The sequence below is a fragment of the Manis pentadactyla genome, chromosome 7 (assembly GCF_030020395.1).
Source record: "Manis pentadactyla isolate mManPen7 chromosome 7, mManPen7.hap1, whole genome shotgun sequence".
Classification (NCBI taxonomy): Eukaryota; Metazoa; Chordata; class Mammalia; order Pholidota; family Manidae; genus Manis; species Manis pentadactyla.
Genome location: NC_080025.1, coordinates 3905992 through 4383268, shown reverse-complemented (window position 1 = coordinate 4383268; position 477277 = coordinate 3905992). Strand labels below are relative to the sequence as shown.

Sequence of the window (477277 nt, the reverse complement as noted above, 5' to 3'; positions counted from 1 at the left end):
TGATGAATAGCAGATTTTTCAATAAAGGATGGGTGGCTGGATGGTTAAATAATTTAACATATAATCTACCAGAGGAAGTATAGAGGACAACTAAACAGAATTCAATGTGTTAAGTTCTCAAATAGGGTTATATGAAAGTTCTATCTGATGATTTCAGAAGAGAGAGGGAGAAATTTTTCTTCCAGGGTAGTCAGAGAAACTTTCTGCAAAAGTGATACTTGAGCAGAAACTAAATAAAGATTTCTTCTGATGGAAAAAGAGACAGAGTACGACACAGCAGAAACAACATGGCCAAAAGCACCAAATGGGGAAAATGCCAGATTGATTGAACTAATTTTGACTTGTTTGCTTCTCTGAGGGAGGTGGAGGTGGGTTTCTAAAGACATGAGGAGAGAGAGGAATTGGCGAAAGGTTAATCTGGGAAAACAAGAAACCCAGATTGAGAAGGCTGTTGGACTCCAGATTTTGGTGAAACTTTTACCTCTAAAATCAGGGCTTTTCTTGAGGAGAGAGAGCTTGGAAATGCGGAAGGTACACATGGGTGCACAGGAATGGAAAGTATGATCAAACATTACTCTTTGGACTTCATGAGGTACCAAACAGGCTTAAAATTAATTAACCAATAATTGAGTAAAATTTGAGACTTTATGTCTAGAATAATACTGAATGAATTCTTTAAAAATTTTTAATTATAAAATATTTAGAGGAAAATGCAGGAAACTACAATAAACATTTATACTTAACAAATTTCAGCTTCTGCCAATTTGTATCTTCATTTTGAAAAGTAACACACTGTAGATAAAGTGAAATTGTGTTTTTGTCTCTTGTCATTGGATTACCCTCTCATTTTACTCAGTTGTAACTAATCTAAAGATAAACATATATTCTAAATTTCCTGTCATTTAAAAAATATTATACAATTGGTATGTGTAGGTATAATTATTCACTTTGATTGCTATAGATCTCACTGTACAAATACATCACCACAATTTATTTATTGATTGATGAGCATTTGTGTGAACTTTTCCATGTTGCGCAATGCAGCAAATCTCCTTGTACATGCACTGGTCTGAGTTTGTGAGACCGCAAAGTGGAATTGCTGGGTCATGATACATATGCATCTTCAAGTATAATAGATATTACCAAATTCCTCTCCATTTATACTGTAATCAGCAGTCTATAAATCCTTTGCCTGATCCATATCCTCACCAACATCATATTTTCGTAGTTTTTTCAATCTAATTAATGTAAAATGGCATCTTCTTATGATTTAAATATATATTTTCTGAAATTGTTGAAATGGAACATTTTCTTGCATTTATAAATTGACTGTTCTTTTCCTTTTATTATTTTTCTTTCTTTGTTTAACTTTTTCCTTAGTGGTTTGCAGTTCTTCAGATACTCAGGGTGTTCATCTTTGTTAGACATACCCATTGCAAAGATCTCTCCAAATCTTCAGTTGTGAAAAATTCTCAGTCATTACTTGTCTGAAAACTTATTCTATTTTCCTCTTCTGAAATTTCAAGTGGACCCACATTAGAGTTGTTAAGTCTACCTAGCCCATCTTTACCACTTTTCGAATTTTAATCTCTTTGTCTCTCTGTACTGAATTCTACATGAATCACTCATGCCATGTTTCAGTTTATGATTCCTTTTTTTCAAGTAGATTCAAAGTGGTGAGTCTGGTTCCTGGCCCAGGCTGATGTGAACGCTTAGGGACCACTTATCAGTTGGAGTCAATGCTCATTTCCTTTTTCCTGTTCAGACTTGAAATCCAATAGGTTTATCATTTCAGTCCCAACTCATCATTATTTATTCCTCAAATGTGTTAATCAGATTTTTGAGTGGGGCAAACCACTTGAAAACTGAAATTCTCAAAATCATGATTCCCTAACCCCCCTGAAATGTTGACTTATTCCTGGGAAAATGCTTTTTATATAGTCACATGAAATTTACATGTGAGTTCAAAGGGCTCACCTTCGGAAACTCCTTTCGGAGTCCACTGACCCTAGGTTACATAATCCCTGTTCCTATTGGTTCCATGCTTCTGTGGCACTTTTCTCTTTGTACAACTAGAAATGCCTTGCCTTTGACCGTACATCCACTCCCACAAATCGAGTTTCAGACTATGCACACTTTTTATGTTCTCTTTCACTTACCTTAGTTCTTTAATATTTTCTTTTCAGTTCAATTTATTTTATGTGTGGTAATAAAAAAGATGGTGTGTTCACATTGCAGGCTGCTGAAACTAGATTGCACTGGCTTGAGAAAGGTAACTGTTCAATTTTTCAGGATTTCTGTAACCTGTTAATAGTAATGACTATCATAAAATTAAATGATATAAATTATAATTTGAATTTTTGATTAAAAAGAAAGTAATAAATACTCAAAACTCATCGCTTTCTAATTCCTTCTCAGCACTTAACTTTTATCTATGCTTCTCAGGTTATTTAGAGATTAATATGTGTATTTATGTCTAAGCCTGTATGACAGAAATACTACATAATATTGTATTTCTCCCCAATTTATCATTCATTGATGTCACTTGGCTACAGGGTGTATTTATACCCAAATATCAGCAAATGCTACAAGTCAAGGCATGATTCGTGATTTTGCTAACTGTCTAATAAAGCAGCTACTAGCACGATGTGGTTATTTACATTTAAATTACTAAAATTAAATAGAATGAAAAGTTTAGCTCCTCAGTCACGTAGCCACATTTCAAGTGATCAACAGTCATGGGTGGCTAAGTGGCTACTGTTTTAAACAGCTCAGACAAAGAACATTTTCATTATCATTTCATTATCTCAGAAAGTTCTGTGGGTAAGTGTTGCTTGATTTCAGGATCAGAAAACTCCTTCTGTAAAGAGCCAGATATAAACATTTAGGCTTTGTAAGCCAGGCAGACTCATCACTTTGAAACTACTTGAATTTCAACTATTCCATTACGCTGCTGTAACTCAAAAGTAGTTGGACAATACATAAATGAATGGGTGTGGCTGCATCTCAAAAAAACCTTATTTACAAAAATAGGCTCGATTTGACTTACAGACCATTTGGCAATCCCTGGTATAAATTTAAGAAATTGATGCAGAAAATACTAATAACGCAATTCAACTGTACAGTAGGATGTATCTATAGCTGTTAAACTGTAAATAGTACAAAAAAATTGAGGAACTCTCTTTCCAATATTCAAACTATTATCCAGTACTGCAAAGAAGTTGCTAAGGTCAATAATGAACAACCTTCATTGTTTTGCTTCTGACTTATTCACTAACATAAATGAAAATATCAACATTGAAGTCAGCATTATATTCATTTGTCAGTTACAACCATAAGTTGGCAAAGAATACAAGAGTTTGGCAAAAATCAGTGAAAATTCTGCGAAAATTAATTAGCTACATGGAATATAAAATCAAGAATACTGTGTGTTGTAATATTATGTGTAATTGCCTGCAACACCCTTTATATTAGAAAAAGTTACACTAAACTTGTACATATACATATACGTACACTGTTTTCTTCAGAGAGCTGGTTGTTAAATATTTATTATCACTCCACTAGAAAGTACTTAAATGTGCCTTAAAAATGTGATGCAAGAGGGTGTTATGAATCTTGGTGTTTCTAAAGCCATCTGTCTATGTATTTTGTATCTATTCATCTATGCATCTATCTATCTATTTATCTATCATCTATCTATCTATCTATCTATCTATCTATCTATCTATCTATCTATCTATCATGGCTTTGAAAATGTACCACTCATCTCCAGCTGGGGGGAAAGTTAAAGGATAGATGGCCCCAGCTGCTATGCTCAGATCGACCACCACAATGTCTTGCGTAGGCCACACTTCACTGGATGTAAATTTTATCTCCATGATTATCTCTTGACCTTGGCAAATAACGAATTGTCCCCAGGGAATATTTTAAATGTTCCAATAGTACACAATTGGCCCACCAAGTTGAAGGCAAATTATGTGAAAACATTTCTTTTAAAAAATGGAAGATACTATTTGAACATTTATTTGAATTGAACGTTGGGAGTTCTTCTTAACTCGGATGGCTACCTGAGCTTATACCCTTAATCTTACTATGTTCCTCTTAAATAATAATATATTTTCAGCTTATTGTACCCCAAGTAGAAATATTTTTTGCTTTAAGACACAGGCAGCTTTAATCTGACATAGATTAACTCTTTAATATGTGCATTCAGTTAATTTGTGTGTAATATAAATTTTACTGTCTATGTATTTACATAAAATTTATCAAAACATTATAAATAGCATTGAAGAAACAAATCTCATAGATTGATACAGTGCAACAGACTAATCCTGGGCACAAACAAAGCAAAGTTTAGACTTTAGGTTCTAGAAAATATGCCTTAGACTGTTTTGCTATGAAAACAAGACAAGATGTTGCTATGAATGGGAGTCCCACGTGAAGCAATTTGCTGAAAATATCTCAGAAGACTTTGGGTCCCTAAGACAAAGCTTTTTGCTTCTAGGGATGGCTGCCAACACTTATTTTTAATCCACAGTTTTTACCATTTAGTGACACCAGTCAAAATGGCAGTTGGTAATTTTTCACCTGTTTTAAAATGCCTAAGATAATAAACAATAATAAGTAAAAACATAGCACTTATAAAATCTTGTTCAGTGCATGGCCAGATTTCCTTGGGCTATGCTTTTTGAGAACAGTTGCAAAATTAAACCTCAGAGGATTTCTTCTGCATTACTGTTTTCCCAGTCACAGCCATCTTGCCAAAAAACAAAGAAGAAAGGGAAAAAGCAAAGCTCTGAATATATACATTTTGACATAGGGAAAACAATATATGTTATACATTGTTTGGATGGCAAACTGATAAATCGGTCGATTTCATGACCTAGAATTTTTTTCAAGGAGCACAACAGGTTAATTTAATAAAGTATGTCCTTTTTTTTTTCTTATTGTTTTTCCACAGTACCTCATCCCTGAGCCATCCACAACCGTATTATACTTTTGTTTTTTGGAGGAATGAAAGAGACAGGAAAGCAACTGATCCAAATTCTCTTCTGGGGAAGTTAATATTGCAATTTCTTTTTCTCATGAGGAAAGTTTACTTATTTATAAGTAAACAAGCAAGTCAATCTTGAATGTCTAATCAGAAGCCAGTGAATGTCTAATATTTACCACTTACATAAGTTGCTTTGTTAAATGAATATTAAAATTTTAACTTTTTATTTGATAAATGTATACTTAGGGAGATAATTATATTTAGCTTCTCAAGTCTTCTGCATGGAATAATGACTGATGAAACTTAGTAAGTGATAATGAAGCAAGATCCTTAGGGATTAATGTGTATGTATTCTCTAACTCTGTAATTGTCAGCACATTTTAGGATAGTTGCTCTTGGTATACAAAAGGACTTTTCCATTTAGCTCATGAAAACATAGTTAAATGTTGAGAAATTTGCTGCTCAATCATATGCATGTCCCCAGTTACAAGCATTTCACTCATTCATATAGGAGGGAACCAGGCAATAACCAATTCACAGGAAAATTCAAAACCTTAAAATTCATCTAGCGTATAAGGGAAAATTGAAAGGAATTTCAAGTGGAGGCAAAAACTGTGTTTTGGGGAGAGAGAAGGAAGTCAATTCAATCTTTACCAGAAAGGACAGAACTTACTTGCAATTTAAAAAGGAATGGGAAACAGGGCAAATACAACAAATAGGGCCAGAAACAGTGAGAAGGATGGGCTATAGTCACTGCATACATTTCCGTGGTCTTTTCAACAGTTTATGCAGGTGACATTTGGGGAGCGAACCATGGACACGTAGTATACTCATTGAGGTGACAAATACGCATGTTTTAAATTTAATTGACTTCATTGAATCCTAACAAAATCACATGTAGGCTTACTAGGGAAGAACGATAATCTCAGGGTGCAAGAGGACTGATATAGTATTTAAAGCTCATCTTAAAATAGCTTATCGGCATGATTGTAAACTAGAATTAACTAACAGCGATGGAAGTATTAAAAGAAAGTTTCAGTTTATGTGTTCATCATCACTATTCCAAAATCTTTTATTGTCAAATTTACAGTGGTTCGTAACTGAGATTTTTTTTGGTGGGGAAACGTGGAGTGTGTTAGACTACATATAGTGGAAAAAGTATTAATCCATTAATAATAAAATATCCTTGTGATTCTTCGCTTGGTTAAGGGATGAAGCTTAAAAATAAGATAGTATCTGAAATAGGGTATAGGTTATCTTTTAACAGGATAGTCCTAATTTTTCTAATGATTTCTCGGTGACAATTTTGAGTTGCCACTAGATGACACTATTGCATCCTTAGTAAAAGTATCCTTTGATTTCTGCTGCGTTCTTGAAGGAGGTGCGAGTGCCAACAGGCCAGCCTTGCTTCCTCCCCCTTCATTTGATGCTCTTTGCTCCCTCATACAGGTGCACTCATGCCAGCAATCAGTTCCACCTTATTGCGTGTCCAGACCCGAAACCATAACTGTGATTCTGATAGCTGCAATCTGACTTGGAGCCAATGCAATGAAACCCACGCACCAGTCTTCCTCTCCTCCAGGGCTCAGCTTGCTTGGCATTGTGCCTATGCAGCATAGGTTGTAGCTCTGGGAAGCTAAGTTGCCCACCTAGTCTTTCTCCTTCTGTTGCTGGCCACTCGGCTGTGCTCACTGCCTAGGATGCATGGCACTGCTCCCCCAATGGAAGCTCTCCTCTCTGAAGCCAGCAGCAGGACGGTGAAAGTCCGGCACCCAAGTCCCGTTGGCCTTTCTGCCCCTTCACACTCCACAGCAACACAGCTCAAGGCTGAAGGCAGATGAACCTTTCTGAAAAACTGGTGTGACAGGGGAGCTACTAGGGAAGGGCAGCAACTTCCAGCTGCATGCTAAATATGCCTCCTCTTACCCCCGCAGGAAAGCCACCCAAGCAACTCAAGTTACGTTTACGGAGTTAGGGTTTTGCTTGACTTGACAGGTACACTTAAGTCCCTGACCTCCCTGTCACTCTTTCCTCAGTAATGGCCATTCCTTAAAATTATTTCCTCTTCTGAATCCTGCCATCAGGCTCTCCATTCCCGACTCAGGAAACCCGCCCCTTACCCACAGAGGTTATTTTCATCCCAGGATCCATCCTTCTGGGGTGTAAAGTGATGGAAAGAAATGAGCAAGTTTCAGAGTGTAGATTGAGGTTTGTTCTATTCGCCTTAAAAATAAAACTATCAGTTAACTTACCAGCAAAAACAAATTTATTCGGGAACACCAGAGAACTGCAAAGCAAAAAAACAAGCCCCTATAGAACCATAAACAAACCTGGGGGGACGCGGACCGGTCTTTTGTAGAGGAAGCGGCCCAATTGGGAGGGCTGTTCTAAAGAAAAAGTCCATTGGAGGGAACTGGGAGACTCTCGTATTGCGGCTTCTCATTGGCTGGGAGTGACGGTCTCTCATTGGCTGGGTGGGGAAGCGGGAGGTGGAAGCTGCTTCTGCCCGCCCGGAGGCGAGTCGCTCAGCAGCGCCCGGCGGGTCCAGTGCTGGGTCTGCGACGTCCCGGGAGGAGCAGTGGGTTGTGGGCGCTTCTCCCGCAGGCCTCCGAGGCCGTGGCAGGGAGGTTTCCCTGAATTAATTGTCACAGTTCAAAGGTACAGAGTCTGGAGCCTATTAATTATTTCTAAGGGAAAAAGTATTTCAGAGATTTGCTTTGAACTAATAACTGTGGCCTTTTAAATTTCTCTGTCGATGCCGAGGGAAAGAAACACTGAAAAGTCAAAAGGTTACAGTTATGAAACAGCACGGTTTCCGCGAATGCTCACAGACCCCTTTTTCAGTGCTTGGGTTCCAGATCGCCACTTCCTCGTGTTCGGTACCAAGAAACTTATTCAACGTCTTTGAGCTACAGAATCGGAATCCGAAAGTGTAAAAAAATAATCTCTACATTACAGTTGTTTTGAGGATTGAGTGAGAAAAGGATGTAAAAGTAGCCAACACGCTGCCAGCATATAGTAGGCAATGAGTAATCACATTAATGATCATACTATAGATAATAACATAAACTCAAAACTACTGTTTTCCCCTCTAATGGGTGGATAAAATACTTTCCTTTGTGTATAAATCAATTTTGTAGAGCATAAATTAGTTATTGACAAGCAAAAGCGGTTTTCTTTTCCTAGGGGAGGAGGAGATAGTCATTATATTGTTCCACTCAGTCGCTGTGTTTATATTCTTAAGCTAATGACACATACCTCCCCACCCTTTTCAGATAATTTAAATACAAAATACCAAACTGGTGTCTCTGAAAATGAGGTCTACTTGTAGCCGAATTACTGAGAAGCTTGTTAAAAATTCAGCTTCTCAGACCTGAGTCAGGTCCCTGGGTTGCCCAGACTTCTAAATTTAAAAAAGAGAAAAACTGTCTTTACTAAACAAATGTTAGAAGTCACTGCAATTGGGTGGCCACCTCCCACCTTGCTCTGGACTTTTCCTGGTTCCAGAATTGAGTCCCGCGGCCGATGCTCTCAGAATCTCCCTAGTCCCAGGCAAACCCTGAGATCTTATTTAAGAATGTATTACTGAGATCTAGCTAAGATAACCAAAACAACGCAATGTTTGCAAAGTTTTAGCATTTCAGGTAAGCTTTTGGGAAAGAAGAAAGTAAAGGAGAGATATAAGTCACAATTTCACTAAAACGTTATTTTTTTCGTAAAGAATCAAGCAGGACCAGTTTACTGGAAAATCAACAATCCATTCCTATGGTTATGCTGACCTCTGGTGGGCATGCGCTTTCAACTACAATTGAGAGCAGATAGTTACAGTGAATTGGATTTTTCTTTTAAGGTGTTTTACTTTCCTGTTAGGAATGAAATATGCTCCCTATAAAGTTTCTTCTTTCGTATTGAATAAATGGAGGAAGCTCTCTGATGACCTGTAGAGGTACACAGGGGGGAAAATGTTGATCACTGGTGATGCCCGTGCTAACGTTTTCTTAGTTAGTAGGGAGAACCTGCTTTACTGTGAAATCCATAATTACGTAGTTAATTTTAAATTGAGTCTCTAAGTACTGGTCTTCCCATCTGGCATGCCCTCGGCCTTAAGATCCCATTCTCCCAGATTTCCATGTGTGTTTCTCCTTTGCTTTCTGCAGAAATGCTGATTAAATGTTACCTCATCAGAGAGTCTTTCCTAACTGCATTAAAAATAGCAACTCTTTTCCTGATACTTTCTATTATCGTAGCTTACTTCAGTCCTCTTTAGACCAGATGTTTATTCCCCTCTCTTTCACCTATAGCTCTCTCTGTCTATCTATCCTCCACTGTTCCCGCTGTAAGAAGGTAGAAACTCTGTCTGTACTGTTTACTGCTGTATCTACAGCATCCAGGACAAGTCGCCCAGTAGGTACCAGTAGGTGCGAATATGTATTTTTTGAACGAATGAATAAATGGTCAATTTTTAATGAGCACAATACCAGCTCTCTGAAAGGCAGCCAGCAGCTAAAGTCCTTGCAAAGAAAACTTTTAGTTATAGGAAATCATGCTGCAGATTTCTGTCTTTTCACAAGTAAATGACCTAGTTACCTGGAGACAGAGCAGTATTGACAGCAAGGGTCACTCAGGCCCGGACAAGCCTAGCACAGTGCTGGCTGTGAAGATGGTACAGGGCCTCGTGTGCTGGGCTGGGTTAAAGCAGGTCTCCAGAGAAGCCTCAACAGCGTATAAATTAGGTTGGGCAAGGAACCAGGGGATTAGAGCTAGACGAGGTCCATTAAGCTTCAGGGTGGCTGGGTGAGTCAAAGAAATAACAGGCAAAAAGGATGGAAGGTGAGTGGCAGGGAGATTAGAAAATGCTTGGAAGGCTGAGCTCTGTTGTGTTGGCCAGGTTAGAGAAAGGTTTCTCTGTGGTGACAGTTGCTTAGGGACTTAACAGCTATGTTAAGAGTGGGCAAGTTAAGGCTTGCTTCATTTTATTAGTCCTCAAATCAGGGTAAATAGGTGAGATAATCCATATAAAGCCACATGGTAAGTACTCGCTAAGTGTCAGATGTCTTCTTGGTGCACACAGACCAGACACATTAATCTATCAAGCATTACTGGAGTAAGTCATGACATCCGAACTTTAAATAATAATCCAGCTGATGTGTGCCGCAGGCACCTTCTATGTAAAAACTCCACTTTAAGCATTTCAAATGTTAACTTGATCATTCCCGTTTTTCTCTGATGTCCATATTATCCCAGTAACTTTTATCCAATGGTTTACAATTGGCCAATCAAAAGCTAACACGGCAAAGGCAGTCACTCCACAACTTCACAGCACTGTGAGGTTCTTAGATTCTTCTTTCCTTTATTAATTAGGTGTAGTAGCACATATACTTAGAAACAGAGACTTTATAATTTTACTGTCTGTTACTGAACTTTAAAAGTATTGAGAAATCCATTTGTGTTTTCTCCTTATTCTCTTTATTTGAAATCAAAAGATCATAATAAAATGGACTAAATGCTTTTTCTAATTCATAATTTGTAGGAATGTTTATTGCCGGGTGGAAATTCAGACTGCCAAGGGAAAGTTCCCTTCATAGAAATCTCTGTAGTCCTCAGCACCAATTACACTGACTACTTAGTCCCATACTCACAAAGAAAACGTCTTTTCATTCCACCAACATTTTATCTTTTCTTTATGCTGTGCTCATCACAGTTACAAGATTTATCTATAGCTGAGACTTTAGCCAAGAATCAGAAAACAACTTTATAAGTGCTTTTGTATTATCTAAAATTACTGCACTAAAGCTAGCACAATTTTATTTTGAACCAGAAGACAGCCGACATTCAGAGCATACTTATTCTACATTATCAGCAATTCTAACAATTGTTTAAATTATCAAATTCTAGCCTATTTTGAAGCACTCAGAAATGGGAAAGCCTGGAAGAATTAGGAAATTGACCTAAGGTAAGAAAAATCCAAGGAACAAAATCTTCTGTATTACTAGAAATAATAATCATGGGGGACTAAGTCTGTTATTAAATCAAACGGGGAGTTCTCAAGATATTTTAAGCAATAATTGTTAAAACTTATTTTTCATGGGCTAAGTGTCAATTACCTTAAATATTAGCTTAGATAGAAAAACCTCATTTTCCAATAAAGATGTGTAAACAGCAGTATTTAATTGTTTCACACTATTCTTGAATTACTTACATACAGATTTGTACTTGTTACTATATTTCATGCGTGCATTTAACCTCTATCGGAAAGTTCGCCAACAGCAATGATGAAGGTGCTTTTTTTTGGGTACTGTTACCAGGTCTTTGAATGCAACTTTATTTACAAAACAGGGGTTTCATTGTTGTTCTTAGTTTTCCTTTCTAAGTGAAATTGCACCATAATTTCAGGGCAGTTAAAGAACCTTCTTTCATTTATCCACTGACATTAAATCAATATTAAAACTTTTTAATAACATTAAACATTATTAGGCATATATATATGGTCCTTCAAAAATATGTTTTCAAACGTAGATTATCGGTGTTGTCCTTATTACATTCCAACCAAATTGTCACTGTGTGTGAAAAACTCCCCGGTGGTTAAGGATAGGCAAACAGAGTTTAGGGTAATCCAGGCTACACATTTTCACTATTGGACAGAGAATAAGAACTATTTCTTGTTAATACTCATTGATTAAATAGGATCTAGCTATAAAATTTTGGACTTTTGACTGAAAATACAGCTAAGATCATAACAATGGATAGCGCTTGAAAAAATGATGAAAAGTGCTGCTTCAAAAACATTTTTTTAAACTTGTAACTTTGACATATTTTCAGACTTGCAGGAAAGTTGCAAGAATATGAAAATATCCATACATCTTTAATCCAGATTCCCCAAATGTTAACATTTGCCACCTTTGTTTTGCTTTTTTGCTCTTTCTCGTATATACCACACCCAGAGTATCACTTTCTATCTCTGTATATATTTTTTCTTCACTTTTTGAAATTAAGTGGTAGACATAATCTCTTTTTACTTTTAAAATTTTAGTGAATATTTCCTAAAAAAGAAAAAGACATTCTCTTACTAACCAAGGTCTAATTATCAAATTCAAAAATGAATATTGATTGTTAAGAGCTAAAGGCATTATTCAAATTTGCCATTTGTCCCAGTAATATCCTTTATAGCCCAAGAGAGCCCTGGATCCCACATTGTCTCTTTTGGTCTGATTTAATGTGGAACACTTCTCAATTTTTCTTAGTTTTTATAACCCAGATAATTTTGAAGAATATAGGCCAGTTATTTAGTAGAATGTCCTGAAACTTGCATTTATGGGACACTCCCACATGATTAGATTCAGTCTGTGCATTTGGGCAGGAGGATTACAGAAGGATATTGTGTTCCCTGTGCCTCAGATCCGGAGGATGTCAGTTTGTCTTATTCCTGGTGATTTACTTCCATCACTTTATTCAGGGGGTAGCTACACATTTTCCTTATGTAAAGTTCTATTTTTTTCCAATGTAATCAATACACATATTATGGGAGATAATTTGAGAGTAAGGAATATAAATTTCCTGTTTCATCAGACTTTCATCCACCAGTGTTATCATCTGCTAATGATTCTTGTGGCATCAATTATTATTATGATGGCTGCCAAAGGGTTATTATCTAATTTCATAATAGTGCTCTTTAGTCGGAAATAAGATATATACTATTATTATTTTTATCTTTTCATAGTTTAATTATTGTCTTAATGGATTTTTATGTTATTTTTTCCCACTGCTAGTTTTATCTAAGAGATTCATAATTGCCTAAGTCATTGGTAAAAAGCTACTGATTTCATAGTTCATTTCCTTATAAGTAATTGTTTGTATTGCTATTACTTAATTTTCAAAATATTTATTTATTTAAAATTTAGTAATTATAAAGTAATGATGCTGACTCTTTAAAGTGAGCAACTTTTTTATATGTAAAGGGATGCCCTTAAGACAGATAAATGTTTTCCTTTCACTGACTTGGAGTTTAGATTCTTTCATTAAAGCTTAAATTTACCAGGTGTGGGTCAGCTTTGTGACAGTACACTGATTATGAGCAGCAGATAGCAGGAGCCGTACAATGATTTTTATTGTAAGTAGCATTTATTTGAAGGTCTTTCTTTTTTCAACTATATGACATCATGTGGTTAATATTACACGATAGAGCAAAGAGTTTTCTATAACTCTTACAACTTTTAGTTATAGGAGTGCCACATTACTGCTGGGAAAAAACGTTTTAAAAATTATATATTGTTCATTAGTCTTTGCAATGACATTTTTTACATTTATTAACCTGAAGAGACTAGGCTCTGCTCCTATTGTAAGTATTTTTCTCTCTGTACACATATAGTATGGGAATAAAAAGGGGGGATCTAATATGTACCAATCCATGAACCTTACCTCTAAATTTATACACACTTTATTTCTGTGTACTTAAAATGTATGCATATATATAAATTAATAAATTAAGTGCTCTTCCTCAGTCAATGCAATTTGAAACATGAATGCTGCCAACATCTCTAACTCTGCCAGAATCTCTAACTCTGATTAAATGATTCATTACTACAGCTTGAAGCTATTTTCATGTAATTTTTAGGATCAGTGAAGCAACAGAAAAACAATAATGAGAGGGCATTATAGCTTCAGGACCATCTTTGATCTTATTTTATTGTTCTAAGTAAGATAAGCCTGCTTATGATTTTAGTTGTTTGCATAGTCAATACAAATAAAATCAGTTTTACAGTGTTTGTCACACTGCAGTCAAGTTTTTCCCTTGATTTCTTTTACCTATTGGTTCTCCAATTTATTCCCTTGTCAAAATCTAAATTGCTCACGTGCCTTTTTGTCCAGTCTGGTTCACACTTTAGCAGCAGTGTGTTCCTGAATAGCAGGGAACACTCCCATGAGTGGCAGTGAGTCCTACTGAATCAGGAGCCAGAGGTCACAGTGCTTCCCAGCATGGAGGTGGATATAGGACCCCAGCCCCTGGACTTCGTCCTCCTTCAAGCAGTGACAAGCTCTGTGCCTCCTTGTCTTAGTGGAATTTTCTCCTGTAGCAGGTTTCAAGGATGTATCCATATCAGCTCCCTTTTCATGTATAACCAATCCCCCCAAAATGCAGTGGCTTAAAACGTCAGTGACAATTTCTCCTGATTGGCAGGGTGGTTCTTGCTGGGGGCTGTTGGCTGGGGTCACTGGCCTGACTGTATTCAGCTGGTAACTGCAGTGAGTTGGGTGGTCTGAGAAGGTCTTGCTTACACACCTGGGGCCTTAGTGCTGGCCATTGGCCAAGGCACCACATTCTGTCGCCATGTGTTGTCTAATTCTCCATGGCTGCTCTGTCAGGACCTCCTGAACTTTCACCTGGAGGCTTGAGGAAGATCTAAGGCATCAAAGGTCAAAGCTTCTGGGCCTATTAAGGGGGTAGTCCCCCAACTGGCAGAGTGCTGCATTTACTGGGCGGGCAAGTCACCTTCTACTGGGCAAGGCCAATCTGACTCAGGGAGAAGGGAAATGGATTTCACCTCTTGAGAGAATGAATGCCATGTGCACATAGGGAGAAGAGGAATTATTGGCACCTAAGTTTTGAAACTGTCTATAAGAAAGGTAAATTTTTTTTTTATGCTGCCCAGATTAACTTCCCAAGTTTAGTAATCACATCCACTTTCCCTCAGGGTATAGTCTTCCTGCTCTTGCTCTATCTGCCCGAGGGAAAGTCCCATCCTTCTCATTTAGCTCCAGTGTTAAGTATGGGACCCGAACTGGAGGCATTCAGTACATCATGTCACCTTACCCATTGAGTTCGGGAGTGAAAATGTGATCTAATCAAAGTCAAGTGGTTACAGTAAAGTTTGCTTTTCTGGTCATTCTGAGAAAGAGCCCCTCATTCTTTTCCCTAGTGGACATAAAGCTAAAATGGATGGTGCTCACCAAGATAATGGATAGAATAATAAGTGGTCAAGATTAGGCCCAAGCAGAGACCGTAGAGCCAGCAGCTGGAGAGAGAAAGGAGGCCCTGATGTAGCGTGAGCCCTGGAATCCAGCTTGCTGGGAGGAACAGCGGGGATCTGACGTAGCTGTGTCGGGACTCTGGGGAGGTGGCCAAGCCTCTGGAGAGATGGCAGGGAGGGGCACCATGGGAGGCAGCACCCAAACCACAGGATATTCATCTCCTGCAAGCAAACCACCGCCACCTGTGACAAAGAAGCTCAAGGCTGGCTGGCAAGGCTCTTGGAGAATGGGAGGAGAGCCTGAAAGCATCATTTGCAGATGACACACAGGCTCCAGAGACTTTGCAGTATCCTTATGGGGGGTGCCCTGCCATCCAGAGGAGTTTGGATTTAAGCTGATAGTAAATTAACTTTCAGAAAATATGGTTTTTTTATACAGCTGAATTTGCGGACTGAGATTTACACTTATGAAGCCCTAATAAAATATATGAACTAAGGCAAATTAAGATTTCTGGGTAGGGGTGTTCTCCTATACACAAGCTGGAGAGTGAGAGAGCATGACACTGAAAATGTCTTGTATGTCTATGATAATTGGAGACTGTGTGTGTGACTCTGTGTGTGAAGTTTCGGTTCAAATGTTGAGCACCTACTATGTGTCAAGCACACTGTGCTAGATCCTGGGACAGAGTGATGAGAGGATATACCTGCTCCCTGGCTGCCCAGAGCATCTAGTTTAACAGGCAGGCAGATAATTACAGGTAGAATTACAATGTGATCGTATGAGCTCATCGATTTGAGGTGCACAGGGAATGGTTGGAGCATTTAGACCATGTGCCCATCCAAGTGTCTAGGTTATGGAGAACCACCGGATCCAAGTCAGAAAATCAAGCCAGTAGATATTTACAGAGCAAGCTGGGGTGGGTGATTGGGTGGGGGCAAGAATTTTTGCAGCCCAAGAACAACATACTCAGATGCCTGAGTGGAGAGAAAACACTATAAATCACAGGCACCTGAGTGATCACGTGCAGGCTGAGCACTGGCATTAACTCGGGGAGTGGTGTCCTCAGCAGGTGAGGCTGGAGAGGCACGCGGAGCGCGGCCACAGCCCAAAGTCCCTTCTTTGCTGTTTAAAATGTTTGAGTCTTCTCTCTTGTTTCGGTGGAGGATTTGACACCAGGAAATAACACAACCAGAACTGTTGTTAGGATGATGAATATCACTGCAGAATAGAGGATACAATGGTGGAGGGCAGGACACCATTTAGAAACCATTTTATAAAATGATTGTAAAAGGGGTGGTTTCTGCCGCCCGCTCCTGCTCTGTAACCCTGCTGTCAAGGCACCAGTTCCTACTCTGGTATTGATCTGGGTCCAGATGTTCCCCTTCCTTCTACAGAATCAAAGCCACTAGAGCTCCCTGGTGGTCTCAGAGCAGCTCATTTCTTTCACTAGTAAGCTGTCACCCTTGTATTGGCATCATGTCCTTGGAGCCCTGCTCAGGATGCCACGAACTGTCCTCATGCAGACCTATGAGTCTCCTCAGATCTGATCCTCACTCTGCTATTTGATAAATCCTTTGAATCTGCCTGTACATATAGAAATTAACAATATAATGATAAATTAATAGTAATAATATACTGACTCAGGGTTGTTAGGAGGACTACGTATACTTTGTGTACGCAAAGGACCTAGAATGCAGTAGACATCACAATAAAAACCATGATTATTGTTAATCGTTGATCTGACCTTTCATGCAGTCACTTCCTTATAAGCCTTGGGTGTTCTCTCGTAAATGTACCTCCTTCCCCCATGGCCTAGAGCAAGTCATGTGGAATCAAATAATTTTAAATCATATTTGATCTATCGATACAAAAGAGAGGATGATAATTCAACTGTTGCAGTAAAAACATAATGCCGGGCATCTCCAAAGAAGCAAATGAGTAAAGAAACCTGAGAGTACTTGTCTTCTTTAAGGAAATACATGGGCTGTGACAGAGGGACGTGGCTGAAATGTGGCTTTGAAGGCTGGCTCCACAGCAAACCTCCTACTGCAGGGCTCACAGCAGGGGTGTTATAGACGGAAGGAGGAGGTGTGTCTGGTTCTTCTACATTAAATGTGGGTGGCACTGGAATTGCATTTTAACTACTGCGTTTCTGATGTCCTGAAAAAATTTATTATACTGTATTTATATAGATTCATGAAAGCCTTCAAAAAACTTTTTCTAAGATTATCAAATAATTTTTGTCCTTATGATATCTAAAGTGAACAGCATTTGAAACTGCTCTATTGGTGGAAAAAAATTACACCTTATTTGCTTCTGGTAATTGGACTACATTTCACAACTGATTGAAAGTGAAATTTGTTATCTTTTCCCCATATCCTTTGGGGCATACAGAGTGACATATTGTTAAATGAGCTTATTTTACATGCAGAAGCCACACTTTTCACACATATCATTCTGACTTCTGCCTTTTCTAACTAATAGTAGCAATAAAACTAGCTTTTAAAATAGGTGATTTCAAACCATATATATATATTTATATTTATGTATATTACATAATGTGCATAATTTATATTTTAGTATATACATATAATTTACATAATAAATAATATGCATACTATATAAAAGCATGTGTATACTTAAATATAGAATATATATATTATTTTGAGCTATATATATTATTTATTATGTATATTATTTATATATGTATGAATTCATTTAATACTCAAAGTAACCTAGAAGTTGGTACTATAATTATGCTATTTTCTGGATAGGGAAATAGAGGAAGAGAGAATTTAAGACCCTTGCCTAAGTTTACCCACTTAGTAAGTGGCAGAGACAGGATATGAACCCAGATGGTTTGTGATGGTTAGTGATTCCAAAGCTCAGACTCTAAACTCCAAACTAGTGTGCTATATTGCTTCTAATAATCTAGGCCTATCAAACTAGAATATGCACTTTGAAAGACCCAATGTTATTTGTACACATGCAACAATTTTGGAAGCTCTGCTCTAGACCAAGGGAATTCTGAGAGCTTCTATAATGCTGAGGTTTGATTATAAAGCTTCTAAGGAACATTTAGTGACAGCAGTGGTGTTTGCTAAAACTGTAAACAGTTCATGATGAAAGGATATTAGTTAGAAAAATTTTTCTTTTTCCCTAGAATTGGGGTGGGATGGAGCTCTTTGGAGTCCCCCCACTCCCCTCTAGATACACACACACACTGTGAAAAAAGAGTTATGAGTTCTGGTGACTAAAAAGTGAGAAGACTGCTATGGATTACCCTAGTTCTGGGAGGTCCACAGGGAGCCCTGACCCGGGATTGCAGGTTCCTACAAAGGTGTCTGGTGTCTGGCGGGGCCAGGTGTCTTCCTGGCTCAGGAAGCTGGTTTTTGGTGACCTGAGGGACTTTGGCCAAAGTTAACATTTTTTTTCTCTTTGGCTTTTTTGTCTGTTTGGTAGTTTTTCCTACCCCGCCCCCCCCAACCTTTTATTTTTTTTCATTATTTTCTTACACTTTTTTCCTCTCATTTTTCTTTTTAGTCATTTTTGTATTTTTTCTTTTTCTTACCTTTTCCTCTTTCATTTTATTTTTCTTTATTCTTTCATTTTTCTCATTTTTCTTTGTTTATTCTTTGTTTCTCATTTTCTTTTATTTTTTTCTCACTTTTTTCTTTATTCTCTTCTTTTTCTCACATCTTTATTTTTTCCTCCATTTTTCTTTACTCATATTTTCTCATGTTTTCTTTTTTTACTTAGTTCATTAGTATTTATTTTTGTCTGGTATTGTGTTTTGATCCCTTTATAATGACCAGTTCATCAGTACAAAAGACAGGATGATAATATATTAGCAGGGTTCTCTAGAGAACCAACAGGGTATATACTGTGTGGTACCTATAATTTTACTTGATGAAATGATTGGGATTGAGGCCGAGGAAACACTCCACCTTGTCTGACAGTGAACTAGTGGGGACTGTCCCATTGCCTCAGGGCCCATGGCAGCAAGAAAGAGGAGGAGGTCTGAGGAGAAGTCCACCGTTGTCTGCTAAGCAGCCCTGTCGTGAGAAGCGTCTTGTGCACAGGGATTGCGGTGGGCTGGTTATGTCCCCACTGAATGCACATGTTGGTGCTCTAACATGTGAATGCATTTGGAGGTGGGGCCCTTGGGAGGTGATGAGGTTTAGGTGTGGTTGTCAGGGTGTGGTCTCCAAGACTGAAAGAGGGAGAGGGGCCAGAGCTTGCTCTGTCTCCACCGTGTGAGGACACAGAGAAGAGGCAGCCACTGCAAGCCAGGAAAAGAGCCTGCTCCCGGAGCCACATCTGCAGGCACCTTGGCCTTTCCAGGACTGTGAGAAATATGTGTCTGTTGTTTAAGCCACCCAGTCTGTGGCGTTCTGTTACAGTGGCCAAACTGACAGAGAGAGGGACCTGAAACAGCAAACCTGCCTTTGGAGGCTGACATTGCAGGCTTTGGACCCCCTCTGTGGCAGCCCCCTTATGTGGCCCTGGAGCTCTTCAACGAAAGCACATCAGCCCCGTGGTGATGTGGGAGCCTGGGAGTTGTCCTCTGAGGCTGGACTATGGGTTCCTGCCTTGTGATGGACAGGACTTCAAGAGGTTGTGGCAATGGGCACCAAGCTGAACATCATACTCTCTTCTCTGTGGTCATGGAGATAAACCTGTTCAAGAATTCCTCATCCTCAATCCCAGCAAGAGAGGCATTTTAGAGGAAATCCTGAAAGACCCATGGATGAACATGGGCCATGAGAGAAATCAAAGCCTTTTTGTTGCACAAGTCTCTGACGTCAAGGATCCCAACAGACTGAGTGATGGTGTCCATGGTTTAACCCTGTGAGAAGATCCAGGCCGGAATTATGACCCTGTTATGACCTCCTATCTGTCCAAGGCAACGAGATCGGGGTTGGGGCAACACCACCACTCTGAGGCCCCTGCCTTCAGCTGACCCCCCCACCAGTGCGTTCCTTCCCCAGCCCCCACAGTCTCTGCCAACCCAATGTAGCTGAGTTTCAGTGAGCCTGTCACTCATGCCTTATTCTTACTCTCTGAAGTCAGAGTAGCAACACCAAAAACCAGTAGCCGAGGAGGACCAAGAGTCAGCAAGATCAGCAGCATATCCAGAGCGCTTACCCATCCTCTGCTGCCTGGAGAGGAAGACATGTGTCCCCAGCAAGCCCCTGGGTGGCCCTGGGGCCTCCCCCTCCACCCATAACTCCAGCAGCCCTGTTGGAGGCCAAGATAGAGCCAGCTTCCCTCAGGGTGGGTCTTTCAAAGGCTGCTCCCTCCAGTCTGGCAACTGGTGCAGGTGCATAATCAGTGGAATTTGCTTGATGGTGTGACTGCAGGCTCTTCTTCAGGCAACAGCCAGGACTAGCAGGGGGCCACTGGGAAACGTCAACTTTGTCCACAATACCTGGGTTTCAGTTTGGCCGAAAAAGACCGCATGAAATGGAAAACATACCAAAGTTGGGCAAACATCACATGGTGGGCAGCAAAGCGGAGGCAGTGATAAAATCAGAAAGAATGTCAGGAAGTCAAACTATGCTCCCTGCATTTTATAGGGAGCTTGACATGATGAGCTTCAGGGAGCCCAAGAAGTTAGCGCTCGAGCTGGGCCGGGCGCTGTGCAGAGGCAGCTGTGGGAGGCCGCTCAGCTCAGGAAGGAGTACTGGCCGCTCTGCCGCATTGTACACCTGCTGAGCTGACCGCTTGCAGCGGAGGACCGATGTGTGCGAAATGCTCGTGTGCCCACAGTGGGCTCAAACTAAGGATATCCAGCACCTCTTTGACCTTCAAAAGCATTGTTTCCAAAGTAACTGCTAAGCTTAAAAGACGGTCAGGAGCAGTCTGGAAGCAGAGAGGAAGTGATGGTCCTAGCCGCACGCCCTGCCTCCAGCGCACCCGGGGAAACTTCAGAGGCTGTTTCCCCCTCAGACACTTCTCCAGTCTCCTGATCACTTTCCCTTTTCTTCCATGTTTTTAAAGGAGGAGGTTTGGTTCTGTAGAAACACACACACACACAAATATATATGCTAGTTTATGTACGAGTTTAAATGCAATAGTTAAAAAAACAACACCCTGTTAACAGTTACAGCTATTCCTATTGCTCCAGCCATCAGTAGACCCTTATCTACAACTTTGCAAGGGACCCAAATCCTTCAAAATTCTCTTGTAGTCCAACAAAACAATTGCTATGAAACAACCACTCCGATATTTATAAGCCTACAAAAAACAAACAAAAAGCAAGCCAACAATAAAAAAGAGATACAGACTAGTGGATGGAATCTCCACTCCCAGAAAAACAAGCTTCATTTCTTTAAAACATCCTTTTCATCATCTGACATCCTGCTCAAGGATTCCTGGCTTCCTCTTGACTTTTGCACATATAAATCACACTGATTGGCTTTCATGGCCATCTGTCAACTATTTCCACTCATTTTCTCCATTAATATATATGTGTGTAACTCAAACATTTTCAAAGTCTTTTGAAAGGCACTCTGCCATTTAAATTCGAATTGACTGGTTTTTTTTTCTTTCTTTCTTTCTAACTCCTAATTTCACTGTGGTGAACTTTAGATTCCAAAGGGGCTTTTCAGTCTCATCTTATTCACACTGTCTCTGATTTCTAATCCAGTTGGCCACTCCTTTCTTTGTGAAACTGTCCTCAGAGGACTCTCTCTGGGTTCTTCCCCTAGCCTAAGATTATTCTTTTGTCCTCCTGTTCCTGGGCTCCTCTTGCCCAGTTATTAAATGTCTGTGTGTTCTGATTCCCCGCTGTTGGTGTTCTTTTCATTCTACATTCTCCCTAAATGAATCAAACCATGGTGATGTTGGAATGATACCTGACTGACAGATAAAATGTACAATGAATGACTGACAGTCACTCTCTGCCCAGATCAAAACCCTTGTAGTCTGCAATATAATACCTAATGAAACTTCTCCACTCATGTTGGAAATTAGAAAAAACTTTGATTTTGAGTTCAGTGGTTGAGAAAAACCTCCATAATCTAAAAAAGAAGTGCTAGTCACTTCCCCACAGGACTTGTGAAGAGGGGGCCTGGGGTGGGGCTGGAGATGAAGGATGAGTAGGCAGAGTGGAGGCAGAATCCTCAGACTTGATGGACAAGTAGGTGAGAGGCATGAGAAAGCAGAAATGCTGGGGAGCTGGTATTGTGAGTAGAATATATAAATTGAGTCGACGAATTGATATTTTTAGTGAATCCCCACTAAATTATTACATAACAAATTATGCATTTTATTAAATATCAGGTGAAATAATGGCTTCTCTATATCCAAGATCCAGAAGTTTGATGCCCATTTATATGGTTACTGTAAGATAGATTATATAAGCACTATACTTTTGATATATTACAGTCAGCCAAAAGACAGCACCATGACTTGATTATTAGATGGCAGTAAAGTTGTATCTTTAGTGTAGTTCAAAATTCTTATAAGTCACTGAAAGTGTCTACAATATTTATAAATTATACTCAAAGTTAGAAGATAGCACCATGTTTCTCAAGCATGTGTCAATACACATAGATACTGAGAGAGAGCATGGTGAACCGATTAACATCACAGGCTCTGGGGTCTTACTGCTTAGCTTTGAATCTCACCTTCCTGTTTATTGCCTCCGTGAATTTGGGCGAGTGATTTCGTTCTTTGTAGCTCAGTTTCCTCATCTGTAAAGTGAAAACAACAGCATCTCTTAACAAGTTCATGTAAAGGCCTTAGAACAGTGCCTGACACTTAGTGAATTGCCCTTAATTTATGTTACTATTATTTCATATTTCAGAATCATGAAACAGTTCCACTGGAAAAAATATAGCTCTAATTTTTAAAATTATAATGTCTTGAAATAGATCCTCAGGAAGTGGTAAGTTGTGGTGATACAAAAGCTGTACATATAATCTGCAAACGGTCATCATTCATCTTTATTGATCCCAAGTGTGAGTGATGGCCTTTGCTGCACTCACAGTTCAGGGCAGTTAATTTCCAGAATGGCAATGCGTTTCCAAATGTTGTGTTGAACACTTAACTTTTATTGGCTACTTCCTTTCTCCACCCACAAGAATAACTTCCTATTTCCATTTAACTGCAGTTGCATTTGCAGCATCCCTCCCAGGAGCTACCTCTTCCATTGCGTGAGAAATAGCTGTGCAAGTGTTTCTGTGCCACTTTAGCGGTACCTCTGCATTTCTTAATGTATTTCTGCTAAACATATTCTTAATTATATTTCGTATCATGTCCTCTCCCATTAGAAAGGACATGAAAGGGTTGTAACCTTGTCCACTTTGTTTTATTCTTCCACTTGCTCATGGCATAGATTTGTATACTCAGGGTGTGCACTGCATGAAAAAGAAGGTTACAACACCGTGGGAACAGATTTACTTAAATTCTCGGGTATGAATCCTGAATGAACTAGGCCAGTAACCGGTACAATTACATATAATCATTTTTTAGCTTGAAGGGACCTTAGAAGTCACGGTTCCCAGTTCTTTCATTGTACAAATTAGGAAACTGAGTTTCAGTGGAGCCAGGAGCACAGCCCCCTCCACCCAGCTGCTAAGCCCGGTGCTTTTTTCCGCTGCAGTCAACTCCCAGTTGGATTGAGTCGCTTATTTACAGACTTCTGCATATGATGATGTGTGTGTGGCTTTTAGGACTTTACACCCTTGCCAGGTTTCAGAAACAAGCATATTCCACACAGAAGAAAGAAGAGAGACATGACACACATTAAAGGGAGAATTTTCTCTCCCCCTGCTCTTTATCAGTACCGTCAGTAAAGGGGGACAAGGGCATAGTGAAGATGAGCGCTCTCAGGGAATGTAAAAGTCATCCTGTCAAACCTGCCTTCCGGAATAATCGTAGTAGTCTCCGCGGTAGGGGCTGCTCCCCGGCTGCGGGCCGCCCGCGGGGCGTGTGCACCGCGAGTGCGGCGGACCGTGGGGGCGGCGCCTGCACGTGGCCCGGGCGGGGGCGGGCCGGGCGGACGCAGGTGCAAGAGGAGGGCGCGGCGGCGCGGGGACCAGAGCGACTCCGCGGAGGCGAGGCTGTCACCGTCGCGGCGCGGGAGCTGGACAGGCGCCCGGCCACTCGCGCGCCTCCGGGGACGCAGAAGGAGGACGTCGGGCCATGGGTGAGTGCTCGGGGGCGCGGCGACGGCCCCTGGACTGCAGGCGCGGCGTCTGGTGGTGTAGCCCCCCCGGCTCGCCGCCTGTCCCGGGACTTCCCCTGGGAGCGGGGCGGTGGGACAGGGTGGCTACATGGAGGCAGGGCCGCGGGGGTCGCTGCGCCGGGGACGCCCTGGAGGGACAGAGACTGGGGCACCTGGGATTGGAGAGAGCGGGTGGGATCCCGGGACCTCGCCATCCCTATGTGTCCCGCGTTTCAGGGTGCAGTTCGGGGAGCAAGTTGAGATGGGGCTGGAGAAATGGAAACTTCCTACAACTTCCATTGGTTACAGGTTTGTGTGCCGGAAGGTGCCGGGGCAGGGCAACATTGTAGACTCGCTCCAGCCCCTGTCTCAACTAAGGGCAACATTTGCACAAAGGTTCGAAGTTGGGGCGGGAGGTTGCTTGTCTGTACTGGAGAGCTGGGTATATGGCTCGGCGTCCGCCTCCGCCCCCGGCCCCCGGCCCACGTCGCCGGGCGGAGTTCGCGCAGGTCATCGCTGCCCAAGTTTCTAGCCGGAGTCCACTGTTCCGAGTGTAGCCGGCAGCTCGGAGCAGCCCCAGGAATGTGGCGGGGCGGGGTGGAGGGCTGGGAAAACCAGGTGGGAATGGAGCAGTGCAGACGCAGCCCGCCGTGGTGGGGTTCCCGGGGTGTTAGGAGGGGCGGGGAGGCCGCGAGAAGGAAGGACTCGTGCTCCCAGACAGCTGGCCGCGCAGTGCTGCGTTTCCACGGGTGCTGGTGACGGCCCACGAGCAGCCCGGGTTCCCTGTTCAACGCCAGATACGCCTTTCTTGTCCAAGTCCATTACGCGCCCCTCCCCCGGCCTCTCCCTTGTCCTTTGTTGCGAGGGATTTCTTCCCGACTAAAGGAGGCCTTTGGGATAGACGTGCTTGGGTTGAAATTCCTGAGTTCCCACAGGCTGCAAGGGTGGGGGATGCTCTGACTGCTAATCGGGGGAGTGCACACACTCTGGCCAACTTAGAAGAAAGAAAAAGAGAAGGAAGCTGAGGACATTTGTGCCTCTGAATGTTAATTGTGGTCAAAACATTCAGAGTGTCTTCTTGCATGGCGGAACTCTTAGACCCATTTTTAGGACCTTTGAATAAAACAGTGTTGCCAATGATCTCCAAAATAGGCGGTCTTTAAAAGTTTTCTGAAACAGAGGAATATTTTGAAGTTAAAAAGGGAAACGGAAACCCCTTCCGAATTGTGGCAGAATGTGTTTCAAGCTCACCCTTCCTTTCTTTCGTTGTCCGTGGGGATGTAAACTTTCGTTAGAAAAGCAAACACATGGAGGACAAAAGCGCTCATAAATGGAAAGCCAAAATAATTGACTTAATGTATCTATTCATTTACTTTCTCAAGAGCATTGAGATGCTATTGGGATCCAGTATAAAATCTCTAGAATGACATTGTTGACTTTGCAACTGTGAGCTTCAGTGCACTGTCTCCCAAAGGGTAAAGTACTCATAATTTTGAAGTTAATCATTTTTCTAGGTTGCATTTTCAAACTCCAGTTAGTCTTGGAGTTTACTTCAGCCCACTTGGATGAAGTCCGTGTGATCCTAAGTTACAGGAAGGTGTTACTGAGGAGAGGAGGTGGCGTTAACACCTGAGCTTTTAGCATAGTCCTGAGCTTAGTCTCCAACTCTTCTGTGTTCTCCTGCCTGTCATCTGACAAATACTAAAACCTGTCTCTTCCTTCTCCTGCCACCAACGGACTACATTTTTCCTATTGTTCTTGCGGTCAGTAAAAACCTGTGGCTATCAGGTGGCTGTAGGAGAGTGGGTAAAGGAAGCACATGAGAACCCAGAGGCCAAGGAGTGGAGACAGACCAGGTCTGGGGCAGTGGAGTGAGAGTACGCAGCTAGGACTCAGGCCAGTGACCCAGCATGCTGTCCAGAAATAGCAAGAGCCACTGAGCAGCTGGGGGCTGATGAGAGAAAGAAGGAGGGAGTATGTCCAGAAAGTACAGAGAAAACACTCGGTCACTTAAGGTCGTCTTTCTTCTCTTTCGGTTTGTGAAAAGCATAGAACTTCATTACTTAGAACTTCTTTTATTCAGTAGTAGTAGGGGGTAAGGGCATTGGAGTCCAAATTGCTAGGATAAGGGGGACAAACAGTGTCAGAGAATGCTCGACCATGCCAGCAAGCTGAATCGTCCTTTCCTGGTGTCATGACAACTGAAATGTATCGTTAAAGACAGGAAGATGGTTCCATGGAGTGAAATGACGATCCTTCCCATTTTCAGAAGGAGTAATCCATACTTCAGCATCATAGAAGAGTGAGACTAATTGGTTAATCATATATTCTGAATAACTTAGATTTATATCTATGATGCACAAGGCTAATTCCAAAAAAAAAAGAAAAGAAAAAGGTTATTTGCATAGTAGGAAAATTGAGATTTTAGCATCTCTTGTTTCTTTTTACTTTCTTTATTTCATAATACCTTTAGTTAATCTAGGTATGCAGCAAGGTTTTCCCTCAGCCCGCAAATTTTTCTCTTCAGAAAGGATATGATGAAATAGTTACTAAATCATACTAAAAAAATCAGGACTAACTTCACTAAGAGTATTCACATTTTAGCTGTAAGGTTAACTTTATCCTGCAAGCTCTCTAATTGTGGAATTTCAAGCGCCAGTGTGAGACAGGGCAGAAATATTTGTAATTGCTCCTTAAACCACAATACTTACTGTTCTTTTTTTAAAAATGATGTTGAACATTATTTAGTTCCACAGGTGGTATGATGGAAAGTTTCATGGAGGGAGTGGTATTGAACCTGATTTGGAGGTATGTGGGAGATATGAGAAGGGAAGAGATATTCCAAAAAGAATAAGGGGCCCCTTTTCAAAGCAGGAAGGAAGTGAATTTAGGGATCAGAAAGATGTGCAGCTGGGTTGATAGGACAGGACTTGATTTTGGAGAGCCTTCAAAAGTAACCCAGAGGTCAAGGAAGTAGAGGAAGTTAGTTTACACAATAGAAAATAGGGAGTCATGGAAGGTTTCTGAGCATGGAAGAGTTAAAATGAAATCAGTGTTTAAGGAGGGTAAATTGAGCAATGGTGCCTAAGACAAAGGCTAAACTGGAGAGGATAGTCCCAGGTGTTACAGTAATCCTGGAATAATACGATGTCTGGCCAGACATAGTGGAATAGTGGCAATAGTGGAAATGGAGAAGAAAGACAGATGAAAGATATTTCTAATGAAAAATCTAAAAAATTAGGAATTAAGCAATAAAGAGGCAGATGAATAAGAGGTATTCTGTGAAGATTTGAAATCTTGTCAATTGGGGTAATAGTGGTTCCCTTGATAGAATATTTAAAGCATTACCCAGATGGTTTATTTTCTGGGTTCCTTGGACAGAAGATTAATTTTGTTTTTGAAATGTTAATTAAGAGGTGATGGTTAGACATCTAAACACAAATGTTTAGTAGGTTGAAAATACATAATGAGATTTTAATCAGAGCACAAGACCAAGAAATAAAACAAAGATTTGAGGGTTACCAACTTCGTGGAAGGTTAAGTCCATATAACGAATTGTCTGTTTGAGGGTGAGAGTACAGGGAGTCCTGATTGAGGAACAGGCAGAGACAGGTCAAAAACTGTTTGCAGGAAGAGGGACATCAACCACATAATATGTATGAAATGCCCTAAAACTGGAACAGAAAAATGTGACCCCTTTAACATTTGTGTTAGATTTAGGGAACTGTACATTTTGACAAGAGAAGAAAATCAATCAGAAATATTTTGCTCTCATTCAGTTTCAATAAAAATGGTCTTGGTTAAGGATCTATAAACTTGTTTGCAAATTTAGGCAAAGAATAATGAGACAAGGTGGTGTCTTAACCTCATTTTTTATTTTTCAGGAAAAGTATGACCCCCTAGAGACAGTTAGGAACAAGGTACAAAGAGCCAAAGACTTGAAGCAGGAGGAACAGATGATAATCTCTTATGTTTTTGGGTGGGTCATGTAAATCTTGGGGATCCTGTTTCCTCTTTTGTTTGAGGAGGGGGTTGGGCAAGAGTCTATAAATTGATGTAGCTCAGATTTTGATACTATAACAATTAGAGGAAAAAACATGTAAAGAAGATAAGGTTAAGCTATTTCCATTAAGCAAATCAAGAACATTTTAATGATGTTAGAATACTGGGTTAAACTTGCCGGGGTCATTTGGCCTCTAGTATGTTATTTTTCCTAAAACATTATAAAAGTCTGGTAGTTGGAACTTGAGCGGAGAAAGATAAACTAATGTTCTGATTATCTTTGCTGCATAACAACTATTCCCAAAACTAGTGAATTACAACAATTTATTGTTATCTCTCATGGTTCTGTGGGCTGACCGCTGAGCAGTTCTTGTTTGAGGTCTTGTGTTTTTGCAATACAGAATCTGCTGGAGATTCAGGCATCTGAGGACTTAATTGGGCTGGCCTCTAAGGTAGCTCCCACGTATACCTGGCAGTTGATGCTGGCTTTTATTTTTAGCTGGGAGTTGAGTTAGGGCTGCCTCCAAGGGCTTGCTTGGGCTTTTCACAGAGAGGTGGCTGGTTTCCAAGAAGGAGCTTCTCTAGAGCAAGTGTTCTCAGAAGCCCAGGCAGAAGCTGCAAGGATTTTTGTGACTTAGAACATCTTAAGTCTCAGAACATCACCTCTGCTATATTCTATTGGTCACAAAAATCATTAAGGACAAGCAGATTGAAGAGGAGGGGCTTTAGATCCCCCTTTCCTGATTTGTGGAGCAACATGCTCACAAGGAGAGAAGAACTTAGAGAGCGAGCTCGTTTGATCTCATTCCTACTAGAGGTGTCTCCTAATGTGCTTTACAGAGTAGACATCATCAAGTCCACAACTGAATAGAAGTTTTCTGAAACACATATGATGAAGATTGAATCTTTAATTAGAAATACAAGGAAATCTAGGCAGTCACACTAAAACTTGGCGTGAATTTGAATGTGGAGATTCATGCCTAGGTGGAAATGTATTAGTGGAATGCAGGTTCAGCTCTACTCAAAATAATTTCAAATAAAGTCAGCTCATCTTTCTTATTTTAAGTCTGAAGTTTCTAAAGCCATTGTAAATAAGTGTTCATTTTACTTGGAATTGAGTTTGTGCCATAAATTGGAATGTTGGTCAGCCTAAGTCCTTTTTTCCATATTCTTTTGTCATGATAACTAAATGCTTTGTAGTGAACTGTTTAGAAACTTGCTTTAACTTTCAAAAACATGTTAATTATACAAAACACATAATTTGAGTTGGTAGAATTTCAACTAAAAATAAATATAGGCTTAAATATACTTATTTTTTGGAAGATATGTTCCTACATTAAATATGTAAGATTCGATTTAACAAAATGTCACATGTAAATCTCATTTTATTGTTCTTAACTGGGTAACTGGGAAGGGTCAGAGCTGTCATTTATGATTACAAAAACAGAAGTCTTTCTCCGAGACGATTGAAAAATAAAGAAAACTTAGAATGATTGAGATGAGTTTAACTTCAAGGACAGAATTAGTATCAACCTAGAAACTTAGAGAATTAGATTCTGACTGTTTCAACTTGGTAGATTTGAGGGCATCCTATTTTCAACTGTTTGATGAGAGATGAGAAAATGAGGATATAATGTGAACCAGATGCTCTGCACACACTGCTCATGACAGAGCAAACACACCATCACCACTCAACAAGAAATAAGGGCTTGGCCTCCATTACCAACACAGCGGGAAAAATGCACGAGGATCCCAGAAGGTACAATGACCTGTGGTTAAGACAGATTCTTCTTTACTTTGTTAAGGTAACCTGTCAGAATAGTCACTCACTACTTACTCTATAACGTGTATGGCACACCAAAACTACATAACAGCACAGTTAACATCTCTTGTTATTTCTATAAAAATTATAGGACCTCTAATTTTATGTCTAATTGAATAATTTAGAGAGTATGTTAAATACTAAGCCCTGGTTCCCGCTGCCAAGATTCAGGTTCAGGAGGTTTGGGCCTGAGAGGCGAATCTGCAGTGCTAACTTTCCTTCCCACCACTTTGGAGGCAGGAAGTCTGGGGCAAGCTCTGAGAAACAGCTGTTCCCAGACGCCCCTCTTGGCTAACTGATCTCCGTTACAACTGCTAGTCCTTTATTTGTGCCTGTGATCCATTACTTTCAACTTCTGATCCCTTTGCTAACTCTGAGAATATGGCCAAGAGCTGTTACTCTGGTTTCCTTTCACTGTTCACCTTACTGAGTCTCATAGTTGCCCTCTCTTCCTCCTCACCGGTCTCTCCTTAGCCTTAGGGAGGGCTGATGTTCTCCAGAGTTCACAGAAATTCTTCCCCTGCAAATTCCCAGTGATTTCCAGTCTGCTGGTTTCACGTATTCATGTGCAGATGCCTCCCCATCATTACCCGCCCGCTGTGCTGACCCTCAACTCCTTCCACCTACCAGGCCTCCAGCCTCCACTGTTCACCACGAATTCATCCTCCACCACTAACCAGTTCTCGCTGCTCCCTTCCCCTTCCCCTCTTGCCGCCTTCCTTCTTTTCCCTGAGGTCTCTGGAATATACCTGACTTGATCTAATGTCATGACGTTTCTTACATCCACACTATTTATCTGATCATCACTGCAGCTGCCTTTATCCAGTGCCTCGTCCCCTCCTGCCTGGACTTCCGTGGTCTTTCCTCTGAAGTTAGTCCCCCTCTTTCAGCCTCCTGCGGGTCACCCCCAGGTGAAGATAGAACACCCCCCCATCTCAGCACAGCTCCTCCTGTGCCATTTATCCCCTTGACTTGATTTTGTGCTCTTCTCTCTCAAGCATTTTATTCCCTAATCAAGAGAAACTACAAATTCCATCTCCTTACCCTTAGCCTTGTCCTAGCTCCAGCTGTCGGATCGTGCTTGTTTTGACTGGCTGCGCCCTGTTTCTCCACGGAAACGCGAAGCTATTGATCCTTCATTGGCCAGCTTAAGTGTATTTACTGCATGAAAATGTTCCATTATTTGCCTTAGTGTTTTCCAAAGCATGGGCTATGTACTAGTACAATGCAAAATACTTCTGTTTTATATATTAACAAATATTCTAAAATATTTTATGTGTGTCATGCACTGTTTAAGTGCTTTATGAGTACTTAGTAATTTAATCCTCATAACAATCCTATAAGTGTTATAATTATCATTTTAATATTTACACAGAGAGGTTTAAATAACTTGCCCAAGATAACCAGACTCGTTAATGGCAGAGAGAATATTTTAACTCAGGCAGCCTGTGCTCCCAAACACTCTTTTACTGGCCTTCCATTTTAGGTGGGGCATGATCTTATTTTAAGTAGTTCAAGGGCATGACGTTAAGTAAAACTGAATCTTACAGTAATAAAATTATTCTCATTTCAATTTTTTTCCAATTCTTTTAATTAAATCAAGAAGAAATCCAAACTTAGTACTATTAGTTTTATTTATTTCACAGCAATTACCTTAACACATCTCCTTTTACAGAACAGGATAAATGCATCTTGGCTTAAATAAACTGAATTGAGTTATACTCAACTCAAAAAAGTTGAGTTTTTTTATCATTGGTACTTGACAATGATATTTCAGGTGTTTCCCTTTATAACAAAGAGAGGGCAGGCCCTAGACTTTGAGCTATTGGTAATCATTGTTTTTAAGATAAGAAATACTGCTTTTATTTATGGTAGAGATTTTAAAGTTTTATTTAAAATGTACTTTACTAAAACTATAAACTTTGTTTTAAAATATGAAGTAAATGAGAGTAGTGATGATATTCAAATATGGGACAAACCATATACCTGGAGGCAATTTGGGGTAGTTCAAATATAAATATTTCAATACATTTTTATCCTAATTTATCTACTAGTTAGTCATGAAACTTGGGCCTTTTTGTCACTTAACCTTTTGGGCCTTGGTGTATAATTGATGGGAATAATATCAGTAATAATATCTATCTTGCAGGGATGTTTGTAGGAAATAAAGAGGGGATATATTTTAAGAAGAGTTTTGAATGTAAAAAATGCTCAGTTAATGATCCCATTTTTACACATGGCTGGGACAATATGGTGCCTGGAGTGTAGTAAACACTGTTTTTTTCTATATGTTCTTAATTTCTCTGTATTTGTTATGGCACTTATTTGCAAATGGAATGACTATCCCTGAGCAATGTATTACAAAGTGATTAATCATATGAGCTTATTTTGCATTACTTAAACATAGTTTTTAAAGTAAAAAAATATTTCTCTATTAAAAGGTTTTATGGCATTTGAGGATTTTTTTAAAATGAAAGAATATGCTACTTGATTGTTTTAAGTTGTTGTATAGTATGTCCAGTAAAGATGTTTTGCCTGTAAGACCCCTTTCAATTCCAAATACCTATAAGGTGTCACACAACAAGCAATGAATAAACACACCACATTGATGCCCACATCCTCATCAGATTCCTGAAGAGCATTTCTCAAAATTGCAAACAAATCTGTCCTTCTTAGTAATTTCTTTGTGGTTTCAACCCAGACTTTCTTCAACCAGGAGATCTTGGTGTGTTTCTTTTTCATGGCCTTAGTTATATTTTTTATACATTCTCAAGTAAGGATAAAGAAGCAACTGAAATAAAATAAAAGCGTGAACATACAATGTTTCAAGGAATTATCTGAGGGTACATTAGGCTATGTTGCTCACTTATAATTCATTATATATTATTATAAATATATTCCATAATAATTATATAGGACTAATAAGTGAGGGAACTAGTTTATGTATTTGAACATGTAGGTCTGTATGTAGCATCCTAAATGTTTGAGGTCTGTTTCTGTGTGTGTGTGTGTGTGTGTGTGTGTGTGTGTGTGTGTGTGTGTTTTGGAGGAGGGGCGGTGGTTCTTGTTTCTGTGTTTCTTTTTATCTGTTTAATTTTTATGTGTGTGAGTACAAGATAGTGTCCTGGGAGGTTGTTATAATAAAAAGGGAGTCATTTTGTAAGTCCTAGAAATGGTGTTTTAACCATCGACGTGTTCTCTACAGGTGGAAAATGATTTTAACCAGGCACTGCATGGTTTTTTTTTAAAAAAGATTTTTAAAAAAGAAATAGAAGGGCATAGAGAAAGAGATACCTGAAAAATATAAAATATAAAAATGGAATACAAATCACTGCTGGCTTATTCCTTCTGGGTGTAGTATTTTGTACTTGCTATTTTTATTAAATAAAAAAATAATTCTGTAAAATTATTTTTACAGAGTGCTGAAATGGAATTGTGTTTTCAAAAAATTCTGAAAACCAAATATACAATAATATATTTACTTCAGTAGACATTTTCTATCATGGAGATAAGTCAACAATAACTTCAGATAAGCCAACTATATGCTACAGATTTGAACACAGGTAATGAACATTGGATACTAAGGGACTTTCCTGCATTCCCATTTCAGTGTCTCTAACTAATACAAAAAGGACAAAAATTCAGGACAAGGAGAAACTAGATATATGAAGCATATGTGAAAATGTTATCCATTGTTGTTATGGTTTTATACATTCTTTCCTTGTACAGGAAGATTTACTAATAATACAATTTTATTTGTTAATTATACCTGAGAAAGTAAATTCACAGGTGACAGGTTTCTAGAGAGGAAAAAGTCAGAGCAGCTATTAGTGTAAGTGCACAATTTGTTAAGTAATTGGTTCTGTAGGTAAAAATAAAGTAGAGATCACTAGAAAAATTAGTGTTACTAGTTTCATCATTTCACAGCAATTACCTTAACGGACTTCTTTTACATAACACGATAAGTACATCCCAGTTTAAATAAACTGAGAGGAGAAGTGATACTCAACTCAAAAGAAGGTAAAAAATTTAAATTAGCAATGATAACTTACTTATCTCACTGCTTCATATTAAAATTGTTGTACCTAGGATCACAACACTTCCATGGTAAAAGAGTACTCCATATTATAATTTGCTGAGAGAATAGATCTTAAGCATTTCCGCCATAAAAAAATGAAGAGATAACAATATGAGGTGATGGATATGTTAACTTAATTGTAATGATGTCACAATGTATACATATATCATGTTGTATCCTTTAACTATATATACTTTATTTGTCAAGTATATCTCACAGCTGAAAAATTTTAAGAAAGTAAAAATATTAGTTAAAAAAGTACTCTCAAAAAGGCATCCTCTTAAATGTATTTTAATACTGATTTGACTGAGCAAGTATTTAAGGATCTATCACATGTCCACCCTTGTTCTGCACATAATGGTATAGTGAACAACACAGAGTAAGTATAATTTCTGTTTCTAACAGGACTTATGCATTAATTATAGATATTAAACTTGCCCCCAGAAAACTATTTGAGAATTTTATAAAATTAGGTAATGAAGATCTAGAGTAAATATAATGATCTAAACCCATTGGTCCCCAATGGAAGAGATCAGTAGAGGCTGCAGCCATCCTGGAAAGCTTTCTAAATGAGGGACCTTGAAGAGAAGCTGCTAGTCTGTGACTTTGTCAAACAGGTGTGGTCAGGTGTGGGCATAGCCCAAGAAGAGCAAGAAAAAAGCTATGGAGGGGAATGGGCTTCACCCTGGGCCCATCTGAATTTACTTCACCTCCACCTCTCCAGTATGAAGGCTACTAATTTTCCCACTCTCCATGACCTCTGGAATGGGATACGGAGTCACACTCTAGAAATGTGTCTCTTTGATGTCCAGGCTATCTGTCTATTCAGCTTTCTGATTGACCTCAGCGATGGACTAACTTCCTGCTCACTGCCATCTTTCATTTATGGAATACTCCACCAACTCTGTTGCTCTCGTGTATTCCCCAAGATCTTACAGAGATTTTCAGTCCATGTGGGCAATCCTTTCAGCATTAGTTATTTCCTCTTCCACTATTCTCCCTTAACCCTAATTCCCATAACTCACCCGTGGATATTGTCATTAAGTGGGACTTTCTGACTATGTAAATGAAAATCTTATGCTTAACCACCAGTAATATTGCACAACACCTGGAGACATGATTCACATTATGTTGTACATGAGCCGAGGGGCTCCAGTCGTACAGAACACAAGGTGAGTGGTTCCCTGGCCCAGAACACAAGGTGAGGGATTCTGCTCCTCACAGCCTCTCTGGTCCCCCACTCTGTCACTGCAACTCCACACCTCATTCCGGAGCCCTGAGAGCCTTGTCCCATTTGCATTCTTTCCATTCCAGCCTATCATTACTTCCTTTTATTCAGTCATGGCCCAGAGCTCCAACTGCTCTTTTGCAGGTATTCCTGGCTGCCTTGCACCTTTGGCCATAAGAGCCTGGGTGATCACAGCATTGATAGCAGGAAGGCTTGGTATAAGGATTGAGAAAATGGTTCTATTACCTGGTCATGCAACTGTAGCATTTCCAGCAGGGACTGATAAGGAACTTAGCGGATTTCATTACAGATGTAGTAGAAAGGAAGGAAATAAGAGAGAAAATGGGAATAAAAACTTCTCTTTTTGTATGTTGGAATACCAACCATAAAAAGTTGAGGAGTCATCAAGAACAAGCACAGATTGAAAATATTCACAATTCAGGCAATTTCCAATGAATTAAACTCTACATACCAACTCTCATCTTATTAAATAGGAGGATGATCTGGTATAACTTCTAGCAACCCAGTGACTCAGTGTTGCTCTACTTGCCCAGAGAGATGTTCTGTTACTTCCTGCCACCCCATGTGGTCCTTTCTGGAAACCATACATGATGATGAACTTTCCAGATGAGAGAGCATTTTACTAGGATTATGCACTTGGCTCCACTCCCCATGTAAAAACATCCAAACAAGCTTTTAAGGTCCAAATTTCCCATTGGCTACCATGATACAGTCAGAAACTTACAACATTTGACCCAAAGATGTAAAGACATCCACTTAATTGTAAGTGAAATAATTTAACTGACTGAATTATGGATTATAACTTAATGGACTGTTACCAAATGTTCAATTAAGTTATAAAAATATTTTGAAGCTTTAGGTATCATAGAATGTGGAATAGTTAAATGCTATTGATGATAGGCTATCAACAGTTTTTAAAATATCACTAGTTATTTAGCATTGTCAAAATGTTTCCCTTTTTCATATTTTCAGTATTTGAAATGCATGATTTAATTGAAATGAAGGACAAAGAAGAGAATTCATTTTTTCCTAACCCCTTATATTTCACATTCTTACCTTTAGGCCTCCCTAATTCTGGGGCTTTCTTCCATTTCCTTTACTTTTCACCGCCCTATTTTTTAAATCTTCCTTAATCTTTCTTGGCTTTTAAAGTTCAAAATGATAACTGCTTGGAGAAGGCTATTATCCTAGGGGTTGAAAGACCCATTCAGTTCTGTCCCATCTTCTATGTAAAGGACTGACCCAAAGCAAAATAATTAAGACAAAGCATTACATAATTAAAACAAAGCATTGGGCTTTTTAAAACTGTTTGGTTATCTGTAACTGTGTCTTTTCCTTTTCCTCTGAAGCTTTCTTAAGTGAATCTGTGGTGCTACATGCAGGTGAAATTTCTAGATGCAAATGTGTACAGGGAGCATCTCGCCACATAGACTGCCCTCCTGGTGGGCATGGCTCTGAGCTTTCCATCCCTGCAGGGACTACGGCACTGAGGTGCAAGTAGCCGTTTCCGCTCCTCAAGCTGAGGCCTTCTGCTTTCTTTGTCACTGGATTTCTCCTTCCGTCCCAGGGGCTGTAGCTCGTTGTTTATTTGTTGGCCACTTGTATGAAATAACATCTAGTCTTTGATCATGGACAACAATCAGAGCAATGAACTTGCCCATCATGGTGCACTGGGTATAATCTTTGGCCCTGAGGCTCTTGGCTGGCGTGCTGTACTTCGTTGTCCTGCAAGTTGGAGAACTCTGGCTGCTTTGGTGGTGGTGGTTTTCCTCTTCTTATTAACTCTGGCCAAACCTTTCGTCATGCATCTTTAGAACCATGACAGCTTCCCGGTCAAATTTCAGTTGTGACCTCTGCATCCTAAGGGGTGAAGCTAAGGACTGAGGTAGTCATCTCCTTCTCAGTGACTGAATGGATGCTGATTAGCTGTGCCCTGGTGGTTGAAGTCATAGCAACAAGTCCTGCTCACTCGCTTTTAGGCACATCCATGAAATTTCTTTAGTGTTTGAATATGTAACTACAGAAAAGTTTCATCTCCCAGGGAAAATGCATATGGTCTCTTACTAGGAAACAGCTTCATAGAGTTAATTAAGCATTCTTTTCTAGTGTTCATTTCTCAGCTGCGCTAGAAATCATTTGCACTCCTTTCTTTTTTCCTCTGGCATTCATAACTAGGCTTTCAGTGGACTTAGTCTTTTAATTTTACAGTGATTGATGCCAAGTTGTTGCCTAGGTTGGTGCCATTGCTTAGGTTACCCAGCGATGAAAAGAAGTGCATTGAAGTTACTTTAATGGCAACAAATATATTTTATTTTCAACAAAGACTCAGGACATTTTGCGGTCAATAATACTGTCTTGAGAGGAACTACAGTTAATTCATTTTTCTGTAGAAAGGTACACTTGGGAAGGTAATCTAATCTTTTGTATTAAATCTTGCGACCATAGTTGTTCATGTGAAACCTTCATAAGACTGTTTATCAATGATACTTTAATAAAAGAATCTTACTATCATATAAAATATGAATAGAAGAGGATTTTTTCTCTTTTTACAAGTTACAAATTGCAATGTGTTCCTGTAAAGATTCTTTTGAGGCTTATGAGAAATGATTAGGCAGTTTCTCATAAAGTTAAACATACTCTTAATATGACCCAGCAAGCCTACTCATATGTATTTGCCTAACATAAATGAGAACTTATGTTTGCCCCCAAATCTATAAATGAATGTTTATAATGGCTCTATTCATAGTCATTAAAAACTCAAAATAGCCCAGATGTCCTTCAGTTGGTAAGTGGGTAAATAAGCTGATACAACCATTCAATGGAATACTACTTGGCAGTAAAAAGGAAGGACGTGTTTATAAACTGCTGATAGCACAACATGGATGCATCTCAGAAACATTACACTAAGAGAAGCCAGATTTAAGGCCTATCAATCTATTTATGTAACATTCTAGAAAAGGCAACTTTCTAAGGACAGTAAAACACATAACAGGGTCTGGAAGTGGGGTGAATGGTTGACTATAAAGGGACAGGATAATTTGGGGAGAATTTTTCTGTATCTTGATTATAGCAATGGTGATTATGTGACTAAGGTGAATTTTACACTACAACAAAGACATCCCAATGAAACAAAATCTGAAGCAGATATGATTAACTATTACCCTTAGTTTTGATTGGCAGGTTTCTACTGCCATTATATTCACAACAACCTTAGGGAATTTGAATTATCTTACTGAGGCCTCCAAGTTGTTTGTTTTAAAAATTTTTTTTGTAAAGTTGAGATACTATTTTAAGGTTTGTGCCATGGATCAAAAGTATGTAAATTATTTAACATAGTACCCAGGTTTAGTAGATGCTCAAAATCAGATGTTATGAATTTTAGTATTGGATGAAATAGTACTCCTAATTATCATTTGGGCAAGAGACAAATTAGATAACATAATAGTCAATATACTGGACTGCACAGGACCAGCTGTAAAACTTCTAGAGCAACAAGCAGATGGCTTTATGGACATTTCTAGTCCTACTACTGGTTATTACTATTATTATATGCTTTGAATCAATGTAATACAAGTAGCATAAAGCTATTTCTTGCATATTCATTGTTGGAGATTATAAACAGTGTATCTTTCTGGTGGTGTTCAGCAGCCAAGGTGAGATCAAATTACTTTATTCTCCCTGTCCCTCCGCGTGAATTTCTGGTGTGGCTCCAGGTTAAGGAGGCTGCCTTTAGAAACTGAGGAGCTCCACAAAGAAAAGTTTAATATAATTGATCTTTGCTTTTGGTTATGGTTAAGAATTAGACTGCTGAACTTAAGAACTGAAGAATGATTGACTCAGTTGGTGTGATAATATTTGCTTATCCCACAGCATCTGGAAAAGTTGTGTTTGAATAACCTCATAGGCTGTGTTGTGATTAAATATTCAGCAGTATAGACTGGTGCCTCTTTGAAAAACAGGCCATTAGCTTATGGAATTGAAACAGAATTGGCATCGTCTATAATGGTTGAAAACTTAGACCTCATGAAACTATAGTACATTTTTACATTACTGTGACAGCTGTTCCTTGGTGGAAACTAAATTTTTCTTCAAACACTTGGTTCTGACCGAATGAAAATGTGTTTTAATTAAGGGAAGGCTAACATTTGCCCAAAATTGGAGGACACATTTATTGGGAGCAATATAAAAAATTGATAGCCTTTATATGAGCCATGATGAAATAGATGAAATACTGGATTGAGACACCACCTTTACTGTGATTGAATGCAAATTTAGCTGCATAGTTAGCAGTGGTTCTGGACCCTCACTGTGTATCAGGATCACTCAGAGAGCTTTTAATAGCTGATATTTGGCTCATCCATAGAGGTAGTCTCAGTTGATTCTGATTATAGCCCAGACGTTAGCATTTTTGAAGAGCTCAGCGCTTGAATCCAAATTTGAGAGCACCCGAATTGGACACTAGGTTCTTTTATTGCTATATTATTCATTTATTCAGGATAGATAATTGCTATGAAAAATAGTATCTACATCTCAGTGGCTCAAACAATATTTATTTCTCTCAAGTCACAGTCCACTTGTGGGTGTGGACAGGTGCACAGAGGCTAGTGGGGAGGGGACCGACCCCTTTATCTAGTAGTGCCATCTTCCCCTTAAGGCCTCAGAATTTCCGACGTGGTCAGTGAGGGAAGAGAGAAGAAGGAGGACCAGTGGGAGTTTTTCTGCTCAGCCCTCTGTTGATAAATATACTTATGTCTTTCTACGTTAGCCACATTCAGTCTTGAGGTCCCCACAAGTTCAAAGAAGGTTGTAAGTCTAATCTAAATTTGTGCCTGGGAGAAAAGGAAATGGGGTTCAGTGAGTAGATGGCAACCTCCACCACAGTCTCTTAATCCAATATCTAAAACAGGTTTTGATTAAAACAGGCACAGAGGTATTCTAAAAGATCACGGTAAATGATAGCTCATCAAAATTGCTTTGTTCCTTAAACTTTCATTTAGTGTCTTGAAAAAATAACATTTAAATAATTATTTTTATAATTGGTCATAGAATCTGGGTTAAAGACTTTCCAAGCAGACAGCAGTGAGGGCAGGAGCCATGTGGTCAGTGTACGGAGAGTCATCAGTGTGTGGAGCTGGTGCTCGGAAGGGAGGGTCATCGAACTGAAGTGTCTTGGAATTCAGAAAGTTGAAGAGAAGTTCAGGGTCTCATTTTTCAACCTTCTACCAAAGATCACCTCTTAAGTAGGACCAGAAATCGCCACTCTTATTTTGGTAGTAATGTCAGGGCATCACATAGATGCTCAGTCTGATTTCAGGCGCTTTGCTTTTCATTCTGTGTGAATAGTCTCGCTGTAAGGCTGCTCACAGGGGAAAGAGAATTATTGAGTCTAGCTTTTTAAATGAATGTTGTGTTGTAAAAATACAAGTTTTAAATCACAAGGCATTTTCTTTAGGGCTTCTATTTAAAATAGTATTAATTTATTGCTGTTTTCAAATTTTGGGAAGAATATGGTCTATTTCCATTTACCAGGAATGTCCAGGTTTTTCTAATAGGTATGAACAAACAGTTGAGATAAATTAAAACCCACATTCCAAGATATTATTAAAGAACAATGAGACTTTTATTTTCCCTTATACTAAACTAAGACATTGAAATCAGTTGCTTATTTTAATAATATCTGACAGTATCCTAAAGAGAAAGTGCTAAATAAAATACTGCAAAAATTTGGTTTTACGTGGATTTTTTTTAACCATTGTAGGTATTGGTTTTCAATTCATAATAGGAATTTCCATTATTAGCACTTCAAGAATTAGTCTAATTATTTTATAGTCATGTCATATTCCAAAGCATAACTTGAATGAATTCTTCTGCCTCAAATGTGATGTCTTTTGAACACTAACTACTCAAGTTATTCTAAAATCTGTTTTTTTGATTTGCTTACTCATCATTTACTCAAAGAAGATATTATGATTTTAAGATTTCAAGCTGATTTCAATGACTATATTAGCATATTAGTCTATTTGCAGAATATTTAGAAGATTGTAAAGAACCAGACACTCTCCAGTGGCATTTTGTAAATGTACCTATACTTCAGCTGTATTAGGGAAGTCAGGATTTCATATCCTATTTTTCTAGATTTATTCAAATCCGTCTCTTTTTTGTTGCTTACATCTAGGCACTTCTTGTTGGTTATGCCATTTGTGTGATGTGTGTGAAGTCTCTGAGTTGCAGCTTCTCTGTGGCAGTTCTGCCTTACTTTTAGGGTTACAACACTGATCAGAAGCAATGGGGTCTACGGACTGCCTTAGCCCCGACACCTGGCGGGATTCAGTGGAGCTATTAGATTACTATTCATGTATGCACACATTACACAGTCAAGCCTTTATGGTACTTGGCCATCTTTGCTGTAAACCTTCACTTAATGAGTATGCATGGTACCTATTATTGGTTCTGAATCACAACGTCACACTCTAATGTTCGATTCATTTAACAATTGCCTACAGTTTTAACATAAGAAACTGGTTTGAGAGCATGTTTAAACCACAAACAGTGAGTTAAAAACTGTGTAGTAATTTCAAAAACTGGTTAAAAAAAAGTCAGTGTAAAGAATCTTAAGATGATATATTAAAATTGGATAAGAAGCATCTGAATTAGAAGAATGTCTAAATCACTGAATTTTCAAACACAAATAGCATGTTTTTAATTCTTAGCACACATAAGGGCTTCAAAGCAACTGTTACCATGGTTTTTGAAAGAAAAATCTTCTATTTCTACCTCAATTAATGGATAAGAATTATTTTAAATGACCTCGGCATCTTTTACATAGAAATTCATTTAGCATGATTTTAGTATAGTATGTTTTCCAGATGACTAATACTTTCTAAACCTAAGACTCTGGTTTTAATTATATTACTTTGTTTTAGATTAATTAGTCTTTTCCAATGAATAAAAGTAAACATTAACCTGTTATAGATGATCAAATCTTAATTAATGGAATAAGAATTACTAGTTTTAATCTATGACATAAGTGTTTGAATATTTCTGAAGAGTTAGCTGGGAACTGGAGAGAATGGAAGTTCTGGAGTCATTAATGCAGTGCTGAGAAGTCTGGGTTTTGTTTTGTCCATTCATTTCCACAATGCATAAACGTTGATTGAGTGCCCACCGTGTGCCTACTATATACCTAGGTACTCAGCTAGGTTTTGAAAGTATGATGAGGATGAATACACATGGTTAGGTATCACAGTTATCCATGAACTACTGGGGAGAAAGGCAAGTAGATCATTGCAGCTCAGGCACTGGTATTTGACAGGATCCAGTGAATAAACAAGCCCTGTTATTCACCCAAGTTTGGGTTGAAGACAAATGCTCTAGCAGATGGAACTTAAATATTTAACTCTTTTACTACTGATAAAGGTCTTGGAGATTTTAGCTAGTCTCTCCCAGGGGGCTTGTTAGTACTTCAGCTGTGAGTCAGACTTACCCCAACATAGGCGTGCTCCAGTGGCCGCCTCTCAGAGCCTGCCTCTCGAACTGTGCACACGCATGGCACGGTGTATTCCAGACATGTATTAAAGCTGAACGTGGAGATGTGAGAGATTTGGGGCCTCAGGGAACTCAGTGTCATCCAGATTGGTGTATAAAGGAAGAGTATTAGGAGATATGTCTGCAGCTATTGAGGGCTCTTAGATAGTTGGCAGGGTCACATTGCTTTTGAAATATTATCTGGAGAGAATTGAGCAGAGTGGATCTGAAAGGAACAGAACAGAGTAGAAGGTGAAGGTGTTGCAGTGGGAGTGGGTGGAATAGTTTGAGTGGAAAGGTTGGAAGATACTTGCTGTTTCATCTTTCTAGCCCCTTCTTAGCCATTTCGTGCTCATTAGCACCTCCACCAAGAGGGTAGACGGAGAGCTGAATCAGACCTTTCTAACATTTTTTCAGAATAACTGTTCTGAAGATGCGTAGTCATTTTTTAAATTGCAATTAATATTTGAAGTGTGGTTTGGGATCAACCAAAAATTTCATTTCTTCATCCTGTCCCAAGATCTCATTGGCATGGATGATTGAGTCGGAAGGGATTTTAATTATTTAGCTGACCCTTCTAATGACCTGGTTTTGCCTGTGATAGTTTTTAAGTTTCTGTGGATGTTTAATTTGATCACATCAAAGGGGTCACAGCTTCAGTGAGAAGCACCCCACTGAGAACAACAGTGGCGCGTACCACAAAGCCACGTCCTGACGTTTTGTGAAGTTCATTTGGGATTAGACGAAAAGCTAAACCATTTCTTAGATAATGCTGTATTTTAAGAATAAACTTTTCCTTGTTGTGCAGACTGTGTTGAAATGCATTGTTTTTGGGTTGGAGACCAGAGTGGACACTTAATGCCTGAAGACTCAATAGTTGCAATACTATCTAATCTTTGACCTGACTTTAGAAGCTGTTGTGTCTATAAAGTTAAGTCCTCTTAATTCTGCCATGTCATTTCTTGAACCATCTGGTTCCACATTTTGCTATCTTTCTGAGATGGGTATTCACTGTTACGCACATGTTTTGTCTTCGCTGACATAGCATTTGTGGGAGTATGGTTAGGGGTGATAGGTGATAGAGGCTCATCCCTTCATTCTGCTGACAATTAGTGGGCGCTCACGTTGTCCTAGCGCTGTTTACTGCCCTGTGGCCCAAAGATGATAATGTGTAACAATTAGAGATATAACTGCTCATGATAAATATGAACAGAGGTAGCTTCTGTCCCGGCAGAGAGAAGGGAATGACCAATTTTCCCTTCGTTATCAAGGAAAGAAACTTTAGTTGAGGGTTTGAAGAATGAAAGGAGTGTTTTAAACCACAGAAAGCGAGGATGAGCCAAGTAGAGGTATTACACGCGCAGAAAGAGCCCCGGAACAGAGATAGTGGCAATGTCCTCTATTTCTGTGACTATATTATGCATTTATTATTGTATATTTGTACTATCAAGGAACATTCTCTCTAAATTGTAGATTGTAGACTGTATATGTAGATCTTAGAGCCATTAGGCTGTAAATTATCTCTGGAGGTCCTAATCTAGAACCGCTTACTTTATCGTGTGGAGCCTGAGGTCCAAAAAGTGAAGTGACTCCCCCAGGTGGGCTTTCTGATGAAACACAGAGCGAGCTCTTACTTTCAGTCGGCTGCGCTGATACTCTGATGGCCCATCGTGTGCATAGAAGCCTCTTTGCTATTGTCTTTGATACCTTAGTTTCTGTCCCTTATTTGTGAATCGTAGAAAGTGTTCTGAAATTTTAACCTAAACTCTTGTGAGACAGGGATGTCATCAGGGGCCATGTGAGCCCAGTTCTGTTGAGCTGGTCAGCAGTATCCTTGACCAGAGCAGGTCACCACCACATACTTGTCACTGAAGGTAACATTGAGAAGCAGTTTCTCTCTAGTTTCCAGACAAGTAATGCTGAGTTTAGTCCCACAGATCAAGATAAAAGCTCCATGGAAGAGTGGTAGTCTGTCTGTTCTACTCTTTTCCAGGGTGGACACAAATATGTTATGAAGGAAGTAGAACTATAGCTCAAGATTTTGAATCTGATGTTCAGGTCTCTTGAGATTTGTAGTAAATGAAGGGAGGCTGTGAAGGTACTTTACACTCATCTTGCAGATGAAGAAAGGAACTACCAGTGGAATCTGCTCTACTCAAGAGGTTTGCATTTTCATAGCTTCCAGCAGGTGCAGAGTACAGGATTATATTGAATATCTGCAATGCAATTGCCGTATTTCTTATAAACATTTATCAATTCTGCTATCTTAAATGATAGACGGTTCTAGGGAGATTTTTCTGTTTCATTTGCTCTTACCTGCCCAGGCAGTGTATGTTACAAACTCATCTTCAACAAATCCCACATCATTTAAAAAAAATATGTAAACAGTTTCCCATAACAAAGATTTCAAAGAACATTTAAAAGGGTCATTGGTAAGGTAATAAAGTTTGTGAGTAAAAATGTTTCTGTTAAAGATCAGTCTTGAAATTCCATGTTCAGGATTTTTTTGTTGTTTCCATCTTGTTAGAAATTATTACTGGCATGAACTTTACAGTTATCAGATACTTTGAATTTTAATGCAGTTAAAATAACTTTTGAGCAAAATACCTATACATTTTATTAATTTTTATCCAGATACACTGTGGTATTGTATCATTCTTACAGTTCCAGCACAAGACAGTTTAAGACAAAAGTTCTAGTGCTTTTAGTAGCTGCATCTGATACAACTAGAAAAACATTTTGCTTTTTAAAAAATCAATTTTAAAGTTGAGCTAGGGTTCTTTGAATGAACATATGAATAATAAAGTGTGTGCAGAGACTCATAATGGGAAGGGAGGGGAAAGTGAATAGTAGTGCCATGGGAGAATTTAGGTCAGTCACACTGCACATGACTGTCTCCTGACTGGAAATATTTTTCAAGTAGGGAACAGTGTACTTAGCTGCAGGCCCCGCAGTATGGCTGCACGGGGCATGCCAAGGACATAACTCTCTCCACCACTCCACCCCAAGTCAAGAGGACCCAGAACTGACTTTCACAAGATGTAATTTAGATCTCTGTCTGTTTCTCCTCGTGAAACCAAAAAACTGCAAATTATGTACATTGTAGCCATTCAATTGTTTGATTTCAACACCATCACCATCCCATTATCATTTTTCTGGAAAAACACATTTTATTTCAAAACCTTTAAAATAGACAGTCAGTCAGAGACTTCAAGGTTGCTACTTTTCCTGTACCGTCTCTGTCTTACTACTTTGCACACTTTCTCTTTTCTGTTTGGTTCCTTTGTTGACTCCATGGTGTTGTGCTTCTCTCCCAGGAGGGGAATATGGTAGACATGGAGAGAAGTATAAGGGGCAGAGAGGGGGCAGGTTTGGGAACAGGGGTTATGGGATGTCATTCTTGAGGAGTGTGTTTCAGTTCTCATTTTTACATGGAAAGTAATTTTTTTGTATATGGAAAGAACAGTTTTGTAGGAATACATTCACACCCTATTTAGGCATTTCCTACTTTATTGCCTTATTTGAATCCAGTTTTGCAAATAAATATGACTGAGGAGATAGATTTATCTAGGTTTCGATGAGCAGTAACCTAAAGGCAAGTAAGGGCTCCTTTAAATGACACTGTTTTTATAGCAGGTAAAGAAAAAGCATGAATCAGTCCTGCTTGGAAGGACAGGTTTCATGGGTGCTTGGCTGCAGGGTAGACCACACAGTCTACAATTTTGATCCAAGTTGCTACAGTATTAGAACCACAGAAAATCTGAACATGTTGTGTGTTGCAACACTGGGCTGATGCCGAATGCCTGAAGGTGATGGGCGTTGCAGACAAGGGGCTTTTTCCAGCCACCGCCCTCTCTCTGGGGTTCATGTGCTTTACTTTACTAACTGAGACTGTATTGTATGTGCAGCTTTCTCTGATCCCCAGGTGTGTCCCAAGCTGGTCAGTGGCAGGCTTGCTGCCTTCTTTGTGCTGAAGCCTGTGCCCTTTGGCTGGGGAGAAGGGGCCGAGTGCTGGGCAAGCACAGTGGGCCCAGCATGCAGACGGTGGGGTCTTCTGACGGCTTGCTCATTTGCATAGATGTTGGGTGACAAAGGGACCCAGCGTCTTGTTTTTCTTATAGTTGCTATGCCTGCCTTTTAATGTGACCTTTTATTTCGGCACAAGGAAGTTCATTGTGGCTTTGAAGATAAGACTTTCTTGGATTCCTTTCTCCACTTTCCTTTTCTCACTTGTGTTGGTATTAAGCTCCACTTCGCTGCACATGACCCTGTAAGTCTAATTTGAATAAGGGAAGAAATAAGCTTACAAAAAATCTGGGTTTTTTCCCAAAGACGGGCAGAACATGTCCATTTCCTTTTGTGTAGAATCCATATAGCTCCCTAGTTAATAAGTGTTTGCTGTGGGTACGTGGGAGAAAACACCCACCCACACACCACCACGAGCAGCAGGCCAAGAGCTGTATCAGTCTTTTGTCATTGTTTACCAATAGTTTTTCTTCATGTTCCCTGATTTCTCTATTTTTCTCTCTCCCATTGAGGTTCTCCTTGTTGTGTCTCTGAAACTGCAGAGCATTTGGCAGCCGAGCAGCCCATGTGTTCACTGCAACTAAAATGTGACCTTCAACCTGGGGCTTCCTTCTCTGCTAAAAAGCACAAGTCTGGTGTGTTTTTGTAAAAGCCAATAAAGCAGATTTCCGATGAAAACAGACTAGTTTGTTGAGAGGTGGCAAAGTGCATAGGTAAAATAGTTTTATTTCAAGAGAATTTGCCCAATATTTTTTGTAGGAAAAGTGTCTTTTAATGAAACAGAAAAAAAAGGAGAAAGGAGGGACACAGTAGAATATCTCAGTATCACTGTGTTTTAAAGAACAAAACTATCTGAAAGCTACTGCCAAACTGGCCTTGAAAGTAAAAATAACTTAATAGCCTTATTGTTCATGCTTAGTGATGGCCCATCTTCAAAAAATTCATGTGCTGTTCCGGGGTCTGTATTTTAAAAAATTAATAGACACAATTTTTTTAGAGCAGTTTTAGGTTTACAGAAAAATTGAGTAGAAAGTACACAGAGTTCCTGCTTTATCCTCTCATCCTTCCACACATGCACACACTTTCAAATGATGAGCCAGTATTGATACATTATTATTAGCTAAAGTCCATAATTTTTATTAGAGTTCAGTCTTGGTGTTGTACATTCCATGGATTTTGTCAAATGTGTTATGACCTGTATCCCCCATAATAGTGTCATACAGAGTAGCTTGACTGCCCTAAAAACCACCTGTGCTCCACCTCTTCATCCCCCCATTTCCCCAGATCCTCAACAACCACCGATCTCTCCACTGTTTTGTCTTTTCTGGAATGTCATATAATTGAAATAATACAGTATTTCCAGATTGACTTCTGTTACGTAGCCATATGCTTTTAAGACAAATTTCTCCTCATCTTTTCATAACTTGTTAACTTGTTATTGCTGTGTACTGTCCCGCTGTGTGGGTGTACCACAGTTTATCCATTTACCTATTGAGGGACATCTTAGCCGCTTCCACATTTTTGCAACTTTGAATGAAACTTCTGTAAACATTTGCGGGGAGGTTTCTGTGTAGATATTAGTTTTCAGATCCTCTCAGGGTTTGCATTTTGGCCTCTTCCATTGAAAACCCTTTCCAAAACCACCCTGGATGGATGATTGGCCACACTTCCTTTCATTCCACTAAGTATGTATGGATGTATGTGGGTAGTGGTGGGGCAGGAATATATCCAGTGAGTGTCGCTAAAATTGACTCTGCTCTCACACACAGGGCAGCAAGATCTAGTCTTACAATTCACTGCCCCAAACTTCAGTGCTGACTGGACCAGGCCAGTTCCCAAATCCCCCATTCCCTGCACACTCTGATGCTTTGCTCATCTTTTCCATTGTCTTCTTTGTAGATAATTTCAATTAACCCTGTGGAATTACAGTGGTCCCCAGTTGTGTGCATGTGACTGAGTGTGTGTGTGTGCGTGTGTAGGTTTGTTGAGGATCATTTCTAGGTGTGTATTTCTAGGTGTGTATTCATTAAATAGCAAGCAGGCAAAAGTAATGTGCAATACTTCAGATCATGATGTGTGACGAGGCCGTGCCATGAGCTCTCCTCATGTGTAGAACATTATGTATTAGGAAGATGGGGACATTACTGTTTATGACATATGAGTATAGTGTTCCCAATGACTTCCAGGACCCTTCTACCCAGAAATTTTGAACGTAATTAATTTTGTTTGTCTTTATGATTCGCTTCAACACCCTTGAAGTGTCCTTGTTTTCCGTCAATATGAATTGATTTTGTGGAATGGTTTGGTCTTTTTTTCTCCTACCTCCCGCTCCCCCCCATACACTTCCCCTGCTACCCTGCTGCTGTCCAGTTCTTCTGACAGTAGATTAAATGGAAGCATTTTCTTAAACTGGGATTCCAGGCAAAGTTACTCTGTATTCAGACACTGATGACATTTCATTCACTTATCTCACTGGCAGGCCCGTGGTATGCAGCCTCGATACTAAGACAAGAAAGCCTGGCCATTTGCAGTGGAGAGGGTGAAAAAAGTGGCTTTTTATCCATGAAGGCTATAGGAAGGCAGCAGAAAGAGGGTAAATGCGAGTTTGTAATGTGGAACCAAAAAGGGTTCCTTTAGTGTAAACCATGCCTCCTTTGGAAACCCTAGGGCTCCTGCAAAGAGATAACAGATAGAGGCAGATAACACCACAGCTCATTTCAAGATAGGAGCTAGATTCAGGCTTAATGGACTGCTAATATATGTTCAGAGCAACCAGAGGCAAATGTTCTCCAGGGGCCTCCAGAGATCTGTGCAAACTTGTCTTTCTAGTCAGAGGGAAAAAAAGACCAACATCTTTGTTTAGAATATAGTTCCAACCATTTTTATCTGTTGCCCTATCACTTAGCAAATTAATTTAGAAACAGGGTTTGAAAGCTGCTTTATAGTTTTCAATGGCAGTGGCTCTGAAAATAGGTTTCAGGTACAATTGCCATTTACACACCTGAAATCTAATGCTACATTTGGAACAGTGTAAACTTGCCTCTGAGTGAATAATGGTTTCCTAAACTTTGTGGCATTTATTTCTTTAAGTGCCACCATTGGAAAAGTACTTTGAAGATGAATGGTAACATTCAAGAATTTTATTTACCCCAGTTAACTTTTTTACAGGAAATAAAAAAATACATAATGCTCTAGCTTTCACAGCCATGATGTCCAGGATCACAAGTTAGATTACATGGTAGGCACAGGCAAAAATTAGGTTTTTCCAACATTTCAGTATACAAAAATACTGCAGTGTTAATACCCAAGAGAAAAGCCATCATGTTGTGGATCGTAGTCATTAGGATTGGTGTGGTACAATTAATAATAATAATTAAAAAAAACTGTCATACCATTCCAAAAAAATTGAATGAATACATAAAAATTTGGTTGTTTTTGTACTTAATATCTTTATAGTGCAGGTCAACACAAGGCAAATAAATTGCTTTGGCTTTGCCGAGAATTAAAAAACAGATGTAATCCACTGCTTTAAATTTCGTGAATTTAACCCCATGTAAAAATTCCATTTTTAATGTTGTTCCCCATTCCATTTTTAATGGGGATCCTATTTGATGTTGATTTCAGTTTTCATGTGGCTCTTTTGGGGTAGGGCAGGGGCATGGGTCAAGAATCATGATTATTTTTCCTGCCTATGATGAAAACGCCAAGATATAAATAGCATAGTAAGAACAGGAGAGACTCACCTTAAGGCTAAGATTCCATTGTAAAAGCAGAGTTAGAGGTAAGATTCCTAACATATTCTTTGGTAATCAGCCAACAATTTTAAGGCAGGGAAAGTCCCAACTGATATGTTCCCAGTGCTGGAGGGTCACCACTATCTTGGAGAGGAACGGGATCAACAAATTCCTTATGCTGAGTTTATTATACAGAGTTATCTGGAGGACTAACTACGGATGGTGACATAGCGTCTCTGACCAGACAGAGACATCATGAGACAGCAGGACAAGCCTCCGCCTCCCTGGCCCTATATTCCATTCTTGAAAATCCATAAAATACAGGAATCCCCAGCTTTTAAGCATGCCTTCTCTCTGAAGTTGCCGGCACTTGCCTTTCCTTCAAGTGTGTACTTTGCCTTAAATAAAGACTTCTCACTGCTCAGCTTACTGCGTCTTGTCTCTTTCCTCTTCCAGTGATAAGCGTCTTTGTGACTTCACTGTTTTTTTTCAGTTTTCTAGACTTAAGCACAGGTCTTCTCTCTGTTCTACTTCAGACAAGTAGGGAAGGGCTACTGAGGTTTCTGACCTGGGCCTGCAAGTTCCCGTCACCTGGGTGACCAGGACGGGACCGCAGCTGCGCGATCACGCTCCTTAGCAGCCTGCCTGAAAGTCTCCTCTCTTTGCTTTGGGAAGTTCTCAGAACATAACCTCACTCCATGCAGTGCTCTGCGGCTCCCCCAAATCCTGGGGTGGGGGGGGCTTAGTTCCCATGCCGTGTGGATTCAAGTGGACGCGGGACTCCAGGTGACCCTGGCTTCGGGAGCTGGCAAGAGAGCTGCCCTGTGCGGAGCAGGAGTCCAGGGAGCCTCCCTTCCCTCCCTCTGCCCTTCCTTGCACTCTGCTGCCTGCCCGGCTGCTGCCATTTGCTGCTCCTTCCCTTTAATGAATTCCTTCCTTACCTACAGTCTTCTGACCTTTTGACAGTTCTTTCTTGTTCAGGGTCCAGAACACTCCCCTGTCCAGGCTGAGGTTTCACCTAGTGCGCAAGGGGAGACCTCCCAGAGCAGCTGCCCCCCGACACCACTCTGACCCGTGTAATTGGCCTTGGCTTCAGTCGTAGTTACTCTAAGTGGTGAGCTGCCTCCTTGAAGACTTAGCTCACAAAGGGACTCCGTGCTTTTATTCAAGCCGTCTTCAATTCTCCTTCAGCATATTCTGCTTGAAACTGTGCAAACAGAAGAAACTCAATAGAGTTTTCTCTTACCCTTGGTGATTTTTAATGTATTTTGTGATGTTTAGAACATTTTTTATACAAATTACAGAACAGACCTGCTGAACTGAGCTCTACTTTGATCTGGAACTTCACATAGTATTTACGTCATATCTTACTGTCCTCATAAAGGTCTTTGAACTTCGAGAGTAAGCTCTTTAACTCCTTCTTGAAGTACGTGTTTTCAAGCATTTATAGATGCTTATTTACATATGTGTTCAATTGGAAATGAAAATTCATGAAGCTGCCTGGTGAGTTTTGGTGACAGTCTTCAGTGTTGGTGTTGCTAAGAAGTAGGTTGTGCTTGTGTTGTCCTACGCTATGTCTGGCATGTGAATTTGGGCTTATCGGACAAGTTCAGAGAAGCCGTCCATGCTTGGAATCATGTTGCTTTTGCATGTGAACTTCTAAAATGTTGTACTGTGCGTTCAGACGTTGCTAGGAAGTGGGTCCCATCATGGTGTTACGTTTGTTATATTTGCTGGCCATTTAAAGGCATAACAAATAAAAGCGCACCTCCGTCCATAGGAATAAGAAACAAGAAAACAAGGAGAAGTTCTTCTGGCTCATCTCTCTCTTTAGAAATCATGCCTCGCATGCCGTGTAACCTTTTTCACTACGTGCTGCTTTCTTTTATACACAATGTATATTAATTATAAACCACCTATTCACTGTCCCAAGTGTGTTATACTCACATTGCCTTCATGCCTTATCCCATGTGATTTCTTTTGTCTTGCATAACAATACTTAGAGATTCATCTATAGAGTGATTGACAAAAGTACTTTTGTATGTATTTAATTATAATATTTCTTAGAAGGAACCTTTGACTATCAATTTGCTCAAGGACACAATGACAGATTTCTCTGAATGACACATTAGGATCATGGTCCAGGTTGGGGTAACCTGTCTCCAAGTTGAGCTATGCGTTTAATGCACCAGGCTGTATTCGCCTTTTTACTGCTGTTTTTGTAACTTAATCTAACCACCTGTTCACCACGTGACTGGATTCTCCCGTCAAAGCTGAGTCCTTGCCTTTTAGATCGCCAGGGGTTGAGTTTGTTCTCAGTCTTGTCCCCGCTGCAACAAAGAGGCAGAGACACAATAGCAAAGCAGAGGGAAAGTTTTATTTGAATGCGTTCCAAGGGAGGAGCGGGCCAGGGGCAAGGCAGACAAAGGCCCCAAACTTTTAGGCAAGAGGCCTTCATACTACATTCTGGCTGGGAGGCGCCTCTTTGACAAGGGGGGTTTATTGGGTTTCCAGGCCCGTCTGTGTAGCCTTGCCTTCTCAGTGAGCGTGTCCTTTCCTGTGAAGAGGTGAGGTTTGGGCAGCTCGTAGTTCTGTTCGATTGTGCCCACCTTGGGATCTGGTTGGGAAGGAAGTTACCCCCCTGCAAAGCCCTTGGTATCTTCACAGGGGACCCGCTCCCTAGGCAGAGTTTGAGCAGCTTTTTCTTTGAACCTTATCCTATTAGTTGCTTATGGGCAGAGAATTAAGTATTTCTCCTGAGCACCTTCAGTGTCTTGTAGAATGTCAGGTACATGGGTATAAAGTACGAGCTTATTTATAGATGTGTTCAATTGGAAATGAAAATTAATTCATGAAGTTCCTTGGAAGCAGGTGCCCTGACATATGTCTTTGCTATCTACTTTGCCGCGTAGCTTAGTGTGAAGCACAGAATTTTTGCTTGGTAAGTGGTTTGGGTGGGGGCTCTGGGATGAAGAAGAGCTAATGGAAACCCACTGAGAGGCCCAAGGCTCTAGTAATGGGTAAAATGCCTTTATTCAATGTGTCATGTACTCATTCATCAGCCTCCTTTAAAGCCTGATGTTCCATTCTGGACATTTCAAAGCTGCATGCTCTGGAAAAAAAAAAAAGGGGTTACTTTTTTTGCAAGCTTTTCTCATGAAGAATATATTTTCTCATTTCTCTCTGTCCTGTGTTTATATCAACAATTGTGAAATATGTTTTGATAGGATTTATTTTAGTCTAGGCCATTGAGTAATTTCTGTATATTTTCCCCACTAAAACACTGTGCAATAATCCCTGACAATATTACACTAGAATACATGGTTTGTTTTATTCTCTCTGCTATGTTAGAGAACAATAAACATCATCATATTGTTACTTGTGCCAAATGATCCTCATTCCCCTCCCACTTCCTTGTAAAATGTATTTTGCTTTCATAAAATATGGTTGGGATTAAAATTATATTACATTGCTTTGGAATATAGTATTCAGTTGAAATGAATATTTAAAAATTAGAATCAGAGGAAGAATTGATCAATTTTCTTTTGTACCTTCCAGTCAAGCTAAATCAATTAAACATCTCCATGCATGGATTAACTAGTGGATGGCTCCCACCACATGGAATCTTTGTCTAAGTGATACAAAAATTTTTATTTGAATGAGAAATAATTTAGAATCTGACACTCAGATTATACAACCTTATAAAAGGTTTGTATAAGCCTGTATAAATTTTAAATTTTATTGAAAGTATGTATTTACTTATTTAAAACATAAAGTAGTACTTTACAGAGATACATGTTATATAAACAACCAATAAAATACATTTATACTTTATCTCCTAGATATAAACAAATAAGTAAAAAGATGAGATTAAAAAGTGTTGAGGGGAATCAGGGCAAAGGGAATTCCATTTAGAAAATGAAAAATGAAGTGAAGCTGGAATGGGATTCTTGAACAAAGTGCCTATCATTAAATCCTATATTTTATCTATAGATAAATTATCTGTAATTTTTTTAGCACCCGACAAAAGGGAGGCAGTTATATAAGACAGACACCACTGTATATAGGATAAAAACAAGCCAGAACATGTGTCTTTCTGGAATGTAAGAGAGAAATGTGGCTTAAAATGTGGGTTCTCAAAGAATAGGAATTAAAAAAATTTGATGGCAGTTTTTCTCAACAAGAGCCTTCTAATATATGTGGTAAAGCATTCGATTTTGTGCAACGAGCATCCATGCAGGCTAATGGCACTCCCTCCAGGGCAGTTCTGGGGACCTGGTTTGTCTGGCCCCATTGGTATCCTGGTAAATGTTTAACAGCTGGTTCTCTGGTGAGGGTGCATGGAAGCCCTTATGTGAAGCACTTGTCCGTTACCATGGTGTAAATATTTCCACAAAGGCTGATTTCAGCATTCCTGAAGACAGAAATTGGAGAAACATGCACTACTGGCTGTCCAGAGAGTCAACCTCAGCACGCCATGTGGCCCATCACAGCTCTCCCCAAATCCAGGATTTATCCCAAACTTGAGATAGACTCAGGAATGGAGTTTATTGATCACATGATGGAGGCAGCCTCCATCAGTACTTCTTTTATCACTAAACCAATTTTTATTGTTATTATCAAGTTGCAGGGATTTTGAATTTTACATTGTAATTACTTGGAATGAAATAATTCCTTATTACTGGTTAAAAACAGGGTTAAATGACTTCAGAATCAGGGAGAACCGAAGGTAGATGGTATTCCCCCAAATACAACTGAGAACCCCAAAATGACCTCTGCCTGAAAAGATTTTACTTTACCTCTTTACTGACCTTTTACTGCAAGGTCAGAGCTAGTGAGCTGCACAGTTGGGATTTGAACCTGAATTGGCTGGTTCCTTAAGACCATCATATTTCAGTTTTAAAAAACATACTCTCTAATCACTATTGAATATTTGTTGGATAAAGCAAAGAACACAGGACTTTTAAATAAGCTGTTCTTTGAAACCATCTTACTAGAGTTTGCCCCGCCATGCACTCCAGGCATAGGTACGGTCCATGTCCGGTTGGATCAGGTGGGAAAGCGTCCCTCCCTATCCTCTTAGCTGTCACCTGAAAAGCAGAGATGTCAGGTGTGGGCTTTGCTCAGTCATGGATTAGCTGTGGCAAAAGCCCTGCTTCTCTTCTCCCAGGTGGGGGATGATTTGTCTCCCCAGGGACCATTTGTCTCGTCAGGATGCCTCTAAGAAAAATAGTGGTTTGTCTTGAACTCCCGAAAGACAGTTCCCGAAAGAACTGTCCTGAAAGACATTTGTATGTGAGAGGTCACTGTCAGATCGTCTCGACTTACATATAATGAGGCCCTTCCCACTCCCTGCACAACTTTCTCTGTACAGCTGGGGATTTACTCTCTTCTGATGATCTCTTTTGCTCAGGGACCACATGCCTTGCCCTTTGCTGTCAGACAGCTGAGATGAGGTGCTTTTCTTACCTTGGTTAAGTAGAAAATGCCTAACATCCAGATTATGTTTAAGACCCAAAGATATAGAGAGATCTGTGGCTTGTGAGTGATGGTGACAGGGAGCTCGTTGGACTGTGAAGACTGAACAACATGTACAGCCATAGATACCTAATAGGCTTACTTTTCAAGCTGACGTGGCTCTCTGAAAATAGAAGTGTATCATCCTCTATAACGATTGAAGGGAGAACAGAAATGATGACTTCTCTCTCTCCTAGGAAATGACCACCTGCCTCATCATGTCAGATTCACCAATCTTTAGGACTTTCCTTGACTCTTTAGGTGGGAAAATGGTAGATAACCCTTAGTGTGGTGTTTATATTTGCTAGTCATTGTTCTGAGTGCTCTATATGCATGTTTATTACACCTCTGTTCATATTATTACCCTCGTTTTACAGATGAGCAAACTCAGCAAAGAGGGGAGGAGCCCTGCTTATGCTTATACAGCTCTTAAGAGTTGAGCTAGGATCTGAACGGGGGCAGTGTGGCTGCAGGGACTGTGCGTGTAGCCCCTGGAGAAGGCTGCCAACTAGAACTTCCCGGGACGATGACAGTGTTCCATCTGTACGGTCGGTGCTGGAGCCGTAGACACAAGAGGCTACTGGACAATTGGTATGTGGCCAGTGCAACTGATCAAATACACGTTTAATTTCCTTTTGTTGTAATTAATTGGAATTTAAATAGCCAAGCAGTGCAGTGCTAGACTCTGCTGCCTCTTCAGGATAGTCAAGGCACATACTAGTTTGGAAAGAAGAGCTACGGAAATGTGATTATGCACGTTTCCGTTCCCCAGCTTTCACTGCTGCTTGTACTTACCATGACTGTAAAAAAGACGATTTTAGAACAACTGGGTCAACATTACTAACTCCCGTCTAACAGTTGCCATGGCAACATTACTATACACTACGTGTCTGCCATTTGCCCAGCAGGCCTGCATGTATGGTGTGTCATAATAAAGAAAACAATAATATATTAACTAGGAACAATGACAGTTAAGGGAAGCATCAGTTACATTCCTGCCATATCCCTCTTTGCAGGCATCTGGCTGCCCCTCTTGTGACTAGAAAGTTCTTTATTCTCAACCCTTTGTACTGCGTATCTTCAGATGGATCTAATTTGGGTTTCTGAAAATGCTATTTCCTGAGCCATTTTCACATCTAGTGCACAAATTATTATTCTCTGTGGAAAATTGTCAGGATACAGCAAAGGTTCCAGCGCAGTATATTTATAGGGCTTTCAGCTGCAAGAACTATAGAATTTTGGGAACAGTTTGATGTAGAATGAAATTTCCCTGCCTTTGATGTCTTTCTTCTTTTATACAATTTAAATTGTAGATATTTAGAACTCATGACATATAATTTGATCAATAAAGACTCTTCCCATTATTTAGCCCTTACGGTGAAGGGATTTCTGCCTTCTTGGGCACTGCACTAAAGCAGACTGCTTTTAGTACTGGACATGGGTCACCATCCATATTAACATATGATCTCATGGGCTCTGGGAAGGCACTTGTGCATAGGTAGCATGGAAGAGGAACTCAAAAATATTTGTGGAATAGGTGAATGAATTAATGCTTTCTAAATATTCCTAGGTTCATGTTGCTTAAATAGAATTTTTCATTTTTCCTTGAAAAGTCCTTACCCTAACAAAGCAGAGGTACCATACCCTCAGCTCCTTGTCATAATGGATAATAGGGAAAATAATTGAAGAATACCTTAATAATAATAATAATACCTTAATTCCTGGGGCATTTCTTGTGTGATACAGCCTTGCATCAGGATCGTGGGAACCCATTATGTAATTCAGAACTCCACTATGGTATGCAAGATCTAGCATTTTTGTCATCTGGCTCTGAGGTATTTGGTTAGTTCACTAGGGTCCTTACAACAGAATTAATAGAATGTATATATATATATACACACACACACATTATGTAATATATATATATATATATATACACACACACATGCACATACACACACACACAGAAGGAGATATATTACAAGGAATTGGCTCAAATTTTAGAAGGGGATTTATTATAAAGAATTGGCTTATGTGATTATTGGGGGTAAAAAGTCCAAATCTGCAGTGTGGGAAGCCTGGTGACCCAGGAAAGCCTAGGTGCAGACAAAGTCTGGAGGCAGTCTGCTGGAAAATTCTTTCTTGTTTGGGGAGGCTAGTCTTTTTGTTCTACTCAAGCTTCAACTGCTTAGATGAGGCCCACCCACACAATGGGGGGCAGTCTGGTTACTCATCATTCACTGATTTAAGTGTCAATGTCATCCAGAAGCATCCTCCAAGATGACAAAATAAGATCATAGTATAAATGTAAAGAAGCCTTCACTTATACTAAGGTACATAATTCTGCAATGGGACCAGGTTTTTTTTGCAGAGAACTGTTATAATTCATATTTGAAATACTCACTAACTGTGTATAATATAGGTGCTTTAAATGCCTAATCTCTCACTCTTTCAATAGTCTTCCACTGTGGGTGGTGTATTCTCATTTTCAGTCAAGGACACTGAAGCTTCAAGAGGTCATTGGCCCGGACAGTGGTAGAGTGAAGGTGCTCCAGAAATCTCAGCTGCACAGACATGATGTAATTCTTTTCTGCTGCATTTCTTTTCTGTCTGCTCATGATCAGTATCAATACATATTTTTACTGATTTGCCTCTATCTTCAATATTTTATTCACAGAGCAAAGAATTCATGATGTATGGTTCTTCTACTCATTTTTTCCTTACTGAAAATTCCAGACAGATATACTATTTATAAAGATAATGGCTTGTTGTAAGAGGTGGTTGGACAGATAATCATTTTGGGAAGGTGACATTTTTCACCCCATGGTGAGTTCAGTAGGCAGGATGACAGATGGAGGTTTCCTGTCATTTATCAATAGTCCACATGTAAGACTAGTAAACTCTATGTTGTGGGGAGGAAAAGTTCTCTTCTAGGGGCTTTTGGAATGGGTGGCATTCACTGTAACAATCTTGAAATAATCAAAAAGCCTTTCTAAATATTCATGGGAAAAAAATGCCTTACAAATGCCATGTTTCTTCCTTCAATAATACTCAAGTTCCTGGTTCATATTTCCATTCTGAGAGCTGAACTTTCTGACATGGCTCAATATTTTTGATATTTTGGAAATCAATGTAGTTGAATTTATGGTTCATAATTTTTGCTGTAATAATAGGATTCTTGCTGTTAATCATTTAAGATGGCAGGAAAAATCAAAACATTTAAAACTACTGGGTGCCATTTAAAAATAGTTCCACTAAAGTAACATTTTTTTCTTTAAATTAAAGTGAAAGCTTTTCTTCCCCTTGTTCTTTCCCTCCTACCTCCATACACACACCCATTTAATCACTTAGGCATAGCAAAAAATAGTTTGGCAGGCACTGCCCAATCTCTTGACTGTAGCAGATTGTCCTATGTTTTTCTGAGAGAAAAGTAATACCTACGCTCTCTCGAAGCTATTTTTTTACTCCTGAAACACATTTCAATGACCAGAAATTTCTTTGCATTTCCTTTCCTTGAAACGTGAGGTTGAGTCTGGAATATTTACATTTTGTTGAAAGTCAGGAATAATCCTCAAGTATTATAGTCCTATTTTCATATTTCAAAATTACCTCTTAGCTATACAGGAAATACTATAATGTGCTTGATTTTTTTTTTTTGTCTAAGGATTCAATGGTACTTGTCGTTATATTTAATTTATAAGGCCCCTAAAATGATGTGCATAAACATTGAATAGATATAAACATTTATCAAAGCTCAGTGGAGCCCCTTTAGACTCACAACTAATATACTTTCATTTATGCTTTTCAAATGATATAATTAGGTGTCTGCATTTGGATGGGTCCTAGATTTCTTAAAATATCACAATTCTATAGAAAGCAAATATATTAACTTTGTCAAACTGCATTGAATCTTTTTCACCTTGATATTCATTATAAAATGAGTTACTTTTCTTAATGGTGGACTCTCCTGTTTTTAAGCTTTTCTGAGGGCATTCTTACTTTTTTTTCTTTACAAAATCATTTGTCATTCAGTGGTGCTTGAACATGATCTGATTACTAATAACATCATCTCTTTTTGCTCATGGATTTTAAAAATCCATTGGAAATATATGTGAACTCACAAAGCTACAAGTGCCTTTTCTATTTGGTTTCATGGGTTGTCATCCAAAAAAACGTTATGCAAATAACCAGATAATTTTTCAACAAGCTGTTCGCAATACCACCTATTCAAGGAATGTACTAACTGTGCAGAATGAACAGATAGTGGGAAGCCTATCAGTTCAGCCTTATCATCGTCGTGCATTTAAAAACAAACTGGTGAAGGCCTCTGGAAGGATTGGCCAGAGAGGACGCCCTTGTTTTGTTTGCTGATTCCAAGGAATCTTTACTAAGTCAGCTCTTGATAAGAAAAAACACAGGGTGGACCAGGCATGGCTCAACCTAATAGCACCTGATTATTTAGCTGCTTATATTTTTTTAAAAACCCAACTTAACCTTTTTTTATTCCTACACAAAATATATGCCAAACATAGCTGAGATGATTTTAAGATCAGAGATGAAATTATATTACTTGGCTTTTTAAAGAAATTCCCCCCTTATTAAGAAAGTAAATTCATTTTTTCATTGTAAACAAATGAGAAATTACAGAGAAGCATAAAAAAGACCATCAGTATCCCATGTAATCATATTACCCATTGATAAGTACTTCTAATATTTCTGGCTATTTCTTTTGAAAATATTTTATGATACTTTGGGATAATAAGAAATTTTGCATTAGTTGTTCATTTTAGGAGCTGCATCCTGACTCTTTCGTTACATGGAAAGGAGTTTACTCCTTTAACATCCAAAATATATAAAGAGTTCACACACCTTAACACCCAAAAAGCGAATATCCCAATTAAAAAATGGGTGGAGCATCTGAACAGACACTTCTCCAAAGAAGAAATTCAGATGACCAACAGGTACACGAAAAGATGCTCACATTGCTAATTATAATGGAAATGCAAATTAAAACCACAATGAAATAACACCTCATGCCAGTTAGGATGACCAGCATCCAGAAGACAAGGAACAACAAATGCTGGCGAGGATGCAGAGAAAAGGGGACCCTCCTACACTGTTGGTGGGAATGTAAATTAGTTCAACCATTGTGCAAAGCAATATGGAGGTTCCTCAAAAACACTAAAATAGAAATACTATTTGACCCGGTAATTCTGTTCCTAGGAATTTACCCAAAGAAAACAATATCCTGGATTCAAAAAGACATGCACCCCTATGTTTACCACAGTGCTATTTACTATAGCCAAGATATGGAAGCAGCCTAAGTGTCCATCAATAGATGAATGGATAAAGAAGAGGTGGTACATATATACATGGAATATTATTCAGCCATAAGAAGAAAACAAATCCCACCATTTGCGACAACATGGATGGAGCTGGAGGGTATTATGCCCAGTGAAGTAAGCCAGGTGGAGAAAGACAAGTACCAATGATTTCACGCATTTGTGTTCATTTTAGGGGCTGCTTCCTGACTCCTTCGTTGCATAGAAAGGAGTTTACTCCTTTAACATCCAATATATATAAAGAGCTCACACACCTCAACACCCAAAAAGCGAATATCCCCATTCGCTTACTCCATTGTTGTGGAGTATAACAACAAAGCAAAACTGAAGGAAAAAAACAGCAGCAAACTCATAGACTCCAAGAAGGAACTAGCGGTTATCAAAGGGAAAGGGTTGGGGAGGGTGGGGAGGAAGGGAGGGATAAGGGGATCAAGGGGCATTATGAGTAGCACACATAATGAAGGTGGTTCACAGGAAGGGCAGTATAGCACCGAGAAGACAAGTAGCGACTCTGTAGCATCTTACTATGGTGATGGACAGTGACTGTAATGGGGTGTGTGGGGGGAACTTGATAATATGGATGAATGTTGTAATCACAGTGTTGCTCATGTGAAACCTTCATAAGATCGTATATCAATGATATTGTAATAAAAATAAATAAATAAATAATGCATTAAATAGAAAGAAAGGTATTTACCCCTGTGCAAGAAGAGGTGACTGGACATGAGCCTGTCCCCATGTTCCCATGCCACCAAATGCAGCCTTCTTGGTAGACTAGGAAAAGTGTTCTGGTCTTTCTCTGGAAATAAACACTTGTTTTCAAGGCTCTTGAGTTGATTTCAACAATAGCCCCTTATGTACTCTAGCAACAATTGATTGGTGGTAATTATTCTATCAGTATTTTTATTTTTCTGGAATGGACATAAGTTCATAGCACAACTTCGTGGCAAATGCTTCAAGATTCCTGGAAAAAGAAAGGTAGAATCACAATTATAATCTCATCTCTTCTAGTTAGTTATTTTCTGATTTTCCCTGTGTTGTATTAACCCATGTGATCTATTTCAATACTTGAGTTTTAATAATATTTTATATAAGATATAGTGGAACCATCAGAATTTCCTAATTCAAATTTTCTAAAGTCAAACAGTGTAGAGAAGCTGGAACAAGATGAGATGTATTACTTTGGGTTGCTATAACAAAGTACCACAGACTGGGTGGCTTAAATGACAAATGTCTATTTCTCACAGTTCTGGAGGCTGGAAGTTCAAGGTCGAGGTGCCAGCACTATTGGGTTTCAGGTGAAGGTCCTTCTCATGACTCACAGATGGCCGTCTTCTTGTTGCATCCTCCCATGGCAAAGAGAAAAGTCATTCCTGTCCTGTCTCTCTTTTCCTGAGGGCGCACTGATCCCATGATGGGGGTCCACCCCCATGACCTCATCACCTGTGAAAGGCCACTTCAATTGCATCACATTGGGGGTTAGGATTTCAATATATGTGTGGTGGGGGAGACACAAACATCCAGTCCACGACATGAAGATTCCACAATACTGGAGAAAGGACCATAATGAAGGTGGTTCACAGGAAGGGCAGTATAGCACCGAGAAGACAAGTAGCGACTCTGTAGCATCTTACTATGGTGATGGACAGTGACTGTAATGGGGTGTGTGGGGGGAACTTCTTCCTTCCGAGGTCAGTCCTCCTTCCGAGGGCTTCTTCAGCTGCAAGTAATGTCCTTAGCTGTCGTCTGCAATTTCTAACTCTGAAAGAGGATATGTGGTTGAAAAGTCAACAAGTGTCTTTTATGCTAGATGTTAGGTTAGCATATACTGTTGCCAAGAAAAGAAGAGAATTTAATTCATTTACTCATTTTTGTTCATATGTTATTTCATCCACACATTCAGTAATTATCTAAGCGTCTACTATGTTTGAGGTATCTTGCTAAAAATCTAGATGAGACTAAAGTTTTCACTTTTCCTTAAAAAAGTGGTATAATGTACTTGAAAACAATACTCAGACCTCAGTTCTGATAATGCTTTTGCAATTAAAATCTTGGGTGTCTTTGGTTAAATCACTTGCATTTTTAAATTTTAACTGAATGGTCATAATGCCTGCTCTGCTAGCCATTCATTTGGAGAAACAAATGAGATAATGAATGTAAAAGCACTTGCAGAATAGTACAAATGCTTATTAATTATCTGGACTAATTTGAAAATACATGTAGGATTGATGAGCTGCTTTTATAATATTTCATCTTGGAGACATCATTTTTTTTGAGTTCTTCAGATTTATGAAGCAAACGAAGGGAACAGTTGGTAGACTTTCCTCGGTAGCAGCTTTCCCTCTAGTGGTTGCTGTGGAAATCACATGAAGAATTTCTAAAAGCTAGGTGTTCAAATGGAAAAAAATAAACAATCAAACTAGAAAGAATTGAAAAAAAAAATACTCCAAATTATCGAGAAGATGGTCATTAATTTTTTAAAAGACTCTCCAGTTGGATTTTTAAAAATTATACGACACATAGTTTTTGAAGTGAAGAAGAAAATTCTTTGCCCCTTTTATGGTATCTGGTCGATTTGAGTGGAAAGAATGGTTAAGACCATCCTCAGCTTGGAGGAGGTGGTAGAAACCATGGCCCGCGTGCTCCATGTCATCGTGTACACGCCGCACTCTCACATGTTGCCTCCGATGGGGTTTTGCCTGCTTCCCGATCTGCTTCCAGTACAGCAGTCGGATCTAATCTTGGCTTCCTCAAGGAAGTTGAGATGTTCTGGGTGAGCGTGTATTTTGGTCTTTCTTAAAGACACCTTTTAAGAAATCATTCCAAAGAAAACATTGCGATTTATTGGGAAGACGGATACATTTAAAAAATCCAACCCCAGTACCGAGTCCCCTGTTGTCTGTCCGCTGCCCATTGCCCCCAGGTCTCTGGCAGAGCTGCCATCTGTGTGTCCCTCAGACACGCCCATTTGATCTTGTCCCCATGCTTGGTGAGCTTGCCTCACGTGGCTGACCTCTGTGGGCTTCCACCCCACCTACCGCAAAACGGTCTTCCCCGACCAACCTCCCAAAGTAGGCTTTTGCCGGTTACTCTTGGTCACATCACCCAGCATTTACTCTAGAGCTTTTGTTACTACTTAACATACTGTGTAATCTATTTATTTGCTAATTCATTGTTTGTATCCTTCACGTGAATGGAAGCTACCGTGAGGCAGGAGAGATGTGCCTCTTACTCACAATTATCCCAGAACCTAGGACAGGGGCTTCACACATGGCAGATGCCATAGACACAATGAATAAATGAATGGAAAAGGATAGTAACATTAACTCGTTGGTGTCAATCGTTTGAAAGTTTCAGTGAAACATTAAATAGGCTTTGATGCCCTGTACTGCTTGAGACTCATTTTTCCATCTTTGAAATAATCTAACTGCCTAATTTATTTCACATTGAAATAAGGTTTGTGAAATATTTATAATTCTTTGTAGACAAGCTCTGTTATAGAAGCATGAAATTTAAGCATTTGGGGAGAATTTTAGTGAGTTCTTGTGCTAAACAAAAACATAATGTTTTTATGTCTTTTTTAATTAAACCCAGTTTGCTTCTACAGCTTATTTGGTGACATACTCAATTTCTTATATCTGTACAATAAGTTATTTCAAAAACTGAAGTTGTTTTTCTGAAATTTAGGCTATTCCATCTTGTTCTGTCTTCATCTGTTTCATAAATCTGAAGAACTCAAGAGATAATTGTTGTTCACACTCACATATTTGATAGTCTTTTCTAATCTCCATAGTTTTGTAAAAACCACACCTCTTCTTAAATGCCTTACTTTTTATTCCTTTCATCAGTTTTGATTGATGTTCTCCTCTGAAACTGCTTAAGTAGTCTCATGTACCTTCATGTTTTTTGAGGCCAAAAATGTGCACTGGAGCCCAGGGATCACAGGTCTCGGAGACTGAGGCATCTGCATGTCTGTCTCCTGGCAGGCTGGTGGGTGAAGCCTCTGCAGCATATGAGGAAATGTGTTTGCTGGTGGTGGTGTTTCTTTCTGTTCATGTGAACTTGTTGCCCTATGCTATGAAGAAACAGGTGGCTTTGCTATAAATTTGTGGCAAAAAGGCTAAGACTCCAAAACCTGAAGTTCTTACTTCAATTTTCTGCTCCATCATTGTCTCCATGCAGCCCTATGAGAACAAGGGAGACGTGCATAGAACATAGTTGTGTTCCCCTGATGTATGTTTAAAGAATTGTATATTCTCTAAATGTGATAATAATCTGAGTTTGTTCTGATACTGTATGTGTATAAGTAATAATATGTTTTAATCTATTGTCAATGAATGGTAGAAATTAGAATAAAATTAATATGCATTTATAGATAGTTATGCTTATTACAAAGACTTAAAAATAAACAGATGAAAAACAGCTTATCATTGGTTTATTCAGGCTCTCTCCTTTTGCATTTAGGCTTTCTGGCTCTCGTTACCATAGTTACTGGTTTAATCATGATGCACAGAATCATTTCTAATTACAGTATATGCCAGCACAAAAATTAATTCTTTGCATATCCTAGACCATAAGCAGCTTGTAGCTTGTTTTTGGCACTTTATTATCCTGTATTCTTTAAAAGACATTTGTACATAATCTTCAATCTATTATTTTCTGCTGTTTGTTATTAAAATGAAAATAAATCCCTAAAGTGGATTGGTGTTAAAATAAGTGATACAAAAAGTTTCCAAGAGATGAAGGTTTATTACAAGGGAGACATCATTAGTATTATCCCTAATTAATTAATAGAAATTCATATGCATTTCACACTATTTTTCTATCACAGATTATTACTAAAAGGTTCATTATTTAGAAACCAAAATTATTAGATTACTGTAACAAAGCACTTGATCCAGAAACCACTATTTGAGCATTCATATTTTCTAAGAAATGGGCAATTTCATCAAAATTCTCATTAAATTTTTGAAGAGTCTTGGAGATTACTTAGTAGAAACCATTATTTCTTTATATGTGTCAAACTCTTGTATTCCAGGGACACTAGGTAATTTCTCCCAACATCATGTGTTGACATGATCTAAGTGTGTCATCTTAGCCCCTATTCTGCTATTCCCAATTACATCAATAAAGTTAGAGCAGGTACCAAAAAAATGTTATAGACATTCCTATTCATTGTCATTATTATTTTGCAGCTGAGTAGCTGTTTTCAAATATCAGTGAATTATTATCAACAGTAGAGATTTTTAGAATATAGTTATTTTGATGTACATTTTTATTAATGTGAAAATGTTATTGTTTTTATTCCTGATTAAAATATAATACTCTCATTTCTGCCTTAGTAAAATGTTTAATAAACCAAAAGGGCGTTATTTTTTCTCACAAAATTACAATATATCTTTTCCCCAAACCTATCAGTAAACATTTTCTGTCAGATTGTTCAAAGCAATTTTTATTACAGGCTGTTGTGATAATGCCCCCACATGTATTTGAACACAAGTATTTACACTGGTTGGCATATACATTTTCAAAAATAATCAATGTATGGTGCTTTCATGACACTGATTCTAAAAATCTCTTGTGTCTTTCATAAATGCAAGTCCACTAGGCATTTTCAGTTTCATTGATAAAACTGGTCACAATCATACACAGTAGTATATTTCTATTCAAAATAATAAATGGACTAGTGCATTATGATGGATCTGACTTGTTTGGTAATCTTGTGCTGCTGTGTTCCTCCCTTAGCTGGCATGGGATCTCTTTGGCATGTGCACATTTTCCAAGAAACAGTGTATGTACCTTGGGAAAAGGTCCTGGTTTCATTTGTGCTTATGGGAAAACCTCTGATGCTGAACTATAAATATTTTTCTCCCTGTAAGACTGAAGCTGATAAATGTAAAATAAAAATGTGAAACATTTCCTGCTACAAAGACTAGGCCCCATTTCCTATTGCTTCTGTTTAACATTCTCATACTCAAGTTCTAGGTCAAGACATGTATCCACTCATTTACAGTTTATTACAAAATAAATTTTAACTTCCAGTTGATTTTTATTCTGACTTTTTGCATCTGGTAGACATAATACAGTTAGTGGACATATAAAATGAGTATATTATGTTGTTAACTGAAATAATGTTAAACTTACTGAACTATTTAATTGCCATTTAAGTTGCTGAAAAGTGCCCTGTCTTTAATTGGGGCTGACATACTTACTGGCTTTTTTTTGGTATTTTTAACTTGCTTGGCAGCAAATGTAAATCAACTGGAAAGTGTAATTCTATTAAATGTAGCTCTACTGATTTAAGAGAGACAAAACTCTCTTAATTTGGATAACAAGTTTTCCACTAGGAATAATATAGATTATTAAATCATTGACACTTCTAAATACTCTAGAAGTGAAATTGTAGACAAGAAGATTACTACGTGAGTTTGACTATTTTTTTTTTTCAGGATTCTTTGTTATTCCTTTGGCACTGCAACAGCCAAGTGCCATTAGTTGTATTTGCGGGAACAATGGTGGCGCCTTCTCAGAATTCATTCAGAATTCTACCTCTCATCCATGGGTGTGGCAGACACAACTTAGACTTCTATGCAGATACTGTTAACTGCTAGTCATAAACAGAGTGGACATTTTTAATTACAAGTATTTTTCAAAATTTTGCTCATTAAGAATTATTTAACTTTTAAAAATAAAATGCGGGTAAGCCTGAGATACAAAAAGAAACCCAGGCTCTGTGTTATCCATTCACCTGAGGTTATATCTATATAAAGCATCGATTAACAATTTTCAAATTAAATTGGTTAATTGAAAGTCACTGTGGTGTCCAAACCAATTACATTATTTGATTTCAGCTTTTGATCTAAGGGGCATATGTAAATTTAGATGCAGTTTTTCATTGTAAAAATTAGCCTTTTAATTTAACTTGGCTTTACTCTGGACTTAAGTGCTTTTAAGTGAACAATTATCTAATAGATTACTTTCTTCTGATTTTAATTTGAATTAATTTTAAACGCGACACTTCAAAACAACTTGTTTAAAAAATTCAAGTGAACATAAAATGTGGTAGTGCCATAGTTCCATGTGTTTCCTCCCCGTTTTGCTCTCCAATTCATAGGCAATCACTATTACCAACTGCTGGATACTTTCAGCTTTCTTTCTGTTCATTCAATCACTTGTTCATTTTAATTAAACATTGTAGGTACTGTATGTCATGCAATGTGTCATATCCATTTTTTGAGAAATCTCCATGCTGTTTTCTATAGTGGCTGCATGAATTTACATTCCCATCATCAAGTGCACAAGGGTCCCCTTTTCTCCACATTTCCACCAACACTTCCAACACTTGCTATTTCTTGTCATTTTGACAGTAGCCATCCTGACACATGTGAGGTAACATCTTATTGTTTTGAGTTGCATTTCCCCAATAATTAGTGATGCTGAGCATCTTTTCGTGTGTATTGGCCATCTGCATGTCCTCTTTGGGAAAATGTCTATTCAGGTTCTCTGCCCATTTTTGAAATCAGATGATTTGCTTTTTAGATATTAACTCATGAGTTTTTTGCATATTTTCAACATTAACCCTCTACTGGGTATAGGATTTACTGATATTTTCTCCCATTCAGTAGGTTGTCTTTTCATTTTGTTGAAGGTTTCCTTTGCTGTGCAGAAGCTTTGAAGTTTGATATAGTCCCACTTTTTAATTTGCTTTTGGAGTCAGATCGAAAAATTGACCTCTAAGACTGATGTCAAGTAGCTTACTTTTCCTTTGTAGTTTTTAAATTTTGTGCATTTATAAACTTCCTCTGGCAGTGGTTTTAGAAATCCACGTCTTTTAATGATTCTAGGGTGGCAGTAGGAAAACCACAGGATGTGCAACTGTGTCTCTGTTCAGTGAGGGTCTGTTCCTTTGAGCGGGTCGTTCCCGAGAGCTGTATAAACAACCGGATTCAATGGATGGAAGCTGTCTGCCACCATGAGCTCAGGCGGAGGGATGGGAAGATGACTGCCGGCTCTTCTATAGCAGTGGACTGGGTCCATCACGGGTGCTAAATTAGCACCACGGCCCAGACATCCAACTTGCCTGTTGGATCTCAGAATAAGGCACATTTCTGCACTGCGGTCTCAGCGCTCAGCACAATGCCTGGCACAGAGAGCATGTTAGTAATCATACCATCATCATTAAAGTAATCAAGAAATATACATGGAATTAAATGTGACTGAGAGATTATCATTCCTTTTTAAATAGCAAACAGTTCTTAATATCTGCTTTGGAATTTTATGCTTGGTTGTGACCTCTGAGCATGAGATGGGGATTTGAGCAATAATTTTGTAATGATTATTTTTGAAAGTTAGCTAGTTTAGGCGATAGTCTGAAAAATGGGACTAGGCTTTATAGCTAACATAGCATGAAGTAATTGGTTAAACAATTTGTAAATATGCCAGGAGGCATAAATGATAGCTACAAAATTATAAATAGAAGAAAAATAAATGTGATGGTTTTATTGCCTTGCTTTGTGAATGTTCAAAAGCATTTATAGAAAGTTAATTTCCTTTTTTGTATTTATTTTTATGGAGCTAGTTAATTTCAAATAAAACCCCATAAATTTTAGAACCAAGAACAACACACTGATAGATGCCCTCACACAATATACATTTTAGTGTTTGAACAGTTTCTTTTGAGAATTATGACATCGACCTTTACTGAGATGAGTATAGTCTGTAATTTCTCCTACATCTTCAGATCTGGGTGATATTTTAGAAAATTCTGGTCACGCAACTTCCAATAAACAACTTCAGCAAACAATTTCGTTTTTTAGAAATCGTAGGTTACTGATTTATTTGATCTGTAGCCAAAACTTGGTGTATCTATGGTTTCCTACATTCATGGATATAACCCTTTTTCTCTCCGGTGTTAATTGATGAACGTTTGGGAATTACAGGCTTGCAAAAGAGAGTAAATGCTGTAAAATTAACATTTAAAAAATTAACTTCATGGAGAAAAAATTCACTTATAAAATGCACCCATTTTAAGTGCAGAGTTCAATGACTTCCGACAAATGTGAACCCAGTGTAACCACCGGTCCTCAGAAATGTCACCTGTGGCTTTTGCTAGTCATCACCTCCTCCCTGCCCTCAGGAATCACCGATCTGCTTCTGCCACCATGAATCAATGTTTCCTGCTCTAGAATCTGGAAGAAAGAAATGCCACTTTCTGCCTCTGTCCTCTCTTACTCAGCATACAGCTTGTGACAGTCACTCGTTTAGTGTGTATTAATAGTCCCATTTCTCTTACCTGCTCAGTAGTATTCCTCTGCATGGGTTTACAGCTTGCTTATCCACTCACATGCTGATAGACATTTGGCTAGTTTACAGTTTAGGGCTATTATTTTTTAAAAATGAAACAACTAACAACATGATGTGCAGGTCTTCATATGGACACAAGTTTTCATTTTTCTTCGCTAACTCCCTAGGAGGACACTTGCTGGGGTGAACGGCAAGTGTATGTTTAACTTGTAAGAAACTGTCGGAGTGTTTCCCAGAGTTGTTGTATTTTATAGTCCCCCGAGCCCTACATCAAATGTAGTGGTACTTCATGTACTCATGGATGCTATTGTTAACTTGCTGATTTTTTATTTTAATCATTTAGAAGGTATATAGTGATATCTCATAGTTGTAATTTGCATTTCTCTGAAGATTGAAGAAGTTGAGAATCCTTTCATGAGCGTATTGATCATTTGCATATAACGTTTTTGAAGTGTCCTATCCTTTGCTCATTTTTAACCACATTGTTGCTTTTCTTGTGATTAGTATTTGGTTTGCATATATTTTCTAATTTTTTACTTTTAACTCTATTTCTTTATACTTAAGTGTATATCTTATACATATAATTGAGAGCAGATAATTGAGCATTGCTTTTTTATAGTCTGACAGCCCACATTTGTCATGGTTACACCATGAATATATTGTAATTGACAGTAATGAGTGGGTTTGTCTTCTTATTTTCTATATGTTCTACCTATCCTTTGTACGTTATTTAATTTTTCCTGACTTCTTTTTGGTTAATTGAGTGTTTTTAGTATTCTTCCACTTTGATTATCAACTCTATTTCATTTTTAGTCTCAATGCTTGCTGTAGTATTCACAATATGTACTTTAAATCTTAAAGTTTACCCTCATGTAATATACATCTTCATGTATAAAGCAATAATCTTAAAAGAGTGGACTATTTCCACCTTCTTTTCCTTGTGTCATTATTGTCATGCACTTTACTCCTACATGTGTTATAAATCCAGAATACCTAGGTATTATTTTTGTTGTAAACAGTTATCACTATCCATTGCCTTTTGGTGTACAGCATCTGATGAGAAGTCTAAACACTCTGTCTTCCTCTCCATGGAATGCATCGTTCCTCTCAGTTGCTTTTAAGGCTTTTGTCCTTACAAAGGAGCTCTATGTCATCTCCTTTAGAATGGCACTAATCCCATTCATGTGGGCTCCTCCCTCATGATCTAATCACCTCCCCAAGGTCCTGCTTCCTAATGCCAGCACCTGGATGCTTATAATTTCATCATATGAATTTTGGGGCCACACAACCATTCAGAAGCACTTGCCATGCTTCAGTTTCTTCACCTGTAAACCTGGGATACATATGGTACCTGTGCTACAGGATTGTGGGAATTAAATGCATTGAAACATGTAAAACCCTTAGAATATGTATGGTACATTGTAAGTGCTTAGTTAAAATTTGGAAACTGTAATCAGAAACTTTTTTAAAATTTCAGATAAACAACAAATAATTGTTCAGTATAAATATATCTCAAGCATTGCATGGGACATTATTATAGTTGAGAATCATTTGTTATTTATCTAAAATTTAAATGTAACTAAGCATCTTGTCCTAACTGTTGCCCATGAGCAGAGGAGGGGTAGAAACAATCATTACTGTCACACCAGTCTAAGCTCAGGCTTCAATAGCAATTAATTAGGCAATATTTTTCTGTGCCTCAATTTCCTTGCCTGTAAAATGGACACAACAATAATGATTACCTCATAGGATGACTGTGTAGATTTGAGATAGGAGAAACCAGTGTTCAGAACTGTGCCTGTATTCATTCAGGTGCACAGGAAATATTCACTATGGGTTGATGACTTTAATAATGATTATCATTCTAAGGCACTGTGATTGCTACTATTACTGTTTGTTTTTGTTACTGTTTTTGACGTTTTTAAAATTGCACATGATTTCCTGCCTCAAGAATATGATCAGCAATGTAGCTAGGAAGAGCTAAATGCCATTACAATAATGGATAATTAATTTATATAATTTGTGTCTGTATTATCTAAATATCATACATTGTACCACATAGTTATTTATCAGTATCAATTATTAAATAATATTCTGTACCAAAATTATGTAACATGAACTGAGAAGGAACAATCCATGTTCAGGAAATGGTTGTATTGCCTTCTCTGGTATGTTTGGGAGGAATGGAATGCCCATTTTATCTGCAGGAAAAGTGCCAGGATTCTTGACAGAAGTTTTCAAATTATTTGAATAGCTTTTTTTCTTAAGAACTCAAAGGAATTAAAATGAGGTTCAGCATTTGAGACTCAAAAGAAATTTACCAAGCAAAAAAGGATGCTTTTAAAGTTTAATTCAGAATTGAGTGTAATTGTCTAAATTTAGCTTGTGAAGTGCATAAAATAAACTGTATAATACCCAAAGTTCTCCCTAGAAAGATGAGTTCATGCTGAAACTTATTTAAAAAAACAACAGAACAGTTTTTAAAGATTATTTTAAACAATTAGGCTTATGTTATGTTTTCTTTGTTGTTAATATTGTGACTTGTCTAAAAACCTCTTTAAAAAGAATATTTCCATGTAAGTGATCTTCACTGTGAACTAAACTGCTCTGATATTTTTGTTTTGAAGCTGTTGATGCTGTTTTCAAACAGCAACAATAAAAGTACAATTATTACAAGATGTTTTTTATTAATAGAAGAAGATCACCTCAATCGAGAGTGACTTAATGTGGTCTCTGGGTTTCATGACTGACATTATTCAGCTCTGGAGCTCGCATAACATGCCAATAAAAAAAAACCCAAATATTGATGGTTGATTGTGTTGAAAAAAGAAAGGTCCAGAGAAAAGGAAGGTGAGATTGCATGATTTTCCATAGGGAAGGTGTAGGTTCCCTGGGGACACTGGTGAAACAAGACCAACTTTTCATGTCAAAACACTGTTTGGCTCCAGTGACCCCCAGACAGGTCCCAGGCCATGCTTCCTGCAGGGGAGCATGTTCCCTCACCACCATTCGAGGTCTCCGCTACCTCTCAGTCTGTGTTCCTGCCTCTCAAGACATGGACCTCATTCTGCTTTACAAGTTACTGGTTTATACACTTCTCTCCCTTACTAAACTAGAAACACAGATGTTAGTGGTTGAGTTCTGTTGATATTTACATCTGTTGCCTTAACTAATATGGTAGTTTACCCATGCCCAAGGCTCTGCACACATTTTTGTTGAGAATTAATGGATAGCTGAAAGGAAAAAAACCTTACTGTGCTTACTCCCTGAATACTTCTGCAGTTCACACGTGTGGCTTCTCCCCAGCACCAGGCAATTCTGACACCGACTGCCTGGAGTTAGCATAACATCCCACAGGTTATGGTTCAGCCCCTGAAGACTGCTCACCCCCCAACTTCAGGCACCAATTGCAAGATACATAAACATGCCCCATCCAGTTCATATGTGCCGGGACAGTTTTACAAGTGTAGCACACTATTTTTTGTTTGTATTTTAGTGACTGAATTCATCTTTGTTTAACCCGGAGTCTTACCAATGGGGTTATGCCTTTCAGAAAATAGCTGCAGAGCCGGACGCCTTTCTGAACAGCCTCTCTCTTTCCAAGCACTCTATGCTTCTTGAAGCAGGAGCTAATGGGATTTCATAATGAGATTTAGCTTTCAAAATATTTTGACAGAGATAGGTGAGTTCAAGAATATAAAAATGCTCCTTTTTGTTTATGGAAGTGTCCTAAATACAGAAAAAAGTCACCGGTGTTCTAAAATTAAGGCCTGAGGTTGTGTTCCATGTCATACAGATGTGATCTTTGGTTTTCATTGGCATTTCTGGGAAGGCTGTTGCTTTTTAAATTTTGTTTATTTCTTTTACTTAATCACACTCTGAAACTATTGAGAGTTGACGATGTCTTACTCCACATAAGCCTTAGGCTTCCAGTGTGGTCTAGTCTCATTCATGACTTTCTTGTGTATTAGTCATCTACTTAATAGTAAATGCTCCCAGGAAATGTATGTTGTAGAAATGTGCCATAAGATGTATTTTCAGGCACCCCACCCATGCAAATTAATAAAGGATAGTGATTAATAACGGTGTTTCCTTTAGAACTTTCTCATTTTAATTTTGAGAGTTAGATATTAAATAGAAATTCCTATTATCAATCAGAGTTCTTTGATCAAACTGTACTGTAAAAATGCATATAAATCAAAATGTGATGAATCAGAGTTAAGTATGCTTATTTATATTCTAGCTCTCTTGCACACGATCATTGAAACAGAAAAAAAAAAGCTGACATTTTCATGGCTGCCTTTCCTGGTACATTTTCAGTTTTCTGTGCCGCCCACCTCTCTGCATGCCCACTGCAGCTCCCATCGGCTGGCCAGTAAACTCCTTCCTTCTGAAATGACTCCTAGATACACTGCTCTTTTGTCTCGATCTCTTCTGGAGAAGTTTTAAATTTCTGGATGAATTTGGGTGGTCGAAGTCTTTGTGGCAGTGGGGAATAATGTCTTGTCTTTTAAACTTGTAGCACTTGTTATGAAATCAGATATCCAGGCACTACCTGTGGACAAACTAAAAGAAAGCTGGATGGTTTTCCCAGGCTAGGGTTATGTCACAAAGGCAAGACTTCTCCAATATATGTATTCTTTAAAATAACACTTTCAGAGCTAGAATTTCCTTCCAATTTATTCCAACTTTCTTGTCCCAACTCATCATCGTATTCATGAGGAATGTGGACTTTTATATCTTTAAAAGACAGATTGTAAGCTTCTTTGCAATGTATGAATCTAACCAAGCCTTCGCGATTCAGAAAGGAAAAATTTGCTCACTTCAGGACACTCATTTTATAAAGCAAAGTGTCAGTTTATGAAAACATGAAAAAGTAGAATTCTGCTTTCTGTATCTGTCTTCTGTCTAGCAATGACTGCCGGTTCATGTCCTTAAAAAAGGAGGCAACAACGTCTTATGCAAGAAGGAACCCCCCCCAACAAACTAGCCAGCAATAGGCAAACACGTAGGTGCAGATAAAGAAGATTGTTTTGCCTCAGATGAGGTAATCCCTTTACTCATATCAGTACTCCAGCTGTGACGGAAACATGAAGTGCAGTTAACCAAAGGGCTGAGGATCAGGGTCAGGAAACCTGGACCCAGGTCAGCAGCTGGCCGTCACCTCGCGCTGATCCATGCGCCTCACTCTTTTCCTTCAGGGATTCGTGCATCCTTCCTGCCAAACGCCATACACCAGAGCAGATCCCGCCTGGACGGGGGCACCACGCCCAGGGTCTGTTTCATCTGTGCCCAGAGAACAGTGCAGTGCCTTCGGGCTGACTGGACATTCTCCACGAAGAGAATCATACCCCCAAACCACGTTCCTTGGTCCCAGGAGGGGCTCCAGATGACAAGGGATGTATTTCTTGTATTGCTCTCCAAATTTTATCTTTAGTTCTTTTGCTGGCTCTTTTGGGAAATCTGGTATATTCCAATAAGTAAATGCAAAATGCCATTCAAAAACCAAAACCAAACCAAAAGGGAAGAAACCTAGGATACAGCAAACAAGAAGATAGATCAAGGTCAGGATGTGAATACTTCCTGTCATCACGTAAAATCCATCCAATTCTCTTCTTCCATAAAAACCTGAGTTTCCCAAAGGTTAAACTCACTGCATACACTGAATTAGGGCCATGTTCTACTTAGGACTTCCTGGATACAGTAATTATTTCATGTTACTTAACAAGTTATGGAATATAATCTTTATATCCCATTTTGCCATTGGGAGCAATGGTCCTTGACTTTTTGGTGAGACGGGGCATGGACTTCCTTGGAGAATCTGATTACAATATTGAAATTCTCCCGTCCGCGTATGAGCAAGATTTTGTTTTCAATCCAGGGCAGTTCGCAGCTTTTGGAGGGCGTCCTTGAGCCCATGGAACTCAGACTGAAGTCCCTATCCCACTGCCTGAGTAACCCAAAAAGGGGTTATAATTCATCTGGGCATTCCTTTTTTCTTTTTTTTTTTTTATGAAAAGAAATTAGTCATGACTGAGTATTATAAATGTTCTTTTTAAAGGATGGTTTTAATTCAACTATGTTTATTGATAGAAAGTTAGCATAGTCTGAATGAAATCTGTGCCTGCATATCTTGGATGATTTGCAGTTCGTGTTTAATCTTAAGATTTTTCCCAATACGTGGTTGTGCTATCTTCTTGCATTTGCAGAGCAATTTCTTTATCTTTTACAACTCTTGCTGTAGCAATATTGCAGAATCATTTTCACATAGGCCCACTAGTGAGTCTCCACTAGGAAAGAGACACTCACCTCAGAATTACCAGTAATTGCCAGTGTATTCCTGCCCTATATGACCATCTTCTCCCAGTACTGATGGTGGCCGTTGAGAAGAACCCTTATTGGGAAACCTATGGATAGTGATGATTTTGATATAGTGTCTATGAAATGTTTTTAGACACTTTGTGACAAGCTATTTTATTATGTAAATGTAACAAATAATACAATAATGTTGTGCTACTTAATATCATATTTTAATTGAACTATGTAAGGGAAGGTTATTTTATAAGAAAAGCTAGTTGTTTAAGCATGCAAGGGGACTTAGTCTATGGATTCATCCTGCATCTTTTTATTCAGGCAACATGTTTTCTGAAGCTCATCATTGCAATAGCTGTATCCAAGACCCTCATCCCCAAGAGAGAAATCTTGAAAGAAACTCCTTAGTAACTCGACTTTTCATACGTTGATTCTTTGCCTTTGGAAATAATGCCTTTTGTAAAATGTTTATGCTGTGCATTTTAGCAATAACTGATGACAAAAATCCTGTCCTGATGACCCCTCCAGACAAACATTGCTATTTCTACTGGGATAGTAATTTAAAGTATTTATTTTGATTAATTAAGGAACAGTCTAACTACCCTTATCTAATGCAGGATTGCCTTTTTTGAGTGCCCCAGTGAACTAAAAAGAAATGCATACTAAGTTTACAAAAAGCAAAGCAAAGTGTTGATATCTAAACTGAAGTCAATTTAGAGTTGAATGATTAGATGTGGGATACTACTTTTTGAGATTAGATGATTGAAAATTGTATATGAATCTTTTCTTAATAGATTACAATTGAATTTAATAAATAAAAATATTGATTATGAATCCTCTGTTACTGAAAGCTGCTAGTAATAATTACATAAAGACCAGAAGATTTCACCTTCTGTGTCAATTGCAGGGAAAGCCAAATATCACATTAAAAATATAAATAGATTAGTTAATTTTCTTCATTTTAGAAATTACCTTGTTATTTAATAAAGCAGTAATATTGCAATTGTGTTTCCTTATCTACTGTGTTAAGTATATGCTTGGACAGCATTCTGATGCAAGAAAATACTTGTAACTAAGCACCCATATCAATATTGCAACTTTATACAGTGTTAGAGTTCAGAGACCTTTGGAGTGTTTTTCTATGGTACAGTATATATTATGTAAGCATATGTTATCTTGGTTTGAATTCAACAACTAAATTACCAAATAATATCATTACCTAGATTGACAACACCAATTGTATTAGTAACTAACATTTATTGAGTGCCTGCTGGGTCCAACCATTGTGTATATGTACCACATCATCTTTATCCATTCATCTATTGATGGAAACTTAGGTTGCTTCCATATCTTGGCTATTGGAAATACTGCAGCAATAAACAGGGGTGCACATGTCTTACAACTCAGGGATTTTGTTTTCTTCAGGTAAATTCCTAGACATGGAATTACTGGGTCAAATGGTATTTCTATTTTTAGTTTTTTGAGGAAACCTCCATACTGCTTTCCACAGTGGCTTCACCAATCTGCATTCTCAACAACAGTGTAGAAGTGTTCCCTTTTCTCCACATTCTTGCTGGTATTTTTATTTCCTGTCTTTTAGATAGTGACCATTCTAGTGGTGTGAGGTGATATCTCATTGTGGTTTTGATTTGCATTTCCCTGATGGTTAGTGGTGTTGAGCATCTTTTCATGTGCCTGTTGGCCATCTGTATTTCTTTTTTGGAGAAATACCTGTTCAGGTCCTCTGCCCATTTTTCAATTGGGTTATTTGTTTTTTGGGTGTTGAGGCATTAGTTCTTTATATATTTTGGATGTTAACCCCTTATTGGATAAATTATTTACAAATGTGTTCTCCCATACTGTAGGATGCCCTTTTGTTATGCTGATGGTATCCTTTGCTGAACAGAAGCTTTTTAGTTTGATGTAGTCCCACTTGTTCATTTTTTATTTTGTTTCCCTTGCCCAAGGATATGTGTCCAGAAAAAAATTGTTCATGCTTATGTTCAAGAGATTTTTGCTTTGCTTTCTTCTAAGAGTTTTATAGTTTCATGTCTTACATGTAGGTCTTTGGTCCATTTTGAGTTTATTTTGGTGTACGGAGTTAGGCAATAATCTAGTTTCTTTCTCTTACATGTAACTTGTAAGAGAGTTATATGTAGCTTTCAACACCAGTTATTGAAGAGGCTGTCTTTTCCCTATTGCATATTCATGGCTCCTTTATTACATATTAATTGAACTTATACACGTGGGTTTATATCTGGGCTTTCTATTTTGTTCCATTGATTATGTGGGAGTTCCTTTAATTTGAGAGGGAAGGAGAGATGTATGTTTGGTAGGCAATTAGCAGTCATGGACTCATCTAACCATTATATTGTTTTATAAAGATGAAAACTTTGACCTAATTCTTCTTTATTCACCTTGCATACTGTTAACTAGACATCTGATGGAAAATCTTAGACAAACTTCTTGATGCTTCTCATGAAGGGAGAGTTTTGTTGACGATTGAAAAATAAAAAGACCTGATGTTTTTAAGTTAGAAATGCTTTAAGGGTGCTTTAAATGTTTTAAGGGTGGAAGTCAATCATGATTTCAGCTTATTCTGACCCATCCATCTTTTTTTGTCTGTAGATTTTTCTCCACCAAAAAGGTGAGGTCCTGGATTTAAGGAGGTTATAGTGGATATCACTTAGACACCATGAGTCATTTTTGTGATATACATAATTTTCAAAGTTCCTCAACAGAAAGTCACTACATTCAATTAGACTAACAAAGACCTCATTCTTAAAAGACAGATCGCTAGAAAGGTTGAATGTTTTTGTAAGTGGTGGGCAATAGTCCTAAGCAGATATTTTAATTATCTATATAGTTATTTTAGAATTACTGAGAGTACCCTATCTGATCCTAACTATAAAAGGTAATCTTTCCACCTTCCCCAGTTTTAAGATCAGTATAACAGTGTGCTCAATTTTACTTCAAAACATAAGGCTATACAATCAACAAATATGAAAAAGATCTTTATTCAAAGATATTTTGTACAGTGGTAAAATAGATACTAACAGCTCAAGTAAAAGCGAAAAAAGGGTTAAATAGACAACTCAGAAAAGAATGAGGCATAAACATGAAAGTAATTCTTTCTCATTAATATTCAAACACATACAAGATAACAAAGTGATTTGCTATAGCTTAACAAATTGCTAATAATTTAAAATATATATATATTGCTCTATATTTCAGATATTGCACTATAAACATATTTTTTGGAAAACGTTAAGAACCTTGGTACACAGCTTTCCCAGCAAACTCCAGGAAACCAAGTTAAGAATCTTTCAATCAAAAATCTTAGGTCAGGAAATTCTATCTTTAGTTACAAGCATTCTGTTAACTCTTGCTAAGCTTTCTTCCTTATGGGAATGGTAAACAATGATTTAAGACATTTTCCAGAATTAATTTTTCTAACATCAGTTTTTTTTGTTAAAGGCAGGAACCATGTCTTTACTTTCACAGTATATACTAATGTTTCTTCAGAAACTATTGCAATATTGAGGCATTCTTTACTGAATATTGAATATCTCCTCCTTTTCCCTATTTAAAGATTTTTCTTCTTGATTCTGTTTTTCTCTAAAGCTTCTTTCACATACAGCTCAACAGCTGCTGCTCCTGGTATCAGTTCCATTGTGTAACCTAAATTTTGCATTTCTTAAAAACTGATGGCTTTTTGTCCAATTTTCTAATTTGTCCAATGTTTCTAAAGAAAATTCATAGCTTGCACATACGATTATCAAATTTGTCTGAAACATCTCTTCATTATAAAGTTTCTCTTTTCCTATCATTCTACTGTCCATGTTCAATGCTGACATTTAAAATTCTGTATGTAATATGTATCCATAAAAACTTTCTGTTTTAAGAATATAATATGTTAGAAAAGGAATTAGGATAATTTACTTTTTTATCTAATGGGATTTATTACTGAGCCAGTTTTTTTGAGTTAATGGTTAAAATTAGATAACTGTTGCAAGTTTCATTGAATGGGTAACCAGAAAAAAAGGGTCCAATTTTTAAAAAATTATGATAATTCCTTATAAATTATCCATCTATGAAAGGCAATTGAACTTTGTTGTCTCTCAGTACTGTTTTCTGTAGAATGCTTCCCTCTCCTTGGGTTGAGATTTCTTGAACCATTTGGTATTATTTTTCCTTTGCTTTTGGGTGTGTTTTTTGTGCTAACTCATTCATCCCACACAGAAGACTCACAGGTTTTAACTTGCTCATCCTGAATCATTTTCTACTTCTTCTCCCCTGCCCCTATTTTATTAATTTTGTATTAAGAAGATGGAGGAACAGGAGTCATCTGTTGGGCAGATTTTTAATAGCTGCCCGCACTGCAGGGGGCAGTGTGCAGGGACAATAAAATCCAGTCGGCCTTTTCGACTGCTTTGTTCCTGTTACAATCACATGCTGTCTTTCTTTGGTAGGAAGTCTTTTGCTGCCTCAAGCCCTCACATTTCCTAGCTTTGCCGATTTATTGCTAATATTTCATTTCTCACAAAATTCAGTCAACAGCAGCCTCTGGCAGGCCCTGCAGTGCAGGTAAGGAGCAGTGCTAAGGGGAGAAGGTGGCTCTTGGAGCAGAGGTTAAAAAGGAGGAGGACATCTTAAATTTTAGGACTGCTAGAAGTCATTGTGATTGTGTGGCGGGCAGGCTGTAAGGGGTGGTCCATTCACTTGCTTTACTGGGGAGATGCCTCCCTCTGTTCTGCACCCTCTGGAGGAAGTCAGGCATTTTGGGGATCTAGTCTGATTTTCCGGCTAAGTGGACTCCTAAGGATGGATATTTTCCAGGAGAAATAGACTTTACCTCTTCAGCAGGAGTGCTTTTAGCAGGATGTCCTTGGCTGGGGGACTGCTTATACTAAGTAAACTCAGGGTCTGTGGGTTTATGAGTCTGGAGAACGTCCATCTACCACAAAACACTTTGGGGGTATAAAATGAAGATGTTTCATGCCCTAACTCTCTTCTATGCGAGTGGTAGTTCGTATGCCCTCTCCTACTTTTACCTGTTATTCCAGGCCACAGAAACCACGTCCAGTGTGGGAAGGAGGCACCTGGGAGACACATAGGATGTTCCGGGCTCCTCGATCTGAGCCTGGCCCTTGGTTGCTCTTATTCTGAGGCTGAAATTTTTAACCAATAATGAAAATTATTAGTAAACCTTGATACTGTGTAAGAACTCTGATTTACGGCATCTGATTTGAGTGCTTGGAAGTGTGGTCAGCTCAGCCCATTGATGGCATTTTCCCCATAATGCATGCCTTTTAGTCTGGCATGCTGGGTTGTCCTCTGTTAGGCCTGCCCTCGATGTGATACAGAAAGGAAATAAAACACCAAATCAGCACTAAGGGTACAGGAATTTATGCTCAGGGACCTTAATAGCTTTTACAGGCATTCATAACTTCCCTCTGAAATAACTGGCTCAGAAAACGGCAACATTCTAAACAATTTAAAAGAACTTAACATTTTGCCAAAACACGGAGTGGTTTTAATTCACCTCCAAAGCCGATGGAGTTAGGTAGCCTGTATATGTTATGCCCTTAGAGCCACCCTTGCACAATCTCTTGCATGACTACGAGAGTCAGGGATGCACTGAATAGAAAACTAGGCTTCCGTATCTCTACAGCAGAGATGCGAGTTTGTAAGCCGTACTCCCCACTGCGTATTACAACTCACAGAAAACGAGTGGTGGGGAGGTGGTACGTGGGGAGGGTTGGGGGTGTTGTGAGTTCCTGCCCCATTGCACGTTACCACACCAGGGGTGGGCTTTATGAGAGCATTGTTTCCCAGTCTCTCCTTCCTGTGTGCCCATGTGCAGTCATCACTGGGCCGGCCGTTAGCTTTTTTAAGAGGAAGTTGTTCCATATGTAGCTATAGACTCAGTGTGTCCATGGCAGGAGGTGAATTCAGGATCTTCCTGCATCACCCCATCTTTGGCCCTATCTGTTTTTGTTTTTCTGGGAAAAAAGCAATGTATATTTTTCCAGTTACTGGCAACAATGCATATGTATAATTTTATTCATGCACAGGAGTCAGTACGTTTTCTGAAGAGAAATTGGGCAGTTTGTTTCTATTGGAGCCATTTTGCCCAATACATGAAGACAACTAACTTTTGCAGGGAAAAGACACATCAGCAAACAATCCTGTTCTCCAGTCAGGAGAGACACAAGGTGTAGTGGGTGGCATCTAGCGCTTAACTGAGCGTGCGTGAGGTAGTAGGTGTCACACCTCAGTTAGCTCTGCAGCCACTGGGGACGTGGTACGGTCATCACCAACGGCGAATGAGGAGATGGGGCTCAGGGGGATGATGTGAATCGCCACGTGGACGGTACTAATTTGAAAGCAAACTGATACTAAGACATTGGCTTTGTGCTCTGAAGTTGTTTGTAAATCCAATGTTACTATTTAAGTAAAACAATATTTCTCATATTTAATTGTATATTAAACAGACTTGTGAATAGTATTACATGTTATTTTAAAAGTTGACTTCAAGGGTTTTTTTGGTCATTGTCAATTTAGAGAATTGACTTCATTCCATGAATTCCCAAATGGAGTTAATAAACAACTCATTTGCTGTTTTATACCTATTTCCCGCTGTCCTTGACTGGGAGCATTTCCAAAAGCGCTCTGCTCCCCGCCCCTCCCCTCTTCCTTTGTATTCTTTTGCTGTGTGAACTAATCCTGTCTCTGCTTAATGTCTTCTATTTGTTTAGCTTTCAGAAACTGCACACCCCGCCCCGTATCAGCGTGCATGCTTCTCGTGTCTCCTGGGCAGCCCAGTTTGGTATGACAGTGTCACCTCAATGCGTGCCTGTCCTGAACGGAATTAATCACCTCGCCACTCCACACCCTCCCCTTCTTGGTTCGTTTATTTTTCGCTGTCATCTTTCAGACATCTACATCTGAAGAAAAATGTTTGCTCACTCTTCTTTCAATTGCTTCAATCACCCATCTTCAGATTTTTTCATCCCTTTCACAGACACACTCTTTTGGTACCATTTCATGCATATAGTCCTAGTTTGCATTATCACATTATCTGCATGAAGCTTCTCGTTGATTTCTCTGCTGTCAGAAGAGCCCCTCACTTTCCATCCATCCCACTAATTACTGAATTTATCTTTATGAAACAGTAGTTTCTTTATGTCAGTTATCCACTCCCAACCCTTAAGTACTTCGCTACTCACAACATGTCACTTCATTTGAGATAACGGCCTAATAGCATCTCTTTCAACCCCCCTCATAGGCCCAGTCCACTGGGATGCGGATCTGGAAGGGGTGATGGTTAGCACACTAAGGGCAGTGGGAGGCCTTGGGCAGTATTTTCACATTATGGGAGGAAAACTCTCTTGCCAACACTTAGGGCATAGAAAGTATTAGAATTTTCAGATTGAGAGATATTTTATTTTTAATAGTAGTAAGATCAGACAGTTTAATAAAAGCAGAAGCAAAGAATAAAGGCGATTTAGTTTGGACTGAATTGGAAAAGAGCAAAAATGAAATCAGAGGGCTTTTGTGGAACATGCAGCCCTCTCGGGGGTGTATGTGCCTGTGTGTGTCTCTGTTTAGAGGTAGGGGTGGTGTCTTAGTCTCCCTGGGCTGCTATAACAAAATACTATAGACTTGGGTGACTTATAAACCACAGAAATTTATTCTCCACAGTTCTGGAGGCTGGAAGTTGGAGATCATGGTGCTGGGAGCAGGGGTGTCTGATGGGGGCCTGCTTTCTCACTGACAGCCATCTCTTCCCTGTGTCTCACATGGCGGTGGGGCAAGCCGGTTCTCTGAGGTCTCCTTCCATAGAGTATCAGTCCCAGTCGTGAGGACTCCACCCTTCTGGCACAATTACCCAGCAAAGGACCCACCTCTTAATACCACCATGTGGGGGGTTAGATTTAAATATCTGAATTTTGGGGTACACAGACTGTTGTTGGGCAGCTGCTCTGGGGGTGTCTCTCCCTGTGCACTAGGGGAAACCAACCTGGACCGGGGAGGGTTCTTGACTCTGAGCAACAAAGAATTCTCGAGCAGGTCGGACGAGTGCAGACAAGGAAGGAATTCACTGAAGCGGGAGTGGTAGGGGATGGCAGCAGCCGGGCAGGCAGCAGAGCGCAAGGAAGGGCAGAGGGAGGGAAGGGAGGCTCCCTGGACTCCTGCTCCGCACAGGGCAGCTCCCCTGCCAGCTCCCGAAGCCAGGGTCACCTGGAGTCCCGCGTCCACTTGAATCCACACGGCATGGGAACTAAGCCCCCCCCACCCCAGGATTTGGGGGAGCAGCAGAGCCCTGGATGGAGTGAGGTTATGTTCTGAGAACTTCCCAAAGCAAAGAGAGGAGATTTTCAGGCAGGCTGCTAAGGAGCGTGATCGCGCAGCTGCGGTCCCGTCCTGGTCACCCAGGTGACGGGAACTTGCAGGCCCAGGTCAGAAACCTCAGTAGCCCTTCCCTACTTGTCTGAAGTAGAACAGAGAGAAGACCTGTGCTTAAGTCTAGAAAACTGAAAAAAAACAGTGAAGTCACAAAGACGCTTATCACTGAAAGAGGAAAGAGACAAGACGCAGTAAGCTGAGCAGTGAGAAGTCTTTATTTAAGGCAAAGTACACACCTGAAGAAAGGAGAGCGTGGGTAAGTTCAGATAGGAGGCGCTCCTCCAAGCTGGGGATTCATGTCTTTTATGGATTTTCAAGAATGGAATGAAGGGCTGGAGAGGCGGAGGCTTGTCCTGCTGTCTCATGATGTCTCTCTCTGGTCAGAGACGCTATGTCACCATGGAATTTGTTGATCCCATTTCTCTCCAAGATAGTGGTGACCCTCCAGCAGTGGGAACATACCATTGAGGACTTCTTGACCTGCCTTAAGATAGGGTGAATTATTGGCTGATTACCGTAAAATATGTTAGGAATCTTACATCCTAACTCCCTGGTTTTTAAAATGAAATCTTAGCCATAAGATGGAGTCTCTCGTGTTCCTACTGTGTCATTTATATCTTGACATTTTTCATCGTAAGCAGGAAAAAATAATCTGATGCTTGTCCCATGTCCCTGCTCTACATCAAGACCACAGCAGGTGGTATGTAGGTGAGGAAAATCAGAGATCAGAGGCAGTAGGTGCTCTGTAAAACACACCAGGAAGGGTGGCCCGATACCCAGGAAGCTCCTGGCTGGGCCTGTCAGCTGTTAAGGGCTGAGAAGCAAGTTGTGCCCATGAGGTTTAAGGAGAAATGTGAGCTGTTCAACTGAAGTGGTCGCAGGTCATTTGTCCTTGAGGTGGGTGGTGGTTCTGCCAAAGAGGACTGCAAAGGTGATTTCACAGACAGACAGCCCCCAGATCGTGGTGAAAACATCAAGCCGTCCTGAGCCTGACAGCCAGCCGCTCTGCAGTCACAGCGAGTGACAGCTTCCTGTCTCTCACGCTCCACCTCTCAGGCTTGTTCTCACTGACACCGCCAAGAGTTGCTTCAGTTTCAGTGCTTCTTGCATCCAGCTGCGGCTGTTGATTCCCTCATTGAATCCGATGGTGTTAAGCACAATAAGAAAGATGACTTAATGGGACTGTTACTGAAACCATTCTGCAATTTTCATTACCAAAAGAAGTCCCTGTTGGAATGGTACCCTCTACTTTCCAAATGCTTCTTGAAAGCAAAGATACAAGGAATGCAGTCCACACCAGCTGTGTCGGCCTAATTTAGAGAGAAATTAAGTGCTCATATTCAGTCAGATGAAATGTTCTACACCCTAAAATGCTCCTCTTTGCTTAATCATGAAAGGCCCGAGGAGCACTGCATTTCAGTTTCACGTAAACATGACAGTTGGCATTTTTCCGACATTAGCATTCTTGTATAATATGAAGACCAGCTCTTTTAGAAGATGATTCCTTCATATTAGAGGATATATATTAAAGGAGATCAGAGTGTATGATTCCCAAATGGGCCGCTCCGGCATAAGGATAATTTTGAGCTGAAGGCCGTAGAGAAACAGCAGACGTGGAAGTTCTCTGCCCTCACTGCCCCTCTTTGCCTAAAAGCAGGGCACAGATTTCTCTTTGTGAAGATCGACCAGGCAGGGCAGCAGGGTATCAGCCCCAAGACTGAGGAGAGGAATCTGCCTAACTAGCTGGACTAAGCAGCCCCTCTCTTTCCCTCAGTTACCCCCAGGCATTTGCCTTCCCACAATTCACCACCCCTTCAAGCCTTTCTCGTGACCTTTCTCTTGAACTCTTTCTCCTTTGTCTTGTCAACAATTTAATCCTCTTTATTCAAATGGTATATTAGCCCCTAACTGCTTCTTTAGGTCTTCGCTTTTATTCTATGAAGGCCTCCGTCTGTATATGGAATAAAATATGGAAAACTGAAACCACTCTAAGAATTTACACAGGAGAAGCTACTACAGGGAATAGGTTGTTTTAGGTGACAGACTTGCTGAGAAGCCAGAACAGCGAGATGGCGTAGGGATTAGTAATTAGGAAGCTGAGGGACCTTAGGCATGACAGCCAATGTCTGAAATACAGACTCCTCATATGAGAAGGAGGATCACATATCCCCCATATGTTATTCATATACGGATCCATCCCCTGAATGAAACTACTGTTTTGGAGCTTTTCAAAAATGTTGTGTTGGTTGTCTTTACACATTGTTATATGCCCGGTCAGCATTTATTTGTTTTGTTTTCTTTGTTGCAGCGTATCCTTAGGATGGATTGAGCTAAAATCACTTAACCACTTCCCTCTTGATGGAGTTCTGGTTGGCTGCTGGTGTTTTACTCTTAAAAATACTGCTCACTGAAAATTCTTGTATCTGGTTGTTCGTGCAGTGATAACAAGATGGAAGGGCTTACGATAGCGAAAGAAGCCCATTATCAACAGGAAAGAAGACATCCTCCTTTTTGATTGTGGGAAATCTCTCCCTGTTTGTGAAAGGTGCTGCGGGCAGAATGGAGAAGCTACTTTCTCAAAGAGGTCTTATTCCATCAGACATCGTCCTCTTTCCTACTTCGTGCATCTGTCTTTTGAGCTAAGGCAGGGCAAATGCTCCTGTAGAGGTGCTTCTCTTTGCAATATGCACAAGTATCTTTGTCTATAGATACAGATGATTTGCTCTTCTTGGGTTTATGTAGCCACCTTCCCTTTTTTCTGAGTGAGAAATCCTCAAAAGACTCATAAAGTCTTGTAATTTAGAGATAGGAACTGTCTGCCATCCTCTCTTCTGTTTTCCAACTAGATCTACTGTGTCAGTTTGCAGATCTTCCACAGAAAAGGTGAATAAGGCCCTTAACGATATTGTCTTCTTTGAGACTAGGGTGTTCTTGGAAGGCGGGAGTCAAATGGTCTGTAACGTTAGAGGTTAATTCACCATTTCCCTACTTGAGGACTGGCTTTATGACTAGTCAGTTTTAACAAGTAAGATCTCAGAAATATAGTGTGAAGTTGGGAGCACTCTGAGATTAAATTTTGATGATTATCTTTGGTATCATTTTGTTAATAAATAAATTCATACTGCTTTTTTTTTTTTTACCAAGTTTTAGCATGTCCAGATGCCATGAGGAGATGAGTTAATTGATGGGTATCAAGCATCCTAGACATTAAATTCCTAGGATAAACTTACATCCTTCACTGAAATTCTGTGTTTTCTTAGGAGTGGTAGGGCATGTCTTGACTAAATTATGTAAATCAGACCTAAACAAAGATTTGAGCCTATAAAACCAATGAAATTAGTCATCATGTCCACCTGTAAGACATTATGAAGGAATGTCATGCATTCAGAGGGGTGTGTTTGAGAAGGAAAGAGGGTACCATGGATCTGCCGGAGGAACAGGAGAAAGGAGGCAGATCAGAATTGGGTCAGGAGAGACAGAGAGGTATCAAAGTTTGGATGTTAGGTATGGTATGTTTTTATTACCTTTTCTAGGCCTCTTGATAAGAATTTAAAATGCAGCTCGTTGAGTGTTTGGAATTTTAACCCCTTCTTCCTAAGGCAGCTCACAAAATGATTATTTTATTCATACTCCAGGTTCCCCGTAACATGGTAAACAAAGCTCAAAATTGTCTATGGTAAAATCTTGCCAGAATTTAAGAAGCTGAAAAACCACCCACAGGCTCATTGAAATGACCAATTAATTGAAAATAAGAGAATGTGAGAATTAGACCCTTGGACTCTTGAGTTTACCAGCACTGCCCCCACCCCCTGCCTTGCCCATTTGTCTCACTAAGTAGGGAACAAAGAAACGAAGGCTGACCCCAGGATGGTAATGGAGGGAGAAGAGCAGCTTAGGCAGGGCTTCCAAGCAAATGAAGTCACCCAGCCTCCTAGGACACCCACAGGGTGGGTGGCATGTTGCAGGGGCCCAGACCAGTGCCAGAATACCCACTTCTGATCTGAGTTTCTGCATCAAAACTGTGGAGGGAAATGAACCAGAGCATCAGTGAAACCTTTATTAAAATAAACTGCCCGACAGGGAAGACTCAGAAGGAAGATGGCACTTTCAGTGAGGCTTGGCACAAGGGCCCCGTTGATACTCACCTAATAGCAGGAATCGTTGGTCAGAAATGGCTTCTGAGCATTCACTGCCCTTGTCTGGGACGTTCGAGTTGTGTCCGGAGGGTGGGAAGGGACAGGTAGGCTGAAGACCAGGTGCCGGAGAGGATGGGAGGGGGTGCAGCTGGAGGGTTGAGGACAAGCCAGAGCCTCAGTGGGAAATTCGTAGCTGTTCAGTGTCTCTTACAGAATGAGTAAAATAATTTATTGAATAAACAAATGAAACAATGAACAAAAAGAAAGGGCAACAGGATTTCTCAGGAGTGACCCATAACTTCCTCTAGGGTTGTTCAAGAGTGTTTGATGACATGTGACCACACGAATTACAAATGGAAGGAGAGAGAGAATTTGGAAGACGTGGAAGAGGGAAGGTCATTCAGCAGATAGAAGAGAGCAAGAAAAATGGTTGAGACCTGAGAAAAAAGGGAGAGGGGAGGGGGACAAGTAGCCCATGTTTTGGTAGGTATAAATATTTAAAGGTTAACAAGAGAAACTGGAATGAGAGAACAGAATACCTTGAATTCCTTGAATAAGCATTTTAATTATTCAAATCTTGGCTGCCTATGACATCGGCTGTCTTTGGGAGGATGCATATTAACAAGATGCCATTTTGTTCATTTTATTCTTAACAGTGGAAGTTGTAGTTTGCTTCAGTTACCAAAAGGTGGCAAAGTTAGTGCTTGGTCACTGTAAGCCCGTAGAAGGCTCCCCAAGGAGCCCCTGCTGGTGTTGGGCGTCAGTGGCAAGTATCACTTGCGGAGTAACAATGGGCCAAAGCCAGGCTGAAGCTTTCAGTCTTCTTCCCCGATTCCTGTTCTTGGCAATACTGCAGCCTCCCAGCTTGCAATGTTATGAATCACAGCCCTGCCTTTTCGTTTTATTCTTTATTTAGTACTGTAATTATCTGAATGAGCTTTTGAAATTATGAGTTGAAGCTTCAGATGAGTGACTCTGCTACTCCCAGTCTAAATATGGATCAGTACTTTATATGTCTTAAAAAGAGAAAAGACCCAAAGTAATTTTTAAGATATAGTTGAAGATCTCATCACCTGTCCCATCTCCCTTACTTTCTCCCAAGGAATAACCACCGTCCTGAAACGAGACTGATTGTGTTTCTATGTGTGTTTCTGTATTAATTACACTCATTGATCAGTGCCTGCTAAAGATGATCAGAAACACTCCTGTACGTGAAGAATGATGGAGAAAGATGGCAGTGGGAAGTGTCAGGAACCTCACAGGCTGTTTATAGGTTCAGACTTGCGTGAACGGATTTTGGGCAGCATTTCAGGATGTGGGGCGTTGCTCTGAATTGTTTACTCTTAGGAAGCAGGGGTAATCCCATTATTGAGTATCTTAATAACTCTTACCTAAAAGGTTGGAAGAATGGGATAAGGCTAACGCTGTACTTGTTAAAGAATCAGCGTTGCTCATTTTAGGCAGGATAGGAGACATTTGGACAATATTCCTGGTTTACCTTGTTCAGCCTAAAATCACAGTGGTCTTGCTTTTTTCTTGATCCATAATGAGTGGTCTTGTCTGATTGTTGTTCTGTGAAACATTTTTTATGTTTGATAGAAGAACATGAAGACCATGTGCTAGGAGACTCATAAAGGTACATCGCAGGCCAGCTGCTCGTCGATAGACCCAGGTCCGCTCACAGGTGTCAAGAACTGCCATTCTCATATAACTGCACATGTATGTATCTGTGTTCATAAATACATGTTATGTATATGTATATATAGATATAATTTATGATATATATAATTTTGATATTTCTCTTTAAAATTCATACAAATGGTATCATGCTCTCTTCATGACACTTAATAATTTGCTTTTTCAAAGGCTCATTCTCAGTGTATCTGTGCCTGGGGCTATGGTGTTGAGTTGTACTAATGAGGCACGTTGAGTTCTCTGTAGGTGGACAGTCGGTTTACTTATGTGAGTTTGCTGTTGTCGCAGTTATTGAGGCAGTGTTGCCAAAAACAGAGATATAAGTATCTGTAACATACATACACAGCGGTTTCTCTAATGTGTTTCTTCTAAAAGAAACCTATCATTTCAAATTTACTGGGTATTTTCAAGTTGGTCTCCCAACATTAGTTGTATATTTTTATTTTGCCCTCTACTGTGTAAAAATTACACTTTTCAACAGCACTTCTTATGAAACTTTAATTTGGCCAGTTGTCTGGGTATGCAGTAGATTATCATTGCTCTTTTAATATGATTTTCTGTAATTTTTAATCAACCTACATATTTTTACATGCTTTTTGGCCATTTGATTTTTCAGTTTTGTGCATGACTTGTTTATATTATTTGGTCAATTTCCTACTGAATTTTAAGTCTTTTGCTTATTGATTTGTTTATTGATACATAAAAAATATATTTATTTTTACATATTTTGGACACTAAGCAATTGTACAGCTTGTGACTTGCCTTTTCTCCTTTTACGGTATTTTTTCACCCAAGGTTTAAATTCTAATATGATCAAATAGATTTTTCCTTTATGGCTTGTATTTTTCATCTCTTTTAAAAAATTCTACCTATCCTGATGACATAAAGTTAGTCTCTTTAATTTTCTTCCAAATGTTGTAAAGTGTTATTTCACACATGAAGTCTTTAGTCCACCTGGTGTGTGTGTGTTCATGTGTGGAGTTTGAAGTAGATATCTGTTTTTATTTTTTTAACCATATGGTTAGTCTATTGTCTAGCACATCTTTCCCTTCTGATTTATGATGCATCCTCATTCCTGAGTCTAGTTACTACATATCCTGTGTCTAAATCTTGGCTCTGTATTTTCTTACATTCTTCAGTTTGTCAATTGTAAACTCTCCTCCCTTTTTATTCTGCAAAACGATTTGTTTAAAATAGGAATTATCTTTCCTAAAGGTTTTCATGGAGCTTTCATTTAATACTTTCTGGCCCTTGCTGCTTATCAGTGGGTAAATTCTTAACCACTGAATCATTATTTAAATTGTTATAATGATCCCCAAGTTTGCTAGTTTCTTTTGAAACATTTAAAATATCTATTTCATCCATATTTAAAAATATACTTAAATACCTTTTAATGTTCTTTTGTGTTTTTTCAAAAGTTTTATCATAGCTGTGCCCTATTATTTCAAAAACTGGCTTTGCCTTTTCTCTTTTGTTTCTGATAAAACCTGGCAGTTGCTTCTCAGTTATATTGGCATCACCATGAGGTATGTACCTGTTTCTGTCTGGTTTCCATCACTCAACATTTCTTCTTGGGAGACTTCATCCATTTTGGTGCATAAGGTGGTAGTGCACTCATTCTCATTGCTTTATAGTGTTCATTGTAACGTACCATTATTTTTATAATAAATACCATGATTTTGTGGTATATTTACTGCCACTAATTTATTTTTTCATTCCAACACTAATGGATACTTGGGGCTGTTTCCAGATTTTGGACACTATGAGAAGGGCTACTTTGAACACTTTCCATATCATCTTTAGCTGCACATACATATATGCATTTCAGAAAGGTATATTCCTGAGGAGTGAAATTACTGAGTCATACAGTTCAGCTATAGTCAGATTTAGTAGCTGGTGTCAAAGGGCTTTCCAGTTTAAACTGTTTCCAGCACTGAAAGTGTGAGAGTTCAAGTTGCTCAGTATTCTCACCAGCACTTGATTTTACTCGTTTCTTTAATTTTACCATTTTGTTTCAAAGGACTTACCAATGTAAAAAGAAATTTGAACTCAATGGTAGATATTTTTTAATCTTTTACATATGTCAAAGACACATTTCATCTACTTAGGAAAATGTAATTTCTCTAATGATCAGTGGTGCTTTGGGTATGTTTGTTAGGTCAAATACTGGATTTATTGGACTTTAAAAAAAAGAGACTGACCTATGCCTTATTGTTTTGTTCCAGTGTCTGATATGTTTTGAAAATATCTGTGCCCAGTTTCTAAAAGCAGACTCTATGAAAGACTCATGGGTACTGTTGTTAAAACTGTTCAGAATATATATGTAATGATATGAATCATCTCTAGTGTATGGAGATGTTGACAAAAGACAATGAATTGAATGTGCTTTCTTTGCCAGTGTTTGTTGGCTGCGTCATGAAAGAGTTTTACAAAGATTTGCAGTTCTCCTAACTCCATTCAGGATTTCTTCAAACAAAACTTGCCAAATAGTTAAAAATCAGGGACGAACATCACATTGTGACTTACATTTTGTCATCAGGGTCACACTGCATATTAATAAGCTAAATTTGAAGCTCCAAGGAAGGGAAGAGCTTAATTTTGATTTAGCTGGACAGCTCTGGGAATACACTTTGAAACGGAAACTTTTCATAATACAAATCAATAATGATTTTATGTATTTTTCTCAAATGAATCAACAGGTAGAACATTTTAATTGTAGTTACCAGCGTTATGTAAATTGGCTACAAGCAACAAGAAAAATTTGAACACTTTTTTTTGCTACTGATAAGTTGAGTTGCTTCTTTATTAACACAATATCTCTGTGAATTTAATGTTAATACTGAGTAGACACAAAAGTTAATTAAATTACTTATCTTGGACACATGTACTTTTGAAACTGATAGGTTTTTGCTTTAAAACCAAATCTATTGTTCTAAAAGAAAAAGGAACCAGTTTTGTCAATATTATTGCAGAAGTCAAAAAATGGTTTTTGATACCCAATCCAGTAATTAGGGAACTTTTAAATATGTTCGGAATAATTTGGAAATACAAATCTACTTTCCCTACTGTACATTCTATGAAGTATAAATACAGATCAAGTAGTTCTGATGAAAATTTAGCATCCAAATTGAGAGGTACTGTAAGTATAAAATACATAGTGGATTTTGAGGACTTAGTAAAAAAAAATAATGTGAAATACCTGCTTAATAACTTTTTATATTGATGAGATGTTACAATGATAATATTTGGATCTTTTGGATACCTGGTTAAATAAAATATATTATTACAATTAATTTCCTGTTATTTTTATTTTTTTAATGCAGCTTCTAATAAATGTAAAATTATGTATGTGGCTTACATTATGTTTTGATTATACAGTTAAAATCTAGAGCAGTAGCTTGAATGTGCATGTTTTCAGAACAAGAAACCCTAAACCAATATGCTGAAAAACAGATTCGATTAATTAGCTTGTGTTTTAATCCCATGGTTTTGCATTGGCTTCAGAAAACAATGTAAATTCCTTAAGATGGCACAGATGCCATAGTTAGACTCTGACTCCTGTCCCAGCAGTGTAACCCATCTTCTCCTCCTTGCATTTAGTATGCATTAAAAAATGAGTCTTTTTTATATCTATGATCATGTCACTCAATTTCACAAGCTTTAAAAATTTACATAAATTGTTCCTGCTTCTTAGAATCCCTTTACACCCTGACTGCTTGGTGAATTCCTACTAATTTTTCCAAGATCCTGCTCTTGTGTTTTCCTCTTTGATAAATTCTTTGACTTTTCCCAGTAGATTATTCTTCATCTGTGTAAGCACTGTGTCTTCTTCACAACTCTTATTTCTCTTTATCATAATATTCTGTTTTAGAAATCTGTTTCCTTGCCAGACTGCAAATTTTTTTTAGCATTGTTTCTTACATGTACTTACATTTCGCTTACAGAGTGTTTGGCGTATCAGTTGGCTTATAGTATGTATATTAGTATTTTTTAAATGTGTGGAGGAGGAAAACTTAGTAAAGTGAAACATAAAGTTTTAAAGAGAGAATGAAATGGATAAATGGAAAGTTCAAACTTACAGTTTATAAAAATGATAGGTAGGGTCTCTGTGGCAATCTTCTTTGCAGAAGAGTAATTTTAAGTATTTGTCAAAAATCTGCGGGTCAAAATTGTAAAAAAAGATGAGTTTTTCAGTTTTTATTTAATATGAAATATGGCATTACATAAATTATGTTAATATTGAATCCTTATCATTCTTTACTGACATATTTATTAACCATCAGGAGCATAAGATAATTTCAGTGCTTACTCAGTCGTTACATTACTATGTGTGTCAGCTGCCTTAAAATATTTTGATAAGTACATAGTAGACCTCATGGAAAATATTAAAGAAAAGTCATGTCACTAAAAAATAATAGGTATTATTAAAGAAGCATACTACCTGGGCAAAATGGGAAATATATCTCTCTTGCCTGATATTAACTGGAAATGGTTGAAAAAAGGCATAGGGTTTCTAATTTAATTGATTAAAGTGATAATAATGAAGTATGGATAAATAAATGTATAACAAGCTATTAATCTAAAAACTAGATGTAAATTATTTTAAGTATTTTTTAAAAATCCTTTTGACTACAAGTTATATGTTGACTATTGCTTGACATAGTGGGTATTTACAAAGGCTTCAATATTAATTATTATCATTATCACTTTGATTATTTCCTCAAATATTCAATACTAAGTAGTTTTTTTAACTAAAAAATATTTATCAAAAAATCATTTCTCCTACCTAATAGTTAGAAAAAGAAAGAAACTTCCCTCACTATTTTGATGTTTCTGTAAAAAGTTGCTCAACTGTCCTTTTTTATTATTTTAGAACACTGGTGGATTGCTGTCCTGCCACGTCTAGAATCACTGTTTTGACTGTCCCATTAAAGTGACTGATTCACTTTCCCCTCTCTTCTGTAGCTGAAGCAGGAACAATACTTCTCCCCCAGGAGGGAGCACAGTGGCCTCTGTCTCCCACCTGGCCACAGGTGAGGCTGCTGGCTGCGGTCATCCTGGGGCTGATGACACTTCTGGCTGGGTTTGCTGGTGAACACCCACTGACGTTCATTTCCCTGATGGCAGGGAACCTTCGGGGTGTGCTCCCTCTGATATCACTTCTGGAGCCTCCTTGGACCTTGAGGCTCCCTCTGCGTGTGCAGAATCCCATCGGGGTGGTGTCGTGGTCTCTGCTACCTTCCTTACCCCTTAGCCGGAATCTCGTCATTTCTGGTTCCTGTCTTTTCTAACCATGGGCTTCGACCCCAGAGAACCAGGTGACAGGTAAACACCAGACAGACTTAATGGTGAGAACAAACAGAAAAGAACTGGATCAGCCAGAGCAGCGGCAAAAGGTGCTTTGGTTGAATCCCATTCTTCTTCCCCATTTTTGGCGTTCCGTTTTGACTAACACTGAGCAGTATTCCCACTTTCACGTTAAAGCATACCCTTTCTGGTGTGTTTAGTGTGATCTTAGGTGGCATTTGCAAAATGTCTTAAATTGCGCATCCGACAGGACAGGCTTCACTGGAAGGCTGTGGTTACCATGGTACTCAAGACATCTTTCAGAGAGAAATGCATCTCCTCCACAAACACAGGTTAGAACTGAAAATAGAGCGGCATATTTTCTCTTCTGAAATTGAGGACATAAAGTACAGTATATGTTAGTAAAATGCAAAGTGTAATTTTAGTTTTTAAAACTTCCTTAGTACTTTAAATCTAGTCTAATGAGTTCTGTTATGACTTGGGCCATTGCGTGAGTCATTTTATTACTCCTATAGCTCATTCCGCTAAGAAAGTCAGTATTCTAGAAATCTAATAGGAGCTGCTCCATGAAACTGCTCATCTGAAGCTCACGGCACTGTCACGACACTCCGGGGTTTCTTCCCACATGCATACTATTTTTAGGTCCGTGTGCCATATGGGAATCAAACGACACAGAGAAATCACAGCACAGATTCTGAAAGGTTTGAGCTGGGTGAAAATTTTGTCTCATGTTCTCAATGTGCAGATGAAGAAAAGACAGAAAAGGGATATGACTTCTCTGCCTAGGCAAGCCAGTGATTAGAGATGAAACCAGCACTGCTGTGAGATCTCACGGTCCTGTTTTGCACTTGCTGGTAGGTTTCCCACTGGACTTTGTCATGAAGAGACATTCCTGCTCGTGTCCCAGCAGGAAGCCGTGGCTCTCATGACGACAACGCTCTACGTAGTCTGCCCTTGAGAACCGAAGTGGTACTTCTGCTTCCAGGGCACTCATTCTTAAAGGGGTTTAAGGGACATTGGATGGTCTTGAATGATCATTTACAGCTTTTCAAAAGGTTGCTGAGTCTGGAAAAAATTCGATGTGCTATGAATCATTTTGCGATGTCTGGATTTTTCTGCAATTTTTTTTGGCCAGGAAGTGGTATCTTTAGGGAGGCACCATACAGTGCCTTTTCCAGGGACCAGCATCTTCACTGTCTAACTTTCAGAATATATCACATGGTTTGTTTTTAAAAATGTAAGGTGTGGAAAATAGTTATCATTGCAGGTCATTACAGTTGGCCACTATAAAACTGTTAAATTTATATTCTTTAATTTTAACTGGGTTTTCGATATTCATGGTGATTCTCCTTCACCTCAGTTGACTGTTAAGTATCCTATGATCACAGTTACACATACTTTCTCTCTTCCTTCAGTCTTCAACTCTTGTGCCAGTTATTTGTGTGTATGTGTTGGAGGCGGGACTATTGTTGTGAGAAATAAAGCCACTTGTGGATAAGTTAAGCCAAATGAAATTTACTGGCTTGATAGCAAAAGCTCAAAGAAGTACAGGAAGGCTGGAGAAACAGCCTAGAAGAGAACCGGACTGGGGCAGCTCAGTGAGCCAGAAAGAGGCGCTAGAGGCGTCCTGATAAGGCACAGCTGCTGGGGAGGACCTATCGAATCTAGAGTCCTGTGTATCGAGTCTAGATGGAAGTCTTTCTCTAGTCTTGCATCAAGGTTCAGAATCCCAGCAGTAAATCTTCTGGCTGATCTTAGGGCACATGCTTGCCTCTTGGCTCTACAAGGTGATGAGAAGGAAGCTTTTGTAATTAGAGACAGGAACCTGAATTTCATTTTGCAGCAGATCCACAGATATGAAGGCACAAGTAATTTCACAAAATGAAATCACAATACTCTTAAGAAGTAGGAAAGGATACAGTGTGGAAAACAGTTGTTCGGTAATCCTTCATCCTTTCCTTACAATTCTTTGCAGAATGGCCATGTTCCTGGATTAGTTCAAAAGATTAATGCCAACTGAAGCAAGCTGTAGACATTTTCCTCTTCTCCCATTTCCCATTTATTTCAAAACAAGGATCCCTTTATTTCAATCCCATCTACCTTTTCTGGACATTTCAGTTATCACACATACCTTCTCTCTCATAATCAACCTCATTATTACTGTCTCTTTCTCTTGACTTTTAAGATATTCCTCTTCTCATTTGCACATTATTTTTTTAAAAGCTTGCCATTTACATTTCTCTTGCATTAAGTACTATTGAATCTCTCTGATTTCTCAGCCAAAGTTTGCAAAGTGTAGGTCCTGCCCACCAGCTTTGCTCCATCAGTATCTACTCCGTTCCCCTCCACGCCAGTCTGAAACTCTCTTCTCAAGTCACCAGAGGACCGTCCCAAGGCCAAAGGTCTTTTATGCATCCTCACCTTCATTAAACTCTTGGAACACTATTGACCACATGTCTTTTCTTGAAAAATCTTTCCTTCTTTGGCTTCACAGCATTACCTACTATATTTAAAATGTCTCTGACCCCTTGTTTTCTGTCTTTCTCCTTCAATATTTTGTTCCTACAACAAATTACATGTGGGTGTTCATCAGTGATACATCCTTAAACTTGTCATTTCTTTATTCCACAATCTTTACCAACTTCTATTTCTTTATTCCACAATCTTTTCCAACCTGCAGTGGCTTGGAGACACACTGCACAGATTCCCACTTCTGTGAGCAATGGGGAGCTGCATTTTTCTGTTGGACCCCATGATGCTGCTTTTATGAAAGAGGTCATTTTCAGACTAGCTATGTATTTTGCTCTGGTTTTCTATAGGTTGTAATTTTCTGCATTTCATGGGGCTCTTTCATCACTTTATGACATAAATAAAGTGCTCAATAAATAATTATTAAATTAATGAAATAAGTTAATATGATGGAAAATTGATATCTTAATAGAAGTTTGTAGGAAAATGGAATGCAGTGAAAACAAATGTTAGATAATTAACTTAAGCACACCGAGGTTTTATGAATATAAGCACAATTATGTACTGAGAATTTAGAGTTATAAATGTTTGGATCTGTTTCCATCTTTAGAGTCTATCATAGACAGGAGACTAAGAGATAATGTCACGTTTTTTTATCTTTTAAAAATTAGGGATTCATTTTAGAACTATATAGGAAATAATAGGAGAGCATAAGATTTTTAACAAAAAGTAAATGCCTTCTTTTGGAGAAGTAAAATTATTTCATAGGCAATAACTAGTCATCTATGAGAAAAAAGTTTATTCTTCAGATCTTTGATTTATTCAATTCATAATTTAGTCATATTTTTATTAGAATATATTTTCTCATTGTGGAAATTATAACAACATAACTGTATAGCACATAAGGTAGTGATTCTATATATTTTAAAGTATAAACAGCTGCTTATTATAACAAAATGTGATTATGTTCTTAATTGTAACATAAACAGTATTTCATTCAAAGTGTTTACGGTAGTTTTCTTTTTTTCTTTATTAAGCAATTTTCTTTGCAGACGTGGATGAATTTTCAGTACATATAAAATTACAAATGACAAAATAATTAATTTAATAAAGGAATATCTTAACATGACATTTAATTGTGAGTACTAGGGTGATGATTATTTTTTTAAAAAAGCTCTGGTGTTAGTTCATTAAGCTGAGGAAGGCGTACCCATTTCCTTTCCTCACTCACATGAGAATTAACATTAAAATATATATATATATTCAATTAAAATTGCTAAAACATACACACATGTGCACAGACCAGAAAACAAAAAATTTAAAAATATATCACAAAGTTTTATCCTTCTTCTTCCCCCAAATACCTTAAATAAAATCAGTAAGTATCTGGTTGTCCAATAAGCAATGCCATTTCTTTATAGCCCTCCATGAGGGTTAATTAGCATTACTTCTAAACCCAGAGGGATATAATTTAATCAATCCTAATAAGACTTGTTAGAGAGTGCTCTGATGATCACATTTTGATTTCACAGAAGTGTAAATTTTAGAATCTTATTTTTATAGGAAGGTTATACCATCTGTCCACATGTTAATTTATTGCTTCAAATGCATTAAGTTTTTTGCACCTTTTGTCACATAAATTTGGCATTGTTTACTTATTAACCCTTGTATTTCTGAACTAGAATTGAAGAACTTTTACTCTACTTACTCCAGATAATAAAGCAACTTTAAACACAACAATGGCCATGCTTATTATATTTCCTTATGATAGAAGAAATTTATAATGCTTCTTCTAATTCTCAAAGAAAGCCAAGTGAAGAGCTCTATTATATGAATTTTAGAATTATTTTAGAGTCCCTCTTTGCCTCAGTTTTATATACTTTAATTTGCATAGCAACTCACCAAACCTACTTCATAGGAATATTTGAATGCTTTTTATGCAAAAACCAAGATGGTTGATGCCTCAGAGAGAAAGATGTCAATCAAAGAAGCTCGTGAGGCACTTTCAGGAAAAGCGTGGAAACAGAGGAGAAGGGTGGACATCTGGAGTGGAGTAATGAATGAGGTTGGAGGAGGGGAAGACAAGAGTGACCAGGGGAACCACCGTGCAGAACAGGGACCTGAGACGTTGCACAGGTGCACGGGGCCCAGGGCCGAGCATCGCACACCTCTAAGCTATGAAAACGAGAGATTTTGTAGGTTTACATTTAATGTTGATCATATTAGCTTGCCTAATTAAACAGGAGAAAAAGGAAAAGCCAGGAGAGGTAAAAGAATGAGTATGTGAAATCTCAGAGTAAGAGAATAACAACAGAGAGATTAAAGGAAGTCCAATTGGTAATTCCGTTGTAAGAAATTTAGCCAAAAATTTAAAAAGTGCAGAGAGATTGTTTTATAAACTATCATTGTAAATTCTCAGTAGAATGCATCAGACATGTCAGGGACAAAAAAAATGTGTTAGCTAAACTTTAGTAATGAAATGATCTATGATCTCTTTGGGAATATCTGGAGTGGAAAAAGGGAATAAAACTTGGCATCTGTTTCTGCAACAAAAATTGTGACTAATCCCCAGCCAGATTCTTGGATGCAAGATGGTCACTAGAGACTGTGTTGGTCTAAGGTTAATGAGCTATCATAATGCTGTAAGTTTCACATGAAGACCTGAGCAGGCTTTGAGGCTCAGGAGGACCACTGACTGCACTAGTCCAGGATCCAAGCTGGTGGAAACCGATTCCCATCTGAGCCAACCACAGGGGCTGGAGCTCTGAATCACTATGGAAAGGAGAGAGAATCTGCTGACAGAACAAATTTTCATCATGAGGGAAAGGTATGAAACAAGGATAAGCTGAAAGAGAAATCATGCAGTGGGAACAAGACTCCTGTATATTTAGTAAAGGAAGTTTTCGCACTTCTAGAAGATTTATGTGTTATCACAGTCTGCAAAGAGATTTTGAATGTAAAGCAAAACCTTAAGAACATTTTAGTTGCATAAATGAATGTCTTTTATACATTATATTTACCTTTCTATCCTCCATAATTAACATAGTGCCTGTCACATAGTGAGTGCCTAAACATTTCTATTGAAAGAGTGAGAAAACAAATAAAGGAAAATCTGATAGTTGAATGTTCAGTGTCAACAAGGTAGCTTGAGAACCTAAAATAAAAGGATTAGGATCGCTTTTTGTTTTTTCAAGTGAACTCTTTTTAATGCATTGCTGTTTGATATTTGAGGAAATGAATTGGTTCACTGAAAAAAATTGAGAAAGTGTTAAGACTTGTTTCAAGAAGGAAATGCAGAAGAAAAATCTCAGCGATCTTGAATTAACCAAAGATGATCTAACTAGTACACACAAAAACACAAACTATAAAACAGAATATGATAAATTGGATTTAATCAAAATCAAAAATGTTTTTTTCTTTGAAAGACACTTTAAATAATGAAAATGCCAGTCATGGGGGAAAAAATATACCTATATCTGATTACAGATTTTATCCAGATTTTTATAAGAATCCTTACAACTGAATAGTGAGAAGAAAAACAACCCTATTAAAAATTGGGAAAAATAGGAAAAATAAACACCACCAAAGAAGATATATGCATGGAAAATGGCCAAATGAAACAATGCTTAGCGTCACTGTGATAGAAAACTACAAATCCAAACCATGATGAAGTTTCATCACACCCACTGGAACAGCAACATTTAAAAAAGTCCAGTCACACCAGGTGTTGGCAGTGCTGTTGAGTAAATGAAACTTTATACATTGCAGGTGAGAATATAAAGTGGAACAATTTTGGAAAACAATTTGGCAGCTTCTCAGGAAATGGAACATATATTTACCGTATGAACCAGGAGTCTCACTCCTGGACTCCTATCCATGAAAAATATGAAAGCTTATGTCCATGCAAAGACTCATTCACAAATGTTTGTAGCTGTTTTATTTGGAGTTGCTCCAAACTGAAAAAGCCCAAAAGTCTATCAACAGATGACTGAATAAATTGTGGTATATCTATAGCATAGAATACTTGTCCCCAATAAAAAGGAGCAAGCTATTGATAAGTGCAGTGTCATAGATGAATTTCAGAATAATTGTGCTGATTACAAATAGCTAGAAAAATGGGGGATATGTACTGTATAATTTTACTAATAGAAAATTCAAACTTAACAATAATGTCCGCAGATTTGTGGTTGGGGATGGAACTTTGGGGGGTAATGGAGAAGTTCCTTACATGTAGGGTGGGGGTGGTTTAATACATATATGCACATTTGAAAATTCATGAACTTGTACACTCTGAATTTGTGTAGTTAATTAAATGTCAGTCAGCCCTGAATATAGTTGTTAAAAATGTCTAATAAGTACAATCACCAGAAGAGGTAGAAAGGGAAGAAGAGGAAGGAGGGAGGTTGGGAGAATGAAGGCAGAGAAAGCAGGGGAAAAACAGGGGGAGAGAGAGAGAGAGAGAGAGAGAGAAGCAAAGGAGACAAAACAAGCCAACAGAGAAATCATACTTGGGGAAGCTGAATGCTTGTAGTCCTGTCCTCCAGCTGGGACACTGGTACAGCCACTTTGGAAAGGGCAAAGCTGACAAGAGCCTAATTAAAATGGCAACCAAAGCCTTAAAATGCCGAGTGAAACCTTGCTCCTGGAGGTCCTGCAAAGGGGGAATCCGTGTCAGAGCGACAGCTGGTTGCTGCATAAGCAGGTTTGCTCTGCTGGTTGGACAATGAAATGGCTTATAGGAAATGATGAACCTCTGGATAGTACAGGCCAAATTAAGAGGATTGTCCCTGAGTATTTGTGGCTATGGATGGAGATTATAAAGGTCCTATACTACGCTCAGTCATTGAATGGTGAATATCCTTGTTCTCTGTTATCCAGTATTCCAGTTTTGAACTACATAGCAATTTTTCCCGCTTAAATATTTTTAAATAACAACTTTCCTTCTTAGGGACTGAACTGTGGGTGTCCCAGTACATAGGAAGCATGCTTTCCAGAACGGGTAGAGAAATCACAGCTTCGTGGCGCCTTATTTCTGGCCTGGCTTGCACACCCTCCTTCCCAGGGAGTTTTCTCTAGCGCGGCTGGCATGGGATCAGATTTGCCACCCTGGTCTTTTTCTTTTTATCTATTAAATATGCCTATCGTGAGCATTAGAAGTAACAATTGAGTCAAATTTGGAAATGTCATAGATTTCCATTGAGATACAACTCCCAAATAATGAAAGTTGTGATGATCATGATAATTTAGGAATGATTTTCTTTTTAAATTTAGTAGTATGTGCTTTGAAGGATGCTGTGGTCATAGGAGTCAGAGCATTAGAATAGGCACTGCTACTTTTCCCTCCCAAACTGAGTCCTATTAAATCACAGTCTTGCCATAGATTCTGTATGAGCTGGTGGACCAGTAGGAGAGTAACTGAGCTTCACACGTATATCTTTATAAAGGGAAAAGAGCATGTTTACAGTTTTCGGAAAAGTATTTTCATGTCATAGAATCTGTTGTGTAACAGATATCTGGAGTAGGCTGTATTTAAATTAATTATAAACAGAAATAGACTATTCACTTTATAAAATCTGAAAAAATGTGGATAATTTAGGTAGAGCATGTATAGCAAGAGCCATTCTGGTACGTGTTTAATTTCCTATAAATATTTAAAGCATATAAACTCCATAGAACAGGATAAATTATTTAGTAGAATATATTGAAATAGGACTAAGAGCATGGAAATTGGGAAAGTGAAAATTTGGGTAATATATCAGGACTCTTGGATTAGACTGTGGAGTAACTTAATAGGATCCTACACGGTTGCTGGTGTTTTATAACCAGCCTGAGAATAGCAGCCTTACAAAGCCATTTGGAAGAATATGAGGCCTCGTTTGCCCGTGATTCCTTAGAATAATAAGACCAAAGGTATAGATTTCACCCAGCAAAAGCTAGTCTTTTTTTTTTTTCATGCTTGATGAAGTTGCTTACACATATATAATTTCACATAATTAATTGGAAGTTGCTTAGACATAACTTAATTCATTAATTTCTGCTATACTTGTTATGATCTCCTTTCTTCTTGTTTTAGGCTAAACTGGGTCTTTTTACCTCTCAACATCCTATGGCACAAACTTGGATTATTTATTTCAGACCTTTCTTCTTTACGAATACATGGATTTAATGTTATAAATTTCCCTTTAAATTCTGCTTTCTCTGCATCCTACAAATGTCCATAAGTTGTATTTGCATTTTAATTTACATCAAAATATTTAAAAATTCCTCTTGGAACATCTTTGACTCATGTGTTATTTAGAAATATCCTCCTTAATTTCCAAATATTTGAGGTTGTCCCCAAATATTTTCCAATATTTATTTCCAAATATTATGAGGTCAACTTTCTAGATTAGTGCTCTTAAGGTATTACTCATAGCTGTTTTAAATTCCTGGAGCCACAGCGTGTGGTTAGTGTTGATTCTGGGCATTAAGTTCCTAGCAATTTGATGTTTTGTGATACAGGATATTCTCCAAGAAAATCCCAGGACATTCTGTCTGGATTATTGCACCTCAGTCTTTGTATCCAGAATCTAACACGGAAGTATGAATCAAGTAAGAAAGGACTGGGCAGAAAATTGTATCTAAATACTCCTTCTCTGGGTTTCTTGAGATCTTCTGTTAGAACACCTGCCTTCCTCTGGTTCTGCTACACGCCTGGAGTTCCCTGAGGGTCCCTATATTGTTTCTAGTGGAAAGGAATTCCTTATTTTTGAACACTACAACTTGCTCGAGGCTCATCTTGTATCTTTTCTGTCTCAGCCCTAGAATCAGCCATTTCTCCAAAGACTGCTGGTTTAATTTATGGTGGATGGTATTCAGAACCAACCATGGGAACTTGATGTGCTCATGGCTGCCAGACTATTATTGCTTCTAGGTCCTCTCAGCTGACAGAGAAAATAAATGCATGCATGGATACTAATGTAGGTATTACACGCACTTATACCCATTTCTGTATGTAACATATGCATCTGTACTAAGTTGAACATGCGTTCTTACTGGTGCCTCCTACTCTAATGCACGACTACATGGATCATTCTGCCTTCTCCCCATTGCTGATCTATACATTTCCACTCCCATAGTGAGAAACCCGATTTGCACCATCTGCCATCCATTTACTCAATGCTTCAATTCCAGTACACTTGTATGGTAGTATCAGAATTGTAATTCTGTACTCCAGTGGGAAGGAGCTTCACTGACTGGAATGCAGTACTAATGCTCGGTGCCCTTTGCCCTTTGTCTTCCAGACTTCATTCATTTCCAGAGGTATTTAGTCTAGCACCTTATCCCGATCCCTTCAGGAAGGTTGTTCGTACCTTTGTGCTACAGTTACATTCTCCTGTTACAGCTGCCTTCCTTCCTGGGATCCTCTGGCCTGATAAGTCATTTTTTAAAAAAATTTGCATACATTAAGTTTCACTTCTTGTGTTGTAAAGTGCTGTAAGTTTTGCAAATGCAAACTGAAGTCTTGGATATTTAGAATAGTTATAATAATTGTTTGCATGCTCTTGCCTGTTAATTCTAATATTTGGTTCTGAGTATGTTTAGATTGACTAATTTTCTCCTCATTTAGGAGTATATTTTTCTTCTTTGCATGCTTGGTAATTTTTAAAATTGAAATACAAACATATAACATTGTGTGAGTATAAGGTGTACAATGTGTTGATTTGATACAGTATATATTGCAATATGGTTAGTGCATAGCTTTAGCTAACACCTTTTGTCGTGTCACACGTTTATCATTTCTTTTTTGTGTTGAGGACAGTTAACTTTGAAGCTTATAATCTAGACTTAACTTACAGGCTAGAGTCCCTGTGTTGTGCCCTAGATCTCCAGAACTTGGCCTGGGGCAATAGCCTACCCACTGAGAACTTTCTCCTAAATTCTATGATTTTTATCTTTCTGAGCACTTGTTAATATCTCATTGGTACCAGATAAAAACAGCTCTTTATGAAACTCTGGCTCTGACTTGACTCATCTTTAAGTTCAAGAGGTTCCATGTGACTTCCGGTTGGCACACCTCCACCCTGTCTTCACACATTTCTCACTTTCCCCCCTTTTCTATTTCCTTTTTTGGTCTGCTTTTATTTTTTTCTAAGAAACTGATTATCTCAGTGTCTTTATCCTAGAGATACTTACCTACTGCTAACTTGTGCTGACACAAGCATATTTCCAAAATATGTGCTGGTTTTATAATCAAAATTGGGTCCTCAGAACTTTGTTGAGCAACATTTTCAGTTAACCAGCCAAGTCAGAAACTGCTTTTCCTCGGCTTTGTCCTACTGCCACTTTTATGGCAGGACCTTTGTCTTCCAGTTTACTGGCATGAGTGAGTTCGGTGGCAGCCTGCATCTAGTGCCAAGGTAAATTGGGTTTTGCAGTTTAAATTAACATGGTTCAGTTGTAAAATATATTGTATAAAGACTCTTTGATAGTGAAATAGTTAAGAATGTTTAGGCTTACAACAATTGTTTGAACTTGCTAAGAAGGATTAAAGTTTTTATTTTTGGTAACTGAGTGATGTTAATATCATAATATCTTCTCATAAAAATACTGCTTAGAAACAAAATCTCAGAGTCATGTGAGCTCTCAAGTTGCCACAGCTCCTATTTGTTGGTTATTGTCCTTTCCCTTTATTTTTAAATTCCTTGGAACATAACCTCTTACATAAAAGCATAGAATGACTCTGCTGGTAATCTTACTAATTCTTTGTGAAGAGCAATGAAGATTTCCTGATTTTCTTAATTCTTGATTGCACTGTTCCTGTGGTTTTGCAAAGCTAAGAAAAACAACAGAAAAGTACCCATTTGATTTCCCAATTATTGTCTGATTTGTGCCACTGTATTATTTAATTCTTCCTTAATGTTGTGGTAAGCTTCAACTCATTTTTTTAGGTAAGTTCGGGGAAAAAAGAAAAGCTTCTTTTGTTAGTACTTTCTTGTAAACTCAGTTCCATGGTTTTTTATTAAATAATCCTTTTTGATATTGTGCCAAAAAAGCCTCATTTCATTAATATCTGGGAGTCGAGTTGGAGTAATCACTGGAAATATGTATTAGGTATTAAGGACAGAAGTGGTAAATTAGTCTTAAAGTACTTCAGTTTACTTGAGCCAAAGTGGTTTGAAAAATTTCCCTTAAATTACAAATAATGGGGAAAAATAAGGCGAGTTACCTGCAGCACTCTAGTTTTCCACAGCCAGATTTGTGCAGGATTCATGCACCCTAAAGAAGAGGATGTTGGAGCTGAATAGAAATTCGATGCCTGCGCTAACTGGACGGCTCATTTGGGTGCAATGCTAACAAAAGGAAACCAGTGTCTGTTGGGTGTTGATCCACTTCCTTAGATCTTACATAATCTATCCATTGTTTTAAACTGGGCAGTGTATCTTTTCTGATATCCACCTTGCTGGAAGAATGTGAAATATTTTATTTGATTAGTATTTCCACATTTTCATTTAAGCTGCAGGAGTTTTTTTTTTTTCTGAGAGTAAAAAACGACTTTCCTTTTTGTATTTGAAAGGCAGAAGAATATTCACTGCATAGAACTTAAATATCATATAATTAGTGCTTGAAATTATTTTCTACTCTTCATTCCTTAAGTTAAAAAAAGTTTAAATGCATTTTCAAATGAGGGCATAGAAACACTCATTATAAATGTGAATTCTAAGGGCTTTCGGACCGCAAGGGCTGGAATGAAGCTATAATATGAAGCAGTAAGGGGACGTTTCACTTTTTCTCTGTCATCTCTAATGAAGTGCAAATTAAAGCAAGAACAAAGATGAGTCTGTGTCCTGAAAGGACACTTAAATATTTAAAAACCAGCCTTCCTTTGGTCTCATTGCATTTGCCCTCAGGGTCATAGTGCTTCCCTGTCTTGTCTCTCCCTTTTCTCATTACCACCTTTGAATAATATGGGTCTTCCAGAAGTTTCTTCTTTTCCATTATCTTTTCCCTTAATATTTTCTCCTTCAGATTCCCACCCATTTCCACTTATTTATACATTCGCTCCAAACTATCTGTTATATCCCAGGAATAATACCAAACAGTAGGAATATAAATTCTGCTCTCATCCTTTTATTTAACATTGAATGTGATGACTAAGCTCCCATCCAAGTCTTTTGGGGAGTTCAGCACCCTCTCCTGAAAGCTTTCTTGAATTTTTCTCTTATTCTGAACTCCTGCTCTAACTGATCTCTTAATGTAAGTCATTTCTCGAAGCTGCCTTTTTTCCGTAGAGCTCTACCCCACGTGTGGCCCCTGCCTAATTTGTTAAGGCACTGCTTGCACATGTCTGTTGCATACATTTCCTGAAAGCTGACAGATAATGGAGGAAGACTATAGCTCAATACAGAATAGAAAATTATTTAAATTCATTGTTGAACTGAAGACAAAACGAAACCTTGAATGTGAATGAAAGGTCCAGAGTGAAATACCCAGAGTGAAAGGGGCTTGCACGTCATAGTTTATAGCATTCTTTGCCCACTGTGGGTGCAGCAGACTGGCACCCTGAAAGCAGGGTCTCCTGTTTCTCCTCCCTCCTCACTGCAAAGCCATTGTACCCAGGACACCTGCCCTACACCAGATGGCGGTCAGGGGCCCCACTCCTCTTCGGGGTGCTCTCATGGCAGGTGCACTTGTTAGTCAATTAGAGACGCCAGCCCCCAGAATACAGGGGCAGGGAAAGGGAGAGATGGGCAGTGACCCGGTGTATCCGTGGAGGAACATTTCTAGTAAGAAAAATTGTTGACAGTCTCACAGAGAAAGGAAGAGCACCTACATGGTGGGGATATTAGTTTTATATCTAGTATAAAATTCTTGTATTATACTGTAAAAATGGATATTGGGGTGTCTGAGAAAATCCACCTGTAGTCATTTGAGGTGGAATAATTCAGGTCATTGTTGCTGGTATGCATGCATCTCCCAGGCTGTACCTGCCCCCTGGCCTCCCGACCCACCTCATCCACCTGCTGAATGCTCCGTCAGTGATCTGAGCCAGGCTGTCCCCCCGTCCCTCATCCCAAGCTTGCTCTGTCCTTGCGTGTCTCACTTTGTTTGTACCAATGACTGTTGTATTGCTTCCCCTCCCTTTGCCCAGCCTTTGTTTTCCTGAACTTTCTGACTCTGCATTCCTACAATGTTCCAGTTCGTCACGTCTCCTGAATCCCAGTTGTTCGCCGCTTGCTGTTTTACCTTAGTTTCTTGTCATGTCCCATGCAAGGTAATGTAATGGACTTCTTATTAATTGTCAGGCCGCATTCGTCCCTTTGATAGCATCCGAATCCTAAGGCAGAGGTGGCATCATGCTCCTCTCCTGATTAAAGTCCTTCAAGGTTGGTCTCCTTGCACACTGAATAGTTTCCATCTCTCTCTTCAGATCTTTACATCAAGAACATTCTTTGATTTCTCCCATATTTTTTACACCAGTCCATGAGGGTGGATGGTGACTTTGTATTGGTTTGTTTTTTTCATCTGTCACTCCTTCCAGACGCAGCCAGCTGTTGTTCTCTGCTCACAACTGTGCTTATGCTGGAACAGAACCCCTTATTCAGTGCCTGTATTCTGCCCATCCTGTGCGTCCCATTCTTCCAAACTTAAACCGTATGGCATCTCTTCCCAGAAATCTAGTACAACTCCTATTTCTTTTCCCAGAAGTCATTTAACAAGTTACCTGTGCTTATGTATCACTGTGCCTCTGTGTCTTACTACAAATGTTTGTATGTTCTCTTTCTTACAAGACAATGACTGACTTTGGGCAGGAAAAGTGCTTCAGTGTAAGTTCCAATATCTACTTACTAAATGAAAGGAAAATCACAATATTAACAACCACTAATGATGAAGGGAATTATCAAGGGATAATATGCTCAATGCCCTGCAACCATTGCTTTCCTCTCTTGGTCAATGAAACCATTTCCGTAGTAATCAGAGTAGGCTGCAGTAACAGATTCATGCAGTCTTAGTGGCTTCACATATCAGTGGATATTTTTTGCAGGCGCCACAGGTCCAATGTGGCTCAGCCAGAGAACTCAGTCCCCCTTAGTTATTCAGGCGCTGGGCCAGTGGAGACCAACATCTGTAATTCCACATTAACGAGGAAACTTGAAGCGCATTCGTGTTTCTCCTGTTACCCAGGCTTTGCTTACAAGTGACACACACAGGTTCTCCTTATGGTCGGTTGGCCAGAATTAGTCACAAGTTTCCGGCTACCTTAAAAGAGGCAGATTAGTTAGTGCTTACTGCTCAGTAGGGAAAATACTTTGTACTTGTACTTGTGAATGGGAGAATTCTTTACACTACAAAACTGTGAATCATCTAAAATTAATTGCCAATTTTGAAATTAATATAATTTATATGTAGACATAATTATCAAGGAACAATATTTCATGCAGTTCAATACTTACTATCTCCTTTTTAATGAATCAGTTGAGCAACAACAAAAGAATCCAGAATTAAAATTGAGTGGCTTAGCACTTTTCCTCATATTAATGTGAACTGTATGTATTTCTTTCCTCATTAGTTTCTTACTTGAATATTCTTTTTATTTACACACAGATAAATCAAGCTTCAAAATTACTGTGAAATCTCCTTCACTTAATAATGACAATAATAACAATAACAATATTAGGGTTTATGTTTGTTAATAAATAACAGCATTTATTGTCATGGACTGGAAACATATGCCAAGGGCACTGTTTACATTGTCCCCTGAAATTTTTAGAACATTTCTCTCCTCAAAGAAAGTAAATTAGAATATTCTAAGGGTAAATTATTAATATTCCCATTTTTATGTAAGGGCAGTGAGCTTAAGATAGGGTGAAAACTTTCCAAAAATAGCACAGTTATTGCAATGTGAATTAGACTTTGACACCCATTATGTCTGCCTCTATCTCTAAGTTCTACTGTGTTTTTAGACTACTAGAAGTCCTACTCATAACTTAGCTTGCCTCTTAACCTCCATAATTTTATGTAACATACTTGATTTTAAAGACTATAAGACTTAGATAGTTTTAGAACTTAAATATCTAGTGAGAAGGGAGATCTAAGTTCTTCCAGTTAAGAACTGATTCATTCCATGAGTTCCAAAAGGCATCTAATAGTTTTTTGGTTTTTGTTTTTTATTTTTTTTTTAATTTTGGTATCATTAATGTACAATAAATGAGCAACAGTGTGGTTACTAGATTCCCCCCATTATCAAGTCCCCACCACATACCCCATTACAGTCACTGTCCATCAGCGTAGTAAGATGCTATAGATCAAATAGTTTTAATTCATTTACTTTCAGAGGTACAAGTGGAGATGTATTCGTGTGGGAAAAGTCTATTCTCCAGAGGCTGCTATCTTTGAAACTAGGAAGGTCAGACAACTACAAAACAGACTTCCATTAAAAATTATACATTACTGCAAATGCTTAAGAAAACAGTTTCAGCACGAGCCTGCTTAGCGTCACTAGATTATAGCCTTGGTGTTTTGACAACTATTTAAGGGAGAGAACTATGAGCTTTCTTGCCAACTAACAGTGGAAAAAGAGTTAGGGATTGGGGGCAGGCAGAAGAGACATGAAGATATGATCTTGAGAGAGAATTAAAGGAATTAATATTTCATTTTCAGAATACTGTTCTTGGTTAGAAAAATGCTATGAACTTCTTAAGGAAAGGAGTTTGCCTTAATAGGCATATATATCAGAAGAAACCTTCTTTCTAGACGGAAAGCAAAGAAGATAGTTTCTAATGAGAATCTGTATTGCAGTGACACATTCTTGAGTTCATTTATTAGACTATGTATTGGACAGAGTATTCTGTTTCTTTTTCTTTGTTAGGCCAAACTGCCTCCCACTTTTACTCTGAGTTACTATTTTGGGTTAGTAACTATCTGCATTGCATCTTTTTCTATATGTTCTAGTATGCTTTAGGCTAGAAAGGGGAATTCTTTAATTGCTGGCTCTTACTTATATAGTTTATATTGGTGACAAAAATATTCCCAAAATACTGTTTTGTTTTTAAGATCAAAATGAAGCCATGTAAAACATATACATTAAATCCATCTTCATTCCTACATATTGAGACTAAGTCACATTGAAGCACACATTATAATTACGAGATTGAAGAGGCATGCAGAAGCTGTGTGTTTTTATTAAAGTACTTACTATAATTACTATACATCTGAGATTATTTGAATTTACTATTCTATACCTCAATTTCTTGAAGCTTTGTGTAATATCCTATTATATGCACTTTGGGATTGTTATGCAACATGACGGAGTCAGTCAAATGGAGCAGGAGACCTTATGCTTCAATACACCCATTTCTTTGATCACTAAGAAAAAATAACATTTCCTGAACATTAACAGTAGTCAATATATTAACCAGTTGTCTGCTCTGTAATACTTTTCTTTGGGAAAAAAACAAGAAAATGTAATTACTTACTTGGTATCTAATTAATCCAGAATGCTTGTTGGTTTAAGGCTTTACCAACATGTGCAAAAGGCTAGTGCTTACAAAAAAAGCAGTCCCTGCTTGTGGGAACTGCTCCCTACAAATTTCTTGAGAGAAGAATCAATGTTTGAATTGTCTTTCCAAAACTGCAGGGTTTTTAAACCTAAAGTTTATAGGACTTTAATGCATGGCTCCCAGACTGGGCTTCATGAAACACCAAAAATGTGCACAAAACCCGGTAGGTTTTCATATATTCATTTGTACAGGGATGAGCTAGAAGGTTCAAAACTTTTATTAGATTATCAAAAGGGCCCATGGTGCACAAGCATTTGGAAGTCATTGAATAACAGCTTCATTCTTTTGTGGTTAAATATGAGGTAAACTGGAATAAGTGATGTAAAAACAAAACTGAGAGTGGAGACACAGTGCTGTGGAACATTAGGGTTTGAAAGGGTACTTAGTCTTTACAGGCTGCTGTCACAGATTACTGTGGTCTGGGGGAGCTCAAACAACAGACAGGCATTTCTCACAGTTCTGGAGGCTGGGAAGACCCAGATAAATGCCCTGGGGGATTCAGAGTCTGGTGAGAGCCCACTTTCCAGTTTATAGAGGCATTTTCTCACTGTTTACTCACATGGTGGAAAGAGAACAGGAAGACTCTCAGGACCTCTTCTGTAAGGGCACTAATCCCATTCATGGGAGCTCCACCCGCATGACCTGATCATCTTCTAACAGCCCCACCTCTGGGCACCACCACACTGGGAGTTTGGTTTCAACATATATGTGCATTTGAGGGGGGTGCAGAGCCGAAAATCCTGTCCATTGCAATACTTCAATAAATATTTCACATAGGAAGGGTGGGCTAATATTTGAAAAAGTAAAATGTAAGGAAGGGCAGCCCAGGGCAAGAGAAAACCTTGAGCAAGTATTTTGGGGACTGCAACTTATTTGATTTGTCCCTACTATTGAGAAAGGGCACAGTGCAATATACATTTAAACAGGTTGCTTGGGGCCAGAGCCATGAATTCAATCATTTAAATAATGGAGAGAAACTGAAAGTGTTTTGGAATAGAAATAATGTGATAAAACCCCTGTTACAAGACTTGTCCCGATGGTATTAGAAAGAGGAGTTCTTGAATCATAGAAATTAATTGGTATGTTACTGGAGTGATCCAGATTACTAAGAGTGGAAATGGGGGGAATAGAAAGGTCTGAAATACTATAGAAATTTCAAGAAACAGAATTAGCGACAGACTAGATGATGGAGAGGAAAAGAGTATCTGAGCTGGAACCTACATATTCGGTTCAATGTTGTTTGTTTTGAGGGGATGTAAATGTAGTTTAACTCACTCAGGGGTGAATATAAGTTCATAAGCAGGATGGTGATTCAGTGCACATGTAGATGCCTATATTCTTAAGTAAATATTCAGTGTGAATGAGAAGTTACTAATCAATGTGTCACTATAATTTAATACTGGATTCCACGTCTGTTGGTACAATATTGAAGTGAACTCTAGGAATGTCATGTTATCTCCTTAAGTAAAATACTTATATGAGAAATGAATAATGTAGAGCACACTCTCGTCTACAGTAGGAACTTGTGTGTGTTTTTTGTACTTCCACACTTTTTGCTGAGAAGCCCTTGCAGATACAACCCTTAATCTCTATTGCATAGACCCACCATGAGGAAAGAGCATTCTAAGGCTATACCCACATTTTCTTCAGTTAACTAAAAATGCTCTTAATTGCCTCTGTCACCAAAAATGTCTGTTTCTTTTTTTGGTGGTGTTCCTGGATATAAAGGAATAATTCAAGGTACTGGCACTATGAAAAGTGTTAGTTGGCTTTAGAAAAGAAGACGACTGAAGTAAGCTGGTGTAGAGCAAGAAATAATGCAAATATTGTGTAATATACAATAGGACCCTTTTCTCTAGCCATTATAACTGGAAAAGGTGAAAGTTCAAGATAGTTTTCATCCTGTAACTATCTTCAGAAGAAAAAGCAATGTATAGAGAAAATTTTTAAAGATAAATTCAGTAAAAGAGAAGTTAGAATAATAAAAAAAACCTCAATACTCTGAGCCTAAGAGACACTTATAAAATCTTGACAGTGATAGGAAAATCATACATAAGTATTTGAAAGGAAATTAAGGGGAATTTAATGAATCCTTAGTTAATGTGAGATAACTTGGCTCTTGTGAAAGCTATGAGACCTGTAACCACCATTTCATGATCTGAACGATTGTGGATGATGACGGACAGTCATCACAGAGAACTCCTCAAGTTCTAATAATACTGGATTCTGAATAATGCATTTCAAAGAAGAACAAATGAAGTAGGTTTATGTGTCAGAACGAACATTTACAGTCTGTGTAGAGAAAAATAAAATTGTTCTGTTGTTGGAACCTAAAATGGAGAAACCAAGGCAAAACCAAAATAAGATTTAGAAATTGGAGGATATTTCACATTTTTTGTTTGATACAGCAAGAAGAGAAAATGTTGCCATTTGAATAAAAGTAATGTCGACAGAGGGTGAAGCTGGTGCGGGGTTGCTCAGCCTCGTGGTGGGAGGAGTTTCAGGCTGGCTCCGTCCTCTCTGCCAAGCATGGGAGGCCCATGAACCCTGGGGCTGAGGTGAGAGCTTTGTCAGGGAGAGAGATCCGGGCTGATAAAATTTCATGTTTGCCATGTCAAAGAAAAGTTATTCTGACACTGTTGAAGACTATTGCAAAAGAGAAGAGAGATTGGATTCCATGGAAATGTCGGAGCAGAGCAATTAGGGGCCATTGGCTCGGGCATAGGCAGGTGTCCAGGGACTGTGTGACACGGTCAGCCACAGAGTCAGGGCAGATGCCGGAGGTACAGACCGCGTTGCAGAAAATCTTCATTATGAATACAGTCTCAGACAATACCTAGAGGACAGCAGAAAATGAGATTAGTACAGGAAGGCCGTCAAGAGAGAAACTGATCTCCAGTGTTTGCCAGCGAGTGCCCACCTGCATCAGACCGTTGTGCCAGTCTTCTGACAGGGACTTGCTGTGCTTGCAAAGGAAGACCACATCTCGTTGAATTTCTAGTATCATCTTTCTAAAAAAAGGCACCGCTTGAGAATGGAAACTGCCTTATTGGAAAGAACAGGAAAGCCAGTTGCACCTGTAGATTTACAATAGTAAGAGGAAGCTTTAATTGCCATATTTCTCCCCCTTTTTGGAAGTGTTAGAGCCTTTGGGACAGTAGAACTTATTTCTGGAGTCGTGGAAGAGAACATATTTCCCTTATTTTGATCTAATCACCATATTTATTGAATGAGTGTATTCTGTGCAATTGTTGCTGATGGTCTTTAACTTTTTAAAAAAAGTGACCTTCAAAATAAACTGTTACAACATCCTTTTCTCCAGAATGCATCACACCCATCTGGAATTTGAACTATACTTTTACAGGTTGTTCCCATTGGGAGAAACTGGGTAAAGGATACATGAGAACTTCCTGTATTATTTCTTACAAGTGCATGTGAATCTACAATTCTCTCAAAATGAAACTGAATTTAAAAAGAAAGTATTTTCAGCTACAGCAGAGAATTATTAAGCCAAGTGCTGGGCTCTTCTGGGCACAGGATGCTGTGTAACCGCACACACTGTCTGTCCATGAGACTGACTTGGGCCCCAACTTCCTGAGAAGAGAGTGTATGCTCTGCTGATCTTCTGAAGCCCTGAATAAGTTGTGTGTTGGAGCAGAGACTCAGCAGGTTTAAGTAACTTTGGGAGGGTAACTCAGCATTTCAGAGACAGAATTAGGATTACAAATGAGATGGTCCCGTCCACGAGGCTTCCCAGTTCACCCTCCATGATCTGGAAAGGGGGCATTTCCCCTAGTGTTCTCGGGTGTAGAGAGATGGACCTGTTTGCTTAGTAGAGTTAGAGAGTGAGGGGTCCTCCCTCAAGCTGTGTGTGTGTGTGTGTGTGTGTGTGTGTGTGTGTGTGTGTCTGCAGGTGGTATAAAAAATAGGCACATAGCTAATAATTTTGATAAACTTCCAGTCAAAGACAAATTTTGCATGAATTTTTCAATGACTAGTATTCTTATTATAATTAAGTAAGCAAACATGGAGGATTAAGAATGTTCTTTTTTGCATAAAACTGCTAATTCACCTTCTCAGTAAAGTGTACTTAAATTGAATTATGATGGCAATTCTTAAATCTTTTTTGAAATTGACTGTAGTGTATAGCATCATTGAGTAAAAAAAAGCTGGGCACAGAAATAGAAAGAACCATGTTTATTCTTTTTATGGCCACCTAGCATGTAATGTTGGTGAGCATCAAATACCTCAGTGATGAAGAATAGGTTAATAACAGTATCTGACCTTTCCACTTTACACTGGGTTTCTGGGAAGACCAAAACTCAATCACACAATGCCTTTGAAACCTATAATGTAATATATATAATTTTAAATACCATTTAAAATTTAAATTATCTTACATAATTTAAGGCTAAATTTGCCTTTGGAGAATCTTTTAAATTTAGGAAGCCTTGGGAACATTATCCCAAAAAGGAACTCTGTACAAAATATTGTTACTGCCTTAGAGAAACAAAGCTATTTTGCCAGAATTTTCTCAAATGTTCTATATATGCAAAACCAAAGAGACTAAATTCCAATTTCCAGAAGGACCAATTGTGAATAACTATGTATGTCTTATATTGTGAAATGGTATTTTTTCCAAATAAAAAATTATTGTGTCTACATGTATATTTATGAGCAAGTACTCTATGTTATTCTAAAGCAATATAGGTAAACTGGGTGTTTATTTTTAAATGATAAATTGATAAATATGGAAACTACAAAATCCGTATTTCATATGCAATGTGCATTTTCCAGAATCAGTAAAAAACCTGCTAATCTGTATACGGCTGTTAAACACATCAGCTTTTTATCTTTTTTTAAAAAAAATGCTATATGTTCATATGTAGTTATAATTTAGCATGTTTATGAAAGAATATTTTTCTTGAAAGTATTTTAGATGCTTAAATATGTTGGCAGCAATGCATTGCAGAGGTGTGCTGGCCCTTTAATGTTCTGTTTCTGTTGTCATGGAAATAAGATTTTCAAGTAGATTTATCTGCTGTGTGTTGCTTTTTATAGATTCCCTATTATTTTAAGTTGGTTTTGGACAAGCATTCTTATTCTGTAAATACAAACACCAGTCTTTACCATTTTTCAGTGTTTTTCTCAGTAGGCCTTCTTAAATCCTTGGAGCTGGGGAATGTCAAGTGTTCCATGGGTTTACATTAGATATAGATGCTTACTTAGCTCCTGGCTCTGAAAAACTAGGATTTTTTTCTAAAAAAAAAGAAAAGAATTATAATAGAAGACAAAAAAGAATCTAATTCCAGTTTCAAGCTTTTAAAATGTTTATCACTTGCACATTGTTATTAGCTGTGTAAGTACAGTGTATATATGAACAGGATCTTGTAATTATACTCATGTTGTTTATTCAAATTCCTAACTGGGCCCCACATGCCCCTTCATGATTCAGCGGCCACTTGCGTCTAGAATTCATTACTTGGGGAGATGTGCTGGGTTTGAGTATAGGTTTTGTTGGAACCTGGCTGTGTGACCTTGGCAAATTATATCAGCTGTCTCTTTCTCAGTTTCTTTATCTGTAAAGTGGAAACAATAAGTTATTATGACTGTTATTAAAAATTACATGTTTTAATATATGTAGAGTACTTAGAATAGTAATCTGAGCCAAACAAGGGCTCCAGTCAGTGTTGTTTCTGCCCGGATCGTCTTCCACCACTTTCTACCGTTCTTCTCTTGCTTCTTCAAACACATCGAACCTTTTGCTGCCTTTTGACTTTGGGTTTATCCCTGCGTTATCACTGACACCGTTTTCCCTCTCATGATATCTGATCCTGTACTTACGTACCTTCTGTACTTCTGTTCTGATACTTAGGTACCTGATAATTGCCACTTATGGAACTTGGAAATTATGTATTTATTTTATTACTAGTTTACTTTCTTTTCTTCCTCATGTAAAAGGATTCAATACATATCTATTGAAGTAATAAGTAACGGAGAAGATTCATTTAAACTGGCCAGATGGTTCCCCATTTTCTAAATCACTGACTAGGTATTTTAAAGATAGAAATGATTCCAAACTTTCCAAATCAGGCATTTCCTATGTTCTGAGAATTTATCATGGGCAGTGTTTTTTGTTAATTACTAGAAAATCTCTTCATACTCTGAGTTGTAGTGATAACTGTTTTCTAATATATTTCACCAAGTCAAACAAAATTTTCTCCCTGTTGTACAGGGGATGAGTTTTATGTCTTCCTCATGAATATCAATACTTTATGTGTATGAGAAATTTCATCGAGATAGCTTTAATTTAAATGCCATTTACATTGTTCTCTTTAGGAATTTAAGGAATTACAATTTTAAGTGACATTTAAAAAAGACATTGTGGTAGAGTATTATTAGTTAGAGTCCTCTCTGACTTCTTCAGATAAATGTGTGTATCCTTTGATGGCAACAGAGACATGAAGAAACTCTTTGAACTATAATAAATGAACAAGCTAAATGGGGATCAGTTCTTCTTTAGTGTGGTAGAATTTTTTTTATTGCATCAGGAACATTAGTCGTCATTAAAAATACTGCTCCCTTCCCAGAACACAAAGGAATCGTCTATGTTTTCTTCTAACACTTGTTTTATTTTATTTATGTGTTTCTTTTGATTCATTTGGAGTTTTTCCTAACATATGATGTGAGCTATGGGTTGAACTTCTTTTTCAAAATGGCTATCTTGTACCAATACCAGATTTTTAAGAAGTCTGCTAGCTTTTACTTTATTTTGAATGACCTTATGTAAAATATACTAACAATATTAAGATAAAAGAATAGTGGAAAGTGGGGTCTCCAATAGCTGTTTCTTTTGATTTATTCTTGAAGACACACCTACTATCATAAATTGATTCAAAACTTCCCTCTTTAGAAACACCCTATCTTTTATTCACGTAAAGTTTTCCTCATGGCCAAGAGGATGTGAATGGGGATGTAGTCAAAGCTTAGTCGTATCTGTTTATTTCATAGTGTCTGTTTATAACCAAGACTGCTTCCTGGGAGAAGGTGGCCGATTCTACGGCCGAGAACTAGCGTTTAGTGAAGTAGGCAGGAAACACGCTGTTAGCTTCCTCATTAAAGGCAGTAACATTTCGTGTGAGCAGTGTGATTTTCTCTCTATTGTGTTATTCCTGAGCAAATGGAAATACAAGCTTTCATTTCCAGAGATAAAGAACATTATGAGAGGAGCAAATTTCTTCTGGGGGGCTTTAGGTGAAGTAGGAGCAGAAACAGTTCAGTTTTGAAACGGTTGAGTCTGAGATGCCTGTAGACTGCTCAGTGGGTCTCTGGTGGATGGCTGGACCCATGAGTCAACATTAAGGGGTTATTCCCTCAAGTGCTAAGGGAAACATGTTTCACAAATCACGGTGGCCTTCGGGCTAGGTTACACATTAATGTTTTCCTGCAATTCATGGGCCAAACAGCCTTACTGTCTGAAGCTTGGGTGATGCTGATTTTTCTATTTTACCATGGGAGAAATGGCGTAATTTCAAACTGAACGGTAAATTCTCATAAATAGGTTAAGAATTGCTTTACTGTTGTTCCCTCTCAACCCCTTTTCTTGGAAAACACAAGCAGAACTGATGGTTTCATCACGATGTCTTCATTAGAAGAGTCCGTGGTTTAATCCACAGCGATTGAATGGCTCTTGCAAGGCGCTGTGCTAGGTTCTCGGTGGAATCAAAGAACACAGGATCTGGCTTGTGATCCCGGGTGCAGAGAGCCCTCTAACGAAGAGCAGGTTTCATTTCCAGAAGGTGCTCCGTCATGGTAGGTTGGTCACAGGTTGAAGCGTCACTCTTTTACTCTTGCAGTGTTGAATCTAGCAAAGTTCCTAAGTTGAAAACGCTTAGTAGAGATTTCAGGGTTTATCATCTGGCCACAAAGCCAGCCAGCCATGGACACAAATGGCTATGTAATAAATGCTAAATCAAATAGCCAAGCCCCGCATGTGACAGAGCAGAGATCGGCCTCCCCAGACAAGCTCCTCCCGCCCCATCTCAGTGCCCAGGTGGAAACGTGGGTGTCCTTCATCCTCCTCCTCCCAAGCAAACTCTTAGATTCTTACTTAGTGTGTCAGTATTACCTTCAAAATACTCGCACACGTTGACCGTTTCTCCCGAACCGCATGGGCGCTGCACGGGCTCCGCCCACCGTCCTCTCTGCTGGGCCACAGCAGCCGCTGGCGGGCTCCCCGCTGCCCTGGCGCCCTGTGGTCTGTTCCCCGCGCGGCGGCCTGCTCGGCTGATTTCCTATTGCTCCAGCAGGTGGCACAGTTAGGGCAACACACACTCATACTCTCACAGTGCTGGTGGTCAGAAGTCTGACGCGGGTTTCCCGGAGCTAAAATCAAGGTATCATCAGGATGGTCCCCTCTGCAGGCCTCGGGAGACAACCTGCCCCTTTGCCTTTCCCAGTTTAGAGGTTACCTGCGTCCTTGGCTCACGGCCCCTTCCTTCGTCTTCAGAGCCAGCAATTGACATCTTCATTTTTCCCTGCCTCTTTCTGTCCGGTCTCTGTCTGTCTCTCTCCATCTTTCTCTCACCTCTGCTTCTCTGTCTCTGACCTTCCTGCCTTCCTCTTATAGAGCCCCTGTTGGACCCACCCAGAAACTCCAGGATAATCTCTCCACCCCAAGATCCTTAATTTAATCACATCTACAACATATCTTTTGTTATGTGGAGTAACATATTCCTCTTAACACACCTCGTGATGCAGTTCAAAGTAAATAAAATCATCTCCGTCCTCAGTTTAAAATCCTCTATTAACTTGAAACCCATTCGTAATAAAAGTCAAAATTCCTAAGTGAACTCAAAGCCCTCCCTGACATGCCCGCCTGTTGGCTTTGTGACGTCGTAGCCTGCTCTCCCTTATTCTCCATGCTGCCCAGCGCATTCTTGCCTTAAGACTTCTTTCCTGTGTCTAGATTCCACCCGGTGGTGACATGAGCAGAGCCTACACTTCCTTCAAGTCATCTCTTTACACTCACGTTCTCAAACGCTGCTGTCCCTGGCCAGCCTACCTAAAAACTCAACACATTCCCCTGGAAAGGTCATCTACCTCTGCTTTTCTCTTATTCATCTCCATAGGTCTCACTAATGTATGCCCTACTGTGTGGTTTACTTACTGAATTGTCTCTTGACCATCTCTTGACCACTATACCAGGCAGGTAGAGGTTCTGTCTTTTTTGTTTACTCTTCACTCCCCATTGCCTTAAGAATTCCTGCCTTGCAGTAGACGTCAAAAGATAGTAATTGAGTGAAAGAATGAACTAAAGGGATGGGCAGTGGGGAGCAGAAACAATGGGTTGGGCGAGAAGTAGGCTGTGATTGTAGAAGCATGCACTGCACAATGAGGGGGGCTGGGAGTAAGGCAGGTGGCATGGCATGCACAGGAACATCAATAAAGCCAGCGTGGTTGGAGCACAGGGCCGCCGAGAAAATGACCTATTCTTTAAAGGTGTGTGCCCCCCTTTTGAACTGTGGAGCAGTGCTGGGACCATGTTTCCCAGTCCCTTTAGGCAGGGTTCTAGCTAGTGGATACTAGAGGGATCAAAGAGCATCTTTTCCAGGCCAGACCCGTAAAAGTGTCCCAGGTTCTGCACCTTTATGCTCTTTTCTCTTGTGGCTTTTTGGATAGGAGACACTCCCAGGGAAGCAATAGCAACCACATATTAAAGATGGCAGAGCTAACGTCAGCCTGAATGTCTGAATGACCTCCTGCAGGAAGATGGCTCTGCCATGCATTTCACCTAGCCGGTTCTGTAACATAAGCAAGAAATAAGCTTCTATCATATTGGAGAAAATTTTACATTTTTACATTTAGGGATCTGTTTGTCAGAACACTGAGCTTACCCTGAGAAATATACATATTGTGTAGAAATGATATTCTAGTGGTTAACAACTTTGGGAGGTTATTTATAACTAAATGATTTTGGGAAGTAAATAAATTTAAAATAATTTCTTACAGCAAAATCAGTTAAGTGTAGAAAATAGAGGCTATAAAACATTTACCAAGTAGATGTAAGAAAAGATTTGCCACTTGGTAAATGTTCTGCAGCCCTATTTGTTAAACCCACCCCAATTATAACTCCTTTGTATATTCTTAGATGTCTGTGCATGTTCATAGGGCACGGCAGGAGTTAACATGTACATACGAGGAGTTAACATGTACATACGAGGAGTTCACATTACAAGCATAGCAGAGATGGGGAATGTAGAGGGACATAGAAGGCTATTAACTTAAAATATATTTTCATATATTTGGTGGTTTTCAGAGCAATACTGAGACTTGTCCCCAGGTTTTCTGCTTCAGTAGGTATAGAGTAAGTTACGGTTTCTGTATTTTCTTAAAGGCTTCTCAGTAGTTTAGACATAAAGCCAGGTTTGGAAGATGGGGTCTGCTCCCCGAGCTAGCATACTCTTGCCAAGGGAGCTGTACTGAAGTGAACAAAATGAGTATGTTTCCATCATGTGATAAAATTATGTTTCCTGATCACTTAAACGGGTTCTCATGGATGATATTTTCATCTGCTGCTCATGTGCTCATGTGTTCCAAGGAGAAACGCCATCACAGTGGTTTTCCTAGAAGCTGCCAGGGAGGTGTGGGCTCGTTGTGGGCATTCCCGAGCTCCCAGGAATTGGCAACTTGTCACGAGCACCAAAGAAAATAAGGTCCCATTGTGCAGCAGCATCTTCTCAGTGCTAACATGTGAACACAAGATGGGGTCCTCCAGTGAGGGCAGACAGACCCCAAAACACACACATACAGGAAGGGAAGACCTGACAGTATATAGTAAGTGCTGGAGCAGAGGAGACAGCAGGTGCCCTGAGACCCCGTCACGGGGCTCCTGAGGCACACGGGAGCCTTCAGGGGCACAAAGGGTTACCTCGGCCTGGACTCAACCAAATGGCCTTTACGCTTCTTTGTTCTTCCCTCTTTGGGGGAGATGATGGGAAAGATTCATGAGAGCTTCACTAAGATGAAGAAGAGATGTGCTCTTTCATCCTAAGTAATAGAAATAATAATTCTAATATTTATTAAAATGATGGTTTTTATAATTCAGGCCCTCTCAGCTCTTGTCCGTGTAAACTTCTGAACAGGGTCTTGTTTCTTTTTTCTATAAAAAAAGCCTTGTGAAGGGAAAAGCAGACAGGTGAGAAGTGCTGCTAGCTTAATCCATTCCGCCGGGGATTAGCCGTACAACGGGCACGGTGCGCGTACCGGGCAGCGTGTGTTTGTGGTGCCCGTTCACTACAAAAGGAGCCAAGGAGGGAAACCGTCCGGGCCGGTCAGAGGCGCAGGCCTCAGCTCTGCCTGTGCCCGCCGGCTGCATCCTTGAGCAGGAAGAGGAGAATTCTGCACCAGTCCTCACTTCTTAAAGATTTTGTAACCACCCAAGCAAACAAACAAGCCAAGAATAAAACAAACTAAAAAAAGCAGTGGAACAGTTGGAAGGGACGGCAGAGTCTTGTGTCCTTTTGCTGACGCCTGTGCTCCCCCAGCTTGGCGGGGGGCCAGACGGAGGCCTGGGGACATTCTATAGCAGATTTCACTCCGCCCTGTGCAAGCCAGGCCCTGATGTGCAGATTAAAGGCCTAACAAATAAATACGCGAGTCAATCTCAGTGCCTCTCTCGGTCGGGTAGTCACCATGGCTTCAGCAGCCCCAAGGTCTGCTTTCTGGGCAGATGCTGTGGGCGGCAGCCTCCGGGTGACCTAGTGTGGTAGCTACCCAGAGGCGGATAGAACTGGCACTTGCCAGACGCACTAGCTCAGATTTCGCACGGGTGCATTTTTCTGGAGGGGCCTAAGAGACGTCTAGCCCAGTTTTTCCATTTATAATTCAAGAAACAGTGGCCTGAATCTTACTGAATCTTAGTGAGGCTGATTTTCTCTGCGTTCTCTCCTGTTCAGCCTGGGCACCGTTCACTGGCTTTATACACAGGTTGTTGCTGATTGGAGGGCCTACTAGGGACCCAAAATAATTTGAGGCTGGTAGTTAGGGAGAGAAGTTCAGATGGTCACAATGAATCACAGTTTCTGCTGTGATTCATTCCTCTCTGAGGGCATATGGCTTAAGTTCTCTGTCCCTTAATTTCCTTATTTGTGAAATGGGAAAATAATATATCTTAGTTTGTCTCTGGGGAGCAATGTGCAGCTGAATTAGACTTGACTGAAAAAGATCTGTTTGCATGATCATGCCTTGCCTTATTCCAAGAAAGACATCTGTTGGGTAGGAAGATACAAGCATGAAAGATGGAAGATTGCTTTATCATCTGGATTAAGGATGTGGTAAAGGGACTTTAAATAAAACAGAGCAAACAGACCAGCATTATATTGAGTCTCTGCCTTCTCTTTCATACTGCACGTCTTGAGAAAGCAAAATGGAACAAAGCACCGGGATAGCAGAAATAAAAGCCACTGGATGCAAGTAGGACAGCCAGAGTAATGTGCTGTCCAAGACTGTAACCAAGCATGTGTCTCATTTTGGTTTCACTCTGCATGGTGGAATATTACACTAGCCTTGAGTACACCCTGGCCTCGTTTACTTCCGTGCCACATTTACTATGCACTTAGTTTTCCATATGATGTCAAGAACAACAGTGTGACCTTGCGCATTGGTGGAAATTTGGAAATCCACTGTAGATGTCCACTCTTCCTTGAGTTTATTCCAGATGAACTGATCTACTCTATCCTCTCCTCTGTCTCTGATGATTTCTTTTTGGTACTAACAAGTGGTGTTCAATGACAAATGAGGTACTGAACCATATATGTTGCATAGCCTCCTGAGTTAGGTTTCTGAGGTTAGAATATGTTTCTTAGGAACTTTCTTTTCTAAGTCCTTTGTAGTCTATAGTGGAGGGTTTTGTCCTGGGTATTTTTTTAATAGTGATGGAAAGAATTTAACTTGTTATTCATTTTAATGGACTCTCCAATGGCCTGTAGGTCATCCTGTGCTTGCAGGAGCCCTGCGATGGTCAGTAGTAGGAGTTGGGAGGGAGGGTCCTCCCTAGAACTGTCCAACACACTGTCACTTTCTATAATTTTTGCTACCAACACTGACTTTTTCACTACCTCCTATTCTTACTCATGTTGTCTTTCTTCTTTAATTTCCAAGCAGAAGTCTTTCTCCATTCTAATAGACTTAGCCAGAATTTCTCGCTGATGGCATTTTTTGCCTTTCTGTTGAAAGCCCGTCCAGAGAACACATTGATGGTGGCCTGCCCACCTCCTCCTATCTTCTGGGAGCAAAACTTTTCATCTCTTAAGGGAAATTGCTCTCTCCATAAATCCTTCCACCAGTTGGAGCATACCTTTCTTCTGGTGTTGTCTTGAGGAACAAACATTGAGGCTAGATGCCGTTGTCAACCATGTTCCCTGCTTGGAGGGAGTCTAGAACAGAGACTGTGGTGTCACGTGGCAGAAGCAGTAGAGGCTGGAAACCCTCTTTATCTTTTTGGGTGCAGGCCAGCATTCTCCCTGTCATGCGGACCCACAACGTCCCTGTCATGGCCTGTCCACTTGGTAGATGGGCACATGAAACTGCCCGTTGGCTTAAGCTTGCTCGAGCTGGTTTCTACATTTTGTGCCGAAAGAGCCTTCAATAATATACCAGATAAACACAACATTGGTACTTTAATAAATAGAAGAGTATGTGGGGTTTCTAGAGATTCGAAAATAAAGATCAAGATATAAGATCACCTAGTTTCTGTCACATGTTAAAATTTTGTAGGAAAATAAAAGTACTCAGTTGATGTTTTCTTCCTTTGGCCATATCCTAAAATGACTTCAGGTTCTTGGAAGGCAGATATGCTTTTATTATTTCTGTGTTGTTAGCACCAAGCATGATTTCTGATAAAAAATAAGAATTAACCTAATACTTCTTAATTGAAATAATATATTAATATTATTTTAGTATAGTATAGTATAATATAATATAATATAATACTATATTGTGCTGAAACAAAATCCTTGAAAAAGCCAGAATATTTTTAGAAGTCTACTACATTATATACTACATTATTTTGTTTTATATTCATTGTATTTATAAAGAAACAAGCAAGCTTCCCCTTTTACTGTCAGATAGTTTACTTAAAAGGGAAAAATTATTGTCTTCTTATTTAGTGGGTGTTAAGATTTAAATCTCAAATACTTGTAAGAGGTCAAGATTCAAAAATATTTTTAAAGTCAGTTGACCCCAAAATAATAGTTCTTTATTTAAGTTTGTTTGCATGTTACTGAAGGAGTTGCCAAATTCTTTGAGAGAGAGATGAGAACCAGAATTTTATGAAACATGCAAAAAAAGGAGACAGAATTGGTGATCAGAGTGAAGATATGAGGGTGCTGGTCGAGACAAATCCATGCTGAGTATCAGTGAGGTACTTGCAGTGCTGAGAAGTCATCTGGAATTAAGATGGTAAACTGGCCCTTACATTCAGAAACCAAAACTCATGACTTTGGAGAGCATTTTTAGGGAAGTAAAGTGAGTGGAAATCAAATCTCGAGAATGAAGGCATAGGGGAAGCCTGTCAGTTAATCCCTTTAAGGCATGGGTCTGCTTTCCAAAGCAGACAAGATGCTATGTTCCTGACATAGAGCTCATCGGTGGAGTATTTTCTATTTCATATTGAGGAATTTGTATTTGATATCCTGGGGCATGAGTCTGTTAAAAAAAATTGCTCTTTACAGTCAGTCAGAAAGTAATTTAGACTCTGGAAATGTAAGCCTTGTGCTTTGAGCTTTTGTTTAAAAATGTGCTAAAAGAGGTAGTCTTACAATAAACAGAGCAGCCATTCAAAGGCACCTCCAGTTTTTTTTTGTTGTTGGTATCATTAATATACAATCACATGAGCAACATTGTAGTTACTAGGTTCCCCCCATTATCCAGTCCCCACCACACACCCCATTACAGTCACTGTCCATCAGTTTAGTAAGATGCTATAGAGTCACTATTTGTCTTCTCTGAAGGCACCTCCAGTTTTGACTAATAATTTTTTCATGTTCTTCTTGGTGTCTTCAGGTTTAAATATATAATCTGTTAGATTCAAATATCCTTTTGTTTCTATCCAGTGAGTTTAATTTATCCAGAGTGTAGCTCTATAGGAATTCATAGTAATTAATAAAGGGCATTTCTTTCAGTGACTCTGTATTTTGGTAAAACTCCAACTTTAATTATTAGTTAACAATAAAAGGCCAAGTACAAATAGATAAAATAAAAATTTTTCAATACATTTCAAAAAATCTCAATGAAAAGGAATTCTTGTATAACTTTAAAAAAATAGGTAAATAAGTAAGGTAAGTGAATGAGATGGGCTCAGCCGTCTGTTTCTTTTTCAGCTCAGGGGATAAGTAAAAATCACGAAAGTAAATACAGAGTTGTTCAGCCCCCTTTTTTTCTTAGCGTACTTAGCCTAGGGCATATAGGGGTCTACAGACAAAAATAAGTCAGGAAATGTGTAAGTCAATGTATCAATAGAGAAATAAATCAGAGGTAATGGAGACTGCATAGGAAGCTGAACAAATAATACAGAAAATCAATAAGCCCAGAATGGTGGCATGCATGGGTTACAAATAAAACAAGAGTCCTCTGTTCGGTGTATACACTGTTTTTTCAGAATGGATGAAGGGCGTGGACCGTGCAGACAGACCACCTGCTTGGCATCCCACCTCTGCCACTCATTAGCTGTGTGATCTTAGGAAAGTCACGGAAATCCTTTGTGCCTCAGTTTTGATAGCCACAGAGTGGGCATAACAATAGTACCTGTCTCCTAGGGTTGTGATGATGAAATGAGATAATACTAGTATTCCTAGAACAGTGCCTGGCCCCTCAGAAGTGCCTGATGAGCACAGCGTTTATTATTGTGGTCACTGTCCTCATCATTACCGTCCTCATAGTGTGCACGATGGGCTGTATAGCTATCATGGGTCAAGAAAGGCATGAACAGCATCTGTGTATTTATGTGTATGTCCAAAGTTATGATGTAACAATCATGCCTAACTCTCTGAAGTTCAACTAAGATGAGACTGTGGTGTTTAGCACAACTCCTCTAAATGTTTGAGGCTCAATAATAATGAAAGGCAGAGGGACTTAAATCGTTGCAAAGTCATGGGTCCTCAGCTCACATAGCCCTCAGCGCCCACCGCCTCTCCTGCCTCTACCTCCCCATGTCTCCTTCCCTCTCTCTCTCTCTGTCTCTCCTCTTCTGCCTTCTCCCTGCCTCACAGCAACAGCAGTCTATCTCTTTGCTTCCGAAGCATGGAAGTCCACTTCACGCAGGACCAAGTGCCATGCCCAGACCCTGAGCTTCGTCCGACCTCCATTGCTTAGATCACAGCAATAGCAAGACATTGATCATATCCGAGGTTTAAATTAATACATTTTTAATAAAATGGTTTCAGGGACCATCCCAGGCCAGTTCAATCTAAATCTCCCCTGTTAATGGCATCTGCATTTAGTTTTATAGTAGTTCCCTTCATCCTGCAAGAATGACGGCTAGGTTCTTATTTTACATTCATTGCTTAAAGGGCCCATCCCGGTAATCTTTCTGAAATAAGGTTATTGAAGTCTCCACATGCAAAACTGAAAAATGCTAAAACCCCTCAACTAGTAGCTCTCCAGATCAAACTAATTTAAAACACTTTTTCACTTGGCATCCAGCTATACTATCGACTTCGCTGTTTCACTAATTTGCTTTAACATCATCTGATACAGTTTCCTTAACAAATGATTGTTCATATGGAACTAGAGGTGTATTTGCCACCATATATGCTTGTCTAAAAGGATGTTATTAAATGATCTTTCAACTTGAAACTTTTCTCCCTCTGGATATGGTTATGCTTATCACTGAAATATATCAATTCCATTTTCGACTTTTTTTGATATATAAAAAGTTTAACATGCTTCACAATTACTAAAATTTTAAATAATGTTTGTATTGCTGGCACTAAACAAGAAATGATACTTTGCACTCTTTCTACATATACAAGCTGTATACTGCATCATTGAAAGATAAACTTTAGTACAATTGAAATTTACCCTGTAAATACTGACTGCACAAGAACAATTTAAAGTACCTTCTTAAAATTCCTAATATTGATAGTTCACAAGCTCTATAGGTTCTGCAGTTCCTCTTTTAATCCTAGTATTTGTATTTGTTATTAGCTTAGCATATGTCAGAGACTCAATATCGTATGTATATGTATATTTGCTTCAACATCATCCACAGAGTGGGAATTAGAAATATAACAGGATCACAAAATCACAAATTTTGATAGCAGATAAGCTAGTTTTATTAACTCTAAAAATTCCACATGAAAGGTTTAAAGAGCCTTTAGAATATGAGAGATTTCCTCACAAAAGTAGGTATTTTATCTTGTTTGTAAACAGCAGAACCATTCTGCAAAGAATAACCATCGTATTGAAACACCATAGTGAGATTGTCACCTGCCAAAGTTTTTCTGCTTTGGGAACTTTAAAAAATTGTTTTAAGATGAGTCATGGAAGCTTCCAAAAGTTCAAACACATGACATGTCAAAAGTACACCCTCAGAGAATGGACTAACAGTTACCAAAGGGAAAGAGACGGGAGAGAATGGGAGGGTAGGGAGGGATAAGGGCGGGGAAGAAGAAAGGGGGTATTATGATTAGCATGTATAATGTGGGGGGGTCGAGGAAAGGGGAGGGCTGTGCAACACAGAGAAGACAAGTAGTGATTCTATAACATCTTACTATGCTGATGGACAGTGACTGTAATGGGGTTTGTAGGGGGGACTTGGGGTAGGGAAGAGCCTAGTAAACATAATGTTCTTCAAAAAATAAAAAGTACACCCTTTCCTTAAGTCTTGGACATAGTTCACAATATGAAAATCTCACATACTCTCAGATATTTCTATGTGGTTTATTAGGTGACTGCCTGATGACAGTGACAGACAGTTCTACTTTGAGGTCAGGGTGGTTTAGGCAGCCCTGTGGCATGGGCAAGCAGAGATGACCCAAGAATTGCTAAAACAGAGCAGCCCACCAATCTGCCCATTCAGATATTCTGACCCTTGAGAAAATTGATACCCACTGTTTTAGGTAAAAAAAACAATTCCTATTCATAGATACCCAGAATAACATCACCTTCTCAAAGCAGATTACCTTACAGCTCAAGGCAGTACAGAGTTAACTTAAAACCTAACATTTCATGACCTCAGGCTTTCTCTTACCTTTTCCTAAGCAGTTTATGGGAGAGTAAACTATTTGAACTGATGTCACATTTGAGGTCAGAGAAAGAAGGAAGCTAGTATTTTCTGAGTGCCCGCCTTGTCTATGCCAAGATTTGTGCTGAATTCACTTGATCCTACAAATCTCTGATGAATAGGCTTTCTTTTTCTTGGTTTACAAATGAGAAGTAGACTCGTAAACAGGTCATGGAGGACGTGCAGAGCTGGTGGGGCCGCCCTTTGGAACTGACTCTGAACTCAGGCTCCTTCCAGGACGTCAAGCTGGCTAACCGAGCCTATAGAACGGCCCAAAGGCTCAACGTGAGGGAAAATAACCCAGATATTTGTCTCCTAAGCCTGTTGAATACATAGCTAGCTGTTTTGCATCCTTTGTAGCTTACTTCACAGAAGTAGTGCAGTGTTATGATTAAGAGCACAGGCCTAAGAATCGGACCACCTGGTTCTGATCCAGCTTTGCCATTTCCTGGCTGTTCCCTGGAGTAAGTTTCCTGTTCTTTCTCTGTTTCCACATCTGTGAAATGGGGATGGTAATAGTGTGTGCCTCATAGACTTATTTTGAAGACTACATAGTAGAAGTGTGGACAAAAATGAAAGAACTGTGACTAGCCCATAATAAACCCTGACCAAAGGTCCTAGTATGTTGTTTGGAATTGTACCAGGTGGACCAATGAGTGGCTACCAACCAGCATTTTCTAGAGACACTGGAGTGGCTAAAATTTTTCATACAGCATGATTACTTCTTCCCACTTAATTATAACACTGGTTATAATTACATCACTTTAAACAATGGTTACAATTGCATCATTTTTGTATAATATTTTATATTTTTCAAAGAACTTTCTCATCTGCTTTCATCTGGAGCCTTATTTCACTCATCTGCCAAATGGCTTTCATTAATGATGCCTGTGTCATGAGGACACTGCAGGGAGGAAGTTAGATGGTGTATCTAAGACACTTAGCTCAGTGTCTGGCACGTCGTGCAGTCACCTTGGAAGTCAGCAGGGCAAGGACTAGTAAATGCATTTTGCATTGAGGAAATGGAGAAAAAACTTCCTTGGCTACACTTGTATATTGGACTAGCAGTGCATCTCACGCATGGCCACGTACCTGACAGAGTGCTTGGCAATGAAGAAGTAAATCCCTATTGGAACTAATTTTTCCCTAAAGGCTAGCGGCATCCCTGTTGTATTATACTGCCTATTTGACACACATGGGCATGGTGGTTATAATGTGAGTTCATTAATAAAAAAACTCTGTAAGCTGTGTTTTTGAGACAAGAGAAATTTGTTTTTTCATTGACTTCTATAAAAGGTGTTTGTGTCCAAGTCCTGGTCCTTAATGCAGGACACACACACACACAAATAACATTTGAAGCCGAAATCAGTCAAAGGGAGAAATAAAGTGGGAAAAACCCACTTATTGCTTACAAGCTGTCGTCGTCTTCTGCTTGTCCATGTCTCTCATGACCCGGCTGCAAAAGGACCCAAAGATACCTCCCTGGTACTGCTGTTGTCTCACTCCCCACCCACCCTTGTAATCACCCATTGATATGGAGATGGATACCTCTCTCCACCCCTTGGAAGCACCTGTTGATATGGAGATGCACCTTATAAGGCCAGGCGAGAGATTCTGGAAATATTGCAGTTTTAACCACAGATGGATTTATGTATTAGGTGTACAGACTGATGGCAAATGGTTTTTGAGATTGAATGCAACAGGTCACTTAAAAAAAGAAAAATGACAAGTTTGATTTCAACATGACTTGAAAATGTTCTACTTTAAAATGTTGTGTTGAATCACCTCAAAACAGTTACCAAAGATCCGATATGGACAGAAAACATTACATCGAATACCACTGCTGATTTCTTAAGCCTCTCTTTTATTGTCTTCCTTACTGTCTAATCAATAGGAAAATAATACTGATGACCATTTCACACAGGAGATTTTTAGATATATGTTTATGATTATGACTGTGGATGATGTTTGGGGGCCTCATATGTCGATGACGAAGGAGCCCCTCAAATCCTCTTTGGTGTATGATCCCGAGTGATTTTCATCACTGCATGTATCAGAACTTAATATTGTCTTTTTTATGTATATTGGTGTATTTAGCCTCTTACCTTACGTCTTACTTAGAAGAGTCTAGTGTAAATACCGTGAGAGCAGGGGTGTGGCAGAAATTTCCATTGAACTCCCCAGAAGTTAGATTTGTATCTGGAAGATGCTAAGCACTAAATATATAGTTGGTCTATTAATGAATGAAAGACAAACCCCTGGGAAAGATTGCCTTGGACATCTAATATTTTAAGATAATATTTTTTTAAATTTAAATTTAAATTTACAGTGCAATTTATATTGAAGATTCTGTATGGTTTACACAGGATATACAATAAGGGCTGCCTAGAAAAATACTTGAAAGTTTATACTGGCATGCTACTCGCCTAGCTACAAGTGTCACACCTGTTAAACAAGGAAACTTTAAAGTACATTTTACATCCACTTATTTGCAGGAACTGATTAGTCCATGTTTGTGTCCTTTTTGTTTATTGAGCCATTTAATGTAATGGAGACAATGAGATGTTGAGGGATTTTATATTCAGATTTTGCCTCTTCATAGCTGTGGAACTTGTGCAAATTATTTCCTCCTTTCAGTCTCAGTCTTACCTCCTGTAGAAACGGAATACCACTTATTCTTGGGATTGTAGGTAATCAGAAAGATATAAAATATGCCCAGCATACAGTGGGCGCCACACAAATATATGTTAAAATCGTTGAATAAGAGGAGTTAAGCCTGGTCCCTGGAGAGCTGGGCTCTTCAAGATAGGGCTGTCCGCAGTCTCACTTCATGTAGGTCAGAAACAAGGGCGGGGTAGAGTTTCTGCTCTACCACAGGCAGAGGAACGCATGTGGAACTCTCATCTGTGTTGAAATAGTACAGATGAAAAAAATGTGTAACGTATACGTGCCAAATATGAATTGTGGACAAATGATATTGAAATTCAGGCGGTGGGATGAAGGGAGGGAAGTAAATCAGCTCTCCCTTAATGTTTGCAATATCAAGTCATAAAAACAGCTCTGCATTTCATCCTGGACCATGGCAGTGGGGTGTTTACCGGTGACGTGAGCATACTCCACAAAGCGCTGAGGAACAGCTGCAAATTGATGGATTGTGTGGTTGCCTCACGACCAGATTGGAGCCAAGTGGTGCTCCCCAGGGCTCATTTGAACCTGACCGTGCACATGGAACAGAGGAACTTTTAGGATGGAAATTATCTATGTCGTTTGAAGTCTTGAGCATGTCCATCTTCCTGGAGCCATGTCTGTCATCCAACTAGACCCTGTATCATTGCCAATGGAACTTTCTTGGGAGACTGTTTTCTGGCTCTTTCTGCAGACTTGGGCTTATTCATATTCTCCTTAATTAATGGAGAGTAGATCACAGTCAAAGGCCTCTTGCTACTAGCAATCCCCCAAAATATGTTCAGATATCCAGCTCACAAAAAAAGGAACAGTGAATAAAATCACACATCCCTCTTAAAAGTAGAAAAGGAAGTGCCTTTCATCTTGATTCCCCATTAAATGAATCCTGTTCTCTCTGCTTTTGAGTTGTTAGTTCAGATGTGTTGGCAGGGCGCATTCTGAAGGAGGAGGAAAGTTGTCAACCTGTGAGTAGTTCGCTTTTATGAAGAGCTTTCACGTCACTTTAACGTATTTTTTCATCTATGAAAGGACTTGCGACCTAATGTGTAAGCAAAAAAGTCCAAAATGCTTATTAGGAAGCTGAGAGACTTGAATCTTATTTTTCATCATTTCTCTATGCACCATGTTGTGTAGTCATTTTTTTCAGAGGATTTTTCCTGTCATCTGTGTCGGCAGGAATATTCAAAGCAAGATTTAAAATCAGTATTTCAAAACCCAGAACTTAAGATAAGCTGCAGCCTTGCAAACATTGTGTGGGCTTTCCCCCTTTCTCTCCCCCATCCCTGTTCCTGTCTCTTTCTCTCACTCTGCTTTTATTTATTTATTTTTGCAGGCTTGTCATTTGCAGTATCCAATATGATATGTAAGGGTAGGCTTAACTGAGATTTCTAAATTGTTAAACTTTGTGTCAAAAAAAATCATCCTTCAGCTAAGATATCACTTAGGTCTATTGTCCTTAATGTAACACTAAGACTACTCAAAAATGAAAAAATGCTAACATGAAGGGTCCAAGTGACCTATCTTTTTGTGAGCAGTGAGTTTAGAATTAGAAAGACCCAAATTCACATCCCAGTTCTTCATTCACTTCTGTGTCATCTTGAGAAAGCTCCCTAACCTTTGGAAGCCTCCATTTTCTCACATGAAGGAAACCTCGCTTGTAGAGTTGCTGTGGGCATGAGAAATAATTTCTGTAAATTGCTAGCCCAATACCTAGAACACAATCACAGTCTGTGGTAACCAGCTTGGCTTTCTCAGGTGTATAAAATTATACTGTTCTGTTTTCCGATAATGACAACATTCTGTTGAACCACCTAAACAGGACCAAAAGGCATGCAGAGAATAAAACAGTATTATCACAAATGCCATTATGTAGAAAGGAGTCTTCTTAACATTATCGAATATATTTGTCCAGAGTTAGTTCCATGCATATGTTTATGTATGGTTTAAAATATGAAGTTACCATTCACACCATTTTGTTATACACTTGTATCGCTTTATTTTTTATAAGCAACTTTTCATATCAATGAGCATGATTTGCATAATCACTGCTACATGATACTCCAGTTTTCAGATGTAGCAAAATTTTTATGACTGATTCCCTCCTTAAGTGGGCAGCTTTTATTTTAAAAATAAGTATTATCAATAGAGAAAACCAGTTTGAAAATGAGGTTTCTAATTAAAAGAAGAGCTTTCCGTACATTAAATGCAAAATTAAAGCAACTATATATCATGATCAATTTGAGTTTATAATGAAAATGCAAGTGGGGTTTAACACCAGAAAACCTACAAGTGTATTTCTCTACTTTGTTTTTTTTTTTTTAGTGGGTCGCCACTGGCAATTACTTAAGGATAATGTGTATGACTGGGGCTGTCCCGGACAAGTGGGGACGTGAGTCACTGGTTGTAACCACACTGCAATGTACAGAGGAAGCAACCAGATGGGCACAGGTACCTGAAATGGTGATGGTGAGGAAGGGTGCCGGGTGCCCTGGGTGGCTGGCCAGGTAAGGAGACGGAGACAATGGTGCGATGACCGCCGGCCGGACCTCAGGCACCGGGTCGGCGTAGGACAGGCCCGCCTCCACAGCCTGTGCCGACTCCTCTCCCTGCTGCGAATGTGAGCTGTGTGAGTCTCTGTTCCGTGGTGTCAGAGTGTGTGGTGTGAGGCGTGTGGCTGAGGTGGCTTTGGTTGAGAACCCCTCCTTTTTGTTCACTTTCCAGCTTTCTGGGTGCTGTTTTCCTTTTTAATTTCTTTCTTAAATCACTGCGTTCAGCGACCTCAGTGAAGTTTTCAGCTCCGCAAACTGTACAATCTGGCAATTGAGAGCATTTGGAAGCAGAAAGCCCTGGGTCTGAATCCCATCTTTGTCACTTAAGAGCTGTGTGATCTGTGTACACTCCTGTTTCTTCATCTATGAAATGGGAGATGACATATATCTGCTGCCTCTGAGGAGTCTACAATGCTAGAACAAGAAAAACATTTAGCATTGTGCCTGTCTCCAAGTTAATGTTGAGTGAATGCAGTTAATTGCTATTTTATATTTTTCATAAAGCATTATTTACTGGAATACCATTTTTTTCCAAAGGAGAATAAACTGACCGAACAAAAGTAATTAAAAATTTGGTTACTGTGACATTGATATGATAATTTAATGTATTAATGGAGACAATATGTATAATCATCTTACTTGATGTGAAAAAAAGATTTGTTAAATTCAACACACTGTGACAAATTTCAGCAATGTGAAATCGAAGGGAACTTATTTGTGCAGATGGAATACATCTACCAAAACCTACTACAGATATATGTCAGTGAAATAGTAGAATCATTCCTTTTTAATTCACTGGCTCAAGTGAACATTGCTTTGGTGATCCCAGAAAGCATAGTAATATATATAGAGAGAAAGTATATAAAAATACAAAGATTAGAAAGAATCAAATATGTTTTAATTTAAAAATGTTGTGATTGCATAAAAATTTCAATATCTCTACATTATTAGAACTATAGGAGAGGGTAGCAAATTTGCTTCTCATAGTATTAATTTTTAAATGTATTCCTTTACTTCAGTCAAAAAGACTTGAAAAAAGATTTTTTTTAAAGGAACCAGAATACCTAGAAATAAAAACAGCAAAAGATATGCAGGCTGTTAGGAAGAACACTTTAAAATGTTCTTAAATGTATTCAACAAGTCCTGACTAAATGAACAGGTATCTCATATTCATGGAAGCAGATACAATTTTGCAAAGATGTTAATTGTTGCTCACTAAATTTATGAAGTTACTGTAAGTTCAGTAAATGAAAGATATTTCCCACAATAGTATTAGGAAGCTGACTCCAAAATATAGGCAGATGACCAAAGGGCCAAGATTTTTCTTAGATAATTTTGAAAAGAACGATCAAAGTTTGAACGCTTGCTCTTCTCGGTAGAAAGTAATTGTAAAGCTAAAGGAACTGAGAAAATGTGTTATTGACCCAGGCATGGCTTCATAGACTGATGAGCAGAACAGAGAGCTCAGGAATAGTCCTATATATACCTTGTCATTGTGCTGAGGGCCCCCTTGCTGTACAGGAGCTCTCTAATTTGATGTAGTCCCACTTGTTTATTTTTGGTTTTGGTGTCAAATCCAAAAATCATCTCCAAGACTGATGTAAAGGAATTTACTGCCTATGTTTTCTTCTAGGAGTTTATAGTTTCAGGCCTTATGTTCAACTCTTTTATCCACTTTGAGTTGATTTTTCTGGATGGTATAAGATAGTGGTTCCAGTTTCATTCTTTTGCATGTGACTGTCCAGTGTTCCAACACCATTTATTGAGGAAACTGTCATTTCCCATTGTGTATTCTTGCTTTCTTTGTCCTAAAGTGATTGACCATATATGCGTGGGTTTATTTCTGGACTCTCTAGTCTACAATAGTTGTATTTTTAAAATTAAATCTGTCAAAACATACTCCAAATCTTAAAGAACTTTCTGTACTTCAATTTCTTCTAGTAGTTTTAGTCTGAAACACACTTCTTCATTGATTAATTTGTTTTAAAATGAATATTACTCTTTTTAACCTCAAATGTAAGTTTTTTGAATACAAAAAAATAATTTATTCAGCATTTTTTGTGTCCCTTGTAACATCTGACAATCTGTTTGGCATATGGTAAGAAGTTAAGTGTGTTTTGAATGAATATAAATATTTACATTGAAATAGGACTTTGTGACAAGACCTCTGCCCATTTTCAGTGTTTTGGGTCTCCGACTGCGATAGGTATAGGCAGATATAGGGATTGTTGGAAGAATGGCCGAGGTTCGAATCCAACTTTACCACTCTGTACGAAGAATGTGACCTTCTGTGCCTATTTCCTTATCCATAAAACTGGGGATAATGGTAGCTGCCTCATAGAACTGTTCTGAAGGTTAAATGAGAGAAATGTCTTAATGCCTTAGAATAGTGCCCACTTCCTCACTACATGCTGGATATAATTTAATTATTGCTTATTATAATTGTATCTATCATACTTTGTTTCAGTTGTTTGTGTTTAATTGTGTCTCTCTTGCAGCTAGGCTGTTAACTCTGTGAGAGCAGAGAAACATGTCTGTCTGTCCTGGTCACCTAGCCCAGCACCTGCTACCTGGTAGTCACTGAATCAGTACAGGTTGAATGAGTGACTGAGCTATAGTTTTAACTTTTTTTGGTGAGTTCAATTTAAGTAGCCTTTTTGAGAAAATGAAGAACTATATTGGGCTGTTCTTTTATTACCTATTTCTGAATTAGAAGTAGTGTTTGGATTTTGAGAAGTAGTAGATTTGGATTTTCAGTCCAGACCAGGGCTGGTGACCTCATTGCTTCTTAGAAGCACGCTTTAGTCATCCCACCCCACCACACTGGGTTTCTTTCATGTTTCAGGGAAAACATAATTACCAAAAAAGGATTTAATTTTCTCTGGTTTGCTAGCATCTTGGTAAAGGACGAAGGCCATTTAGAAGTTTTAAAATTTTTATCAACTTTTTGGTTTACAGTCAATACTTATAACTGATGCTTCCTCTGTTGAAAGGGTAGATTTTATCTAAAGAGAATTACTCTTGAATTTTTCTGTCTCTCCTAATTATAATCAGTGCTTATGACAATACGGCTCTACTTAGTAAAGGGAACACGACATACAAAATGAATGATTTCCCAGTTGCCTTTTTGTTTTACTGTTTGCTTTTTGAAATATCTCTTTATCATTCTGTCATCAACTCAGACGGCATTTGTTTATATGTGAATATGACATATATGTCCTGGAATTATTGTAAATCATGCTCACAGTCCAGAATATTTTGTGGAAGCTCCTAAACATAAAATAAAGTATATTTTAAGACACTGAATTTTTTCATTCATTCATCATTATTATTTCATTCATGCATGCTCTCTATTGAAAGCTGACTCTGTGCTTGTGTTGTGGGGGGGAGAGAAATAGAGTCCCTGACCTCATACGGCTAACAGGCTACAGGCCAGTGGGGGAAATAAATGTAAAATGCAAATGTTGGGAAATAATTTGGTGTGTCGTGTTATGAGACCTGAAGGAGGTCTATCCTGTGGGTTGGGAAGATTTGCTGGGGGACAGTTCACCTAAGCAGAGATCTGATTAGTGGTAGATCTAGCTACCCAAAGGTGGAGGGAAAAGTACTTTGATAGAAGGAGCATTTAAAAATAGACAATTTTGTAAAACGAGAAGGGGATAAGTGAGTAAGAATGGCAGGGAGGTTAGGCTGGCAGGCCAAGCTCCTGCCTGTCATGTTCCATCTTTCCAACCAATTTAAGAAGCTTGAACTTTATCCTGAGAACACTGGCAAGCCATTGATCTGTTGTGAACAGGTCTGTGACATTGTCATGACAGTGGGCTTGGCCAACTCTGAAAACACAGTATTAATGCATTCAAGAGGAAAGGTCTTAGCGTGAAAGAGCCTGAGAAATGCGCAGGTGATTTCTTGGGGTAAATAATAGGTTTCTCATCTTTTCCCTTTTAAGACTCCATTCTTCTAGGGTACATGCCAGATCTCTGGAGGGTCTCTTTTCCTCTTCAGTAACTCTAGAGAAATGAACGACTAAGACTCAGAACTGGATTTTCCCTAATAAACACTTTGGGAAAAGATGCCTAGTAAACCGTAAAAGAGGGTCCTCCCCAGGAGGCCAGAAGTTAGCCTGTTACCTGTAATCAGAGGAATATCTCTCCTTACGAGCTTTTGTGTATTCAGTTTTGATTATCTAGAAAACCTTTTACTTACACCTCCACTTCCCTTTTTCTTGGTGAATATCACCTCCTTTGTGTATCAGATCAGATCAACCTGTACTTTAGGGAAATGAGAAAACTTCCCCAGCTATCAAAGCCAAATAAATAGCTTAGGTGTCCTTGTTGTAAGGCTCCAGTATCAGCCTGTGCTTTTTGCCCTTATTAGGTGTCATTTGTCATACAGTGTCGTGAGTTTTGACTTGTGCTGTTAAGCCGTGAGCATCATTAGGGCAAGAGGATTTGTTGTTAGTACCTCTCTTGCCTACAGGAAGTTCCCATGTATGTAAAAATGCCAAACAAACATTTGTACAGATAAAAAATGCAAGGAAGTTTAGGGGTACCAATACTTAAGTTCAGCAAGACTTGTAAAGACCATGGTCATTCTGTGAACTGATGGCATAATATGATTACAAAATTTTGAGGAGTGTTGTGCTACTTTTATAATATATTTAAACATTCAAGTGTTTGCAGTGGTTTTAATTTTAACAAAACCTTATGGAAGACAGTTTCCTACCTAGAGCTTAAACCAGCAGTCAAAAAGGGTCTTTTTCTTTGTGAAAATATAGGAATTTACCAACTAAAATATCTCATCCTTGAGGTAGTGTTGGATCTGTGCCTGAAACCTTGAGGAAAAAAAAAGCAGTTTCTAAACAGTGTTCATCTCTGTCCTGTGCCCTGTACTTCATATAATCATGTTTCCACATGTCTGACCAAAGCACCTTAAACCTTTTTTTTGCCCATTTCTTACAGTTGACGCTGTATTTGGAACCATCAACTTGTTTGGTCTGTCACTCTGTTTACTTCACCACGTTTTGAACATTGTAACATAAAGATGACTGAATTACATAATAGATGACTATGTAGATATTTTCTTGGTTCATATAATAAAATGTTTACCTCGATAAAATGAAGTGTTAAAGAAAGAGCCAGCTCCAAATTTAGTTGAATTAAGTAGAGTGAGGAGGATTTAAAATGGGTTTAGGTGTGTATTGTGGTTTCTAGCTCACATGGGGAAAATGTAGTGTTAAATATTCCCTAGACAGTGTTTGAAAGGGAAATTGTTATTTAACATTCCTTATCATCTTTTAACTACCTAGTCAATTCATATCATATATTTTGTTTGTTTTGATATTGAAGTATAGATGATATACAATCTTATATTGGTTTCAAGTATATAACACAGTGGTTCAGATGTTACCCACATTATTGAATACTCATCCCAACGAGTGCAGTTACTGTCTGACAACATAGGAAGATGTTCTAGAACTATTGACTATATAATCTATGCTGTACTTTCATCCTCTGACTAATTTATATTATGATTGAGATTTTGTGCCTCTTTATCCCCTTCACCTATTTCACTCACTCACCTCAGCCCCTCTCCCCTGGTAACTGCCAGTCACTTCTCAGTGTTTGTGAGTCTACTGCTGTTTTGTTCACTTTGTTTTGTTTTTAGATTCCACAAATAAGTGAAATCATACAGTATTTGTCTTTCGTCCTGGCTTATTTCACTGAGCATAATACCCTCTGGGTCCATCCATGTTGTCACAAATGGTGGGATTTCTTTATTTCTTATGGATGAATAATATTCCATTGTATATATGTACTACATCTTCTTTACCATTCATCTATTGATGGACATTTAGGTAGCTTCCATATCTTGGCTGTTGTAAATAATGTGGCAATAAACATAGGGGTGCATACGTCTTTTCGAATTAGAGATTTTGTTTTCTTGGTATATTCCTAGAAGTGGAATTAGTGGGTCATATGGTATTTCTCCTTTTAGCTTTTTGAGGAACCACCATGCTGTTTTCCATAGGGACTGCATCAATTCATATTCCTGCTAACACTGAAAGAGGGCTCCCTTTTTTCCACAATGACATCAACACTGTTATTTCCTGTCTTTTGGATAGTGGTTGTTCTAACTAGTGTGAGGTGATACTTCATTGTGGTTTTGACATGCATTTCCCTGATGTGGACTCATATCACATATTTTAAATGAATGACTAAAAGTAGAACAAAGTAAGTACAATGTGATTTGATGGGAATGTATTGGAAGGGGCATCTCCTCATCTCAACTTGTAGATCTAAAGGAAATCTGGAGAAAGAAAGAGAACAGTCAGTCCTTAAGGTTCATATAAGCCTATTTTAGAACTCATAAAGTGAATCTACTACATTGTCAATCATACTGCTTTTCAAACGAGTTTTCAGATAATGACTGTTCAAAATATTTTTAGTTCCAATGAGATTTAGGTTTAAAAACAATGGTCAGCAGCAACAACTCAACTGGGTCCAAAGACCTATTTGATTGTTGACTCTCTGGGTCTCTGGGTCTCCCTGAATCTCAGTGTTTCCCAGCATGCAATAGGGAAAAAAATAACATGTTCCCTCTTTGTTTTATAAATGGTTTGCTGCATGTGAATGTGTTTTTTAGGTTATAAAGTGCTCTAAAAACTTAAAGTGGCGTTGTTATTTCTCCTGCTATTACTATTAATGATTTGCTTTGCTGATGATTTCTGTGGTATGAAATGGTTGAAGAATATAAATGAGGGGCGATGCTCCATTCTGTTTTGACTGTGTGCCAGGTTATGTCAGTCTAGGGATACGCTGAAGCAGAGATGCTGGTAGGATTTGGCTCTTTGATTAATTTCCCTTATGGCTTCTTCCTCCAGTCTGTGCCCCGAGCGAGCAGCTCACTCACAAACCCCTGAAGACAGATTGGAATACATCCAGAAGAGATGGGTTTCTGATTTATTCGAATTGCATTTACCGTTGGGTTAAATTTGTTGAGTAGAGAAAATAAATAGCAAATATTTGCAGAAGTAAGAAGGCTAAACATTCTTTTATGAGAAATCATGAGAAAATGGAATGTTGGACAAGAATTACCTTTCTTAAATAGTTGCTTTTGTGATGATTTCGAGGGTGTGTGTAACATATTGACCCACTTTAAAAAATGTAAGTGAGATTTATGCTATAAAGCAAGAAACTTATACTGTGAAGAATTAGGATGTGCTATTTTTCATTTAGGTAAGGAATTAGCTGTGTGTGTGTGTGCGTGCTTATTTGAAGATGAAGACAGACAGGGATTCTTCCTTCCTTTAGACCCCTTGAAAGAGGAATTGTTTATTTTCTCACTTTATCTTTTGTGAAGTACTGAGACTCCTGCATCCTGCCCTGTCACTCAGCAGGCTGAAGTACAAGTGCTAATTTATTGCTAGGCTGCAGCCTTGTGATTTGCATTCCAAATCAGACTGCAGATTCCCATTATAAATGGCTTATCCCGTTGTTCCTTATCTAGAATTTGTTCCTTTCTTTTTATTATCCGACTCATGCCTGATAATGACCCTGGAAACAATGCTCCTTCAAGAGATTCCTATCTAAAATCAGCAGTTTTATTGGGTTAAATCATAACAATAAATTACAAAGACATCATTGGATTCTTTTTTTTTTAAATTTCAGTGGTTTTTCTCCCTTCAAGAGTCTTCTGGCACTGAAGTAAAATAATTGCTTAAAACATATCTTTCAGGCTTAGAGGTTTATCCTCTTTTGAAAACCATGCTTCCGTATCTTTTTAAATCTGAAAGGTGTGCGCTTACAAGTCCTTTCCTGATAACCAAGTTTTACAGATGAACCCTGAGATGGTATAATTAATTGCATCCTTTCTTGGCACTTCTAAATCACATTAACTGGGTCCTTAGTGAGGAGAGGAGGGGAAAACGCATTTTTGCTAGGTGTCTGCCTGGGCGAGAAGCAACCACAGCAGCATAAAGAGCTGACGGCGATCTGGGCTTTCCCACTCTGGTGGCAAAGGGGGGATTGTGGGTTGGTGGTCGGCTTCATGTTAGGAGGACACCCCTCCATCTGTTCACAGCTCAGCCTGTTTCCAATTTAAAGCCCAGATTTCAGTGCGAACCTCAATTTCTTTTCCCCATTTTAAATGCAAAGCAAGACTCGCGAATCGTAGAGTCTGCTTACTGGGATTCAGACCAAATTTCCCCCAAAATTCTCAGGCTGTTTGCTTGAATACCTGCTTACAGTGGTACACAATGGGCAGCTTTGAGAAGAAAAATTGATAATCTTCACGGAAGAGTAATTTGAATGAAATTACACTTGACAGCCTGTCTCCAAGCAAACAAGAGGCACGAGGGAGCCTTAGCTAAGCTCTGAGGACTTGCTCCAGCCACTGCTGTGGGAGCTTCCCAGGGAAAAAAATCAGCAGTTTTTCCAACATCTAATTGAGCTTTTGATTAATTCCTGTGCCAAATTCTACTGAAGAAAGGTAGCCATGGAAGAGAATATGGAAGAGGGGCAGACACAAAAAGGTACTGTGCTAAAAAGGGTTTACTTGTAACGAAGTGATTATTTTGCAGTTTCCTTGTTTGCTTTAGACACTTGCCAGTGAGGCTAATGAATGTTTCTCTCTTGGAAGGCATTTTTTTTCCCCCCTTCCTTCTGTTCCTTACTTGCAGTGGTGTCTGGCTTGAATGTTGTCATTATTTGGAAATCTGTAGATATGTAAGTGTCCAGATGCATGATCAAGCATCCCTAAGGACACTACAGTGTTGTTGCGAACGGTCCCTTAGACCTGTCTTTGTTAACCTCCATGTATTTCATGTTTTCATGCTAGTAAGCTGGGGCAAGGAGTTCCTTGTGTGAGCCACAAACGTGATGTTTGGAGCTAGTCATAGTTAAAAAATCTGATGATGTAACGATTATCGATACCTTGGAGTGGATATCTGATAGAACAAAGACCGAATATATTTATTATGTTTTGGTTGATGCACCTTCTGAAAAAATCTTTTTTTTTCTTTGCATGGATGCACTTAGTTCGAATAGAGATGGAGCAAAGACTCATACATTTTCAGAGTGGGTAGTGACTTTAGGGTCTTCCTTTATGTAGAGCTGACCATAACCAACTTCTGAATAACACACATCAAGGATATTTTCTGATGCATTTGTTAAGCTTGTGTAGTTATGTCTGGCTGTATAAGTTAAAGTGAAATTGTCATTTGTATAGGTTAAAAAATGACCAGACATTGGCAATTGCTAATGATTCAGACACTCTAGAATTTGTGTGTGTGTCAAGTGGTGGCTTGGAGGAAACCATGGTGTTCATTCCGAATCAGCAGTCTTTTCTCGCATGTCTGTTCTCAGGCTTATGTAATGTTATAGAAAGTGTTCTTATGTTCTTAGGATGGAAACAGTAACACAGGGAATCTACATAAAGGTAATATTTAAGAATAGTATTGAAAAGATCCAGTGATCGAATTTGATTTTGAATGTATATAAATGCATTATTTTAGAAAAGTATGTTTTCCATGATAACATAGGTAGTTTGGAAGCATAGCATATTTTTTCATTATTTTGTGTGATTCAGCTTTGCTGAATGTTAAGAGACACAGTCACATATGTATATAATCAAAGACCACTGATATTAAATATATAAAGGTATTATTAAGCAGTAGAGGAAGGTAATAGATAGACCAGTGTTCAAGTTTAGTCATTAGCCAGCATACTTGCTAATGATACTGTGTAATAGAAGCACAATAATCAATATAGATACCATGTGATCTGTTTTTTAAATCAAAAAAAGAAAGCTTCAACTACCTTTATTATAACAACAAATCTCTTAAGTATTCATCAGTGATTTGAAATGGCAAATTTTCATGGTAATTTCATGGAAATACCCTAAAAAGGCATCTCAATAACTATTTCACTTTAGAAACAAAATATCTTATTTTAATATTTTTTAAATAATATGTAAGAAGATTGCTTCTTGGCCAGTCAACTTGTTTAAGGAAAGATACACTGATCATTATAAATAGAAAAATAATCATTACTCTAAATAAAACCTAGAGATATGAACCATGGATTGTGGTAACAGGTTGAATATGTCTGAACAAGGTTTGGTAGATGCAGGAACCAAGAAAAATGATGTAATTAGTTGTGATGTTTTTTCCTCAGGTAACTCTGAAAATCTCTCCTTCGTAGGGTGGGGGCAGTGGTGAGGCGCAAGGGAGGGACCTGAGCAGTGGCTTCTTTTTATCCTTAAGATGTGCACACTTCAGTCATCAATGCAGCAGAAAATAATGTTTTTTAATTAAAAGTCATATCATGCTCTCTAAGTATATATAAAGATGTGTCAGTAAAATATCTATGAGTAGCTTTTTATTCCTTAATTGAGAAAGAGAAGATTTAATTCTCTTCAGCCCTGGTCTTCTGTTCTTTTCAACTATGCCTATGACAGCTTTTCTATCTAAGTTTATTGTTGAAAGTTACATTTGAATATAAATGTTCACTCTACATATGCAGGGGTGGGAGAAAAAAACCCCAGTTTGATGGGGTTTAAGTTGGAAGAGCTACTTGATAAGCAGATAAAATCATTAATTTTTCAAGAGTTGAGGTGATTTAGATTTAATGATCCATCTGCTTTAAAGGAAAACAACACTTTGCATTAAGTCTCATCCTTAAATTACATAGGATTTTCTTAAGTAGTAATTCAGGTATTGCATAATTCTCTTACATTTAAAAGATGCTCACTTGCTCCTTCCTACAATTTATATCTATTCTTCCCTGTTATGAGTTAGAAGGAAGGATTTAAATTCATGTCAGTATTGACCCATGTCACCTCCCAAATTCAACTAGGATGTAAAATGGAAGCCAGTGGTTTCATAAACATATTTGAAAACAATAATATAGTTGATGCTGAAGGACTTAAAAAGATCTTCCCTGAGAAATGTATTTTTCTTCATAATGAGCTCTCCCTTCCCCACTAAATCTATAAAAGACAATTGAAAGCAGTCGTAACATTTACCCTAATTTAACTGTTTATGTTAGGCTGGAAGAGAAGATAATTTAAAAGTGTGGGTGCCTTCACCAGCTATTCAGCTCTGTGAGCCCATGCCTTGGTGTGAAACTAAAATGGGGCCATTAATCTGTTGCTTCATCCATTTCTGCTTTCCTCCCAAAAGGTATCTCATTGTGCTGAGTGGGAGTCTAGTGTTTTCAGAAACATGTACTTTTTCTTTTCTGTAAAACATGCCCTCTAAATGAAAACAGTTACTTGCTCTTGTATTCAACCAAAACAACAGTATTCTGGTATCAGAGAAAACAAACAAACAAGGGAGCTGTTTTGAACTTGGTCCTTAAGTAGACACTTAATAAACTTACCAAGAATTGAGATACGTGGTCAGCAAACCAGGGCAACAAGGACCTCCATTACCATACAAAGGTTGAGCAAGATGCATGAAGAGATTTTTTTTGCAAAAATTTAAAAGGTATGTACATTTACGGCTTTTAGACATGCAGTTACATCTGGGACATTTTGCCCAATCCTGTAGGAAAAGATAAAAATGATTTAAGGGTATTTGATCATTAGTGACTTAGCAAATGCATGTTCAAGTGGCCAGGTACGGGGTGACTGTTACTTTATGGACAACCTCAGTGAACACACTACCGAGTTAGGGGGCGGTCAAGAGGAAGGTTGATGAATCAATGAGTAGAAGAAGTGATATAATAATAGAGAAATTAAAAGAAAATAACAGTGAATAGGAAGAGCTAGCAAGTTGGAATCTTCATGAATTTAGTGAATTATTCCAAATAGCCAAAAATCTGATTAATTTCTGAACATGGATATCATATGAAACAAAGCCTCAAAATGACATGTAATGTGCTGGAAATGTTTGATCAGCTCAAAAGATAACAGCCACAGTGATCACCATGCTTTTCTGGTATCATTAACCAGCAGCATGCCACTCTCTGCTGTCAGGAGGTTCTCAGCCACCGCCTTCCAGTACTGAAGCCTGGTCCCCCACCTCCTCAAGAGAACTGACCCTTGGTGACCCCTGAGGACTGGGTCACTAGAGGAAATAGATGATGAAAACCCTGTGAACAGGACCCAGGTCTGTCATCTCAACCCATATGATATGGCAGGTGTTTAACGTCACCATTCTGTCCTTAGCCTGACCCCCCAACACATGTCATGTTGCATATCTTTAACTTATTCAAGCCAGCAAGAATATCTAGATGAAAGGACAGTACACAGGTTTTCTTTTTCCCTTTCAATCTTACTGTCTGTCTCATCATCAACAATACTGTACAATTATATTTCACACATCTGCTCACAATTATGTACTGTGATTATGCATTCACACACATATCACTATAAAGGAGTTTATGCACAAAAGCTTATCTGTCATATTTATGGGCTGGTTGAAAGATGACTTTGGACCTAACCCTTCCTTAGGCAGACGTGGATCCTGAAGAAGGGACACCACTAATACATGGAAAAGAAGGTAGCTTTGCTCCACAATACTAGGAGATACTGGTCAGCCTAACTGGTCCAGTGATTTCAGTGCCAGACAGTGACTTTAGGACTTTACGTAAATTAACTCACTGACTCCTCATGATGACATTAGGTGGCACTAATATCAAGGAAACTGAAAATCACATAGATTAATTTGACCGAAGTCACACAGTAGCAAGTAGGGTTCCACAGAGTCAGATTGAGGCCAGGGTCTCACTTTTCACCTCACATTGCACTGCACTAAATGGTCAGTGATGCCACTCTATGCTGTCAGGAGGTTCTGAGCCACTGCTTTCCAGCACTGAAGCCTGGTCCCCCACCTCCTCAAGAGAACTGACCCTTGGTGACCCCTGAGGACTGGGTCACTAGAGGAAATAGATGATGAAAACCCTGTGAACAGGACCCAGATCTGTCATCTCAACCCATATGAGATGCCTGCCACACCCCCCTTCTAAGTGGCTCTGCTTCAACCACACACTTCTGGTGCGCCAAGCAGTGCTCTGTAATTTATGGCTGTATTTTTTAATCACCAAATCTGGCTTTTTGGCCAAATGTGGGAGGCTTTACCAAGGACAACCAATCTCTGGGTGTGCCAACAATCTGTGATCTGTAAGTCTTTGACTCCAAAACAATGAACCGGGTCAGCAGAACCCCTCTTCTTGACCATTGGGAAAAACCAACCCTGGTGTGCCCTGAGGGTTTCCTCTATCTTTATAGCGACTGTGCTCCCCATCCCCCAGCTAAACTGAGTGCATCTCTGTTGTCTGCAATCAAAAGACCTCTATACAAAACAATAGTCCAAATCCTTTTAGGAGTCTTACGTAAAGAGGCTTAATGTTAAGAACTATTCCCCAAGTTTAACCCACAAAGTGGGAGCTGAACCAAATGTATACTTAAATCTCCTGTTGACACTATTCTTCTAACACCAAGTGATTTTGGATTTTTCCCTCACTGTCTTTTATTTTTATAATTTGAATAATTAGTTCACCCTAAAACCACTACCTTCAGGTTGAGTATCAGCATGAAAACCTTGTGAGAACCATTGAAAGAACTGGAAGAACCAGAATGAGTCAGAGGGTCTGCTTTATTAACGGAATTAGGGTCTTAAACAGTACACCACTGAAATCCATAGACCAGTGGCTAGGAAATAACAGCATCAAAAACCTTTGAACAGTCATTGAAGTGGAAGAATTAATCAGCCTCCTTCTGCATCTTGGGTGTTGGCTACTTGCAGACCCATGAAAAAGGGAATTTGTCTTGTTTGCCTAGCTCCAAGTAGATACACTTCCTCGCAGCAAATGTTGTAAGATGCCAATTTGGATAAGAAAGCTAGAAGAAACACAGAGGTGCCGATTTTGTAAGGCTTATAGGAGAAATGTGTCCTGTGATTTGACAGCTGTCATTTAATGAGCATTTAATGTTGAAGCTAATAAATTAGCTTCACATTGTCATCAAGTGTAGTTCTAAGACATCTCTCAGTGGGGAAAATGAGGTGTATTTCTTCTAAAATTCAATAGATAGTCCCAGACGTCTGCATTGCTCTAGTTATTATGACTTCTATGGTTTAGATATAATGTTTTACAATTTTGTCATCATACGTTTTCATTCAATCAGTTACTAATTAAGTTTTTTATAAGCATGGTGCTGTTTGTCTCGGGGATCCAAAATGCTCAGTAACTTATATTCCACCATCTGGTTAGCATAAACGGTGTATGTAGACTTTTTAAACAGTGTCATTAGGATGCATGTATTCACCTTTTAAAATCAAAGTGCTTGGTACAGTTACTTCATTAACTCCTTGAATCGAAGCTTAAACCCTGAAGGTGACTAAGTAGAGGTACCGTGTGGTAGACTGAGGCACTGATACAGAATTACTTAGCGTGATGTGTTCAACATGGCTCTTAGAACTGAATTATTCTTTTAATCCAGAAGGCAGTGGCTACTAGAATTCAGTGGATTCATAGGCTACAGGAGACAGCTTCTCGTCTGGCAGTGTCGGCCTCCCTTCTCCTCTACCCATGCACCCCTCCCCCCATGCAGCATGTTTGACAGGTTTTTTTTTTTCTCATACTCGAAGGCAGACTGCCTGGCTTATTTTCAAAATCCTTTTGGAAAGCCTCCCTACTAACAGGTGGCACAGCTGTGGATTAGCTGACATGATAAAAATAATTCATGTTTTCCCCTGTGTTCTCTATTCAAATGGTGACCATTGTGTTAGATATTCTTAATCTGAAAGAAACTTCCTTCTTTGCTTGGAAAAAGACAAGAAAAGAAAAACAGAAGATAACTGATTTGTTTTTTCTCAAATTGTGAGTGGGAAATTTAACTTTGGTCACAGATGAAAGCCAGTAGCTTTTGGGGGTCGGTTTATAGAGGTCACTGGAGAATTCAGTCACAATAGGAGCAAATCTGAGATCACAGGAAAAAGGAAGGTGACTGTTGGCTTTTAAATGCTGTGTGTTCCTCAAGTATTAAGATATATCAGCACATTGGAACATGACTGGCATGTAGCCAGAATAATTCTGTACACAGAAAAGGACATTTAGGTGCATAGTTTAAATTGCTTAATGTTCTTGGATTTACATTTCTACCACATGACAAATGGTAAGCTTGTAGTAGACCTGCCTCTACAAAAGAGCATGTTGATGGACTTTCAGGATGATGCTAGGAACACGAAACGTATTGTTCACATTGCCTCCTATTGTGGAGTGTGCATGCTTTTTCTTCATTCTGAAGTAAAACTGAGGCAATTAGCAATTCATGCTAATTTTCCTTTCCACTAATTAGTAATAGACATTTCCATGTTTTGGCAAATCCTCTTTCTTTTGTTAATGTAATTTATTTCCCTCATTAGAAAGACTCTGCATGATGAATTACCTACTCTTTCTTAATAAAATGTGGAAGAAAAACTATAATTGTTTTATATTCTTTATTATTTGATGAGGAAAATTTCTAGTGAATAATTCAAATACCTAGTCAAATCTCTTTCCCCAAAATTTAACAGCCATTTTGCTTCAGTTTTTGAGATACCTCTCCTCATATCCTGTATTAGTAGGTATCTATTTTCATTTTTGATAGCCCATACCATATCAGTTTTAATCTTCAATTTAGTGATTGAACATCTGAAGCATAGCCAACTGCCTTTATTACAATATATTTTTTCATGGAATAATATTAGATATAATAAATATCTAATGTTCAATAATCTAATTTAATCCTTCTTTAAAATAGCTATAATAGTTAATAAAATGAGTCACTGTCTTAAGCATTTAATATCAAGTATCTATTATCAATATGTATTAACATTAATAAATATAGATTATAGTTTTCTTACCAATTTCAAATGTCCTTTGACTTTATGGACATACTGTTTAGTGAATGACTAGTTCAAACTCAACTCTACAAGGAACTAGAAGAAAACATCGTACAAATATCCAGAGGACAAAGAGGATTTTAACTTACTAAAATGAGATAGTCTTCATTTCAGCTCTGAGGAAAAAAATTTGTCGTGTTAGAAAAATCATTTTTCTCCATAATAATAGCATCCAAATACAAATATTGGAATTGTAGACTAGAAAACTTTTTTTCAGGGCACTAAAGAATTGTATTTATTTTTTATAAAGCACCTACTTTACATATTTTGCAACTAGAATTAATTTTTAAAGTGTGGGATTAACCATTGCTTGAACAATGGAACTCTTAGATATGACATCGAATACAGTTTGTCCATTAAGGGCAGCCTGAGGCTTTGAGACATTCTGACAGTTTTAAGTAGTGCTTGTATATTACCAAATCCAGATTCATTTAGCAGTTTGTTATACTTCAGAGGCTTTATTATATAGCTTTTAATCAAATGTTTAAAAACCTCATTCTTAAACAATGAAAGATGAGTTCACATGCTCCACATGGAATAACTGAACTGAAAACATTTTAAATCTCTTTCCTCAACTATACACTAGAAAGTTGTCATTAAATCATGAGACATAGAAATCATAAACCATACCCTCAAGTTCTCTCCGCAAGCCTTTAACACAGAAAAGCCAGCAGTCTTCACAGTCAGCTGTCCTACTGAGTGACTGAGACGTGTGGGTTTCCGGATAGATGACTCTTCCTACCGTCCTGCTTCTTTCCCTCTGTTGTGCCTCACTTGCTGTATAATTTCAGCTCCCTTATTCAATCCTAGTTGTTCAAAACCCATTTTTTTGAGAATTAGTTTTCTCTGCCATTACCTTTGGGTTTGGTGGGCTTACTGCGAGTCTTTGAGCCAGGGAACGGGCAGAAGGGCCTGTCATCATATCTGCAACACAGCAGGACTGCCGAAAGGTCAGATGCCACCTCTCCATCTCCCCTCCTCTCGTCGCAACATATTGTGACCGTGTAAGAAGAACTAAGCCACTTCCCTGTAGGTAGAGTCAAAACTGACAATTAAAGAATGCTGAAGAGTTATGCATTCTGTTGAATTCCTCTTAGAGTTATTTTGTAAATGTTTGTTTAGCATTTAATAAATGGAATCTCTTATTGTTGATCTTTTTATGTATTTGGTATGCCCCATGTCCTTTTCCAAAGTACACATCCCTTAAGGGTGTGGATTTTGTCTTCTGTTCCTGAACCCAATCTGCAAAGTGCCCTGACTTCAGTCCCGTTCACCTTGGATGCTGGTGGGGGCAGTGGTGATGGTGATGGAGACTAGGAATGGGGAAAAGAGAAAGGATGGGGAAGGAAGAGGAGGACGAAGAGGAAGAAGAAAAAGATGGGGTCAGTCATTCAGGATCCAGGGATGAAACCCTTTTCTTTCCTAAATGAGGACAGATCTTAGAGGACAGCTGGGGAAAATGCTGCCATGACTCCGTTTGTGCCATTGGATTCAAATGAAAAGCACTAAAAAATTTTCTGACCTGAAGTACAGTCAGTAATTTGATAATGACCTTCATGAAAATCAATCAGTTTCTGTTTTTATTATTAAAAAGCCTACATACTTCTTTGGCCCACATTTTTTTGCATTTACAATTCTAGCAATTAAGTGAAATACATTAAACCCTCAATTCAGGAAATGGTTACTGAAACTTGGAAAGTGATGTCTTACAACATTTTATAAAATGCTAGAAAAGAAAATGTAGCATCATGGTTTGTGAACTTACTGACATGAGGGTCACTGGGTTCAGTAGTAAGTGCTGATCAAAGAAAGCAGCATTGCAGAAGAAATAACAGTTTAAAATGAACAAGGATAGTTTAATAAGGCCTTTCTGAGACTCTGTCTACTCAATTTTGAAGATCATAAATTCAAAGACTAGCATGTCAACAAGTAACACATTTTCTTTTGCCTTCTTTTATGCTTTCCATTTTCATTTTAAAAATCAGTATATGGTCTTAAACAATTGCCTCCTTTCGTGGTTGTGAACAAGGCGCAGTCTGAAAGCTCAAGTCACTGGTATGTGGGAAATGTTTCCACACAAAACTGACATGTGCCTTTCTCTCCCCTGGTGTATTAACTTTCTGGTGTACTAACCAGTAATTTATTCTTGGGGTAAACCATTAATTTATTCTTTGGGGTAAACCGTTATTTGGTAAAGATGACAGTGAATTCTTCCTGAACATCAAAAATTAGGTCATGTCTTATTATATGCCTGTTATATGGGTGGGCCAAGAAGTATAATCTTGGGAAAAGACAAATTTATTTATGTCTTATTTTGATACAGGGATTTGTTGCAATGCTGGATAAAAATGTAGTCATCAAAGAGGTGGCAAACCCTTATTACTGCCATTGATCTCTACACAACAGAAGGCTGGAAGGAGCTACTTATCTGTGACATACGTGGTTCTCCCTTTATGGTACTTGGCAATAGCTCCTGCTTATCAGGAGTGGCCGCCACTGTTACATGAATATTAAAATGTCTGCATTACAATCACAGTTATGTATCATCGTTACAAAATTTGGCCTCAACTCTAGTACTTTATTTTCTTTCGAAGTCCACAATGATACAAAGGCAACATCATTATAACCTAGTGGTACAGAGGTCTCCTCAGGCAACTGGATTCTTCCTGCCTCTGTCCCACCAAGAATTACCTAATTTTCAGATTATTAAAAATAGTGCATTTTTTTTTACTTGTTAAGCTCTACTTAAAAAAATAAAATCAAACCCACTGGCCACTCTATTCCATTTGTACTAGTTTCCTAGCCCATCTCCTCCAATTTATTGACATGTGTCCATTTTGCTTCAGCCTTCATGTATTAAGATAATTATTTATAAATGCTTACTGGATGATTTGTGACTTATTTGGCTGTATTATAGATGTGTTATGTCAATTGCTAATATGAGACAAATTTCATCTACAAAAGTGGCACTTTAATATCTCTATACTGTCAGTGTGCTACATTTATGAAAATTTGGTGTGTTCATCATTCTTGTGTAGAAAATAGAAAAATAATATATGATATGACATGATTAAGATTTGCATTTTATATTTGTATGGATTATGGTAAGCTTATCAAGCTTTCTCCAAAATCTTTGTGAGCTCAGCTCATTAATTTGTTCTATTTTCCAATTTAGAAAAAAATGGCAAAATGTTTGGGGATTTTTCTCATTTTTTAGGTTCATATAAGTTTGGTACATTAAACACAGTACTATGTAGTGTGCTATGATTTACTCTGCCTGTCTCAGAGTAGACAGCATGTCTTCATATCTAGAGAATGGAATATCAGCTTTGATTTTCCTCAAATAAAGATAATACTCCAAAAACCATTTTCCATAACGTGGCATGACTCAATGGACTCCCATCTCTCACAATCTGAGGGTATCATTCTGACATGAGGGGTTCTTTTTTATATCACCTAAGAAAAGTTTATAGGCTTTTGTGGTCCTTGAGGGATAGAGAATCACATACCATTTCAATATTGACTGTAACTCAGATAATAACTTGAGTTATTATCTCTTTGGTTATTTTGAAGTTTTATTGTGCAAGAAACAGAAGCCTTCATTAAAAGGCTTATGATCTGTTTTAGAAACATGAGAAAGTAATAGTTTAGGCTTCAGAGTGGGCAGTAATGCAGGACAGCCCTTTATTTTATGTAGATACATAATTTTACCTGTTAACTTTTAAATGAGGGTATGAGAAAAAAGTGAGAATGGATGGGAAATTATTGGATTACCCCTATCTTGCTATAGGATGGATTAAATTGTTTTAGACCCATTTTGATCCAAAGGGTAGTCTTATTCCTAATGTAGATGATTTCCATTCAGTAGAAGTAATATGACACTCACATTATAAAAAACTGGACTTAAACATGCACATGGTTAGCACACATTGATAGGTCAGATAATTTATTTCTCTAACCTAGACTTTGGTCTGTGTATAATTTTATTTTTTTCTACACTTTGTATATTCTTTTCAGTTGTTTATGTTTCCATTTGGTAAAATCTCAAATAAGAGGCCTCTTCAGTCTCTGTGATAATGTTTAATCACCCACCACATTACACAGTTACTGGAATTATTTAATGACTTTCTGACCACTTAGAAATCCCATAGTTTTAAGAAATTACACATTCTAAGGATCATATCTGAAAGAAAGTTTTTAAAAATATTTTTCAAAACTTATTGTAAAAAATCCATCCCACTTGAGACCATGACAAATTGAATGAAAAAAGAACTAAACCTGAAAATACTTTCGAATCAATATGCCCTTATCAAAAGGGCTTTGCATCATGCCTTTTGACTAAGGGGTTTTTGTTTGTTTTTGAAAGTATATCCTATTTCTAGGGTGACAAATAATAGTCTTTGGACATACCTGTTGGACCTCAGCATTCCCCCTCACTACAATATTTAAACTTTTACTTTTGTATGTAAAAATATCACTATTACCTCTGTACCCTATATGCTTTCATTTTGTTGCACTAATGTTGGTCTTTATTATAAATAGAGGTTCTAAAACTACTTTCAATTGATTCTTCAATTCATGGGAATTTCTGGCAGATCCTAGGATGATGGGCCGGGAAAGGCTATCAGCTCAGTGCCTGTGGTTCTGGAAGAAGCCACTGACTATACTGCCCAGGAATGACGGTGGTTCAGGGTCAGAAGTTAAAGGGTGGATATATGTTTTGGCCCAAGCAGAAAAGCTGTGTTTCATGAGAGGGCTGACGGCTGAGTAAGGCTGGAGGAGAGAGCTGGCCGGGGCAGCCGAGGGAAGAGAATTGAGCTTTGCCCCAGATAGCCAGGGGCAGCAGTCCAGGCTGGGGGAGCTACTTGGAGGGCATGGCTGGGAAAGAATAATGTTGTTTCCCATTGTACAAAGTGGAAACAGAAAAAAAAAAAGGACAAACGGAGATGTTACTATGTATCAGGCCACAAATCTTTGAACTCTCTGCTTATAACTAGCCTCTGGCAAGGATTTCCAATTTCCTTCATTTTCTTTTATGTGACATACAGCTGAGGATTTGCCAGACAAAAATTGAATACCTTTTTTGGAACCATGTAAAAAAATGCATTTTAGATTTCCCTTGGTAAAATTGCTTTCTGGGGAGGAAATCCACTCTCATCTAAGGAGAAAATGTAGGCCACAAAGCAAAACAAATCCTTACATTTTACCTGGGTGCTCCATTTGCTCTGATACAGAATTGATTCAGATCTAAGAAATAATAGTAATGACGCATTTGAGAGAGGAGTAGCAAAAATAAAACTGTCCCATCAGAGACTATCAATAAGAGAGTCAAGTTGCCTCCAGGCCCCCTACCAAAACTTAATTTAGCAGAGTTTTTGTGTTGTTTGTATATTTGGGGGAAGGCAGTATTTGTTAAATTTGCAAAGAAGATGACAGAAATTCACCATAATGCTTATGGTTAAGCCCAAACCATGTTTCCCAAATTTTCTTCATTCCATAACCAAGTGCCTCCGTTTAGCTATTAAGATGTAGCAGTGCTACAAAGAAGATGTTTATCCACCCTGTATAACTAGGTTGTAAATGTCATAAACAGAATTTTGTTCCCCTAAAAATGGTGAATCAAGTACTAGTAGGACATTTGGCTCAACAATAATCTTAAGGTCAAGTTTAAACAATTAAGATTCCTTAAAAATGACTAAGTGATATAGCAGCAACTTTTGTGGTTACTAACTGTAGTTTCCAATGGATGTGCTCTTTTTGTGCCTTTGGGATTTATGTATCTTTGTAAATTACACACCCATTGCAGTGCCCTGGTCTAATAGAATAGTTCTCAAACTTCAGACATCAGGTTACTTGGGTGTCGCCTATTTTGGGGTGTGTTAAAACGTAGATTGCTGCCCTTTCTCCCTCACCTCAAGCTTCTGAGACAGTAAGTCTGGGCTGAGACCCAATAATCTGCTTCTCAAACACTTTACTGAGCAAAACTATGGGTGCTAATCCTGGGGCCACACGTAGAGAGCCGTTGGTCTATCGGGTCATTGCCACTGGGTAAAACTCATGGTGAATCTCTCAACTCAGATTTAAAATGTATATATGTAAATCAGAATACTTTAAAATCTCAAAGTCTGAGTGGAAAACAGAGATGGCAGTCATTTAAAATGAGAGCTTTCTGGATAATAACTGGAAAATTTTGCTTTTGAAAATCAAAAGGATTTTTGAAATCTTATGATCATGTGTGTGAGCTCTTGATTACTTCAGAAAGTGTTGTGAATGTGCAAAGATATACGGCCTTCCATCTGGATTATTCAGTAGATAAAGGAGAAAATTATAATCATGGGATGATGGGGAGAAATTGAGAGGAGTAGCAAAAATAGAACTATTCTGTCAGTGACTATCAATAAAAGAATTAATCTGCCTCCCTCCCCCTACCAAAAAATAAAAGAGTTTTTGTGTTGTTTGTATATTTGGGGGGAGGTAAAGTTCTACAGTTACTAGAAATACTCGTGCATGGGACAGTAAAGCAGCTATGCATTCAGTAACCGAAGTTCAGTTATTTGGGAGGAGTGCATGTATTATCTAGAAGAAATACAATAGCTGTCAGTTTTTCACACATTGGAATGGAATATGATATCAAATTAGTTAATTTTTCTAGAGAAGAAAATCCTTAAAATCTGAGGTAATCATTTTACTATGAAAAATGAAGACATAGGTTTAGCACACACAAAACACAGTTCAGGACTTTTTATAGAGGTTCTTGAAATTATTGTTTTGGATCAGAACAACTTTCAAATTGAGTTCAGTGTGCTCCAGGGAAGGGAATGCCTGTGGGAACTTATTATATGTTCATTAGCTCAAAAACAAACAAGCAAACAGCTTGCAGAGATGAAAAAGTTTGAAGGCTCTGTCTTCCATTTGGTACCACCCCCAGGAATTGTGCCTCACATCTTCTTCTAGAATTCCCAGGTGTAAATGTCGCTGCTAAATCATAATTTGTTTTTGGTAAACATGCCAAAGATTTATTAATGTGATAGAATGAGGCAAATGGCTTGTATTTAGCATTTCATATTTTCATATTCATAGTGGAAAGCACTAAGATACCAGAGGGAAGGTAGTAGAAATGACTGGAGCCCTCAAACGTGGATTTTAACCTCCATCTGCCATATACTTGTCATGCTTTAGGTCAGGTAACTTCCGATCAAGAGACTCTTACCATCCATAAAATAGGGAAAATAATATCCATATGTTGAGATTGGTATATTGTTAAATAACATAATATTTATAAACCATCTCAACAATTGGTGCTGTTTGGTAAATTATAGATGGTCAAAGTGGATTTTTATTAATCTTTAGAATATGTTATTTTCATTCACTGTATTATATGGCCTCCCTATCCATGTTAAAGCTGTCTAAAATCGGCAAATCTTCGTGATTATACATAATTATTTTAGAATGACTACATGCAGAGGTACTCTTCTAAGTATCACTGAACCAGACTAGATTACAGAGCTTTTCATGGACAGTAGAGATAGACTGTACAACGAAGACAACATCCCCACATAAATAAATTGGTAAAAAAGAAAACACCAGTGAGGTGCTAGTGTTAGAATGTGACGGGATCGCCTTCGAGCTGGTGGCCACGGCTGCAGTCTCATCTGAAGGCTCAGCTCAGGGGAGTGACATCTTGGTCGCCTCCCCCCAGGCCACCTTATTGGCAGACTTCGGTTTCTTCCACGGGGGCCTGGGCACAGGGTTGCCTCATGACACGGCAGCTAGCTTCTCCTGAGCGAAGGGTCTTACAGTGTTTGGAAGTGATATGCAAGATGAAAGCGCAGTGCTTTCATGACGTAACCTCGGAAACAACATGCCATCGCTCCTGCCATATTCTGTCCGCTGGAAGCAAGTGCATACATGTAGTGCTTCCTCACGTGGACATCTCAGAAGGCCTGCGTGTTCTAAGGCGGGGATCTCTGAGCACCGCGCAGGGGCTGCTTGCCACAGATACGCGTGCGTTCAAGTCAGCATGGCCAAGACAATGCATCAGTTTACTGCTCAAACAGCCCTACATGCTTCGTTGTTGGCTTCAGCACTCTCTCCCCACTTATATATGGTGTGTCCACCCCTGAAAACTCTCGAGTGATGTCGTCCCCATTTTCGTCTACATCTAATTGGTCGCCATCTGCTTCTACCTCAGCGATGTCTCCTAATTCTGGCTTCTCATTTTCATCTCTTCACTCACAGCCTCAACACTCTTAATCAATTCTTGCCTTAAGCTCTTCCAGTTGTCTTCAGTATGCTGCTCTTCATCCGTCTTTACTCACTTTAATTAGTTATTTTCCTCAAACTAAATATATTCATGAATTCTTTAGCTTTTAGGCTTCCATTGTTTTTCATTCCTTATAAGATTAAATACATTATTGTTATTTTGGCAGGTCAGGCCTTTATGATGTGAGCAAAACAAACTTCAGCCCTGTTCCAACTTCATCCTTCACACAACAGAGAAATCCTGACTCCCCCTGCGTGGCGTGGCCTCTTCTCCTGTATACTGGCTCATCTTCGCTTCTTTCTTTGTCTTTCTTACCTGCTAATCACAGTCATCATTCAAGCCACAGCTCAATCAGTGTCTCATAAGATTTTTTTTTCAGTCCCACATTCCTCATAAGCCATGAACATCTTTAGGGTCCAGTAAATTTCTGTAATGTCACTCAGTTTATTGAGTTATCAATTATGTTAGTTTCTATTTTCTTCCTAGACTTTCCACTTAGAATAAAATTCAAGAATTATTAATTCTGGATTCAAAGTTCTGAGTATGGTGGTTATAAAAACTGATACTTTTAAGAGTGGGTGCCAAAAACCTCATTTAAAATTCTCAAATAAAACCCAAAATTTGGTACAACTCAAACTCTTAACTTAATGTTTCCCACACATTTGACTTAGCTTATTAGCAGTTTACTCCAGTGCAAAAACGAGGAGGAATAAATGCTTATTACCAATAAATACAGGGATTGGAAGTGCATGTCTGAACTTTGGAATTCTAAATGGAAATTAAAAAGACTAAAAGACGTATTTTTTGTAATAAGATCCAGTTTTTCATCCAGAGTCAATGTTATGCTGTAAATAAAACAAATGCAATCATTCATTTGTACCACTATTACCTGCCTTTATAATTTTGTTGTTGTTGTTTCTATGCTGATTTTACTGAAGACTTCTAAGGTTGTGTGCAGACTCGTCAGGTTTACAGTTAACTAAATATGACCACAGGCTATGGTATTAAGGCATTAATTTGGTTAGTAAGATGTGCTTTAAGGATGTTAATATATGGAAATGTTGTGGAAGATGTGGATTTTCAGAATATGTCAATTTTCAGAAAGATAATAAAAACCATAAAAGATTTGGAAAATAATTTGGTCTCGTGCAGGTATGGTTGTGTGTGTGTGTGTGTGTGTGTGTGTGCGCGTGTTTGAGAGAGAGAGTAAAATGGTGCCTCTATTTTAATATAATCTTTCTCTGAGTCATCTATTAGCTGAGAGATAATTGAGGTTCCTTTCCTTACATAGATTAAGATGATTTCAGTCAATTCCTGAGTTCAATTTTAAACATGAAAAGTTACTCTTTTATGTGGCATTTGCTTTTGTAGTAAAAAAGAATCTAAATATGTGTTGACTTCAGGCATTTTTGATAGAAAATAAACTCATAAAGGCAACAGCCAAGGGAAGGAATTTAAAAACGTCATACTTGCAATACTTAAAACATTCTGATTATTCTAAACATTGATGACAGTCCCATTACAAACATCTTTATAATGCAGTCTCAAGAAATAAATCGCATTAATGTGTTAGTCCCTTTATTTTGCTGGTGAATTTGTTGACAGTTAGTAATTAGGTCACTGTATTGAAATGGCCCATGCAAGCTCAGAATTCTCTTTGTTGGTTGCCATGGCAACCATAGTGGTCGATTAAACATGCTCAGAAATTGAGAAACTGTGCTTCTCAGAAGATATTAACTAGATGGGGTATAGAAAACCGCCCAGAGAATGGGAAAATGGACAGGAATGTCTAAAAATTGCCCAGCATGTGCTATCCTGCATTTATTTATGTGAAATTAATGAGATAAATATAATACATACAAAAAACTAGATGTTTAAATATTCACTTAGATGATTGCCAAATAGATTTTTTTGATCTTGTGTGGATTTTAATGGGAAATGGTTGAAATAGTCTGAAAATATTAAGTACTCATTTAGAGAAAATACTGATGATATTGCAACAAATATAGCTGCTAAAAATGATAATTTCTATTCAGCTCTTTCTCTTTTAGACCATCCTGTGAAAAACATGGCAGATGACATATGCAGATGGCATAGACTGGCATATTGGCACAGAAGTACTGCCTTTGCAGGGCAGTGTCACCATAGCCAAATTTAGGGGCCAGGAAGATGGTGAAAGGGTAGATAGATCATTAATGGGAAAGATAGAACGTTGGCAAAAGACTGACAGTGTGGCTCACTGATATCCTTTGTGCTTTATATTTCAACTCCATGCCTTTGGCTTGTATGTAAATATATTAATCTAAGACAGAATTTAGAGGTAGTGGATAAAAGCAAGTCATTATAATCATAGGACAATTCATATTTTTTGCCATTCATTTTCTTTTATTTCTAATACACAGAGGACATTTGGGGCAGAAGGAGAAGGAATTGACTATCTAAGAGCAAGTTCCTTTTTAATTAGCTTACTTTTATCTGGTCAATTAAATAATAAAGACAAGATAAAATGGACATAACAGATTTACTGTTACTGTAACTCAGTTTAGATGCCAAGACAATCAATATACTAGGTAAATGAAGGTGGCATTTTTAAATTTGATTCTTTTTTATTAGTATGCCTAAAATTCAAACATGGATGTTTTGGTTAATCAATGAACAGACTATGAATATCAATTCTAAAAATATAATTTTACATAGGCCAAGATCATTCCAAAAATCTGTTGTTGAAATAAATTACAAAAATGCACATCCATTATAACATTTTTGAGAGGAAGAGATATTGCAGATCATCTTCATTCAACAAAAGGGAAATTAACTGTGTAGGATTAGGGAACTAATTAGTGATAGAACTAAGCCTAAAACCCTGCTGGCCTCATTCAAATGCAGCCTCCTCCTTGAGCCCCCTGGTGCCTTCTAATGCCACTGCGTACACGTTGTGGTCAGCCCGGTGACTTCCCAGTTCATAACATGTCCATATTGTGCAGGTGTTGAAACCAACACTCTTGGTACCATGAGTTTTATTTTGTTCCTCGTTTCCTTTCTTTGTCACAGTTCCTTGTCTGGAGCTATTTATCACTTTATGTATTAATTTTTGCTTATTTTTAATTCTGAAATAGCTGTATTAATTTTTTCAGTATATTAAAGTGTCTTATTTGTTCATCAGGAATTACTGAAGGATGGGCAAGGTTAAATATTTCCCATCACTGGAGAAAATAGTCGCCTGTCTTCCTTGATTTCAGGATTGAAATACACATGTCTGTGTGTCTTGCCTTCTGTTTCTTTTTCCGACAGATCAGTCAAAAATCTTTGTTTTCCTTCTCCTTTGTTTCTTGTTTTCAGTCTGTCCACAGACCTTTTCTCATTTTCCTTTCTTTCTAAGTCTCTTCTCTGTCCATTCTTCCTTGTTCACATACGTTTCTCCCTCCCCCTCTTCAAGTTGCTTTGACTAGATTAACACATGTTAATGAATATCCACAAAAGAACAAGAAGGGGGTGGAGGGGAGGGGGTGAGTAAGGGATGTGCCGGGAAACTGAATGCTGGAATGAAAGATGAAAAGGGTGTGGATAGAAAAAAATTAAGGGAAAGAATGAAACAATTGACCAGAGTGCAATTTTTATGAGTTAAAACTACATAGCATGTAATTATAAATATTTTTTCATTCTTTACTGGATTGATTCATTCATTCATCAGTTAATAAACATATAATGTGCCAGTGCTAATTGAATTGCTCAGGATATAGCAGTTGAAACACGCAAACAAAGAAACAAAGTCCCCTCCTGCCTATATTCTGGAGCCTATATTCTAGTGGTTAAAAACATGGTTTAAAAATGGTGCTTTATATTGTTTCTGAATATCCTTTCAGAGGTGAGAACAAAAGGAAAAGAGTTCTCACAGAACATGACGTCTTGCATAGATTAAATCTGTCTAACTGTGAAGAGTGACATCAAGCAAGCAGTTTGATGCATAGGTTCAGAATTTGAGAGAAACATGGGCATTAGAATTCTGTGCTTGTAAGATTTCAGTGAGTATGTGATCATGGATGATACTGGCATTGATTAAATCAACCTGAAGGTGTTTGTAGACCTGGAAGGGGCTCTAAACAGAGATCTAAAGAAAACAGTAGAAAGAAGCTGAGAACAGCAAAGAGAATGTTAACTTGCCAGGAAGCATACACAAAGGCAGGTGGGAGGTCAGAAGCCACCAGCGGTACCACAGGTAGGTAAGTGGCCAGTGTGAAGACCCGTACGTAGGATAAGGTCAAGGGTGATGGATGAAAGCAGTGTCAGTTCAACCCTTTTCTGCAATACTTCTCTGTAGCCCCTACCACACTAATATATTAGTAAAGCTTTAAGATATATTTTAGTATATATGTACTGTCATATCCTATGAGAGGCGTGTTATTTTTTGAGTATTGTTTGATCTTTGACATGGTAGGAATTAAATGTGCATTTATGTCAAGGACAAAGAAAGTGGAAGAAATAGAAAACAAAAGAAAACCCCCCAAATGATAGGCTGACGGGAAACAGGGAGTCAGTGGTGGAAGGGGTTGGAATCGAGAGTATCTGCAAAGGGTGGTAAACACTGAAAACAACCACAGACAGTTTCCCTCTTCCCATTTAAACAGGAAAGTTTAGACTGGTTTCTTCAACACAAAGAAGGAAGATACATCTAAGTCTCACTTTGCATACTTTCTGGTGGAGAGAGCTCAGCTGTGGTGATACCTGGCTGGAGGTTTTGTGCGACGTGGCTTGGAGGGTAGAGGACGAAAGGTTGGGGGGTGTAGATAGGCTAGACCAAGGTGCAAGCCGGCTATTGAAAAGATTCGGTTGGTTCACGGCAACATTGAGGGGATGGGAGTTGACGGGACTCTTGGTATCTATGGGCCAAAAGAAATACCTAGGACTTTTCTCTATTAAATAGTTAGTAATAGTAGTGTCTGACACATGTCAGTGTGTTTTCTGTTGACAGTTAAATAAATACCCAGCGGCACTCTGTGCGTTTGCTCCAGGGCCATGGGGAACTCGGGTCCCAGGTTGGAAGCTGCAGGTCAATGCTATGCCTTCTCCCATCTTGTTCTTTTCATACCGGAACGTATATTGCATCCTGTCATAGCTGCTTGTGAGATTTTCTGTCCTTCTTGTTGGATTGAGTGTGCCAGCGACTCGAGGAGAGGGCCACATCTGTCTTGTTCATCCTGTGCGCCCTGAACCCAGCACAGTGATGGGCTGTGGCAGATACTCAGTCACTAGTTGTTGAATTTAATCCAAATTATGAGTAGGTTGATCTTACTAGTTTTTATTTACAATGTGAATTTATCCGAGTATAGTTTTTAAACTCTAAATTCATTTCTGCCATATTTCCTTTAGAGGAATCATCTAATGGTCTGTGTGAAATCTGTTGACAGTATATGGGTAGAATGAATGCAAGTGATAAAAAAGAATTGCTCTTTCGTTCTGCATAAGAGAAGGTGGATTAGGTGAATAAGCAATTAAAGCACACTTCTAAGGGAGTTGCGGCAGACATGAGAATAATAACTGTAACAATAGTTAAAATTCATCTAATGCACTTAACTCATTTTATTCTCCAAGCAGCTGTAGGAAGTATGATGCATAACAAACTACCTCCAGAGCCGGTGGTTTAAGGCAACGCTTACTTTCCTCTTGCACAGTTATATGGGTTGTCTGATTCATACTTCTGCTCTGTGTGGTATTGGCTACAAGATGCAGGGACATCTGCAGTCATCCAGGGCTCGACTGGACTGGACTGTCCAGGAGGACTCAGTTGAGGCTGGCTGTTGGCTGTGAGCTCGGTGGAGACTGTGCCAACACACCTGTGCGTGGTCCCTGCGTGGGACTTGGACATCTCACAGCAGGCGGCTGGATCCTGAGGGCCGCCGTCTCAAGAACAACTGTCCTTAGAGACCCAGGCAATAGGTGCAAAGGATCTTGTGGTCTAGCCTCAGAAATCTGCGAGCTTCTCTCCTCCCACATTGTGTTTGTAAAGGCAAATCACTGAATCTCACCCAGATTCAAGGGGAGGGGAATTAGATTCCACTTCAAAGTGAGAGGCAGCATGCATGAAGAGAGGGAATGAATCAAGAGTGGCCATCTTTGACTACCTACTGCATGTAGGTACCATTTTCTTATTTTAGAAATGAGGAGATGGATTCATGGAGAGATTGCTAACTTAGTTTCATAGCTGATAAATGAAGCAGCCAGGACTCAAATTCAGGGAATTTGCTCCAGAGACTGTGCTATTAATCATAACCTGTTATTGCCTCACCATTAGCAATACCATTCGTTCTAATATAGATGGTACACGCATGTCCACCCATGCAAACACACACGCAGTCAGTATATTTAGAGACTATAAAGGCTATAATCATTCAATATTATATTTTTGCAGTTTATCAGAATTCACATTATTTTATTTACTCATGGAATTCATCTTATCTTCAATTTAATTCTGAAATAATTTTAAATTTATAAAAGCAGAGATAGTACAAAAAGTTCCAGTGTGACTTCACCAGCTTCCCCTAGTACTTACATAAGCATGGCACATTTATCAAAACTTAGAAATTAACACTGATACAATGCTACCTAATTAATTACAGACTTTATTTGGATTTTCTAATGTTACTCACAGATGTCATTTAATGTTCTAGGATGCAAGCCAGTATACTAAGTTGTATTTAGTCATATCTGCTGTTTCTTCCAGTGTTTGCCAGTTTTCCCATCTTTCCTTGTGTCGCTTATTTTGAAGAATTTCCCTCATTTTGTGTTTGTCTCGTGTTTTCTCATAATTAGACTGGGTTTGGGATTTTGAGGACGAATACCACAGAGGTGGTGTTAACACTGACGGCTTGGTGAAGGTACCGCCACCAAGGAGCTCCACTGGGAAGGGACTGAGCCCCCCTTTCCATACTGTATTTGTTAGAGGGGAGTCATTACATCTACCTTGCACATAAGGAGCCCCCCTTGGGCTCCACCTCCTGCAGGACATGATATAAAAAATGTATGAACATGTTAAAATCACCACCTCCATTAATAAATATTTCAGAGAGATCCTCTGAGGCTATGGCAAATATGATCCCAATCATAGGATGAATTTGAACCTTTCTAGATTAATCTTGACTCTTCTCCTCAGGTGCGAACTGTTAGTTTCAAAATTTATCTTTATAAATATTTAATTTTTTTTGGTCTGTAAATGCTATGGTATATTGTGACCAAATGGAGGACCATAATATAATGCAAATAATTCTTACCAACCTCTGTAATTCTTAATGTAATCAGTTTACCAGTTCAGATATGAAACATATTTAGAATGTACAGTTCACAAAATTTTATCCATATATATGTGTTTCATTCACTAGCTTGGCCTTAATAAGTCAAATCAAAATGTGCACTTACCTTATATAATTATATTAAACCATATAATTCAGCATAAATATTAGGCTTTAATATTGTGCTTTAATAGTTGTGCATTGTTTTAAACCATTAAGCTGTCTTTCTGTATTATTAAATTTGGTCTTCTACAAATATAAAATTTCTTAAATAATTTAATTTATGGAATATTGGAGTCAGAAAGATTTTTTTAAATTTCTTATGAAAATACAGAAATAGACAATGCCATGAATAATTCACAATTGTTCAAATCCTCATTTCTCAAGAAAATTTCACTGGAGAAATTGATAATGACTTAATCTAAAGCAAATTCTCCTTTTGAGATAGGTTTCTTACGCAGATGAAAATGGGCCTGTTGAGTAGAGCCTGATTATTTAATTATTTGTGGTTATGTTTAGAATCATTACTATTATAGCAACAGAAGGAAACAAAAACATTACTTTGTAAAGAAACAGAGTTGATTCAAAACAAATCTTATTTTAATAAATAAAACAAGGGCACAAGGGAATTGCATAAACTGTTTTTAAATTAGGAAAGTTTTCAAAATAGTTGAGAGTTAATATTTTTCTGAGTTTTAATTGTTTCTAATAAGTTAGATTTTTTCAGTGTGTATATTAAAAACATTGATGTAATTAATTATGCATTGATTTTACTCAGTGAATTCAGAACAAAATAAATGTATATTTTACAGTGACAGTCACTGAAACATCCATTCTGTATATAGTGTTTTCATATTTCAAATGATAACATCCTTATAGTAAAAGAAGAAATGAGAATAACGTAATTATTTTCAGTACTTACATTGGAAAATGACTTATCAATCAGCTGTAGTCCTTAAGGAATAAATATGCAAATAATGTAATTTATGCTATTTGTAGAGTATAAATTACTAAGATTTATAATGTAATTTATACAATTTATCTATGATTTCCATGACTGCAAATATTCTGGGATAAAAAATTGCTATTTCTTATCTGGCTTGTTCTACTGGTTAACCAAATGTTACGAATTTATGTAGACTAGAGAGTCTAACTGCCTTTGAGTTTTATTAATTTGACATTTCGTTTAGCAAAGGGTCATCAAGAATATAATGATAAACAAAGCATTATTTTTGTCTCCAAAGAACAGGTGACTTAGTAGGAGGGAGACATAAATGTGTGCTTTTGCCTTACAAGTCTGGTTATGATTTTCTTGTTTTTTTGTGTACTTTTAAAGATGGGGAAGATTTTGAAAGGTGGGAATGGGTGAGATGATATTCTGCAGAGAGGAGCATTCTTAGCAAAAATCCAAGGTGGTTAAGGAAAAGAATTTTGCGAAACTCAGAATGCCCTCTTTGTCATCCCAGAGTGTATGGAAGAATGGTTTGTGAAATAAAATTGGGGTCAGATGATGGGAAGACTGTAGCCTAAACTTTTTAGACTCTAAGCAGCAGAATTTGGTAATAAAAATGATGATGCTCATGATAGCTGGCACTGGTTGAGCCTTCCTATTATGTTCCAGGGCTTGCAACAATCCAGCGAAGTAGATGCCATTATGATGTTTACATATTATGGTGGAGAGACTTCAGGTTTAGAGATGTTTCATTACTGGCCCCTCTGCTCAAGTTCATCAGACAACATGACCTTTGAATCTTAAGGTCGAAACTGTATTGTAAAGTCATGCTTTTAGGCAGAGGGATCCAGAAATGTATAATGGAGAGGAGATTTGATCAGTAAAGAAGTGGTTGCAACTATCTACACATCTATTTTAGAATCAAAATGTTAATGGAATGATAGGGATGTGATGAGACAGGGCAGACATTGGCTGGTGGAACTGACAGAACCTGACAGGTGACAAGTCTGGTCTAGAGGGAGTAAGAAGAGGAAGGACCAGAACCACATGGTTTTGAGCTCTCATAACCAGGTGAACGGTGGGTTTATTGCTGTAAATTGCAAAGCGGACTTGATTGTAGGCAGGGCCTTAGCGCTGGAGAGCCGTCCAGGTGACTGCTACACACATACGGACAATCCAAAGCATTAAAAATGTGAAAGTGAATCTTAAATGAAATATCAAGATTGTGAGTGAACAAATTTGACTAATCTGCATAGAGATCATAATTAAAGGTTAGGCTTGAGGGTATCAGAGGCAAAAAGAAAGGGATTGGGTGGGACAGGATTCAGTGAGTGCTCGTGTTTAGAAGACAGATTTTGGGGAAAGAGCACAGGTGGCAGAGAATTCGGCCGCAGATTAGTTAGTGTAATGAGGTAGGTGTTCCGAAGGGAAGCCTTTTAGGAAGCTTGATGTGGTGAGATTGAGATTGGAGTAATTTCACATCCAGAAATTAACGATATGTGAAATGTGTTTCCTTTCCTGGCCTCCTCATTTTTTGTTGGCGGGGCAGCAGCGGTGCGATGGCCCCCTGGCCTCGCTTTCTGTCCTTCACGTCTGCAGGGCATCTAAACAGACCGAGGGGGTCTGGCTGCCACTTTGGGCTCTGATAGAAAAATGTATGTGTGGACATGGTTTTGTTTTCCCACTGTGGGTGTTATTTGAGTGGTGTTATGAAAACTAAGTAAGTTAATGTAATGGTAGTCATTTTTGTTTTATTTTTGTTGTTTTATTACTGTGCCTGAGGCTCTTTGCTTCACTTACAGGGATGTTTTTATGCAACTGTGAGTCATTTGGTGTGGCTGGTGATGACCTATGGATTTCATTTTCTGTGTCACTAACACCGTGCCCTTCCATTGACGGAGCAGAGTTTCTAATGCTCCTAAGTTCCCCACCACGGGCTGGCCTTTTGTGCATGTGTTACCACTACAACTGAGGCTTTGGCTTCCTCCTACCACAGAAAGGCATCCACAGCTGTCCAGTAAAATGCAGTTTCTTACAGGTGGCTGTTTACAGAGTTGCTTATTTTGGAGGTAGGGACACACTGAGGCTTTATTGTGCAACTGATGTTCTTGCTTCTCTAAGGCTTTGTAGGATCCAGATATTCTAGGTACGGTTCAGAAAACATTAGCTGATTTAGAGACTTAAACATCAGGTGGTTAGCAGGGATTACGTGATGCTTGGTGAGAGTGAACCTACAATAACATGAGAAACAGCAGTGTTCACAGGGGTAGTTAAGAACCGGAGTGGCAGAGGCCAAATACAGATGGTGTGAAGCCACCTCCAATCATTTCATAAACAGTTATGAGAACTTGATAGCTCACTGGTAATAACTTTATTTTCTTGCTGGAATATCATTTTATAGGACAGATTTTACCTCAGTTACTGGCTTATCACAAATTTGTAAACAAATAGTTAAACTTCAGTTGTATAACTAATGTAGCAATATTTATAACTATATGCATAATTGGATAGTGATTTATATGCTATTAATATATAATAATTATATTGACAGATTTATATATTACATAATAAATGATTTTTATTATATATAATAATGATGTCATATTTTATATATAATGGATACATATTAATGAGAAAGAATTTTGAGGTAATTATAGTAATCCATGTCATATTAAATGGAAAATAACTGAGGAATCTTTAATAAGGAAATCTTGATGGTGTTTGATTTTCTCTACTCTTACAGTTTTCATTGTCATTGTCTTAAATATTTAGTTGGAGAAGCACAATAGAACTGAACTATTGGGTAAATGTCAGTGAGCTACCAAACCTGAATTTTAAATACTCCCAAATCTCTTAGGGCGGGTGTAATCTGCATAGCCCAGATTAAATGTTTTACATAACTTTAGGAGAATTTCCCCTCCAGGAAACTTTGATCCCATAAGAAAACAGGATTCCAGTGAGTCTGCCCCACTGGTCCCCTAGTTAGGCTCTGACACTGATGAGTGAGGGATGGCATGGCTGGGGCAGGAGAAGTGAGAGGTGAGCCGCTGGGATGCAGATCTTTGCTCTGTTAGGCAGTGAAGTGAAAGGTGAAGATGTAAATGGTAAAGAAAATAGCTTGTATGACTGCTGCTCAATAAACGCCAAATGGATTAATTAAACACATTCTTTTAAATGTCAAACTGTCCTTTCTGGGGTGGTTCGAGTTGATGTATAAAGTGCATAAAGCAAAGATAATTGCTGGGGTGTAATGTGAGGAACTTGAAAAAACATTTCATTAGTTATTCTTCGTATCAGAATGAGATCTGCTTTTCTCACTGAAAATTGAATTACTCCTCTGGTCTTCATCGTCTGTGTATAACATACTGGACAGGTTATTGAATTTCTAATAACATTGACACAAAAGCTTAAGATTGTAGCTTAACAGAGTCATCTGTGCTAATTAAGTATACTGTTAGAAAATTAATTTTATTGAAGATTTGCAATGTTTTGATATTTTCTAATTAAAAATTGACTGAGTTGCTAATTACAAAATATGAAATCTAATCCTGTAATTTACAAGACCAGTATATGTAACACACTCACTTATGGCATCCTGTAGAGAAAATTTATATTATAATTTTTGATACTAATAAAAAGAGAATGTTCCCTCTCTCACAGTTGCATGTTACGTAGAGAAATAACTTCATGTGTAGGATAAACTGAAAAAATATATATTCCTTATATAACTTATTGAGTGCCTACTAAATGATAGGAACTAAGATAATGTAGTTTTACTTAATCTGTATTCAGTGTTAGATGATATTGAGCCCCTTTGCAAAAGCTCTGAGAAGCTGAGGGCCATTTTTCATGAAGACAAATAAAGAAAACCGATGATCACCATCTCTAGCGAACATACTAGTCCTGCTATTGATTCTAGGCTCACAGCTAGTAATTTCCAGAACTGGAGTTCCAGCTGCAGCCTCTCCACCTCCGAAGACTGTTTCTCTGACAGTAGCTTGCCTCACTTGCATTTACTTCTGCCTCTGGCTACCTGCCTCTTCCCCCACCCAGGCATCCTTAGCTACTTGGAGTCTCAGATTAAAGTGGGAATTTATAAATGTTGTTTTTAAGATATACATATGTATCGTCTCTGTGTCTTTGCTTTTGGGGAAAGTTTTTCTTTGCTCCTTAGAGAGGGCTTGCAGTGAGAGACCGAGCGGGCTGCACAGGCCCTGACACGTGATCTGCAGACCCACGTCACCCTCAAATTCATCCTTTCAGTGCAGATCCTTCTCTTTCCCCTTTGTTCCCAAGACTGCCTCCTACTTCACACCTATTCCTTTGTCTATATTAACATATATTAGAGGTCTTAAAAATCATTGGGGAGGTTGGATATGTAATATGTAAATGTGAGGGTGAATAGTAACATTTAGTAGGGAAAAGAATGGTTTGTTAGGAAAATAAATATACAAGGAAACTAAATATTATTTAGGTGGGGAGTCTTCCTGCTGTCCATTCATGAAACTGATTTCCCAGGGCAGCTTCAGCTTTTTAGACCTTGCTAAAACCCTTGTCGTGCTTCCAAGATCAATGTTTGAATACATTAGAGACGACGAAGTTCAAAGATGCTCAGAGATCCCTTACACACCTGACTTTTTTGGCTGCAGCTCAAGTTTTGACATCATCAATCAGCACAATTTACTCTTTCAGAGTCTGAATTTCTTTACTCCTTCCAGACCGGCTTCCTCCCATCAAGGTTGGCGAGGTCTTTGTTTGGAAGCCAAGTGGCAAGATACATTTGCTCTTAAAATCAAGAACATGAAAAAGGCACATTAACCTCATTCTCCATATAATTTACATATAAATTGAGTTAACACAGGGGGTAAGTCAGTTCCAAATAGAACACTTTTTTTAAGATAAACACTTTGTATAATGCTTGGGATAATATTGAATTGAAATACTTATCTAAGAAAGTTTTATTAAGGTTCTTGCTGTTATAAAACAAAGTTCAATTGAGTAAATTTAAAGATCAAATTGGCTTTATTCAGCAAGTCATGAATGGGGTAGCTTCTCATCTAGCCAATAGAAAGGAGCTATGAAAAGCTGCGCGGGATGGGAGACTTTTACAGGCAGATGTGGGCAGGACAAGGAAAAATCGGATTGTCTCATCTTCAGAGTATGGAAGGGACATGTCTTGATTACCTCACTCCTGCTGACCAGGAAATTCCAGTCTAACCAGTTAAGATTTCATTCTTGGATGGGGTTGAAACTGCAATTAGATTATGTATTTATTTTTGGTTTGGTGACACAGGCTTAGAACGAGTGACTCCTTTGGGGTCTCTTGTCTCTTTTTTAGCATTACCATATATCTTGTTTTTAAATAAGACTTTTCTCATCGAGGTGTAGCTTTTTTTTTCCTTAAAAAAAAAAAATCCCGTTTCAACGTCTTGCAATTTTTATGGTAATTCGCACATCATAAATTAGTAGGGATGTCAGGTATATGGTGTTCTTGGCTTTTAATAGCCTGAAGATTTCCTTGCAGGTAGTGTCAATTGATTGATGTCTTTTGACATTTTCAGTTTCTTCAGTTTTCCTTTTTAGTGTTCTAGTCCAATGTCAGACTATGCAGAATAAAATATAACCTCTCTTCTTGTGCTTTCGTCCCAAGGGGCTGATTTATAGATTAATAACTTAGATTTTCACAGCATGCTGATCCAAGGTGGTAAGAAAAAAATGGACCTATTTTTATAAACTTTTAGTTGGCTTTTCTGAAGGTAGTAGATTATGTTTTGGAGTGTATTTCACACATAACTTGCTTTATAGTACTTTGTTTATGTTTTTATGTCATCAGAAGTTCTGATTTCTCTTTTTCAATTGTATTGAAATTCAGAAGATAGTCCCTTACAAGTCCTTTAAAGGAATATGAAAGCAAGCCATTTGGGAAGGAAGCTATCATTTTTTTTCCTCTGCTGTGTCCATTTTTTCCCACTTGATTTTGAAATACAAAATATCTGCTAGTATAGAGGAGAAGATTGAAAGTGACTAGCAGGCCGAAACAATATTTGGGTTAATGGAAAAATCTAGAGATTTTAGTAAAACCCTGAACATGTGTGCTAAACCTTCAAGAATCCTCACTTGGCATTTTTTGGGCCATAATTTGGAGAAATGTCTCTATAGAAATCTTTCTTGCTGTACTTTAATTTTTAAGTAGGAATCTTAGAAACAAAGACACTTTGTCTTTTTCCAATGGTGTACTTCAGTGGCTACAAAATATCTAGGGTGTGTGTTTTATGCCTGATTAAGTCTAAATTCCTCAACTTTTTGAAATTTTGTGAGGTTAATATTGCTCATTTGACATAGAGATATTTCTCTCAACTGTAAATATTTTGGTGATACTGTTTTAATATGGCCTTGCAGAGTCCCAGACCAAATCCAAGTACTTCCAAAGGTTTCAGCCTAACATTCAGACTGATAAGGACACAAGCCTTCTGAGCCATGGTCGATTTTAGGCAATGCATATACAAGACACACAGCAAAAATGTTAGCCCCACATAAATCTGCTCATCACTTATCCTGATTTTATTTTATATCCACATTAAAACATGCTTTGGTCCCAGTTTTGGGAGCATCAGGTTAACTTAAAAAAGGAAAGCTATTTTGTGGACATTCCTAATGAAAACAATGAATAAATGAACAAAATTCAACCTATTATTAAGTATTTGAGAGTGTATTTTTATTCATCAGTTTTCTAAGTTCCAAGATAGACAATAACTATATTTTACATATTTTTATATATATATTTTATACATATATTTTACATATTTTGATTTGTCAGTTGTTTCCTCTTAAAAATGTCCTTTATTAGACAGTCATGATTTAACATGAGATTTTTTTTTTTTTTTGCCTGATTGACTGTAGTTTAATGGTCCAAGGCTGGCACAGACAGTTTTTCTTTGCCCTGTGGTTCAGTTGCTTTAAGGATCTTATCATTGTTTATGATACTCTTCATTGTGTAAACTATTTGTGAAGTTCATTCATGAAAAAAACTCAGTGCCTCATTATTTTCACTTTCTCTCTGGAACCTATATGTTGTTGGATTCTAAGCCCAAATAAAATATTAAAGGTCTTTTTTTTTTAAGTTAATTATTTTGGCTTTATTATTTGCCTGTGTTCATGTCCCCATTTTGTGAACATGTATTTCAAATATTTCAGCATTAGGAGTAGAGATTGGGTGGGGAGGAGACATACTTTTTGTAGGGTTTATATTTTATATTAAAAAACGAATAAGCTTATTAATACTTATAAGTAAGTACCAGAGTGATACTGGTTATATTAGATCAGATCCTATGTTATTAACCCAGTGGTTAATTGCTGACCTGCTTAGGGACTTTGGTACAGTGGAAGAGAGAAACAAAAGATGAACTCAAACGTGAATTTCCTCCTCACTTGGCATCATACACACTAATGGCACATACTTTAACTCAGCAGATTTCTAAATGGAAAGCAGTGATATTAACAGAACTCTGACCTGCAAACCTTGCTTGCCCTTAATGGACATTAGACAACTGGGATTTTTCAATTTTGCTGATGAACATCAAGCTGTGTGAGCAAAAAGCTTGATCAAACTGGGTTTCATTACTTTGATATGTGGATTAAAGAGATAAGGGAATTTTATTTACTCCATTCCAATTAATTTGTGTTGAAGGATTTATTTTTGAAAGTATTGATGAAATGCTGTATCATTTTGGTTTTGACATTTAGCATATTGAGAGTTTCCTTTTCTACTTTTTAAAGTGAAGGTTTTGTTCTTCAGATTTTGGGGGACTGAAGCGAAAGCCCTGGCAAGTCTTTGTCTGGAGAGAGCCACTGCTTTTATACCAACCATTGGCATGTTGCTATGGAAACTACAGGACTCTGTAGTATAAGGTTTTGGTCCAGGGATCCACAGTGACAGCCAATCAGAGTTTCTTTCCCTATGCAATTCATTAACATATAATTGTGCTTTTATTGTTCTCTAAGGAATCCAACACAATTCCATTAGTTTTTCCCACAAGTGTCATAATGTGCATATGGCATTTTGTATCAAATTAGTATTATCTAATATTAGTGTTACCATTATTTTAAAAGATGATTTGATAAATACAAAATTGATAATTACCTTGAGAGCTGTCCTTATTTATATCAGGTAAAGATATTTCCTTAAACTTGAATGTTAAGATTTTATTTCTTTTCCAGTTCACAATCAGTGCATGCCACACAGGCTCTTATTTTCGTATTTACTGTAAAGATGAAATATTGAGTCTGGTGGCAATTACAGCATAAAGCATTTTGTTCTGTTTGTGGCTTTGAATGTATTAGCATAGAGATTTCTGTCTACTGAATCCTGAATGACAAATGCTTATGTCATTATTCCTTGACATGGCGTAATGGTGGCAGTGATTAATAAGCCTTCAATGTAGAAAATTGATCTCCTGAAAACCCATTCAACTCTTTTTCAATATGTAAGACAGCTAGTAAACATTTGCTTATATGAGCTGATGGAGAATGTCCATAAGGATGTAAGAATCTTCACCAAAATGTCATTGGTGAGGACTCTTCCATGAAGGTAGACAAATGGAAGGGAATTGGTTAAATAATCATAAAGAGCTTTTAGTATGCTGATTTATTTGAGTGCCCTGGTCAAGACGTAGGATGAGTTATTGGACAGGAGCGTTCAGAAGAAAGTCAAGATGCCTTGATCTGTAAGCACATTGCTTTATACTAAGTGGCTCTCCCTGCTTCGACTTGATTTCTGAGTATGAGGTAATTACATTTTCTCTATTTTATGACTATCTTTCTTTCTATTTCAGTACATAGCAAGTAGGGAAATCTATGGATGACTATAATGAATAGAGACAGGAAGGTGGATCATGACTCCCAGAGAATGTAAGAAGTGAGACTGGAATCTGTTCTGTGTGATTTCTATTCCCTTTTTCTTTACTGTTTTCCTTTTATCTCTTTCCCTCAAGAGGGAGTGGATAAGAGCCAGTTAGGAGAGGCTGAGACTCAAAACTCTGCACAATTATAGGAGGGGAGGTTGGTTGGTCTACCCAGGTGCAATTTGGATGCGGACAGGCTGATGCTCCACCTCTGCAGCCTACTAGTGACATTTCTGGATGACACACTGGGACGTAGACCACCACAGAACCCTGTGTAATGCTACTGTAAGCACAAAAACCACATCCTTCTTTTCTCACTGCTCTTCAGCCTCTATACCCCGGCCTTTAACCTTTCCTGATGCTTTTATTCCAACCAGAGCTCTTTCAAAGGGCTTTTGCTCAGGATTCATCTGTTCCCTCGCAAACTGGCATTTATTGAAATGTGCAGGAGCAATGTCTCACTGGAAGGAACTGCTGACAGGTTGTGATTGGCGGATATGCTGACCGCATAGGGGTTCGTGTCTGCAGCCCCAAGAAGGGTGTGGGAGACGCTCCTGATAAGATACCCTCTTGTGGTTGACCTGGGAAGATCAACAAGCTTGTCCTGAACACAAAAAAACCCCGAAGAGGCAATTCCTGGTCATGCACAGGAGAACAGAATCTGAAATTAGTCTGCTGGCTGGCCTCTCACGTGGATAAAAATCAGTTCACGTTAATGATAATAAGCAAAATTAACTTTCAGTTTTAAGGAATGTAAGGTAATCACTGAGGGTTTGAGTCTGTGGGCTTGATGGGATCATGGCAAGGTGGAACCATTCTATTTAAGCAAAAGACCAAGGGCAGAGATCTGTGTGTCTTGAGAGCTGTTGCACATTCAGGGTCAGGATCCAGGTCGGTGCATGGTAGAGTCCTCAGCATTTTTGAATTAGTGAATTAACAACCGATTTATCTGTCTGTATAGTTGCAATGTAATCACAGGCTTTGTATTTTCTTTTTATTTGTATTTGTATTTTTATTTGCTTTTTCCATGCTTTCATTCTGTTTTATGTCTTATAAATATCAGCTATGGTGTTTATGAAAATTCATAAAACTAAGAGTGAAGGCATGTAAGATACTAAAAGACCTGAAACAATGAGAGCACAAAATACGATTTGAAAGTGTGGCAGATCGCATGTATTCGTTGCAGGGTTGTGGATGAACAGGAATAAAAGAAGCAGAAGTTAGGAGGCGACAGCCATAATCAAGGTGGTAATGGTTAGAATAGATAAAATAGTTCTTAAAATACACATACACACACTCAAGTGAACAGAGACCTTACATATTTGCAAGAGGTAACTTCTAGATATATATCTAGGTAAAAATCTAGATGTATTTGGTAGGTATTTTTACATTTTTTGGACTTTACCACCTGTTTCATTCCTCAGAAGGCACAGGAAGCAGTTCTTAATACTAGCAAATGAGGGGTGTGCCATGGATGAAGTCACTTTGAGGGCAATCAGGTTATTACATACGATTACATTGGGGAAAGTTATGTAGAGAGAGTAAAAACAATTCACATAGGTTATGCCTGAATGTCAATGGATATTATGAAGGAATTAGCAGAAAGAGGGGATTAAAGATGAGCGGAGGAAATTGTAGAGTAGGGTCATAGATGAAATGGAGCAGTAGGGACTTGACAGGGATGTCAAGATTCAGTCTTTGGAGACAGGACCCACAGTGGAAATGTTTGAAGGGGAAGGTTGTTCTAGCCCAAATGCAGCACATGTGAAATCCTGAACACAGAGAACTTAAATTAAGTCAACATGACAAGAGCCTGGAATGCAAAGAGGAAAGTGGGAAGGACGGTGAGGCTGCATGGCTAGGCAGTTACCCAGTCAGAGTGGGATTTATGACCATTCTGAGATGCTTGGAATTCATCGGAGGCATGCAAAACCTCTTAGAAAATGTATTAATAACATAAGTGAAATGTTAAAGTTAGCATTTTGGAAATGTCACTGGCTATAGAGAGTTGAGTGCTAGGAGATTAAAGGTAGGCAGGACTGGTGGCCATCAGGTTGTTAAAAGACCTTGGTCTCTCTTCTGCAATACCTAAAAGTCAGATAATAGGCCAGAGAGGCTGAAATGATTATAACATTCACCATGTTGTTCTGCCTTTTGAATATTCTAAGAGAATGTTACTTACAAATGAAGTTCAGCCATTTGATGAGACTGCTTATTAAGTCAGACTATATACAATTTTTCTTAAGTTTTGACATGTAAATTAAATATTGTCTGGTCATTAATTTTCCACTAGAAGAAAAATTAAAGTATCAAATATAACAAAACGCCAACAGTTGGCAGGCAAGTTTAGCATTTACTGTAAGTGTGGTGGTCCATGGCCAGGTCTTTTTTGGGTCTAATGACAAAAAGTTGGCCCACATGCAGCCCTGGGCTCCCCAGACCTGGACCTCCCCCTGGGCTCCTGGACCAGCAAACAGAATAAACCGTCAGGAGGCAGAGAGGCGCTAGAGAAGTTTCCATTCACTTGTGACCGTGAGCTCACCTTTATCTGATACACAACTTATTTGCTGGTCTGGTTCATTATTCTCTCCCAGCCTCAAAGCCAGGCTGGCCTTTATGTTTAACTAAACACTTCAAGGAGTGTTTTTGCACATTACCTTATTTAACTCTGTAAGGTAAGGAAAATATCCCCACTTTCTAGAGGAGGCTGAGAAAGATTATGTGGTTTAACCAAATTCATATGCTACTCGTTTGAACACTTGCATTGGAAAGTCAAGGTTTAAGTCCAAGATGCTTTGAAAATAAGATAATACACAATCCCAATTAGTAAACTACTTTTTTAAATTAACATTTGGTAATTTAGGAATATAATGGATATTTCTAAAAACTGTCTTTCAAATAGTATCTTAGTTTCTTCTTTTACATTATACTTCAATGTCAATATTTACCTCCAGATACTGGCATACCAATATCAATAAAAATATGAATATTGAAAAATGGGTACCCAGATGTTTAGACTCAACTTTTGCTAAATAATGTACAGTATATTGTACAATTAAAATTGAGAATTAAAAATGCACAATCTACTTTTATTGGGTCACAAATTAAGTTTGTGGGCAGTGGACCTTTTTTTCTGTACCCTCACGTTATTTCCTTCATCTTTGAATTTAATCACTGTATAGAACTAAACTTTTTAGTGCCTTTTCTCTTTCCTATTTTCTCTGGCAACTCCTAAACCCCCAAGAAATGTAATAGCCACTTGAATCCCCCCAACAGGCTACCATTCTTTCCAATATTTGCACTATGTGACATCTAAGACATAACCTCCAAGTTTACGTATTCTTCCACTGGAAGAAATCTGGAAGGCGCAATCTGTCATCAATGATACAAAATGGATGTGATTCTTTCTGAAATGCCCTGTACTCTTTTGTACAACATTCACAGTCTAAAAATAGTGTTTTTAAAATACTTTTGAGCATTTCCTATCGTTCTTATCTTAATCAAGTGAAAGCCTTTTCTTAGGATAACACTTGTCAAACTGAGCACCATCATTTTGTAATCAAGCAGTAGTTCCAAATTGGAGGATAATTAAAATAGAAATTCTTCCTCTTCTAGATAAACATGAAGCATATTGTTGCTTTAATGGAAGTTCCAGTGCAGTTGTGTCTTTACCTCAGTTTATAGGGTTGGATATAAAAAACCATCCATTTTGGAAAATGCTAAACTAAATGCTGTCATTCTTAAACTCCTATAAAATGTGTTATCAATGAATCTACCTGCTTTTCTTATATCTGTAATATATATGGCATCTTAGGCATCTTCATACAGGGCTTACATTTTCTCCCAGTGGTAGAGACTTGGAAGCTTTTGAGTGTTCTAGAATGAACCATCTACACTACATCAGTATCACCAGTTTGAATTCATAGGGGCCACACCATGTCTGATGAATGTATTTCAGCAAACCTGAACTTCTTAGCTAGTTCATGTAATAAACAAAAGAGAAAGAATATTGCCCAACTCCTCAAATGCATTATTGTTCAGTGGCCAAAAACTTGGCCACAGCCAGCCATCTATTTGACTTGATGGTGCATGATAGAAATATAGATTCATCAATTTCATGAATAATCTATAAAAAAGAAATAAAAAGTGAAAAATATTTCCTCTGAGAACATATGGTTTCTAAAATATGTTTGCCTTCTGATTTGTAAGACTGGAGAGTGAATTTGTAAAGGATCTTCTGAGGTTTTCATGGTGAAGCAGCGCAGTCAGGGGTGTCTGGATTTGGCAGAGGTTTGCTATGTATAGTGCAAACCCATTTCCTTTGGCCGGAGTGCAGGTGGTTTTCACGTATAGAGAAGCCGTCTTCCTGCTCCCACTGGAGTGTCACCTCAGCACAACATATGTAGCTCTATTCTGCCAAAAAGGGGGCCAGTTTAGAATCCTGGCTTTCCAAAAGCTTCTCCATCTGTAGCTCTTCATCTTCTCTATAAATTCTCTAACTTCTTTTAAAGGAATCGAATGTGTCTTCAGGAGAACTGATGTGCTTGTTGAATATTTAAACGGTTCTGATAGATTTTATTTCAAGAAACTCTTAGATTAAGTATAAAAAAGAAAGAAAAGAAAGAATAGCAGTCTTTACCTTTTTTTTGCATGTTCTCTTCATGTCCTGGAAGGCAGTGGCAGAAAGCCAGCCAACTGGGTTCATTACCTGCCGGAAAAGGTCGTGATTAGAGGAACAAATGCAGAGGGAGGGAGCGGACACGCTGATACCCTAGCAACCCCTAGGATACATGATGTGCGCTTAGAACTGCGTCCGTAAGTGTATTAGCTGAATCCAAATCCACTTAACTTACAAATTGATGTGTTAAAGACAGGCCGGTACAGCTAAGTTGGGGAAAAAAAAGAAATGAGGCTATTAACCAAAACTCAACTGATGAGTGTAAATTGAAATTGCTTTAAGTGAAATCACTCATATCATTTGGATTGCATCCTTTCAGATGTTTTTTTCTCCAGAGAAAGGCTTATTTTACTGAGCACTGTTTTTCTAACAAAATTGGACCTGCTGCTCTTCAGAATCCATTACCTTGGCAACGCCTCTATTTTCTTCATGTATAATATTCAAAGGGTAAAATAAAGATAATGAAAACACTGTCCCTAATTTCTAACATTTTTTGAAACATTTTAATTATGTGAACTATTTTAGAGACCAGAGAATAACACATATTTAAGTGATACATGATCATTATACTTACAAGAGAGATAATTGTTTCTTATTCTAGAAAGCCCCAATGAGTGTGTACTCTACTGTGGGAATGGGGGATCAGGCAAATGAAGAGCCAAATAAATATATATTAAACAGCTACATTAAGTTCTAGGAATACAATTAAGTGCATTTCAAAGGACAAGTATCAGGATACCCTAATTTTGATTGAGGGTGTAGGAAAGTGGTTTAGAGAACTTGACATACAAATAGAGGCCTGAATGATCATTAGGAACTTGTGTAGGTGAAGAGTTACTAGGTGGTAGTGAGAGAATTGAAATAGCATTCAGGAAGGTTCTAGAAGAGTGCAGTGCATGGAGGATGCTGACAAAAAGCTGTTGTTGATGGGACGTTATAGGGGAAGAGGAGTATGCTTTTAGATGAATTTGTGGAGCAAGTCAGACCCTGGTAATAGAGAGGCAGATAGGTTGTATTGAGAATGGGGATTTTAATTTAGGGGTAACAGAAAGCCTCCTAGGGGGTTTAGGCAAGGGAGTGATGTAATTTATTTAAATTCTTAAGAGATTCCCTCCAATCTTTGTGGCAGAGAATAAATTTGAGATGGTCAAGACAAGAGGGCATAGTCCAGATAGAAGGTGATGGTGACCTGATCCAGTGCAAGGTCGTGGAAATAAGGAAAGGGGGACGGCTCCAAGCTGTTTTGCACACCAAATGCACAGGATCTGAAGATGGAATTTACACTGGTAATGAGAGTATGCTAAGAATGGCTACTAGGCTTGGGCTTGAGTCATTGGATGAATGGAGTAGCCACTTTATATAAGTGGAGGAGATCAAAAAAGAACTTAACATAGAGATAGGATAAACAATTCAGATATATTAAGTTTGAGATGTATACAAGATATCCTACTTGACACTATCAAGTGGGTTCTTGGCTATCAATTGTGATATTTTATTATATCCTTGAAATTCAGTGAGTTTCATGATTCATTGAAGTTAGGCATTTTATCTTTGGTATGTGAAAGATGAGCTCTTTAATAGAGAAAAGTTATTTTTTTTTCTGTTTAGAGAGAAAAGAATTTTCCCCTAATCTTATATTCTTGTGTTCTTTCTTCTATATTTGAGAAAGAAAAATTATCACATGGCATCTATGTTTTCTATAAAAGCAAGCAAAATGATAATAGTTAAGATAATAGCCAAAAGGTGGAAACAACCCAAATGTCTGTAGACTAGGGAATAGACAAAGATGGTATGCCCATACAGTGGAATAATATGCAGCCATAAAAAGAAATGACATATGCTGACACATGCTACATCATGAATAAATCTTCAAAAAGTTATGCTCTGTGAAAGAAGCCAGAAGGACACATATGATATGATTGCATTTACATGAAGTATCCAGAATGGGCAAATCTACAGAGACAGAAGAAAGATAAGTCATTGTCAGGTACTGGAGGAGGAGGAATAGGAGCAGACACTCAGTGGGCACACAGTCCCCTGTAAGGGTGATGAAAATGTTCTGGACCAAGATAGGGTGATGATTACACAACACTGTCAGTGTACTAATCTATACAGTGTACTAGGATTGTATACATTAAAATATACAGTGTACAATGTATGCAGTGTGCTAGAATTGTATGCTTTAAAATATTTGCAATGGTAAATTGTATGTCTTATGTTTTTTACCACAATAATAAAGGGGCCAAATAAATATTGAACAAAACAGTGTTTCCCAAATCATGTTCCATAAGGCTGCATGAAAAATGTTTATTGGAGAATAGGTCTAATAACACGAACTGCAGAACCTCACAAGGATATTGATTATATTCTGTTAATATCAGTGGTAGTCTAGGATTTTTAAAACTGAAAACTTTCTATTGGATAAGGAAAACAAAATCAAAAGAAGTTTTCTCTGAATATATAAAAGATGGTTTAGAAGACAATCTGCCTTTTTACTGATAATAGATCTATTTCCATAAGAAATCAATGTTATTACTTAAAGTTTATCATCAAAACGTGTAGAATGTACTGTTTCACACTGTTAAGTAAAGAGTTTTTAATTAAATAGTTTGGGGTTGTTCTCCATCGTTGCACTTTATTCCCTAGATAAACTACACTTAATAAGACCACATTGCAAATGTTAGGAATTTGACACATCATTAAGTGGAAAGTGAAATTCATTTTCATTGGTCATTAAGTAAGTCATGTTGTATTTAAAACTTCAAAATTTTAGTAATATTAGTCAAAATAATGTGATTATTAAAAATAGCATATCTTTAAAAGAAAAAATACTTTGTGGCAATCACTGGAAGTAGACTGATTTCATGTGAGTTGGTTGATAATCAGCCAGAGGGAAAAGGTTACATACAGTTTTACAGAACACAGCTCTGAAGTACATTTCAAAAATAGTGCAAAATGTAGAAAGGCATTGGATTGTTGATGAAAAAAATTCTGGCTGCATCAATTTTTTAAACAGATTTATTGAGATATAATTCCCATACCACATCATTCACCCCACTAACAGTTTACAGTTCAGTGGGTTTTCAGTTTATAATCAGAGTTTTGAAACCATCACCACAATCTAACGTTAGAACCTTCGCATCACCCAGGAAAGGAAGGCCCTACCTGTTCACGGTGGCTACTGATCCTCCCCTCCCAGTCCTAGGCAGTCATTAACGCGTCTGTTTTCCGTCCCCATAGAAGGGCAGCTCCATTCAGAGTGGCAATCCACGTCGTTTTGTGTTTCTGGTATTCTTATTGTTTGCATTAAGGCCTCGCTGTACAGGTGTGGGAAGTAAGCAGCAGCCATCTGCACTTGCCCCCGAGACAAAGTCTAATTTATCGCTGGCTGATCGCAGGGAGGTTCCGGTGTTCTCTCTGGCTTCCCACAGCTGGAATTCCTTCCCCACCAGCTTTTATCTTTGTAATCTAGCAGCTTCTTGTAATATGCCTGAGTAACATTTTATCTGCTTAGAAAATATACACTTAGGATTGGACATTTAAATCCTTTGTTACGTTATAGTCTGACTAATGTCCTGTATTGATTTCAGTCAGAGTTTAAATACATTCCACAATAAATATAGCAATAATGAATAAGAAAGTAACAAATTGACACTAAACATAGTGACTTTACTGCCATGGCTTCAAACACATAGTGAATGTTAGTGCTAGTGTAAATGCTTTTGAGTGAATAAGAAAGATAAATGAATGAGTGAATAAAAATATGGCAAACTCATGGTCTATGGACAGTATGACATATATAATTAATGCTAACTGTGCATGCCCAAGTCTCTGTTTCTTTTGTAGCTGGTCATAATATTAAGCGGCATCTGTGCACCCAATTAAAACCTCAGCAAACTCTTAATAAAATGCATATTAGATGTCAGGGAAGTACAAGGTGCATGAGGGCATTCAGAGCACATTGAGAAGATACATATACTCGAGAAACCATCATCTCTTTCAGACTTTAAAAGCCTATCATCTGATATGTAAGGAATTATTGATGTTATTCATCATGTTTATAAACTACAAATGTTAAATGAATTTAGATTTTATCATTTTTATCTTTAATTTTCTGCAGAGAGGGAAAGACATATCATTTGGATGAGTTGTATTTGTGTTTAAATAGAAATTTCTCTCAGTATGTTATGAATAGTTAAATTATAAGTTTCTTAGTTACCAAAGTCTGCAATCTGTTCCCTAACAATTTAATTAGGGCAAAATAGTTAAAAATTGAATAAAAGCACATAGGTTTTATGGCTGAACATCTGCCTGAAGGATCTTGTACCTTAAGAGAAATAAAATGTTAAATTATAGTAACATTAGTCATCATTTCATTCATCCAACACATATTTATTGAGATAATATAGTGTGCGCAGCATACTGTGTCAAATCATGGGCTCTAAAGTAAGGCTGTCTGAGTTTCTGGTTCAGAGTAGGACTTAATTCTTGACTTTGAAAATATGTCTTTACTTCTCTACATGGGATTCTGTGTCAGTAATTCAGGATAACCATAGCCCCTTCCTCAGAAATTTTTATAGGATTAAAAGAAATAATAAATCAAAAGACCTTAATACAGGACCTGGTATGAAATTAGCCTTCAATATTTATTGTTATTTGTTTTTATTCCCTGGTTACCATGAAGGGGTTGAGATGTCTTTTGTTGTTCCATTACTACTGTTTACATTTCAGAAATTCTCAGATGAGCATTTCTTATTCTAAAAGTACTTTTTTTCTATTATTTTTTATTAGCAAGCAGAAAGATCTTGATATATATCTCTATCTCTGTCAGTATCTCTCAATCTGCATTTGTTTAATGGCTGAATAATTCACTACTCCTGGAGCTATAGTTTTATAAATATTCCCTAAGCTTTCAATTCATATGAGGAATTTTCCTGTAATTTTTCTTTAATTTATAATCTGTATTTGAATCTTGAATTTAATCTTAATGCTTTTAACATATTTCATCAACCTCAGAGTCTTTTGAATATATTTCTGTAAAATTAGAGTTCCATAATGTGAAAAGATATAGGAGGTTAAAATAATTCCCCAAAGTATGTTGTATTATTTGTACGTCTTACCTTAGGCGCCTTCTTATCAGTCTGTACATTTTAAGTATCATTAGCCTGCAATTCAGTATCACTAATCTGTCCCTGGGAATTACTTGTGAGCTGTCAAAAGTTAAAAAATGTACACATGGGTCAATCTGACTTGAGGAGAAAGTGATCTAGATTTAGGTGAAAAACAGCATTTTTATATTCCTTCTGATAATATCCCAGGAAGTAAAATTCCTTCCTTCTGAAAGAGAGAACTGTTATCTCCCCTTGTTAAAATATTCTTTGTATTTTGGAGATACTAAAATTTTTATTACAAAGTGATGGACAATCATGGTAAAACTTTTAGAAGCTACGGGATGATATCAGACAAAAGTTAACAGCTCCACTTAGCCCTCCAAAACTTCAGAGTGCATTAATGGATCAACCATCATTAACAAATCTATACATGTCTTATAATTTTCAATTCAAATACAAGATATTAATTTATACTCATAACCAGTCCGTAGGTCAACTATGAGTTGCATAGGTAGACTGCCAGCATAGTTTGAAAGTCTTTATCAAGGAAGAGGAAAAGACTCTTATAATTCAGAACAAAAATTATTCAGCCAGCTGTCTTCAAAAGGGCAAAAAGAGATACAGAAAAACAGAATTTTACATTTTTTATAATAAGGTTCAATTTCTTAACATCTTGGTCCTTTACCTTTAATGCTAAGTTGTCTTGAACAGTTATCTGCATGTAAATAAACCATGTTATTTTGTCTTCTTGTCCTCTTGTATTCCTTTATCTTCTGTTTAGCTTGGTTCCATGTATCAAAGTCATGAAAATCACTTCCTTTTCAGAAGGAAACCATTATCATAAAGCAAATGATCATGTATAGAAAATGCATACACTACATACACTACAACCACCGAGTAAATGAACATTTTCTTCAGATGCTAGCGGTGGGACCGATGTGCCCTTGAAACATCCACACCTTGGCTGTGCTGGCACATGACAGGTGCTTCACAGTTTTTGGGTGACTGGATGTGGGAGCTGAAGGGTTAATCCTGCACAATACTGTCTGTGCAATACACCTGTCTTTTGTGTGCCAGACATTATAAACAAGACCCAGCAGTGTAGAGAGTAGTGGTTTTTATGACCTTGATTCACTTACGAATGGAAGAGATAGATTGCTATGGGTAAATTAGCATGGATTTGGATATAAAACTTGAGGTTGTGGCAGCTTTTAAAGGGCTGAATAGAAAGTCGACTGCCTCCTGGACCCAGGAGGTGAGCTGCATGTTTCGCGTGTAGAGATTTTGCATTTCCCACTGTGCCCAGTAGAGGCAACGAGATGTGTCATTCTTCTGTGTTTATTTTTATGAGCCTGGACTTTCATACTGTTACAAGCCTGGGAACAATCATTGGAAAACAGTTCTTGTTTTTGTAAATCTAAAGAAGTTTTCTCAATATTCCTTTTAGCATCTACAAAAATGGTCATTTTGATTTAATTTGTTGCTCCCTGGTGCCTCAGTGGATGCCCTCTGCCACTGTCTCCTAAATAACACTTCACTTTTACACAATGCTGTACACTAGGAAAATATTTCATGTATATAATCACATGTTTGGAATGAAACTGGGGAAGCCAGCAGATTTGATTGATTCTGGCCACATTTAAGACTTTCATTGTATTATTTGCTATTTCATATTGATTTCTCAAAAGTTACTCAAAACATTGTCATAAAAATGTTACTGATGAGAAAGCAAAAGTCCTCTTCTTTCTTATGTCTTCATAATTTTTCCAGCTTTGAGAAAGGAAATGAGACAAGAGAAAATGTTATTTGCTAAGTGCTTATGTTTATGTATCAGGCTTGTGCTGGGTGTTTGGTTATCCCAGTCTAACAATGTAGGAAATGGAAGTTAACAATGTAGGAAACTTGGGGAAGTTAGATATGCTGCCTCAGGTAGTCACTTGGCTGGGAAGTGAGGGGAGACCATGACCAGACCAAGGCCTTCCTCCCACGAAGATGCACAGACCTATCTGTGTCTGTGCATTTTCTCATGCTTTTCTTGTGGTTTGAAATAGAAGATTATATAATGCATTTGCAACTACATACTTGCCGTTATATTTTATTTCCTAATAATATTAGGCTCTTAATCTACTTTTTATTCTTTTCTTGTTAATCTGTTCAAACATCTATAATCTACAGATTTTCATATTTATTTCAGTTCTATGAATGGCTCTCTGTGTAGTCCCCCAAGCGTTATCTTTCACCCTTTTTGCATCCAGAGCTGCTCTGTCTTCTTGTTACTGTAGTGATGTTTTCCTAACAGCCTGTATAGTTCTCTTCAATCGTTTGCTTATTACATATCTTTTTCATGAAATTTACAATCACAAAGTGCCAGTTTACCCAATTTCTGATTGTACGTGTAGATGTGACCTTCCTACTCTTTATGTTGAGGATTTGGCATAATGAACATTCATTGTGGACCTGACCGTTGCTCAGAAGCACTATCACAACTGTGTGTATTCCCCACATGCATCACTGATCTGCAGCAGGCACTCCATATTCGTCATGTATTGTTGGATAGCAAACTTGAGTGGCATAAAACAACAGTAAGCATTTTGTTCACATACTATAGTTCCCATGGGCCAGGAATTGGTTGAATCAGGTTCTTCCATGAGACTGACATCAAATGTCAGCAGACTGTGTAGCCGAGTGAAGGTCTGGCGGGCCTGGAGGACGCACCTCTTGAGTGATGCGCTCACCTGCTGATGCAGCCTCATGGCTGCTGGCTGTTGGCAGGAAGCCTCGGGGGCTCCCGATGTGTTTCCTTCCCCAGGACTGCTTAGTGTGTCCCTGTGGCGTGGCAGAAGGTGTCCCTCAGAAGGACTGAAGCTGCAGAGTCATTTATAAACTAGCCTGAGAAGTGACACACTGTCCCCTCTGTCCTACCCATTTGGTAACATGGCTCAGAGTTAATGTAACATTGGGAGGAGCCCCCTAAGGGCACGAACACCCGGAGGAACAGGGGGGCCAGTACTCATCCCAGAGTCAGGTCCGTTAGACTTGCCTGAACCTATTGATGGCCTCATATTCACCTTTATTATTTTGCTATTGTTTCTTCATAAAATAAATTATGTTCTTTTTATCCTCAAAGTTGCTGTCTATGCTTATACTCTCCATTTACTTTGGGAGGCCACTATCTTATCAAAGAAGCACTTTACTTGTTCTCTTATTGTTTATCATCCAGGATATTTTTCATTACCAGTTCAACAATGCATTACTATTCATCGTTGCATTATAATTTAGGGTATTTCCTCACTGTATACAGATGTTCCATAGATTCATAAATCTCACCCTGAGATTTTTTTCTAGATTATGTGTTCTGTTGCCAATTAGATAACTATGTTTTTCTATCCCAGTGACAACTCAGATTTGTGTCTGTCTGTGTTTTCCTTTCAGCTGACTCCAATTCTGTCCTGTCCAGTTCAGTGAACAGCTCCACCATATCCTAGTCTCACAAGCAAAGCATTGTCAGTGAGACTTTCTTCTTATACAACATGGAACCAGTCACAATGTTTTATGGAGTTGACCTTCTTAATCCCTCTTGAAATTGCCATATGTTCCCCATCTCCATTGCTGTGGCTATAACTCAAATCTTGTCATCTCTTGACTAGACTATATCGTTAATCTCCTGAATGTTCACCCTTCTTTCCATCTTCCCACCTCAAATCCATCCTTCAGCGTCCTTGCCCAGCATCCTGCCATGGCTCCTCAGTACCTTACAACAACGTAACCCCGTGCTTTGCACTTCCTTGAACTCTTACTGCTCCCTTCACCCCCCACATCTAACTCCTGTGTCTTCCAGAATATGCTAGATCCCTGACCATCTGAGCAACTCGGAATCCCCAGGGCACCACACTCAGCCCTGAAGGCTTTCTCCTCTTCCTGCCTCTCACCTGCAGAACACCAAGTTTTTGGTGTTCCTTCAAGGCTCAGTGCAAAGGTCACCTCTTCTAGGAAAGCTTTCCTTAAACTCATCTTATAACTGACCCCTCCCAGCCTTTAGTTTTCCCTCCTGAGAGACTGCAAACCCATTGATGTCAAGGATTGTGACTAATTTCTTTCTGAATTCTCCTGACTGATATGCAGGAGTCATCTACTAAAATGCTAGTGAATGGAAACAGAAATTAGTTCCTTTGACCTAGGTGGATGACGAGACTGGCTCATTCTGGAGCACTACGACATTACCTTTAGTCCAAGCAGTTGTGTGTAGATGGGATTTCCAAGACATTGTCTATTGGGCTTGCAGAGAAGTGGAATTACTACCATTTGGTGGGAATATGCCTATGTATATATACAATTTTGAATAGAAGCAGTTCATAGTTTCCTCACTACAAAATTGCTTAAAGAAACATTATTTTAATATTTCATTTTAAGTGTTCAAAAATAAATAAACCCTTTTAGTTACCCTGAACCTTGGTAATTGAAAATGTTACTTTGGCCAGAAAACTACGGCCTAAGAGGGCCAGATCCGGCCCTCTGCCTGTCTTGGTAAATAAATCTTTATTAGAACACACACACACACACACACACACACACACACACACACACACACACATGTTACTTTGATTATATAGTTCCAAGGTCTCATTTTAGAACTGAAAAATTTCTTTGGCTTCTTGAAAGCTATAAATTTTATGCCTAGTCAACCAAAATTTTGATGATGTAGCATTCCTGTAACTATAGAGAATAAAATAAGAGTTTATCTTAGCTATAACTAAGAATGCTACATGTATATTTTTCATTTAAAACAATTTCCATACACTTATCCCCTTGGCAACCAGAAAAACCATATTTTCTACAGTATCATCATTCTTTTTCCCCTCTAATTACAATAAATTCTATTTCTCTGAGTCTTTACATTGTTATAATATGAGAGAGAATTTTTAATTAAAAAATGCTAAATGCTTTATTTTGCCTTTACAACTTTATAATTCAAATTACACAAAAGTTTTTAAAAGATTTTCTGGGTCTCTGTTTCTTGAGACCCAATTGAAAATTGCCTAAAAGAAAAAAATATGCGTGTGTTTATGTATGTATGTGTGTGTATGTGATATACACAAAAAATAGGTATTTCTTTGGTTTACAACAAGAGGAATATAGAATCAATATTTCAGTTTGCTGCTGGATACTGTCCAGGAAATTGCTGGACACTGACATCTGGAGTAAATAGCTGAGGAAGTGAAGGCAGAGTAATTAACTGCATATTTTCCACTCTGTTCTTGCTTATGTTCTGTCACTGCACCAGGAATTCCGTATCTAGGTAAAACAAAGGTGGACCTCCTTCTAGGTGCTGGCCCTGTGTGTGATCTCTTTTTCAGTGTGAACACTCTTACTCTGCTTGGAAGTAAAAGTACATTTTAACAATGTAGTTACTGAAGAAACTGAGCCCTAAGGAGGGACACTGCATTGCAGGATCGCTTTTATTTCTGCTCGGGCTATTGCCTTACAATGGAACAAAATGTGTTTAAATTTTGAAATAGAAATACTGATTTGAGCTTAACCCACTAGTATATAGAAAGTCAGAAGTTTGGGAGGTGTTTGTTATCCTTAGATGTTTCTTTTCCTTTTCTGCTTAGAAATTACCTTTGTGATAGAAAGGATAGCCTTTCCTTGGGGCAGTTTTCATGGGGCTCACCTATATCTTTCAATACTGAATCCCTGTCTCCTAAACCAAGAACTTTGCAATTGAAGTTGTTAGTGTTGAGACTTTTTATCATATTCATGCATCTAGCTAATATTCAGTACTGTTCGACTACAGACACCTAGTACTCCACTTGGAGTTAGCAGTGGGTAACAAGGATTAAGATTAGAAGAAACAGCTGAACTATCTGCCTATCAGGATATATTGAGAAATAGTGCATAGATGATGCCTTACTAGGGAAATGAGAGGCATGTGAATTGATGGAGTGAAGCATAGAGCCCGTAGGTGAAATAACTGGTGTCAGCCAAACACAGAAGAGAAAACACATTTCCTTTTCATGCAGGTGGGCCTGCCTGGTACCTTGACACGTGCTGGGGCCCAGCTGGATCGCTCAGGGAGGATGGATGGCAGACGACCCAAAGGCTGGTGATGACATGATACCGAAGGCAGAACGTGATCAGATTGTTGATCAGGGATATAACATAGGTCCTTGAAAAGTAATAGGTACTTTAATTGAGTCATTTACTAAAAATGGAAATGGAATTTTCAGAAAAATATGCAAAGTGATTAAAAAGTAGAGAAACCAGAACTTGGAAGACCAATCAGGAGGCTGTTAGTTTAGACATGAGGGAGCAAAGGGTTTGAAGAATTTGGATTTAAATGCCAAAGAGTAAAATTTCTTATTTAGTGAAGGGAGTAGGAAAATTGGGGCCTTGGATGAGATAGTTTGTGAAGGTAAGAGCAAATTGTTGGCAGGGTTCATTAATTCAGGTAGAATTATCTGCTAGTCAGATTCCTTATAAAATGACATTCCTATTTTTATCTATGAAATTAATTATCTCTAGTCTATTTCACTTCCATATTTTTCCATTTGAACTCTGAGGCAAAAATATATTTTATATGTTCACATATGAATTTTAGTAACCCAGTGTGTTAGTTTGTTCATAATGGCTTTCTAATCACTCAGAACAGCTTTCTCCTAATAAATGTAAAACATCACTGGAGATGCTTTTTAGCATATGTAGGTATAGATTTCATGTTAAAATTAATCCCTTTCTATGGTTAAGAATAGCTGGAGGATGCTGAACATGGAACATAAAATATTAATGATGTTGAAAATCTCTGGGACTGTTTTATGTAGCATAACAGAGGGATAAGGTTGTGGCTCTAATTCTGGAAATGAGTTCATGTTGTGGGCTTTAACTCTGTGTCTCTGATGGGAAATGTGGACACTACGTTTGAGTCCATGGGAACACTAATGGAGTTGATTAAATGATGCTTTCCAGAACTGGAGAACATTCTGTCTTTAGCTGTTAGCACATTGCAAGCATGGGACCTGCCTGTCTAACCATTGGACTGACAGGCGGCTCTCACTCTATACAGATGGAACTTTAACACAGCTTCATGAAATAAGCTGTTTCCTTGGCTCACTGTCCAGATTAGGTCCCAAATCCCTTTTAAGAAAAGAAATATTATAACCCAGAGGGAGATGCTGCAGGGTGCAGTTTATGAAACAGGAAGAGATCTTTTGCCTGTAGGCTTTATTTTCATGTAAGACATTTATAAGCCAATAGAGAAAGATCCAAATAAGGACTGTTTTCCTTAAATATAATGCATCAAAAGTGGATAATGCCAGCAGTTGAGGACTTGAAGCCACCTTTGAAATCTTGGAAAACATGTCTTCTGCCCAGTTGTTCCTTTAGCCCAATCCTTCCTTCATGGAGCAGCCTGCGTTAGAGCATAGAGGAAGCATCCCCATAAGTGGGCTTGGGGAGGAGCAGGACCAGGCATGACCAGTTTGGGAAGACGGCAGATGTTAACAGGCAAACGCTGGGTGATGCTGAGAAGGGAGGACGCAGGTATGAAGGTGCAGGGTTGGCTGTAAGCACGCTCACCTAAGCCAGGGAACTGTTCAGTGTCCTGTCCACTGAAGAGCTTAGAGTCTGTCCCAGGGGAGTGGGAAGGCCAAGAAGAACACCAAGGAACCCCACAAAGGGCAGGAATTTGATGGTACTTGCTTCTTAAACCATCATCCTATACTCTACACCATCAACAGCCTATGCAAGAAATGAGGAGAAAGGAAATGATCTTCTTGGGCAAGAAGTGATCTATATCAACAGTAATGGCGTGGAGACGCAAGGACCAATCAGGATGTATTACCAGATAGAACAGATCGAATGGAGCTTGTGGGAGCTTTGAAAGAAAGAGAGAATAAAAAAAAGACTGTTGGTTTTAGCAACTGTGTACTTCCTGGTGCCATTAAACAAGACTGAACCCAGAATAAAATATGCGGGGAAAATGTTGCTGACAACCGATTTACCCCTGCATCTTCTCCCGATACCAACTTCAGAGAAAAATCTGTCCAGCGCCATCCCCGAGGCTCACAGCCGCTCCAGGAGCCTGCACTCCGGTTCTGCCTCCTTTCTCCAGAGTTCCTGAATGTTCTTCTTTCCACCCCTTATAAAATATAAGTCCACTCTCCCTGAATTGTAAAAAATAAACACATCGCCTTATGTAACCCTCTGTTTATTGTCCATGATATAACTACATGTAAAATTATGTCAGTTCTAATTTCTCCATAAAGATTTGCCCTTACCCCAAATTAACATAAATGTTCTTACTACAGGCAGTATCACTTAAATCTGTAAAAGTCTAAGAAATATGCTGAAGGTAAACTCTTTATATCCAGTATAATATAGTTTGCTTATACAGTTAAATTATAGGAAGATTCATGGCTAGGAAGGAATAGGACATTTTTTCAGCAGTGTGCTTGGGAAATAAAATGCCATTTCTATGTTTTAAGGAGAAACTTGAAAAATTACCTTTATGTTATCGGTTGACCACAAAGTCCATATGACTTTAACCCTGTAATATAATGATCTTTTGTAATCATATTTTACATTTATGATCAAACATCTTCCATGTTCCTTATGATCCTAAATACTATCATACTCTGCTTTGCATCTTTCTGATTCTTTGTACATTATTCCTATTTTCCTGAATTTAAACTCTGTTAACATACTCAAGCATCTGGAATCAAAATTATTTACAAGATTCTAGAAATAGGGCTTTCGTTTTTCTCCTCTGCCAATTGCATCATCTCAAGTTACACATTTCCAATTTACTACAATTTAATCTACCATTGCTCCACTGAGAATGCAGTATGATTTGTGGATCACTGATGGATTTCCCTGAAGATTATGATCATAATTCTTTTCTAGATTTCATCTGGAACTCTTTAAAGAGTTTCGCTTAAGAAGCTGAAATAGAGAAGAGCAGACTCTTAATACACTGCACTTCCATGACCTCCCCCATGTTATCATGGTGATCTTGTGGCCAACATTTCTCGAGAGCTCCGCGTTTCAGTCCCAGACTGCTCCAGTACCCACAAAGGTCTGGGCTTCTAGAAGTCATAACTCACATGAACTTCAAAGGCCGTATTTTGGTTTAGGAATAGTCACACCTTTGGATAAAAATCAGTAGATATTTTTAACAGAAGTGTAGGTATGGAATGTGACCTTTTATTGCACATACTGAATGGCTAAAGCTGTCAGCCAAGAGCGAAGTGGCAGGTCCTAGAGAATATGGACCAGGAGGCAGAGAGCATAGACCATGTCGGAGCAACCTTTTCCTTTTTCTGATAACTCATGCTGGCCTAGTAGTTGTGGGGAAATTGTTGTCATAATTCTCAGAAGACTGTCTTAAAGGAAGAGCTCATATGCAGATGATCATGACATTTACTTAAATATACAAAAGCCCCCAAGAAACAAAAGTAAATTTAGAATCATACATTTTTTTAAAGTCAACTCTCATCATGTGAAATGTCCCTCTTTATCTCTAATAGTCACTGTGTTTTGTATTTTCATGTTCTACCTTTTTTACTGTCCTTTTATTTTTCATCTTTCTGTGTTCTTATATTTAAAGGCTTTTTTAAATTGAAAGCCGCATGTCATTATCTCTTCTGACCTTTGTCTTTTAACTGAGGTATTTAGTCCATTTACATTTATTTCAGTTTATTATATATATAGGTACATATTTATCATTTTATTTTTCACTTCTATTTATCTTTGTTCATTCTTTTCTCCTTTTACCTTTTTAAAAATATTAATATGTTTTAAATAATTCTCTCCTTGTTAGTATGTTAATATTAATTCCTTTAAAAAATTCTTTTAGTGGTTCCCCTAGAGATCACAACATGCACTCTTAAGTTATTTGAGTCCACCTGAAATAAAACATATACAGATTTTCACATGGTAACTTACATAGCACTTTAATTTTACTTATATCACTCCTTTTTTACTACTATTGACATTTAAGTTAAATGTACTGATACTTTGAGTCATGTAAGTTGGTTTTCTTTTTAATCAGTGTTGGTTTAGATTTACCCACAGATTTAACCTTTCTGATGCTCTTCTTTTCTGCCTGTGCTACTTCTGTCTGGTAGCATTTTCCTTTTATGATTTGTATCTCTACAAAGAAAAAGAAAAAAGCTCTAGTTTGTTCTCCTTTTTTCTGCTTTTGTTTCTGAAAAATATTTTCTTCAGCACCTTAATTCCTTAAGTAGATTATGTCTTTGGCTTCCATCATTCATGTTGTAAAATCAGCGAATTTAGGGCTTTTCTTGATTCCCTTTTCCCTGGGATCTTGGCCCCTCCCATTGTGGCTGTTCTAGTTACTCTTGGAAGCTTTCACACATCTGTTTTTGCATTCATTTATATATTTATCTCAGTTTCATATTTTCTGCAGGACAATTATTACAAGAAACAGTTTTTGTTACTGGAAGTGAACTTCCAATAACTCAATCATAAATGTACATTATTTTAAATGTCTCTTTTCTAATGTCTACTTTTGTATTCATCCCTGAATAATGGATTTTGTGAAAACAGCTATTCAGTACAAAGAGGATCAAATAGTGTAGAGACAAGTAGACAGCATAATCCAGTTTGTGGAAATAAATACTTGAACAGTCACTGATAAACCGAGGCATTACTGATGCATTCTCTATATCTGCAACTGTTTCATAAAGGCTTCTGGGTATTTAATTTACCTTTTAAGCAAGTGAGATGTTGTGCAAATGCATCTAATCCATGATGCAGCAGGACATTTAGAACCACTCTGAAACAGACCAACCCACCTTAAAGGAGTGGAGGGAATTACTCTATATTGTGGTTGTAAATAGTTCAGACATCAGACAGACTTCCCATTGCACTTCATGAATGAGTAAAGTACAATACTAGGATATCAGGAGTGTTTGGATACTTATGTGCATAGCAATATTTAGTCAGGTTTAGTGGAAAGAGTTTATACATGTTTTGCCCCCACATATTTTACTTTCAAAAACTTCCCAGAATATTTTAGATAAAATAGTGACTACACCAAGTGACCACTCCGTTCCACGAACATCTGGTGGCTTTCATTAGAATAATGTACTTCTTGCTTCTAACTCTCTTATCCTTACTCCACCTCCCATAAATGCCCCGGTTCTAGTTGCCATTGATTACTAAGACCCATCATTAAGTTACTAACAACTTTCAAGTAAAAAAACAGAGACTTTTTGCTTTGAATTATACAGTATTGTATAATTATTAGTATGTAAAATTCCAGAAACATTAAAATGAGAGACAAACTCTATGTTATGAAATCAAGAAATTATGGAATATATTAGTACCCACTGAATGCTGGTTACCATGCCAAGCAGTAAAGATAAGTAGGTGAATGAGACATACATCCTAGGTTGAAAGAGTCCCAATGTGGGAGAGGCATTTGTAGTGCAAACCCATAGTTATAACAGTGTGCTAATGCATTAGTGTGGCATGTCTGAAGGTTCCATGGGAGCCTGGTAGAAGATAAGACTGTTGGTCATAGCCTGATAATCAAGGGTCGTGCATTCTATGTGGATGAAGTTAGAGATGTCTTCAGTTAGCAGTTATATCCTCAGATGCATACTCCAAAAGCTAAGAATGGCAGCCCCTGGAGAAAGGATTGGAAGAGAACCCTCAGTTTGGTGCGGATCAAAGTAATGCACAAGATTCTACATGGTCTGAACTGAGATGGTAATGATGGAGAAACAGAATAGGTATGGTTTTAAAGTGATTTGGGAAATTCACATGGACTGAGTGACTGACATGGGAGATGTAAAGGGACAAAAGGAAATTTCTGAAGTTTCTGACTTGGGTTTTGTGTTTCTAAGTTGTGTGGTTTGGAGACCTATCAGCATTTACAGGGTAAGACAAAAAATAATTAATGTTTGAAATGTTGAGTGTGAGGTGCCATCGGCTATGTTGGAGAAGCACTTAGTTCCCATTCTTAGGAGACCACTGAGACTACGGGGAGACGTGTGAGGAGACGAGCAGGTGGTCTTTACAGAACCATGATGACTGATGAGACACGAGAGAAAGGCTCCAACATGGGAGATGACAGAACTGTGGGGCCCAGCGACATGCATAACACCGGGCAAGAGGGGGCAGAAGAGACACAAGCTGGAGAAATTGGAGGAGAGTGGGGGGAGTGTGTTGATGGAGAAGGTGGAGGGATTTCCAGGCGAGCACACAGGGCATGATGTCAGGCGCTGTGGAAAACTTCAAGAGAATGAAAGAGCTGTATTCAGATCTGGGATGTAAGTGAGCTTAGGGGCCTCACTGAGCCATTTCAGTAGAGGATCAGGTGACCTCAAGCTGACAGGGTTGGGATGGAGGGAAGGAAGGTGGTAGAAACAAGTAGTGTTTTTTTACACTTGTAATTTTTATTAAGCAGTCGCATTCCTGCACATTGGAACTAGGATAAGCTTACAGTGTAGGTCTCTCTGTGCATGTCTTTACCCATCTTTCAGACTTTTCCTACTTTTATATTTGCTGGTGACATTCAGAGGCCTGCTTCTGAAACACCTTCCACCAGTTCCTTTCGTGCTCTTAAGATGCCACTCTCAGCTTACGTTGAAGCCCCTTTACCTTTGACAGTTTTCGAAAGAAACGTGAGCATGAAATAAACTCTGGTAACAACTAAAATGGTGAGGTCAATTATAATAAAAATGAAACAAGCAAAAAATCTCTTCTAATCTAATAACTGCTATTTCTCTGCATAGATGTAGACATGATGTGAATTTCATCCACCATCAAAATGTTTCCAGGACTCAACATACATTGTGACTGAGGTGTATAAATTTAGGTTTTCTATTTGGAGCATAATATGGGAAAAAAATTGTGAGAAAACAGAAAATGAGGAATTTTTTTTTTCTGCTGAAGAGGTTTACAGTGACGTTTATGGGTCTTTAACATGAGGTTCCACAAAGGAATTCCTTTTCATGGTTAAACTAAAAATTATGTTATTTAACTTGTGTCCATAATTTGAATGCAATGCTGATTCTTCACAAATTTAAGTAGATAAAAGGTATCATCCAAAAATATGTAGTGGCAGAGTATCTTATAACTCATCTCCCCATGTACTTTGCTTTTATTATACAACTGGTGATTATAGTAGGATTTCTACCTTAAATATAGTACCCAACAAAGATGACTGGTTAGCCAGAGACGGGTAAGATTCCTCAAGGGAGGAACAACCTAAGACAGGCACAGTCGCAGGGGGGCCATCAGGTGAGAAATTGGGGATCAACAGAGGTGAGGCTTAGAACCTCACCCCCCCTGTTCTGAGAGAAATCTTCTGCATACGTGGATGTTTTATTGCCCTTGTCTAGCTTGGATTAACACATAGTCTACAGGCACACACCTGATCATCTACATTTGCTCTCTTACAACACTAAACTATGTTTTCTACCTTTATCTTGTATCTACCTACCACTTCAGCATTTTACTAAAAATAATAATAATAAAGAGAGAAATGTGGTATCCACATAGAAATCAAGTATAAAAACCAAATGAGTATTCATATTTGAACTGACTGTTTATAGTTCATAATGCATGAGCAAAACCGAAAGTTTCTGTGATGGCTGCCCTTGTACTGTTCACCATGTAACTTGTTCATTATGTAAGAATTTGTTCTCCATGTAAGAACTTGTTTGTTATGCCTCAGAAGATTGGAGACTGACGAAAATTAGGCTTGGGGTGGATTAATGATTGTGCATTGAGCATTGACTCCCCTATACAGAATTTTATTGTTGTTAACAACCATTTGATCAATAAATATGAGAGATGCCCTCACAACAAAAGAAGTATACACTTCCAATGGTAAAATAATAAGTAACCTGGATGTAATGAATATAGTCAAGATATTGTAACAGCTTGGTGTGGTGATAGCTGGTACCTAGAATTGTCATGTATATAAATGTTGAATCACTGTGTTGTACACCTGAAACTAATGTGATACTGTGTGTCAACTACCCTTCAATAAAAAATAATTATCTACAAAAAAAAAAAAATATATATATATATATAGTACCCAACAGAATATGGTTCCAGGTGCCATTTTGTAATTTTTGAGTGTTTAATTAGATCAGGTGTGTCAAAATGTTTGCTTATGGTACTTGATTTAGCAATTTCTTCCTTCCTAACTCCCTAAAATTTAACTAAATTAACCCCATGTTTTAGAGACAATATTTTCTGTATACTTATTTAGCAAGCTGTTGTTGAAGTACTATTTACTATTCTTTAAGCCAGTTTTGAAGGTTGTTGTTGCCCTATATCTTTTATTTCTGGCATTTTTAGATCTTAGATTTGTTTGAGGAATAAAATGATCAGTAACAATACCGTTATTTTTATGAAAGGAGTATATGTATAATTCAGTAATTTCTGAAAGATTACTTCTTTATATAGAGAGCTGATCAACATGTTAAAAGGGAAGTGTTCACAAATCGTGGTGGCTTAACACTGGGAGAAGCCATACGACTCAGACTTGTAATGGTTCATCAAAGTATTTTTAAAATGTCCCTTTTTACTACTTTAAGAATCAGAGGTTTGAATTATAGGGTTATTTACTTATTAAAAATGTGACTTATGAATGACATTAAGAAAAAGGCTTTTATGTTTTCAACATAGCTCAGCCATTTTACCAATCTTCACATTTCATATAGAAAAAATTTCCCCAATGCATGTACTTAGAACCTTTCAATACCCTTGATTCTTGATTATTATTAGTTCTGAAATTGGAAACTGCTAGAATTAAACTGCAAGCATTACTGATGTGGAAGCTCAGAACATTTGTTTCTAGGAGTAGAGACCATATTGGGGGGGGTGATTCTTCTGCCCATAGATATTTGACAAAAAATACATCTAATTTATTATTGTTTATGGTAAATATTTATTTCCTTTGCAAAAATATATATCCCAGATGACTAAATGACATGAAGTGAAGTTTTGAGAGAAGAATGAGGTAAATAGAAATACAGATATACCAACTTTTAAATCCAGGCACAGATCTGAGTGAGAATAATTAGGAACTTATGCTGTTAAATGAAAATTAGAATAAAATATCTTCTCTCCAACACCTTGTCAGCCCCAGCTGTAGTTCTCTGCAATGCTTGCTTTAAAGTCGCACCAAATGCTCTTGAGTTCCTTAGAACAAGATATGACCACCTCCACAAATTATGTCACTTTTGTAGCTAAATGTTTTTTTTTTTCAGGAAAGCAAAGGCTAGTAGGCTTCAAAAATAAGCCATGAGCTTTTTAAATTAAGTTTTTCAAAATCAGTCTGCTCTCCACTCCACCTATAACTCGGTATATCTAAAACAAAGAGCGGATGGCGTGTGGGGTGGGCAGGAGCATAGAACACATCTGAAATGAAAATTCATGGGGTTTCATTGACTTAATAAAATTATCTGCATGTTAAATTATTTACAGTATGAAGACATTGCTCCATTTTTAATTGAGTATTGCATTTTTTAAAATTATCTTTGCATGTGTTTATTTGTCAAAGGCTATTTGTGCAGTGTAGAAAGAAAAATTTTCTAATTCTAAAGTTGCTGACCATTCTGCCTCTGAGTTCTTCACTCTCCCACTTCTTTGGCCCCACTTTGTCCTTCCCACTGTCTCCTTGCTGAACACCTGCAGAGACTCCACGCAGAACCCAGGAAGGCAGAGGACTTCGCTTGCTCATTCACTGTCTGTATTTAGTCAGTTTCAGATGTTTCAAGAAAAAATATGGAAGAAATTTTTCTCAAGTTAGTGCCATCAACAAAAGCAAGGTGGTAGGATTGGTAATAAGGTGTATTGACATTTTGAGAAGCCCTGTCAGTGATGGCCAGCGATGGAAGGGAGCAAAGTAGCTTTATTTCAAGGTTGAGTCAACAGGTGCTTTGGGATTTGAGAGCACCCGGGCAGAGGGCACCTCCGACCTCATGCCATGTTCCCAAAGTGGCTGATGCCTGAGCGAGCTCTACCATTGATCTGGCCTAGAATCCTTTAAAAATCAGAAGTCCTTTTGATTAGCAGGCTATCATCTTCTTTTAAATAGGAACAGAAGTGCTCACCTTCTGTTACATCAGCTCCCCCTGAGAGGGCGGTGTCATCATATCATATATTTGCACTATTACTAAGATTCTTTTACTGTATTTTCATTGGTTTTAAAATTTCTTCAATGTATCATTAAAAATGTCTTGCATTAAATGTCTCCCCTTTTTGAATTCTCTATGGATTGACTTCTTAAACATATTTGAAAACCATTTTTTCTGATATACAGCATAATTTTCATAAAACAAGGAACATGGCACTAAAGAAACAAAACATGCTAATTGTTTTAAGTAAAAAATTTGTGATTAAAATAATTGGAATAGGGACTGAACTGTGAGTACAGAATATTGCCACCTTTAGGCAAAATATTCAGCAATCACTTTGTAGAACTAGTTATTAAGAGAGAGAAGTTGATGACTTCTATTTTTAGTATCTTTCTAGAAGTGGCATCCTTCAATCTTAGATGCTAAAGGTGAATTTATTTAGTATTTTCTACTGCTTTTCCCCACCCCAGAAAAAAACTGAAACAGTGTTTGGACTTAGTTATTTCCTACGTATTGTGACATCTGAAATTCGGATTTTGGTGCTCATTCTTCCATAGACAAATTCTGTTAGCTTACATAATAACAATAGACACATTCTATTATTTTTCACTTAATTGTGGAATTTCATGAAACTAACTTGTCTTAAAACATCAATGTTTCATTTCTCAAAGAGGTACAATACTGATTTATCTTAAAATGTGTGGAATCACACTCGAGTTTAATATCCAGAATTTGCTCAGATTAAATCTTCATTCACTCAGTAAACATTTCAGAGACATATCTGAGTACTGATGTCACATAAATATTTAATATTTAAGAACATTTAAGCAGGACTGCTGTTTGCCCTCAAGCAGGCCAGGCTCCATGAGCATGAGAGGTGAGCGGGAGTGGATTTCAGCCCTTGCTCGGCCGCTTTCTTGTGGACTCTGAGCCCAGGGAGGGCTACCCTACGTTTCTTGTGGTCATTTTTAATTTAATGATGCTTTCTTTGTTTGCATTTGTTTTTTTTGCTTAAAATGATGCCGGTAAACAGGAACATTGAAATGCCTATGTAAACTGAAATTAAAAGTCCGTATAATAATAGGATATGGAGCTTTTTTTGCAACAAAAGCCCTGTTCCAATATTACACACACTTTTCGAACTGTCAGTTGGCCATCATGGAGTTCTTACAGCATTCCCAGCTCTTATGGATTCTATAAGCCTCCTCTGAACTTTGTGAGACAATGATCACAGTTGCTGAATGTCTTTATATACTAGGTTCAATGATAAGGACTTCCATTCACCAAGTCATTAATCAAGTTATTCCCTCATTAAGCATCTTTTAAATCCAGTAAGCTTTCAACATACACCCAGTATTTGGGAGGCCTGGCAACCTGGCATAGGTCCAGAGTTTGAGCCAGGATCTTGTGGGTTATGTGGTTCTGTCCTTCTTCCTCCAAGAGACAGGCAGAATCTTTTCATTTTAATATGCCCAGGCCAAAATGTCATCACCAATTTTGAAGAGACAAATTTCTGAATTATTTTTGAAACTTATCAGTATAGGCTGTTTCTCCAAAGAAAATGTCTGATTTCTATTTCTAGCTAGTCTCACCGATCTGTGCAGTTTAGCACCCATTACCAAGGGCAGCAGCTTGTGAACTGGTTAGTTCTAGAAGACTGGCGTGGATAGGAAAATGATGGGGAAAACATTGCCTTCTGGCCAGGCTGTAAGCGGAAACAAGTCTAACTTCTGTGTCTCCAGCACAGCGTTTCTCCCACATTTTTACAAACCAATTCTCTCTCCCAAACTCCAAATGTATTTGTGTAACAGCCTCCCTGACATCTCCACATGGATATCTTACAACAATAAGATATGCCAATCCAGGCATGTCCAAAAGGAAATGCACTATTTTCTGAAACCTGCCCACCCACCGATTTTCCAGTTCTGCTGATGGCAAATGCACTCTTCCATTTGCTCAGGTTAAATTCCTCGGGAGTCACCGAGCACCACCTTTGTGACTTGCAGCCTTTCATGCACTTATTTGTAACGAAATCCTGTAACACCGCCTTCAGAGCGCACAGACCTGCCTCTGCACATCAGCGCCCACCTCCCGGCCTGGCCGCCTCCCCTTCCCACAGTGCAGCCAGGGCTGTCCTTTTGAAAAGGCAGTCGGGTTATGTCACCCTCTGCCCAGTACCTTCCATTCTCTCCCCATTTCATGCCAGGTGGATGCCAGCGTTCCTGGAATGGCTTCAGTTGCTCTCATGACTCTCCAGCCTGCCCTCCAGCCCCTCTCCTCCTCATGCCCTGCGGGTGGGCGCGAGACTTCTCCTGCGTGAGGCCCTTCATTCTTGGGATACAGCACTTGGGGCACTGCTGGGGCTGATTCCTCCACTTGCGACCTTCTTCCCCCGGGCTAACCATCCCACCCGGTCTGGTTGGGTTCAGCTCAGCCTCACGACCACCTGCTAGGTCCTGCCCTGCTCTTTCTCCCTGCCTCCCTCACTGGGCCCCCCGTGTCCTCTCCACATTTTCCTGGTGGCACATTTTAACCTACTTACTGGTGTCTTAAATTGCTTTCTTGGTCACTGTGTAATGTCTCTTTGCCACCCTGCAGGCTGGGAGATCCACGGGGCAGGGCCTCTGTGACGTTCCCTGAGGTGATGCACATCATTAGGTTAATGCCACTTAATACGCATGTGTTAAATGAGTGAAAGAATATTGGGATTTTTTTTTTTTTTGGCATTTACAGCAGAATCCCACACTCAAACTTCTCAGGAAGCAATGTCAGTGATAATTTGAGAATATTTAGTTGATGTGGTTAAAAATAGCCAGTACAAGGGTTTTTTAGGTTGCTTTAGGCAGCCTCCGGGGTGGGAAAGTAGGCTGAGTCCTACATCGTTTCCTCCCTAGAAAATATGATCTCAGGCTCTCTGCCAGGATGGGATTCCTCAGAGGCTCAGCTAAAATGCCACCTTCTCTATAAAAGCCCTCCTTTGCCTCTCATCACCTGTCACACTTACCTGTTCCATTTCGTGTACCGTCTACTGCGAGTGGACAGCATGAGCAAGAGACAAAACCCTTGCTTCGCTCAACTTCATTGGGGTGGTGGGATGCGGACACGTGAAAAAGAAGCAGGCAGTTAGAAAAGATGGCTGTGAAGTTCAAGACTAATTAGGAATGAAACAATAAGTAGGATCAGTAATGGGAGGAGGGCAGGCTGTTCCCAAGGGGCCAGGGGTCTACAGTTTCAGCTGGGAAGACCTGTCGGGGACTCTCCCACAGAGGTCAGATTTGAACAAGAACTTGAAGAATGTAAGGTCTGGGCCAGGTGGAAATTGGGGGGTTGCATTCTAGGCAGAGGAACACCCCACGTAAATGCGGAAATCAGGAAGGCATGAGGCAGGAAGAATCTGGTGTCTTGGGGTCAAGTTGGCTGGAGCCAAGGGGTAAAGGGAGCAGGTGGGTGCAACAGGAGCAGAAGTTACTATGGTTTGTTGTGTGTGTGTCCCGCCTCGAAAGCATGATGAAGTCTTACTTCCGCGAAGCTGAGTATACACCAGGCTCAATCAATGCTGTTAAATATTGACTGAAACTTATCTTCCATGCTTTACTTCTCCTGTCTGAAAACCTAAAAATCAAGACAGTATTTGCAGTAAATAAGCATGTACTAGGCACGTTTCATTAGTTCTTGGGATACTCTTCTTAAAACCATACTTCCTCTCATTTTACTTTCATACCAAAAAAATGCAAGAGGAGCTAACTTGCTTTCATGTAAATATAAATGATAGTAAAATTTGTAATTTCCTGAAGTCAGTTTCTAGGTAATGTCATCTTGCTTAATATTTGTAACTATTTTTTCATAGAGCCAGGCACTTGATAATAATTTGACTTGAAGGAAAAAGCATGTTCACCTTTCAGATAGGAAAATTCTACCTATAACAATGTTTGACTCTAACCCATGAATGTCAGAATTCTCTCCTAACAAAAACAACGTGCAAATTTATGTTGTAATTAATATAACTTGCATATTTATAGTTGTTTTTATCTTATTACTACTAGTCAGCAGCTGTCTTTTAAAAAAAAGTGATGTCAGTAAACCTTTCTTGTTAAAATCAGCCTAGAGGCTGTATTTTGCTTTAAGTTTCCCCTTGGTTGTTAGAATTTAGCTGTTGGGAACATTATTTAAGATTTATTTTTACTTAAACTCTTTTTTTTTTTAATTTAACACTCTTAAGTGCTTGGAAGATATTTTTCTCAAGAAAGGATGAGAGTTGCTAATAACTCTAGATTTTAGAAATTCAAAATATGCTGAAGTAATAGAAAAATCCAGAAGGATGATCTTTGTAAACAATTTACTGTATGTTGTGCTAAGTGACCCATATAAAATACATGTTCTGAGCGAAGATAAATATTGTTTCATGACATGTATAAAGTAAGTGTTCGGTAATTACTTACTGGCCTATTGAAAGGTATGTGTAATAGGAAAAAGCTGTTATAAATAAGTCATTCTCAAAGGTGTGATCTAGCTCCAGGAAGAAATGCCTCAGCTGCCCAGAAGTTGAGATTTCAAATACAAAAACACAATCAGGAATAGTTTACTTAATGTAAATATTACAGCATTTTTTAAAGTAAAAGACAGACTATCCTTGTAATAATTCAATGTAAGTTGAGGAACCTTGGAAACTAGCAAAGAAGATAAACAATCATATAAAACAATTTGCATAAGGAAATGGGCAACAGGAGGTGGAAAAGCATATTCATCAATAACTATTTGATGTCTATTAGAAAGAGAACAGTTAGAGACAAGGGAGCCTAATATGAGTTAGAGCCCTAAATCCAGGCAGGGATTGGAGAGTTCTAGTTAAAATGGCATCCACTGGAAAGGGAAAGGAGGTGTTGAGTTAAAAAACTAATAGAAAATTATTAAATTTATAATGTTTAAAAAAATTATTTTTATTTCTGCAGAATTGATTTTCTTCCTCCAGAAAATAGTACAATAGAAAATTTTGAATAATAGATAAATAAAAAGAAAAAATAATCATACAGAAAGTAATGAAACAACATAGCTTCATGTTGAATATAGGCAACAAAAGAGAGATTTAATCAAAATACACTTTAATTTTTCTAACTTGGAAAAATGGAAGTCAGTCTGAAGGAGATATTAAAAGTTCAGTTTTGAAAATTTGGGTATGACGAAGCATCAAGCTTGGCACACTCTTTAGGAATTTAGAGATTTGGGATGAAAGTTTAAATAGGAATGCCCTTAATGGTATTTTAATGAGTGGCAACATTTTAATCTTCTAAATAAGACATTCTCAAATTGGACTTAAAATACCATTTTAGAGATAGTTTAAGGTTACTTTTCACTATTTATCCCCAGAAGGGTAAAAGAAATCAATGAAAAAGGAAAATTGAGTTTGCCTTTTAAAATATTTCAACTATTCCATAGGTTCTTGAAAAGAAGGTATACTCTCTCTTTTTTAGGTCTCCTGTGGGTGTATTTTCTGCACCATTGTTCATTGTCCATTGTGCCTTAGGGGTTCTGTACACTTACCAGGTTTTTTGCCTAGAAAGTCTACCAGCCATACAGTCTTACCTTGCATAGGGAACGATGCATAAAATCTTCCTCTGTTAATGTCTTTTTCCTGTTTTATTTAACATTTTCGATAATTCTAACTTTATCCATGCTACCATTCTTTTGAAGCACAGTGTTTATAACTGTTACATCTTTGTTATGGACTACCATATTTAGCATTATAAAATACACTTTTCCAGTCACATTTAATGTTTTGTTTTCCTTTTTCCCTTAAATTCAACTATTACGTTCATGACCCTTGCTTCCACTCTGGCAGCAGCAGGGGAAACGTGAGCATTTGTGTAGAACGTACCATAGGAGAGGTATACAAGCCATTACACAAGAAAGCATCCCCTTGGGTGTGATTAGATTTGAAAAATACATTGCAAGTATTTACAAAACAAGTGCTATGTCATGTGTGTAGTAATTATTATTGGATGGAATTATTAGGGGAATAGGTTTTGTTCTTTTAAAAATTTTTTTTCATTCCTGCCAGATTCAGAAATTAAGGAAAGAGCCAGACCTTCACAGACAAGGAAGAGAGCAGTTCATGAAGGGCCTGTCAGGCAGGGGGCAATTGGAATCCCATGCTTGACAAGTGTTTCATGATTTTCAGCCTCATTTTTGCTTTAAATTAATTTCCATACATTAAAGTCATTACTAAAAATCTAATGAAACCAAGATTTAACTATATGAAGGAAATTCTTTATTTAGTAACTATTAAGAAGAAAACAATTCAAGTTTTTGCTAATAGGATTTCTTCGTCAGTAACCATTCATTACATTAGATATAAAAAATGAATATATTACCAATATTCATTATTACAGTCTGTGTGGATATTACAAAGAAAAACAGGACATGTACAACTACAAGTCAGACATTTGTAAAATCAGTATTAGAGTGTACTGTGCCATTATAAAATAATGTTACATTTATAATATTTTAAAGTAATTAATATACTGAATTATTCCTTGTATTTTTAAATGTAATATTAAATATTTGAAAATAAGAAAATTTACTACTATAATACACTTTCAAACCCTACTCTTTGAACGACCTCTAAAATTCAAAACATGACACTCCACTAAAAGGTTACACATTTTCTATATAAAATCTGGTAGGTGAATGAGGCAAAAATGGACCATGGTTAGTCTCCGTGACACCCTTTCACTCTCCCAAAAGCATCTGGGAGAAGCGTGCTTCTCGAAGAGAGGCCACGAGCAGGTTGGCTGGGCCAGCCCTGGTCTGCGCTTCTGGGGCACGTCCTCCCTGCGTCCCTGCAGGGTGGCCATGGGGCCTGCGGAAACCCCTTGGTCACTTGGCTAAAGCTTTCTAGAGTGATAAAAAGACTCCCTTTTCTCCCTGTGTCGGAATTCATTGTTAAAGACTCACTGAGGGTTGAGGGAGGACAATCAAATCTCCTGAACTTTTAAAAAGATTTTTAAAACATGTTATCAGCAGAAAGGGACCTTGGAGATCATTCAGTCCAGTGGGTCATTTGACCACAAAGGAAGGTGAGGGGACCAGTGCTGTGAGGACACACAGATTGTGGGCAGTAGAGCTCACTTGGCGACCGGGTCCCTGGCTCCCTGCTCACAGCTCTTTGCCACTGAATCTAAAGTAGTGGCTCTTGTCTTGTCTATCATGTAATAATTTAGAACATAGGTTTAAAATTCATTGTTCTAGATAGTAAATATATCTGTACCAGTGTCTATGTAAACGGCGTGATGTTTGTAACTACAATGTAAGTGGAATTTTTATTTTGATTTATTTATTTGTTTTTTTAAGCCATGAGGAGAAATACTCCACAGGAAGTCATAATGAATGACCTCTAAACCTTATGTTTCTTTTTATTGATTGGAATACCTGCTATGTTGATTAGATCCATGGCAGAAATAATTGGGAAATGAAATCTTTATGTATGGACTCTGTTGCTAAATTTGTTAAGGTCTCCAAATAATATAGTTTTACCTTCCAGGAGTTTTGTAAGAATTCTTACAATATTGTGGAAAACCAAGATCCAGTCCAATGGCTGTTCATTCTGTTCTTTGTGGTCGTATAAGACAGTTACATTTTTAATATGGAGTTACCATTTATTTTCATGGCTATAGATTTGATTTTGATTTTGATTTTTTGAATTTTTATTTTTATTTTAAATAGGGATATATATTGAATATAATTTTTATTGCCAAGTAAAAGAAGTTTATTACTTCCAAATACACATGAATGTAGGATACTGGATATAAACTCTGCATCTTTTGAGCATCTCCCTTTTGTTATTTTCCTTGTTGACTGGGAATGCTTTAACTTGGCAATAATACACATAGGTTTTTATTTGTATAAAACACAGTATTCACTAACAGATATTAACTGAGCACCAACTATTATGACTTTACACTCCAAAGGAGGAAAGGATATACAACAGCTCATTCAGATGAGTAAATTCGGATGATGTTAGATGGTCAAGTGTAATATGGAAGCAAGAAAAAGCAGAACAGGGTAAAGGGAATCGAGACCACATTATGAATATGGGGAAAGTTTGTAAATTGGATAGTCAGATAACTTGAGCAAAAACCTGAAGGATGTGAAGAAGTTAGTTCAGCTGATACCCGAGGGAAGATGTGTGCAGCTGAGGGCAGACCCCCAGGCTGCCCGGGGCTCGGAGTGGGCAGGAGATTATTTCCACAGCAAGGGGGAGAGCTTGGCTGAGTAGGGGTGGGGGGCATAGTCACAAGTGAGGTCAGCCAGGTGTTGGGGGAGAGCTTCAGGGCGGGTGATGAAAGCCTTTGGAAGGGTTCTGGCTTTACTACAAGGGAAAGGAGTAGCCATGGCAGGTTTTGAGCAAGGCACCCACCCTCACAGCCTGTTTCTGTTCTCTTCTCAAGTTACCACAAGTCTGTTGTCAGGCATACTCAGGATTCATTAACAGATGGCATATATAGTGCACAGTGCATTATTCCTATGATTTTCTTCAATATTAGAGTTCCAAATGCATTGGTATTAGTATCTAGACTTATAGATATTGTTAGTTTATCTATTTTTAATTTGTTAAATAGGTACTACATTTGTGACTATTATTTGTCCAGTAACAGAGTTCAACACTTACTAACATAATTTGTGTAAATGGAAAGGCCAGCTTCCTATTATTATTATTAGTCATTTTCAAAAGCAACCAGCTAGTAGATGAATGTTCCATCTTTTCTCTCACTTTAGGTAATAAATGTTTAAAATACAATACATCTACCAGTTCAAATGCTGGGACTCTTTAGTAAAAATATCATATTCAGGCCAGACTCCTCCAGAAATATGCATTTTGTTTTCCCTTTAATACTTGAGCATCTGTTAAATTTTCAAACTGATGACCTCCTGATTAGTCAGCTCCATCTACACAGTGTAAAAATCAAAGGCATGGTTGAAATGGGGGGCAGAATAATGCTGAGAAAAGAGGGAAAAACTCCCAACAGACAATGACTTTATATCCTTCAAACGTTTGTCTCCATCAAAACAAATGGAACCCACATCCCCCCGGGGGCACTTGCTTCCTAGACGTGAGATGGTCAGGGGCACCTCTGCAGCGTACTTCCCCTGGATTTTCCTCATGCATTTCTGGTGGAGAAATACTTCAGCTCTCAGTTTAAGTACAAAGAAAATAATCTTCAACATATATATCATCTTTGGGTAAAGCAAGGTAGTGCCATTTAGAATCTCGTGAGAACAAGCCATTGGAGTTATGTAGACCTCTTCTCCCAGAATGTTTTCTACAAAGAAGATAGGATTTTTAAAATATTAGTATCTTTAATTTTAGTACAGAGAAATTTTTACATGTTATACATTATTCATAATGTAATTTAAAAGTTACTGCATGGGAATTGGTCACATTTGAGAAATAAACAAAAATAATAAAAATTCTTATACCATAAGATTACACTTTTTTACTGTCATTAATTAAAACAATTTAAATGGCTTTCATGCCAATTACTTTCTCTTACTTCCAAGTTCAGACTTTGCAGGAACTTTGTCAGTTGTACTGGGAAAATATAATCCTTTCAATTATCTTAATTTGAACATATTACCTGTTGAAGTTGCATGAAGTTTTAATCATGAACATAACACACTGTCTTACATGATTTAATTCTAAACAATGTGCTTCTTTAGTAAGCAGTGTCATTACGATTATCTAACCTAGAACTTTCCAATGATTTGAGAAAAACATTAAGTTAATGAGTTCATGCCACAGCTTTAAGAATAATAAAGCCAATCATATACCTCCTACTCTCCCCCCAGTGAAGTTTTAAAAATTAGGTTATGCTCTTTTAAAAATAGAGAAGAAATAAACACTGCAAACACTTGAGAAAAACTACTTATTGAAAAAAACAGAAATATTTTTTCTGGTTTTTTTGCTTTTGTTGCTGCTACTCTCTGCAGGTCTTGTCATCATTCCCCAGCAATGGCCAGTCAAGGCCAAAGTCGGAAGTTACTAGTTTTCTTTACACTGTGAAATATGCTTCTAAGGTTTCCTTGAGATTAGCTCCATCTTTTGATTCTGTTGCTGGGACTCTAATCCTTTCCCATATAATTTGAGTTGACCTGTTGAAATTGAAGGATGGGTGAAGCCAACTTCCCCTTCCCGTGCATAGTGACTAAAACAAGGAAAGACACCCAGTGAGATAGGGGAGAAGTCCTTGGAGTTAGTCCATGTTTGCTCTGTTCATGGGCCAGACTCTGAAACGCTGGATGTAAAGACCCATAGTCCTCGTCTCTGATCTCAGAAGCTCATCACCAAATCTCATGCAAACTCCAGTTACCATCAGGAGCCCGGAGTGCAGTCTGTACCAGAGATTAACACTGTACTGTTGTGTGGATGCCACTGCCTCGGCTCCCTTCTGCTACTTTCTCTGCAATTCTGACTTGTACTTCACAGCCACTGGAGGTGACTGGCAGGGACAGAAAATGAGCTTTGTGTGTATTCATAAAATTCTGGGGATTAGTAACGTGAAAGAAAAAGATTTCTGTGACGTGCAGGTTTTCTTACATAGGCTGAGCTATCTTAAAGATGTGCCCCATGGTGAGCAGAATACAAAAACAGATAAAAGGCACATTTTGTTGTACCATGTTCAAAGGCTGCTTTGTAGTCTTATCTCTCTAAACCTTTATTTTTTTTAACCACCACCATCTAGGAGTCACACGGGATATGATCAAAAGATGCAAAGGGCAGTAAGTATATGGAGTATGGGACAAATTAGCAGGGCTACAGTAAAAAAAAAAACAGTGCATCTCTATATTTTGTTCATGGTGCTCATTCAGACTATAAGGAAAGCAACAAAATGACAGGCTTATGCTTGGCTCAGATAAAATCAACATTACCACTACCACATTTAAAACGATTGTTAAAGATTTTGCACTAATACTTCCCTGGCCTTTAGGGACCAGATCATGAGAGAGTAGCCCCTCTAATGAGAAAAAGAGAGGGACAGGGACAGGGAGAGAAAAGAAAAGGAAAATCTTACTCTGCTTTTTAAAAAATATATACATATTTAGCTTTTTAAAGTCTCCGGTGCTTGAGAAAAGATAGTGCTTACAGAAGTGACAATATCTACTTTGAAATGCTATCATTTTGCCTAATTCCAAATATTCATTAGACAATTCAGCGTGCTTAACAGAGGTCCAGGACCACAGAAGGTAGTTTTGCTCCTAACAAATTGTGACAATTTGTTTGTGATTAATTGCGAAAAAATAACTGTGATATATGCATATTGAAAATTCTGCTAATGTTCATGGTAAAGCATAATAATGTGATTATCAGGAGATAATTTTGTTCTTTATTCTATTCCATGCCTATTTTGATATAGGAAATGTACTTTTAAATATTCCTATAATTTTGGTATTTCAGAATATGGTTTTAAGTTTTACTTTGAGCTCAATTTTTGTATGTTGTTCGTATATATGAGACAGAAAATTTAATATCTGCCTTTCTGAAAAAATGGTCCTTAAATTCAGAATAAATGTATAAATTCTAAAATACCAAGTTACATTAAAAGTCTATCATTATGTTTAGAATAATACAATAGTGTTTGCGAATGTTATTGTGAATGTACATAAACTGTATTACAGAAATAGACATTCAATGAAGTAACTCAGGCTATCTTTTAAAAGAGAATTTGTAATTTTTTAGATTCTAACTTTTCTTTCACAACTTCAATTCATAATTAGGAATTATTTTGTAGTTATTTTAATCATTAGCTTTTAAAGTTACATTTTTATTTTCAAGAATATCTTCAAATTCCTCAATTACATTTTAAATATGCTTCAGTTCTAATAACATGTTATCATTTGATCATGTGCTTGGAATGTGCTAATGGATGATTCCCGTCTTTGCCTTTTGCACTGAAGTTTTAAAGAAAACTGTGACCATTACCTTTTTTTTTTTTTGATTGGCATATGGTTTAAACATTTACCATTTTTTTAATCTATTTAATTCTAATAGTATAAATGTAATTCTTTTTTCAAAATAGTTTTAAAAATTCATTTATTCTTTTGTTGTTAAAGTAACAATATAAATACAAGGTAGATCAAGATCATACTCACTGATGAGTTAAAATTTTTAGAAGGTATTCATAAATAATTCAAATATTCCCTTTAAAAGCTTGATAAACACATTTTGTTATAAGAATAAATTTACATTGCATGTAGCACTGATTTTATTTTTTTTTAATCCACAGTTTATCTGGCATAATGACACAGACAAACTAGTGCTGGTTCTGCTGTTGTTAATGTGGGTAAACAGTTTTGTCAGTGATCATAAAGATAAGAAGCATCTTAAAATTGCCTTGGTCTTGAGGCTCAAATGTAGTAGCAGATTAGGGTACTTGGTCTGTAATCCAAACCACTAGATTTAATTGGTGCAGTTTTACAAAGGATTACATACTGTTTCAAATTTTAAAAATAACCTCATAATGCCATATTGCCTCATTATATAACACAGAATGCTTATTTCACAATACAGAATGTCTTATTACATTGAAAATTCTTGGCAACTATTGCAGCTCCTTTATGATGTGCAGAAGACATTCAGAAATTTGTTTCATAATACACAGTTCACCGTGTTAGCCCAGAATGAAACACACAAGCTAAATTGCACAATTCATGTAAGTGTGAAGTATTGCCATTGAAAGCAGCATATCCCATTTTTCCTCGAGGGTCCCTTTTATCACCAGGTCTCCCGGCTTTCTAGTGTTCTTGAAAAAGTTGCCTATCTAAGGAGACTTAAGTAATGATTAATTTTTTTAAATTTTATTATTCACTAGATATACATATATGGAAATGAAAATTAATACCCAGGCTACTGTACTATATTGTCAAATTCCAGTGAAGGCAAAGTATTAGCCATCTGTGTCGTCTCATCAATGCAGACCAAATGCCAAGTACTGATGCAGAAAGATGCGCAATTAAGAAAGAAATGTCTATTAATAAATGATGAGCTTGAAGATATATTATGATTAAGGGCATTCTACCATCAATGAATACATGATTTCTATTAGTTTTTTTTTTTAATATTGAAAATAGGATCTTCTTTCATGAGGGATAAAAGAGATTCTCTCCAAGGAGAGGAGGAGGCAGGGGCTTAACACAGGAAGGGCATCAGAAGATGAGTCAAGGCAGAGGGAACAGCAGGAGCGCAAAGGCTTGTCTTCCAGGAGTTAATTGAAAGGCGGAGCACAGGGAGCCAGGCAGCACGCGGTGGGAAATGACGCTGGAGGGACTGCCAACAGCGTTCTGTGTGGACAGGGTGTGCGGGAGGTGTGGCGGTCAGGAGCATAGTGGGGAGCCGAGGAGGGATGTTAGGCAGGAGAGTGACATACGTCATGTGTGTTTTCACGTAATTCCTCCAGGTTCTGAATTAGTGATGTAAGATAAGGCAAAGAGTGGACCCATCTAGGGAGATGAAGCTGTTTCAAAGAAAATGTATGCCAGGCACCACATTATTTTAGAGCAATACTTAACAAATTATTTTCAAAATCATGTAAGACTTTATTGAACACCTGGAAATAACTTGTGATGAATCAATTACTTTAAGAAAAATACCACCCTCTTTCCCTAAATTAGTTTGTTTAAGAGGGCAGTGATTTTCACTTTCACTCTCAATGTCATCAGCATTTTGTTTGGAATTTAATGGTTTTGAAGTTCCAGGATCGTCTTTGGCCTTTTTTGCTGCTATCTTTTGTTTAATGAGGGTCATACTGATAATCCTCAGTCTGGTGTAATTATCAGAGCAGAATTTTAGAGACGAATATATTCAGTAAAGGTCCAAACATTGCCAAGTAATTAGCTGTGTCATATTGTATGATGGGTGTCCTAATCTCAGTTTTTTCTTCTATATGATTAAGATAATCCATTACAGGAAGACTTTCGAATCATCTCCCCAGCAAACCTGCATGAACAGCCTTTACCAGTTACTCAGAAGGAAAAATAAGATGACTTATTTTTGAGAGCTATGGGACCAAAAAAAAGGAAAATTGTCTGTAACCAATATCCATTCCCCACATTTCTCTTTCTTGGTCTCAAAGTGGGAAATTCTCATGATTCTGACATTTGTCTGCAGGGTAGACACGGTGGAAGGTTTGAAGTTAATGACCTCTTTTTGACCTGTCGTACTTGGTGGTTGGGACAAGTCTTCCAATTAATTCATTTATTCAGCAAATACTAATTGAGCCTCTACCAGGTGTCAGGTACTGTAATAAGAACTGGACATATGAAATGAACAAAAAACAAACTTTTGACCTCATAGTTTTTACATTTTGGTGAGGACAGCCAGTAAAGAAAGTGAATAGGTAACAATATGTCCAATGTCAGCGAGTGTGATGGAGAAAAACAAAGCAACCCTGGGATGGAGAGCTCAGTGTTAAACTGGACTCTTCACCCCCCTCCCATCTGGGGTTGGAGGTAATTTCCTAGCCCTAAGAATCAGGGCTGCCCATGACTACTTTGACAGTAGCATGGACAAAAACCATGCTCTGTCATTTCCGGGCTCAGCCGTTAAGAACTCTGGAACCTTCTTTTGAAGCTCTTGCTCTGGTGGAAGCCATCCCTTATGTCTGCCATGCTGTGAGGCATCTTCCTTACACAGCCACCTGGAGAGGCCGCTGGAAATGAGATGTCCCTCGGCAGCACTTGGCTGTTCCAAGCCTGGCTGGGACACCACGTGTGCAGGTGAAGAAGCCCCGCAGGACATGGGCTCATGCGAACATTCAGGCACTTCTGTCCCCACTTACTTGACTGTGACTGCTTGAACACTCCCACATGACAACTGTCTGTGTGAGTCCTTTAAACCCAAGAGAATGTGAGATATTGTAATATATCATCATTTTACACTAATGCATTTTAGGAATGGCTTGTTAGACAGCAATAGATAACCCAGAAAAACAAACAGGCAAACAACATCTTGAACAAATTTGAAACAAGCTATGCCAATATTGATGTTAATTGTCGTTATAGGGGAAGCTGAGGCTTTGATCTAGATCTCCAGACGGCACCTGAAAAGGCAAGATGTGCTCTGCAAAATCCTCGTGGGTGTCTGGGCTCAGCCCAGTTCTGGTGCTCCACTTTTTTCTTTCCAGGGATTTTTCTGATTGTTCATCAGACACATGTCTCTACCTGATTGCGCTCTCACCCTGGGGGCTTACTTATCACAGTCTGAAAAGTACAATTGGAATCTTTATTGAAGCACTTTTCTGCCTTAGGGAAATAAGTTTAATTAATCAAAACATTCTTGCTAAGTCAAGTTGACCAGTACAGAATGTTTTCTAATTAGTGATTTTTTTTAAAAAAAGATCTGATTCATAAATATTAATATTATAAAAATGTCCATGATAAAAACATTTTAGAAAGAAAATTGTCATCATTCTCCTGGAAAATTCGCAATATGCTTTCACATACTTTTCAGTATCAATTCACAATAATCATTTAAGAAATCACCTGTGTGTGATCATACCTCCATCATAGGGTCACTGTGGAGATCACACCAGTCAATATATTAATTAAGTCTTGATGCTGTTTCTGATGCATTGAAGCTGTTCAGAAAGTTATTATTGATGTCAGTTAGTTATAAGTGGTGTACTCTAATAATTGTTCAAAATTCTTAGAGTAAATCCTTCTGAATCCTGTAATATGCATATCTAGTTTATTAACTTGTTTAAAGCATGTTAGGCATTTAATGTGATCTTATACAACACTTCATGGTTTCCATATGCTGCTATGTCTGTGAAGCAGAAACCACTAAAGCACTGAGAATGACAAAGCTTTCAGGGGAGATCCTGGAATCTCTATTTTTGAAAAAAATCCCTGGTGATTTTAGTACCCAGCCACAAAACTAGGGGGTATAAAGAAAATACCCAAACTCTGCATATTCTTTTCTTTTTTCGAGATGTTCTTTTTAAAATTAAGAACTGGTTTAAGTGCAGCAGTATGGCATGACTAAATTATTTAACATTAAAACATGACATTTGAATTTGTAATCTTGAAGATGCCACTTTGTTCCAAATTATTCAAATGTTTACCTTAACTCTGTACTTTGTTTAGCCTGGGAATGTGTTTAAATAACATGTTAATAAAATTTTTAATACTATTTGGGGATTATTTGAACAATATCCAGGAGTGCTTTAAAAACACCGATGATCATGTCATTAATTAAAAGATTAACTATTAGAAAGTCTGTTTGCTATAAACTTTGCAGTGTAAAGCATTGTCCAGAAGCACAATCTCGAGCTATTGTTGCTTACCCTTCAGTGTGTTACACTTGGCACCAGGGGCATTTGTTCTACGACTATTTTAATGACTTTGAACTCTAAACTCACTGCCACTCTGTTCGGTTCCTGGCTGTTCTATCTAATTGAACATTCAAGATATCACAACCATAGATATTTTTGGAAAGGTTTCTGAAAAGATGCTAGAAATTTCTGATTGTACTTCTTACTAGTATGTAGGTTTAAACAGGGTGGATTCTGAATTTTCTTGCCATTTTTCTACACTCGGTATATGAAACTAGTAGGTGCTCAACACATGTTCATTGAATACTGATACGGTGATTCAGCGCCCATGCCACCAGCAGGCATAGAAAGGAGGCAAGAGTGAAACAGACTCAGGACACGCAACTCTTGATTTAATGGCGGTGATCCTTGGATAGCCAAGGGACATTTCCTGGTATAATAGGATAAGAGAAAGGCAGGTGGGCCTCATGCCACTAGCATTTCCATAAACACTTAGGAATCTAATTGAATTGCTGGAAGTGTTCAGAAACAGTCCTGTGAAAAGTCATTTAACTTTAGCTGACATCTTCACATTTCCCTCATCTGATGGCGGTTTTTCTAAGACACCTCAGGAAGAGCTGTGGCCATACAACCCAGCATATGGCTTCCCAGAGGTACTGTGCTGTATTGGCAGTGGTCATGGGGCAGCAGTAAGGATGTAAGGCAGTAGTGGGGGATGTAAGGACTGCACAGAGGGAACTGTCCCCAAAGGAAAGTCCTACCAATCTGGTGACTCATGTCCTCGGTTGTGGAAAACTGTTTTATAACATTTGATCATTTGCTAATCTTCATTTTCTCTCTTTTTCTTGTTGGACCTCATTATATCCTGATGTGGATATTGGTCCTCTGATCTTCTAAGTTGCTTATCATTTCTCTCCAGTTTCCATCTTTGTCTTTCTGTTCTACCTTGCCATAGATTTCCTTTTCTTTGCCTTTTAGCCCTACCATTAAAATTTAAACTTTTGCTGTTATATTTTTATTTAATAAGAGCTTCTAACTCTTTTTTGCAGTTACCTATTTTGAGCATCACTCTTATTTCAAGAATGCAATGTATCTAAGTGTATCCTGGGGGAATACAGGAAAGTGTGTGTGTGCACCCTTTTTAACCCCTCATCATCTGCCGGCTTTGTCTCTCATTTCTCTGAGTTCACATTTATTACTTCTGTATCTTGTCAGTTGCTGTCTCCCACCTCCAGTATGAGAGCAGCGATTTTTGTGTATTTTATTTACTTCTACAGTTCTGGCAATCAGCATAGGGCCTGGCACCTGGTGGGAGCTCAAGAACTATTTGTGGAATGAATTGATAAATGCAAAAGTATTGAACAAAATGTGAGCATGACAAGTTCAGCAATATATGAAAAAACACAGTATGACTCAGTTGGATTTTTCTCCAGAATACAAGTTTAGTTTAAATCAGGAAAAATTTTTGAAATGGCAGATAAAAGAAAGAAACATAAAATTATTTCAACAGATGGGAAAAAATCATGTGTGGAGCTCAAAATTAAAGAGACTTTCCTTAACCAATAAACCAACAGCAAACATCATACTCACAGATAAACATGGCAAGTGTTTTCTTTAATGTTACAAACAAGAAAGGGTGCTTTTTATCATTACTTCTACTCTTCTCACTGCAGTTTGCCCAACAAAATCAATGAAAAGGTACAAACAATGAAAAGAAAGTTTAACATTTTCAGATAACATATCAACACAATCACAGGAGCAAAATAATTCAGAAGATCAAGAAAAGAATTTGGGTAAATTTCTGGCTACGAAATCAGTATAAAAATACCAATCATAATCCCAACTAGTTAAATCATGGAATTGGACAAAGTGTTGCTAAAATGTGTATTGGTAATAGAAAAGGGTCATGAATACCATGATACTCATAAGGGAGATGAACAGCTTGGGGGAATTTTCTCTACCGCAAACCAAGACATAGTGTGAGGCAGTGAGGACAGAGAGACACCACAAACGGTCCCATACCTCCCTGGGTACGTGGTAGTGACAAAGGTGACCTTGTAGCTCTGTCAAGAAAGCATCAACTCAGTGGAAAATGGTGCTAGGAAAAATGTGTCAGTGAATAAATTGTCAGCCTCTTGTCAGTCTCACCTATCCACCTCCTTTCCAGAATCCACCATTGCACTGGCCTGTCTTCTCTGTTGTCTGCCCCCCACCCTGTCTTGTTTTGTTTCTTACTGGTTTAGGTTCTTCTCCCTTTATTTGGACGTGCTTTGTGAAGCAAGCAAAAGCAAAGGACTTGTGCTTATTTCATCATGTCTAATGGGAAGTGGATTAATCTTATATCTCATATTTTAAAAAAAACCACTATCTCAAGAGCTCCTATTTTCATTGAATTTTTATATTAGGAGAAGTGATTCTATAACCCCACCACCCACTGGACAAATGCAAAAATGTCAGAGTGTGTTGAAAAGAAAGTCTTATAATTCCTTTAATTTTTTTTTTTTTCCTGTAAAACTAAAGGCATAGTGTTACGTCATTTGAGAAAATACAACCAGGAACTAGACAGGAGACCTGCTGCTTTGGGTATGTAGATAGTGTCTACAGCGTGTAAATTCCATGATCAGTATTGGAGCCATCAGCTGTCTTTGAGGAGCAATGACTCTATTCTCCTATCTGAGAATTGAAAATGTTGCCTGTGTAATGTAATTCTTAGGTTTTTATAGAGGTTTTCAAGAACTATTTGTGGAATGAATTGATAAATGAAAAAGTATCGAACAAAATGTTAGCACGGACCTCCCTGGTGCTAGCATTCCATTCCCTGTGCTTTCGGGGTACTCGTGGAATGGCGTGGTTTCCCATCTGAGGTGCAGTGGCCACGTGGTGAGGGGTGACATCAGACTCCTGAGCCCTGCAGGCTGGCTGTTGGGAGCCCATCCTGGGCCCAGAGCACAGTTGCTATGGTGACTTGGCTGCTCTGCCAAGGCTGTTTCTCACTGTGGGTGGAAAGAAGCTCCCCTGCCAGCAGCTATGTGGGATTCTGGCAGCTGGAGAGATACTGCAACGATGCGCCACCTCCCCAGATGGGAGTTCTGAGAGTCATCTTTTTAAATCTAATAGGCAACTCAGGCCCTGCAGAAGAGTGGGGCAATTAGGAGCTAGCCCATCACAAGTGCAAAATGTGCAGGATAAGATACTGAAAAGTTTTTGTCTTTGGATAGAAGGAGGATCAGAACTGAAATAGAAAGCTTCCAGCTCGACCAGGCAGTAAGGACTTTGTTTGTCAATAGGGGTAATATAATTTGAGGGATTTAAATGGCAGCAGCTAAGCAGGGAAAAAGGAAATATTTCCATTTGATATGGAGATGTTCAACTCATTCGGAAATGCCTACTAAGGTTGTCAGGTGGGCTTACCCAGTATTGAAATGTATCTCCTGTTTTTCTCAATTTACAAGGCTCTACTCAATAAAAGCCATAACTAATGCTGTGGACTGACACTGAGACCACCCCCCGCCTTGCATATACAGAGCCTCAGTACCTAGGCTTGCTTGCACTTGCTAGGTGGCTAGCATTGGTCCACCTGAGCCACAGTTGAGAAAACACAAAGTAGAAACTGACTGTGAAGCAGGGGCAGAATTCATCAGAGGTCCTCAGTGGCAGTTTGGTGATCGTCTGTGGGTTTGCCACTGTATTTGCTCCTGGGCCATTCTTATGTGGAATTCGTCTTTTTGCTGCAATAGGCTTCAGGGTGAGGACCCAGCAAAGGTAATTCCTCCTTATAAGTTTGGCACTTGGACTCTTTATGTTTGAACTTCTGTTCCTGAAGGGTTTTGTTGACTGTGTGAATCTGGCTTGACACCTCCATATTTGTGTAGAAATCCCTCGATCCTATATCAAGTGCTTGCAGAATATTAGGGGGTAGAGGTCACCAAGGAAAGGGATTTGAAATCATGCGGCTATTGGGGACACTTGCCAAAGATATGGATAACTCTTTTTTTTGGGTCGGTACTAATTTCACTTCTTCTCCTCTTTATTTTTAAATAATAATAAGATTAAATATTTACAATATTTATAATAAGATGGAAAGATGGAGAATAGTCTGAAGATTTTTTGCTGCCCTGTTACTCTCCATTCAAAACTGTGTTCAATGACATTCAGATTCCACACACACTGGTCTCACCCATCTGCCAGTACAATTTCTTCCTATCAGATGAAGTGCCAAGCTGTTCAAACCTTATCTACTTCCCCACTGTGTGTGTGTGTGTGTGTGTGTGTGTGTGTGTGTGTCTGTGTGTGTCACGGGAGGAATGTGCAGGAGATGATTTTGCCTGTACATGCATGAGCCATGGAACTGAAGAGCTGTCCAAACTGCTTTTTTCTTTTTAACCTCCTCTGGGGCAGATGAGCCATAATTCTCTTTAGAAGGGCAGTTCAAGGGTCAATATTAAAAGAGGAAATTAGCCCACCTTCTGAATACAAAGTTCACACAGGAACTTGACAATTATCACGTGTATCATATGCTGCTATAAACCTATTAACATCCCAGGTAAACGCACACACATCTTCCTGTGACTTAAGCATAGGAAACAGTATATTTTCTAAGCTCATTTATTTGTTTCTGAAGAATGGAACAGTCAGTTTTGTGGAGAGTTTTTGAGGAGCTTCCTCATTACAAAAGGAGATTTGATCAAGAATTTCCAAAAGCAGAAAAGTAGGAGTGAGGGACAGGGGTGGTGGGAGGTGAGACTGAGATGGCCTCAGGACCATCTTCACCCACGTGTCCTCACTCATTAGTGGCTGGCACAGAGTATCTCACCAATATTTCTTACTGCGAAACATAACTCAAGCATTTCTTGTTAATCTCTTAGAAGAAGATATCTAGCAGCCACCTAAAAAATTCTGATACTATTTTAAATATAAACAACCATGGTTTTCTTTTATCTCCAATGAGATGTTTAAAGCCAATTTTTGACAATCAAAGGATAAAGTGATGAAATTTCAAAAAGCAAAAGAGATGACTGTGGTCAAGAACTTTTGGAAATCATATCACAATAGTCATTAATATTAATAACAGTTAAAACATGTCTAACAACAGTAGGCATCATGTTTATTGGGCGGTTACTCCATGTCATGCACCGTTTTATGTATTAACTCAATTGATGTTCACAAGAACCATGCAAGGGGAATTCTTACTGTCATGTTATGCAAGTGATGAAATAAGTATACTTACCAAAAAACGCACACAGTGGCAGAGTCAGGATTCTACTTGCTCTGGTCTCTCCCTTCTACTGTTCCTTTTCTACCATGTCTTCTTCATTATTTTTATTTTTTTACCATGCAGCACAGCAAGAAATAGATTTTGCATTATGAGTCACCACCAAAACAACATATGTAAATATCTGAACTCAAAATATTCTAAAATAATTCATGCACTCAGATATTGTCCAGTCTGTTCTCCTCCACTTTTCATAGTTGCTGGTCAGAGCTCACTGAGTTGGCCTCACAACTAGCAGGTTTGACTCACTTTTTAAAAGGTACAGCAATAGGGAGTTCAAAAGAATAAATGTCATTGAAATAAAAACTTAAGCCTGTGAAATTCGAGAGCAGTAAAGCCGAGGTAGAACGATATGCCTGCATGTGTGGTAAAGATGAATCACTAGAGCAAGTCTGGCTGGGAAGGAAGGAGTTCGTTGCTTTGGGGAAGCAGCAGCCACCAGCGGAAGCAGGTATTTTCTCATCTATGGAGGATGAATTTATAATTAAGAAACCTGATTTTTATATTCTCCAGGGCAGCTGAGGACTCGATTTACATCGCTGACCTGTTGTCATCTATACATGCAAATATGCTTTCCCGTAACGCTGAAGTTTGGAAAAAATGTTTGATTGGGCTAACAAAAGAATTGATTTCTGACATGTTTCTGTTGCTGTTCCGCAGGGTGTTTCGAGTGCTGTATCAAATGCTTGGGGGGCATTCCCTACGCCTCCCTGATTGCCACAATCCTGCTCTACGCCGGGGTTGCCCTGTTCTGCGGCTGTGGCCATGAAGCGCTTTCTGGGACTGTCAACATTCTGCAAACCTACTTCGAGATGGCCAGGGCCACGGGAGACACGCTGGACGTCTTCACCATGTGAGGCACCCCAGTACCGCTTTACTTATTTTGAGAGTGTGTGTTCACATTGCTGTGGGTTGAATAAATAGGAGTCTAGAGTTAAGCGAGGCAATGTCATCTATAAAGAGTGACATTCTGTAGGGTATATACATCAGTGAAAAGAACATTGACCTGCACCTTGAATATGGGACATACAGCAGAAGATGGCAGACCAACTTAGTGTTTTAATGTGACTGTTAGGTTTTATCTATAATTCAGTTACTGTTAAGTGGAATATGTGCTTCTCTAGCTCTGGAAGTAAAAAAAGAGTTTGCTGATCAAGTCCCTTATTGCTTAATATTACAGAGAGCAAAAGTTGAAGATTGAATTTATTTCTAGATAAACTCCAAGTTCAGATAATGTAGTCAGTGATTCAATGCCCAGAAAAGGAAAATAACTTACTTATTTCACTTTATTTTGTAATCCCAGCTGATAGTCAACTTTGTAGTGCATTAGCCACGGAAACATCTACCTCCCTACAACCTGTTGCATTTATTTCATGCTTCTTGATACTGTTTGATCATAGCATTTTTCGTGTTGCTTTATTTTGTTATACTGAATAAATTCAAACTGGCTTTATTTATATGTACCTCTCCTGAAATAGATGCTCTTAGAGTTACAAATCTTAGTGCTTATATGGCTGGTTAGGGTGACTTGTCTTTTTTCTTTTTAGAACTCCATCAGAAAGGTTGATCACATTTCTTATTTACCCAGGGCAGTTCTTACTGACCTGGATAATAATAACCTAAGACCTGAATCTAAGACAACACTTGGTCAATCAGGACAACTTTCTAGGTAGAAGATAACTTTTCTCCAACTCCAATATAAGAAAATAAATGTATTGCTAAATTTTTTACAAATCCCTCAGCTCCAGGTGGATTGCCTTGAGCAAAGTGTTGTTCACAAATTGTAATTTAATTCATTCAAGGTGCTGATTTCCACAAAAATGAAGAGTATTAAGGTGCACATTTCTATTACGTAGTAGAGCAAGAGTCTTCTACTTTTGTGGAAGTACAGGAAAAAGAAAGTTGAAAGATATGTTTATCTACAATATATTGGCACTTAAAATGCAAGAAAGAGTAGTCATAAAATAAGAAGTATAACAAAGCACCTGTAGAGAATGGAAGCCCCAGACCCCTCCACACACATGCACAGTGTTAGGAGAAGGGAGTGGATTAGCTACTTAATTAAGAAGTGAGATTATTTAAAAACATAATCCCTGACTCTGAAATATCAATTTAGAGCTCCATCAATGTCACTGACAAATGAAAATGAAGAATTAATTGCAATTTTTTTAAATCAAAGGACTTACATCAGTGCCCTTTGATTTTCCAACGTAAATTTATTTCACAAATTATTTCTGGAGAATTAGCATTATCCATTAAATTGAATTCTTTAAGCCAGTAGCAGACAGTTTATCAATTTCCATTAAATTAGCAGTTGGGTATGAATTGATCCATAGAGTCTATAAATTATATCCATCATTTAGAAATAATAATTAAATGTCTGAAAAGCTTTGGATGGTTGCAAGCTGGTTTGCAGAGAGCCTTAAGGAAACCATTTCAGTGATATATTTTAATGTGATAAAAATGACATTTTCTTTTTAGTTTTATCTCAGCCTACACTGGACAAAATATATTTTCACTGTGCATTATTTTAAGCTACCACAGATGTCCTTAAAATCTACAGATGCTCTATATTTAGGCTACATCCAAATTGCTAACTTTAGTTATAAAAGTTTGCAAGAAATTATAAGCCTAGTAAGTGGCATGAGGTGATTATCTATTAGAAACCCATTGTCAAGATAGGTATTTGACATTTAGACCGCAAACTTTGATATATCACAGAGCTCTACTAAAGCTCTGAAGGAGTAGTAAGTGTGGGAGTAGAAATCAGAGATCATATGCATAATTTGGTACTTTTACCTTTGGCCTTTTGCTTTGGAATTAAATGTGAAACAAAAATGCATTTTTGGAATGGGAAGAATACCATTTTGATTGGAATAAAAACAAATGCTCAAATTACCTCCCTTTTCATATTTTAAATAACTAAAATTCCTTTCATTAGGCCCCCTGGGGTTACCAAATGAATTAAGACTCTCTCCCCATCAGCAACACGTAACGAAAACACAGAAGGACAATAAGTACTAAAAACCCCTGGGTACTGACTGCCAAACGATGCATTCAAGAGTCGCATGCAGGCCAGAGGAGGTCGAGGTTATCCCTGGAGGCTGCCTTACAGCAGTGTCCCAGGAATCAGGGCGAGGGGAACACAGGACACAAGATAAGGAAATACAAAGCAGAGGAGGTGAGAGATGTGTTTGCAGATAATCTGTCCATTTTGCCTGGAAATCAGCTAAGGTGAGGTGGGAAAGAAGGTGTAAGAGAATGTGAAGGAAGGATTGTCGGCCAGCATTAGTAAGTCACAGGGTCTGTTTGTTTCTTCCACGGTTCTCATGCTTGACCCAACCAATTTAGGCAATCCCACCTCGTGTACCTACAAGGGAAAGAAGTTTTTACTGGATGTGTGAGCTGCAAGATAAAGCCAATTGCCAGAGGCCCTGGTCTTCCACCTGTGGCCTGGAGATCTGAGGGGTTGCTTACTCCTTTATTTCGGCTTTTGTGTCTTAGTCTCCCCACAGTATCCTTTCTCTTAAACACATACGCACATCTCAGCTGGTTGGTGTCTCAGTGTGCAGGGAGACGTGTGAAGGGCAAGTCCACTGGACTATGACACTTCGTTTCACTAACCATCTGTCTAGCGAGCAAAACCAACTTCTCATACATAAATTTGCAAATAATGTCCATTCTCACGCAATCTGTATTTTAGGCACGCAATTCTAACTACCACCAGCCCTCACCAAAGGAAGGTGATCTGAAGTGTAGCTCCTACATTTTCAGCCGACGTCACCCATTAAATAATTTTGTCATACTCCTTTGCAGATGTGGAGACCCCCTCAGAGAGAGAAAAGAGTGAATTTCTCAAAGATTTGTGAGCCATTGATATATGTTTAAGTATCACTGCGTCTGTCCTCACTACTTGGTTTCCCAGAAGCTTTGCATCCCTCAATCTTCAGCTGAGTCCTTCAAGTCCAAGGTCATTTTTCGGTTCCAAACTGTTGTGACAATGAAAGCGTAGCTCAGCCTACTGCTCCCGTCAGGACATATATTCCTGCACTCTCACTACAGCTTCTTTTACTTTGGCATAACCACGCCGGCCTCCTCGGCCCTGGGAACGGCTCACGGCTCTGCCACTTTCTGCTGTGTGATGAGATCTGTTTTCTGATTTGTGATGCAGACTTCTAACCTGACAGCCCCTTGGCAAGGTGTTATTATTGTGCTCTGTAAGTTTCTTCTTATTTTTTTTTCTTGATCAAAGTCTTCTTTTTTTTTAACGAAGGTATTGTTGTTATACACTCTTATGAAGGTTTCACATGAAAAAACAATATGGTTACTACATTTACCCATATTTTCAAGTCCCCACCCATACCCCATTGCAGTCACTGTCCTTCTCTGTGCTGCACTGTCTTCCCTGTGACCCCCCACACCATGTGTACTAAACATAATACTCCTCAATCCCCTTCTCCCTCCCTCCCTCCCCACCCACCCTCCCCCACCCCTCCCCTTTGGTAACCACTAGTCCCTTCTTGGAGTCTGTGAGTCTGCTGCTGTTTTGTTCCTTCAGTTTTGCTTCGTTGTTACACTCCACAAACGAGGGAAATCATTTGGCATTTGTCTTTCTCTACCTGGCTTCTTTCTTTCTTTTTTTTTTTTAAGGTATGATTGATATACACTCTTATGAAGGTTTCACATGAAAAAACAATGTGGTTACTACATTCACCCATATTATAAAGTCCCCACCCACACCCCAATGCAGTCACTGTCCATCAGTGCAGCAAGATGCCACAGATCCACTATGTGCCTTCTCTGGGCTACACTGTTCTTCCCATGATCCCCCCACACCATGGGTACTAAACATAATACCCCTCAGTCCCCTTCTCCCTCCCTCCCCACCCGCCCTCCCACACCCCTCCCCTTTGGTAACCGCTAGTCCCTTCTTGGAGTCTCTGAGTCTGCTGCTATTTTGTTCCTTCAGTTTTGCTTCATTGTTATACTCCACAAATGAGGGAAATCATTTGGCATTTGTCTTTCTCTGCCTGACTTATTTCACTGAATATCATGACCTCCAGCTCCATCCATGTTGTTGCAAATAGTAGGATTTGTTTCTTTCTTATGGCTGAATAGTATTCCATTGCGTATATGTACCACATCTTCTTCATTCATTCATCTACTGATGGACACTTAGGTTGCTTCCATTTCTTGGCTATTGTAAATAGTGCTGCAATAAACATAGGGGTGCATCTGTCTTTCTCAAACTTGATTGCTGCATTCTTAGGGTAAATTCCTAGGAGTGGAATTCCTGGGTCAAATGGTAAGTCTGTTTTGAGCATTTTGATGAACCTCCGTACTGCTTTCCACTATGGTTGAACTAATTTACATTCCCACCAGCAGTGTAGGAGGGTTCCCCTTTCTCCACAGCCTTGCCAGCATTTGTTGTTGTTTGTCTTTCCGATGCTGGCCATCCTTACTGGTGTGAGGTGATATCTCATTGTGGTTTTAATTTGCATTTCCCTGATGATTAGTGATGTGGAGCATCTTTTCATGTGTCTGCTGACCATCTGAATTTCTTCCTTGGAAAATTGTCTCTTCATATCCTCCATCCATTTTTTAATCAGGTTATTTGCTTTTTGGGTGTTGAGGTGTGTGAGTTATTTATATATTTTGGATGTTAACCCCTCGTTGGATATGACATTTACAAATATATTCTCCCATACTCTAGGATGCCTTTTTGTTCTGTTGATGGTGTCACTTGCCGTACAGAAGCTTTTTAGTTTGATGTAGTCCCATGAGTTCATTTTTGGTTTTGTTTCCCTTGCTTGAGGAGATGTGTTCAGGAAGAAGTTGCTCATGTTTATATTCAGGCGATTTTTGCCTATGTTGTCTTCTAAGAGTTTTATGGTTTCATGACTTACATTCAGGTCTTTGATCCATTTTGAGTTTACTTTTGTATATGGGGTTAAACAATAATCCAGTTTCATTCTCTTGCATGTAGCTGTCCAGTTTTGCCAACACCAGCCGTTGAAGAAGCTGTCATTTCCCCATTGTCAATAGCTACTTTATATTTATTAATTTGACCATATATGGTTGGGTTTATATCTGGGCTCTCTAGTCTGTTCCATTGGTCTATTGTTCTGTTCTTGTGCCAGTACCAAATTGTCTTGATTACTGTGGCTTTGTAGTAGAGCTTGAAGTTGGGGAGTGAGATCCCCCCCAGCTTTATTCTTCCTTCTCAGGATTACTTTGGCTATTTGGGGTCTTTTGTGGTTCCATATGAATTTTTGAACTATTTGCTCTAGTTCATTGAAGAATGCTGTTGGTATTTTGATAGGGATTGCATTGAATCTGTGGATTACTTTAGGCAGGATGGCCATTTTGACAATATTAATTCTTCCTATCTATGAGCATGGGATGTGTTTCCATTTACTGATATATTCTTTCATTTCTCTCATGAGTGTCTTGTAGTTTTCAAAGTATAGGTCTTTCACTTCCTTGGTTAGTATTTTATTCTTTTTGATGAAATTGTGAATGGAACTGTTTTCCTGATTTCTCTTTCTGCTAGTTCATTATTAGTGTATAGGAATGCAACAGATGTCTGTGTATTAATTTTGTATCCAGCAACTTTGCTGAATTCAGATATTAGATCTAGTAGTTTTGGAGTGGATTCTTTAGGGTTTTTTATGTACAATATCATGTCATCTGCAAACAGTGACAGTTTAATTTCTTCCTTACCAATCTGGATGCCTTTTATTTCTTTCTATTGTCTAATTGCTTTGGTGAGGACCTCCAGAACTATGTTGAATAAAAATGGAGAGAGTGGGCATCCCTGTCTTGTTCTCAATCTTAAAGGAAAGGCTTTCATCTTCTCGCTATTCAGTATGATGTTGGCTGTGGGTTTATCGTATATGGCCTTTATTATGTCGTGGTACTTGCCCTCTATACTCATTTTTTTGAGAGTTTTTATCATGAATGGATGTTGAATTTTGTCAAATGCTTTTTCAGCATCTGTGGAGATGATCATATGGTTTCTGTCCTTTTTGTTGATGTGGTGAAGAGTGTTGATGGATATTGCACCATCCTTGCATCCCTGGAATAAATCCTACTAGATCATGATGGATGATCTTTTTGATATATTTTTGAATTCAGTTTGCTAATATTTTGTAGAGTATTTTTGCATCTATGTTCATCAAATATATTGGTCTGTAATTTTCTTTTATTGTGGTGTCTTGGCCTGGTTTTGGTATTAGAGTGATGCTGGCATCATAGAATGAGTTTGGAAGTATTCCCTCCTCTTCTACTTTTTGGAAAACTTTAAGGAGGATGGGTATTAGATCTTCACTCAATGTTTAATAAAATTTGGTAGTGAAGTCATCCGGTTTAGGGATTTTGTTTTTAGATAGTTTTTTGATTACCAATTCAATTTCACTGATGGTAATTGGTCTGTTCAGATTTTCTGTTTCTTCCTTGGTCAGCCTTGGAAGGTTGTATTTTTCTAGAAAGTTGTCCATTTCTTCTAGGTTATCCAGTTTGTTAGCATATAATTTTTGATAGTAATCCCTAATAATTCTTTGTATTTCTGTGGTCGTGATTTTTCCTCTCTCATTTCTGATTCTGTTTATGTGTATAGACTCTCTTTTTTTCTTGATAAGTCTGGCTAGGGGTTTACCTATTTTGTTTATTTTCTCAAAGAACCAGCTCTTGCTCTCATTGATTCTTTCTATTGTTCTTTTCTTCTTGATTTTATTTATTTCTGCTCTAATTGTATGTCCCTCCTTCTACTGACTTTGGGCCTCATTTGTCCGTAAGTGTCTTTTGAGTGAGTGGGCAGATATTTTACTTCTGCAAACCACATCGGTATAGGCACCTGAAATATGGAAACTATAGAAAATTAGATATCACACATTCCAAACCCCTGTAATCGTTCAGTGAGTTGGCTGCCTGATGACTCTTCTGAGGACTGATCAAGAGACAGGGTTATTCACAAATATGCCTCCATAACTTAGTAGATGGGGATCATATTTGGGCTTTAACAAATTATAGTGAGAGTCCAGGATCTGGAACCATTGATTTTTAGAGTAATAAATTTTATTTTCAATATCTTATGACAGTGACTTGAGGTCAATTCAACAAAAAATGATTTTGCTAGATAATGCACACACAAAAATACTTGCCCGTTTCCCTAAATCAAAAGCAGGCAGTGAGCTCAGATGGAATAGATATGTTGGTTTTGCTCTGAAATAACTTCATATGTGTGTAAACCTCTAGGTCTGTTTGTAGTTCATGTTTATTCCTTGGAAGTAAATGACATAGGAAACACTCATCAGTAGCTTAATGGATGGAAGTGACAAGAGAAAAAAAACTAGGAATTCATGGCAAGATAAAACCAGGTTTCATAAGCTGACAAAAATCCCAGCAGTGTGTGAACTATGTTCTGACCCAGCGGGCTGACAATCAAACCACATTGCTGAAGTCTTCTACTTCAAAGAAGGTTAAAGGTCAGACAAATTAGTTTTGAGATTATTGATTAGTCTTATAGAGTCAAAAATAATTTCAGTCCTAGCTAGGACTTACATTAGAGCATGATACTGAATTCCTAACTTCTGATCAACAGTGAGCTCCTCCTTAGGCAGTGTTTCAGCCAGACTAGTAGTCCTCAAAGGAGTGTTTTTTTAAAAAAATGAAACTAATATAAAACCACCACCACAAGAACAAAACCAGATACATAAACTACAAGGAACTGAGTAGAGACACGACACAGTGTGGCCGCTAAGAGCACCGGTTCTGGGGCCAGACTCCCTGGTGTGTTTCATGGGGTGTCTGCCCCTTTCTGCTGACTTATGTCAGACAAGTTACTTCATCTGCCTGCTTCAGTCCCTCATCAGTATAAGGGACTTAGGAATGCTGCCGACATCCTGCATTTGTTATGAGGATGAAACGAGTTAGCATTTTAAAACAATTATAACACAGCTGATGAACAGTGAGCACTGTGCAGCCGTTTATGGCCGTGATGGTGACAGTGGTGATGATAATCATGATCTCTTCCTGAAGCTGCATCACAGTTTTAATGCCCATGCTTTTTTTTCACGCTTCCTGAAGTCTATTTGTCCCCAAACACACCCACTTACCGTAACATTCCTACCCACTTACTGTTTGACTAGTATCACTTTTTCAGCCAAGGCAAAGCCCTTGAGTGGGTTTCAGACTGGATTAGAAGTCAAAGGTCTAATTTCTGTTCTCTTGTGTAACACCCAGAAATATGACTTTAGAAAAAAAATACTTCTAAGTAAGAACATGATGACTTCACTCAAGTAATATTTGAAAGGTTATCAGGTAGAAGGAAACTTGCTTTGTTCTAGACAGTTCAAAGAGAGGTTTGGGCCAGTGGATCCCAATTTATAGGAGAGTAGTTTTTTGGGCTCAGTTTAAGGAGCTTACCAAAAACCGGAGTGTTCTGAAGAGTCTGTGGGCTGCCTTGCAATGCAGTGACTTGCCTGTCAAAGAAAGTATTCAGACGAGGCTGGTAACACACTTCCAGTTCTGAGATGCTGCCGTCTAATGTACTTACTGACCTTTAGTATTCTTTAGACCAGCTATCTGAGTGTTAGTACCAGCCTCACTAATTGGGTTATTGTGAATATCAAGTATGGAAACAAATTTAAAACATCTTGAATGCATCATACTTCTATAATGTTTTTGTTTTCAAACAGGCAGATAATCTTTTTTTCAAGCTAATCTTTTGCCTTGTTTGTCTTTAATGAATTCATTCATTCAGTGAAATGAGTTAAACTGTGTGCCAGTCACCATGCTAATCTTGAGGGATACAAATAGAACAAGACAAATTCCTTCTCCTAAAAGTACTGACATAGGAAAGATACATTAGCAAAGCCTCATTCATGTCAGACTGAACAGGTACGACTCCCAAGAGCTGATTACTAACATGCATCAGATGAATGAACTGGGCGAGTGGAGAAGCTACAGTAATTAATTCTATATGGTATCACACAGACATTAGTATATACCAAATGCACCCAGAATAGAAAGGGTAAAAAGAGACCCAGAGTAAGTGCTTACAGATACCTATGCAATGATGTCCCTGCTTCACATTTTTACCAAAAAACTTCCCAATGAATTTTTTTTTAATGTAAGAAAAAATAAATTTGTAGAAATCAGAAGAAAATAAAGATTGAGATTCACTTGTTGTGGGGCAAGAAATATATAAGCAATGTAAGAGATCACAACAGAAAAGATATGTGTTGACATAATATAAATTAAATTTTACTCATTAAGGCATTATAAAAATATTAAAAGGCATGCAAAAACTAAAAAAAAATTTGTCACTTACATGATAAGCTAATTTTAATAAATTCAGAATTAATTCAACAACAAAGAGATACAATTCTTATAGTAAAACTGGACAACTATAGAAACAAATGTCATTAAAGAGTACAAATGATTAATAGCTTGTGCATATATGCTCATCCACACTACTGAACAAAGAAAATTAATTAAAATGACACCATTGTTTTTTTTTATGAAGGTATTATTGATATACACTCTTAGGAAGGTTTCACATGAAAAACAATGTGGTTACTACATTCACACATATTATCAAGTCACCCCCCAAACCCCATTGCAGTCACTGCCCATCAGTGTAATAAGATGCCACATAAGCAAAGAAGCAAATCCTACCATTTGCAACAACATGGATGGAGCTAGAGGGTATTCTGCTCAGTAAAATAAACCAGGTGGAGAAAGACAAATACCAAACGATTTCCCTCATTTGTGGAGTATAACAACAAAGCAAAACGGAAGGAACAAAACAGCAGCAGAATCACAGACTCCAAGAAGGGACTAGCGGTTGCCAAAGGAGAGGGGTGGGGAGGGAGGAGAAAGGGGATTAAGGGGCATTATGATTGGCACACATGGTGTGTGGGGAAATCATGGGGAAGACAGTGTAACACAGAGAAGGCAAATAGTGACACCATTGCTTTTTAACTACCAACTTAACAGAAAAATTAAATGATAATACCTGGTTTTGGGAAAGAAAGACAGAGTAGGCCCTCATACTCGTTATCAGTGCATCCCTATTTTGGTACAAACTTCCTGGACACCATTTTGACCATACACACCTTAATATTCTCTAGTTTATGCAAGGGTGAAAACCTACCCTGTGAGCAAAGATTTATCTAAAGTGATCTTTATTCCTGTGCTGTTTGTAATAGTGTGCAATAGCTTCCTATTTCTGCTGTCATAAATTACAGCAAATTCAAAGCACTGATCAAACAAAAATTTATTATTTTTGAACAGTTCTGGTGGTCGGAAGTCTGAAATGGATCTTACTGGGCTTATTGAAATGGGCTGAAATCAAGGTATTGGCAGGATTGTACTCCATCTGGAGGCTGCAGGGGAGAATCCGTATTCTCACCTGTTCCAGATTCTAGACACCACCTGCATCCCGTGCCTCATGGCCTCCTTCCATCTTCAGAGCCAACATTGTAGCATCTTCAGGTTTCTCCCTGAATCTGACCCTGACTGTCCTGCATCTCGCTCATTTATTGGACCCTTGTGATTATACTGGGCCCAGTCAGACACACCGGATAATCCCCAAATCTCAAAATCATTAATTTAATCACATTTGCCCAAGTCCCATTTTCCAAGATAACTTATTCATCTAGGTTTGGGAGATTAGATATGAATGTCTTTGGTGGGATCTGAGTGGCATTTCTTCCTATCGTTGAGCAAAAGTAGAGAACTGGTAAAAATAAATATACCATCAAATGATAGGAACGTGCCATGATCTTTAAAAAGCATCTTGACAAAATTATATAATAGTGAAAAACATTCATAATAGAATGACTAAAAATGAAGTTGGCAAAGTAGTATATAATAATTATAACTTTAGGGATGAATTATAAATCATATGGAAAAAACTGGGAAGATAGACAGGGAATAATTGGATTTTCTGGGTTTATTTTCATTTTTTCTACAATAAACATATATTACTTATAAAGTTGTTTATGGAAACATTGTCAAATTTGAAAGTACATTTAGAAAGGAGGTTAATCACTTTCAATAATCCCTTAGGAAATAGGAAAATATGGATTGTCACTTTGGACAGCAAAAGTAGTGAAGTAAAAGAATTCCTTACAGTTCTTTGCTATTTGATCCTACTGTGGACAGAAAATCAGTGACTTCATGATCAGAGGGTTAATAATGCGTTTTGTTGACATATCGTTGACTCTCAGTGAGTTGAGAACTCATTTTTATAGGTAACATGAGTTTCAATCTCATAATCAATCTAAAATGATTTCAGAACTGCTCATCCATAGCATTACAAAATCAGACGTACTTAAAGAGTTCAGGATGTTGTATATTCCTCCTCACCACACCCAAGCCTGAAAGTGTATAGTCAAAAACTGTGTTTCTTCTTTACTTGGACTAGTTCCTTGTTTTTTCTTCCCTTCATTGTGAGTATGGTATTCATTTGAAATGCAGAGGTTGGAGGTGGGGCTGTCTATGTATGTGTTTCAGTTTGTTTAAATGTTTTGGTCCCCTGTCCCACCCATATTGACTTCATTTCATTTTTTGAACATATCAAACATTAACATGCTTCCAAAAATCTAAGGTATACAAAAAGATACGCCTGTATCTATAAATATGAAAGATAACCTACACAAAAAGAGAAGTGTCAGGCAAGTGTGTGTGTGTATGCATATTCCTCTTTTCCCTTCTTTTTTACATAAAAGGCAGCACACTACATATGCTCTTTTGCACTTTGCTTTTATCAATCAGTATGTCCCTCTGAAATCACTGCATATCGGTCTCCAGAGCTCTTCCTCATTCGTGGGAACAGCTGCATTGTGCTTCACACATATGGTGTGTCCGTAATTGTCACGTATTCCTGCTGAGTTGGCCCATTTGACATTATATAATGTCTTTCTTCGTTTCTTTTGACCGTCTTTTACATAATGTCTGTTTTGTTGGATGTTAGTATGACCACCCCTCCTCTCTTCAGGGCATCATTTGCCCGGGTGTCTTTCTTTATCTTTTTATTTCTAGCCTATGTGTGTCTTTTATTCTAAAGTGGTTCTCTTGTAGACCACAGGTAGTTGAACCTTGTTGCTGTTATTCTTATCCATTCAGTAACTCTATGTCTTTTGATTGGGAAGCTTAATCCATTTATCTTGAAAGTTATTATTGATAGGGAAGGACTTAGTATTGCCATTCTTTTCATTGTTATCTATCTATCCTGTAGTATTTTTGTCCCTCTCTTCCTGTCACCTTGTCTTCCTATTTCATTGATTTTTTTGGAAGTGACATGCTTTGATTCCTTTTTACTTTCTTTTGTGTGTCTTCTATAGTATTTTCTTTGCGGTTACCGTGGGGCTTACTAAAACATCTTAAAATTAACAACCTGTTTTATGCTGATAACAACTTCAATCAAAAGAATACATGTGCTGATATTCTTGGGAATCAGGACTCTCATTAAGGAAGGACATACAAAGGTGGAATGAGGGAAGGCAATAAGGAACTCTGGGATTTGATAGGATTTGGAAGTATCACTATGAAACCAAGATTTCTAAAATGTGTGTGTGTGTATGACATGTAGATATATGTGCACATGTATATGTGCTTTTGTGTAAACAGACACATGTATGTATGTATGTGTGTTTGTATAATCTTATAGATGAATGTGTGTGTATATAGATCCATGTATGTCCTACCTTGTTACATGGAAAACACCAAGAGGCAGGGACACCGTGGCAGCAGTGAGCACACCTAGCATCTGGACTTCTGTCTCTAATACTGTTGTTCGGTAAGAGGACCAGCCTTCTCAAAGAGGTGACTAACTTTAAGGTTGAGAGAGGTATGCACACAATTGGCCTGGGGCATCTGCAGTGTGAGAAATTCAGGTGTACTTTACAAAAAATAAGGGGCACATGTCACAAGGATGCAGGGGCCAGCTGCAGGGGGTCCCATTGGCCAAGTCTGGAACAGTTTTGAGCACCAAATAACAGTATAGTAGTGGCTTATACACTTTTAGGAAAAGAAAAACAGACATCATGAGTCCGTATCACTAATAAATAGATAAACAGACAGACAAATAAATATAAACAAGGGGAAGGGAGGACTTTTGACATATATCAAAATATCTAGCACCAATTGATAACTGTGGTATGATAACTGGAGTTAGGAAATGAGTATTTTGTAAACATGCTAGAAAGATTGCATCAGTCAAGATGCATCAATGGATGTTAACACTAAAGGGAAGTTTTGATGGAGAGCAGGGTGTTTGCATGGTCTTAAAAGGGTCTCCTCACAGATTTCTTATTAGTACCAAGGGAAAAAACAGCAGTGACACAGAACAGAAATGAGGTGTCATCTTGACTAGATGACCAACATTAGCATCACTGCTGAGGGACAGATGGACAGAATATCACCTTTATGGTGTTCCAGCCCAGATTGAGTAATCCAGACATAACCGTGAGGAAACATCAGACAAACCCAAAGTGAAGAGCATTCTATTGAATCAGGAGGATTTGTTTTCTTTACAATGTCAGAGACAAAGTGAGGCTGTAGAAGTGGTCCAGGTTAAAAGACACTAAGAGACACGGCCAACAAATGCAGTGCCAGCCCCCAGACTGGCCCCTGTATTGGGAGGGGGAAATGCTATGGAACTCATCATTGGGGCAGTCCGAATGACTAAATCAGAATACAGATCATAGATTTGACACAAATATTGTATCCATGTCCTATTTCCTGAAGTTGATAACTGTACTGTGTACAGTTTCTTTGTATTTAGATAAAAGTATCCACACAAACAAGCAAATGAGGTAAAATGTTGTAACACAGATAAAGAATACATAGTTTTCCTTCATACTCCTCATTTTCTGCAACTTTTTTTTATAAATTTGAAATTATTTCCAAATAAAAATTAAAATACTCTTGGAAATATGTCATTTTAACCTAAAAATTTTATGGAAATGTCCATTAAACCAAATTCTTCAAAGTGCTTATGATGTCATATTAGATCCGTAAGTTGAAATCCTCAGATTCTTTCACATGCATGACACTCTTACACAAGTCACGTCATCTGCCTCATTGTCCTCGACAGAATGGTGCAATATTTAGATTCTCAGACAGTGGGTATCAGACACTAAACAAATTGCTGTGGTACAATGAACATTAGAAAGTTCCTTTGGCCCTTTCCATATGCAGCAAATTCACTTATGCTATTGTATCTATTCCTTAAAAAATCTTGTCGAAGCACCAAGGTTCTAAGTCTCCATCAGCACGACCAAACCTTCGGCTCCCCCATTCCTGCCTTGTCTCATGTCGACAGGACCAGGCCATCGTTTGCTGCCACCCATCCACTCCACTCATATTCTAATGAGAGGAGAGAAAAAAAACAGGCTTGACAGTGTGAAAATAAAAAGCAATTGTCTCACAAATGGTATCCAGATTGCTGGAACAGAGCTTTAGCCAATACACTCACCTCTCCACACTCCACATACCACTAGTTTTGTTTCTACAGGCAGCAAAACGGAGTATGATTTTTTCTTTCCAAAGTGCTTTGGGGTTCCCAAACAATATCTAAAATAACAGAAATCCATCTGCAATTTACAGACAGTACATGTGCTTCTCCCCCTTAAATACAGGGGCGCTCAATTGTGAGAAAGGAGGCTACCTTCCCATTCCTCTGTGGATTTATGTTCTGACGTGGCTCTGGTTCAATCCCATATAATGTCTATAGCCATTCTGCCTAAAGGCTTAATTGTCAAGGGTACAACTGATCTATAAACCCATCGTTTTTTTCATTATTGACATTATCATCAGCAGAAAATATTAGCGATGGCTTACAGTGTGAAATGAAACACAATTACAATTGACTAGTAACAAAAGTATGAAGTTGTCATTTTCTCAAAAACAAATGCATCATTAAGTATAAAGCTTTCTTCCTTTTTAAATATGTTTTAAAAACTCAGTAGTGTATACATATTTGATACTTTGTCATAGAGAACTTCCATGATGATTTAAGCAAACTCCTTCAGAAATGTGATACACTACTTATCCAAGACTACTTTGATGTGAACCAGGGAGGGGTGAGAGGGAGAAGCCCTGGTCAACAGATACTGGAAGGACCAAAACAAAATGTGTGCACAAACATTAGGCATGTAAAGCGAAAATGTTTTTAAATCCAGTCTCCGTTATGAATGTAAATATTTGATGCTCTCATTCCAAAGCAACCATGACCATGAGAGAATAAATTGCTGCAGATCAGCCATGAAGAGTCATTGGAAAAAATCTCTGTCTTCTCTCCTCCAGGATTGACATTTTTAAGTACGTGATCTACGGCATCGCAGCTGCGTTCTTTGTATATGGCATTTTGCTGATGGTGGAAGGTTTCTTCACAACTGGTGCCATCAAAGATCTGTATGGGGATTTCAAAATCACCACTTGCGGCAGATGTGTGAGCGCCTGGGTATGTTGCTCGTCTGTGTTCAGTGTTTGGTGTGGGTTTATTTCAGGAGCACACAGGTGTTTGTATTATCTGCCAGGAATTAAAGTGTATTTTTAGCAGAGTAATATTCCTTCCTGTGATGGCTATCTTAATTAAATCTTAATATCACTGTCTAAATGAAGATTGTGCCATGTGAAAATTCAGTTTCAAATTCCAAAATCATATGCAACATAACTAGTTTTGTTTTAGAAGCAGCAAAACTGTCAATTGATGTATGACATTTTTTTCCAAAGGGCTTAGGGGTTCCCATGTAATATTTAGAATAACAGAACAATGTGTCTTGCAATTTATAGACAATACATGTGTCTCTCCTCCTCAAATACATCTTTGTATTTTACTGTAAATTTTGGGAGAATCATATTATGCAGTTTCTGTTTGCTATTTATATAAGAATGACACCATCACATGAATTTAGGTTTTAAATCTTTTTTCTTATTAAATAAGGTGTCTTCATAAGTAAAGATACAATTTATTTAAATCTTACAGAAAAATTAAAAAATACCTGTTAACCACCAAACTTTTTTTTCTTTACCAGCTTGTAACAAGTTCTGTTGTGCTGCACAGCATCAGGCAAACTGATAAAATAGTTTGCCTATGTTGTGGTTATTTGTAGTTGTATCTAGAAGAATTTCTTCTAAGAATCATTTCTTTTTGGGGCCAGTACTTATTATAATACTTTAGTTTTTAGGGTCAATAATATCAAATTACAGATCTGGAGAAAGATAAGCTAAAGGTTGGAAAAAAACTAAAATTCGAATGAATATTCAGTGAGCCATTTGTCCACCACACCTAAGCAGTTTCTCAAGAAGGCAAGTTCTGATTTTAAATTCATTTATATTCTGCCAATAGAGTATAGTAAATTCAACCAGGGATAGACTTTTTATTATCACTGGAGCAGTATCATCATAACACCCCTGTGTAACCTTAGCCAGACACTTACATCCTCGGGATCACAGTACAAAACGACGGCCTCAGATCATCTGTAAAGCTCATTCCGACTCAGAGTCCTCACGTCTAACGCACCAGTCAAATGGTAGGTAGAGAGCACGGTGTCCAAGCACAGCTTTACACAGGGTAGCACCTTTTTGCCAGGAAGTGTACATGTTGTTTCTTTGATAATTGTAAAATTGCTTCACAGGATCATATGTAGAAGTAAAAAAAAAAAAAATTACAGAAGAAAACACACATCTATGTACAGTTAGTGATGATCTGCTTGCCATTCAAGCATCTCCAAGATATTTCAAATAAGAATTTTTAAAGCAAAAACATGAACCCCCCTTTTTTCTATAATGGTAACAATTGTGTCGCTAGTTCCACCCGACAGGAAGAAGGAGCTGCACCTGCTCTCTCAGTGCCCCTCTTTCCCCGGGGGTGCACAGAACCGGGGCAGAGCCCAAGCTGCTTCCGTGCATCCTGCACAAGCCCCGTGCAGTGGACGAGGCCCCGGCTGGTGGGCTCTCCGGCACGCCCGCCAGGAAGGGAGCTGAAGGTCCGCTGCACTGCGGCCCTGAACCCTCTCCCACCGCACTTCCAGCTTGCTCAGCCTGCTTGCAGCTCATGTGCCCAGAGGGCATCAGGGGGGAAAAAAAAGAAAGTTTATTCATCACCTTCTCCTGCCACTTAACTTCCTTTCTTTCCTATTTCCATTCTGCTTTCGGTTCAATTTGTAGGTAGACTGCATGTTACAGTCTACTTTATGTTCCATGAGTTCCCGTTAGCCTTTCTATCAGTCTTCCTCATCTTTAAAAATGCCCCCTTGAAGCCATGTCAATGCCTTTCTATTTGGAATACCGAATAATATTAAAAAGTACCATCAGTTTTTTTTTGCAATATCCATGTATGAAAAACTTCCAAAATTAGTATGAAAAGATACTTGTTATCCTATCCTTGTTTCTCTGTGCTGTATATAAAGTGGTAATTAACTGAATCAACATCAGCACACATACAATTAATTTTAAAGCAGCATTAGATCACTGAATAGATGATGCTAATCAATATTCTCTATTCTTAATGAATATTCTTGAAAGCATAACTTGATCAGCATTACCTGTTTCCTCTCACGAAGGAAGCATCAAGACCAATTCAAGTTCATTTCACAAGTTTAAATGCTAGCATTCAAAACCCTGAATATGAAGCGCCTAAAACACAAAAGCACAGTATTAACCTTTGGGAGTGAAAACCATTATTAACTAGTTTATTAAGACATGGTGTGAAAAGTTACTAAAATATTTCAACTTATGAAATTTATTCAAATTAAATATTAAATGGCATCAAGTTAAATACAAGTCAGATACATTGTTATTCAATACCTTTAACATGAACTTATTAAATTGAGTAAATATAGAAATATTTTTTCCTTTGAATTTCTTCTCCATTAAATTTTAAACCAAAAATACATTTATCCAATTGCAACCTGGGAGCCATTTGCTGTCTCTCGTTTTGAAATCTTGGGATATTTTTTGTGTCACCACTACAAAGTTCTCTTATTTCTAAAAATTTCCCTTTACTATTATGACACCAATATGGTGAATTTATCTGTGCTTGTTCTGACATTTTAGATGTTTAAGCCCAACAGTTTTGAAGTAATAGGATTCTAAATGTAAACTCTCTGTAGACATTAATACATTTATTTTCCGTTAATCTACCTGCCCTGATGGTTAAATAAAACAATAAAACCATTCAAAACTATTCATTTGCAAAGGCTGCCAAAATAAAGCACCACAAAATAAGGGACTTAAACAATGAAAATAAACTTTCTCACAGTCTGGAAGCTGGATGTCCAAGATCAAGGGGCCAGCAAGGTCGGGTCCTTCTGAGGCCGTGAGGGAGAATCTTCTCTGGTCCCTGATGGGTTGCTGGCAATCTTTGGTTCCAAGTTTATCACCGCCTTCAGTTCAGAGAATCCATCCTTCTGTGCATGTCTCTGGTCTCTGCTCAGATTTCCCTTTCTGAAGGGCACAACTTATATGGGACTGGGGGCCACCCTGGTGAACTCATTTTTAATCTCATACCTCTGTAAAAACCCTCTATCCAAATAACGTCATGCTCTGAGCTACTGGGGATCAGGTCTTCTTCAAATGAATTTTGGGGGAACACAATTCAACTCATAACGGTGCACCTCACCGCAGTGACAGTATGCCACACACGATGTTTAAACAAGCTTAAGCAGTTACTATTGTTAGCCCCCTTGTACAGAAGAAGCATATTCTAATATTTATTTTTAGATACCTTTTCTTGTTAGCCTCAGATGTTTATAGATTTTGATCGCAACATATTAGACACTATCTATAGGAGGTACTCTATGTAATTCCCTTCAAATCTAGTCAGCATCATAACTCACAGTTCATTTTCATAACCTAACACAGAGTTTTAATAATAAGCCCAGCAATACTAACAGGAAATGTTCATTAGGTCCCCGCTTATTGATTGTTGCTGTGCAATGAACGCACTTTACAAAACACCAGGACATTCCCTCACTGTAGCTGCTGCTACTGTGAGTAACCTCGATTTTATGTGCAAATAGAGATACAATTTTAAAAATTGGTCCCATTGATTTTCATATGTCAAATATTCCATACATGCAATAGTTATAATTTAAATAGGCCACTAGCCTGGGGATGAATGGATTACAAATGGTCTTTAACATATTGATTAACCAATGGATATCACTCTTTTACAACCAGGATCTTTATGCCTACTATGCTCGGAATAATCTGAATGCAAAACATTTATTTTTATATTTGCTTTTGGAAAAAAAGCACGAGATAATATATTTTTTTCTGGTTTGCCTTTTAAAAAAGACATCATGCTTCACCAAATTTTTGAGACTCCATTTCTTCGTCTCCTTTCCTCATTTTGAGATGAACTACGATTGCTTATGTTTTCAAATTGCTTCATGGGAAAACTATGTATATAAAGGATATAAAAATCAAAAGTTCAAGGAATTACTAAGCCCAGTATTATTATGTGGGAACCCTTGACCAAAAGACCATTTCTGACATTTATGTCACTGATGTTAAAATAGCTTTCACTAAATAAAGTTCCTCCAGAGTGGTATTTGCTGGAAAAGAATGTATTCTACTAGGCCATTAATGCTTTTATTTTTAATATAGTTTTATTGTATTTGAATTCTGTTTTCACTTGAAAAAGAAAAATCCTTTTGGCTCAGTTTTCCTAGGATCTGTGACAAAGATTGAGGTGCCATGTAGGTGCTGTTGATGTGAAAAGAGACAAGATAAGTGGGACAGTGGCCCTGCCCCTGGGACCCCCAAGACTAGTTGGAATATTCAGGAGACTCGTACACAAGGACGCACATGCTGAGCGTATCGATGAACACAGGCAGCACAGGGTTCACACAGAGCAGGTGGCTGAAGCCTGACGCAGAGGCGTTGCTGACCAGCAGATACCCAAGGCCTCATACAGTGCACATGGCTGACACTTAGGACATTTCAACTATTGATGAATTGATGAGTAGACAAGAGGCTCTTGATCTGGGGTTTGGAGGATAGCGCAACAAAATGGTTTTCTTAGATATCACGTTCTGAATTTATAGGATTACAAATCAAAAAAGCAATTACCTTTCCCAAGTCATTTCCACTTAAATACACACTGATCGCAGTGGCTGTTCAAGGAGCGGTCACCTGTTTTAGGCTTCTTCCAAAGACTTCAAAATCTCGCCTCCTGCAGTTCTGTTGAGTCTCCCTACCCAGTTTCTAACAATTACAAGAACATCCAGGGTGAGATCAAAACAATAAGTTCATATTGTTTTATAAATTTTTAAGCCACTAAGAAATAATTCATGGCAATTTTGTTGAATTTAAATGTTAACATATAGTAGGCCCTCAACAAATGTATTTTGAGTGAGAACAAGAAGATGCTCACTGTGACAGTCATTTGCATGTTCTGATGAAACGGTACTAAAATACTGATGTGATAATAAGACGTGCTGGATATCAATTATGAACCTGGCACCCAATCCCTATCATTTGATGACAGTTTTTACTATCCAAGATCAATGAGTTAATTAATCTAAACCAAGCCAAGGAAATTTTAATGAAATGTTTTTTTCTTTGTGAATTAGAAAGAAATGGTCAGCGTTTTAATCTGTATGAGTATTATATTAAACAATGGCTGAAATAAGAAAAGGCAATGAGATGACTTTATATACCTTGATTTCGGCCAGACCCATCCTTCCCTCCTTCCTATAAACAGGGTCAGAGCTGCTAGAAATTAAAATTCAGTGTTGTTCATATGCAACATAAATAGGTTACTTCTGTCCATACCTGGCCTTTGGAATAAATTAAAACAAATAATTATTAAATGGTTCTTAAATTATTAATTTATTTATAATCATATAATGTAAATGTTTATATTACATTTCCAAATTTAATTTTAATGTAATTACCTTTAATACAAATTTAATTTATAGGTATAATTTAATCCCATTATAATCAAATCATTTGAAATTATTAATTTATTTAATATTTACATTATTAAATTATCAAAATAATTTTAAGTTTTGCTAAGTCAAAGAGCTCCCTATACTTTGGTTTATTTTTAAAGTCATATTTAGTGTGGGATATTTAAATGATTCATGTGTGGGCTTCTTTCTTCATTTGCATCATAGCCCTGTGAGGTCTGCTAGTTTCCAGTTTGCAGATTAGGACATGAGTCTGAGAGGTTAAGCCATATGCCCAACTCAACTGGGACCCAGACCTCTGACGTCAAATCCAGCAACATTTTTATTTCTTTCAGTTTTTGTTTGTTTGTTTTGCTTTACTCCCCAAACAGGTATTGTGATGTTAAATTTCAAAAGTGTTTCACTAAAAATAGATGTTAATAAAAACAAAGAAAAAAAAACCTTCAAAATCAGAAGAATTTTTCAAATTCTCAGAGACTGTTCTAATAAGAATAAGAGGAATTTATTTAAGATACAGAGAACAGATTGGCAGTATAAACTTCCAGTTATAACATAAGAAGCCATGGCTTGTAATGGGCAGCATGGGGGCTGTAGTTAACAGTATTGTATTATGTATTTGAAAGTTGCTAAGAGAGTCAATCTTGAAAGTTCTTGTCACACAATAAATATTTGTAGCTATGTATGGTGATGGACAGTAACTAGACTTACTGTGGCAGTCATTTCACAATGTGCAAAAATACAAATCAGTATGTTGTAGACCCGCGACTAATATAATGTTATGTGGCAATTATACTTCAATTAAAAAAAGAGTAGCTTATTTCTATATTTAATGCTCAGATGACAAAACATGTATGTATCATATTACTAGAATGGAAAGCTAAACTAAACTTATGGTGATCATTAGATATTTTATTACAAAGACAGATTTTTTTTTACCTAGAAGTACACTTGATCGATTTTTTAATAAACCTTCATTCTTAGTAATTATCAGGTTCCAAGATAAAACATAAAAGACGAAGATAGAATTCTGTTTTTAACTTGTTCCATTTGTATGCTTAAGTGAATATGAAACTATACGATTATGAACTGAAATAACTGGTTCATCCTCAAAACTCAAAAGACTTCCATGTCTTTCTTAGGACAAAGCTTGAGCATTAGTAGTGATGAAAATATTTTCTGACAGCAAAGATTTACTCCCTAACATTCAGCTTCATGGGTTTGCCGCGCCCTGTGGCTTGCAGAGCAAAGAAAGCAGACGTGAGTCAGTAGTGTGGTTTCAACGTCAGGCTTCTCATTGTCTTAGAAGCTGGAGCAATGCAGTTCAAAGTGTTTCAGCCCATTTTGAATCTAAACCTGTTGAATTCTAAGTCCCATTCTGCAGTGAACAGCACCTTCAAAAGAAGCTTTTGAAAAATCGCCTGGGACAGCAGGGAAACCACATAGAGAGGATGTGGCCGAAGGCATGGCGCGCACCCTCCCACGGGCCTCAAGGCGCTCTTAGCCCCCCAAAGTAACATGCCTCTCAAGCTGCCGGATCATGTTCATTGTTCTTGTGACTGTAAATTAGCCTTGAGATCCACAATTGCAAATAATGAAAATGTTAATAAAGAGGGCTTTTTCCTCCTAGGAGTTCCATTAACACGATTTCTTCAGTTTGGGGTGGTTTCCAAACTTTCTAGAGCCTTCCCCTTGAGTGGGAGCCCTCTGTAAATGCCCTTCCCAGACTTCAGGAACTCATTCTCTTTATTTTCTCCAGACATGTAATGAAATCTAATTCTCCTATTCTGTGTAGTCCTATTATTCAGGCAAAACATATTTTGCTAGTAGTAGTGATCACAGTAATAATATCTGGTGATCAGAATAAAAATAGCTAGTATTTTGTTTGTGCTTCTTATATGCTAGGTCCTATGCTAAATGCTTGTCCTGAAGGTCACTGCAGCCCCACTACCCTGGGGGGAGGTCAGTTTAGCAGGTATTCATCTTCATTCAGCCAAGGCAGCACAGAAGCGTAAGGCACAGCCTGGACTCAATCCAGCTCAAAAGCCTGTGCTTTCGATTAATCAATATGCTATAAGGCTCTCTTTCTGGCTAAATAAATGTGACATTTAGGTTAGGGGCACAGTAACTGAGGGGCATGTCAGTGCTTGATCAATCAGTCAGTCAGACCTTACTCTCTTGCTGGTTAGAATCAAATGGCAGAAATGACTTGCCTCACAACATACAGATTAGTAACGTTAGTGGCGAATGGGCACCGGTGTCCTTAGTGTGCTCGTGGAGACTTGGAGGCTTAGCAGACCTTTCTTACCTAGGCTGGTACACGAGGCCATGAGAAAGGAGGAATTCGAGCAAGCAGCCGCACCACCCGATGAGTTTCATCTGTTGATTTGCTTCATTCCCCACCCCAGAAAGGAGAAAAAATACAGATCACCCAGTCACACAAAATGCTGACCATAGACAATCAAGGGTGTCATCTGGATGTTATATAAATATTCAATTTATGTAATTATATTTTACAAAAGTAGAATATGTTTATTCTTTTGATGGGTAAAATAAGAAGGAAGTATTTATGGCTTTCTGTGATTGAAATCCTACCACACACCTTTACATAGGTTAAGCTCTCATTAAACATTTGTTGAGCAAGATGAATTCTAAAAGCGATACATGCTTTAATAATTTTATTAAAAGAATAAATACCTATCGAAGGATGTTTACTCCAGTTCCTTCATGGATTTAAATAACTTGATATTAATGTGTTTCATGGGCTTATATTTTTAGACAAGGCTTTTTATCATCTTGGATGTAAAAGGTGTAAATAGAGTTTAAGGCCATTGTTAGGATAGGTGTCGGCTCACTAACTCCCCAGACTTTAGGATTTCATCATAGAGACTAACTAACAGGAAGTCAGATTTGAGAGATTAAACAGTGCTACTAGAAATGATATGTTTGGCTGTGTTCTGGGTTTCCAAAGTACGACATTTGGCGATTTACAGGACACTGGTGTGATCTCAGGTCTCACTGGCTTTGTCCCAGCTCTTTTCATATCTGTTATATGAATTCTGTACTATCCTGAATCCCAAGAAGCTCTGTCTATATTAATCACAATACAATTTTCATATAGATGCATCAGCTCTAATGTAACATTGACAAGTTTATCACTTTTTGGAAGAGTTATTTATAGTATATATTCTGAGAGTTATTAAATATTTCACTTGTTTGCGATTTCACCAAACTCATGGAGTAAAATCTAGCTGTAACTTATCACTCAAGGAATGAATGGAGTTGATTAAGAGACTTAGTTTCATTCAGTGTATTTTACAGTTGTGTTGTCATTTTGAACATGTGACTACCTGAAATGTTAAAGTTGAGCCAGGGTACCCTTCTGCCCTTCTGCTCTCTTCAAAAGTCTTCTAGAAGTGTGCTTTGAGACTCAGAAGGGGACCAAAAATCTATAGAAACAGTCTCTGGTGTGCAAGGGCTGCATTTCAGACATTTTCAAATATAATCCCATTGTTGTATTAGTTAGTAGAGTATGTTTAAAGGATTAAAAATACAATTTAATATTTATAGTTATATTCACACATACTGGTCATCCCAGGTTCTGAGTCTGATTGTATAAATATAACACAATCATCAGGAATTCTTTCAGAAGATGCAACTTTTAAAACAATTCACAATAAGGTGCATGAACTCATGATACACAATATATACAGATAAAAAAGGGAAGGAAAAGTAAAATTCAGAATGAGTCTCTCTCAGGATGTCAATTCCCATCATTTGGTACATTCAGAGCATGTCTGTCCACCTTCCAGTTTTGTTCTGAAGATATAAAGTAGTTAGCTTGGGAGAGAGAAAGGGAAATAAAATTGTATTCCTTTAGGGGACATGTACAAGACATTAATCATAAAAAACAAAAACGGAAGACCAAGAGAACATACTGCAGTGAGTTGCATGGTGAGATGTCTCACGTGATCTCACGAGTCCAGAACTCAGTCAAGCTGGACGCTCCCTGCAGGCAGGAAACTGACTGTCCACCTCCACATCACCCAGGCACAGGGCAGTAACTAATATGTGATTGTTACTCACATGGTGTTTGTGGATTAAAGGAAGGACAACGTATATGAATCAATCACAGAAAATGGATGAGAATGTGGTTCTAAAAATTCTCTCCAAGCTTCTCTCTGCTTTCATGTTTTCTGTTTTGCTTGCAGACAGCTTGCTAATCAGGTGCATGAGCTCTGGCAGAAAAGGCTCTACTCTAAATCACTGATTCGGTGTTCAGATGAGAAAAGCCAGATGTGGGTGTTGTAACAGAATGATTGTTATAGTAGCCATTTTCTCATTTGACTAATTTCAAGGATGCTCTAGATTTTAATCTCTGATATCTGTGTATGATTAACTAATACCAAAGACAGAATAGCATGGCAACTCCTAGGAGGCTGTCTGCCATCATTTTCTATTTCTGGTTGGTGTTCACCTACATGGACACTTCATATAATGAATTACTCTGATGATCTTGGCAAACATGCTAATAAATCCAGTGACACATAACTTGCATTAAGAAATATATTAATTTGTATCAGTGGGTGGATTCAAGCCTGCATTGAGACCTCAGGGCATTGTGACTCACACCTGTTCTTTTCAGTCACATATATTTGTTAATACAAATGTTAATTTAGACAACTAAGGGTATATATTAACACAGACAATTTTGTAGTAGATGATATGGATTATGTAATTGACATGTAGTAGGTGATAAGGATATGTAATTGACATGTAGTAGGTGATAAGGATATGTAATTGACATGTAGTAGGTGATAAGGATATGTAATTTGAAGCAACATTAACTCTTATCTTTTATCAGCTATGCACCCATCTACCAATAACTGTGTATGTCTTTTTATCTAACATCTGACCTAAGCTTGATCTAAAAATCCATTTAAGCTATGCTGAAACTAAGTCTCTTATTCACCTATAGGTAGGATATATGAACAGCCTTTCATTACATTTTATAAATATTAAGAATATTTCTGAAATAAAGAAAAAATATTTTTTAAGTCTATAAAAGTAAAAGGAGAAGTACACACTGATATCATATACCAAAAAGACTGGAGAATCACTATGTTTATCATGTTAAATAGAGAGACATAATTAAGTAGCTTAAATATTTATGATATGAAATGGTGCCCGTTTAGTTGTAATATAATTTATTGACAAAGTTTTAAGCCATTTTTCAGATTCCCCTCTAAATATTACCAGTCCATCTTTTCTAACATTTAAAAACCATGGGTGAGATTTTTAAGGTACATACAAGAATGAACAGGCATGAAAATGCAAGCGGATTTTTCCCTCCTCTGTACGTCAGAACCACTGCCAGGGTGCGGTTTTCCGCAGGTCCTCACACAAGCCGTTAGGTTCACCACCTCGCAGCTTCCGGGGCTGCAGTTCCTACCACCGTTATAATAAGGCTGTACGGATTATAGCGCTTAAAACCTTCGATACCGAGCTTGGGAGATTACGACAAAATTATTCTTCTCCAGTAGGCGATGTGTTTTCTCTCTCGACTTTTCTGTGTTGCAGTTTATCATGCTGACGTACCTGTTCATGCTGGCCTGGCTGGGAGTGACGGCGTTCACCTCCCTGCCAGTTTACATGTACTTCAACCTGTGGACCATCTGCCGAAACACCACCTTGGTGGAGGGGGCGAATCTCTGCTTGGACCTTCGTCAGTTTGGTAGGTGGATCTCTCACTTTGTTTTGCCTAAACGTCTGCCTCCCAAATACTGTAAATTACTTTAGAAGCATAATGACTTTACCAAGGAGATCATTGTAGTATTCACTTTTAAGACATTCTTTTTATTAAATAAGCAGGAATCGAGGAGTGATTGGAAGTTGATCTCACCTCATGACGCACAAGTTCGTGTATTTGAACAGGCCACCAGGTTGTAGTCCCTGGGATTGGCAGCTATAATCATGATTCTCTGTCCTGATTCACTTTCATATTTTCAGACTTGATGTGATGTTTGCATCCTACTTTCAATCTCCATGATAAACTATATGGTTATGAAGACTAGCATGGAGATCACCTGAGAAATATGTACTTGTCTTCTGAAATAGGGCAAAAAAGCTTAGCATTTAATAATAGCAAAATCAAAGAATGTGAAATAACATCAGCAGCCCTCTTTCGTTATTTTTATTTAGGCTTAAACCTCATGTAATAATAATAGTTTATGGGATATGGACTTGGGATATATGGATCCTATTCTAAATGGTTTATGGAGACATGTTTGCTTCTCACAACAATTCTGTGTGGTGGACACTATTATTACCGTCTTTATAAATGACAAACAGGGGCACAAGGAGGTTAAATGACTTGCACAAGGTTATACAGCTACTAAATGACAAACCCAGGATTCATGCCCAGGCGGCCTAGCTTCGGAGTCTGGGTTTTTACTTTAAAGTCAGCGCCCTCCTGTTGAAAGAGGTTCTGAACGATGAAGGTGGAAAGGTGGGGGTCTAGTCTCCCCTAACCTCTTTGGAATTCTCTTCATCATGTGCAGAAACATGGAAGCTACAGAATTTACAAAAGATATGCAAATCCACACTTTTGAATGGATATTTTTCAAAGAACAGTATTACAGTCTAACCTGTTAACTTCTGGGAAAGCACTGAATGTTTTTCTCTGATGAAGGTTCCTCATCCTCCAGAAAGTGGGGAACATTTCCCTCCATGGTATCTGTAACCAGTGGCTCTGTGGGCACCCTCTAGATAGATTGCAGGGGACAGTAGAACTCTGGTATTGCCATCCAGCTGAGTGTCCCCAAACTGTGACCCACCCCCTGTCCTGTCCACGGGGTCCTTGAGCCCCTTTGTCTGATGCAAATAAGAAGCAGGCTGATGTGCTCAGTGGATGAAGTTCCTGGCAAGGAGGCCACGGAGGGAGCATGCACAGCTCTTCCATGGGTGATTTTCACTTGGACTCACATCCCACGTAAACACAGGAAGAGGAACCTCAGTGACTGTGGCTGGTGGCTCTGCCATCTGCCCTCCCTCTCAACGTCTTACTTTTGTTCTGCTGATCCAAAAAATTAGAATCAGAAAAGGTGGGACTAGTCTCTCCCAGAGGATTGCCAGGTGAAATACAGGACAGCCAGTTAAAGCTGAATTTCAGATTGCCAAGCAAGACAGTTTTTCGTAAAGCACGCCCCAGATATTGCATGGGACATACTCACCGGTAAGTGTGAATAAAACCTGACAGTGATTCAGGCTGCTCCTCGAACCTTAGCACTGTGTACAGCTGACCTGGTTTACTCAGATTTACGTTGTCACCATGACATGGGGGAGGCATTTTTCAGATGTCCTGCAACATTTTACAGCAGCTACAGGGCTTCCTGTTCGCCCTTAACACAGAATCTACTGCCTGGTTGGCATTTATTTGCCCTCCAGATAATTTGTCCTTAATAAAAATCCTGAATGTACAAATACAATGTTATCATCGAGGGGTATCAGAATAAAAAAGAACAACTCCCCAAAATGTGGATATTTTATGTTAGTGTAGAAACCGGACACATACACTGTTAATAGGAAATCTTTTGTGTGTTTAGCTATGTGTCACTGCTGATTAGTGAACTATATTCATTTCTGCTAAATAATTCAAGAATGTGTTTGGTAAAATCATGGCTGTTTTTCCTGTCTAGGCTCTTCCCCTGTGTAGGTATTCCTGTGTTAGGTTACCTGTCAAAGGGGAATTAGGTTACACATGGAATTCAGGTGACTAATCAGCTGATCGAAAGTTAGCAGAATTACCCCGGATGATCCAGGTGGGCCACTGTAATCACAGGGTCCTTGAAAGTGGAAGAGGAGAGTCAGTCAGCAGGAGGGGGCACGGGCGCAGAGAGATGCCATGTCAGCTGTGATGGTGGAGAGAAGGGGCCAGGAGACAGAAGGTGGGTAGCCTACAGGAGCTGGAGAAGGGTATTTCAGATATTCTGTCATCTTTAAAACTCATAAATGACAAATTATTTGAAAACTAGGCATTTATATTTCCCGGTAGGGAGTGTATTTCCCATCACCCCGTAAGGGATCGTAGCATCATAGCATATCCCTTCATCCTGTTTACCTCCAAGTCTAGCGTACGGCTTCCTCCATAAAAAATTATACCCTGGGCAGTGGTGCTTCACCAGCCCCGAGACCACCAAGAGTTTTTTTTTCTCCTCAGTGACGAAAGTAACGGTTACTGTAGACACACATTATGCGTAATTTTCTCTGAAGGTTTTCTTATCCCAGGCACAACCAATTCTTATGAAGCTAGAAATGTATTGCTTCTGGTTAGCCAGCTTAAACGACATTAAAAACACTGGTGAAAGAGCCTATGACGGATGGCAGAGTCAAGCACCAGATTCTCACGTTATCCCTCAGTCCTCTCCCGGCTGTGTGGTGTGTTCTAGCTGCTTCTCTCCTAGAGTCCTACCTTGTTACCTGGCTTTTAAGACACTGGAAATATCATCATGTATATTTTAGCTGAAAACTTTTCTGTATCCAGTAAACAAAATGCCCAAATGTATTCAATATTTAGAGAAATTAGTAAATCTGAATAATTTACTTACTTTTGGGTTTGGCCAATTTGGCTACTCATAGAAACACATGTGGCAAAATCATCCAGTTTTCGGATTTGTGCTACAGCACATCTTACATATGCATGTTCATTTTCATCATTTCGTATCATACAAATGTTGATGCACAAACTACAATTAATTTGTAGTATGTATATTTGTAGTATATGGTTCTTACATCACAAAAACCACATCATATACGTAACGTCTGTAGTACTGGCGACTGGGTGGGAGGGCTGGGGATCGGGAGAGTGGCGAGAGTCCTGGGGAGAAGTGGTCTGATTCTGGCTGCATTTTGAAGATGGGGGCAGCAGACTTCCTTGATACATTGTATGTGGGTTGGAGAGAAAAGAGGAAATTATTTTCTGGTGGAGCAAACTGGGAAGATACACTTGTGATCAGATGAAATGGGGAAGCCCAGGAGAGGAGCTTGCATGGGTGGGGGTGCAGGCAAGGGAGGGGATCTGCACTCAGTTTTGAAGATGCTGTTTTTAGATGCTTACTAGAAATCTAAACAGAGTTGTCAAGTAAGAAACTGGAAATAAGAATCTTGATTTCAGGAGAGGGATGGGGGCTGGCTTTTTGGATTTAGGAGTCCTTGATAATATTGAGAATCTACAGCTCTGAGACTGAATGAGATTGGCAAGAGAGAAGGAGGTGGGGGTGGGGGTGGGGTAGAGGCTGAAAGGTTCTGAAGGAGAAGGAATCTACCTGACAGACTGAAAAGGAGAAGCCAGGGGGACAGGAAGACAGAAGCAGGAAGTGTGGGTTCTGGAAACTGGTGCAGAGAGCAGAGGGAAGAGGGCTTGCCTCCCGCGCTCTGCCTGGCGGGGGAAAAAGAGGACAGAAATTCATCTTTGGCTTAACAAGTGCAGGTCACTGGTACTGTTTACAGGAAATCCTCCATGGAGGGATGGGCAAAATCTGACAGGACAGGCCTCAAGTGGAAATGAAAAGAAAGGGATTGCTGACTGTGAGCACTGGCAATTCTAGGAGTTTTGCTGCAAATGTCAATAGAGATGTGCATAATGAACCACACGCACGGCTGAGACGTGCCATGTGAGTGAAGGGACCAGAGCAGCATGGAGAAAGACGCCTGCCCCGGGAAGCTGCCTCCCCAGTGATGGTTTATTGGTCGGATCTCATGGGGGTTCTTATCTCCTGTCTCTCAGAGCCCTCGCGGCAGGAAAGAAAGGTCGCAGAGAAGGATTTCTGCATTCAGTGCGCTGCAAGTAGCTTATTTTTGGAACCAAAATAATTGCACAAACTATTGGCATAGCAGAATGGCAGCACTTCCATAGAATGAATGGATCACACTCCTCTTGCCTGACATGAGATCTGTGGCGGTGTGTGACCATGTGCTAGTAAAGAACACAATACTCCCCCAGCAGCATGCATAGGCTCGGATTTCACGGTTCTGTGGTGGAGTCCATAGAAGCATATTTTTGAAAATTCCACAGGTGATTCTAATGCATTTGGTCCATTAACCAATTAGAGCAAGGGCGAATATGGGTGAAATTAGTTTCTCTATTTCCTCTTATTAATAGCACTGTTTTCAATATTAGCAGAAAAAAATTACTCCTTTGGGCAATATTCTTTTATAGACCAACAGAAGCTTTGTACCACCAGGATGAAATATAGATCCGGACTCCGTGCAGTCTGGGACATAGTTATCAAGATAATTGTGATGCCGACACCATTGCATTAATGGACCAAACCAGTCAGTCAGCTACAATCGAATCCGAGGACTCTGGTGGCTGGTTTCAATTGAACTCAGATTGGAAATGCTTTCAATTGCTTGAAGGCTAAGTAATTTTGATCTTCCATTCATAATTCCATTCATAATTATCACCTAGCAATGAAAGCTGAGGAAGAATTTTTCCCTTATAATATAACATAAAATGGAACTTGTTTAGATTTTATCAGTGCAAGTTTCTTTCTCTCAAGCTCTTGCACACATTTATAATACCATCTGTAATTTTCTACCTGTTGCAGGGATTGTGACAATTGGAGAGGAAAAGAAAATTTGCACCGTTTCTGAGAATTTCTTGAGGATGTGTGAATCCACTGAGGTGAGCGGTTTTAATTTTGCCAGAATTTTAGCTTCCTTTTGTTATTTGAAAATTACATGATTAAATCTGTATTGGATTTTTCCCCCCTTTTTTCCTTCAGAGGCAGTGATGTTACACACAGGGGGACTAGAGAATAAATATGAATGAGAGGTTCTGCCTGTTTCACTAACACCATAAATTTTTTTTTTCTAGAAACTTATTTTAACGAAAGCTGAAAAATTATAAGATTATATTTAAAAGGAGATAACTAGCCTTATTATTTTTACAATATTACTGAAACCATTATTATTAATCGCGATCTTCATAACAAACATTAAAATGCAGTTGAAAGATATAAAAAATTTACAGGAGGGAAGATATTATAATAATATTTTTGATTGGGTAAGGGATTTATCACCCGCTCCGTTCTGTTAAAGATGTACAGAGGTCTTATTCACAAGACAGCAGCAGGTCTGATCTCTCTTCTGCTTGTGACCTTGTAACACCTCTGGTTCTCTGTGATTTCCTTTGCAGCTGAACATGACCTTCCACTTGTTTATTGTGGCGCTTGCTGGAGCGGGGGCAGCAGTTATTGCTATGGTAAGACCTCAAAGCTCTGAGGCTTGGCTTTTCTATTCAAATTACAGAGCTGTTGCCTGTAGAGACAATGATTCATCTCTTATGCTTGAAAGTCCATATGAATCAGATTTATTTTTGATATCAGTAAGAGAAGGGAGGGACAACAACAATGGGCAAAAAATTAGTGAAAAACAAGTCATAATCTAAGGAAATACTGTCATTACAATAGACATAATATGTGGTCATCAGTTTAAGGATTAAAACACTGAGTTCTATTGGTAACAAAAATTAATAAATTCAGTAGCATTGTAGAGATTAGATCACTATTAACTCTGAAGCATATACATATGTGTCAGTGTGCTATTCTAAGTAATCTAATTGAGTCCTTCTCTTTCATTGTCCTTTCTTCCTCTTTAAATAAGAACATTAACAAAGCATAGTGAGGCACTTTTGAAAAAAGGGCTAACTTGCTTTTCTTAACATAAACCTCGGTAGTTTCATGTCACGTCTTCTGTATCTACTTGTCTTCAGAAACTGTAAGAACAGGTCCTTAAAATCAGGCTGTCACCAAGTTTTGAGGACCTATTCTCTTCCTTTGTAAGTCCCCATGAATTCCATTTTGCTCCCCAGAATGCCAAACGTCAGCCATGAGCAAACACCCTGAGCATGGGTAATAGCTTTTTGCAGGCAAGATCTCATCCCTATTTTTGTAATCTAGCATATAAGTAGTATAGAACTCTACAAGGCTCCGTAATCTCACAAATGTTATAGCCAATTCAATATGCAAAAATGATTAATTAATTTGGATTTATTTAATTATTTTCTTTTTGGTGCCAATACATTGTCTAATGTGTTGGTGAAAGGAACACTTTTAAAAAAGTTAGTGTTTTATCTCTTGTCAAAGATTAAAAATAGGAATGATGAGACAATGCTAATGTGCAAATGAGCCATTTCAGACCAATTATTTTTAGTAGTTCATAAACACTATATTGCGATCTGATTCTATTTTATTTAAAATGTTTTCAAAAATAACGAAAAGGATGTGTCAGTGCTCAAGTGATCTTTCAGATATTTCATTAATTTACTATGATGTTAATTATTTCAACATTTTAGAGTTAGTGTACAAACCTCTACAAAGAAATTTCATTTCAGAATATGAATAAGATTAATCATGTTGACTGATTAATTGGAGGGATCACAATTAAACAATAAGCAAAGGCCCAATATTCTTAACCTAAAATCAGTGCTAAAATGTGCCATCAATATATTCTGGGCAGTGATGTTTCAAACATTCACAAGCCACGTAGCACCCAACCTGACTATGAGATAAGATGAAACATCTGGACGTTTGTATTCATACACATGTTCTTGTGTGATAGATAATTTTTAGAGACATGCATATGTTCAAGCAATATACACCCATGTATGAAAGGTCTATCAAAGAACTTTTTGAAAAGAGGTGTGTGATAAAGCAGTTGTTTGCATTTGCAACATATATGTGCAAGTAAAATTCAGGCATATGTGAATCGAGGAGTGCCTATCTAAATGAATACTGTTATTAAGTGTCCCTCAAAATGCTTACTCTGAAATGATTCTATTATCAAAAGATTTTTAAGACAATAGAAATTTGGATGTTTTGTATTTCTTAAAGAATCTATGCTTCCCAAGGATAAAGATACTAAGTTATAAATAAATTTTATTTCCAACAACAATAGTTTACAAGGGTATTTTTTGAGCACTAAGCATCCTACGGACATCTAACTATATGCAAAGCATAAATTCCTTAAGAAATAAATAACATCTGAACACTGACTTCAGTTAGGTCTGGTAGTAGTTTAGGTCTTAGGTGACAGGGATAAGATAACCCTGCTACTGTTCCTGGAATTAATAGTACTGCCACTGGTACAGCTATTAGTTAATATTTCCTTAAACTTACTCTGCTGAAAGCACTGTCAAATGCTATATGTACAGGAACACAGTCAATATGCATAGCAGCTGTCATTAACCTCATCACGATCCCATCAACACAGTATAGCTACCATCATTATTTCCATTTATAGATAAGAAAATGAGATGAATACTATCATTACTTCCACACTATAGATGAAAAAATTGAGGTGAATTCAAAATATTTAAAACATCACCTGTAATTGAAGGCAGGGATCATAAGAATTTGTACAAAAATTATTGTGTCCTCTACACCCTATATTTTAGAGACATTAGGAGGTTCTGCATGCTGACGGTTTGGTCAGCTTGATATCATGCTAGGTTCCAGCGTTGACTGTTGACCTCGCGAGGGAGAGTACCAAGCCTGGCGGCCGGTGTTCCCAAAGGCCAGATGCAATGTCTGAAGACCTCGTGGGAAGCACCAGTTTCCGGACTGGAGCCACACAGAAGAAGATCTTTTCAGTATTTCACTCATAGAAATTTACTAATAACTAGGAGCCATATTTTCTTAGATGTTGAAAGGATAATTTTGAACTATCCTTTAAATATTCATTTATATGGCAGATACTTTCAGTATCTACTGCTGGATAAGCATTCTTCACAGCACTTAATATTTTCATAGGAACAGCAACAAAATACAAAAAAACTTGGCTTGTGTATGAGCTTTATTCAGTCCACATGGAATAGTGACTAAGCTTTTGCTATGAAAATACCATGGAGTACAGGAATGGAACTCACAGCTTTCTATCTCCACTAAACAAAATGCAAAACAGGACATAGAACATTCTGAAAAATCTGATTGGTGTTTTTATTGGTAGGCACTTATTTCTTTTATCGTTTGTCAAAGTTGTTCTGCTAATTTTTTTCTTCTGTCTTTTGACTCCCTTAATATACCACAATAGTCACCATTTAGAATTGATTCTGCAGTCTCTATGACCACCTTCATTTTCTACCATCTCCAATCTTTCAATGTATTATTGACTGATTAAACTTTTAGTTTATTGGACTAAACTGTGGATAAAAATATTGCCCGCCCTTTAAAACTCAGAGAAAGTGTATAACTGACACGACACCTTAATTTCTCTTTCCTGTTCATCGATCAAAATCCATCATTTTGAAAATTGCTTTATCACTCCTATGGGCCAACAGGGAGGGAATGAAAGAAAAAACTAGTAAGTGATCTCATTGCCAAGTCAGTTCAAGTCCAACCAGGAACTTCCGTTTTGAACGTGACGCTATTCTAGCTATTGTGAATGTATATAGATACACAAAATCCATGTGACTCAATACTTGCTCTCTTGTGGTTTATAATCTAAAGGAAACTTCAGAATTCACTCTATGGAAAATTCACTTGATAATTAAACCCACAAGTGTATTTTGAGGTGTCTGTGATCCCTGTTCCTATTGCACAGTGGGTAGAGTAGCTTCTCATTAGTACCACTCAATTAGCCTCAAACTTTTATGAGACTATCTCCAATTATGGATTAGAAAACCCAGATATGTGAACAGGAGATGGTAGTCTCACGCTTTGGGCAAATGAGGGCAGAAATGGACACGTGAAGATTAAGAATCAGTCTTGGATTCATCAGAGTCATGAAAGAAGAAGAGCACGTGCTAAAGGAGAGAGGAGTGAGGAAGGAACATGCTTTGCTTATATCGTGCCTATTACCACCCAAATTGCAGTTCCATATTATTGATGACTATAACCTATATAAGCGTATAATCTGAATATTTCTTTCCTGACAGCAAGGTGTAGTACAGACACTGAGCAGACTTCCAGTATAAATTGTCTCTGTCTTTGATCAGGTCCACTACCTTATGGTTCTGTCTGCCAACTGGGCTTACGTCAAAGACGCCTGCCGGATGCAGAAGTACGAGGACATCAAGTCCAAGGAAGAGCAGGAGCTTCACGACATCCACTCCACCCGCTCCAAAGAGCGGCTCAACGCCTACACATAAACAGAGCCTCCCGCCCTTCCTACCACTCAGATGCATTGGTGTTTAACTAAGGGCCATCCAACCATCCCACCTTTTGAAAAATGAAGTGAAAGTGCTTCTCATCAATGAGACGTAGGGTGACTTAGGAATCACCTGAATACAGTTCTTTGTTGTGGTAGCACTTCATTTCCCAATGTGTTAAATTGGTGTAATCAGATCTCTTCTACAAGCTCCTATCCAGCCTTTTCCTTTTTTTTAAATTTCTCAAAACTCACGTAGTAATTCTCTAAGATCAAAGATACTAACATTGTTAAATGCAGAGACTTATTTGATTTTTAACACTTCCCATGTGTTATACATAACACCTTTTACATTATTTCTTATGTTTCAAAGAGAAAAATAGCTTTTTATACTTTTTAGTTTTGATTTTGGTAACTAGTTTAACTACAGGTAACCTTCAAAGGGACCATTGTACATTAGGAACAATAGAGATGATACCACAGTGACTCTTCAAATAGGGAAATCTTGTCTGAAGATCAGTGGCCACATGACCATAGGCCCTGGTTAATGATTTCATCAATCTAAGGTGCAATTTCTAAATTTGTAGTAGGTTTAAAAAAAAAAAAGTGCTTCTTATCTTTGTTAACATTGTATTTCTTTCTTGTACTTAAAAGGTATTTCTCTCTGATTCCTCATGTTTATGTTGCGAGCATGTAGAAACAGTGATGCTAATGCATGGATACCAGGCTTACCTTTTCAAGTTTAGTATAGAGACAGTTTTAATGGAAATAACTACTCTGGACCATTGGAGACTGATCTCTTTGTGATTTAAGCAGTGGCTGGATTGGAACTTTTAATATGCTGATGTGGACATGAATTACCTTTATGAAGGTGATATAATAAAAATAAGCATACTAACCCCTCAGAAGTTGTTTTACCTACTTTAAAACATTTTAATGAATTGCACCTCTGTAAACTATCCCTCAGATGTGTATGATATATTTGAAAAGGCTTCCATTAATATAATAGCTTTGCTTGCAGCCTTCCAATCCATGTTGGTTTACCTGTAGTGTTTTTTAAAGTGTGGTCAGAAGCCACCCTAGAATGTATCTTTCCGGTGTGTAGTAATATACTTGTGTTTTTATTTCAAGTAAGTCATTTTAACCAAATGTTTGTTCGTATTCATTTATAAAAAGTACCTATATGAAAAGAATAAAAAAAAAAAACAATCAGTATTATTGGACCAAATTTGGTGTTTGTTTTAACCTCAACTCTTCTTCTGATTATTTCTAATGCTACAAGAATGCTGTAAAGTGTCTTTTAAAATGATGTAGCCTGACAAGACATTTTTGTCAGTGTATAAAAGCTCGGTAGTAGTGTGCACTGATTTGACCATTGTGAAATCTTTTCTCAGTGTAAGTGCATTTCTAATAAAATTTATTGAGTGAATCAAGCTTTGTACGACGTACTAGTCATGCATCATCCATAATTTTACAAGTTCTTGTAGTAGCTAAGGGGGTATTACTAGGGTATCTGTGGCATGATTCTGCATTCTGTAGTATTATTTACTTAATTTGGGGTTCTGCTTTTTTATTTTTACACTTAGATCATCTTACTGGTTCAACACTTTTCTGATATATGCAGTATTACAGATATTCAGCAAAAGTATTAATGGGCCTCTCTAAATTCTATATTATAGTGTTTCAGTTCTGTGTCTTAACAGTTTGTGACGATTTTTAAAACTGTCTTTTACACTTATGTACTGACGTTGATGCTTGTGGCTTCCCTCCCCGGTACGCGAGTTTGTATCTCCACGGGGTGCTTTGTAGCAGGCATTACAATTAATCTGTTTTGTACATACATGTGCCAACAGCTTGACGGTGGCGTTTTTGAAATGTAGAACCAAGTGCTTGCCAAATGTAATAAATAACTTGTGTACTTTGTGGACTTATTATTAGTTTCTCCAGTGTTTTTTTGTTTTCCTTTGTTTTGTTTATTCCCCTTTCCTACGTCTGTGCATCCTTTCCAGATGCAACAGACGCTGTCTCCCTAGGTTGCTTCTTCCCCAGTCACGCTAACCTAACACCTCACGATGCAGTGACGATTCTGTGTCTCAACATTCGGCACAGGACGGGGAGGGGGTTGGGAGAAGGTGAAGGTGAGGGAGGAAAGACTGCGCAGCTCATTTCATTTAGCAAATGATAACAGTCCCCAGCTTGTGCTATTTCCTTGTCTAATTTTTATTGTTTCGTGTTTTCTTTAGAGCCTCATAAACTGACAAGGAAACAAAGAAGGTTAATAATGCGATTCAGAGAGGAAAAATGACTTTTTGGTTTGCTTCAAAATATCAAGGTGAGAGCAATGAAATGAAAGAATATATGTATATTTTTTAGACTTTTTGCTTGTTTTAGATGTAATTTCCTCTGGCCAAACTAGACATGATGGCAGTTTTAAAATAACAAAATAATTATCAATAAAAATCTTAATTTTCATAAGGCCTAAGGAATGGTATTAGTCTTCAATTATGTATTGTTTGAATGGCGACTTAGGAATTTCATGGACTTAGGTTACAAATACCTGTAATAAATATAAATAGATCTGGACAAAATGTCTTGTTTTAAAAAGTCACCTTTAAGACAATAAGAAAATCATCCCCTGTCTAAATCTTATTAAAATATAGTTCTTATTCTTTCCAGTGTTTATGAAATTCTTGGCAACAAGATGACAAAGAATTACATGTTACAGAATATCAGCATAAACAAAAATTTCACAATATAAGCTTTTCAAAAAAACTACTGTAGTCAGATAATTATAATTTTTGAAAACTTGTAAGTCCATTTCTCTTTGTAAAAATACGGATTTATTTTTAAAGCAAGTAATTTCCTATGGGGAATTTTTTTCTCCTAGCTTTACTGAGAAATAAATGACGTATAATCCTTTGGGAATTGTAAGCTAATGTTTAGACAAAGGAAATCACTCTTTCTGAGAATAAAAAATGTATATTGGCCAACTGTACTTCGGGTGTAAGCAGTTTACTTCCTCATGTTAAAACTTAGAAATAGCAGATTCTGATATTTCTCATCAAGTAAACTCGACTTCTTGTTCTATTTGTCTTATTTTTGCCTTTTAGACAAAACAGAAACACCATTTTAAAGTATATTTCACTTAAGTGACCTGATAGCTGAAATAGGCAGAACATGATGAAATTTGAATTCAACTGTCATACCTTGAAGAAACAAACACCCCACAAAGTTTTCTGCAAGGTTTCCAAGATAGTAGATCATCTGGAGTCAGTGGAGGCAAGTCTGTAAAATGCCGCTGGCTCAGATGTAAACATCTTTCTATTCATTTAAATAAGCCCGAGGCTTTGAGTTTCTAAAGTGAATTTTAACTTTGATCATTTTAGGTTCTTTTGCACCTTTCCATAAAAATCCATCATACTTGAAAATTGAACTTAGAAAATGAAATGAGTTGAATTATTAAATTCATTCTGCAATGAGTCGAAATAAATATTAAAGTGAAATAAAAGTTTTTAGACCATTGTATTTCTAACCTGTCGAAACCCCTGCAGAAGGAAATACCAAACAAAATAAAAAAAATAATAAACCAACAATGGGAGAATAAAAAATAAGAAAGAGAAAACATCTAAGTAATTGTGCTATTATTCTCTGAGTAAAGGGAGAGAAAAAAAGCAGAGTTGGGGAAGATGCATATTACATGGTGGGAGGACTGTAAAAAACAAAAGAAAAGGATTAGACAAACAAATAACAGTTACAAAATGCAAAAAAAAAAAAGTGCACACAAATGAGACCACAGGTCCTATTATTTTCAGCAGGTTTTGCGCTCACCTGAAGGTGCTTGGGCGGACACTCACCCCCAGACCTGGTGGATGAACACTCTCTCGTCCCCTAGAAGCAGGAGACGGGGCGGTAAAGGAGAAAACTGGAAATGCGAGACCTTAGAAAATGGGAACACTCTGACTTTGAGAGAAGTGTTGCAGTCTATTTGCTTTTTAGATTTATTTCAGTAATTCCTCTTGTCTCTTGGGGGCCACCCTGCTGGGAGCGAGGCGTCCAGTGGCAGGTGCAGCTCCGAGTGGACTGAATGGAGCTCGATCCACGGACGGCCCCTGAGGACGGAGCAGAGGTGCCGCTGTGCCCACGCAGGAGGCTGATTGCCTGGAGGTGAGTGAGCCCCGGGTGTGTTTCCTGGATTTTTTCCCGTGATTTCCAGTAACTGCAAACCATGTGTTTTGTGTGTGTGTGTGTGTTCAGAAGTATGATACTTTTTTCTGAGAAACATTTACATAGGTTGTCATCAATAAATTAACATTCCCATTTCGACTGATTGATTTGTTAGTCCACATGCCAGGGACGGTTCACATATATGATATGATAAAAATATGCCTGACTTAGTTTTGTGCTTTCTAATAGATGAGCATTTACAATGGGCAGATATCTTGTTTCGGAGTTTTTTGTATTTTGCTCTTTTTTTTTACTTTTTATCACTGATATTCATTAATGTCTCTATGCAACCTGTTGATCTGCCCTTGAAATCTTTGATAGCATGCATATAACATCATTTAATCAGTTGCACTGAGAAAGCTAGGATGTCAGCCTAGCCCTTCAGTAGACAAAAGGAGAGGATGCCCTGAAACAGGGAAGTGGGTTTTGATGAATACTAACGTCATTTCAGGGAAGCGTGACTAGACTAGCAGGTGACTTCAGCACCAGCTGGGAGCGCTGACCCCATCTCCCAGCCACCTTCCCCGAATGACACCACAATGTGATATAACACACACCTCCCCCAGCTTGGAGGTTGTAAACTACATTTGCTGTTCTCTCTATATACAATGTTTATAATGGTTACTGTGTTCATCGTCCTTCTTAGCATTTTATTTCTGAGTAGGACCAGACCAGGTCTTTGAGAGAAAAACGCAAGTCCCTGAATGAGAACTGAGTGTTCTTGGCAGGTAAAGAAGCTTAACAAGACAGTAATTTTCCTGAATGGCACCTTCATGGTCTTAAAATAATTATAATCATGCCTCCAGAAGTATACCTAGTGGATTTGAGGTAACAATGTAATATATGCAAATGGTATAAAATCATGTCTTAAACTTAGCGGTACGGTATTTATGCTCCTCCACATAATGAATTTTAAGATTTTTCCCCCGATTACTTAATTTCTACTACCTAATATCCAAAAATCATCAGCTACCTTCTACACAGCCACGAATAGAATTCCTACTGACTTATGTAATAAGGATAAACTTAATACTTGCACTTGCACCAAAAAAGTTTCTGATAAGCCAAGTGGGGACTACTGATGTCAGTGCAAACACCCTAACAAGTCAGTTACAGGGTGGGGACCTGTTTTCTTTCCTCTGGTGGGTTTGCTTCAGTCCCACTCCACCTGCCCGATCTCTAGAACTCATCTCCAGTAAGTGCAAAACACATATAGCCTAAATTTTATGCTTCATTTCCAACTTCCATTTGCTACCTTACCAACTCCACTGGGACCGTGTATCTCTTAGTGTCCATTTTCAAAGCCCTCCCTTGCCTTATGTGCCCAGGTCCCCATCACTCACTTGTATTGTGTGGCCCTTGGCACCTCTGAGCCCTGATCTTCCTTCAACTCACCCAGGAAAATGCCAACTCTGGTTTAATTCATCTGTCTGTCCTCTTCTGAACCTACATAACTGAACATGGCTGGAGAAAACACATGCCCAGACTAACCAGCCTCACCTAGGTTAAGGTGAGCCTGCAGAGCTGTCAATAAGTCAACTCCGTTTTTCTAGAAGAATGGTTGGCAACTCTTTCTGTAAAAGACCATGTAGTGAATATCCCAGGTTTTATGGGCCATGAGGTCCCTGTTGCAACATCTTAGCTCTAAGTGCAAGACAACAGTTGAAGTATATAAATAACTGGGCATCGCTGTGTGCCAATAAAACTTTGTTCCAATAAAACAACACAATGGATAGCTGAGACTTAGCCCGAGGCCACAGTTTGCAGGTTCCTTCCCTAGAATGTTGGCTATTATACATCCCCTGGATGGGTCCTATGGCATAGCTTTCTCTAATCAAACGTCCAGCACTTTTTTTCCATTCACAGAGTTGGAAATTGCTTCCTATTTCAGGGAGAAATGAGAAACAATTAGAAGAACATTTCCATAATTTCCCATCACTCACCTATTAATACATCTACATCAATATGCAAATCTCTGCTTTTTCTCTTTTTAATATGGATGAGTTGCTCACGTTTCTCAGGCCAAACACACTTGACATATTATATTCTAGATCTCATCTCCTTTCACCTACTGAGGGTAGGTATCACTCCAGCAAATTTTCCTCTCTCTGATGTCTCTTGAATCACCAGTTTTTCACTCTCTCATGGCTTATTCTAACCTTAAAACAAGCACACAACAATAACAAGGAAAACTAAAAACCCTCTTCTGATCCCTTGTCTATCTACACCCCACCTATTTTTTTTTCTCCTTTACAGCTTATCTCTTTGAAAGAGGTCTGTACTCACCTGCAATTACTCTCCTGTCACTTTTTCTTAAAACCTTTGCTATCAGCCCCTTGTATGCAGCACTCCATGCAAGTCAGTCTTGTCAAGGTGGCAAGTGTCCTCCATATTTCTGCCCCCAATGCTTAGTTCTCAAGTGAAAATTTGGAAAACCTTCATTTTCCAGTGACTATTTATTGAGACTCAACTATAGGCAGTTACCCATCTAGGCACTGGGATTTCATCAGTGAACAAAATGTAAACATTTGTACCCTTTTTTGTTTCACATTCTGATTCAGGGAGACATATATTAAGAAAGTAAGTCAGTCCTATGAAGCATTTTTGAGGTGAAAAATGCTATGGAAAGGACTACGTCAGGGTAAGATGCTCAGGGGCCGGCTGAGTTGCAGGGTGGGCTGGGGTGGAGAATCTTCAGGAATCTTACCAAAGGGTAACCTAGACCTAAAAGAATTGAGAGAGTAAGTCATAAGGTAAAGAACATTCCAGACCAATGGAATAGTAGGAAAAAGATCCTTACCAGAAGCAGCAATTGAGCCAGAGTGGACGGACAGAGGGAAAATAATTAAATATGATGAGGTCAGGGATGAGAGGACAGATTGCTTGGGCCCTTGCAAGCCACTGGCTTCTCATCACCTTAACTTGTGAGCAGCATCTGATACGCTTGGCCATTCCCTCCAACGTGATACGCATTCTTCATGGGGTGCCTCACATCCATGCCTTTCTCCGAAACAATTGGGTGGAAAGCTAACAACTTACTGGGTTCTCTACCTTTGTAGCTTGTTCACTTCGCCGTCAGCAGGATCAGTTCTTGTGGGCTGTACTGACACCTCACTTCTCACAAGCTGTGGAGGTGATGGGAGACTTCTGTGCCTTTAACGGGATGGTGGTTGTATGAATGCACACCTTTGTCAAAACCTAATGAGCCTGTACACAGAAATCTGTGAACTTTACTTTTTGTACACTATATATATGTGTGTGTGTGTGTGTGTGCGTGTGTGTGTGTGTGTATTAAATGATTATGCCTCCATTAAAGATCAGATTTAAAAAATCAAAATTAAAAGAAGAAAAATGCAGACTTTTGAGAACATCTCTCTGGGTTCATACCTTGTTTCTGCCATTGTGACCTTAGGGAAGGTATCAATTGCTCTGTATCTCAGTTTCCAGATCTGTAAAACTGAAATTGGGATAAAATAGTACCTACTTCATCTGTCTTAAATAATTCATTACATCAACATAATCATCAGTTTTGGGGACTGAACAGGACTGTAGAGATCAGTTTATAATTTCACATTTATAAATAATAAACTCAGAGACACTGAGTCGCCCAAGAATATACAATAATCTAGTTATCAGCCTTGTACTGTAGTTCAGATTTTCTGTCATTATGAAGACAATTAAGGGAGGGGTGCCTGACGTGGGTAAACATCATACAATCTTTCCTGTGTTCCTGAGGCTTTGGGCTGAGGGCTTCCCAAGGAACCGGAGCCCTCTAAAAAAATTAAAGGCACAGTATAACTAAATACATTAAACTGATGACAGTTTGATTCATATTATAACTATTTTCACAGACACTGCCCAAATGATAAGTTTAGCAATTTACCATTTTCATATCTTATTAATGAAAAAAAGGGTAATTATGTGTTTATAATCTTATGTTAAAAATAAAATTTTGGCCTTCTATTGCAGTCTTTTTTGTAAAATCAGTGTTCAGAAGTTAGCCATTTTTAAAATGGCAATTTTTTTACATGTGAAAGATTGAGTATCAGTGTCTGAAGGAAAGAATTCCTTCATCATGTGCTACTTTCAATAATAATACTCTGTGAAGGAATTTGCAAATGATTACAACCATGGTTGATTAATCTAAAAATGATTGTATACCAAATGGTTTATCTCTATTTTTATTTTTTATAAATAATTTCTTGTATTTTAGCCCTGAGATTTGAAAACATCACAAAAGCACCAGAAACTTCCATGTCTTGGATTGAAAGCCTTCAGGTACTGAGTGGTCTCATTATCTCAGATATTTCATAATAAAGAAATAGCTTGAACTCCAAAACAAAGATTTTCAGTGATGAGTGAGTTAAATTATAAATATGAGTTAGCATGTAATCCAATGTGATTGTAAGCTAATTTTAAGTGGACGCTTACTGTTTTACCCTTTTATTCTTTATACTGTAAACTGAAGAATCTGTCAGAACCCAGCGACAGAGACCAGGGCTGCGACCACCCCCCAACTCTGAAATAAGCTGATGCTCACTGCTCACTCCTGCTTACTTTATTACAGGGCTCAGCTTCTGTGAAAAAAGAAATACCTGTTTTATTTGTACTAGTCTTTCATCTGTATTTTATTAAATAATAGACATATGTGCCCCTATATTCGCACTAATGAGTTTGATCCAACATCTTGTCACTGTGATTAAAAAAGAAACACAGATAAAGAATAAAATGCAAGCCATAAGTCTATTTTCAGCTTGCGTATACAAGCCCTGGGAGTCTGAATTCTTTTTCTTAAAGTGCACAAAGGGTTATTGCTTGAGTAGGCTGAGGTCTGTGAGGTAATTCAGTTCAGCATTCAGTCCGAGGACTAGACACATAAATGCAACGTGAAGGCAGATCGAGAGGTAAGTGTTGACTACGTTCTCTGTGCAGTTCCTTGGGGCTTTCTCACTGCATCGGTCCTGTCCGTGTGAGTGACAGATCGGCTTGGTCAGCACCCCGTTCACCAGCAAGAGGCAACAATATTTCCAGGTGCGTGGGCACACCTGATCTCCTTCTTCACCATCCCTTTAGTGTACTTACTAAAACGTGAATATATTGAGAGGAAACAGCTTAAAGTGGGGAAATGCTTCCATGTAATCAATTTGAAGTAAGAGGAGTAATAAACCCTACATACCCTTCTGAGATAAGCTGAAATAAATACTCTTCCTCCAAATGCTTGGTTCCCAGGAGCCAAACTACAGATTATTATATCAACAGTGGTACTGGAGGTACATACTCTCAAGAGTTCACATTTTCTGTTGTACTTAGTGCTTAAAAAATAATTTTCTATCAAGATTTTATAGGAGTTAACATGAACTCCCCACAGCACGCCACTGAAAATGGTTCTATGATCTCAGCTCACTCCATAGCTGGGAGCAAGCCATTTCTTCTAAAACTTGCAATTAAACTTTATCTAAAACTGTCAGCTGATTACGATTTCATTTCTCTATGTGTTAAGTGTACTAATGAGAATTTTTTGCAAGATGATTCAGTGTCTTCTGCCTAGTTGTGCTATATGAGTTTCAAGTACTACTAAATTATGGAACATTAAGATTCTAATATGCTGTAATTTAGTTAGATGATCCATTTCAAGCCCCCTGGAACGGGGACTGTTTTGAATACATCTCTGTATCCCTCCACAGAACCTAGCACAGTGCTTCACAGAGAGCGCAGCTGAATAGGTATTTGCTAAATGGACAGATTTTACAATCTCACTCTGTAGCTAGTTTCTTGGAGAAAAGGAGAGACCTTGTTCCAGAGTTAGGATTGCAAAGCATGATCTCACCCGAGGAACTAAAGGAGAAATCACCCCAAGCTGCAGCCAGGTCACAACAGGGAACCGCTGCAGCGAGCTGATCTGTAGGACCTTTGTGAGTGTACGCATTCCCCACTTTCATCTGTGTGCTTGTCCCCAAACAGCCACCTACACCTACGAGGACTGTGTATAGTGTCGCACAGTCAGAGGGCTTTGGTGAGTCGCCTTTGATGGTATCTGTCACTGTCGGGATGAAGGCCAAAACTCCTTCTGCCTCTAGCTCTCCTCTCTGCAAAGTCAGGTGTTGGGCTAGAGTGACTGATGCGGTGGGGGGGGGGGGGGCAACTGTGGCTCCTGAGTTGTTCCTGGGCGATGAGCACCTGCAATCCAGGGGTGTGATGATCTGCCCCTCCAACACGCCATCTTCAAAACCCATGGTCTGGCTCAACAGACACGACTTGCCCTTAAAATTATTCCCCTCTGATGAATTAATTAGTCCGTACATTAATTCATTCACAAATTCTCTGCTTTTGCCCTGCACACCTGATGGGCTAGAGTCTCTTTTAGCATAGATATAATAAACCATATATACACTAAAAGGAAACAGCAGTTCTGTAGAAGTGTTGAGATAAAAATACCCACTCAAATGTAGAAATGGCTACGGTTACAATAAAAACAAACCAGAAAGAAATCATCAAGAGGTCTTCATTTTTCTCCCTGATGCAGCAGATGAAATACTCTCTTGAAAAGAGAAGGGAGACGCTTGCTGAGAGCTTAAGGAGGTAAGACTCGAGTTGATGCGGTTCCTTCTCATATCATGGCAATGTATGCACATCTATATATATTATATACAGATGTAAGATTTTTGTCAATACCTCCTTAACATATCATAAAACTTGTGACTGGAACAGGAGTTACGTTGAATGAATAGCTGACCTTCTTACATGTGGTACAGTTACTTTAAATGGCATATGATCGTCATTCACCTTCCTATGGTTGGAGAAAATGGCTGAACAGAAAGTCTGTCGCAGAAATAAAAGCAGCAGAATGTTTTCCAGAGAATTATCGGAGGCTGACATCTAGTGGCCCTCAGTCCCATCGCCATGCAGCACTCAGAGCAACAGTCCACACTGTCCGTGTACATCTGGGCGCTTCGAAGGACCGGTGTGCATGGTGCACACGCAGACAGAGCTTATTTCTGTGGTCCTTTTTATGTTAAACTTGTGATGCTTAGACAGAATGAGAAAACTGAAGTGAAATGGACATCTGTGATCAGTTTTACTCCACATTCTGCAGAGAGCTGATGGAAGCCCCCCCTTTTTTCTTTGTTATGTGCTATTTACTGTGTAGGGGAACATCTTCATACGTAGCCGTGCCACTCCCTGGCTTAGACTTTTTGTGATCTGAAATAATTCTGCTGTGAATCAAATTCTTCTGACATGCTTAAGTGCTTCTCTAAATTGCCCATTTCTGCCCTGCTTTACCACAAGGGTTGATGTACATGCAAAAGCAGGACCCAGTGATAATTCCCATTACCTTTCGCCTTGTGTATTTGGCATTTTCCGTATGTTACAGTTTGTATTTTTAAAGTTATATTTTATGTATGTAGCTATTGTGTCTGGGTTTCAACCTTATTCCCTTTTGTTCCTTCTTTCTGTCTGTCCTTCCCTCCTTCCTTCTTTTCTGCACCTTATAAATTTACTTCAATATTTATTGCTAGTACATTTCTCCAAGGCTTATCTAATTTTTTCCCATGGATCAATATACATAGTAAAAGCCTTATTCTGGAAAGCAGATTACATTGAAAGCTTTCTTGATTTTTTTTTTTTTAATCCCAATCTTGGCTTCTCTCCTTGATCCCTCTCCAAGAGCGATCAATTTAATGAGTTTGCAAAATGCTTCCTAAGCACCGACCTCTTCCTTTGTGGCATTTATATTCATTTTTTTCCCCCCAAGAGACTGCACAGACAACAGCTCTGTGACAAGAAAATGAAAGTCATCAGCCTGGTGCTCTTATTCATGAGTTCTGTCAAGTTAAGCTGTCAGAAGCCCAGAGATGTGAAGGAAAATAAAGAAAAAAGAAAAAGAGTACAAAGAGAGATTGTGGCCGCTTGGAAGGTGAGTCCGGCTCTCGCTGAAGCCGTGACGGCCAGTCAGGCCTGGGCCACAGGTTCCCCTGGCCCCGGAAGAGCCCTCCGGCTGGTTCTGCCAGAGCGTGTCGGGGAGAAGGCTGGGGCAGCTCCGGGACGATGTCTCTCCTGTCCCTCCGTCCCCTGTGCGCTCAGGTCCTCACAGAACCACCGCACCTCCATGCCCAGGCACACGCCCTTGGACGCGATCTGGGGGTACGGCCGCAAGGGAGGTCACTCTGAGTCCTGGGCTGAAGTTCACAGGTGGGACAGCTAGGCCACTGCCAGGGATTAGGTCTGCTAGGATCCTGCAAAGGCAACATTTTCCTGAAAATTATCAAAGCCTTTCAGGAGACCGTGTAACTGAATTTGACCTAGAGATTCCATGGGGTGGAGTACCCTTGTATCATTTTCAAAATACTTGTATTTATTTTTTTAAAGAAAACTGCTTCCATTACATTTCTATTTTGTCCGTGAAACTGTTTTTGCTTTCATAGAACCGATGCTGAAATCCAGTAGAAATCAAGAGACGGTTTTCTCTGAGCATTTGTCATGCAAGAGCTCTACCCCAAAGCTTGGAACCTGGCTTCGCTGGGGAAGAGGTGGGTCACCGTCGCCTTCTCAACACTTACCAGGGGTACTTCTGGAAAGCCGGCAAGTCCAGCACCATCTTAGTCCGTCACACTTCTGCCTCCTCCTCAATCAAGCATGTCTCTGCAGGGCTCCCCTGCGTGCTGGGGCTTCTCCAGGGCCGCCCCACAGCTCCTCCTGGAGTGGGGAGAGGTGTGCAGTGATCCGTCCGGGTGGTGGCCTGGGACTGCTGTTCCTCCTCGTCCACTCACCCCATCTTCCCTTAGAATCCAGTGATCTGGTGCTCCTGGGCCCCAGTGCCCCTACAGTCAGCCCCTCCGGAGCTCACAAAGGGCCTCACGAGTGCGTTACCAACCCTCCTGGAAAAAGGCCTGAAAAACGGTGTGCTGCCGTCCATTCCCGCACAGCCTCCAATTAATTTGGATGATGACTCAAATTTAGTTTTACCCAGGTGTAAGATTATTTCCATTTTTAGATACATTATTTTAACTTTGTAGATAATGTTTATTTTGCATGTACATTAAAATACAGAGCAAATTACAACTAACTATATTAAACACATATGTCTTCCTCACACAGATTTGTCAAAGCATAATGTGCTCTAGGTTTTTTTTTTTTAATTAAATACTAACTGGGGCTATCTTTGTGTTTATTCTTATCTGAATTAGCTCCTCTCCCCCTTTCTCTCTTCAGAATTAGTTGCTACCATGAATAGAACTGCATCATTCCTACATTTTAATATTTTAATGGTGTTTAATACATATTCATGCAATTTAACACATAGGTTTATACAGTTTGCTTTTTTCTTTCAACATTGTTTAAAGATATAGCCAGGTTACTACTCTATAGCTTTATGTAACTAACCATGAATATTTTTAACCAAGTTGTTGTTCCTCCTATCAATTGGTACATAAAATAACATGATGAGAACTGTATTATATATTATACCTATATATAATATAGAAGTATAAGTGTATTATGATATATTTATCCATTTTTTATTAACAAAGGCTTAGGTTTCTAAATTTTTCCCTTATGAAAAAGGATACAGTGAACAATAGTTTGCATTTCTCTTTGTACATATGCACAACGGTTACTTAAGGTGCATAACCAAAAGCACAGTTCTTTTGTCATTAGGTCATGAGAATATTCAAGTTTGCTAGCTATTTTATGGAATAAAATTCCCAGTAGCAGAATATGAGAAGCACCTTTGCTCTACACTCTGGGACTGTCAGAGCCCTGTCGCCAATCTGACAGAGGTGCAGTGGTACCTAATTATGGACTAAGTTGCCGTTTCCCTGCTAACTCTGGGGATTGGGCATTTTTCATGTGTTAATGGGCCCTTTGGGATTCTTCTCCCGCGAACTGCCAGTTTTTGTCTTGTGTCCATTTTGCTATGGATGCAACGCTGGGATCACTGCGCAGTCCTGGCTTCCGAAAAAAAAGAGAAGTCATTCAATTCTGTTTTTTATATGAAATGAAAAATTCTTTAAGATTTAATGATCAACATGAAAAGTCTGATAACAACTTAATAAGATGAAACATTACAGAACAACAGGAGACCCTGTGAGGCCACGCAGTCAGTGTTAGTGGTCCTGTTTAGTCATTTTACGAGATAATTCGTCCCAACCTCCTGGAATTTGTAAAGACAGTTGTCACTAAATATGCTATTAAGGGCAACTGTATTTATTGAGGAAGCATATCCTAATTGATCAGTAACTTAATTATTAAGCTAACATTATCATTTCTAGTTGAAGATATTTTAAACTTAAAGTCTCAAACTGGTAATCTCTGTGGAAAGTGCTTCTACAAACGAATAATTGTCAGTTAAATTTCAGAATGAGTTTCATCCTAAGGTGTATGATGGAATTGCAAACCATTGTCAAGAAATATTGGGGAGAACCATGCTCAAGAGCAACGTGGCAACTTGGCATTAAAAGAAAAGAATCATTCATTACATCACACAAACATGTTTGTGTTCATTTCAAACAAAATTCTCCAATGTATATTCCCCTTAAATACTGTACTCTGGGCTCTCCGTAAGGCATGTTTATGCTACTTAGCTTAAATTCCCTCTCAGTGACCACTTTTTTTATTTAATTCCCAGAGTGTGGTCAAGGTTATTATTTAATTAAAGTTTCTCTTATCATTCAGTTTGTAAAAGGTAGATTTAGATTTAACCTCAAGCAGCCTGACTCCCAAATGCATATGGTTGTTGGTACATTATTATGTAAACAGGGCAGGAAGGCTGCAGTGTGACAAGTCTGTCCCTTTGGTGAAGGTGCCAGACGGTGCTTTTCCCCCCTTGCTGGGGCGCTGATGCTGAGCCCTACCCCCTACTCAGGAGGCATATTCTGAGGCCCTGGGGATGAGGGAGCCCACGGCCTCTTGGGCCACTGACGCACAGCCAGACCTGGTCAGACAAGCCACGGCTGAGCTAGTAGCAGGGACCAGGCTCAGGAGCTTCTGCCAGTGTCACCGCCCGTGGGGGGAACGCTCAGGTCCTCCTGGGATGTTTGGTATCTTTATTGCCAGACATTCGAGAGACTTCTTTCTTGCTGTTTTTATTGTTACCATTCTCTCCCAGAATCTTTCCATGCCCATATCACAGTAGAAGATGAGTCACAGTGTCACTGGAGTTAGATCTGACCCCAGGCGTGGGACCCCTTAAATGGCGTGATTCTGGAGAAATCAGAAGATGAGGAGGCCTGGTGTTCCTAAAATCTCTCCGTCAGCTGACGCCTGGGGCCCCACCATGACCGCTAACCTCCAGCTAAAGCGCTCCAGTCCTCATGACCACGAAGCTTCAGCTCACTTGCTGTAAGGAATGCCTGAGGAGGAAAAAGAGTTGGGTCATTTATTCAGCCTCTGCCCCCAAGTAGCTGAGGGAATTCAGCAGAAACTTCTCACTGCCTAGTTCCCAGTTTCTTCATTGAAGTGAGGGCATTGGCCTGTGCAGTTAATTAAATACCTTCCAGCCATGAGAACTTTAAATATTACATCGGCAGTTTTCAAACTGTGGTCTGGGGACCTTTGAAGGTTTGATGAGACCCTATCAAGGGAAGGTCATATTTTCTTTTTTTTCTTTTTTGTAGATAATTATTTTGTATTGAAGGGTGGTTGACACACAATATTACATTAGTTTCAGGTGTACAACACAGTGATTCAACATTTATATACATGATAATTCTAGGTACCAGCTATCACCATACAAAGTTGTTACAATATTTTGACTATATTCCTTATGCTATGCATTACATCCCGGTTACTTATTTATTTTACAATTGGAAGTGTGTACTTTTTTATTTTTTTTGAGAGGGCATCTCTCATATTTATTGATCAAATGGTTGTTAACAACAATAAAATTCTGTATAGGGGAGTCAATGCTCAATGCATAATCATTAATCCACCCCAAACCTAATTTTCGTCAGTCTCCAATCTGGAAGGTCACATTTTCATGTGATTCTAAGTTGTTATTTGCCTTGTACAATTCCCATTCTCTCAGGGTTTCCCAGAGGTAACAAGACCGATACATTCACAAAAGGCTGAGTGCAGAAGCAGATCTGAGAATCCCACCCTCTCCTATGAAGCCAGACATTTAAAAGATTTGCTATAATGTGCAACAGAGCCACTCTTTGTCTCTTTATTTCTAATTTTGGAAAACTGAGTTACCGTTATAAAAGTGTTACTTATCTTGATGTGTAATAGGTTTAGTATTACTACTTTAAAATTAACTACTAAATATTTTAAACAAATCCCTCAGCTTTAATTTCTAATGTGGTAAGTTTTGATATATTTAGCCCACATAAACAAAAGCCCTTCGGAGTCCTTAAGAATTTTTAAGAGTGCAGTGAGGCGCTGAGACCAAGCTGCCTGAGGCCTGCTGATCTGTCCTCCATGAGCCAGAGTCTGTGACTTTCCTAAATACAGGCTTTGAGAGGGGAAAGAAGGGACAGAGACCGTGCGGGCATGTAAGGACTGGGAAGGGAAAAGTTACAGAAATGGGGATTTGGGAGCGTTAGGTAATGAATTCTCTTTAGAGCTGCAGATGAGGGTGGCCTCTTTTAATGAGTTCAAAACACAAGAGGAAACCTGTTCCTGACAGGAGGTGTGGCTTGTGGAATGGAGGGGGAAAAACATGCAAACAAACAAACAAAAAAAACCCAAGCTATTTCACCATCATGAAGTTAACTGCAGTATAGGGCACTACAGCCTCCTAGTCCACTAATGTGCATATTACATCAGGTGTAACAAAATTAGACAGCAAACACGTCCGCTTTATCTTTGCCTATAAAGGAACCATACAGCAAGACTGGATTTCTAAATGTATCTCTTCATAGCGATATTCTTCCAGCAGCCTTGGTAAGTGCTGGATTGAAAATTCTGAAAACATGTGGCACTTTTAAGTGATATTTCTGCATTGACAGAAATGTCTTTTCATCAATGCTATGCCGTAAGATGCTGCCCTGTAGCAGAGGGATCAGTTATTTTAGATATTAATCAAAATTGGTAGCAGCTATTTGCCTCCTTCTAAAGTACAACACAGTACAGAAGATAGGAGAGGCATACAGGAGAGTCACCTGCCTAACTAAGTGTAACTGCAGTGACGGCAGGAAATGAAAGAGAAAATGGGATAGAAGCAGTATTGAAAGATAAGTGGGATGAATTTTCCCAATTGACGAGAGAGCACAGAGACTGAAGGACTTCAGCACACTCGTGGGAGGATAAAAACTAAGAAAACACGTGTAGGCATATCATGGTCATATTGCTGAAAACCAAAGAGAAACTTTAAAACCAACCATGGGGGAATGGGGCATCACAATACCAGCAGAGCAGCCAGAAGACTTTCAGCTGCCTGTGCACAGAAGCCGTGGAGAGTAGGGTGTTCCTGGGACACAGCGACCGCCCTGGGTGCTGCTGTTGGCTTAGTATTCATCATTTAGCTGTGAGGATGTCTGGCACCAGGCAGTTTCAGGACACATTCCTTAGGGAGAAACTGGCCATCCGCCAAGTAATCAAGCTGGTTTGATTCAAACTGGTGATCCCTGCAAAGTGACGGCTCAGCCAGAACTACCCTAACATCTGTGCAGTAATTTTGGAGTGCCCTCACAATACTGTCAATAAGGAAACATTCATCACCAACATCAGAGTAATAACTTACAAAACAGAGCACATAGAGCATCATAAAATACATGCTGTCAGTTATAGACAAGTTACTCTGCTGTCAGTGATAGACATGACTTAGTTAAATGGGATACCAGCAAATATTGCTTGGAAAATTTGCCCAATTTTAGTTCACTGAGGACAGGGTGTTTCTCAGTCATATATTGCTTTTAAAATGCATGGCCAACTTAGCTAATTTCCTCTCGTAGTGACATCTCTAAGAGTGACAGCAGTTCTTATTTAGATGCTTAATTTATGTCAGAACTAATAAGTCATAATGGGTGGTCAGATATAAATAGGTGCTTATATAATAAAAGGTATCCACCTGAGACACATCAGACAAATGTATTCTTTGGTAAGTATTATATTTACTTATCAAAAATCTGTCAGGAATGAATGTCACAGATCTAAAGAATTCAGAAGATCACCTGCCTCAACACTAAGTAGTAGCTTGTATAAAATAAATGTAGGCTTCTTTCTGTTGAACTTGTGAGCCAGATCATGCATCCTTCTGTTTAGAAACAAAGTTTACATGAAAATGGTGGGCCTTTTTAGTGATGCTTTTAGTTTTGGGTACCTCTAAGTTTGTAGTGTTATATCTGGGCTATAAAGATTGCTCAAATGGTTTAACAGAGCAGTGCCACAGAAGTGAAAAGAAACATCTTTCCCAGAATGGTTTCATTGGTGTGGTGAAGGCAGGGGGAGAAAAACAAACGCAGGCACGCTGAGCTCAGTTCTCACCTGAACCACAGCAACGGTGCCTCAAAAACACCTGTGGATACTCCTGCAGTCAGAGAGCAGCTATCGCTTTATTGCATTTACTTACCATGAAATGTCTTGGGATGCCAGCTTAAACTTTATACTGTATGTTGAAATCTCCCTTAAGATGCTAACCGAGCAGTTCACTTCCAACAGCCCATAACGTCCCAGTTTCCAAGCGTCATGGCGAGCCCCTCCTCCTGAGTCTAGAATTGCTCGCTTTGTCTCACTCACTTTCCCCATTCCTTCCCTCACCCAGTGATGCACCAATTGATCATCTATGCTACAACCTCTCCGACATTCCCCTTTCCTCCCAGTGCCTGAGAACAGACATTCTACGATGTTCTTTCCTTGGTATTGTGGGTTATTTGGTATTGTTATGAATGTGTCCCTCCCAAATTAATGTATTGAAATCGAACCCCTGATGTGATGGTGATACGAGGGGAGCTTAGGAAGCGGGTCATGTCATGAGGGTGGAGCCTCGTGAACCGGATTTGTGCCCTCCTGGGAGGCGGCCAGACGGCCAGCGCCCTCCTTGTCGGCCACGCGGGGACAAAGCGGGGAGCAGAGCCAGGGGCCTCTCGGCACCTTCCTCCTGGACGTCTGGTCTCCAGAACTGTCTGTTGTTTAAGCCACCCAGCCTTTCATCTCCTTTTCTTTTTTCTTGTTTGTTTTGAACAAGTGATGGGTGGCGGCTACCGGGACCCCTGGGACGCGCAGGCGGCGGCGCGGGGCAGGTGTGGGCCTCCTGGAGGTGCAGCGCGGGGCCGCCGCCAGGTGGCGCCGCTGAGCCGCGGCCCGGGGATGCGCGTCCGCGGGGCGGGGTCCGTGCGGCCCGGGGATGCAGGCCCGGCCGTGCGCGGGGCTTTGCGAGGCGCCGGGGGCGGGCCCGGCGGACGGAGGCTGGGTCCCGGCCCAGGTCAGCGCCCGGCCCGCGGTGCCGCCCAGGCCCCGGCCGCTCCGGAGGGCAGGCGGCGAGGACGCGCGCAGGGGCCGCCGGCTCCCCAGGTAGGGCCCCCGCCCCAGCCCCGGGCCCCTGTCACCGGCCGCCCCCGCGGCGACCAGCGCGTCCTCGGGGCAGGGACTCCCCGGGGTCCCGGGACATGCGGGGGGTGGAGGTGGCAAGGGGCGGCGGGCAGGTGCCCGTCAGGTGCCCGGGGCCGCGGGGGCGGTGTCCCCGCCGTGGGCGCAGGTGGGCGGGGGCACCGTTTGTGTTCATTGGCAGGATAGGTCTGGGCCGCTTCCGACCCATGGGGGGCAGCCCTCAGGGAGACCCCACCCGCAGAGACTCTCCGCGACGTCTTTCCGGGGCTGCTAGCCCCTCACCACCCCCCGACCCCCGCGCCATCCTGGTCCCCACCCGGATCTCGCCCAGGAAGCAACAGCTGCAGGGAACGTGCGCGGGTCCAAAACGTGCGCGCTCCGCGCACCTGCTGGGACTCCCAGGTGTCTCCAATCACCCCTGCGGCTTCCGCAGGTGACTCCGTGGGCTCAGACATCCGAGAGGGTTGGAGTTTTCAGGAGGCTACAGAGGGGGGCAGGTAAGGTGGGAGTTTGTCTTCAGAGTCTGACATTGAGCTGAGAGCCTAGTCGGGGCTCTGCGCGCCCGCCCGCCCTCTCGGCTCCGCCGTCCCGCTCGGCTGGGCCTCTGCCGACTGACTGTGCTGGTGTGTCATCAGCAGGTTAGTCTTCTGAAGGGTGTTGCTGGCAGAGGTGGTAATTAAAGAATTCTGAGTGTGGGCATGGAGTCCACAGAGCTTGGTGACCCCCACCCCTGGGGAGAGGCAGAAAGGCAAAAGCTAGATGAAGGTCAGGTTTCTGTTTTAATATCTGGGAAGGTTGTATCAGTGGCTTTCCGCAGCGGCCAAACCACTTCTGACTGCAGGACAAGAGAGTCGGTGACATCATTAGGTCACGAATGGAACGCAAAACCGTCAACACTCTGAGGTGTGAGAACAGAGGTCTGCTGTGAGCATCTCCCTGGGGAGAAAAGCTGGACACAGGGTCTGGTCAGTTGTTCCGTCAAGCGTTTGCCCAGCAGCTCAAGTGTTAGCAAACCCTTGCCCGTCCGTGTACGTTGTTGGCATTGCTAAGTCTATGCTTCCAGAAGAACTTTGGTCCATGTCAAAATGATAAAACAGGGGATGGACAAAATATATATTCTAAACACACCAATTTCTTCATTATTCTACTCCTTTGTATGGATCTTCAGCAAGTATTTGTTGAGTGTCATCTATTCACCAGGCAGCTTTCTTTGCACTAATCATACAACAGTGAAAAGGACACAAATGTTTCTTCTCGCAGGACTTATATTCAGTGAAGAAAATCTGGCCATATAAAAATAGACTGATAACTTCAGAAAACAATAAGTATTTAGAGCAAAGTAATACAATAATGGACCGGACATATAGTCTGGAGGATGGCGTTGATAAAATGCACAGAGGGTTGGTTCTGTGACGATGTAGCGTTTGAACTGAAATCTGCATGATGAGAATGAAAAAGACCAGCAGATATCCGTGTGAGGGTGTTCCAGGCATATAGGACAGCAAGAGCAGGACCCCTTGCTTCGTTTTCCTTGTGAACAGAAAGCCCGGTGTGGATGGAAGGTGTTGGGAAAGAATGTTTGATAAGAAAGGAAATGTGATAAAACAGGATGAAGACCCTGTGCGGCTTGCAGGCCACGGAGAATTACATATTCTCATGTTGCGGCTGCCCCTCGGCCCCCCTGAAACCCGTATGTATGCACATTCTGCTTTTAAAACGTTTAGTGTTCACCCTTTTCAGCAGCCCCCACCCCTCGCCGTGTCCATTTAGGTACAGGGTAGGGTGAAGGTTTCAGGAAAAATGATGGTGTGGGTATTGAGTTGTAGTATGAGTCCCTTCGAAACAAGTATAAATCTTCACATTTCTTTGCATCTCGACTCAGAAAGAAGCAGAATTTATTTTTTCCTCTCTAAATTTAGATATGATCTAAATACCTAACACAATGGAATCAGCGAGCCAGGAAAGGGCTGGTGGGGGAGCCACGCCTGCCATTTGGAGACTGTCCAGGAGGGAAGCATCGCTCTGCTGTGTGAGGTCCCAGCAGGGAAGCCGTGTGGTCGCTGTTCCTAGGGACACGGAGGCCGCGTCTCCCCCTGGAGAGGGTGGGTCTCAGTTCAGTGTCTTTCCCGAATTCAAACTTTCTCAGTCAAATGAATCTGTGCATAAATGTGCTGAAGCCCATTGGGAACCCTTCCTACCTGAAAAAAAATCACCATAATCAGAGATGGATCTTTACCTGCACAATAGCTTGGCTGCTGTGGCATCGAGGCTGCTCCATAGAGAAACTTGGTTCGAGTGGGAGGAGCCCTTTAGCGGTTGGGGCCGGGCTCTGGAGTATGGGGGACATGTCCTACATGAACGCGGCACTGCAGGGTCTGACTTACCACCTCTCATCACCCAGGAGCTATCCCAGGGCACTCTTCACACCTGTGGGCAACAGGGATTCTGCACGCTGTGGGCTACGCAAGCTTACATTCCCTGGGCCCTCCATCATCCCGGGGCTATTGGCCAGCCTTTCCGCATGGACTACCGCCTCGCACAGACACGGGGAGGAAGATGCCCAGGGATTTCTAAGCCTCACCGAGGATGCCATGCACAAAGCATGTCTACTCGGGTGCATGCAGGCAGCCCGTCACTGAGGGCACCACCCTAGTGTATGAAATACTGGAGATCTCAAGTGTTTCTGCTGCCCTGATGTTTCAGACACTTTTGACCCTTACCGGGACATTGCTCTGGATATCAACGCAGCTCAGAGTGTGAACCAAGCTTTGGAAGGCTTGGTGTTGCCCGAAAAGTTGGATGTTCTCATCATTGTGAAAAGTGAAAATGTGTATCATTGCAGTATTGTCTAAAGAAGCCAGTCACTTCCAAGACACTGACTTTGCACACTTCCTCCAAGGTCCTTATTCTTGTATTGAAACATTTCTCAGATTTCACAGGTGACATAAAGGCTAAGCAAGTGCAGTACCTGAGTGTCTTGTCACTCGGCCATACAGGTCTCAGCAGAACAGAGGGCCACATGCTGTGCTCTGTGCCGTTCTGCTCCATGCTGGGTGGAGTTGTCATGATAGATATTACTTCTATTATACAAAATCTAGAAATGGCCGGGGGTAGAAAATGCATGATGCTAAGGCAACCACTAGTGATATTACTTTCCCCCATCCCCCCCGAGCCATGTTCTCTTTTATATCCAGAAGAGAGAATTGGGAAAATACAGTGGAAGTATGTCAGTAGGTGGGTAACCAAGGGGCCTTGTGGCTGACCACACAGACATGGGAGCAAATGAAGGCCCCAAGAGACTCTTACACCAAAGTTCCTGAGTTGGAGGAGCAAGTGGGAGAAACAGAAACAAATAGGCTTTAGAACAGTGGGAGTTCCTCCAAGAACCATACTGAGCAAAGCCTGAATTGAACCTCAGGAAAATAGAATTCCCCCTGTCTTCCAATGTAGTGGTGATTCACTTGTCAAAATACAGAGGTGAGATGGCAAAGAATCACCCTGAGCAAGAAAAGCACCTCCTTAACAATCTATCCAGGGACATCTCACCTCAGATGGTCACGAGTGTGGGCCAAGTCCTGAGTGTGAGAGGGAGAGCCAGAGTAACGAGAGGGGTAACCGGAGGGGCGGAGTCTCTCATGCCCTCTCCCTGTACAAGTGTTGATACATGTGCCTGCACGTGCGCGCGCACACACCTCACACACACACACACACAGTCATTCCTGGATGAAGAAATGAAGTGCTAAGGTCTGTCTACATGCACACTGATGCCGTTGGGTAGTGGTGACTGCATTCTGGTGTGAGGTCATATAAAAGAATATTTTGTGTCATGGTTTTGAGTGGTTTGGACATGTACAGGGGCTTTCTGCGTGTGTTCATGGGACGTGGCGTTCAGCATAACTTGTGCATACTTGGCTCTGGGGTGTCGGTCTGCCCTGCAAGGGCTCTGGAGAGGACTGGCTTTTATTACTGGCTCTGGGGACTTGGCGCCTGTGGTGTGTTTGAAGAGTCGTTGTTGACAAGGCATGAGATGTTTCCGTTTTTGCATTATGGATGCATGTCCATAAATTTAGTGACTTGGAATAATTGAATTTGGAGTGCATTTGTGTGATAAGGAGGATGGTGTTTTGTTTTCCCGTATTTTCTACTGGTATTTTTGGGTGTTGTAAAATAAGTTCAGTTTTTGCAAATTGTTAAAATCAGTTTCAGTGGTGCACTTTGGATGAAGAGTGGAATGGCATTTGCATAGCTTTGGAGGTGTGGTGTTTTTATTACACACCTTGGGGTCCACCTCAGGGTGGTGCATGGAGTAAGTAAGTGTCTGCATATGAGAACACAAGGGTTTCTGCACAACGCCTGGCCCTGGTCAACATTGGGATTATTTAGAGTTTGTGTTTTATATGCATTCAGAAATGAGGGGAGTATGTGTGTGTGTTCTGTGGGAGGACAGTATTTAAATTCATTGACTTGTGGTTAGAGATAGTGTAGGTAAATAGTTTATTTGGAAATTAGGGCCAAGAGTCCTTATATCTTAACGCTGGAGGCTTTTATGATGATGCAAATGAGTTCAGAATAATTCTTTCCAGTGTCCTGGGCTTCACATGTCTTTCACAGTTGTCCTGACGGCCACCTCTATCAGTACACGTTATCCGCCACCTTTCCTTAAATAACAAAGATGACCGCTGGGGGCTTGTCACTGCCGACCCCTGCGGCCGGGGTGTCCCGAGGGGCCGGGAAACCCTTGCGCTGCCGATGACCCAGGAGGGCACCTCTGGCCTCAGAACCGCCGCATGTCCCAGAATACCCGTGGGCGTGGGAACTCGCGTCCTCCCGGCAGGGCTGCTCGTGCAGCCAGGGGCCGCCCCACAAGTGTCTGCATCAGCCTAGAGCCCAGAGGTCTGACTGCAGTTTTTGACCCGCCAGAACTTCCAGGACTCTGGAAATACTCAGGGTCCCGGTTAGAGCCCTGGAAAGGCTGGGGCCGCCCCCGAAGGCAAGGCGGTGGCGGCGCACTCCCCGCAGCGAACGGCAACACTTCCGCGGCCCTTGGGCAACCCGGCCCTTAGCGTGAGACCCTTGAACAAGCAGCCGCCCAGCCCCGCCCGGCCCCCCGTGCACCCCGGCGTCCGCTGCGCACAGACCCCGACACCCGGGCCGAAGCCCCATTGCGCCTGCGCCCACCTCCATCCGGGCCCCGCAGCCGGAGCTCGTTTCCGGCCGACCCGGAAGCAGACCTCCGGGGGCCGGCTCCGTTCCCCGGAGCGGGTCTCTGCGTTCCTAGCTCCCCTCGCCCAGAGCCGCCCCGCTCCGCCTCTCCCGCCGGGACCCGCGGCCTGCGGCGCCCCTCGCCCCGCCAGCGCTGCCGGGTCGCGGGCCGCTGTGCTGCCGGGCGGACGCGCCTGCCTCCGGTAAAGTCGCCCCGAGACCGGGCCGCTGCCGCTCCTCTGCCTCCGTTCTCCCCCCGGGCCCCCGGAGTCCGCCCCGGCCACGCCTCCGCCTGGGGCCGCCCTGCTGCTCCCAGGCCTCCCCTCGGTCACAGCGCGCCCTGGCCCGCGGCTCCCCGCCTCCGGTCCCAGGTCCCCCACCCGGCTGTGCCCGTCCGGGCGTCTTCGATCCTCTGGGCGGGGGTGTGGGGGGGGGGGCCGAGGGAGGAGCCGAGACACGGGACCGGGGCGGAGAAGGGGGGGGCAGCTGAGGGCGGGGGATGCGGCCGATGGGTTTGGACACACACACTCAGGGTGAAAGAGGGTGACCCGGGCAAGAAGCGGCGGAATGAATGAAAACAGAAAGGGCGTCCGGAGAGGTGAACGGGAGAACGGGAGGGGGCTTTGCCAGTTCACATACCCACTGCTGCCAGTTTAAACTTAAACTTCTCCTTAATTTGGATGTTTCTATGTATTTGTGACATGAAGTTTTAGCTACTTACCCGTTTGTGAATGCTTTTGCCTTAATTTTTGCTAGGAATATACAATACCCACTTTCCCTCTTTTTATTTGTTTCTTCATCTGGTACATAACCTTCCTGAGCTGGTTGCAGTATTGTTGGAATGGACATAAAAATACTAATTTTGTGTAGCTTCTCTTCAAAAGATGATGTCTGTGAAATGCTTAATATATCTGCAACACGATGAAAGAATATTTGGGTCAGATTTTTAAGTTCATAATATCTAATGAGTTATAGGAACTTTATTAGACAGTACTGGCATCTTCTTCAGCAGCATAAATTAGAAACATGCATTTAGGGACAACAAAAATCATTGAATGCCTACATTCTGTCAGAAGGCTGAGTGACAAATGAAAACTATCAAATTTAATGTAAAAAATTCATCTTGCCTGGACTTTGTTATATGGTTTTCAGAAAGGCTTGTTATTTGGTGACTGTTAAAAAGGATATTCTGGAATAAGCAATTATTTTAATTTCCTGCATAATCCATACTCCTGGCATAGAAACTGTCCTTGTCTTTTAAAAAATTTAAATTATTTTACTTTTCATGTGTTAATTGCCCCATAATGCTGAAATACAAATGAGCAATACATTCTAGGTCCTAAATGTACTTTCTGGAAATAGCCTGTCATCCAGAGACAGCTCTTAGACTGGTTCATTGAAATATGTGTATGTGTGTTTTCCAGGGAGTCTGCCCTCCTAAGAAGACCAGGCCCAGGGACCATGCCCTGCCCACCAGCCTTCCAAAGCCCAGTGTGCTCCCAACGTTAAGGCTGCAGCACATCCTCAGCCCTGACTGTCTTTTGATGACTTTCTGCCGTCTGCTCCAGCCAACCACCTTCAGGTATATACTTCTGGGATCTTGCTTCTGAGCCTGGGGCTGTTGGTCGGCTAGATGGGTCCCTCCTGCACCCCGGCATGCTTGCAGGTCTGTAGAGCGGCATGACTAGTTCCCTGGTCCTGGGGCATCCTCAGAAGTGCTGCAACGTCCTCCCAGGAGTTGGGAATCTCCTCTGTAGATTCATGTGCCTGTTCCATCTCTTCCTGGGCCCCCAGGAGTCTCAGGAAAATTTTCATGGAGTCTGGCGAGCCATGGATGTCATTCCCTGTTTATTCAGGCAAGAGTGGTTGCTGGTCCCTGGGGGTTACTTCTATTTTCCAGAGCCTCAGGCAGGCCAGGAAGCTATCTCTAAGCCTCCCCTGTCGAAACAGCCACTTCAGGACTCTGGAAAGAAACTTGGGATATTTATGGGCACTCATTTCTGGAAAAGGCACCAGAGTGACCCAAAGATATCTGTGTGTTGGCATTTGGGGAAGGCTCTGTAATGCCCTTCAGTAAACCAGACATCTTTCCTGGAGAGAAAAGTCGATTCCATGTTTTCTAACAACAACAGTCAATTATAATTGCTGTAATAATTGCCATCACAGTGACTGACAGTAATAATGGCAATGGTCTTACAATGAGCAATAAGAAGGCAAGAAAGCCTAAGGAGCTGCAAGAACAGACCAGAGACCTCAGTGAGGGGTGACCGGATGCTCAGATCAGGACTTGGGGTGCTCTCACAGCCCTAGGTCTGCCCCTTGACATGTGTTCTCTGAAGACGAAGGACAGGTGGCAGGAGAGAAGAAAAAACAGCGGGTGGGGCACAGGTGACAGTGAGGACTGCTGGGAGATGGCCTGGAGGGAGCTTCGCTGGGAAGACAGGAGCCCTGGGCTGCCTGCCGCCCCCACCCATCCTCACCCTGCAGCCTCGTCTGGCCGCCCAGGACGGAGAGCCAGCTGAACCGCGGGCCTGCTCCCTCCGCCAGTCCGAGGAACGGGAGCGCCCAGCACAGTCGCAGCCCTCAGTGCCAGTTACCTTTCTGCCGCCTGCCCCTCCGCGTTCACTGTCCACACATCTCCGTCCCATTGTCACTGCCTGGGCTGCTAGGATGTCCTCCCTGTCCCTCAGGCTGGCAGCTGCAGGAACAGCTGGTGAGAACAGTTTCTGGAGAACTTACAAAATAATGCACATGGAGGGCTGGAAATAAAACACCAAATGGAAAGGGTGCAATCATTGTGAATAAACAGATGGGAAAGATTTTTAATTGCGTGATGACTGTAAACTATCAACACTCAAAACTAATTCACCACTAGATGCCATTCTACCTGGAATAGGCTTTATAAAGAATCCTGTTAAGATCCTCTCTGACAGAAGGATTGTTTATTTAAGGAATTATCCAGTTATGTGGTATTCCATTGGCAAGAACAGTGGAATCAGAAATTCTTCAAGGTGCTTCGATCTAGGGGATAACTATGTGAAGCATGGAATTCACATTAACTTGTAAAAACTCCAAAACAGACAGCATATGAATATTAATCACACAGTGGTGCCCAAACACTAGGTGCATATACAGAGAGGTGTAGAAGAGCCTTCTATATGGCATGGAAAGGAAAGCATTCAACATGATGGAATAATTTAATCTGTCCTTGCTTAATCTCTGACTGGTAACATAACCAGCATGAAAAGTCCTCCTCCCTAGGACGAAGCAAACAAGCGTGTCCTCGCACACTGTGGATGGGATCACGACGTACGCTGCATCTGGGGGCTAGCACCCAGGCAGGGTGTACTCAGGACCACACACACGAGCCCACCACCCGCAGTGCGTCCCCCTTGAGTGGTAAACTCAGGATTAAGTAAGAAAGCTGAACAAAGCCGTTCATGTTGACATCACTGTCGGAGGCAGGAGAAACAAACTTCAAGCACTGAGCAGATGGTTAGTTTGAGGTTCGCTCTTGTATCAGAACAGTAGAGAAAGGAATAAGTTGGCAAAACACTCAGAGCATTCCAGCCTGTGACTTTTTTCCCCAATTTTTTAATTGCAAAATACACGTAACATTTACTATCTTAACTATTTTTAAGGATACAGTTTAGTGGTATTAAATACATGCTTATTGTCCAAACTGTCACCACCATACTTCTCCAGAACTGTTTCATTTTGCAAAACCGAAACTCTACCCATTAAACATTAACTCCCCTTTCCTCTCACATCCCCCTTTCTGTCTCCATGAACGTATCTACTCCAGGGACCCCCTGCGCATAGACTCGTGCAGCGTCTGTCCTTCTGCGACTGGCTTATCTCACACAGCATCACATCCTGCAGGGGCGTCCGTACCCGTGGAGTAGGTGTGACGATGCCCGTCCTTCTTCAGGCTGACGACTGAGTCACGGCGTGAATATGCCACTTTTTGCTTACCCATTGATCTCTAGCCTGTGGTTTTAACTGAGAAGGGCGATAACTCATTTAAGTGTTTAAAAAGTGTGAAAGCTTTGAAAGATGAGTGATGAGTGGATCTACTTCTACACGCCAGCAAATTGTTAGACTGGATGAACTGGAGAGGGAAGGGTGACCGCCTCCACTGGAAGACACCACTTGTCAATGAAACCTTAAACAGACATTTTCTAGACAATCAGGTGGGACTAGGACATCTTCCCCCTGTCCCCCTACCAGCCCAGACCTGTCACTGCCTTGGTGGGTGGGCTTTGAATGCTTCTGAAGGCTCGTCCATGAATCTGTGTCAGCAAGAATGAAGCTCACGAATGAAGGGGACAAAACAAACAGAAGACCGAAGAGGACAAGGCGGTGTGGGAGGGGGGGAGGCGCTGACAGCTGGGCCCTGCCTCGCCTGGAGGAAAGGAGACAGACGGCAGCCGCCTGACATGAGAGGCGTCCGGGAGGCATTGTTTAAGTTGCAGAGGCTGAAACATCTAAATACTAACAGGGATGGCTCTGTCTGGGAGGGCGTGGTTTAAGATAAGGATATATTTTACAAGTAATAACATAGAACTCATGATGTGGTAAGAAATAGTAGAACCCAAACATAAAGTTGGAAGGAAAGAGTTTCACTGGGATTACAAGTAATTCCTCACCTGTTACGGGGTTGTGGCATCAACACTTGATGCCAGTGCAGGAATGCTTTACCATTTGATGGCTGAAAGTGTCTACCTTCAAAATTATGTACATTTTGAAGTAACTTGCAAACCATCTAAATCTCTTGGTGTTTGAGGAAGAGTCTATTTGGTTCTAAGATTAAGGGCATAGCTGGTTCCCCTGATCGTGCAGGCATTCTTCATGATCACATGTTGTAAATAACCACCTCATAATTCATACAAGTTAGTATCATGTCAACATAATGCTAGCGGGGCAAGAAACCACATTCTGTGGTCCTGTTGGAGAGGGAAACAGGTCATTGGCCTTAAACATTTGTGCAGTAGTGAACTGGCTCTGATTTATACCATGTGGATTTCCTTCTATATCAGGGCAAAATTCAAGCTAACAAGGGCATACTACTCAGTTCACAAAATTCCCGAGTATTTTATAAGCCATTCTTAGGAGCCGGTGCACACCAGGCCTCACTGGGGGCTCTGGCTTGGCCTCCAAGTACGCCGTTCAGGGTGGCTCCCCCCGCCTCTGACTCAGCAGCCCCTTGAGTGGACCCAGCGTTTAACAGCTGAGAGGAACAGAGGCCAGAATAGGATTCCTCTCCCTCATAAAAGCAACCCTGTCGCAACAGTTGCGTCTGCTTGAGAAGGGAGGAGAGACCCCGGTTGTGAACCACCTTCTTGCTGCGGTGTTAACGTCACCCCCCTTTACAGTTAAGTGGGTCCAGCATTCATTGAGGGACTTGACTGGGTTCTGGGGTGCCGCCAAGGCCCAGAGCCCCGGGATAGACGGACGTCTAAACGTCTCAGCCTCTTCGGCCTCATGAGCTCCCACATGAACTCACTTCAGAAGGGTGAGGTATGGCTCCCGGCAGAAGGGTGAGCAAAGCATGTCAGCCAAGTGCCACCGTTTGGCCTTGTGCTGATGAACCTAAGCCGAGAAGGACTCTGCTTAGAGTTGGCAGGGTGTGCTCGCCCTGCGCCTGCGCCACACTCTGAGCCCCCTCACTGAGTCTCCACGGGCCACACACTTGCTGGGGACTGGCACGCGGGTGTTACCACTGCCCGTGCCTCACAGCTCAGAGGGGGCAGTTCAGCTGAGGAAGGTGTCCTGCCCCCACCTGGGGAGACGTGAGGTTTGGTGCCACCATCAGACAACGTTCAGGGAAGGTCCAGAGGGGACGAGATATGTGCACAGATTCCCGAAGGGGAGTTTCTTCTTCCAGAACGCCAGGCTGGGGTGCGAGGGAGGTTCAGGTAAAGGGCTGTGCGGGGGCGAGACGTGGAGCTGCGGGCCTGCGGCCCACGACGCCATGCCTGCGGGGCCGGCCATCTCTGCTCAGGTAGGGATCAGGGGGCACTGGAGTGGCGAGCGGCTGGGCCTGATGGGGACCTGGGCCCATATTAAGAATTTGTCTTTCGCTTCGTAGCCATTCTTACCACGCTCTCCAGGATTCCACCCCACACCAGGATCCCTGGTGCGCATACCAAAACCGCGGACTCCGGGTGCCCACCCTGGGCCCGACAGAGGGGCTGCTGGGTGATCTGCCCCATTCCCACGTTCGCCAGGGGACCCCAACCCGTGAGGACTGTGGCTGGCGTTACTCAGGATAAGTCTGGTGCTGTTCCTGGGTTGCTGCTGTCTTCCTCACCTTTGCATTGTGGCCATTTTATTTTTTTATTGTGCCCAAAAGATTATATCCTAATTGCCAGCACCTTTTACTGTAGAATATAAGGTAACTTTTGTTTTTCACTGTTTCCTCTAAAGAGTTCACTGTTATTTACTGGGTTGCCTATAGGAGATCCATCTATCCGAGAGACTGAGGGAGAGAGACATGGAGGACAAGGGCTGTAAAGTCCTGGGCCGGGAGGGCCGTGGAGAGTGGCTCGCAGATGCGTTCAAGCCCCGCTGAGCCCTTGCAGTCCTGCGTCCGTGCCGGTACCGCCCCAGTGTAAGTAAGCACAGCACTGACACGGGGTTCCCAGTGCCAGCACTGCACCCTCGCTCACCCTTCTGTGCCGCCACCAGTCCTGGGGAGGAGCTGGGGGCGGGGTGGGGGGCTGGCCCGCTGAGTCAGCACCTGGGCCCTTGACCTCTGACCTGCCCAGGACCAGGTTCAACACTCTCTGGGCCTTAGGCCACTGGCCTCCGTGATGAGGGCAGCAACAGTGATGACAGGATGACAATGACAATTTTTGTAAGTCAAAAAATTTTTTGTTCTTAAAATGAATGTATATTGAATGTTTTCTTCAAAATCTCTATTCCCAAGTATCTTAAGATAGCTAAGTCTTTCAAAACTTTAATATTTTCAAAACTGCTTAAGCCATATCCTATTTATAGGAAAATCAATAATGAAACTAAATCATTTATCCTAAGAAGTCTTGATTTTTTTTTTTTTTTTAGATAATTATTTTGTATTGAAGGATAGTTGACACACAGTATCACATTCGTTTCAGGTGTACAACACAGTGATTCAACATTTATATACATGATAATTCTAGGTACCAGCTGTCACCATACCAAGTTGTTACAATATTTTGACTATATTCCTTATGCTATACATTACATCCCAGTTACTTACTTATTTTACAATTGGAAGTGTGTGTATATATATATATTTTTGTGTGTGTGTGAGGGCATCTCTCATATTTATTGATCAAATGGTTGTTAACGACAATAAAATTCTGTATAGGGGAGTCAGTGCTCAATGCACAATCATTAATCCACCCCAAGCCTAATTTTCGTCAGTCTCCAATCTTCTGAAGCATAACGAACAAGTTCTTACATGGAGAACAAATTCTTACATAGTGAATAAGTTACATGGTGAACAGTGCAAGGGCAGTCATCACAGAAACTTTTGGTTTTGCTCATGCATTATGAACTATAAACAGTCAGTTCAAATATGACTATTCATTTGATTTTTATACTTGATTTATATGTGGATACCACATTTCTCTCTTTATTATTAATGTTTTTAATAAAATGCTGAAGTGGTAGGTAGATACAAGATAAAGGTAGAAAACATAGTTTAGTGCTGTAAGAGGGCAAATGTAGATGATCAGGTGTGTGCCTGTAGACTATGTGTTAATCCAAGCTAGACCAGGGCAATAAAACATCCACGTATGCAGACGATTTCTCTCAGAACAGGGGGGTGAGGTTCTAAGCCTCACCTCTGTCGATCCCCATTTTCTCACCTGATGGCCCCCCTACAACTGTGCCTGTCTTAGGTTGTTCCTCCCTTGAGGAATCTTACCCGTCTCTGGCTAACCAGTCATCTTCCAGAGCCATACAGGGAAATGTAAAGTTGGGAAGTGAGAGAGAAGCCTTATTTGAAAAGGTTAGCTTTTTACTTCTTTGCATATTTATGCCCTGTGGCTTCTATGCCCAGCATTTGTCTTGAGGTGTCTTTACCACTTGGAAGAATTATGATACTCGGTAAATTCGATATGTGGCACGAATTCTATTTAAGGGTTGTAATTAGGAGGGAAGGAGAAAAGCTATAGAAGTAGCAGGCGGAAGAAAACCTGGGAAGATTGATTATTTCTTTGACATACCTTCTTGTAGAGTAACGTCAGCATGTATAGGTTTTAAACTACTAATTAAATTGCGCACATACATTAACATAATAGGAGCATAGTTACATAACCAAAGCATACCTATAATTACCAGCCATCTCCAGTGAAACCAAGAAAACCAGTTAGGCACCTTAGGCATTTGTGAAAACTTATCTATGATATGGTGGATATTGTCCAACTGAACTTGAACAGTCTGAGAGAAATCAGACAAAATAACCCATTCCTGGGGACTGTTCACATCCCTTATGTTCTTTTAACAGTAAATAGTCTGTAGTTGTAAGATTTTGGAGCGCTACCATTTGCACTTCTCCTAATTCTTAGTTGAGTTCCAACAGTATAGATTTAGTCAAATTTGTTGTTTTACTGTATGCACAGGCCAGCTTAGATATCTCCTTCTTCATTCCCATGGCAAGTCCAGGAACTGGTGGGATGAGTGCATCTACAGCTGTAGCAGTGCGTGGATCTTTGTTGGGGTTTTTTGATGATCATCTTCTGGCATGACTCTTCCAGAGAGTGCTGATGTTGGAAGTTCTTTTTCATATCGTATCTTAGTTCATTTTCGGGGTAGCCCAATTAGGCTTTGATCCTCTGTATAAACACAAACAGACCCTTTGCCTACACTTTTATATGCCCATTATACCCTTGTGTAGAACTCATTGGAGGTCACCACACAGGAACTGCTTTTTTTTTCTTTTTTTTTTCATTAATCCACAATTACATGATGAATATTTTGTTTACTAGGCTCCCCTCTATACCAGGTCCCCCCTATATACCCCTTTACAGTCACTGTCCATCAGCGTAGCAAAATGTTGTAGAATCACTACTTGCCTTCTCTGTGTTGTACAGCCCTCCCCTTTCTCCCACCCCCCCATGCATGTTAATCTTAATACCCCCCCACTTCTCCCCCCCTTATCCCTCCCTACCCACCCATCCTCCCCAGTCCCTTTCCCTTTGGTACCTGTTAGTCCATTCTTGAGTTCTGTGATTCTGCTGCTGTTTTGTTCCTTGTTTTTCCTTTGTTCTTATATTGCACAGATGAGTGAAATCATTTGGTATTTCTCTTTCTCCACTTGGCTTGTTTCACTGAGCATAATACCCTCCAGCTCAATCCATGTTGCTGCAAATGGTAGGATTTGCCCTTTTCTTATGGCTGAGTAGTATTCCATTGTGTATATGTACCACATCTTCTTTATCCATTCATCTATCGATGGACATTTAGGTTGCTTCCAATTCTTGGCTATTGTAAATAGTGCTGCAATAAACATAGGGGTGCATTGGTCTTTCTCATACTTGATTGCTGTATTCTTAGGGTAAATTCCTAGGAGTGCAATTCCTGGGTCAAATGGTAAGTCTGTTTTAAGCATTTTGATGAACCTCCATACTGCTTTCCACAATGGTTGAACTAATTTACATTCCCACCAGCAGTGTAGGAGGGTTCCCCTTTCTCCACAGCCTCGCCAACATTTGTTGTTGTTTGTCTTTCGGATGGCAGCCATCCTTACTGGTGTCAGGTGACACCTCATTGTAGTTTTAATTTGCATTTCTCTGATAATTAGCGATGTGGAGCATCTTTTCATGTGTCTGTTGGCCATCTGTATTTCTTCTTTGGAGAACTGTCTGTTCAGTTCCTCTGCCCATTTTTTAATTGGGTTATTTGTTTTTTGTTTGTTGAGGCGTGTGAGCTCTTTATATATTCTGGACATCAAGCCTTTATTGAATGTGTCATTTTCAAACATATTCTCCCATACTGTAGGGTTCCTTTTTGTTCTATTGATGGTGTCCTTTGCTGTACAGAAGCTTTTCAGCTTAATACAGTCCCACTTGTTCATTTTTGCTGTTGTTTTCCTTGCCCGGGGAGATATGTTCAAGAAGAGGTCACTCATGTTTATGTCTAAGAGGTTTTTGCCTATGTTTTTTTTCCACGAGTTTAAGGGTTTCATGACTTACATTCAGGTCTTTGATCCATTTTGAGTTTACTTTTGTATATGGGGTTAGACCATGGTCCAGTTTCATTCTCCTACATGTAGCTGTCCAGTTTTGCCAGCACCATCTGTTGAAGAGACTGTCATTTCGCCATTGTATGTACATGACTCCTTTATCAAATATTAATTGACCATGTATGTCTGGGTTAATGTCTGGATTCTCTAGTCTGTTCCATTGGTCTGTGGCTCTGTTCTTGTGCCAGTACCAAATTGTCTTGATTACTATGGCTTTATAATAGAGCTTGAAGTTGGGGAGTGAGATCCCCCCTACTTTATTCTTCTTTCTCAGGATTGTTTTGGCTATTCAGGGTCTTTGGTGGTTCCATATGAATTTTTGAATTATTTGTTCCAGTTCATTGAAGAATGTTGCTGGTAGTTTCATAGGGATTGCATCAAATCTGTATATTGCTTTGGGCAGGATGGCCATTTTGACGATATTAATTCTTCCTAGCCACGAGCTTGGGATGCGTTTCCATCTGTTAGAGTCCCCTTTAATTTCTCTTAAGAGTGACTTGTAGTTTTCAGAGTATAAGTCTTTCACTTCTTTGGTTAGGTTTATTCCTAGGTATTTTTTTTTTTTATGCAATTGTGAATGGAGTTGTTTTCCTGATTTCTCTTTCTGTTGGTTCATTGTTAGTGTATAGGAAAGCCACAGATTTCTGTGTGTTGATTTTGTATCCTGCAACTGCTGTATTCCGATATCAGTTCTAGTAGTTTTGGGGTGGAGTCTTTAGGGTTTTTTATGTACAGTATCATGTCATCTGCAAATAGTGACAGTTTAACTTCTTCTTTACCAATCTGGATTCCTTGTATTTCTTTATTTTGTCTGATTGCCGTAGCTAGGACCTCCAGTACTATGTTAAATAACAGTGGGGAGAGTGGGCATCCCTGTCTAGTTCCCGATCTCAGCGGAAATGCTTTCAGCTTCTCGCTGTTCAATATAATGTTGGCTGTGGGTTTATCATAGATGGCCTTTATTATGTTGAGGTACTTGCCCTCTATTCCCATTTTGCTGAGAGTTTTTATCATGGATGGATGTTGAACTTTGTCAAATGCTTTTTCAGCATCTATGGAGATGATCATGTGGTTTTTGTCTTTCTTTTTGTTGATGTGGTGGATGATGTTGATGGACTTTTGAATGTTGTGCCATCCTTGCATCCCTGGGATGAGTCCCACTTGGTCATGGTGTACAGTCCTTTTGATGTATTTTTGAATTCGGTTTGCTAATATTTTGTTGAGTATTTTTGCATCTACGTTCATCAGGGATATTGGTCTGTAGTTTTCTTTTTTGGTGGGATCTTTGCCTGGTTTTGGTATTAGGGTGATGTTAGCTTCATAGAATGAGTTTGGGAGTGTCCTCTCCTCTTCTATTTTTTGGAAAACTTTAAGGAGAATGGGTATTATGTCTTCCCTGTACGTCTGAAAAAATTCCGAGGTAAATCCATCTGGCCCGGGGGTTTTGTTCTTTGGTAGTTTTTTGATTACCGCTTCAATTTTGTTGCTGGTAATTGGTCTGTTCAGTTTTTCTGTTTCTTTCTGGGTCAGTCTTGGAAGGTTGTGTTTTTCTAGGAAGTCCATTTCTCCTGGGTTTCCCAGCTTGTTAGCATATAGGTTTTCATAGTATTCTCTAATAATTCTTTGTATTTCTGTGGGGTCCGTCGTGATTTTTTCCTTTCTCGTTTCTGATACTGTTGATTTGTGTTGACTCTCTTTTCTTCTTAGTAAGTCTGGCTAGAGGCTTATCTATTTTGTTTATTTTCTTGAAGTACCAGCTCTTGGTTTCATTGATTTTTGCTATTGTTTTATTCTTCTCAATTTTATTTATTTCTTCTCTGATCTTTATTATGTCCCCCCTTCTGCTGACCTTAGGCTTCACTTGTTCTTCTTTTTCCAATTTCGATAATTGTGACATTAGACCATTCATTCGGGATTGTTCTTCCTTTTTTAAATATGCTTGGATTGCTATATACTTTCCTCTTAAGACTGCTTTTGCTGTGTCCCACAGAAGTTGGGGCTTAGTGTTGTTGTTGTCGTTTGTTTCCATATATTGCTGGATCTCCATTTTGATTTGGTCATTGATCCATTGATTATTTAGGAGCGTGTTGTTAAGCCTCCATGTGTTTGTGAGCCTTTTTGCTTTCTTTGTACAGTTTATTTCTAGTTTTATGCCTTTGTGGTCTGAAAAGTTGGTTGGTAGGATTTCAATCTTTTGGAATTTACTGTGGCTCTTTTTGTGGCCTAGTATGTGGTCTATTCTAGAGAATGTTCCATGTGCACTTGAGAAGAACGTGTATCCTGTTGCTTTTGGATGTAGAGTTCTGTAGATGTCTATTAGGTCCATCTGTTCTAGTGTGTTGTTCAGTGCCTCTGTGTCCTTACTTATTTTCTGTCTGGTGGATCTGTCCTTTGGAGTGAGTGGTGTGTTGAAGTCTCCTAGAATGAATGCATTGCATTCTATTTCCTCCTTTAGTTCTGTTAATATTTGTTTCAGGTATGTTGGTGCTCCTGTATTGGGTGCATATATATTTATAATGGTTGTATCCTTTTGTTGGACTGAGCTCTTTATCATTATGTAATGTCCTTCTTTGTCTTTTGTTACTTTCTTTATTTTGAAGTCTGTTTTGTCTGATACCAGAATTGCAACACCTGCTTTCTTCTCTTTGTTGTTTGCATGAAATACCTTTTTCCATCCCTTGACTTTAAGTCTGTGCATGTCTTTGGGTTTGAGGTGAGTCTCTTTTAAGCAGCATATGGATGGATCTTGCTTTTTTATCCATTCTATTACTCTGTGTCTTTTGATTGGTGCATTCAGTCCATTTACATTTAGGGTGATTATTGAAAGGTATGAACTTATTGCCATTGCAGGCTTTAAGTTTGTGGTTACCAAAGGTTCAGGGTTAGCTTCTTTACTAACTTACTGTCTAACTTAACTTGCTTGTTGAGCTATTATAAACGTGGTCTGATGATTCTTTATTTCTCTCCCTTCTTGTTCCTCCTCCTCGATTCTTCATATGTTGGGTGTTTTGTTCGGTGCTCTTTCTAGGAGTGCTCCCATCTAGAGCAGTCCCTGTAAGATGCCCTGAAGAGGTGGTTTGTGGGAGGCAAATTCCCTCAACTTTTGCTTGTCTGGGAATTGTTTAATCCCTCCTTCATATTTAAATGATATTCATGCTGGATACAGTAGTCTTGGTTCAAGGCCCTTCTGTTTCATTGCATTAAGTATATCATGCCATTCTCTTCTGGCCTGTAGGGTTTCTGTTGAGAAGTCTGATGATAGCCTGATGGGTTTTCCTTTGTAGGTAACCTTTTTTTTCTCTCTGGCTGCCTTTAATACTTTGTCCTTGTCTTTGATCTTTGCCATTTTAATTATTATGTGTCTTGGTGTTGCCCTCCTTGGATCCCTTGTCATGGGAGTTCTGTGTACCTCTATGGTCTGAGAGGCCATTTCTTTCCCTAGTTTGGGGAAGTTTTCGGCAATTATTTCTTCAAAGACACTTTCTATCCCTTTTTCTCTCTCTTCTTCCTCTGGTACCCCTATAATGCGGATATTGTTCCTTTTAGATTGATCACTCAGCTCTCTTAGAATTGTTTCATTCCTGGAGATCCTTTTATCTCTCTCTGCATCAGCTTCTCTGCGTTCCTGTTCTCTGTTTTCTAGTCCATTAATGGTCTCTTGCATCTCGTCCATTCTGTTTTGAAGTCCTTCCAGAGCTTGTTTTATTTCTGAATTCTCCTTCCTTAGTTCTTGCATATTTCTCTGCAAGTCCATCAGCATGGTTATGACTTTTGTTTTGAATTCTTTTTCAGGTAGACTGGCCAAATCTATCTCCCCAGATTCCTTCTCAGGGGAAGATGTAGCAGATGCCGAAGCTGTCTGGGTTAGTCTTGTCTGGATCATATTTTTTTGCCTTTTCATGTTGACAGGTGCTATTGACTGTCAGCTGGGAGGGCCAAAATTTTCACTTACTACTGGCCTTTCTTTACTGGGGCAACTGCGACCCCTAGTGGCTTGTGTTGGGTAATTGCGTGTAGAGTGGGTCTTTGTGTCTTGCCCGGCCGGGAGGGAGAAATTTCCCTTTCTGTGGGCGGAATTTGTCTCAGGCTGCTTCTCTGCTTTCGCAGCGCCCGGTGGGGTAATGGACGGGGGGGCTGCTTGACTGTTTGCCTCCGTGAGGGGTCTCAGAGCTGTTGCCCAGGGGGTTAGTGCGCCCCGTTTTCCCTGTAATTTCCAGCCACTGGGCTGTGGCCTGTGTTGTTTCCGTCAAGCTGTTAAGTCCCTGTCCCTTTAAGACTTTCAAAAAGCCCCCGCTTTTCTTTGTCACAGGGGCATCAGCTTCAGAACCCGCTCAGAGGTCTTGCTGCCCTATTTCCCTAGTTTCCAGCCCTCCACACATGCACTGTGTCTGCACTCTGGCCCGGATGGCTGGGGCTGGGTGCTCAGCAGTCCTGGGCTCCGTCTCCCTCCCGCTCTGCCTGCTCTTCTCCCGCCGGGAGCTGGGGGGAGGGGCGCTCGGGTCCCGCCAGGCTGCAGCATGTATCTCACCCCTTTCACCAGGTGCTGGGTTCTCGCTGGTGTAGATGTAGTCTGGCTGTTGTCCTGTGTCTTCTGGTCTCTCTTTTAGGGTTAGTTGTATTTGTTGTGTTTTCAAAAATAAATGTTTTTGGGAGGAGATTCCCACTGTCCTACTCACGCTGCCATGTTGGCTCCCCCTCGAAGTCTTGATATTTTGAAGTTTGTAGGGTTTTACAGTCCTTAGGCATTAGCCAAATCTGACTTGAAGAAGCCTATGCTGAAATGTTTTTGTTTTTTAGTAGTAAAATATGCACACTCTAGATACCTGAAAGAATATTTCTTTTGAATGTATATTTTTAGGACAACTGTTTCTACTTGTATAGAGTCACCTTGATGTTCACAGCCTGAGAGAGAACAGATCACAAGTCCTCTTAAAAATAAAGAGCAGGACAGATCTTCAGCGTTTCTACAGTATCGCTCATCACAACCCAGATCCACAAATAGGCCTCTGGGGAAAGAGATTAGGTCACTTTGAAGACTTTTAGAAGGATGAAGAATTAAGAGATAAAATATGTTGGTGAAATAAAAGACAAACAGATGAATGAAACACGATAGAGAGCACAGAAATACACCCGCACAAATACAGGCAACTGATATTTGACAAAGGAGCAGAAACAGTACAGTGGAGAAGAAGTGTTTCAACAATGCGGACATTGGTGGGGGCCAGGTATCAACGGGAGATCCACATATAAGGTAACTGCATCTAGACACAGACCTTAACACCCTTCTAAAAAAATTAACTCAAAATATATAATGGACCTAAATATAGAACACAAAACTATAAAACTGATAGAGAAGAAAATGAGAAAATCTAGAGACCCTTGGGTTTTGGCAATGACTTTTTAGCCAGATGTGATCCATGAAAGCACTAGTTGATAAGCTGGACTCGAAAGTTAAAAACTTCTGCTCTCTTGAAAAATGCTGTCAGGAAAATGAGAAAAGCCACAAGTGTGGAGAAAATATTTGCAAAGTACATGTATGATACAGGACTGTTATCCATGATAGGTAAAATACTCTTAAAACTCAAGAAAATGAACCACCCCATTAAACATGGGCAGCAGGGCTGAATAGCCACCTCACCGAAGAGGATACACAGATGAGAAATAAGCGTATGGAAAGGTGCTCAACATGGTGTCATTAAGGAATTACAAATTAAAATGAAAACATGATACCACTACACATCTATTAGAATGGGAAACATCCAGAATACTGAGAACACCCAAGGCCAGTGAGGATGTGGAGCGGCAGGAGCGCTCATTCACTGCTGGTTCAATGCCAAGTGGCACAGCCACTTTGGAAGATAGTCTGCCAGTTTCTTACAGTTTAACATAGTCATACCATATGACCCAGCACTCATGCTTCTTACTTATTTATCGAAATGAGTTGCAAAACATGTCCACTCAAAAATCTGCATGTGAATGTTTTATAGAAGCTTTATTCATAGTTGCCAAAACTGAGAAGCAACCAGAATGCCCTTCAGTAGGTGCTGGATAAATAAACCATAGAATATCCAAACAGCGGAATGGTACGTAACAGTAAAAAGAAACGTGCTGTCCAGCCCTGGAGGAACCTTAAGTGCATATTACTGAGTAGAAGAAGCCAATCTGAAGGGCTGCGTGCTGCACAATTCCAGCGCTGTGACATTCTGCAAAAGACAAAACTGTGAAGACAGTGACAAGATGAGTGGGTGCCAGGGGTCGGAGGAGGGGACGGATGAGTAGGGTGAGGACAGGATTTTTAGGGCACTGGAAATAACTCTGAATTATACTGTAATGGTGGAGAGGTGTCATTATACATTTTTCAAAACCCATAGAATATACACCACCAAGAGCCCTAACACGGACTGTGGACTTGCTGGTAATGATGTGTCGGTGCAGGTTCACTGATTATAGCAAAAGTACTGCTCTGGTGCCAGGTGTTGCTGGGGGGAGGGGCAGTGTGCAAAGGAACTGTCTGTACTTCCTGGTCAGTTAGCTCTGAACCTAAAATGACTCTAAAAAATAGTCTTTAGGAAAAGAGTGAAAGGATGTCATTTGCTTTCTGTGACTGTGTCTGTGTGATTTCCCTATTCAGTGAGGAAATACTTTGTTTAAAAGGTATGCCTTGACTAGATTTATGTTGGCTGCGGTCGGAGACTAGAGGAGTTTCCTGTTTGGAGGAGCAGAGGTATTGTCCTGAGAAAGACTTCATTTTAGGTGTAAGGCTGCAAGCAGAGTTATAGCCCAGAAATGGAGTCCTGACAAGCAATTGGTCACCTTCACTTCCGAGAGCGCAATGGGGAAGTGGAGCACCTGTAGGACGCCGCGTAGGGGAGATCGGGCCCTCGCATTCAGGCTCAGACGCCCTGCGGGCCGAGGAACTCAGCGGGGGGCGGGGGGAGGCCTGTTCAGGGGAGACGGGAGACGAGGTGTTGGGGGAGGCGAGAGCCACGTTCTGGAGGCGGGGTCGGAGTGCAGCGCTCAGTTTCCAAGTAAGAGTTGCTTTACCGGGAGAGAACTGGTGACGTTAACAGTGTGTATTTATAAAATAATCACTGGTGGTCTTTGCAAGTAAGGGATGTAGGGTGTGAGGAGGTGATGCACACACTTCCATTTGACTAGAAGGGAGGAGAGAAGGGCTGACCTGGAGAAAAAAACAGGCTCAGAGGAGATTTTGCTTCAAGGTAGAAGCGACAGAGTGAGCTTAAATGACGAGGGGATTGATTGGGGCGGGACAGACGGGTTTCTGCTAAAGGAGATGTACTTTGTGAACAGTAGTGTCCTAGCTGACTCTGGCTTAGCCAGCGGTTGCATGCCTCTTCAGTTTGATAGGAGAGAAGGAGAAACTGATGGGTGTGATGCGGGCATGTGTGTGGGTATTACGGTACACTGAGTTATTTTGTCACACTGGTGATGATCAGTGTTATGGACTGAACTGTGCGCCCCAACAGTGAAGTGCTTAAGTGCTGTCCGACTGCAGAAACGTGACAGTATTTGGAGACTGCTTTAAAAGTGGTAAATAAGTTAAAGTGAGGTCATCAGGGCAGATCCTGGTCCAATTTGACTAGTATCTTTGCAAGAAGAGGAAATTAGGGCCGACAGGTCCAGGGAGAAGACTGTCATCTACAAGCTAAGGAGGGAGGCCTGAGACGAGACCAGTCCTGCCAACGCCTTGGTCTCGGACGTCCAGCTTCTAGGACTGAGAGACAGTGCCTTTCTAAGTCACCCGGTCTGTAGTCTTCATTACAGCACCTTAGCAAACTAATACCATATGGGAGATAGGACATAAGCCAGTGTTTTAAAAAGTGAGACTGTAGATTCAAAAGTCACAGAGAAGATTTGAGATATTTATGAAGCATGGAGGAAGTATTTCCTTTGCAAATAGTTGAGTTACCAGCTGTATTTGAGAGCCACTCTCAGTAGTGATTCTGTGTCTAGACAGGGACCAGCTCCTCTTTTGCATGTGTCAGAGGCATCACAGAAACACAGGTACATGGAGTCGCCTGTTGCTGGGATCTTGATGGGGAAACGTGGAGAATAGTCCAAAGGACGTAAGAAAAATGCTGGTCTGTTGAAATGAGAAAGTGTGATTAAACTGGACAGGAAAAATGGAGAGAGCGGGCCCGATGTCTGAGACCTGAAGGGGGTTCCTGAGGACAGATGTGATGTTGTGAAAGAGTAAGAGGTGGTAACAGGCTGGGGCCTGTGATGATTAATTAGGAATTTAAGCATTGGAGGCAGAGCAAGATTAAAATGACAGACGTATTACTTTCTAGCTGTGAAACTTACATGACCAAAGTTTTCTGAACCTGTCTGTTCATGTCATTTGTTAAATTGGTAAATAAGCCAAAATCGCCAGGTTTATTTGAGGGCTGAATAAGCAAATACATGGTGAATATCCAAGTGCAAAGCCACCTTTGATACCAGCTTATCTTTTTTTTTTTCTGGACAAGTACAAATGGGTGAGTTAATTTTACTACTTTTGTTTATGACACATTACCGTTTTTTCATGAACTACACTTGTTACTGACATTTTAGGGGAGAATATGTATATAAATGTTCTCTCTCACGTGTATGCATATACTTGTGTTGGCATGGACACGTACGTGTGTATAATGGAAAGGGGTGCTGCCGCTCATGACGATCAAGACGGGACAGGATTGGGGATCGGGAGGATTTCAGCTACCAGCCGACCTCAGACTGAGGAACCAGAGGTGGAGGCGGTGCTGAGAGTGATGCTGGGACTCGGCGACTGCCACGCCCTGCTGCAGGGCTGTGAGGGCTGAGGCTGGCAGGATGGGCCAGTGATCCCTCCAGTGAACTAAGTACTTGCGCCGATGAACCCCGCCGTCCAGCAGTCACTTGGTGTCCAGCCCGTGGGGGCCGGGAGCAGGAAGGGGTAGGGCGCCAGTGGGCTGATCCTGGCAGGGCGTGGGGCGGGCGGTGAAATCCAGGAGGTCGCCAGTGTTCGCTGCAGGTGGAAGCCGGTGTGTCCACGTGGCCTGGGTCAGGGAGGGGCTGGGGAATTCCGGACGGCCCGGGCCAGTGAGCATACAGAACTCAGTGCTCAGCGTGTTCTCACCTGAAAGGCATCTCCTTGGACCCTGGGGAGAAGAGTCCCCTGCGAATCGCTCAGAGGGCACCACTGATTTTCGTTCTCTGGGCGGGGGGCAAACCCCAGTGATGACGGGGCCTCGGGCAGGAGGGAGTGGAAATGGAGCACAAGACTGGAGCCCCAAGGCCTCTTTCTCTACCCACAGCTGTGCCTGCTTAGCGCTGGGACCGGGAGAGAAAACGCAGAGGGCGGTGCCTGGCCCTGAGGACTATGCAGCCCCCGGTGAGTAAGAGTCTCTGCCTGCAGAGCTCACACACTGGCGGGGGGCAGGCGGGGGGCTCCTGTGCCGGCAGGCAGCGCTCAGGCCTCTGGGCACCTGTTAAGTTTGTCTAGGACTTGAGGATGCTGTCCTGGGTCAGGGACTCCGCAGTGACTAATGTCCTTCCTACTGTCACACACCTTAGGCCAGCCTCCTGTCCGCTTGTGTATTTATAGAACAGATGAGGGACTTTCTCCAGTCCATGGCCTCGCTGGGAAATGACCATGTTGTTTGCTCACTTACCTTTATTCCCCATGCTCCTTAAACATTAGAGCCAGGAACGGGACATTACAGTCCCAGAGGGACACGGTGATGTCGTCGGGTGCGTCCAGGGCTACAGGTTTGGGTAGAGAGACGGGAAGTGTTGATGGAGCACGAGAGTTGAGGCCAGAGAAGGCATGAGGAATAATTCACTTATTTTAAAACACAATTTTAAAGTTTTGATAGCATATATTTGTACTCTTGGAAAACTTCTTAGATAATGAAAGTTCTCCTCATCCTTGTCCCTACTTACACGATTTACCAAACATGACAAAAAGGTTAATTACAAAAAGGTAACATTGCATAGGGAGCATCATTTCCTTGATTGTGGCTGTACCTTTAGGAGGAGAGGAGACTGTGATGACTGCCCAGGCTGGGGCTCAGTTCAGCTGCCTGAGGCCAGTGGCTTGTTTGCCATGGACACCCGAGTCCCGTATTGTTGACCGAGACTCAAAGGCAGCGTGCCCGTATCATTATCTTGAACCTTTTTACAGCTTTCTGTGCTGCTCTTTGAACAATAGGGTGAGTAATGGGCAGAGAATAACTTCTGGCTTTTTGATCCAAGGGCCATGGTTTCACACTGTAAATCTCCGTGATGCCAGCTCAACCCCCTACTTGGACATTGGGAGGAGTTGCTCTGTCTAAACCAGAATATTGGTGATGTTTTAGGAATCAGTGATGTTTGAAGATGTCGCTGTGGACTTCACCCAGGAGGAGTGGGCCCTGCTGGACACGTCCCAGAGGAAGCTGTACAGAGACGTGATGCTGGAGAACATCAGCCAGCTGGTCTCTGTGGGTGAGTCCGTGTGTATTGGTAGGTAGATACGCATTTGTTCAACCTCTAACACTTAGAGTGGAACAGGGTAACAGTTTTGAATGCATAAAGTTTTTTCTACATAATAATTCTCCTCAAAATCTTTATGCTGAGACTTGAGACCAGACTAGTGAAAATAAACATAAGCTCCAGAAGAATAATGTTCAACCCACTGTAGAGACCTTTAATTTCTCCTTTTTTGAAAAGAGAGGACTCTGTATTCTGTCTCTGAACTTGGGCTCAGGCATCAGCAACTGGAGGGCTTCACTATTTTGGGTACATCATCTGGATTTCAGTGTTGGAGGTGTTACCTGGGCTGTACTTCAGTGTTCAGCTCATCAGTCCTCAGTAGCCTGTCCTGAACTCGATGACCGCGCTCTTTCATTAGCATAGAACTCAAAACTCACATGCCATTCCCTGTGAACAGGGTGCCATCATTGCAGAGCAGACGTGATTTTCCAGCTGGAGCAAGGTGAGGAGCTGTGGAGTGAGGGGAGAGGACTTCTCCAGAGTCCAGGTGAGCAGCAGGGACCTGTGTTCCAAAATGAAGAGGGTCTCGTTAGTGAGGATCTCCTTAGATCTGTCAAGTTTTCTAAAATGTAGGTGGAGGACATTGGGACAAAAGTCTTCAGATGTTCCTGGTCCTTGCATGTATCAGCCACAGTTCACGTGTCCTCCTGCTGCTGTCTTTTTAGGCTTTAGAGAAAAAGATGCTAACATACTTACTGAAGTAAAACGTTCACGTAGGTTCTGATCCTGCCCGTGAAGATTCTCCCTCTCTTTACCTACTCACTGTCTCATCCACATTTCAGTTTTGTCATACTTCAGTCCTAAAAATCTTTACTAATGGTCAGTGCCTTATAATGTGCTTCTCCCTGCTAGAGTATTCACTCATTCATTGCCCCATCAAAGTGCCAATTTTAGAAACATGCATGAGTCTTGGTGCTTTTCATTCCCGTAATGCCATTGTAAATATCTTTTTCCCATTATTTGAGGCAGGGAAAGTGCCCTTAAGGAACAAGAAATGATTGCCACCAAACATACCATCCTGAAGGACACATCTACAGTCATACCAGTGGTAAGTTTCACAGGTGTTAAATCCTGTTCACCCAAGTTACAGCCCCAGGAATGGGACATTGTACTGAGCACAATAGCCTGATTTACATTAAGTTGGTATTAAGCTCTTTCTGAGCAAGAAGTTTTAGTTTGCATTTGGTGAAGAAATTAACCTGAGCTCAAAACTGTATAACTTGAGATTTTAAAGGGCATCTGCATAAACAGATGCAGGCTTGTCTTCACAATTCATGTACAAGCTCGGCAGTTTGGATGCTACAAAAGGGCAAGTCTTTATGTATGCGAGTAATACTGGGGAGATTTTAATAGGAGACCGTCACTGAATGATTAGGATTCATATGTAGAGAAATGAATGTCTGAATGTATGTGCACAAACCATTAATAGCATTTCATCTCCTTCCCAAAAGCAGAAATCTCACACTGCAGAGGATCCCTTTGCATGTAATGATTTCGGAGAAGATTTCACTCAAAGCAGTTTCACAATGACTCAGCATTTGTTAACTCACATGGAAAAGACACCGTGTATCAGCAAACAGTGTCAGCAGTCCCTTACTGGCCAGTCATACCTTAATCAACACAAGCAAATTCATACTCGAGATAAACCGTGTGAGTGCCATTTATGTAGGAAAGTCTTGAGTAACTACTCTAGCCTTAGAAGGCACGAGATGACTCACACCGGAGAGAAACCGTATGAGTGCCGGATCTGTGGGAACGCCTTCATTCAAAGCTCCGACCTTAGAAAACACAGTCTGACTCACACCGGAGAGAAACCGTATGAGTGTCGCCTGTGTGGAAAAGCCTTCAGCCAGTCCTCTAACCTCAGACAGCATGAGAGAACCCACACCGGAGAGCAACCCTATGAATGTCGCCTGTGTGGAAAAGCCTTTGGTAAGTGCTCCGCCCTCAGGCGGCACGCGAGGACCCACACTGGAGAGAAACCGTATGAGTGTCAGCTCTGTCGGAAATCCTTCAGCCAGTGTTCTGCCCTCAGACGGCACCAAGGAACCCACAACGGAGAGAAAAGTATGAGTGCCTTCAGTACGTATTCCGACCTGAGATGACGTGGTGTTCCAGGTGTAATGAAGAAACACCGATCAATGTGAAAGATCCTTCAGTCGTCCTTACTCATTTGACACATGCAAATTTATATGGAAGAGAAAACATTTGTGTGACACGTCCTTCTTGGGTGAACTCACACTGTAAATAAGGAACGTAGCAGTCTTCAACAACAGGGAAGAACCCCAGGTCTGCAGTCACTGTGAATACTCAGCCAGCACCCAGCACGCTGTGCACAAGGAAACGCAGTGAAGGAATAGATGCTAAACTAGGAAGTAAGATGAAGGCTCTTAAGGATTACGAGATGATTTATCCTGGAGAAGTGAGTCAATGGAAAACCTTGAGAAATCTACTCAGAGCATGTGGCACATGTGAGGATTCCACCATAGTCTGTAGCAATCACTTCTTCCTCAACACTAAGGTTCTCACACTGAAGAGAGAGCAGTCCTACAGTCAAAGTGGAGAAACTTCAGCTAGATTTCACATTAGAAAACTATGTCTAGAAGAAATTTTTTAAAACCTCTAAAAGAGCTTTTTAACATAAACTTGGCTTATAATTCAAGATTGAGAAAATATTCATGGTAAAGTGATCTGGGAATAAGAATTTTCTAAGAAATTCAATTTAACTTTTTCAATAGGTTATTACTTGTAAGTATTTACAACAATAAACACTGTTGCTGAGAAATCTAGTATGTCAGTGAAGTTGTAGTCTCCTTCATGCAGCGGTAAACCCACAGGTTCGGGTCAGCGCTTGTCGGCATGTGGGTGAGGGATGCAGGTTGCCTCTGAGTCCAAAAGGCCCCACACCAGCTCCACTCATTCAGCACCTCGTGGTGACAACAGGGACCTTTACCACACTTGGCAGCTTCCCAGTGTACGACTACCCTGCCTAGCAGGATCCTAGCCCTCAGGTGTAACCACTGCATTGTCTCCAGGCCTGTCTCTGCCCCTGGGCAGCTACTTGAGGGACAGAAAGCTCTGCCTTCCCAGGTCAAGAACACTGCTTGGATTTTTTCCATGAAGCCTCTGACCTAACTGGGGGCAGTTCACCCTGCATTTTGTTCAGGTCAGTCCTGAGTGACGCACCTGCTCATTGCCCACACAAAGCCACTGCTGTGCTCCCTCACAGCCGTCCTGAAAAGAAAACTCTAGTTTTAAAGATAAAAACCCCTAACCTATCAGACTCCACATTAACCCTTCCTTTCTTTCACTCAGTGTGCTCTTCCCCAGGCAAAAACCAGTTTCCACAAAGGAGGGTTCTGCTGTGCCTCCAGGGCTTGGACGCGTATTGCCCTTGAGCAAAGCCTAAGATTGGATCTGAACCCTAGGGGAAATGCTCAAGAGGAAACAGGGCTGATCTCTGCTCTTCCTAAACAGGCACAATCGCAAAATGAGAAACTGATTTTTAAAAAAGAGTGATTTGTCAGTTCTAATCTCCACAAGTGATTCTACTGTACAGTCAACATGTGGGGATGACAACCATTCGAAATTCAGCGTGGTGGCCCTGGGCTCGGGAGGCAGGGCTGGCCAGGCAGGGACACACGGAGATGCGCACAAGGTCTCACGGGAACAGGCTGGGGACGAGACACCCCAACCCTGGAGGCAAAGCCCGTGGGTTCTGATTTCCACCACGTCAGCCCACGGGATCTTGTTACTGAAACTTTCTAGGACTCAGTTTAAGGGTGAAGTAGGCTTAGTGCCTTTACTTTAGAGCAGTCATGAATACTAACGATTGATGCCACGTGAACCAGGTTCTTAGTACAGATAGCATCGTCTTGGCAAACAGGATATTTCATAAATTGAGATCTGGCTTTGCCCATCTTCCTTATTTCATATTTATACTAAAATATAATCATTCTTAAGAATCAGGTTGTGTTATTACTTCATTTAATCTGCTTATGATAACACATCATATATCCCAATGCTATAGTTGACTTTAGCTGTAATCCTGGGCCACAACTGAATGGGAAACCCACCCGGCAGCCCAGCCAGGGGTCACCCCCTCTGCCGCGGCGTCTCCGGGAAGGGCGGGCCCTCGGGCCGCGGTGGCAAGGCCTGCGCTCGTGCTGGGACGTGACTCGGCAGCCTGCCACGGACAAGGACTCTCTCCATTCACTAAGACTCTCTTTTAGTGACTTTCCATGGTTTTCATCACTTTTTGCTTGCAAATTTGTACCTATTTTGTTAAATCTGAGATGTAAGGATTTCACCTTTTTGCCTATAGTGAGAGTGAACAATTAACAGATTTAAAAGTCCCCTGACAGGGAGGCAGGTCCAGAGGGCCGCATACAGAGCCTGAGCCCACTTCCTCCCATGTTTACACGGAACCTGCACCTGCACAGAGCTCATTCTGAGAGAGACTGAGGCCTTAGCCAGCACCTGCACGGCTGGGATACGGTGACCACATAAAATATGGCAGGACAGAGACAGTTACCCAGGGAGCCCTGCCCGCAAGGCGGACCTGCGGAGGGGGCTGTCACCGAGCGCTGGAGGGCAGATTGGCCTGCCCTGGGGCACAGGAGGAAAACTGGCTCAGAGGGCGTGGAGGGCAGCTGCACTCTTGTAACAGAAACCTATTTTCAGAACTCAGCACATGCCAGCTAGCGGAGGAACTGCTGGCACTGGACCGGAGGCGCTGGTGAGTGTGCCGCTGTTGGTCCACACTGCCCGTGCGCACTAGCGGCTGGGACGGGAGCAGGGTGAGTGCCACTGTTCGCTACCCTCCGCATTCTGCTAGTGACACCAGCAGGGAAAGCACCGCTTCTTAACATTCTTCCCCCACATACGGACAGAGTGGACGGGAACAGCGTCAGGACACCCACACCAGTCCAGACTTACCCAAGGCAATCTCCCAGGCCCAACTTGGCCAAAACACACCTGCCAGAGAGCCACCAGTCCCACCAAGGCGGCACTAGCATGGCACCCACGTGGATTCACCCTCTTGCATCCCTTCCCTCCCAGCCATCTCAGTGTGGCCCTGACCAGTGCCCAATGGGACACCAAGTAGTCTGCCCCTCAGCCCATGTCTGTCACCACTGCAGCACCAATGTGCCCACCTGGGAACCTTACAGGCTGCAACACTAGGCCTCTGTACAGCAACCCCAGCCATTGCCCACTTGGAACACCCCCGGACTAGGACCCTACCCTGCCAGGAACCCCACTAGCAAGCTCCAGGCCCACTGCCTACCCAGGAACCCCCCGGAGAACACCCCCCTTCAACACTGGCCACCCTGCCAGCACAGCCCAGGACGGTGCCCACCAGGGAGACTGCTGGCCCATTCCCTGGGAGCCCCCAAGCTGGGAAATCATGGCTCAAGACCACCCAGCCATCCAGCCAAAAACACCAGGCAGATGCAGTCTACCCAGGGGATGTTCACACATGATGCCATGGCTTCAAAATGGGGAGACAGACTTTCACCTAACTTACAGAAACAAACACAGAAAGTCAACATGAGACAGAGGAGTATGCTTGAAAAAACACAACATGACAGAACACCAAAAAAAGAAAGAGAATTTAGCAATTTATCCAGTAGAAAATTTATAGTAATGGCTATGAGGATGATCACCAGACTTGAGAGGAATGTATTTTGTCCTCTGTCATCTGACCGCAGATCACAGGATGCAGGTGAACAGATAAGCAGTATGAAACCCAATCATGGAAAGCACTTAAGCTCAGTGACAAAAAGACGCGGATAGAATAAGGGAGCTCAGGGACAACCTCAAACCCCGTAACATTTGCATTATAGGTACCGTACCCCAAAAGGCAAAGAGAGGAAGGGGTGGAAAACTTTTATTGTGAACAAATAAAAAAGGGAAAGTTCCCCAATCCGGGGAAGGAAACAGCCATCCAGGTCAGAAGGCCCAGACAGTCCCCAACAAGGTGAACCTAAGGAGGCCCACACTGTGACACATGATTCAAACATCAAATATCAAAGACGAAGGAATCTTAAAAGTAGAAAGAGAAATGCAGAGACTTACCATCAAAGGAGACCCCGTAAGGCTATCAGCTGATTCTTTAGCAGAAATTCTACAGGCCAGAAGGGAGGGCCACGACACACTCAAAGTGCAGAAAGGAAATGTCCTTCAACCAAGGACAACCTGCCCGGCAGGGTCAGCATCCAGCACCGAAGGAGGGATAAAAGAGCTTCCCAGGTGAACCCAGGACTCCGCCACCACTGACCACCACCCAGCAAGATAGGTTAAAGGGACTTGGTAAGGAGGAAAAGGCAAGACCCTGACTGGAAGAAAGCAAATCATGGAGGGAAAGATTTCACTGGCAAAAGCAAACATATAAGCATGGGTGGTAGGCCAACCACTTTAAAGCTAGTCTGAAGGCTGAAAGACAATAGTAGTAAAATAAATCACTGAATAAAAAAAGTGTAAAAGCAGATTTCATAAACATGAAATGTGGGGGAGGTGGAATGAAACAATGCAGTGCTATTAAGATGTATTCAAACATCACTGACCATCAGCTTGCGGTAGGCTGGTGTATACATATGACGTCAAATATAAACCCAATCATACACAAATACCAAATACCTACAACAGACAGACAAAAAGTAGAGTCCAACCATAACACTAAGAAGTCATAATGTGCAAGGAAAGAAAGCAAGAGAGGATGATCAGGTGTGACAAAAACAAGGAAACATTTAATAAAATGGCAGTAAGTACATACGTAGCAATAATTACCTTAAAGGTAAATGGACTAAATGCTGCAATCAAAAGACATAGGGAATCTGAATGGATAACAAAGCAAGACCCAACTATGTGCTGCCTGCCTTCAAGAGACTCACTTCAGACCTAAAGTCACACACACACTGAAACTGAGGGGATACGAAAAGACACTCCATGCCCAAAGGAATGGACAAAAACCTGGACCAGCAGTACTTACAACAGCATAGACTGTGAAGAAAGACGGCAACAAGAGACAAAGGACATTATCTATGATTCAAGGCTCAATCCAGCAAGAATATACAACAACTATAAATATCTATGCACCCAACAGAGAAGAACCTAAATATGTAAAGCAAATATGAACCATAGGAGAGTTGGACTGGTGGGTAAAATAGGTGTAGGGGAAAAAGAGTCAGTGAAAATGTTTGGTATCTTAACCTGGGCGATGATTACATGAGCATATTCGCATGTTAATAGTCCTTAAGGGGGACACTAACTCTTCTGTAGTTTATTGTGTGAACCTCAGTGAAAAAGAAGGGAGGACAGGAGATGGGGAGGGAGGAGTGCAGGATGGGGGAGGAGGACGGAGGTGGGAAGGGGGTAAGGGGGATGGGGGAGGGTGGGGGAGGGCAAGGGAGAGAAAGATACCCAGCAAGTAGGAAGAAAAAAATAATTAAAATATTATTCTTCCCAAAAGCAAAGCAATATAAGCAATATGGCAAATATTTTTTTGATGGAAGGATAAAAACCAGTCATCCCAATAGATGCTGGAAAAGCCTTCGACAAAATTCAACATCCACTCATAATAAAATCTCTCACCACAGTGGACGTGGGGGAACACCTCAACATAAGAGAAGGCCCCATGTGATGACCCCACACCTCACATCACCCTTCCTGGCAAAGGCAGAGAGCTTTTCGTTCAAGAGGAGGCACAGGACGAGGACGTCCACTCTCACCATTTTCAGTCAGTGTAGATCTGAAAGTCCTACCCCAGCAATCAGACAGGAAACAGAAAAGGCATCTCAATTGGTCAGGAGGAACTAAAGTGTCACTATTTGCAGGAGACATGACCCCGTATATAGAAAACCCTGAAGACTCCACACAAAAAAAACTAAGAATTAATAATGGATTCTGTAAGGTCACAGGATACACAAATCACTATATAGAAATCTGTGACCTGAGCATAAGACTTGACCCCATTTATGGCTGTTGAAGGGGGGCCTGAGGGTCCGCCGCAGCCGTGAAGGCCTAAGGCCTTAATTGATATTAAGGTATTAATGATACCTTAATAAATGAAGGGCCCCCACCCATAAGATGGCGAACCTCCTGCTTCTCTTCCGGGTCCTCGGTTCCTGCCAGCGCCACCTGAACCCCAATCACCCCTCGCCCCCCTAATCCCAGCACCTAGCCAACAGCCAGCAGCCCCGTAGAAGTGACACCACAATCACCCCATGCCCCTTCCTATATAACCCAGCACCTTTCCCCAATAACGCGGAATTCTCCGTTGAATTGCTGCTGTGTGTCGCTCCCTTCCTTTCATTGGTGCTGAAACCCGGGAGACGGTACACCCCAACTGGGCCCCGTCTTCCCCGACACCAGCAGCAGCCTGCCCTCGTCCTCTTCTGGCGCTGGCTCCTCACACTCACCACTCCTCTCTGGCCTTTGGGTAAGTTTTCCCCCGAGCGGGCCGCTCTCCCCCGACGAGGAGGGAACTCTCCCCGCCTCAGGCCTTCACGGCTGCAGTGGACCCCCAGGCCCCTCCTCCAACAGCCATAAACGGGGTGACTCCTTGGGGATGAGAACGCTCCCTTCCCCCCCACCTCCTTCCGATCCTTCCGTCAAAAATTCCTTCCACTGAAAACTCCGAGTACTAGGTTCCTCATGACCCCAACACTCTGCCTCCTTAGAGAAGCCTGGGTGACGCCCCACACTTCCTAAGAAACCGACTCGTGTACGAGTTTCCGCAGACCCCCAGGGATCGTCGGGGACGCCCTTTGTCTCCTTGCCGTCTGCTCCCAGCCGAGGGTCTCCGTTCGTCTTCCCCTGTGTGTCTCCTTCTCTGTCCTTTAGCCACGGGAGCCTCCTCATCCCTCCCTGGAAGCTCACCTCTTGAATGCCTGCTCAAGCATCTAGCCACCCTCTCCCTGACGCCTGATGTAAAACCAAAACCTCCCTGTAAATACTGCTCCCAAGATTGGCCGACATGCCCCCTAGACAGTAACAACCAACGGCCGGCAGGGGGAGCTCTTGATCCTGACGTCACTCGCGATCTCCTTAACTACTGCCAGCGCCTGGAAAAATGGAAGGAGATTCCCTACACCGAGGCTTCCCGCCTCCTCCCCCCGCCCCCCCCCCAAGTTCTCCTAGCCTGCAAGCCGTCTCCCCCCGCAGAAGCCTCCCGCCCACTCCCTTCCCCCTCGTCTCCTACCACAGCCCCTCCCCCTTCCTCCCCCACCATGTCCTCCCCCACCTCACCCCCCTGCAGATCAAGCCTGAGCCTTTCAGCCCCCCTCTAAGTCCCAGGAGCCTCCTCCGTCTTTGCCCCCATCACCTGTTTCTCCCCCGCAGACTGAGCCAGAACCCTTCAGTCCCCCACCGCCGTGGGTCTCCGCTCTCGAGATACCTTCGCCTGCTGCTTAATAGCAGGTCTGAAAAGGCAGCTCGTAAATAGTCAATTTTCAAAAGCTCCCTCCGAGTTCCTAGACAGACTCCCTCAAGCCCTGTTACAGTTACCAGCCTGGACCCAGAAACGCCTGACGGGAGACACGTCCTTATGACATACTTCCTGGCTCAAAGCTACCCCAACATTAAAGCTAAACTCAAAAAGTTAGAACGGGGCCCCGCTACCCCACAGACTGACATCCTAACAGTGGCCTTTAAAGTCTCCATAACCGGAAGGAGGAGAAAGAACACCGTAAACAAAAGGCTGATCAGGCCAATTTCCAAATGCTGGCCCAGCTGATAAAACCACAACCTGGGCGCCCCTCTACAAACAAGCCCCCCCCAGGAGCTTGTTTCAAGTGCGGAAAAGAGGGACATTGGTCAAGGTCGTGCCCCTCCCCCAGATCTCCTACCACCCCATGCCCCGGATGCCACAAAAAGGGCCACTGGGGGTCTGATTGCCCAGCCACCCGAAGGGGAGGCTGGACGAACAACCCCCATCCTAGGCCCGCCGTAGTGGGGCTGGCAGAGGAAGATTGACGGGGCCTGGCGGCTTCTCGCCCGACCATCTCCATCACCAAACAGGAGCCTAGGGTTACTTTAATAGTAGACGGTCGCCCCATCTCCTTCCTCCTAGACACAGGAGCCACCTTCTCAGTCTTGCGGTAATACCGGGGCCCTACCACGCCTGCCATTACTCCTATAGTCGGGGTAGGAGGTAAACAGATTTTCCCATTAAACCCCTCCCCCTTTTATACACAATCCAGGACAATCCCATGCCTTTCTCCCACTCCTTCCTGGTTATGTCCCAGTGTCCCATCCCTTTACTAGGACGGGACATCCTTTCTTTCCTCCATGTTTCCATAACTATATCCACTCCCACAGCCCCCAGTACCCCTTTCTGATGGCCCTCATAGCCGACGACCCCCCTCTACCCAATGAACGCTCCAGTTCCGCCCTCATACACCCTGTAAATCCCAAAGTTTGGGACATTACAAGCCCCTCCGTGGCTCTATGTCCTCCTGCCTCTATCAAATTACGTGACCCCTCTCGGTATATCTGTCAGGCCCAATACCCCCTAACCACTTCAGCCCTCATAGGCCTCCAACCCATCATTCAAGATCTTTTAAACAAAAATTACCTCAGACCCACTCACTCCCCATTTAATACCCTCATATTAGCTGTTAAAAAAAACCAACAGATCTTTCTGCCTCGCCCAAGACCTTCGCCTCATCAACATGGCCGTCGTCCCTATCCATCCCTTAGTCCCAAATCCATACACCCTCTTATCACAGATCCCTGCCTTGGCCTCCCACTTCTCAGTTCTAGATCTCAAGGATGCATTTTTTTTCTATCCCTCTGGACCCCTCCTCCCAAGATTTTTTACAGAAAACAGCTCCTCTCTGACCTGCCCATTCCCAAAACCAAGACAGAAATCCTTTCCTTTCTAGGCCTGACTGGGTATTTTAGAGAGTGGATCCCTAACTTCTCCCTGTTGGCAAGACCCCTATACGACCTCAGCAAGGGCCCCCCTGAAGAACCATTATCTCCTCACCCCGACACTCCTTCATTAAGCTCCGTGGAGCCCTTGTGGAAGCCCCAGCTCTCCATCTTCCCGATTTGTCGAAGCCCTTCTCATTATACATTCATAAGAGGTCCAGTCAAGCTCTAGGAGTCCTAGGCCAATATTATAGCCCATCCTTTGCCCCAGTAGCTTATCTTTCCAAGCAATTAGACCCCACAGTTTGGGGATGGGCCCCCTGCCTACCGGCATTAGCCGCTGGACAGCTCTTGCAGAAGAAAGCTCATAAACTGACATTCGGGGCGCCCCTTACCATTCTGTCCCCACATCACCTAAAGGATCTCTTAACCTACAAAAGTTTACAGACTCTCCCTCCCTCCAGACTCCTGACCTTACTGTCCTCTTCCCTCCAAAATCCCGTTCACCCCCTTTGCCATCCATACCCGAATCATGACTTTTTCCTCCTTTACTGCTCCCTCGCTCTCTCTCGCTTTTTTTCCTCATTCCTATTGTCTTCCCCGCCACCCCAGCCTCCTTTGTATGGCGATTCAAAGTCAGACAGACTTACACACAGCATCAAACAAAAATTACTGCCCTCATTGCCACATCAGACTGCCCTCTGAAAGGCTGCTCCGAGCCTTTATACCTCCACTTTCCTCCCTCCACTGAAGTGCTCACTAGCAGCTGCCTTTATTCTCCTACCTCTGCTCCCTCTATGACCAAAAACAAGCCTGTTGCAGGCGATGGCCAGACACCTACGGGGGATGTCCCTACTGGTCCTGTGCCATTCACTACATGGGTAACTCCCGGTACCCACAGTATTACTCCTCCAACCCATTCTCTTCAGTACTAACAAACCCCTTCCTCACCTGGCTGTGGCCCATTGCAGGCCCTATAATAATCATTCTTCTCGCCTGTCTCTTCTTACCTTGTATAGTAAAGTTTATCAAATCCCCAGTCGGAAAAATCTCTAATCAAACTTGCAGCCAGCTTTTACTCAGGAACTACCAGCTTTTAGCCACAGAAGATCCCTCACCCTCACGTGACCTCCTCACTACACGCTGAGATGGAACCCTCTCTCCCCTGGAAACTGTTCCTGGAAACAATGGCCGCAGACGCCTGGCTTCTGGCACCCGTATCCTCTTGGCACCATTGGAATCAACAAGTCCTCGACCTATGGTTACAGGGAACCTTCACTGATTTCCAACCTGAGGAAGTCCACATCTACTCGTCCTTACTGTGGGGAGTCCTATCAACCCTTTCCTCCCAGTCCTCAAGCCCTCACTCCCTTCTCCGCCCCCGTTCAGCAGGAAGCAGTCAGAGAGAAAGCAACGTCCACAAGCCCATAGAGGAGAAAGGGGGGAATGAAGGGCCCCCACCCATAAGATGGCGAACCTCCTGCTTCTCTTCCAGGTCCTCGGTTCCCACTGGCGCCACCTGAACCCCAATCACTCCTCGCCCTCCTAATCCCAGCACCTAGCCAACAGCCAGCAGCCCCGTAGAAGTGACACCACAATCACCCCATGCCCCTTCCTATATAACCCAGCACCTTTCCCTAATAAAGCAGAATTCTCCGGTGAATTGCTGCTATGTGTCGCTCCTTTCCTTTCAATAAAAAAAAGGAAAAAAAATTCTACAGAAAATGAAAAAAAGAAATCTGTGTTGTTTCTATGTACAAATAGATGGACTAACAGAAGAAATCAACCCCATTTACAACTGCATCAAAAAGAACAAAATACCTGGAATAAATTAAACCAAGGAGGTGAAAGACCTGTACTATGAAAACTATAAAACAATTAAGAAAGTAATTGAAGATAACACAAATGGAAACATATCCGATGCTCACACATAGGAAGAATTCATATTATTAAAATAGACGTGCTACCCAAAGCAATCTACAGATTGCATGTCCATCAAAATAATTAGAATACTCTGCTTCCCAAAAGCAAAGCAATATAAGCTTTTTTTTCCCATTTATATATTTATTCAAATTTTAACTTTTTGTTTTGCAATATAAGCTTTTAATGACATTTTTTTACAGAGCTAGATCAAATACTCCTAAAATTTGTATGGAAGCCCAAAAGACCCTAAGCAGCCAAAGCAATCCTGAGAATGACAAGTCGTGTCGAATCTATCACTTCCCCTGATTTCAACGGTACTAAAAAGATACAGTAACCCAAACAGTGTGTTGTTGGCCCAAAAACATACACATACGTAAAAGGAACAGAATAGAGAACCCAGAAATAAGCCCTCACTTACATGGTCTATTAATGTACAACAAAGGAGGCAAAAATATACAATAGTGAAAAGACAGTCTCTTTAACAAATGGCACTGGGAAAACTGGATCACTAACACCATACACAGAAATAAACTTCAATGGACTAAGAACCTAAATATAAGACCTCAAAGCATAAAACTTGTAGAAGAAAACATAAGCAGTACACTCCTGAACATTAATATTAGTAGTCTTTTCCTGGACAGGTCTCCTTGGGCAAGGGAAACAAAAGCAAATATAAACAAGTGGTAGTGTATCAAACTCAAAAGCTTCTGCACAGCAAAAACCATCCACAAAACAAAAAGGCAACTTACTGTATGGGAGAAAATATTTGCAAATGATGTATCTGATAAACGACTAACATCCAAATAATACAAAGAACTCACAACTCAACACCATAAGCAATAACCCAGTAAAAAAAAGGGCAGACATTTTTTTTCAAAGAAATGCAGATGGCCTACACACACATGTAAAGATACTCAACCTCACTAATCACCAGAGAAATGCAAATAAAAAACCATCACGAGACATCACCTCCCAACCAGTCAGAATGACAAATATCAACAATACAAGAAATAAAGTGTTGGCGGGCATGTAGAGGAAAGAGAACCCTCGTATGCTGCTGGCGGGATTGCAAATTGGTGCAGCCACTGTGCATAGCAGTCGGGAGGTATCTCAATAAACTACTAACAGGAGTACATTATGACCCAGCAATTCTGCCTCTGGGAATTTACTAGAAGTGAAAATCATTCACTGGAAAAGATACATGCACCACTATGTTTACTGAAGCATTCTTTACAGTAGGCAAGATATGGAAGCAACCCAAATGCCCAGTAGATGAATGGATAAAGATGTGGTACATGTATATAGTAGAATATTATTCAGCCATAAAACAGAACGAAATCCTGCCATCTGCAGCAACATGGTTGGCCTGGAGGGTATCATGCCCAGTGAGATAAGTCAGTCAGAGAAAGGCAAATACAGTAGAATTTCACTTATATGTTGAATCTAAGCAACAAAACAAAGGAACCAGGCTGATACATACTCATAAACACAGAGAAGAGTAAGGTGGGCCCTGAGGGAAGGGACCAGGGAGATGAGTGAAACAGATAAAAGGGGAAAAAATAAACGAGGATGTTTGGGGTCCTGAGCTGGTGGGTACCTACACGACTGCGCACCCTCCAGTATTCATCCCACTGGCCACTGCGTTTGTTACGTTTTACCGCATATGTCTCAATTTAAAAAGGAATAAAGTTCCACATAAATAAACTCAAACAGAATCCCGAGACAAAATGAGTTGCGCCCCCCTGGGGAGACTTGTCTCCACGATTCCCCGGAAGCCGCGGAGATGAAGGCGGGAAACGGCGTCTGTCCGCGTCCCGGGAAGCGAGCACAGCCTTGCCCGCCGCCCGCCGTGCACCCGGGTGCCGGGCGGGTGCCCGTGGGTGCCGCTCGGAAACCAGCTAGAATTCAGTCCGTGTTGAACGCGGAGTGACACCCCCGCCGCCCCGCACCGGGGACAAGCCCGCGCTCCCCTCGCGCTGCCGGGACGCGGGGCCTGGGCCGGCCGGCTGCACACGGTGTCCGCCCCGAGCTGCCCCGGGACTTCTCCCCGGAAGCCCCCGACCCGCACACGTACCCCGAGGACCGGCCCTGCGCTCGCACGCGACCCCGTCCCGCCCCACTCACCCGACGGCGGCCCCGGCTTCTCCTCGTCCTGGGCAAACGCAGCTCAGGGCGCTTGGTGCTCGGGTGATGGACAAGCCCGCACCCCTTCCGTGTGTCCCGCTGAATCGCTGAAATTCAATGTTCAGCTTTATCAGGGCCACAACTTCGGAAATTCTAACTGAAATCAAGCCAAGTCTCCAGTATTACTGATACAAAAGGATGGAGGTTTTTAAAATCAATTGCTTACCTCTGTAGAAGCAGTGAATAATCGGAATTTAAAATTTCTTATTTACAATAGCACTGAAAAACTGAAATCCTCAGATATTAAATCTAACAAAACATGTGCAGATCTGCATGCAGAAAAATATGAAACGCTGCCAAGATACCAAAGGGAGTCTTAGTGCAGAGATTTTCAGTATTATTTCATATTGATATATCTGTGGATATCGGGGTGGAAATGATGACTATAATGCTCAGTGTAGAGAGAACAATTCTTGGTCACGTTTGTGTGCTTCTGAGGATCGTGTCCAATATTATTCCCTTGATATGTAGTAGAGCTATTATCTAAGACTGGAGACTAAAGAAATTTTTTCTTGGAAGAGAAGTTAATAGGTTTGAGATATATTTTATGTTAGGTGCCTGTACCACACACAAGTAGAAATTACACCTCACAAAGGAGACCTACACGTGAGCTTTAAGACATTGCTGCTCTCATAAAGGTAACAGTGGACGAAATTAAAGAAATGCATGCGATCCCTGTGACAGTGAACAGTAAAAGAGGACAAAGGCCAGCCTTGAGAGATTCCAAGAAGATTATCTGAATATATTTTAAAACCAGTTAGAGGCTGGTGACTCTATAATTAGACCGGAGTCCATATCTTGGTCGTGTGCTGTCAGATGCAGCCATGAGGTGGGTGGCAACTGATTAGAGGCACAAAGGTCACAGGCACATGAGCACCAAGGGTCTCGACAAATAGTATTAAAATGGGTCACTGGGGATTAACCTGGGCAGTGACGGTGACGGGCAGGGGCTGACGGCAGGGATTCAGCACACTGAGTTCCCCTGGGGCAGGAGAAACGGAGCATGTTGTGTCCAGGAGCTGGAAGAGGCAGTGATAAGAGAAGGGGCTGTGTGACAAGGGACTGAGCGGCGGTGTGCGGGGGGACCCAGCTCTGGCAGGCGCCCCTGAAGACGACAGCGCTCTCCTGTTTCCTTCATCAGAGATGCAGTGAGACAGGCTTGGCTATCTTGCAATGACTGAAAGACCTGACGTTATATGTATTGTGTTCAGAATGAACCTGAATTCTGGAAGAAAACTTCAACTGCTTAAGAAACTTTTGCCTAATAATATTCTATATTCACATTGGAAAAATAATGCCAGCGTAACTAGCAGCAGCCGCGTGTCTCCCTCAGGTGTGTGTGCTTCCACCCCCGCAGAGGTAATGTGTCAACACTTACACAGGGACATAATGTAAATACACATTATCATTGCTGAACTATGGAAGGAGATGTGGAATAATAACCTTTTAGGGTTACATTGAAAATTAAGCAAAATACATATATTTTTATCAATAAAAGATTATAATGTACAAATTAAACAAAAAAAATATATCCGAGTATAAGAGTAAATAAGTTCTCACTACCTAAAAGCAAGTTTTGCGTTAGAATATCCGCCAAGACAGATCAAGAAATTAAGTAAATTCCACGTGGGCTCCTGCTGAGCCTGACACGCGTCACGGCAAGTGACCCCCTGCGCGCTCTGCGGTTACCGCGGACCGGCCGCCGCCCTCGGGCCCCTGCACAGCCTCCCCCCCGGTGGGCCGGCGGCTGCTCCCCCGACCTCCTCCCGCCGCAGCTGCGCGGCTCACCTGCTCTTGGATAGAAGCGGGGGAGTGGGCAGTGCCGGCACGTGTGTGTGATCAGATCCCGCGGGCCCGGGGCTGCCGCCCCTGTGCTGCGCCCCACCGGCTGGGGGAAGCTTCAGAGAGGCTCCCAGGATGAGGGACACGCCACGCAGCCGCTACACGTGGGTTGGGGTGCTGGACACCAAGCAGAAAGCCGTCCCTGCGAACGGTCCCCACAGGATGTGGGGCGGGGAGCCGGTGGGCCCACCCCCTCTGGGCGCGGCCGCACGTACAAGCTCCTGACCTCTACACATCCTTCTGCACTTCACGTCCGATCACAAAACATTAAAAAATACAACGGGTATAAACTCCGCCGAGACCAATGTTGAACTGTCCGCAGTGTCGTGAAGACACTTACCTGGAGACCAAAGCTGGGCCGCGTTTCTCTAATCACACTGTCCATGGCCAGCCGCTTGGATGCCCGGCAGAGGCTGATGCTTTTACGTCTTTGGAATTAACGATAGGCCCCCTCCAACGCTGTCTTGTCCTGGTGTTTATCCCCCGCACCCCCGGCCCAGGAGCCCCTTCCTCCAGGAGTCCCGTCCAAAGAGCCCTGCTCCTTCCGTGCCCTCCGTCACTCGCCCTCCCAGCCCAGGGAGTGGTGACCGTTCAATCAGTACCTTCGAGGTGGCGGCAGCTCCGAGTCCTCCGTGAGGTCCTGGTTCCGCCCAGCCCAGCCCGGCCCGCTGCTCTCAACGTCTGATCGCTCCTTAGAACCCAGCCATGGGGTCTCGGCACCACCCCGTAGCCACGGGCACACAGCAGGTGTGAAGGCTTCTCTGTCCCGCCCAGCAACTGCAGTAATGACGGTAGTGGGAACACCTGTTAAATCACAAACACATGGAGACCAGCCTTGAAAATTCCATGAACAAAATCCACTTAGTCATACCAGCGAAGCCATTTAGGAAGTAAGAGTGACTTACTGGGTCATTTCTCGTTTATGCCTCTGCAGATCCTTTATAGCAAACCTTGGCTGTTCCCCGAGGCTGACAGGAGGTAACATGAACCAGCCCCCTGCCATTTAAGGGAAGGCTGATACATCCAACCTCCGAGAGGCCTCGTCAGGCTCCGCCTTCCCCCTGCAAGCTGCTTCCCATCACGGCCTGGGCCTCGGGCCGTGCTTGGCTTGAGTCCTGGCTCGCTGAACTTTTACTAGCTGCTACTTTGTTGATTCACTGGTTTTCAGTTATTTCTAACTTTGACACGCATGTGTTAATATATAAAAGGTACGTGGCATGGTTTTGTTGTGTGCTACGTTGTCAGCTGCCGCGATGCACAGTATAGGACGCCATTTTTGCACTGTCCTTGCAGTTTATGGTAAATCCGGCCCCACCGCTCCTTGTCCCCATTCGTGCTCGCCCTCCACGAGCCTGACAGCAACTCTGATCGCTCCTTGGTGCCAACGCCACAGGCTCTCGGCGCCACCCGGTGGCCGCGGCGGGCGCATCAGGTGTGAATGCCTCTCCCTCCTCGGGACGTGGCGAGAACACACCGCTCTTCACTTAGTGCTTGGGGTGGACCTTGCTTACAGGGATACATGTAAAATGAGGAGGCCCTTTGTGAAATTGACTCACTTTTAATGAAAGGAATAACTGGTACTATTTCTTAATGGAAATAAGCCAGTAGAGCGATTTCTGTACTGGGGTCAAGCAAATGTCTTTGAACTGCTATTTAACAATAACTCCTCACTTAAAAATTTTCATGATAATAAGGATAATGAACAACAGATTCCTAACTTTGTGAATGTCCTATATTTAATCAGTATTTTACTTGGGTTTCAGTCCACAGTAAAACAATTTCAAAATATTTTAAACAGGTAAGCACCTGTGACTAAGATATTAATAATCTGGTGATATGAAAAAGTGCCCAAACACTTTATAAAAGACTTATTTTTTGGATGGATTTTATTTCACTGAATCACCGTGTAAGGATAAATAGTTGAGGCACATCAGTAATCTCTTTAAATGAAATATATTTCTGATGCTATTTTGAGGGATTCATGTGAGTCAAGGGGCATAGAGATTTTAATAACTAAGCCTTAGTCATGTTAGTTATTTATATAATTTAAAATAACATTAATTTAATGTAACAATAAATTATGAAATTATTTAAAAAATCCCTTTAGTTCAGAGCATGATTCCTGGCTTCAGGACATGAGGGAGGGAGAAAAATGTTGGAAGGATTTCCATGAAATCTTCCACTGATTATGGTAATTTTCAGGGTTTTTTTCCTCACCCATGATATTTGTGTATTTAATTACCAGGTTCCTTTCTGGCCATGTTGAAACCCTTGTGTGCCTTGGCAGGAATTTATGTGGAAGGTTTCTGTGGAAGGAGGTGATCTCTGGCAGGTGAAGAGGTAAGAAACATTTTTAAACACTCACAGGCCAGAAAGTTCCTGACGAGATCTGGGGTGTGGTGAGGGGGGATGGACACCAGGAACCCGGTGCCAGCCCTGCGGAGGAGGAAATAGAGACCAGGCCAGTCAGGACTGCGAGGACATTCCGAGAGTCCAGTGGGGGTCCACCCCACCCCTGCCTCTGGTTTGGGAATGAACAAACCTGGCCAGGGTGGGGCAGAGCTTCCTTTGAGCTCTCACACCCACACAGACGTGGGCACGAGGCTGGGCTCCCATCTCTGCTCAGGTATGGAACACTGAGTGGTGGTGGAAACCGCAGCAAGCACGTGGGCATCTCTGCACCGCTCTGCCTGAGGATACAGTTTACTGACCACAGACATTAACCCAGCTCCAGTTAGGCCTAAATTCAGTTGAGGCCTGGCTCGGGGCAAATTGGTGTCCTGGCTGGACAAATAGGGACCTTGTCTGAGTCCATTTACTCAGGATGAACTGAGGTCTTGCCTCAGTGTACAGTCCTCCTGAAGAAAGGTGGCGTCTTGTCCTGCAGCCTGACACCAGAAGGGACCAGTGACGACTGAGACCAGCAGAAGAGGGAGCAAGGTGTTCTGTGCTTGTTCCTGCCCCGTGACTTACAACCCTCCCGCCCCGCCTGCAGGGTCTTCCCACTTCTCCACTGTAGTCCAGAGCTTTCCCAGAGCTGTTTGCATCAGTTTGCAGTGGCCTATCTGTTGTTTTTGCTGTTTCTGTGGTGGACAAGCACTGGGACCCGCTAGCCCTCCATCCTGCTGATGTCACCTTGTCTTTTCTTTCTAGAATTATTTTTTTTGTCATACTTCATAGATAGGCATGGCTGTATAAAGTCAAATTTGGTCATTTCATCTCCAAAACAAAAATGTCAAAGAATGTTAAATGAAAAATTTTCCAGATCTTGCCATATGTATCTTAGAACCCATGAGATGCAGTCCCGTGGGACAACAGTGACACCAGGGCTCTCTGTGCCTGCATGTCACTGGGGAGGCCCCCCGTCGCTGTCGTCACCGAGGGAACACCACCCCAGGGGTGTCACTGCTTCTCATCCCCATAAAACATGGCTCGTAACCAGCAACAGGGCCACGCAGACTGGAAGGTGCTCGTCTCGCCTCCCCACCTTCTGAGCTTCAGAGTGAAGAGCAGCCGGTGGGACATGCCAGCTGATCTGCCACCTCACCAGTGACAAGAATATTCATCAGCAGATTCTCTGCTTCGCTGTTGCACTTCCACTACTGTGCATCCGCGACCAGCTGTGACCTGGCCCTGTCCTCACGTGACCCGGCGGAACCAGCTGTTTCTACCCGTGGTGTGTCCGCTGCCCCACACTACAGTTACATGTGGACCAAACCTCCCTATTAAGAAAGTAGATCCTCAATCCTTTGAGAATTTCCTCTGCAAGACGTGTGTTAACACCTGGGGAGTCTTCCATTTAAACATAGAAGATGCTGAGCGGCATGTGGGTCTCTCCAAAGCCAGTTCTACTGTTATGAACTCAAGAGAGCCATTTGCAAATGTGCGTCTCCCCTGACCCGCTGCTCAGGGACCCTCCTCATTACAGCACCAGAGCCCAGACGGTTCCATGAGGAAATGAGCGGGAGCCTGGGGTCCACACGGAGAGCAAGCACAGAGCTTCTAGCCTTTTCCATGCAGGAAGGCAATCTCTGGGTGATAACCGCTGTATTTAGAAGATTACTATCACCACTACATCTAAAATGCAAAGGTATCTCCTACTCAGTTTATTAGCTGCTGAAGACAAATTGCATGGCTGTTCTTTGGGGGTAACTAAAGCCCAGAGAAAGGTCACCAACTGGGGAGCCGTGACTACACCACATGGAAGAGATCTGAGAGCGTCTGAGTGAATGAAAAGAACTACGGTTCATCTGTACCAATTTCTACTGCACTTAATGAAGACAGTGTTCTTAGGAATTTTCACGTTAGAAATTGTTTTAATTAACATATTAGAAATCAAATATGACTGAGGTGAAAACAAAGTTACATTTCTTCCAGCACCGCCCAGGCAGTGAGGGCCTCAGATCTCAGAGCAGCAGGGTTTGATGACAGGCACCTGCAATCATGTCTGGAATTCAAAAGAAAACCAATGAGAAGATTTTGATAAAACTAAACTATGCTAAAACATCTAATGTTAAAACAGAGGGTGAATTTAAATAGCAATATAATAATTGCAATATAGATGCAGTAATTAATGAAAACATTAAATTATAATGGAATATTCTAATGGCAAAAATGAATTTCAACTTTAACATTAAATAATCTATTCTTATACTATTAATACTGAGTTACACACAAAGTATTAAAAGTAATACTTTATGAATATCAAATTATAAAGTATGGTTAATGTAAACTACATTAGTAACATTATGTCAGTTTGGGAAAGTATATGTCAATACAATTTAATAGAATGCTTTCTAAGTTTCTCAATAATACTTACAGAGAAGTTATGAGGTATTGCTGGGCCAACAAAGATCATGTTTCTTGAAGTGTTTGTATTTTCTGGTTGACTTTTTGGCTATCTTTTTACGGCAGATTTAGTTTACAACAAAACTCAGAGGAAGGTACGGAGGGTTCCCATGTGCCCTCTGCCTGTATACACGCACAGCCGCGCCACTGTCAACATGCCCAGCCAGGTGGTACCCTCCTTACGAGTGATGAACCTGAATGGTCACCTCACCATCACCCAGAGTCCCTAGTCCACGTTAGGGTCACCCTTGGTGTTGCACATTCTGCAGGTCTGGACACATGTATAAAGACATGTATCTACCATTATAATAACTTACAGAGCATTGTCACTGCCCTAAAAAAATCTTCCATGCTGATTAACTTTTCAAAAAGTGTGTATTTGCAAAAAGAATGGGTTATATGAAGTTTTATATATTTTTGTATTTTTTTATTTTGAGCTACATATAATGCACAAATCTTAGTGTAGTGAAGCTATATTTTAATGTCCCTTCATTTTCCACATAAAATCATTATTCACTTTGTATTACTGAATTCCTAATATTGGTTAATGTGCTCATTTGAAATGTTAAGTGATTCACACTTTGGCATACAGTAAAGAAATCATTTCCTGGTAAAGAGTATTTTGTTTGAATATTTATTCAAGTTGCTGTCAACTAGACCATCGTAATCTATAACATTCAGCGGTGCCATAAAATATGTGTGAATATTTTCACCCTGCAGAGGGACCAGCCCGAGGGGAGTGGAACTGCCCAGATGCCAGCTCATCCTGCCTGCAGCCTGGCTCCCTTCCTCCTCCAGGCAGGCTCCCTGGGGCTCCTTTATCTGTGTCGGGTTTTTATTGCACCTCTGCTTTTACCCCAGTCCCAGAGTCCAGAACAGACACCCTGACGCTCCGGCTCACCTTCTGCCCATCCTCTGCACTGTGTGAGGACAAAGGCAGACCTCGTCACCCACCAGCTGGCCATGGCGTTCTCCTGGTGAACAGACATGCCTGGACCGTCGGCCTCACTCAGGGCCATGACATGACCAGGAGGGAGCAAGACAAAAACAGCCCCAACCAGTTAGCATGTCTGGGCAGGGACAAAATACAGACCTCGTCCACACCACAGGGTACCAACCAGCCCCCTCTCTCAGCCCATCTAAGTGACTGCTGCTTCTTTACAAATGGCAGCTGTAGTCTTGTTCAAAAGCTCCTGTAGGACACCAGTCATAGAATTACCCCTGCCTGGCAACGAATAATCTGGATGAAATGACTGCTTCTTTACCCACCCACAAACTGAACAAACATGAGTGCAAATCCTTTGAGAAGGCCCTTCTGACACCTTCTTACCGAAATGTTCCCAAGTTCCGTTTTGAAACTCATCTCTAGATAAAAGGAGTAATAAATCCAATATTTGTTCATTTACAAGCATGTTTCTGAGTCTTTTGCTGGTGATCACTGATGTGTATGCATAAATATGAACATGTGCATGTGTATAAAGGCATGGATGTCATTCTATTCTATCAACCTGAATCTGTGCTCTCAAGTTTTTAACACAACTTCAGGCCATCAGATCAAAAGGTAAACTCCCCAGCGAGGACGGACAAGCCAGGGCGGGCTGGGCTGCGGAACCCGCACACACTGCTGGCTGCATCTGGGGGGTACGGGAGGAGAACCTGCCCTGATCAGCTGGAGCCCCGAGGGGCGAGAGCAAGGGGGTGTCTTTGGCTGCGGTCATTACTCCCCTGACCACTGAGGCACCCCCAGTGGGACACAGAAAAAGGCATCAGCTGCAGATACGCTGGGTCCTCTCGTGGGTCCTCACACCCCACCCACGGTCCTTGCTCTCGTTTCCTGCCTGCCCTCCAGTCAGCAGCAGTTCTGGCTGCACCCGTGGAGTCGGGTTCCAATGCAGCCACGGGGGGACCCCAAGGCACAGCTCTTGGTTAAGGTGACAGATGGATCGGCGAGTCACATTTCTATCCACTGTTACCTGGACTCTGTTGTGTTCACACTATTTTTCTGCATGGTTAGGGGTGCAGTTTCCACAAGAAAGCAGCCAAGACTTGTGTTGTGACGGTCCCTTGCCCTTACTAGCAAATCACATAAAAGATGCCAATATTTTTAACTTTTTCCCCCAAATTCCACACACCATAACATTATGAGCCTTCCTCTCTGGTGCTGTGTTCTCCCTCTGACCAAAAATCAAAGGAAGCGGGCGGGTGAGAGGGGCCCCGGGCTTGTCCTCTCACTCACTCCTCAGTTTCTGAGGAGTTCCCGATAACCCAGAGGGAAGTGAGACGAGCAGGAGAAGTCAGTCTCGCTGGGAGCTGAAATCAGGAGGGAAAGGCAGGGTGCAGAGGGTCCAGCCCTGCGGCCTTGAGGCTCCTGGGCCCCAGAGCCATGGGAACCCAGGACCCTGCTGCTTTTGTTTACAGGCATGGGGACATTTGGATCCAGTCTGACGCTCCCCTGCCATCACTCTTCTTCCCATAACTGGGCTCATGTCACTCGCAGGCTTGGTTTGGAGCTGGTGTCATCTTTTCACTTGAGATACAATTCACATTCTATAAAATACACTGTTTAACTGAAACCCACTGTTTCTGTTTTTTAAGTATATTCACAAGGCTGTGCAAACATCCCCACTAAATATAGAACATTATCATCACTCCCAAATAATCCTATACGCATTAGCAGTCATGCCCCGTGCCCCGCTCCCAGTCCCTGGCAACCACCAGTCTACTTCCTGTCTCTGCGGACTTGCCTATTCTGGGCATTTCATATGAACTGAAGTGCACAGCGCGTACCCTCTGCGTCAGGGTCCTGTCACTTACAGCTCTCAAGGCTCATGGGCACAGGAGCAGGCATTCAGCACTTCCAGTTTTTTAATAGCTGAATATTCCATTGTACGGATATGGCACATGTTGTTTATTCATTTATCAGTTTATGGACATTTGAGTTGTCCCCACCTTTTGATTATGAAAAATCCTGCTAAAAACACTCATGTATACATTTTTCTGTGAACATGTTTTCATTTCTGGATCCATCAGTAGGAATGGGAATCCAATTACATGTTAACTTTATGCTTATCTTTTTGAGAGACTGCCAAGATGCCTTCCAACATAGCTGCCCACGTACATTCCTGCCTGCAGTGTATGAGACTCCACTTTTTCCATATGCTCTCGTCATCTGTCTTTATTCTAGTCATACTAGTGATGGAAAAATGGCCTCTCACTGTAGTTTTTATTTGCATTTCCATAATGACTGAAATTTTGAGCATCTTTTGTGTTATTGGTCATCTTTCTATCTTCCTTGGAGAAATATCTATTCAAAAATCTTGTCTGCTTTTTTAAAATTTGGTTTATAAGAATTCCTTGCACATTCCGGACACTCCACTCCACTCTTCAGCTATGGGATTTGCAATTACCCTCTCCCAGGTGTGGGCTGGCTTTCAGCTTTCCCATCAGTGTTCCTGCGAGCACTTTCATTTTGATGAAGTCCAGTTTAACTTTTTGATTGCACGTGCTTTTTCTATCCTAAGAAACCATTGCCTACTTAAAGGACACAAATATCTACATCTGTGTTTTCTTCCAAGAGTTTTATAATGTAGCTCTTTCATTTAGGTATATTATCCATTTGAGATCTTTCTTGTTTATGATATTAAGTCGGGGTACAATTTCTTTCCTTTGCAAGTGGATGCCCACGTGCTCCAGTACCATTTGTTAACAAGACTGTTGTATCTCCCACTGAATATTCTTGGCACCTTGTCAAATCGATCATAAATATGGACTCATTTCTGAACTCTCAATTCTATTCCATTGAACTCTTAAGTCTATTCTTATGCCAGTACACAGATCTTGATTAATGTAGCTTTGTGGATAGATTTAAAACTGGAAAGTGTGACACTCAATTTAATTTCCTTTCAAGGTGGTTTTATTTTAGATCCTTGCATTTCCATGTGAATTCATGGTCAGTTTATCAATCTCTTTAAAAATGCCACCAGGGATTTTGATACGTATTACACAGACTTTGTAGATCAATTTGGGAGTATTGTCTTCTAATATTAAGTCGTCCGATCCATAATAACTTTCCTTAAGGGCACTGGGGCACCACCTCCCTTTTGTAGGGTATCTTTTTTTTTATTTTTTATTTCTTTGACATATCTTCTTGTAGAGTAACTTAAGCATGTATAGGTTTTAAACAACTAATTAAATTGCGCACACACATTAACATAATAGGAGTACAGTTACATAACCAAAGCAGATCTATAATTACCAGCCATCTCCAGTGAAGCCAAGAAAACCAGTTAGGCACCTTAGGCATTTGTGAAAATTTGTCTATGATATGATGGATATTGTCCAACTGTACTTGAACAGTGTGAGAGAAATCAGACAAATTAAAACAGCCCATTCCTGGGAACTGTTCACATCCCATATTTCTTTTAACAGTAGATAGTCTTAGTTGTAAGATTTTGGAGCACTACAACTTGCACTTCTCCTAATTCTTGGTTGAGTTCCAACAGTATAGATTCAGTCAAATTTGTTGTTTACTGTATGCACAGGCCAGCTTAGATATCTCCTTCCTCATTCCCATGGCAAGTCCAGGAACCGGTGGGATGAATGCAGCTACAACTGCAGCATCGCCTGGATCTTTGTTGAGGTTTTTTGATGATCATCTTCTGGCATGAGTCTTCCAGAGAGTGCTGATGTTGGAAGTTCTTCTTCATATCGTATCTTAGTTCATTTTCTGGGTAGCCAAATTAGGCTTTGATCCTCTGTATAAACACAAACAAACCCTTTGCCCACACTTTGATATGCCCTTTATACCATTGTGTAGAACTCACTGGAGGTCACCACACAGGACCTGCTTTTTTTTTTAAGAGAAAGGAATATTATCAGAAAAGAGTACCTCCATAGCCGATCATCTGACACCCTTTAAGTGATCAAAATTAAGGATATCTAAAGCATGCATTAGTTTTATCCTATCATGGAGTAATCCCCCTTTTCTTTCTTTCTTTTTTTCTTTTTTTTTTGTTATCATTAATCTACACTTACATGAAGTATATTATGTTTACTAGGCTCTCCCCTATACCAGGTCCCCCCTATAAACCCCTTTACAGTCACTGTCCATCAGCGTAGCAAACTGTTGTAGAATCACTACTTGTCTTCTCTGTGTTGTACAGCCCTCCCCTTTCTCCCACCCCCCCATGCATGCTGATCTTAATATCCCCCTTCTTCTTCCACCCCCCTTATCCCTCCCTACCCACCCATCCTCTGCAGTCCCTTTCCCTTTGGTACCTGTTAGTCCATTCTTGGGTTCTGTGATTCCACAGCTGTTTTGTTCCTTCAGTTTTTCCTTTGTTCTTATATTCCACAGATGAGTGAAATCATTTGGTATTTCTCTTTCTCTGCTTGGCTTATTTCACTGAGCATAATACTCTCCAGCTCCATCCATGTTGCTGCAAATGGTAGGATTTGCCCTCTTCTTATGGCGGCTGAGTAGTATTCCATTGTGTATATGTACCACATCTTCTTTATCCATTCATCTATCGATGGACATTTAGGTTGCTTCCAATTCTTGGCTATTGTAAATAGTGCTGCAATAAACATAGGGGTGCATCTGTCTTTCTCAAACTTGATTGCTGCGTTCTTAGGGTAAATTCCTAGGAGTGCAATTCCTGGGTCAAATGGTAAGTCTGTTTTGAGCATTTTGATGAACCTCCATACTGCTTTTCACAATGGATGAACTAATTTACATTCCCACCAGCAGTGTAGGAGGGTTCCCCTTTCTCCACAGCCTCACCAACATTTGTTGTTCTCTGTCTTTTGGATGGTAGCCATCCTTACTGGTGTGAGATGATACCTCATTGTAGTTTTAATTTGCATTTCTCTGATAATTAGTGATGTGGAGCATCTTTTCATGTGTCTGTTGGCTATCTGTATTTCTTTTTTGGAGAACTCTCTGTTCAATTCCTCTGCCCATTTTTTAATTGGATTATTTGATTTTTGTATTTTTGTTTGTTGAGGCGTGTGAGCTCTTTATATATTTTGGACGTCAAGCCTTTATTGGATCTGTCATTTACAAATATATTCTCCCATACTGTAGGGTTCCTTTTTGTTCTATTGATGGTGTCTTTTGCTGTACAGAAGCTTTTAAGCTTAATATAGTCCCACTTACTCATTTTTGCTGTTGTTTTCCTTGCCCGGGGAGCTATGTTCAAGAAGAGCTCACTCATGTTTATGTCTAAGAGGTTTTTGCCTATGTTTTTTTCCACAAGTTTAATAGTTTCATGACTTACATTCAGGTCTTTGATTCATTTTGAGTTTACTTTTGTGTATGGGGTTACACAATGGTCCAGTTTCATTCTCTTACATGTAGCTGTCCAGTTTTTCCAGCACCATCTGTTGAAGAGACTGTCATTTCACCATTGTATGTCCATGGCTCCTTTATCAAATATTAATTGACCATATGTGTTTGGGTTAATGTCTGGAGTCTCTAGTCTGTTCCACTGGTCTGTGGCTCTGCTCTTGTGCCAGTACCAAATTGTCTTGATTACTATGGCTTTATAGTAGAGCTTGAAATTGGGGAGTGAGATCCCCCCTACTTTATTCTTCTTTCTCAGGATTGCTTTGGCTATTCGGGGTCTTTGGTGTTCCCATATGAATTTCTGAATTATTTGTTCCAGTTCATTGAAGAATGTTGCTGGTAATTTGATAGGGATTGCATCAAATCTGTATATTGCTTTGGGCAGGATGGCCATTTTGACGGTATTAATTCTTCCTAGCCATGAGCATGGGATGAGTTTCCATTTGTTAGTGTCCCCTTTAATTTCTCTTAAGAGTGACTTGTAGTTTTCAGAGTATAGGTCATTCACTGCTTTGGTTAGATTTATTCCTGGGTATTTTATTCTTTTTGATGCAATTGTGAATGGAATTGTTTTCCTGATTTCTCTATTGGTTCATTGTTAGTGTATAGGAAAGCCACAGATTTCTGTGTGTTAATTTTGTATCCTGCAACTTTGCTGTATTCCGATATCAGTTCTAGCAGTTTTGGGGTGGAGTCTTTAGGGTTTTTTATGTACAATATCATGTCATCTGCAAATAGTGACAGTTTAACTTATTCTTTACCAATGTGGATTCCTTGTATTTCTTTATTTTGTCTGATTGCCGTGGCTAGGACCTCCAGTACTATGTTAAATAGCAGTGGGGAGAGTGGGCATCCCTGTCTTGTTCCTGATCTCAGAGGAAAAGCTTTCAGCTTCTCGCTGTTCAATATAATGTTGGCTGTGGGTTTATGATATATGGCCTTTATTATGTTGAGGTATTTGCCCTATATTCCCATTTTGCTGAGAGTTTTTATCATGAATGGATGTTGAATTTTGTCAAATGCTTTTTCAGCATCTATGGAGATGATCATGTGGTTTTTGTCTTTTTGTTGATGTGGTGGATGATGTTGATGGATTTTCGAATGTTGTACCATCCTTGCATCCCTGGGATGAATCCCACTTGGTCATGGTGTATGATGCTTTCGATATACTTTTGAATTCAGTTTGCTAATATTTTATTAAGTATTTTTGCATCTACATTCATCAGGGATATTGGTCTGTAATTTTCTTTTTTGGCGGGGTCTTTGCCTGGTTTTGGTATTAGGGTGATGTTGGCTTCATAGAATGAATTTGGGAGTATTCCCTCTTCTTCTATTTTTTGGAAAACTTTAAGGAGAATGGGTATTATGTCTTCTCTGTGTGTCTGATAAAATTCCGAGGTAAATCCATCCGACCCGGGTATTTTGTTCTTGGGTAGTTTTTTGATTACCATTTCAATGTCTTTGCTCGTAATTGGTTTATTTAACTTTTGTGTTTCTTCCCTGGTCAGTCTTGGAAGGTTGTATTTTTCTAGGAAGTTGCCCATTTCTTCTAGGTTTTCCAGCTTGTTGGCATATAGGTTTTCATAGTAGTCTTTAGTAATTCTTTTTATTTCTGTGGAGTCTGTCATGATTTTTCCGTTCTCATTTCTGATTCTGTTGATTTGTGTTGATTCTCTTTTTCTCTTAATAAGTTTGGCTAGAGGCTTATCTATTTTGTTTATTTTCTCAAAGAACCAGCTCTTGGTTTCATTGATTTTTGCTATTGTTTTATTCTTCTCAATTTTGTTTATTTCTTCTCTGATCTTTGTTATGTCCCTCCTTCTGCTGACCTTAGGCCTCATTTGTTCTTTTTTTCAATTTCGATAATTGTGATGTTAGACTGTTCATTTGGGATTGTTCTTGCTTCTTCAAGTGAGCCTGGATCGCTATATACTTTCTTCTAAAGACTGCTTTCGCTGCGTCCCACAGAAGTTAGGGCTTTGTGTTATTGTTGTCATTTGTTTCTATATATTCCTTGATCTCTATTTTAATTTGTTCATTGATCCATTGATTATTTAGGAGCATGTTGTTAAGCCTCCATGTGTTTGTGAGCCTTTTTGTTTTCTCTGTAGAATTTATTTCTAGTTTTATACCTTTGTGGTCTGTAAAATTGTTTGGTAGAATTTCAATATTTTGGATTTTGCTGAGGTTCTTTTTGTGGGCTAGTATGTGGTCTATTCTGGAGAATGTTCCATGTGCACTTGAGAAGAATATATATCCTGTTGCTTTTGGATGTAGAGTTCTATAGATATCTATTAGGTCCATCTACTCTACTGTGTTGTTCAGTGCTTCTGTGTCCTTACTTATTTTCTGTCTGGTGGATCTATCCTTTGGGGTGAGTGGTGTGTTGAAGTCTCCTAGAATGAATGCATTGCAGTCTATATCCCCCTTTAGTTCTGTTAGTATTTGTTTCACATATGCTGGTGCTCCTGTGTTGGGTGCATATATATTTAGAATGGTTATATCCTCTTGTTGGACTGAGCCGTTTATCATTATGTAGTGTCCTTCTTTATCTCGTTACTTTCTTTGTTTTGAAGTCTATTTTGTCTGATATTAGTACTGCAACCCCTGCTTTCTTCTCGCTGTTGTTTGCCTGAAATATGTTTTTCCATCCCTTGACTTTTAGTCTGTACATGTCTTTGGGTTTGAGGTGAGTTTCTTGTAAGCAGCATATAGATGGGTCTTGCTTTTTTATCCATTCTGTTACTCTGTGTCTTTTGATTGGTGCATTCAGCCCATTAACATTTAGGGTGACTATTGAAAGATATGTACTTATTGCCATTGCAGGCTTTAAATTCGTGGTTACCAAAGGTTCAAGGTTAGCCTCTTTAGTATCTTACTGCCTAACTTAGCTCGCTTATTGAGCTGTTATATACACTGTCTGGAGATTCTTTTCTTCTCTCCCTTCTTATTCCTCCTCCTCCATTCTTCATATGTTGGGTGTTTTGTGCTGTGCTCTTTCTAGGAGTGCTCCCATCTAGAGCAGTCCCTGTAAGATGTTCTGTAGAGGTGGTTTGTGGAAAGCAAATTCCCTCAGCTTTTGTTTGTCTGGGAATTGTTTAATCCCACCGTCATATTTGAATGATAGTCGTGCTGGATACAGTATCCTTGGTTCAAGGCCCTTCTGTTTCATTGTATTAAATATATCATGCCATTCTCTTCTGGCCTGTAGGGTTTCTGTCAAGAAGTCTGATGTTAGCCTGATGGGTTTTTCTTTATAGGTGACCTTTTTCTCTCTAGCTGCGTTTAAAACTCTTTCCTTGTCCTTGATCTTTGCCATTTTAATTATTATGTGTCTTGGTGTTGTCCTCCTTGGATCCTTTCTGGAGGGGGTTCTGTGTATTCCCATGGTCTGTTCGATTATTTCCTCCCCCAGTTTGGGGATGTTTTCAGCAATTATTTCTTCCAGGATACTTTCCATCCCTTTTCCTCTCTTCTTCTTCTGGTACCCCTATAATACGGATATTGTTCCTTTTGGATTGGTCACACAGTTCTCTTAACATTGTTTCATTCCTGGAGATCCTTTTGTCTCTCTCTATGTCAGCTTCTATGCGTTCCTGTTCTCTGGTTTCAATTCCATCAATGGCCTCTTGCATCCTATCCATTCTGCTTATAAACCCTTCCAGAGTTTGTTTCATTTCTGCTATCTCCTTTCTGGCATCTGTGATCTCCCTCCGGACTTCATCCCATTTCCCTTGCGTATTTCTCTGCATCTCTGTCAGCATGTTTATGATTCTTATTTTGAATTCTTTGTCAGGAAGACTGGTTAGGTCTGTCTCCTTCTCTGGTGTTGTCTCTGTGATCTTTGTCTGCCTGTAGCTTTGCCTTTTCATGGTGATAGGAATAGTCTGCAGAACTGGGACGAGTGACGGCTGGAAGGACTTCCTTTCTTGTTGGTTTGTGGCCCTCCTCTCCTGGGAGAACAGCGGCCTCTAGTGGCTTGTGCTGCGCAGCTGCGCGCAGACAGGGCTTCTGCTTCCTGCCCGGCTGCTATGGAGTTAATCTCCGCTGTTGCTGTGGACGTGGCCTGGTTCGGGCTGCCCCTTTGCGAGGGTGCTGGGTTCTTGCAGGTGTGGATGTGGTCTGGATGTTGTCCTGTGTCCTCTGGTCTTTATTCTAGGAAGAGTTGTCTTTGTTATATTTTCATAGATATATGTGGTTTTGGGAGGAAATTTCCACTGCTCTACTCACGCCGCCATCTTGGCTCCGCCTAGGGTATCTTTTCTTTCTTTCAAAATATTCTGTAGTTTTCAGCGAACAATTCTACCTATCATGTTAAATATATTCTTTTCTTTTTTATGCTAATATAAATGCTATTGTTTAGTTTCTACACCACATCCAATCCCAGATCACACATTGCTTTTAGTTTTCATATCTTGCTAGTTTTCTGTGTTCTAGAGCAGTTTGCAGTCTCTCTCTTTCATGAAATTGTCATTTTTGTAGAACAGGAACCAGTTGTTTACGGGAATTCCCCAAATGGTGTTTCCTTCTGTTTTCTCATGGTGAGATCTAGTTTATGTGGTGGTGGTGTTTTCGTTCTCATTTTTCAGGAACATTCTGCAAGTGATGTAGGAGCCACGATATCAATGTTTTTTCATTATGTGGTCAGTTTTTTTCATTGATGGTAAATGTCAATTACATGCTCAAAGTAGTGTTTACCTAATATCTTTACTGTTTATCTCTTCACTATGGTCATCTCACATGGTGATTTTTTTTTTCCTGCAATAACTTCCCTTTCCTACTATTATTTTCAGTTGGTATATTGTAGGGGAGGGTGCTTCATTTCCCTCTACATATGAAGGACATATGTCTACATGCATGAGTACGTCCATTTACTTCACTGTGAGCTCTTCACTGTGTTATTCAGTGTGCTGAGATCAATTATTGTTATGCTTCATTTTGATGATAAATTCATCCCAAATATGGCCAGGCGGGCCCCTTCAATCTCACTCCTGTTTCCTTTTACCCATCCCTGTTTTGTGTTGTGTTTGTTGGGGAGGGTTTTTGCGAGTACTTCCTTACTTCCCAGCGGAAGACACCTTGGGCTCATCTCTTGCCCTCCTTCCTCCAGTGCCAATCCTGTTTGGCTGCCTCGATCAAACATTTCTCCAAGGAAGCCTGGTTCCCAGTAATGAAGAATGAATGTAAAGACCAAGAGTTGAGTGGTATTTGCCCCTGTGACTGAGGTGTCACTGCTTCTAGGCCCTTTTGGAGGACAGGGTTAGGAAGCAGACACACACACACACACACAACACACAGCATGAAATCCCGCTAGTAAGTTTAATTCCAGTCCAACACACCGAGCCTTGTCTTCTTCCTCCTCAAGGATTTGTACCTCCATTTTCCAGTAGTGGGTAACCTTGGCTGAAAAACCTAAATACGTTTAATCATGTACTTAAGTCATATGTTACATAAAAAATACTTCCAAAATTGCTACACCCACAATACTGGGGGAAAAAAAAAAAATCAAGTAGCCATGAAGATAATTTGCAGGTACTTTTGCTTTTCAATAGAGTGTATATAGTAAAAACATTATGTTAAAAAATTACTTGAATTTGTCTTTTTCTCTGTTTTTTTATATGATTATGGTAGTCATTTAATATAAAATTAGACTCATTTATTTGCTTTTCAATTTTTCTGCCCATTCTTGTTAATTTCATTTTTAAGTACACAAAAAGCTCCAAAACCCAACTACTCTCAGAAGTGTCACCCCTCCTATTTCCTCCTCAACACCCTTTCCACACACCATAGCTTAGTTCTCCTACTAGGGACAGGTGATGCCTCCTCTGCTTCTCGAGGCCCGCAGCAGACTGTCCCTGGTTTCAAAGCTCTGTGACATCCCGTTTCTGACTGTGGTCCCTCTTTAAAAGGCACAGATAGATCATGCATATGCAGGAAAAACTTCTTGTGATCCTACAATCAACTGAGTAACGACCTTAATGGCATCCGCAAACCCCTTGACCATTGCCAAGTCATGTGACCTAACTAGGAGAACAATGTTCCACCACATTCAAAGGTCCAGAACTGAAGCCAAGAGAGAAAGTCAACCCCAGGAGCAGAATCCTGGGGCAGACTTAGAAGACTGCCTAGCAAAGTTACTACCAGAGAGTTCCAAGGTTTATATGGCAGAATTCTCAGAGGGCACTGGGAAAGAAGAGAAAGAACCAGACTTACCACAGGCCTGCTCTCCTTGCCCCACACCCTACTCCAGACCCAACTCCCAGTCCCCTCAGTGTACCCCACACTCCCCCATCCTGCCCTTTAACCACCCTGTCCCTCCCTCCCTGGGCCCCTTCGTGGGATCACCAGTACCTGTCCCAAAGTCGAGCTCATCTCCTGCTCAGGCCTCTCCCTGCAGCTCAGCCTCTCCATGACGGTGAGTCTACCACCAGAGGCCCCTTCCGCATCCACACGGGGCGACCGGTCTCCTGTCTCTCCCTCCACTCTGCTTCCGCCAGCCCCTCGGCTCCCCGAGGGCTCCCCACAGTCTACCCCTGCCCAGTGTGGCCTTGGGCTCAGACTCCAGCCACGGGCTTCCACACCTGTACTCACTTCTCCTTCTGCAGTATCTTCCCACGACTCGGGCCCGGCGTCCTGGTCTTCCGGCCTTCCATCCCCTCCCTCTCCTTCTCTGACCTGTTCAAGACAGGAATGATTGTGGCAGGCAGGTGTGACCGACAGGGCTGCCGTTTTAAAAAGAGCAGTATTATTTAAACATCAGACTTTGAGTCACAAACTGTTTATTCTTCTGTGTTTACATTACTTGATATCATGTACATATATTCTTAAACACTGATATAACAGTTAAATCACATTATTTTGTATTATGGTTTTCCAGTTTATTTAGGTTATTTTATGATTAACCCAAGCCTCTGTAATTACGGTTAAAGCTGCATAAAAATACAAAGTGAACAACATACTAGATTTTTTGGGAACAACTTTAACCATGTTTATGATTACACATACCAATCTAGTGAAATAATTTAATTTTTTGTTACAAATTCTTCATTAAACAATTCTGGATCACAGCACACATCTACATTTCCATCTTAAATTCTTTGTAATAGGTTATTTGGCAAAATTCTGAATACTCTGACGAAGTGTGTTATGGAAGCTTTCCGTAGCCTGTGCTGTAGCGCTGCAGAGTCTGCTCACCAGCGGAAGGGCAGATCAGAGCTGAAGGCACACCGACCAACCGCACGCAGCGTCTCCCGTGGGAGGCCCTGGTGTGCGCGTCAGAGCCGAGCGTCAGGACCCCGCCTCCCCAGTCATGATGCGGTGACTGGAGGCTCTCCAGTTCACTCGTAAGGGTGAGATGTATGCTTGGAATTTTGGCCACATTCATCTGATACACAGATTTCCTTTCTCGCGTGAACACTCATGCTGCCTAAGACCGGAGTTTTGACCTAAGAACTCCTATTTCTCTCCAGTGGGAACTCTCCTATGTTAACTACAGGAGGAAGGATAAAAGACAGCTTTCCCACATTTACTACATGTGCAGGATTTCTCTCCTGTGTGACTTCTTTTGTGTGAGTTCAAGTTAGAATTTTGGCTGAACTGTTTCCCACACTCATTACATTTATAAGGTTTCTCTCCAGTGTGAATTCTTTGGTGTGAATAAAAATTAGGCTGAAGCATCTCCTACATTTATCATATTTTTAGGATTTTTTTCACTAGTGTGTGTCCTTCCGTGTAGAGAAAGCTGAGAGCTCTGGCAGATTTCCTTCCTGCATTCATCACGTTTACAGGGATTTTTCCCCCTGTGATGTAACAAATGTTGAGGCACGACGGATCTGTAAGTGAAAACTTCCCCATACTCATTACATTCACAGGCATCCTTTCCAGTGTGAAATATCTGCTGTTTGAAAGAGATGAGAGGCTGCTAAGGACTTTCTCACACACATTCATTAAGTCTTTTCTCTGCATATGACTTCTAATTTGTTCACGCCCTGTGTATCTCTGGTTAAAAATCTTTCCCATACTATTTACAAAGGTGTGTCTTTTTCTACAATGCAAAGAGATTTTTCCTCTTTCATAACATCTCCACTGCAGAGCTATCAGATTTATTTTAAAGGCTTCATTAGTCTCAAAGACTAGATGTGTAAGTCATGTTGATGCAACTATTCTTTTATAAGAACTCAGGTTATGGTTTTGAGCATATATTAATTTTTCTCTCAATTCAAACTACCCAAAACTTCCTGTGGAGGCAACATTTACACCTGCCTCAAATAGCAGAGTCATGTGCTGCATTTAAAAATCTTCCAGTTCCCATGTCTTTAATGGACAGAAGGGGTTTCAGTCCTTGAAACTTACCATTGACGTGCAATTAGACAGATCCTTTCTGCAGATATCTTGTATGGATATTATTTCTTGTCTTTCCCTGTCTAAAATAATGTAAAAAAGAAAAATTCTAGTGTGGCATTCAAGGAAGAAAACTGTTGGAGAGCACGTAAGGCCTGTGGGAGGATGATTCGAATACTGACCCTCACACAGAGGGAGAACGCGAGGAGGAGGAGCACCTCAGGGAGCCGAGGTGCATCTCAGGAATGAAAATCAGGAAGGATTTTCAAGACTGAGATAAGAGAAAAAAATAAAACCAAGACTGGATGTTGGTAGGGTAAAGAGAAGGAAAACTGTCAAAGGAAAGGGAACAGGATAAAGGACACTACGTGAAACTGTCTTTGACAGACATAACCATTCATCTTCTGAGGCCAAAAGGAAGTGCAGAGAGTCCAGGGCCCCCGAAAACATAACTCACTCAAGAAAATCTGCAGCCCACACTTCCCAGGGCCTGCACCCCGGGACAGGAGCTCACCTGGACTCAGGCCTTGGGGAAATCCTCGTTCTGCCCTCCACAGCTCCACGCCTTGCTCCAGCTGGGAAACCACATCTGATTTGCACAGTTGATACCCTGTTTGTGGGGGGAGAAAAGGTCTATCAGTTTTGGATTCTGTGCTGCGAACAAGGCCTGTTCTTTACTTTCAGGGCAGGGTGCCAAGGAAGAACTAGGTGAGCACAGAGGGAGAGCCCGGGAAGAGCCCCCAAAGTGGTGAAGGCCCTGCGCCAGGGCAGGAAGGACCTCCGGACGCTGTGCCCGCAAAGGGGATCTTCCTGCTGCTGGCGCACAGGCCCAAAGCCAAAGGCAAAGGGAGGAGCCTTCAGTGTTCTCAGCAAAGGAGAAATTAGATGTTTCCACAATAGGAGGAACTGTATTTCTTTAAAAATCTCCACAGAAGCTCCACCAGAACAGTCTAATTTCTATTTGGAAGTAGATAATTGGTTTAATTTTCATGAATGATTTTTAACCACCAGGCGAGTGTATAGAGCAGAATGGTTATTTAGTAAGTATTTAATACTTCCATTCTTTAAAACTTACTCACTGAATTCCCAGCACAGTCCTGAGTGTAAGAGATCAAGAAGGAAGACAGGTATGAAAGGGTCAGGAAAACTGTATTCTTTTGGGATGACAAAATAAGTGCACGTACATGACTCAACTACCTTCAGGTAGTTTTAAGAACCGCGAGAGAATCTGAGCGAGGGGCGGAGGCAGAGGCTGCTCTGGACACCTGCTGAGTGAACACACCGGGCGGACACGGACTCACCCACGGAGACCAGCTGGCCGATGTTCTCCAGCATCACGTCTCTGTACAGCTGCCTCTGGGACGCGTCCAGCAGGGCCCACTCCTCCTGGGTGAAGTCCACAGCGACATCCTTGAAGGTCACTGATCCCTAAGACATCACGGACACTGATGCAGCCGGGCCTTCCCGACCAAGGGCCAGGGGAGCACGCTGGACACAGAGGTGCTGGGACAGGCTGCTGTATACACAGAGCGCAGACCCTGTTGGGTTCGTCAAACGGTTCTCTAGGCTGTCATGTCATGTGTCTTTCACAGAAATATACACACACTTTGAAACCATAACTTCACTACAAATGATTATCTTGTGAGGTATGGTGGAAATAACCTGGCTACAGCCATGCTCAACATTCTGCAGGACTGGACGGGCCTCTGACAGAACCTGGACAGGCAGGTGTGGCCTCTCCCGTCTCTACAAAACTCACAGGCCCCTGATAAAGCAGAAGACATACAGTTCAGAAGCCAAGTGCAGAGGTCCTAAGACTGCGGTCCACAGCATAGGCTGGCCTGGCCATCCCGTGGGAAAGCTTTCAGGGCAGGCCTCCAGGCATGATGTCACTGCCCGCCTGCACCACCACCCCACCTGTGTGCCAACGGGGAGCAGAGCCACTCGCAGGAACCTGGTTTCCCCAGCCCTTCAACAATTGCTACAGGGCCATGTATTTTCTGTTACAATTCTCCTCAACACACAGCCCAAATTAGAAAATATTACTCACCAGACATTTTTTTCTGTATTCAAATTTGGACAAACTTTAATTATAAAAAGGGAAATGGGGTTATTTAGGACAAGAGTGGTAAGGAAAAATTTTTTTTGTTATTAAAATGTTCAATTATACTCTAGAAAAACATCAGTAAGTTTAAAATCAGGAGAAACGGATGACTGCGCATTGCTGTTGCTCTCCGCAGCCCATGTCAAAGCCGCCCAGCCCCCCTGCTGCACCTAAAACGCTGGGTGGGCCGAGCTTCCTCCCCACACGCTGGGGACTCAGCTCTTACGCGCTCCTGTCACGGGGCCCGCTCGCGTCTAAGCCCACTGCAGGCGCGGACATGGTTAACGAGGGAGTCATTCCTCAACTGAGGCCACGGATGGATGAGAAGAAACGATGTTTCATCTTTTCTGCAACGACGTCCTTAAGGGGATGAGTAAAGCAGTGTGTATACTGCGGAGGTATGGGGTTCTCCCTGACCTGCCCTAAGCCCCCCGAGTCCTGATGAAATGTGACAGACACTGACATCTCATGGGACACACAGAAGATCCAGGCCCCCAAGAGAAGCCTGCTCACCTCCTGGGAAACACAGGTGTCGGCTCCTAAGGAAGAGCCCCCCCACACCTGCGGCTGCATTGTCTGCGACTCGGCGGCTCCGTCCTCCTGTGGATCCCCACCAAGGGCAGTCCGAAGACTAAGCAGACAGAGCTGAAGGAAGAGAAAGAACCTGGGAGATGCAGTCTTTTCCAACACACCTAGATAGGCCTATCCCGGATCCGCAAACCCTCACATGGCAGGGACTCCCCCCATGGTCCCCCCCACATGCACCTGCAGAGTGAATGCGGACAAAGGGGAGGGGGCGCTCTTCTCTGAGGGTCAACAAGAAGTCGTCTCTGGCTACTGAGGCACATAAAGATATAACTTCCCCATTATAGACACATCAAAAGTATAGGGCTTTATAGTTTCATTAGACCTAGTGTTCAGAGGTATTATTTAATCCCCAGCACCAAATACTAGCAGAATCTGGTTCCTGTCACATGGAGATTCTTGTTTCCATAACCCAGGTCACATCCTCGCATTGTTTTCCAGCCCCCAGCTCAGCTCATTACTGTCCCACACTCTCCGAAGGTACGCTTGCCATCAGTCATCTCTGCTCCCCACGTGTGGGGTTCAGGCCACGCTCGTGCCCTAACCCTAGGTAGGTACTTCACGGCCTTGGATATGTGGCTGAGCAACTTGGGAATCTCTTTAATGTTGGGCTGGGACAAGTCACAGACTTGCTCATGGGCTCAGTGACTCTCACCCCGCAAGTGCAGCACACAGGACCCCTCACACCGGAAACCAGAGTGCATGCGTCATGACGCTGCCTTGTGTCACAAAACACAGAGGGAAGGGGCTTCGTTCTAGAGGAAATCTATCGACTCCTTGGGTGAAATGCTGTCTGGACTTCTAGTTGTTTTTATCAATGAGATTCTCTCTCTCTCTCTCTCTGCATTTCATAATTTAAGTTTATGAAAGAATTTGTCACCTCTCAATAGTACTTTAAACCTAAAACAATATTTACAGCTAAATGTACATCAACAGACACTGATAATATGTTAAGAACAGGATATGATTTAAACCTTTTGACCTAGAGGACCTGGAAAGGGAAAAAACTCTGCTTGTATGAATTAAGACTCTATGAGTAGAACTGACATATATTTGCTTACATGCATTGTACTTAATACTCACAGTAACCCTGCATTTATGGATTAGTTACACATTCAACAAGGGATGTGCACCAGGTTCAGAAAGCTTTAGATGCATGACCAAAGTACATGGCGAGGTCTTGGGGCTAGAACTTAAAATCAGCTCCTTCTCTGAATGTCAGGTAACTAAATATGCTCATCCTGAGGAAAGAGTCCAGAACCAAGCTTTACCTGTTGATGTCACCAGTCAGATTCATGACCACAGACTCCCTCACAGACCTCCTCCTTTCAGCCTGCTCCCCCACCCAGCTTCTCCTCTACATGGGCACCTCCAGTTCAGGGACCCCGATTTCCAAAATCAGACCCCACCTCTCCTAATTTTTACTCATCAGCGTTACGCACACTACTCATTTGAACGTGTACAAGACTAACAATTCTAACACCCCTTAGTGCCTCCCCCCATCTGCTGATGGGGACCCCCAACCCCAGGAGACTTCAAGTATCTCCCTTCCCATGGCTGCGGCTGTCACAGCTCAGGATTAGGTGCTGATCTGGTCCCGTTACAGCATCACAAATCCCCCAGTGGCTTTCTCTAAATACCTGGCATCCTACTATGGCTTGATAATCACTGTCATGCTTTGTTAGTATCTCAATATTACCTGTGCCCTTTGAATCTCCCAAATTCTCACCTTTTTCTCCACTTTCCAAAAATGGCTTCACTTCCTACTGCAGAGATGAATTAGTTTGAAGAAATACTTCACCTCACTGGCATGAAATCTACAATTATTCTTGAATTTCAACCCAATGGCGCATCCTCTCTTGTCAAAACTGAAATGTCATCTCTATTCCTAATTAAATCAACTTCTACTCTCTCTAATATTGTGTATTATTGATTATAAACTTAATTTCCTTTACCAGTCATCTCTTCATCACTTCCCCATCCATCTCCTTAAATTCATTTAGTCTCTCCATTCTTGAATAAACCTTGTCTAAACCAATGTACATCTAGTGCCTGACACACGACCTTTTCCCCTTCAAATTAGCCTGAGAAAGCAGTACATATTTAGTTACAGCTTCCCCACATCTCCTCACTCTTTCACAAGAATCACTAATGATCTCCACGTTAATAAATCTTGGCATGATCACAGTTACCCCCATAATTACATCCATGGAGTCTTCCTCGGTCTTTGACTTGGAGCCAGAGCAGGAGTGGCACATGATCTCCTTTTAGAAACTTCATTATTTTCCTTGGCTTCTCTGACAGCTCGGATTCTTAATTACTTTTACAATATTCTAGTCGCTCCTTCCAGAAATCCTTTGGAGGCTTCTCCTCAACCAAGGAGTTTACTGTTGAAATGCCTAGAGGTTCAATCCTACCCCTTTCTCTCCTTGGACGATACACTCTCCTGGAAATCTCACACGCCTTCACTTGCTGCAATGTCTTCCACTGTTCTCACTAAACTCGTATCTAGATTCCATTTCTGAGTTATCATCTCCACCTGTGTGTATTTCAGGAATGGAAAAGGAAATCTGATTCAAAACAAAGCCCTTAATTCTTCCACAAATAAACTTTCTTCTCTTCTAGTTTTCAAAGTCAGATAATGGTTCCCCTAGACGCCCAGATCTCTGACACTACTTTCCAGAATGACACACCTGAGCACCACTGTTCTGAGTACCGTGAGCCTTCGTTTTCACCCCATCGTCTGTGCACATACGAGCACTCTCTACTCAGTCAGCTTCAGTCTGAGACTAAATACCGTATCTTCAGAGACCCCTTCTTTAAACTGCCACCTAAGTCTTCCCTTCCCAACTAGGTGCCTTGAGTAGACCCCTACTTTTCCGTCAGGTTACTCACCTAATTTCTCACTATGCATTTGTTTGTTCCTTTCTTCACTGCCAAGACTGCCTGCAGAAAAATCACCTGCAGAATCTTAAGGCAAGTTTCTTTGACTTTTGATTTACGAATTAGGAATAAACAGAAATTTCATGTACACACACCACCTAATCTGACTTCAGAAGATGTACTGCAAATGGCCTCAGTCACAGTCACAGTCATCTTCATAATTAAAGTTTACTGACAAAGTAAAGGAAGTTGGATCTGACTGGGGAAATTTTTCTCCACTACCTAAGTAGATGTGACACTGTGTGGTTACTGAGTGTGCTGTCCCCACACTCCTGAGCTCAGAGCTTCGTTCTAAGAACAGACACATATTTGTTTTTCGACTCATTTTGATATAGTGGATAACTTAAATCAGAATCACAATGCAAAGGACAGACCCTGTTTACTTTGGATGTCAACCAGGATATATCTAATCAAGGAATAACTTGGCAAAGAATTTTCCTTCTAATTAAATAAACCACATAGGTACAATTACGGAAAACAGAGCGATTGTTTAAATCCTATTGGTGTTCTAACAGCAGCCAAAGGCCTCCCTGCTGAGTGGGTTCTGGCCTGTTCCCACAAGCACTGCAGGGAATTTACAGAAAGATAACCAGTCTTTATTTTTAAATGGGTTGAAACTACCAAAATATTCTCAGCCTTCCGGCTTCCATGTGTCAATTCCACTTCTGAGTATTTGTCTGAAGGAAAGGAAAACACTAATTCAAAAAGCCACCTGCACCCCCATGTTCACTGCAACATTATTTACAACAGCCAAGACATGGGAGCTACCTGAGTGTCCATCGATGGATGGATGAAGAAGACGTGACATGTGTATCTGTATAAAGAATGGAAAAGAAGGAAATCTTGCCATTTGCAACAAGATGAATGGACCTTAAAGGCATTGTGGCAAGTGAAGTAAGAGAGAAAGACAAACCCTGTATGGCGCTTGAATCTAAAAAGAAAAGAAAACCAAAGAGCAAACTCATAAAAAGAACAGATCAGTGGTTGCTAGAGGTTGGGGGTGGGGGGCTGAAATGGGTGAAGGGGATCAAAACATACAAACTTCCAGTTATAAAATATGTAAGTGATGAGGACGTAACATACAGGACAGTGACTGTGGTCAATAATTTTGCATTACACACCTGAAAGTTGCTAAGAGAGACCATAAAAGTTCTCAGCAAGAGAAAAAGAAATATTTTTTGCAACTGTGTGGTGACAACTAGACTTATTGTGGTGATCGTCTCACGATATATGTAAATACTGAACCGCTATGTTGTACACCTGGAACTCATACAATGGTTTACGTCAGTTATAGTCAATAAAAATGAATCTATTTGTATTAATTTTTAAAGAAAGATAAAGTCTGAGAGGGAGGCAAAAACGTGAGTTCTCGTCTTGGCTCACCTCGCATTCATTCTCTGGCCTTGGTTAAATTCCTAAACCCAGAGCGAATCCTTGTTTTCCCCATACAGGTAAGAACAGGCCATTCCTGCATGCCTACAAAGCCCTCCTTTCACCTCAAAGCCATGAGGACCTTTCCTGGCTTCACGGGCACCTGGGAGGCCAATTCCTCCCCATCCCTTGGGCTCAGGGGGGCACACGGCCCATCCAGACACTGACCCGGGAGAAGCGAGCTAGCTCAGCAAGCTGCTCGGGACTCCGACCTTCCACGGGATGCCGCACGAGGCACGATGCACCTTCATGAGTAGAACAAGAAGTTACTCTCTGTATGCAGCGTCTGAGCCTATGGAGATCTGCTGCCAGATCTGAACTCGTAAAGGATTGCAGAGAGAAACACACCGGTGACGCTCCCGAAATTTAAAAAGGGGGTGAGGCGGCGCAGTTTACTCCCAATTGTGGGACAGTTCAAGGGGGCCCGCAGCGCGCACGCTCACGCACGGCTCGGCCAGCGGGCCCTCTCCGCGCAGCTGCGCCGCCGAGTCTAAGGGGCCGGCGATGGTTTCCACTCTCCCCTTAGAACAGTAATCCAGAGCTTGGACGTGCCCGGGAGTTCGCACTACACAGAGCAGCTGTGAACCGCAGGCCAGGCTCAGGCTTCCACACTGGCCCTTCCCTCCCGGAGTCACGCCCAGCGCGCCTGCGTGTGTCCCGCCCGCCCAGGGCGGTGCCCCCGGTCCCCCGGGCCCAGCGAGGCGGCCGAGGCACGACCTCCGGTCACAGAGGCGGGCCGCCCGCGGTGGGGCCGGAGGGTGGGACGTGGTGGATCCCGAGTGGATAGCGCGTGGCCACAGCGCCCCCCACAGCCTCCCGGCCCCGCAGCGCTCAGGGCCCACACACGCGTTCCGCCCTCCCGGGGCCCGGCGCCAGCCGCCATTCCATTCCCGCGTCTCATGACGGCCACGCGGTTCCCTCGTCTACACTCACGGCATTTCTCCCCGGAAAGCCGCGACGTCGAGGACTGGGCCCTGTGCTCACTCGCGGCCCAGCGACTGCGGCGAGACCCACTCACCCAACATCGGCCCCGGCGCCTCCTCATCCTGGACGACTGCGCACGAGGTGTCGACGGCACAGCGCGCACGCGCACCAGGCAGGCTGAGCCCGGATGAAAGGCGGCTTCGTGCGCCCCCTGCCGGCAGCCTGGAGTGAGCGGAGTCCGCGAGGGAGACCCACATGGCGAAGGGGCGAGAATTGGAGACACCTGTATGAACCATCAAAGTATGTTGAGCTTAATGTAAACGAGGAGGATTCCTTACAGAAATGCATCTATGTACAGAAGTCTGTGTATTGACAGATGGGATCCATCACAGATGGAGGGCACACAGAAATGTCCTCACCATCAGCTGCCTGGAAAGCACGCCGCTGTATCAACGAGCACATTCAGATCTATGTTTTGTTCTGTGTTTTAGCATGTTTGCCAATAAAAAGAAACCATATCTGTTGGAGAAACAGTTCATTCTCAGTTTGGAGTAGGAAGAATACAATGAACCTGGAGATTCTTGCACGAAATCCCGTGGTTAGGCCCTAAAGGTCAGAAGCAAACGGTTCCTGTTTCCGGTCCTGCACGCCCACACTCACCAGTTCTCAGGGGCTATGAGCCCTGACAAATGGTACAGAGTTCTCTGCAGGGAGGGAGCAGCCCAATGCAGGAATAGGGCGCATAAACCCAGCCTAGGGGGAGCGGTAAGTCCCCAGCATCATGTCACTCCACAGCACCTAGCTCTCCTTTTGTCATCTGTTCTTCCAGCCTGAAATTCAGCATCGTGGCCACACATCTGAGTACCGAACTACTGTAAGGCATCTGCTTGTGCTGGCCAGGGAGCAGTGAGAATGATGCTCTCGCACAGCTCTGGGAAGCTGTATGGAAACTGAGAAGTCCCAAATATCAGGGGTCCTGGAAGACCAGATGTCACGAGGGTAGCTGGCCACATACTGATATGCCCCCAGCTGTTTCATGGGTTGCAGAAGAACTAAGAGCTCACAAAGCTAGAAGGTTACTGCAAACCCACAGACAGCTGGGCAAGAAGGTTCAGGTAGGAACAAACAATAGACCATCAGATGTCCCAGAAATCTACCTGCAAAATCTTTGGGATATTAGGACATCCAAAGAGCTCTGTACACAGAGGAAGTTTGGAAAGCACATGCAGGCCCAGACTATAAGCATGTTCAGGAAAGTTCTCGGAAGGCCTCAACCTCTCACCTCTGGATGATTACATCTTAAGATACCAGTTCCTCCTCAATATGAGTCCCGAGTATTTCTTCATTAAAAAGCCTCTCCCTACCATTTGGCATAACCTTTGAAGATTGAATTCTTTTATGAAAGTAAAAAGGTTTCCAGTTTGAAGCCCCTTTCATTATTGAAGTTCTATTTTATGGTGATGTATTATTATGCAACCACACTACCGACGGCCAAATGGTTTAAAAAGCTAAATGGCAAAAATTGTAAATATAGATACCTTCCAATCCTTTTTGCCTTGATATACATTTCATGACCCTAATAGATTAATTCTCCACTTTAGAAGAACGCATACCACAAAGGAAGCCTTAGAGACTTAACCTGTTGAAAGAACTCCCACAGTTTTAAAGTGAGACTCCCAGAATGAATTTGTGTATTAAAATAGGTTAGTCAGAGCGCTCTCCTTATTTAACAATAAAGCCAGCTGCTAGAGAACTAAAGGGTGTTATAGTTTTTTTTCTGCAGCTGCACACACAGACCAGGACTGTACTGGTTGGCATGTTAGGTCAGACTCAGCTCAGCACCGTAAGTCCCCCCATCTCTAGCACCTCTGTCTACCCACACATCGAGCCTTTAAAACTTTGATTATGTTAAAACCAGGCTACTATGTATGGCCTAATCTAATGAGACTCCTCAGAGAACGGACAAGCACGAGACTGAGGGGAAGCTGGCTCTCACGGTGCCCGACCCATCAGATCACCTGGGCAGTTTTGAAACCCCAGTGCCCAGCCTTCAAAACAGACACACTAATTTTGTCCCTTTTGGAGTAGAATTCAGACATACTTAGACATTAACACTCACCAGGGAAGACGGAGGGCCTGGGGGAATCACCTGCATAAAGGCTTGTCCCGTGGGAACCCACAGCAGGCCCCGTGGGCACAGGGGTGACATGCAGAATTGCTGCAGCAGAGCTGGTGCCCCGGGAACCTGCATTTCTAAGAAACCAGTCTTCCCTACAGCTCCTTAGCCTCAGTTCATAAGCTGTGAGGAATAAAAATAATATTTAAATGCTATGCGTGCTAGAAATGAAAACCAAGTACAATATGGTAGGTTTGGCAAAGCTTTAATATTGAAAGGACATTTTCCACGATAATTTCATAACAACACTTAATAACCAAAATGAACAAAGTAACAAGAATATGCCCCATGTTGACATCTACTGAATCAACTTCACACAGGTAATAAATCTCATCTCAGGACAGGGCACCGCTTACATCTGCAGAGCACGTGATTCGACCCTTTACCCACTGTCCCAAAATTCAGACATTTGCCCACAAATACAGAATAATTTCACATCTTCCTTTGAAATTATCCATTATCAATAAATGTAACCCTACAATCTGACTCCAATTCATACACAGTGGTTTAAATATAGAGAACTTTCATTTCCGTTTGGAGAGTACATTTCACATCCAGCTTACACTGGCATCATTAGAGGACAGGGCCGCGGCCCCAAGCATGCGCTGCCTCTCCAGCCTTCGTGCACCCAGCACGGCTTGGGAATCTGATGCACCAGAAAGACCCGCTCCCGGTGACCTGCCCTCCAGTTGGGGCAGCCGGGTGGGAGGACAGTCTTGGGAGCCACGAGTGTGTCCCTCCCACTCGGCCTCGTCAGAGGAGGAGGAAAGCTGAAGGTCCTCACAGAGGGCGCTCAAGGGCACGCAGGCACAGAAACCCTCAGACATGGGTGAGGTGGGAGGCTGCTGCCCAGGTGGGCTGGCGCGGCAGGAGGAGGGCACGAGGGTCCAGTGGGGAACCTGGAGCTCCAGTGGCCTTCCTGTGACCTTGTGAAGACCATCCTGAGGGGCTGGCCGGGCCCCTGGGGTACTGGTGGGGCCCAGGGTGCGGTGCAGGCCTGGGCCGGAGCCAGGAGGGGCCGGCTGCCTGCAGGTGGGAGGCCACAGCTCTGCCCCTGGGGGGCCACTGCTGCTCCAGGTGCCCTTGGTGGACGGTGGAGACTCTGGGAGGCGACAAGCTCAGGGGCCCCAGGGCTCCATGGGCCGCTCTGCAAGGGACAGAGTCTGGGTCTCTTGTGGGGCACGTGGCCTGGCCCCTCGGGGAACTGGGCACACCTCTTGCCTGATGCCACAGTGAGGAGTTTGAAGTCCATAGCCAGGGTCTCCGGGGCAGGATGTGGGTCCCGATGGGAGTTTCCAGACAGGGGGCTGGTCTGAGCCTGGAGGCTGAGGACGTGCCGCAGGCCTCCCACCCCGGGGTGCAGGATGCAGGTCCTCTTGGCTGTGTAGGCGGGCGTCGGACTGTTTGGATGCTGTAGGATGAGACACACGGACGATACTTAGAACTTCCTCAATGCAAGTAACACTTATACTTCCCCAAATCACAAAGACATCTTACAGCACAAAACTAAGCAGCCAAAGATATACAAGCAGTGCAAGTGGCTGTAAAGAGGGATTCAAATCACGGGCTTAGGAAAACATAAATTACAATATCACCTCGACACATTTCCTTCCATAAGACACTAAACAGAAACGATCTGGAAACGCCTGGTGGGCTGCGTGCACACGGGACCTTTCATTTGCTCTCGCGGGACGGCCAGGAATATGCTGTTGGGAGGAGGCTGCAGACTGACATGTTGGGGGGTGTCCCACAGCCAGAAGACGCTGCCACCCGGAAGCACCTAATGACACCGCCACCACTCCCCCAGCAACACCGACATGATCAAGGAAAAATGGCATCAGAAAAGCACACCAGGGCACCACACGGGTCCCAGGAGAAACATGCCAACCACCTGCCAGGGGCCATGGGCGCTCAGCTGGCGCCTGGAGGGAAGAAGGGGGACCAGGGACTCACCCGCGCACAGTCACGTGCTTCCGGCAGCTCCTTCCGGCTCTGCGGCGGCCTCCCGGGGCCGAACCTAGGGAACCTCTGGAGCACAGCCTCCCTGCCCCGCTCCTCGGGCCTGCAACACAGCGCAGGCTCAGGGGGAGCCCCTCAGCAGCCCAGGCCCGTTCCTGCTTGGGGGGCCCAGGCAGAGAGGCCCTTGCTCTGCCCTGACCACCCTCCCCCTCCGCGACCCCTCCCCCAGGGCGCCCCTGGGACAGGGCCCGGACCACCCCGCGGGCCGCACTGCTGGACTGCCCCCAGTGCAAAGCGCCCCAGCGTGCCACCGCACTGGGGATGCTCCCGGGGAATGGGCTCCCAGTGGGGGTCCCGGAGGGCAGAGCCCCTTCTCTTCCTCCTGGAACCCTGTCCTTGCCTGGCGGAGTGGGGGGTCAGCCACAGTCTGCACAGGCTTCAGCACGAGCCTGGTCCCCGCCCTCCTGGCTCCTCACCTCTGTGTCGGCCCCTTCTCCGGCCGGGCCGCCAGGGGGGCGCCTGGGTTCTGGGGGGCCTGCCGATTCCGGGGGTCCCGGATCTTCAGCGCACTGGAGCCCAAGGGCTGGGGGGCTAGGGCACCCTGCCAGCACCTGATGGGGCACCTGCTGCTCCGGGCGCTGTGCCCGAAGGCCCCACAGTCCTTGCACTTCACCTGCGAGCGCGGGAGGAGGGGGTCAGCGAGCCGCAGCCCACAGGCCCGGGCGGGGGAGGGAGGGGCGGATTTTCAGAGTGGAATCAATTTGGGCAGAGAGGACAGAAAATATGGCAAATCAGGCACTAGGAGACTAAAGATATTCCAGAGGTTCCCAAAGTCTGTGACAGGGAGGACCCCGCAGGAGGGATGGGAGGCCTCGAGGTGCAGGGGAAGACCCAGCCTCGAGGAGTCGGGCCCTCGCCAGCCTGGACACGCCCAGAAGCTGGAGGGAGGCACCACCCCCCCACCCCCAAGTCCCAGAGTGGCCCCATCTGCCCGGGGCTGAGGTCCCAGGGCAGGCGGCCCCTGGCCGGGAAGGGACGCAGCACTTCCCGTGTCCGCCCCGTCTCTGGGCTCCATGCCAGCCCCTGGTTCCCGGCAGGTGCCCACCTCCACTTACCCTGGGGTCCTCGAGTTCAGGAGGGGCAGCCCTGGGCCCCCGGGGGCCCCTCTGCCGCCTCTTGGCTCCCTGGGCTGTGAGGGGGCTGCAGGGCCCGGGCTGGGGGTGACGGCCCGCCATCTGCCCACCCCCTTTCTCCTGAGCTGTGCTTCCCGGACTTCCTGGAAGAGGAAAAGAGAATTCAAAGCTGAGAGCTTGGGTGAGCCCCCCGAACGACCGGGGAGCCAGAGCCCGTTCAGCTCTGCCACAGGCACTCAGTTAGGAAAGGATAGGATGGGATTCCCCGACCCTCCAAAAATCAGAGCTCCGGGAACGCGCCCCGTAATGCCGTGGCCCTTGTCATTCTCCGCACAAAATACCGGATGAGTTCCTCCCGAAAGGTGGATTTCCCATTCAACGTAAGAGGAGGCAACTTTCAAATACAAATTCACATAGAAAACATGTATTTTCTCTCTCTTGGATGGCAAGCTCCCGCTGAGGGCCTGAACTATTTTATTTTACCTTTGGTCCTCAATGCCCCCATTTCTAATGAATTCTTAATAAATGTGAAATGCCTAGTTTGAACTAAGCATGAACAACACATTCCTGAGGCTTCCAGTGCCCAGAGCTGTAACCCACCAGTTTCCATAACTGCTCATCCTCCGCCAACCAGAATGCTCCAGCCCGTCTCTTTTAAATTTGAACCTCACGTAATAATTAGCCTTGAGAACGAGGCCTTGTATCAGTCTCTGTTCTCCACAAATACTATCAAAATTGAAGGAGCCTTAACCCAGTGCCTAAGCCACATCACCTCATATTGTCCCCACTGTCCTGTATTTCTCCGAGGGTATTGGGAGGCCCAGATTTAAAGACAACCAACCTGATGCCCAGGTGTGCTCCTCCTGTCCGTGAGCAGAGGGTCAGAAACGGGGGCGCTGGGCAGACCCACTGTGAGATGCAGCCTCCCGCGGGGCCAGAGAGGGGGCTTCCGTCCCTCGCTGGGCTTTATACGGTCTCCGGGTCACGTGCCCCGGGGGTGGGGGGTCGCTGAGTCAGTCCGTCAGCAACCCTTGCTTCTCGTCCCGACCCGACACGGTGACCTCTGCCTTCTCCATGGAAATATTCGTGAGTTTCCAAAATCTATGTAAATCAGGCATTCACTTAACATTATACATTTTGTGTAAGAAGAATAAACACTTGATTTTTGCCTGCCCTTTTTTGTGCTTCGCATTATTTATTGTGGTAAAATACACCTAAACAGAAAACTCAGTGCTTTAGCCGGGAGGTGCAGAGCTCTCTGGCATGAGGACGGTCACACTCTTGTGCAGCCTTAACTTTACCACAGGTTGATATTGATGTTATTTGCTCAAATGGTGTTAGTTCTCTTCCAAGGCAACCAGGCCGTGGACTGTGTTCGACAAATGCTTGTGTATGAGGGAGACACATTTAGGAATGGAAATGGGAAATCACTTCGTTTGGGCATTTTCTAATTTAGTCCCAGTCAGCATCTTCCTTCCAAAGCCTGTCAACAAACAGCACCCCCTCCCGCACAGGGCGAGGGTCCCCATTTTGCAGAAACTCTGTTTTCAGTAACGTTTTTCAGCTGCCACTCAAGGTAGTTTCAGTACTTCACGATTTGTATACTTGAACTTGTGCTGCCTTTTTAACCTGCATCTCATTTATTATTTATGAAGCTGCACCCCTCCCCCACCCCGGGTCCCAGCCCCACCCTAGCTCGGCTGCCCCCTGCTGGGCCAGGCCTCCCCCATTCCCGGGCTTAGCGACCTGGCTGTCCAGCCACTGCCCCAGCTGGCCCGTGGGCCTCCCTCCACTGGGACTGGGAGGCACCAGCCATCTCAGGACCGCTCTCCAAATGCTCAATAAACTTCATCTGTTTAATAGATAAAATCTGTTGAGATTTTGAATAGAATTCATTGGATCACCTATTAATTAAATAGAACTCTTCTTTGAGATTTCATTTTTCTATCTATAGATATGTTAGCAACCACTTATTTATACATCATGTCATTACAATCGGGGGTCATTCATAAATTTTTTTAGAACTCTCAATAAAACTACAAAATTCCCCTACTGGTGAGACCACATGCTGTACACTGTACCCTTGGGGAGTGCATTGCCCAGTTTCCATACCCATTTCTCATATTTAAAATTTCATCTATTTATGTTGTTAGGACCCTCACCATGATTTCTGTGACTATTCACTACTTTTTAATTATTTTTTTCACATATCACTTTGAATCTGTGAACAACCTGTCCCCACCCAGGAGCAATACCTGAGCAGGAGGACAGAGACCCTTGGGGCCCATCACCTCATGCACCTGTGTGTGTGTGTGTGTGTGTGTGTGTGTGTGTGTGTGTGTGTGTAGTGGCAAATCCTAATATCAATCTTCTAGACAAATTTCAAGTAAAAGATTAGAAAGTCTATTACTGTACTTCATAAAATTTGTAGAACTATAGGAAAATATAAAATTGAGAGATGCCAAATTTTATAAATTGATGAATTTGTAATTAAAAATTGCACAATTATTTAAAAATTACTAAATATGATAAATTATTAAAAGAAGAATAGAAATACAGACTACAGACCCACTGTAGATTCTCCTCCCCAATGTGGTGCTCCATGGTAAACTTCAGGGCCTTTAGGGAAGGGTACCAGACAGGGAGCTCACAAGATTTGCTTCTCTGTCACCCTTGCTGTGCACACTGCCAGGCCCTAACCCATACAAATGCCCGCATTGTGCACTGTTGTGATAAAACCTTATCTTCTTTTAGCAATTCTGTAATTTAGTAATCTTTAAGGATTAAGTAATTTCTAATTATAAGTTTGCCAATATATAAGGATTAAGTAATTTCTAATTATAAGTTTGCCAATATATGAAACCTTGCATCTTTTAATTTCACCATATTTCCCCCATAGGTTTTTGGTATCACCAAGTTTACTAAAAGACTTTCTAATAGCATATTTAACTTTACTAAGAGGAAAGATCATGGGATTTGAAACAAAACGCTCACAGAAAACTTCAAGAAATGATGGGCCTGCAGGATCTTCTGTCTCCTCTCAGGGTTGCACCCCTGAGATCTCAGGTTGTTCAGTAACAAATACAAAGTGATATGTGAAAAAAAAAACCTTATAATAAAAATAGTAAATAATCACAGAAATCATGATGACTCTATTGACATAAATGGATGAAATTATCAAAATACAAATGGTATGGAGATTCACATATGCACTCCCAAAGTGTACACCACAACAGACATGGGGTCTCACCAGCAGGGGAATTTTGTAGTTTAATGTAGAGTTTTTAAAAAATCTGTAAGTCACTCTAGATTGAAATGATGTGATATATAAATAAGGACAGTTAAAATATACCCATAGATGAGGAAGGACTCGAAAAATTAATAAAGGAACAGAACCAAATCGCTGTATTCACATTTCTATACATACAACAGATAAAGGGATCGTTTCCTGACAGAATCAAGGTATTGAGCATTTGGAGAGCGGTCCTGAGATGGCTGGTGCCTCCCAGTCCCAGTGGAGGGAGGCCCACGGGCCAGCTGGGGCAGTGGCTGGACAGCCAGGTCGCTAAGCCCGGGAATGGGGGAGGCCAGGCCCAGCAGGGGGCAGCCGAGCTAGGGTGGGGCTGGGACCCGGGGTGGGGGAGGGGTGCAGCTTCATAAATAATAAATGAGATGTAGGTTAAAAAGGCAACACAAGTTCAAATATACAAATCGTGAAGTACTGAAAGTACCTTGAGTGGCAGCTGAAAAGCGTTACTGAAAACAGAGTTTCTGCAAAATGGAGACCCTCACCCTGTGCGGGTGGGAGGGTGCTTTTTGTTGACAGGCTTTGGAAGGAAGATGCTGACTGGGACTAAATTAGAAAATGCCCAAACGAAGTGATTTCCCATTTCCATTCCTAAATGTGTCTCCTACATACGCAGGCATTTGTCGACCACCGTCCACGGCCTGGTTGCCTTAGAAGAGAGGTAACACCATTTTGACAAATAACATCAATATCAACCCGTGGGAGCCGAGAGTGACAAAGAAAGTCCCAGTTGATCCACAGAAATAAACAGTGACGACTTGGGGATGGGTAGTAGATATTCCAGTTGGGCGAAATGAAGGGCTCTTGGGAAGGGTGGCAGGGACAGCTGCACAACTGTGTGACCGTCCTCATGCCAGAGAGCTCTGCACCTCCCGGCTAAAGCACTGAGTTTTCTGTTTAGGTGTATTTTACCACAATAAATAATGCGAAGCACAAAAAAGGGCAGGCAAAAAACAAGTGTTTATTCTTCTTACACAAAATGTATAATGTTAAGTGAATGCCTGATTTACATAGATTTTGGAAACCCACGAGTATTTCCAAGGAGAAGGCAGAGGTCACCGTGTCGGGTCGGGACGAGAAGCAAGGGGAGCTGACGGACTGACTCAGCGAACCCCCTCCCCGGGGCACGTGATCCGGAGACCGTATAAAGCCCAGCGAGGGACGGAAGCCCCCTCTCTGGCCCCGCGGGAGGCTGCATCTCACAGTGGGTCTGCCCAGCGCCCCCGTTTCTGACCCTCTGCTCACGGACAGGAGGAGCACACCTGGGCATCAGGTTGGTTGTCTTTAAATCTGGGCCTCCCAATACCCTCGGAGAAATACAGGACAGTGGGGACAATATGAGGTGATGTGGCTTAGGCACTGGGTTAAGGCTCCTTCAATTTTGATAGTATTTGTGGAGAACAGAGACTGATACAAGGCCTCGTTCTCAAGGCTAATTATTACGTGAGGTTCAAATTTAAAAGAGACGGGCTGGAGCATTCTGGTTGGCGGAGGATGAGCAGTTATGGAAACTGGTGGGTTACAGCTCTGGGCACTGGAAGCCTCAGGAATGTGTTGTTCATGCTTAGTTCAAACTAGGCATTTCACATTTATTAAGAATTCATTAGAAATGGGGGCATTGAGGACCAAAGGTAAAATAAAATAGTTCAGGCCCTCAGCGGGAGCTTGCCATCCAAGAGAGAGAAAATACATGTTTTCTATGTGAATTTGTATTTGAAAGTTGCCTCCTCTTACGTTGAATGGGAAATCCACCTTTCGGGAGGAACTCATCCGGTATTTTGTGCGGAGAATGACAAGGGCCACGGCATTACGGGGCGCGTTCCCGGAGCTCTGATTTTTGGAGGGTCGGGGAATCCCATCCTGTCCTTTCCTGACTGAGCGCCTGTGGCAGAGCTGAACGGGCTCTGGCTTCCCGGTCGTTCGGGGGGCTCACCCAAGCTCTCAGCTTCAAATTCTCTTTTCCTCTTCCAGGAAGTCCGGGAAGCACAGCTCAGGAGAAAGGGGGTGGGCAGATGGCGGGCCGTCACCCCCAGCCCGGGCCCTGCAGCCCCCTCACAGCCCAGGGAGCCAAGAGGCGGCAGAGGGGCCCCCGGGGGCCCAGGGCTGCCCCTCCTGAACTCGAGGACCCCAGGGTAAGTGGAGGTGGGCACCTGCCGGGAACCAGGGGCTGGCATGGAGCCCAGAGACGGGGCGGACACGGGAAGTGCTGCGTCCCTTCCTGGCCAGGGGCCGCCTGCCCTGGGACCTCAGCCCCGGGCAGATGGGGCCACTCTGGGACTTGGGGGTGGGGGGGTGGTGCCTCCCTCCAGCTTCTGGGCGTGTCCAGGCTGGCGAGGGCACGACTCCTCGAGGCTGGGTCTTCTCCTGCACCCCGAGGCCTCCTGTCCCTCCTGCGGGGTCCTCCCTGTCACAGGCTTTGGGAACCTCTGGAATATCTTTAGTCTCCTAGTGCCTGATTTGCCATATTTTCTGTCCTCTCTGCCCAAATCGATTCCACTCTGAAAATCCACCCCTCCCTCCCCCGCCCGGGCCTGTGGGCTGCGGCTCGATGACCCCCTCCTCCCGCACTCGCAGGTGAAGTGCAAGGACTGTGGGGCCTTCGGGCACAGCGCCCGGAGCAGCAGGTGCCCCATCAGGTGCTGGCAGGGTGCCCTAGCCCCCCAGCCCTTGGGCTCCAGTGCGCTGAAGATCCGGGACCCCCGGAATCGGCAGTCCCCCCAGAACCCAGGCGCCCCCCTGGCGGCCCGGCCGGAAAAGGGGCCGACACAGAGGTGAGGAGCCGGGAGGGCGGGGGCCAGGCTCGGGCGGAGGCCTGTGCAGACTGTGGCTGACCCCCCACTCCGCCAGGCAAGGACAGGGTTCCAGGAGGAAGAGAAGGGGCTCTGCCCTCCGGGACCCCCACTGGGAGCCCATTCCCCGGGAGCATCCCCAGTGCGGTGGCACGCTGGGGCGCTTTGCACTGGGGGCAGTCCAGCAGTGCGGCCCGCGGGGTGGTCCGGGCCCTGTCCCAGGGGCGCCCTGGGGGAGGGGTCGCGGAGGGGGAGGGTGGTCAGGGCAGAGCAAGGGCCTCTCTGCCTGGGCCCCCCAAGCAGGAACGGGCCTGGGCTGCTGAGGGGCTCCCCCTGAGCCTGCGCTGTGTTGCAGGCCCGAGGAGCGGGGCAGGGAGGCTGTGCTCCAGAGGTTCCCTAGGTTCGGCCCCGGGAGGCCGCCGCAGAGCCGGAAGGAGCTGCCGGAAGCACGTGACTGCACGCGGGTGAGTCCCTGGTCCCCCTTCTTCCCTCCAGGCGCCAGCTGAGCGCCCGTGGCCCCTGGCAGGTGGTTGGTACGTTTCTCCTGGGACCTATGTGGTGCCCTGGTGTGCTTTTCTGATGCCATTTTTCCTTGATCATGTCGGTGTTGCTGGGGGAGTGGTGGCAGGGTAATTAGGTGCTTCCGGGTGGCAGCGTCTTCTGGCTGTGGGACACCCCCCAACATGTCAGTCTGCAGCCTCCTCCCAACAGCATATTCCTGGCCTTCCCACAAGAGGGAGTGAAAGGTTCCGTGTGCACGCAGCCCACCGGGCGTTACCAGATCGTTTCTGTTTAGTGTCTTATGGAAGGAAATGTGTCGAGGTGATATTGTAATTTATGTTTTCCTAAGCCCGTGATTTGAATCCCTCTTTATAGCTACTTCCACTGCTTGTATATCTTTGGCTGCTAAGTTTTGTGCTGTAAGATGTCTTTGTGATTTGGGGAAGTATAAGTGTTACTTGCATTGAGGAAGTTCTAAGTATCGTCCGTGTGTCTCATCCTACAGCATCCAAACAGTCCGACGCCCGCCTACACAGCCAAGAGGACCTGCATCCTGCACCCCGGGGTGGGAGGCCTGGGGCACATCCTCAGCCTCCAGGCTCAGACCAGCCCCCTGTCTGGAAACTCCCATCGGGACCCACATCCTGCCCCGGAGACCCTGGCTATGGACTTCAAACTCCTCACTGTGGCATCAGGCAAGAGGTGTGCCCAGTTCCCCAAGGGGCCAGGCCACGTGCCCCACAAGAGACCCAGGCTCTGTCCCTTGCAGAGCGGCCCGTGGAGCCCTTGGGCCCCTGAGCTTGGGGCCTCCCAGAGTCTCCACCATCCACGGAGGGCACCTGGAGCAGCAGCGGCCCCCCAGGGGCAGAGCTGTGGCCTCCCACCTGCAGGCAGCCGGCCCCTCCTGGCTCCGGCCCAGGCCTGCACCGCACCCCGGGCCCCACCAGTACCCCAGGGGCCCGGCCAGCCCCTCAGGATGGTCTTCACAAGGTCACAGGAAGGCCACTGGAGCTCCAGGTTCCCCACCGGACCCTCGTGCCCTCCTCCTGCCGCGCCAGCCCACCTGGGCAGCAGCCTCCCACCTCACCCATGTCTGAGGGTTTCTGTGCCCGCGTGCCCTTGAGCGCCCTCTGTGAGGACCTTCAGCTTTCCTCCCCCTCTGACGAGGCCGAGTGGGAGGGACACACTCGTGGCTCCCAAGACTGTCCTCCCACCCGGCTGCCCCAACTGGAGGGCAGGTCACCGGGAGCGGGTCTTTCTGGTGCATCAGATTCCCAAGCCGTGCTGGGTGCACGAAGGCTGGAGAGGCAGCGCATGCTTGGGGCCGCGGCCCTGTCCTCTAATGATGCCAGTGTAAGCTGGATGTGAAATGTACTCTCCAAACGGAAATGAAAGTTCTCTATATTTAAACCACTGTGTATGAATTGGAGTCAGATTGTAGGGTTACATTTATTGATAATGGATAATTTCAAAGGAAGATGTGAAATTATTCTGTATTTGTGGGCAAATGTCTGAATTTTGGGACAGTGGGTAAAGGGTCGAATCACGTGCTCTGCAATTTTAAGCAGTGCCCTGTCCTGAGATGAGATTTATTACCTGTGTGAAGTTGATTCACATGGAGCATATTCTTGCTACTTTGTTCATTTTGGTTATTAAGTGTTGTTATGAAATTATCGTGGAAAATGTCCTTTCAATATTAAAGCTTTGCCAAACCTACCATATTGTACTTGGTTTTCATTTCTAGCACGCATTGCATTTAAATATTATTTTTATTCCTCACAGCTTATGAACTGAGGCTAAGGAGCTGTAGGGAAGCCTGTGGTTTCTTAGAAATGCAGGTTCCCAGGGGCACCAGCTCTGCTGCAGCAATTCTGCATGTCACCCCTGTGCCCACGGGGCCTGCTGTGGGTTCCCACGGGACAAGCCTTTATGCAGGTGATTCCCCCGGGCCCTCCGTCTTCCCTGGTGAGTGTTAATGTCTAGGTATGTCTGAATTCTACTCCAACAGGGACAAAATTACTTTGTCATATCCCAGGGGACTCAAGCCTGCAGTTGTCCTGCGAACCCCCCTCCTTGAGGAGCCCGCTGTCACACTGTCCCCGGTTCCTTCATCACATGATCACCTGTCCATGGCCTGACATCTTTGTACTCAGCCACCATCTGCCTTCCTTCCTTGTACCTCCCCGGGGCCCCAGGCCCCAGGGGACACTCACGGCCTTCGTGCAGGACAGAAGGGTTGCACTTACCTGGTGTGCTCACGGCCGTTTCTGATGTGCCTCCTCGGTGTGTGCTCACTCTCCCCACCGTTTCTGGGACATTAAGAGCTCTTCCTGCCTCCACAGTCATACTCAGGACATTTGGGTGGTGCCGGTGGGTAAGAGGCCTTCTCCCGGTCATCACGAGGAAAGCCCAAGACATTCCTGGCCCCTGGAGACCACTTGAAAGTTTTATGAGCTTCAGACCGGATAAGAGCATCCAGGCTGCACGAGCACGGAGGCTGTTTAAAGAAAGAGGGCAGATAACTCCTGATGACAGAGGCGGTGGTCAGGACAACTTACCGATACTATGTAGCGAAACATGGGGAAAACATATTCCCCCTGAATCATTTTACATTATTTTTATATCTAAGATTTTGCATCTCCACGAAACCCTCCATCAATAAGGCAGAGAGCCTTAGATTAAGGGTCACAGGGTGTGGTCGCTCTTCTTCCCCAGAGAGAGCAAGTCACCTTTCAGTGCTTTCTATTTACAGAGCCTCTGTTTAATTGTTAGAATCTTGTAGAAACACATTGCAAATGGAAATGATGTGGGATGATGGAGGCACTTTTGTCTTAGCCTCCCAAGAGAGAGACAAAGAGGCAGAGAAGAACGCTGGGATATGTATGTGTGCAGGGGAGGGGGTAAGGGGAGGATGTAAATGCCAGGCGCCCACTCATCATGAGCCGAGTGGCGTGTTACAGTTTGCATTGGTACATCTGCTCAGCTGCCATAACAAAACGCCACACACTGGGTGGCTTAGACCACAGATATTTATTTACTCACAGCTCTGGAAGCTGAAAGTCCAAAACGAAGGTGTCATTAGGATGCATTTCTGGTGAGAACTCTGTTCCTGGCTTGCAGAAGGCCACCTTCCTGTCTTCACAGTGCTTTTCCTCTGTGTGCACACAGAAGAGAAAGTGAGCCAGCTCCGGTGTCTCTTCCTGAAAGGGTAATAGTCCTATCAGAGCAGGACCTCACCCGTATGGCCCCATTGAGCTGTAAGTACTTTCTTAGAGGCCCCATCTCCAAATCAGCCACACTGAAGGTTAAAGTTCAGCATATGAATTGGGTGGGTGGACGGGGGCACATAATTTCGTTCCTAATACATTTGTGAAAAATCTGCCATTTAGGCCACTCTCAAAAAGGAAAAACAAACATTTCAGTACTTTCTCACTCTCTGTAATTTCCCTTGCACTCCTTTCTGGCAGATTTTCTTAGTAAATTTCAATTGAAAAGGAAATCGTTCATGAATATTCACACTGCTATCAAATACCGAGTCAAGAAGTGTGGGACATTTACTTTTCCATGACGTGGACGGTAATTTTCCAAAGCAAGTTCACATGGCATGTAGCCTGAACTCCTTACCTAAAAGCCACAAATTATGTAGCCAGTAAATTTTTTTTTTTAAAGATTACTATCCAATGCTTTTGCTTCTAAACCTCCAGCTTTCACTCTGTTTTGACTCATAATGACCAGGAACGTAGTTAAAAATATTTTTGTCTACCTAGTTGTGGGCCCAGAAACTGTAACAATAGAAATCTGGCACCTGGTTTCACACTTCTTAGTAAAGACTTTTATTGTGAAGAGCCACTCTAATATGAATACATATGCAAAATCCAGTGTCCTGTGTTGCCAAATTTTAGGTGCTACTTCTGTGAAATTATGTAGCCACATGGTTTTAACTTCTCTTGTTTCGGTATGTATCTCTTTTACAGGTTGGCCATTTATACACAATATTAGGTTGACATTTGGAAATGCAATGGAAGAAGACACCTACATTTAACCTGTGGCCTTAAAGTGTTAATATTTATTGAATAAGATTCACAACAGACAATGTCTGCAGAAATGTTTTTGAAGTTAAGAATTATTTCATATTAGACATAAAATTAGTTCACATTAGAAAATGGGTAATGTTGTCAGCATTATGTAATTTGCAGTGGAAAAAAAACTTATTTCATAAAATGCATAAAGCTTAGGAAGGAAAGACACCAGAATCTATTTCTCTGCTGTGCCCTCCCCTTTGTCACTGACCTCGCTTCTGGAAGTTTCAGGTGCCTGCTAGATAAATTAAAATGTCATCTGGAGTGGGTGGAAATGAGGCTTGCTTTTGGACTTCTGGCCTCTGGACTGTAAGAAAACACATTTCTCTTTTGAGCCACCAACTTGGTGGTAATGTGTTATGGCAAACTTAGGAAGTCAATAAGGTGTCCTAACTCCCCTTTATGACATCTTTCAATTTCTAATTGAGTAAATTTAATTGATTTTTAAATTTCAGAATGGTTGAATCAAGCAAAATCAGTTATATTATTGATTTGATCCTAAACTTAGCAGAATCTCAGGTAAGATGCAAGTAGTGTATACACACGAGTCATAAAAGGAAAACCCGCAGTAAAACCGGTAAATCTGAGTCAACAAGTTTTGCTATGCAACATTTTTCTTCTGTATTTACACCTTCACTAACACCTCACCCCGCTGCTGCACACATACTATTTGATTTGAACGGCAACATCCACAAGCCCCAGCAGTACCGCAGCAGCGCCTCCTAGCGGACGGTTCTGCGCACACCTATGCCCGTCCAGACACCTGGGTTTCCATAGCGGAGGCTGCAGGCAGGAGCCTTGCATTGTGTTCCCTGACCAACAGGGGGAGCCACAGGCCTACACGAGCATTTCACAGGCTTCCTGAGGATAGAAACGCTGTTGGTCCTGGACGGGCAGGTCTGCACCGCCTGCCTTGCAGTGCAGCACGAGCATTTCTTGGATGCTTACAGGGGCTCAGGTGGGCCTAGGACTCCATCTGTTTTTGGCAATGTCACTTCTCAGCCCCTGGGCTGAGGTAGAAAATTCTGAGGACACTTGAACAGTTGTAACTCTTTTTCCCATTGTTGCCAGAAAAGCAGGGAGTCCCTGGGCTCCACAGCGTACTGAGGGAACTGTGCTGGTTCTGGTGGACCGCGGAGGCGTTGGAATTGTCCCGCTTGCTATCTAGAGAGAGTTTCTAGTACAGGTTCGGAGAGGGGAAAATCAGGCATAGCCGGTGAACTCCAGGGACCGGGGAGGGGAGCAGAGTCCTAGGGGGTGGGTGGGTGACCAGAGGCCAGAGCTGCGTGGAGAGTGGACACTTGTGACTCACCACCACGAGCACACCTCCCTCCGTGCCCCTGTGATCAGCTCAGAGACCTGCCAGCGTCCCTTTCCTGTGCAACTTTACGTTCTCCCTAGTGTTTGTTTTTTTCTTGTTTCTAACGCAACCAATTTTATATGTACTTATTTCTAACTCGATCCTAAACTCTCTCCTTCAAAAGTTCTTTCTCATCAGGCATGCTGATCAGTTCCCTCCTCTCGCAGCACCATGTCTGGGAGATTTCTGAGTCGTCGAAACCACGCCGTTGGCCTCTGTGTGCTGCTCACCGTCATGCTGCGGTGTCACCCGCTGAGGCTGCCGTCACGGTGAGGTCCCCCTCCTGTCACCCCGTGAGTTCCCACAGCAGTGTTCTTGGATCCTCTTGCTACTATGCTGCATTCTTTTCCGATGGTTCCTGCAATGAATTACCATAAACCTCGTGTTTTATCTCGTGTTTTAAAACAACACAAATGTATTTTTTTTCCTTTACAGTTTTGGAGGCCGGAAGTACGCAGTGAGTCGCCTCAGTAGCTGTAGAGCGCTTCCTCATTGTGGACACTGTATGGTAACTGCTCTGTTTCTTACTAGCTTCTTTTCTGGTCATATATGGTGGCAATACTTTCTGCAGTTTTCACGATGCACCCTAGTGCTGTTGTCCTTTATAAATCAAGTAACTTTGTTGAATAAAATGGTATGTGGAGAAACTACAGAAGGGGTTTCTACAGAACTATTTGACTAAAGACTTAATAGACTCCTTGAAAACAGAGACCATGACTTGACTTGCTCTTCTCTTCATCTGCAATGCCTGCTAGATAATAAATGTCACCATCCCCTCAGTCACCGTCATCCCTATTTCCCTCCCCTTTTGAAATACTGTCTTCAACAGTCAGGCCCTATTATTACCTACATTTCCCAAACCCTAAGGCCCTGGTTCCTTGGAAGACAAACAGATGCCCTAATTTCGGTGTGGAGGCATTGCTCATTGCTCCATGAGCCAAGCTGCCCAGGGGTTTTAGGGACTGGCCTGCTCTCTACAAGTTTCTAGTCATTTCCTTGGCCTAAAGAAGGGAGTCTGGCACAAACAGAGGGTTAATACCTCTAGCCCCTGTCCCACCCTAAAAGCAGCAGGCATTTTGTGTTCTGGAGTTGCTTTTCGGTTCTGCAGTCTTCTTGGATCTCAGTGTGTGGCTTCTATTTGAGTAGACCTGGGGCTGACGGGGAACAAGGGGACCAGGGGCAGAAGACAGGCAGAGGGCAGGCGGGCCTCCTTACAGCCAGGACTGTGGCTTCCCTTCGCCTGGGTCCACATGCAGTTTGGGAGAAAAGGAGCAGAGGAATTTTGAAGACAAAGCATTGTTAGGAAAATGCCCATTTTCTGTTGACCGATCCTGTTCAGTTTCAGTGATGAAGCCTGGATGGTTCCAGATGCCAGGAGAGCCTCCTGTGCGGCTTCTTCTCAGGTGCAGGTCTGGGGGTTCGTCCTGTGCAGAGATTCCGCCAGTTCTCAGATTCTCCATACTTACCAAGGATTATGTGAATTTGTACTGTTACCTAGTGAGACTTGGTTCAAGAAGAATAAAATGGCCAAGGGTAATGACAATCATTCTTTGGGGTGAAGGTGTCTGCAGAGGCCAGTGGAAGGTGGCTTCATGCGGTCAGCAGCTCAGAGGCCCAGAGGGCTGTCTTTGTTTGGGGAGTTTGATGGGATCTAATGTGGGCAGCTGGTGATACAGGGCTGAAAAGGCTGGCAGTGCCAAATGGGGGCAAGAGGCAACCTCAGTGTTCGCCCCAGCCGGAATCCCCCTGCTGTGGCTGGAGGGGGACCAGGGGGCGGAGGTGCAAGCCTGGGAGCAGGGACTGGCTGGCAGGAGCCATGTCTCCAGTGAGGAGAGAGAACACAGAAGCGGGGGCTCTCCCGGGGAACGGGGGCTGCTGGAGTGGTGAGGGAGAAGGTGGGAGCCCGAGGGCCCCCCATGCTCAGACATCCCCTGCCAAGCACCTGCATTGACTGAGGCCAGCCAGCAGCCAGGAAGCTGGGGGCATGCAGTTTGCAGAGAACAGCGCCAGTTACACAGAGCTGAGCAGGGAAGGGGGGATAGACGCACAAAAAGACAGACAATGCGGTGGTGTCACTGAATGGCGAGCAAAACGTGGTTCGGTCTCACATGTCAGAACCGAGTGATCAAGTTTGAGCTTCTGCTCACAGGACTGATCATTTTGGCCTTTACTGGGTGACACCACAGAAGTTTTTTCATAAGGCAAAAGTTACACAGGCATTCCATGCTGAACAGTGTAAATGAATCTCTCACATTTTCACTCGCTGGCAAGATAAGAAGTGCAAAGTTGGTGCCATGGACATTAACTGAGTCGATGTGAGTTATTAAAAAAAAAAAAAATTAAGTGTTAGAACTGATGAATGGCCATACACTGGTATACAAAGAAATCATATGGATAAAAACAGCTCCATTAACATAGACAAAGATAGATGCCATTTCCATTTATGTATTTTGTGAGGATCGGTACAATGACACACAGACATGACGGTGGTGTGCACCGTTACAGGTTCCCAGCTGTGACCTTCAAGAAATGGCAGCTTCCTTGGGTCTGTTTCTTCATATGTAACTGGCGGGTACTACCTCCTGCGGTGATCTTGCATCATATAAGAAAAGCACGGGGGAAAGATTTGTAAATTATCAGGTGCTCCACAAATACAGAGGAGTGGTATCTGATTAAGTGAGCAGCTATTGGCCAGCCCCTTATGTGTTGGTTTTCTAAGGATCATCTTGCAAAATAAGCAAAGAAAAAGAGAGAAAGCAACGGGAGCCATCTGGACGCTCACTCACTGGGTGACTTGGCTGAGCCGCGTGACTTCTCTTGGCCTCCCCTGCACATCCGGCCGGAGTCTCTGGCTTATGGGACCCGCGGCACGCAGCAGAAGAGGCTGAGCCTGCACCTCCCGACCGCCTTCTCGTCTTCAGCACAGGTCCTCCTGCACTTGCCCCGGCCCAGCTGGCAGGGCGCACAAGCTGCAAAATCACCTACGCCAAGAAAGTGCTGCTGCCAGGCCTCTCCCAGAACTCCGGACGCAGGAAAGAGGCCAAAGGCCACAGGAGAGAAGGGGTGCATTTATGACCACAAGGAGTGTTTTCAAGGACCAGCCCCAGTTTTTCAAAGAACTCTGCTCTTTGCAGAAAGGGGTTGGGGAGAGCTAATTTTGAAGCACCAGGTAGACCCCATCCCGTGGGTTGTCCATGGCTGGCGAGCTTGCCCGAGTCAGAAGTGAGCACCATCAGACTCCAGCGGTCACTCCATGAAAGGGGAGGGCCAGGAGTCCCCTGGGTGTGAGGGTCCAGTTAAAAGACTCAGGTTCACTCTGGTTTAGACCTGGTAATGGCCCTGTGTCATTTCTCATTTGTCAGGTGGACATTCTAGAAATACTTGCCCACATTTAAAATTTGTTTAATGGTCAAATGGAATAATTGATGTGAGGGTATTTAGCCAAACACAAATACCTAAATAGCTGTTTTGTTTGTTACTTTAAACAGAAACTTTTAATACGACCACAAATAATTTTTCAGGATGACTTGCATGGGCCGGGCAGGAGGTGTCCTGCCCCCCAAGATCCCTTCCTCTGCTGGCCTGGTTCTCCGGGGGCAGTATTTGGGCTGTAGCACCTTGTTTTCTCTCCCATTAGCCCCCCTCCCCGCCCAGCTTGGCCCTTAGGCTGTGCCTCCCGCCGGCTCCGGTCTTGGCACCTGCTCGTCCCGCGCAGACTGCTGGGCTGTGCCCTGCCCAGCCCACCACAGTTGGGCCTGCCGCTGCTCCTACGGCGTTGCGTCCTGATTTCTGGACGCTAAGCGCTCCTTCACTCTGCTGCCTACGGTGCGCCCCAGCCGGCCGGCCTGGCTGTCCCCTGCTTTCATGAAGCTCAAATCACTTCTCCAGGCTCTGCTCCAGAAAGCCAGGTCTGTACCACCTTCCTTGTCTCCTTGGCACTGTGCCCTCCTCACACCTTGGGACAAGAATTCCAGTCGGCCTGGAACACATTCCCTGGAGACTTTGATTCTACCTTTGATGGGCAGAGAGGTGCTAACGTGTGCCTGAAGATGCCCATCTGCAGGCGGCACACTGCACCCAGGGAACCTGACGGCCCTTAGGACAAAGACCCATCGGCGTCCTTCCCCACCACGCTGGTCTGACCCGGCCTGCGTCTGTGGCTCCTAAGCCCCTCAGTTCAGTAGTTGCATCTCCAGCCCCTCAATTCCTTGTTCACTTGTAGCTCCTGACATCACTACTTTCTCCTCCCAAGTTCCAACCTGAGTCCTCACCTGGGGTCCTCTGCATTAGCACCCACCTCCCTTCCCAGCTTCTGTGCGCTGCACCTGCCCCCACCTGCATGCGCTAATACCTCTGCTTTGATGTCTCAGTCTTTTCTACTTCCAGAGCCTTGCATTACTGAGGCAGGGAAATCAGCATTTTCTGCTTAGAATCAGATAAGATAGGCAATTGTGCTGTATTTCTAATCTGACTTACCCTTGGGAGAGCCTGGGAATCATCTCTAGAGGCCCGTTTGCTGCCAAATTAGAACACCCAGTATACCGCCCATCCCCCTGTCAACGCTCTCTGGGTGTGTTTACATGCAGGACTGTACGCAGTTGGTACCCCCCTGGGCCAGGAAAAATGGTCGGTTCTGACAGCATCTCTCCTCCCAGCCACCATGTGATCTGACTGTTCCCTGCTGCACAGCGCTTGGACGGCTGCATTCCACCCCTGCCTAGAAGGCCTGTGGGAAAACTTGTAATTCTGGTGTCCTGCATTGAAAGCCCAGCTTACCACTATTATCTGTGTCACCCAGGGAAAACTACTTAATGCTTCATCTATGTCTCTGCTCCATCACCCATAAAATGGTGGTTATAGTAATACCTACCTCATAGGACGTTTGGAATACAAATGACGTCATCTACATAAAGGTGCTCATAGACTGCCTCACAACCCTCACCTTTCTCTCTCTGTGATTCTGCCTAAACACTTTTAACTTCTGTTTGCAATTACCCAGGGATACTTCTTTGGGTTCTGTTTATAGTATGCTTTCTTCCTGTGTGACACAAGTCCACAAAAATGGTCAGTGAAATGGGGGTGAGTTCATCATTCCTGTATCTGATCCTTCTTAGACCAACAGCATATATTTGGGACCTTATTGGGTTGCGGAGCAGAGCGTGTGAGAGATGGATAAGCCTGTTCTCAGAGGGGGCTGTTGGCTGGTACAAGCTTGTTCCTGTAACTTGGGCTTAATTGGCACCATGAGCTAATGAGAATAGCCACCAGGTCCAGATCTCTATGGCCAGAAGTACAATCCAATAACAGATTTCTTTGGGAAATGGAAAATCCAAACAGGATGCTGGGAACAGGGGAAGAGAAGATGGCAGAGTCAGTGGACTAGCATGTCAGGCTATTCTGTCTTCTCTGCTGTCTCACTGCTTCCTGTCTCCCGAAGTTAGAGATAGCTGGTGGGCCAGAGGTCGTAAAAGGAGCAATTACATACCAGGGATTTAACTTACCTCTGGGAGATGTCTTGGCATCCTCGAGTCCTGCCTGACACCCTGTATTCAAAACAAAGCACATTTTGGATATTAAAGTCAATGCAGGAACGAACTAACACTGCATAAAACGATTCCCAGCTCCACACACCCACTGTCAATGAAAAGCAGATCATAGAGGGTGCATCTTCATTCCACTTCAGAAGGCTAGCACTCCTGGTAACCAGCAAGAAAAAAAAGATAAAAGGAATAGCAGCTTGCTCCTAGAAAACGTCATTGCCAGTTCAAGAAATTCCCATGAGGGCTGTGGGGAGCTAAGCATCCCTCTCGACTCAGAGGTGTCCAAGGAAGAATTATCAAGCTAAGCGATCTGCCCACTCAAACCACACTGCTTCCATTTACCTGATGGAAACTGAACCCAGATGAAAAAAAAGGCCAAGAAAAAGCCCAACACCGTCCTGCTCGGGGCCATCCCTGCAGAAGAGTCTTCCCAGCAAAGGTTGGGTTTCCTCTGAGAGGAGGAGAGGCTGGCTTGTATTTGGAAGTAATGGGATGCGCCCTTGGTCAGTGAAGTGAATCAATAAAGAAAGCACATTTCTACGGTCCATTTGCCAGGATCAAGGGCTGACATGACAGACAATAACCCCAGCCCTATAAGGCCCCGTCTTCTGGGGGTTCTATGGGCGCAGCGGCAGTGATGCCAGTAAGTATGTGACCTTGGACAGGTTGCTTAATTTGTTGAACCTGTTTCCTCATCCTTAAAATGAGGATGTAACAGCCACATGGGCTGCATAGGATATTTAAGGAGCAATGTATGCAAATGCTTAGTATCAGTCTGTCTGTCGGTTATTACCACTAGCATTGTATCCACATTTCTTTCTGTCCAGCTTTGAGCCCAGCTTTTCTGCAAATAGTTTTTCAAGAAACCTCCCACTGATTCATAATGAACCTTTCCCAGCCTGTAAAACACAAAGGAGCTGATGTTTGTGTATTTGTTTCTGTGACTTGCGAGGACACAGGAGCAAGGTGACCCTCTAGGGGACAGAGGACTGAGCCTGAGCCTGGTGACTTCCGGCTTGTAGGCATTTTGAGTGACCTGGAATGCTCAGACCTCCCCATGTGGAGTACATGGTAAGATTCACATTTTTTTTTTTTTACTACATAAGGAAATACCTGCTTCAGTCAAGCAGTTTGTCTAGTGTCCACAGTTCATAAATGCTGAAGCTGGAATGTACTCTGTCGGACTACAGTGTACCAGCTCTTAACCGATATATCATAATATCATACAATCACTGTCATTTGACATACAAGTCAACTGAAGCTACCAAGGAACATAGGGTAGAAACCCAAACGGCCAGCTTCCAGATCCTTCATTTGCGCTGACTTGTATCTACCCTCTGTCATTGACCCTAGGGTCTCTTCATCCCCATTTTCCTTCTTGGGAGTGTTCCAGAATCAGGAAAACATTGAGCTACAGACTGAGTGACACCCACTGAGGAACCAGCAGCGCATGAAAAAAATCCTCATTTCCCACATGCCTCACTGATCAAGATGCCACTTAATCTGGACAAAGGCATAAATGTGGGTGTTTGCTGCTCATTTCTCAGGGACACTGTGCTGTTACCGCAAGACCCTGCCACTCATGAGGCTGCTCCTCTTTCTCTTTGCTGCTCTCTGCTTTCTGGCCCCAGGTAAATGAGCGCCTCTGCAGGGACGGTTATCCCAGGTGGTGGCCTGGCACGGGGTCCTCTTGGTGAGTCCCTGGGCATCATCACCTGTAGAATGCAAAGGCACGCTGCAGGGGACACCTGCTACAGGAGGTGATGTCTCTCTGTGCCTCTTCTGTAAAGCCTTGCATTCCTTATCATCTAGGATGGGGGTCACAGGCTTAAAGAAAGAAAGATATGCCAGGAAAGGTGCTTTTTGGTCCCCAGTCTCCTGCTCACTAACAATAACAAATACTCGAAAAAGAAAATTTAACAGGTAGGGTAGCCATCTATGGAGCTTTTAAAAGAGAGTTGTGATAGAGGCCCAGACAGGTGAGGAGGGGAGGCAGGAAGAGATGTTAGAGGAAGGGGTGCAGCACAGAGATGCCCTTCACGCCCTTTGTGGCAAAGGGAGCCAGTCAGCTGTGCTCCCGGAACTGGGGTGGTGAGGCCGGTGCTGGGACCGACAGGCTTTGCTTCAGGAAATGCACGCGGTGCCCCAGGCCAGGGCCTTTACGGGAAGCTCTGCCCTACCACCGACTCAGTGGTACCCAGAGCACCTCTTTTGTCTCCGAAGGCCCCTTTACATGTATTTTACAGGTGCAGAAACTGAGCCTCGCATGGACTTACCCAGCCCTGCCCGACCACAGTGAGAGGAAGTATGCCGCCTATGTCAGAACACCTGTCGCTCTCCTGCTCCTGGGAACCTCCCGTGGCTCCTATTGGGCCTCTCCCAAAATTAAAGTCCCAATCCAGATTCATCCCAAGTTCCAGAGAGCTGAAGGAAGGGCTTTCTAGAACTCACAGTGGTTCCAAACGTGTGCCATATGGGAGCAGTATCGCTCCTGTGTGGGCTCAGGACTTTCACACTAGCTGTGCACGTCTCGGGTCTGTTGTGCAATAAGCCTGTGCAAGTAGATTCTCTCCCAAGTAAATGGGGATCTGGGACCCGCAGTGAGCCGCGCCTTCCAGTGGCTTTGATGGACACATTAGAAACTGACTGAGGTCTCCTTTCCAGATCACTCATACTAACGACACAATCAGTCGACACAATGCAAGAGTATGCAATATAAAATTACCTAATATAAGTAAACGAAACCAACCTATTAATGGGCCATATATACATGCACACGGAGTGCATGTATTAACCTTCAGGTGCATGGCCGTGATGATGCATCAGAAGCCTTGTAGGCACAAGCGCCCTGTCTCTTTCTGGAGGCTCTCCCTTTCTGAGCCACTGCTATGAACAGGGTCCAATACAGGGACTCCTGTCAGAGTGATGAGGTCCAGACCTCCAGGCTGAGATGGCAGGACAGTACCAGGGGGCAGAGAGAGCACAGACCCCTGCAGCGGGGGCCACTGTTCATTGAGCTTTGCAATACTGTAGTTCTTAGGAACTTGCATGTGGATGCCAGAGATGATTAGTATCCATGCTGGCCTAACCCACCTGGGTTTCGTTTCACAGCTACGCGAATCAGCCACCTTTATATGTTGACACTAATGGCAATTTGTGTAACCTGACACTTCCATGACATATACCCAAATCAGGCAACTCTAAGATGTCGGTTCTGATAAGATGTGCTGTGTGTCCCTAACTTGAAGTGGGTTACTCGTAGGATTGCTGCTGATAAAACGGTAAGGCCACTTGGTGTTCTGTGCAGAATAGACAAAGGGGCCCTGGCACTTCCTGCACGCTGCCCCGTCTGGTCTTGAACATGCGGATGGAATGTGGGGAAGGACTGAGAGGAAGCCTTAACCTCTTTCCTCCTATCTGCCAATCAACCTGAGAAGAGAATTAACCCAGGTGCTTCCCTTTCTTGTGCAGCCAGGAACACATTTTTTGATGAGAAATGCTACAGGCTTAAAGGGAGATGCACGCATTCTTGCCAGAAAAATGAAGAACTCGTTGCTCTCTGCCAGAAGTTTCTGAGATGCTGTCTGACCCTCCAGCCATGCCAGAAGAATGAACAGGAGTGGTCGGTCTGAAGACTTACTCTTCCCAGAGCAACACACATGGGCTTCATCTCCCTTTCACTCTGGCCTCTTCAGTGAGAAGACACATCAGTAAAAATAAATGACTGCCTTTTACCAGCTTGTCAGTGTGTCACTAAGCCCTCAGGGGCTGCTTACTGCTCTAGGCCAAGGCCCAGGATCCCATCTCCCCTCTGGCCTCCCCCAAGTCTCCTCTGCTTGATTCCAGCCTCAGCCATGTGCTCAAAGCTGGTTACAAAGCACATGCTCTGGGCCTGGTACCCAGAGAGCGTAGAGTGATAAGTGTCCTCCTCCTCGGGGAACTTTGAATCCCATTGACCAAATCACAAAAAAAAAAAAAAAAAATTGTGACTGCAAGCTGGGATGGATGTTAAGAAGGAATTTAAAACATTGCACAGGGAGGGCTGTAGTTCTGGGGCCCTTGACTGTGGGAGGAGGGTGTGGAAGGTTTCCCGGACATTTTGACATTGAGGTTGGGAGCTGCCCGTTCAAAGGGGTCATTCGTGGGTCAGGCCCACACAAGCAAAGGCACAGAGGTGGCCAAGTCTGGGCAAGGGAGGCCAGCCTGGTCAGGGCACCACGGTGGGAGCACCAGTGCAGATCCGGGCTCCGAGCATGAGAGCCTCGTAGGCCACACGCTAAGGGTTTTGGTTGGGTTTAATTAAGAAGTAACAGCAAACTGCTGTAGGGATTTTAAGAAGAGGTATGACATGAACCAGGTACTGTTTTTTAAAAATCATGTGGGCAAAGATCTGTTAGTAGTCAATCAGCTAGGAAGGGGGCTGGCGGTGCTGGGGAGACCACTGTCACATGTCTGCTCCACCACGAATCCCCACATTTACAGTCGACATCAGCCTCCCCACTGCCCCCAAAATACCCCTGCTGCGGAAGTCTTGCTTCTGCATCCTTGGCACAGTTCATCGTGGTGACTTACTCTGCCTTTCAGCGATCAGTGACCTTGACGCAGACAGGGTCTGTGGTTACGGGACTGCTCGCTGCCCCAGGACTTGGAGGACAGAGAAATCCAGGATCGGGAGGTGCCCCAACACCTACCCGTACTGTTTGAAAAATGGAATGCCAAGTCACAGAACATGTGAAATACTAAGACCAAGCTGGAGCCTGGTCCCCAGGGTCGCTGACAGCTGGACCTCGGAGCTGCCCTCCTCAGGGCCTCCTGGACAGAACAGTGGCCGCTAACCCAGTGGTTACGTGAGGATCTGTTGAATGCAGGACCAGTGTAGGAGGTGGCCCCGCAACAGAGGGCCTCAGCCTCCCGAGCCCCCAGTGGGACCCCTCTGGTTGTGCTAAGGGAGGACAGCGATACAGCCTAAGTGCGGGTTTCAACACTTTAAAAGCTGAACTGAAAAAAAAAAAGGATCTTATCAGTCACAAGCCTATGCACTGTTTTTTTTGCCTTAGTTGTATCAATTGATCTTGATAACGTTTTTCTTTTCTGTTCAGAAGCTCTGCTTAGCGGCTATACAGATCTTTCAGTTATTAAAATGGAAAATAAATTGATATTAAGTGCAATTTTGTCTGGCAGACACTCACTATGATTCAAAACATAGACCTGGGGGCAGGAAAAAAAGGAGACGGTGATGGAAAGCGAATGTCTGTGGAGGGTCATGTCCAGCAGATGGCAGCAGAGAGCAGCCCTCCCAGGGCCGGGTTACTGGACCCCAAACGGGAGTAATAAAACCTTTGACCTGCCTTTCCTGTGCAAACTTCATTGCAGGGTAGCCACATGCTTTTCAAGGAAAAGCTTCTCTCTACAAAAGGAGTGCAGCTAATAACTGAAGGAGGCAATGACAGAATGAGGATATCATTACTTTGCAAAGACCTAGGGAAATAATAATCTAGCCAATGAATGTCAATAGACACTAAAATAAGCAAGAATGACCACCTGATATTATGGGCCTCCTCAGACATGCAACCACTGCAGAGCTATTCATCTGGACTGTGACCTTCCTGCCAAAACCAGTCAGATGAACCTTCACGGAGCCATCACCCAGCCACCTTCAACACGTGTCTAATCTTGTTTCATCTCTTCCTGATTGATAAACTCCCACTCCTGGATTACTTCTAAGAACACTCAAGATGCCATGTCACTGTACCTGAAAATACTTTGGAATACATAACTCAGAGACAAGGACTCTTTTTAAAAATATAGATCTATACTTAATAAAATTTAATGGCCAGACAGTATTCAGATGGCTCAGGTTGTCTCATAAGTGCATTCTGTTTCTTACAATCAGAATCCTTCGCATTTGCTTGTTTACCTCCAAGGCCTCTTGTATGGCTGGCGTGGAGTGCTGAGAATCAAACATGTATCTGGGTGGGGCTGTAGACCTTAGCACAGCAGTGACGGCACAATGGAAGTTGCTCCACAGCCCCAGGGGATTCAGGGCTATGAAGGCCGGATGCAGAGCGCTCTGTCCGACAACAGCATCTCGATTTTAGGTTGTTTCTCCTCCTGTGTTGGGTCCCTCTTCATTGTTCTCATACATTGTATTTTACAAAGTACTTTCCCCATTCTCTTCTGTTCGTCACAATACACTTGCATCCTAACCTTCTACATGTGGAAACTAAGCCTCCGAGTGATGGCTTTCCTAACGTGGGTCAGGAGATTAGGCAGGGACAGGCATAAGCCCCACGCTCAAGGCCACATCAGAGGCAGCTAGAATGTACCAGGTGCTAGCATGCCAGCTGCCACTTCGTGAACAACGCCCGGAAGTTTGCACCTTGATTTCCCCAGCTGCACTGGCCGTTTACACAGTGTTCACAATGATCACTGTTAGCTCTCCTCTTATGACCACTTTGACATTTTGCAATGAGAGGAGACGCTGTACTTCCCCATGTGACGAAAACTGTACAGGGGGCAGGTCAAAAGAGACAAGCAAGTCGTGGAAGAGGCCGAGAAACAGGGAGAGAGACTTGGTGGAGAAAAACTGGGAGGGGAAATTCGTCGGAAGGGCTTTGGAAGTATCTATGTAACTTCAGGAAATGACAGATTGGAAGTTCAGGTGGTCCCTGAAGTGTTTTTTGTTTTTCTGCATGATTATTTTTTTACACTAAAATAAATAAATTCAGAAGACAGTTTAGGATCCACATGACAGCCTTATTTCATACTGTTTTACCGAATAGCACAGTGCTCTACGGAGAAGCACTTGGGGAAATGGATGATTTTATGCCAGTGGCATCGATTTGGCCTCTCTGCCCACTTTCCGCTGCTCTTTCTTCTCCTGCCTTTTTATACTCACCAAACCCACCCAAGGCATTCAGGCCTAACAGTTACTTTGGGGGAACCGGTTCAGTGCTTGTTTCCCTCGCAGTGGGAAATACTGCATCCACCGGTGTCCCCTGTGGTAGAGACATTCTAGAAGGCAGCCCTGGCCCCAGCTGCACCCACGGCCCCAGCTGGACTGTACAGGCAGCCATCCTGCCACCTGCATGGGCGCCATGAAGCCATCCCTCCCTGCGTTCTCCAGGCTTCTCCTTGTGGCCCTGCTGCTTCCAGATAAATCAGAGATGTGGCCTGGGCCTGGGGGCCAGGGTCCGTCTGAAAGGTCATTTCTGGGCTGGGAGTCCAGGCTGGCCAGGGAGACACTAAGCCCTGGGAGGGCCCTTCCCGGAGGGGTTTTTAGGCAGGAGGCTCTTGGCGGGGTTTGTAATGACACAGAATATTCTGGAGGCAGCTTTCCGGGAGAGCTGTCCAATGCTCTTTCTTATCCGTGTAGCCTTCCCCTTCTCTAGAGAAAGGCAGTCTGTGTCAGGAAGGAACGGAAATGTTATGGGGTCTCAACAACTATGCCGGTGGCACCCCAGGGAATAAGAGCTTGGCTCTGTGAAGCAGCAGGCTCAGTGCCCCCCACCCCTCACCTCTCTCTGTCTCTTACACACACACACACACACACACACACACACACACATGCCTCTCCCAACCCATTCCTTCCATCCTCCACTGGGTCTTTTTCTCCAGCTTCGCGGAGGCATGATTACATACAAAGAACTGCCATGCTTCGTGTGTGCACCCTCATGAGCTTGCCGAGAGGATGGACACCCCCAACCCCTCCAAAACTTTCCTCGTGGTGGTGGTCTTCGTGCTAAGAAGGCTCGGCGGGGGATCCACCCTCCCGGGGGTCCTGGGGTGCACAGTCCGGGTCTGGAACTAAGGCTGGCTCCCCGCAGCCGCTCTGACCTGGGCCTTCCCTCCGCTGGCCCAGGAAGGGAGAGGCTGACAGTCCTCTGCTGTGCATTTGACCTTAATCAGAGCCGTGGGGAGCCAGGTATGCGAGCCCCCAGGGCGCCGAGGACCCCAGAGAACCCGGGGAAGGCACTCCAGGGCAAGAGGCGAACGGGTCCGGCCCCACCGCCCCGTGAGGCGCTCCCTCCTGCCGCGCACGGCGCCCTTCCGGGGGGAGTGAGGCAGCAGGTGGCCCCTGGCACGGGAGGCGGGCGGGGCTGCAGGAAGGCCGGCCTCCAGCGCTCCTGGGGGCCACATAGCCCATCCGGGGCTCTGGAATCCTGGGGGCACAAGAGGCCAAGAGGCAGAGCATCTGAGGCCGTGTCCACGATCGCTGCGCTCCCCCAGCCGGCCCGGGGCCAGGCCACCGAGGGCGCCCTCCGCCGGCTGGGCCGGGAGCTGCCCCTCTGCGGGGTCCGGGTGCTGGCGGGCCCCCCAGGCTCCCGGGGCAGCAGGGGCCCGCGGAAGGAGGGCCTGACCCCACGGCCGCCCTGCCAGTCGGTGCAAACCGCCGCCGGCCTCCGATCTGCCAGGGCTGGGGGCGTCAACAGTTCCCGGGGCGCCCCCTTCGCCCCAAACCCACTCCTGAGCCGAAGCGGGAGACAAGGCAGGAAGCTCAGGGGGTGTGACAAGGGCGTGGGGCCTCCCCGGCGCCGCAGCTCCCCTCCGGGCCTCGGGGGCTTCCTCGGCTCCCAGGGACTCGCTAGTCCGGAAGGAAATACCGTAATGCCATGATGGCACCAGCACCACTGGGTTCTGTCACTCCCACTGGGTTCATGGGGAGCTGAGGCCCCTGGGGCGCTCCGGAGCCGGGAGGGGAGCCGGGCCTGCGCGTTTCCAGACGTCCTCATGGCCGCACGGGGCCGAGGGGCACGGCCCGTTCTGCAGAATCCCTGCACCGTCTTCTCCGCTCACCGACTTGGTCCTCCAAGAATGTGACCCGGTCTTCCCGCTGCCATCCTCAGCAGCTGTCCCTGGCCTTCCCTTAAATAGACGACTCTCTTGCCTCAGATACCCTTTTTCTCGTTCTGCGTGTTACTCACGCTCTTGAGGTTTTACTTGCCTTGCTGTTTGTGAATCTCATTTCCACACGCATCTCCGTGCGGTGCAGCTGGGCATGCGGCTGCCTAGGGCAGTCGAGCACCACGCCCAGAGGGAATCGCTAGGATACAGGCGCCGAGAACCACCTCATTCCTCATTCAGAGAAAAAGCAACAAAGGGAGAGAACTTTCTCCATAAAGAAATTAACAATTTCCCTACGCAGTGGAGGCCAGTTACCGTTTTTATAATCCTATTTTTATATCTCTATTTGCCACTTGATAGGATTATATTGGAAAAGTACATACTATGGAGAAAATTCCAAGTCCAACATCTAAAACGGGACTTGGCCCAGTGTAGGTTCTCAATAACAATTTCTTGAGTCATCAAGGAAGTTGGTTTTGTTTTATGAAAAGAAATTGCTCAGTGGACGAAGCTCGGTTATGAACTTTACTGTCACGGGAGATTCATGCTGGGAGGTCACTGTGCCGTACGGGTTACTGCGGCCATGCACATGACTAAGACGCTGTCATGAGAATAACAATAGCTGCTACTTCTCACTTCATGCTGGTCTGTTCTAAATGCTTCCCATGAATTAGTTTATTTAATTTTCACAACAGCCTTAGGAGGTAAGGACTCTCATTGTTCCCACTTTGCACAAGGCTCTTGGGGTTCCCCTCAGGGATAACAGAGCTGGTTGTAGCCGGGCCCAATGGTGTCATAAAGACCATGCCATCTTTCCTCTTGTTGCCCTTACTGACTTGTTAGAAAATTCTAGAGCCAGAGACTTCTAAGGACCAAAGTATTTCCCACCAATTTCTTTCTTATACCATCTTATATGGGTTCGAGTATACAACACCGTGGGTTCAACAGTTATTAAATCTTCAATCATTAGATCCTCAGCGCCACTAGTGCGGTTACTATCTGTCAACATAGGAAGATGTTATAAAATCTTTGGCTATATTCTTTATTCTGTACTCCTATCCCTGTGACCAATTTAATTACTATAATAATGATTTGCAGTCATATGTAATAAGCACCCACTGCATGCCAAGTACTTTGCTAGATCTCGCACAAACTTGCAGGACGGTGTATCATCTGTCCTTGGCAACCAAGGGCATCTCAGCCCCTTGAAGAGTAACTTTCTCAAAACCACTAGCTGCCTAAAGGGGAGGAAAATTGTGTGAATTCAGAACTGCCTTCCTCCAGGGTCTCTAATATTACTCCCTCTCATTTCAACTCAGCACCAGTTTTATTAACTTTTTAGAATAAATCTTGGTGGCAAGAGATGCAGGTTGAATGGCTGGAAGGCCAGGACGGGTTTGGATTGTCTGAAGGTGAAATAACTGTGACCTCTTCTCAGGAAAAGGTGCATGCCCATTTCCGTTTCCTACTGGCAGAGGCCCAGATGGGACAAGCAGAAAGTTAGGGAAATCGATTTTAAAATAACTTGAAAAGATATCAGTTTCCTCTCCCTTGCCATCCTCCACCACATCCTTTGAGGCTAAAATGACCACTGCCTGATTCTTGGGATGACGGTAAGATGCTAACGTTGGATATTTCCTTATACAGAACCTGAAGCAGATTTCAAAATTGTCAACTGCAAGAGAAGTGAAGGCTACTGTCAAGAATACTGTAATTATATGGAAACACAAATAGGCTACTGCTCCAGAAAGAAAGATGCCTGCTGTTTACATCCGAACTAAAGTTGCTGACAGAGGGGCCAAAGTTTCGTCCACCTGCCTGTTTCCGGACCACGTCATCAGTCCAGATACAGGGTTTTTGGAGAAAGGGCCGAGCTGAGGAGTCGAGGCTCATCTGAAAGACGGGACATGAATCTTATTGTAGCAAAAGAAAAATGTAATCAGCTTATACACAATCTTGTAGACTTGATCTTAGAGAAAGTGACTTGGCCTGAGATACACGGAATCATCAAAGTCATACCGTTTTTGCTGGTAGGTGTGGATGTAATAAACGTTCACAGGAAAGCATTCAAGTAATATGTTCTTTTATGGTAAAAATATTTTTTGAGTCCCTACTTTTGTTCTAGGCACTGAAAAGTGTAATGAACTGTATTCATGAACAGGCGGGGTGACAAACACCTAAATAAGTAAAAACCATAAAATGCCACATATTTGATAGTGGGGATATGTCCAAGGCAATATGTGGAGAAGAGAAATAAGGAAGGAGTCCTGGGGAAATCTGAGCAAGGTTTTAGAGGATTATTAGGAAGCTGATGAGTGAAAGAGAGAGGCAGAGATTTCCCAGCAAAGCGTACGGTTTGTAGAAAGGCAGGGAGGCATGAGAGGGCAGTTGGCTAAGTACACACAGCACTCAGAGGCAGTGTGCAAGGGACGGACGCACTACAAAGTGCAGTGAGGCTGGCGTAGGACATGAGGTGAGATTGTCAGAGAAAACAAGCTAACCTAAGAAGGGTCTCAGGTGCTCCGGGTGAGTGGCAGCCTCATATTTTCAATGTTGGGGTGTTTATTCTAAGGAAAGGAATAGGAATGGATTAAAACTGTGTGAGAGGAGAGGTGGCAGCACCAGGTCAGAGGTGGAGACAGTGGGGGGCATCTGCTCAGTGACCAAGGCGGCGACGATGCCACGAAGGTGGGCAGTTCTGTGAGACACTAAAGAGCCGGAGCTCACAGGCTTGGGACAGAGAAGGAGCACGGGCATGGGCGGGAGGGGTTATGTTGCCCGAGACATCGTCTGGGACTTGGATGGACACATATGGATTCCAGGAGACTGGACGAGGTAAGAATCAAATGGTGCACGAGTTATAATCTGTCCCCAGAGGAAGCTTTCTGGTGGCAGAGAGAGGAGCTGAGCAGCACGCAGGTTTCTGGGAGATGCAGACTGAGAGTTGCTGCCGGGCACAGAGGGGGCCTGAGACGGGTGGGGACTGCGGGGTACGGAATGATAGGCGGTCCGGGAAAGAAAACGGTGCCTCCTGAGACAACAGGCAGACTGGAAAGAGGAACGGACGCCCCCGGTCTCAGTGGTCCCTCACTGCAGCTGGGGAGAGGCTGGGCGTCAGAGGCCTGGGGTCAGGGTGGACCTCCAGCCAGGGGGCCTCCACCCAGGAGGCCCCAAGATTTTGCTCTAGGAGGTCAATGTCTCCTAAGCAACAGCACAAACATTTATGAAAGGAGGCTTTTTATTAGTTTTTGGTATAAGTTAAAATAATGATTGGGCAGGGGAGAAAGGGGGAGCTTATGTGTATATGTGGAGACTGCTTAAAGGAAGCTTCCATGTAACTGAGCAGGCGGCACAGAAACTGGAGCCCTCCCAGCAAAAATCGCATCCAAGCAGATCACAGTCCTTGTGTCTCCCCAAGGAGGTCAGCTTCCCTTCCCTCCTCTCAGCAAATCCCCTGTAAGCATCCACTATGCCCCATGCCTTGTTCCAGATGCAGGGGTCCCACTAAGGGCCAGATCCACACCCCGGAGTGGTTCACCTCTAACAGGGGGACAGATAGTCCTTAGGATTTGTAAGGAAAATAACTGGTACATTAGAAAGTGGTAATGAATTAAGGAACATCAGGGAGGAACACAAACCTTTAGGTGGTCTCAAGATTATTGGTGATTTTTTATTAGTTCATCTTTAAAAATACCCCGTCAAGTTATTGCATACCTCTTCAGTTTTAAATTCACATTTAAAAGAGGAAACTGATGCACTAACATTAAATATGTTTTTATATATAGAGAAAGTCTTTAATCCAGACAAAAATATTCTTTGGAGACTTAAGTCGTAACAGGGAAGTCACGTATTTAATTTAAGAAAGGACTTCCTGGGCATTAGGTTGCAAAACATTAAAAGTATGATGCACAGAGGGATTTGGAAACCTACTTGAGGGTTTCTAGGAAACAGGTAAAAATGGATGTTTTTCTACTACTGTGGGGTAAGCTTCGCAGTTCTGCTTGGAGTTGGGGGAATGGGCATCGTGGCTGCCCAAGGCCAGTCCTGAGCCCGTAAGCCTGTTTGTTAGGCGGTGGGCTCTTCCCAGAAGCCCAGTCAGTGCGGGGCCCCGAGTGGGTGACGCTTCATGGACACCGGCTGTGCCCTTGGTGGGAGGAGATCCTTCAGGCAGCACGTCCTTTTAGGTCATTAAAGTAGGTCCAGCAGGTTGCTAAATGCCTGGCTGCCTGTCTGCTCTCCAGGCCCACCACGCGCACCCCGTGTCCTGGCTTCCCGCTGCACCCCAGAAGCCTTCTGTGAGCTTTGATCCCTCTAACTCTCATCTCCCACGCTTCCTTGTCATCAGGAAGTCTGTCCCCTTCTCACTGCCCCAGGGCTGCTGGACCGGGGGGCCGGGTGGGCAGACTCAGTCAACCATGACCCATTTGGCTTCCTCTGACTTTATTAACGGTGACACCTAATCTTTTCTTCCTGTCCACACAGGTGGTGGTCACTTCTGCCCTGTGTGTCTGGCCTGCTCTGACCCAGACTCCCCTTATCTTTGGGGCACAGGAAATGACTTTACTGGATCCAGGGAATCTTTTAGTAATAAGAACAAAAATTCAAATCAGTGTGCCCAGTAAAAGGAAACTGAGTTCATTCACAGCATCTGCCTCTTCCTTGATACACCAAAAAATCCCCTAGAATTGGATGAGTGACATGAGCAATATCTTCAGATAAAGGAGACACGAATTTGGTGTAGGGCTATGGGAAAATGATAACTACTTGCCCCACCTTCTCCCTGGCTTAGCCACGTGTCTGGAGAATGACTCTTTTCCCCAAGATGGTTGTTTTGCTGAATCTTCCCAATACTATTCCATTGCCTTTATTTTGCAGTTTTTTTTCCTATGCATGCTGTGTGGATTGGAGTCTGTCTCTACTGGCAAACATGTATTCATTCACAGCCATTGACTGAGCTCCTGTTACATAACAAGCACCATTCTAGGTGCTAAAGATACAGTGAAGAACCAAACGCACAAAACTCCTGCCTGCATGGCGCTTATGCTCTGTGGGAGAAACGAGTGAGTGGGGGTAAGCAGCTCTGCCCCGCACCCGGGTGTGGGCAGTCCCAGGGTTCCCGGCCAAACCCTACGTAGCCTCATGTAGTGAAACAGACTGGAATCAGAAGTGAAAACTCTGTAAAACCCCGGGAACAACGCCCTTGTGTCATTGCTACTGTTTCATTCACGGCCCTAGTGCACAGAACTGTAACTCCTGGTGATTTTGATTGGCATTTCCTTGACGGTCAATGACGCGAGCATCTTTTCGTGTGCCTGTTGGCCATCTGTATGTCTTCTCTGGAGAAATGTCTATTCAAGTTCTCTGCCCATATTTTAATTGGGCTGTTTGTCTAATTATTGTTGAATGATATCCAGGTTCTCTTTCAATATATAAAAATGTTTTGCTACCATCAAATGTTTTCAAGCCCTCTTCGTACCGTCTTCTATATGAGCATAAGGGACTCGGAAGTTGGGACAAACAGAGCTTTGGTTCCCTTTCAACCCTGTAATTATGCCTGTGAATCTGTGACTGAAATAATGAGATTATTCAATGAGCCTGATTTTCTAGTTTGCCGTCCTTTGGAATGGCATGCCTGATTCCCCAAAACTGTTTATGAAATTCTCCCCAAGAATTCTGACATTGTCTCTGGCTTGGAAGTAGATTCAGGTGTAAAGGAAAAGGTGGGTGATAAGCCCTGATACTGCTAATTTATTTCTTACCCAAATGAGCTGATTTTCCAACACAGCTCATACAATTCCCAAACTGTACAGAAAATAATTTCCAAACTATAATTTAGAACTATTTGAGCAGTGGCTGAACTGCTAGAAAAAATATACCATCCACCTTTGCCTTAAATCTTTTCTAAATCAGGTCAGTATAAATAGCAGAAAAGAATACAAAGTATAAAACATATCTTTTGTCTTATGTACTAAGGGATTTCTAAAAAATGGCTCATACCTTTGTTTATATTCACTCCCGTGTTTTTGTCACAGAATTCTTGTATCTCATAGCTACACTTTCTCCATCCACAAAGGTGTATTCAGAATTACAATCAGCCATTGCAGCCCTTGAACTTAGGGTGTGTTCTTGGTGTGGAAGCCAGTTTTCTCAAGGGTTGACTCATGCTGCCGTTTTCACAATGGGAGGCTTCAGAGATGTGTTCAGAATGAACGTTCCATAGAAAAAGAATTTCAAATTTTAACAGATCTATTACATACTATCTGACACCCCCCACACCTACCCCACACACACATACATCTTGATAACCATTCTATGATTACTTAGCTCACTGTTACCCACAGGTGACCTTTTTGTTAGCAAAGAGAAAAGCAGCTTTTAGTTTACAAATCTTCTCAAGTCCTGTTTCATAGCTGTTGTTACCAGGTACAGAAAGGCCCGTGAACCAGCAGGCCCTTTGTCAGGACATCTTTGCTTAATCTTTCTGGACCTGGGATCTCCAAGGTGGCCACCTGGTCCTGGCCTCTTCCGGATGCCCACATGGCCCACCTGTCCCTTGCTTCCCTCCAAAGTCTGGGACCACCGCCTACCTCTTCTTCAAAATCCATCTTCCAGGTAAGATGCGTGGTCAGATATGTTTCCTGGGGACAGGGTAAGTACAAGAAACATAACAGCACAGCTGTTATGAAGAACGAGAAAGCTGTCCATGCACCTACGTAAATAGTGTCCAGGATCTACATATAAGATCAGGCAGGTCCAGAATAAGTTGTATGGTCTGCTGGTACAAAGAGGAGTAGCGATCCATACATGCTGATGTGGACATAGAACAGCTCTGGAGGGGCTGAGAGAAGCTAGTGTCAGCTGCCCCGAAGACGGGGGGCCCCCGACACAGGGAAGAAAACATGCTTTACACTTCCTAGTAAGTGAGTTTTAAAAGAAGTAAATCGAAGTGATGCTGGAGCTAGAATCCAGGGGCAGCAGAAGGGAGCTGCGTCGGCAGGCATGTTAAGCATCCTTTATGGGTCACCGCGCAGAATGTCCTTCAGACCCGCTGCCCCAAGGCCGCCCTCCTCGTGAAGCCCCGCCTGCTGGTTCCCCGTCGGGTGGGCCTCTGGGTGACGCTCCCAGTGTCTCCCACCAGGAGTCCCCTCCTCGGGTGAAAAAACTTTGTGTAATGGGAGAAGAGACCACCCTCTTCCCAAGCAGGCCACACGCCGACTTCTGGTACGTAGATTGGATTTGCCAGACTTCTGTGTCCCGCCCCCTCTCTCTGGCTCTCATGCGGAGTGTCCGAGAGGCACCTCCAGGCTGTGTGCATCTGCGGCGTGGTGGGATGGCTTACGAGGACACGTCATTCCCGGCTGTCCCACATGCCTGGGTGTGTTCTGCGGGCGCTGTAGTGGACGATGCTTGTCCACGTCTCTTGGTGCGCACGGGCCTCCCTCTGCGGGGTCTCCACCAGGGAGGTACCCGAGGGTTCCAGGGTGGTGGACACGGCCCAACCGGAGCCCCCTGAAGGTAGGGACCCTGCCTTCGCACACCAGCCTGCCCATCGCCTGGCACACACCTGGTGCTAAGTACCACTCCCCAAGGGGGTTCTGTTTGCACCTCAACCAATTACAGGTACCGAGTTACTGGTCAAGCCTGCTTCTCTGAATACCAAGAAGACAGTCTATTTTTAGGCCAAAAGGAATAGTGTCCAGTACCTTTGATAGGGGAAGATGTACAAGGACAGCAATCTAGCCCGGGGGGGGCTCCCCTCTGTCCCTCCCCCCAACACAAACAATAAGAAACACTCCCGTGGTTTCCCGCTCTGCTGAGCACCGAGTCCCAAGGTTCACTCCCTGAACTCCCTCCCCCTCGCCTGCTCGCTTGCTGTGCACAGACGAATGTTACAGATACGGGAGCAGAAAGTTATACATTTTGCTCCCTTTGCCTTTGTTCGGGGCTCAGACTTTTGGGAGGTCACTCCCCTCTGAGCCCACCGGTGTGAAATAAAGCCTCGACACTCCAAGACCTCCGAGGGCCGCTTGGTTCTTCCGTCAGCGATCCAGTCCAGGTTTTCCAGTATTTTCCATAACACCTTTTGCCCACAGCCTTAGTCAGAGTGGATTAATGTGCTCGTTCCTGCTTAGTGTCCTCAAAACCTATAAATGTCATTGTTGGGCCGCCCCCCTCCACTCCTTCGTCAGACCTGCTTTCCTGCAGGGAGAACTGGGACACCTGAGGGTGCCTGAAACATGAAGGCCCGCTTTCTTTGTGCCGTTCTCCTCTGTCTGGTCCAAATGAACTCAGGTAACTGTCCCGTGCTTCAGTGGAAGGCTGCTCCTGGCTGTCGTGCAGGATCCCACAGAGCACGGGGCAGGTGTGGGGCTGGGGTCTGTGTGCTGGAAGTGGGTGCAGCGGCCCCCGGGGCTCAGCTCCGGACCACCTGTAGCTGCCCAGGGGAGAGTGCTTTAAAAGCTAGATATGAGTTATCAGGGTAACAGCCCAAGACAGAAAGGCATCTTTGCTCTGATACAAGCAGGAAGAATTCCCAGCACAGCCAGAAAAGCTTTCAGAAGGAAATCACAGTCCTAGGATGTCAGACTGGAAGGGGCCAGGGGTCTCGTGGTGGTCTGCTGTGTCCCTACCAACCAGTCACTGAGCTTGTCACACTTAGAGTCGTACCCCTCCAGTCTCACACAGGGCCTGGCTTACAGACGAGAAAACAGGCATGATCGGTTCAACGAATCGCCCAAGGAGAAATAGTTACTGGAAGAATTGAGATGGGACTTGGGCCTCTAGAGCCCTGGGCTGGCTCTCCTGCCTGGTTAGAGGCGAGGCCCGTCCCATCGCTGTCCCCCCAGCCAGGACAGCCAAATGAGATGGGGACACAGTGCAGCTGAGACCTTGCTCAAGGTTGTCTTTTAAACCTTGCAAGACCAACACTGTGGGTATTTTGTGGGGTTTTTGCTTTTATTAAGTCGTGAAAGATGGCATGTGCTGACCCGGCATAAGACCTTTCTTTCAACCATCTCATTCCCAAATAGAAAGCTTTTTAAAAAACCGAGATATAATTGACATATAACATTATATTAGTTTCAGGTGTATAATGTAATGATTCCAATTTTGTATATGTTGCAACAGGATCATAGTAAGTCTAATAAACATCCATCACCACAGAGTTACAATGTTTTTCTTGTGACAAAAAATGCTTTCTTTATGGGTACGTCAGGTGGTCATTCATGCCATGGTGAAGAGGACGGCTTTCTTCCTTTCTGTTGTATATAAAACTGAGAATTGGGCCACAAGCTGAGAATCAGAACGCTTTCCAATTTCGTCAGCCATGAGTCCCATGCTCCTTATTCGCTCTGTCCTGCAAACCCCTTGTGCTTCCCCTGAGGCGTAACTCACACCCACTACCAGGAAGGTCGAGAACCCTCTTATAACATACTAAGAGAGGATAAAATATACACTCCCCTGCAAATATTCTGGGGTGCCGATTATTGTCCCTATTTTAAAGCTAAGGCGCAGAAGCCCAGTTCGACTGGAACTTACCCACCTCGTAACTGGAACTTCACTTTGCAAGAATATAATACACATTTGGAGTTGAGCTGTGGGCTGGGGCCACCCTTTATTCTCTGTGAGACATGAATTCAATACAATTCTGTTCTATTGTATCAACAGGGGATGTTCCACCTGTAATGCGAAATATCATCTGCCTTATGCAACACGGAGCCTGCAGACTTTTCTTCTGCTTTTCTGGTGAGAAAAAAGGTGAAACCTGCTCCAACCCCTGGAATAGGTGCTGTATACCAAACACAGAGGAAGAAAGAAAAGATAAGCCAGAGACCTGAAATGGATGCTTCCGGAAGGCGGGAGGGATGGGGCTGGGGAGAATGGCAGCAGATTGCAGGTACACAATACTTATTGAATGAATCCAGTACCCAGACTGCAGGTCTGAAGAAAGAATTGTCCTAAAAGCTTGTTTACTTTGCCTCTGAAGAATGTATCTCTGAGCAACTAAAATGAAGTAAGGGCTCCTGTTTGTGTAGATTCCTGAGCTCATAACCCGGTGCCCTTTTCTGGGTCCTGTTCAAACATGTTATCCACAGCCTATCTTTGAGCCAGTCATCCAAAGAGTAGTGAGTATCAATTTACAGGTAAGGAATGTAAAAAAAAAAACACAGTAAAAGCGAATGTGCTGATGTATGAAACCACCTGCCAAGCTTTCTCTAGGCTAACAGCTCGATAAGACACCTTGTTTTGGTATTTCTGGTTGAATTCAGTTTGCTCAAGAATAAGCTGTGCTTACTTTAAGAGTCACCTAGAAAATACACCTTTGGGTTCCGGTCTGGATGTAACACCCTGGGCCTCTCCCCAGGCTCTTCTAAACTCATTCCTGCTTTTTATTTTCTATTGTCAGACAGATTGGTGGGGCTGCGGGGAGTGGAACCTCTCTCGGCCACAGGCCTCTCTATGCAGCCCTTTCTCCCCTCCTCCCAGGGCTGGGGACCTGGTACGAACAATATCTGCCTGGGAGGGGGACTAGGGCTCCCCGCTTAAAAGGTGGTTGAGTTGCACATGGTCCTATGAAGCCCCCTGCAAGGTTGCAAGAGGCGCGAAGCCCCCGCGTGCGGACGGTTTCCCCGAGCGGAGGCTCCCCCGCCAGGCGGGCAGCCCGTGCGTACGCGCACTGGCCACCAGAGGGCGCGCTGCCCTCTTCGGCGCCGCACACTATTTTGATTGCTGTGCATTGATTGGGAAGCTGGTCCAATTGGCCGACGAAAGGAGCTGCTGGGAATCTAAGCCCGGCCGGCTGCAAAGCAAGCCTGAATGACCGACACGTCTGCTGGGCCCGGTGGCGGGAAAGAGCCACGGTGACGCAGGGCCCCGGGCGTTTGGGCGCGGTGCTCGGCACTGGGTGCGGTGCGCACACAGGAGGGCATGGCCGAGGGAACCGGAACACCTGTGACGCTTCTCTTCCTGGCGGTCACTGTGCTGTCACAGCAGGAACCTGCAGAAGCACGGGCGGTGGGCAGTGACCAGGCAAACTTACATCCCCCAGCCAGGTGGCCCCAGTGAGTTACATGCACATCATGCCCCAGGCACCACCTGTGGGGGCTGACTCCCTTGTTTGGGAGGGTCCTCGTCCGTCCTCCTAAAGGCACAGGGACCTGCCCACGCCTGCAGGGCTGACAGCCACGGCCCCAGAAGGTCAGGCACCCCGGAGCGCCCTCCGGGGGGGCCCCTCAGCCACCACTCTTCTGAGGGCCTGGCCTCCTGCCACTGTCACCTCCACCCAGCAGGGATGTCCCCTCTCCAGAAGCACGGAGAGGGGCTGTGGTGGACCTCCATGTCCCTCCCCTTCACCCAGGCCCTGCAGACTCCCTAAACCCCCTGCATCAGACCTTTCAGGCACACACAGAATGTTTGACTGACCCTTCTGGAAATCTCCTTAGAGAAGTGCAAGAAAACTGAAGTCCAGTGAATTAGTACTTTCCCTGATTCCAGAAGGAAAGCCCCTTACCTCCCTCCCCCCAGAATCACCAGCGTCTGAGCTGCTGGCCTGGGTCTGCCACTCAAGACATGTTTGCAATTGGAGTTCAAGGTTAGACAGGAAGGAAGAAGGTTTTTCCCAAAAAGTTAAAGATGAGGATGTGGGAATGGATGTTGGTTAACTGGCTGGGGACACCTTTCACGGTGTGCGCGCGCACCCAGTCATCACCGTGTAGCTTAACCTCTCACAGTTCTACCAATTACACCGCCACAAAGCAGGAAAAAGTTTTTTAAAAACCAAACAACACAAAATAGAGAAAACACAATCTAATTACTTAAAAAAGGAGGGAAGAAAGGCAGAGGGGAGGGAGATTTTTTTTGACAACTGGGGCTCGAGAGAGGAACCAGGCAAGCCTTAGGGAAGCCCCTTTGGGCTCAATATGGAGAAAAGTGAAATAATGTTCACTGCAGCGGAAAATTGAATGGGGTTAGAAGCAGCGAGTTTGCCAACACTGCAAGTTTTCACGACGACAGAGGAGGCAGCGTATCTAAGACATGTGTTACATGACTGGGAAGATCCTTTTAAATCTTGAAATTCTGTTACCGTAGATAATGAAGCAAGAAGATGGTCATTTAAGCACGTGAATCAGCTGCCCTAGAAAACATGGCTTTGACCACATCAGTTTGGGTGCTGTTGCCTCGTACAGAGAGAACACCCCCACACCTGCCCTGTGCCCCCTCACTGGTAGTTGAGAATGGGACGGTCAGTCCTGACAAGATAGGGACCCCAGCTTGAGCTCTTCTCTCTGTGGAAGATGAGGGTTGCTTCACCTCTGTTACCTTCTTCCCCATGAACCTTCAATGCGTGTCATTGTGGGGCTTTGTAGCAAGGACTGGTGACACCTGCCTGGCCAGGAGGAAAGGTTCCCCATGAGGAAATTCCCCTGGCAGGAGAGGGTGGCCCTATGACCTGGACATGCTGCTGCCTGTCAGGAAGAGACTTCTGATGTGGAGAGACACCCCACACCCTGACCACTGCATCTCCTCAGGGGCAGAGGCTGAGAGACTGCCCGCCGGGCACAGCATGCATGCAGGCACCACACAGTGGTGGAGATAGCACCCGGTAAGGCAGATCATGACAGACACAGCAGGGCGACAGAGGAAAACAGAGGCAGAGAGCAAGCCAGTGGGCACTGGGCTCCATCCATCGGGCAGGGGAAAGCGACTGGAAAAAGACAGAGCCGTTGGGGGTGGTCATAGCCAGACAGGCCACTCACACAGACCGACATGAAGGAAGAAAGCATCACGGGCTCTCCATGTGGCTTTGTGGGGGGTCTGCAGGCTGCTATCCGGAGCCTGCCCATCTCCCCGGGGAAGAGGCAAATACCAAGATTCAGTAAAGTGAGACCTTCAGTGGGAATGTCAGGGAATTGGGCAAGGCAGCCCGTGACACGGAGCACCCTCATCTTCAAGAAATTCCCGTTCTGAAGAAGTTACAGGGGACTGACTGGGCAGAGATGCAGCTTGCCCCTCTGAAGAGCAGTGCACCCTGTCCCAGCCTTCCCAGGGGTCTCTCCCGGGCAGGGAGCCGTGGTGCTCATAACCACACGAGCAGGGTGGTGGTCCCCTAAGAGTCAGCAAGCGGGAGAGCAACAGGACTTCCGGGACTGAACCCATGGCTCTTTTTATAACATCATCTCACAAGTGGCTTCCAGCACTTCTGTCATCTTCTATTTGCTGGGAACGAGGCCAGCCCCGGACCACGAAAAGGGGATAACACAGCGAGAGCAGGGGCACCGGAGCCCGGTTCAGGGACCTCCTGCACGCCCTCGTCTTGCGAATGTCTGCCTGGGGTCAGCCAGCCAGGGCCCGCTGGCTACATCCAGCGGCTGCCTCTTTTTGTCAATAACGTTTACTGTAACAGAGCCGTGCGCATTCGTTCGCATATTGTTTTTTACTGTGTTTGCTGAGTAGCTGGAAGAGAGGTCATATGACCGGCAATGCCTGAAAGTGTTTATTGTCTAGTCCTTCACAGGAAAGCTTTCCTGGTTTCTGATGTATGCAATCATTAACATATTTTTTCAAAGTACAGATGAGGAAATTGAGCTAGAGGTGCCAAGCCTGTCATTTGATGGCACTTCTTTGGTGCTCCATTACCGTGAATTTCCCAGAGGGCACCCCATGGGGCAGTTACCTGCCAAGCATCCAAGGTGACGCAACTCTGTGGGGGGAGGGAAGGCGTCAGCTCCCTGGACTCCCATTCACCCCCCACCGCAGGCGGCCATTTGGCTTCCCATGGGGAAACCTGGCTGCCAAAACCTTTGACCCAAAGGTGGATTTGGGGCACGGTTATAATGACCTCAAGTACTACGGTGGGTGGTTAGCATCGTCTGTGAGCCTGACGGACTTGGGCACCAAACCTGAATTCCATCCAATTTACTTCCTTTCTTGTAGCCTCTGCTTCCTCATGCTTAAAATCCAGATTGTGATACACAACCTTGTGTCCCCAAAACGCATCAAAGTGTCAATTACAGTGTTGGGTACATTACGGCTCAATGGATGCCGGTCATTGTGTGTAAAACATTGGAAGGTTTCCCCGTTGTATTGCAGCAAGAGCCACTGGGTGTATTACTTCAAGGACCAGTTCTGATTAAATAATAGTGACAGAAGCCTTTTGTTTTAGATGATTTCCTGGGTCCCCACCCCTCCTCGCCTTCTCTCCCCCAGCCCCGGCCCCCCTCCCAGTGGGCTGGCCTGGGGCCTGGGGATGGTTTTGTAGGAACCCCCTACACCTCACAGCTCCCTGAGGATGCCATCAGCAGGCTGAGGGGGGGGGTGCTGGTGGTAGGGGTCTCTGGGGCTGAGCATGAAATACAGCCAAGGAACCTGATCAGAGCAAAGAAGATACACAGAAAGGAAGGTGTCACGTACGCTCCTTCTGCTCAAAATGAAAACATGGCTGTCATATGGGCAGGAGGGCAGTAGGGGAGCCTCATACACATTTTTAATGTTCTTCCTCTCATCCTGCTCTCGCCCTCAGGCCCCAGGGACCAGCCCCAGCTCGGGTGGGTTGATTTCAGGCTCTGGGAAAGGTTGGTTTTAGGCCCTACCTCCCTGCTCAGGCTGCCAGGGCCTGAACTAGCTGGAGCCTGTCTGGAGCTGTCACACCTCTGCCTGGCTCGCTCTCCTTCCCCGGGGTCACCACCTTAATGCTCTGTCCTCATTGGTGCCTCCATCTCCCCTGTCCCTGCCTGACCAGAGCACCACCAGTCTTGCAGGCCTGCTCCCTCCCACACTTCTGCCCCGACTCCTGCTCAAGCTCCTGACCTCTGTTTCTACCCCCCATCGGGCTCCAGCTCTCAAGTGCACCTCTTTATCTCCTCGTCACCACAAGTATAACAGCCCCTGGTTCAGCGTGCAGTCTCCTGAAATCCTCTGACCCACCCTCCCAATCACACTGGCTGAGAATTCTCTGCTGAGGTGTGAATGCGCTCAGATCGGTGTGTTACACACCCCTTGGACCTGATGGTGTTCTGTTTCCTAACTCTTCTGGGGTTATTTCTCTTGTATGATCATCCTTCCTAAATTTCCTAGTTTGAAAATACCTCCACATACACATATGGTGAAAGCAATATGGGATTTGAGTGTCTACTTTCTCATTAAGACACAGACACAAGTGAAGAAGAGAAACAAGAGTCTGTTAAAGGGGAAAAGGAATGTTCACCAACGGTGATGGTGTTGGATGCTGTCCGTGGAGCTGAGTAGCAGCACCCAGCAAAGTGCAACAGCCAGGCGGAAAGAAGCAAGGACAGGTGGATGTCGGCAACATGGCAGCTGTATGGGGACAGAGTGGCCCCTGTTCCCTCTGTTCCCAGGAGCTGAAAACACTCGGTGAGAGAACTACTTTTTAGAGCCCTGTATCTGTCCCTTTCATCTTTCCTTACGGTGCGGTCTCGACCATCTGGGTACTTCCCTGCTCGACAAGGACACCCTCGAGTGATCTAAGCTACAAAGAGAGACACGGAGAATAGCCAAACATTTCTCAAAAGCTGCAGTAATTCAGGAGACCTTTTTCTTTTTCCCCAGCAGGATTCAGCCCGGTGTGCCCACACATGGAAGAATGTGCCCTTCAAGTCCCAGCCGGACGCAGTAGGAATACTGTATGAGGTCATCCGCGCTCCCAGCACTCTGCCCACCCCATCCACCCCAGGAGGTTGCTACAGACAACGGGCTCCTCACTCTCCCGAGAGGGCCCAGGCCCCATGCACTGTCTCGTTCTCTCCTGTTCTTGTGATGTTCTCAGGAGGTACAACAGTGCTCACATGAAGGAAAGTCAAGCAGCGCAATTTGGGGGGATTTGGATGTGTGACCTGAGACCCCTGAAAGGGGCTCTCTGTGAAGGCTTGGTGCAGGATGTGGACAGGGCATCACTCCATTTTATGGCCCTTCCCCAAAGCCCAGCATTTTCTCTGCATCTGCTAGGGTAAAATCCTGAGTGGGTAGAGCATCATCTCTGGCAATGGCGTGGAGTCCAGGCCCCAGGCACCTCTTAGGAAATGTGTGTCGCCATGGAAACATCTCACCTCCACCCCAAGCACAAGGTACTTCCCTCCCTAAAGTAGGTGTCCAGTTTGCTCACAGAACCCGACAGGTGCACCGGGATCCTGAACTCACACTCCTGCACTAACACACCCTGGAAGGGCTGTTATTCGCTCAATGCAGCAGCCGAGTGACGCCCTGGTGCCCCGGGCTCACAATCACACAGTCTGTGGACGAGTATAGCCCACGGGTTGGATTCCTCAATATTTAATAATTAAAAAGGAGGCAGTTATCCCTCTAAACACGGCATCTGTCCACAGTAGGTCCCCTGCACCCTGGACTTCCTTGAAGCCATGAGTAACCAGAGCTCTTAGCTGTGTCTTCTCCGAGCCTCACTGCTGTAGGGAGTGGCACGGACGAGGCGGCGATCAGGCCGCCAGGGTGTCATCCCAGCATTGTTTCCCTCTGATGAAGAAAAATGAGACAACTTGACTCACGAATTTGGCAGTTTTCAGACGATGGTGAAGTGTGAGCTGCCTCCAGCTGAGTTGAGCACGCCACCAGGGATCAAGGGGCATGGGGCGGGGACTGTCCACTTCCTCTCCCTTTCCTCACTGCCTGAAAGCCCATCCAGTTTTATCTCAATTTCAGGCACGCCTGTGAGGCTCAGGGTATGGCTCAGCCTGAGTTCACCCCAGATTCTGGAATGTCCAAGGTGGGCCAGTGTGGCTCCCAGGTGGGCCTCAGACCCTCCCGGGACTTTAGGAAGAAGGCAGAGAGCTTACAGGGGGCACACAGAGGAGACCAGGCAGCTGCCGGCTACGTGCCCTGGGACCACTCCCAGGAGGAGGCGGGACTTTCCCCGATACCTACAACCAGACCCGGGCCACACCTGGCCAAGGCCCCGGAGCCCGGGGCCATCAGGACGGCCGTGGACCCATGTCAAGTTTACTTTACATCATCTTTTAGGCGTGTACCGCCTGGGTGAGGGGCGTGCTCCGTGTGGTTAGAGGCACAGGTCTGAAGCATCGGGAAACACGTCATGCCATCATCACTGGACTATTGCAGGAATTGCCTCCGTCACTGGCTTCCACCTGGGGCCGTGCGCCTGGGACCTTTATAAAGGGAAGAAGTTGGCCTGTCCACCCTGTGCCGGTGAGCCTCGAAGCCTGCCGGCCATGAGGATCTTCTACCTTCTCCTCGTGCTGCCCGTGCTGCTCCTGATGCCCGTGCCAGGTAAGACGGGCTGGGAATGAGATGCTGAGACTAGGAGTCAGAGGCAGGCCCTGCCCGTTCTTCCGAGAACTTCAGACCAAGCAGAGGGGAACAGACACCACCAATTTTTTTTTTCCTGCTGAGGATCACCAAGAACCTTAATGCAGGCCTCCCTTCTTTTCTGATTAAGAGACTAATTAGCTCACAAAAGCCACCTCCTCATGGAAAGACTGTTAACCCTTTAGCCTGACAGGAGGATGCCACAAAGCTGCAGGGGGGATGGGGGGCACCGTGGCGCCACGGGATGCCCCGCGGCTCCGGGCTGAGCGGTAGCCCACAGACACAGAGTTCATTGGTCACTCAGTCCTTCCTAATTCCCTCCTGACTTTATAGAGAAAGGAAAACATAAATAGAATAAAAGAAAGGCCGCAGATCAGCTATTTGAGGAATTCCAAGAGCCTGTACTTACACCCAAGCCTCCCTTAAAGCCTTCTGGTGCTTCTGTTGCAGGTCAGGGAGGACTCATAAGTAGAGTACAAAGGCATTACTGCAGATACAGACATGGCCGCTGCGCCGTGTCCACCTGCCTCCCCAGGGAGGAGCAGATAGGCCACTGCTCCACGCGCGGCCAGAAATGCTGCCGGACGAAGAAGAAAATCTAGCCCCGTGGTGACAGTGCCGCGAAGTGCAAGAAGGCCTCCTTGAAGTGGTGGAAGCAGAATCAAATTAAATATTTCTTTTTCAAAAAAATTAGAAGCTTGATTATTTTTCTAAATTCTGGTTATTTCGTAGTCATTACTGAATAGGCCACGTAGGAAGTGTGAATGAGTCCCGTTTAATTCAAACACGGGGTACCCACAAGGGGACTTGAGCTTCTTTCCAGGGCTGCTTCGGGTTCGTCCCTCCGCCTTAGTTTCACGCCCAGTGAAGGTGGATTCCTGTTCTTCCTGAAATGTTCTCTGTGCTCACGTCCTCCACACCCAGGGCCTCAAGCCAGCAGGGCACGCACCCTGCCTCATGCCCCGTGCCCCAAGGAGGGTGTCACCGCAGTAATCTGCCGTCCTGGGACCTCAGGGGGGGGAGGACCCGGCTCTCCCTTGGGCACCCCGTTTGCCTGTCTCCCATGCCTCTGCTCCGGCTCACCTGGGACCTGGCACATGATGAGGCTTCGAGCTCTACATCTAGTCCCCACCCAAGGGCCATCTCCCAGTCTACGTCCTGCTTGAAGCACAGCGGACTTCCCAAGCAATTATGCTCTGTCCTCTGATTCCCCGCGGAATTCCCGCTTGAGGGCTCCGTGTAGGGATCTTGCTTGGCTTCTGCATCGCATGCGTTTGTGTATTTCCACCCCTCCTATTTGGGTGCATGACCCTTAAGGGCAAGGGCCTCTTCCCCATCATGGCTGGACTGCCCGGCACAGCGCCCTGAGCACAGAGGCACGTCCCGTGATCTGAAGGCCCTGAGGTTTCACTAAGTGTGACGTGGGAGGATTCCAGCAAATGGAGGGGGAGGCCCAGCATCTCCACCCCAGCCCCCAACAAAGGCACCTTGAGGAACAGACCGGAATAGGCTCCTGGTTAGGGGCAGCAGACACCCAGAGGTTAGCGCCTGGCCCACCTCCCATCAGAGAAGGAGCAACCTCTGGGGGCACAGCCCTCCTGCGGGCTTACAGCCAGAGTCAGACCAACAGCCAACAGCAGGCAGTGCAGGATGCAGCTGTGGAGGGAAGGCAGGTGCGTGAGGCCATGTCTCCAGTCTGCTGGGTCGCAGCGACCCTGGGCACATTTTTATTCTGTGATAATTTGCTCACAGTTTAGTGCCTGAGCATGGCAGGCACAATTCCCATGCGCTAGGCCAGGAGGTAACATCCATGCAGAGGGCCAGGGATGGCCCCAAAGACACGCAGACACAGCTCTGGGGGCTGCCTGCACAGAGCCCATCCTTTGTCCTGGGGCTCTGGTGCCACCCCCACTGTCAGCGTCCTCAAGGCCAGTCCGGCGGCCCAGCCCTCGGCCCTGTGCTGCCAGGGCTCTCCAGGGATGCCAGGCTCTGCGCAACCAGCCGCCTGTCCCCCAGCAGGCGGTCCTCCCCGCCAGGGCCTGGGCCTGCAGCCCTGAGCGAACAGCATACCCCATTCCTGCTGGGCAGCACAAGTTCAAAGGAGGAACTGTGAGGATGCCAAGACGGTGGAAGAGAGCATTAAACCAAGCACCAGCCCCTTCTGAGAGCAGGGCCCTGGGGGGCTGTCACAAGCCCGTGAAGCCGGCCCCCCCTACAGAAATGGGACACAATGAAAACTGCTTTTGTGAATTAGCATTGAGGACCTCTGGGCTGAGAAACCTTGCTTGGTAAGGCCTGAGTGGGTCTCTCAGCCCAGGCATGATGATAACCACTTCATGCACAGCCTTGTTCTGCTCGGAGCCTGTGAAAGCCAACTTGTTTAGATTTTACCTGAGCTCAGCCCTTACCTGCATCCTGGAGTAACTGCATCTCTGGTTTTGGTGAGGCACCCCATGCTTTCGCTGGGTGTGCTCTCCTTGCTGAAGCTGGCTAGCATCCTGCCTGTGATGGGCAGAGATCCCCCGGGCTTCATGCCCCGGGGAGCACAGCTAAGGGGTCCTGCTCAGACCCCCCAAGGGAGGGGCACAGCTGCAGCCGGGGATTCCGGGTGGGATACCCACCCAACGCCCTCATGCGACCATGCTGACAGTGCTTACTCCTTCGGAAGTCTTCCCCAGGGATACAGGGGTGACACGCTTCACGGAGATTCTCAGATTTCTGACCAGTTTTGCATGTTCATCTAGAAGGCCTTCACAGATACACTGAGATCCAGGCGGGGCCAAAAGTATGCAGAAAAAAGTACTATAATCTGAAGGAAAAAACAACACAAGCTCAAAAAGCCACCTGTACCCCCGTGTTCACTGCAGCGGTATTTACAACAGCCAAGATGTGGAGGCAACCTGAGTTGGAATGGATAAAGAAAATTGGTGGAAATCAAATATGATACGATAGAATCTTTTTCAGCCTTAAAAAACAAGGAAACCCTGCCTTTTGTGACAACATGGATGAAGCGTGAGGGCATTTTCTAAGTGAAATAAGTCGGACAAAGACTACTACCTTATAACTGCATAATACCACATAAAGCCACATAAATGTGGGACCTAATAAAGCATGGAGCTCATACAGACAGCAGACTGGAGGTTGCCTGAGTTGGGGAAGTTGAGGGGTGGGCCAAATGGGTGAAGGGTCAAAAGGTACAAACTTCTAGATATAAAATAAGTAAGTCCTGGGATGTAATGTGCAGTGTGGTCTATAGTTAATACTGTATGGTATATTTGAAAGTTGCTAAGAGAACAGATACTACAAGTTCTCATCACAAGGAAAGAAATGTAACTATGTGTGGTGATGGAGGTTAACTAGACTTACTGTGATGTCATTTCACAATATACACAAATATTGAACCATTATGTGGTACACCTGAAGCTAATATAATTTTATGTATCAATTATATCTCAATTACAGAAACAAGTTTTTAAAATGCTATTGGTGGTTCTCTGGAGTTGGAAAATGATGGCAGGAGAAATTCACCCTCTTCTATGGGTGAATTTTTAAGTGACAATGTGTTACTTTTAAAATAATTTTAAGCAGTAGGAGTTGGGATATCAAATTGAGAAGGATGGAAACTACTAATTTACACAACTTCTTCAACTTCCTTAACTTCAAAACCTTACCACAGTGTGGTATTTCCCTCAGAATGCTTCCTCAGAAACATAGAGACCTAACTCATGACCTAATTCAATGGGTGAATCTAGATTGAAAATGGATTGGAATAGACTCGACAGCTATAAAGCCACGCTTGGAACGATTGGGGAAATGTGACTACTGATTACATATTCAGTGATGTTTACTTGAATTACTGTCATCTTTAAATGTATGTAAGTGGTATTGTGATTTATGAGGGATTTTTCCTTAAGAATAAGGATGTTTGCCCTTTCCTTTCAAAAGAGGAGAGGAATGCAGCAAAAGAAAAAAATAGTTAGCTAATTTAGGCAGTGCGTATGAAGGCTTTGTTTCAAATTCAGTTTTTCCACAGGCTCATGTGGCCTGGAAGAAACAGGTGGCCAGAACCGAATGCACATGCCCTCCCAAGGAAGCCTGCCAGCCACACACAACAACAAAGTCACAAGGACGCAGCCCGCAGTGACTCTCCCAGGAACCTGGAACAGGCCTCCCTTCCGGGCCGGAGGGGGTGCCCCGCCCGCTGTGTCACTCCCCAGCACGCCTTCCTCCTGTGGGCCTGGGCGCCCCTCCCCAGGAGCACAGCCTGATGCTTCTTTTCAAAAACCCCTCTGTCCTGCTCGAAGCACGGACCCTCCCAAGGTGACCTTTTACATGGAGAGTGACTGGATCCTGCTTCTTCCTGTGGTGTTCACTGGAGCACTTATCACAGTTGCCCCTGCATTATATATAGGTTTTTGCCTGCCAGTGCACAGTTTATTTAATAGCTATTCAAATCTGCCCCCAAATAGACCAATAATATATCTGCATCCCTATATAGACAGAGATATAGACCTAAAATTATGTTTAATCTGTCAGTAGACAAATATATAAATAGATGTCTGTCTCTCTGAAATGCCACATTGGGATGTTGGTTAATTTGAGACTTTTCACAGGAAGTGCCCCCCACCCCCACTGATAATGCCGGGAGGAGCCCTTTGTGCTGCAAAGCCCCCCTTGTGCTGTGCAAGTCCGCCACAGCCCCCAGGGACGCTGGGTGTGAGCAAGCCCTGTTCATCCCCGGGAGCCGGAGGGACCCAGGAGGGTTGCATTAGACAGAACTCGCCCCTCGTTTGGCCTGGGTCTGTGCCCAGACTCTCAGGAAAAGCCGAGTGGACAGACTGAAGGTTGCCCAGGACCGGCAAACGGGCACCAGGAAGCCGGTATCCCCTGGAGACAGGCCTGACCCCCTCACTCCACCCGCATCCCACCTAAAGTGAGCAAGACCAGCAGGAGTTTCTGGTGCCAAAGGCAGGAGGAGGTACTCCTGTGTTTTTCCCACATCTAGATTTGCGTAAAGGCGAATGGGTATGTCTTGGTCTCTAACGGCCGTTGGCATGACACACCGGGTGAGATGTCTCATTTGTTTGCTCTGTAATTACCCATTCTGGACTCGACCCACAGCCTGAACACTTTATAAGGTGGGAAAGCCAGCCTGCTCCCCACTGGCAGCTCGCTGTCACGCTCACCAGCCGTCAGCATGGGGCTCCGTTACCTCCTTGTGGCTTTCCTCTTGGTGTCCGTGTGGCCTGTTCCAGGTAAGACGGGCCCGGGAGGCAGAGAGCCGAGCAAATGGAGAGGCTGTGGCAGCCTCCGTCTCTCCCTCCCTCCCTCTCCTCCCCCTTCTCTCTCCTTCTGTGTCCTTAGCCATTCTTCTTTCTTCTACCCACATTTTTAGACCAAATAAATTGTGTGGATTGGTTATGAGAACCAAGTACCATGTCCTTCAACTTGTGGAGCGACGCTAAGGACCGGGCACGACCCACACCTTTTTCTAAGCCCGTCTGAAGGAGCCAGGCAGCTCGTCCATGTTATTGCCTCTCCTGTTTCTGCTAAGACTGCTGCAGCTGGGGAACCCGTTGGGGGAACGAAGGAAGGAAGGACGGAGGGAGGGATGGAGGGACAGGAGAGAATGAGAGAGAAAATGGGAGGCTGAGACCTGACGTGACTGAGAAGCTGGAAGTCCTGGCAAGGAGCCCTTGTTATCAGGCCCGTCTCTGGCTATTTCGACACTTAAAGTACAGGCAGACAAAGAGGCCACCGGCTGGGATGGCAGGAAGGCAGGTGGACACGAGGGGGCCGTGCCTCTACAGGCTTGTCCCACTATGTGACAGGCAGGAGAGCCTGGGGATTTCCTCCCCAGGACCCTGAGTTCTGTTCTGACTCGGTGCTTTGATAGCTGACCCTTCTGCCTTTTTCATTTCCTATTTAGGTTTGACTGATGACGTGAAAGATTTCACCACCTGCTTCAAGAGCAAAGCCTTATGTCTGGTGGCGCGGTGCCCCACCGGCATGAAGCAGATCGGCAACTGCGGCCTGCAGGCCCTACCGTGCTGCCAGACCTCGTGAGGGGCAGGCGGGGGCTCGGCTGTGGGGTCGGAGCCGTGGCCTGTGCAAAGCCATAACACTGAAACCAAATTAAACCGCTTTGTTCAAAGACAAAGGGCCTTGGCTCCTAGTAATTGTGGTTGCTGTGTGACTCCTAGTAATTGTGGTTGCTGTGTGGTATTTGATCACATAGGCTGGTGCCCCAAGCCCTGTTCAGCTCCTGGTACCCACTGGCAGGGACACCGTGGTGGGTGGGCTGTTCTCACCTGTTCCCTTTGGGTCTCCTGACCTGCCCCAGTGACCCCATGCTTCCCACCGCAGGGCTGTCTCTCCCTGCTCCCTGCCCCACGTCAGCCCTAAGGCCTGCGCCCCGTGGCTGGGTGGGATTCATAGCAGATCGGCTGCGTAGCAGAAGGTCTGAGGATTAGAATCCAGGGCAGTGGGAAATTTCCAGATCAAAGCATAGAGAGATAAAATAATGGGAAATACAGAAAATAGCATAAAATACGTGCCTGGGGAGGCCCATTTTGGGCTTTGGGTTCCCAGAACTGCGAGATAATTAACATGTGTTGTTTTAAGCCACTGAGCTTGTAGCAGTTTGCTCCAGCAGCCACAGGAAACTGATACACTGGTAACTTAAACACAAATTGAGCCTACAATAAATAGTACAAGAGATGCAAAGGTCACTGTTTCATGGAGGAAAAAATGGTAAAAACTGTCAGCATCTTACATGTCTTTTTTTCAAGGTAATACCCATGCTTTACCTGCCAACTTTTCTTCCTGTAGTGGGACCCTGGAAATTTATCTCCAGAACCATGAGAGAAGATAATAATAAAATACCTATTTTTAAGAGAGCTAGGTTTGGGGTTTATTTGTCTTGCCACAATAGACAAGAGGGCTACCCTTACTCCCACATCGTACTGTGTCATGTGCACAGGGTGACATTCTTTCAGTCTTTGCTGAGAGGCCTCAATGTGGCCTCAGACTCTTGCCCAACACAACAAAACTGCAAAAGCCTGAAAAAGTCAGTATTATGTCCAGAGAAACAAGCTCTTTGATTTTCCTGAACTAGACAGCCTCCAATGTCTCTTTCAGCTGTGACATTGTTAGACTGTTGCCTCCAAAGCAGAGAGAGACATCTAAAAACTATGGGAAAATAGAATCCAACAGCATTAACAACCACCAACAGAAAATGGCAGCTATGAACTCGTTCATTCCACAAACACTAAATGTCAGCATTGGGCCAGGCGCTCTGACAGGCCACAAGAGCGGAAGAGAGATGGCTGTCCCCAAGAAAGGTCCCACCTGGAGACAGGTACCACGCTGCTCCTGTGTCTAAGCCTGCACTACGACAGTAGACACTAGCCACGGTGTCTACTATTTATCACTATTAGTTTAAACGTAAGTACTTATTTAGTGATAAATAAATCACTATTTCCTTATGGGTTTTTGTTGCTTTTGTTCACTTATTTATCTCAGAAAAGATGAAGTCTCACTTCACTACTTAAGAATTGCATGCAGTGAGCATAAAAGGCACAGCACCAAAGATCCCAAACCTAGATTTGTTGAATGAGAAACAGACATAATAATGGGAAATTGCCAACATTGTTGAAGGTTGTACACATTTTTATATTGAAGCACATAATGCCTGCGGTGCTCCCGCCAACCTCCCCTCCCTCGCAGGGTGCCTGGGCTCTGGGTCACGGGAAAGGCTTTTGTTTGGAGGCAGCACTTAGGGTTTGCCTGGCAGAGAGCTGCCCTCCGACAGAGGTGCGGCACAGGCTGCTTTCTGCGGTCCCATGGTCCCCACAAAGACCCCACCCCACAGCACACCTGCCCACACAGAGGAAAGGGAATAGGAGACATGTCACATGACTTATACCACATCCTTTCCTCTTTGACGGGAAAGGGGGATTTAGAAATCCTTTCATCCCAACTCCTCATGCTTTCTCTCACAAGCATGTGTGCGTGTGCATGCACACGTTTATCTCACAGTAGTACATTTCTTCAATTAGCAAATACTATTAGGCTCTCTTCAGCAAGAAAAAGACTAAAACGAGTAAAAGTTTTGGCAATGAAAAAAATATCTCACACGGCAGTTGTATGGACTGTGATATCATTTTAAAGATTTCTGGCACAAAAAAGGTATCTGAGAAAAAGCTATCCCAGTCCCTCTTACGGGAGTGAAGATTAAAAGAGGCTTAATATTATTTTGTTGAATTTTGCAAGCTATGATTAAGCTATGGTTGCCTTTGATAAGCGAAATCCACTGGGGAACTGTGTGTATATACTACAATTCTAGGTTCTTTTTAAGACCACCTTCCTTCCATGCAAAGTTTGGCCAAACTTTCACCATCAGCTTCTAATTCCAATGGCTCAAAAAGAAAAAAAAGCACCATTTGACCAAACTCAAGTTTTAAATTTCAGTCTTTTTTGGAGGCATTCCAGCTACCAGTGGAAGAAACAAATGTCTTGTGTGATTTCTGGGGCCCTAAAAAGCCCTTCTCCCAGGTTAGGTTGAAACCCCCAGCGGGGATCCTGACTGAAACAGCTCTGCATGGGGAGGTATCGGCCAGCCCCTGACGCCCCCCCAAGTCCCCTCCTCTGAGCCACGCGTAGCAGAATTCTACTTACCTGTCACCAAATGCACAGGAAGAGAAACAGGGAGTCCTAAGAGGTCATTTCAAGATCACTCAGCATGAGTGGCAGATCAAAGACTCTGAACCAAGATCTTCCTGACCCTAGAGCTCTTGAACGATGAAGTGAAATTCCTTTTGTTTCTATTCCCCCAAAGATCACTGCGTACTCTGGAGCTTGGGTGGGTTCTGTGACGCCCGAATCTCAGGAGTGGTCTCTCTCTGGCCTCACCAACCTTAGTGGCCCCTGGTAGATAAGCGGGGGAGTCTGAGCCCCTTCGTCCCCATGTTCCCCCCATTTATTTCCTCCATCCATTCTTTATTCAGTCATCCATGTATATCTCTCTTCCACATGAATGCTCATTCATTTCAACAAATATTTGACTACCTGCTCTGCGCCAGGCTCTGTTTAAGGGGCTAAGAATGTGAGATAACAGAACAGGATTTGTGACTTTAGAAATTCAGGGTATAGTGAAAAAAGACATACAAACAACACAGAGCAAAACTGAGGAGAGAGGGAAGAGATGGAGAGAATTTCAGTGTTTCCCTTGTACCTGTCTGTGCTATTTGACTCCTTTTCCACAGAAATGCATTGATGTAATACCTGTATAAAGAAATACTCTGGCCCCTAAAGTCTCAGCTTGTGATCTATGCAAGAGTTTGGCACAGTGAATGGATCAACTCTCTTTTAAATAGATATTTTTTTTAAAAACTTACTGAGAGTAAAAAAATGGGAGATCATGTCCATTTACAAAGTCCCTTCTTTTTAAGTCCTAAAAGGAAGAGGGGCTTCTTTGTATTCCTAAAGGGGATGCTGATAGATACAGAGACATGAAATCAAGGTGAATGAATAAAGGGGTGATTTGCTAAATTAATTAATGTTTTAAAGAATTTTTTTCCTGAAAAAAAAAAAAAGGCACCACACCTGAGAGTTAGAAGCAGAAGTGAGCACCAGCTAGAATGTGCCGGCTGGCTATGGAGTCTTTCTTTTCGGCAGCAGCAAACTGAGCCCTGTAACCACGTATCCAGAGATGAAACACCCCCCTGTGTCACCCAGGCCCTAACTGCACAGCCTTATTAGCAATATCAACCTGTCCTCTCTGGCTGAATTTCTCCAACCCTGTCCCAGATCACTTATCCGCTGATGTGATTTGAAGAAAGAGCCACCACCAGACACCGCCTGGCCTTCCTAGAACCCCGAGAGTTCTCTCCCCACCATGAGGCAACTGTTCCTTTTCTTCCTCCTCCTCCTACGTCTCATGCAGACACATCAGGTGAGCCGCAGACCCCACTGGCAGGGGGACGTGGAGAGTGACCTCAGAGCTTGGAATAGGGTCAGACTGGCTAATCCACGCACAGCACCACAGCCAAGGAAGTATAGTGTGGTCATCACATTCCGCTCTACAGATAGGGAAAGAGAGGCTGAAAGAAATTTAAAAGATTCTCCCAAGACTGCTGGTAGTAAACCCATAACTAGTAATGGTGATAGATATCATTAACAAGGGGTTTGCAGTTTACAAATCACATCCATGAGACTAACAACAACGTAATAAAGATAGCAAATAATATTGACCACTTCCTCTTTACCAAACAGCACAACCAAAACGTTTAATGTACAATCCCACCGTGCTCCTCACAACTACATTTATGGGGTAGGTAATTTTAGCCCTGACAGATGAGACTAAGAAATGAAGTAACTTATTCAGAGTCACCCACACTGTATGAAGTGAAGCTTTTGTCTCCAGCCCAAGAGGGTTTGGTTGCAAAGACAATGCATTTATTGAATAGTCAATAATCCCAGAAAGTAAACATGCTTATTGAAGTATAAGCAAAGAACAAAGAGTTTTCAGTATGAGTATGTCCCGTGCAATTATCTGGAACATTCTTATACTAAAAGATGATCTGTTCTTGGTCTGAAATTCAAATTAAACTGGGTGCCCTGCCCTTTACCTGGCAACCCATGCATATGTCAGCATGTGCCAGCTTATGCTGTGGTCCAAATCTTGGCATCTTAAAAGAGCCTGGGTTTAATTCTTGCTCTGATGATACACACCCACCATGGCCTCGGGTGCTCTGCTCAGCAGAGCTGCTCAGACACAGCTCATGAAGCAGCCATGCCATGCATGTTGCTGGCCCCCCATCTGAAACGGAAGGACCCCTCTCTGTACATAAGCTTTTTCTGTAAAGGGCCATGTAAAAAATATTCTAGGCTTTGCAGACCATAAGATCTATCATGACAACTCATTTCTGCTGTGAAAAATCAACCACAGATACTACGTAAAGAAATGAGCATGCTTCTTTTCCCATAAAGCTATGTATGGACACTAGACTTTGAATCGTATATAATTTTCACATATCATCAACTGTTTTTCTACTGATTTTTTTTCCTAAAATTTAAAACATAAAAACCATTCTAAGCCAGCAGGCTTCACACCAAAACAGGGGGAAGCTGGTGCTGTCTCTGTGGACAGTGGTGCACAGATCCTTGCTAGACAAGATGAATTTTGATGGCTTTGGTTAAACATGCCTTTATTTCTTTGTGGGGGTTTTTCACCTCCCCTTCCTTTATAGAGCATTTAAAAAAAAGGAGAAATATCTGGAATGTGAGAAAATGGGTGGTGTCTGCAAGAAGTCCTGTAGAAGACCCACAGATGCTCCATACTGCCTGCAGAATGAGGAGGTGAACACAAACACGGCTGCAGAGCCTCAGCGCCCAGGGCCCCGAGCTGCACAAGCCGCCACCTCTGACTTCTGCTTAACAAGAGCACCTTATGCTCTTACTAAGGATGCTACAGAGCTGTCCTGACCAGGGTCTCCCAGGGCAGGTCACTGAGGGCAGTCAGCTAAGTGTGGTCACCACCAGGTAGCTGGCTGACTTTGGGCAAAGCTTTTCCTTCTCTGGGTCTGCTTCTGCTCTGTAACTACTCAAATGGTTCTCCACCTGTGAGCTGTTCATTTTTTACATTAACTAGCTGAATCACAATGTAAAAATTCAATGTATAGGGACACTGTGCAAGAAGAAACCAGTCCTCCAGAGAGCAACTGTGGTGCACCAGAGCGCCACTGAAGGGCGGTCCCAGATATGACGAGCCACACAAACAAAATTTGTGTCTGGCGTTCCCATCTCTCCGCTCTCTTCACCCAAAGAGTTGCAGATGCCCCCCCTGAGGTCCCTTCCTTTCCTCACTCTCCCCTCTGTGGTGGGTTCCTGCTGTTACCAAGCCCATCCTCTGGGCTTAACCAAGAAGAAAAGGAAGAACAGGGCAAGAGGCACAGGGCGGGGGTTCTAGAGAGCTTGGAGAGAGACGTCAGAGGCTATGAGTGGTGGGAGGACTCAGGAAGCAAAGAGGCTTTGACTTTTTGGTGAAGAAACACAAATTAGGAAATTAGTTACTCTAAAAATACTCACTGGCTCCTGGTGGCTGCAGACCATGCTGACAGGTGCACTGAAAACTAGCCTCACAGGGACCAGGAATACGCAAAACCCCACGACGGTCCCTGCAGGGAGAATGTCCAGGAGCCGGCGCGGAGAGGACAACGGGAGGAGCTAACATTCGGGTCTGCGTCTGGGCGTCTGCACAAACGCCGCTCTTGCTGGGTGCCTTGCACTTCGCCCGCCTCCTCCCTCCCCCCAGGTCTGCTGGACATTGCAGGAAGCCACGGTGATCCCTAGGCTCCCTCCCGCACCAGAGGCGGGGCAGTGACGCTCCCGGGGCAGAGCCGACGTACTCAGGATGCTACAGCAGGTGTCATGACCTGAACAGGAAAAGTGGGCAAGGAAGAGACAAAGCAATCACCCCCCTCCCGGGACTCCAGCCTTATGCTCTCCATCGAAACTCCTTCCGGGAGCCTCTCTGTGCGCGCGTTCGGTCCTGCACGTCCCTCACACCACAGCGCCCCTCGGCTGCTGTCCCCATGGCATCTGCCTCGGCACCGTGCCCCCTGCGCCCGCAGCCACAGGACCCAGCCCTGTCCTCACACGCCTCACCCCACCGGAGTGGAGTCTCTCTTCTCCAGCCTCCTGAGATTGTCAGTCACAGAAACCATCACCTCCCTCCATGCGGACAGAGATTGCGGTGCAGCCAAAAGAAGAGTCTCAGATCAGGTGCTTCTTGTACTGACTGTGTCATTGTGAGCCAATCACTTAACAGAGCCGAGTCTGGTTTTGACATCTGTGAAATGGGATTGGTAAACCAAAATGGTTTGAGGATTACCTACACTATACGAATGAAAATGCTTTGCAAGATTTAAAGCATAATATACATTTAATTCTTATCATTGTCTCCCACCTGCTGACTACCCCTTCACGGAAGAAAACTCTTCCCTTAATGAGCCCTGATGAGAGTCGCATGTGCCTTCATCCGGACCAGGGGGCTGTGCTTCCGTTCCTGGCCAGGGCCCTGCCTCCAGCAGCCCCTATTTTGCAGCAAATGGTGAAAGCACAGCAGGGTCCTCTGAAGGGCACACTGTTCGGTGTCCCCCACTTCAGGCAGATTCCACCCCGAAGGTGGCATGGTCTGTCAAAATTCAGCGTCCTAGCGCTGTCTGCAGAATGAAAAGATGTTTGTATGAAGCCGAGTCCAAGGGGGGAGCTGCAGATCTATCTCCCCATCCTGACATAACCCACGCTCCCAGCCTAACGCCGACAGCCAGCGGTCCGACCCCAAGAGCTCCCCTCTCCTAGTGCTACAAGGAGTCGTTGCTGGTGACACCACCGCTGGCCGGGCGTCCTTCCTGCCGTGGGAACCCCCGGGCATGGCCCAGAGAGTCAGTGTGCTGCTCAGACAGTGACCGCCACCCAGCGCGCCTCACTAGTCAGCCACCTGCAGGCAGAACCGTCAGGAGGAAGCCTCGCTCTGCTAAACTCGGGGTCTCTGGCAAGAGGTCTCCGGGCAGGGCGCACACGAAGGATCTTTGTCCCCAGCGGGTGATACTAACCGGCTGATTCAACGGACTTGGCGTTTCAAAGGGATTTTTAACTTTCCAGTAAGTTGCCTTGGGGTGAGGAGATGACCTCCGAGTACCCCCTTTGCTTTCCTGTCCAGCCACACAGTTATCTTGGGGAAGGAAAAGCAAAAGAATGATAAGGAAGGGCGTGCGCTTGGTATTTACCGGGCAGTACCTGCGAGATGGCAGAGGGCTGTGAGGAGGGCGCGGAGCCGCCTCACGGAGCTGAAGACCTGAAGTCAGAACGGAGAGGACAAGGTCAGAGCCCCGGGCCCTCTGCCAGGACTTGGCACAGCCCAGGACTTGGGGCGGAGATGACTTCTCGCTGCTCGAGGCCTTGGTGGCCCGTCGGCAGGGCGGCCGGGACAGCACTGCCCGCTCTCTGAGCCCCAGCTGCGCCTGCCCTGTTCTCCCCGACGGCTGAGCAGAAGCTCCTGTGCGACCTGCAGAGACGGTGTCAAGGACTGGAGCCTCCGAAGCGCGCGGTAGGGCCGGGAGCCTGCTGTGACAGGAGGTCAGGACGAGGGTCCCTCACCGCCAAGGAAGGTCATGAGAAATGATTTTGAGGCAAACTGACTGCATTTTCCAGGGCTTACAAGGGAGATCAGCATGGGGCTGGGCTGGGGATGACATTCCTAGAGAATCCATGTTAACACAGAGGGCTCAAATTGATCAAAAATTAGTGGGAAAATATACCAAATTATTCCCAGGATTTGAATTTTATCATTTACTTTCATTTAAATCTATTATTTTTCTGATTATAAAAACAAATACGTACACACTGGAAAATCCCAAATAATAGAGAAATGTAAAAAACAGAAGGTAAAAACCACCCCAGAGCCCCACCATTCAATTATAACCCCTATTTACAAGTCACAGTATTTCAATTCTTCTCCTCTGTAACTAAAATCATGTGAATATTTATTTTAAATTTAAGATATAAACTCCTACCTCATAATTAGCTCCATTATAGTTCTTTTTCCAGTTAAATATTATCTTTGAATTCTTTAATGTCTGTTCAAATATATTTGCTTCATATATTTGTATGACTATACATATATCTTTGGAAGTATATGTAACTCTCATGTCTGTATAAGTTTCTAGAGATGGAATGTCAACATATATGCATATTTCAAGTTTTAATGGGCATTGCCCAAATGCCCACTCCAGGAACTGTTCTACCATTTGATCCTCTTACTGACAATATACACAAGTATCTGTCCACCCTTGATACTCTGATCAGTACTGGTTATTACCGATTATTTTAACCTTTTGCAAATCATATGAAGGAATAATAGTATTTCCTGTTTGCTTCAATATATCTTTGTAGATTTATTTCTAAGGTTGAGCATTTTAAAAATGTTCCCTGGTTATTTTGTCTCATTAGCTCTGCACGCACCTTACCCATTTTTCTGTCTTTGGATTCATCTTTTCTTACTGATTTCTAAGCACGCCATGCCTGTTTAAGGTCATCAGTCCTTTATCAGATGTGTTGCTGAAACTGTTTCTGGCTTCCTTTCTGCTTTGCGCTTGCTCATCCTATAGCCAAAATTCACGGCTACCATTAACGATTATCTTTTACTCTGCTCATGTTTGGTTCTCCTGAACGATACTCAGTTAGTTTCTGTGGTTAGCTAACTATGTCGGTATTCCCAGCCAAGCTTGCCCTTAATTCTTTCAGCCCCGGATGGAGACTGTCCTGAAAATCTGTGACAAACTTGAGCTCCCAGGAGGGACATGAACACAGTTTCTCACCCTACCCAGAAATAGGGATTTCCTGAGCCCACAGACACGCCGTCCTTCTCTGATCCTGTGCCATCTCATAGAAGAGGCGCACGTCTGCGTTCTCTGTTCTCTTAGAAAACTGAGTCTTACACAGAAGAGAGTGAATTCCCACATGTGACTGGGAGGAAATGAAGATGATCAGGCCCACACTGATGGGTCGGGTAAAACAGGACAGCCTGGGAGGACATCTTGCGTACTAGTCAGAGCACCTCAGTCCAACCTTGGCCGGTTTATCAAATGCCTGGATGGTCCCAGGCCCAGAGTGGCTTCTACTCGGCTGCTCTCGTGCGCCAGTGCCATGAGGTGCCAGTCAGCATGGCTGCTCACCACCACGGTCCAATCTCCCTGGTCACCTTTCCAGGATTCACAGCTGCTCCCAGGGGTTGCCTCGTGCACAGGAACTTTTAAATTACTTAATCAAGTTAAAAACAATTGTATTGCTTTGTGAACTGATACTGCATTGAAATGACAGGTTTTATTCAGAAAAAAATGACATTTGGGTGACTGAGTCTTTCTAAGAGCAAGATTTTACTCTGTGAGTTTTTCTCTTCTCTCAATAGAACCTTTTTGTGTCCTTTAATAAGTTCTTCACATAAATCCAGAATATCTTTTGTAACTTGACTCCTAGATATTTCATGGTCTCCCTATTTGAGTCACATTTTTCTCTCATGCTGTTTTAGAATCAGCTACTATTTGCATAGAGCGAGCTATTGATTTTTATAAGTTTGTCACTAGCCCACAGGTTGAATGCTTACGGGTTTGCATTTTTTGTGGTTACTTCTCAGTGGTTTTTCAATCATAAAATTGTAAATCTGTAATAATTACCAGATAACCTCCTTGATCCTGATGTATAGGCCTGCTATTTTCTCCTCTCACTGAATTGCACTGACTACTGATGATCGCAGCCTTCACGGATCATCTAATCCAACCCACTCACTTTGCAGAGGAAGACGCTGTGGCCGAACAAGACAGGTCAGAACGAAGTCCTGTGCACCTCCGAGAGGAGTCCCTTGCTCAGTCCCTCTTTCAGTTCCTACGATGCAAAAGTTGCCTTATTTCTACTCACTTCTCCCGTTTTCTTCTTTCTTTTTTCTTTTTCGTCCCTTCTCATAAACATCAACTTTCTTAATACCCAAAAGTCAAACAAGACTTTTCAAAAATACCTAAGTTTTTCTCCAAAAAAAAAAAAAAGTTTACAGAAAATAGATGCTTCAGTAGTTCGTGACATGTGATCCCTCCCATAAAAAAAACCTTTGATTTTTCTTCCAGGACTTGGTTAAGAATTTCTGTTCATGCATTAAGTACAGATTGTAGTTACAGCCCAGATGCCCAGGGAATCCAAAACGAATCTGTATCCAGGGAAGGACCAGAGAGAACTTCAATGACACAAAAACTTGGTGCCTCTGTGACTGTTGGCCTGGAACCTACCATGCTTTTAAGGTCCAAAATTTAGATGATTTACCTCATGACAGGATTTCTGTATGACAAGTCAGAGCCAGAGGAAATCTACTTTGGATCTAAGAATTTGGGCTACTGCTGTTTATCGGCTCACAGAGAAATCTCTGCAGGATGTAGGGAAGGTGAGAAAATTGTCAAGTGTAAGGATGGTTGATATTCTTAAGGAAAGAAAACAGAAATGAAGGGAGGGAAGGAAGAGGGAGAGAGAAGGAGAGAGAGAGATCACGTGAATGTCTTACACAATTGCCCATGTGTTTTGGGGCCTTAAAAGTTGGGTCGGTCTTTGCCTGTGAGGCAGCCCCACAAAAATGGCCACGCGATGGCCCAGCTCAGTGCTTCTGCTCTCTTCTGTCCAATGAGAAGGCAAAGCACTGGCGGCTCCCGCTGAAACCCACAGCCTGGCCTACGGAGGCCTAAGCTTGCTAACACCATTCTGACTAGACAGTCCTGCTGAACGAGCCCTTCTCGCCAGAAAACTAGGATTCCCTCCTTGCCATCATGAACCAGGCGATGTCCTACTATCTAGTGACCTACATGCTGGGTCTGTTTATTCTTTTTCTCCACATTGTTGAGGAGGAGAAAGCTAAAGATGATCAGGCCGACGTCGATGTGTTGGACAGAGCAGGGCATCCTGGGGAGGACAGATGGGCTGCTCTGCGTCCTCATCAGGACACCTCAGTCCCAACCTACGCAGGTACCCTACCCTGGTCCCAGGGCTGGAGTGGCTTCTACTCAGCTGCTCTCATGCGCCAGTGCCATGAGGTGCCAGCCGGCACAGCTGCTCACCATCATGGTCCAATCTCCCTGGTCACCATTCCAGGATTCACAGCTGCTCCCAGGGGTTGCCTCATGCACAGGAACTTTTAAATTACTTAATCAAGTTAAAAATAATTGTATTGCTTTGTGAACTGATACTGCATTGAAATGACAGGTTTATTTCAGAAAAAAATGACATATGGACGACTGAGTCTTTCAATTGTATGAACCAGACAGAATTGCTTTAGCCTAAAAGTAGCAAACACCCTTCAGAAGCCACAGAGATGTGGAATGCACCTCTGTTCTCTGTGCCACCTTCCCCTGCCTTTCATGCTGCCCCGAGCATCCCCTTCTCTGCTTGGAAGCCTCAGGCTGCCTTCAGATGGGGCTCTGAGTCCCTCAGACTGGCTGTCAGTCTGGAGAGCACGCCGCCGTGCCAACGTCTCGTTCCAGCGAGAACCCGGGGCATCCTTTCAGGCTCCCAATGTTCTACTGTAGGTCAATTTAAACGAGACGTGTCGTCTCCCATGTGTAATCGGTGGCTTGTGGTCTGCAGTGTGGCTGTAACTCTGAAGATGAGCAGCAACGTGCCCAGGGCTGCAGGCTGGGTGCCAGGCCCCACCATGTGCTCAGCGATCTAGGTGCCATTTCACCGCATCCTCCCAACAGTCGTGAGAGGCAGGTCCCAGGTTGTGAGGATGACTGTTCTACGGATGAGGCGATGTGGCCACATGGCGGCCACACAGGAGCTGAGCTCACATGGCCGTCAAACCTATGCCCCCAGCCGCCGTCAGAATCCCGTCATGCAGCCGACACCCCTCCACAGGAACGGCTCCAGCTGCCTCAAGGTTATGACGCAGAAAAACAAGTGGGTTAAGGTTTTGGGTACCAGCTTCCGATTCGGGCTCTGCCTCTGACTTACAAGGCCCATCGCTTTGAACCTCAGAATCCTCATCAGTCAAGTGCTGGCGCTGGGTAAGAGGACATCCCGAAGTCCCCTCCTCGGATCCGTGACATGTGGAACCAGGGAGTGAAGCGTGCGAATGAAATGCCTGCCTTGGCTGAATGGGCCTTGGCACGAGAGCAGAGGAGCTCCTAGTGCTGAGAAGACAGCCCGGCCCCGGGCCCACCCAGCCTGCGTGCTGCCCGGCACTCGCTCACCCCCTCGCCCGCCACCACAGCCTCATTTTCATCCTCGAGCGGTTGCCCTTGGAGGTGCTGCCTGTGGCCCGACCGTGCTCCAATCACACTGGTGCTAGGGATCCAGAGGAACCACCGAATGGGCCCGTTCCAGGTGAGCAGCTCCTAGCGGCAACCCAAGGGCTGGGGACAGGCACCCATTGGCATGTGTGACTGTGCTTCCCCAGTGCGAGACTTGGCTAAGGAGCATGAGCATAAGTTCTAGGAGACAGGAGGTGCCAAGATGCTGGACTCCTCAGTCCTGTCCCTGCTTCCCTGCCAGGCCACGGGGATGTTAACCTTCCCCACTGAGGGCCACGCAGGCCCTTGGAGGTACGAGATGGGAGCGTGTGGCGAGGCACTGATGCCTTGCAGAGCATGTTCCACGTGGGGGAACTGAGACCATGGGAGCTAGAAGACATGGAAAAGACAAGGCGGAGGGAAAACAAACTTCATCAGGGCTAAGATTGTGGACAAATGGAAGATTGTGAGCTCTCTGCGCAGCGAATCAAAAGGGAACAGTGCAACATTCTAGCAATAAAAAGAAATCAAGGCAGTCTAGGGGAGACAGATTTGACACCAAGCACTACAGTGTACCTGGGCGGGTGCTCTAGCCATGGAGGGGGCAGAGGTGAAGGGCAGAGGCCACGGTGGTGGGTGGTTCTGCTGAGAAGAGGGGATAGGGCGGCGCCGTCAGCACCTCGGGCAGCACACAGCGGAAGAGAGTGGGCTGAAAAGGCTCGGGTGGGAAAACCACAAAAGCCATTTGGGAATAGTATTAAAATGTTCTCATAAAATGAAATATCACACTATTCCTTAATGTCACAGTACTATCTTCTTTTACTTCCTACCTTTTCTTCTAATTCTGGGGCCTTCCCAATGAGGAGGATCACCATCAAGTCAAGTCTGGACTGACCAAGAGGGCACCAATCGGAGTTGGAGAGCCTGGGCTGTACCTCCAGAGACGCCACCTGCCTCTGGACCCCTGGGCAAGAGACTGTGCTCTTCTGGACCTTAGCTTCCCATCCAGAAAGTAAGAAGGGTAGACTGGATGGTTTCCCAAATCCCTCCAACTCCGTGATGCTACAGCGTCTGTGCCCGTCGTCTGCACGGGGTGGGAGAGGCGCGAACAGTTTGCTCTCAGCCAAAAGAAGGAAGAGACAAATTATCTGCTTCCAGGGAATTGTGGGGTCCCTCCTGCTTAACATAAGGAAGAATATTTAAAATGTGGACTTATTTGCTTTATGTTGGTGGTGGGGGCACTGATCTCACATTCTTGGAATTTCTGGACATATTGCTGGGCACAGGCAAGTACCCGAGTAAGAGGAATTGTCTAAAGACAGGAAATCGGTCAGACCGGTCCTTTCAGGTCTCTCCTGGTTCTCACTTTCTATCACTCTCCTCGCCCCGTCTCCAAGGACACAGTACGCTTTAGCCAGCAACTTTCAGCAAGAAAACCATTTTCTCTTCTACAATTTACCAGTTACTTAGCGAGAACCATGGTACAAAATGAACAAAGTAGGATCTCAGAAAATGAGGGGCCTTCGGCTTGGTCACATCACTGGGCACTGTAACAGCTCATCCATCAAGGTATCTCCAAGTACGGAGCAGTTTTGGTGTTTCTACATTATGCAGGGAGGGTAGGATCAGATCTCGATGCTTGAATTTGTCATATAAGCAAAGAGAAGACGTGGAAGGATTTTAACAAGGGAATGACATTGTCAAATTTGCAATCCAGAAATGACTTGGGAGCAGCACGTAGGATGGATCCGGAAGCCCTGGTGAAGAACAGCTATAAACCAGGGACTTGCAGTTTTACAGTGGGAAAGCAAAGACGGAGGTTCTCCCCTTGTCCTCTTAGGAACTCTTCAAAAGCACAACAGAAAATAAGGAATAAAAATGTAAACTCCATTATCTACAAACTGGTAGGTACCTATCACTCCAAAATACAATAAATAACAAAATAATAAATTATTATAATGAAATAATAAATGTTATAGATATAAAAGCAAGTAATGATGAAATGTCATCAGATGCAGAGGTGTGGCAGTTCAGGAGGGAGGACAAGACGGGCTATCTGTGAACGCAGGTCTCCAGAGCATAGCTCTGAAGAAATCATCTGTGCACCCTGTGAGACACACCAACAATGCCTGGCTTGAAGCGGTGAGGTCAGGTGAGAGCGGGCATCACAAGACTCCTTGAACCGAGACGGGCACCCGATTTCAAGGAAGAGGAGGCACAAGTGGAGCTGGCAGTCAGTCACACAGGGTCTGTGGCTGTAGGAAGCAGCCTGGTTCTGAGGAGGAATGCGGTGCACGCTGTGGCCTTCTCGTGGATGTGCATGAAAACAATGCATTCATATCGACACCCCTGCATCACAAGAGAATTTCAAGGAGCCCAGAGCCCACCTCTGTCTACCCTCTACAAAGGTCTCTTAAAAACAGTCGAGAAATACTTCACTTGGACAAAGATGAGTCGTCATCGGACAGACCAAACGAATCTCTCCAAAGGCGCTACCGTAAACAATTTAGAAAGTGAGGCAACAGCAGGACCGACAGTTGAATACAAGCCCCCCACTGAAAATCTGGCCGTGAAATGGATTAGAATCCTGACCTAAGAGAGCCCTGTAACTGACGAAAACACGGATGCTGAAGATGGTGAAGCAATTAGTTTGAAACAGAGATGGAACACACATTAGAGACACAATAACTCAGAAAATTATTTTGAGATTTTAAAAAAAGGAAAAGAGACCTGACCTTATAGAACCATGGTAGGAAGTGAAAGAAAGAAATATAGAATTTTAGGGGAGTTGGGGGCACATGAGTGCAACTGCACGTTCTGCAAATATGTAGCTGGATGGAGTGTCAGGAGCTTTTTTTCCACATTCAGACATTGAGAAAATCAACAACATTCTAAAAGTCAAATTTTCCTATTTTTATATCTATTTATCTACCTCAGTAAAGGAAACCAACAGATTTTTGTGAAGTAGAAAAATGGATTCAGGCAGAGTAAATGCAAACCCCTCGGACTTGCATGAGGACTCTCCGCCTCATGACCAGCTTCCTTGGGGCCCCCCACCTGGGCCCGGGCACCCTCTGTCTGGAATGCTCCTCCCCAGAGGTGTGCGCGGCCTGCTTCCTCTACCCCGGGCCCCTTACCTTGGTTCACCATTTCTCCACCGCGTTTAACATCCTAGGAACTAGTCACATCCATCTGCTAGGGCTGCCCTAACAAAACGCACAGACTGGGGGGGCTTGCACAGCAGGAATCTATTTCTCACAATTCTGGAAGTCAGAAATCCAAGATCAAGGAGTCAGGGGGTTGGCTTCTCAGGGGCCTCTCTTCGCGTCTTGCTGGGGCCACTGTCTCCCGGTGTCCCCATAGGATCTGTCATCTGTGTGCACAGATTCCGTCGTGTGTGCAGAGTTCCTCTTGTTGAAAAGACCCTGGATCGGGGCCCACTCGACTAGCTTCATTTTACCATCATCATTTCCCAAAAGGCTCATCTCCAAATACAGGTCTAGGACTTCAACCTCTGAATTCTGGGGGTCACTTTTCAGACCCTAACTATTTTAAAATTTCCTCATCTATTTTCTTTTTTTATTCCTTTCTCTCTGGCAGACACTGGGATGAAAGCTCTGTCCTGGAAGGGATTTTTGTCTTGTTATCCACTGTCTCCCCAGTGCCTAGAACGGTGTTTGGAATATAGAATAAACTAGAAGCACAATAAATGCTTGTTGAAAGGAGACATTATTCCTTTTTGCTTAACTTATCCACAGGGTTATTACCTAATGGTTAGGTTAAAATTTATTGTTTTTGCATTTATTTCCATTGCAATGAAAAATATCCTCTAAACGTTATTTTTAAAAGCCTCAAATGCAAAAACTGAGGCTTAAAGTCATGTCATGCTTGCTTCCAAACCAGCCCTCAATGACTCTCAGCTCTTTTCTACTGTCTTGAGGTGTGAGCCTTTCTTCACACTTGCCAGTACATCTTTGGAAATTGCAGACCTGGCCTGATCAGCAGTGGGGGACCAGGCTTCTGCTGCTCCCTCTTAGGAAATTCAAATACTGACTTTCTGGATTCCGAAGTCCTCTGAATTCTCCAAGGCCTTGTGGAGCTGGGAAGACCACAATACTTTGTACAGGTAAATCTGGCTTTTGCTAGGCCTGCCACTGTCAGTGGTTGCCAGATATTAAATTTGCTGGGGACCTTCACCCTCCACTATATCAGAACAAACCACCCCCCTGGTGCAATGGAGAGGCAGGGTCCTTCTGCCGGTGTTCTCTCTGTAAATGCTGGTGCCGTGTGGGAGCACCAACTGGAGAAGCAGGGAGTCAGCCCCTGGGAGGCAGATGTGTAAGAGATGGCACCATATCGCTGCTCCCAGCTCTCCAGGCTGGTGAGGATTCATTTGTTCCGGCAGCCCTGCTAACCAGTGCGGCTGGCACCACTCAGGGCTCCCCGCCCATCAGCACAGGGCATAGGCTCTGGCTTTAGACAAGAGCAAATCCCTGGGCAAGAGTCTCTACTCCAGTGGTCTGTGCGGTGTGAAGGGTGCTGTTTGGAGAGGCCTCCCTCCAGGGGTCACGAGGCAGGCCACCCCCTGTCTTCAGTACAATCCTTGCAGGGACTGCAGTGGCCCCCACCCTTCAGATCCTTCAAATTCCACAGAGACAAGCAAGCATTACTTAAGTCCTTCATCCAGACGCTTCCCTAAGCTAACACACAAACTCCTACTTCAAACTCTTCCAAACTGTGGAGTGGTGTGTCATCTGGAACCCCGAGAGGGCAGCCCGCAGAGCAAACTGGGCCGTGGGTGCACATCATGGGGGCTCAAGGCCCTGCTCAGAGGCCCAGCCCTACGGCACCGACCTGTGTGTGAGAATGGCCAGAAAGACCCAAACGAGCCGGGTAAAGAATGAAGTAAACAGGAGGACAGAGGTAGGGGGATCTGCCCGTGTACACTGAGCTCACATGAAAACTTGCTTGTGGAGACAAAGGCAGATAAGGCACACGTCCAAGAGGAAATGCTCTTTCTGGGTGTTGAGATTGGATCTTGCCCGATCTGGGTGTCAATCAGCAAAGCCCGATTTTGGCAGCAAAGCATGTGGGGGACGTTGCCTAAGGCACAGGTCCGCCTCACACATGCTCGATGGGAAAAGCGCCCCTTCTCCTTCCCAGGTTCCACACTAGTGCACACACCCACCCCAGATGTTTGCCCCCTCTCGGCTCACTGCCAGAGGGGACACGCATAATGTGAGCCCAGTGAAGGATTCAGCCCATGGACTCCTGGGTCACTGATTCAAGACAGCTCTGGACCCACCACAAGCAGGGTCTCTTGCGCCTTTGCTCCTCGCCCTTGTGAGGAGCACAAGTCCTGGATCTAATGCTCACCATCGAATCGAAGGTCACAGGGAATTATTATTAGTTTTTGAATGACAATATAAAAGCTATGTGAGTTGAGAGCCCAGAACTTCTGGTATTAAAATAGGGGACCATATCAGAGCTACCGGAATAAGAGCTGGGGTCCTTGCTCTGCTAGGACCTTGTCGTGACCCCACCACCCAGGTTCTGAGTGGAGTCTTGACAGATGGGAACGGGCCGGGGAGAACAGGCAATGTGGGGCTTGGTGGAGTCATCCCGTATCCTCGTGGTAAATACACCTGTTGAAACTCTGGCTGAACACTCAAGATCTGTGTTTTTAACTCTGTGAAAATTAGGCTTCAGTTAAAAATTGTCACGTTCTCAAACAGGTACCCCCAAGGATCTCTGGGTGGAAGAGGGTCATGTTAACCCAAAGGGACACAGAATTTTTCAAGGCTGGAGAAGAGTGAGAAAGGAAGCCACCCCCTGGGGGTGGAGGGCCAGCCGGTTGCTGTCCCACCACTAGGCGAGGACAGCACCCCCTGATGCCCTGTCGGGCTCTTGCACAAGACATGTTGTTGGACAGGATATTCCATTCTAGGCAGCATGCCAGTGATTCTGGGCGGTTTACCACCATGCCCACTAAAGAGAAGTGATTTGGGAGAAAACAAAGGAATGCAAGTCCCAAAGGAAACAAACTGGCCAAAAGGTGCCCCTACCTAGACCTGACTGCACCCACCCCAACCCTCCCGCCAGAACCCGGGATCTGCCCCCACCCCTCTCGGGACAGCCACGTCCTTCAGAGAAGTGCTTCCCAACTGTTTCCTGGTGAAAGACTTTGCATGTCGGTGCCAGCCTATCCATTTTTTTAAAAAGACATTTGAACAATTAGTCCTATTTTCATTGTTAGATTCAGCAAACAGAAAATTACGTTTTGATGAGTGTAATCAGAACACACAGAACAGAAAAGAACACGGGCACCAATGTGTCTCTAACTGTCTGTCCTTCCTCGGTTGGGATTACACAAAAATTATGAGTCAAATAGCCATTACCCATAGGAAAGGCCTATGAACCCCTGAACACCGTGTCCCTGCTGAGTTAAAGTCTGCCTTGGCTTGTACACATTAATATGTTTTATTATGCATGAATGTGCTACAGGCTGGGAATACCATGGCGCTCACCATTTCTAGGCTTTGTTCCAATACCACTAATAAAATAGTCTCACAGGACTGTCGACAGGAATGAAAGGGGAAATGTTAAAAACAAACAATGCCTTCAGCCGACTCAGAAAACTTAACTTTTGTACAAAACAAAGAGAGGGACTCCACTTGTTAGATGTTGTCTTCAACCCTTCCTCAGTTCCAACAGGCAATGGTTTCATTCGAATTATCTTTCCATGAAATAAATGGCATATGGGGCTGCATTTCCTACACATGGATCTTATTTGAAGGAATTTAAAATGTGGACGCTCTACCTACATCCCAGGCAAGGCACCGACAACTTTCTGCACATTAGCTCACGAAATGCATCATAGCCAACTGCAGAACTCTGTTCTTCCAAGCGTTTCACATTCTCTTTGCCCTTTGTTCCCATGTCTTCCTTGGCCGAAAGTATTAAGATCATTAAAAACACTGCCCGTACCAGGAAAAGAAGCAGTTCTGGCTGGTCTGTTGCTAGTTTCAAAATCTCATGACTAAATTTGTTTTTTAACTCGCAGAATGTTAAGCAGTCTGTCAGTTAAACACGTTGGACGGAACTTTTCCTCTTGATAACCACTGAAACTCTCATGCAGAAACAGTTGTTTATGATCATTTTCTAGATGCCCAAATTATAAAAATAAACATCTCAGACTTGCTACATTAGCCCTTCCATAGCTGCACCTGGAGTGAAATAGTGTACATTTTCCTAAAGGGAAGGGGTGGGGGGTGCATTACATTCCTTTGAGATCGGAGACACTGACAGATTTCTGCCCCGTCAGAGGGAACAGTGTCATGCCTCAGAGATCTGAAAAGGGGAACTGCGATATTCTCCTCTGAGAAAAAAAAAACACTTTTTAAGAAAAATGACATTTTTAACTCTGGAAAGTGATGGCAAGGTGACTTTCTTCTCTGGTCTAATATAAGGACCATGGACCATATACATACACACAAAAATATGCATGACACATTTAAAAAAAAGCACGATTCCAAAGCAGATTTCTTCATTAAGTAACCTTTCCTGGAAATTGCCAGGCCCTCAATCTTTCTTTTCTTTGCCTTCTGTAACAGGAAAATCTAAGCCATAACCATCACTCGGCTTTTCCATCATGCTGCATGAACTCCACCACACACAGTTTGTGTATTTGTGTGTTTGCTGGCTAAAAAGGGCTTCTAAATCACTCTTACGTTTATTTGCACGGAAAGACATGCGGTGGGCTTCGCCACTATCTCTTCGGTATAGCAAATGCGTGGCCCCGTTGGATGTATTTGTTTGAAGATCCAGAGAATCAGAACAAGGTCTGTGTTCTAAAACTGTCCCTGCGTTTGCTTCAGTTCAGGTGTGGTGAGACCCGCTGGAAGGAGAGGACTGGTGGGCGGAGGAAGTTCTGCCCACAGGCCCTGAGTCAGGAGGCCCAGCACCAGCCCGAAGGCCGCCGGGCAGGAGGTGGAAGGCGCAGGGCAGAGCACGGGCACGGTCTCCACTGAGTTCTCCCGGGAAGGAGCCCGTGGGCGAGGGGGTGGGGGCACCCTGATGGGTCTGAGATTAGAGACTCTGAATAACTCAGCGGGTTCTGGGCTAAGGGGCCTGGGCTCATTTAGGGAAGGGTGCACGTTGGCTTAATAAAGAAATGACAAGGGAAGCGGGCTCTCGATTGTTTGGAGTGTACATGGCAGGTGTACTCACGGGGGAGGCCTTTGCTCTCGGAACCAGGAGGCCCTGGGAGGGGCAGCCTCCCCAGGAACAAGGCCCCGAAGGCCAGAGCACCGAGAATGCAGAAAATAAGAAGAGTCTGAGCAGGGACACCCTCTCTGCTCAGATGCCTCCTGTAGGGCCGACGAAGCTTCACTGCCTTCCCATCCTTGTCACTTGTTAAATGTAGGGCATAAAATGGGGACTCCAGCCTCCATGGATGGAGTTACTTGTTTTCTCTGTCGCCCACCAGATGTGATGGGGCCCCTGGGAGAGCCAGGACAGTGCCAGGCCCCTGAGACGGGGCAGCCGGGCCCTGCCTCCCACACATGCTCGCGGCGGCCAGCAGAGAGGAGACGGGAGGTGGGTCGGCCGGGAGCAGCGGCCCTGGAAGTCGCATGGAACTGAATTCTAACAACACGGACTTAAGTTAGGGATGAGCTGCGCAGAGGGAGTGGGGGGCTGCAGCCGGGCAGGAAGGTGGGCTGGGCAGGGGGCTGAGGCCAGCTATTCCCATCTGATCCTCTAAAATACTTTCCACGCCCCCGGATGGAGTCAGCCGGGCGCTCTCGTCAAGAACTGGGGGCTTGAGTCAAAGCCCTTGCTCCCCTGTTCTCCCCACTGCTGCCCAAAGACACTGGTTTTCTTTTTGTCACTGATTAAAACAAAATGCCTTGGGCTATCTCACCACTGCTGATACTGTGATGAGGAAGGTCAAGGTCCCTGCCCTGGGAGAGCTACATTTTTTGGGGAAAAAGACTCAACGAACTAATCAAGAAGGTTCTGCCCTGCGTGTGTCTGTGTGTGTGTGTTGGGGGGGGGGGGTACATTCCAGTGGAACCAGTTAGCAGTTTAAACAAGTAACCAGAGTGTTCTGGGGTGCAGAGTGTTCTGGGCCTCCCCCTCTCGCAACCTGTTGCCTCATGGGGGAAATAAGACGCATTCAAAACAAACAATGGCAAAAGAATGCAAGGTGGTAAATCTTCCAGGGCCAACTCACACATCCAGGACAGATAAAAGGCTATTTTTAAAAAAGAACAGCTGACCACAGCAAGAGTATAACTAAACCTTGAATCATAGGAAGGATTTGGTAAGGTCAAGTGGGAAGGGCTTAAAAACAACACCCTTGACCTCCTCACCAGAGAAGGGATTGTTGAATAAACAGAAGTCATGCATTCATTCTTTCCACAAGTATTTCTTGAGTCCCGCTCTGTGCCAGGCACGCTTCCCAGCACTGGAGAAACAGCAGCAATCAGAACAGTTAACCCCTGAATTCATCGGGTTTATCAAACTGGATCGAGAAACAGATGAGGGTGCAAATGACGGGGCTGCCCAGGGGGCGAGCCAGGGGACCGCAGCCCCGAGGGTGGCAAATGCTGCACACACACACACACACACACACACACCCAGAGCTGCTTCCTGCCCCTCCCCATCTGCTTTACTGGGGATTTCCACCCCCCTCCCCTGGGCTTCAGCCCAGATCCCACTGGGAAGGTCTGAACTCAGGGCCCTGCGTAGGGAAGTTCAGGCAGGCCGATAAGGTGTGTTCAGAAGCTCCTGCAGTCCAAGCTCGGGTCTCCATGCTCTCCTAAAACACAGGTTCTTCCCTGTGGAGCAACTCAAACCCTACCCCTTGTCCCCCCAGGACTTGTCTGACCCTGCAGGGGCTGTAGGTTAGGCGTCATACACGGCCCGCCACCTTACACAGGAAGCCTTCCCTACCTGCCTCCTACCTGGTCCCTCACTCTCGCCGGGCAAGAGCCCTCACACACTGGACTTTCACGCCTACCCCCGGAGCTCCTCCTTGCACGTTCTTTCAAAGTGGCTGTGGCTCTGTCCCCCCTAAACCGGCCCGGGGCCAGCAGGCAATCCAGTTAGGCCATCAGCACCAGGCGAGGGGCCACCTAGGTGTGCCAGTCCTTTCTGGCACCGGACCCCCGCCAGGGGACACCCAGCTCCGCGTAGAGCTTACTCCTTTTCCATCTTCTACTTTAATTATAGTAGAAATAGTGACCCCTACTGGTTACTAAGTGCTTATTTGTACCAAGTGTAAGTTGATGCATTACATACAGTATCCCATTCATTCCTCAGAAGGCGTCTGGGGTGTGGGTACCAAGGTTATTGCATTTCATAGATGGAAAGCCACCTGACTTGCAGAAAGGTTAAGTACATCGCCCACAAGCATGTCTGGAACATGTGTGGTAGCTTGGGGTGTGAACCTGAGCCTGTCTGCTTCCCAGGCCTGACATACCAGGATTCCATGCACAAAACACACTCTGCAGATAAAGGCTCGATTTGCCAAGGCCCCTCCCCCACCCCTCACAGGCATTCTCTGCAAAAGGAAGAGAATCTCCCCTCCATCCCTTCAACACCTACAGGAGCCCCCACATCACCCCCAGCAGCCATGTCTCTGAGCCTCTGAAAGTTCAAGTCCTGACAGAAGGAGCTGAGTGAATAGATGTTCTCCCCCAGGATGGATGGAAGGTGGTACTGGGGCTGCCAGTTATTTCCTCAAACACTTCAAGGTCATATTGCAAAGTCAAAATCTGTATAGCTTCAGTCAAGTGGTCTAGTAAATGGTAACCAAACACCAAACCCATGGATTCTGTGTTCAGGCAGATAGTTTTGTTAAGAGTTGGTTAAGAAAGAGATTAACTGTCCCCAGCAGTCTTTCAGGTGCAGAGAGGTAAATTTGATGCTTCCACAAAGGTTATATTCAAACACAGTGATGGTAACCGGCGAGTTCCCAGCTGTCCTCCTGGTCACGCCCCAGCTCAGATGTCCCTCCTCAGAGACACCCGCGCTAACCTGAAGGCCTCTAACCAACAACTCCACCTCCTCACACTGCGTCCCACCACCCCATACCTGTGCGTCGCACAAGTCCTATGCGTGCCTGTCTCTCCCACAACTCGATCTCAGCCACTAATGTAAATGCCCAGGAGGCAAGGGGCCCTGGCTGTCCTGGAATGAATCTGATTGAATCAGGAAGACGAGCATCAGGGGGTTCCGTGGCCCACATGCAGAGGGCGGGCACAGTACCCCCGGGGCTATAGCTCAGCCCCTCACTGAGCAGCCAGAGCCAGCAGCTGAGGCCACGCTCACGGGGGCCTGAGAAACCTCTACAGTCTCCCTGGAGTCTCAGCCTCCACATCTCCAACACTTCCCAGACCCCCCACATGAAGAGGACAGCCCCTCACCCCATGCAAGCTGAGCCTCGCCCTAGAGGGTCTGAGACACTTGCAGCCGGCAGTCAGAGTCACTGAATGAACAGGCCACCTCTTTGGGAACCAGTGATATTTAGGGTGATCAAAAAGTACTAAGAAATTAAAAGAATATTATTTCCAGCAATTAGAAACTGTGTCTGCTCTTTAAGAGTAACCAATGCCAATTTCAACAGAAAAGCTGTTTGTTCCCATAGTTTGTACCGTTTTAGTAGGTGTGACTCACCATGGGGTTTATTTGTGAAGCCCGGTGGCGGCCCAGCACTTCAAAAGAGCAGGAGCAGCCGCCGCCCCTGCCTCTGCCGCGCCACCCTCTGCCTTGGGCAGCGTGTTTACTGTCCCTGCCACCTGCAGCTTCAGCTGCTCAAGGGCAGGGGCTGACCTCCCACCTGAGCGCGGCCGGGCTAGAGAAGGGGCTCCATAACTGTTCACTGAATGAGTAAAAGGGAAGAAGTCTGTGTGCCCGGCCACTACTGATCATCTCGGACACGATCAAGCCCACAACATTCTGGTCGTGCCCACCAATCGTGCAATGAATTCACACTCCTAGAACCCTGGCAGAGAAGACAGGTGACGTGGCCACAACACAGGATGAAACAGGGTGATGCATTAAATAAGCCAGAGGTGCGCCTGTCTCCTCCTCGAGGGCTCCCAGTCACAGCACTGCTGACACTGAGCTGGAGCCCTCTGTCGTGGCAGCTGCTCTGTGCCCTGTGGGGTGCTTAGCAGCCCCTCGGCCTCCGCTGACTCAATGCCAGCAGCACCTCCCCACCCCCCGAGCTGTGAGGACCAAAAATGTCTCTAGAAATTCCCATGTCCCCTGGGAGGCAAGACTGACCCCAGCTGAACACCACCTTTCTAAATCAACGTAAGAAGTCAGAATACGTGATTTAAAAATGGGATTTGAAAGCTGATTCATAACATGCCTGTTAGGCAGAATATACTTGCAGCAACTTTCGGCTTCCCAGAGAACTAGGGCAGCCGAATTCATTGAGAGCTCATTGTGTCCTCTGCACTGTTGCAGGGCTTTACCTGCACAGACACACACACATTAACTGTGGCTGCCCTGTGACTTGGGCACGTTCAGGAGGAGGAGACGGAAGGCCAGCCCCAGGTCTGTGCGCAGCCAGCCGCTGCCCCTCTCCTGCCCCCTGGTGCCACTCTGCCCTGTCATCCATGCATCCCTGAAGCTCAGGCCCAGGAAGGACCCAGTAGGGAATCAAAGTGAATTGACAGGGGCAGCCTGCACCCACTCTTCTAAAAGCTGAGAGTCTTTGCTTTCTGCATAAGGAGTATTTCTATCCCCTGGAAGATCTTGACTTCTCCACAGGCTGTTCCTAACAGTCATCGTATCTGCTCAGATTGAAGTTGTGACATAGATGTTCATCTTCAGAAGCAATTTCCAACTAGCAGCAGGATGACCATGCAAGCCGCCAGCCCTTCCCAGTGCCCAAAATACCCTATTAATAAGATATCCAGTTTAAATTAACTATAATTTACACTAACATTTACCACCTGCTTAGAATCTATCGATCAATTAAAGAGAGTCTGGTAGGATGGAGAGAGCAGACTTTGCAGTGGAACAGCCTGTCTGAATCCTGACTCTGCTGTCCCCCCGGGAAGACTATTTCATAGCTCTGAACCACCGCGGGTAACTGGCATTGTCACCTGCTTTGCTGGGCTGTCGTAAGGATGAACTAAGATGTGTACAAAGTCAGGGCACAGAACCAGTGAGGATGAGAACCTGGAACCCTCAGGCACTGTCGTTGAGAACATAAATTTGGTGCAGCCATGGGGAAAGCAGCACGGAGGCCCTCAGAAAACTAAACACAGAATGGCCATGTGACCCAGCAATCCCACCTGTGGGTACAGATCTGAGAGAACTGAAAGTAGGAGCATGAACCGACATCACACGCCCATGTTCACAGCGGCGTGCATCACGACAGTCGGAGGCGGAGCAGCCCAAGTGTCCGCCAACAGAGGGGATAAACCCAGTGCAGTCGCATCCGGGATCCTCCAGGCATTGGCCTGCTCAACTGGCTTCTCTTGAGGAGGAGCAGGTGGTCGGTTATGGTGCAAAGTCAAGGTTCTCTGCCCAAACATACTGCTGCCTGCTACAAAGGCTCTCCCCCAAACCTGAGCAAGTCATTAGCCTCTGAATCCTAGGTGTCAAACAACATCCACTAAAAGGAACTAACAGTACCCAGAGCAGACAGTCTGGGGATTAACTGTGGCAACAGCTATGTAAGCACTTGGCTCGGAGAAACATCTTTTTGTGGGAGGAATCACAACAGCCTTCTCCGGTCAGGACTTCTTTGCCATACAAGCACATCTGCAACGAGGAAGTGCATTCCAGAATTATCTAGCTGGAGAAGAAGAGATCTCACAGATCAGACACTCCAGAGGTGGGAAGCAGAAGCCTGGCAGGGTCACACGGCCAGTCACCCACAGGGCTGAGCCCCGAGTCCTGGTCTCCCCACTCAGGCCACTGCCTCCAGAAACCAAACAAGGCCTGAGGAGACTAACCTCCCACTCAGTGAGGTCGGGGACCCTCATGCTGCATGAGTTCTACTACACACGTCCCTCTCCCAGGGAATCTGACACTTGCAAAACTATGTAACATTTGCACGCTGTGCTGAGAGAGCTCAGACCTGTCTTATCTTTCCTGTGCATGTGCCAAGCATGGCGTTGCTAGAAAGCCTGCCGAGCATATTTGCTGGATGAGGAAAGGCAGAAGGGACGTGCCGATTGCACCCAGAATCTAAACCCTTCCCTGCACATGGCCTTGGCTCTGGTAAGTGCCTTGGATGTACGGGGTTCACCTGGGATATGGAGCAAAAGCGGGTAGGTGGGACCCATGGGTCCACTGCTGACCCCCCGCTGATCACCCTTCCCCACAGTTCCCAGAGGGGACTTGAGGGCCAGGATTTGATGCAGCGTCGGGCATAGCTACAGCCCCATGAGCCTATGAGCTCCCTGAGGACAGGAACCAATCCCTAATTCATCTCTGCACCCCCAAACCGGGCCCGTGCCTCTCACTGGGAAGGTACTTGCTATTAACATTGGTTAATAAATAAATAAAAGAAAAACCTGCCTAACCGACTTGGCCAGCTTCTTCTGTGAAGAGCAGATCAATCATTCCTGCAAGGCCTCCTGCGTAAGGCTGCAGAAAAATGGCAATGAGATGCCTCCATAATTTAGAAATCACACAGAATGTAACGTTCACAGTTCTTCATCCACCCTTCAAGGCAGGGGGAAGGGCCACATTAACAATTTTCATTATTATTATTTATTAATGTATAATTTTATAGAATTTTATATTATTATTATCAGTTGTAAGATTCACCCCAACTGAATGTAAATTGGTTCAACCATTGTGGAAAGCAGTATGGAGGTTCCTCAAAAAACTCAAAATAGACTTACCATTTGACCCAGGAATTCCACTCCTAGGAATTTACCCTAAGAATGCAGCAATCAAGTATGAGAAAGATCAGTGCACCCCTATGTTTATCACAGCACTATTTACAATAGCCAAGAATTGGAAGCAACCTGAATGTCCATCGATAGATGAATGGATAAAGAAGATGTGGTACATATACACAATGGAATACTACTCAGCCATAAGAAGAGGGCAAATCCTACCATTTGCAACAACATGGATGGAGCTAGAGGGTATTATGCTCAGTGAAATAAGCCAGGCTGAGAAAGACAAGTATCAAATGATTTCACTCATCTGTGGAGTATAAGAACAAAGCAAACTGAAGGAACAAAACAGCAGCAGAATCACAGAACCCAAGAATGGACTAACAGTTACCAAAGGGAAAGGGACTGGGGAGGACGGGTGGGAAGGGAGGGATAAGGGGGAAAAGGGGGCATTACAATTAGCATGTATAATGTAGCAGGGGGGCATGGGGAAGGGGCAGTATGGCACAGAGAAGACAAGTAGTGACTCTATAGCATCTTACTATGCTGATGGACAGTGACTACAGTGGGGTATGGGGTAGGGACTTGATAATGGGGGGAGTCTAGTAACCATAATGTTGCTCATGTAATTTTACATTAATGATACCAAAATTTTAGAAAAATGTAAAAAAAAAAAAAAAGATTCATCCCAACTTCAAAGTGCTAAAGTGAGTATGTGTACACTGACAAATCTAAGAAATGCAGAAAGATGGGCTACCACCGAGCAAAGGGCACTTGATAACTGGTTATTTGGGGAACATATGCAATTCTAGACCCCCACCGCTGAGCCTTCTGATTCAGGGGCTTTTGGTAAAGATGCCCCAGGTGATCTGACGGCCTGCCCAGGTTGGAAACAGGTGCCCCTAAACAAACAAACATAAAACGCACCGTGTTCTTTTACTTACATGGGGAACAGAGGGCAGCAGACGGTCTGCGACTTGTCCGAGACCCTCCCCAGCCAGCGAGCCCCCACTCAGGGCTGGCCTCCCTCCTCTTCCCCAGGGGGGTCCCCCCCCCACCACCAGCCTGCCTCCCGTGCTCCAGCTCAGGCTTTCCCAGGTCCTGAAGACTCTGACAGTTCCTGACATCTTTGCTATTCTCATTCTGGGAAGTCAGGGCACAGAGTAGCCCGGGAAGAGCTGGTCACAGCAGGAAGCGCTCTGGGAGATTTCTGAAGGGACTGACAGGTGTCCACGCAGAACTGGTTCTACTTCTGTGAGGGTCTAGCAATTCTTCCTCTCCACACCCAAAATAAACTGGAGGAACACACTGTCCCCTTGAATGTCTGGAAAATTTCCACTGTCTTTGTTTTCAACACGGTTAACACTAAAAATCAGCCCTGCAGGCATTCAACGAGGGCAGGGTGGCTCACCTTAGTGTGAAACAAAGGCAGGTCCCCGTAAATCAAGGGTCTCAAAGCCCCGTGTGGGCTCAGATTCTGAGATTCTAAGCCACTCTCATGGGTGTGAAGAGGCCGAATGGACCCTCTGGGCAGCACACCCCACCCTGGCTGGAGGGAGAGGCCCACCTGGGCCAGGCAGGTGCAGACAGGGCAGTGTAGCCCTGCAGTGCCCCCGTGCCCTTCTCCTCTGTGACTCGGAATGTGTGCCTGCTCCTGGCGTCTGGTCTTGCATCTGGAAAACACCTGATAATGTTGAGCGAGATGCGTTTTGACCCTCTTTTCCTAACTCCTGGAAACTGTTTGTCAAACCCAAGCTCCGTGTGGAAGCCTGGGCAGGGAGCAGACTGGTGTGGGAAGCTGGGGAAGTCCAGGGCACAGGGAGTGACTTTCTAGAGGTGGTGCTCCAGGCCCGACCAGCTCCAAAATGGGGAGGCTCCCCTTCTACTTGGCCGTGAGCAGCCCTACCAAACAGCCGTGAGCAGAGGAGACCCAAGCTGGGCTCGAAGCTCTGGGCAGCCTTTGCCCTCTCTGCCCGGCGCATTGCAGTGGCAGCCAGCTCCTGAGCTGGTAAACCAGTCACGATGGTGAAGCTACCTTTGCTAAGTGTGTTTGTTCCAGCAAGGGGCACCACCCCACATTCAGTCCTGGCGTGTGACGCACACAGGAGGCTTCCTGGGAGCTGGGGAGGTTCAGCGTCCACTCAGGAGCTCGAATACAGAGGCCTACCCTGCTGAGTGCGGAGCAGGACGCCCATCAGGTCTACTGACCTGCTGTGCCCTCCAAGGGCCTTAAAGAGGAGGAACTCCTGGCCCTCACTAGCACCTGGATGTCCCTCAGGACATGACGCTGAGGGAAATACGCGGTCACGAAGGGGAAGTCCTGGGCCATCCCACCATAGGAAGTACTTAGAGCAGTCAGACCCGACCAGCAGAAAGGAGAATGTGGCCACTGAGCCAGGGGCAGGGACCAGGTGGAGTTGGTGTTTACCGGGGCAGTTTCACTTCAGAGAAACGGAGAGGGCTCAGGAGATGGATGGTGGGATGGCTGTCCAACAGCGAATGGTCCTCAGGCCACTGCACGGTACACCTGAAAGTGTCTACACTGGAAAGACCGCATCCTGAGCGTGTTAACACAACCTTCAGAAATAAATGATTTTTTCAGAAGTATTCCACTGCAGAGGGTATTCAGACATTCGTTATAAACATGACGTGGCTCCAGCAATACTGAAGGACGTCCAAGCGAGAAGTGGAGAGAAAGAAGGCTACAGAGTCAGTTCCCCTTTTAAAACGAGCATGTACGGGACGTGCATGAGCAGGCAGATGTACATGTGCAGAGGAGACATCACAGGTCACCGGCTGGGACAGACCCAACGGCTGGCATTTCCCACATCTGTGAGAAGTAGAATTCAGGCCACTTTCATTTTCTGCTGACACAGGCTAGAATTGTGCTGGGTCTGCACAACACGGGTATTGTTTTTGTAAGTAACACCGACCACCGGGAGGCCTTCTGAGCCCAGAGCTGCCTGGCCCAGCCTCCTGGTGTCTGAGGTCACTGCGGCCCGGCTCGATTTGGGACCCACCAAGGATAAGAAGGTTTATCCTTCCCTGCTGTCCACGTGCATCACGTAGGATAAGCGGGATGGTGGGGCAGCCTAACAGGAGAAAGCGTAGCAAGGAGGCGTGAGAGCCGGCGCCCAGCAAACACGCCCACCTGCCAGCCGGCCCATGGGCCCGAGTGAGTTCAATCCACACAACCCCTGGTGTTGCCACTGCTTATTGCTCCTGCCAAACAGAAAGGGCAGCTCAATGCCATGCCTGCAGCTGGAGGCCCAGAATCGAGACCTGGTCTAACCCTGGGGCTGATTCATCTCCCTCAGCAGCCTCTCAAGATGCTGTGCACAGGTGTGACAGTCCCCGCACCGCACCTGGCCTGGGGAGGTGCTCAGTCAGGCGGTGCCCTTCATCATCACCCTGGCCCTGGGGAGTCAGCTCCCACATTCCCAGCTGAGCCCGGCTCTGGGAGAGCACCGCACGGGGCCTGAAACCGGCCCAACCCCAGGATGGAATGATGTCTGGTGTGACCTCTAGCAGGTGGCCCAAGGCGAGCGCTCCCTGCAGTGCCCTCCCCAACCCCTGCACCCAGGCCTCATGCTCCCAAGGTGTGATAAACACCTGGCACAAACAGCTCCTGCCTCCAGGCGGCAGCTGGCAACACGGCCTAAGACTGTCCTAGAGACCAGCTGGCCAAGGATGTGGCCTGGGCAGACCGCAGTCGAGGTCTGGTGCAAGGGAGAGAACAGAGAGGGGGCCTGGAAAGTGGGACCACTGTTTCTGGGACCCAGAGCTTCAGAGCAAAACACAGCACCCATTCGCTGAATAAACCAATAGGAGAAAAATGTCCAGAATGAATAGAGGCAGGATTTCACTGCCTGCCCCTCGAGCCCCCTTCCCTGCCCAGAGGTTAAATACTGACACCAGGCGCTTTTCTTTTGGGCTCGAGGCCTTTTCCCTGTGCTCACATACATGATGGGCACACACGTAGATTTCCTTTTCTTTCCTCCCACACAAATGTGCGCAGCTCAGAAGCTCCTCCCTGAAGGGGCCCTGGCATGAATGCTTCTCTACCGTAGAATGTGCCGTGACAACTACCCTCCAGGAAGCAGTAAGGAATGTTGAGGTTGCCCTCCGATGCCACCTGAGGCTGTAAACATGAGGCCTTCGGTCTGTTTTGGACACAGAATGTTCCTCAGGAAGCAATGTGGGCCACAGGGAGAGGCACCCATACAGGTGTGGGAGGGAGCAGGTCGGGGGGGCCGGGGTGCTGCTCAGCGTGGGGTCCCAGGGGTGCTGGAGGAGGCGAGGGCCAGCCCAGAGTGAGGCAGCTCTGACTGCTGTAAACAAACACCAGACTTGGGTGGGGGGGCGTAAACCACAGGAGTTTATTTCTATCGCTCTGGAGGCTGCAGGTCCCCATCAAGCTGCCTGCACTTCGGGGTTCAGGCAGAGCCCGCTTCGGGGCACCCAGGCGGCTGCTCCTATCTGTGTGTTACAGCAGAGAAGACTCTCCCCTTGTTAGCAGACCTCCAGTCCTTCGGGGTCAGGCCCCACCTATGCTCTCAGTCACCTCCTCAAAGGCACAGCTCCAAGCACAGGCACCAGGGTGCTGGAGCTTCAACATGTGACTTCTGGAGGGACCCAGCTCAGGCCAAAGTGACAGCTTCTCTTCCCAACAGTGACTGGTCACCCATGCCAGACACCAGGCACCCCTGGCGGGGGGGAGATGAGGGATTCCCCACTCAGCCCCTCCCTCAACCCACTAACAGGCAGGTAGAGGACATGACAGTCGCTGTGATGGAGAAGCAGGGTGCTATGGAGCAGGCCAGAAGGACCCAGACACTTTTAGGCATGGAGCAGAGGTCAGGGAGGGCTTCTCAGAGGAGGTGGCGGGGACATGAGCCAGCTCACACCCAGGAGCTGCAAGCCCCCAAAGAGCTGGGCGTGTTCCTCCCTCCTGCACGCTCACACACAGCTGTCATGTCATATTGTTGAAACGCAATCAATGTGTCTCTGATGAGGACCCACAGTATTAATGCACATGAGCTCACCTACGCTTCTAGTGAAACCTAAAGCAAGACGCTCCCCACACTCAAACAGGCACCACCCACCCTTTCCCGAATCGGCTCCTCCTCCTGTTCATTCCATCTCTGCACCTGACGGCATCCTTATCTACTCTGAGCCAGAAACAGCCCATTCTGTCCATCTGTCCAGCCGGCCTTCCCAGTGTCCCTTGAATCTGTATCTCTTATCTCCCTTCATGGCCTCAGATGAGCCCCTAATGACTCCACCAGCCCCTCATTGTCTTCCCAAGTCCACTCTTGTGCCCCCATCTGTCTTCCACACTTTCCCCAGACTTTTTCAACAACAGCACCAGTTCATTTATTGCCTCTGATTCACATCTTCCAGCGCCTCCCTTCTGCCTAAGGAGAAAATTCAAACTGTCTGACAATGACATTTAAAAACCTGAATACGCACCCAGCCCTCCCGCATTGGACCTGCCCACGCTGTGCCTCGAACACCTACCCAGCGCCCGTGTCAGGCTGCCTGTTGCCCCCTGCCCAGCAGACAGCCACCGCCCAGCTTATCCCCACCACGTCCCAGCTGCTGGAGACCGCCTGGCACAAGATGGGGATTGGATCAGCCCGCCTGAATCACTAATGCAAGAATTAAACACCATGCACTGTTTTATCTACCCAACATCTTAACCCCTTTGAGACTTCAGGGAATTCTCCAATTTCAGTGCTTAGCAGGAGGTAAAAATGGCCAAACGGCCCTTTTTTACCTGCAAAGCGCTGGCCATGTGACCTTCGTGCTTTCCAGGCTCCCCAGCCATGCCCGAGGGGACCAGGGGACACGGGCGGGCTTGCGGCAGAGGGGCAGGGAGGACAGGCTCCCACGGCGCTCCGCTGTCTCCCGTCTCTGTGCACCTCTCTTTATCTCTCCATCATCTTTTTATTTCTCTCTGTCTCTCCATGTCTCTATGCGTGTGTCTCTCTGCCTCTGTTTCTCTCTCTGTCTCTCCCAGGCTGTCTCTCCGTCTGGCAGGGGACAGAGGAAGCATCAAGAAGGCATATGGGTTTACGGGAATGGTGTCCAGCTGGTGACAGCAGCAGTGCTGTCCGGGCCTGGGGCCTGGGAGCAGCGCAGCCCAGAGGTCCTCAACGGACCAGCTCTGTGGCATCTGCCGGACGGCGTTCCTGGGGGCCGAGCTGCAGGCCGGTGCCCCAGGCCCCCCAGTGACTGTGTGAACTGCTCAACAGCCTCTTAAGAAACTTCTCCTGCGTAACTAGAGCTGCATCTTTGCTTACAAATAAGAACCCTGACTGAGACATTAGGAAAGGTGTTTATAGACCTAAAATAAAATCAATGACAAAATAAAAAAAAAGTCTTTAGTGGGTAGTGGGGGAAGGACCCGAGAGGTCCTTGATGTCGGCTAACACAGCACGGCTGGCTGACCGTGGGCAGAATGAGACTCCAGCCCTTGCTCCCCAGCCAGGTGCAGCCGAGCCCGCAGCCCAGGCCCCCCACTCCCGGGGGCCACACTGGGGCTCACTGGAAGCCACAGCTGAAGGTCCTTGGGGACACATGTCTAGTTGGAGGAGAAAAGGCTGGATATGGAAAGGCGCTCCACGTCCCGTGTCTTCAGGGAGATGAGACACGGCTGCACACCCACGGGAGTGGCCCGAACCCAACTGGACGCTGGAGGACGCGGGGCAGCGGGAGCCCCACTCACTGCCGGGGGGCGCGGGGGGTGTGGCCACCTGGAGGACAAGCAGGCCGGGCCATTTCTAACAAAGTAAACGTGCTCCTCCTTACGACCCAGCAACCGCACTCCTCGGGACTCACCCAGAGGAGCTGGAAACTTACGTCGCCAGAGAAATCTGCACGTGGATGTTTACAGCGGCCTCATTCACAAGTGCCAAACTTGGAAGCAGCCCAGGCGCCCCTGAGTAGGTGGTGGGTAAATAAACTGGGCCCATCCAGGCAACGGGACATTACTCAGGGATAAAAAGAGTCAGCTATCCAGCCATGAAATGACACGGAGGAACCAAGAATGCGTATTTCTAAGCCAGTCCGTGCCAGCCCGTAAGGCTGCCTGCTGTGTGATTCTAATTCTGTGCTGGTCTGGAAAAGGCACAACTATGGGGACAGTGAGGCCAGGGGTTGGCAGGGCTGGGGGACGGGGGAGGCATGGGGCCGCTCAGAGGGTTTCGGGGCAGTGAGGCTGCCTGCATGACACTGTAACGGGGACACACGTCATCACACGTCTGTCCAGGCCCACAGGATGTCCAACACCAGCAGGAGCCTGATGTAGACATGGGCTCTGGGTGAGGACGTGTCCACGCAGGCTCATCAGTTGTAACAAACGTCCCATCTGGAGGGGACGTGGATAGAGGGGGAGGGCGTGCATGGCGGTTGGGGGGGCCGGAGGTGTATAGGAACTCTCTGTGCCATCCCCTCAATTAGCTGTGAACCTAAAACTACTCTAAAAAAATTGTCTTGACAAAAAGAAAAAATTAACAGACGGGGGAGGCCCATAGACTGAAAAAAGAGTTGACAGACATATTAATTAAAAACAAGAAGGCAGGCCAGGGCTCGTCAATCAAGGAGAAAGTTCAGCGCAGAAGCAGGCAAACGAGAAGCCCCTGAGCCTGGTGAAAACTGCGGCGCTGTAGGTTAAGCGCAGAGCGACCGGCCTGGCTTTTCCCAGGGGCGAGGGTGCCGGGCGGGCTGGCGGGGCACCCAGCGCGGTGCGGAGGCCGACGGCGGCTCGCGTCCCTTTCCCCGCGGGTTCCCCGAGTCCTCCCGCCAGGGGGCGCTCGAGGGCGATGAGCCAGAACCGCCGGCGGAGCTGCCCGGCCAGAAACCACCGCGGAACCCGGCCCAGGGGCCCGCGGCAGAGGCCTGCGGGCCGGGAGCGCGATCCAGCTGCAGCCGGGCGGAGAGGCACGCCCACCCGACGGGCAGGCCGCTCACACCGCGAGGGTCCTGGGTTAGAGTCCCGCTGACCCGTGACGCCGCCCCTCGGATGGCCGGGGCGGTTACGCAACCCCTGCCCTATAAATAGGGTGACTCCCGGCTCCCGGCAGCCGGTCAGCCAGCCTCCAGGGAGCCTCTCCGCGCGCACGGGGCATCCCGGCCGCCCGCCCGCCAGCGCCATGAGGGTGCCCTGCTTTCTGCTGCTGACGCTCTGCCTGCTCTTCGCCCACCTGGCCCCAGGTGAGCTCGGGGGCGGCCGGAGCCCCCTCACTCCAGGGCTGGGGGCGCGGGGGCCCTGAGGCCTGAGCGCGGAGCAGCGGGGGCGCATCCCCAGGCCCGCTGGCCTGCTGGGGGCAGAGGCGGCCGGCAAGCCTGCTGAGCCGGGGCTGCGGAGGGGCCTCCATCCGCCGCGCCAGGCCAGCTTCGCACGCAGCCGAGGGAGGCGTGCGCTGCCCGCCCAGCTCAGCCCCGGTCTCTGGGTGGGGCCTCCCAGGGGCGCTGCTGCCAGCAGGTGCCGCCCAGCCCTCCCAGCAGGCCAGCTCACCGGGGCCGTGCCCCACCGGAGTGCTGGCAGCCAGGGAGGCACCTGTGCGTACGTGGGAGGGGCGCTTTCCGAGGATGCCAGCACATCTGGATGGGTGCCCCTGATGTGAGGGAGGGCGGGACACTGCCGCACCATCACTCACTGAGTGACCCGAGCCAGTCACCTGCTCTGGGCCCGGGTCTCCTCAGCAAAGTGACCGGGCTGTGGCAGGCGGCTCTCAAAGCCACCTGAAATCCTCTGAAAGATCCAACTGCACTTTTCTCCGGGCCTTCGCTTCGTCATGCAGATATGCCTAATCTTCCCCAAGTGTGCCTCAGTTTCCCCTTCTGAAAACTGGGTATGAAAGTATTCTAATGTGTTTTTAATGTTTCCAGTTGGAACTCATTACAGAGGTGGAGAAATCAGCTCAGTGAGTTGATGGCTCTTTCTCAAAAGAATAGGAAACGCCAGTGTGTGCCACATAGGAAGTGTACGTGCCGTTTTATTTTACTCCTATTTCAGGCACATGACATGTGTGTGTCTGTGTGCATTTGTACTGAGCAGCAGTGCAAAATTTCTTACTGCAGTTCAGTTCAACTCAGAAAAGTTCAAAAGCCACTGGATTAACATGAGAAGTTATTTCCAGTCTTATTACATCTAAATATGATTATGAGCACCTCATTCCAAGCATAGAAAATAAAAGTCCAAGGATATGCAACCAAAGTTACTGATCATTCGCTGTGGAAACACTAGCGAGCGTCACTGAGCACTTAGGATACATAGGTCAGCTCAGATTCGCCAGGAGAAGCTACACGGTGCTGTCCTCTGATGCACAAAGCTCTCAGTAAGTGGACCCTCAGTATGGGGACCCGGCATCACAGGAGCCCTTCCTGTGGGGCTGGCCAGCACCTCCATCTTCTCGAAGGGGAAGAGCAGTGACTCCCAGCCCCCACCCCCAGAATGAGGCTGAGCAGGCGCCGACTAGCCTGGATGCCCATGCAGGCCAAAGGCCACCTTGATGCTGCTGTCACAGCCCTGAGAGGCTCACATCTTGAAAGAGGGCTGCAGGGAAGGGTGACACTGAACACAGGTATTCCTCAATAGGACCTTGCATGCCATCTGGGCAGAAGAACTAACTCCCCCAGTGTCTTTGGCCTTAAAAACCTCAGGTTTCCCCACCCACGTCTCCTGGGCCGAGCGGCACACAGCTCTTACACCTTCCGGGCACGGGTTTGAGGTGCTTCCTGCTGTTGGGGCTCCTTGTTGTGTGGCTGGCCCTGTGGAGGCTGCATCGGCCTGGCTTTGTCCCTGCTGCCCACAGGCTGACCAGCTGCCCGCAGGAGGGGCAGACCAGATGCTAGAGCAGCAAGGGGGCCCACTCTGCTCCCGAGGGTGCTGCTGGGACCTAGCCTCCCTAAGGACTCACCTGGAGCCCTCACCGGGGTTGGTCCACCCCCGTTGCTGGAAGGGCCATGAGAGGTCGGCTTGTCCAGCTGCACACATGGGGAAATCAAGGCACGCTGGAGCAGAGGTGAATGAGAGTGCTGTGGTCACTGCAGGAAAGCATGACTATGTCCCCATGTAGCAGTTTTCATCTCCAGCAGAAAATTTTTTAATGAGTTGCCCGCTCTTATCTCCTACAAATGGTCTTTCCCTGAAGACAGCATGATGTCAAAATGACAAGGTGACTCAGGAGGTGCAGCAGCTAGACGGGAGCCCAGCAAGGCATCTGGAAATCTGGGGAGTCTGAGGCTGTCCCCGCCCTGGCTCAGCAGGCCCCAGCCGGCAGCTGCGTAGTGCAGGCGTTGCCCTGGGAATGGCGGGGGGCCAGGAAAACACAGCCCTCTGTCCGGACAGACATTCTTTCGGAGCGCAGCACAGCAAGAAACCCCGACTGCATAACTAGTTCCCTAATTACAACTGTGTTGTGAAATGCTAATGAGGGCAGGCGCCCACGACGGCTGGGAAGGCTTTCTGGAGGAAGCTGAGAAGTGAGGGTGCTCATGGTATTTCTTAAAATTGTTTTAATTCCTTCCTCTGAATATTAAAAAAAAATCAGGATACGATGCATAAATTTCAGATTTTTATCTTTAAAAACACAGATATGTGGCAGCATTCCCACATGGCAACACAAGCTGCAGCTAAGTGGGAGCTGCGCCCCCAAACAGGCACTCACACGGCCCAGCCCCGTGACCACAGGCCCCACCTCTCCCTGTGGCGTGTCCGCGGCCCCTTCTCAGACTGCGCCCTCTGCCTGGCTGCTGCCGGTGTCTGAATTTGCAGCTCGGGAGTAATTGAACTAGTGAGAAGTGACAGGGGAGGTGGGAGCACAGACAGACAGACAGATAGGGTGTCAGCTGGAGAATCCAGGGATCAAAGGGAATAAAAAGCAACAGCTCTCAGGTTTAACGTGGTCCTCCCCTTGCCCCCGTGGGGAAGGAAGACTAACTATCCCCGTGTCATGGATCAAGAACCTGGCCCACGGCACACTAGTAACAGGCAGAGTCAGGACTCAAACCCGAGCCACCGGCACGAGGGCGGCCCCCACGCCTCTCAGGGCACCCGGAGCGCCTGGAGCGAGAGGAGTCCTGCGGGCCGGCGGCGGCTGAGGCCCATCAGCTGGGGTCTCAGGCTGCGGGAAACTCATAGGGGTTTGGGGCAGCCCCAAAGGTGATTAAGCTGCAGAGTGACAGAATCAGAAATGGCCTCTTTAAGGGGCTGCTCCTTGCAGCGTGGAGCTCTTCAGAGGGGAGGAGGGTGGACGCAGGGAGGCAGCACGGATTCTTCCCAAAACGGCATGTCCCCCAGGGCCATCGGCCCTTCGGCAGAGCAACACGACCTGAGCCACTGGGAGGGGCACTGGTCGTTCCTCAGTATCTCTGATTCCCCTGGGACCCCAGGCGCACCCAGGCGTCGGGACACAAGCCTTCCCACCTTCAAAAGGAGGGACGGGGCAAAGGGAGTCCCAGCTCCCACAAGTGTGTGACCCTCCGGCTCTGCCCGGCCTCGCCCGCACCTGCGTGCCTCATCCGCAATCCCTGCCCCAGCCTGCCCGCTGGAATTGCACCCGCCTCTCTGGCCTCCGGCAGCAGCCACCAGGAATGTGCCTGTGGCAGCCCTCCAGTGCCGTCCAGAAAAACATGCGGCCTGCTGCCCCCACGCAGGCCCCTGCGGCCTCCCAGCCTGGCTCTGCAAGGGCACCCGGTTAGTGGCACAGGGGACGGCAGCTGTCCTCAAAAACACGAGCCACGAAATACCACGTGGCACTTCACAGCTGAGACAGCGGCTCTGTGAATATGATCTCAAAACATGTCCCCAGCAGCCATAGAGGATACGAACTGTCCCCATTTTACAGGGTTTTTTTTGCGGCGACTCCAGAGAGGCTGACTTTCCACATACCCAGCTCACTTCCTCAGAAACCTCACACTTTCTAAAGGCCTCTGAATATGTCACCAGGCACATGGACTTACCTTGAGAACAATCTCAAAAGGAATCGAGGGAAAACTCCCACGAACATACTAAGAGGTGTTACTGGGGACGAACAGCCTGCATGAGCTTCTCGGGGAGCACAGATTTCGTGAGTCACATGCTTGGTTCAGTGTGGCTAGATCCTGCTTCAGTGTGCTTTGCTTTTGTTCTCCAGGAGTGGCTTGTATAGCTGATTTTGTCCCAAAATAGCTTTAAAGGATTCATAGAAATGACACCCGATGCTCTAAAGCCTGCCCTAGTCCGCTGACCACGACTGGCCTCTCCCCTCTGGTGACAAGCAGTCTCTATTTTAATGTCCCAATGGGGGTGCCTCGCCCCCTGTACCACTGCCAACTGACCCCCTGGTCCTGACCAGGCAAAGAGCCCGGCTGGCTCTCCACGGCCCAGGGGGCTCCGAGAGGCAGATGCCTCCTGCTCCCGTGGTCCACCTCACAGGCGTCCCGCTGCTCGGCCCGGAGGGATGGGACTCCACGGCCAGTGCTGAGAGCATCTGCATCGCGTCCTGTGGCCCACCCGTACCTCTGTTTCTCCTTGCGCATCTCAGAGAGACCGCCATGTAAAGCGTGTCCCGGCTGCTGACCTTTCTCCCAGCCTGTCCTGTTGCGGCTGGTGCCACCCCAGGCAGGACAGCGGCCTGGACCCTGGCAGGGGGTGACTCGGGCCTCATCTTCTCGAAACCCTTGTCATTCTGCACTTTACTCCCACCTCAGCCTGCCGGTCTTTCAGTACAGTAAGTTCATAATGTAGTCAACAGCCCTCTAAGCGCAGGAGCTGGCACCAACCTGCTTTCCTAGCAGCCACCCCCATCCTTCATCTTACCTGAGGGCGAGTCCGCTCTTTTCCACATTCCTCTGTCTCGCAGCTCTCCAGAGGCTGCCCAGTGGCATGTTGGATTGATTGTGCTTCGCAGGCCAGCTCGGTGAGGGCCTGGAGGAGAGTACGCCCAGATCAGAGAGGTGTTATCTCTGGGAAAGGGCAGGAGGGGGGTGGGGCTGTGAGCTGGCTGAGTAGCTGATGTGCAGGGCGCAGAGGGAAATGGCCAATGTGCCTGCCATGGGAGGGCACCCTGAAACCTGCATGAGGCACAGGTGACCCAGATCCAGGAATACGCAGACCTTCACAGAAGCAGTTGTCATTTTTTCACTTTTTTCTTTATAAAATATAACATGCATCCAGAAAAGCACAGAAAGCATGGCTGTCTGACTTAGTGGCTTCTTATAAAGCCAGCACGGGCAAGCCCGATTTCCGTCAGGAGCTAGGATGTGGCTGGCACCCAGGAAGCCCTCCTCCAGCCTTTCCAGCCACCACCACCCCCTCCCCACAAGGGCACCCATTGCTTAACTCTGATGATACTAACTCTCTCTGTTTCTTATACTGGTACCATGATAGCTCTAGTGCCGAATAACACAGCCTGGTGTGCACGCATTTTGACTGGCCAGATACCAGGAGTTGGTAGCAATGCTGTCACAGGACACGCTTACATTAAATTTGGATAATGCTGAACTGTCTCCCAAAACTGTCTGTATTGACGTATGTTCCCACTGTCCGTGAAAAGGACTCTCTGCTACTCCACATGCATGGCACACTCAGCATGTCAACCATATTTAGATGTTAGCCTCTTGGTGAGTGTGGTGGTATCTCACTGGAGGTATAATTTGCATTTCCCTGGTAAATAATCAGTTGAGCGCATTTCTATATAATTATTTGCCTCTTGGATATCTTGTGAAGGGCCTGTTTGTCTATATTTTTTTTTATCAGATTATCTGTCTTTTCTTAATGATTTGTACTAGTTCTTTATAGATTCCAGGCACAAGCCTTTGTCATTTGTAAACATTATACATATCTACCTTATGCCTCGATTGTTTACTTTCTTTCTTACTTTACTTACTTGCCTTAGACAGGGTTTCATTATTATTCTAATGTGGTTAAATGTATCATATCTTTTCATTGAGGGTTAGTGCTTTTTATATCATAAGGAATCTTTCTTTACCCTAAAGTCACAAAGAAAGTCGACAACATTGTCTTCTGGAAGCCTATTGTTTCTCCTCTTTCATTCAGTCTTACAATCTATCTGACAATGGTTTTTAGTGTGTGAGTTTTGCTTTGTTTTGTTTCCAAAATGAATATCCAAATGGCCCACAAACAACTTTTCCCTCACTGTTCTTCTGAGTCATTGTTGTTCAATGTCAATTCTCCATACACGCACAGGTCTGTTTCTGTTCTGCTCACATTGTATGTTGGTTTTGCCCTTGTGCCATCACCACACTAATTACAGTGGCTCTATGATTAGTCTTCAAATCCAGTAAAGCAGGCCCTCCTCCTTCTCCCAAAGTGCCTTGGCTATTCTTGGCCCTTTGAATTGCCATATAAATTTTTAAATCAGCATGTCAAGTTTCACTGAAAGAATCTCTTGAGACTTTCATGGTAATCGGTTACATTTGCAGATTTGGGGGAAAACTAACACTTTTAATTTTAATTAATTAATATTCCAATGCTTAAACCTAGCACCTCCACTTATTTAGGCCTTCTTTAACTTACCAAAAAATGCTGTTCCTTACGCATAAAGATATTGCACATATTTTGTTATTTTGTAATTAGGCATTTGATATGTTAATCTACATGGTGTTTTTATGTTAACTTCATTGTTTCTGTTGGTTGTTAATACACAGAAGTATGTTTTTTTCCTCTTTTTTTGTATATTGATTTCATGTACAGCAAACTTACTAAATTCACTTGTTAATTGCTTTTGGACTGTCTGCGTATAATAATAACTGCAAGTAGTGACAATTTTATTTCTTCCTTTCCAACCCTTATGCCTTTAACATTTTTTTCTTGTCTTATCTCCTTGGTTAGTACCTCAAGTACAATGTTGTATGGAATTTCTGACAGCAGTTTTACTGATCCTGTCAATCTCAAATGGAAACTTTTCAATGCCTGCCCATTAAGTATACTTTTTGTCACAGACTTCTATAGATACTCTTTATCAAATTAAGGAAGTTCCCTATAGCTCCTTACCTAAGAGTTATTATAATGAATCAATGTTGAATTTTTTCCCAAGTTTTTCTGTATCTATTGAAATGATAATATGTTTCTCCTTTATTATTATTAGTACTGAGTGATTTTCAAATATTAAATGAAACCTTGACTTTGTGAAATAGACTGAACTTGGTTTTATATCATTTACTGATATTTTACTTAGGGTTTTTGCCTCTCTGCTGAATAGGGAGGCTGACCTATAGTTTTCCTTTCCTTTCTTTGCATTACTGATATTGGTGTTAAGACCATGTTAGCACCAAACCATAAACTGGTGAATTTTCTCCTCTTTTTATTCTGAGAAACAGTTTGTGTAGTATAGACACTATTTCTTATCTGTTGCTTGGTAGAATTTGCTAATGAAGCCATCTTGGCCTAGTATTTTATTTATGGACTCAATTTCTTTGCTAGAGTGAAAAATATGCCTCAGCATTTCTAAAACAGGATGTGCATTTGGGCAATCGTATGTTGTGGTAGAACACGTATTGAGGGACTAACTTGAATTCTCTGCATACCTTATAGCTCTCTGGGCAGAAGAAAACCTCACCCAGAGCCCTGCTGATCTTCATCACCTTTCTTTGACCACAGCTAGCACAGACCTCAGACTGAGGGTGCTCCTCAGATGCCTTATTTCATAAGAAGCCCCAGAGATCAGCTGAGTGCCAAGTTCTCAGAAGACAAAACTCTCTGAAATGTGTTGCAAAGAGTTGCCTGTCCTGCTTTACCAAATGTTCTAAGGACATTGTGGTTACAATCCACAAGTCTCAAATGTTTTCCCTCCCTTCTCACAGGTGTTGGCTATCTTACTGGCCTTGGCCAGCGGTCTGACCACTACATATGTGCCCGGAAAGGAGGGACCTGCAACTTCTCCCCTTGCCCGCTCTTCACCAGGATCGAAGGCACTTGCTACAGTGGAAAAGCCAAGTGCTGCCTCCGTTGACTCTGAGCTGGAAGTGATAGCAGCGAGAATGTAAAAGCCGAGCGAAGCATGTATAATTGTTACTTTAATAAAAGACTTTTTCCTAAGCATACCTCCTTCATGCCCAGATGAATCTTGTGTCTCTTTTTGGAAGAGGCTGAGGAAGCATGGGGGTTGTAAGGGGAGATAGGCCAGGCCACAAAGCCAGCTGAGCACAGAACTGGGGGATGGTGACAAGGGCTTGAGCAATGTCACCTGCACTTCATTTTATTACCAAATCAACAAGTGGGTGGAGAGACGGTCCACATGAGATCAAGCATACATGGTGAGGGCAGGAGGCAGCTTCAGGCCTTCCCTGGTCCTAGCAGAAACTCATCCCAAATTCAGTGGTCCCAGCAGGCTGCTCACTGAAATCATCCCTCTGTAGAGCCAAGAACTGTTGCCTTTCTCCCTTTGGAAGTTTTATTTTAAGAAACTGGCTCATGTGATTATGGAGATTTGTGGAGTCCAAATTCTGATGGGGACAGCTAACAGACTGCAGTCACAGAAAAGAGTTCCAGTTCAAGGCCAAAACCTCTTGGCAGAATTCCTTGTTTCTTGAGAGAGGTCAATCAGACCTTCAACTGATTGGATGAGGCCCACCACATCTAAAGGGCAATCTGCTATACCCACGGTCCACTAATTTAAATGTTGTGTTGTATATATTTTGTTTTCTGTATATTATGATGTTTTGAAAAACAGTAAGACAAAGTACTTCCTGATGGGCAAGACTGCCCCTCCCACAGCTAGCCAATTCTTAGAAAGAGCAAAGGGTCCAGCCAGGAGCATGCCTGTGATCATAAACCAGCCTGCCTACAGCCATACTCCCCTCTCTGGCTGTGCTCACCAGGAGGCAATATTCCTCTATTTTAGTCATTCCAGCATGGAGGCTAGACTACTAGAGACCAACCTTCTAGCCCAAAGCTCTTCAAAATTATTTACACTAGCGAATCCTAAGTTGTCCACCCTGCCCTGCCTTGCCTTATCCTCAGAAACTCTAATAAAAGCAGTGGCTCAAATCTTCCCCCCACTCTTGTCTTCTGTCTCCTGACATCCCTGGTGTCTCCACATGGCCCTGTGTGGCACGCCTCCCATCCCAGCACCTGTAAGGGTAATCAACCTTGTCTTCCTGAGCCTCTCCTGTCTCCTCTTGCACCCACACCCAACTGACCATCTCAAAGGTGGAAAGAATATAAAACACTTGGTGTCAAGAATAGCAGGTATTGGCACCTGTGAGAGGGGACTCAGGAGATGCCTCCTAATGGCCAGGCTGGCTGGCTGGCTGGCCCACTAGGGCTCTACCATCTGGGAGGCCCGGGCACTGGTTGATGTTCCTGTGCACTGTCCTGCATGTTGCCTTTTTGGGGTACTGTGGAGGCTTCTCTCTAAAGTGTGGATCCTGACCTCCTAGAATTCCAGGTCCATATTCCACTCCCAGTCAGCCCTGACTCGGCAAGGTGGGGGTTAAGAGTCTCTGAGCCTCGCCAGGAGGTGACAGCCTGGCGTGATTGGCTGGCATTATCGCCAAGACTCCCGGGGGAGGGCGGGCAGTGGCTCACTGGGGAGCAGGCCCACTGCAGGGCTTCATGGTGAACAAGGGCAGGGTGACCTTGGTGAGGCCACTCCTGTGGATGGGCAGCACTGGTGTAAGGGCTTCCTCATGCTCCCCACATTCCTCCTAACCAGGGAGGCCCCCTGCAGGGAGGCCTCAGGGCCCCAGGAGGCCCAGGCTGGGGTACCCTTTCTCCACCACACGGGTCGTGGGTATTCAATGCCAAAGTAAAAGGGGAAGGAGTTTTTCATCCCTTTCTCCCTAGACCTGAGGTTTCCCAGCTGAACAGATTCACCCCCCAGGATGACAGGCACCAAGGAGGTACCAGACCCAGCCCGACCCCTAGTGCCGAGCCCCTTGGGTGACAGCTCACTTTCCTGCTCTCTGCCGCGTTCCTAGAGGGCGGCCAGGGAGGGACGGGTGTCCTGCCGGGCTGGTCAGTGGTGGACAGCCCGGCCACCCTCTGCACACAGCCCTTGGCACCTTGTCTGCAAGTCCCCAGAAGCTGGTTTGTGCTTCTATGGATTGAAAGCCCTCGTGCCTGACACGGAGCCCAACTCGGGGTGAATCAGAACACATGTGCAAGAAGAGAGAGTTCCGTGTGGCTGGGGACTCGGAGAGTCACAGAGCTGGAGTGAACCGTCACAGCTCAGACCGGAAGAGGCCTCCGAGACCATCTGCGGTGGCGAACGCGAAGGAGATCCCACCTAAGGCCCTCTCCCACCACCCCCGGTGGTGCCCCCTTGCACAAGTTCCTTAAAACTCTCAGGCCTGTACTTTTCCTCCCCTAAATTCACAGTCAACATGGTCATTAAATGAGAATGGAAGAGAATTCAATCAGTAAACTGTTGCCACCCATTAGACTGAAACATCTCAACTCACTGGGTCCCAAACCAAAAGCTGCTAATGTTCTGAGTTCAAATACGAAACATTTTGGTAACTCTGAGCTGTCCAAGAATCTGGTTTTTAGGATGTGGGCTTGTCATTTCTAAACTTCAAGGTCTCCTCCTACTCGAGGCTCTCCTGCCCCCCACAGGCTAGGGCTGAGTGCGGATATGTGAGGGCTGGGAGGGAACGGGGGCCCACAGAGCCCCTTTCTTCCTCACACTGATGTGTTACCTGCTATCACCTGACGGAGAAAAGAAGCAGGAGCCAAACACACTGTGAGGAAAACATGGGTCTGGGCCCCCAGCTGCTCAGGAACAACCTTCAGTGGCTGTGCATCTTTAGTGTCTGTCCACCGCTCCGCACATCAGGACCTTTCCGCACGAGGACTGATAGTAAACCATCTCCCTTGGATATTTTTTTTTTGCATCACATTTTTAAAGGAGGAAGCCCTAGGCCTCAAATTCTGCCCCTTAACTCACTGCAGTTCTGAGCAAGCACCTGCATGTCACTAATCAACAACACTGAGACACTGCGCCCCGTGCTTTTACCAAAGGTCCAGAGTCGTTTCTGCCTGATCCCAGCAGGTAGTGGGATCAGAACAGCACCTTCTCTGGCGCCATCTAGTGGCAAACACAGGTGCCGTGGGTACCACGGGCTCCACCTGCCAACAGCATCTTCCTGGCTCGAGGATTTTCTCAATAGCTCACAGCCAAAGCTCTGAATCAACAATTTTCCATTATCTAATTTTCCAAAACCAGCTTGCTGAATACATTTTTCCTAATGATCTGTTCCTGTACAACCTTAAATTGTCTCAAACAATTCAACAAAGTCCTTTCGCCACCAGAGATGCAAAGGAGGACACAAGTAGGACCATGGGGACAGGGAGGCAGGTCAGACATAAGCACAGGAACACACGTGGGAACAAATGGGGAGTGGAGGCAGACACACCCCGCAAAAACAGAGGTCATGAATGTCACTTAAGGGCAGCCTCACATACTGACATGGAAAACTGGGCATTTGAGAACGCCTGAATGAGATACAAAACAGACATTGGAGGGAAATCATAGCAGCAAAACTAATATGGTGAAGACACGGTGCAAAAGAAAGTTTTGGAAACTCCTCTATGCAACAAGTTGGTAACTGGATGAATCCCTCTTTGTAGCAGATTCATGATTCACGGCTGCGGCCAACACCCTGGTTTTCAGTGTGCTGGCTGCTTACGCCATTCTGGCATCAAGACATCAGCAGGAGTCACACCAGCCAACCCAGTGAAATCCTTTTGTGGGATTTCTTAGCCTTAAAGCGCTGCCAGAGTGAATGCTGAAATCACATACCAGCATTTGGCTTCAGCGTGAACAGGTACTGGAATATAAACTGTCCACCACACAGTGCCAGGCATTCAGCAGCTCTTGATGACCACTTGTCAAATACACACATAAATGAGTAAGTCTGTGTGGGCTGAAATACGGTGATAGTGATGTATGGATGGTATCGAAATGAAAATATAAAATGCAGCTTTGTCTCGGAGGGTTTGGTCCCCCAGAGGGCGCCAGGCCAGGCATGGTGTTGTAACAGCCTGGCCGCCCTCCGGAGGGAGACGGGTAGTTTTCCCGTTTCTGTCTAAGGAGCTCGGTTTCTCACACACCGACTAAGTCTGTCTTTTCTCCACTGACACGTGGCGCCAGGACAGGTCATATATTAAGGCACATAATCCCAGGTCTGCCTCTGAGCACCCCATTCTGTTTCATATCTGTTGTGTACCCAAACCAGAACGTTTTATAAATATGACTTTTCCCTGGTGTGTCTTAATATTTGGAAGGGCAAAGATCCTTCTTTATCCACCTTTTTGATAAAAACTGGCTAATGTGTGGACCTTCCCTCTTCATGTAACATTTTGGAATGTATTTATTACATTTCATAAAAATCCGGTTGGAATGTTTTATGAGATTGCATTGAATGTATAGATTGATTTGAGCATTTAGCCATTTTATAACAACATTAAGCTATATAGAACTTCTTGCACAGTAGAGTCTTATTTCCTCACCTGGAGAAAACTTTTGTAGGAGGGATCAGGATGGATTTGGGGGTGAGATGCAGAGGAAGAGACCCGTCAAGAGGCCGGCAGGAGTCCTAAGGGACCAGTTAACGCCTGGAATCCAGCTCCTGCCCTGCCCTGGGCCTGGCCGCCTTTCGCGGCCGCAGAGGGGTGACCGGCCCGAGCACCTCCCGCCGACCCGCAGTCAGCGCCACCGGCCCAGCTCCTTTCCAGGGCGCGTTACAGGCTGGGGAACCCCAGGGACCCGCTTCCGCCCCCGTCCAGAGGCCGGCCCGATCCGCGCTTTCCCTCCGGAATCAGAAGACTCGGTCGGCCCTCCCTGGCACCCCGGGCACGCGGCCGGAAGCCTCCCCGACCCCGAGGGGCGCGCGGGGAGGGGCGCGCGTGGGTCCTGGGCCTCCGCCCGCCGCTGGCCGCCGACGCGCTCCGACACCCCTCCCTCCGATGCCCCCCGCAGACCCCGGGGCGCACGGTGCCCTCCCGGGGCCCGGCCCGCGTAAGCCGTCTCCCCGCCGGAGAGGCCCCGGGGCCCCGCAGTGCCGCGGGCGCGAGAAGGGCGCGCACTGCCCAGACCTGCTAGGGGTGCCCGGGCCTCCTCGGGCTTCAGAGGCGGGCCGGACGCGGCCTGCAGGGGGACCCCGCCGCGGAAGATGGCTGTGCTGTTGGGCGCCACTCGGATCTGAACTTGTAACCCTTTGGGTGCCGGAGGGGAGGCTCCGCCCACTCTGGTCCGCGGCAGAAGCCTGGTCCTCGGCGGGCCGGAGTGGGGGCCTGAACGAGGCCCCAGCTCTGTCCCCCAGGGCGCCGTGCCCTCCACGCCGCTCAGAGCTGTGCCCCTGGAGGCGCTGCTGCCCGGCTCAGAGGCGCACGGGGCTGACCCGGGCCCAGCGGCAGCTGGAGAGCTAAACGCCCCCAAAACTCGGTCCAGCGCCCTGGACCTGCTGAGCCAAGACCGGACGGGGGTCAGTACCCACCCTCGTGGTCCTGCAAACCTCGTCCGCTCCTTCCCTCCCCGCTGGAAATGGCCTGGGCCTCCACAGTCCTCTGCGTGGGCCGGAAAGTGCCTCGTGTGTGTGCTGGGGACACTGGTGTGCAGGTTATGGCTCGAAACCCAGCTGGTCAGAGCGTGGGACAGCGCCTGGGGGTCAAGGAATGGCTGCGCAAGCCCCAGCCCCTCTTCCCGACTCGCAGAGCGGTCACTGCACACCAGGGCAGTGCTGTTTCCACTACCACTCAGTTTTCTGTGCCCACAAATCCAGTGTAAACTTTAATACCAGAAAACCCAAGCACTAGTCATAAAAGCGATCACTGAATTCATGCACCTACCGGAGCCGGACAGATACAACCGCCACCCCCACTGTCACTGACTGGGGAGCGCAGATAAACCCCAACCTAGATGAGTCTCTTTCCACTATGCTACTCCACCTGCCACCCTCAAATAAATCCCCAGAGAGGAGGTTAGCGTTCTTGAGCACACACTAGAATCCAGGTATTTTTGTGCATACTGTCCCATGCGATTGCGTATCTGGTCTTTTGGGGACCCTGGAGAGCCCCAACACTTACTGCCCCTCTGCTCTGCCTGCTGGCTCTGTGGCTCCAGCTCAGGTTTGGGTCTGGCAGAGCCCTGCTGGTGGTAGGGCGGCTGTGCTGGCTGCTTCCCCACCCCCACCCCCCACTAACTCTCTGGTCTTTCCTCTTCGTCCCCCAGGCTCTGGCTCCATGGGGCACTACGTCACCACAGGGCAGCTCCTCTGAGGGTAGCTGGCCCTTTCTGGGCTGCTGCCTGGCTTCTGGTCCAAGGCCTGAGTTATGTGTGGTCCCGAGCAGATGGGCATCCAGGCCTTTGTTTGTGGGTCATGCTTCACCTCCTGCAGCTCGGCGTGTGGAGGCAGTAAGGGCAGGTGGCCTTTCACCTCCGAAGCTGCACTGATAATGCATGTGTGCGTTCCTCAGGGTCATAAAAGCTCAGGGTTGGGAGGGAGCTCAGAGGAGCTCCGAGGGGCTCCTTCCGGAAGCAGCAGTGACCCTTCAAAAGCTTTTACCTGTCTTCAGCCAAATCTTGTCTTCCACTCTTTCAATTATTTGGACGAGCTTTTAGAGCCATAGAAAGTGACTTGCTTACAACCGTAGTCAAAGAAGGTTGGTGTAGATTTAACTGCAGACTAGGCAGTGGACTGGGCCTATGACATTTGCATTAAAACTTTAATGCAGAGAAAAGCCATTTGGGAGCCAGGGCCAATTTTTTTTCCATAAAAAAACAAGCTGCCTGTCTGGGCCTCGAGCCTGCAGGCTTACCTGGGGTTCCCCCTGTGCAGGTCAGGCTCCATTCTCATTGGGTGTATGTGGATACCTGGAGGGTCAGGAGAGATGTGGCAGTGAGTTTAAATGAATGGCAAATGTCAGCACTTGAGCTGCCTCATAATCCCATACAATTTGCCAGGGATTAAAAAAAGGCGGAGAGTTTGGGGCATCCAATCCGTGAAGTCATGCAGCTGAAGCGTTAAGTCGCGAACGCTGAGGACTGGCAGGGTGTTGGAGGCATCCTTGCCAAGGTTCAGATCGCGGCTCTGCTGTGGCTTCTGCCCCCCCACCATTCCCGAGGCTTTCTCTGGAGGTGCGGAAGCAAGTTTTCTGGCTAAGGAGGGAATGAGTCCCTTCACACCCGGAGTGGAATCTCAAGGAGGAGGGAGAGGGTGCTTCTGACAGACATCAGGCAACTCCCTGAATCTCTCTGGGCCCGAGGAGCTGCGACCCTGTATCTCTAAAGGCACCAAAAGCATATTTGCCGCCACAGCAGTTTTGCCCAAAGCTGGGCCTTTGTGTTCAGGCAGTGCAGCTCCTCTGAGATGAGCAGACTCTTCCTGGAGGAAGGAGAGCACAGATGGTTTTCCAGCAGACTCACACAGACTGGAGCCTCTACTGGGCACCATACACAAGACTACATATTTTCACCTCTTCCCTCAGCCCAGCCTAGTAAGAAACCCACTAACATGCAAGTGTGTGGCCTCAAGGACAGATAACCTTTCAGCCGGGTCCTCCAGCAAACGTCTGAAGCTCCAAAGCAGAGTCAGGTCAATGCCAGTCACTTAAGAGAAGCTTCCTGAATAACTGCCAGATAAATCTTTCTTCCGGGGCTCTGTGGGGATCCTCAGGCCAGGCCGACCCAGGGCCTTCTTCGGAGATGGGGATGGTGCCAGGCCCGTGATGTGTCCACACTCATGCTGCTGGTGTCCAAGGGGCCGCTCCGCACTCTTGTCTTCCCCAAGCTCCCTCAAAAGTTTCTTAAATGATGCCATGATTTTCTGGTATTAAGTAAAAAACTAAAATGGGTAAGTGAGGAGAGACACAAAAATTAGAAACTAGGAGAAACAATTAGTCATCTCTCTCATTTCAAAAAAATAAGGTGACTTTAAAAATACATAAATTTAAAGGGACAAAACAGAAAGGAGAAAAGTCAGGAAAAGGGACAAAATGTTAAAAAACAAGATAAAGCAAAAAAATGTACAATTGTTCAAGGGGAGCCAGATATTTGGCTCTAAGTTTATAACAGCCAGTGCAAGCTTACATAGCTACGTGCTTTGTAGTGCTTCTGGGATAAAGAATAAGGCAAACAAATGGAAATCCACTGCCTTAGCAAAAAGCTTTGAAAGTTAAAATAGAAAGCAGCCTCTTCGTGAAACCAGCACGTTGGGGTCTCACAGAGAAAACGCCGGGTGACCTGGTATGTTGAAACCAAGGCTCACTGGATTTTGCAAGAGCTTCACCTCGGGGCCAGCAGAGAAGCCGCAGGCAAATTGCAGTTCAGAAAAAACACCTCTGGGAGGAGCCAAAACAATGTGTTTTGAAGAATACTGAATAGCATTTAAGAAATTTCTTTTAAGTGACCATACTATAATCCGGAAGGATCTACTAACAACCGAGTGACACACAAACCTGCTGAGGCAGCTTATGAAAAATGCAAGAATTCAAACATAGATGTCTTCTTTTTAATTCCAAATAATCCACACTAGATTAATGTTAAGTGTGACTCATTCAAGAGACCCTGATATTAGTGACCTCTTATTTAAACAAAGCCAGTTGCTTTTTCCTATTTAGTTACTCTATTTCCATTCTAGTGCTATATGTTACCAGCATCTTGTTAATTTTTGTAAGCCTGTAAAGCCATCTGCACTCAGTATGAGAAGCACATCTAACTCATCTCATCCTTATCACATGTCTTGTTTTAGAAATGTTTCTTTAGTAGAAGCGGAAAGTTCTTTAAAGGAAAGTTGAGGTGAACTTAAGGATAGGTAGGGCAAACTCGGCATAGATGGGTAGAAACATAATATTTAGAAGTATGCAAAATACAACCATACCAATAATATGACATGATTGTCGGAGAGTAATAATATTCAGTAACATGAAAGATGCTCAACGTCATGATTCACCCGGGAAGTGCAAATCAAAACCACAAGGTGGGATACCACCGCACACCATTAGGATAGCTGTCATCAAAAAAACAAACAAAACAGAAAACAAGCCTGGCATGTTGGAGGTGGAGACATTGGAATCCTTGTTCACTGTTGGTGGGGATGTAAATTGTTGCAGCCCCTGTGGAAGATGGTATGGACGTTCCTCAGACAATTAAACAGACTTGCCGTGTGACCCAGCATCCAAACCTGGGTAAATATCTAAAAGACTCACAAGCAGGAACATGAACAGATATCATACGCCGTGTTCCCAGCAGCATTATTCACAAGAGTCCAAAGGTGGAGGCAGTCCAAGAATCCACCCACGGACAAAAGATAAAATGTGGTACATGCACCCAGTGGAATATTATTTAGCCTTAAAACAGAAGGGGATTCTGCAATACACTATGACAGGGATGAATCTTGAGGACATACATTTTGCTAAGTAAAATAAGCCAGTCACAAAAAGACAAACACTTTCTGATTCCAATTACATTAGTAACCAAAACCAGAGACAGAAATCCAGGGATGTGTGCGGGGGGCTGTGGGGAGGGGAAACAGGAATCAGCATTTAATGGGCAGAGTTACAGCTCAGCAAAATGGCTGGAGTTCTTGAGATGGGTGGTGGTGATGGTCACGCAACTATGAATTATTACAAATTATTAATAATCTATTGTTAATATTAAATGTAGATTAATACCTCTGAATTGTAGACTTAAAATGGTTGAGTTGCGACATAAGTATTTTGCCACAATAAAAAAAAACTTTGAAAAAAAAACCCAAAACATACAGCCATAGCTGAAAACCTTGAGCTATTCACTATCTCAAGTTTTAACATGTCCAGAAAGCGCTGACGCATATGCCCCTCACTTGGACGCACCCTCCTTCCTACTTGAACTTCTCACATGCCCGTGGGCGCTTTCCTTCCCCAGCTCGCCAGGGGCTCTGGAGAACATCTTTAACTACATTTGCGTTTGTCTGCAGTGTCCAGTAGGTGGAAAAGCCCAGTGAAATTTCACATTGAAGGGATGACGGCCTCAGGGAGGTAGGATCAGAGGCCAGCGCAGAACAAGAACAAATAGTTTGAGGCTGAAAGGCAAGTGACAGGCTGCCCTTAGGGTTACACGTTTTGGCTTCATATTTTTCTCGACATTGTTTGTGCCAGAGATCGTGGCATCAAAGACTCCGTGAGAAACCAGCTCACTCCAGGACTCCAATTCATGAAAAAAGAAGATTGTTTTTCTTAAGCATCTTTTCTGGGCCTTCGGTACCATGAAGAAAGACATTTCAAAGAGGACCCCCTTCTGCTCCGGCCGTAGAAGTGTTGGCCAGACATCAGTGAAGCTTGTCTGCACAGCCCGAGTCCTCGGGTGGGCCCTCGCGGGGGGCTTTTCGGGGGACTTTAAAGGGGCATCCAACGCTGAGTCAGGAGTAGGTGCATTTAAATGACTTCCAGGTTTTATTAACTTGGACATGTGCACAATTCCAAATGGACTGGGTGGGCTCCGTGTGCTGCAAGCAGGCCTGGCAGTCATACTTGTTCCTGCTCACAAGTAACCAAGGGCATGTTGGTGGGCAAGGGAGAAATCTGCTGTGAAAACCCAAAGTCCACAGCCTGAGATCACCTGGCAAGTGGCTTTGTTTCATCCATGCTACACTGTCCCAGTGGTAAAGGATGATGACCCATGTCACCTTCCAGACAGCGCTTGGAAGATGGAGCATTGTACAGGTTTCCCGGAAATGGGATGAAACGAGATCGTTGCCTCATTTTTCTCTTGAGTTGATACGTTCCTGAAGGACCTTCAGAGCAAGCCCACTCAGCCCTGGGGGAAGACCACCCACTACATTCTGCAGAGGAAACATCTTCTGTGTGTGTTCATTTCTTCTGTGCAAAGCCTTTCTCCAGACCTCCCTCGTCTGCTGCTTGCCCACCGTCCCCAGTTCTCACTCGGCCCTGCATCAGCTACGGCTTGAAGTATTGCCTTAGCTTCCCTGCTGATTTTCCTCTCTCCAGTACGCCCACAGCACATGCACACACACACTCACACAGCACATACATGCACATGTAAACATACACACACACATGGTCCTGCTGGTTACATGGGCCAGACTGACTGCAAGCACCACAGACTGGGTGACTTAAACCACAGACGTTTATTTCCTCGCATTTCTGGGGACTGGAACTCCCAGATCAAGGAGCGGGCAGGGTTGGTTCTTGGCGACGGCCCACGTCCTAGCTTGCTGATGGCCCCCTGTTGCTGTGTGCCCACATGGCCTTTGCTCAGTCCATGCAAGCACTGCTCCTGTCTCTTCTTACAAGGATACAAACCCATCATGGGGCCCCACCCTCGTGACTTCATCTAAACCTACGCACCTCCTGATCCCACCACACAGGAATAGGGCTTCCACACGGGAATTGTGGATGGACACAGACATTCAGTCCTAACACATATGCACATGCACACTTATCCTGCACCCCAAAGGCAGCCCACCTGTGTCTGCAAGATTCGTTTTCCATAGCAAAATAAAAACCCCATAACCCGGAAGTTGGTGCCCTGATCTACCTCCTGGGCCGCATCAGCCCTACCTTCCCTTCTCCAGCCAGCCACCTGGTCTCCTGCCACACCTTCCCCATCCCCAGCCCACTCCCTCTGTGGCCTCATTCTGTTCTTTGCCCGACCCAGGTCCAGAGGCACAAAAAGTTCTCCATCCTGAGGACAAAGATGAGTTTCTCCTCTCCTCATGGGCTACATCAACGACAACGTGCGACACTGCAACGAGCTCATTCAGTCCATCCCAGAGGTTCTGGGTGCGGGTGTGTTCCGGGCTGGCTCCAAGTCTTGTGGGGCTCAGAGCACCCTGCAAACCGTCCTGGGCCAGGCTGTAGGCCCACCCCGAGACCCCCACACGTGGGCCCGCTGGGCAGGACTGCCTCATGCAGCATTTGGATTAGAGCTGACATCTTAGGTGTGCAGTTGGAGCTCAGGGACTAGTGTGTAGGTGTGGCAGGTTATTCTCTGGAATGCTGCGTGCCCCTGAATGATAAGCTAGGAAAGGGGGTCGCCCTGTTCAGGCTGCTGCGGGCTGGCTGGGCATCACACTGCCTTCTCTTCCTCAGGCACTGGGACACCACGCCAACTGTCCTGGCACAGGGCTGAGAGGCCCCCCCGCCGGGGCCGGCTGCTGCTGGAGGCTGACCGGTCAGCCTTCTGGCTCTTGGAAGCCCTGATCCAGACTGGGCCCCACCTGCTGCTTCAGATGTATGTGCTCCTCGCGTCAGACTGCACGGATATGGTGCCAGGTGAGAAGCTTCCACTGCCCAGCACAGACTGCCCGGCTTCTCCAGGCAGACAGAAACCCTCCCAGTCTAAGACCTCCCCAGCTTGGGAGAATTAGGGCAGCATAAGCTAACTACTGCAGGATGATGGTAAGTTGGCTTTTGTTTGGACTGGTAAGTTCAAGGGGGCTGAGGGGAGTGGCCTCCTTCACGGGGGTCGGTGCATAAGGCAGAAATTGTGGTAGTCAAATCACCTCAACAAAGCCTTGGGAAGGGACTGCATGCTGCCTCCTAGTAAGATCAGTGTGTGTGTTTCCCCTGTATCCTCAGTCACTAGACCGGCTCAGGGCCGCCAGAGGCACCCAAGAGCTGTGTGGACACAGAACGATCCAGGCCACACACGCGTGTCCAGCTGTCCAGGGCGTGGGCCCCTCTGTCTGTCTGTCCGTCTCTCTCCCGTTCTCGCTCGGTCACTCCCTGCTTCTCTCCCCTCCCCTCTCTTCTCCGTGTCCACATTTGTACACGCTTACATTAAATACCTGAAGTTCGTGTCTGCACTGGCCTCCCCTCCATCTTCATCAGAGGGCCTGGCACAGCCTGATGCTCTGGTTTTATTTCCTTGGCTAAAGTGCCTTTGTGTGGCTCCCCCGAAGTACGTCTGGGGTGGAACGGCACATCAGAGCCCTCACACCTGCTTCCTATGGGCCGAGCCCAGACCGGGGAGGAGCACGCACCGTGTCTCTTCTGCGTACCTTCCGTGTGCATAGCCGTGCGGGTTTGCCCCAGACTTGTTGGGCCGGGTGCCTGCTGAGGCAAGGCCCCCTCCAAGCCAGGCTGACAGAGAGGTTAGACGCGCCACAGACCCTGTCGTCTGCCTCCCTCCTGGTTGGTGCTGTCCTGGGCCCTGGTGTGCTGTGCCCGGCCCCCGGGCCCCTTGAAGCCCAGTCACCTCCGCACGCCGTGGGTTGCCCTCTTCTGCCAGCAGCCCTGGAGGATGGCTGTGTTGGGGGCTCGTGCCATCAGTCTGGGTCTGTTCCTCAGAGTGTACGGTGTCTGGGTTTTGTCGTTGGAGGTAAAGCTGAATTGCCACCCCAGAACTTAGTGCCTTAAAACCATTTATAACCATCAGCCCCAGTTCTGGGGGGCTGACTGGGCTCCTGTGGGTTCTTGGGGGGGGCCTCATGCACGTGCGGCTGGATAGCGGGGGTCTGCATTCACAAGGAGGCTCCCCGCCGTGGCCTCTCTCTGAGGAAGTAGCCCGGACTGAGTGCGTGGCAGCTGAGAAGCCAGGAGGAAGGGTGTGGGAGCTGCCAGCCTCTTAGAGCAGGCCCAGCGCTGGGTCAGAGAAGTTGCGGGCAGTCCAGGCCCGAGAGCAGGAGGCCTGATGCCAGCCCGTGAGCGTACAGGGAGGGCCGTGCCCGGTAGCTCTCCTTGGCGACGCGCTGTTGGCCTGGCCAGCTCCAGGCACGGCTTGGCGAGCTGTGCGGCTGCTCAGGAGACAGTCCTGCGTCGTGAGCTGAAATCCTTTCCGCAGAGCCAGGAGGGAGGCACAGGGTCCTGCCTCCCCTGACCCCGTACACGAACACACCACACCCACGACAGCGCTGCCCACAGTCTCTGAAGGCCCCCACTTCATTCCAATGCTGAATGTTGGCCGTGTTCTCTGTTTAAAACAGGACATCCCTGCTGAACCCACACTGGCCCTCTCCCCCTGCCTGGGCACACCTGGGCATGACCCATGACCACGGAGTCTGCCTGATGCCCTGGAGGAGGCCTGTGTCCCTGCCAAGCAGGGGGACCCTTCCGGGCATCCGGGAACACACTGCAGAACGCTGTGTTCTAAGATGATTTTTACTGTGATAACTTGTTGTCATAGAATCCTTACTGTTATTATTATTTCTCAATTTAAATATTGATAAATATTTAGATTGAGCCTGGAGCAACGACAAATACATTTATAGGTAGAAAGGAAACATTTTGAAAAAATATTGGACTTCTGAAAAGAGATACTAGCTTTTTTTACTTATTAAAAAAAAAGAAATCAGCTCAAACTCCAGTATGTTATTCCAACAGTGCAGGAATGAAAAGATGGCTCAGCTGCCTGCAACGCCTTTCTTTTGAATGTGAAGGTTCTCAGCTCTTAAACAGCGGCTGAAAATTAGCCGGTCTCAGTTTCATGACTGCCTCCTTAAACGCTTTCTGGAACTAAAGGGCATAAGTACTAATATTTGGGAAGTGTTGTGGAAGCTGGATATTTTTTCACCCCCAAATCAGATCGGCTCCCCTTTGTGGGGACCGAGTGAGACAGTGTGTGCCAAGGTAAAGCGCGTTGGTTTTCTGTGCCCTCGAGTCTCTCTGGATTTCGACCTTGCTTCTTGGATGCCAAGTCGGCAGCAGTCAGAGGGAGGGTTCAAGCCCTGGTTTCCATCCTGCCCCCCTGCCGCCGCCCTGTGTGGACCCTGACCTCCGCGGCCTGCCTCTCTCCAGGCGCCCACTGGCTGGTGACGACATTCTGGCTCAGGCACAGCAGAGTGACATCGTGGACAGCACCTGCCACTGGCGGCGGTTCGACCTGCTCGCGGGGGCCGTGTGCATCGTCTGCTGCCTCAGCTGCTGGGACAGCCCTTCCAGAAGCAGGATGGCCGCGTTCTACACGGCAAGTGGTGAGGACGGCTTCCGCTAACCCTAACTCTTACTGTCCGTACCGAGCGGATGTCGGGGTGGGTGTGTGGCTGTGGGCTGTTTGAGGTGCGGTACGGAGGACAGGCTGTGAGCTGCGGGTGTCGGGGTCACCCAGCAACAGCGTGCGGCAGAGATGCAGACAGTGTGGACAGAAGGAGCGGCGGGACCCAGGCAGCACTAGGCAAGTGTCGGTACGGAGGACAGGACAAAGGCCAAGCATTTGAGACAGACTTAAGAACTGGCCTCCACAGGACCAGACGACTGATGAGATGGGGTTGATGCAAGCAGCAGGGAGATGACAGCCCATGTTCTCCAGACCAGGCTGCTGGGCAATGCCATTCATGCTGAACTCTGCCTGCTGAACCTTTGAAACGCCACCGCCCAGAGCGCAGGGCACGGGGCGAGCAGCTCCTAATGATGTTTTAAAATCTCTCCTTGTTTGACTTTCCTGGAGTTAAAATGATGCCAATGAAAGACCATGGCAAAGCTTTCAAAGGCTTTTAGCATAACTGTACAAGGATTCCGTTTTTTAAGCTGTCTCATACAAAGTATTTAAAATATAACATCTTTGGAGTATGGACAGTTTGTTCAGTTATTTTAAAAATTTTATTTTTATATTTAAAAATTGGAAACCAAAGTGTATAAGCCACGAGCCTTCCGTGAGAGCGGCCACCGGTTTGCAGGATGGCATCGCGTTCCGCCAGCAAACACGCGTCCCGGTGATGTGACCTGGTGGCCACAGGCCAATTTTACCTTTAAAGGGGCAAATACGTGGGGGAAAATGTGAAGTTGTGACAGTTTGTGACCCTTGCTCACTGGAACTTGGTGGCACTGTGAGCTATGCAGATACCGTACTGTGTCGTAAGACTAAGACGTGCACGCAGGCACACAAGACCGAAATGCATCAAGCAGGAAACGAAAGCTCCTCTCAGCCCGCCTCGCCGAAGGGAGGCACGCACGCTGTGCCCTCACCCCTGGGTACTCAGGATGGCGCAGACGCTCAGTGAGCTGCAGGGAGAACAGGGACGCTCCCCCTCTGACAGAGCAGCCCCCCTGGCCCCCGAGCCCGCCTCTGGGAGGGCCACCAGCCAGGACAGAGCCTCCAGCACCCGAGGCGGCTGCTGCAGATCCCAGGCAGGGGCGTCCCCGGGGCCGGGGGCCTGACCCGGGTGCTCACTCCCCTTTCACCCTCATAGATCGTGCGGCTGGAGGACCCCATCCTTCCGCCGAGGGCCACTGACTTTCTGCAGGGGTCATCGTGGACCAGCGGGCGGGGTGGATTTCTGATCGCAAGACCCAGTGGGGCCTCCGGAGTTGCTCCCTCCTGCAACTTGCTTCTTTGCCATGAACTAACTCCAAAGGCAGGAAGCCGCCCAGGCTGAGCCCAAGGAGTGGGGCTTCCCGCGCGGTGGGTGGCGAAGCCGTCCCCACGTGGCGGTGAGGAACTGAACGGAGCTCGGGGGGCAGGCGGGGCAGGGCTGCCCTCGCTTGTGGGCAGGGCCCTTCCGGACCCCACGCCCCGCGCTGTAAGCAGCCGGAATGTCTGCGTCAGGCACAGCACACCGGCCCTGCTCCCCTCCTCCTGGAGCAGCCTGGACCCCTGCCCCCAAGCGGCCCCGGGGGGCCACCTCGGCGGGAGATGACGCAGGGACTGGAGGCAGTCCACAGGCCCTCAAGGCGCAGCTCGGGCTCATGACTCAGTCTCCCTGACCGGCACTCCCGGGTACCTACTGCACCCGCCTGGGGCTGCAGCGGAGGACCCTGCCGTGCCAACACCATGGCCCTGCACGCGTACTCAGGACTTGCCTGATGGGGGCCTAGTTCCCCTTTGTGGCCTTGGGTGGCTCCCTGTAAAGGGTGCCCGTATCCCGACACCTTGCCCGCACTGGTGAGAATACAGAACAGCGTAGGCATGTCCACGTGCTGAGGAGCCGACTCTCATCAGTGGGAATCCTGTTTCCATCCCTCGACTGAGGCCGTCTTTGTCACCCACCCCTTGTCATCCCCCAAAGACACACAGGGGGTGGGGGTCATGTGTGAGGGTCCCGCCAGCCCCTTCAGGCTGCAACTTCCTGACCCTCCTATTTTTCCCCTGCGCCTGTTTGGGTTTCGTGCTGTTTATAGCAAACGTCTGAAACCAGGCACTCGGTCCAGTACAACAGGAAGCTGGATATAATGTGGGAGGTCCCTGGAGCCCTCTGTTAAAGACATTATTGCCGTAGTCAACACTTCGGATCAAAATAAATTAAACTGACAACAATGTCCTTAAGATGTTTGTGCACAAAGGAAGCGGTGCCGCTGCCCGTGGAAATCCCTTCGTGTGCGGTGTTGGTGGGTAAGCCTGACCCCCGCTGCAGTCCTGCTTTCGAGACGATTCCTCCCCTCCCCCTCCCCTAGCTTTGGAACCCATCAACCTGTGTGTGGATGGTTGAATTCTGCGTGTCTGACCCAGTTATTTGCAAGTAAAATTAACATTTGTACCAGACATCTCCCACATGCATGTGCGCGCGTGCACACACACACACACACACACACACACACACACACAGCCAGAGCGCTCATTTGGAGCCACCCTCAAGGAAGAAATCATAGAATCAGTAGGATTTAAACTTTTGTTTTTAAGGTTAGAAACATTTGCAGCTTGTGGAAGATGGAGCCCACTTAAACTCCCCCAAATAGCCAGTTCCGATGTTTTAACGGGATCCTTGTCTCGGACCCCAAATTACGTTACTCTACTCGGAACTCCAGAACCTGGGATTCTGCAAACCATGGAGAATGCAGGTTCTCAAAGAACATGACCTTGGGCTCTTTATTCTCTCCTTTTTCAGGCAGTGTCTCCCTGGTGATTTAGTGCAGCCTGATACATCCTAAACCCACAGACATCTGGCAGGGCTTCTGAAGGCCGTCCTGTGGCCCTGGCCAGCATGACAAGGCCAAGGGAGAGTCCTCTCCCGGGGCCACGGCTGCAGCTGAGGAGGTGTCGGGGGGCCCAAGCGTGTGCTCAGAGGAAGGTTATGAGCTAACAAGTCTGGGGAAGCCCCCTAGCCTGCAATGGGGCCCCCTAGAGGCTGGGCTGGAAAGCCAGATTGCTGGCGAGGACTCTTTCTTTCATCAGCACCACTGGTTGTTGGTGAAACTTGCCCTAAAAACAGGAAATGTGTCTAAGATCAATGCAGCCTTTGCAGAAGACAAGCCTGGCTGCTTTTGTGCCCCTGCGAGGGGGTTGAGCCAGCACTGCAACCAGCAGAGCACGCCCCTGCCTTCCCAGCGAGGTGCCCCACGGGCACCCCGTGAGCCCTGACTTCAGAGAAAAGCTCTGAGTTTCAAGATGTCTCCAACACAGAGGCTGACCTACAGGAAACCTCATGTTATGTGTCTTTTGCCAGCAACCATCCCGACAAAGCCCCTGCCCAGAAGCTGGCAGCTACACGGGAGGGCGGCCTGAAGGGGGGAGCCGGGGCTGCTGCTGGGGTACAGGGCCGGGCAGCGGGTGGGCGGCCAATGGCGGGGGAAGGACAGAGCCCCACACCAGGCTTCAGTGCCACTGCTGATGATGCCTCGTCCTCACAGCGAGAAGGTGGGCCAGTGACTCCACACATGGGCCACTCTGGGAGGAGCCTGAGCCCGCCGCAGCTCCCCTGGCCAACATTAGCCCCATCCCAGGCCACGGCCCCAGGGGCAGCTTCCCTGGCAGAGCCCAGGGGGACTCGGAGTGGGAGCAGCAGTGGGCACCCCGCAGGGCCCTAAATCTTCCTGCCCCTGTGGGCACGCAGGCGACGTTGCCGGCAGTTAGCCGGAGGCCCACAGAGCAGCGTTGCCTCACATCCACCCCCAGGTGTGAGTCCCCCACAGGGGCTGTGGCTACAGGGGAGGCCGAAGGCCAAGGTGAGCTCTTTCCTCTGACCCCAGCCAGGGGGCTAAGACCCCAGGCCAGCAAGACAGGAGGGTCACTGGGGGTAGGAGAGTCCCCTCCCCAACACGCCCAGCGGGAGCACCCTGCTCAGTACCTCTCCACGCAGCCGAAAAGCGAGGTGCCAGATCAGATCACTTCTATGATCCCCTGCGGACACCACAAACCCCACGTATGCACAGAAGGCTCCCTAACAGCACTCAGGGAGAAAAGGTGTCCAGTCAAAATCACAAACTATATGATCCTGTTTTATTTTTCTTGCTGTGGCTTCTAGGAAACTCAAAGGTAAAACCCAGGATTCTGTTTCATTCAGGGTTCTCGTTACACTTAGCTTCTCCCAAAACTCAGTGGTTACTGATCTTTTTAAACTATTCTAGCTGCATTATTTTAGAAAATAATGGTCAGGTATTGCGGGCCCTTTGTGGAAGCAGGTGAGAAATGGATGCTTATAATCCTCAACGTACCTGCAAATGCCAACGTCACTATGAGGTTATCTCTTTGGCAGGAAAGTGGCATATTTCTTTCCACACGCCGTCCATCCTCTTTCCTGCAGGCTGGGCAGCCAGCGGGGCTGTGTCAGGACCCTGATGTCCACCGCTGACCGCACATGCCCACGGTGCAGGGACCCAACTGAGAGAGAGTCAGTTACAATATGATTAGGTGGTGTTCCTTCTTTAAAAGCAGGTGTATTTGTCAGCTTTGAATGCAGAGAAAAGCATAACAACCTCATGGGCATAAACGGCCAGCATTTATTTTTCCACTGATGGGTCTGTGGGTCACCTAAGGGGCTCTTCCTCCAGCCTCAGGTCAAGGTTACATCCCGGGGTGGAGGGGCGGTGCGCACACCGGCCAGAAATTCCCAGAGGAGCAGGCGGAAATGCGGCCATCAGCCACTCTTGCCCACTTTCTGTGGCCTCAACAGGGCGTGTGGCCACGCCTGCCTTCCGTGGGCCAGGGTGGAACAAAGGTCTACCACAGCAGGGTGACGGCCTCGCTTTCCTCGCGTCCTATTCCTCCGTCTCATGACCCTGGACTTCGTGGCTGTAGGATTCACAGCAGCAGAAAGTTCAAGCATCTACTATAAGCTCTGAGTTCAGAAATCCCTAAATCGGTTCTGTCCATATCCTAAAGCCTCGGCGTTTGTAACTCCAGAGATAAGTTTAGGATTCATGTCCTGGTGTATCTGTTTGTATAAGTTTAAAAAAGAGGTTTGATATCCATTTCCCCTCAACACCCTACACAGAGGTCAGGTGGCTCCCCTTGACCTGTGGCTCCGGCCCCTTCGCCAGCCGTTCTGCCTTCCGCCGCTATATTCCTTCCTTCCTTTTGCCCCCAGTGACTTTCAGAGTACTTGGCAAAGGCAGCCAGGGTGACCTTCAAGACAGTCAGAAAACAGGGCCCCTTGAAGCACAGTGTGGGGCCCAAGTGGGGAACCCTGGCCCCCAAAAACAGCCTCCAATTCTTTCCCTTCTGCATCCTTTTCCTCCACAGAGCAGTGACAGGCGTGCAGGGAAGGTGACTTAGCAGCAGCCTCCCAGGAGGGCCTCAGAGCCATGGGACGCCTCGTTCTGCTCAGACCAGGGACTAGGTTGGCCTGTGACATTGTTTGGGGAGCAGTGGTTGGCTTGGCTTTTCATACTGTATTCCAGGCATGAGGTTTCTACATTCCTTTAAGCTGCTTCCTGATTCAGTTCGCAAGATAAATGCTGACTGCACTTGGGTTTTTTAAGCATCAAGAAAGGATTTTTACTTTAAACCTCAGTCTGGTGGCAGTCTTTAAAATAAGTGGTTAGTTTTATGTCCTCCCAAATTTTATCTAATTTCCCATCTAGTTAGGATGACCAGCTGTCGTGGTTTCCCCGGGGCTGGGGGCTGGGGCACAGAGGGATTCTTAGGATGGAAGGTTTGAGGGCTAAAAGCAGATAGCCCCAGGTCAGCTGAGACAGCTGGTCACCCTAACACCTGTTGACTGGACTGGCCTTTTCTACTTGCCTGTATCCGCTGAGTCGGAGGGGAGAGAAAACACTCCCTGGTTAAAAGTCTGGGAGACAATACAAGCTTCCTGGAATATGCTCCTCTACCTCCAAACCCTTATCCCCCATCCTCATCAATTTGATTAATGCTCCCCTTGCTAATCGTGACTACAAAAGTCAGTCTAATCACTAACTTCAAGCTCTACCAATGCCAGGAGAGAGCCTACTCTAAAGTCAAAGCTATAATCCAGATTTTGAGTTAACATCTCTCAGAGAGGAAATCTCCCATGGAAAAATACCATGGAAAAATCCATGACTTTGACCGCACAGATACATTCATTATGGCAAGACTATAATTACAACATTGCCCGTCAGGGTTTCCATTATAAATGGGGCCTAAATCTTGGTGGAACACAATTATTTCCAGCTGGAGTAAACCATGGACAGGTTTTCAGCCCAGTGGCTTTTTCTCTGATTTGTTTACAAATTATCAAGCTGGGGGTCAGGGGATGGAAAGAGGAAGGGCGGGGGGATGAGGTTTGGAACTGAATAGACAATATGGATTTTTGTTCTTAGCATGTCCTTTAACTGAATCTAAGAGAACACAAACCAACGAACCACGGTCAATTAAGGATGTCACTCAGACCCAAAAATCGTGGATTTAAAGGCAGCACTTTGTCTTTAATTCACTTTAAAAGATAGAGCACCCGATAGAAGAGAGATTTGCTTTTTTTTTCCCCCTTATACCCAAAGTTTGGTTAACCACAGAAGAAATAAGCTTTGGGCATCCTGTGCCTTTGAGGGAAGGAGCGTGATGGGGAGATAAGAGGGCTCTGTCCTGGCTTTTTTTCTGGTTAACTCTGCCAATCACTTCATCTTTCTGGGCCTCACGGTCCTCTTGTCTAAATCTGGATGCTATTAGCTGGCCTGGCTGGGTTGCAGAAATTCTCACGCATGCCCACCAAGGCCATGATCATGAACTCTCTCACTCAGGTGGCAGGACCCTTGTGCTTGTTCTGCCCCACACCTCAGGCTGATGCCCCAGCTGCCCTCTAGAGAGGGTCTGGTCTGAGAGTCACCCTGTGCGGTCAGAGGCACCCTATTTTGTGAGCTCCTACACCCTAAAGCAAATGCACAATGGATCCTGATGGGTGCTTAAGCTTGCCTTTACTGAAATGTTTTACAGCAATTGCCCCAAAGCCATAAAGTTGTCTGGGGGATATCCTGCCATGGTCTTGTGACCTTCTATGGCATGAGAGGCAAAACCTCATCTGTGAGGAAAGGGGCAGCGGGGACAGAGACCCCTCTCGGGCCTTGTGGGCTCATGGGGTGGAAAAATGGCCCTTCTGAGTGACCAACAGAAATAGGAATTCTGAAAGCATTGGGTGCCCCCGCCTTCTCTCTAGCACTTCCAGGAACAGTAAAGGGAAAAGGCCAGATTCTAGCTGTTGGTCATGTGTGTGTTTACTTGCAAAGTGGGTGACAAAAAGAAAGCTCTACATTCATACCCAGACCCCACTTCCCACTCTCAAATGTTTCAAGAATTTGGAGGTCAGGATATTTTTTTCCCAGCAGCCTGGAAGCAATGTGACTAATCTGAGTAATGGAGTGAGGTGGACCCGGGTCCCAGTTGAATTTTGTAAGGTCGTAAAAACTTTCAGGATTTTGAGATTTATCTTCAATAACTGTCGGAGGAAACTTAATCTGGCTTCGTTTTGGCTTGGATTTGAAATAAGCGGCCCGTTGCCTTCTCTCAGCTAATTCATGATGCTCTTCAAACGTAACTCCAAGATGCAAAGGAAACGATGCACGGGGAGCCGCGCGGCACTGACGCGGAAATGCAGGCGCTGCGCTCCACCTGGTGACGGGCCCTCAAGACATGCTGTGCGCGCTGCTCTGGACAGGCGTCTGCTGCTCAGGTTTTACTTGAAAAGCTACGCTCCTGCAAGCACGTATCCCCGGCGGGATAGAAGCACCGCCATCCCCGGGGGCTGGCCGCCCGCTGTTCCCCTGGTCCCCGCACGCAGGGCCGCGTGGGCTCAGCAGGGGACGCTGCTGCCCCTCCCGGCCTGGCCACGGCCCGGCCCGCAGCCCTGGCCTCCTGCTGATGCTCCAGCTCTTACCTGGTTCGGTGTAAACGTGCTTGGCTTCACTTAAATCCGTTCTTTCAGTCATACACACAAACGCCCCGTGTGGGCCGTAGCACGCGCTCAGGACCATACCGCGAGGGCAAAACCTGCATTTTCCCAGCAAGGTCAAGACCTGCCCTTGTTCAAGTCCTGTGCTTCCGGGTTTATTGGGAGGATCACGTGTTCAATGCCGCTGTCTGCTTCCCATTAAAGGAGCACAACAGCCTGTGCCCTTCGGGGTCAGCATTCAGGAAATATCGAGCAAACAGCTTATTCACGAAGCTCAGGTGCCCATTCATGGGACCCTGCATTCTATGCATTTTCTGTTACAGGACCAAAGGGAATGATTTTTGTTAGGGAGACCTACGGATCAGGCTCCTGGTACATTGCCATTTTTAAAAAGTCATTTTCTGTGTCTCTGCAGGGACAGTGAATTCCAGAATGTGCCACCAGTTCTCTGGCATCTCCAGCTCTCATGTTCAGCCTACATTCCATGAATCTAGAAAATGCTTTTCATTTCTGCGAGGTGAAAATAATGGTCTTCTCAGGCAATGGAATATTATTAACCAGCACTAAAAAGAAATGAGCTGTCAGGCCATGAAGGACGCGGGGGAACCTTAAATGCACATCACTGATGACAGCAGCCAGTGTGAAGAGGCCACACACTGTGTGACGCCAGCTCTATGACATCCTGGAAAAGGCCCAACTACGGGGACAGTAAGTCAGGAGTTGGCAGGGGCCCAGGGGGGCCCAGAGGGTTTCGGGGCAGTGAGCCTGCTCTGTGTGACACTGATGGGGGACACACGTCATCACACATCTGTCTGAACCCCTAGGATGTGCACTGCCAGACTGATGCTGACGTAGGCGGTGGGCTCTGGGTATTAACAGTGTTCATTGACTGTCACAAGTATACCCTCTGGTGGGGATGTGGATAATGGGGAAGCTGTGTATGTGCAGAAGTCAAAGGTTATATGTGAAATCCCTCAACCATCCCCTCAATTTTGCTGTGAATCTAAAACTGCTCTTCAAAAAAAGCCTATTTTTTAAAACATTTCTTCATTAAGCTCTCTTCTCAGCCATGGACCAAAACCTCTTCTTACCTGTCAAAATATTTAGTCAAGCACCTGCATTCCCCAGGCCCTGGAGACCCAGTGTTGGAAACATGGGGGCCCAGCTCTTGAGGACTAGCGTCAGGGGCAGCAAGTCAGACAGGAGCCCTTCTCTGCAGGCTTCAGGTGGGCCTATCTGTGAAGCCATTGCAGGTGCTTTGCATATGTTAGACTGAACCGGTGGCTTCGTTTGAAGAGCACAGATTAAGAACAATGTCAGTGAACATTATTTTTCCCAGTGGTAGGCATAGGGGAGGTGAGTAAGCCATGATCTCATGTTCCTGGCTACATGCAAAGGCATGTTTGAAACCCCTCAACACTGGCAGCAGTCTTGGGCAGCCCCGCACTCTCCACAAGGACGTGCCTCAGCGTGGGCCAGGATGACACCACACCTCCTTCTGCGTCTGGCAGGTGTGTTCAGACTTTCCTAAGGCAAATGTAAAACTCCTACGGTCTGTTTGGGCCAAAGGTGAATACCTCACATAGAACTTTCTTTAGGGAGAAAAAGGGTTACAGTTTTTTTTCTGGTTCAGAGAGTCCCTGACGTGCTTTTCCTTGTTTTTCTTTGTACTTGGGGATGGCAGAAAGGATGCATGGCCTCCCCATAATCTCGGGGCGCTATCCAGTGGACCATGATATATTTACTGAGAAATTTTTAATAAATAAACCACAGCCGTGAACCCATGTGCCCTTATAAACCATCCAGTTCTCATGGGGAGAGTTCAGGAGTTTTTATGGAGCAATACTATGTTCTCATGAGAATTTTATTAGAAATCAGAGACTTGAAATGCATCAAGCCGGAAATTTATGAGGTTACATGGGAACCATCCTGTCATTCTGTCATTCTGGGTTAATTTACTTCCTCAGATTATGTTGATTTGCTCTGTAAATTTCAGTCATGAGCACTATTTTAAATTTCTCAGCAAAATCCGGGCTAGCTAATTGATTTCTTGAACTTTTCAGTTTCTGTTTTTATCCTTAAATTAAGATAGGTTATTATTGATCATCCATGTAAAAAATGTCCTCAAATTGATTGGGACTTCATATTACTAGTCAGAAATGTGTCTGAGAAGATTTATTTCCAAATGCCAAGGAATAAACCGAGCTTAGTGGAAAACATTTTTATAACCACATGTAGTTCTTTACACCCCTAACTTTTCCACTTAACAGTTTCTTCAAATAACCTTTCTAAATTGTGTTTTGCAAAGTACCCAGTTAAAATTCCACTCACCCCCCCAAAAAAAAGGAAAGAAAATAAAATTGTTTACCATCATGTAACCCAACTTGGAAAACAGCCCGAACCCAGAATAGATGTTTGGGCCTGTGAAGTGGAGAGGAAGTGCTGTAAACAAGGTTTTCGCCTGGGCCTGGTCCAGTGCCTCATTAACTGTCTGTTAACGGTGTGAGGGAAGAGGCCAGGCCAGCACTGGCCTTGGCTGAAGTCGAGAAAGCGAGTGAGTGACACAGGAACTAGTCTCCTAGTAACCAGCTGACCCCTTTGCCTGCTGCACTGGAGCTTGACTCCTGGGCGAGGCCCCCAAATGAGGCACTTTCTCTGAATCGCTAAATTTAATTCTTAAGTTGTAAGTGTGGTTTTCCAG

General features: G+C 43.0%; 9 protein-coding genes and 2 long non-coding RNA genes across 24 annotated transcripts; 8 read left to right on the top strand and 3 right to left on the bottom strand.

Annotated features, from left to right (window-relative positions):
- The first annotated feature begins 23863 nt into the window (after positions 1-23863).
- On the top strand, positions 23864-264914 carry GPM6A (glycoprotein M6A). 2 transcript variants are annotated; one of them, XM_036894333.2, is made up of 7 exons: positions 23864-24116; positions 226568-226760; positions 242225-242381; positions 253417-253570; positions 258444-258520; positions 259034-259099; positions 262832-264914. In XM_036894333.2, the coding sequence occupies exons 1-7, from the start codon at positions 24113-24115 to the stop codon at positions 262982-262984; spliced, it is 804 nt and encodes a 267-aa protein (XP_036750228.1). In that variant the 5' UTR covers positions 23864-24112; the 3' UTR covers positions 262985-264914. The 2 variants fall into 2 exon arrangements, with proteins under 2 accessions (XP_036750228.1, XP_036750226.1); XM_036894331.2 differs by lacking the exon at positions 23864-24116 and adding an exon at positions 145080-145652.
- Positions 264915-282510: 17596 nt separating this feature from the next.
- LOC118916933 (zinc finger protein 596-like) lies at positions 282511-310748 on the top strand. Of its 7 annotated transcripts, none has more exons than XM_036894304.2 (8): positions 282511-282654; positions 289317-289474; positions 294353-294505; positions 307423-307499; positions 308467-308593; positions 309039-309128; positions 309607-309689; positions 310093-310748. In XM_036894304.2, exons 4-8 carry the CDS (start codon positions 307488-307490, stop codon positions 310744-310746), a joined length of 966 nt encoding a protein of 321 aa, XP_036750199.2. In that variant the 5' UTR covers positions 282511-282654; positions 289317-289474; positions 294353-294505; positions 307423-307487; the 3' UTR covers positions 310747-310748. The 7 variants fall into 7 exon arrangements, with proteins under 7 accessions (XP_036750199.2, XP_057361041.1, XP_036750201.2 ...); XM_057505058.1 differs by lacking the exon at positions 282511-282654 and adding an exon at positions 287884-288095 and having other exon boundaries at positions 309039-309083; positions 310096-310748; XM_036894306.2 differs by lacking the exon at positions 282511-282654 and adding an exon at positions 287885-288095 and having other exon boundaries at positions 310096-310748.
- On the bottom strand, positions 303780-326493 carry LOC130684405 (uncharacterized). Of its 3 annotated transcripts, XR_008998655.1 has the most exons (7): positions 326371-326491; positions 326068-326269; positions 309019-309143; positions 307780-307870; positions 306769-307266; positions 306057-306230; positions 303780-304329 (listed from the first exon to the last, which is right to left on the bottom strand). It is a non-coding gene; the product is annotated as an uncharacterized LOC130684405 (long non-coding RNA). The 3 variants fall into 3 exon arrangements; XR_008998654.1 differs by having other exon boundaries at positions 306057-307266; positions 326371-326493; XR_008998656.1 differs by having other exon boundaries at positions 306057-307180; positions 326371-326493.
- Positions 326494-326551: 58 nt separating this feature from the next.
- LOC130684406 (uncharacterized) lies at positions 326552-334158 on the top strand. Its single transcript, XR_008998657.1, has 3 exons — positions 326552-326673; positions 327711-327805; positions 331175-334158. It is a non-coding gene; the product is annotated as an uncharacterized LOC130684406 (long non-coding RNA).
- Positions 329766-457386, bottom strand: LOC118918920 (uncharacterized). Of its 2 annotated transcripts, none has more exons than XM_057505053.1 (13): positions 456722-457386; positions 448481-448588; positions 375792-375833; positions 367894-368005; positions 367098-367348; positions 353081-353269; positions 352231-352307; positions 347617-347748; positions 346301-346427; positions 345514-345609; positions 345012-345082; positions 343241-343334; positions 329766-329912 (listed from the first exon to the last, which is right to left on the bottom strand). In XM_057505053.1, exons 2-13 carry the CDS (start codon positions 448506-448508, stop codon positions 329872-329874), a joined length of 1260 nt encoding a protein of 419 aa, XP_057361036.1. In that variant the 5' UTR covers positions 448509-448588; positions 456722-457386; the 3' UTR covers positions 329766-329871. The 2 variants fall into 2 exon arrangements, with proteins under 2 accessions (XP_057361036.1, XP_057361037.1); XM_057505054.1 differs by having other exon boundaries at positions 343251-343334.
- Positions 357441-358363, bottom strand: LOC118918919 (putative protein FAM90A26). The gene is made up of 2 exons (XM_057505061.1): positions 358237-358363; positions 357441-357794 (listed from the first exon to the last, which is right to left on the bottom strand). The coding sequence occupies exons 1-2, from the start codon at positions 358354-358356 to the stop codon at positions 357594-357596; spliced, it is 321 nt and encodes a 106-aa protein (XP_057361044.1). The 5' UTR covers positions 358357-358363; the 3' UTR covers positions 357441-357593.
- LOC118918948 (beta-defensin 106A-like) lies at positions 377413-379976 on the top strand. The gene is made up of 2 exons (XM_036898303.2): positions 377413-377461; positions 379302-379976. Exons 1-2 carry the CDS (start codon positions 377413-377415, stop codon positions 379460-379462), a joined length of 210 nt encoding a protein of 69 aa, XP_036754198.1. The 3' UTR covers positions 379463-379976.
- On the top strand, positions 392819-394544 carry LOC118918921 (sperm-associated antigen 11A-like). The gene is made up of 2 exons (XM_036898248.2): positions 392819-392966; positions 394341-394544. The coding sequence occupies exons 1-2, from the start codon at positions 392912-392914 to the stop codon at positions 394508-394510; spliced, it is 225 nt and encodes a 74-aa protein (XP_036754143.1). The 5' UTR covers positions 392819-392911; the 3' UTR covers positions 394511-394544.
- Positions 401772-402656, top strand: LOC118918923 (beta-defensin 103A-like). The gene is made up of 2 exons (XM_036898252.2): positions 401772-401927; positions 402417-402656. The coding sequence occupies exons 1-2, from the start codon at positions 401870-401872 to the stop codon at positions 402566-402568; spliced, it is 210 nt and encodes a 69-aa protein (XP_036754147.2). The 5' UTR covers positions 401772-401869; the 3' UTR covers positions 402569-402656.
- DEFB1 (defensin beta 1) lies at positions 443593-451725 on the top strand. Its single transcript, XM_036898251.2, has 2 exons — positions 443593-443889; positions 451486-451725. The coding sequence occupies exons 1-2, from the start codon at positions 443829-443831 to the stop codon at positions 451632-451634; spliced, it is 210 nt and encodes a 69-aa protein (XP_036754146.1). The 5' UTR covers positions 443593-443828; the 3' UTR covers positions 451635-451725.
- Positions 455095-476773, top strand: XKR5 (XK related 5). Of its 4 annotated transcripts, none has more exons than XM_057505060.1 (4): positions 455095-455535; positions 463715-463897; positions 466361-466536; positions 474992-476773. In XM_057505060.1, exons 1-4 carry the CDS (start codon positions 455532-455534, stop codon positions 474998-475000), a joined length of 372 nt encoding a protein of 123 aa, XP_057361043.1. In that variant the 5' UTR covers positions 455095-455531; the 3' UTR covers positions 475001-476773. The 4 variants fall into 4 exon arrangements, 2 of the variants coding, with proteins under 2 accessions (XP_057361043.1, XP_057361042.1); XM_057505059.1 differs by lacking the exon at positions 455095-455535 and adding an exon at positions 463292-463411; XR_008998653.1 differs by lacking the exon at positions 466361-466536 and having other exon boundaries at positions 455095-455451.
- Positions 476774-477277: the final 504 nt, after the last annotated feature.

Coding starts and splice junctions, on each gene's coding strand:
- GPM6A (XM_036894331.2), top strand. CDS start 145,616: ATGGAAGAGAATATGGAAGAGGGGCAGACACAAAAAG. Junction 145,653..226,567: donor AGAGGGGCAGACACAAAAAG/GTACTGTGCTAA, acceptor GCTGTTCCGCAG/GGTGTTTCGAGTGCTGTATC. Junction 259,100..262,831: donor GGGCAGCAGTTATTGCTATG/GTAAGACCTCAA, acceptor GTCTTTGATCAG/GTCCACTACCTTATGGTTCT.
- LOC118916933 (XM_036894304.2), top strand. Junction 309,129..309,606: donor AGGACTTCTCCAGAGTCCAG/GTGAGCAGCAGG, acceptor CCATTATTTGAG/GCAGGGAAAGTGCCCTTAAG. Junction 309,690..310,092: donor CATCTACAGTCATACCAGTG/GTAAGTTTCACA, acceptor CCTTCCCAAAAG/CAGAAATCTCACACTGCAGA.
- LOC118918919 (XM_057505061.1), bottom strand. CDS start 358,356: ATGGCGGGCCGTCACCCCCAGCCCGGGCCCTGCAGCCCCCTCACAGCC. Junction 357,795..358,236: donor CTGAACTCGAGGACCCCAGG/GTAAGTGGAGGT, acceptor CCGCGCTCGCAG/GTGAAGTGCAAGGACTGTGG.
- LOC118918948 (XM_036898303.2), top strand. CDS start 377,413: ATGAGGCTGCTCCTCTTTCTCTTTGCTGCTCTCTGCTTTCTGGCCCCA. Junction 377,462..379,301: donor TCTCTGCTTTCTGGCCCCAG/GTAAATGAGCGC, acceptor TTTCTTGTGCAG/CCAGGAACACATTTTTTGAT.
- LOC118918921 (XM_036898248.2), top strand. CDS start 392,912: ATGAAGGCCCGCTTTCTTTGTGCCGTTCTCCTCTGTCTGGTCCAAATG. Junction 392,967..394,340: donor TCTGGTCCAAATGAACTCAG/GTAACTGTCCCG, acceptor TTGTATCAACAG/GGGATGTTCCACCTGTAATG.
- LOC118918923 (XM_036898252.2), top strand. CDS start 401,870: ATGAGGATCTTCTACCTTCTCCTCGTGCTGCCCGTGCTGCTCCTGATG. Junction 401,928..402,416: donor GCTCCTGATGCCCGTGCCAG/GTAAGACGGGCT, acceptor CTTCTGTTGCAG/GTCAGGGAGGACTCATAAGT.
- DEFB1 (XM_036898251.2), top strand. CDS start 443,829: ATGAGGGTGCCCTGCTTTCTGCTGCTGACGCTCTGCCTGCTCTTCGCC. Junction 443,890..451,485: donor CTTCGCCCACCTGGCCCCAG/GTGAGCTCGGGG, acceptor CCCTTCTCACAG/GTGTTGGCTATCTTACTGGC.
- LOC118918920 (XM_057505053.1), bottom strand. CDS start 448,508: ATGTGGAAAAGAGCGGACTCGCCCTCAG. Junction 375,834..448,480: donor AAGAGCGGACTCGCCCTCAG/GTAAGATGAAGG, acceptor TTTTGAATACAG/GGTGTCAGGCAGGACTCGAG. Junction 346,428..347,616: donor ACACCTGTGTTTCCCAGGAG/GTGAGCAGGCTT, acceptor GTGATGTCTTAG/GGATCAGTGACCTTCAAGGA.
- XKR5 (XM_057505059.1), top strand. CDS start 463,339: ATGGGCTACATCAACGACAACGTGCGACACTGCAACGAGCTCATTCAG. Junction 463,412..463,714: donor CCCAGAGGTTCTGGGTGCGG/GTGTGTTCCGGG, acceptor TCTCTTCCTCAG/GCACTGGGACACCACGCCAA. Junction 463,898..466,360: donor CTGCACGGATATGGTGCCAG/GTGAGAAGCTTC, acceptor GCCTCTCTCCAG/GCGCCCACTGGCTGGTGACG.